At 45.0% G+C, this 515636-nt stretch overlaps 3 protein-coding genes across 6 annotated transcripts; 1 reads left to right on the forward strand and 2 right to left on the reverse strand.

Moving 5' to 3' along the window:
• The first annotated feature begins 19247 nt into the window (after positions 1-19247).
• ZBTB5 (zinc finger and BTB domain containing 5) lies at positions 19248-79623 on the forward strand. Of its 4 annotated transcripts, XM_085641095.1 has the most exons (4): positions 19248-19619; positions 51446-51586; positions 53969-54122; positions 76288-79623. In XM_085641095.1, exon 4 carries the CDS (start codon positions 76292-76294, stop codon positions 78311-78313), a length of 2022 nt encoding a protein of 673 aa, XP_085497221.1. In that variant the 5' UTR covers positions 19248-19619; positions 51446-51586; positions 53969-54122; positions 76288-76291; the 3' UTR covers positions 78314-79623. The 4 variants fall into 4 exon arrangements, with proteins under 4 accessions (XP_085497221.1, XP_085497219.1, XP_085497218.1 ...); XM_085641093.1 differs by lacking the exon at positions 53969-54122 and having other exon boundaries at positions 19250-19699; XM_085641092.1 differs by lacking the exon at positions 53969-54122 and having other exon boundaries at positions 19250-19619.
• A 47843-nt stretch (positions 79624-127466) lies between these two features.
• LOC146861928 (glyoxylate reductase/hydroxypyruvate reductase-like) lies at positions 127467-219872 on the reverse strand. Its single transcript, XM_085641096.1, has 9 exons — positions 219717-219872; positions 192971-193101; positions 175945-176017; positions 174313-174429; positions 169563-169651; positions 160793-160897; positions 154602-154737; positions 145125-145255; positions 127467-129288 (listed from the first exon to the last, which is right to left on the reverse strand). The coding sequence occupies exons 1-9, from the start codon at positions 219803-219805 to the stop codon at positions 129167-129169; spliced, it is 993 nt and encodes a 330-aa protein (XP_085497222.1). The 5' UTR covers positions 219806-219872; the 3' UTR covers positions 127467-129166.
• Positions 219873-226090: 6218 nt separating this feature from the next.
• On the reverse strand, positions 226091-425406 carry LOC146861929 (glyoxylate reductase/hydroxypyruvate reductase-like). The gene is made up of 9 exons (XM_085641097.1): positions 425150-425406; positions 386554-386684; positions 350278-350350; positions 330875-330991; positions 281013-281101; positions 274089-274193; positions 260447-260582; positions 252436-252566; positions 226091-226836 (listed from the first exon to the last, which is right to left on the reverse strand). Exons 1-9 carry the CDS (start codon positions 425329-425331, stop codon positions 226715-226717), a joined length of 1086 nt encoding a protein of 361 aa, XP_085497223.1. The 5' UTR covers positions 425332-425406; the 3' UTR covers positions 226091-226714.
• Positions 425407-515636: the final 90230 nt, after the last annotated feature.

The raw sequence follows: 515636 nt of genomic DNA on the forward strand, positions 1-515636 counted from the left end.
CAATAACATTTTCGTTATTGCCAAAGATATGCAGCCAGGCATGGGAAAATAATGAAGGGGAATAGGGTACACGGTCATTAACCTCATGTCAAAGACAATTTTGGCCCATTTTGTTGGGGAATGCGCAAAGCAATTGGTTATCCTGTTCCTTCTTTCAGTAGACCCACGTCTAAAGATAACATTGCGCTGGGGGACAGTGAGGTTCCCTCACACTCGGCAGAGGACATGGTTCTACCCAGGCCTCCTTCCAAGGAGGGGTTTGATAATGCTAATAAAAAGGTTATTTTAATCACATCTAAATGCAAAGCGAGAACCAAGAATATTAAGTTACATTATTGTGCCCTCCAAAGGCTAAGTATCTGACACTTACACACAGGTCTAGCATACTCAGTTTCCGTGAGTCTGGCTGTGGAGCCCCAACTAGAACTTCAATGGTGGACCGACCATTTAGATGCTTGGAACAGCAGTAGAATCTTTGCATCAACCCCAGAGCTTGTGTTAGAATCAGATGCAAAACTGACGGGTGGGGGCGTACGTTGTGGACAAATCTCAACTGGACATAAATGGTCACCAAAGAAGTCCAGATTGCACATCAATTGTTTACAGATGCTTGCAGGTTCCTTTGCCAACACTAACCTTGCACAAAACTGGGTTTCTGGACAACATATCTGCGATCAGGTACAAAAATCATTTAGAGGAGGTACAAAGTTCAAACCATTGTCGGAACTAGGAAAATAGTCTCTGGGAATTTTGCTTTCTAAACAAAATCTCTTTACACATGGAATACTTACCAGAAGACTAAAATTCTGTGGGAGACTGGCATTCGCGTTACCTTCGAGATGCAAGCAACTGGAAACTTCATCCTTCAGTCTCCAAGTCCTTACTTTGCAAGTGGGGTCCGTTCCACATCGACATTTTCGCCTCCAGACTCAATCATCAACTTCCTCTATTCTTCAGTTGGCACCCAGATCCCTTAGCATTAGCCTCAGATGCCTTTTTATGAGACTAGTCCCAGTTAGTGAATTCCTCCTTTAATCATGATAACCAGAGTATTGGCTCAGGTCGGGTGCCAGTAATGCAACGCTTGTCCTAGTAGCTCCGTTTTGCCAGTCTCAGATTTGGTTTCCTTCTCTTCTAGTACCGACCATAGATTTCCCCGTCCTACTTCCGTCCTTTCCCTCCCTCCTTCTAGACTCTTTAGGCAATTCACACAATCTAGTTCTAGACAATTCCCTAGTTCTGTCAGAATGGAAGATATCAGGTCATCCACACCTCCACCTTTCATTTAGCTTTGCAATATATTGACAAATTCTGGGCTCCAGGAACAACCAAGGCTTATAAATCAGTCTGGGCTCTTTGGTCAAGCTGGTGTTTGGGAAAATACATCAATCCCTTATCAGCAGATATAGTTTACATTGTTCATTTTCTCAAAGCTGAGGCCAGCAATGGGAAAACATACTGTACGATTAATCTTTACAGATCTGACATTTCAATTAACCATTCTTATGTTAATGGGAAACCAGTAGGAGAACATCTACTTGTGTGTTGTCTCTTAAAGGGAGTAAAGTTTTCTAATCCTCCTATTGAAAATACAGTACATTATGGGATGTCAATGTTGTTTTAAAACTGTTTTTGTCATGGCCTAATAATGATTCACCATCTATCAAAATGTTATCTGCAAAACTTACCATGCTATTGTGCCTTAATTCCATTGAACGTATGTCAGATGTTAGAGCTTCGGATATTACCTCCAGGAAGTTTACTCCTACAGGTGTGTTGTCTTTATTATACACAAACGTACATAGACTAATTATGTTAATTAATTATGTCTTTTATCCATATTTTCCTGATCATCCCAAACTTTGTACTGCACAATGTCTCAAAGTATATGAACATCACACGGTTGATCTCAGAACCTCTTCTTATACTCATCTTCTCATTCCCTTCAATAAATCTCATAAAACGGTTTCTTCCCCTACTCTTGTTCGCTGGGCTAAGTGGATTATGTCCCTTGTAGGTATTGATACCTCTCTTTTTGGTGCCAACTCAGCCAGAGGAGCCATGACATCCAAAGCTTTTTGGGCTGTCTCCCATCTGGAGGATATTCTGAGATCAGTTGATTGGTCTATTGACTCTGTTTTTCATACCTTTTATTGTAAACCTGTTCTTACTGCTTCTCCAGTAGGGATTAGCATGCTTTAAACAAGCATAATAGAAGTCTCTGATCTTGCCATAAATGTAGATTTTACTAGTAATTTATGAAGGAAAGTCTTAATTTTATTAAAGACACAGAGGTGACTATTATCCCACCTCAACAAGCTATTAACTTTTTTTCTATTTCCCACCCTAACAGCAACTAAAACATAGTTTCCTTCTACACAAGACTCCATCCTCCAGTCATGGATCTTCAGGACCTTCTGTTTCAGCTAATCTTTCGTCAGCATGTCTGGATTGTTCTTCTCTTCACTGGCCGTTGAGACTTACCTTCATGAACTTTTGCCAAGATCTGTTTACTTTTTCCTCTTGTCATTTCTACTGTGTTATCTATTCTGCCTTTGTTCAATATTTATCTTTAACCTCTCACACAAGAAAAGAGAACAGTTTGCAGTCAAGTTAGGTATTAAATATGTGCCTACGTTGCTATAGGTCAATGTTTAGGATACATTTTTTCTTCCTATTGGCTACTCTGCTGCTTAGCCTCTTTGGATTTGTAGTTTATTGTTTTATCTTGACTGTTGCTATTGGATTAAAGCAAGCTAAGAAAAGCATAATATGCGCCTCTATGTCTTTGATACAATTAATACTTTCTTTCATAAATTACTAGGAAAATCTACATTTCCTCCAAAAGCTACACTGAGTGTTTTTACATTTACAAGGGAACCCTTTTGAATAAAATGTGGAGCTTCTTTATAAAGAGTACCAATAGGTAATTTTAAAATTAGATCCCTCTGCAAAATACCAAGTACTTCCATAGTATCCACGGTTGAGCCCTCCCAGTTACATTAAGTAGCGTATGTGGACTGTGGACTCAATAATGAAGCATGCCACTAGAGATTTTCTAGTGGGTGAGTGTCCTTTAGAAGAACCTAGGAAGGGTTCCACAGTAGATTTAGGGAGCTAGTAAAACTTTTGGGATTTATAATATTGCATGCACACATTTCTTTTCCATCCACAAATTAGAGCTTAATGCTTAAGCGCCATATGCCTCATACCATTTCGCTTCAGATTCACACACACACACACACACATGCATCAATATAAAGAGTAAGAGCACAACTCTGGCAATGCTCACAAGAGAGGCATGCCCATCGCTCCTCCCAGTGCTTTAAATTGGCCGGTACTCACCGGTACGGAGTACCGCCACTTTTTATTTTTCTCCCTTTGAGTACCGGACCTTTCCTTCGCCAAGGACAGTACCGGTACTCAGGGGAAACTCAGGCAGTGAAGGCTCGATGGCACTGGAGACTGTGCTGCGCAGAAAGTGCTCTGCTCGGCTGCTGCCGAAAAAGAGAAGGCAGAATGGAGAGAGGGGCAGGGTATGCCTCTGAATTGAGCCGCTGCTGAGCAATCCAACAGCGGCTCATTTGCATCACTTAAGGGCTGTTTAGGGTTGTGAATGCCGTGCGGCTCTCTGTGAATAAAAGTTAAGGGTCCAATCAGACCCTGCCCTGTCAATTACACTGTAGGTGTGGGACTGTGAGCCTATCCCCTACCCCACAAATCTAATTACAGCATGAGACCCACGATAAATGCAGCTCTCAGTACGAGTCTGCGGGAGGGGCGGGCGGGGGGTATTACACGCTACCCAGCATCAGATTGGGAAGGCGGACATTGGGCGATGGGATGGTGCCTAAGGGTCTCTCTGCTTTTCTTCCCTGCTCCCTGTCCAGGCTAGCGCCCTGAAGCTATAGTTTGCTGGGAAAGGGGGAGAGTTAGTGAATTGGCCTTGCTGTGTGCCTGTTGTTAGCACCTTCGTTCCAGTGTCTTTCAGGCCTTGGTGGGGGGTTTATGTTTGCATAGGCTGTGAGGCATCTTTCCTAGATAGGAAAATTGAGAGGATGTAATATTAGGGCCGGTCAGAGCTGCCTAACAAGGAACTATGAAAATAGGTTTGAGTCCCATCTTCAGCTCAACATCCTGTGATTCTGAGCAAATGACTTAATTGTCCTAGGCCTAAAACAAAAAATAATGTGACTTTCTGTAATGTAACTGGTGCTCATGTCATCTCTGCCCTTGTGTGTCTGCTATCGCTTCCAGTTTTGCCGCTGAGTCTGGTGTCTTACCTGTCCCTGAGGTGCTGTCTTCACTCTCTGCCATTCAGGAGGGGCTGCTTTCTACCGCTGTTGTGCTGTGTTCAGCGGCGCCAAGGAGGGCTTGAGGCACGACGCAGGACTCCGTGTCCCAGGAGCCCGTGCTCGGCTGCACCTGTGCTCTTTCCCCGCCCACCTGACCTGGACTGCACTTAAGACCTCGCGGAACCCGCTGGCGCGGGTCCCGCATCGCTTGCAGTTTTGCCGCTGAGTCTGGTGTCTTACCTGTCCCTGAGGTGCTGTCTTCACTCTCTGCCATTCAGGAGGGGCTGCTTTCTACCGCTGTTGTGCTGTGTTCAGCGGCGCCAAGGAGGGCTTGAGGCACGACGCAGGACTCCGTGTCCCAGGAGCCCGTGCTCGGCTGCACCTGTGCTCTTTCCCCGCCCACCTGACCTGGACTGCACTTAAGACCTCGCGGAACCCGCTGGCGCGGGTCCCGCATCGCTTGCAGTTTTGCCGCTGAGTCTGGTGTCTTACCTGTCCCTGAGGTGCTGTCTTCACTCTCTGCCATTCAGGAGGGGCTGCTTTCTACCGCTGTTGTGCTGTGTTCAGCGGCGCCAAGGAGGGCTTGAGGCACGACGCAGGACTCCGTGTCCCAGGAGCCCGTGCTCGGTTGCACCTGTGCTCTTTCCCCGCCCACCTGACCTGGACTGCACTTAAGACCTCGCGGAACCCGCTGGCGCGGGTCCCGCATCGCTTGCAGTTTTGCCGCTGAGTCTGGTGTCTTACCTGTCCCTGAGGTGCTGTCTTCACTCTCTGCCATTCAGGAGGGGCTGCTTTCTACCGCTGTTGTGCTGTGTTCAGCGGCGCCAAGGAGGGCTTGAGGCACGACGCAGGACTCCGTGTCCCAGGAGCCCGTGCTCGGCTGCACCTGTGCTCTTTCCCCGCCCACCTGACCTGGACTGCACTTAAGACCTCGCGGAACCCGCTGGCGCGGGTCCCGCATCGCTTGCAGTTTTGCCGCTGAGTCTGGTGTCTTACCTGTCTCTGAGGTGCTGTCTTCACTCTCTGCCATTCAGGAGGGGCTGCTTTCTACCGCTGTTGTGCTGTGTTCAGCGGCGCCAAGGAGGGCTTGAGGCACGACGCAGGACTCCGTGTCCCAGGAGCCCGTGCTCGGCTGCACCTGTGCTCTTTCCCCGCCCACCTGACCTGGACTGCACTTAAGACCTCGCGGAACCCGCTGGCGCGGGTCCCGCATCGCTTGCAGTTTTGCCGCTGAGTCTGGTGTCTTACCTGTCCCTGAGGTGCTGTCTTCACTCTCTGCCATTCAGGAGGGGCTGCTTTCTACCGCTGTTGTGCTGTGTTCAGCGGCGCCAAGGAGGGCTTGAGGCACGACGCAGGACTCCGTGTCCCAGGAGCCCGTGCTCGGCTGCACCTGTGCTCTTTCTCCGCCCACCTGACCTAGCCCTCCCACGTCCCACGTCCTACAAAGGAGGAGGCGCCACCCGCAACGAGGGACGCGAGCGGGACGCGCCGGACGAAGCCCGGACAAAGGGCGGGCCGTCTGTGGCCGTCCGGGGCCGACCAGGCCGGGCTGGGCTCTCCCCTTGATATTACGTTCCAAAAGTAAGTTGTTGCTGTTACAGTTCCCAGTCTATTGTCATTCGTGCAATCTTTGACTGTCGTTGCATAGAGGTCTGTGTATTTGTTCTGGACTTTGCCCACAACTCGCTACAGGAGTAGCCTACCAACAAATCTGTTTACCTGCCCAAGGAGGAAGGAGTTCAACCAGCGCGGCCGCAGAGGAGATGCGAGGCGCGGCCCCGGGACTGCGAGCCACAGCGAAAGTACCATCAGCTGTTTTCTCTTCCCGCGCGGGCCGCGCCCCCTCCCAGTGCCCTGCCCCCTTTCACCACTTACAGTCTTAAGCAAGGCTGCCAACGCGCATCGCGGGTCGACGCCCGGGCCAAGGGCGGGCCTGTTCAAGCCTGGGCAAGTCTGGTCTGGGCTAATCCATTGTCATCCCCACTAAATCCATTTTTATCCATCCTGCAGCGTGGCCCCGGTAAGATCATAATAACCATAATTATAGCTGCCACTATGACAACTAGGGCAATGAGGAATAAAACAGCACAAGGAGCGGGTCCCATAATCGGGCCGATCGATCAATTCATCAGTAAAGCTAATGACGCGATCAATCAGGGGATAGTCCTCTTAGAGAGACGCGTCTCCCAGGACCTCGCAGCAGCACGTAGATCCTCAATGGGCCTTTTGGCCCTAGCTAAAACACCCACCCAGCAGGAAATAAATGTCCCATTACTGCGCGAAACCCGTGCTGAACTTCATACCATACCAACAAGCGTTGATCTATCTGTCACCCACTTATCACTTGAAGAAGATACCTTGGATGATCTCGAAAAAACACCAACTTTGATGATTAGCCCCACCCAAATCACCCAAAGTCAACTACCAACTGCGATCGGGCCACAATTCTTAACCCAGCCCTCACTTCTAATAGTAGCTCCTCCAACAACAACTGATAAGGAGATAAGGGAGGGTCCTCTTCCTAATGAAGATAGTACAAGACTAGTAGTCAAGAACAAGATTAAGCAAAAAAATACACCAAGGCGCCTGAGGTCCAAAAAGACGACCCGCAATAATAACCGGAATAACACAAGCTATTCACCATCGGGAAACGCGGACGACCCCTCTGTTGCAACCGTACCGTCTGACGATCACAGGGGGTATGGCGCTACCAACTCGAACTATCTTGAGCTTAACTCACAAGTACTAGATGTAATTAAGGACCTTATAAAAACTCAACTAACACCAATAGAGCGAACCTTAAATAATATCGAAAAACAGATGGCAAGATTAATCAGCAACACTAGTCACCTTATGCCACCCATTTCCACCTTAGCTCCTCTGGCTCCCACGACTTCCACCCATTCTAAGACAGTCACAGTCAAGAAACCCATATCGACGTTAATAACCCTCCCGAAACAAAATTCTCACAGTAACAGTATAATTGCCGAAAGTAAACCTCCCACGCCCAATATAACATCACTTATCACTAATTTAAACACTCAAACAGCCAACTTACAAACGGTAAGCACCTCTATACCATCCCAGAAAGGTTCACAGAAACCAGCGCAGAAACCTACACAACTAAATCAGCTTAATGCAAAATCCCAGCAACCAAAGATATCATACGAACAACCTTATAAATCTAGACAGATACCGGCACGCATTACCCTTCCACCTGAATGCGGAGCCTACGTCCTTGTATTGGTAAACGTTCCAACACTTAAGCAAGAACAGAGTGAAACAACAACATCCCTGAAAAATAAGATACTTCATTGGTTAAGCCTGAACTGTAACTTCCCAATAGAATGCGCAGGGGAAATTTCCCACACGCAAAGAGTAGGTTGGATAGGCCCCTTACGGAAAAAATTCGAGGGGGATTGTGTAGTCATTACTTTCAGAAACCCCCAGTGGGCCGAAAAGACACTAGCCAAAGCACCACCACCCTCTACTTGGGAATTCAACACAACCCTTCTCCCATTAGGTTATTTCTACAGGCATTTACTAAATACAACCACCAACATCCCGTCTGCCCCTACTAATCCTTTTTTAGAAAGACCTTATCCTATTACCTCTTACCCTTCCATCCCTCACCAGAACTCTAAGTTTCTATACCCAACAGGCTCGGTCCAGTGGCATCAGAGCCAAACGTCCATACCCCCATCTATCCATCCTTATCTCTCTGATACTCCTCATCAAGAGAATGGAGATAATCGATGGAGACAACCAGTTCCCCCGCTAGCTACTTCCTTTAACATCCCAATATATAACAGATTTAATGCCTTTTCTGGTTTAGATTTTAACGATTGACTTTTCAACCCTTACAATATTGGGGAATTCTCACAATCATCCAAAATGAACCAAACTTCATTATCTAACTCATATCCCACCTTTGCAATAACTCCTACGCATTTGCCTCTTCCTCTCATTAAACCTGAGTGCTCAAAAATCAATTATGAAGTTATTACAATTGCAACACCGACCCAAACTAATCAGGAAATCATCGAACGGAGGGCTAAAGCAGGCAATCCAGTTGACTCTATCTTAGATACTTTGCAGTTTCATTTTACCTACTGGAATATCGCAGGTCTCTCCGCAAAGAAAATCGACCCCGCCTTCCTAAGCCAGATCAATTTGAGCGGTTGTATCTGTCTTCAGGAGACGTGGGCCATAAGGCCTATACATATACTAGGCTTTAAAACTTTTTGGTCACCTGCGACGAAATCAACTTCTGGCAGAAATAGCGGAGGCTTAGTTATTTATATCAAAAACACCCTTTCCGTGGATGAGATAATTCCCATAAGTTTAGATACAAATTTTCAGATCATAGCAGTTAAGGTCACCAAACAAAGACTTTACCTTATTATAAACTTTTATAATAACCTCTCCAACTCTGCTATGAACACGCTACTCCCAGAGATCTCCGCAATAATACAAAAGCAACGAACTATTCACATCAAAAAGGCATGCATAACAATTTGGGGCGGAGATTTCAACTTACATCTATGCAGTAATAGTGACAATAATAAATGTGGTATTAGTGATGAGTCTGATACAAACCTCACGCATTTTACACACTCTAATGGGGGGGAAAAAATGAATGAACTCATGGCTGAACTAGAACTAAACTTTGCTAACGAAACAAAGAATCCACCTGTTCAATTTCAGCCCACATTCAACGGAAGAGGTTTAACAAGTATAATTGATTTTATACTGATCTCATCACCCATAGGATCCATCGTAGAAGATTTTAAGGTTTTTAACAACCCCTTAAGTGACCATTTCCCCATTATCATGGTCCTCGCTGAAAGAACAAAGAATAAGCCATATGACATTCTGACCGCTCTAAATCAAAGCGATCTAGAGCTAGGCTCTTTGAATGGCTTTACATTGAAGTGGGGTAATATTGATAAAGAAGCCACAACAAAAAAAATTGTCACAAATAACCAAACGGATATTATTAACTGCTTGGATTCCATCACCCACCCTAGTGAAACTATAGTAAGCTTTCTATCAATTACAACAACCATACAAAAAGAATTGACTAAAAAGCATAAACAAAGGCCCCAACTGAAGAAAGGGTGGTTTGATACAGCATGTACTAAAGCATCTACACGCCTAAAGGAAGCTCTGAACAGTAAACATAAGGACAGAGTCGAAATCATCAGACTTAGAAAAGAGTATACAGCCGCCCTAAAAAACAGGAAAAAGGAAGTAAAAGCTGAACTATGGTCAAAACTGATCCAAAGCTCGGAACTTAACGATAGTGCTTTGTTCTGGCAGATAGTTCGTTCCCCACTCCTAACAGAGAAATCCAACCTTCCATCAATTGACGTATCTATAAGCCAACACGAATGGGTGAACCATTTTACTAAAGTCTTTGCCATAGACCCGACCGAAGACACAGATCAGCCTGAACCTCTACCACAAATTGTCTATCCGTTAAATCTTCACTTCTCCCATGAAGAGGTCCAAAAAGCTTTAAAATCTTCAAAAACAGCCAAAGCACCAGGCCCGGACGGCGTTCCGGTTGACGTTTTTAAACACCTTCCAGATCTTTGGACCCCGCTACTAACTAACGTCTTGAACGCCACCACTGAAGTAGGTATCCTGGAATCCTGGAAAACATCAATCTTGGTACCTATCTTCAAGAAAGGAGATCGAAATAGTCCAACTTGCTATAGGCCGATCTCCCTCCTGGACTCCCTAGGCAAAATGGCAGGACGAATATTACTTGACCGCCTCCAGGAGTGGGCCTTAGAACACAAAATTATTTCCGATCTACAATATGGCTTCCGGGAGGGACTAGGAACAACTGACCAGGCTCTAAACCTGTCCCTACTGGCGAGTAAATACCTGGACGCCAAAGGGTCCTCATTCCACATGGCCTATGTCGATCTTTCCGCAGCATTTGACTGCGTGTCACACTCAATGCTGTGGAATACAATCTTGAAAATGGGCGTTCCTACGCCAATTGTGGATTTCTTACGCGAACTATATACAGGCACCACTGGCAGGGTAAGATTTGGGACAAAGGGCGAGCTCACTAACTTCTTCAGAGTGGAAAAGGGGGTCAGGCAGGGGTGCGTATTGGCCCCCTTCTTATTCACCCTATACACGAATGGCCTAGAGGTTGCCATGCTACAAGGCAGTAAGGACCTCCCGGCAACAGTTCGTCGGCAGATACCAGCACTTCTATATGCCGACGATGCTGTTATCCTAGCAAGAACATCAAACGAATTACAAATGGCCCTGAACAGATATTGTGATTTTATGGCAAGTTTAAACCTGAAACTAAACGCAAAAAAAACGTACACAATGCACTCAGGGGAGCAAAGAAACGTAAAACACAGGAAGTTAATGGCGCAGGGCGAACACCTGGATAGGACTAAAACCTATCCCTATTTAGGGATTGTCATTGACGAAAAATTCAAATGGACTCCAGCCATTAATACAAGAAAATTGATTTTCCTCCGAGAGACATCATCACTAAAAACCTTCTCGCAGAGATTGGGGCAGAGACAAATTAAAGAACTAGTGCAAATATATAACGCAAAATGCGTAAGCACTGCAACATATGGGGCGGGGATCTGGGGTTTTAAAAACGTGGACTCAATACAAATAATAGAGAACTCTTTCCTTAGATATTTGCTGGCGGTGCCCAAAACCTGCTCCACCTATGCCTGCCACTCTGAGCTGGGCATTGACTATATCACTGACATCATAAAACTACAACCAATAATGCTGTGGCGCAGAATATGGATTACCGAGCAATGCCACTTGACCAGGACGATTATACAAGATATTTTAACGCTAGACCACGCTAAGAAAATCAAATGGCTGTCGTACGTCAAAGCGTTATTGACAGATCTTGGATATAGGAAATACTTTGACCATCCATCGCTGATAGAGGAAATCCCTAAAAAGACCTTAAAAAGGGAGTGTTTAACTCATTTACGTCAGCTACGTTTATTATCCGAGGTCCACAAGCCATCAGTCCAACATTCCCTGCTAGTCCAGACTGCGTTTTCTGCTGAACCTTACCTAAATTTTAAAATAACACAGTTTGAAAGAATGCTGCTTACCCGCTTTAGACTTGATTTGTTCCATCTACTAGTTCTATTTCCTGAGCAAAATGTCAGGACTTCTACCACCTCTATGTGCCCTTGTGATTTGGTATCGCCACAATCAACGATACACACAATGTTATTTTGCAAATTCTATAGCGAGCCCCGGAAGCGCTGGATACTCCCTATTTTGAAGTTCTGGGGTTTCCGTCAATGTCGCCCAGCGTATTTGGCACTACAATTTCTGGAAAATGAAAACTATGCGAAAGCGATTGTATCTTACCTTAAATTTTGTATACGCCACCGCACAAATTTATAACCTTGAACAACATCGCTTATACATATTAACGAAGGGACTGAGATAACAGAAAAACTGTACGTCTTTGCACATGTTGGAAAAATTCGCCCTAATGAAATTGTGATGCACTTTTTACTTCCATGTATTGCTGGCGGTGCCCAAAAATGTACATTTTAATAATCTTTTTAACCTTTTTTTTTTTTTTTTTTTATTTTTTTTTTTTTATACAATTGTAACTGTGTTTTTATTCTATTTGAACTTTTATGGTGTTTTTTCAAAACTACCGAATAAAGTTGATATTGATTGATTGATTGTGTCTGCTATGTTTATGTGTTTGCCTGCATTTGTATTCCTGTTTTTGTAAGAAAAAAGTGAGAGAAAGAGAGAGAATCAAGACACTCTCAGGAGGTATTTTAAAGAAAATGGGTGGCACTTTGTGTGTACATGTCTGCTCGGCGACAAAGATTCATAAATAATGAAAAAAAGGGTTGGTGGGTGGGTAAGTGAGTGGAAAGATGAGTGAGCAAGGGTGGATGTCTGGCTGGATGGACGAATAGATGGATGGATGAGTGAAAGCATGCATGGGTGAATGAGGGTGGAGGATTGGCTAAAAGGGCAGATGATGGGTGGATAAGTAAAAGATTGGATGGATGAATGAATGAAAGGGTGGATGATGGATGAATGAAAGGAGGGATGAGTGAAAGGGTGGATGGAGTGAAAGGGTGGATGGAGTGAAAGGGTGGATGGAGTGAAAAGGTGGATGGAATAAAAGAGTGAAAGGGTTGATGGATGAGCGAATGGATTGATGGATGAGGGAAAAGGTGGATAAAGAGATGGATGAGTGAAAGGATGAATGGATAGGTTTAGAGATGGATGGATAGGTTTGGAGATGGATGGATAGGTTTGGATATGAAGGGTGGATAGACGGAATGGTGAAAAACTGAATGATTGATGAAAGACTGAATAGAGGATATAATGTAAAGGTTAAATGGTGGACATCAGCAGGTAAATGGTAGGATGAAAGGATGAATGGATAGATCGATGGAAGAGACAAGAGATTTCTTCTGGGGAGGGTCATGATTCTATGTCAGGACCGGAGGCTCCGATTATGCTTCTCATTTTCTTTACTGAAAATCTCAGCAGCCAATCAGAAAGTAGAAAAAACACAACAAGTACTACAATACCCATAAACCTAGAGGGTATCACGTCATAACCATAGAGTAGTCCCCTATAAATGCATCACAAGAGAATACCACTTCCTCTTTCTTTGCTGCTCCGCAGCCAGTTAAGTACTTTCACCCTTTTACTCATTCATTTAATGTTGTTTCTCTTACTTATTGTTTATTGTGGGTACGGCGCGCGCTGCTCGCCTTGCTGTTTATTCCTGTTTCGCACTTCGGCGGTCTCCGCCTCTTTCCCCGCGTTCCTTCCCACATTTGCAGGTGTCGGCGCTTTGCTTCATTGCCGCTTGCAGTCGCGGTCGTCTTGGGAGCGCGTCTCTCGCCTCCCGCCTACGGGCGCTTTTCGCCCGTTTTGTTTACAAGTGGAGTGGGAGCAGGGGGAGTGAGGACGCGCGCGCATTGCAAGCGCAGTCCTTCTTCTGGCTTGTTTTGGTCGTCCGCGCATGCGCGGCGGCCATATTTGCATATTTCCAATTACCGGCGTTTTTCTCCTCATAACTCCGGTGTTTTGAGTGCAGGGGCAGCGCGAAAAGTGCTCTACACCCACAAACTTGCCAGTTCTGTCTCCCCAGTGACGTCCAAGTCCACCAGAGGGCTTGGGCTGTATAATTGGCATAGGCTTTGCCTAGAGTGGCATTATTTGGCGAGCCCTCCCTCCACATTTTAACAAATTTGCATATTTCACATCGGAATTTGCTCATTCCTTTGTGGTTTGGCTTGCCTAGGGTTTGGCCACTCCCCTTATTCATCACTGTCCTTATTAATTTTTCCCGCTTGATACCTTGGACAGTGCATATTACTCCTTTACTCCTCCTGTGGGTAGATTTGGTCACTTTTTAGTGCTTACAATGTCCGAATATTACTATGATGAGGCGGACTATTTTGAGGAGGAACCCTCTGGGTCTTTGGAGTATGAGCTCGTCGAAGCTCTTGATGTGGGAGTTCAGCACTCCGTTAATAAAGCAATGGTCAGGGCTATTACGCCCTTGAAGCGCCATTTATGCAATTATGCCTTACAACAGGGGTGGCTTCCAGCCTCCTCGCCCCGCACTTCTTCTGCGGTAAAACGCAAGAACCCACATTCTTCAGATTTTGCGAAACTCGCTAAAACCATGGCTTCTGACCATTCTTATGGATCTACGTCCAGAGTTACTCCTTCTAGCTCCCCCCCGGAGATGATGGTAATACCTCCTCTGGTACTTCGTCGGAGTCCGAGTCTTCTCCTCCTCCAGCAAAGAAATCATGCAAGGAGCGATTTGTGGACGCCCCCTCGCACCCCTCTTTCCTGACCTTTGAGCCTTCTACCATTATTCATCCGAACTCTTCCTCATGGCTCCCCTCAGATGAAGTCGCGACCTACGTCCATTCCCACTTACGTCAGCCTTTTGACAAGGATGTTAGAGCACGTTTGCGCTCTGAATGTCCACGCCCAGACCTGGCAGACAAGATAGCGGATACTCCTGATGTGGATCCTTCCATGCTTACATATCTTAAAAAATATACTAAGGATCCGAAGAGAGGTTTGGATCGGGCATGGAGATCCTGCCAAGATAAGTTGCTGGATTTATCCGGCCCCCTCACAAAGATTTTGGACTTGGGTTATATTGCCAAAGCCTCAGGGCAGATTATCAACCCTGATGATTTAATTGGTTGGGCCCAACGGGCAATATGTTTCCTAGGCAATGCAAATTGTGCCATGTCCAGTGAGCGCCGTCGCTCTATCCTTTTAAAGCTTGATCCCAAACTGGCCGAATTGTCTTCCTCGGAGTCCGGCCCTTTGGCCCAGGGTCTCCTTTTTGGTCAACCCTTTTTGAAAGAATTGACTAAGTTTGTCGCGACCTTCAGTGGTCTGGATAAGGCGCATGGCTCTTTAAAGCGGTCTTTCCGCCCGGTTTTTGGATGGGCCGGATGATACAGGGGGCGGTCGTTCGGCCGAGGTTTCCAAAGAGGCGCCCAACGAGGCTACGATCCTCACCGTGGAAAATATCAGGAGTCCGCTTCGTCCGCCAATTTCTACCCCACACGAGGATCCCGAAACTCCAGCAGGAAAGGACGTTTTGGAGGCAACCAAGGAGGTCACCGCGATGCCGCTCCTTCAGGTGAGCTTGATCCCCTTTTCAGAGGTTCTCTTGGGGGGCCGTCTCCAGTTTTTTCTCCACAAATGGCAAGAGATCTCGCAGGATGCGTGGATCCTGGATACGGTGCAAGGATACAAAATAGAATTTCTTCATTCCCCCTCTCAGAGTCTTGCCCCCCGTCCGATGGTTTTTTCCCATTTAGATCAGGTCTTCATTTCCAGCGAGATAGCTTCGCTTCTCCACAAAGGGGCCATAGAGCAGACGGTTCGTCATCCTCGGGGTTTTGTCAGCAACGTCTTCCTAGTTCAGAAGAAGGGGGTGGATCCAGGCTTGTTTTAAATCTCAAGGACTTCAATGGATGGGTCGTATATCGTCATTTCAAGATGGAGGGGATCCATCTTCTTCGCGATCTTCTTCAGGAAGGGGACTGGATGGTCCGTCTAGACCTGAAGGATGCTTATCTGTCAGTTCCCATCTTCAGACCTCATCGTCGTTTTCTCCAATTCCAATGGCAGGGTCAATGGTACGAGTACAAAGTCCTTCCTTTCGGCCTCTCGTCGGCCCCTTGGTGCTTCACGAAGCTTCTGAGGCCTGTGGTCGAGTTTCTTCGGGCCAGGGGCGTTCGCCTCATTATTTATCTGGACGACATCCTCCTCATGGGTCAATGTCCTCGTCTTCTTTTACATCTTGCCTGGACCACGGATCTCTTGCAGAATCTCGGATTCTTGATCAACCCTCAAAAGTCAATGTTGACTCCATCCCAGTCGGTGGAGTTTCTGGGATTTCTTGTCAACTCCCTATCTTGTCAACTCCTCTTACCCCAACAGAAGATCAGATCGATCAAGAGAGAGTTGAGGTTGATTTTGAACAAGCAGACTGTGTCCTTGAGGTCAGTAGCCCGGATCGTAGGGTTGTTAGCTTCTTCTATACAAGCGATTTTTCTGGGTCCTCTTCATTACCGAGCGCTTCAACGCCTCAAAATCCGCCATCTCCAGAAAGGCCTCAAGTATTCCGATCAGATTCCTCTTTCAGAGGAGGCGAGGTGGGAGATGTTATGGTGGCTGGAACATATGGAATCTTGGAACGGTCGGGCCCTTTTCGGCACCTCTCCGGAAGTAGTGATCGAATCCGACGCCAGTCGGTGGGGTTGGGGAGCCCGATGCGGTCAAGTGTCGACGGGCGGCCGTTGGTCTCCGGAGGAATTGAATCTTCACATCAATTGTCTGGAGCTATTAGCGGGCTCCTTTGCGATTCGTTGTCTCTCTCCTCGCCAGACAAATTGTTGCATCCTTCTCCGCATGGACAATGTGTCGGCGGTTCGGTATGTCAACAAGCTGGGGGGGACTCGGTCCCGTCTTCTGGCAGAAATTGCCAAGGACTTTTGGCACTTTTGCCTTCAGAACAGTCTTTTTGTAGTGGCGGAGTATCTTCCAGGGTGCAGCAACCAAGTTGCGGATTGGAATTCCAGACATCTCCGAGATTTCAGCGATTGGCGGCTTCACCCTCGAATGTTTCAATTGTTGGACAGGTTATGGGGCCCTTGCCAGATCGATCTGTTTGCCTCACGACTCAACAAACAACTTCCGAACTTTTTCAGCTGGCGTCCGGACCCGGAGGCTCTGGCCACGGATGCTTTTCTGCAAGTGTGGCCTCCAGTGATATGTTATGCGTTCCCTCCGTTTCTAATGATCCCCAGGGTATTGGCCAGAACCAATTGTTATCGCTCAGACTTGATTCTGATCACTCCTCTTTGGAGGGCACAAGCATGGTTCCCGGTACTTCTCGAAATGCTATGTGCAGTTCCGGTTCTTCTTCCCCTTCGTTGGAATCTGTTGCTAGACCCTCTCCAATCTCCGCACCCGTTGATAACATCAGGTCAACTACGGCTGGTCGCTTGGCGAATTTCGGGGATCGCTGGAAAGTCCCTGGCCTTTCGGGAGACGCTACCAGATTTATCAATGAGGCTTGGTCGCCCAACACACACAAACGTTATGCTTCAGCATGGAAACGATGGTGTGATTGGTGCTCTTCACGGGATTTGGATCCCTCTGCAGCAGATGTCTCCTTGGTAGTGAACTTCTTAGCGTCCTTAGCCGCTTCAGGTCTTGCTTATCGTACTGTTAATAATTTTCGATCGGCCATCTCGGCAGGTCACGTGGCCCTTGAGGGTAAACCCATTGGGGATCATCCTTTGGTGTGTAAATTACTTAGGGGTATCCGGTTGGTAAATCCTCCGTGTCCTCGATATTCCGAGCTCTGGGATGTCTCCATTGTACTTCGTTTCTTGGATTCCTGGCCTGTCAATCAGAGTTTATCTCGCAAACAGCTTTCTGCCAAACTAGCGATGCTACTTTGTTTGGTATCTTGTAAACGCGTTTCTGATATTCGTGCTCTCGATCTAGCGGGTCGTAGTTTTTCCCCTGAGGGGGTTACTTTTCGGGTCACCAGACGCACAAAAACTAACACCAATTCTGTAACATATCCTGCGTTTCCTGACAATCCCAAACTATGTGTGGTACAATGTATCCGAGATTATGAGGTAAGCAGTGCAGGTTTTCGTCAAGATTTGACTGGTCAATTGTTGATTGCTCTCCAGAAACCTTTTCGTCCAGTGACCCCAGCTACACTGGCACGTTGGGTGCGTTGGCTCATGAGCGAAGCTGGTATTGATGTTTCCAAATTTGGTGCTCATTCTGTGCGTGGTGCTATGGCATCCAAGGCTTTTTCTAAGGGTGTCACTTTAGTGGACATTATGAAGACTGCTGATTGGTCCTCTGAATCTACTTTTAAAACTTTCTATTATAAACCTATTGTAAATGTTGCATCTGTTGTGGTGGCACAGCTTTGAACAGGCATAATCGGAGCCTCCGGTCCTGACATAGAATTAAAAATTTGCGAACATTCGTGACAAGAATTTTCAATTCTATTAAGGACACGGAGGCGAGGATTATCCCACCCATACTCAGTATTGTACTGTTTGCTTTGCACTGTTTTTATTATGCAATGTATATTTATGCTCATGTTTCCCCCCCCCCCTTTTTTTGCTATGTTCCTTCTTGGGACTATGGTATTACGGCTTTATATTTCTATTTCCAGGTTCTGATCTCAAGTGAGCTCTGCTGCCCTTTTTCATCTTCAAGAATGTTCTTCGTCGTCTTCCAGGACGTGCTGTTCCTTTGAAGTTGTCTTCACATTCGTTCCTGCCTTTGGCCCTTGGATTTCTTGGTTGAATGGACTTTTCCAGTTTCCTCGCATTCCAGATTGTGACTATATTTTGCCTTAACTTTTCACACAAAGAAAGAGGAAGTGGTATTCTCTTGTGATGCATTTATAGGGGACTACTCTATGGTTATGACGTGATACGCTCTAGGTTTATGGGTATTGTAGTACTTGTGTTTTTTCTACTTTCTGATTGGCTGCTGAGATTTTCAGTAAAGAAAATGAGAAGCATAATCCTTGCCTCCGTGTCCTTAATAGAATTGAAAATTCTTGTCACGAATGTTCGCAAATTTTTAATTATTTGCTTCATTTGCTTGGTGCAATAAGATCTTTTGTTCGAAGTGGGGGTATTTTCAGTTTCTTCCTACTCGCATGCTCAAAAATATACAGTATTGTGCCAAACAGCAATTAACAGTATGACATTAAAAAGGTGCAACTATTGCAAAAAAAGGAAATGTTAACATATTATCGCCTTTCTCTTTCATTTTGTGTAATAAGTTAACTTGCTTTGTTTATATAAACACATTTCTCATGTGATTTGGTATGTGCTGCAACTAATATAGAAGTCGTTAAGGATCATCATGTCTGGCCTTTAGCCCCTCCACCTGCCCCGCCCCCTCACTACACCTCTAGCTCATTTTATGAGTACCTGCACTTATTTTTTCCCATTTAAAGCACTGGCTCCTCCAGTGTATGCTACTCTATCTAAATGCAATTTACATTACACCACGTGCCTGTGTGACACTTTCAAAAAGTCTTATTATTTAGCGAACATCACTTTGCATGAAAACATGTGCGTTATCTTTCAACGTAGTAAATATGGGCTTAAAAGTCCCAGCTCGCAAAAAGCGGACGACTAAAAAGCCATGACTGACTGAACGAACGATTTGTGACCGGGGGCCACTTTGCTGCTCCTGTGTGAGGTGTTAGCGTTCAGCACTAGCCTTATCCACTTCAGCAATCAGTTGTCAAAGATTTTGGCCGTCACTACGGATATCGCTGGTTCTTGTACTTCCTCCACTCCTGCGCCCCCCTCCTCTACGCTCCCTTGACGGCGAGAGGGGGCGGTGGAAGGAACACTCGTACAAAGATCCTTTCAGGACGCTGCTGGCTAGACAGGGACGGACCTGAGTGAAAACGAGGCGTGAACCGCATCTGCCCCCTCAGTGCCGGTATTCCTCGTTCTTTTCTGCATTGTTGGTGATGGCTGAAGATCACGTCGCCGCGCTACAGAGGCTCCTGGCGCGAGGCGGTCCTCTAGTCCGTTCGGCTCCCGCCTTTCGCCTTGGTCTCAGCAGTAGCCCCCCTCCCACTCCTATTGTCCGTTTATTGTAAACTGGAGACTCGTCTGGCACCGACGTCACTTCCGGCCGTCTTGGCGGAGCTGTAGGGCGGCCGCTGTCTGGTGCTGCAAAGGAGAGTAAGACCCGCACCCGGAGCAGGTGAGAAACGAGGGTGTGCTAGGACCGGGGTGGAAAGTGACACCGTTTTTCGGAAACTAAGCACAGGACCCCTTGCCCTGGTAGGTAAGGGGTTATAACCGCAGTTCAAGCTCCCCTTTAAGAGCCGTAACGGTAGCACATACTCACTCCACTGTAAAAGCCCCCTTTCCTGCACTGCGAATCTTGATCATCCACATGCAGAGAGTTGAGCTGCCAGAATTGCCTGCCCAGCAGTGACAACTTCCCTTGGTGCATCACTTGTTTACCCATGCAGCTGTCAACCTACTTACTGTACGCCCCAGTGCCACATTTTATACAGACCACCACACATCTTCAGCCATAAATGTGTAATATAAGATTAACGTCAATAGCTCCACGTTTCCATCCTGTTCTCCACTGAACCACTGCCTTGCTTACTTCCCTTAAACTGATACTCATGCAAACCCGAAACAGGATGGCACCCTGTATTCTGTGACTTACCTTTCACTTGTCTCTTCTGGCCTTACAACGCACCAGTGTTTCATGTGCAACCTTGGCGGAATTTACCAGCCCTAACCTTACTTGTGAGTGTGACAGCTGCGTGTCTTGTTGTCTCGTGTAATCTTGTGAGCCCCTGACAAGACTCGTATGTCGTCACTGTGCTAGTCTGATGCTTATTTGTATTATATAAGTGAGCATTTCGACCAGAAAGGCCGCACATATCTATTTGCCTCATGTTTGGTCTCTGGAAATTGGACGACGTTACAACAGATTTAGGTTAAGGCACTCTGCGTCAACAGCCGGTAGGTCCTTGACTGGTCCAACGTTTCTCTCTAACATCCTCACGCTATAGTTCCAGCATCCCCCGTAGGAAGCTGCCTTTTGGGACCTGCTCTTAGTCCAGCGATTTAAGAAAGCTTTTGTGCAGGGAGAGCTTTTAGTGTTGTGGGTTTACCACTGTAGGATACGCTCCTTGACCAACTTGGACCATTGACTGATAATGTCCTGTGGTTTTTTTCTTTACACACCTCTTGAAACCCATATCTTCTGAAAACCATATCCCCTGATTTTGCTTCTCCCCATGTAGTCGCAGCTGATTGACGTCCTTACTCAAAGATGCCGCTAATTAATGATGCTTATCTTGTTGTATGATTGTTCAAATCCATGTTTTTATCTCCACTAAATACGTATATATCTGTCATTACCATTGTATATATTCAGTGTATTGTAATTCACTATAATGCCTGACCAATTTTGCACTGCAAAGAATATGTTTAGGTCTTGCCTAGGCAGTGAATGCGCTGCCTTTTTCGAGACACAGTGTATATACAATATGGGCTTGAAGCACCACCCATTATTTTAATTGGTTCCTTGTACTGTCCTTTGTAAATGTCTGCTTTTGTTTGGTGAATATGCTTAGTCGTCCCTCCTTTTGGTCTTTTGGAACCCCTGTTACATGTATCACTTCACTTGTACCATTATAGCAACTGCTTTTTACTTTTCTAAGAGCAGTTCACAAAAGGGAGCGCTCTGTTTTCACTCTGTTTAACTTTTGGGTAAACAGTGCCGTAATTCTTATTTCGTTGCTTTTTCTGTTCATGCGAAGACCGAGATCAAATGTCAGACTTGGTTTCCCCGAGGGCGTTTATTTCGTTTTCTTTACCTACATTTGCTCTGTCCTCTTCCTATAGCCCACGCACCCTAGCAATCAGGGCACAAGTCCTAAAAAAAGAAGTGGGGGGACGCTGTCACCGGAAGTGACGTCACAACAGGAATCTCATGAGCATATCTTTGGTAATTTACGGGAAACTTCCCTCCCACCCGGGCTCTCTCTGCTCACACAATGCTGTCCAGCTTTTGGGCAGGGGGGACGGCGTCCACCCGGAAAAACCTGGTAAAATAAGTGGGGGGACGCCGTCCACCCGCGTGGTACCCCGACTCGAGCCCTGCTAGCAATCTTCTGCCTGCTTGTTTCCTCAGTCCTTGCATTTTGTGGGAAGGTGGGTACAGGCTCCCGGATTTGCATACACATCAAGCAGCAATGAATAATTCACAATGGTTATTTCAAACGACACTTTGACATTCAAATCTAGGGTCTGGTTCGCTGATTGCATACACATTACATTTCGTCACAAGAGAAGCATAAAGCATAACAATTGGACCTGCAGGTATCTTAGTTTGATTACAATTTCCTATTAAAATTGCAAAATAAAGCCACAGTGCCCCCTTCTACGGAAGCCAAACTCTTTGACCACCTTATGACAGCCTGGTGTGACTATGCAATGAGCTGGCCAGACGGTACAGCATTTGGATCTCTTGCATCTTACATAAACATGAGCGACGTGCAAATAAGAAGCACCCATATAAGTATAGCATTTTCAGCTGAAATCTGCACTATCCCATCAACCAGGGCGAGGACCGTCTGAGTTTCCCGTCAGAAAGTCATTTGAAGAAAATATGTTTTGCTCACTTCATAATTTATTTTAGTTTCCGTGCTATCTTTGGAAACTATTAATTCATCTTAAACCTTTTACAATGGCGTCACTTTGAAGAATATATTTCTTAATAAAAAGCAGGCTATAATTTCTTTAACAATTCCATTGGTGCAACATCGATTTATTTGTATTTATTTATGTTTTGTATGGCGCGAACATGACCCTAGTGGGTATCTAAGCGCTTTACATGACGAAAAGTACAATATCAATTGGACTGGTAAACAAAAGACACATGCATGAATGACAAACATATATGAAAGTAAATAGAGTTATAAGCTTGATCTCAATTATAGTCAGTAACAAGGTGGTCAATCATCATTGAGAATACAAAAACGAAGATTGGCAGTGAACCCTGCAATAGACCAGCACCTGATCCGCTATCCCTAACTAATATAACTATGGTGGACGTCACCCACCAAATTTGTGTGCACACTTTAAAAACACCCACTGCCGCGGTGAAATCCAGACGAGGATTATTACAACACAAGCAAAGGTGCACCACTTGATATTGCAAAAACTTAATAAAACATCAAATACGTTTCCACAGCAATATTTTCTTTGATTATCTTCTTTTATTTCAAGTTGCATAAAAAAAAAAATTCATCCAGGAAACAGAGACAGCCGACGCTTTTCGTCCAATCAAATGGACTTCTTCTTCAAATCACGTTGGGTATTTGGGATGTATATAGGGTTCCTGTCTTTATGGTTGTAATATATCTTATCTTTGTTGTCCATCTTAAACAGTATAGTATTTGTATTAATTTGTGTATATTTATGTGCGTGTATATATTTTTTTGTTAAATTCTCAGCCCCGAAGAAGTCCATTTGATTGGACGAAACACGTCGGCTGTCTGTATCCTGGATGAAATCTTTTTTATGCAACTTGAAATAAAAGAAGATAATCAAAGAAAATATTGCTGTGGAAACCTATTTGATGTTTTATTAAGTTTTTGCAATATCTAGTGGTGCACCTTTGCTTGTGTTCTAAAATCATCATTGAGAAGTTAGCATGGTTACATTTCCATAAGTTAAACGGAAAGGGTATACAGTTCCTCTGTTCGTAAAGGAGAGAGTGAAGGGTACTCTCCTTGGAATTAGACTAAGTGGGGGGTAGTGTTCAATAAGCCTAAAGGGTATAGGACTGTGTGGGGTGGGGGAACCCACATTGGTGGAACTAAAACCCTCACACACCCAGCAAGCTAGGTGTCATGCTTCATCATCTGGGTTTTGCTCCTCGTCGGGTCGGCGCTGCAATTCCCGACGGGCACCCAGGGATGGGGCTCTTTGGCGGAGATCTTTTGTTCCTTGCCGAGGGTGAGTGCAAGTGAGGGCCAGGGAGGTGTAGACGTTAGTGAGTGTGGTTAAAAAGGGTCGGTTAGTCTGGATAATAGATTTTATTTGGTCAGTAAACCACCCTGTTAAAATGAAAAGAGAGGCGGTAGTCTTGACTAGATGGGTCAGGGACTACTCTACTCTGCTCTGGTGGTCGACATGTTTCATGCCTACAAGGTCAGGAGGATCCAGCGGCAATTCATCAGGACCAGTGACTACAACTATCTACAAAAATGTGAGGGTGTGATACTAATTATTTACAGTGATGTAAAAACTACCCTAAGTAAGTGTCGGAATAACTAGACTCTTACATCCTGGACCGGCCTAACGTATTAGAAAGTGCCACTCCAGTCGGTACTTGGCGAGCCTCTTGGGGATGCGAACTTGCCTAAGTTTAGTCGCCCAAGGGTGGTGTAAAGACCTACCCCGCTCCGCCGAAACCGGGATAGCACAGATATATTGTCTTAGGATAAAATCTTAGTCAGCAGAAAAGATTTTGCTTCTTTTTTGAAGGAGGCGGTAGAGGAGGTTAGGCGAATGTCCGGTGGTAGAGAGTCCATATCTTAGGTGCAACAACTGAGAATGCTCTGGCGCCCTTTTTCTTTTTGTGGGTTCATTGGGGTGTCAGTAGCATGGTGTGCGCACTTCGTGAGAGTCTGCAGCCCCTTGAGTTTTTTAGCTTTTGAGCCAGATATGTGGGGGTATTGAAATGTAGCGCTTTATGTGTCATGCATGCAATTTTTAATTGGATTCTTGCTTCATACGGTGGCCAGTTCAGGGGTTTTAGGGCCCAGGAGATGTGTGTATCTCTTTTTGTTGCGGCGACAAGTCTGGCTGCCGCGTTGAGGGAGGCTCTAAGAGGGGCCAACTTGTATTAAGGTAAGCCACATGGTGTGGCATTACCATACTCCAGTCTGGGCAATATGAGAGCTTGAAGCGCTTCATGTGGAAGGTAGAGTTTAAGTTTCCGCAGAATGCTCAGTTGGTAATTCACTCCTTTGTGATCCTGCATATTCAGGTGTTTGTCTAATGTAATACCCAAGGATCTAGCAGAGGCTATAATGTGAGGAGAGCAGTTGAGGGCTGTAAGATGTTTAAACCAAAAATCAATCTTGAGGATGTTATCCGGCCGTGAGATGAAAAGGAATTCGGTTTTGGCAGCGTTATGTTTGAGATGGTTATCCGTGAGCCAGAGAGCTGTGCAAGAGTAGGGATGTTGGAGATAGGTCGGAAGTTATTAGGATCAGAGCAGTCTACGTTGTTTTTTTTTTTTAACATGGGGGTTACTTGTCCTGCTTTTAGGCAATGCGGGATAGTGCCTTGACGTAGTGAGGTATTTACAATCTTAGTCCACAGGGGGAGAATACATGCTTTGATCTCTTTGAATATGGACGGAGGTAGAGGGTCAGTGAAGTGATTAGATGGTTTATTGATGTGGAGAAGTGTGGCTCAATGATTAGAGTGGCAGACCCTGATGCAGAGGTCTAGCCCGGGACCAGGGTTCAATTCCCCGCCTCAGCGGGTCTTGGGCTCAAAAATTCCACGGACCTGATAATTCTCGCCTCGTGCCATTCCAATCATGGAGTCCCACTCTGCAACTCTGGGCAATAGCTTGCTTAATCTCCACAACGGCCCCCACAACGCTAAGGATGCCTGGCCTCCACCTTGGGGGGGGCCCAGGAGTGGACGCCTCACAGGGAAAGCCAGGATGGGTTCCACAGCGGTATTCGTACAAGCGCCTTGAGATCCTTGCGGGTGAGTAGTGCGCTATACAAGTATCAATTTACAATTGATGAAAGAATGTTGTAAATGTCTCTTTCGTTAATTGAAAAGGTGTGCCAAGAGGCATTGTTTTTAGAAGGGTGCCTGGATGGGTCACTCCCTTCAGTATACTGGGAGGCGTTTGAGAAACTGAATGAGGCAGCCTGTAGTAGTTCATTCGCTAGTTGTAGTTCGTTCTCTATCTTTGTGGTTTTTTTCCATGAAGAAGGCAGCCAGTTCTACGCAGTTTGGGAGGATGCCGGATCAGGAATCTAATGAGTTTGATACGTTGCGTGATTGCCGCTTGAATATTTTGAATAGTTTTTTGGACCTATTTCTGGTTTGGTCAATCTGTGCTCTAAAGAAATTAGCTTTCACTTGTCTTATTCTTCTGGTGTATGTGTTCCTTGTTGATCTTAAGCGTTTTTAGAAGTTCCAAGGACGGGGAAGATCTCCAGGCTCTTTCTGCTATTCTTAGATTGCGTCTTTCGGTGTTCAAGTTATCGTTAAAACCGGGGCTTTGAGTCTTTATTCGATATATTTTATTGTTGAAGGGGAGCGACAGAGATAACTTCCAATATAGAAGTATTGTAAAAGTCTGTGAGGTTGTTGACATCATCCATGTTGGTCTGTGGAATCAAGGTATTATTGTAAAGGGTAGTTAGTTCATTGTGGTTTATATTATGAAGATTCCTTTTCCAATGTTTTATTTTCTTTGGTTGCCCATTCGTCGGGATTACCCTTAAATTGATGAGGAATGTGATGCAACAATGGTCTGTCCAGTCACAGGGGCTAATGAACTCCAAGGAGATGTTGTCTGTCTTTGAGATTATAAGGTCCAGAATCTCACCCCTCGTTGTGATTTGGCCTGTCACAAATTTGGGACAACGCATGGTTTAATAGGAAGGCCTTTAGGCTATTCACCGATTGGTCATTCAGGTCGTTACAGTGTAGGTTAAAGTCACCCAGGAAGATCTGTGTCCCCTGAAGATTTTCATTCATTGGGATGATTTCCATGATTTGTTTGATGAACAGTGAGTTATCGTCCGTAGGGTGATAGAAGGCGTGTATATTACAAATGGATTTATTGTTGCAAGAGTCACTGATGGTAAGATATACGGATGTAGTTAGAGGGATTGTTTCCGATTGGAATACTGAGAGGGTGTTGCGGTAAATACATGCTATTTCCCCACCCGTTTTCTTGGGTCTATCTAGTCAGATGATCTTGCAACTAGGGGGGACTAGTAGGTCTATAATGGGAGGAGATGAGCTGTTTAACCACGTTTCTGTGAGGATAAATATATCAAACTTATGTGAGAGGATGATGTTGTATCAGGATTTGTGCATCTGTATTCCAATGTGCCCTGCTTATTAAAAAAAGCACATTTGATATATGTTCTGGGAAGGGAGGCACATTTGATATATGTTCTGGGCAGATCCGCGTATTGTTGGCTCTTATGTATTTATGTAGTTATACATTTCCTTAATTATGTGTTTATTTCTTCAGCCATGTACCCCTGTGACGCAGATATATTATTTCTCGTGTTGCCAAAGAAAGCTTGGAATTGAGTGAAAGCTTTTTAAGCATTTTAATACTTAACCTGTCAATATCATATTTTTGAGATTATTGTGTTCTGTATCCATTCCATTACTGAACTCCTGGCAATTGCTTTGAGTCGGGCATGTACATCTTTACAAGGCACTAATTTAGATTGAGTAGCTTCTGAAAACTCAGTGCTAAATATCAAATTAAAAGTATCTATCAAATTGAAAGTATCTTAACTTAAATCGCAGTTGGCCTATTTACGTTGTTTACTTGCCCCTGTTATTGTACGTCATGTGCTGCTAAAAAGACGTAGTTAAACTGTGGGGCTAATGTGAGGTAGTTCAGTTGGTTAGTGCACTTGATGCAAAAGTCCTTATGCTACCTGTAAGCCACAGGGAGGAATTCCTTCGATAGAACAACAGAAGCTCTCGACTGGGAATATACTGAAACTGCAATCTGCATTAAGCAACCATCTTACTCCTTAACCCTGAAGTAAAATGCCAAGCAAAATATATTTACACAGTCGCAACATGTATAGGCTTTCAAGTCGTCTGTGTAGCGCCTGACCTTTTTGAAGCGCGTGTAGTGTTTTCACTGTACAGTCAATCAGTGGCCATTAATCACTTGCTCTTTAGCTTCCAGAACCTGCCTCCAGCAGACGTCCCTACATTCTTGTGAGGTCAAATGGAGTTGGCACCAGCACACCGCATAATTAAACTCCACTACATAATTCTCCTCAACACAAAATACCATTCCACATATTTACACTCCATGACATTCAGTCCCACTCCACTTAATTCCAATGTGCTCAATACCACATAATTACTTTCCACATAATTCATCTGAACACCATGCCACATAATCCCACTACACCAATCCACTCCACACCAAGCCACAATTAACAATTCCAAACCACATAATTCCACTCCACACCTTAAAATATAGGCAAAAACATTTACATTTACAACACCAATAGCTCTAGCTGTCGTTTACTTTCTTTTGTAAAGCACATACTTTTGCCTTAAGGCGTCCTGTTTCAATTACAAATCATGAATTAAATCCTGTTTGGGGGTCACTTTGTAGGCCTTATCTGTTCATTTTTGTTAACTTAATATCTTTTGGTATTTGGAACAACTTTAAAAGGTTTAAATAAACACAACACACACATTCGACATTTAAAACATTTATAGCTACTATTGGTATATGGGAGGGGCTTGGTGCATTCAAAAACTTTTTTATTATAACTTTTCAACTTGCTGCATAGCAGCCATGCTGCTGTACAACATAGCTTAATGACATTGGCAAAGCCAATAGCACTGGATAAGAACTTACAAGGTCCCAAAGGCAAAACCTATTGGCTATGCCAATGCTTGTTTTATTATGGTACCAATTAGCGTTTGTTGACTTGATTGGTGGTCTCTCACTTTTCCTCTTTACAGCACTCTTAACTTCAATTAGGTGGCGTTTGCACTTTACTAGGCGAAATCTAAATGTCAGCCTACCTAATAATCTAAAGCTAGAAGTAGGTGATAGTCTAAAGAACATGAAATGGTGGAGGCTGTAGGGCACACATATGGTGTGTTTAACAAACTATAGCACTTTATTCTCAAGATTCTGAAATAGTAGTGTGGGAAACCATTGCAGAGGTTGTTACAGTAATAATAAGTATGATCAGGGTCTTAGAAAAGTGAAAGGTGAGGATGGAAGATTTGTAATAAAAAATACAGACAACTCACACTATTTTAATCATAATGTATGGAAATCATAAGAATGTAAAGAAGAGTTGATATTGAGAGTGGGAGAAAAAGGAGTCAATTTTAAAATTTAGATTTCAAATGCACAGAGAGGGCGAATATTAGTGTACATTACTTTAACACCAAATATAAACAAGTTCAAACCATATCTAGGAAATTATGCAGAGCTCAAGAAGGTCTTGTAACTTTTCCTAAATTGAAATAATCAGAGATTTCTCTGAGTTTGCTAGGAAGAGTATTCCATGTCTTAGTGGCAGCATAGTAGAAGGAGTGGCCAACAAAGAGCTTTTTACAGATTTTAGGAACCATCAAGTAGTTGGAAGATGTAGATCATAAAGTCCGATTAGACTTGTACAAGGTGAATGTCTTCTGGATAAAAGATTTGCTCTGGCCAAAAAGGACTTTGTAACAAACGCAGAGTTTTGAACTGCATTATTTTCTCCACAGGAAGCCAATGGATTTGCCTCTAATGATGGAGAATATATGTAGCCTCAACTTATTTGATCCTTAAAAAGACCGGCAAACTGTATGTTATTATCTCTCCTATTTTTGCTCATTCTAGCCATCTGTTCACAGTGAATCGTGAAGAGCTTGAGTCAGTGTTAGCATTGTTCAGTATTTATATTTACATATTTTTTTTATGTCTGTCATGATACATTCTGATGGCGATAAGTCAAGCTGTATGTCAGAATCAGTTATTTCTCTTTTTCTGATTCCTATCTAAGTTAATTTCTTTTTTTATTACTTCATGGATTAATTTCCTGATTAGCATTAGGTTTGCTTAGCAGTACTTAGTATATCCTGCAACGTTTAAATTCACTCCCCTTGTGTTGTTATTTCAATAGGTTTGGTTTATAAAAATAGATGTTTTTGTTGTTTGTAGTTATTGATGCTATATTTGTAACTGTTTCATAGAGTCTGCCCCTTATTGTTTTATAAGGTGAGGTGGTTAACGTTTAGTCATTCTCCTTAAATATTCAGTCTGGACAGTGTTGGGCACCATGCATCCGTACTTGCAGTTGAAGCTTCATTTATATATGGTGTCAGTGTATCTGTGTCGCGGGTCATGGAATGGACATTTTCGAAAACGTTGGGGCTTTCAAATTACAACTCTTGAACTGACTTCGACGCTAGCATTTTAAGACCAGGGGCGTGACTATTCCCGCCTTTTGTCCTCCGGGCAAGTTGCTATTTTTTAGCTCCACCTGCAGTAGAAAACCATGTTTTTTCATACTTCTTCCAACAGGATGTGGAATGTAGTTGAGGTTTGAAAGCAAACCTCGCCGACTGACACGGTTGCACTATGACCATGCTTGCCACAGCAAGTCGATACACTTTCTATTTAACCCTCAGTTATGCAGTTTTACTGAAGGGCAGCAGAAACAAACACCCAGTTGATGCAGCGATGTCTTAGCCAAGGGGAATCAGGTAGGCATGTTTCCTTCAGTTTTAGTAAAACAATCTTCAGTTGCGTTACAAGTGTTATTTATTATTATTATTATTATTATTATTACCATCGTTATATATATATATATATATATATATATATATATATATATATATATATATATATATATATATATATATATATATATTATCTACTGGCGGTCACCAGTAGATAGTTATAGTTAGGACCGTGTTTCCATAGGAAATCCGCAACATTCTATTGGGAATAACTTTGGCGCCGATTGATGAATCCTTGCGAAATTTTCAAAATAGGTGGGGCGCTCCGCTCCGCTCCTACCCTGAAAGTCTCGGGGGGGATTCGTCAAGCGGGGGCTGAGAAAAAAGGGGGGTCCCAAAACGCGTTTTCCCCATGCATTTTTCCATAGGGACCTTTAGTCCAAGGTACAGCCCGAACGGCTGAACAGAATTACTTGAAATTTGGCAAAGAGGTAGTCCTCAGGCAGGGATGTGCCTTTTGGTTATCTGGATTCAATCTGTTCAGTAGTTCCTGAGAAAATTGCAGTTAAAAGTACATAAATATCTATAGGCGCGCAACGTGCGTGTACGGTAAGCATACCGTACGCGCACGCTGCCGTGCGCGAGCGCAATTCTGATTGGTTGTTAGATGTCAGTAAACATTCGAATCGGTCGAAATCAGGAAGTGTCGGCCGCCATTTTGTCTGTGAAAAACAAAGGTGGAGAACGTGAAAAGGGGGTAGGGTGGACAGTTCCTGACACCCTAGCCTTTGTCAGGGGGTCACTGAAGGACCTCCCAGGGTGAAAAAAACATTTAATTTTTTTTCGAAAATTCGCGAGGTGCGCACCGAACGCTCACAGTGCGCGCACGGTGCGCGAACCGCACCGTGCGCGCACGGTGAAAAACCTGAAAAAAATATATATTAATAAATACATAACTTAGCATTTAAAAAAACGTACAAATTCACTTAAAAAACCATAGGTTTCACACACGTTATAGTTAGGAATTAGCATTTAAAAAACATTGAAAATTCACTTAAAAAACCATAGGTTTCACACATGTTATAGTTAGCTGGACATTTCCCTCGTAAAAAAACAATGAAATTCCCCCGTTATAGTTAGTGCAGGCAACTATAACTCACGCGACCGCAATCCTCTGCTGATGACTTCAGATATTACATCACTGATTACATATGTGTCTTTCTGAAAAATAAATATTTGTAATATATTGATAGCTAAAGATTAATGGAAGAAGACATGGGTAAATAGGTGTCTAAATACAGTGATGTAATATCTGACGTCATCAGCAGAGGATTGCGGTCGCGTGAGTTATAGTTGCCTGCACTAACTATAATGGGGGAATTTCATTGGTTTTTTACGAGGGAAATGTCCAGCTAACTATAACATGTGTGAAACCTATGGTTTTTTAAGTGAATTTGCAAGGTTTTTTAAATGCTAATTCCTAACTATAACGTGTGTGAAACCTATGGTTTTTTAAGTGAATTTGCAAGGTTTTTTAAATGCTAATTTATGAATGTATTATATTTTTAAAATATTTATTTGACAATAAGCTACCTATGTATATAGTTATAGATTGACTTTATCCTGTAATATGGAATGGCTCAGCTCTTTTTTTAAATTTTTTTTATTTGGATAAAGTTGAACAACATAGTTAATATCTTCTATAAACGTATAAACACTTTAAATATATATTTTTTAAGGGTTTTTGAGCGTGCGCGCACGGTGCACGCATGCGTACGTGCTCCGCTTGTGCATGCGTACGTGCTCAACATGCGCATGTGTACGTCGTGCGTGCTCCGTACGCGCATGCTCCATACGCGCATGTGCTCCATACGCGCATGTGCTCCGTAGGCGCATGCGCGCGTGCTCCGTTCGCGCGTGCTCCGTAGGCGCATGCGCGCGTTCTCCGTGCGCGCACCGCAAGTCATGTGATTTAGAAACAACACTTTTCATTGGTTTATAGTAGTTTCAGGTCATGTGATTAAGAAACAACACTTTTCATTGGTTTATAGTAGTTTCAGTTCCAAAAACTTCCAACACCACACCCACTCCCCTCATTATTTCTTCTGATTCCCTGGGAGAAGGAGCTGAGCAGCTTTTCCAGTACTCCAGTACTTGAGAATGGCAGAGCAGCAGTCATCTTCTGGGAGTGAGCAGGAGACCCTTGTGAGACAGAGGAAACAGAAAGACTCTTTTATTTGGCAATTTTTTAGATTTCCAGAGGGGCAGAAGAAGGTGAATGCTCCAAAAGTCACCTGCACTATTTGTGGTGTTGTCTTATCACGAGTAGATCCTAAAAAGAAATACTCTTTTTTAGTATTTTCACTATGATCAGGCACGTTAAAGGAGTACATCCTGTGGCTTTTGCTCGAGCTGCTAGAGACAACCCTCCAGCAGCACAGCCGAGCACATCCGCAGCAGCTCAGCCGAGCACTTTATCTGCGGCGGCAGCTTCACCTGCTTCTGTTCCTCTGGATATACACCCTCTTTTCAAGAGGGTGCATATACGGTGCAATGCGTGCAATGCTCTTCTCTCTTATGGGGACACCAGCATTCCCCTAATAGAGAGCAAGATACAGCAGCACACATGCGGCACCCTATAATTATTTTCATTTTTTTGTTCCTCTGTTACTCAATTAACACAACGGCTCTTTTTAGAGCCACCTAACATCTAAACACTTAAATTTGATTTTTAATTCTATGTTTTTTATGATTTTTTTTCTGCCGTGCGCGCACCTCGCGATTTAAAAAAAAAAAAAATGTTTTTTTCACCCCTCAGAGACCCCCTGACAAAAGCTTGGGGGTCAGGAACTCTGTGCCCTGCCCCCTTTTCACGTTCTCCACCTTTCTTTTTCACTGTCACACACAAAATGGCGGACAACACTTCCTGATTTCGACCGATTCGAATGTTGACTGACATGTAACCACCAATCACAATTACGCTCGCGCACGTTAAGGTGCGCGCACGGTGCGCGCATATAGATATTTATGTACTTTTAACTGCAATTTTCACAGGAACTACTGAACAGATTGACACCATATATGCAAAAGGCATATGCCTGACCTGAGGACTACCTCTTTGCCAAATTTCAAGTAATTCTGTTCAGCCGTTCGGGCTGTACCTTCGACTAAATGTCCTATGGGAAAATGCATGGGGAAAACGTGTTTTGGGACCCCCCTTTTTTCTCAGCCCCTGCTTAACGAATCACCCCGAGACTTTCAGGGTAGGAGCTGAGCGGAGCGCCCCATTAGTTTTGAAAAGTTCGCGAGGATTCGTCAACCGGTGCCAAAGTTATTCAAAATAGAATTTTGAGATTTCCTATGGAAACTCGGTCCTATCTATAACTATCTACTGGCGACCGCCAGTAGATAATATATAAATATATATATACACACACACACATAAACATTCTCTTCTACTTCTGCTGTTATTTTTGCTCATTTTCTGTGCCTCTCAGAATGACAGTTTTATCTTAATTTGATGTGCAGAAAGAGTATTCAGTGTTGCCTTTTATGGTAGCGATCTCTACCAATGCAACATGTAATGCATACATATCTAAGAGGGGCAAATGGAATAGGCATTTCTTCCATGAAACATTTTTCCAACAGTGGTTGTGTTAATCGGCCTAATGCAGGGCTTCCAATTTTCTAAATCTAGACCCAGTTATTTGCAACATAACATAAGTTGCATAAATGTGGGGAAGACAGATCCACAGTGAGTCCTAAAGACTTTTGCCGGATTGTGAAGGTCTTCAATACAGGGCTAAAGTCAAGGGATTCTTTGATACTAATATCATCATAAGGCTCTAACGCTAACCATTTTCAGCTGAGTTCTGAGGCCCTACCTCCTTGTTAAATCTAGCTACGGATAGGTTGGTTGTGCGATGTTGCAATATGATCCTTAGTCCCCAAACTGTTACTAAAAGATTAATTGTTTGGTTCATTCTTTTTTTGAGCAGGATGTTGCCCCTTCATGGACTGTATTTTTCACCTCCATAACTAGTCCCAAGGCGTAGGTCTTACAACCTTACCTCTAGTTGAGATGAAGGGAGCGTACGATTGCTCATGGTTTGCAAAACTTTCAGAATGGAAGCTTATGTTACCATTTTATTCCTTGATGTATTTGATAGTTTCCCAGACACCTGCTGTTGGTCATTTCAGGATATGTTCTTGGAGCTGCTTTGGAATTTACCGGTTTGCTTTGGTCTTAATACCTCACAGTCATAGGGACTCTTTTCTGAGCCTAAGGCCTTTATAAATTGTATGACATGCGATGTCAAGGATGATAACTTTAAGGATGTAATAAAGTTCACCTCATCCCCAGGCTTTGCTTGTTCCATTGTCTCCCAGCTTTGTGCCTGAAATATGACACATTTGGTAGTTAACTAGTTTACTGTCTTTACTGTGATGTCAGCTCAGCATGCAGATTATTGGGAAAGAGCTTCTAGGAAATCCTCCATCTGAATATAGACTATTTAGCGTTTTCTTGTGGATGGCAAAGTTGAATGGCGTTTTGACTCCTGAAGGTCATGGGAGATGCCAGACAGTGCAGAGGAGCAAGTCAACCAGCACAGTCTCGTCGGGACTATCTATCCTGTCTTGCCACTGAATAACCATGATAATTGAGAGGACTCTAACGATCTAGATGCATTTTCAATGTGATTTTGCCCTTAGTGCATAAATGTAAGCTCTTGCACCCTAGTTTTGGTTAAATATCTTATTTTCTTCAAATTAAAATAAACCACCATGTATATGTGCTGAATATTAACAATATTGAAGGAGGAGACAGTTGTTGTGACCCATTGTGAGTCGAGTACTAATATAAAAATCCCCATAAGTATAATTTAAAAAAGGAACAGAGATCAAATAAAGTAGACCTTAAAGTAAACAAAGAAATGGGATGTCAGACAAAACCTAGTGCATTTAGATGCAGTACAAATCTAAAGAAAGACAATGTGCGTTAAAGATAATCTGAGCATATAGAGAAGCAAACAGACCGTAGGCTTTGAAAGTTAAAGATAAGTAAGCCTCGATCACTGTGAGAAATTGGAGTGACCAAAACCGTGATATAAAAGCGTGAGGTCCACGATGGTTATTGACTAGAACCAGATGCAGTGGAAGAGTAAAACTGTATCTAAAAGACAAAAGAAGAGACGGCGTGCATTATTAAAACCTCAGTTCTGCCTCCTGGTTGTAAGTTTTTGCAGCCAAGAAGCTGTAAAGTATGTCAGCTCACCCTATAGCATTACTAAACACAGCTTTTTGTAATGATCAAACTGCTAGCAAACAGACTAGACCGTATATTTGTTTTGTATACAGTCCAAATTGGTTCATTTGGGTCGAAATGAGATTGGACAATATGTGATGACTGATAAGTTAGTACCTGTTAGGTCACTAGGGGAGGAGTGTGTTTGTGATGGCGCTCTATGCAGAGGAATCTTTCGATCACATTGAGTGGCCATGTCTGTGATAGCATTTGAGAAGGTGCGCTTCTCGTAGAGATGTGGCAAATATATTCAGAAAGGGATCCTGCATTCCTCATCTGATCATGGGTACGAGTAAACTGGGTTTTCTACAGTGCTTAATTTGTCAAATTTGAAGTGCAGGTGCTCAAATCTTTGTCGGAGGCCACACCTACTTTTTCTTTGGCTCCACCCACTGGCTCCACCCACTTCCGCTATTAGCTCCACCCACATCCTCAACGGGCACTGCGAAAAGTCAGATGAATTTCAGCAAGGGAGCCTGCCTTCCTCATAGTAAGGTTTAGATAGGAGGTTCCCCTGCCCTGTGAACATTTTCAAAAAGATTAAATCAAAAGTGCATTTAAAGCACAATTTTGAAATATATTAGATAAAATCACTAATGCATTGAAAAGGGACAATTCCAGTGCTCTATGTGCTAATTTGGGGAAAGGACAATACTGGGGTAGGGTATGCCCTTTTTAATAGAGTCTTATCAGATCAAAGATACAATGTTTACATAGCTTATGTGACAAAATAAAGCAAAATGTTGTGAAAACAAACACTAGTCAAATCAGAACAGATAAGATGAATAAAATCATGAAATACACTTGAATGAGTCACTGTCACTTCCAGTGGCCGAAGGGGTTTGGGATTCATAAAAAGCAGAATTAAAGAGATTACTTGTATCAGGCAAGTGACACTTCTCGGGCTCCCACTGTGCGAGCCTTCAGGGAGAATCCCTCTTCATTACTACCTCCACCTGACCCTGGACTCTGCAACGCACTCCCTTACAGGCTTGTTTATCCCGGTAAAAACATTAGTAAAATCACCTTCAAACTTAAAACATTGAATATAGTGGTAAATATAATTAGCACGCACTTCAAAGTATGTTCCACAGTAGCCCTTATGACCCCGACTGGTAATTAAATAAACAAAAACAGAAAGGCCATGACAGGGCCGGCTTCAGCGCTGATGCGAAAGTCTTTTTTGGCGCCGCACCAATAACCTCTCTCTCCGTTAATAACCTTTACTACCACCTTCCAACAGTGCCCCTCATCCCTCCATGGCCCCCCCATATTGACATCCCCCTCATCTCTCTGTAGCCCATCCCCCTCATCACCTCCTCCCCAGACTCCCTCACTGCCACCCTCCACTAGTGCCCCTCATCTCTCTGTAGCCCCTCCCCCTCATGACATCCTCCTCGGATTCCCTCACTGCCACCCTCCACTAGTGCCCCATATCTCTCTGTAGCCCCTCCCCCTCATGACCTCCTCCTCGGATTTCCTCACTGCCACCCTCCACCAGTGTCCCTCATCTCTCTGTAGCCCATCCCCCTCATGACCTCTTCCTCAGACTCCCTCACTGCCACCCTCCACTAGTGCCCCTCATCTCTCTGTAGCCCCTCCCCCTCATGACCTCCTCCTCGGATTCCCTCACTGCCACCCTCCACCAGTGTCCCTCATCTCTCTGTAGCCCATCCCCCTCATGACCTCTTCCTCAGACTCCCTCACTGCCACCCTCCAGCAGTGCCCCTCATCTCTCCCTAGCTCCCTCCTACACCCCATGACCTCTTCCTCGGATTCCCAAACTGCCACCCTCCAACAGTGTCCCTCATCGCTCCATAGCCCCTCCCCCTATTGACCTCTTCCTCAGATTCCCTCACTGCCACCCTCCAACAGTGCCCCTCATCTTTATGTAGCCCCTCTCTCATATGCATTTCATTTGTTGTATAGCGCTACTCATATCAGTGTAGTGTGTGTCAGTACTTTACACCACTCACACATTATACAGGAGACAATGAATCATACAAGTATGTAAATCAGTCTACAGGGAATGTCACATAAGCCAATGAGGATTACAAGGTGTATGAATCACGTGTCATCCATACCTGTGGGACGGAAATTTTACGAGGGTTTGGGCTGGAGAAACATAACCTTAGGATTTAAAGAGTATTCAAAGGGGGTCCGCTTTACTGATAAAAATGTATATCTGCCCAAACATGCTCATTTTGGAAACATTAGAATAATGAAAGACTGGGGAAGTTCTAACTATATCACAAAAAAAGAAAGCGAAGTTCTAACTATACCATTCATGTTTAAACTTTGTATGCAGCTCTTTGGTGACAGTTCATTGGTCACTGTCCTATGTTAGGATTGTACCTTCTGAACTGCATGTAACACAAGGATCTCTGTCACAAAGGCAGTAACCCACTGAGCTTCCACATAAAATACAGTTTATCTGCATTTAAAAACTACTAACAGACAAATGATTGCTCTCCAGCAGGATCATTTATCACCAGCGTTATCTGGGCATTTTGTATTGTCTTATTGTTGTCCTGCATCGGCCATGATAATGCTAAAAACTGTCTAAATGAAGCACACGCGAAGTATGTGTCCTGCTGGGCCTGCGCAGCTTTTAAAAAGAAAAACAACTAGTAACACATTCTCTTACCTACTCCATTAGTCAAACTTTGTGTCACAGCCTGATGTGATACGCCGCTGCATGGGTTAGGAAGGTGAATAGGAATAAACAAACTTCTTTTCTCCTGCGCTACATAGAAAAAGAAATATCCACGCAGCAGAACATTGTCGCCTTTGCCATGTGGAGATGAAGGGGTGAAACAATAAACAAAGCCTCGTTAACATATAAGTGGTCTTTTAAAGACCTGTGAAGTACTCGGGTGCGGCTGCGATAATCTAAAACTGAATGTGTGTGCGCTCCTTAGAAGCTATCTCGGCCTGGGCAGACACACACGACCTGTGCTTTGCGCGCCTGTCTTCAATCCCTCACTGCGAGGGCCAAGGCTCCTGTTTGGGACCGGGCCTGTTGGTCACCCTATTCGCAAACCGGCTGGGACTCGGAGTAGACAGGATGATGGGAATGGGACAGCCGGGCGCCGGAGACAGTGGCGGGGAATCAGTAACTTGAGTGAGTGGGACGTGGGTGGCCGTGGCACTCGTGAGGACTAGTCTAGACTAGGACTCTCTCTCTATGCAAATTTGCACTGCCGGCTGCTGCGCAGCTTTATTAACTGTCTCTTTTGCAGGGCTTAGGCCTGCTAGGACTAGGAGGCCCTGTCTTCTCACTCTCACCTGGTGCAGCCGCTGTTGCCAGACCCTGGCTAACTGGCTCACAACGTCGTCCGGCCGGGTATTAATTGTGAGTGTGAAGTTTTTGTGAACGGCGAAGAAGTTGAACCAACACGAAGACTAGGTGCGGCAGCGCTATTCTGGGGCGTGGCACTGAATGCGTGGCGTGCGCAATCAAAGCACAATTTGAGAACATCTGCGCAGTGCGCACGCTGCCGCGTACAGCCCCCGCCCCACGCCCCCAACCCCCGTGGCCCGAGAAGCGAGAACCAAAGAGCCCTGCCCAACAGTGTCCCGCGGCTCCGCATCAACAATCGAGCCGCAAAATGAAGTGATTAAGTCAGTGAAGTGTGTCATACAGTCTGCACACAGTGTCTCCGGAGTCCGTAGTCCGACGGGAAGTTAAACACTTGAGCTTTACCACTGCCAAGTGTCCCATAGCGTTAGCGAAGCAAGTAAGTTACTTGTATAAATAATTACGTGCACCTGAGTGTGTAGACCCGGCCCTGAAAATTAGGTGCCGGTGCTAAGCACTGGAAAGCACCGGCACAAATTAAGCACTGAAAGTTTTCTATCTTCCCATTTGCACAATTAAAAGAGGCACCTGGCAGCAATGTCTATTATACTGCATGCTGTCAGTTTTTACAAAGTAACTGCTTGCAAAGTCAATGTCAATATAAGGTCATATCGGACATAAAAGTAAAGTTGTTGATAACTGTTCATTTCTCTGTTAAAATGACCTACAGCTATATATATCATCACCTGAGCTTTTGGTACCGTAATTGAACGTTCACTATTACATCTGGTCTAGGTATGGAAGATCAATGCTGATGAATAATAACTCGAGATCCTACAAAATTGACAAATGGGACCCCATTGCCACAAATTTTGAACAAGTACAAATTTAATTATATGGGCATACTTGTTACACAGAAATCTCAGAAAAAATATTCTAACAATAACGCTGCACTGCTATGCAACCCTGTGCAGTTAAGACTCCTGATTCACGACTTGAGGTTCCCAACAGTAAGTTCACTAATGGCGGGTGTACATATGTGTGCTCTTTTGTACCTCTGTTGAGGTAGTGTGGCTGGACGTCTGTAGGGTGTGCGGAAATGGGGAGAGAGCATATCCTAGATATACTTTTATCCAAGTTGCCCCATTCCTCAGGTCTTGTCTTGCATCTCTCTTTGCAGCTATTGCTCTAAGTGCTTAAAAATCTTTCTATTGTTAAGATGAGGATTTTGTTCAATGCTGTAAAATGGCATGGTTCTTTACCTAGATTTATAAAAGTTTTGTTTCCCTATTATGTGAATCCTAGAGCTGCTCTTCTAGTTAATGGTGTTTGTATTAAATGAGTTCTGCCCATTTAGTCCATCAGTATTTTTAGCAATGGTACTTCCACGCTATTTGGACTTTTACTCTTATGTTAACTGATTTTATAAAGCTCAAACAATTGCCCGAAGGCATCAAGGCGCTGCTGAGTTACGGAGCGTGCAAAGCTAGGTTAATAGGCAAAGAGCCAGGTCTTCAATAGCATGCGAAAAGAGGGTAAGTTTGTCTGGGATTTAATGTGCAGAGGGCGGGAGTTCCAAATATTTGAAGCCCCCGTCACAAAACGTCTACCACCTCAAGAGGCATGAGTGAGTCTCACTACTTGAGTCTTACTCGCAATAAATTCACGGTGATTTGACTGAACAAGCTAACTGCCAATGTCTTCCTTTTAAGATAAGTCCACTGCTGAGCAGCTAGGGTAAGAGGCACTGTACGGGTTGCATATGAACATGCGCATTTGCGCACATTTTTGGGCTACGCCTGTGCGACTACTGTTGTGCACAGCACAGTGTCTGCACACAGTTAGCCTCTTTCAGAAAGGAATCTGCAAGGATTGTTACTGACCTGGGTATGAGTGCACATTCATAGTTTAGGTCTGTAGGGCTTACTGGATAATCTGCGGTGCTTCACTGTATTTTACATGATAGACAAAATCTGCCCTAAATTCAAGTTCCCTTCCACTTAGGCCTACAGTGTGTTGCAGCGCACCAAACTGGGGTAAAACATACACAGCAAGTTTGAATTTGCAGTATCCAATAACCCACATCCACATCTTAAGGGACTTCAAGATTTCTTATATTTCTCTGGCCCACTCATTAACAGATTATAGGCCCCCAGACCTTTATCCCCCCTGCTGTGCCAAATTAATTACTCTGCTCTCCAGCAGAGGGATGAAACCCCCCCCCCCCCCTCTAAAGGGCAATAAAAAGCAATTGACCAAGTTTCTGGAGAGGGAAGGGGTGGGGAGCAAATCTGCATCTGATAATTAGCTTGTCACAGGGCACCTGGGCTGGTGTAGCTGAGGCCCACTATTTGCCAGGGGGCACGCCCCCTAAAGCTTTCCACCCCCTCTCAAAAGCTATTGCACAAGGGAGAGACAGTTGAGGAGACCCTGGACCTGGGAGCGACAACAGCTAAATGATGCCCATCTGGAAGGAGAAGCCACCTGATTCCCTTTAAAGGATGGACTTTGGGACATTGAATCCAGTTAATCTTCAGAAATAAAATGGGTCTCTCCATACCTCCTCAGAAACAGTTGGAGGATTGAACCTTCAGGGGACTCTTGACGGCTCTGCTAGGACTTTTGTGGACTGGACCTGGGCTCCACTGTCCCCTCTGGTGCCCTTCAGGAAATAACTGGGTCCTGGGGAGTTTGGCAAGGAGGGTGTTCTGCTTTGCTGGCTGGTTGAGGAGGGACTGCACAAGATGCCCCTGCCAGCAGGAGAATGGCACCAGGAGCCCAGCACAGGACAGGTCTAGAGCAGGGAGTGGTGAAAATCCAGTTGCCCTCGCAGAGCGGTTTTAAAGGCAATGAGCCCTTAAGAATGCTCCTGGTGGCTAGGGATGACCACAACAACTCGCTACAAACCAAAGAGGGAAGAAACGGTCCCAAAAAGACTGCAGCTATGCTAATTCAAACATTCCAGCAGCTGCGCGGCAGAGGATCTTTGCGCGGGCGCCAGCGGGGTCATGGGGGCCTTGGAGCTCGCCGCAGCAAGCCCTAAAGAGACTGGCGCACCCAGAAGAAAAAGAGACCAAAAGGAAAAAAGCTTGAGGCTGCGAATGAAGAAGAAGAGAGCAGGAGGTCCCCCTCATTAGCTATTCACTCCTTCCAGCATTGAGCGCCCCGTAATGTCCTGCGTGGGCTTATATTTGCATATATTCTTTCTTGTGGTGTCCCAAGGATGGGCAGGTGTGCCCATTAGTGGCTATTGAAGGAGTGTTTTTGGGGGAGGGATGGGGGTCGCATAAAGTGCTGCAGTTCCTTCCCCTCAAAGTGGTTAGATAAATATTTTTACAAAGTAATCTTACCTTTCCCAGGGGATTGAATCCTTGATCCCAGGAGCAGTTTACCTCGAATTAAAAGCTCTCCTGGAGCTGGGGGTCTTTTTCTCCTGGGGTCTAGAGTGCAGGGATTCCTTGTGGCTTTGTCCTATGTTTGCATTTTGTGGCCCAAGATTGTTAAGAAAGACTCAGAAATCAATGTGCTTTATCGACAGCCTTGGTATTGAACAATGGACATTTATTATTTTATTGAATGCTGTGGATTATGAATACTGTGCTTATTGATTTTAATGGAGTAGAAGTTTCAAACATAACTTGGCTGGTTCTATTAATATGGTAACACTCTGAGGAAGTTAGTATGCCTGCCTTGTATGTGCAGAATCCCCTATAATGTTTTACACTAAAAAGGAAAACATGGCTGTTTTACTAATCTGGTGACCCCCTGACAAACCTGTACACCTGCCTCATTTAACAAAACACTCCCTTATAGTGTGATGTTGCACCTGGTATGCGTGGGATGTATAGTGTTTTCTGGGGTCCAGGCCACACTAGGGGTATAATGAGATATGAGGGTGTTACCAAAGTTCTTTTCATCTATCTGAATGTGTAGCTTTGTAATTTAATGCATAGCATTTAGCAGTCTGTGTAGTAAAATTACTTTTCCTTTTTAAAAAAAAAAGCACTGACTGTATGATAATTTATTGAGTGTTGTGGCCAGCAAATTGTAAATACTATCCCCCACCACTTCGATAAGGGGGGCCTTGGACTGATCTGCTTTGCTACCTTGAAAGAGTCAAGTGCTACAATGGCGTACTTGGTTCCAGTAATAAGACAGTTGTGGACATATTACTTGTGAAGGGTTCTCATCCTTGGTAACTAATAACCAAAGTGTAAGAAAGTGAGTTTCTGTTGCAGTAAGCCCCCCCTTTTTTTGCCTAATAGCTGATGCACTTTTCCTTGTGGTGCCCTGGGCTCCTGCCAATCAGGTGCCCTGGGCCTGTGTTCCTTCCCTAAAAACTGCCTAACGGCCAAAACCCAAATTGGCAAACCCTGGCCAAATGTCAGCCCCTGGTAAATGGTACCCTAGGTACCCAGGGCCTTGTGACCAGGGAAGGCCTCTAAGGGCTGCAGCACTCATTGTGCCATCCTTAGACACCCTGTACCCTAACACACACACACACTGCTCTTGCAGGCTGAGTGTCTGGATACAAGACAAAACAGAGAGTCAACATGGCACACATCCCTGTGTGCCATGCCCACAACCTACACTGCCCTGGCATATATCAGCCACCCCTCTATGCCAGTGGTGTGGGCACAGAAGCAGGAGCCCTGTGCCCCTACAGTACCCAGGTCCATTCCTGGGTCCTGTAAGTGCAGTGCTGCCATCTAAGAGTATATGGTGCTGGGAGCTTGTCAAAAACGAACTCCACAGCACCATAATGGCAGCACTGAAGATTGAGAAGTTTGGTATCAAACTGCTCAGCACATTAAATACACACTGATGCCAGTGTGGGATTTAATGTACCTGGCACCACAGAGGGCATCTTAGAGAGGCCCCCTGAAACCTAAACCTACAATCCACGTCTGTTCTGAGGCTGCCTCGGCTGCCACACAACAGACATGTTGCTGGACCCCTGGGTAGGAGAGCCCCTGCTCTCCTGGGTCTGCAACAATGCACATCCTGGGCGAGGTGCTAAATCTCCTCCCCCAGGATGGGCAGGGGGAAGCTTCAAAGGCATGCCGCCTCTGTGAGCTTCCCCAGGCTACTGCAAACCCCCACTCTGGTGGGAAGCTTGGCCGGAAACCCCAAATAAGGACAGGGGATGTGCCAGCCTGCCAACCCCACCCCTCAGGTGGGGAGGCGAGGTGAAGCACATCTCCGGGCTCTCGCCATCTTGAAGATGGGAAGCCCTGCCCAATCAGGACTAGGCTCCTGCCCCCCTCCCACAGGAGAGAGGCAGGATAGGGGGTGTACCCACCCCAGGACAGGGACCCATTGGCCCCTGCCCTTCACCTACCTGTAACACCCCTAAATCTAGTATTTAGGGGCACCCTGAACCTTCCTTCCCCAGATTCCAGATTCCAACATACAAAGAAGAGCAAGAAGAAAGAAGACCTGCCCTGCAGCTGCTAAGAAGAGGAACATACCAACTGCTTTGGCCCCAGCCCTACCGGCCTGTCGACCCTCGAACCTGCTCCTGCTCCAACCCGGCATCTCTTGTGGCCAGCAACCTCACAAACCCCGGAGGACCTGGCTACCTTTTGGCTCTAAGCCCCTGGGACTCCCATGAGTAGAAGCTCTACTCAAAACCTACTTCTAATCCCTGGCAGCAGCCCGGAACCGCGAACCCAGCACACTCTGCACCAGCCAAGCCTGGCCAGTGCCAGAGTGAACAAAGACCACGAGGACGACCCCACGGCGACTGTGACCCCGAGTCCGGCACCCAAGGACCTCCCTCGACACTCCTGAAGAAGCCTGCAGCCTCAGAACAAGGTGCCCACGCTACCGCGATCAACAGAGGGTAAGATTTCCCGACACCAAAAGGCACCCCTGCACGCGGCGCCCCGCGGCCCCCTGTGCCCAATCCCGGGGTACCTACCTATCCTCCAACTACCCAACTTACCTCTCGAAGTGGTGGTGGCACCTGAAGAATCCTCTTTCCCGAGCTTGCAGTCTTTTTCTAAACCGGAGATTTCCCATTGAAACCAATTGAGCGCCCGAAAGCTCAAAAGCACCCTGCACCCAGCCACCCGAGTGGCCCTGGCAGTGCAACCTCTACACCTACCTACTTCCCCACTTGCCCTGAGTAAGTGACCAGGAGCCCAGCTCCCACAGCCGTGTGGCTTGCTAGTCAGCAGCCACCAACCAAGGCCCCCCTAGCCCTCATAGGATAATATTGGGCCTAACTCTCTCTGCACCCGGCCGCCCTAGAGTCGCTGAGGGTGAACCAACTGTACCTACCTGACCCTGGGGGACCCCTGAGTCTATGCCCAGAACCTCAACTCTGCCAGTCGAGTACTTACCTTTAAACCGATAACTCGATTTTCTTCATAGGGTAACAGTGACTGGCTTTTTCCTGAAATTTCTTGTAAGTGTGGACTTTTCAAATCTTAAAATATTCACCAAAAATCAGCCGAGTAACAAACGAAAATACTCACCTGCTCTTAGGTGAGCTCCCAGTGCTGGATCTTGGTGCCCAGCACTGACTCTGAAAAATACTTACAACTGTACTTACCAGTAACCCAATTTTCTCCCATAGGAAATCATTGACTGTTTTTTCTGTGAAATTTCTTCTAAGTCTCAATTTCTGCAATCTTTAAATATTCTTTAAAAATCCTATAATATCTGAAAACGTAATAACTTACCTGTTTTGGATAAAGGTCCCAGTACTGAGTCTTGGCACACAGTACTGGATTACAAAAGTAACGAGAACATACTGTACCTGCAATTTGAAATTTCTTCCATAGGGAATCATTGACTGTTTTCTTTGAAATATTTTCTAAGTGTCAACTTTTAAAATAGCTAATTATTGTTTAAAAATCATCACCGGAATTAAGTCGACTTTCATCACTTAATTCTAAGTACTGACCCAGGACTGAATCTAGGATCCAGTCCTGGAATTCCAAAAGTAAACCTAAAAGTAATCTGTGGCAAATAACATGAAACTTCCATTGAACTCAATGCATTATTGTGTTTAAAATAGTGTTGGCTATTGCAACCACTTGTAACTGTTTACAAAAGTCAATTGCATATTGCAAAAGTATTTATATAAAGCATCTCATTCTGAGAAAGTATATTTTAATTCCAAATGTTGGTTCTAAAATAAAACAAGCATATATTTTTTATATATAAACCATTGGCCTAGAGTTCAGTTATTGAGTGTGTGAGACCATTTGCTGACTGAGTGTGTACAACAAATGCTTTACACTGTCCTCTGATACTGCCTTACTGCTCGACCAAGCTACCACTTTAGAGAGTAAGGTTATATCTAACTTTAGCCTCTGCCAAGCCTCTGGGGACTGTGGACTCTGTACACCCTGTACCTATTTGGGAACAGTATATTCATAGCCACTTTCTCACACAAAGTTCTTAATTCCCTTATCTTTTCCTTAGAAGAGAACTAGATAATGGTGATATGTTTCACTGTTTGTGTTTATTTTGGTTTTATAATCCTTTTTATTTAACCCCTTCCCTGCTCATGACGGAACCGTTCCGTCATGAGCCACGGTTGCCGTGTGCTCATGACGGAACGGTTCCGTCATGACAATCCTGTCGGCGGCCGCTCCGCCTGCGCGGCGCTGTTTCCCCGCCTGTGCGGGGCGACAACGCAAATGGGCGGAGTCATGACGGAACCGTTCCGTCATGAGCACAGCTCAACTGTGGCTCATGACGGAGCGGCTCCGTCATGAGCACAGGCCCACCGCGCTGCCCCCCTGCCCCCCCCAGCGCTGCAGCGGAATGTCCCCAGCAGCAAAGGGGTTAATTATATGCAACTTTTAATATTAAATATTTTTATTTTTCGGAATGGGGATGTTACATATTCAACTAATGTTGATGATATTGATGTTCTTTTACATGCTAATGACCCAGATGCAACATTGCCCTCCTTTTTAGGTCTCGCCTTGCTATCGCGTAAGCGATCGCAAAGCGAGACTATTGTAAGAGGCATTTAAAAGTGCTCCGAAAAGTGGATTGCATGGCGAGCACGCGCACAATCACGCGCATCGTGCGGCCATGAAATCCGTTTGGCAGCGCACTTCAAAGGGTCCGCTCCCCCGCCAAGCGCGCGCGCCACGCTCCGCCGGGCTTGTTTTCATTTGCTTCGGTTCATGTTTTATGATTGTTGTTGCCACAGCTGCCCATTTCGTTTCCCCTTCCGCTGTATTCAGAGACTTTCGAGATACACAGGTACGTGTAATCCGCCACACATGCTACAACCACTACTCAAAAGCCCCTTGGTTTGAGAGTGTGGGGGTGTTTGGACAGTCACATCGATTCACTCAGTAGATCAAGTCAGCAGCCCGGGTCGGTTCCACTGAGTTTTAAAATACAGACTTGCTCGCCTATTTACAATCGATTGCAGACGTAGCATGTTCAGGAGCTGAGCATCCCTTCTTGTTGCATTGTCTGACAAAAAATACCCATAACACTACTTATGCAATCAATCAAATGTACATTGCACGTGTAGATCAGGATGAGGCATGGTACTGAATGACTGTCTCTCATTCTCAATGCCCATGTAGGCCGATTAGCTTAGTCGATACATGCCACACAAATCATCCATCCTCTTGTTGAAAGTAGTTACTTGTTTTATTTAAGAGTTTGAGCCCTGTTTATACATGGCAGATAGCAGCAAATGCACAACCATTCAGCGATGTCACTCAGTGGTACCGTATGCCGTGAGACTTTACAACTTACAAACCTCTAAATTAATGTTTATCTCTACAACATTTATGGCACTCCTCAGTACTGCGCTTAGAATATGTATTTCATTCATAGCACACTCTCAGCAGCAGGCGCTCTGCACACTGAGCTACCTCGCTCACTGGTGGTGCAATACTTATATATGTTTCTCTTTTTCTAAAGCATATTTTTCCGTTAAGATTGTGGGCGTTATACTCTTGTTTTAATAAACAGTTTGGGCCCTCTTTACACTAGGCTTTGGCCTGCTTACAGCGGCACGCGCACAACCTTTCAGCTATCTCACTAAGTGATTGAGAATGTTGTGAAACTTCTTAACTTACAAGCCTTTACATTAATATTTATCTGTACAGCATTTATGGTGCGGCTTGGTATATTTCTTTCATTTATGGCACTCCCAGCAGCAGGCACTCTACACACTGAGCTACCTCGCTCACTGCTGGTGCAATGTATATCTAGGTGTGTCTTTTTTGAAGCACACCTAGATCGTGAGTGTTATGCTATCATTTTATTAAAGAGTGTGGGCTCTGTTTACACGTGGCTATCACCTGATCACAGCAGTAGATGCACAAACAACCAGAGAGCTTTGGAGCGCGTCACATGGTCACCAGTAACTTTATTTAATTGCACATTTCTTTGTAACAAAGACACGTGGGCATTCAATGGTTTCTGGGTCGTTTGAATTTTGATTTATTAACTTAAAAATTAGCTGTAATTAAGGGGTGTACACTGCACCAAGCTTAATGACATACACCCTTTGAGGGACATTTTGTGTAGCTGTGCAAGCACGACTTTATGTTTAAAATTGGAGCACGGTGGATCTGCTTTGTACAAATTAGTTTGCTAAGAAATTTTTGCAACACAATTCCACTCCACACATTTCCATTCCACACCAACTCAATAACACATTTACACAACACACCACATACATCCAATCCACACCATAGAATACCACAGCATGCCACAAAATTCAACAGCACACCAAATAATTAAACTCCACAACATACCACTCCAAAACTCAAAATACCATTCCACATAATGACAATCCATGACACAATCCCACTCCACATAATTCCAGTACACTCATAACAACGCAATTACTATCCACATAATTTCTCTGCGCACCGTGCCACATAATTCCACTACAAACCTCCACTCCACACAATTCCACAACTAATAATTCCAATTCACATAATTCTACTCCACATCATGCACATCCACTACCCACCATAACACATGGGTAAAAGACATTGTCATTTACAAAGCCAATAGTTCTAACACTCACAAATGCGAGACCTTTTGGCAATGCCAATGCGTCCTCCCTTTTTTTTTAGAGGCGTCAATAAGCACTGACACTCTCTCCGAGGCAGCGCAGCCACTGTCTCCTCTCTTCTCTTGGGCAGCTGCACCCCCGCCCTGACTCGTCTTCTACTGCTGAGGATGGACCACGTGTCTGCAGCATTCTTATCAGCCTCTCCTAGCCCATGCTCCCACCCCCTGCCCCCCCTAACCACAACACCCCACACTCTCAGACCCGCCTTCCTTCCTGCCTGGGGTCTGGCAACAGCCCTGAAGTGGTAGGTGGAGGGCTGCGGCGGTTGCACTCCGCACCCGGGGAATGAGGTTCGAGGCACGGACACATCACTTGAGATCTCAGCAGCAGGTGCGATAACACACTGAGCTACCAGCTCGTGGAGTTTACAAGGAGAACCGGATTCACACTACGGATCTGCTGGTCATTACTTATCTCCTGCACCGGCAGCTGACCTTCAGTGGGGAACTGGCACAATCTGATAAGCGTGTAATTAATGGTTTTCTCCAGTCTGGCTTGGGGTGGAATACACATTAGCGCTGGTGGCCCTCGCGGGCAGCGGCTGCTATTATATTGGCATGCACAACTGAAAGGGCATTCGTGGTAAACAAGAAGCGAGGGTGACTTTTCTTGGCAATGAGCAGTCAAATGAAAGGCAGTAGGTAAGAAGGCGCACTGATTTAAACACTCACTGCTGACATCTTTGGCGATTTGCGTGCTATGGGCTTGCATCCGAGCAATGCGAATTGCAATCATTTAGAAGTAGGTTAACCGAAATCCCATCATATTGAGTAATAGTAACACGTTGTTAAAGTACTTAACAACAGAAGTGCACAATGAAGCTCTACATAAAAACAAGCCATTGGTATCAATAGGCCAACTACAGTTAGTTCTCTCCAGTTCATGTATTGTTAGAGCTGCCTGAAAAAATTAAAATTCAGTTGACATATGCCTTTAATGCTAACAGATATAAATAATAATGGTTTTTTTGTCGGTGTAAATTTTAATTCAGTTAGGTAAATCCAGTGAAGATTCATCATAAAATCTTTATTCGGCATGTAAAAACAACCATTAAAGAACAAGATAACCCAGCAAAAGTTACAGTGAAAATATAAAACACATGCGTAACATTTAAATAAATAAAATTTAATTATCAAACATCAATGGGACAAGATAAAAAAACTCCCGTTAGCAGCAGTGTATATCGTTCGGTCTACAAAGACTAGACCTCAATGTGGCTTGTAAAAATAAGAGGTGATAGCATATAGTACATGGTAATTAGGGAGCAACTTCAAATACATAAGAGCAGGAAGTACTTGGATAAAGGTCAAGGTGCTTAGCAGAAAAACAATAAACTGCCTTCTTGGCACACTCAAATATTTGCACAACATAACATGTAAAGTGTCCTGCGGGTACCTATTGTCCCAACAGCAAGGCATCATGGAGCAAGAGTGAGCCCACCCACTCGGTGATGCCAAGAGATGGTTCAGCAAGTTTTTGAACCTAGCCAAGACAAATCTGTCCCTCATATCATGTACCGGAGCAAGGTACAGCTCCATGTCATGTAAGGCCCAGTACTGTTTTCAAGAGCTTATGTCCCCTCGCCTGTTCTCTGTTCAACGATACACGCGCAAAAAAATAAATAAAGCATTGGCATAGCAAATAGGTCTCGCCTTTGGGACCTTATAAGTGTTTAGCCATGCAACAGATGATGTTTTTGCACCAAGGATATTGTGCTGCATAACTAAATACTTATAAAGACCCAAAAGCGAGACCTATTGGCTATGCCAATGCTTGTTCCTAGATGGTCACTTACATTAAAAGATGTCGGGTTGTAAGTTAATATTACTGAGTTAGAAGTTCTCCTCTTGTATAAGTATTGTTTTAAAGACTACAGTTGATCTGTTGTCAAACGTTAAAAATCTTGGGCATTTGTATTTCATGTTCAATTTAAGATATAATTACATTTAATTTAGTATACATTGCAAAAAATGGCTTCATGATTTCAAAAAAGGATCCCTTTACATCCAGTATGATTGGTTGTCTGCAGTATTTTTAAAATAACTCTGATAATCCTGTATTCATTATCTCTGTTAGCAGTTATTCTTGCCAACACATATTTGAAACACTTCTATCAAGGAAAATATTGGTACATTTTTGGATTTTGTTAGTACAAATCCAACATGACTATAGAAAGTTACACTGATATTTACAAACAGCAATTTCAAACAGTTAGTGGTTAACATGCATAAATTGCAGATTGGCATATAAAAGAAATGTAATACTTGTCGTGACCCGACCCACACACCCTACAAACTTCACCCCCGCTCAGAGAGAATTAGATATGAAAAATAAACCAAGGAAGAAAACACTACGACTGTGCGGATGTTTGTGTACCGTGCATTAAGCTGTTGCACTGCTGTGGAAAATTCTTTCATTATCTTATTTTATTTCTTCTTATCTCTTGTATACTCTGGAACAGTTTGGTCATTTGTTATATTTTGCCTTTGAGGAACGTAGGTTTTTGATGTTTGATTGTCATGTATCTGATTGTGTTTTTCTTATATATACCAATTATACATATATAAATTACACCCTGTCTGCATGAATGGACTCTACTAAAACATTTTCCATTTGTAGGTCCTTAATTCCAAGTAAGCTGATGCATCTGTAGTTCTATTTTTGTCAGGGCCAGTACAGTACTGAGAATGAGGCACAAGCTTTTCTTTTAAATTTCGTGATGCACTAATCACATATTCATTCAGCTTGCTTTCTGTCATCCATGTCAGTCAGTCATTTGAATCAGTCAGTCAACTTTCAAACTTTCAGAGTAACCAGTTTTTGTACCTGTCTGATTGTACTTAATCTGCATTGTGTTTCATGCCTCATTAGATTGCCATGGCGTTTTGTCAATTCAGTCTCCACAGCAAAGATGCATCCATCCAAAAGAGCCATACCAGAGGATGTGAAACGTTGGCATAGTCTTCAGTGAATTGTGGAAAAACTACACAAACTCAGAAAGCACAAATCTTGGTAAGATCAGTCGTAGTTATTATTACAGTGTCTGAATCTTTGTTCTTCTTGTCTACACCTTTCACAATAGCATCTAAAACTGCTTAATTTGTTCTCTGGCTTGACAGCCCTTTTGCAATTGTGCTATTACTATATATAGGACAATTTACTAGCATTTGTTAAATTACTGAATTCCTTAAAAGTGCAATTATTCGATTTTGGTTTGTTTAAATCTCATCTTTTTTTGCACAATCCAACATAGGTGAGTAACCGTTGTATGGAGTTGTATCACGTAGAGTGTAATATTAGATGTTAGTAATAAATCTATGTTGGGTAAGATACACATGCACAGAGCAGTAAGTTGCTACTGACACATTACTCTGCCTCTGTTTTGATTTCCCTCAATGTGCACTTATCACGAACACCTGGAAACAATAGAAAGCATTTAATGGTGATTACCTAGGCCAGTGGTTCTTACCATTTTGACTTCTGTAGACCCCCGCTTAATCATTCCTGGAATCCAGGGACCTACACTAAATTATTACTGGAATCCAGAGACACATACCGAGTTATTACTGGATTCCAGGGATCCGCCTTAAGCGAGTTTAATGATTTGAACATCCAAACAATACACAAAAATACAGTAACAAACATTCATCTAACATATACACGAATTATGAAATATTATATTTAATTCACATACATAACAAAAACCCCACATTTTAATGGGAAGGTTAACAGCTTTTCTAAATTCAATTGAAGTCATATATCTTCCATACCATATTTTGTTTGATGCACTGGGCTGATCCCATGACTCAATCTGAGGATAGCAACTTTTGACCTCCAATTTCAAATTCCTTCACATTTACAGAACATTTTAAAAATCTCTGTTTGCATTTTGCTTTTTTGTGTGTATGCACCTTATTAATCTGTTAATATTATTTAGTGTTCTAAGTAGTCGTGGACCCCCCCAAGTAGGTAGCAGCAGCTTCATCTCTACGGTCATATCATTTATTCCCATTGAGCATTCTGTTGTTTTTCTCCTTGAGGTGTCTTGTCTCCTTGGAGTTTCATGGATACATGTACCCTGCTGCTGATCTGGCCCTCCTGCGACCATAACAGCTCCCTCTATTGACGTGAAGGAGTGGGAATGTTTTTTTTCTCGAAGTTTCCTGCTGTGAATTAGAGGATTTACTCTTTTGAGGAGTCCTCATAAGAGCAGCTATTGACTACTATCTTTTCCTCTATCAGTTACATTTACAAAGAAGCAAAATAGAAATATCTCTTCAGTTTAGGACCTAGTTTAGATTGGGAAGACAAGCCTGCTATGAAAAGCCTAGAGGTGGACGGCCTCCTTGGTGGCAAAAACGTAAAATGCAAGTGTCACACAAGCATTGGCAAAGCCAAAATGTCCCACCGATGAGAGCTATGGGCTTTAGCATTGTTTTGCAGCCATGCTATCTCGCAGTGCGGAAGCTTTCAGTGTGACTAAAAATGATTTTAAAAAGTGCTATGATGCACCCAGGGCAAATGCACTTTAAAAAAAAAGTTAATTAAGGCTGGATGCATCATAACAACTCAACTATACCATGTGGCTACAAATCATTCCTAAAGTTGACAATGTCCATGCTGTACAGCATGAACAAAAGGCAATGGCAGAAACAATAGTCTCAAAGACAAGACCTATTGGCTTTGACAATGCTTGTTAGATGGCAGCACAACACCTGTGTGGTTCTGATTAAATACGTTACTCTCCCCAGATGTGGAAAAGAAATAAAATTATGACATTTGACCGAAAATCCTTTACCATAAAGAAAGCAATCACCCCCATGTCTTAGTAGAAATACATTTGGAAGCAGATAACATCTGTTGTCACAATAAAAATGTGTTTCAAAGGAGAAAAAGGCTTATTTGAAGTGTGTGGGGGAGAGTAAACATAGCCACAAATGGCAAGAGGTTCAACAACGACGACCAAGAAGGAAAAAATAAAAGTAGTACCTTAGTCACTGCACGATCAGTGGAACAACAGCAGTCAAACTTAAGCAATCATTACATTGTCCATCCTCCAGCCGAAATAAGAGGTAGTGAAGCCAGCAGGCGCAAGCCAATGAGAAGACAGCAAATAAGAGTGACAATGAAGCCAACTAATGTTAAGTAATGGGCAGGCTGGTAGAACCTTGTGGAATACAATATCCCTTGTAAATGTAGTGCATACAGCACATGCACTGGTGCCGGCGAGATCTGAAAAGTAGAAGTTTCCTCGTCCACATTGATAACCTTGACTTTTGGATCTTTTGCTATCAATGTTTTTTAATTGATCCTTATTGTTTTATATGGGAACTCAATTAACCCTTTTATTGCTTTATCAATAAAGCACATTTTTTTCTGCAATCCTTTTTCCAGCAAGTTCAGCAACTATGGAGATACCACTTTGCTAGTATTCCCCTATGCGTGGGGCATCTCAAACTAGCTGAATTAAATCGGCTACATCAACCCTCCATCTAAGGCATTCATATTCCGTTGGAGGACACATTTTACTGATGTGTTTGTGAGTGAAGTAAGTCTTATGTGGGAAATTATATTGTATTCATTTAAATCACTAATTGTTTGAGATTCTCCTTGTATACCCTAAAGTAAAAGTTGAGTCTGTATTTCTCAATATCATGCCCAAGTTGTAATTACATTTAATCCTTACTTCAGTGAGGTGCGCACCCCTATGCTAATTATTGATCATTGTATTAGAGCTACTGTCCTTGTTCCACCTACATGTGTCCACATTAAATATAGTGTTGTGTGTTGGTGGTTCACTCAAACCACTGCACCGTATGTCAAACAAATTGACTATTGGGATACCATATATAGTTCTTAAAATCTCAAATGCACTTAACTTACCATTTTTAGGTCGACCCTGGGCAGCGCATGTGCTGCTCTGCGAGGCATGCTGTATTCAGATATGGACATGAAGCTCCGCCCGCTCTCTGTCCATATTTTTCATTGGTTTGTATCATTGTCCTTTGGAAACTGGCTTTTTTATTGGTCAGTAGACTTAGTAGTTTCTCCTTAGTACTGCCTTGTCTCATTTTGTAACCTCCTATTAGGACACCCCCGCTACATATGTTGTTACTCAGCAGGCTTTAATTACAGCCTCAGATCACTATTTGCTTAAATGTTTTTCTCCTGCCTGCTGTTGCAGGCAGGACATGCTCTCCCCATTGCTTGAATTTTCTTTTTCTTCATAGCACGGCACGGTCATACAATGGCGGGGCCGTGCCTTTGGTTTGCAGTACCGAATGCGGCCGCATATTTTTTTTTTAGTATTTATTAACTTTTTTTTTTGAACTGGCCCATGCCGCGCTTTCACTTTAATGGCGGCCTTGCACTTTTCCTTGGACAAGCCGCATGTAAGGAAAGGGGGGCAGTCGCCATTATAGTGAAATCGCGGCATGGGGCGCTTTTACAAGAAAAAAAGCATCTGTCAAGTTGTCAAACAAATGCTTCTTTTTGTAAAAGCACCTCATACTGCACTTTCACTTTAATTATGCTGTGCCCTTTTCTTAAGACACAGGCCGACATTAAAGTGAAAGCGCTGCATTGGTGCTTCTACAAACCAGCATTTGCACTGCAATAGGTGTCGCATTTATGACAGAATTATAAATGCGAGACCTATTGCATTCCAAATGCTTGATAATTCAGCCTCCTACACAGTTTATGTTGCTTTTCATTCTTGCGATCTCTCAATTTCTGGGTCAGTCATTAAACGGGGCATATTAGTGATAAGTTACATTTTGTTTTATTTCAATTGATACTACTTTCTGTTTTTTTAATAATATTTTCAAAAATAAACACAGCATCTCAAACCAACACATCGTGCCTTGTTGGGCTATAAGTATTTGCATTTCCCATTCCAACATTCTATTATTAGGACATTTTGAATACCCACCAATTCTCCCCCCCCCCCCTCACTCCCTCACCTTTCATTGATAGGTCCACCTCACTGCATCATTACACCACCCACCTACAGTACATTCATAGACATCCCCCCCCACAGCCCCACTCTAATTTTTCTGGTGTTCTTGTCCAGCATCCTCAGGTTTTGCAGATCGACTTATTCATGATCCTGCAATAGCCTAGCCCTTTCTCTCACTTCGCCTGGCTTGGCACCTGAGATGCTTTCTGTTGCTGTGCCGTGTCTATTTTCAAGATGACTATGCCCAATTCCACAAATTTACATATGTATGTACTAACATCGAGGTCCTCCAGATCGGTGAACAAAGCCACGCGAGGCGTCTGAATTGTTTTGCTCTCCACAATTTCCAAATTGATTGCTATTTTGTCTTAGAATATCCAGAAGATTGTACACTCCCATACTTTGTGTAAAAGTCTCACTTCTCGGTCTCCCATCTCAAATAGATGGGAACAGAATCCCTTTGAAAATGTCATAGTCTTGTGAGGTAGATTTAGTGCAAGTTTTGAAATTGTATGAACCTGTATTGCAGAGAAATAGCCACTTCTTTCGGTGCCATGCGTGTGATTTGCCAATATATGTATTGAAAGTTTTTTGCCTCTGAGGCTGCTCTGAACGCAGAAAACGTATCTGAGATATGTTTTAACAGTGATTTATGCACTGTGCCTATTTTGCTGGGTACTAGTGTTGTGAGTTTCGCTGTAGGCGGTCAACATCTGTCACTGATATAGCGGCAATGCATGGCGGCGGCAGTGCGTGAGATAGTTGCAGATACCTCAAGAGTTACAAAGGGAGAAGCTCACGCACAAAGGAATAGCCTTTGTCAACTACCCAGTCCATTTGATTTTATGAAGAGCGTCTCTCTGGGGTGATAATACCTCCTTTGTCGCAGGGAAAAGACCTTGTGACAGTCTAGACCAGGCATTTCCAACAAGTAGCTCGTGAGCTGCTGGTAGCTCTCCAGCTACTAGTAAGTAGCTCTCCTGCGCGCAGCCAAGCCTACTAAATTAGAAGCTTGTGCTTAGTTGAATTAATATATGTGTACCAAAATTGAAAAGTATGGATTCGGGATGAAATTGTGTGTATTTTCAGAACTTAAAATTGATGTTTAGAGAAAAATGTTTGGATTCCTGAAATAAATTTAATAAGCTGATATTTGAGTGACAAATCCTGAGGCATTGGGGACACTTATTACTAATGTTAAAACCTAGAGGCAGGCATTGCAGCTATGGCTGTCAGGTTTTACCCATGTAGAAGCAGTGCAAGATGATCAAGCCTTTTTAGGTCTCGCCTAGGCAGCGTGCATACGCTGCACCAGGAGATGACCTTTATAAATTGGTCAGCTCTTTTCAAGCACTCGTGCTTGTGCTGGCATCCACCTTGCGGGAGCGAGCAGCGGCGCGCGCTAATTGAAAACAGACGGTCCGCGCTTACTCCCGCAAGGTGGATGCCAGCACAAGCACGAGTGCTTGAAAAGCTGTAGATTGACTGCACTTGTTCCATTAGCTCACGGTCCTCGTGCTTCTTTATTTATTTAACTTTAGAGGCCACACTAGGTTTATTTAATTAATTAATCTCTCCTTCTAACACGATATGCATGACTTCTGGGCAGAAGTCTGATACCCTGCATTACTGCTGAGGAGTATCCAGTGCTGTTGCAGAGGATCTCAACTCACACACTGCATTGCTGCTGTGGGGCTGCACCTGATGAGAACTGCATTTCTGCTGGGGAGGCGGAGTCAGCCAGCATGCATGACAGCTGAGGAGAAGTACCTAATACTACTGGGGGGGGGAGCACCCGACCCATTCTTCAGTACTGTTGGAAAGGATCACCGAAACTCTGAAGGACTGCTGGGGGCATCAGGGTCACCTCAACGAGAGCCGTTCTGCACCAGCCTCGAGTGTGGTAGCATGCCACCTTTACACACTCCCACTATGTAAATCATTTCACAGCCCTTGCACTCTGAACAGTTTCACCCTCCATATAATCCAGTCCCCGGTACCGTGTACCTGTATCTTTCATACATCTCGCTGTGGTGAATCCCACTCTCTCCTGCATACCGACCCTTCCCCTCTGTATCCTGTCATTCTCTGCTCACCCCCTGACTGCACATCTCACGCCTGCAGGACTGTACTCTCTGGAGCAGCTCTCTGACACCCACCCCCTCTCCGCACCACCCACTCTGCTTGTTCACACTCAAGCATCTCCCTCTTCACGCATGTATTGCCTTGCCCACTTGCGTAATCTGAATACACCACTATATATATATATACACAAATATGAGATCTTGAATATAGATATATAAACAGTTAATGTACAAAGCACCTCACCAGATGCGTCTGCACCGTAGTCTTCAACATCCCTGGCCAAGCACCGAAAACACCAAGTCGGGAACCCTGTAGAGACTGGGGCACAGGAAGTAATCTCTCCGGGCACCAAAGTCGTCCCGCGAGTGCGTCCACTCCAAGACTGAGTTCCTGAGCTCCACCTCACAGATTCCGCTTTTTATAGTTAAATCAACACGTTCGAGAACCCTCTAGCAGGCGTTCTCGCCCATCTATCCATCATAGGTGCTGGCCGCATCTCTGCGTCAGACCCACCCATAGAGACCTGGCCAGATTCTGCTTGGGTGCGCCGAGGCAAAAGACATTCCTTTCCCTATCTCCGGCCTTGGAGAGCCTTGCACAGAGCATCCTCCCTATGTCCTAGAGATAAGCATAGAATGCACAAAAACAGGCTCAAGGCACAAAATAACCTCACGAGGTATGTCTTGCACCAGCTCGTGCTGGTTTACGTGAAAAACATGTTTGTTACTGCTGAAGTGTAACTACAGGTCAGAGCAGCACAAAATGGAAATACAATACGACAAAATGGAAGACCAGAGCATCACATGGAATCGAGGTCAATATGCAGTTTAGCACGTGTAACATGTAAAATGGCAAATGCAATACAACGCACATCTCACCTCCTGTAAATTCTCACCCTCTGCGCCTTCTCGCTGACTGCATCTGAGCGCCACATCACCTCTCCCTCCTCAGTCTCTCTCCATCACGTTCACCTCTGCGTCTCCCCCAGTCTCCAGCACACTGAGGAAACCCTCCAAATCTACTCCCCAAACTATTTCTGGTCCCTTAGTTCGACCTCCTTTACCCACCCCTTCATATCCCCACCCCTCCTCCGCCTCACCACGAACCCCTGCACTGGCTCACAGTCCACCCTCACAGCCTCTGTCTCTACAGCACAGCTTGCCTCAGCCTAACCTGAGCCTCGCAGTGTGGTCTCTCTCCCTCTCTCACCTCACACGCAGTCATTCCTCCATCCCCTCGCACCCTCACAGTCCCTTCCCTCTGTCACTGCGCATCCTCACAGTCCCTCCCCTCCATCACCGTGCACCCTCACTGTCCCTCCCCTCCATCATCTTGCACCCTCACCCCTCCATCACTTCCACCCCTCTGTCACCGCTCACCCTCACAGTCCCACCCCTCGCTCTGCGGTGTCTCTTCCCATCCTCCTCTCACACTCTCTTCCTCTCAGCCCCCCTCACAGTGTCACCCCTGCATCACCACGCACCGTCTGCCCACCGACACACCCTCCCTGCATTCCACCAGCCTCACATCCTCACCGTGTGCAGCCTCTCTTCCCCTTCGACCTCACATCTCCCACTCCTCCGTCACTCACCCTCTGCCTCACCCCACCAGCTGTCTCACCTCAACCTGTCATACCTCCCAGCCTCGCATCGCACCCCTCTCACTTCACCGTCACAGTCTTATCCCTCACCTGTCACGCGCCTGCACGCTGTCACCCACCACTCTCCCCTCATAGTCTCGCTTCCTTCCCATCGTATCTCACCCCTGCATCACCTCGCCCCCTGCCTCACCCTACCCTCAGTTCACCACCCTCACAGTGTCACTCTGCATCATCCCTGCCCATCCTATCTCCCCCTTTCTTCATCCCTCCCTGTGTCTCACCCCACCCTCACACCCTGAATCACCCCCTCCCTCTCGCAGACTTTCAGCGCCTGACTCCATTCATGCTGAAAGCTGGCAGTGTTTGCTGCATCTCGTGATAAACCCCTTCGAGCCCTCGTCCTGCCTGTCGGTGCTGCCGGGAGCCATGCCTGCCCACCTCCGGAGCGGATTCCTCACTCTGCCTTAAACATCTGCCCCTGTACTCAGCACCACTGCCCTGCACCTACCCACGGGGGGCAGGGGCACCCTGACGCCAGAGGAGCCCGCTTTTGGGACCTTCTAAGTATTTAGTTATGCAACACAAGATCCTTGGTGCACCAACATTAACTGTTGCATGGTTAAACACTTATAAGGTCCCAAAGGCGGGACCTATTGGCTGTGCCAATGCTTGTTTATATTACTGATGGCAACCCTTCCTGACCTTCTGAAGTGACACTGTGGTTAATCTTGCATGGAGTGTCCATATATGTAATCTTGCCTGACATGATCACTATTACCACACCAAAAATATTAGTAGATCGGTATGATTTTCATTGAACATTAGTAGCTCTTATTACAGAAAAGTTTAGAGACACCTGGTCTAGAGCCCCTACATATAGTGAAGTGATGAAATTCACCAAGTGCTACAGCTCACTGCGGCTCCCTAGGTCACAACATGGACTATACAACCAGTTATTTATTATGATAAGGTTGGATCCCTGTAATATGCATGTTCAGGCCATTGTCAAACCTTGATTTGCAGCATTTGGCAATGGACACTTTCGGCATCTTCTTACTCCAAATAAATGCTGTAAGTTTCGAGTTTATCCATTGTAGTTCGGTTGGTGTAGTTTATAAGTGAAGTTTTACATGATGTACTGTCGCTGCGAGAGCTCTGCCATTTTCAAAAGCTTCACCCTGCCTATCAAGTATAGGTTCAAGGGAGACCAAAGCTGGTGATCTCTTTTCAGATTTTCAGTCATTGGAGCAATATTTCCCACCCATGCGTATGCTTTTGACTTTGCCACCAGTATCACAAGGTAGCGTAATCCCTCCCCAGTCACTGGTATTCACAACATTGCTACACCTTCCACCACCTTTGTCTGCCCCAGTATATTGAAAAACACTTTTAGTTCAGTTCACATGTAGCCCTGCCTGACTCTCAAAGTCGTCCTAATAGCTATTCTAATTTGGGGTGTGACCAGTTTAACTGGTTGCTGAGATATACCTTGAGGTTGTCTGCATATAAAAAAATATATGTTCCTCCAGCCCAAAGCAGCATCTAAAGCCAGAGATGTTACTGGCACCTTTGATACTCTCTGCAAGTGGTTCCACAGGCATTGTGAATAGTAAATGTGAAAGGGGATATGCCAGGTGGGTGCCACAAGCTATTCAAGAACACTAAGAGAACTCCATTAATTCGTACCTTATTTCTTGGTTTGCGATTTAACATATTAATCTATAAAACAATGATGAACTGAGATTAATTTTATTAAGGACTGCAAAGAGATAGTACCAGTGAAGATTGTAGAAGGCCTTCTCAAAATCCATAAAGAGTGCTGTGGTGGGGTGGGAATGAGGATGGGGAGGGGGGTCAGAGGGGTTGGGGGGCATTAGTTAAAGAGCATTAAATGCTCTCAGAATATTATGGAGGGTAAGCTATTTGGCATTGATCGGCTTTGGTCATTCTGAACAAGAGAGCAAATCAATTAGCCTGTTGGCCAGTAATTTCGCTAATATGTTTGCTTTGACCAGTGAGATTGGCCTATATGATGTGCATTGGTTTGGAGGTTTGATTTGCTTAGGGATAGAGCAAATAGCTGATACTTCTCTTTCCAGCTTATAAATATTCCCAATAGTGGTTAGCATCCCTTGTGAGAAAGTGCCATCTTTCTTGCATGGTATACCCCCACGTTTTGCTGAATTGCTGAATGTACTTTGACTGAGTGTGCCCTGGACTCCTGCCAATCAGGTGCCCAGGGCCTATGTTCCTTCCCTAAAACACAAAACACAAATTGGCAAACCCTGGCCATATGTCAGCCCCTGGTAAATGGTCCCCTAGGTACCTAGGGCTTTGTGACCAGGGAAGGCCTCTAAGGGCTGCAGCACTCATTGTGCCACCCTTAGAGGCCCTGTACCCTTACACACACACACACTGCCCTTGCAGGCTGAGTGTCTGGGTACAAGACAAAATAAAGAGTCGACATGGCACACATCCCTGTGTGCCATGCCCACCACCTACACTGCCATGGCATACATCAGCCACCCCTCTAGCTGGGTGCTCTATGCCAATGGTGTGGGCACAGGAGCAAGAGCCCTGTGCCCCTACAGTACCCAGGTCCATTCCTGGGCACTGTAAGTGCAGTGTTGCCATTTTGTTAGGCAGACTAGGTCAAATGTCACCTCTGCGAAGTCTAGTCCTCTCAGGCTAACATTGGAAATTCCTTAAAACCCTTTTAAGCTGTAATTCCTGATTAGAAAGAAAGGTGTAGCTGCATCAGTGTTATATCTTTGGAATGGTAATGACACATCTTCTTTACTGGTAAAGTTGGATTTAACATTACTGTTTTAGAAATGCCACTTTTAGAAATTGGATATTTCTCTGCATTCACTGATCTGTGTGCCTTGCAGCCTTTCTCCAATCCACGTCTGGGGTGGATCACAGCTTCACTTTGTTCATTCCCTCTAGTCAGGCACAGACACAGGAAGGGAGGGTTTGACAGAGAACTCATCTGCATTTTCCTGGGCAGGAAGAGAGGGGCGAGCTGACACTTCCACCTGAGTAGGCAGTGTCCTGTTAACCACGTAATGGGCTGATTACCCTATACTGAAAGTCTGGAGCCAGGGTTGGGAAGAAAGGGGGACCTCTGCACTTCAAGGTCCTGCTTTGAAGTCGCCCCCACTATAAAGCCACAGCTTGGTATAAGTACTGGGTCTTTGACCCTGCCAAGACAGTACACTACTGGACCCGTGAAGAACTTTGCCGGGAGTAAAGACTGCTGTGATACAAGGATTGCCACTCTGCTAACTGTTGCTCTGGAATCACTGCTTTTCTGCTTTGCTGTGCTGCCTGCTCCTACTGATCCCTGCCCTGCTGAGGACAAAGACTGGACCCATCTCACTTAAACCCAGAGTAACTCCAAGGGCCTGCTGGCTTGCCCCTTGTTCTGAAGTCTCAAGGCGATCAAAGACTTCCTACAACTCCGCAACAGCACTTGGATTCTGCCATCTGTGAGTCCTGCCCTGCCAAGTGGTGCCAATCCAGTCCTGTGCCCTTGAAAGTGAGTTTCTGCTGTGCAACACCATCAAATTCGACACAGTGACAACTTTGTGCCAAATTAGAACCGATACAGGGGCCAATGGACAACATCGCTTTGACGGACTGTGCAGCTCAATGACTACTGACCGTGCTGCTCAACAATGATGCAGTACCTGCATCGTAAAGCGGATCGTCGACTTAGCCTTAATCGACTGCGCGGATCGGAACTGACACAACGAGCCTTCGATGTCGATGCTTCCTCCATCCAAGGTCCTTTTCAGTGGGAGCTGCGTTAGTCCTGTAGCTGGCCTGCCCACCATCACGGTCAGCCTGAACTTTGGATTTACCCCGGTCCGGAGTGACCTCAAGTAACCCAGAAGCGCTGTTTGCTTCTAAGCACTACATTTTCATTAAATCTTTAAAAATTCCTCCGGTTCTACCTCTTGGATTCTTGTTATTTTGGTCTTGTTTTACGAATAAAAATCTATTTTTCTAGCCCTGTTTGGAGTATTTTTGTGGGGTTTTCATTGTTACTTTGTGTGTGTTTTGCACAAATACTTTACACGTTACCACTTTAGATAAGCCTGACTCCTCTGTGCCAAGGTATCGGAGTGGGAGCACAGGTTATCTTTTAGTGTGTATCTGGCTAACCCTAACTGGAGTGTTGGTTCCTGCTTGGACATGTTGCACACCCCAGCAAACCAGAAACCCCAATTTCTAACAGTTTCAGAGAACTCTATATCCATACACCACTACAACAGATGGAGTAGGTTGCTGGAACCTTTGCTGGTAGACCATGCCTTTATGGCAGTAGGCTGTAAAAGCGGGGATTATGTTCCTGCAGCAGTTGATCTGGTAGGTACTCCGATATGAGGGCAGATGCCTTGAGTCTCTTCTCCCCGGAAGATCATTAATTTGAATACCCTAAGTTTATGGGTGTGGTCTTTTCCCTGCTGAGGTATCGCTGCGTCAATCTATTTGGCAGAGATCCTAAAAATAAAAATGTCCTCTATTCTGCACCCTCAACCTGCCTCCAAAGTGGTTCTCACGGGAACGCAATATGCTTTCGTCTTATCTCAGGGGCCAATTTTGTGTTCCCCTTAATCCCATTGAACTCAAGGGTTATGCAGAAGGTGTGAAAGTATGGTGGGCAGCTGATTCACTTTATTCTGGACTGTCAAGGAGAATTTGGTACGTCTGTTTGTTTGAATTCAGTATTGCGCCTGCCCCACCACTTCTGGTAAGAATGGTTAAATATTCCACCCCAATTTTCATGCAGTACATCTGCACATGTGGGATTGAGCTCTGCCTATGAAAAGCGTTCAGCCTCCTGCCATTGGTAACTGATGTCATCCTGGCTGCTTGGAAACCAGCCACCATTTATGCTGTGCATTGATACAAGTTGGTCTCTTGGTGTCGGGGTTTAAGTTGAACCTTTTTGAGGCTCGTTTTTCAATTTTGTTGCACGTTGTGCTTTCCTTGACTAAGTGTAGCGAGAGCAAGAAGTCACAGGCTTCTTGGAGGAGGTAGTGTAGGGGTACTCAAGCTTAGAGCTCAAAATTCAGTCAACCAATCCAATAAAGTGAATGCCCTGCCCAGCACTTATCTTTGCAAAAAAGAAAGTATTTCAATCATACATGTGCACTCCGTACTACATGCTACAGAAATCAAAACATGATAGTCTCTTTTTATTATGTATTTTTTATTAGAAAAGGTGATTACACAGAAACAGTATCCTTCCATAGCATATTTGAAGGGAAGCATAACAAATAGTTCAACTAAACAATTCTCCCCAGAAAGAATAATCCATAGGATCTTCTACCCCATCCTATACTGGCCCTCCTCTTCACGTTCCCAACCATACTATGTCTTGCACAGAAAAAAGATGCCATTATCTTACCTCCTCTGTCACCCTCCCCCTGACCTTCCCACCCCTAAAATGACTGCAGACATATATCACATTCCACACCCATGTTTACTCTCCGTTCTCCTGTACTTTACTTGCCCAGCTCTTCAATTTCTATGGTATATAGCGTACCTATTCATTCTGGCATGAAACCAAACTTAATACAATAATAACACAAAACAATCTCGGGTCTATAATAGCACACAGGTATGCATCAACACATGTGCAGCTCGTGTACTGTGACGGGGTACCGACTGAGAGATCGGGGCCTCCTTCCCTGAGCTGTTGCCAGGTAGAGGTGTGGCCACTTATCCTAAATATATGGATATTTCCAGTAATACCAACTATCAACGTATAGGATTACTGGTTTTGTATTGTTTTTGTTCTTTCTTTCTTAGTAATGATTTGCACTAGCAGCAGCGATTTTTATTTATTTATTTATTTTCCCCCCATTCATCTTGGTTCTGAAGAAAGCCTAGATACAACTCATTGATCATAAGGGCTGAAACATGTCGACCTTACATTTCATTGAGTAGTTTTAAATCAATACTACTCTTTGCACTGCTTTTTAATCCTACCAGTGCGAGCAAGTCAATAAAGTAGTTTTTTGCATCCTCTAGGTAGTTTTAACTTCAACACTCTATATTCACTTATCACGCCTGATTGCGCTGCACTCTCACCATACCAAATATTCACATATGGGATTTTAGCATCCTAGTTAGTCTCTTACCATCTTGAAAACATCCCAGAGCTCCTTCCTCACAGTGAGGGAGTTGTAGCCCTCAGTGGGACTAGGTTTCCCACTGGGAGGAGAAACCCATATGATGAAGCATGCCACCTATGGTGGGTGAGGGTTTGCGTCTTAAAAGGGATTGTCCCCCTGCTTACAAGGGAGATTTGGTGAAACTCTAGTCCTTCTCTCATGCACATGTGTTGGTGCATACCTGTGTGCTATTATAGGCCCGAGGTTGCTTTGTGTTATTATTGTATTAGATTAGGGGATATTCTCCTTGCTGGTCTTTAAACTAGTTCCCTTGGACCCTCTTCATTTGTGTGTTAGCATGAAACCAAACTTCCCATTGATTGACTTTCTTAATTTTTGCCTTCAATTGCTCAAAGCTTGACCCTGCAAGAGACTTCCAGTGGGTAGTAATCAGTGACTGTGCGATCAGCATTGCGATAAAAATAAACTTCCCAGTTTTCAAGGTTTTATGGAAGTGCCAATCCACCTAGCCTAAAAGAACCGCTCTCTGTGAGGGCTGAACTGTTTTTGAATGGTCCAGTTTACCGCATTGAATACCCCTTCCCCATAAAAATCTGAAGGAAATACAGGTCCGGTACAAGTACAGCCAATCTCTCTCAGAGCTACACTTTGAGCACCTCTCAGATACTGCAGGAAACATTTTATTCGGAGCCTGTGGTGTTAAGTAGAGCATCCACCTATTAAATAAAGCCATGTGCTTGAAATTTGCACCCCTAAACAGGTGAAACTAAAGCTAAAATACCTCTCCCACTGTTGGTCACTAATGTAAATACCCATAAGATGCATCCATTTATCTCTTGCTGCTTGGATTAACTGCATAGGGGCTGGGCTTGGTGCCTGATACCAAAATCTAAGAGAGAGATTAACTCTTATCTACTCTAAAAAAAAAAAAAAAGTCCTTCACTCTCCCCTAAGAAGCTTCGAAAAGTCAGCAAGGGCGACCAAATCAACTAGTTAAAAAAGAAGATAAGAATTCCTTAGGATCTCCAACCATAAAGGAATCTGAACCCATGTCAAAACAAAATAAAAAGAGAAACAATACTAAGGGGAAAAATAATAAGAAAAGAGTAAAACGCAAAATCTCAAGACGATCAATTAGGAATGTAAAATTTCCACAAATATCTAAACAGACAGTCCAGGAAATGAACAAATTATCAAAGCTCCAGAAACACCTCAAAATATAGATCAGTATCCTCTACCACTTGAAAATAAAAGGGGAATAGAAACAATTAAACCCATTGGCGCCACATTTCTCTATAAAACACCTAAAAGACAACCAGCAAATGATTGTCTCAGTAAAAGACATTCATCCCCTCGCCAGGAATACGCACGGAAAGGGGGAACAAATCATCTCCTGTACCCTGGAATTGACTGAGTTATTCCCTAGTGGTAAAGCCCCTTTAAACCGCGAGAGAATAGTAGATCTATCAACTTCATTCAATCACAACTGCAGAAATAAAACTAGTAGCCTTTCCGAACAAACTCCAACTAACGGTGGCAACTGTAGAATTTTGGTCTAACGTAATTCCATCTATTATTCTAAAAGAGAGAGATACTCTTCATAAAAATGGATTCGACGTGGCTGAAGGTAATGCAAATGTTATACAGCACATGAAACCAAAGGAAAGGAATGAAGAGTAAGTTCCCCTATCAATACAATCACCCTCAGTGGACCCCCGAAACTCAAACGAACGCGTCTGAAGGAACTCTAACCATATCGATCAAAGATGGAGCGCATCAAATCTGGAATCATATTCCTAAAAAAATAGTCACAATCAAACGAAAATCCCTGTTCCTCGATTCCCGGCAATTTGAATAGCAATAAACAGGGTAACAAACAAAAACTCCCTTTTTAAAAGAAGTTTGACAATTGTTTCTTGGAATATCGCTGGGAAAAACCAAGAAAATCTAGCCCTCATCCTGGAAAACTCCCCAAAGATAGTTCTTTTACAAGAAACATGGTCTTTAGACACTTTACCCAAATTGATTATTTTAGGTTTGACATCGCAGCCGAGGCCGCAAAAAAAGGTCAAGCAAAAGGAGGCCTTGCAAGTCTCCTAAGGGAATAAATTCATTGGGATCTAGAAATAATTGATTTGTCTCTCTTAAATGTTCAATGCATAAAAATCAAGCACTAAAAAGAAAGTTTGGACAACATTCAAGATTTACTAATCTTTAACATTTCGCCCAGACCCTCTTTTGATTCTCTACTAGAATTTTTTTTTGAGAAGATAGAATCAACTATAGAATCTAAAAAGTACCTCCAGAAACAAAAGCAGGGGATTTTAATAGGAAAATCTCAAATGTTCTACTGTATAACGGGGGGATCTAAGCAAAAGAGGTAGCTCTATCTGTTCCAATCCCATTGTTTCCAACAAAGATAAAAGCCGATAAACAAGGGAAAATACTGCTTTTTCACGTGTCCGCAATGAATAGAGTCATCCGAAATGGAAGAGTAGATGATATACCCGCCGCCTATACTAGAATAGGTACCTACAGTTCATCCATTTTAGACTACGTAATCTGTAGCATGGACCTTTTCGATAAAGTGCAGTCACTGAATATACAGAGTACACACAAAACTGATCATGAATTTTTATCTCTGGAAATAGAGGCTTTATTGCAATCTACACCTCCATTGACTTTATGCTCTTTGAATGGCCTCGCCGATATAAATAAAAAAAGGGTAGATAAATTGGAACTCCAAAGCAATTTAAAAAATGAATATCGCAATCATCTCTGCACTTTTAGATCTCACTAATAAAGAAGTAAATCCTATAACCAGTAATGAAGATACCGTTTCCTCCGTCGTGGCTTCACTCCAGGAATTTTCAAATAGGCAAAACAAGGGTAAGAGTCATCCCAAAGGAAAGAGTACAGACTATCAATCATCAAAACTAAATAGTCTGATCAGATTGCAATTTCAAAACTTCTCTGGGACAAGACAGAAAGAAATTAAAAAGTTGACAAAAATTTGACGATGGAAAATGGAGAAAAAATGCCAGGAGCAAAAAAAGACAAAAGTTGGGTTGATATCTATATGGCAGTAAAATGTAAAAATAGTAAGGCATTCTGTTACAGATATAATGTCTCTTCTGCACAAAGTTTAATTATGTTATGCAAATCACCACCTGATGCACTTGTCTGTTATCATTTGTACAAGATTTTAAAGAGCTTTTTAAAGTTGTTTTAAGGTGTATTTTATAACAAATGTTTAAAAATTGTGTTTCGTATATGTTGCCCTCTGTAGAGGTCTAAATTAAATCTAATACATAACCTTGAACCATGACTTTCAGAGAAATGTATGCCTAAACATCTCTTAGGACCTTGTTTGTAATTTATTCTCAAAAGAGGGATGAGACTTTCTGAGAAGACATTAAAAAGTAGGCATTCTGTATTGGCCTTGTTCATCTTATAAACTCCCAGCACTGTCAAGCTCTTAATTATTAATAGCGCCCTATTTATACTATCCAATGTAGGTGTTAAATACAGTGCTGCATCATCCGCATATAACTTAATTACTGAAGTCCCTGGAATATATGTTGGGGCCTGGCTACTTTGGCACAGGGCTAGGGCCAGTGGCTCAATAATCAGGGCAAATATCAGCAGGTAGAGAGGGCTCCCCTGTCTGGTCACCTGCTCCAGAATCATTTACCCTGCCTGCGTGTTGTTGAATATCAGCTGAGTTGTCGCTCCCTGGTATAAGGCCTGGATTGATCTCATGAGTTGGAGCAGTAACCGAAATTCACCCAAAATGTTAAATAAATACTTCCAACTCATGAGATCAAATGTGTTCTCTGCATCCAGTAAGATAATTGCCGCCAGGATGGAGTCTGTTGAAATCAAGTTGATGAAATAGGCCATAAATGGAGTATTTGTAAACAGACTGTGTTCTAATAAATCCTGTTTGATCCAGAGAGTTCAGAGCAGGGGCCACAATACCAATCTGATTAGATAAAATATTTGCATATAGCTTATAATCAGTGTTTAATAAAATATTGGTTGATAAGACCTTGGATCAGTTACATGTCTCCCTTTTTTAGGAATGTTTATCAAGAAAGTCCCCCCCCCCTCCCTCCCCCCCCCAAAAAAAACATAATCCAGCACCCATCCACCTCCCTAGAGACACTTAAACAGAGCGGTCAGAGGTCCTAAAAGACTTGCTGAAAAGACCTTATAAAACTCCAGGCCCAAGCTGTCTTCCCCTGGAGCCTTTCCATTGGCAAAAGGTCCTATCGCCTCCTCAACGTCTCTCTGTAATTGGGTTAATTAATTTTGAAGAGGCCTCCGATTGTCAGATGGGGCAGATCTAAACCTGCCCAATAATCCTGTTTCCTTCTCTTTGTCCCCCTCTGCCGCTCCAGTCCTTTAGAAAGGATTTGAGGTTGGTCTTCTTTTAAATGTAGTGTCTTAAGTGTCATCCCTCTGTCTACAGCAATGTGAGCAATGCACGTCTACTGTTTCAAAGCGCAGACCTCGCCCTCTATTTTGTGCAAGGTCTAGGAAAACTAAAATGGATCCCATTAGCCTAAATTATTCTGGCTCTATCATAAACACCATGCATGTACCATTCAGGCCACACACACACCAGCATGCTAAACACACATTCAGGGTTCTAGCACAAGGGACAGGGCGAGAAGTGGAACTTTACTTGAGTGGGCCAGTAGGCCTGTACTCCAGTGAGCAAGATAAAAGTTTGGTCACAGTATTAGCCTTAAAATGCTCTAGGTCACAGGACAAGTCCAGGTCCTCTCTTAATCAAGGACAGACCTAGCCATCTGTGTACACTCCAGATTAGCGGGATGCCGGGGCCAAAAAATAAAAAATCTGGATATCCAATACATGCAGTCGGGCACTCGGGGCAGGGTAACACATCCGTTTACCATGCAAGGGGCATTCCTGTCCCAACAGATGTTCCTCATAGTATTGTCGTTTGAGCCAGTGCATTGTTGTTCTGTTGGTGTTTTGACCCTCAAAGCTGTTTGTCTGGTGGCGAGAGTTGTAGGTCATGACAATCTGTTCTCCATTTGTTGTATTCTACCCAAGCATACTTGTTTTGCATAATTGCCTCTTTTTTTATTCTAATGATTATGTGTGCCTTCAGCATGGGCCAGCTTTCTTTTCCCCTTCTCATCTTCCCAGGATGTGGAGCAGTTAGACAGGCTGTAATCTAAGCATGCTGTCACCTATTACTTCGATCGGACAAGATCAGATCTGGTGGATGTTCCCCAAGAAGGGCAAACCAGTAACCTTATCTACTTTTTCACATTGTATCACTCTGCATCAAGACTTGTTACAGCTTGGCCATTTCTGCACACTCAAATAGGGTCATGATGACTTTTAGTGCCCTGAATGGGGCGCGGCAGTGGCTCTCATTGTTGCTAGGTGGCCACATGGTCTTCATTGTATACGTTTGCCAAGTATTACTGTTTGGTGACTCGGGCTTCGGTATACCTTGCTAGAATTCTGCTGTGTCGCTTCCTTGGTGGATTGGCTTTATTCTGTCCCACCTGCCGGTGGCCACTGCTCTGGAACTCATCAATAGGGTGATAAATATCTGGGATAAAGTATTCATTTGAAGAAAAAGTTACTTACCTTCTGTTAGAAATGGTGTTTCTGGTGCTAAGGTATACACCCAGGCCAGGCAGAACCCATAACTCTAGTCAGGGTAAGCTAGATACACAACAGAGCAGGCTGGCTTATCAAAAGAGGCAATGTGTAAAGTATTTGAGCAGCACACAAACACACAGTTACACAATGAATACACCGCAAAAAGATTCCACACAGGTTTATACAATTAGGTTGTTATATCATCATCATTATCATTACTTTTATCAGCAACTTGCCATAAAATCACAGAATGATAAATATATACAAGTGCAATAAAACCATTTCAAATCAAAGAAGGACTTAAATCAGTTATGAGTTAAAAAAACAAAGTATTCACCCTATAGCAGCATAGTTCATAAAGTGCATTTGTAATCATCAATAAAAACCCAGGCACCTACGATCCAATATAAAAACGCATTTGGCCAAGAGTTCATACATGTTAAAAGGGACGAATCAACACCACATGTTTAAAACGGGAGACCGCAAAGACAAAGGGTTGTGATGCATCTGTTCTTAACATGCTAATCGCAGACTTGTAGTACCTAATTCCCAAATTGTGACATAAATGCAAGATTCACTGCCTTCTAGATGCATAGTACGTAGGGTAAAAAATAAGGACATGCTTAGTAGATTCTAATGCCTCTGCCCTGAACCTAGTTGCTGACATTTTACTGTGGCTGTACGCAATGGCAAGGTCCCAATTCGAAATTTCACATAAAGAGACTTAGCCAAGGGTGGCTCCATTTCATCCAGGTAGCCTTCCAATAAAAAAGCCTCCTTAAACTCCAGGAAGGCTGTGGTGAGAGAGTCCACCCTCCGGTTCCTACATATCCCTTCATCTATGAATCGTCAATAAATTCCCTTATGCATGGATTTAGGTAGCACACAAACATTCTGTGAGACAGACCATAAATTCTCGCAACCGATTTCAGTGAGGCGATGTTTAATGAACTGAAGCCATGGGATCCTTACAGCACCAAGTAGGTACAAAAGTTCTTCTAGACCCAACTGATAAGACAATAATTCCGGAGATGCTTATATCCGCCTCCAATACAACAGGGGTCTTAGGCCAACTTTGCAGACAAGGGATCTAGCACCCATCTCTAGCCGCAATGGATCAAGCGAGCTGCTAACCAGGAGATTAATTAGGGAGCGAAAGAACCTGTTCTCCACTAATTCAAAATCGTCAACATTTGCATGACCTCAAAGTCCCCTCCTCCCATTTCCATATAGTGATGCTTCAAGGGCTTGCAAGTTGTAAATTTGCAGCACTGGGGAAATAGGATGTAGAGAAGAATATTGTATGACCCTCACTATACCCCCAGTATATCACTTCAGCTTTAGTCTATTCTTTTGGATCTGCGACATCCAACCAAATTGTTCCATAAGCATAAACCCCAGGTATTCAAACGTGTGGACTATCCCCAAGGGGGCACCGTCTAGCACAGAATAGGAACGTGCTGACAGGCAAGGATAGAACTCCATATACTTTGTTTTGTAAAGGTTGATTTCCAGGCCTCTCCACTCACAGAACACACCATGCTGATTTAATAGATTTTGGATACCCATAGGAGATTTAGAAACCAACAGGGTATTGTTGGCAAACAGGAGTGCCGGGACCTTCCTGTGAGCCAGGCTAGGGGTGTCGTGGTTACATAGCTCCAGCATATGCAGCTCTAGCATATGCAGGGACAGATGGTGCTCAATAAAGCACCATGCGTCGCTTCCAGGGCTCACTTGGGACTAGAGAATTTAGGCACTCTGGTCTCAAAGTGGGACCTCGCACCAAACAGTACCTGGGCTCCGGCTGTGGTAGCAGAAGCATTGGAACAGACTTAGCGGCCCAAGCGAAACACAAGGGGCCCAGATACTGCAATCTCACTCTCGGCAGTGCCCTCCCTTCTAGGGTATGATGAGCGCCGATGTTGGCGTACAGCGTGGCCTCTACTGATGGGGTTGAGCTGGTCAATGCGGTGTAACGGGGTAATCTCTGGTCACCAGGCCAATGCTGGGGTCCACACTGGAAGGCCTCCATTGGCACGCTAGCTAGAGCACAGAGACTGGTATCTTGATTGGCATGGATCGGTGTAACTTGAAATTGCAGGTCAAAAGCAAATGCTGGACCTTTGTAGAGCGAAGCGCTCTACAAAGCGAAGTGTTTGATGGCCCTGAAACTTCAAGAACAGGGGGCAAGCCAGCAAGCTCTTGTAGAACGCTTTAGGTCAGCACAGCGCAAAGGTAGCAGGCAGCAGACCAGCACAATAAGGCCGGTAGCACAGTGGCATCCCTCCTGCAGCTCAACAAGCGGCTGGCCAACACAGCAGAGCAGTAAGCAGAGCGGCAGTCCCTCCTGGTAGCAAGCAGTCCTTCTGGCAATGTGCAGCTGTAGAGCCAGCGGTATCTGGTTACAAGTCCAAAAAGTGGCCTATCTGCAGGGGTCACAGCCCCAGTACTTCTGCCCAAAAGTGCCTTTGTAGAAGGGGGGGACTTCAAACGATTCCTCGGAAGTGCACAAGAATCCCTTACAACCCAGTCCTGTCTGCTAGGCTATCTGTGGGGGGCTGAGCAGCACCATGTGTGTGGGCAGGACACTACCTATTGAAGTGAAGTGCCCGCCCATCCCATTCCTCCATGCCCAGGAAGACACATCAGAATGTAGATGCAGAGTGTTCTTTGTTGTGGCTGTCTAGAGGGAATGCACAAATGTAGCTGTCGACCCAGCCTAGCCCAGATGTGTATTGGAGAGAGGCTGTCGGACACATAGAACAGTAAGTGCAGAGAAATGGCCACTTTCTAAAAGAGGCATTTCTAAAACAGTAAGGTCAGATGTGACCTCACCAGTAAGGAGGCTTGTTCATTCAATCCAAAGATGTAAAACATGAAAAAGCAACTCCTCTCTGATCAGGAATTACCACTTAAAGAAAAAGGTATAAGGGAATTCCCAATGTTAACATTTGAGAGGGGTAGGCCTCACAGTAGTAAAAAAACGAAACAGGCTGTTTATCACTACCAGGACATGTAAAACATGTCCTACATTTTACTTACATAGCACCCTGCCCTCAGGGCTTCCTAGGGTCTACCTGAGGGGTGACTTAGTTGTAATAAAAGAGGAGTTCACGCCTTGGCAAGTAGTTTTATATGCCACGTCGAAGTGACAGTAAACTGCACACACAGGCCCTGCAGTGGCAGGTCTGAGACCGGTATGAAAGGCTTCTTCTGTGGGGGACACAATCAGTGCTGCAACCAGCTAGTAGCATTTAACTTCCAGGCCCTGGGTATCGATATACCACTTTACAAGGGTCTTGCAAGTAAATTAAATATGTCAATCCGGGTATATACCAATTACACACTTGTTTAGGGAAGAAGCAAATGCACTTTAGCCTGATTAGCAGTGGTAAAGTGCTCAGAGTCCTAAGACCAACAAAAAGATACAGCAAAACGTGGAGGTAAAAAAAGCAAAATGTTTAGGGGAAGACCACCCCACAGATGGCAGGTCTAACACCTTTGATAATATTTTTGGTGGATACTACAACTTCTCAGAAATTCCTCACCACCCTCACTCCATCTCTTCTGAGGAAGAGCCTTTCATAGTAAGGACCCAGAGTATTCTATTTGTGTCCAACCTACCTTGTTTGAGGCCGGAAAAATGCAGGAAATGATGTCAGCGCACCAGGTGGTGTTGTATGATGTCAGGTGTAGTCACTTCCTGCGCAAGCCTAGCTGGCGAGCCATTACTTGAGAAAGAGTTTCTGGATTCACTATAGCACCTGGGGATATTCATAAGGGGATTAATCTATGGAAATATATAGTATGCACCAGAATTTCTTTTACTGAAGGTAAGTAACTTTTTCACTCCTTGCTTTGAATCTCTTATCTCTGCATTGTAGCCATTGATTTCCTTAAGATAGTTTTTTCTCTATTCAATTTCCCTGTGTTCTAGTATTCTCCCTGCAAATTGATGTCTGTAATAGTAATGGCAAGGAGGCAGGTGCCATTTATCAAGACTTCATACAGTTTTTTCTTCTCTTGCTCTAGTTTGACTCGCTAACACGCATTGCAGAAATACAGTAATGCAATCAGTGGTACTTAAGGAAAAAACAGGTGTCTGCACTCTTTGTTTGGAATCACCGAATACCATGTTCAGATTTTCCTAAATCTCTGCCGGTGATGTCGCTAGCATGGAGCTCTTTGGGAGTTCTAATCTTATGTGTAACCTCTCATGCAAATCTCAGTTTGTTGAATTTGCTACTTTCTTATAAATGTGGCAGTATTGTCTTGTTCCATTTTTTTGATGCTGATTGACACAGCATAAATTAGGGAAAATGTGCATAGGATGTGTATCCCCTTTTAGCATTTTTGGCCCATTTTTCAGAGAGCGGAATCCTAGTTTATCCTGACCGCATTCCCTTAATCCCTTAGGACACTGTAAATTATTGATGTTTTTGATTTAGTTAAGAAACTGGTAATACAAATCCTCATGAATTAAGTAGCTTGGTGTCGTATTTCCTCTTTAATTCCTAAACTGTTGTATTAACAGTAGAAAATGATTTGTGACTAGGTACTGAATTTCCCACTTCAATCCGCTCTTGTGTTTTGTTTCACATTTCCCTAAAATTGTGCAGGACCGACTTTTTGCTTGACAATTACTTTGACTACAGATTAACTATTGTATATCTAGGACAGTAACGATTTTGCCATTTAATCCATCAAGCTGTTTTCCTGCACTCATTTTTTTTTGGTTTAAATCTGTTTTTATTAATTTTAAGATTGACAGCTTTCATGAAAGACAACTTACATTATAGAGACTTATCACACATTGGATCTACTGTCAAAAGCAAATAGACCTCACGATTGAGTAGAGACAGATCAAATATTTATGTCGATGACAGTATTGACTCCGTTATAAGCCGAGCCTCACCAGGCAGTTCAGATCATCCTGTTTTCCTGCTCTCATTGTACTACACTGCCAAGTTTTCTAGAATATATACGTGCAAAATTATTTAAAATACCTTATTTTGGCTGCAAAGTACATTCAGAGTGGAACATTTCTGAATAATATGCGGGGAGTACTGAGGATATGACTGGAATCTCTCGCTTTATTTGAAATGAGTTATCTAATCCTTTTATCAAAATCAGAATTTTTTAAAAAAATTTAAATGTCAGTACTAAAGTGGGTTTGATTTGGCTAGTCTATAAATGCTGGATGAAAGTTGTATAAAAAAGAAATTGCTTCATTGAGGTCTTAAGGTTTTTTTCATCTTTCTTCTAATAGAATTATGGATTTCCCGGGACATTTTGAGCAGATTTTCCAGCAGCTTAACTATCAGAGACTTCATGGGCAGCTATGTGACTGTGTGATCGTTGTGGGCAACAGACATTTCAAAGCTCATCGGTCGGTGCTGGCAGCATGCAGCACACATTTCCGGGCCTTGTTTTCTGTAGCAGAAGGTGACCAGTCAATGAACATGATCCAACTGGACAGTGAGGTGGTGACTGCGGAAGCTTTTGCTGCCTTGATTGACATGATGTACACCTCAACACTCATGCTTGGGGAGAGCAATGTGATGGATGTCTTGCTGTCTGCCTCTCACTTGCATTTGAATTCTGTTGTAAAGGCCTGTAAGCACTATCTTACTACAAGAACATTGCCAATGTCTCCTCCTAGTGACAGAGTTCAAGAACAAAATGCCCGCATGCAGAGATCGTTCATGCTACAGCAGCTCGGCCTAAGTATAGTAAGCTCTGCTCTAAATTCCAGCCAGAGCACAGAGGAACAATCCAATCCAATGAGTTCATCCATGCGGAGCAGTGGCGTGGAGCAGCGAGCTACTTTTCCCATACGTCGTCTACACAAACGTAAACAATCCTCTGAAGAGAGGGCCAGACAGCGCATGAGGGCCTCCATTGAGGACTCCATCATTTCAGATGTAACACAAGAAAATAGTCAGTCTTTAGTTCATTCCCGCAATGATTTTTTTTCACAAGATGCTCTAAAAATTGTGGAGGATTCAAAGTCTGATGCCATAGCAGACACTCACGAGGATAACACTATCATGTTTGACCAATCTTTCAACTCACAAGAGGATTCCCAAGTGCCCAGCCAGTCAGATAATGTCGGAGGTAACTTGTCTCAGTTGACAATGGCATCCCAAACAGCTCAAGCAGAAACCAGCTATGACCAGGACTCAGCCTGTGAAAAAAATGTCTTCCAGAATGAAAATGCAGTGATCGATCTTAATGAGAAAGAACATATGAGAGTCATTGTCAAATCGGAGCCCTTGAGCTCTCCGGAGCCTCAGGATGAAGTTAGTGATGTAACATCCCAAGCAGAAGGAAGTGAACCTGTTGAAGTTGAAGGAGGGGTAGCAAGCACAGAAAAGATTGAACTGAGCCCTGAAAGCAGTGACCGCAGCTTTTCTGACCCACAGTCTAGTACGGACCGGGTAGGGGACATTCATATGTTGGAGGTATCCAACAATCTAGAACATAAGTCACCATTCAGCATCTCCAACTTTTTGAGCAAAAGCAGAAGTGTCAACTATAGCACTAATCAAAACAATGATGACAACATTCCGAACACAACTAGTGATTGCAGATTGGATGCAGATGTGCCATACTTGATGAGCCCAGAATCTGGGCCCAATAGTGGACATTCTGCGTCTGCAATGTCTCACATGGACAGCCCCTTCAACGACTCCTCTGACTCTCATTTTGTTCGACCAATGCAGGATATAATGGGCCTTCCATGTGCACAATCTTTGGGTTACCGAGCAGCAGAACAGTTTGGAATGGACTATCCAAGATCTGGCTTGGGACTTCACTCTTTGTCTAGGTCAATGATGATGGGCTCTGGTAGAGTGGGAGGCAACAGTTTTCCTGGATATCGCCGTATTGCCCCCAAAATGCCCGTTGTGACATCTGTTAGAGGTGCTCCAATACAGGACAGTGCATCTAACATGAATGGGACATCTTCCTTTGAAAATGCACACTCGTCACAGCAAGGCCCCCCACAGTTGACTAGGGCATCTGCTGATGTTCTTTCAAAATGCAAAAAGGCCTTATCTGAGCACAATGTCTTAGTTGTGGAAGGTGCTCGTAAATATGCATGTAAAATATGTTGCAAGACTTTCTTGACCTTAACAGACTGCAAGAAGCACATCCGTGTGCACACCGGGGAGAAACCCTATGCCTGCCTGAAATGTGGTAAACGGTTCAGCCAGTCCAGCCATTTGTACAAACATTCCAAAACAACATGTCTCAGGTGGCAGAGCAATAACCTTCCCAGCACTTTGCTTTAATTTTGTCTGCCTTCCTGTGAACAAAAAGTTGATGCCAAGACCATTTAATTGAACTTTGACACAAAAAAGATTTTGGAATGTGGTCTACGTTTAAAATGTAATCAATGGAATTGACCTGTGAATAGTAAAAGAGAATATGTTTCTTTGATCAAGCTGATAGTTCTTTTAGGGTTCAAACACCAGCTTAACACTCCTACCAGTGGACTCCCTTTTTGTTTTCCCTTCCAGGGTACCTGTTTCCAAAGCAGGGTTTATTATTTGCAGAGAGTAGATACATTGATCGCAATGAACTTCACTTGTCAATCATGGATTGCTAGAATAATGTTCAACACTGCCTGTAAAAGACCTTGGTTCTATTTACCCATATTAAGTTTGCTGCAGAATTTCCATCTTTTTGGAGGGGGGAGGGGCGGGGGAGAGCAGAGAGTTGGACTCCCCCTACAGCTGTAGTAAAACACTCGCATTTCAAATTTGATGAGAAAAAGCGATCATTCTTGAAGTTTCGGGTGAAACTGTGTGTCATTTTGTAAGTGGTGTGACAAAAGTGGAAGGCCCTGCACTTTTTTGATAACCAAGTTTATTGATTTCAAAATTGTATATAAAGAAATCAGAAACAATAACAATGACATTGCCAAAACCCTTGCTCCCAGTTAGACATCCTGCAGAGGAATGCAGGATTATCTATGTAAATGCCCGCAGTCCATAGTGGTCCAGCCATTTCCCCCATATTTGTTCATGTTTACGAAGGCAGCCGCATGCCATGTAGATGGGTTCCTCTTGTGCGGCATACCAGTCCATTCCTTTTCTCCACTCAGCCATCGTGGGTGTGAGAACCCCCCACTGTTGAAGGGAAGCTTTTCTCTGGTGTATCTCTAGCAAAATAATTTGGTTAGTATGGCACTAGCAAATGGCACATCTGATGTGTACGCAGGGCGCAAATCCCTCTTTGTTGTTAGTATACATAACTTGAAAAAGACAAACTGTCTACCTTAAACTGCTTAAAAGTACAATAAATATGACAATTGTTTTAGGGGTTCAAATTATTTTTTGACTGATCTGCAGAAATAGACTGTAATAATGGTGCTTACAACACGTTTAGGATGGGTTGGAATTGCACTGTTAGGTGTACATAATTTGCATTGTTGGAAACGTCAGGATTTTATGTGTGGTGGTGACGTTGTTTTTTTCTGTATAGGTTGTTTTGTGTGACCAGTCAAGTTATGTTTTTGTATTTGTTTTCTTAGCAGTATTTTAACCACGTTGTGTTTGAGAATATATATATAAAAATACCTTTATAAAAGTATGACAAATGCATTAGTCTTTTTTGACTGTGTGTCCTTTAGAACATGGTCATTATCTGTTCAGGTTTTCATATTTGATATTTGTCTGTGCACCCCATTCACGGTTTTGCATCTGTTGTCTGTTCTTTATTGCTCTTTGTTTTCAAGTGCATGATTTGTGACTCGGTGCACCGGTGCAGAATGTTTGATGCCCTGAATGACATTCAGTTTTAAGAGCTTTATATCTTTTTAGTAATCATAAGTCATTGCTGATTGAAGGATAAACCACATCAAACTCTTATTGATCATACGTTAAGGGCTCTCATCCAAAAAGCAGGTCGCTGAGGCTAGTTCGATAGTGATGGGCAAATCTGTGGGCATGCACCAAGGGGAAGGACCTTTCTGATGGAGACTTCTAACTAGATTTCTCACCTTGTGAATGACCACAGGCGCCAGACTGGATCTGGAAACTTTTGTATCAATTACCTCTTGCTTCTGTGGGTGGCGTCATGTGATTCCATGTTGGTTCTGTCCGGTCCCAGACATGACTTCAGGGGGTCCTTTCTTTCCACACCTGCCGACACGGAGGTTATTGAATCCTGTCACTCTCAACAGGGATTTTTTCCTTCTCTAAGTGTGCAGACATTGTTGCTCCTTAAAACTACATGGTTTAAACCATGTCTTGACTGTCACCAACAGATATTGGTGACATACACTTGCTATGTATGTTTTGTATGTCTTGGCTCTAAACATAACTCTGCGTTGTGTCCGTGCTGTGAAAAGATTAACAAAAAGGTAGTCCGCGAGTGAGGGGCCAAACTTGCCATCAGCGAACTCATGAGGTTGATAAAGCGCTAAAGGTAGAATTCGGAGGTGCGGAAGCCTCGTTTGAGAGCACCAATGTTCCCAAGGCATTTCTTTTGACCGGTCATCATCAAGGTCATGGGCCTCGGATAAATTAAGGAAGTCCCACAAGAAGAATAAAAAAACAAAGTATGGGTCTCCTTCGTCCCGCCACTCCCAAGACCTTGAGTTGTGCGATGGTCCGTGCACATCTAGGCAACAAATTTGTCCCTAGTACCCCCAGTCGGAACTGATTCCAATGCTGCTACTGCTGCGGTCCCACCCCGAACGTACTGCGATGCAACAACATCTGAAGGTATCCATGGACCACATTTGTGGTGGCACAGATTTTGGCTCTGTGGAATCTGGGACTAATACCATCCACACAGTCCCACAGTGCTGTGTCTGATGCTGCATTGCTGCCACAATGTATCAATGCTGATCCTGATGTCGCAGATGCTGGAAGGGGCGCTGATTGTATTGTAGGGTATTAGAGACCTATGCTCCACCGCCGAGACCTAGACCATATGCCCGTTCTGAACTGAACTATGCTCACATTATGAATTGGGTACTATTGAAGATAACATATGATGAGAATAATATTTTTGATGATCTCCAGGATGCCATTGGTCTGGACACCTGCCCAGACATTGGTCTCTCCTCACCGAATTCCACTATGGCTACTGAAGAGTCCACCTCTTTTGCCACATGAATCTGGAGGGCAGCTGAAGACCTTGTTCTGCCGACACAAGAAGTCAAGACTACTCTCCTGACAGAGGTACTTAACCCTGCACCATCCACTCTGGAGCCTCTACTCTCCTTTAACGAGGCTGTAACTAACCTTCTGATGTGCACGTTGTCAAAACCAGAATCTTACCCTCCATTCAATAGAAGAGTAGAGTAGCGAGGCGGCACATGCCTGCTCCTGGAGAACTGGACTTCCTATGACAACATCCCACTGTGGAGAGTCTCTTCATCCAGGGGATTACAAGCTGTTTAACCCAAAAGCATTCTCTACCACCCAAACTGACAGAGAATCAAAAATGATGGATCTATACGCAAAACAGATCTCCTCCTCGCCCAGTCTCGCCATCAAGTCAGTGAATACTACATGCCTCCTAGGCATTATTCACATGCATTATAGGACAAAGGGGCAGATACCTTGCCAATGGTCCCAGACGACATCCATCAAATCTTGCATAGGCTGACATTGGATGGACAAGATGTGGCGAAATATTCTGGTCTGAACACTACAAACTCTCTGGGTGGGGCACTTGGAACCAGTGTCGTGTTTCAGCCTAACGTCTGGATTCGCTCCACAGCTCTGGGTCAAACTGCCTGTTATGGGTATGCCCTTTGACAGATCTAGGCTATTCAAAGCAAAATCACTGCCTGCTCTCTTTGCTTTGCTCTACCAGTTCAGCAGTTACCCCATTAACCTTTTGAGGCTTTGGTGGGGGCAACCAGCAGAGGCAGACAATACGCCTCCGCAGCAACAGGCCTAGCAAGGCTTGCGAGGCAGGGGATCAGGCTGACAGCATCACGGCCCCCATGGTCAACTGGGTCAACTGGTTACCACAATCAAAGCTCCTCCCCTAAATTGAAATTATATCACCGAATATTCAGTATTGGTCTTGTACACAAATTCCTTCAATTTGGAAACTTAGTGCCTTTGCTTATTACATCTTCACTACTATGAAGGTGGGATGTTGCCAGATTATGCCAATGCCAGGCAGTCAACTCAATTTATTGACGATATATTTCATAATTACAATGGATCATTCTTCAATCAATCAATGAATCATAGCATTTGTAAAGCGCACTACATACCCGTGAGGGTCTCAAGACGCTGGCGGGTGGGGGGGTGCTGCTACTGCTTGAAGAGCCAGGTCTTGAGGAGTCTTCTGAAGGACAGCAGGTCTTGGGTCTGCCGTAGGTGGATGGGGAGGGTGTTCCAGGTCTTGGCGGCGAGGTGGGAGAACGATCTGCTGCCGGAGTTCGCTCTTCGGATGCAGGGGACAGTGACGAGGGTGAGGTCGGCGGAGCGGAGCTGGCGGGTGGGGGTGTAGAAGCTGAGTCGGCTGTTGAGGTACGCTGGTCCGGTGTTGTGGAGTGCCTTGTGTGCGTGGGTGAGGAGCTTGAAGGTTATCTTTTTTCCTCTTGACGGTGAGCCAGTTCAGGTCTCTCAGGTGGGGTGTGATGTGGCTGCGGCGAGGGATGTGGAGGATCAGGCGTTCAGAAGCATTCTGGATGCGTTGGAGCCGTCTCAGGAGTTTGGCCGAGGCTCCTGCGTAAAGGGCGTTTCCGTAGTCCAACCTGCTGCTGACGAGGGCCTGGGTGACCGTTCTTCTTGTCTCGGTGGGGATCCACTTGTAGATCTTGCGGAGCATGCGGAGGGTGTTGAAGCAGGAGGACGAGATGGCGTTGACCTGCATGGTCATGGAGAGGGTGGAGTCGAGGATGACCCCCAGGTTGCGTGCGTGGTTGGTGGGTGTTGGAGCTGTTCCCAGTGCGGTCGGCCACCAGGAGTCATCCAGGCCGAAGGGTTAGATCCGAGGATGAGGACCTCCGTCTTTTCTGAGTTCAACTTCAGTACATCTCCTATCCTAAAAGCAGAGTAGAACATAATGGAACCCAGATTTGGATTTCTTAGTTGCCCCTTACTGTTATACGGTCCCTACAGATTTAGGAGGGCTGTGCATTAGTTCAACACAACTTCATAATAAAGAGGCCGAGTCTTCTTATATGAAATGAAATGAAATGAAAAATTATATTTATATAGCGCATAGACTACCCGGAGGCCTCGCAGCGCTTTAATTGATCACTGTGGCGGGCCGCAGGGTGAGACTAGCACGTTTTTGCAAACAGGTGGGTTTTCAAAGCTTTCCTAAAAGCCAGCCGGTTATTATTTTCTCTGAGGGCTAAGGGGAGGGAGTTCCAAAGTCTCGCAGCAGTATGGGAGAAGGAACGGCCGCCCCAACGTGCTTTGTTGATTTTAGAAGTGGTAACTATATCATGAATAAATGTTGAATATTCTTAGCCTTTAGCACATGCATACATAAAATGCATATAGTTCATTTGTATCTGTTTGAGATTTCACAGTTTTCCTTTTATTCTTTCAATCTTTAGTTCAGTTGTTTGGTCTTTAACCACAAAGCCAACACGTGTTTCTTTTTTTTTTTTTTTTTTTTTTTTTTTTAGCATGTGTTACAATTTACTATGTGCAGCATATTTCACTGTGAATTATGGTAAAGCTTCAGATACAATAACAGCCAAAATGGAAAGGCACTGTCCAGTGCAGTGCATTACTCACTTTACCATGATGCTGCCAGGATATATTCTCCATAGTTTTTTATTTTATTTTTTTATTTTTTTTTTTTTATTGTATACCTGGTGCAATCAGTAAACATTACAATTTATATTTCAATTTATACATAGTTCCAGCTAAAATCCAGCTTTCATTACACAGATTCAGAAAGAAAAAAAAACAAAACAAAAAGAAAACAAAAAAAAACAACAAAAAAAAAAAACGCTAATTCATTGAGAGGACATATTCAACATAATGTAAAATATATCACCATAAACAATTTATAGTCGAGAATCTCTCCAACTCTTGAGGGGGGCCCAAATGCTAATCCCCAGCATTTTCAGCTTCATGCCCTTCCTAGTATATAAAGAGGATTCAATGTTATGTATCCCCAGGAGCCTAGCCAGCCAGAGCTGGAAAGTAGGTGCAACAGAATCTTTCCAACCTGCCGCTAATAGTATCCGTAAAACAGCCACAGATATAAAAACAAAAGCTTCATTCTCCTTACTGAGACCCAGTTTACTATCAACTCCTAATATCATGAGAGTGGGGGATAGATTAATCTTAACATTTAGGAGCCCTTCCCAAAACTTCTCTATCTCTCGCCGGACTCCAATTAATTTAGCACATTGATGAAACATGTGTATAAGGTTAGCGGGCCCTTCCATACATCTTGGGTATGTATCATCGTCTCTTTTACCCCAATCATATAATTTAGCTGGTGTGAAATACAGATTAAACAGTGTTTTGTAATGTTGGGCTTTAAGGTTCGTGGAGCGAAACAGTTTTCCAGCTAGTTGTAGAGCTTTGTCTAAGTCTACTTCAGGGTTTTGTAATTTTAGCGTCCAAGAGGACTCAAATTTATCCAGATCATCTAATACTGAAGATACTAAGGTTCTATATATCATTTTGATTTTAGTTCCACCTCCTAATAAATACTCCATAATATTAATTTTCCCCCCTGGAGATAACCGTGGTCTAATACCTTTCATGGTTTGATATATCTGTACATATTTATACACTTGATTATCCGATATTTCATATTTACGTTGGATATCATCAAAACTCAATAGGTTATCCCCTTCAAATAAATCACCAATTCTTCTGACTCCTTGCTGTAGCCATATTTTTCCCATCCTATCATAACTAAGATGTGGAAAAATACCAGAGTTCCAGAGAGGAGTATAATAATTGATCCTCGGAATTGTCAGTATTCTCTGGACTGATTTCCAGACTACCCACACACTATCTAAAACCTTATATCGTTTTTTATTATAATAGCGTCTGTCGATCTTACGAAGAAGCGACCCCAGGGCTTCTCTCCCCAATAATAATTCAAAAATAGACGGCGGATTCAAATTGCCAAGAGTGGTATCCGTCAAATTTGTAGCAGAATCAAATAGTATTGCCATCTGACTGATTAAGCAAGCCCATTGATAGAATCTAATGTTAGGGATTGACAATCCTCCCCTTTCATATGGAAGGGATATATATTTAATAGATCGCCTAATTTTGCCATATTGCCACATAAAATTGCTAAATAGTGCTTCAAGAGATTTTAACATATCCTCTCCAATCAAATACGGGATAGAGCGGAAGAGATACAATACTTTAGGTAGCATTGTCATTTTAAGGACATTAGCCCTCCCTATTAGAGTCAGATGCATGGCATCTATTCTTTTTAAATCTGACGCAATTGATATAATTAAGGGGGTAAAATTGTCTTTAATAATTCTATCAATTGCGGAACTTATCCTGACCCCCAAATAAACCGCTGAATCAGAATATCTTTGATCAGACCTATCTATATTATTAGTACATATGATCTGGGTTTTATTTTCATTAAGTAGGTACCCTGAACGCTGTCCGAATTCCAGCGCTATACCTGTTATAGCGATCAGAGATGCCACTGGATCTGGGGTAATTATGGCCAAATCATCAGCAAAAGCCAATAGTTTGGTTTCATACCTATTATAAACTATCGGCTTAATATCTTCACAGTGTAGTATTCTACGTACAAGTGGATCAATATACAGGGCAAAGAGGATTGGTGAACATGGGCATCCCTGCCGTGTTCCACGAGAGATATCAATTTTTTCCGAGCTTTCTCCCATTATCTTGATTCTAGCCTTGGGGTCTGAGTACATGGCTTTAATAGCTTGCACCATTTTAGGGCCAAAGCCCCTTCGATCCAATATCCCCCACAGATACTTCCATGTAACGCGATCAAAAGCCTTTTCTGCATCTAGGAGGATCATGGCCATCCGTCCCCCCGTGACAGCATGTATATCAAACAACGTGATAGCCCGCCTAATATGGTCTGTTGTTCCTCGACCTGGGATAAATCCATGCTGCCACGGGGAAACCAGACCACCAATGACCCTCCCGAGCCTTTTAGCCAAGACCTTGGCGTAGATCTTAGTGTCCGCATTTATGAGGGATATTGGTCGATAAGACCCAGGATTTTCTTTAGGCTTACCTTTCTTATGGAATACCACAATATTGGTTTCTTTCCAGGACTCTGGGATTACCCCAGAGATAATTATGCCAGTAAATAAATCCAGCAATAGAGGAGCTATCACATCCTGTAAACATTTATATAGCTCAAGTGGGATACTATCCGGCCCTGTGGCTTTCCCTGTTGATAGTTCCTGCATTGCTTCGATCACTTCCCCTATTGCCAGATCCCCCTCCAGCATTACTATATCCTCGTTAGCTAACTGTGGGCCTATATCCTCGAATTCTGGGCTAGAGGTATCTGTTCTACTCACCTCACTATATAAATTTTGATAATAATTTTTAAATACCTTAAGAATGTCCTCTGGCTCGGAGTAATCCTGGTCCCCTTCTCGAATATTGGTTATCACATTCCTACTTTGCGCCTGCCTGATCCTAAGTGCTAGAAGTTTACCTGCCTGCTCTCCTGTCTCATACATCTTACCCCTGTAGATCTGATACTCCTCCGCAGTTCTCAAAGCTATCCATTTATGTAATTCAGCTTTAATGATGAAAATTTTCTGTTGGCTTTCATCTGCCTCCCTCCTATGAATTATATCTATCAAATGTGCTTCTTCTGCTTCTGTCAGACGAGCCACTAATCTCTCATTTTCGCCCCTTGCCACCTTCCTTACACGGGCTGAATAACTAATGATTTCACCTCTTAGGGTAGATTTAAAAGAGTCCCAAACCATATTCCTAGATGTACTATATCGGTTCATCTCAAAAAAAATTTGAGACCAGATTCTAATATGTTCAACAAAATTAGGGTCTGCTAGAAGTCTCCTCTCGAAAGTCCAACTCGAGTGGCCCTTGTTGAAATTTTCTATAACGTACTCCATAATTAACGGATTATGATCAGAGATCACTTTTGGTAATTTTTGTATGCCCACTCTATTCAGTTCGGTTGAAGAGATAAGAAAATAATCTAATTTAGTATATCTCTTAAATGGAAATGAAAAATATGTAAATCCTGGGTTGCTCGGTACTTTGACCCCCCAGACATCTGATAGTCCATGTGATATGATTAAGGAGCTCAGTGCTTGAAATACTTTGGGTTTACGACCCGTGTAACAGACATTATTTCCAACATTATTACCTACACCAGTAAAGTCTGCTGAGATATTAAAATCCCCACAGACCACTACAGGACCAGGCCAATTCGCCAATTCTAGCTCCAACTGATCAAATAGTTCGGGTTCATCCTGGTTAGAGCCATAGATTGTACATATTGTAAATACCATCTCGAGTTCCACCAGTGCCCACCTACCTAAAGCATCTGACTTAAGACGTCTAGCCCCTCCCATCAATGATTTAGCCAATATTGCCACACCTCTCGTAGTTGATGTCTGTGCGGAGCAGACCAACAGATCAAAGCCTCTTATATTCAGCATATGCTTCCTAGCCCAAGGTATATGGGTCTCCTGAAGACAAATTAAGTCTATCTGATTTGATCTAACAAATTGTCCAAGCCTTTGTCTCTTATTCCAGTCATTCAAGCCCCCAATATTAACTGAGCAGATCTTAAGCTTCCCCATTGATATTTGCTAAAGAAAACACTTTTCTTTGTCTGAATCCAATTATATATTTACCACTAAGAAACTTAAACCATAAGAATAAAAAACATAGCACCAGGTATTTTCCTTTAACAATTTTCCCCCACCCCTGTCCCCGTTTTCCCCCCCCTGGACTCCCCCAAGGGGCCTCCGTCCCCCCCCCCCCCCCCTACCCTGACATCGTCCCACCACCCACTTGAGGCGCTCAGACCTTAGTCTGTGCATATGATGCGCGCAGCGCCAGTGGCCCGGGTCCTATAAAGCCGAGCATCAAAAGTTAACATTTCGACTTACATCCTGAATCCAAAATCAACAATTATAGAGTTGCAGGACCATTCCCCCCTACAACAAGACAGTTTTCTTTACACCCCCCCCGCCACCAGCTAATCCACCACATTAACCATTATTAAGAATATCGAACCCCTTTTATTTGTCCAAAGAGTCCAAATATTCTTTAGCTTTTATTTCGGAGGTGAAATACCGGGTAACCCCCTGATTAATAACCTTGAGTTGAGCTGGGTTAACAAGATAGGCCTGGAGATTGCTTTCCTGAAAAGGTTTTATGAGTTGTCTCAGTCTCCAACGTCTTTCTACTGTTGAGTGACAAAAGTCTGGCCGCACGAAAAATGAGACCCCCCCCGCTTGATCTTTTTGCATCTGGCCTGGCTTTATCTGAAATTGATTGACGGAGGAGGAAATTGCCAAAGAATACCAGTATAGCACGTGGTCTGTCCCCCTCTTTTGTTGGCGCACGCAGTTTAAACGGGGTACGGTGCGCTCTTTGGATCTCCGCTACCCAATTCCACTCGGATAATTCGGGAAATGCAGCCTTAAAAAGATCGATTATATATGCCCTGGCATCGGACCCCTCCAAACCTTCCTGTACCCCCAGCACCCTCAGGTTATTCCTTCTTTGTCTGTTTTCAAAATCCTCCAGCTTCCACTGGATATCTTGTTTCTTTGGGAATTAACCATCGACTTCCTTAGCTGTTTGCTTACCAGAGTCATCCTAAACAAAAACATTTGGGTCGAAAGGTACCCACTTCCAAACATAAATGAAATGCTCAGTACCATGGGACAGGCAAATTACTTTAGTGTCATAGATCTATCTATGGCCTACCACCAAGTAGATCTGCACCCAGACTCTAGGTCCCTCACTGCCTTTATAACCCCTCAAGGTGCGTACATGTTCAAAAGGATGCCGTTAGGCGTGGCATCCGCCACAGCGGTCTTCCAGAAGATCATGCACCAAATCCTGAAGGATGTGGACCATAGCATGTGCTTTCTGGATAACATCATGGTCTATGGATGTACCACTGAGGCCCACGACCGTACCCTCAAGGTTGTTTTCAAGAAGTTGATGGACGTGGGTTTTACTGTGCAAAAATCCAAGTGTGAAATACCTGTGACTTTGGTCGATTACCTTGGACACTCCAATTCGGAGGAAGGGTTCAGACCTAAGCATAACCTTCTTATTGCCGTGAGGGATGCTCCATACCCAAAGAATAAGGAAGAACTTAAATCCTTCCTGGGGCTACTAGAATACATGGCCAAGTAGAGTGAGAACTTTGCTGCAAAGTGTGAATAATTGCGGGAACTGTTAGAAAGAAAAAAAAAACAACCAAGGAATTTGAGTGGCAGAATCAACTAAAGTGCATGGTGGACACACTCATAGTAGAGATCATAAATTCCCCAGCGCTAGGTACTTTTGATCCCAAAAAAAAGACCTTTCTCAATACAGACTCATCCAACAAGGGACTGGGAGCCACCCTTTCTCAAAGGGACTGCAAGGAAGAAAAGATCATTGCCTTTGCCTCCCGGTGCCTTTCAAGGGCTGAGAGTAACTACTCAGTCACCGAGAAGGCGGACCTAGCATGTTTCTGGGCAGTGAAACATTTCACGTTTTTTCTTTGGGGTTTGAATTTTACGATTCACACAGACCACAAGCCCCTCACCTTCATATTCACTGTCAAGTGTATGGAAAACCGTACTCCCCGCATAAGCAAATGGATTGTGGGCCTTGAAAACTTCTGTTTCAACGTGGAATATGTCCCTGGTGGTGACAACCAAATTGCTGATTTCCTGTCCAGAACACCCTTAAAAACAGAACCGCCAGAGGAAATGCTAGATAGTCCTATCATGGCTATAACAGACCTTGCCCTCACGGAAGAAGATTGGAAGAAGGGCATGGAAGAAGACAAGGGTTTATGCAGACTTGAAGAGATAATGGCGGAGGGGTGGCCCAACAAGCGTAGTAATGTAGAAGAAGAGCTCAAAGACTTTTGGAAGGTCAGGTACGAACTGAGCACCATAGGAGATAAAGTGTACTGGCAGAATAGAATTGTACCTCCTGAAAGTCTGAGGAAAAGAATAGCGGTATTGGCACATGAGGGTCACCCGGGGTGTAGCATAACGAAAAATAGAATTAGAGAGAACTTCTGGTTTCCAAGGATGGACGCCATGGTAGAACAGCTGATGAAGGACTGTCTCAGTTGTGCCAGAAGTAATAAATCGAAGTCCACACGCATATCCCCATTGTCCCCTGTTGAAGTTCCCCTCAAACCGTGGAGTAAGCTAGCCATGGACATAATTGGAACGTGAAGTAAGCTAGCCATGGACATAATTGGACCCATGGACAACCTTGGAATCCAAAAACAATTCATGCTAGTCTTAGTAGACTACACATCCCACTGGATTACACAAAAAAGTGTGCATTGCATCAATTCTACTGCTGTTCTGGACTTCCTCAAGGACGTTTTCTCTAAAGAATTAATACTGTCTACCCTGGTCACCGACAATGGGGTACAGTTCACATCGCAACTGATCAAGGATTTTTTTTTTTTTTTAAAACATATTTTATTTGTCGATTGCATATATATCACAGCACCCTGCATATCAGAGTCGTCGATGTAGTCATATAGCATCATGTTGCAAAAGCAATCTACTTTTATGTATGCCATCCAACAATGTAGTAAAAAGACACAATAAAATACTACTACCCCCCCCCCCCCCCCACCCTTTCCCCTGCGTCGCACCATGTCCATATGGTCCCAACCTCCGTTTTAATACCCTGTAACCCAGTCGTAGCACAATAATACATTCCCCCCCTGTCCGGCGCCCCCCCCAACCTGACTGGTCTCATGAATTATCTCCAGGGACGATCCTCCACCTCCAGCCACATCCCCCGGTAATGCGCTCATTGTTTCCATATTTTATAATGCTTGCGTGGGCATATCCCTGGCCACAAATATGGGCTGTTCCAGACCCATACAGAAATCTAGGCCGTTTTTCCATGCAGTCACCGAAGGGGCCCAAGGCGCCTTCCATGTCCTGGCGATATCCCGCTTTGGAAGGCCCAGTTGCAAAAGATGTTGCTTATAAACATTACCCCCAATGCCCTCCATGACATGCAGCATTGCCAGCCGTGGCGTTCTCGGGAGTTCCCAACCCAGAACCTCCGACAGACAGGCAAACACCCCCCTCCAAAACCGGTCCAGGGAGAGGCAATGCCAAGTAGTGTGTATAAATGGGCCTTCTTCCCGGCCACATCTAAGGCAATCCGGAGCAGCAATCATGCCCGCTCGATACAGCCTGGCCCGAGTGAAGTAGACCCTATGCAGATATTTGAGTTGTATAAGGCGCAGGCGCATTGCTATAGCCGCTTCTCTAGGGGCCGCCAGGGCTTCCCGCCAGTCCTCCTCATCTAATGCACCAACGTCTGTCTCCCAATCTCCCCGCAGCTTCTGAAGCTTCGTAGAACAATGGATAACGAGGGCCTGATAAATACTGGAGATCTTCTTGGTCTCTAAATCCCCCGTGAAGAGTCTCACTTCCAAAGGACTAAACTCGGGGAGGGCTGTCAGGCCCTCCAGACTAGGGGACAGTGCATGGCGAAACTGGAGATATCTATAGAACTGTGATTGGGGCATAGAAAATTCCCTTTGTAGGTCCTGGAATGACTTAAGCGTCGTGCCATTCATAACGTCCCCCAAAGTCGAAATGCCAATATCATCCCAACCGCGGAAGCCCCTCAGAGCCACCAGTTCTGGGAAGCGCCCATTGTTCCAGAGAGGGGTCTCCCCAGTCAAGACATTCGACCAACCCATACGACCCAACGCTTGCCGCCATATCAAGAAAATCACCCGCGTGGCCGACGGCATGGCGCCGCGCAAAGGCGCCGAGTATAGAATCGTGTGCAGTGCGTTAGACCCCATAAGCAGCCGCTCCAATGTGTACGCCGGATCCCTCCTATCGCCATACCACCACTCGTTGAGGACACGGAGATACAAGGCCTGATAGTAAGACTGGACATCTGAGGACGCAATTCCTCCGCAATAAGAGGATAGAAAACATGTTCTAAGGGCCACACGTACGTTGCCTCCTTCCCACAGAAACTGCCCCAATACAGAATTCACCAACCGGAACCATCGAGGCGGGATCGGATATGGGTGATTTTGCAACTGATAGAGTAGCCTAGGCAGCGCTACCATCTTAAATATTGCCGACCTGCCATACAGCGTCAGTGGCATATGTGACCAGGTCTTGAGATCCGTGCGGACCCTCTCCCACACCGGTGCCATATTGCGCTCCCACGAAATAGCCTGTACCTCCGAAAGGAACACCCCCAAGTATTTCAACCCACCAGCAGCCAACTGAATAGCGCTCGCCCACGCGCCGGGCCTTGAGCGGTCCTCTAGAACCCACAGTGTAGATTTGCTAGGATTCATAAAGAGTCCCGACGTCTCCCCAAAGATCTGCAGGAGCCGCGGCCCCGACGTGTCCAGCTCCATAAGGAAAAATAGGACGTCGTCCGCATACAATGCGATTCTGTCAGATACCTCCGGGGACCACTCAAAGCCTCGGACCTGTGCATCCATATGTACCCACGCCGCCAACTGCTCCATAGCTAGTGTGAACAAGTATGGGGATAGGGGACATCCCTGCCGTGTACCCCGCTGAATCGGAAAGATAGTAGAGGCCGCCCCAGCCACCCGCACCGGCGCCGTAAAATCCGTATATAGGAGCGTAAGATAGGAAAGGAAGCGCGGGCCCAGGTTAAGTCTACGTAGTAATGCAAACAGGTATACCCAGCTCAGAGAGTCAAATGCCCTGTCCAGGTCTGCTAACAGGAGCGCCGCCTGTTCCCCTGTTTGTTGAACAGCCGCCACTGCTACGTGTGCCCGCCGTATGTTGTGTCTGGTGGCCCTCCCGGGCATAAACCCAGCCTGATCAGGGTGTATAAGAGCCGATATGTGTGGCAGAAGGCGATTAGCCAGTGCCTTTGCCAGGATCTTAGCCTCTACGTTGAGGAGGGAGATAGGGCGATACGAGGCCCGTTGATCCGGGGCCGGCCTGGTTTAAGAAACACCACCACCTCTGCGTGCCTCAAATCTGGGGGGAGCATACCCTTCTCCCTGGCCTCCTCCACCACCGCCCGATAATATGGGGCCAATTGCGTATTATAGCGATTGAAGAATTCACTCGGGAACCCATTGGGCTCTGGCGCCTTCCCAGAGTTGAGCTCTCCCAAGGCCGTGCCGAGCTCCTCCTCCGTTAATGGAAGTTTCTTTCGGTCTCGCACTTCATCAGACACCGCTTTAGGCGGTAGATCCGCTAAGAATTTATCTACGGTGGCCGCTGATAGGCATTCCCGGGGGGTATAGAGGTCTGCCTAATAGGCAGCAAAACTGTGGGCTATGAGTAGTGGATCAGTGATTGGTACCCCTCTGTCATCTAATAGGCCCGGGAGGGTCTGGGCATGGAAGGTGCCCTGGCAAAGCCTATGGATCATCTTTCCGGACTTGTCCCCCCACTGATATATTCTGCTACGCATTGCCAGCCATGTCTGACGGGTTTCGTCCATTAGAATGGCTGCACAGGACTGTTGGGCCTGGAGTAATTGCCTCACCAACTGCCCTCCCCCTTCCTCCCGGGCCCGGCGTTCGAGTGCTTCAACGGAGGCCTCCGCTTGCGTCAACTCCTCCCTGTGCTTACTATGAGCCGCTGAGCACCAAGATATATCCACCCCTTGTAAAGTGGGCTTCAGGGCCTCCCACAAAGACCCAACACTGGACACCGATCCCTCGTTTGAGGTGAAGTAGTGAGCAATGGCCTCCCTCATGTGCGTATTGTAGTCTGCATTCTGCAAGTGCCATGGCGAGAGGCGCCACCGAAAGGGCTGTCGTCCCTGGCCCATAGACAACTCGAGGGACACCGGGAAGTGATCGGAGAGGCCACGGGGCAGGATCTCCGCCAACACCACTCTACTAGCCCTTGCCCGAGGAATAAATATATAGTCAAGCCTGGAGAAGGTGTTGTGGACCGCTGAAAGATATGTGTACACCCGTTCATCTCCGTGAGCCCGCCGCCAGACATCGATCCAATCCAGGCTAGCCACCAGGGAACTTAGTTTCATTTGGCCACCCCTCCTCAGACCATCCTCCCTCCAACTCCTATCCCTAGCCAAATCCATAACATCGTTCCAGTCCCCACCTACTACCGAGAGCACGTCCGGCATATCCGCCCAAATGGCCAGTAGCCTCTCAACAAGAGACCACTGCGGGTGGGGGTGGGGGGGGGGGGCATACACACAACCCAAAACCAGTGGGACCTCCCCAACCGTGCCCCGAATAAACAGATACTGGCCCTGAGGGTCAATCCACTGCTGTGCATGTATATATGGGACCCTACGATGAAACAAAATCGCCACCCCTCTGGAGCCCCTCGCAAAGCCTTCATGGTAGATTTGATTATACCCATAGCGCTGTAAACATGGGGTCTTCGTACCCATGAGGTTCGTTTCCTGCAGCATAAGTATATCCGCCCGAGCCCTCTTGGCCTGATGCAATATTGCTCCCCGCTTAATTTTGTCCAGGGCCCCTCTCACGTTCCAGCTTATAACACGTAGAGTGCCTGGGATTCCCTGGTCCTTTATCGATGTGCTAGCCATAGGGAATGGAACCCACCCACCTCACAAACAGGGGGCTGCGGCTGTACGCATGAATAGTGTCGTGAACCCACAATGGAAGTGCGACGCGGAACCTAAAACAACTCCCACCCAACAAACCCCCCACCCCATACCTCAAGAACGCTGAAGCATCTGTTGCGGTGGGGCATGTACCCAGATCCCAACGGGGGAAGTGGCACAGCCCCATCCAATGATGGATCCTCAACTTACAGCCCATGTTCCTCGGGCAGAATCTCGACCAGTACAAGCCCGGCAGAGAACCAGCCCACACTTTAACTCCCCCGACAATGATATTGCAAAAAATAAGGTAAGTATATTTTGAGCAAAGGAGACCACCCCTGCACTGAACCAGCCCCAAGCGTCAATGTACCAAAAGATCAGTGTCCATGCTCCGGAAATCCCACCTCCCCCCCCCCCCCCCCAAGTGGAGGCCCCACCAGACACAGAGCACCTCCTGGATCTCGACCGTCTGCTACCCCTCTGTTGCTGTCCTTTCGGACCCTTCCGGGCCACCTCTCCGGAGGAGGAGTCCGACTCCCTACCGGGCAGTGTGGGTACCCTCACCCGCACCGTTTCGTCAGTCCACCGAAATACCTCCTCCGGGGTGTCGAAGAAGTGTGTGCGGGAGTGGTACACCACCCGCAGACTAGCCGGGAATAAGAGGGCATACGGGAGCTTAAGGTCTCTGTCGGGCCTTCGCCGCCATGAAGGATTGGCGCTGTTGCTGTACTAGTCTGGTATAATCGGGAAATATTAAGATGCGCACATTCTCATATAGCAGCGGTTCCTTAGTCCGGGCCTGTTTCAAGATAGCATCGCGGTCCAGATAGTTAAGGAATTTCGCTATTACCGGCCGCGGGCGAGCCCCCGGCGGCGGCTTCTGCAGCAGCGCCCGGTGGGCCCGCTCCACCACAAAGCAACGTAGCGTCCGGCGGGAGCCAGCTTTCCAACCACTGCGTAAGGAAACGTTCCATATTGCCTGCCTCACAGTCCTCTGGAAAACCCACGAATCTCCGGTTGTTCCGCGGGGCCCGCCCTTCTGCATCCTCCACCCGAAGCGCCAATCCCCGCTGGGTCTTTTTCCATGTTCGCCATTTTTTGCTTCAGTGTGGCAACGTCGTCTTCCACTCCAGAAATCCGGGTCTTAGCTTCTGTGATGCGAGACTGAGCGTTGCGCAGATCTTGGCGCAGCACCGTGACATCCGCCCCAACCGACCCTATCTTAGCATCAAGCATATCCCTGGATTGGGTGATGGCCGCCATGAGGGCCGCATTGTCAGGGATAGACTCCGGCGGCCCCCCGGTGGCACCAGCTGCCGCCCCCGGACCAGTGAATTTATCAATGGGGCCACTGCCTTTGTCCCTCATCATGGCCTCCTCCGGGGGCCCCCAGCAGGACCAAATAGGGCTGGGCCCGTTGCAGGGGTGGCGGCACAGGGCTCAATGTATCCCCTCTAGGGGTCCGACCCCCCCCAGAGCCTCGCACAAGCCAGAGTCCACAGATACGATCCGAGCCTGCCGACAGCTGTGTGGCCTTGCTGAGCGCAGCAACCGCCTATCATCCGGGAGCCTCAGCCCGGACAGCTCCCAAAGCGAAGGACCACGGGGCCAAAAGATGAGGTTCGCAGCTGTACCCCGCGCCGCCGGCCGTGCCGCCGATCTCCATCCGGGTACGCCGCCAATCTCTGGATGCAGCCTCGCGTGAGTCGGGGGCCACCGCGGCGATCCCGCTCTACTCCTCTGGCAAGGGGCTGCCCCCCCCGACTGCCACAGTCATCGCACCCCCTCTCCCCTCACCTCCGCGGCCCGGCCGCCGTGTCGTCTATTGCAGCCCCGACCAGGCCACCACTCAAATCCAGTATGGGGCCGCCGCCCCCGGTCCGCAGTATGGCCCAGTTCACACGGGTATAGCCTCCTACTCGCAGGTAGGGGTCGGGACTCCGCCAGTTACAGGCCTACGACTCCAGGGGGACCGATGTCATTCCCACAGGGGGCCTCTTCACTGCGTATCACGCCAATGGAGAGAGAGCAGGGGGGGGAGAGGACCCCCGCAGCCTCTCAGCGGCCGTGTCCTCCAATGCCCCCCCACCGCCAGCTTACGATATGCCTTCGCCGGGTTGGGGGCCAGACCCCTCCGCAGAGCCCTCCGCCCCCACCTCCTCCAGACGCTGGCAACACACCATACAGTTCCCGGCCGTAGAATCGACTCTCCAGCGTCACTCCCGGGTCCCGCAGGCTCTTAATCTTCGGTGCTGCCCTCACCACCTGCAGGCCGGCACCGTACGAGCGTCACCTCTCGGGGCCGGGCACCATGCGACTCGCCGCTTCCAGCGGTCGCCGGGACCCTGCACGCAACTCCCTGGCTTTTCCGGCGCCTCTAGGCCCCGTCCCGCGTGCGGCGCGACTCTGCCGCCGATCTCGCGCGGGCGCGCCCCAGAGCACCGTCGAGTGTCCGCCTGGGGGGGACAGCACCTCGGTAGCCCCTTCAGGATAGATAAGTTGTCGGGGGAGCCAGGATAATGGAGGATATTAGAGGGGCTGGACGGAGCTCGCCTAACTCACGTCTGCCATCGTAGCGCGCTAGGCCACGCCCCCTGATCAAGGACTTTTTAACCAATTTGAACATCCAACATGAAAAACTGCTCTCTATTGCCCCAAGGCCAATGGCCTAGTCAAGAGGACCTCAACGTGACATAAAGGTACAAACTCAACAAATATATCAATGTCTAAGTCAGTCTGTTAACACCGTCTTTTCAAAAACAAAATCACAGTAATTTTAATCTAACTAACCATCCTATGCAATTATCAAAACTGATGTAGCGGAACCGGGTGCCGAAGAATAACATCACTTACCATCCACACCAAACACTATAATAACTACGATAACATAACTATAATGTTGGGCTCATAAGACATCATTTCTCTGAGAACTGTAACAAAGGTCCTCCGACGGATCTTTGGTAGAGTTAAAAGGGACTGTGAATTTGAAACCACGGAAATGCTAGTTCCCCATGAGGACCTAGAAAGAAGGAAATGTGCTAAACAACATAACCATATCATTAGGCAATATTTATCTAACTTATGCATAATGACACACGCCTTTCCTTTCACTATCTCTGTTATTTTGATTAATGAATGGTCAATCACAAAAGTCCAAATAGAACAACATCATTCAGTTCACAAATGTTACAGAATATCACAATACTGCATAACAGATTCAAATCGTAATAACAGATTCATCAAGAACAGAGGAGTGAGAATAAGAGAAATACAAAGCAGCATTGAAAAAACTTTACCTAAGAACGAAAATTCTAATGCTTAGTAAACATTAGTAGGAAACTATTTCCACGGCCGTTCGGAATAGCAGTGGCAGCACCATCAGCCAACGATGTGCAAAGTCTCCAGAAAGTTCAATGGTTCAGCAGGGCTGCCAGCCAGAGTATCAGGAATCAGCATGGCATGCAGCACACCACGAACGCAGGACAAGTCCCCAGAAGTCTTGAGAACAGGCCGAGGAGCACCTTCCCACAAAGGTCTTTATATATTGCTACTTCCTTTCCTTGGTTAATTTGTTGCACTGTCTTCTCTCTACAAACATATTCATTGGCAGTGGTGGTCTTCTAACAATGACCTATCCATAATTTCTGAACACTCTTTGTCTAATACATTATACAACTTCCTAAGAAGGAAGTGGAAATAACCTAGTTACAAATGTATTATATTAATGAAACAGTAACTTTTGAACATCCTTCTACTCTCACTCTGACAGGAAAAAACGTAACATTTTCAGACAGAATTAGTCTAATATCTACTCTCTAGGAAACAACTCGTAACATATGAAGGTCTACAGCTAAGTACAGCATTGTGTTACAATCCACGGGACAGGAGTACGTGAACACATCCCCTAATATTCTGAGGCCTACATTTATTATACGAAAGAGAGAATTAACTCTAAAGAAAAAACCTACACTATACTATTTATTTCACACCAACAGGTGGATTTCATTGAGCAAATTTTATTACAAAAACCGTGCTCTATCAGACCCCTACCAATAATTGTGCTTACCGCAATTGACCTTAGAAACCAACATCATTAGAAGACCGGCTCTGTATAACTGCTGGACATTTCCTTCATTTTTTTTCAAACTTTGGTACATTGCTTATTGATAAAAATATAAAATCTGAATTCTGTTTCAAATGGCACTACATGTTGTATCCTTTCTCCCCAAATCAGCTACTCTGGAGTTAATTTTGAAATTCACACATTTTATCACAAGGTTAGATTGAGTTATGGCAGGAGACTTTGTTGCCTCTGTCTGTAAACAGAAGGGTTTAAATGTTGTGGAAGCTCTTGTACAGTCCTAAGGCCTTTACTTGCTCTTCTACCTGCCCCTGATCTCTAAACACCACCACCACCGAACACTTCGACGTCAATGAAACGAGACAACTGTGAAGTCTTTTTAATATTCAAGAATTGTTGCTTGGCGAATTCCTGACTTGAAAGCAGCAATGGCAGGCAAGCAAGAAATTATCCACAGATGCATTCTAATGAAACCATGTTCGAGGGCCCAAGCGACCAGCAGTCGCTTTGCCCCGCAGTGTAGGGAGCCTAAATTCCTCAAGAGCAGGAACCCAGCAGTTCCACTGTAACCAAGAGATATACCATATCAAATGCTAATGGGAACAAGGGGCGGTTTATGAACACAAACCACTACACAAAGTGCATCACGGACCCAAAGTTTACTGGAGACTGGTATTTCTTCAGCACACAAAGGACCATATTTATGAGGCCAGATGCATCGCACTTGCACCACGCAACTCAAAAAATGAGAATTATGAAGCCATGCAAGGCCACTTTGCACGGCCCTGAGTGGCTTCATAAACTCGGGAGTAACACTGCAGTGCAAATTGCTGTTTTGCGCTTACTCTGCCCTGGGAAGGCGTTGCGTGGGTGTTCCCATGCAACTAAACAAAGTGATATGAGGCAACTTTTTTGCCCCAAACCCAGTTGCACAGCTCAATGTGAGTTTTCACGTCTTCTTCATATCCTGTTCTCCAATGTACTCCGTATTTTTCACCACTTCTCAATGCTTCAATCACATTAATTCCACATGTAGAGTGACATGCTCTTTTTCAAAGTTTCTCATGTTAAAGATGTGCCCATCCGGCCCTCGGTCAAAAACACGAACAGACACATGATTCGTCCCAAACAGTGTTTATTGAAACCCAATGCATTTCAGGCTATTGGAAGCCCTTCTTCGGGGGTAACAGCTATAACTTCTTAAAATCTCCGTGCTTGCATCTCATTTGCAAAAACGTCACCCCCGAAGAAGGGCTTCCAATAGCCCGAAATGCATTGGGTTTCAATAAACACTGTTTGGGACGAATCATGCGTCTGTTCGTGTTTTTGACCGAGGTCCGGATGCTTGATTCCAGTCCAGGGAGGACCTGGCTTGGCAGTTCGGGCTGGACTGTTCCCATGAGGCACAGGGTCAAGACTGATTTGCATATGGCTGGGTTCCAACTGGAATGGCATGGTGAGCAACAAAACAATGGATTTAGGTCCAGATCTCTGTACTGGGGTGAATGTATGACATTGTTCTGCATTCTGTCCATCAACTGTTGTTTTTGAATTTGTCACCCCGAGTGGGATGGGTATGCCCAGACGTGGGTCCCGTGCTGTCCATGCCACTGGAATCAAGCTATCCTGGCTGAAGAGGGGTGAAACCCCGAAACCGGTCCTAAGATGCTTGATTCCAGTCCAGGGAGGACCTGGCTTGACGGTTCAGGCTGGACTGTTCCCATGAGGCACAGAGTCAAGATTGATTTGCATATGGCTGGGTTAAAACTGGAATGGCATGGTGAGCAAAAAATCGATGGATTTAGGCCCAGATCTCTGTACTGGGGTGAATGTATGACATTATTCTTCATTTTGTCAATCAACTGTTATTGCAGCTATCATTCTCTCCCCTATTGTTTTTATCAACCATTACAGATTCAAAGCATCAGTGAGGTGGAGATGCGTCCCCATGCCCTAATGAAATTGCTGAAAATTGTGTGGGCAAGGAAACATGTTGGCAGTTCAAGTTCAAATGGTCTAAACATGCCGTTTCTTTTAACTGAATGTGGACACTTTTAAAATAAAGAATGTGTGGAATAGTTGTTCACAACTAATTTTTAATTAGGAGATTTATTCACCATTCCTTACACTATGGGGCTTAGACGTTCGATAGATGACACCATTATCTACACAATATTTTTTCACCACTTCACACAAGCCACAACACTTCTTTTCTTTCTGTCAAGAAAGTTACTGATGATGACAGATCGAGCAAACTGGTGAGTGCCAACCAGTAGCTCCATGGATGGTGCTTACGTGAGGCACTTTCTGACTTTTCTCAAACTTTTTCTTTGTTGGGTATGAGGTTACCTATGGATGGTTGATAAGTGTTTAAACAAAAATTCTTTTAAACGAGGAACACATGACCAGACAATTTAGCACAGCCATACCTAGGAGTATATAATACCCGCTTACAAACATTAAAAGTGTTTTGTCTAACCAGGTTATCTTCTATGTATTCCATGAGTGGAGGGCGACCTGGTAATATTCCTTCTTTTGCTCCTATTTTTTGTTGCCAGTGTTTCTTGAGTCAATATGGACAGCATTAAGACTTGGGAACGATCTTCACCTATAAGGATTATTGAGGGCGATAGTTGTGGGCTCTCATGGATCCTCATAAAATTCCTGTTGTACATAATTTTAAAATAATGCTGTTTTATTTAATGTTCCAACTCAATTTTAGTCAGTTTAGGCTTAATAGCATGAGTGAAAACAGCCCTCTGACTTGTACTCACTGTAACTGCTATAGAAGACATACGATGTAGCGGTTCTAATTTAGTTATATTTTCTCAGTAGGTTTTGCATTCTCTTAGATTAATGTTGGGGAAGAGATCACTTATAAAAAGTGAATTATTAGTTGGGGTGGATGGTAAGCCACCACAAGTCATAAAGCCACTAGCTTGTTAGACCCAGTCAAAGGTTTAAATAATTTAAATTTGAGCTCAACCTGTGGTAGCTTTGACACAGAGCATACATGTTTAACGTAAGAAAATGTGTAAGGCTTTTAGAAGTATCAAAACAATTGAAAAGACATAGCACAACAGCAATCCCCCTCCAATTTTTTTTTTTAACCCCTTCGCTGCTGCGGACATTCCGCTGCAGCGCTGGGGGGGGGGCAGGGGGGCAGCGCGGTGGGCCTGTGCTCATGACGGAGCCGCTCCGTCATGAGCCACAGTTGAGCTGTGCTCATGACGGAACGGTTCCGTCATGACTCCGCCCATTTGCGTTGTCGCCCCGCACAGGCGGGGAAACAGCGCCGCGCAGGCGGAGCGGCCGCCAACAGGATTGTCATGACGGAACCGTTCCGTCATGAGCACACGGCAACCGTGGCTCATGACGGAACGGTTCCGTCATGAGCGGGGAAGGGGTTAAGAAACATTTAATAAACAAAAATACATCAAAACGACAAACATCCAGTAAGGGGAACGGGAGATATGAATGTTTAAATGTTTGAGTGGGAAAAGCAGAAAAAGCAAAAAATAAATGCCAATTGTAGTCAAATGTTCCAGTAGATCGGATCAGATGCACCAAGTGGGTTGGTCCCAGTGAAAGACTGGAAGTCAACAAGTTTGAAAAAGTTCTATGTCCCACTTCAGAAAGGGACACTGTAGAAAAAGGATGAAGTCTGAGTCCTACTAAAATACAATGGGATATTGTCAACTGTTCAGAAGAAAAAACTTCCCTCTGCACGTTGCCGCTGAAACTATAGCTGCTGACAAGGACCTGAAGCAAAGACCCTGTTCAGAAAGGGACTTTGTATTTTTTATGGGAGGAGCGGGGACTTTTGAGCGGGATGAAACTGAATTTAATTTTAACGCTGTCGAAGTGCAGTTCAGATAATTTTTTTGTTGGGTCTGGTTGAAGCTCTGGAGGAAAGCTTTTTCAAAGTTTCCAAACTAGCTTATAATGTTCAAACACCCACAGGAGTACACTTCTAAGGCCTCCATGACCTCAGGGAGGCGCTTAAGACTCTCAGGGTGTCAGGCAGAGGCCAACAGAGGGTACTACTCAGTACTGGTCTGCAGCTCTGCACTTTAGGAAAAATGGCTCTTGCAGCTTTTTGTGTTTCTCTATCCACACGTGGGGTCAGCCAACAGCCGGTGGAGTCCACTTATTTGCCTTGGTTACAACTGGGAGCATGTACAGCCCTTCAGATCTCCTCACAGGTCTGAAAACGAAGGTGCCATTCTTTTTCTGTTCTTCCACAAGTCCAGAGAGAGTTGTAAGGAGGGTGTCTTGGGGTGCCACCTTTATGCCTGGTACCTGCTAGTGGGTGCGGGTGACTCCTGGCTCTTCCTACCAACTTTTGCAGCAGTTCCTGTTTTCCCTACTACACACATTCCCACAGTACACCTTATTCTCAAAATCAAAGATGGGGTTACTATTCTCCCTTTGTGCAGAGCCTGTGTGATCAGGCTAGTGATCAGTCCCCTCCTCAGTGGTCACACTAAAGCGGTTCTGGGATAGTTTTTTTCCCACTGGGTTTGGTCTCAGCCTATGGGGACAATAGCTGGGCCTTTCCAGTGTCACATAACATTTACTTGTGAAAAGATATGCTCCTTAAGTTTCTGGGCACACCCAATTGGTCTTGCCAGAGAGAGTAAACACCTCCACACTTCCAGACCATTGTCCCTGTTCTGGGAGCAGTTGTCACACCTTATTCAGGTCAAGTACAGCTGGGCAGTGGCTGTATAGCTAATGCAAATTAGTCTTCAACAGCTTTAGGCAGGGTAAAAGTAATGAAAAATCTGACTCCACCAATAGATGTTATTATTGTGTAATAGTCTTTGAATGCAGTCTGTAGCTGGCACAGGTCAATGATTTAAAGTAAAAAGTATATAATCTATAATTGCTCTTTTCCTATGGGACAGTCTGACCAGTGACAACGTAATTGTGGCCTAATCACTGGAGTACATCACATATTTTCCACTCTTAAACATTATGCACTCTATCTTGTGGACAGAAAAGTGTGCTTAGAGTGACTTGGTTAATACTTAAAATCATGTTTTCTTACAGATGAAACACAAGGCATACCGAGCAAGTATATCAGAATTTGCTGGCCTTGACAACACCCTGTGCCCTTCTGGGCTAAGATACATAATAAAAAACACACATACAACCACTCATTAGCAGACACCAATGCCAGTTACTCTTCTTTGTTCCCTGCGTCTATCTAGGGGTCCCTCCCGGGACCACCCACATGGAATTTGCTCCTTAGCCTGCTGCCAAAGACCCCATACTTTATCAAACTTCTTGTGGCAGCCATGTGTCTGATACACCAGTCCACATTGAATTCTCAGACCTGCTGCATTGGCGTCTCCCCGTGCCCCCCAGTCTGATCACATCTCGTTTCGTAAGCATCTTTGCAGTGTTACAGAAAAGATGGGAGTAGCGGTCTATGGTCTGCTCACCTCAGATACCCAAGGCGATCAGTTGCTAGGTCAGCTCCAGTGTGCAATCTAGGACTGCTGAGTGTCTCCTTCCTATTTTGCCAAGTAAGTATGGATCTGGGGGTAAACCCCAGATGGTATGTATTAGGGTACCTTTCTGCCTGCATCCTCTTAAACACTGGTCTGGTTCATCCCTCTCCATATGGAACAGTCTTGATATTGTACAATAGGCCATGTGAAGGAGTTTCAGCTGGATGAGTTGAAATCTGGTTCGTATAGCTGCCTCTTGATGGTACCGACAGGCCACTCTCCATTCAATGTCTTCCAGTCTGCCCAGGTCCCCCTTTCATTATTCCTGGAGTTGCGCCAGCAAGCTTAGGCTGTTATGAAAGAGGGTCACATAAAGTCGGAACACTGGCTGATTAGTGGAGCTTCCAGGTTAAAGTATTCTTGGAATAATTCATCAGAGGCCTCCCACAACACCTTCATGTGTGGTTGTGGAGGGTACCTCAACCTTTGATAGCATAAGTGCTGACCCTCGGACAGTTCGTATTGTGCCTGCAGTTCAGGGAAAGATATCATCTCTGGTGCCCTCCAGATATCACCCACCATGGATATACCCAGTAGGTCCAATTTACTGTGACACTCAATGGCCAGTAGTCTCTTCAACGTATCTGAGGCCCATAGTGTGGTCTCTCTCTCAATTTACCTTTCCATCCCAGGGTTTTGGTGGCTTTGTGTCAGGTCTCGGCCATCACTGCTGGGGTGTCGGCAACAGAACAAGCCCCCTTGCCCCATACAGTCATCAGGTGTAACCCTCCAGGTCCATTGCCCACCTGTCAGCTACCACAGAGTGTTCTTGCTGAGAGCAGAAGGCCCAGTCGTTGATTGTCTAAAGCAGGGCCATCCAATAATGCAAGCGTTTGTGGTGCAAAACCTGATACAACCCCTAGATAAATATGGCTTTATTTTATAAGACGGCAGGATTTTCCCTATGTTTTTTGCCCGAAACCGGTCTTGGTCTATCGTAACAAATATCCTGAGATACTTGTACCCTTTTGAATCCACACCACTGGGTGGTGACATGCCGGATCCCGCACAGTGGGTGTGCAAGACTTGTGCCAGTTAATTCTAAGCCACCTCCAGCGCCCTGGGCACTAATTGGTCTGCAACTGCTAGGTACAACAAAATGTTGTCTGCATATAGGGATACAACGTATTCTCAGTTTGAGTACCACCGTATGACCCTCATCAGGGCATCCATTCGCAGCCTACAGGCCTGGGGCTCGATCGCTGATGTGAACAAATGAGGGGATAATGGCCACCCCTGACAGGTGTCCCTTTCTCGGGGGGAACTCTTTAAAGAACGCCTTATTCACTTTGACCCTCGCCACCAGGTTTGTATAGAGCATTGGTACTCACAAACATTTTCCCGGGCAACAAAGTTTAGTCTTTGGTGTGACCGAGGGCTGCACTGATGCCAGCAGGGGAGGGGGCGTAAAGTGGGTGTAGGGGAAGCGAAGCATGTATATCTACTGGCTGAACTGAATTTCACAATGTGAATCCAGAAAACCTGGGATGAATCCCGGCTTCTCCACATGACTAAATTGTGTGACCCTGGGTATTTGTTGTATTCCAATTTCCTTCCTTTTTCTTCATTATCACATATAAAAGGACCTTGAAATACATGACTTCAGTATGCGTGCATTACAAAACAGTGCTTGGATGTAATCACTTATGGCATTATCTGAAAGAAACACGTTAGTTAGATTCCTCACCTTAGAATATCCCCAGGCGTCCGGCTGGATCTGGAAAGATTTTTCATCAGCAATACCCCTTGCGCGTCGCGTCCGTCGTCGGCGTCATGCGCCGGAATGACGTCGTCGGAGTACTTAGACGCCGCCCTCGCGCGCTGACGTCAGTTCTTCTTTTTTCCGCACCAGACAGCGCCGATCCGGGAAGAGCTTACCCCTTAGTCACTTTTTGACTAAACTTTTTTGACTCTTTTTGGTCTTCTGTCGACTCGACTCTGGTGTCTGTCTCCATACCCGCCGGTCCCTGGGACTGACGCGACTCCGGCAGAGATCAGTGCCTTGCTCTCGGCCATGAGGGGCTGGCTCTGCCGTCGACACCCGCCGGCGCGCCTTCGGGCCCCGCAGGCTCGACTGGGCGACCTCGCGAGCCGCCGGCTCCGGCCCCGGCGCTATCGACGACTTCGGTCCCGACGCCGCAGGTCCCCGAGGGATCCAGGCCTGGATCTCTGCCGGCGCCTGTCGACCTCACGACGCCGTTCCCTGGTTTAGCCCCGGTCCGGGCCCGGCGCCGGTGCGGCGCCGCTCGACTCCGCATCCGACGCCGATGGTTGAGCATTTCATCTACCGTCCGGCTCCGGTTATTCCTCCTGTTTATCAGGAATCGGATGACTGGGGCGACTGGGAGGGGTCTGAGGACCCTATGGCCAGACAGGCCGAACTTTCACAGGACTGGGGGATGCCAGTGGTCTGGACACCTCCTTGGACGCTGTATTCATCTCTCCTCCGACTGTGGCCTCGGAGGAAGGTGCAGCTTTTTCAGTGGTGCTGCGCAAAGCGGCCAATGCCCTTGGGCTGGAGTTGCCTGCTGTGGCCGTGAGGACTAACGTCCTCACAGAAGTGCTTCACCCGTCCGCAAGCTCCACAGAGCCTCTGCTGCAGTTCAATGAGGCACTAATAGACGTTTTGCAGGGCACCTGGTCCAAGCCCTTCACAGTACCTCCTGTGGATCGGAACGTGGCCCGGCGCCACTGCCCTGCTCCGGGCGACCCCAGTTTTCTGTCCCAACACCCCACCCCAAGAGTCTGGTTATCCAGGCCTCGACTTCCCAATCCTCCTTCCCGTCCGCTCCTCCGGATCGGGAATCCAAGAGGCTGGAACAGTTCGGAAAGAAGCTGTTCTCTTCCCTGAGTTTGGGTCTGCAGTCCTTGAAAACCGCTTGCCTGGACCGTTATTCCCAGTCTCTGTGGGAGATGGTGGAGGACGTGCGGCCCCTGTGTCCGGAGGAGGCCTGGTCACGGCTCACCCAGGCGCTTGCTGACAGGCGAGATGCCGCACGGCATGCCATACGGTGTGGACTAGACACCACGGACTCGCTGGGTCGGGCAATTTCGACCACGGTGGCGCTTCGTCGCCTGGCTACGGTCCACGTCTTTCTCGGGGGATGTCCAGCGTACCCTCATGGATATGCCCTTTGATGGCACTCGCCTTTTTGGTGAGAAGGCGGATAGTGCGCTGGCTTGTTTTCAAGGACTCCCGGGCTACGGCCAAGTCCTTGTGTCTCTCGGCCCGTGGCCGCAAATTTCCACCTTTCGTCCAAGGAAGGGGCGCCTCCTCACGTCCGCCTGCACGTGGTCGCGGACGTGGATTCCGCCGAGGCGGTACTGGAGGACAAAGTGCCGGTCAGTCCACATCCACCCCGGCAGCATCCGCCTCAAAGTCCTCCTAGTCCGAGCTTTCAGGCCCATACCACGCCAGTGGGCGGCAGAGTTCGCCATCACCTGCTCCACTGGCGTTCCATCACGTCGGACAGGTGGGTGCTGCAAATCGTCCGAAGGGGTTACTCCCTCCCCTTCAAAAAGACTCCTCCAGCCATGCCACCGCAGAACCACCGTATGTCGGGGGATCACTTGAATCTTCTATGGGAGGAAGTTACGGCCCTCTCGTCGAGCGTGTTCCTGGTCCAGAAGTAGGTCGTGGTTGCTATTCTCACTACTTTCTGGTTCCCAAAAAGGGCAAAGGGGGCCTACGCCCTATCTTGGACCTCAGTAGCGTCAACGCCTTCCTCCGGAAGGAGAGGTTCAAGATGCTCACCTTAGCTCAGGTTCTGGCTGCCCTAGACCCTGGAGACTGGATGGTAGCGTTGGACTTGCAGGACGCTTATTTTCAAATCCCCGTCCTGCCGGCCCACCGGCGTTACCTGCGGTTCACGGTGGGTCAGGAGCACTTTCAGTACACCGTGCTCCCCTTCGGCCTCACCAGTGCCCCTCTGGTGTTCACGAAAGTGATGGCGGTGGTCGCAGCTCATCTGCGCAGATCGAGTGCCAGTCTTCCCCTATCTCGACGACTGGTTGTTGAAGGCAGGCTCGCCCCAGGCAGTCGTCTCCCACCTCCAGACTACGGCCGACCTCCTGCATTTGTGCCATCAATGTGCCGAAGTCACACCTGAGACCCTCCCAGAAGCTCCTCTTCATCCGAACGGTTCTAGATTCGGCGCAGTTCCGGGCCTATCCTCCGGAGCAGTGGGTCCGGGATATTCAGGCTCTGATTCCCATCTTTCAGCCTCTATCCTGAGTTTCGGTCAGGTTGGTGCTGCGGCTTCTGGGGCTGATGGCCTCCTGCATCCTGTTGGTGCGTTACGCCAGGTGGCGAATGCGGGCTCTGCAGTGGGACCTGAAGTTTCAGTGGGCCCAGCATCGTGGCAACCTGTCCGACCATGTCTTGATCTCGGATGGCACTGCGAAGCAGTTGCAGTGGTGGCTCACGAACAGCGATTGGGTCAGCGGTAGATCCCTCTCCCTACCCCAACCGGAGCACGTAGTAGTGACGGATGCGTCCCTCCTGGGATGGAGGGGCCACATGGGGGAGGCGGAGATCAGAGGACTCTGGTCTCCGGCGGAGACTCAGCTCCATATCAACCTTTTGGAGCTGAGAGCGATCCGGCTTGCACTGAAGGCATTCCTTCCCTCTGTCCGGGGAAGTGTGGTGCAGGTGTTCACGGACAACACTACCACCATGTGGTATTGCAACAAACAGGGCGGGGTGGGGTCGTGGACCCTTTGTCAGGAGGCTCTGCGCCTCTGGACATGGCTGGAACACCATGGCATCACCCTGGTGGTTCAACATCTGGCGGGCTCTCTGAACGCCAGAGCAGACGAACTCAGCCGCCGGTGCGTGATGGACCACGAATGGCGTCTAAACTCGGACGTGGCGCAAGGCCTCTTTCGGCAGTGGGGAGAGCCTTGGTTAGATCTATTCGCCACCGAACAGAACGCGCAATGTCCGCAGTTCTGCGCGTTGGAGTTTCCAATGCGGCACTCGCTCGGGGACGCCTTTCGTCACGAGTGGAGTTGCAGTCTGTTGTACGACTTTCCGCCTATACCACTTCTGCCCAGAGTGCTGAAGAAGTTCAGGCGCGACCGGGCCCAAGTCATCTTGGTGGCTCCGGATTGGGCACGAAGGTACTGGTATCCCGAGCTACTCAGTATGTCAATCGATCCTCCGACACGACTGCCTCTTCGGGAGGACCTTCTGTCGCAGCAGCAGGGGGAGGTCCGCCACCCGAACCTGTCCAGTCTCCACCTCCATGCGTGGAGATTGAGCGGCAACAGTTGATGCCATTAGTCTTGCCTCCTGAAGTCTGTAACGTTATTCTGGCAGCCAGGCGTCCCTCCACTAAAACGGTATACGCCTGCAGGTGGAACTAATTTGTGGCATGGGCTATGAGTTGGCCACGCAGGACTGTCTTTAAGGCCTCCCACATGTGGATCTCGAAGTCTATCCTTCCTGCATTTTCCTTAAAGCACCGCTTCGAGGTCTCTGCCACCAGCTTCCTGGTGTCCCAAACAGTCAGGTCCCAGGGGTCTGGCCTCCATTCCCCCTGTATAGCCTGGATATCTGTCTGGGGATACATAGTCAGTGGTGAGTGATCTGAGATGCCCTAGGCTGGGATGGTGGAATGTGCAAACCTACCCAGCCGGTGTCTGGGGATCAGGAAGTGATCCACCATGGAGTGTGAGTGTAGTTGATTGGAGTTGTAGGTGTATTGTTGGTTACCTGGGTATTCCTCCTGCCACAGGTCCACCAGTCCCATAGTGTCCAGAAAGGATGCCAAGGGTGCATCCCATCTGAGCCTTTCGCCCATCCTGTCCATGTCGCTTTGGTGAGTTAAGCTAAGGTCCTCTCTCAATCAGGAGTATGGCTTTGGGCTCCTCCGCTAGCCATGCCCCCATTCTGTCCAACCCCACAGACTGTAGACTAGGGGAGGGAAATACCAGGTGGAAAGTGTCAGATTTATTCCGTTCCATTGACCGCTCAGTGCTGCCTGACAGCCCTGGCTGGCCCCCCCATGTGCAGGTGACCTGTAGTGGAAGTGACTCATGAGCCAATATGCCCACCCCTCTGGATCAGCATGAAAAGCCGGTGTGTGCTAGCAGGCGGTATCTGGCATGTAGTAGTACCCTGTATGTGTTCCTAGCAGAAACAGGAGAATTATATCTGCGTTCTGCCTTGCAAGGTATTTCCACATTGCCGCCCTTTTCAGCTTGCTGACCAGCCCTTTAATAGTCCAGGACAGACCCCTAAGGATGAGGCCCAAAGGTGATGGGCAAGTTCTAGCCATTGTCCTTGGTGTTTAGCCTGTTCTGGTGGTATTCCCTCTCTGTGTTGTCTTGGCATGCCTCTAACTATGCCATGAACCCACCCCTCCCCAAACTCCTTGTGCTACAGATTCTGAACTACACCCCCCCCCCCCCCGCCCAAGGTGTCTGTTGCCTCATCCCGAACAACAACTAATTTGCACTACTCTTCTGGGATAGATAAAAGGAGGCTAGCCTAGCCCGGTGTAGGTCTCTTCAATGTGTTCCCTAGCATTGAGCCATCAGTTGAGCCCATGGGGTGGCTCATCTGTTACCTGCCCGCCACGGCACTCCACTCCATACCTCATATTATTGTATCGGCCATCATCGAGGGGACTACTGGCTTGTTGGCGTTTGCTGACCTCGCTCCGGATTCTCAGGAGCCACTGGCCTTTTTTTTTTTTTTATTTTATTAATTAGTCTTTATTTGATCATGAACAATCACAAAAGACACATATAAGCAAACAATATAAAAAAAACAAGGAATACTTTTTAAGAGACATTAAAAATATCACATGATAAAATTCATAATAGAATTCCATTAAAACATGTCGAACTAAAAAAAAGACAAATAATATAGCCTTACAGCCCGCCGTAGCGGGCTATACCGGCTGTTAAAGGCCCGCTGCAGCGTTAAAGGCCCGAGCCGAAGGCGAGGGACTTTGACAACAGCAGCGGGACTTTAAAAGCCGGTATAGCCCTGCTACGAAGGGCTATAAGGCTATTAGAACATTCTGCCACTAGAGGGCAGAATGTTCTAACAAGACGAAGCCTTCAGGGAGTGCGAGGCGATTCAAATCCCCTCCGGCTCCCTGAAGTCTTTGTTCACAGCCAGAGCTGTGAACAAAGACACATTAGAATGTTGGCGCTCCGGGCTTATACCAGCCATTATAAGCCCGGAGCACTCCATTGTTTTCAATGGAGCTGCCAACATTCCAATGTTCTAATAATATATAAATCCTTTTCCACTTAAAACCCAATAAAAATTCCTAAAAAAGGAGAAGGATATCCATAAATACACAAGTTTTGGTTAGACACTTCATCTTATAAGCAAATTACATTAGAAGAAACTAAAAACACCATGACACTCAATAAAATCAGTTACGTAGTACCATGCAGCCTACTCCGTCTAAGGGCCCACGTCCAGCTCCAAAATTTAGCCATGGCAATGACCATGACTTCACTAGTATCAGTTTTTAAGATACGCAGAGCCGTTTGGCAAGATCTTGTTCCTATTTTAACACAAACCGCTTTAAGCCATTTATGACGAAGGCCCTTGTATGCAGGGCACACAAAAAGAACATGCGGTAAGGTCTCTTCCTCACATGGGCAAAAATGACATTTTGTATCTTCATAATTCCCCCATTGTTTTGTAAAAGATTTTAAGGGGAGAGTGCCCACTCTGAATTGGTGATAGAGTTTTCTACCACCAGGGCTCATAATGGTATCCCAATAGGCCTCCAGCCTGTATTCAATTTTATGATCCAAGAAAAGACCTGTTAAGGAAGCGCCATTCACCTGAGAAAGGGACTTCTGACACATCATGTACCTATGACAGACACTGGAGCACACCATGCAAGCGTTACTGTAATCCTTATAAAATATGTTTCCAACAATCATATCGTTAAAGAAGACGGTTCCACAACAATCAATGTTCACGTAGCTGTAGGTTATTCGAAAATCATTTTTATTTCTTTATGGAATGCAGCAGCCGACGCGCGTTTCGCCCCACCTAGGGCTTCCTCAAGGCGCACTTGTTTCGTGAATCACTCACTTTCTAGTAGTCACTCCAAATTATTGTATCCTCTCCAATGGATATTTCAAGAGTCCAATACACTTCAGAATGTACTCCAATTTTCATTATAATGTTCTTATGAGGTTTGCATTGCTCTCTCATTAGTATCCACAACCAACGTTTTAACATCCTCATGGAGCCATGATACGTTCCATCAAATAACTCATTCATGTTTCGCGGCGTTTTTCTGTCCCTAGTACCAGTTATGCCTCATAAGAACATTATACTGAAAATTGGAGTACATTTTGCATAGTGTCTATAAGGCTTATAGGCCGATAGTTAGTTGGACTGGCACGATCCCCTTTTTTATATATGGGGATAATTTCAGCCCCATGCCAGGATTCCGGGATAGGGGCTCCTCTAGCCAAACCATTGGCAAAGATAAGAATATATTTCAGCCAATTCTTCCGGTCAGATTTAAATATATCCGCCGGGATACAATCCGTGCCCGGGGCTCTACCTGCAGCTACCCCAGCAAGAGCGCGTTCTATTTCCACCAAGGTAAATGTTAGGACTGACTCCGGCACTACATATTGATACTGCCCAGGATTATTTGCGTGCGATGGAAATTGGGTCTGATAATGTGCAATCCAGACTTCTTGGGCGACATGGTTAACTGGTGCCGGACCGGCATTATCGCCACCCCACTTAATTAGTTGCCAGAATCGACACGTTTTTCCCATTACTTGCATCAAACAGGTCCCTCCATCTATTTTCATCGTAGGCCTTCTTTGCCCGTTGTTGGGTTGCCTTATATTCAGATCTCAATTTCCTTACCTCCTGCATTAAACCTGCCCTTATTGATTTAGATAAAACCCTGTAGGCATTCCTACATGCCCCGTCATACCATTTTGCTGATTTGTACACAGAATGCCTATTCATTTTTATTTTGGGTTTTATAAAAAAAGATCTCAGCTTGCTAAACGGCCTCATGAACTGCTGTAAGGGCTGGAAGAGTGTCCTCATTAAGGTCAAGTTGCGAGAGGGCAGTGAGGGAGTCTACAAGTGTTGACTTGATTTGAATCAGTGCCCTCGTCCTCAGAGACCTGTGCCCATTTTAACCTGCGGCAGTCGTGAGACAATCACGTCTGCAGTTACAATATCCATACTACCACTCGTGGTCAAACAACTTTTCACATCTAATGTCAATATAAGGGGATCATGGTCACTCAATGGCTTTCTCCTCCAAGTCCTTGGCCAGGGCTTCCCATTTGTTGCCCAAGTCCCATGAATGGCGGAGCTAGATGTCTGCCACCTCTTTGGCCCTCTATCTCCATCTGAGATCCAGTTGGGGTAGCCCCTAGTCCCCCGCATCGCCTCCTCCTCTGATCTCTGGCGCCATCACTCGTTTTCTGGGTGGCTCATGGGAGTGAGTAACCCTTTGTTTCCAGACAGGCCCATGTATCTGAAGCCTATGCATACTGTGGATTCAGAGGCAGCAGATGCCTTTTCAGTGGCTGGAACATTTCCAGCTGCCTTTGGACAGAAGGGATGTAGTCAGGGCCCCCCCCCCCACCCCCAAAGGGGCTGCGCCACTTGCAAAATGTGGTCTTCGTCAGAGACAATGAGCACCCAGACACAAACGGTCTGGGAGGTGCCCCCCCACATTGGGGGTTTGCCTGGCACTCTGTGCGCCTTCTCAACCATAAACATGTTTGATGCCTTGCCTCCCACCACCTCTGTGAGGAGCCAGTCCTCTAAGTAGAACTCCGTACTTGGACCTTCTGTTGTCTCAGGGATTCCCACTAGATGGATCTTATTTCACCTGGAATGGCCTTCAGCGTCCTCCACATTTTCCTTCAGGTAGTCAACAGTTTGCTGCAGGGCATGAATCATTGTAGCGCCCACCGCACCCCTCAGCTCCAGGGAAGTCAGCGTGTGCTCCGTTACACCCACTTGCTCTGCCAGTTTCGGCCAGTCGGTCTGTAGGAGCCCTAGATGCAGGGCTACTGTCAATTTTACTGTCTAGAGCGGTTTTGGTGTCTTTAACAGCCGCCACAATCACAGCTGTGTGGGTTTCTAGAGAATGGTCTGTTTCCAGGGGGCTATGTCCACAGGCTTCAAGCAGCCCCTCAGGAGTGGGGTTGGGACAGGGGGGAAATCCACCAGCAGTTGCTCCCCAACCATCAGTACCCTGAATCATTGTGGCAGGGCCGCAATATGCAGAGGGTCTCAGGCCTCCCTGCTTAGACCAGACCCCTCCCCTTGAGGTGCAGGAGGGGCTCAACTGAACAGGCACCCCACCACTCTGCAGGCACAACCACCCTCCACCTACCTCTGGCCTCCCTGATCCAGGGGAAGAATCTCAGCTTGGCTGCCATTCCTCTCGACCTGCACCCTCCTGGGGGTCAGATCTGCCCACTGCCATCTCTTTCTGCTGGTCTGAATTTGTCGCTATGGCCCCAGGTCCCACCAGGCATCTCAGTCTTCTGCCCGTCCTTGCTGCTGGAGCACTCCTGTCTGCAGGCATGTGGGGCACTCATTCCTCACTTGTGCAGGCCTCTCCCAGGTCCGTGAGAGGGCCTGGGATGATGCCAATAGGTCTCTGGCATTACACCTGCCTGTTCCACTTAACAAGCTGGACTGGGTTTCATGGCTCCCAACAGGCTTTTCCCTGTGCCTTTCTGGAGGGGCTGCCATATGCCCCCAAGGCCTGCTGCTGTGGGACCACCATCTTTCCGGGCCGTGCCTGGTCATTTTGATCTTCTAGGCCCTCTACGACCTGCAGCCCTTGTGTGCCTCCAGGGCTCCCTGAGCTGCGCCCGCACTCCGGTGGGCATCTGGGGAAGGGCACCAGAATACTGTCTGCACAAGGCCAGATGCCGGAGCTCATTGCTCACGTGCCATCTTCCTCAGTAGCTTGGCCTCGCCTCAAAACAGTGATCTTGACAGCACAGTTCAAGCTGCTGCTCCTTTCAGGCTACACAGAAAAGGGTCAAAGCCAGGTTTTTACTTGTGGCAATAATGGATAGCACAATAAGTGCTACAGTCCACAGGTGACATTTAGTGTTCCTTGCCATGGGTATAGTTTCTGCACCAAAAACGATGGCCGTACAGGGGAGTTAAACAAGCTGATGGGGGTCTAGCATATGCTTACATGTTTAAGAGGGGAATGCACATACGTCGGGCACAACACAGCAGCGCCCCAGTGAACAGAATCTAAAAAACAATTCAGCAAATAATTCAATTTTCACACATCACTATTCCAAAATAAGTAGGCTGCGTTGATTGAGGCTGGAACAGGATTGCAATGGGGAAAGTATGATGCTCTCAGTATTATATTTTGGAGACATTGTTTTCTGTCTTAAATTTCACATTTGTGGAGATCTACTGATGGTCCTAATTTGGATAGCAGTGCTGTGAAAAATGGGTTTATCATTCACAGCTGGATAGTTGCTTGTTCAAAGTTAGTTCATTATGAAGCCACTTTCTATTTCGTGCTTTAGGGGAGGATGATGGGGCTAGTTACATTTTGTAGGATTGTGCTAAAAAATGTTTTTTTTCAAGTGACATAATCCACTCTCCTTCTAGTCACCTGCCTGTCCCTATATGTTTGGGGTGCCTACTTCCCATTGCTGTTACATGTTCTGTGCTTCTCTCTCTCTCTAAGGCTATTCCTATCTTCTGGGGTGCTCTCTTTTTACAATCTTTTTCTCTGATGAATAAGCTGCAGCAGTTTTTCCAGTTACCTTCTGCACTGTTGCTCTCCTCCCAGACCACCTATCCTCCATCACTTTCGAGTTCCACTCTTCGTTGTTCACCTTTCTTTCCTGGCACCCCTTAGCACAGAACTAATGTTTATCAATCGGATGCTCCATTAAAATAATTTATAATCAGTTTCCAATATGATACAATAAATCACATAATACAAAAAAAATATATAGTAAATACAAAATTATAATCAAACGCACTGTGCCAATCCAAGGCCAGCTAAACAAGGTTGCCCTCAGCATGCAATAGGTCCGCTCTCCCATATTCCATAATGTTCAAGACTTCTTATCTATTAACAACTTCAACGTAACTGGTCTGAAGGACCACTTTTGGATCCCTCTAACGTGAGGCAGGTGAGGAAAAATGCATTATATCTTCTATTCAAGAACCTAAACCTGCAGTTGCACTGACCAGGTCCTCACATTTTCCAATTTTATTTTTGGACTCCTAAAGCAACATTTTCAATCTGAACTTACTACTGAGGATCTAGTATCACACAGGGGGATTTGGCTAATATGTTGCTCCTCTTCAAAGGGAAATTTGTGCACACTGCGGAAATATAGAAAGAAGAGTCTTGATGTATCCCAATCTGTGAGTAATTCCTCAACTCTCTGAATGAAATCGGATTTGCAACAGTAGTATGTACCAAGGTCAGCACCAGAGGCGGCTTCTCCTCTAAGGTGGAGGAGCGTCGCCCCACTGCCTCGAAGCAGCAAAAGAAAGGAAGAAATCAAATGATAATAACGTAATGTTATCATTTTATTTTGACCTCCAGGCTGCATCAGCTTTGCGTGACAGGGCGGGGCTGCAGAGCAGGGGAGGAGTGATAGCACCCTCCTAAGTGTACAATGACTGTTTGGCCAGCCTTCTTGGGCAGGCCAGTCATGCGCACTTTCCCTGTTCCCCATGCAGGCTGCAATACAGCCTGCATGGAGAACATGCCTAGGCCCCCAGTCCCTAGAAGAGCGCCAAACCATGGCACTCAGACCAATCACAACGCTGTAATGCAGCGTTTTGATTAGTCAGGAGAGCCTGGCTGCCTGCTTCCTGTTTCATTCCCGAGGGGAGACGATGGAGAGACTCAGCGGTAAGGTCAGTTTTTTTCTGGTTTTTTTTAAGTGGGGATACACTTATGTTCTCAACTTTGTAAACAACTTGCTAGAAATGTGTAACTGGGTGAGGAGTCTATAGGAGATGGTTTTTTTTTCCTGTATGGCCATAATATTCAGTGTCTCCTATGAGGCTGGTACTTCTTGCTCCACAATTATTGCTCAGGTCAAAATCTGAAATATCTCAGCCTGCCATTCCAACACCACTCCCCTTGCTCACCGCCGACTTCGGCCCACTAGGTCAGTGCTGCAAACTACTTTTTGGTTTCTCCTCTCTTTTGGAATCATCATACAAGGATTGCCCTACCATGCTGTTTACCCCGCTGGCAGGGCCACAACCGTTGCTACCATTGCCCCTAACGTCTGCCAAGTCTCTCCTTTGTTCTTTTACACGTCTATATAAAGGGCCTGTTGCATAGTGAATCAGCATCAGCTGAATCTACTCAACAATAAACCTATCATTATCGACAGCGCAAAATCCCTTGGGGTCATACTTGACAAAAGGCTCAATCTAATCTCCCACATCATTTCAATTTAGGGGAGAGGATGTAGCCTTGCGGCTAGAGTGGTTGACGTCGAAGCTGGGGAACCGGGTTTGAGTCTCCGCTACGAGGCTCAACATCCTGTAATTCTGTGCAAATCACTTAATCTCCCCGTGCCTAAGAAAAAATGAATGTGTCATTGTGTAACGAAACTGGTGCTATGTAAAGTGCTCTGATACCCAATTTATCGGGTTTAGTTTGCGCTATATAAAACTCCCCCCCCCCCCCCCCCCCAACAAAATTCATTGCAAAGAATGCACAATGCCGATACCAACTGCGCCTTCTCTGGGGATTTGACATTTCTTTCCGGAGCAAGACCTAATAACCTTGGTCCAATCTCTGGTGCTCTCTAGATTGGACTATTGCAATTCTGGCCTCCCCAATTCCCACCTGTCCCCTCCTAAATCTGTTCTCCATTCAGCAGCTCGCTTTATATTTGGGGCCAAAAGAAGTGACCACATCACACCCATTTTGTCTTCTCTTCCAAGACTGCCTGTATCACCCACAAAGCCTTGCACACTTCCTCCTCTCGATGCCTGGCGAATAAACTGAAAATGTCTGGAGGCTCTAGACCGTCTCGTAATGCAGAAAATGTACTGCTTGAGCCCCCCACCTTCAAAAAGAAAAGTTTGATGGCTCAATCCTTCTCAGGCAATGTGGTGAGAATCTGGAACTCGCTTCCTCCACTACTCCGTACCACCACCTCTACCCGGACCTTCAAAACTGACCTCAAATCTCTTCTCTCCCAAAGACACTTCCAGAACTAATACACCCCTTTTCATGTCCCACAATGAAGTTCTTTCATTATTGTAAATTTGTAATCTATGCCTGAACAATCTTCATCGTATTGTGTTTTTTGTGTGACTGCCATCTATTGTTTTATTTTACCTTTTCTTGTTTCTCGTTTGTACGTGTAAATATGTAATATTCTCCTCATGTAACGTACTTGGTTCTATTGTGAAGCGCTCTGACACCTTTGGGTAAAGTCCGCACTAAATAAAAATGCATTAAATAAATAGTCGTCTTCTTCCCCGTAGTGGTGGCCTTGTTTCTTTTGTTACTTTGATCTTACATGTTGTATGTGGTGGGTGCATTTACCTACCCTGGTCATTAACACGCCTTCCTTCACCACGCACGTATTTACATGCAGATTTTACAACGCATACCATGCATTTACGTTCACTCACATTAGAAACACCATCACCATGCATTCCAATACCACGCATACTTTTATCAAGCTTCCTGTTTCGGAAAAATCCTGTCACAGTCTAACACTGCCACCCACTGTTCAAAAAGTATACATTAATTGTCAATACATTTTCATTTGCATTTGTCTTTTACTGATTTGGTACTATTTGAACATTTCATAATTTTTTGGGAGGGGGGGGGGGGTGCCCCAAGCCCCAATTTTTAATTACCCTCTAATTTGTGGTTTTGTCTTGCATTGCAAAGACGTGTGTGCCAATAGACTTTACGATGTAAAAAATGCATGGAAAATGTAATAAGCAGAGTAAAGGTTGTTTCCAAGTCTAGAGGCAATGCAGCAGGGTTCAATTAATATGAATGTGGACATATATGCTTCTTCTGCATGTCAGGGTGATCTTGTGTTACTTGGTGAGACATGTCCTTTTACGCAACTAGTGAGATGCCAACAACTTCAGCTAATTGCTGGTCTCACAACTGCTACCCCCCCCCCCCACCCCCAACTATCAAGCTAATCAAGAGGCAAGCTCTAAAAAAATGACATTAAGCTTTGAAAGAGTGTGGTTTTCAGAAAATTGGACACTTGTTTGTGCATTCCGGTGCCAAAACCTCATGTCAGGCCTGCAACCAATGAACAGCGCCCTCAATGCCCTCTGCATTACACTGCTTCAAAAAAACTGTCTGGATTTGTTAAACCGAAAAGGAGAAAAAAATATGTTGTCAACTTTATTTATATAACTTTTGAACTAGTAACAAATAATGTTATTGCTAAAACTGTATAGGGACAGTACCAAGTTCAATTATTCGTCAATAGTAGTTAATACTTTCATCTTTATTACGCACCATCGGTTGCTGCCATCAATCAACCGTTAATACTGCTTCTTGCTAGTATCTCCTCTTCTCAGTATCAATACACCCAAACAAATGCCCAACAAGTACAAAATATAACTAACACTCATCACATTATGTTATAGTTTGTGGCCTTTTTGTATGCACACACTAGGGGAAAAAATTGGCACGTTCGCAGTGCTACAAATTTATCGTCAAGGATCTAAAAAAAAAAAAAAGGACCTGCCAAAATGTGAATGATGATGGGGGTTCATTCAGTTTGCTTAGGGACAGTATTGTTTTAACCTGTATGCAACTCCATTTTCTGGCTGCAGTCTTTCATTCATAAAAATAGCTTTCACTTTCCAGCCTTTTTGATTGTGACAAAAGGCACTGCCAGTGTTCCCAGTTTGTTGGTGTCCGCAACAAAATATTGACTGTGCGTCAGTCAAACATCCTAACAGCAAGAATTCTCTCTACCTTGGTGACTGACGTAAGGGGGGCTTGCGGGGGGCAGACGACCACAGGGAGGTCCCGCCCCCCGGGCAGTTTGGGAGGGGGGAGGGGCGTGGCTGGCCTTGCGCCGGCCATTTTGAACTTGGGCTACATTTTTTGTAGCCCAAAAGTAGCCCAATTATAAAGGTCTTGGGCGCCTGCTCCAGCCACCATTTTAGGTTTGGTGACCAGGTGGCTGGTAGCCTGGCTATTGGTGTTTTTTGTCCTGCGAAGTTTGGCACGTTTTTCATTGAAGAGTTTGCGGTACGGCGTCGCAAGACTTCCGTGTCATGGAGGCCCTCCGGCTTTTAAGGGAGGCAGGCAGGTTGGAACATGTCGTCAGTGAGGTCGCGGGGCCGTCGCGGCCTGCGCGGCAGGCCTCAGCTGGTGTGGCGGGGGCAGTTGCCGCATGTACATCGCCGAAGAAACTGAGGATGGCATCGGTGAGTGAGCGGGGCCGCCTGCGTTTTAAAAAGGCGGCCCCCGCTCAAATAGCGCATTTTCCGTTAGTGGTGTCGGGGGAGGCGGGTGTCGCGCTTGAGGCGGACACGGAAATTTTGTGCGCTGCAAAGAAGGTGGGGGGTGCGGCGGTTAGCGTGGAGCGCTCTTCTTCCTCCCCCGCTGCGTGTGTGAAGCGAGGGGGGGGGCCGGGGAGTCAAGCAGCTCTCGGCTTCATTGCCTGGAGCGCCGCGGTTTTCGTCAGGTATTTCCCGAAGCGAGGGAAGGCGGGGTATTGATTCTGAGGGGGCCGGGGGCCGGTTACAAGAGGGTGTGGAGGCCGTTGTGAATGTGGAGCGCGATGTCTGGGTGGGCGGAGCTAGCGAGGAGAGTGTAGGAGGCTTATGTGGTTTGGTGAGGGTTTCCAAGGATGCTTCATCTGTAGACATGGGAGGTGCAAGGCTGGCATTTGGTGGTGAATTTGGTTTGGAGCTGGCAAGGGGAACTGTGGAGGGTGGGTCCGGTAGCCTGTTACTGTTTTCCTCCCCTTCATCATGTAAGGGAGAGAGAGGGTCTGTTGGGGGGAGTTCGTGCGGGGAGGGTGAATGGGCTCAGGTAGGGGGCTGGCATTCCCATCAGGATTTTGTTTTAATGGGAGATCGTAGAAATGTGAGGGTGTCAGTTTCTCTGCCTAGGATGGGTCTGCTGCCCTCGGTCATAGGGAGGGAACGTCAGGGTTTGCCAGGGACGGGGGGGGGGGGGGGGGGGTGGATGCAGGTGATGAAAGTTTGGCATTTGAGGGTATGGAGCTGGCGGGGGGGGTCGGGAGTGGGTGGGGCTGGACATTTTTCCTTCTTGGGCTGAAGGGGTTCGGGGCCTTGGCGAAGGGGATTCTTTGGGGGGGGTCACGGGTGAAGGGGTTTGTACGGGGCACGGGTATTGAGTTGGGGGCCAAGTTTGGTTATCGTGGAAGGGAGTGGGCAGGGTCGGTTGGTTCGCGGGGTCGCGAGGTAGTTAAGGGAGTTGGTCCTGCTTCTGCGGTGGTTCAGGCGATGTTAGAGTGGAGTGGGGATGAGGAAGAGGTAGTGTCTCCTTTTCCGGGCGGTACGGGCTTTTCCGGTTTTGCTAGTAGTAGTGGGCAGAGGGAGATGTTTCAGAGCGGTGTAGGGCCAGGTGGGGTAGGTAGTTTTCAGGGACCCAGCACACCAGTCCAAACTTTTTCTTCACAGGTTAGGAGGTCTAGCAGTGCAGCGGACTCGGTAAGGCAAGGTGCGGCCCAGTTACACCGAGGAAAAGGGAGGGTGAGGCCTGGCGCAGCACATTCTGTACCATCGAGGGATCCCGTCGCGGCCAGCACACGAAAGTCCGGCGCGACTTCACTGGCCCCAACGTTCGGCAGGTCACGGTGGTCAGCATTTACGCAGGAATTGGATGGTCAGACCAGTCAACGGTTGGGGGAGGACCGGCGAGTACAGTCGGCTCCCCCGCAGAGTAGATATTCAGGGGCCACAGGGGCCAGTGTGAGTCTAAAAAAGGCAGGGTCCGGTAAGGCCCGTGTGGTGGAATTTGCCAAAGAGATGGTACAGGCTGAGGAGCCAATTCTGCTGGACTATGAGGAGGATAGTCCTGAGGAAGGGGAATTGTTGGATTATGGGGGGGGGGGGTCTTCTCATGTGTCTCGTAGTCTTTTGCAGATCCCAAGTGCGGTCCCACGTAAGCAGTCAGTGACGGTACGAGCAAAAGGAGAGTGCGGCCCATCGGTGAGGGCGCTTCCTACAAGGGTTTCTCATGAGAGGTCGGCGTGGCGGTCGGAGTCCGTCCGAGCACCCTCTTTAGAGCCAGGTGAGAGCGTGACAACACAGGCCAAACCTAAAATGGTGTCTGTGGGGATGGGAGGGGGGGGGAGAGTGGGGAGGTGTCGGATGGGAGATTGTTCAAAGGAAAGTCCGTGAAAGATACAGGAGTGGGCACAGGGGAGTGGGACCAACACTGACGTAGGGGGTAGTAAGGAGCCCTTGGTAAGTAAGGAATTAAAAATTAAGAAACTCCCTTACATGGGTGTGACGAAGCCGCTAGGTGCGCATTTGATGCTGGCAACTAAGGAGCGCATATGGAAAGGGGAATATGTGGAGATTTTGAAACTTCTTCATAGAGAAGTGAGGTCCAAGGAGGGTTCTAAGGAGGAAGAGTATGAGTTAGCCAAGCGCCCTAAGGTGCCGTTGACAATTGAGAATTGGACTGCGGCATTTTTAATTTACGCCATGGTTTACTGCGAGAAGTTTCCTGAGCGCTGCGTGGCTATTTTTAAGTATATGGATGTCATTCGGAAGGCACAAATTACAGGTAGTGGTTTCGCATGGGCACAGTATGACGAAGAGTTCAGGGCTCGAATGGCTTGGGACTCGGAGGCAAAATGGGGAGAGTTGGATAATGATTTGTGGCAACATACAATGGGGGCGGCGCCAGGGGGTAAGACCATCTTCACAGCTAGTGGTTTGCCTCTAGTTTATCGGCCCTTTCAGGGAAAGCCCACCCGGGGTGGGGTGGGAGGCTCAGCCGTGACACAAACTGGATTTGGGGCATGTTGGGATTTCAACAAGGGTTTATGCACACAGGAATTTTGCAAATACCGACATGAGTGTGGGAAAAGACATCCTCTCGTTAACTGTTGGGGCATCAGACAGTCAGGCGGACAGCAAGGGCAGCATGCAGGCGCTGGGATGTCTGGCAATGCGCAGCAACCTCAGGGTGGACGGGGGGGAAGGGGAGCACAGGGTTCTGGGCCAAAGGGCTCCTACGCCAATTAAATTGGCGCAGCTTGAGAACGCATTGAGGGGTTATGAGAAGGTGGAGGCAAGACAGACACTTTTGGATGGTTTTCGGTGGGGTTTTCATTTGGGGTACCACGGGCCTCGGCTCAGGAGGTGGGCGGATAATTTGAAATCCGCATCAAAGCATAAATTGGTGGTGCGCGAAAAATTGAGCAAGGAAGTGCGTGAGGGGAGGATGGCAGGCCCTTTTGATGAGTGGCCAGTTCACAATTTGATCATTTCCCCTATTGGGGTGGTGCCTAAGAAAGAGAAATGGCAGTTTCGGCTGATTCAACATTTGTCATGGCCAGAGGGGTCATCAGTCAATGACTTTATTGATGAAGACGCTGCATCGGTGTCATATTCCTCAGTTGACGTAGCCATGTCACTTGTAGTGACCGCGGGCGCAACTGCAGACATGGCAAAGTGTGATATCAAGTCAGCTTTTAGGCTGCTCCCGGTTCATCCGGATGATTGGCCTCTGCTGGGGATACATTTTGAAGGCAAATGGTATGTGGACAAGGCTTTACCAATGGGCTGCTCTGTGTCATGTGCTCTGTTCGAACTTTTCAGCACTTTCCTCCAGTGGTATTTCACGCAACGCACAGGTCACAATTTGGTCACACACTACTTGGATGATTTCTTTTTTGTGGGTTCCCCGGGCTCCACGGAGTGCCAGCGTGCTCTGGACACTTTCCACGAGCTTATGGAGGAGCTGGGGGTGCCGCTAGCACCGGAAAAGACAATGGGGCCTGATACTGTTCTATCCTTTTTGGGTATTGAGCTTGATTCAGTGGCAATGCAGGCCCGTCTGCCTGACGATAAAAAATTCAAAATGTTGGCTTTGTTAGACAGGATATTGTCTAAACGGAAAGGGACAGTTAAAGACATTCAAGTGTTAGGTCATCTGAATTTTGCCTGCAGGGTCGTCAGGGCAGGTAGGACTTTCTGCAGGCTTCTGGGCCGGGCTTTGGCGGGTCAGCATTTACCTCACCATCACGTGCGCTTGTCAGCAGGGGTGAAGGAAGGTCTGCGTATGTGGTCTTTTTTCTAGCACTCCTTTAATGGAGTACCACTGGTTAGGGACGAGGACTTACAGTGGGATGTGCAAATGTTTTCGGATGCGGCAGGCAGTGATGGTTTTGGTTTTTACTGGCAAGGACGGTGGTGTGCAGAGAAGTGGCCGCAGAGTTGGAAGAATGGAGGGCAGAGCATTACTTTTTTGGAGCTTTTCCCGCTCCTGGTGGCTTTGACCATTTGGGGCAAGGAGCTGGAGCATAAGAAGGTGCTTTTCCGTGTAGACAATATGGCAGTGGTGCAAATAGTCAACAGGCAGTCAGCAAGGGATGAGCAGATTTTGAAATTGTTGAGTGTTTGTGCTGGGCTGTTTGCGCTACGACATTTCATTCAGGGCTTTGCACGTTCCGGGTGTGGACAATGACATTGCGGATGCTTTGTCTCGTTCACAGTGGGGGAGATTCCATGGGCTGGCCAAGGAGGCGGACAAGACACCGACCCCGATGCCGGAGCACCTCTGGTATGTCGGCAACGTAGGGTATTTCAACTGGTGGTAGGTTCTCTGTCCGTTTCCACGCGTGCAGCTTATGCTTTGGCGTGGAGGGAGTTTTTGGCATCGGGAGCTTGTAGGAGGGAGGAGTCTTGGCGCAGTTCAGAGGATGTTGTGCAGTTTATCTTGGACCTCATTGAGAAAGGTTTGTCTAGAGTTACTATTGCTGGGAAGTTGGCGGGTTTTTCCTTCATGGGTAAGCTTTTTTGGGGTTACTCCCCTTCTGCTGGGGAAATAGGAAGGAGGATGCTTGAGGGCTGGGCTAGGGAGCGGGGAGGGGCTCTTATGTCTCGCTCACCTATTTCTTGGCAGACGTTGGCACGTTTGTTGGAAGTTTTGCCTGTAGTTTGCAGGGACGATTTTGAGGCATCGTTGTTTGCTACCCTTATGGTGTTCATGTTTTTTGGGGCTTTTCGGGTTTCTGAGCTCCTTGGAACCAAAGTAAAGCGGAGCATTTGCTGGCAGGAGGTGTTCTTTACGGACACAGGTGTGAACATTTGGCTGTCCAGTTCAAAAACGGATCAGAGGGGTGTTGGTAAGGGGGTGTGGTTAGAGGCAGGAACCCCCAGTTGTACTTGTCCGCTGCGTTTGGCAAAGCAATGGAAAATCCTATCGGGGGAGATGGGAGCGATTTGGTTTTTAAACATATGAATGGCTCCCGTGTCACAGATTATCAGCTGCGTATGGTTTTGCACAAAGGGTTGCAGCAGATTGGTTTGGACGGGGCTCAGTTTGGGACTCATTCTTTTAGGATCGGGGCGGCAACTGAAGCGCATAACCGGGGTTGGTCTCAGGGTGACATCATGCGGCTAGGGCGCTGGTCATCGGACTGTTTTCAATAAATATGTGAAAGGTAATGCAGTGGAGGCGCATGCGTCAACCCCCTGTTTGTAAGTCTCATTCTTTTTTCTCTTTTCAGGTTCTGTGGCCTGGGCCCCACGCGAAGGGATCGACGGTGTGGATTGTAGGGCATTCATTCATCAAGTGGGCACATGTACAAGCGTGCAAAAGTTATTTCGGGGGAATGTTGGGGTTCAATGAACGTCTTTTTCGGATTATCTGGAAAGGATAAAGGGGAATGCTTTGGAGGGTGCTTATTCCGTGTTTGAATAATGCCATGGCGAGGGGCCAATGCCCTGATATTCTGTTGATACATTTGGGCGAGAATGATCTTTGTGGCGTCAAAGGGGTGGTCTTATTGCGGGCAATGAAGAGGGATTTGGCCTTGTTGAAGGAGCGTTGGTCGGGTGGCCATGTGCTTTGGACGGAATTGGTCCCGCGGAGGGTGTGGAGAGGGGCTTTGAACCCCAGAGCTATTGACAGGGCACGGAAGAAGGTGAATGCGGAGATTTCTAGATTTTGCCGCAGTTTGGGTTTTGGGAGAGTAACGCACAAAGAAATCTGCTTTGAGGCGGTGGAGTTTTTTCGGGGTGATGGTGTGCATTTGTCAAGGATGGGCATGGATCTATATTTGCTCGAAATTAGTGAAGTTCTGTCCCGATGTGTGAACGTGCAGAATCATGATCAAGGGGTCTAAAGGTTTTTCTCTGTTGGGGGGCAGAAAGAGGGGTGGTTAGTGGTTACACCACCCCTTTCTTTCTGGGTGGCGAGGGTTATGTGAACTTTGACAGTTTTGCCGGAGGTTGGTGGATTTATTTGTTGGATTGGGTTATCGACAGGGAAAAGATAGGTTGGTTAAGTTTAGTTCGGTTCCACAGTTTGGGTGATCGATAGCTGTAAAGGGGCAGGCAGGGGAGTTTGGCTAACGGAAGGTTGGTATTTAGAGATCTTTGATGGGGTTATACAGGAATGTAAAGTTTGATATTGTTGTAATGTTGTAATGTACGGGCGGGGGCGGGTTCGAAGAAATTTAGGGGAGGGGGCGGGGTGTGGGGTTAGGTTCATGTTTTATTTAGTGAGGTTTAGTTTTGGAAGGCTGTTTGCCAAGGTTTTAAAATTGTAATGTGCACCTGTTCCAATAAAGCGGCCTTTTTCACACAAAGTCTTTGTCAGTGGCCTGCTTCCCCCCCCAACCCCTCCCTCCCAAGGGGGGCTGGGGGGGTGGGGCAGACGACCACAGGGAGGTCCCCCCCCGGGCAGTTTGGGAGGGGGTGTGGGGGGGGCGTGGCTGGCCTTGCGCCGCCCATTTTGAACTTGGGCTACATTTTTTATAGCCCAAAAGTAGCCCAATTATAAAGGTCTTGGGCGCCTGCTCCCAGCCACCATTTTAGGTTTGGTGACCTGGTAGCTGGGAGCCTGGCTATTGGTGTTTTTTGTCCCCCCCCCCCCCTTTTCCCACCCACAAAAAACACTTTTTTCCATTTGGTTCCCCCCCTTTTTTTTGTTGGTTTTTTTTTCCATTTTTTCGTTTTTGCTTTCCCATCTTTCGGAATTTTTCGGGTGGTTTTTCTGGGACAGGTGTGCAGGGGTTTTTACTATGTATTTGTCGCTTGGAGCAGGTGCAGTGCGGGGGTTATGTGAATTTTGACAGTTTTGCCGGAGGTTGGTTGATTTATTTGTTGAGTTGGGTTATCGACAGGGAAAGGATAGGTTGGTTAAGTTTAGTTCGGTTCCACAGTTTGGGTGATCGATAGCTGTAAAGGGGCAGGCAGGGGAGTTTGGTTAACGGAAAGCTTGTATTTAGAGATTTTTTATGTGGTTATACAGGAATGTAATGTTTGATATTGTTGTAATGTACATGCGGGGGCAGGTTCGAAGAAATTAGGGGAGGGGGCGGGGTGTGGGGTTAGGTATATGTTTTATTTAGTGAGGTTTAGTTTTGGAAGGCTTTTTGCCAAGGTTTTAAAGTTATAATGTGCACCTGTTCCAATAAAGTGGCCTTTTTCACACAAAGTCTTTGTCAGTGGCCTGCTCCCCCCCCCCACCCCTCCCTCCCAAAACTAATCGAGAGAGCACAGCTGCATTCATGAGGCAGGACTTCTATGTACAGTTTATTTTTAGCGTTTTTTTAACCCAAGGAAGCACTCAAAACCACCAGATATGTTTATCAGACACAAATGCTTCCTTCACCTCCATTAACTATGCTGGTGTAATTGTATTGAAAGGATTCTGTAGGAGTGGAAGTAAGGAGCCGGCAGTCAGGCTTAGGCAGACAGGGACATGTGACATTTTACTGTTCCGCTTTTTATTGGGTATTTCACCTTAAACCCACTTTCCTGAAGAGTTCTCAGTGGAATTTCTATGCTCTGGGAGGAACTGCATTTCATGGCTGCGATGCAACACCATCATTAACGCGAGAAATAGCTTTGTTTCAAACAATGAAAAGAGTACAATTGTTTTTTTTGGGTGGGTGGGGGATAATACTCTTGGACAAAGGTAAATAAAATGACAGCTCCAAAGGAAACTTTTGAAAAGTGAGGCAGTGGCATAATGGCCTCTAAGAGGAAACAAGGGCAGTGGTAATGATGTTTTTTTTTTCTGTGTGCGCACGGACTCTCTTGCTTGGCGGGATGCATACTATAGCCATCAGTCAGGACGGGCCAGGGAAAGATGACAGAGTGATGACCCCCCACCCCCCCCCCCCCCATCACACACACACACACGGCTCGGATTCAAAAACATGGAAATATATGTTGGAATATTCTGTGCCCGGTCTATACCAGCGTGATAAGAAATACCGTAGGTGAAGGATGAACTCTCCTGTAGGGCACACTGCGTACACACCCGCAGATCTTCATTTTCAGACAGCCTTCAATTATTTTCCCATCCCATTAGTTTTGAAAAGCACACAACATCGTTCGTTGGTAGTCTAGCAGAACATTATCAACAATAAGGCCCCCAATCCCTCTCCATTAAAGGACGCAATCTACATTTGCTTCAGATGTTACACGCTTGAATGTACAACGTGCCCATACTGTCTGGTGAGCTGGGGTGTTCCAGTGCAGGGTTTCAGTAAATCCATCTATCCACATGTGAACATTAGTAGGTAAGCTGGAGAAGGTTTGGTTGACGTTAACAAGGCGCAGCCAAATCTAGTCTTGGCTTCGGATCACAGCTTGAGCTCACTCGGCATCTCCGCCCCTGTCAGACCGGCCAATAGGTTGTTTGCCGCCAGCACCGCCATCTTGTTTCGCGTGGCATACGTGGCACTTCCTATATGAGGCAGTATCACTAAATGGAAAAAGAATTGGATATTGAGAATAAGGTAATTACCTACAAAACAACAACGGCAGCCAAAAGATGGCAACATGAGGCAACAACATCACACAAAATGCCACAACGTTCTGAAAGAACTACTGCATTTCCTTCAGAAAAACCGATGCAATTCCCCAGGATTCTTAGAATAATCGCTTCTACAAATCACTGTGGCATCTGGTTAGTTTTCTCACCCTAGGCACAGTAGATGGCTGAATGTGCATCAGTGCAGAACAAGGTCACTGAAGGTTCAATCCATTTAAGGATTGGCTAATTTTATTTTTTTTAATTATAATGTACCTGTCAAACTGCAGAGCAAGGAGACAATACCAAACAGCTACAAATAAAGTAATGCTCAAACTTACGCTAACACACTTATTATGACAAATTAGGGAATAAATAAGGAAAACATTTATTATTCTGTAAGTATGTGTTGGTAGTGTGCAGAGCTGTAGATTTACATGCTCTGCATACTCCTGCCATCTAGTGTGGGCTCAGAAGTTTGCAAGTTGGTTTTCTTCAAAGATAGTCTTTTGAGCCGCGAGGTGCCCTGTGAATCCTTAGTTGGCAAAGCGCATGGGCACCGACTCCATGTTAGATTGTTGCACAGCGGGTGTCAGTAGTATTGAGTGGTAACAAAGTAACAAACCCAGACAGCCCCAACAGACAGCAACACAACAGACCCTCCGCACACCATCGACCACAACCCCCTGCTAGCCTGGGCCAGCGTGAGCATCGATGACACCATCAAGACCATGAGCACAATCCACTCCGGCTCCCCGTCAGATCCCTTTCCGCACCACGTCTTCAACAAAGCAAGCAGCTCCATCGCACCCCACCTGCGCAACGTCATCAATCTCTCAAACGAGAACGCAACCTTCCCAGAGAGCTGGAAACAAGCCGAGATCAACGCCCTACTGAAAAAACCCAAGGCAGACCCAAGAGACCTCAAGAACTGCCGGCCCATCTCTCTGCTCCCCTTCGCGGCCAAGGTCATCGAGAAAATAGTCAACAGACAGCTAACCCGATACCTCGAAGAAAACAGAATCCTGGACCCTTCCCAGTCAGGGTTCCGCAGCAACCACAGCACCGAGACTGCCCTCATCGCCGCCACCGACGACATCAGGACCCTGCTTGACAACGGCGAGATTGCAGCACTAATCCTCCTAGACCTCTCTGCCGCTTTCGACACCGTCTGCCACCGCACACTACGCGCACGCTTCCACGCACCAGGGATCCGAGACAAGGCTCTGGAATGGACCACCTCCTTCCTCTCCGGCAGAACCCAGAGCGTCCGCCTCCCCCATTCCGGTCCAAAGCCTCCAAAATCATCTGCGGCGTACCCCAAGGATCCTCCCTTAGCCCGACACTGTTCAACATTTACATGGCCCCGCTAGCACACGTCGCCCGACAGCACGACCTCAACATAATCTCCTATGCCGACGACACTCAACTGATCCTCTTCCTCACCAAGGACCCCATCACCGCCAAAGCCAACCTCCACGAAGGAATGAAGGCCATCGTTGACTTGATGAAGACCAGTCGTCTGAAGCTGAACTCTGACAAGACGGAGGTCCTCATCATCGGCACCAACCCTTCAGCCTGGGACGACTCCTGGTGGCCAACGGCACTGGGAGCAGCCCCGACACCCACCGTCCACGCACGCAACCTGGGAATCATCCTCGACTCAACGTTCTCAATGACCAAGCAGGTCAACGCCGTCTCCTCCTCCTGCTTCAACACCCTCTGCATGCTCCGCAAGATCTACAGATGGATCCCGAAAGACACAAGAAAGACAGTCACCCAGGCCCTCGTCAGCAGCAGACTCGACTACGGAAACGCTCTCTACGCGGGAGCCCCGACCAAGCTCATCAAACGACTACAACGCATCCAAAACACCTCGGCACGACTGATCCTCGACGTACCACGCCACGGCCACATCACCCCCCACCTGAGGGACCTGCACCTGGCTCCCCGTCAGCAAGAGGATATCCTTCAAGCTCCTCATCCACGCACACAAGGCACTCCATAAGACCGGCCCAGCCTACCTCAACAGACGGCTCTCCTTCTACATCCCCAACCGCCAGCTATGCTCCGCCGACTTCTCACTAGCCACCGTCCCGCACACCCGAAGAACAACCACCGGCGGGAGAGCCTTCTCCCACCTCGCCGCCAAGACATGGAACACCCTCCCACTGAGCCTACGACAGACCCAAGACCTGCTGACCTTCAGGAGGATGCTCAAGACCTGGCTGTTCGATCAGTAGAGCCCCCCCCCACCCCTCCCCCCAGCGCCTTGAGACCCTCCCGGGTATGTAGTGCGCTTTACAAATGACTGATCGATTGATTGATTGATGGTGAAACGTGCATTGGCAAATAAATCTAGAAGGTAAGAACAAGTAAAACGAAATCTGAAATCAGAGCTGTACGCTTTCGGGAGGAGGGTGGGCGCATGCGAATCTACAGGGGAACTCCCTGATGAGTATAGAAACAATGGGGTGGCAACCTGGGAGGTGGTGTTGGTGGAGGAGGAAAATGGCGAGGAGAGCGGTTGCACCTGTGTAAAAAGCTAGCTCTTTGTATAGTGGACCAAAACGAGGTACACTGTGTAAAGAGTCCAGGCAACCTTTACTGGTTTATAGAGACGAAAATGATAACACTAAATGCTTTCTTTTGTGGTAGTGTGGACAAGCAGTTTAGGCTTCTCAGAGGGTAGTGCTAAGCATTTGCTGTACTCACAAATGGAAATAAATGAGACACAGACTCAAGAATAAATCTAAGACCAATTTAGAAAAATAAATCATATTTATTGTAAATTTTGATACCATAAACTTTGTTATCAAAAAAAGTACTTAAAAAAAAAAAATCTTGATTTTTACAGATAAGTAATAGGTTCACTTAAATGAGTCTTTACGCAGCAATACTTCGCTGTGAAAGAAAAAGCATATGTTGCATACAGATATTTATGGTCAGTTTCTGAGGGTCTCCTAGGTTGTAGGGGGCTAAGGTCCAAAGTACCACAAGCAGTTACTCATTACCTGCCCTGGGGCGTACAAATGAAAAATGCTGCTCCGGTTTGTAACTTTGCGCACTACGCAGGTGGAAACACCTAGAAACAGGCTGCAGAGGGGGACTTGGGGACAAGTCTGGGAGCTCACAACTGGCGGCTCGAGTCACAAGGGTCCTGGGATCAAGGGGGCACAACCAGTTCATTAGTAGGGCTGGGGCGCTTGGGTGTAGAGTGGAACAGTTGACAGGGCTCTGTGAGTCCTAGGGCCTCGCGGTTGTCAATCTCGCCGATTGAGGGAGTAAAAATCAGGCCTGCTGGTGCACTCTGTAAGTGGATCACTGCAGTGCTGATGTCACTCGATGGATGCTCAGTCTTGGTGCGGTTAGAGTCCTGCAGGGACTTAAACAGGCCTTGGTTGCAGCAAGAGGTCTGGTACTCCAGGTATTGCTCCTGTGGAGCTCCGGTTGGTCCTGTTGTCCTCTCACTCGGTGGGGACAGATCTCACCTTCCGGAGCACAGGTATCTCTTCCTGGGGGGCTGTAGCATAGGGCTGGCCAGAGAGCGGCAACTCTGTGAACCAGACTTAGCTTCTACGGTGCCTGCGGACTGCAGGGCAGTAGCTCCGTTACCCCACGTGAGATTGCTGCCAATTTGCGAAGGTCTGGCAGACTACCCGGGGTTCTTCACAGTTGCTCATGTGAAGGAAGTGTCACTCAGTCACGATTCTTGAGACTGGTGCAAGCAGGCAGGGTTTCGTGCCATAAGTCCACAACAGTCTTCATTTCTCATCATCTTGTGGCTCTTCTTTGTCCTCTTCTTCTGGATCCATCGAATCTGAGTTCCAGGCATCAGGGGTGCCTCCTAAATACTCAATTTAGTTGTGTTAAGGGGGAGTGACTGTAGTAGCCAATGGGTTACTTACCTTTAGGGTGACTACACCCTCTATATAACCACTTCCTGTGGGAAGTGGTCATAACCCTGACCCAGTGAGCCTAATTTCGACCAAACCAAGATGGCGGAATTCTAAGCTTTGTGTTCTCATCAAGTAGTCCACATTCGGGGTGGACCTAGCCTGATGCAGGAACTCGCCTTCTGACTAGCTAATTTTCCCACCTGTCCTGGTGCCAAATGGGCCCAGGGCAGGGGGTGTCATTTCCCTTGTCTGGGGAAGCTTTGGGTCGCATATCAAAGGCGACCGGGGCCTTTGAAGCCTTGATATGCTTATCACTTAGCCACCCTGCTTAGAGAAGGAGATAACACCTTCGGCCGGAGGGGCATTGTTTCTACCCTCTGAGAGCACAGGCTATCACCTGTAAGGGGTCGGAAACCTGTCTGTGGTGGCAGGCTGGTCTACACCAGTCAGCCAGTACACTAGTAGTTGGTAGGTTTTGAGGGGGCACCTCTAATGTGTTCTCTGGGAGCTATTAATAAATCCATCACTGGAATCCGTCCGTTTTTTTAAATACAAGATGGTTGATAACAAACATCTCTAGCTTCAGTGAAGCCATCAAGTAGCTGGGGAACTTGTAAATACCAGTGTCCAACACATGTTCTCAAAATGGCTTCCCTGTTTACCTGTAATATCTATGAATCGCCTTGGACATTACAGGGGCATTTTATGCTCCTGTAGATATGTCCTCACATGTAGTATAGTGCACCTTGTCTTAGGGCTGTAAAGCCTGCTGTAGGGGTGACTTAACTATACTGCATGCACTGTCTGTAGGCATGGCACAGGACGTGTACTATGTTTGTCTTCACTTTTCTCTGCACCATGGCACACGGCCCGAAATAGCAGTTTGCATGATGGTGCTGAGGGGTCCCTTATGGTTGCGCAATACATGCTGCAGGCCTTAGGGACCTTCTTCAGAATCCTTGCCCCAGGTACCAGGGGTATCATTTACTAGGGACTTACAGGGGGTGCTACAAGTATTGCCAAGGGAGAGAGGGGAGGGAGGTACAGTTTTAAAGAAAGATCTGGCACTGGGAACCTGGATAGCAGGAACCCAGTGCACTTCTATCAAACTTGCATCAGATACCAGGTGAAAAGTGGGGGTGACCATGTTAAAAAGGTGTACTTTCCTACACCCTGTCCTTGTTTTGCTTGAGCTTAGGAGCCGCACGGGGCTTCATAGAGAGTTGCTCCTCAAAAGTCTGCTTCCTCTTCCTAGGCAAAGCTAGGAGAGTGTTGTCGGAAGGGAGCTTTGCTGAGATCTTCTTGGAGGATGAACAGTCGCTTTTGCAGTGCATCCAGCTCCTTCTGGAGTCTCTAGAAGATTGCCCGCTCGTTTTAGCCTGCCATTGATAAAACTTCTTGGTGCCGAGGATGGTTTCAACGCCAATTGTGGTTTTGGATCCCATGGCGGCCTGGGACTCAGTGCAGGCACCCAATGCGTCTTTGGCTTCGAAGATCCTCAAGGCTTGTGGAGGCTTTTGTGGCTCGACAGCCTAGATGTGTCAATGCAGAGAGTGGTGTTGACTCCAAAGCCTTTGTTGGATGTCATCTGGGGCCCAAAGGTGGTGGAAGCCCCAGAGGCTGTGTAGCAGTAGAAGATCTCAATTCCTGACCTCCTTGGGGGTGATGCTCTGCCTCTGTATGAGACCAGCTTGGAGGCTTGGTGTGTGTTTCAGTGCTGGGCATACTCACAACCCTGGCAGAGGACTTTGCTTGATAACCAGAGGCTGTTAGTACTGGACAGACATCCTAGGTCTACTCCCTACTGATCCAAGTTGGAGGAAAACACCATCTCCAGACTGGGTGACAGCTGATGGGGTGGAAAGTTCAAATATCCAGGGTCCTCACCTTCTTCGACCTGGGCTACTTAACCAAACATGTTGGGGTGTCATTGGAGACCTGCCACTGCATCTTGTAGTGGGTCTAGCTTCTTTTGGTTACCGGAGGTCTGCCTTCAAGCACAAAATTAGGCAGGACTGACACGTGGTGTTGTTGTGGTTGAAGGAGAGGCAGAGATTGCACACCTCGTGATGATCGGACCATGGATATTTTCCGTGGCACTGTGGACAGTTTTGGAACAGCATCCATTTCATCAGCCTAAGTGCATTCTCAGAAGAGAAGTCGCTGAGGAGTTCGGGCATGAGGCCTCGGTACAGAGCCAGAAGCCCTGCGGTTTGGAGTTGATGGATGAGTCAATCTCCAAAAGTTGTTGTCGAGCTGAGTGCGGTTGACTAAGGTTTCCCGATGAACAGGCTCAGATTGCACTGTGTAGCCCTGAGCAGAAGTGTCAGGAACTGAACACAACTCAGGGCCCTGGGAGTAAATGTCTAAACCCAATGGCATGTAAAACAAGCATTGGCATAGCCAATAGGTCTCGCCTTTGGGACCTTAAAAGTATTTAGTTATGCAGAACAATATCCTTGGCCCCAAATGCGAGACCTATTGGCTATGCCAATGCTTGTTACCCCTTCTTAGAGCCCCTGCATCTCCACTCTGCCTATTGCTGAAAGAATTAGCCCCCCCCCCTCGAAATTTGTCTCAAGTTGCGCCTCTGGCCCAAGACATGACATTGCAGCCACCAACCACAATGGGCATTTAACAGAGGTGGGGAGGCCAAGAATTCACGTGACGATCCGAGCCAGGGTTCTGGCTTGGCTCTAAGGGCCCAAGAACGAGGCGAGTCTATAAAAATAATATGTGTCTGCATGCGAAACAGTTGGAACTTTACTGGGGTCAGGGCTCGGGACAGGCACCTCAGTGGTCTAATGAAATGCTAGTCTGTATTGTGCAAACTGTTGACATTATTATATTTATGAGCCACTTTTATAGTCTACAGTTTGAATTCTGGAAGAGTTACAAAGCCTTCAACCTTCATGGGTCGATACATCATGACGTAACCTTAAAGTTGGCAGTTTTTCCAGCGATGAGACACGGTGTAAATTGTGGACTTAAGAGTTTTATAAACAATAAGCTTACATTACTAAGAGACTAGTCAGTTTGACTCCTACTACAATGTAGTGTCTCTCATCGACCACAACGCTCAGCCCTCAAATGCCTGAACTGTAATCAGTATCCGTTGTTGTGCATCTCTACCGCCGAGTTCAATTTTAGTAAAAATGGGGTTCATTGAAAAAATACTATGCGAAGTACGCACCTACTGGGGCTGGAGCCGTCTCAATGAATCACGGGGCACCTTGAGTCGCATTATCTCTGTACTATGCTGGATTATGGCACCCTTATTTTCCAATGTGCAAACACCAGCCTACACAGGTGCTTGTGGGGAGCGTGTGTTTCGTTGCAGAAAAAAAAGGCATTACTTAAAGTACTTTGACAGTGCAAATTTTAGCATGTACACATACACACACACAGCTGACACACAGAAGACACACCACGCGTGCACACAAACACACTACAGACAGCCAGTGCACACAGACACACACCGCAGATAGGCACTGCATACACACACTGCATACACTGACACCGCAGATAGGCACCCCACACACACCGCAAACAGGCACCGCATAGAGACACACACACACACCGCAGACAGACACCACACACACACATACAAATGATGGGTGTTTTACCGTCGTTCTGCCGAGGGCGCTTGGGGTATGGCGGCATGCGGAGAGTGGGGAAGTATGGAAGCAGAGATCCTGTGACTGTTCACACACAGAAGACACACCACGCGTGCACACACAAACACACCGCAGACAGGCACTGCATACACACACTGCATACACAGACACCGCAGATAGGCACAGCACACACACTGCAAACAGGCACCGCATAGAGACACACATACAAATGATGGGTGTTTTACCATCGTCCTGCCAAGGGTGCATGGGGTATGGCGGCATGCGGAGAGCGGGGAAGTATGGAAGCAGAGATTCTGTGACTGTGAGCGCCAAATAGGTCAAGTAGTGGGGAAACATGAGGCGGAACTTGCACGCCGGCAGCAAACAAAATGCACTATTGCGCTTCGTATTGTTTATGAAAGCGGGCACCCGTGTTGTTTATACCGGCGCCAGTGTTGTTAAACGGGCACCAGTGTTTTTTTGAAAGCAGGGAGGAGGGAGGGGGAGGGAGTGCTGCATTCTGTGGCCGCTATCAAATAAAAAAAACAAGCCCACGAGTGATGTGCGCGCGCGGGAGGGAAACAAAAGAGGGTGCGGGCGCCTGTTTTCAATTATCGCGCCTGTGTCTGGCCACGATAATTCAAAACAAATGCATCCCGTGTGGGTAACTGCAAGCATTAGGCCGTGGGTATCAACATTGGGACAAAAAGACGCCTTTGGCCAATTGCGTGCTGTCTTTTTACAAAGACGCATGCAAAGGCCAATGGACTGTCAGGACTTCGAGCACGAGCTTGCTCTCTCGTGCGCGAAGTCCTGGTCAGCTCCAAGAGGCCCTTAGAGCAGGCTTGACCTAAAAAAAACAATTTAAAATGGAGTTGGTGCTGATGCGTATTGCCAACTAAAGGAGGAGTCACAGTGCATCTTTTACTCAAAAGACTTTCCACGAAGAAAAACAGCTTGCAAACGTCTGAGCCCAACACTAGATGGCAGTAGTATGCAGAGGATGTTTATCTAAAGCAGCACGTGCTATAAACACATTGGGCCCAATTCACAAAGATAAAGTCAGACGAAAGTCTAACTTTACGAATTTCCGTATTCACAAAGGGCATTTGCTACTCGTAAATGCACTTTGTGAATACCGAAAGTCATAAAGTTAGACTTTCGTCTAACTTCACCTTTGTGAATCAGGTCCATTGTTTATGTGCATATGTTTCATAATTTACAGTCCCCTTACAATTTTTATTAGAAGTGCACAGTGCACCCACTTAACACTGCTGGGGACTGTAGTTATTTAGGATAAAGCACTAAAACAGTGCATTACCCTTATGAAAAAGGCACTGAAATCCATGTATGTAATCAAAACTAGGTATGAACACCATTAGCACTTTATTTGAACTGCTTAGGGGTGGCATTAACAGTGAAGAAAAGGACTTATCGAGCCATTCTGATTGAGGCTACAGAACCTCAATTGGTCTCTAGGGCATCCTCAGAAGTTGTAGCCCTTTTCCCCTTGTACTCCACAGGTTTGATGAACCAGATTACCTCATATTACAAATAATGCATTTTCTCAGCACTTACCCTTTTCCCAATATCCCTGGTGCAATCTTCTAGTCTTGAAGCCTCCTGATAGCCTTTTTCCTGTTATTCCCTCTTTGGCTTATAAGAGCTTGAGTTGTGTGGGCTCCTTAAACATTCTGCTCCTAATCTTAAATAGTTGAATTCCCTAAAAGCATGGCTTTGGTGCCAATTGGGCCCGGAAGTGTGTATATCGACTCTATCTAGCTTTCTTAGGAAAGTTATTTTAAATGCACAAAAGACGAGTCGTGGTGTGAACTGCGTCAGTTGACACTGGTATTATTCGGGGACTTAATTATAAGTAACAGTGCCCTAGTCAGATTCCTTAGCAAAAATGACTTACCCTCAGTTCGTTTCCCACTTCCAGTTAACGGTCAGTGTCTTTTTACAAAGGTGACTTTTAAAATCTCTGTACAATGTCAGCTCCTGGGTAGCCACAGCGTCAGAATACGTAAGCGAAGCTGCGTAAACGGGGGCCACTCGTCTTTTACGTCCTTGAGTCTCCAGTTTTGTAAAAGTGGCCTTGCTCAATATCATTTTGTCTTCCCTAAAGGTTACAAATGAGGTCACGGATACATGCAGCCGCCCGGTTATAAAAGTGTTGTATCCGTTTTCCATCCTGAAGTCAAGCAGTCACCGTTCTGGAATATGTGGGACATACGGTCCCAAATACAATGTAGTCTCATCATGTGCTTTAAAAGACGCTCACCTATCTTGACCACACTCATAGGTGTTTTAGTTACCTTTGGTACTGGGGTAAACAGGCGTCAAGTTTAGTCAACCTCTAGTGCTACTCCCATTAACAATTCCATATATGTGCTTTGCTCATCCATCCAACCATTTCACTATTAACTGTGACTGCGCGGCCCCAGTAGTAGAACTCCATGTATGGTAATTTCATGCTCTTCTCTATTAGCACAATTTCCCAGGAATCCCTTTGCCTGGCTGATCGTCAGGGCAACACTATAGAATATATTTGGGTATCTAGGCCATCATTAATAACATGGCTGTGCTGCGTTCATAAGGCTTTATGAATACTTCAGAAATTTCTTGTAAATTACTTTCAGCTTGTGTGCTATGTACCTGCTATATTTCTGAAGGACATATGTGCAGCTACGTTCTAGAACAGCAGTTTCCCCATTTTGCCCCCCTTCCAGTGAAACATATTTCTAAATATTCTGTGGTAAAATATTTACGTTTCACTGATGAGGGAAGAACTATGTTTCTCCTGAATCAGTCTTTCAGTGGAGGAGCACCACTCAGCAAGCCCTGCTCTAGAAATCTCACTAGACCCCTTTTTTCAGGACAATACAGGAAAATGTTAGGTATCCCGTAAGAATCCGTTTGTGGCATGTAGTGCTGTAGATTCACATGCTGTGCATACTCCAGCCATATGGTGTTGGACTTGGACGTGTACCAGTTATTTTTCTTCGAAGACGTCTTTTTGAGTCACGAGGTACAGTGACTTCACTTATTGCTGGTATGTGAATCTACAGCACTCATACCATGAACAGATGCTTATTCGGCAAGTAACGTTTTCTGTTTGTGGCTTGTGTAGCCGTAGATACACATGCTGTGCATAGATTGTAAAGCAGTCCTTCCAGAAGCAGTAGCTAGCCTGAGGCTGTTGTAGAAGACTGGAAAAGTATGCTAAAGACAGCCTGAGCAACGTTCGCTTGCTGGCGAGCTAAAACATCCACAGAGTAATGTTTCGTAAATGTCTGGGGGGTAAACCATGTAGCTGCCTTGCAGATGTCAGCTATAAGGATATTACCCAGGAAAGCCATAGAAGCTCCTTTTTTGCAAGTTGAGTGGGGTCTGCGTGGGACAGGCAAATGTCTTTTGGCTTTAGCATAACAGGTTGGTATGCATTTGACCGTCCAGCATGCTATACCTACCTTAGAGAGAGCACGCCATTTTTGTGGTTGGGAGATAGACGAAAAGTTGTTGTGTCTTACAGAAGGGCTTTGTCCTGTCAATGCAATACATAAAGCACTCTTGACACCCAATGTGTGAAGAACTTGTTCTGCCACGGATTGTGGAGATGAGAAAAACATTCAGAGTTTTATGGTTTGTTAGAGGTGAAAGGTAGAAACCACCTTAGGCAGGAATTTGGGGTTGGTCTTGATGACACTATTTTGGTGTACTTGGAAAAAAGGTTCTTCCAGGGTGGGAGCCTGTGTCTCACTAACACACCTAAGAGTAGGGATGGCTACAAGGAAAGCCACCTTCCAGGAAGGAAACTGTAGGGACAAGAGTGAGGAGGTTCAAAAGGAGGGCCCATTAGTCTAGTGAGAACAATGTTGAGGTTCCATACAGAAGCGGGTGACACCCTTGGTAGAATAATCCTTTTTGAGTTCTTCCAGAAAGGCTTTGATAGCAGGCAGCCTAAAAGCTAAGTATTCTCTCTGTTTTCGAGATAAGCACCAACAGCAGTTAAGTGAATTCTGATAGAAGTCTAAACAAGGCCTGACTTCTGCAAATGAAGCAGGTAACAAAATGTCCTGGACTGTTGCTTTGAGATGATCAATGTGGGTAGGAAGACAGTACTGTACAAACAGTTTCGACTTGGCCCTGGTTGTATGCCTGCGTGATTCTTTAAGACTGTTCATGCATTCTGCAGGGAGACCGAGATACCCAAATTCTAGGACTAGAGGAGCCAAATTGCAAGATTGAGCTGTTTGGGATTAGGATGCATAAATTTGCCTTAGTTTTGGGAGAGAAGATCCGGCTTGTTGGGCAGCTTTTTGTGAGGCACTAGGGAAATGTCTGGAAGGGTTGTGAACCAGGGCGTTCTGGCCCATGCTGAGGCTACCAAGAGGAGAGTGAGTGATGTTTGCCAAAGCTTACAAACCAAGAATGGAAGAAGTGGCAGAAGCGGAAATGCATAGGCACATATACCGGACCAGTTCATCCACAAGGCATTGACCATGGATTGTGGGTGTGGGAGTCTGGAGGCAAAGTTTAGGCATTTTGTGTTTCTGGCTATGGCAAATAGGTCTAGGCAGGGGAACCCCCAACGATGGAAGTAAGGGACTCGGGGGCAGGGGTTGGGGGTGGGGGTATCCATGACCTAGGCATCCCAGGGATCCCCCCCACACCCTCCTCCCTTGATCAAATAGAACCCGGAGGTGAATGTGGCAAAGGGTCCACAGGTAGCAGTCCAGTGGCTAGAGTAGTAGTGGTAGTCGCAAGAGTAGTAGTGGTAGTAGTAGTAGTGTAGTAAGAGTAAGAGTAGTAGTAGTAGTAGTAAGAATAGTGAGTAGTAGCATTAAGAGTAAGAGTAGTAGTAGTAGTAAGGTAGTAGTATTAGTAAGAGGAAGAGGGAGCAGGAGGAAGGAGGAGGAGGAAGGAGGGCTCGTCATGGCCTCTATGCTTCTTGGGTGTCAGCTCCGATGGCGGATTTAAGGCCTATTCGAAGGTCAATTTCCTCTTGTAGGGGGAACACAGCCTCCTTAGGTTTATCTGGAGGCTTGGCTAGGATCCAACTGGTGCAAAGCTGGATGTGAATGCGCCGCTGCCTAGCGTTGAAATCATCTAGAAGGCGCTGGCTCACCCGCTAGTCGAGATCGTCTGAAGCCACGGAGAAGGCAGCATTGGACCCTGGTCTTTTCAGAGGTGAAGGTTTTCAATGGCTTGCTGGCGCTGAGCTGGTTTTTGGTTCCGAGCTCTTCGAATCCAATGGAGTTCTCAAGGACATATTTGATACCGGAGCAGAGGCACTGGTCAAGGAATCGAGGAGGACTTGGGCGCTGAAATTTGGGTGGGCATTGTGGTCAAACTCCTCCAATCAGTTCTGACCATGGGCTTGTGGCAGGGATGGACCAAAGGCCTCATGAGTGGCCTGCGAGCTTGAAGCTCTAGCTTCCACGGAATGAGAGTGGTCTTGGGAAGTGGTCTGTGGAGTTTAGTACTCACTGCGACCATTTTAGATTGTGGGTGCTGTGTCGGCGAGGGCTCCTCCATCTCGACTTTGGAGCCGTAACTCTCTGCAGACAACAGCTCCTCTATCTCGGCGCTGGAGGCCTCCCGCAGTTGGCCACACACAGTGTGTCCGAAGAGTTTGGGAGTATTGCCCTGTTGACGGTGCTCCTTTAAAGCTAAGGCAAAACGACAGGCTTGGCTTGCTGTATTGTTCCGAAAGGCAAGACACGCTGCACAAGAGCCCTGCTGGAGTTTTGGGTGATAAACAGAGGTTACAGATTTGGAGAAGGTCTGCTCTCTGATATTTTGAGCGGCACTTCGGACAGAAGCGAAATGGAGCCCTTTCCATCACTGTGACATTCTCGTATGTCAAGGTGATGGAGGCCCGAAGGGGCCAGCCCTGAATGGGGCGAAGTTGTCCAACTGTGGAGCCAAGTCATAGGGGGTACACAACAGGGAAATCAACGAGTAAGCACAATTGTAGTTTGTTTCGACGAGGACCAGATATGGCGAGAACAATATGCGGCGCCATCTTGTCTTCTAATTCACTCTGTTTTCTTCTTCATCTGTTCTTTATGCGAGGAGATGTCAACTTTGGCTCAAATGCATCTAAACCTTCCTTTGATGGCTTAATTGTGCTATCCACAAGGCTACCCAGTGATGCAATCAATAGAGATTTGATGGGGTTCATTAGGGCTAGTCTTTCGACAAAACTTCAGTTATTTACCATTCACTATCTTAATTTCTTGGTTTTCTTTCTAAGGGTCTTATCTATATGAACGGCATCTTCTACAGTTAACAGATCACAATTTTCCAAGCCCATACTCTTGTGTGAGAGAATTCTGTCTTGCAGAGATTTTACAGAGCTCTTCCATAACACAAAATTTATTTGACACTAACACCGGGCAATCACACTGAAATCCAAACAATCTTAGATTGATAAAAGATCCTTCTTCTTACTGGCCTATGATAAATTAAAATAGATCACCGCAGAGAACCCTACTACATTTTCTTACATTTAATCCAGAATTAGTGTGACACAAAGGTCTCAATAAAGTCTAAGCCCTCCAAAAAGCGATCAACGAATGCTCGTGACATCTTAGTCCATTCAATCCGTCTCAATCTGACTTTTTCCAACTGGAGACACATCACCGGCCTTCCCATCGCATCTATAACCCTGGAATAATGTTGTCTTACAATTAAAGACTCTTCAACATGCCTGGCTTTCTTAACCATATTCAGTAGAGAGTTGTACCAAGGACAAAGAAACAGACTTTCTGGCTGCTATGCGTACCAGATTGCCTGGCTAATGGAGGAAGCCGGAGTCTCAGATTACGCCTTCACCTGCTTTACATTTCCCCCCCACACTACAGTAGATTTTAGCACCTCTGACTACAACTACCCTTCTCTGACTTTTAAGTCCCAAGCATCTGGTGCCTTTAAGCTTCTGCCTCCCACCTCTGAAGATCATTTCATCGTATAATCTTTACTACCAATTCCACACAGACCTATTCTTCATCAGCTAGCAAAATCAATATGGGAACACAAAAAAAAGAAATTCTGGGCATCATCGAAACAGAAATGGCGAATAGTTTGCAGAAGCACAATGGTTACGTCTGTGGCTCAATGTTAAAAGAGCAACCAATCTTATTTCAACCCATCAAAAACTCAGCTTAGGCCTGTCATTCCTCTCCAGCACCAGAATCACAGCTCTGGAGTCACCGTTGGCTTATAAATCCTCAGTGCACAGAATGGTTTATAGTCAGCGTAGCCCACTATTAACATTGCCCACTCCATCGTATCTGTGCAGAGCATTCCTGATTGTAGAGGGATCCACCATTAACTCTGCATTGAACTTGCATCACAGTGGCGTGCCACAACAGCACATCTTATGGATTTCAGGGGCTTTAGACCACTGTAGTCAAACTGTTGAACCAACAAGAAGCCTGGAATTCAGTTCCACTGACCTGGAAAGGTCTAAAACTGATGCATGCCAATGCCAGAATCACCTTTAAGGACACTTGCCTTACTACAAAGGGCCCACCAACGTTATTGTACTAATACAGCACTTCATCTTTGGATGCACCATGGGCATTTTGACCAACACCTATTTCAGATACCAAGAACAACCTTCATCTTGAAGGGAAGGCACATATTTCTCAGTTCAGATACTCCAGATATGGAATAAAGGTCCCACAGACCATCCACAGAACACCAGCTACTTCACTTTCAGATAAAAAGTGCATCAACGCCTAAAAACAGGACGTGCAGTGAGTTATTTTGGTAGCAGAGCAATGTACATGTTGTAGTACATGCAAGACATCCTATAGAAAATAATTCATCAAAAACATCTAATTGCAAAGACTTCTGGAGATTCAGGGTACTGCACTTATATCTCGAAAACAAATGGTCTGACTGATTCTTATAGCAGATTAAGGTTGTCACAAGAAGCACCCACAAAGAACTGTCGAGCCTTCCCGCAGCTCCATGTATTCTGTGTGTTTATTTGGTTTCCACTTCCTTCTGAAGAGCCATCTACACTCTTGCTCTTCAGAACCATCTGTCAGGCCTCAAAGCCTATAGAGGTAGGAGCCCTCAGAGTGGGTCAAAAGGGGAGAAAACATTCCGATGCACTTCATGCAGTAAAAGAGGAAATAGTGGATGCAGTAAAACTTTACACAACGAATTGTAATTCTCTTCTACACCTAAATAAAACTTTTTTTTTAATACTAGACAACACACTTGAGTTAAAGTTTAAAATGCCTTTAATTACCACAATTCTTCAAGGAGAGGAGTGGATGATCAACTGGAAGTGGTTCTGGAACAGTGACATCCAGTCCAGCAGCTGCTATCTGGCCACTAGACAAAGCCTTGTACAAGTCATCCTGGTTTACTACGGATCCTCTGAAATAGAAAAAATAAAAATACTGTCCAAGTTAAACATTTACTTGGTGCTCAATCGTTAAATAGGAGCGTACAATGTTTTACACCATGAAAGCCGCGAGTAATGCTGGGTATCCTGACAAGTTTCAATTTGGTGTTAGGAACTTGAGGACAAGAAAGCCATTATTATGGCAAGATTTCCAGGACACAAATCAGTTTATTGCCCAACTTCTAAGGCCAAAAGAGTTGTACTTGCCACTACATGCGCACTATTGATCTCTCGTTCTCAAAGGCACTTGAATCTAAATAGGTTTTCTAGTGTTCACTTAACAGATGTTGTGTTCACTGATATGGGTTTTAAATCGCGCTACCATACCTAAATGGGGACATTTTCCCTGGTGGTGCGTTTACACAAGTATGGTGACCAGGCCCTACCTTACGACAACACAGAGCACCTGCGACTCAGTCAGGTGAGTAATGCAAGAAGTGAGGGGTGCTTGGGTCTGGTGTACGGGACTTTGATTGGGGTGAACATCAGCAGGGGTGTTGTGGTGTAGGACTGAAGTGCAAGACAGGTTACAGGAGCCTGATTGAGGAAGCAGCTGTTGATCAGGGAAGACCAGAGTTGCTGGACCTCAGCCCTGGCCTGACAGCGGGTGTTGGGAGAGTGGAGGGGGTAACTAGACACTAAAAAGGGCAACTTCACCAGAGCACAGAGGTGTCCACGTCTCAAGTGTGAAGGATACATGAAGGTGATGTAGCACCTCATTAATGGGAAGGAGGTCTGCTCGGGTCTTATTGCCATTTGCGAGTTAGTCACTCTGTGGCCATCAAGATGTATTAGGGAATGTGTGTTAATACAAATCAAAGTACAGTACTCAGCGTGCGCCTTTAATCGCCACGGTTTGCTGTTGTATAACAGAACAAAGAAGGAAGCACAAATGCGTATTTGGATTGTGGCATTTGATTTGAGGCAGTTGATGGTGTGCACTCTGGCATCAAATATATGCGGGTTGCGACACCATATCTTATATAGTTCCTCCGAATGTTTTTTGAAAGGTCCTTTTTTACAAAGCGTGCTCAGTGGTATCGTGCCCAGCCCAACGTGCACGTGTTTAACTGAACTCCAACAATTGGGACAACTTTCTGCCCCTGTCCACTGGCACAGCAAATTGCATTTGCGATACATTTTAATTTTTTCTTCATCGCCTATTCACTTTCTTTTCCATTACACATTGCACGTTGGGCTGGGCACGATACCACTGAGCACGCTTTGTAAAAAAGGACCTTTCAAAAAACATTCGGAGGAACTATATAAGATATGGTGTCGCAACCCGCATATATTTGATGTTCAAGAGAGACGGCCCTATCGGGTTAGCACCCACACAGAAAAGTGCATATTCAAGAAATGGATTGGCAACTACGTGATTCATCTTCATGCAAGGCAGAACATCCCAATTTACTTAGCATGTTTATTTTTGGTGTCAGAAGAAAAGGAAAATGTTTTTGTTGTTTTAAAATGAACTTCTTATAGAATGCATGTTGCATACAATTGGAAATGGTTTTTAACGATGACCACAGCAGCACTGAAATGTCATAAAGATGTTAAACGCACTCAGTATTTGACAAAGTTTTTAAGTAAATGCATTATGGGAGTTGCAGTGTTTCATGTAAGCTCAGGAGTTAAAAAGCGGCGCAGGTAATAATTACGTGGAGATTAAGGGACAGGCTGCTAGATGGGAGGGGCGGAAGGTGTTTAAAAACAGCTGGGTGAAAGGGAAAAGGAGAATTTTTCTGGTGAAGGAGAGCGGAGGATGTTTGTTTGCTAGCAGGTACGTGATGAAGTCAGCAAAAGCAGTGGGGTGGAGTAACGTAGAATTGGGGCAAAAAGAACTTGGTAGCATGTAGAAAGGAATAGTAGAGCCAAAAGGAAATAGAATAATTGGGAAAATTGAATGTTTGAGGGAAGGGTGATGTTGAAGGGGTGTGATAAACGCACAAAGAGAAGTGTGGAGAGGGATGTTTTGACGAGGGGAGTTGAAAGGGAAGGCATCGTTTGGAGAAAGTCGATGGGGAAGGATGAGATTGTAGGTTTTAGCAGTGGGGGAGAAAATATAGTAATTATTCATCGTGAGGCACTAAGTTTTACATGCTAATGGGAAAGTGTAGAGACCGAGCTTGAATAAAAGCACCGAGGGGGTGATGACGTTAAGTAATGTCAACAAAACAGTTAAATGCAAAGAATAGCTGAGTTCGATAAGAGAAGTGAAATTGTAAAAATGTGACGTTTATGTATATATTGGTGGTATGGAATTTTAATCATCGACCAATTGTTATTTACAGTTTCCCCTGACGAAGGGCCTTTTTAGGCCCGAAATGCATTGGGTTGGAATAAACTGCTATTGATGAATTTGGCTTACGTCGTGTTCTTGATGAGAGGTTCGGATGGCCCAGCAGGAGCATTAGAAACCTGGGAAATTGCCTTAATACCTTGCATGTTGATTGGACAGTTTCTTAGAGTGGTGAAATAATGGAGTGAATAATAATGGAAAAGAAAGTGAATAAGCGATGAAGAAAAAATTAAAATGTATCGCAAATGCAATTTGCTGTGCCAGTGGACAGGGGCAGAAAGTTGTCCCAATTGTTGGGGTGCACTCTGGCATCCCTCAGCCCAAAGCAAGTATAATGAACTCACACTTGTTAGCCTTCCGCTACAGGTCAGTTTCAGATAGCCACACAGTTAGCCACCCAATGGGGGAAGGGCGTAAAGATGGAGAGAAATGGATGAGGAAGCTGCCCAAGATGGGCTACTCAGTCTGATTTAACAAGTCTGAATTAACATAACTGAGTGTTTTGTTCCTCCTAGGCTCCCAGTCACAGTATGCCATCTCTACAACCGGTTTAGCTAAGATTCTTTATATGGAACCAAGTGCACAAAATAGGTTTATCCGATGTCTTCACTTCAACTAACAACAAGCACAGACAAAGTCAATAGGTCTGGGTTTAATGTCATTGTGCATTCCATGTTAGCCCAATAAGGCAAGACGCTCGAGAAGGAGCCAGCGAAGGACATAAAGGTTTTAGTTGTAAAGTAGCCTATCATGCAGTTTAATGCAAGCACTGGACCTGAGAAGTATAAATACACCCATACAGCCAATAGCATAGAGATGAATGCTCCCGATGGGTGGAACTAAGATATGATTGACAAAGTCCCCAGCTAATATAATAAAAAGAGGCTGGTGGAAGAAAGCCAATGACTGAAAGAGACAGCCTAAAGTCCACTTTATGTAGATTGTTAGCAATTGGTCGGTTTCACAGGTGAGCTGTCAAAATCCAGACTTAAAAGGCAGTTAAAGAATGGAGTTATTTTCCAAGGTAATATATTGTAAACTCTTCATATATTTTCTAAAGACGCAATATTATCTGAAATACTGAACTGATTCACACAAGGGACGAACATACGAACACATTTCCATTGCACTCACAAGGAGAAACATGCTTCAGTTGACCATCTTCCAGATGTGCTTTCTGTAGAACGCTAGTAGGACAGGTTATTTGTGCAAATGGTTTTGCATTAACCCATTCTGTATAGGTTCTGTTGTGGAAGAACAGCAATTCTGTTCAGCTGGGTAAAAATGTCAATTGTACTGAAATTTAGCATTAAATCTGACTGCAAGACATTTCTATCAACATGCACTATCTCGTACATTTATTGGTGGCAAAATAAAAAAAGAAAATCAAATTGATGTTTGAACATATGTTCTTTCTACTGACATTTCCAGCACCTAAATTGAATACAGGCAGGACCAAACATTTAATACTGTCAGTCCCAAATTATTTGGAATGGAGGAAAAACCATGCAACACACACACCACTATTACACGCTCAGCCATTATTCAAGTGTGAGGGTGCCAGAATTAGCCTAGCAGCGGATTTTGAAAACGTCTTAAAACAAGTTAAGCTGTAGTTTCAGTTATTACCATTTTAATGGTGATTTTTTTTTTATTGTGGTATTAACCAGTGGCAGAGAAATTGCATGCGGGTGTGATGGTTTTACCTTTAGCAGTAACCAGTTGAAGCAGATTTTAAAATGTTCACCGGCATTTGCACCTTCTGCAAATTACAATACAGTAATAACCCTTGCACTATTTCTAAGATACTGCCCATTCCATAAGTAGACCTCATTAGTGCAAACATCGAAAATATGGTCTCCGAACAGTAAGCCTTATAATAGCTGTGCAGGTAAAAAAAAAATGTTTAAAGCAACGCAATTTGCAATAAGAAAAGAAGGGTGATGGGGACAAAGAACAAGTTACTTTATTTGGTAACACCTTTTAAGGTAAAGGCTCTCTTACCACAGGTTCCTCACCATGTGAATTTCCCCAGGTGCCAGACTGGATCCATAAACATTTGTAGCAATCACCTCGCGTGTCGTCAGGTGATGTCATGCAGCGCCTCATTGGATCCATATATATCGGGCCCCCGATAGATGTGCCACCACTGCAGGCTGATGTCAGTTTCTTCCTGATCTCTGTATGTGCCATTGCACGTAGAGCCATCAAAATCAGATAGTGCGGTGTGCCGATAATTAGATTGGCATCTTATTAATGAACCAAATTAGTCCATTTCACAGAAAGAGGATGAAATATGTAATTAGATACAGACTCTCCCAGAAAAGGCGTTACCAAAGGTAAAGTAATTTGTTCTCCTGATAGAGATATCTAACTGCTAGTTCCTCACCTTATGAATAGATACCAAAGCAGTACACCTCAGGTGATGGGTCTGTGGAATGGCTCAGACCAGGAAACCCCACAGGACAAAATGCCCATCCCTCCCGGACCTGGCTATTGAGGCAGTAATGCTTTGTGAGCGTTGGCAGGGATGCCCACATAACAGCCTGACAAATGTCCTTGACTGGCACACTGCATGCCAGTGCAGTGGTAGAAGCCGTCACTCTGGAGGAGTGAGCTCGCAAACCTTCTGGGGGGTGCTTTTTGGCTAGTCCATAGCAGATCTTAATATATATATCATGGTCCATCTGGAGATTTTACTCTATCCCACTCCTTTTTTCTTCTTAGCCCCAGAGAAAGTTGGTAATTCGATCAGTACTCTTTGGTATGATCAACATATAAGCTAAGAGCTCTATTCGGATCAAAGCAATGAAGCTGTTCTTCCTTGGAGGGGTGAGATGGTGGGTAGAAAGCCAGCAAGGTGACGAATTGCCCTATGTGGAAGAGCGTGACTGCCTTGGAGAGGAATACTGCTTTTGTGTGGAGGACTAATTTGTTCAGAATGAAAGAGGTAAATGGTGGTGCAACAAACAAAAGCTTGGAGCTCGCTCACTCATTTGTCCAGCCAAAGTTATGGTGATGAGAAACACCGTCTTGATGTTAAGTAGCTAAAGCGAACAATAGTGCATGGGTTCATAGGGTGTCCAAATCAAGAAGGTAAGAACTAGGTTTAGGTCCCACTGAGGCATTACAAAGGGTACTGGCAGGTACATGTGGACAACACCCTTCACAAAAAAAAAAATCACATTAGGTGACTTGAAGGATGCCTGATCAGGTAAACGTAATAAGGCTGAAAGGGAACATTTAGCTGTTGCCATAGTAAGGCCTTATTGGGATAAAGACAAACAAAACAGGAGAACATCTGACAGTTGTGCATGCATGGGTTGAACATCTTAGGAGACACACCAGGCATCCAACTTCTACCAGGGTCCTACATAAACAGATCTGTTTAATGGACACCTGGCTGCCAAGATGACACCAACCACTTCGGGAGAGAGATTAAAATCCATTAATTTCTGCCATTCAAGCTGCATACATGGGTTGTGCAGAAGTGAGTGTAAGACTGCTGCTGTGACAGGAGGTCCCCCCAAAGGGCAGCCGGATTGGAGGACATGTGCTCCTTACAAGACGTTCCGGGTACCACATTCTCCTTATCCAGTCCGGGACCACTAGGATGACTTGGTCCTGGTCTTTCTTGATCTTTTTCAGTACACCTTGTAGGGGTAGGGGTAGAAAGACATACAGAAGTCCTGACCCCCAGTCCAGATGGAAGGCATCTTTGAGGCAGAGCTGCCTTGGGAACTTCAACGTACAAATGTTTTGACACTGCGCGTTTTCTACAGTGGCAAATAGATCCAGCCAGAATTCTCCCCATTGCTGGAAGATGCCCTGTGCCCCCTCCGAGTGAAACTGCCATTCGTGATGCGCTAGGCAATGTCGGCTACGTTTGTCTGCCCTGGTATTTAAATATCCTGCCATGTGCTGGACAATGAGGGAGATGCCATGAGAGTTCAGCCACTTCCAGCGGTGCAGCGCGTCTTGGTACAGGACACATAACCCCACTCCACACTATCTGTTGTAATGCTACATGGAGGTCATGTTGTCCATGAGAACTGTTTCCTATTGATGGTCACAAGGAACACCTACAGTGCCAAACGAAACGCTCGTAACTCCAGCAAGTTGATGAGGAGGCACGCTTCCGCTGGGCAAAAGAGCCCCCTGACCTTCTCTCCCAAGATGACCTCCATACTGAGCAACGATGCATCCGTGACAAATGTTAGTTCTGGGTTGGGTAAGGGAAGAGGTCTGCTGCTAGTCCAATTGAGGTTGAACAGCCACCAATGCAAGACTTTCTTACTCTCCTTCGACACATACATGGACTCTGGCAAGTCCACCTAGTGCTTAGCCTACTGAGACTTCAGATCTCACTGCAGAGTCTGCATGTGCCTCTTGAAGGGGTCCAGAAGCAGGAGGCCAAGAGGCTAAGAAGCCTAAGAGCCGGTCTTAGGGAGACCCAGGTTAAGGGTTGAAGCATCCTGGACACCTTGAGGCAGAGGAATGGCTCAGAAGAACATAATGTCCAGGACGGCACCACTGTGAGAAAGCCTTTGTGAAGGAGTCAAGTGTGACTTTGGCACATTGATAGAAAACCCAATGATATCAGCAGTGCAGCCGTCAACCCGAGGTGGTTTACAACTGTTTAAGGCAAGAGCACCTTCAATAGTCAGTCACCAAGGTTTTGGAAGACTGGTATTCCCAACCTCCGCAGGTGGGCTGTAACCACCACCAACACCTTTATGAACACCGAGGGGTGCTGGTGAGGCCAACGGAGAGCGCGGGGATTTGAAAATGCTACCTGAAACCACAGGTAACATGGGGACTGTAGGATAGGAATTAACAAATGTGTGTCCTACAAGACCAATGCTACCATCCAGTAACCTGGGTCCAGGGCAGGCAGAACTGGAGCCAAAGTGAGCATCTTGGACTTATCATTCCGAAGAAAGAAGTTCCAAGTGGAAGATCAAGGATAGGGTGGAGGCCTCTATTTTTTTTTTCACCACCAGGAAATAATGGGATTAACAGCAAGTCTCTAACTCCGGTGCCAGCACCCTTTCTATAGCTCCTTTGGCCAAGAGAATCTGAATGCCTTCTTGAAGTATGGACAAGTGGCCCTCTGGGAGGTTCTGAGGTATGGGTTGCATGTTTGGAGGATAGGGCAGGAAGGGTAAGGAGTATCCGTGTTGCACAATTTGAAGTACCCATAGATGTGAGGTGAGACTCCCTTATCTGGGGAGGAAAATGAAGACGCAACGTACTACTGGTAATCGTATGCCGCAGTGGTCTTGCAGCAGCTGTATATGGGGGGGCCTGGACTGCTGTCGGCCTGCTTCCTGGCCTCTACTCCAAAATAATTGGAAGGCCTGTTGGTGCTGAGCACGTATTGATGCTGCAACTGGAGGTTGTTGAGGGAATGTCAGAGCAGGCTGAAATAGGCCCAGAGTGCAGGTGGTAATCTTGCTTTCTTTAAATTTCCCTAAGGTTGAGTTAGCTTTTGCTACAAAAAATTTCAAGCCACAAAAGGAAATGTCCAAGAGGGACTGCTGCACTTCCGATGAAAGCCTGCAGAGCGAATTTAGACGTGGCGTGTCTAAGCACCACGCTAGACTCGAATGTTCTACCCAAACAGTCTATCGTGTCCAGAACTCAGCTAATGGTATACTTTGCTATTTCTTGACCATCTAAGATTAGGCGTTGTAGGGTCAGTTTATTCTCTTCTGGGAAAGCTGGCAATACGTCAGCCACCCTACTCCATAATGTGTGTGGGTACCTTCCCAACAGGCATGTGATATGGTTCTGGCTCAATCTCCTAAAACAACTGATCTCATCAGTTATGATTAGCAACAGAATGTACACCATAACTCATAGCTTTCATGTTGATAACACCACTTTGCCAGTGGCACAGGAACAAAAGACAGACTATCTAAAAAAAATCATGGTGGGTGGCATGAGTTATGCCGTTCGTTGTGTGCACTGCTTACCATAAATAGAATATTTCAATAGTTTTGCACTTTTAAGCCAGAACCATAACTTAATTTTAATTTTTTTTAGTGTGTCTGTGTCTCTCTCTCTCGCTCTCCATTTTCTGGAAAGCAAATTATAGTTTATTTTGCTTGTAACATCAAGAGAAAAGACAACTTTAGAGGTCAGAGTGGAATGATTGTGTTGTGCCCCAGCAGGAATTAAAACATGGTCAGCTGCCTATCTGCCACACCAACTATAGAGGTAAGAAACATAATAAGGTTTTGAAGACCCAGGGAAGAGATTAAAAGAAATTCAACTGTAATCAATGACTGGGAAATTAGGGGAGCAAAGCAACATCTCTGGTCCTCACACTACATGCTCAACTTTCCCAAATAGGCCATTCCCACACAAACCTCTGAATACTCACTCTTTAGACACATCACATGATTGGAGCAAATCTATGGTCCACAAGCCCCATAATATGCCCATCCCCCAAGCAATATGCTCCACCCACATTAACGTATTTCTCTCTCATAGAACCATGCGCTCCATACCGATATAACACCTCTGCTACACTAGCAAACTTAAATATACAAACAATGATGAATGGAATGCTTGAATTAATCCTGGGTTCCTTGTGTTCCATTTCAGGGAGGACTGGGCTTGGCAGTTCAGGCTGGACTGTACCTTTCAGAGCAGGGTAAAGACTGATTTGCATATAGTTGAGTCCAAACTGAGGTGGCATGGTAAGCAAAATAACTATGGACTGAGATGCGACCCGAGAAATTACCAGGGTCTACAATTCAAGCATGCCATCCATCACTTTTTGTATACGCTAGCATACTTAGGCACCTAAACAACCCGCTGGGACATGATCTTGCCCTCCAGCACCAAAGGCAACTTCCCACACATCACACCCTCAACCCCATACCTCCCCAGCCACCCTTGCAAACTGCGTCCTACAATTGTGTGCAAAAAAGGCAACAGAAATAGAATCCTACACGAGTAGTTCTTGTGTGTTATTCAAATCTTTGTATCATAACATTTTATATTACCTGCTTGTATTAACAAATACTGCTGTTTTCTTCATTCTTTCGAAAAAATCCTTGTTACACATTCCTTGGGTTTCGGGTGTTAAAGAGCAAGAAACAACAACAAAGTCCGATTCCTCAGCAAGCTTTTCTAGAGACACTGAAATGAAACAGGCATCAAAGCACATTGGACTTTTTGGAAATCATGAACGATTATTTCTTCAGTATTCCAAATAATTAGACATATTTTAGTAAAATGGTAATCTATTACTGTAAGGAAATGCCTATTTTTGCACAATCATTGCCAAGGTTCTGGAGTGATGCTGCTGGTTTTTCGACTCAGAGTGCCCTGAAGCCTGCCAACCAGATGTCAGTGCCAACATTCTAACCTATTACAAAATGTCAGTTGAATTGGCTACCCTCATTTGGCATAAGCTGACTGACTTACAAGTCCCTACTATATAGTACCAAGTGTACTTAGGACATGTACAATACAGTGTCCAACCAGGGGTGCAGTACTGATTGTGCCACCCTGTGTGTGACTAAGAACAAAATGGCTGCCAGCCTGCCACTGCAGCCTGGAAGAACAAGTTCAACTTTGCCATTTAAACCATTTGTAAAGCCCGCACTTCCCTTAACAATATATGGAAGTCTTCCCTAAGGAAGGCCTATCGAGCCCTAAGGCAGGGAGCTGAATATTATTAATTAGGGCATGTATTTTAATATAGCCTAACAGCAAAACTTCCAAATTTGTCGTTTTTGGTGTGGAAAAGTTGGTAGCCCCATTGGCCAATACAGAGTAACTGGGTGACCTCTCAAGACGACTAACTTCTGATTCGGTCTACTAAAGTAAAGTACTTCAATGTATCAAATTAATTGTGTCATTATACCAGACTTGATGTCCAAGTCTAATTTAATGCCACTTTTAAGGAAAGGCAACTTACAGAAACTTGCCACACTGTTGCACAGCTTATCTGGTGGCCTTTCACAGTTAATGGCCATCAGACATCCTTCTGTCCTCCTGGGGAGTAGTGGGAACGATTCCCAGGCTCAGGAACAACAGAGGACTGCCCCAGAGGGAAATGTTACCTCTCCCTTGTAGGAAGTCAAACAGGGTCTAGGCCCAAAATGGGAGCTTCTATGGGGGAAAACAACTTTGGTAGGCAAATGGCGATCACACTCATGTAGAACTGCCTCTTTGTTCAGGAATACAGGCTGGCGGCTGGAACAGAGAGGGGAGACTAGTTGCCTAACCGTTTTGTCCGTGGGCATGTAGCCTACAGGTAGCCACACCTCTAGGGTGGGCTACCAAGCTCCTAACATCCAAGGAAAGGCTCAGACATCTTGAGAGCGGGCAGAATAGTGCACTCTGGGATTGCTACATGCCACACCTAGCCGAAAGTTATCTTGGGGGCGGGAGGGATCCTGGTAACCTACTGGCCGCATCATCTCCCCCAGGGAACTTTCATGGCATAAAGATTACATCTCGGCTGGAGAAAGGACCAAAGAAGGACTGACCTGGTGACTCCTAGACCTGGCAAGAGAGGCTGCACCAACCGATGGACTGCAGCTACTGCTCCTTGGGCTAGAAAAACGAGGACTGTGCCTGTGGTGCCTGGCTCGAGAAAAGGTTGCTCCTGAGCCCCAGACCGAAGTAGTAACTCCAAGGGTCAGTTTGTTGACCCCCCCTGTTTCGGTACCAGGGCACTAAAAGCTGAAATAGCCTGTTCTGGACACTTAGTAGCCACTGGCAAGGAATCGCTGCTGATAGCCGATGTGCTGCCAGGAAGACCTCCAACCCGGACTTAAAAGTTGCACCCATGTCTGCTGGACTCAGAAGAGATGCCAGAGTGGATTGGTCACTAAAGACGGATACTGTCTCCTCATCAAAGAAGTTTACTGGACCTGCTGTGTATGGTAATCGGTAGCCTAGCCATAGCTGGACTTCTTGTGGGTCAAATAGAACGAGGGACTCCAACCCCTCTGGCCAAAGTCGGCCCACCTTACCTTTGGACCAAGGAATAACCCCAGGAAGGTCCCAGTCGACCGCACAGCACCCAGAGTTTCCTCAGCTTCCTGCATCCCCAGCATCAGGACCACTCCCTTGAAGTCTATCACAGTTTTGATGTGAAGTGAGGAACTAAACCTGAGACTGCTTTAGTGGCCAGGTAACTGTTCAGCTACTTCTTATTGCGCCCCCCACACCCCTTTGACCTTCTCCCCATCAGAAATGGTCGCCCAACTCGGGCTGGAGTAGCCAAACACAACTCTTTCAAACTTTTCAAAAGTACCTGAACTTTACTGAAGAACATCTCCCTTCTCCTGGATCACAGAGACTGTGGCCATATTTTGGACTGATACAGACCACAACGACTGTATGAATATAACAAGAATACTAACAAGACACCTTGCCTTGAGAAAGCCCTTGGCCTGCCCGCAGTACGGGCGAAACACGTGCCGGCTGTTCTCTGGATACCTGCATCTCTGGCATGAAATAAATACAGCATATGGTGCTTTAAAAAGTACATCAAATTTTAGGTTTCCTACCCCAGTTACCACTGCATGTATATATCAGGCACAAACCTGTCTCAAGCCCAAAACATTCACTATTACCAATGCTTGTTTGCACTTTGGACAAAAAAGCTAAGATTTACGTTGTACTTGAAAATCTATATTTCCAGAATCCTTCAGTAAATTTTGCTTATCTTGATGTCTAAAAATGTATTAAAATATAATCTATTTTTTTAATTTGGGGATTACAGAAGTAGAATAGGGTTTGGGATGAGTCAGAGAGTGGAGGCAGAGGATATATTGAGAGAGGTACAGGGTGAGAAATAGGGTAGTGCATTGGAGAGAGTAGTAGAATGAGGTTTGCATAGCTGCCAAGGTTTCAGATTGCTTATGTGTGACATTTTCACAATTTCAGTGTAATTATGAGTGACATTCACTGACTATGAATTACACTTTCTCGTGAGCAAAAAGTCAAGCAATGAAGACAAGGGAACATATTAATATCAGATATTACACCCATTTGAACAACAAGGAACTCTAAGAAGATCTTTAAACTGCTGCAAAGCAACAGAAATGGAAGTGCACTAACCAACATGACACACAGAGAATCTGTCCAAGTCCTCCACGTGGGTCCCGACTGTAACCAAACTGAACCAGGTGTGAGAGGCCCCAGCATGCAGATCTCATCTGCTTTATCATGCCAATACATTATGATAATTACTAGTCACGCCAGCCTGACTCGGCCTCGCGGAGTCAGAGCGCGACTGGAGCACCGGGAAATCCTCAGGAGACCGAGAGGCTGCACAGCCACTAAAAGTATTGACAGAAAGCCTCCTTCCGACATAGGGTACAGTGATGCCAAAAATGCAAGGAGCCTCGCGAGCACACCCACGCATGTCTGTTTTTACAATGAAATGTTGTACCACGGTCAAATAACATGCTTTGTGTGGTAGCGAATGGGCAGCAACTATGCAAGTTCTCCTTAAATGCACAAGACAGGCCTGATAGGCATTGAACTCAACTACAATGAGCAAACAGACTGCAGCGACTGCAGAGCTCAGCTGTAACTTACAAAGCACGGCAGCACAGAATAATCACGACGCGCTCGAAAAAGTACATTTTATTAGGAAGGAGATACCAGTGAGACTCCACTTATTTTGGTGTCTCTATTACTGCGAGTGTCAATTCGAAACGGGCCAGTGGACACGCGGCTGCGACGACTTCTCCCACGAGTAGCGACCTCAGCAAAGGGCATTCATGATGAAGATGCACTAGACTGCAGTTGCTGAGGCACCACCATTCCGACGGCAGCTGCAGTCCCGGTGGGGTCGGGTCCACTACCAACAATAAATACTGTGCATTACATTATGATTCACGACACAACATCGCGGTGCGAGCAGCGGCGGGCTGCGCTGCCACTGCCAACCTTTATTGGTCATGATTAAACTGTATGCCGTCCCTCGCGCCGCTACAACCGGGCAAGTCTAAAAGTCTGTGTGACACGCTCTTCACTGTGTCTCCTGGCCATCTCGGCACTAACCATTGACCAGTGACTTTCGTGACATCAGTGAATCAGTATCTGAAAGCTACGCCGGACAGTGTTGGGTGAATCATGTATGTTACATTTGTGTAGCTAGAGCTGAGCCAGCCCCGAAGCCTGCCGGGGAGCAGTGCAGACCGCACGCTGCCAGCTTTGCTAAGTTGAGCTAATTATGAGCGCTCCAGCTTGACAGCCGTGGAGGCGCTATCATGTGTGACTTTGCATTTCAGTGTGGTGATGCAGACCACCACACTGAAATGCGTTAGTCTAACTCCTTATGCATGGTACTTGGCAGGGCTGGGATGAGAAAGAGAGTGGAGGAAGAAGATGTACTGAGAGAGGTATAGGGTGAGTTATAGGGTAGTGAATTGGAGATACTTAATTAGGAGTAAAGTAATAAATATAAAGATACATAACTACACATGAATAAGGAAGGTAATATATCTAGATTTAAGATGTATTTAATAAACTCAGACTTTCAAGTGTTGCTGTACTTTAAGCTGTTGCCTTATGCTTTATTTCCTTGTATGGCATCCTTGTATAGTATATCAAGACTATCTGACCTTCTTTATCTGTTCATTTAGTTCGTTATTTTCACTATTTCAATTGCTAGTTTGTTTGTTTTCAGCTTTTCACGCAGACTTCTGCCGGCGCAGGCCGAGGCCAAGTTTCTTTCACCCCTTCTGCCTGCACTTACCTGCTGCTACTTAATGGCGGCTGCAGCAGGGTCTCATCCCAAGCACTGAAATTGAATTTTCTCCTCCTGCTCTTTAATCTTGAGTGGAATGCATCATTTTGTAACACCAGCCCAATATTTTAGTTCCTTGTGTCCTCAGCTCTCTGGCGGAGGGGCGGCTGGCATTCCCAGTCCCCATTTTAGGTTAGTTTTCTGTTATGTTAACTTATGCTTTTATTTCCTTGTATAGCATTTCAAAGCCGCCTGCCCTCTAATCTGTTTATGTTTCTTATTATTTTAGCCATTTCAGTTGCCAGTTTGTTAACATGTCTTTTCCGCTTCCTAAAGAGCAGAGGCAGGGTTCTTCGATCGCTTCCTGCCTGCACTTACTTGTGCAACTAAGTGGATGCCAAAGTGCAGACACACCCCTGGCCCACCAGAGGAAGATCCAAGGCAAGCTCTCTGGGGCACTCTGTGCATCTCTAGGCCCTGCCAGTCTGCATTTCTGACCCCAGAGGGGGTAAGTATGAAACTTCGGAGACCCCGCAAACAGTAAAGATGTCCGTTTCTGCTCACTGAAATGCTTCTCCTCCAGTAGGGTGCTAGGGTCAGCCTTGCTGGAAATCTTTAACAAGCATTTGCAATGCAATAGGCCTCGCATTTGCTAGAGCTTAAGCTATTGGCATTGTAAATGGCAAAGCCTTTTATTTATCGGTTTTAATAATTAACACATAAATAAAAGGCATTCTCATTTACAATGCCTATAGCTCAAACTCTTGTAAATGCGAGCTCTATTGCATTTCATAGAAGCAGCCGTCATTGTCCCGGGCTGCTTGGAAAGTGAAAGTGCACATGACATGCTGAATATTGCAGGAACACATGTCGTGCCTGCAGTAGGAGAAACTCATTAAAGAAAATAGTGCTGATAGGCTAAATAAGATGCGCCGTGTGACAACTGAAGTGAAAGGGCTAGTCCTCATGGGAGGTTACAGATGAAGACCATTCGGTACTAAGGAGGGGCTAACAAGCCTATTAACGAATCAGAAGCCAGCATTTACGAAGGACAATTGCACAAGCCAACGACAAATATGGGTGGAGAGTGGGTGGGTTTCAAGTCCATACTCTAATACAGCATGCCTCGACCTCAAAATTGCATTTTTCTCTCAGCTTCTCATATTAATCAGCCCTCTTCAAAGCGAAGAGCGTATTTATTTCCCGTTCAGTGGTTAAAACTCTTTCTTAATTCATGTTCTAATCACTAATGAACCTCTAAAACTGAGCCAAATTTGGCATTGCAGGGTTTTACAGTATTCCAGAAAATGAGTACAAAAAGTGTAGCTTCATTTTTGGAACCCAATTTGTAAAAATGTGCACCATTTGGTATGCTGTCCACCGACTCTTACCCTTCCATTTTCTTGTTTATAAATCTTACAAAAATCTCAACAAATGTGGGATGCTGCCTCCCAATTGGGAAAATAAAATTGTTACCAAATTCAGCTTGAAGCTCCTCTGCGCTCTCAGGTCTGGGTTGACGTCCAGTATACAAAAACTTCTTTACACCAAAGGGTTTTAGACGACGGCCAATAGCCTGCCCTAAAAAGAGAAATACATTAGAAATGGAAATCCCACAGTTCTCTGCTAGGTAATATGACCAGTGTGTGGCTGCTGTGAAAGAGGGTATGCAATGGTTTGGCTAATGTAAGCTTGAGCTCTCTGGTGGTAAACATACCATGTTAATATAATACTTTGAGTTGGTGCAGGGGAAAACGAGATCAGATCAACATAAGTAATAGATTGGCATTACATACACGTGTGCAAGCTTTTGGGATCTCACTGGATCTTAATCCAGACAGAATTAACTAAATAAGCCAATAAAAACACCTGTTTAAAATAGACCTTTTTCGACGTCAAAGTAACCACCAAATTTAGGAAAAGATTTTTTTAGAATGTTGTAAATCTGCACTTGCAGGTATGGGACATGGGAAGGTGTAGATTTAAAACTTAAGGACTTTGCAAGTGTTTGCTGAAGTTTGACTGGAAACCTGCGAAAGTGACATCGACCCACGCATACTCCTGTAAAATGTTGATTTCACCTTCGTATGATTAGATATAACCATGTTTGTTTGCTAATGCGAAAAAAAGACTGCACTCACTAAATCACCCCCTCGACACCTCCACAAATTTTATGGGATGTTCTTCTCACTCCACTGACCCATAGAAGGCATTTCCTCCTCCCTTTCATCGAAGAAAACCTCTGACCCATTTCAGTATGAGAAGGGGTAATGTATATAAATATTAACAAATGTGTATGTTTGCGAGCATGCCTTAATGTATATGGAAAGTTCTATAAAGCCCACTCTCTACATACCCTCATGTCTGCTAGTAGATTTCCACACACACATATATATGTTCTCCGTTCATAACATACCGATTATTATGAGGACCGGCCATTGACTGTAATGAAATGTATAATTACTATTCTAACTCCACGCGAGCTCTGATAGTAGGGAAGGTCATAAAGCGGACTTAGGCAAATTTAACTACGCTTTTAGTTTTTTGATACACTCGCTCGAAAGTACCTAAACACACTACTGCAACCAGTCCTCACAACGCACCGGTCCTCACAAACACAGTGTTAATCAGGTTCTGACAAGGTTAACCCACGATGTGATGACCGAGTCGGTCCCCATAGTGGGGGTTATACATGCCCACACACACGTTTAGGATTGCATGCACTCCTAAAAAAGGGCCTTTTAAGAAAGCATGGCTGAAAAAAACTTTAATTCATTAAAAAAAAAGGAAATGTTTGGTATAAATGAAGGCAAAGAGTCCAGATAGGCAGCGTCATTTTAAGACATGAATTTGCCAATTAATGCTAACCATATTTGTATAAAAAAAGAAGAAACCCATTAGTCCTAGGAAATTTGGACAATCATAAGTTAAACAGCAATGGTGTCCTCAGAATCATTCATAATTTCATCAACTTATTTATATTGAAGCATATGGGCAATAATCTTATACATTTGTATGCCTTTCATGATTAGTAACATTCAATAAACCATAGCTCACAAAACCAATAATGAATATTGTAGAATGAAGAATGTACGTATTGTTTTCAAAGTGCAACATATTAACTGTGACGGCGCAGTGCACGTAAACAGAGAATAAGTGAAAAGTGCTCAAAGATCGCACCAAAGTGGAATAGAGGCTCCTAATTGTACTCTTAACATTCCAAAATATAATTATAGTCAGATTTCGACCCCTAACAGCTCTCATTTGACCAGGGTCTTCATCAGGACGGGTAATTAGGTAGCACTTGTTGCCAGGGAATATAAGGAAGCTAAGGCTATATGATTACTTTAATTATTATTATTATTTTTTTTTTAAATCACCTGCAATTTTTAGGGGAAAGTTGTGAAAAAATGACGACTAATAACACATTTGAACAAACAATTTGCTTGGCGTTCACAAATAATATGTACATTGATTCTATCGGCCAGTGACTCAGAAGGAATCATTGTTGTTGTTTATATTAATGGGAACCAGCAGCTCCATTGCCTTGTAGTGCAGTACAATAATACTTGATAAAAAAGTTCATTTTTTATACCCAAGACTAGGACACCACTGAACAACGTTTAAATTTCCTTTTAAACCAAAAAACAATCTGTATTTCTTGATTTAAAAAAAAAAAAAAAAAAAAAGTACACTTTTGTGCTGGGGCTGGAATGCGACGGATGCAATCAGACAAGGTATTTTACAAACATGTCTATTCATTTTATGTGCAAGGCCAGGGGAAAAAATGGAAAGGTGGGAAAAATAGGTAGAATGTCTGCTTTGAAACTTCAAAAGAATTTTAGATCTGTCTATACTATTTCCTCATAATAATAAGAGCAAATAGAGGTAGAACTGTCATAAAAAAATCATTTACATTTTTTTTTTTCAAGAAGAAGAATTTGACATTTTAAAGTACCGGTCTTGGTCTCAAAACATGAACAAAGGGGAGGCATTTTTTAGCTGGAATGGTGGCCGCATTATCTGAGTCTTAGCACACCTCAACCATTAAAGTGGTGAATGAAAAGGGCACCACAACGTGCATATTGTCTTCATCCACAGCTTCCATACTTTGAATAAATGTCCTGGGTCTTATGGCCATCAGGAACAGAGGATTGTACTGGAACAAAAACTGAAGCTCATTCATACGATGAGCCAAAGTCCTCTTTTACAACATGTCTATCAGCTATCAGTGTGTCATCACGAGCTCAAGGTCAGCTGTAGGTCTTCATCGCCTAGATAATACAAGCTTTTTCATATTGAAAGTGTAAGAAACTGGGTTATTGATTGAGGGGGCTGGAAGCCCCACTCGGGCACAACCATAATCCTTGTCACGTTGAACCACAGAAGTCACTAAATTGACCTGGGCTAATCCCCTGGTAGCTTGGCACAAAATCAGTCAGGCTCAACTCAGAGGCAATGCGCAAAGTATTTATTCAGTACAAAAACAGTCATAAAATTGAAAACACAATACAAGAAAAATCCCAAACCAATTTAGAAAAAGAGAGTAGGTTTTAATAAATAAAATTAAACCCGTACAACAACAAAAAAATCATTAGGACTAAAGATACACGGTTTCAATATTTTAAGTAAAAATAGTGCCTAACAGCAGAAAGCAACACTGCTTGTCATCTGGCCGCACTAGAACTGGGGAAAGTCACAAGTTCAGGCAGACCACAATAGAGCACTTGGGTTGGATGCAAGGACCCGGTTCGTCCTGCTGAAAAGTTACCTTTTCAAGTCTGGGGCAAAGAGTACTATTTGCTTTGGAGGAGGCTCAGCAGCACAGCCTGTTGTTGCTGTAGCACAAAGAACTGGTCAGGCATCGCAGACAGTCGTTGCTATAGCTTGGCGTTGGCAATAATCACAGGCTGTCATTTCTGCAGCTCGAAGTGCAGGTCTCCCGCTGCTGGTTGCCGTGGACAGTTGCAGTCGGAGCGAAGAGCAGGTTTAACCAGAGCATTACGTTGACCGTTGTCACGGGTGGAAGGGCATAGGCGCAAACTGGTCCATCCGTGGTCGCAAAGTTCACAATTCAGGATTTTCAACTTTTCTTGCAGGAGGAGCTTCCACGGATGCTAGCGGAGGGTCCAGGATCTGCTGGGCAACTCTAGGGGATTAGGACTCAGTCCAGCGGAGGCAAGCATCAGGGTTCAGACAGGTCCAGGCGATTCCATTTGCAGCAGGTTAGTTGGGAAGTTGCAGGGAGGTCCCTGAAGCTTGTTGTGCCCCTGTAGCTCACACAGGAGGCCAGTCAACTGACCTTTGGAGTCACTCTTGGTAGCCTGGGATCAAGACAAGCAGGTCTAATCTTCCTTCCTCAGACAGAAAGGCAGCCCTTCAAGCATCAGGGCAGTCCTCTGGCAGCAGGCGGTCTTTCTTCTGAATCTTCCACAGGTCCAAGAGTGTACTAATGAGTGGCTCTTCGGGTCCAATATTTATACTTGGTGGAAGCCTTTGCTCAGGGGCGGGGTGGGGTGGGTTCCTTGTCCTATCCCCACAACTGGGTCTAGCAAGGTTTTCCCTTGATCAAGGCTCCAAACTGTGTGTGGTGACAAAAGGCAGGGCAGGCCTGGTGTCGGGTTCCAATTTGTAGGCTATAGGCAAGGACCATTATGCTGCAAGTGAAACTGGCTTCAGCTCCTCCCCAATCAACCTGTCAGGATGGCCATCCTGCCCACACCTAAGCCCTCTTTGTGTCACTATCTCGAACTAATATACAAACCGTAACAGCAGAGCCATCCACAGTCATGTGACCCAAGACACTGGCAGAAAGGCACAGTTGGTTAGGACAAGAAAATGCCAACTTTCTAAAAGTATCAAAAAACAAAGTTATGGATGGAATGCTGAAATTCATCCCAGCCACTGGTGATTGCTCAGAGCCGCATCCCAATCCAATTTTTTTTTCCGCCCAACCTTGCCACCTCAGTTTGGACCCAGCTATTTGCTTGGTCCAAAAAAAAGTTGCATGGTGTGCAAATAACGATGGACTACGATTCCGCCTGAGTAACTACTAGTGACTGAGATGAATTCAATCATTCCATCTATCCCTTTTTGTATACTTTAAAGTTGGCCTAGGTGGGACGGGTATCTCCAGATGTGGGTCCAGTGCACACTGTGTCACTGGCACCAAGCTATACCATGCTGATGAGCCCATAACTAGAGTGAAACCCGGTTCTAGGTTGCTTGTTTTCTGGTTCAGGGAGGACCTGGCTTGGCAGTTCAGGCTGGACTGTTCGCACTGGAACAGGGTCAAGGTTGCTTTACATTTAGCTGGGTCCAAACTGAGGTGGCACATTATGCAAAATACCGATGGACTAGAATGCAGCCCAAGTAATTATCAGCGGCTGAGATTAATTCAGACATTCCCTGCATACCTAAACTTTCTAAAAGTGCCATTTTCAGAATTGTGACTTACCACCCAACTTTACCATCAAAGAGGATTTTAAATTACTATTAATTTGAGTGTAAACAACATCTCCATCTGCTCCCTGTCTGAAGCTAGCACTTCAACTTTTGGAGTTTTTCACTGGCAGGACATGTAAAAAGAAAGCACATGTGTCCTACTTTTTAAATACAATGCAGCCTCTCCTAGGAGCCTTTAAGGTCTACCTTAGGGGTGACATGCAAGTATTAAGAAGAAAAGTTTAAGCCTGGCAACATTTTTATTTTGCTAGGTTGAAATGGCATTTTAAAACTGCACTACAGGCTCTAGTGGCAGACTGGAGGCATTTTAAAAGGATACTTTAGTGGGTTAAACAAGGAGTGCTGCTGCCCGCTAGTAGCATTTAAGTTACAGGCCCCGAGTACAGGTAGTACCATTTATTAGGGACATACAAGTATATTAAATGTACCAATCAGGTGTAGGTCAATTGTACCATAAATCAGTAGAGAGCACAAGCATGTTATCAATGGTTAGCAGGGAAAAAGTGCACTGAGTTCAAATGCTAATAGAAATGGGTTCAGCAACAGAAGGCAAAAATCGGGGGGAGGGGCGTGTTGGCGGCAACCATGCAAAAAGGCTAAGTTCCAACACAAAGGTTAGTGCTGAGAACTAAAATATTCTTCATACAAAAAGGTAATGTTTAATTTGCTATAACAAATACGTTTCTCTAGGTTTCATTCAACAAGAGCATAAGAGACTCTTCTACTGCTGGATGTCATATTGACAGTTCAAAGAAAACTACAACATTTCATTGATTTCTCATGACCCCTGGAAGGTATGCTGATGCTAATCAGACATCTAAAGAAGCTTTTGCTAGCTGGTGAAAATATTTTTTTCTTTAGTAGGGTCACTGGTGGCAGGAGCAGGCCCAGGCCAGCAACGACGTTTGGTCATAAAGCTTTGGCTTGGGTGTTTTCCTCGGAGACTACCAAATTGGAGTCATTTAGTTAGGACTATGGGAGACTTGACAAGATCTCCAGCATAAAGTCTACAGGGCTTTCCATACATGTCCAAACAGTTTGATGTAATTAAATTGCACCGGCTGTAAGCATTCCAAAGAAAAGTTAGGAAGCTCAAAATTTATGGGAATAACCACAATTAAGAATCCTGTTAAAGGCCAGAGTAAGGTGGCCAGCATTCACATTTGACTCAAATGGCTTAACATTAATTCTACAATTGAGCTATTCCCAAATGGTTCAACAGAAATAACTCTTAAAATAGTGAAGTACAGCAGTGTAGAGAAATGTAGAGAAGGTTTCCAAGGCCAAAATTGCTATAGGCAAGACAGCACATAAATGACAGAACAATAAAAAGACCATCAAAGTATCATAAAAGGAAACTTTACAGTAGAGCCTAAAAAGAAGCATGCTTCTGTACTGAAATCTCTTATTTCCATACAGTTTACATCCCCGTGTTATCTTACACACTCATGTATTCGTAAACTTCAGGACCTAACCTGAGCAAAAATGAAGGTTGGAGAGGAAAGTTAATCCTTGCCTCTAGAAAAAGAGCTCCTTTTCCCAAGGGCCATGGATTATCCAGTAGTTGAAGAGAAAATAAAGATAACCATCATCTAGGGACAGGAGCAAAGGTCACAAATCAGATACTCTTTTGGACACCTTAAGCTACCAGATCCATTCCAGTAGTCACTGTAAATGTTGCAAGAAGAAATTTCCAATGAGGAAATACTGAAGCAGACAAAAAAAAAAGAAAGGAAGTGCAATCAGTAGAGCACAGCCATCAGGCTAATCATAACACAATATGTAAACTGAAAGGTACCACAAAGATAGGTACAGAAAAAAACAAGGCCAACAAGAAATAGGATACAGCACAATAATTAAAAAAAGGTAGCTATACAAGAGTAATGCACATAGATAAGATAGACCTACAGGCATCATTATAAGTCGGATGCAGAGGTACTGCCCGAGGATGCCACCCCACTCGATTCAGAGTTTCACGTGGTGCCGGACCTCACCTGGTAAAGCCAAACATATTTCCACACTTGTTTATACTCACTAGTATTGTTAACTCCAGCTCTGGCATCTTACCATCTAATTACCGGGCATCTAAACAAAAGCACCAGAGTGGGAAGCCCTCACAAATGGACCATTTGTTGGACAGGCGCTGTTAGACCCCTTTGTGGCGTAGTATGACAATAATTTTATTCACTAATGCATCCTTCATCTTGTAAAACAAGCTTGTGAATGAAAAGGAGGCTGCCATCTTGGACAGAAAAGTTGTAAACAAGGAAGCCTCACCTCCTTCCACAGCAGTAGCATTTTCCAATGATGCCAGAGCTCATTAGGGAAACACCAAGCAGTCAAGAATGAAAAGAAAAATGGCCTCCCAATGCGGACGCCTGCATGATGCACCCAACCTGCATGAATAAAGACACAGACACACAAAGACACACACAGACACAGACACACACACGCACACACGCACACACCCACACCCACACACACACACACACGCGCACACACACACAATCATTCTAACCAATACATACTCATTTTACTGACGTCCATTAATTTTAGATTGAGGCCAGGGGAAAATAAATGGGAAAAGTTGGAAAAATCCATTACATGGCCCTTTTGAGACAAAAACGTAGAAAAGCAAATACAAGAATTGACATCAAATAATTGTTACTTATCTACACTATTCCTTAATATTTATCATCAAACTTTCCATCAAACAGACATTTTGAAGGACTATTCATAATACAGATAATGCCAAATAAGTATTTGGTGCAAAAACCCTAGACTCCATAATCGACTGAGGAAAATGGAAATCTAGCTGCACAAACCAGCTAGCGCTGAATTTAAACTGATCATAAACTACCATTCTCCCGAATGATTCCCGCATTGGGAAAATAAACTGCCAATATATTCTTACATAATATTGAAAATTGATATCCACAGTGGTTACAGTATAAAGATAATAGGCAAGAGTCAATCACTAAACTCCTTCAGACGAGAAATCTACTAGGGTTACTGTAACGAACCCCGGAGGTCTTCAAGGGTGTTGACTAGGTGATCACCTGTTTCAATAAGATGTCCAGAATTCTAAGCTGTGCCACACACCTGGAAGCTCGGGCTGGAGCATGGTGCTTAAGCGGGTTTCATGACTCAAATAAACCCTTTGCCTTACTCTCGTTTGGAGAGGAGATTGGCCATGGTTTGTTGTGGAGAGGCACCATGAACAGGTTCTCAAAACCGGCCTCACAAAGGCAAATGACAAAGACTAAACCATTAAGCACATAAATCCACACCCTGGGCAAGCAGTACCATGAATTTAGTGTACGCATTTATAGAAAAGCTTGTTTACAATTACATATTAACTTAAAAGTCACTTAAACTCATTAAGTTCAAGAGTGTCATTGTCACCAGTGTACAATAGGCGATCTCTGAAAAATAGCTGCAATAGAGTTTAGGGTTGTTTTTACATGCCAAAAAACAGATTCTGCTGCCAATCAAGCAGTGTACGGAAAACAACAACAACAGTAACTGCAATGTACTTCAAGTCCACAAAAGCATGGAATGCATAGCTGGAGATCTTCTCTTCACAGCAGGTTCAAAAAATGTTGGCAGCGCAATCCTCTGCAACTCATATGGGGCAAGTATGTTCAAAGGAACCATCACTCCCCATGCTATATCTTAATTTCACTCCACTACAAGATTCCCCCACATGTCAACGCACTGCTTTTAATAAAGATAACATTTATTAAAAAGTAAAAGCAACTAGGTAAAAATGACCAATTACCTATTCTTCCCAGTCCAATAACACCCACAGTGCTTTCAGATAGACCATATCCGCACATCCAGAGGGGTGTCCAGCTCTTCCATCCACCACTATTAAATGTAGAAACAAAAGAGAAAGTACACAATATCATTGACTATCCGCATCCAGAAGTCAGAACGATGGAATGTGTGCCTTTTACAACATGTGGGCAAGTTAATTACCAAGCTTGAGAAAGCTAGATATTAAGGTAGGCATCATGCAACGACTGAATTGCTTCTCTAGGCAAAGTGATGTCTTATTACTGAATAAAAAAACACAAAGTTTTGTTTTTCTACCGTCATGCATTTCCACATACATTTACGCCCATTAAAACTGTTCAACTCATCACCAAAAAACGTTCATAGAAGAGCTACAAAAGCAAATAATTATGAGAGCACCTTCCAATATCTGATTTCCGCATCACTGCTGTACTAAAAAACTATTTGGTTTGATGTAATAGACTAAATGTTTGCTCCATGCAGAATAAGGAGCTATCCCACATATAAAGTAAACATGACCCTGACTTGCCTCTTAGTTTACTAATGGTATTGTCATCAGAGCAGGAATGTTTCTCAGTTCACCTTTAAGAACTCACTTTTAATAAATATATTACTAAAGAAGGAGATGGTAGTGCACTGCCATTTACAGATAGCACAGTTTCCATTGAAACTGCCAAAAGCGTCCCCACTAACATGCAGTTTTACTTATAAAACTATATAGTGTAAAAAAAAAAAAAAAAAAAAAAATCGGTTCAGCAAATATATTTATCATTTTGCACATCACCAAGTAAAGTGTCTCGATTTGTTTTCATCCTATTAAAATAATGTTTTCATTACACAATTACAAACCAAGGGCTGTAATTACTGAAATGCATTTTGAAATTTTGTACAGTTCACTTTTTAGCTATTCAAATATGTTAGAATATAACATGACAACCTTTCATCTCACAGTTTTTGTACAGCACGTTTGTCAGACAGTTTACTTTACAAAATCCTAGAACTTTGCAATCAGAAAGAGAAAAGTAATTGTAGCTGTAAACTGACCTTTGACCTCCGTCTCCGAACCCAGAATAGATGTGAGAAGATAAAAACAAGATTTAAAGGCATCTTTAATGCGCCTTCACTTTGTGAGTGAGAAGAACACCTATGTGTCAGCTCACCAGAAGGGACGAGGAGACCCTAAATGTAGCTCGCCCTGATAAAATCTGACTCGCTATAGCGAGTAGATTTATGGAGGCCATCAAAAACACCCACTGCCTTTACAATACAACTTCCGTTTTCACACAGTGACTAGCGGCGAAGGGGCAACAACGGGTGTGTTAAAATCATGACATCTCACCCCCCTCTCAAAATAAATGGTTTTTGCCACTAGTTCCCATTGGCAGCACAGAACGCCCCAATTAATTTTAACGAAACAAGGCATATTCACTCTAAGTGGACAAAGCATTGCTTTGTTTACACAGCATTTGCAAACAGCTTGCTATTACAACATTTCTGGAAAGGCTATGATCGTAGCTCAAAACCCTTCAATCCCGACAAATAAGTAACAAACACCATCAATGGGGCTTCAATTCAATATCTTGGAGAAATAGCTACAAAAGCATGACTTAGCCAACCAAGATGATACTGGAGCCACAAATACGTAACACGATCTGTTCCGCCCTACGACTCGTGAGGAGTTACTGACAGGAGCTTAATACTTTTGTACAAAAACACATTTCAAGGCTCTCCTTATTGAACCGTACTGAGATTCTTCAAGGTTTGAGCATGCAGCCCAGAAAACAATGGGAACAAATAGTTCCTAACAAATTCTCAACTGATTTTGATACCAATATGATGTTGCAATGGAACAACAGATGTGCTCAAAAGTCAAATAAGACATCAACCAATGATACTAACACGTAGATGGAACAGAAGAACTTAGACTGGAGAATTCGTTCCACACTGAATAAAAGGGACTTATTGAGAATTTGGTAGACAGGGTACTCCTTCATAAACATGGTGGATATCCCGCCCGCCGTTTTAGAGGAGCCATAGACTATAAAGAACTGTTACGTGACAGACTGTACCGTATGTCAAACTCTAAATAAGACCTAAACCCTTTGCATGCCTCTTCGTCTGATGAAACAGAAGCAGAAAGAAAAAGAAGGCAAATCCATGTCTGACATTTAACTCATAAACACCATTTCATTCCCCTTTAACTCATCTGGAAGCAGGCTAGTTAGTTTAATAATGGACAAAAAACTGCTGTCAGAACAAGAACAGCCAGAACTAAAGATCCCATGGAGGAATGCATGCTTGCCTCCCAAAGGCAAAAAAAGAAAAAGTTATTGCGCGGTTTCCTTAAATCAAGCACAATTGAGCAGCTGCCTTTTTAGTTTGTAGTTATGGAGATGCATTCATTACATACTGTGCTGCGATAGCCGTCCAAATCTGATGGTACCGCTTGTAAAGTGCAGCATCTACATCTTTAAAATACAGGTATCCATGTATCCTACATAGAGCCCACAAACCAAAGGACACTGAAAGCCACCTTATTTGTTTTACTCCAGGATTCTACTGTGGCTTCCTCTACTTTTATGTTCCCAAAGATTTAGAGGTGAACCAACAACCATGGCTAGACAACCGAAGGAACTGGGATTTTCATAGGGTAATCAAGATTGCCTAGATAGTGTTTTCTTATAGCACCATTTATTCATAGAAAAGTTCTATTAAGAGCCACGAGTCTCCTTTCTGCACTAGATGAATGACAAATAACATGTTCCCTTTTTGTTCGGAACTTTCAACAGTGCTTCTGCGACTGTGGACATTCTGGGTGGACACCAAACGCAGACAAACTGTGGAGTAAAGAGATCACTTATAGGACAGGTCAACATTGTACAGTTTCGATCTTTGCCATCCATTTCATTTCAAGAGCTGTAAATCAATCAGGCTAAATAGAATAACGGAATGCCTTGGAAACCGTACAGGGAAATGGTCTTGTAACCTCCAGATGTCAAAAACGATGAGGGAAACGGGTGTTTCCACTTCAAGTCTACTTCATTGTCTCTATGCAACATATCAGGTACAGGATCAATGAAATCCCATTCTGGTCCAAGTGCCACATGCAACTGGTACAGCCTCAAAGTAGTTCTGTCCTTCAACTCCTAGAGTGTCTCCTAGAGGATGTCACTGGAGCCCAAAACCAGATGCCCAGCTTTGGTTGAAAATAGACATTCTGGTTTTTGCAGTTTTAAAAAACTATAGGAAGGGGGCAGACTAGAACCAGAGGAATGGAAGACATCTTGGTTCTTTATAGGATCCAGATCGATCCTGAGAACATGGCGAGCTAACCATTCACCATTCCTCATTTACCACGTCACTTGCAGCTCACAGCAATCCTCGTCTACAACACTAATATTTCAGGACGTAGAAGTTAGTTCTGAGCTCCTCATCTTAAAGATTGAACCCAAGGCTTCTATCCCTTGTCCTTTCAGAACATACAATAATTCAAGGACAAAAGAGATCATTTGCACCTGCCCACAGATTAGTTGTGCCTCAATATGCTATGTGGGTCATACGCAGTTTTTTAAGTCTGTGCTCCCCCAGGTCTTGTTTTTCAAGCTCCAATTTTGCAGGAATGTGTGCCATTTCCCCTGTAGGCTTTGGTTCACAAGAGGGTCCCTGAAATCAATTGGGTAGGGTGTAGATCCTTAGTACAATAGGACAGCCCCGGATGGTTAACCTGGTTAGGAATAAAGAGAAGCTTTTTGGGTGGCTGAGCTGTGGATGCAGAGTTTAGTGTAGCGAAACCCATAATTTACGAAAAGCGTCTCCACTTCATTAGGGAACAAAGGATCCCTCACCAAGTAAAAGTAACTGACGTACTGCACTTAAGTACCAAATTACTTCATTGCAGGGGTAAGTACAGCAGACAAGATCAAGATTCCATTGCACCAACATATAAGGGAAAAGTTCCACTTGCTTTTGCAAGTAAAACCCAAATCATACCAATGAACATTCATATGGGAGCCATTCACGCACTTTATATCCCAAGATCAAGCCACCACGCTCACCACTAACTGCAGAAGCATTCACTACATGGGTTGGTATCAGTCTTCCATTGGATCACAACGTGCTCAGACTGGCATCTCGCCAGTCTTTGTGGCCCACCACACAACCCAGACTAAGATAAGGGACTGTGAGCAGGTCGTTAGCCCTTTGTTGTGCACGGAGCGGAGATGCCACTTACTGATCCTCTGCTTATCTCTACACCATGCCACCTAGCAAGGCATAGACTGCAGCATTCATCCAAAGGTGCAGGGACTAAGAAGACTCCCGCCCATAGAGGTGGGCAGTGAAATACAGCTCTGTAGGTGGTCCACATGCAGCTCATACTTCCTGGAGCTTCAAAAAAAATCCTCAGGGCCAGTTCATACAGCTTGACACCAACATAATTTAAGTTTTTCCCTCCCTGAGACCATAGGGCAGATTGGATGGGAAAGCCCTATGGCGCAACTGCATTGTACGGTGATGTGCCCTCAAACACATATGGTTAATTCTAAATGAGCTCCTCGTCCACTCACGGCTCATCTTTGAGTAAAGAGGCAAAGCAAACATTCCAAAAGGAGGGCAAAAAAGAGTGAGCGTTTTTAGATCAATAACATCAAAATGGTCTAACTGTGCATTTGAACCACCATTAGTTTGTTATATATTTTAAAGCAGACAAAGATGTCAGTTACTCAGGTACTCACTTCTTGACTTCCTCAACTGCTTCTGGTAGCCGACGACATGTAGCAAGGAGCAAGGCCACGGTGAGTTCAGCTGTTGCATCGGTCAACACATCTGGTGTGTAGCCCACTCGTATACCGCTGCAGGGTACAGACCATTGTTTATCAGAAACGCAAAAGAGCTCTAAACCCTTCCATAAACCACTTAACAGACCTATGTTGAATATGTCAACCAAAGGAATGGAGGGTAGGGGGTGCTACATCTCTATGTTTAAATAGTTAATCTGCGTGTCAGAGCTTAATTTAATTATGGCAGTGGTAAAGCCTTTTTGAGTTCCTGGTGCAGCCAATGTTTACTGTGCGCCTCTCTATGTAGATACTGTCATTTACTACAGTTGTTTAGGGCTATAATACTATTGCAATCCAGTGTAATAACCAAGCTACTCCCTGTAGGCCATTGACACTCCAGGGGAAGTGAAGCCTGAGGCTTTCTGTAGGTGCGGATATGGATCAGAATCGGAGATAGAGCAGGGCGTGGTATAGAAGATTACTCGCAATGGCATACTGAGCTGTATCTTCATATACAACATGACTTAATTACACAACAGTTTAAAAAACAGTTAAACTATCTAGAAAGGAGACTCCAAACATTTAGTTTTCTAGTTTCTATGTGATAAATGTTATAGTTTATAGAACTATAGCCCAATAACTAATGTATTGGCGTGGGGCTGCTCTTGCACCCACAGGACGCACCCTAGCACTCTTCTACTTAAATGATTACAAAAAACATGTTTGTTTGTCTACTTGCCTGTATGTCCATTGCCACTGATATAGAGTACATTTCATTCTTATTTAAGTTTTAAAAATATAAAGATTCCATTGGTGCGCCAGTCAACGGGGCAATTAAAAAAACAATCAAATTAAGTCGGCTTGCTAGTTTGTGCTGGCCATCTTTTTCACTGGATTCTAGAACAAAACTGGGCAACTCTGTGAGATTAAACCTCGGCTGCTCAGTTTCCAGTCACAAAAAATAATAAACCCCCCTGGACCCAAAATCCCACCACTCAAATAAAGGCCTCACCCAGTGAAGCTGATAATAGACTCTGGGTCCAAGGCAATGGTGACCAGGCCCTGGTTATTAAGGCTATGGGTCAACCACGCCTGCTAACAGTGGTATCTCTGAAGCTGTACAAGCTCGAGAGGATGTGGTTGGCTCCAGCAACAAGACAAGATCATATGCTGATACACTGAATACACAGAACCTCCTGGACATTCTGGGCCCAGAGCAGAAGGATACAGGCACCCTAAACGTTGCAGTGCAAGTACATATGAGCTAGTTCCAGCCAATAAGATGCAACCCTCTGCACCAGCCACTGAGCAATTGCTCAGTCCTTTCAGCTTGCCTGTCGGCTAAAATAATCTCACACTGGAAAGACTAGAAAATCAGGACTTGGTCCTTTCAAAAGTGATTTCTATACATTTAATGTATACCACGCAGGAACTCACGCGACGACACTGCACTCCATCTCACTTTCTGTATTTATGACAACTATAAAAAAAACGATGAACACAGCACATGCTGGGGACATACATGAATTTAAGACTGCAATTAACAATTTCAGAGTAAGGTAAAGAAAAAAAAAGGTAAAAACAAACCGCTTTTTTATTTCGTCCAGTGCCAGATGATCAAATCCTACAGAAAGTGTGCTGATAACTTTAAGATCTGCACCTGCAAAATGAACAACATACACATTTCTAGCAAATATAAGGGTAATGGACCAACAATGACTACATCACCATCTACGAATAAAATATAAGTCAGTCACTGAAAACTTGGACAGCAAAAGTGTAGTTGTAGAGAAACAAATGCTAGGATTACTTACTGGTAATCTTCATTACACTGAATCCTTCTCTTGGACATCACAGTCCTGGCAAAAAGAGTGTTCTCCCCCCAGTGGAGACCTACAAATCTATTGTGCCATCCAATGATTCATATTTTCCACCCCATATTGTACTATGTTCCAATAGCAGCAATTACGCAATGTTTTCCTGGCACACTTCATGCTGACACAGCTCTTATTTGTTACGAAACAGCTAATGCACCATTCAGCAAATTGTCCAAAATCCAAGAGGTTTAACATCTAAGAACAACTGTTTTCCAACACAGGCCTGACACCGTCGACTTTAAGATTTGCGTTTAGGCGGACTCTGGCCTAGGGACATCCCGTCTGTTTCCAGTGTGATTGCCTGGAACACTTACCTCACCCATCGCTTGCATGATCTCATTCTATTATAGACCTTTGAAACAGGCCACACCTGGGTCCCTGTCAACCTACACTGCGACCACCAGACCTGAGTGGAATGTAACCCCGTGTAGCAACTTACATCCTTTACAGACACTCGCCTAATGAGCCCTGATGAAGGTCTCCTGGTGAGAACAAAACACGTTGGCTGACTTTAAAACTCCAATCTCGTAAGAGTTAACTGATTGAAAATAAAGACTTTCTTTGAAACTCAATACTGACCTTCTGGACTTTGTGACTTGGCACACACCCAACCCCTGCTTTGCTTAAGCTCTGCTCCACAAAGGCATCACTTGACGGCTGATGCCAGGGCTTGCTGCGCAAGGACTTCTGATATATTTGAAACTAGCGTGAGGTGCAGAAACATCAGTCCGCCGTTAAAGATTCTCTGTTTGTTATCTAAGAACATCTAAACCTGAAAATTCACAATCCTGAACCAATGAAAGCTGCAACACTAAAGACACCAAACTTTGGCAACAAGCTGATAAACCCACCAAAACAAAATTTACCAGTGCCTCCCTTCAGTTGAGGCACAGGGTGTCATGATTCCCCCGAGGCAAGCGCTAGCAGCGACCCATAGACTTCCGCACTCCGAGACGCCCGGAACTACAGTCCCCAGAGGGCATAGCGCGTCTCGCGAGAAGACGCGCTTGATGCTTAAGACAGGAAGTCTCCAACCTCCAGTTGTCGGATATTCCCGTGGTGTGATCACGTCCCCGTCCGATTCTTGTTCTACAGTCCGTGGCCTGTGCTGTACGGTAAGGGTGCTTGCACCAAATATTCGTTTGAACCTTCCGTAGTCGAGCGGCTGCTCCTACGAAGGACTACGTTCGAAATCCAGAGGATTTGTCCGGCCTGCGTTTTCGGCAGGCGGAGCGAGAGAGAGAGCCTCTCCCCGGATCTTTGTTCGGCCAGCATTGTCGGCCGGCGGGGTGGTGGCTTCACGACTGAGCTTACAGGGTCCATTGGCAATCATAGAGCTCCGAGGAAGCTCGCAAGTGTGGGGCCCTATCATCGATACTTGTCCTGCTCATCTCCATACAGATTACAGTGTGAAGTGAACACGAAGGGAGAGTGTGGTGACTGCGTGCAGAGGATTACAGTGATGGGTGCAGTACTGTGGTGTATTGTCTAACTGTTTGTTCCTGTGACTCTATCTTAACAGGGGTTATCGCGAGTGGTAGAGGGCTGCACCCTGTGAAGTGCGGTGGAGTCAATAGGAGGGTAGGTGCCAGATCACGCTACAGAGCCTAACAGGTCAGAGTAGGCGGTTAGCATAGGGGCTGATCCTTGTTCGTTTTGTCATTGTTACAGCCCAACATCCCGCCTCAAGCATTGTCAGCCCAACTCTCAACCTGCCTTCAATCTTACGTTACCTACGTCATGTTATGAATGGATGTTATTTTCCTTTACAGGTATAAGGGCCATGGGCAATACCAAATGCGGTACACAGTCTTAAGTGTTGTATATGTTGAGGTGATTCTTACTGGTGTGTGCTCTGTTCTTTTCTCATTTCAGATCTCCCTCCCCGGTGTTCCCTTCCTTTCCTTCCCTCGCTTGATCCTTCCGCTGACCTGCGCTGTAATAGCATTCAGGCTTGGTTAGATCAAGAGGTGGACCCCTCATTCTTCAACCCGCTCCTGAGGACCGGTCGGCATACCAGAATTTCCGACCCAAGAATTGCGGTCCTCCCGGGCGGTTTCGGGAGTGAGGATGGCCACTCTTGAAGAAGTATTGGCGGTGTTGGCTACCATGCAGGGAGAGCTAGCAGCCTCAAGGCAGGAGACCGCCGACTTACGCGCACGGATGGATAGCGTCCCGAGAAACCCATTTTCCATCGGCCCGATGGCTGGGCCGTCCACGCCGGTAGTGGTAGAAATGCCGGTCTCTATTCCGCTCGCCTCCCCAGAAAGGTATCAGGAGGTATTCCTCACACAAATACAACTGCACTTCGCCTGTAAACCCAAATCCTTCCCCACGAATCAAGCTAAGGTGGCGTTCTTGATCTCTTATTTGGTGGGGGATGCGGCGCAATGGGCCGTGCCACTAGTGGGTCGTGACGATCCTCTCTTACATGATTGGGACGCCTTCATGGGTGAGTTCCTCAGAGTGTTCGATAGGAGAGCCGACTCCTATACCGCGGTCCGAGAATTACTCGAGCTCCGCCAAGGTGATAAGGAACTGGTGGTTTATTTGAATTCCTTTCGCAGGCTGGTAGCAGAAACCAAGTGGCCTGAGAGTAAACAGGCGGCCCTGTTTCATCAGGGTTTGCGGGAAGACCTTAAAGATGTAGTGGCCCAGATAGATCCCCTACCTGCCTCCTGTGAGGACCTGATAAATTTAGTGCTTAGGCTGGACCATCGGCTGAGCGAAAGGAAAGGGGGACGGAAGGATAGGTACCCACACCCGCCGGAGAAACACCGGAACACACCTATCGGTCCCTCGCCTTCCGGTGAGCCTATGGATCTTGGGGCTGTCAGACCGGCGCTGACCTTTACGGAAAAGGAGATTCGCCATAAGCAGGGGCTTTGTCTCTATTGCAGCAAACGTGGGCACTTTGTAAGGGAGTGCCCAGTAAAGCCAAAAACAAGCCGGTTCCGCAACCCGCGCTTGGCCTCCGCCAGCGCTGAAGCGCTGCCGGAAAACTAGCAGGCTCGGAGAAAGGCGAAGGGTTTTCTCGGAGTCCTGCAGTGATCCCTTCAGTGACCGGAGAAGAGCTGACAGCCGGGGGGCATTTGTGGATACAGGTGGGTTTGGGAGTAGCTCCCGGGAGAACCCGCATGTCGGCCATGGTGGACTCTGGTGCAACGGGCATGTTTATGGATATGGGTGCAGCACGAAGGACAGGTATTCGCTTAGTGCCGAAGGACAAGCCTGAGGTGGTATATGCAGTAGATGGCCGGCGATTGATTACAGGGCCCGTGGGGTATGACACGGAAAGTCTGGAGGTGTTCTACGGGAACGCTCATAAGGAACAGGTGATCTTTAGCATCATCAATGCCCCCCAGTACGAGATCATCTTTGGGTTGCCCTGGTTGCAGCGACATAACCCCAAGATTGATTGGGTGGATAAAACAGTGCATATGACCTCCGAGTATTGTGCGAAGTATTGCCTTGACACTCCGGTGGAACCCGCCTTGGCGTTAGCCCATAGGACCGTGATTGCCACCGCCGCAGAAAAGAACGTGCTGTTACCCGAAGCGTATCAGGAATATCGAGGAGTTTTCAGCGAAGTCCAGGCCGAGGTATTGCCCCCACATAGGCTGTACGACTGCCAAATAGACCTGATTCCTGGGGGGGTGGTTCCTACGGGGCGCATATATGCACTCACTGAGCCCGAAACAAAACATCTGCGGGAATACCTGGACAAGCTCCTGGGATTGGGATTCATACGCCCGTCCAAATCCCCTGCCGCCTCACCACTCTTCTTCATCCCAAAGGCCAACGGAGAGTTGCGGGCATGTGTGGACTACAGGGCATTAAATGCGATCACCGTAAAGAACAGGTATCCGCTGCCGCTCATCAGTGTGTTGCTCGAACAAGTAAAAAAGGCCACTATCTTTACGAAACTCGATCTTAAGGGGGCATATCACTTGGTTCGCATGAGACACGGTGACGAGTGGAAGACCGCCTTTAAGACCCGCTACGGGCTGTTTGAATATTTGGTAATGCCGTTTGGGCTGTGCAACGCCACAGCGGCATTCCAATATTTTCTTAATGACGTCATGCGGCACATTCTGGACCTCTACGTTGTGGTGTACATCGATGACATCCTGGTGTACTCCAACGATGAGGTCTCCCACGTACACCACGTAAAGACCGTGCTCGGCATTCTGCAGGAGCATAACCTCTTCTGCAAGCTGTCGAAATGCGATTTCCATGTCCAGACAGTAGAGTTCCTAGGGGTTATTCTGAGTCCCGCTGGCCAGGAGATGGCGGAGCGCAAGGTCACAGCGGTGAGAGAATGGCCAACTCCCCGTACCGTGCGAGACATTCAATGCTTCATCGGGTTCGCCAACTTTTACCGGAGATTTATCCATCAATTCTCCGGGTTGGTGGCCCCCCTCACTCGGTTGTTGCGGAAATCGCAAGGGTTCGTGTGGGACGAGGCCGCTCATGGGGCATTTGAGGCATTGAAGGCCGCCTTCGTGACGGCACCCGTCCTGGCTCACCCGGACCCGGACAAACCATATGTGGTGGAGGCCGACGCCTCGGACGAGGCGGTGGGCGCTATCTTGTCACAGCGACATGACACCACCGGGCAACTGCACCCGGTGGCCTACATGTCCAAGAAGTTGAACGGGGCGGAGAGGAACTATCCTATTGCCGAAAAGGAGCTCCTGGCCATCAAGGTGGCGTTTGCCGAGTGGAGGCATTTCCTGATGGGAGCTCGGCATGTGGTAACGGTCTATACCGACCACAGGAACTTGCAGTTTATGGCCGCCGCTAGACATCTGACGCCCCGACAGCTGCGCTGGACGTTGTTCTTTGCTGGCTTCCATTTTGTCATCACCTACCGGCCCGGAGCGGAGAACCGTAAGGCGGACGCCCTTACGCGGCAATCTTCACCTGTGAGGTCTGTGGGAGTCTCTGAGGGGAGCATTATAGCCCGTGGGCAGGTGATTGGGGTCATGCAGCCGGACACCTTTCTTCTTGGAGTTCAACGAGGGGTAGCGACGGCCAAATGGAGGACCTGGCTTCGTTTCCATCCGGAATGGCATCTCCAGGGGGGGTTCCCCATCCATAACAACCGTCTGTTGCTTCCCTCGGAACGGTTGAGAAGACAGGTGTTCCAGTGGTGTCACACGTCCCCCAGTGCGGGGCACCTGGGGGTGGCCAAGACCAGAGATCACATCCTGCGACAGTTCTGGTGGCCCTCGCTAGGAGGGGATGTGCTTGCGTGGGTCTCCTCCTGTGCCGTATGCGCCGCCATGAAATCCGACCATCGGTGCCCACAGGGGCTGCTGCGACCGCTGCCCACGCCTAACAAACCCTGGGACCGCATTTCTGTGGATTTCATTGTTGGTTTACCCGCAGACAAGGGGTACACTGCCATCTTGGTGGTGATTGACTTTTTGACCAAGATGGGGCACTTCATAGCCTGTAAACAGGTACCCCCGGCGGGCCTGTTGGCGGAATTGCTGCTGGAAAACGTGGTGCGACTGCACGGCCTACCGAGTGTGATTGTGTCGGATAGGGGGTCGCAATTTACTGTGAGATTTTGGAAGACGTGGTGCTCCGCCCTGCATATCAACACTGCCCTGTCCACTAGCTTCCATCCGCAGACTGACGGGCAGACGGAGCGTCTGAACCAATCGATAGCCTACAATAATGCCACACATAGCTCCACAGGGGCCTCCCCCTTCTATTGTACCTACGGCCACCATCCACGTTTTCTCCCTTTTTTTGCATCTCCAGGGTGGCAGCACGCCATGCCAGACGTGTCGGCGCGGGTGGCGCACATAAAAGACACCTTGACTCAGGTACAGGGGCATCTCCGAGCCATGAAAGAACGTTACAAGGCGGCATCTGACAAACATCGTCGGCAGGGGCCCTTATATCGTAACGGGGACCGAGTATGGTTATCCACAAGGAACATCCACTTCCAACAGCGCAGCGTGTTTAACCCTAAGTTTATCGGCCCGTATCGGATCCTGAAACGGATCAATCCTGTGACTGTCAAACTGCAGCTGCCGGCCCACATGCGCATACATCCGGTATTTCACGTGTCCTTCCTAAAGCCAGCTACAGCAGTCCTTCGGAGGCCACCTCAGCCGGTTCTGGTGGACAGTGAACTGGAGTACGAAGTTCGGCAGGTGTTGGACTCGAAAGTGCGCCGAGGGAAGGTGTGGTACCTGGTGGCCTGGAAGGGTTACGGGCCGGAGGAGAATTCGTGGGAACCGGCCCGGGGCATACATGCTCCGCGGTTGCTGTCCGCCTTCCATCACGCACACCCGTCCAAGCCGGGCTCGTAGGGGCGCCCCGTGGGTAGGAGGGATGTACTGTCATGATTCCCCCGAGGCAAGCGCTAACAGCGACCCACAGACTTCCGCACTCCGAGACGCCCGGAACTACAGTCCCCAGAGGGCATAGCGCGTCTCGCGAGAAGACGCGCTTGATGCTTAAGACAGGAAGTCTCCAACCTCCAGTTGTCGGAAATTCCCGTGGTGTGATCACGTCCCCGTCCGATTCTTGTTCTACAGTCCGTGGCCTGTGCTGTACGGTAAGGGTGCTTGCACCAAATATTCGTTTGAACCTTCCGTAGTCGAGCGGCTGCTCCTACGAAGGACTACGTTCGAAATCCAGAGGATTTGTCCGGCCTGCGTTTTCGGCAGGCGGAGCGAGAGAGAGAGCCTCTCCCTGGATCTTTGTTCGGCCAGCATTGTCGGCCGGCGGGGTGGTGGCTTCACGACTGAGCTTACAGGGTCCATTGGCAATCATAGAGCTCCGAGGAAGCTCGCAAGTGTGGGGCCCTATCATCGATACTTGTCCTGCTCATCTCCATACAGATTACAGTGTGAAGTGAACACGAAGGGAGAGTGTGGTGACTGCGTGCAGAGGATTACAGTGATGGGTGCAGTACTGTGGTGTATTGTCTAACTGTTTGTTCCTGTGACTCTATCTTAACAGGGGTTATCGCGAGTGGTAGAGGGCTGCACTCTACCCCTGTGAAGTGCGGTGGAGTCAATAGGAGGGTAGGTGCCAGATCACGCTACAGAGCCTAACAGGTCAGAGTAGGCGGTTAGCATAGGGGCTGATCCTTGTTCGTTTTGTCATTGTTACAGCCCAACATCCCGCCTCAAGCATTGTCAGCCCACCTCTCAACCTGCCTTCAATCTTACGTTACCTACGTCATGTTATGAATGGATGTTATTTTCCTTTACAGGTATAAGGGCCATGGGCAATACCAAATGCGGTACACAGTCTTAAGTGTTGTATATGTTGAGGTGATTCTTACTGGTGTGTGCTCTGTTCTTTTCTCATTTCAGATCTCCCTCCCCGGTGTTCCCTTCCTTTCCTTCCCTCGCTTGATCCTTCCGCTGACCTGCGCTGTAATAGCATTCAGGCTTGGTTAGATCAAGAGGTGGACCCCTCATTCTTCAACCCGCTCCTGAGGACCGGTCGGCATAACACAGGGTGGTGGAGGGCGGGGACTCCTGTAGCCACTAAAGCCTTCCCTATAGATCACACTATTAAAGCCCAATGCTGTATTAAGCCTTTTGCAGCTACCAACCATTATCTGGTCTCCCCATGCAGCTAAAGTTTTTGAGATGGTGACAAATACCAAGCTTTCAGCTCAACTTGGAACAAAACAGCTCATCGAGTTGGAACAAAGGCACAATGGGTTCTCAAATCACCACCAACCTCTCCGATGGATCTAACATGGATAATTACAAATTACTCCTCAACCGCCTGGAAATGTGGCATGGGGATGCAGCCATCAGTTGGATGACCTCTACAAAAATGAATTTCCAGGTATCGTTAGTCTCTGAGTGGTCCACTTCCACAGACATCACATCACCGAATGGTCAGAGCCATCTCCAGCCACGTTCACTGTGAACATACAAGCCACAAACATTTGACATGATACTACATGTTGAATGTCGACATGGGCTACCATGTGTATGTTGAAGATGTGCAAGTACACATCAACAATGCAGATTCTCTCTGCCACTTCTATAACTCCCCATAAAGCATCCAGAGCTGCACACATCAGAATTGGCCAAGTCCCAGCAGCTTTGCGATACTGCTTTTATGGCGCAGGATACCCTACCATGCTTGTATTTGAATAGCATCCCTCAATGAACCTGCTGCCATTGCCCTCTCAAAATATTTGCAATCTGAATTTTCTAATTGATGCATTTTGTCAATAATTCCACAGATGAACTGAATCACAGAGAACATGTTTTACCGTGAACACATCCATGTCCCTATGAATTATGCCCCAAAGCAGTGGTTCAAGGACCTCCGGTGGTCCACAAGGCCTAGTCAGGGGGTTCACGACTGTGTTGCAAAATTAAATAATATTAAAATTAATAAATTAGGGGAAAAATGGAATGGAGACTGAAGAGTATTAGAACAAAAGCAATGACATGGCACCTAGTGATGGTCACATGGATGGGAGAACTGGACAAGTATCTATTAGTCAAGAGCTATGGATATCATTCTAGATAAACCCTTTCGCTGTACTTTAAGCTATTCCGTTTTGAAGCAGAGAGCAAGACAGAAAAATGTCCAGCTTGGCAGCAAAGACACCAAGAAGGGAAGACAAGGAGCAACTACTTCAGAACCTCTGCCAACTGCGTAAGAATGGAAACCGCACAATTCTGTACCGCAACTTGACAGCCATAATCTCATTCACCCTTTTTATTAGGTCTCGCGCATAGCGGTGCAGTGCGGAGCACTGCTTGCGCAGCGAGAGACTTTTTGTAGGGGGTTTGGAAATGGACCTAGGAATCGCACATGCTTGTGCGTGTGCTTTTCCTTTTGGCCCACGCTATTGGACTTTGCGTGCGTCTTTTTATGAAAGACAGCATGCAATTGGCCAAAGGCGGGCGCATTGCTCCGCCCATGGCCTATTGGTGTCTATTACGCGCATTGCTGACATGTCTGTTCAATTAACATGCCCAGACACGGGCGCGATAATTGAAAACACATGTCTCGCTGTGGCGCGCGCGCACCACTCGCAGGCTTGTTTGTTTTTCAATAGCGATCCCTTTCGCGATCGCTTTCACTGTCGCTTGTTTTTGTAGGCATTCTGGGATATGTAATTCTGATTTGGATAGTATACACAGGACTACATCTTTCAGAATGCAAAGCTAGAATCTGGGCATTTCAAGCTTTGCGATATATTTTTCAGACCGTGTCTTTTTCTGCTCTCCGGTCGATGTCGCAATGCAAATAACACGCAAGGAAACGCTGTGCGGAACGTCTTTCTGCCCCCGGATGTCCTTACCCCGTAACATCCTTTAGCTTCTAGTTAAATCTCCATCAGAGTACTGTGTCCACCGGCTGTGCGGTTGCCTGCACTTCATCCCAAATCTCTGCCCTATGCTGCAGAGGATGGTATTCTCTGGCAACTTCCCGATGCTTGCCTTCTTAAATTGGGCAAGCTGGTATTTGGACCAGTTTGTGCTTCCAGGTGCATGGAGTACGACCCCCCATACGTGTCTTAGAAGTCAAGTGTTGAAAGTGGTTTTTTTCCTTCTTTTCTTTTAGGTCGCGTCTAACTCAGTTTAACTTCGTGTATGCAAAAGGAACAATGCCGGGGTTTTAAGGAGAAACCCTACATGGGCTCTGGTTGAAGAGGGAATGAAGCAGGACATTTGCCTTAAAACCCGGTCCTCATAGGGCAGAGGCCTTTAAACATTATTAACACCAAGACTCCCACTTTATGCCAAAAATTGGGGAGTGGCCTGGCTGATCACAATGGGTAGGGATTCTGAGATTTCATGGGCTCTTTCCTGTAGGTCATAATCCACTACAAATGTAAGACTTAGAACGGAACAAATGCATCTAACAAAAACACTGTTCTTCATTATTGGGTGCTATCCTCTTACACTCTTAAGCCACAATGCAACTGCCTCTTCTGTTTTTCCACCCCTTCCACACAATGCCAGGTCATCACTTCAATCATGAAACATGTCCCTTTCTGAGAATAAATGGCCTTCTGCATTTTGCTGCACCCTTACCTCCCACTTCTTGCAGCAAAGGTGCATTCAGCCGTAATGCTAGCAGGGACAATGAGCCCGGCCAATGAGCCCCTGTGCCCCGCTTTTGGGTCGAGCCTGGGAAGCGCATTCAAGGCTCTGCGAGCCATGCTTTATTTTATTTTACGGAGTTTAATTTAGCACAAACTTGACCTGTATCGGGTATCAGAGCGCTTCACATAGCACCAGCTGCGTAACAAGAGGACACATTCATTTTTGTTAGGCATGGGGAGATTAAGTGATTTGCCCAGAATCACAGGATGTTCAGCGTCATTGCCGAGACTCGAACCCAGTTCCCCAGATTCGAGGTCGACTGCCCTAGCCGTTAGGCCAACTCTTCATGCAGTATTGGAGTATGTTCTTGGAGCCCTTAAGTGTCATTGGCTTGTGTTGTTTTCCCTTCATAAATCCTGGCTTCGATTCGTTATTAGGCCTGTTAGTCCCTCCTACGTACTGCATTGTCTTCATTTGTTACCCCCCATGAGGGTGGCACTTTTAGTTCGGTTGTTACAAGGTACGTTGTCTTTAGTCTGTAAACACCATTTTCTGCAATGAGTTTTCTTACTGCAGAGGGTCTCTCTTGCGCAGTTGTGACCACTGGCTTGTTAAACTCGTAGCAAACAGGGTGCTCCTCAGGGGCCATGGGAGACAGAAGGGGGCTACTCGGCTACGCCTTCAAGCATTTGGAATGCAATACGTCTCGTATTTGTGAGAGTTTAAGCAATTGGCATTTTTAATGACAATGTCTTTTATTTGTTTTAAAAACCAAAACATAAACAAAAGGCGTTGTCATTTACAATGCCAGTAGCTCAAACTCGTGTAAATGCGAGACCTATTGCATTGCAAATGCTTGTTGATAAAGGAAGGATCAAGGTACCATTCACAAACGTTCGAGAATCCCCCTAATTGATATCAGAAAGCCAGGAAAAACACTTTCTCATAGGATAAAACATATACATATGGATCCATGTAAAGTAAAACTTCTATTTGTGCAATAAGTTCCAGCCATAAGAACCACACATGTGTTGAAGAGATCTTACATAGTCAGTCGCTCATGTGCTCACCGATACTAGATTGTAGCTGGTCTGGTGGGCTTCGTCCTAGAGACCTCTAATGTCCTAGAGACCTCTAATGCTGGCTCTTCAAGAGGCATGGTAATTTACAAAGAACCAAATTCTTTATCTAACCATTCACTACCTAACCGAATTGGGCAAATATTCCAATGGCATCATAGAAAGAAATTCCGACCTGCTTTCAATGGCCGAGTTCGAGACAAAAAAACTTTAATTTCTTTCTACTTAGCTGGGAAAGGTCCAGAGGAGCTAGTTGCCTTCTCCATCCATGGGATGGGGAGCAGAACAGACCAGAGGAACAGGTGATCTAGCCTGTGCATTATCCACTGAACCCCTAGAGACATTTTGTGTTTACCCATATGGAGGGTCACTGACTGCGGTGCTGCTTTTGTTCTTTATTTCTGGACCCAAACTAGCTAGTTTTTAGCATTTTATACTCTGGTTGGCAACGCAAACCTTCCATCTGCACCAGCATAATTTCCCGTGCTTTCACCTGCTTTTGTACAGCCCTCATACCATACAACCCTGCGTAGCCAGGAAAGGTACAGCACCTACTTCAAGAAGGGCCAAAACTGTATGCCAGTAGCTCCAGGCTTTTGGATTTCAATGCACTCTAGGGGAGGAATGGCATTTTTAAGACTGTGCTGTTATTTTTTATTCCCCCACTTTGACCTTTCTTTCCTTAAGTACTGAGACCGCCCTCACCCTGAGCTCAGGTAACCTATTCCAGATTAGGCCTGTGCACTATGTATGACCTCCCTTTAAAGCATGCCTTTCTACCCAGCACATAAATCTCTACTTCCATTGATTCTGATGGAGCCATAATGGTGAAAATATGTACAAGGACCATGGGCTCCATGGAAAACTGGCTTTATTTCTGGGACTGTGGACATGCAAAATAAAATAAAAATGGAAAAAAGAGCAGAATTTGGTCCCTGTACATCCCCTGAGTGACCAGCACAAAAACCTTCATCAGCAGGGTATCCAGAGACCTTTTCTGTAGAGGTTTTCTCAATCACATTCTTAGGAAGAGGTCTGAAACAAACTCAGTCCAACCCTCACAGCAAGCTTTACATACAAACTACACGCCATCCTGCTCCCCATACTGTACAGGAAGAAATGAGGGACTGTCGGGAGAACTGAAGATGGGACATAGATGGCGAAGCCAGTGACAGAAGTGTTATTCTTCTAGCCATGCGCCTTCCTCCTCCTGGAAGGTTTATAAGATTTTTGGAATGCTAAACGGTGGCAGCAGGGGCAGAGGAAGACCAGGACAGTAAAAACTGTGATGTGAAAAGAAAACGCACTTCCTGTCTTTGGCTGCATTCAGCATTTTGTTAAAAAATTAACATCAAAAGGTTTTTGGCAGTTGAATCGACATTGCTTTCTGGGCCACTGTTAAGTTTTCCAACTTCTCATCAAGATTGCCTCCTTGCTGCCAAGGTCACAGCTTTCAGATCAAATGCAATACATGTCATGCACAGTCCTTGAATCACCATTATGTGAACACAAAAGCATGAACTTGGGATGGGAACTTCCCCTGCATTGTCAACAGGTGTGTGCCTCTTCCCTGAGTGTCCAACTGCATTCTAACTTGTATTCTGATTTATTTTGGCTCTGCCTTTGTACTAATTTACCATTTGTAGTTAAGCCCAGGTCCGTCTATGATAATGCGAGGTCATGGACCTGTCCTGTGACCTAGAGCAGGAGCACACCAAGCGTGCCTTCAGAGAGACAGTGGCCTTCTCTCCCTGTCCTGGGTGTATCAAGTAAGGCTGTGGTGGCAGCATAATGTGTTGAGTAATTGATAGTTTGACCAGATCCTTTTCTTTTTAGGTCAAGCCCAGAAGCAGTGCGCAGCGCTGCTCTAGGAATCGGCCTCTTGGAATCACGTCAGGTTTTGTAGAAGCTTGTGCGTGTGGTGCTCACACGCTATTGGCCTTTGCGTCTGGCTTCAGCACACAATTGGCCAAAGGCATGTGGATGTCCCAGCTTCTTAGGAAATGTTTACTCCCAGGGAGCCAGCAGCGGCACGCAGGGGCCATCTGTTTTTAATTAGCGTGGCCACACTTGTCTTCCACGCAGTATCTCTCCCCACTCATTAGAAGGCGCGTCCCCTCCACCCTGGGCAAAGGACACACCCCCACCTCCACAAGAGTGCGCTGCGAGGCTGCGCTTGATTCCTTATAGCGCGCGCGCACCACTCGCGGGCTTAACTACACGCCTGCCTTCATTTTCACCATTGCAGGATTTATTATATTAATTTGGAGGTGCACCACTTGCGGGCTTAACTACACGCCCGCTGTCATTTTCACCATTGCGGGTTTTAATATTTTAATTTGGAGGCATATATTTCAGCAGGAGCATATCTTCGGAGCCTGTCTACAGTTTATACCCGCTGCTGTGTCTATTTCCTGGCCGTCTGTTCCTTGCTGTGGGTCAGCATGTGCACACTATTACACGCGATCTAGCCTGCTTTTTTCCTGGCTTCAACGATGCGGTTTAGTCCTGTGTGCATGCTCGTGTGCAAGTTACAAGCTGAGGGAGTGTGTTTTGTTTTTCTGTTCCTTGCTGTGGCGTTTTCCTCATCGGCACTTCCGAAATCGTATGCCATGTTCCTAATTGGTTCCTGTTTATTTTGGGAACGCGATTGGGGGGACTGAGCTGACGTCACCACAGTACGCTCAAGTGGTACCTCTGAGCAGTGCCGCTGCTCCAGCGCTGTTTATGCTAAGCAACTGTGCCATACGTGGTCTCACTAAGAACTGGCTTGTTAGGTCGAGCCTAGAGTCAGCCTAGCTCTAACTAAACACGTATAAGGTCCCAAAGGCGAGATCTATTGGCTATGCCAATGCTTGTTTTGTGTTGGGGACAGTCTAAACTACTGATCCCTCTCCTGAGACTGTCAAGGAGGAGAAGCCCAGAGAGTTTCTGGTGAGAGGAACACCCAGAGAAAACAGACTATATGAGAGATCGACGCTGGAAGTGATCACTGCTGTCAGAGGGTCACCTGGTCTCGCTCTGTGGTTCCTGCTGAAAACTGAATCCCGAAAACCCCAAAAATTGAACAATCATCATGTCTGCCTGAAAGCTGATGTGGGTCGCCATCTGGTGCTGCTGCCGCCAACAGAGGAAGAAGCATGTTGCTGTGGAAGCAGAGCTGGTCAGCCTGGGAAGGCTGCATCTGCCAGAGACAATCCTCACTGGCCAATCAGCACAGGGGGGACTGCAACTGTCTTGCTGTAGGACCCGTCTGCATTCGGCCAGTGGAGGCAACAACTGCAGAGGAAGCTGTGACCGCTACAGCATGACCTGCCGTGCTGCATCAGTCTCTCAAATCCGGTTCTGAAGGGAGGACGCCGCGCATGCCAAAAACCTATGCAACACCTAACCCCTTTCCTCGACCTCTGCAGAACCAACATACAGGTAACGCGGGCCTTCACGTGCTGTCAGAACAAAGAAACTGTTGCAGGCACCAAAGGCTCAAGTGAGAACTTGAAACTTTTCTGCCCCCATCAATGATGGGATTTGAGTGTGCAAACTGGTTGTGCATCTGACCCTGTGGTGTCACCACAAAAGTAATCTGCACCTGTGCCCAATTTATGTCTGTGCCACATAATACTGGCGACTATAATTGATGGGGTCAGGAGAGAGTAGTGTGTAGGTGGGTGGGGTGTAGTACCCACAGGAGATCACACCCAGGAGTACCACTCTGTATTTTCCATTTAATTTGCACTGTGTAGTATTTAATTCTGGTGTGCGATTGAAAGTGCTTTCAGAGAGAGACTAGCACTGGGTTGGCCATTAAGTTATTGTGTTGTTGGTTGCTGAGATTTGAGCTCTTGATCTCCCATGCTACCGCCCGAGAAGCCTGTGACTGCTCACCATCACCAGAGTCAAGTGAGGAAAGCATTGTACTTGGCCCAGTTTGTACAGTCATAGTAGGACTGGCCCCAGGACATCTGTGGGAAGTGATTTCAATCACCACAACTGGGTCCCAGTAGCCCGTGTGTCCTGCCCCTCAAGTGGCATCTAACACATGGTTCACCAATCCTCTTTAGTCACCAGGAGAGACTGGCAATCCTGCTGAAGCATTTAAAGAGCGTAAGCGGTATATAGGCCAACTCCAAAACCAGGAGTAGATTACAACATATGAACTCTTCAAAGTTGCATACACGCTCTTGAATGATATCCAAAGAGGCCAAATCTTCCCAAGCCACAAGGTCAGAATGGAGAAACAGTCAATTGCAATATTTATTTTTTGTTTTTATGTAGTGCGTAATACAGCTCAAGAGAAGCTTTACAGCACTTTGGAGAGCAGGGACTAGGAGGTTTACACAGAGGGAAGAGTGATGGTCATTCACCAGTTAAGCTTCTCCAACAATCATCAATCCATTGGACTCCTCTGCGATCCCTTCATGAAGGGAACACTCTACCCTGAGTGGTGGATACCGGCAAACACTGTACCCTCTGAGGTGGAACACCAACAATCTGGATGTGTAAAGTGGAGAGATTTCCTCAATTTGTTTGCATTCGTTGGGACATTTAGATGATACTGGAGACGTACAGACCGAGGATTGTTTATTTCCCTAACACCTTGTGCTCTCACAAAAAGTTTAAAAGAACGAGAGAAATAAAAAATAAAAAAATAAAAATAGGGAGAGAATGCAATAAACAAAAGAGGAAAAGTGGGAAGTGCAAGAAAGGGAGACAAAAGGAAAGACAAAGCTAAAGTCAGCCATAAGAAGGCAAAAAAAAAAAAAAAAAAAAAAAAACAAGAGAGAGAGAGCGCGCAATGAAAAAAAGAATAAGGCAAAATCTAAACTAGATTTAGGGTTTGCAAAAATGAAATTATCCTGAATTAAAGAGGTTATAAAGAAGTACAGAGAAATCCATTCCATATGAATCCGCTCATTGTATCAATCTATCCTCAGTGAACTGAAGTGACTGAGTGATGAATGAAAGGAAAGTTGGAGCGATTTAAAGAAGGGAAGGAGTGATGTGCTGAGCAGCAGCTTTGGAAAGAAAACAGTTTTATGGTAGAAAAGATGCAGCTCGTCCTCATCTCATTAGAGTTGCTGGTAATTTACACATCAGTAAAAGTGGTCACGAATGTTTCAAATAATGATGCAAGCAGTCTTTCAACATGTCAGATCACTTATATTTGCTATAGTCGAGCTTTCATTACTGTGCTATAATTATGCAATATGCACAGGTGCGCAACACGACAAAACATCCTTAGATTACAGTCCATCCACAGGCACTTGCTTGTGTTCTGGTTCAGAGAGGACCTGGCTTGGCAGTAGAGCCTGGACTGTTCCCAGTGGGGTGGAACCCAGGCTGGTTTGCATATGTTTGGGTCTAATATGAGGTAGTACGATGGGCAAAAGAACGATGGATTGGAATGCTACCCCGAGCGATTGCCAGTGGTTAAACTATTTGCAAGCACTCCTTCCATGACTTGTGTGTGTTTTATGCAAACAGTGGACAAAGACAGGCGTTTGCATTTGCTACTCCTGATACCTGAAATTCCTCTGTGGGAGAAATGAGGCTGTAGCAAGTCATGCTCATTGGTTCAAAAGGATGCTTTACCCACCTGCAGCATCCAGAAGTTCTTTATCAACCTTATCAGATAAAAGGCAGAGGAGTCCATGGGCGCCAACAATCCCCTTCAGCAGCTCCGCCCTGGGTATGGGCTCATCCGAGTCCCACTGTTGTATGCTGCAGCTGGAAAGAAAATGCATAATAAACTCCTAAATCACAAGGATTGCCAGAAACCCCAAGATATCACACATATGCATAGGTCATTAACTAATAAATGCGCTGTAGGTACCTGTAATACCATTAAGCAAAAATAGGGCACAGCTATGTCCTCATGAGGCAAAGCTTACAGTGAAGTGATTTTGTGACTGATTTAGAGTTTGACGGACAGGGCACTCCACCACGAAAGTGGAGAAGTATTTTCTCCGCCTAACCTGTGGTCCGCCCATTCTTTTTAGAATCAGGGGAGCCACCATGCTTCTGTCATCTGAACATCCACCTTGAATTGAAGTCAACTGACAATAGGCCATCGTCAAAGGGAATTCGGCCCCATCTAGGGCAGACATCCTGAAGTACTTTTTTCCTGTACGGGACCACCAGTGAAAGCCTGGCAGTATCAAACAGGAAAGCAAAAGAATTAGGCACATACCATTGAAGATTTGGCTAAAAAAGCCTCCGACCCATTTGAGGCAGTGTCATGAAGACCATGCATGAAACCGGTCCCAGGATGCTTGTTTCCGGTCCAGGGAGGACCTTGCCTGGTATTTTGGGCTGGACTGTTCCCATGGGGAACAGGGTCAAGACTGATTTGCATATGCCTTGGTTTAAACTGGAATTGCATGGGGAGCAAAACAACGATAGATTTAGTCCCAGATCTATGTACTGGGGTGAATGTATGACATTGTTCTGCGTTCTGTTCATCAATTGTTTTTGGATGAAGACCATGCATAGCACTTTAAATATCACTAGTATCTGACTGGAAGCCAGTGTAGGATCCGAAGAACCATGGCCACAGAAAGATATTTAGGAGTGCCTAGGACAAGATGTGCCTTCATTTTTTGAATGACCTGGAGCTTGTTAAGAGAGGAATTATTGATATTTAGATAGAGAGCATTACAGTTATCTAGATGGGAGGAGACCAAAGCCACAGCCACTGATTTGCGGAGTTCTGGCGGAATAAACATGAAGACCTTTTTCAGAGATCTGATGATGTAAAAGCAAGTGCTTGTAGTACTATTAAACTGCAGATTGAAGTTCAGAGAGTTGTCAAAAAGGACGCCTACATTTTTGGCTGATGACACCGGGGTCGTTAAAGAGCCACACGAATCTGGTCACCAGAGTTCTGACCAGATGGACTGCTGTGCTCCAAAAACCAACACCTTGATTTTATCAGCAATTTCTGAAAAATGTCTTTTACCCAGTTACTAATTCCCAACATTCAGTTTTTGAACTGATCTGCTACTAAAGGCACACTATAGGTTACAGACACAATGATTTGGGTGTCGCCAGCATAGGACAAAACCTGAAAACCAAAGGAACGGACCTTAGTTGCCAGCGGTGAAACACAAATATTAAAAAGGGTAGGTAGTGAGGAGTCCTGCGGGACCCCAAATGGAAGACTTAACGCCTTAGCCCTAAACTGTCCGCAGCTAAGAACTTGAACCCTATTCACAAGGAAGAGGCGCAAAAGGCTGTGCGCCTTGCCACCACACCTAAGTGCCATAGGCGATCGTCCATCTGATTAGGAGAGACCGTATAGAAATCTGCAGACAATGCCAGCACGACCAAATTTGCAGCTCCCCACTGATCAGCCTTACTTTGGATACAGTCTGCTGTCATCACTAACGCGGTCTCTGTGCTATGGACACAGAGTACACATTCTGTTGCTAGAAAGGACACATGTACAAAAACAAGGAAGACTCAAAAATCAGATGTTGCTTAGTCGACATGTATGTAAATGTAAATACAGAAGACCATAGTTCTAACCCAGTATTTCACGTTTTAATAAACTCTGCGATTCTGGACGGGAATTGAAAGTTGCAGATCCCGTATGTGCCCAAAAGCGTTTGAGATTATAAATAGCCTGACCCTAGTGTTTGAAGAGCCACTCTGCTACAAGTGACTGGGCAGGCTTTCTCGAAATGTTATGTTGGAGATTTCATTACAGCTTTTGAGCACTTAAAGATCACCAGGAAGGTCCGAGCTGGGAAGAAGAAAGCAACCCGCCTCTTAAAAAAAAAAAAACTTTCTTTGGGATTGTTATGTAGCGCTAATAACACTAAGAAACGTCTCATGGTGACAGCATATCATAATTCATGTGGGTTTAGCATTCAGGGATGGGTCTCAAAGGACAGAACCCTTAGCCCAAGTAATCACAGAGCTCTGCCCAATACCATTCATGAGAACACCTGGGATTCTGGGTGCAGACTGACACTGGAGGGTGCTTCGCCTCCATTTACGTCTCCCTGGAAGCTGCGCCCAGTGTGGTGAGGTGGAGAGATGTGTGTAGACATGTACAGCTGCAAGGGCAGAAGTCACAGAACGCGCCTATGTAGATTACCTCCTTCAACTGAAAACAAAAACCTTACATTTGTGTAAACACGTTGGGAGCTACCCCTGAACTGGACACCAACCTAGTCAAAGTCTCTGTTGTATCAGGTGTCTCCTTGAGACAATTGTGTGACCTTTTCCACAACAGGAGTCCACCCACTAGTCACAGCCACCTTCGGGTGCTGGTCATCTCCTCCTTCAGTTGGGGACCACCTTTCACACTGGTCAGGTGCACTAGGGATCGAGTGTTCAGATCGATCCAGTCCATTGACATAAGAGTAGTCTTTATCAGTGACCTCCTCTGGTCCTTCAGCAACCCGTTTGAACATTTACACATTTTGTTCGACATATTCTCCTGCTCTTTCAGCCATCAACATGGTCCTTCTTGAGAGGGTCATCATCGACGGGTCTTTTACAAATGGCAGCCTTAATTTTCCCTACAGATGATTGTTCTGTGCCAGTACCTAATCCCCGGATCCAATCCTCGACAAACAACACCCCGATCCTCACTTGCCCACTCATTAGGCCAGCTACTCCGTGTTCACTCTGCTCAGACACTGATTCAGTGGGTAGTCACTGACTGGATATGGGTATGACATCCCTTGAGTGTCTCCGAAGATCTAGGGTACAGGTGGGCACTTTGTTGTGGAATGGGCATTAGTGCAGAAAACACACCAGAAACTACACATTGCACAGTCCAATTTTGTCCTATGGGCTGTATTTAGATACAAAGTTTTCTTTAATGTTCCCAAAATCCCTCTACCTTCGCATTTGCTTCTGGCCTACGGGACTTTTTTTCCAGTGTTTGTTACAAAGTGTTACCAAGTACTCTGCAAATTCTCCTAGTTAGAACGGTCCACCACTGTTGGACTTGACTTAAACTGCGACCATCTGTGTAGTCCAAACCTGTTCCATCTTTGCAGTTACCCGTTAATACCTGGGAATCTGGGACACCTAGTCATCATGACCAAAATCTGTTGATGTGTGGCACAGAAATCCATATTAATTTTCAACAGGCTGTCGGGAATTCTTCCTCCGTGATTACTGGGTCCGGGCCATTGTGCCTCCTGCCTCACAGTACCACTCTATCAGCTAACATTTTGCCTCAACCTGTACATCTAGGTATCACACCTGGCCTTCGTTTTGACCACCTCTTGATAGCCTCAGTGTGCTAGTAGGATAATACATGGAATCATTTCAACAATGATACATGGAATCATTTCAGCAAACACAAAATTTAACTTGTGTTGATGATTGCCTTGGGCACCGCAGTACTTATTTTGTGTGACGACGGCTTTTTAACAATACCCTCACTGACCAAGTTCTGCATTCATTTACAAAGCAGCATGAGGCAGCCTATCAGAACTTCTTTTATCTTCATGAATTCCCAGAGAGCCCGCCAATGCAGAGACCCTTCTCTAATGAGTTCAGTGGCAGACCTATTTCCAAAGACCATAAGGGAAATTAACGAAGTACTGTTGTGCTCCCTTACAGTTGGTGTGGTGTGCATGCTTCTATTAAAGAGGCAGACTAAAGAATCAGAGGAGGCAGTTGAGAGGCAGCCAGGGGCTGAAGGTCAGTAGTGGTGCTGCAACTCGTGGCAGGACATAAAAGAAGTCCTGAGCCATGGCCCACAACTCCTCTTCACTCAGACTCCTAATAACGATTTTAGGGGTCAGCATGAGGGAGGGAGAGGTTCCGAGGTGTTTTGGGAGGTTGTTCCAGGTTTTGGCTACTAGGTACGAGGAGGAGCGTCCCAGGGAGTGGTTGTTGCAGAAGATTAGGACTTCGGTTTTGTCTGTGTTGAGATGGAGGCCGTTGTTTTTCATCCAAGCAGTGAGGCTGCTCATGCAATAGGCGAAGTTTGCTTTAGCAGTGCTGGCTGAGTTGGTAAGGAAGAGGATTAGCTGTGTGTTCTCGGCATAGGATGGTATGTTGATGCCATGGGCTCGGGCTATATCCGCGAGGGGCGTAGTGTAGACTTTGAAGAGTGTTGGGCTGAGCAATGATCCTTGAGGGACGCTTCAGATTTGTTTCTGAGGTGTAGGGGAGAAGGGAAAGTCTAACTCGTTGAGTTCCATCCATGAGGAAGGATATCCACTTGAGGGCCTGACCGCAACCCAAGTGAAGAAGCCTTTTGATGAGTGACTTTTGGGAGACCGTATCGAAAGCTGAGGAGAGGTCGATAATAAGCAGTGTGGCCCTCTCTCCCCTGTAAAGAATGCTTCTGATGTCATCGGTGGCCGCAATGAGGGCTGTCTCTGTGCTGTGGTTGGTGCGAAAGCCTGATTGAGAGCAGTCTAGGAGTTGATGGAGTTCTAGGTGATCTGCGAGTTGGCTATTGATGGCTTTCTCAATAAATGTATTTGGAAAAGCAGGAGCAAGATGGGTCTGTAGCTGCTGAGGGTGCTGAGGTCCGCTGTTGGTTTCTTCGATAGGGCGTTGAGTTGTGCATTTTTCCAGCTTGGCGGAGGTGGTTACAGAGGTGAGCGCGGGGGAGATGATGGTTCTTCCAAGGAAGTATATGAAGTGGGGGCATGGGTTTGAAGGGGCTCCTGAGTGAATCGTATTCATCAGGGTGTTGGTTTCTTTGCTCGAGAGGGGCTTCCAGTAGTATAGCTGTTATTTGGTGATGACTGAGTTGGTATCGGTATGCTGTGGGTCGAATGGCGTTGTAGATCTTGGTAATCTTCGGTTTGAAGAAGTTTGAGAGGTCATTGCAGAGTGCTTGACATGGGATTAAGACGTTGATGGCAGCTGCGGGATTGGAGTACTCTTAACGATGGGGAAGAGTCTAAGAATGAAGGCCTTTTTTTTGCGTCTCATAGTTGTTGGTGGGCGAGGTTGAGGGCCGCTTTGTATGTGGATCTTGTGGTTGCGTTTTTTGTCAAGTCTCCATTTTCTCTCAAGTGGTTTACAGTGCCACTTGGACTCCCTGAGGTTGTTCGTGTACCAGCTGGGTCATTTTTGTTCTGTAGATCTTGTTTCTGGTGGGAGCGGTGCGATTGGCATAGTTGGAAAACCATTTATTGAAAAGCTAGATGTCGACAGAGGTTCTTGGTGTGGTTGAGTGGGCGTTCCTGGAGGATCTTGGTCCAGTTTGCCCCAGTGTCTTGATGGTGCTTTGGGGTTCTCTGGTGGGGTGGCTTGGTGGGCAGGTATCTTGAATTGTAGGATGTGGTCAGAATCTGAGGTTGCTGAGGCTGTCGAGGAGGGCCATGGAGTTAGGGTCTGTGGCTTCTTCCATGTGGAAATTGAGGCTCCTGAGGTGGATGCAATGTGGTTGCAGAATTCCACGAGGGGGGCCGCGGGACGGTATGCCAGGGTTTCCTTAAGGGTGGCGTTGTAGTCTGTTCATATTTTGAAGTGGAGGTGTTCCATGAGATTGCTGTCCGAGTCCCTGGTGGTTGAGCAGTCAATTATGTGTTGTAGATGATCGCAAGTCCTCCGCATGGTTTGTGGGTTCTGTTCTTGTATCGGATATTGTAGGCGGGTGGAATGGCTGTGGCGATGTCCGGGTTGGAGGCTGGATTGAGCCACGAAGTGAAGGTAGGGTGTGATGCTGTTGAGGAGAGCCCAGATTTCGGTGCAGTGTTTCCCAATGGATGTTGAGGAGCATAGTGGACAGTTGGGATAGCCTTGTGGTGGTGGCGGCATGTGCCGGTTGTTTGGAGGTGTCTGCGACGGAGGTGTCGCAGGTGAAATCGCAAAGGGTGCAGGAGAAAGGTCCTAATGTGGTGCTGGAAAATGAGAAGCAGCAGCGTGTTTGCTGGTGAGTGTTGAAGTTGCAGAGATGTAGTGGTGCCATTCGTTGACTGACGGCAGGTGCGATTGTGGTGTTGCATTGGATGGTTATGGGGTCAGTGTTCCTGGCACTGGGCATGGTCCAGACACGGATGGGCACAGACAGGGTTCCAATTTGGCGCACCAGCAGCGTGCTCGCTGTGCATGTGCACTGCAAACTGTATTAACTAGGGCCTGGGGGGGGGGCGGGGGGGCTTCTGTTGGCAAAATGGTAAGTGGAAAAAACCCAGGAGGGGCAACCCGGGAAGCAGCGGTGTCACTTGGTCAAAAGGCAGCAACTGGTTCAGGCTGGAACAAGTAAGAACTCGTGCCTACTGATGCAGTTGCGCTGCGGCCAGTATTAAGTAGGTCCTAGGGTGGGCGGGGCTTCTTTTGCCGGGAAAAACTGTGGACACCAGGGCAGTGGTGGCGTCACTTGGTCCAAAGGGGGCAACTGGATCAGGCTGGAACTGGAGGCTACTAACAAGAGGCAAGCTAGGTGTCCAGATGCTTACTTATGTGGTTTCACTGCTGACTGCATTAAGTAGAACCTGGGGTGGGTGGGGCTTCTGTTGGAGTGAAAGAACAGTGAGCGGGAAAAGTATTAAGTAGGTCCTAGGGTGGGCGGGGCTTCTTTTGCCGGGAAAAACTGTGGACACCAGGGCAGTGGTGGCGTCACTTGGTCCAAAGGGGGCAACTGGACCAGGCTGGAACTGGAGGCTACTAACAAGAGGCAAGCTAGGTGTCCAGATGCCTACTTATGTGGTTTCACTGCTGACTGCATTAAGTAGAACCTGGGGTGGGTGGGGCTTCTGTTGGAGTGAAAGAACAGTGAGTGGGAAAATTCATTAAACATAATGACACCAAAAATGACAAAAACCCAGTAAAGGGAACAGGAGAAATGTTTTTAGATATATTTGAATGAAAAAACATTAAGAAAAAGTAAAGCACCAATGGTAGTCTAAGTTTGTGGTTGACTGAGACCTAGGAACTGTTTCAGGTCAACTGCTATGGTACGCAGGTCACATACACCACTCCGGTTGTTTGGAGATTTTACCTTGGGACATAGTCTCTGAAATGGAAGTAGACATCCTCCAGCGGGGCAAGGTTTCAGGCTGTATCCAAAAAGAGTTCAATGAGGCTGGACAAACATTGGAAGAGGTGCCACTGAAGCAGTTGAATTGGACAGGAAGAGAATTGACCAGGAAAAAAATCTAGTTTTGCACCCAGAGAGTTCCACTCGTCGGTTGGATGCTTTTCATGCCTTCGCATACTTAAGGTTTGTGCATTTGGACTTAGTCTCTTTTTCAAAGCTCAGACTCCTCCAGCGGGACAACGTTCCAGGCTGTACCCAACAAGTGTCCCACAGGCCAGATATCTTCTTGCCAAGGGCCCACTGAAATGGATTTGCTGTTGCGGATAAGCTCTGAGTGGAAGTTGCCAGTTTGTTCAGCTAAGTGCAGTTGTACCTTGGCAGATCGAATTGGGAGTTTGGTACGGTCCTCTTGAGGTCTGGAAGTCCCAACTGTTTTTAAGGTCCAACTTTTCAGGTGTGTTAGAAGTCCAGTTAGATTCAGCCAAGGGTTCCAGGACCTCTGGAACAGTACTTAAGGATGAAGTTTCAGTACACCATAGACCACTAGCAGGGACCTATCCAAGTCTGGTTGCTACTAGTCAGCTGACCACTTCAGGAATAAGGTCAACTCACCCTGGAATCCACTTCTTTTACCTGGATAGAAGTGTGAGCAGGTCCATCCTTTCAGGTCTCCTCATAAGTCTCAAACACAAGGTGGAGTCTTCCTTATGTTCTTCCACAGGTCCAGAAAATGTTCTCAGGATGGTACAACTCGGGAGCCACATGCATTGTTGGCACCAGCTAGTGGGTGGAGGTGACTCCTCCCTAACCAGTGGGGTAAAGATTCCCATAGGTAACCCTACCGACTTTTGCAACAGTTCCTTTTTGCCCATCTGCACAGATCCCACATAGCACCTTATTCCCAATAACCAAGATGGGAAAACCCTTCTCCTATAGCTCACAGCCTGTGCACAACCCAGAGTGAGGGCCAAGGTAATGGGCAGTTCCTGGGCGACCCCCTTGTGGTCACTCACAACCAGTTCTGGGGGGTAGACTTCTTCACACTGCGTTTGATGCCAACCGGACTGCTGGGGAGACAAAGGCTGGTTCTCTCCAGGTGTCACCTTACATTTACTTGCAACAGGGTGGGCATATATGAAGTCAATTAAGTTCTCGGGTCCATCACAACTAGTCTTACCGCCAGGGGAAGAGAAATCCTTCCTATACCAGGCTTTTGCCCCTGTTCTGGGAGCATTTTCACACCTTATTAAAGTCAAGCACTTACTGGACATCTGTAGGAGAGCTAATATAAATTAGCCTCCAGGAGCTTCAGGCAGGAAAAAGGTAATTTGCCAAAATATATTTTTCCAAAATATTTACAAAAAATCTGACCACCATTACATTGGACTTTTGTTTTTAATAAATTTTATTAAAAAGAGTTGCTGAATGATTTTTCTTGATGGTCCAAAACTTGAGATACAGGATTAATATTTTAATCTGTACTCCAGCTTTCCCATACGCCAGCCACAGCTTTTCAAAGAGTGAAAATAGCTTTTGGAGGTTTGTCACTGCAGGACATGGTGATATTACATTTCTACATGTCCCTTCTTAAGTCTCGCCTAGGCAGCGCTTGCGCTGTCTCGTTGCGACATGCAGTATACACTACAGTGTGGAAGCTACGTGGAAGCTCCGCCCATCTTTTTTCATTGGGTTGTGACCTAAATGCTGCCTTCTGATTAGTTGTAGGTTTGTTAGTCCCTCCTTCTGAGGACCATGTCGCCATTTGTATCCTTCCACGGCTACTGGCCCCTTTACTGCACAGACTACTTTTTTTCCTGGCACCCTCCCTCCCCCCCATCCCTCCCGCAGACTGATGCCTGCTCGTCCCCCCTCCCCCCTTCGTGCCCATTCGCTAATTTTCTGCGTGCCTAAAGCCCTTGCAGGTAATAAACAGTAACAAAAGACATGCACTGCTAACTCGGGAGCTCGATCTGTTTATACCTCGTTAACATTAAGAAACAAGTGATTTTCTAATATGTCCAGGCACATTATGGGTTGGCACTTAGCAGTACAAAATCATCTCTAATTGTATTTAACGAAAATGTGATCTATAGGCCTTTATGTAAAATTTAGGAAGCAGCTTAAATTATAATTTAAATATATCATACAAGTTGTATTTATTTCATTAATTAATCTTGGATTCGTACAAATTACTATATGTTCATGCAGCTTCTTGTAGTATAGTTTTCAGGCGGTGTGCCCATTCTCCTTGACTCAAAGCACCATTTCAAGATGTCTGCCATATTAACGCTAGTCCTTTCTCTCTTCCGGTTGGACTCGGGATTGCTGGAAGGCGGGCGAACTAGAGCAGCTTTAGGATGAGAACCAAGCATTTATACGTTACGTTGTATTGGGATAACCAAGCTGGGAAAACATCTGCTTCAAATTTGAGGCGAACTCGAAGCATGAATTGTTGGTGCGTCCCCCGGGTGAACCCATGGGTTCGGCACTCAGCCCCTCCCGGAGGAGCCCCCACCTGCAGCCGCCCGCCAGGTCTGACTGCTCATGTCCTGAGTCAAAACTTTGATGAAGGCCGATCCGGATGCGACTCTGGCTAGCCAGGAGGCCGTGCTGCTGACCGCCAGGGCCACGGTGAGGGCGAGATGGGGTTCAGCCCATTGAGAGGAATAGATGGGAGTGGAGTAAGGGGAGTCAGGAAAGAGTGGTGATAGTTTAATATCTGAGAGGTGTGAGAAAGCGTCATCTTTCTTGTATGGTATGCTCTAACTTTTTGCTGAATTGCTGAATGTACTTTGACTGAGTGTGCCCTGGACTCCTGCCAATCAGGTGCCCAGGGCCTATGATCCTTCCTTCCCTAAAAACCTCAAACCCAAATTGGCAAACCCTGGCCACATGTCAGCCCCTAGTAAATGGTACCCTAGGTACCCAGGGCCTTGTGAACAGGGAAGGCCTCTAAGGGCTGCAGCACTCATTGTGCCACCCTTAGAGGCCCTATACCCTAACACACACACACGCACTGCCCTTGCAGGCTGAGTGTCTGGGTACAAAACACAACAAAGAGTCGACATGGCCCACATTCCTGTGTGCCATGCCCACCACCTACATTGCCCTGGCATACATCAGCCACCCCTCTAGCTGGGTGCCCTATGACAGTGGTGTGGGCACAGGAGCATGAGCCTTGTGCCCCTACAATACCCAGGTCCATTCCTGGGCACTGTAAGTGCAGTCCTGCCATTTAAGAGTACATGGTGCTGAGAGCTCATCAAATACGAACTCCCCAGCACCATTATGGCAACACTGAAGACTGAGAAGTTTGGTATCAAACTACTCAGCACATTAAACCCGTACTGATGCCAGTGTGGGATTTAATGTACCAAGCACCCCAGAGGGCATCTTAGAGATGCCCCCTGAAACCTAACCCACAATCCACGTCTCGTCTGGGAGGCTGCCTAGACTGCCACACAGCAGACATGTTGCTGGACCCCTGGGTAGGAGAGCCCCCGCTCTCCTGGGCCTGCAACAATGCACATCCTGGGCGAGGTGCTAGATCTCCTCCCCCAGGATGGACAGGGGGAAGCTTCAAAGGCATGCTGCCTCTGTAAGCTTCCCCAGGCCACTTGCTGTCCCCACTCTGGCGGGAAGCCTGGCCGGAAACCCCAAATAAGGACAGGGGATGTGCCAGCCTGCCAACCCCACCCCTCCGGTGGGAGAGGCGAGGTGAAGCACATCTCCGGGCGCTCGCCATCTTGAAGATGGGAGGCCCTGCCCAATCAGGACTAGGCTACTGCCCCCTCCCACAAGAGAGTGGCAGGATAGGGGGTGTACCCACTCCAGGGCAGGGACCCATTGGTCCCTGCCCTTTACCTTCCTGTAACGCCCCTAAATCTAGTATTTACGGGCTCCCTGAACCTTCCTTCCTTAGATTTCCGATTCTGAAAAACAAAGAAGAGCAAGAAGAAAGAAGACCTGCCGTACAGCTGCTAAGAAGAGGAAGACACCAACTGCTTTGGCCCCAGCCCTACCGGCCTGTCGACCCTCGAACCTGCTCCTGCTACAACCCGGCACCTCTTGAGGCTAGCAACCTCACAAACCCCAGAGGACCTGCCTACCTTTTGGCTCTAAGCACCTGGGACTCCCATGAGCAGAGGTGCTGCTCAAAACCAGCTTCTAACCCCTGGCATCAGCCCGGAACCACAAACCCTGCACACTCTGCACCCGCCAAGCCTGGCCTGTGTTGGAGTGAACAAAGACCCCGAGGACGTCCCCCCGGCGACTGAGACCCCGAATCCAGTACCCAAGGACACACCTCGACGCTCCCGACGACGCCAGCAGCCTCAGAACCAGGTACCCCCCCAACCACGATCAACAGAGGGTAAGATTTACCGACACCAAAAGGCACCCCTGCACCCGGCGCCCCACAGCCCCCTGTGCCCAAATCCTGGGTACCTACAGATCCTCCAACTACCCAACTTACCTCTCGAAGTGGTGGTGGCACCTGAAGAATCTTCGTCCCCGAGCTTGCAGCCTTTGTGCAACCAGGAGCTTTCCCACTGAAACCCATTGAGCTCCCGAAGGCTCAAAAGCAACCTGCACCCACCCGCCCGAGTGGCCCTGGCAGTGTAACCTCTACACCTATCTGCTTCCCCATTTGCCCTGAGCAAGTGACCAGGAGCCCAGCTCCCACAGCCGCGTGGCCTGCTAGTCAGCAGCCACCAACCAAGGCCCCCCTGCCTCCCAAAGGATAACATTGGGCCTAACTCACTCTGCACCCGGCTGCCCCTGTGCCGCTGAGGGTGTAACAACTGTACCTACCTGACCCTGGGAGATCCCCGAGTCTGTGCCCAGAACCTTAACTCTGCCAGTCGAGTACTTACCCAAAAGCCGATAACCCAATTTTCCTCCATAGGGTAACATTGACTAGTTTCTTCTGAAATTTCTTCTAAGTGTGGAGTTTCTAAAACTTAAAATATTCACCAAAAATCAGCCGAGTAACGAAAATGAAAATACTCACCTGCTATTAGGAGAGATCCCAGTGCTGGATCTTGGTGCCCAGTACTGACCCTGAAAAATATTCACAACCGTACTTACCAGTAACCCAATTTTCTTCCATAGGAAACCATTGACTGTTTTGCTATGAAATTTCTTCTAAGTGTCGATTTTTGCAAACTTCAAATATTCTTTAAAAATCGTACCAACTGTGAAAACGTAATTACTTACCTGTTTTAGATAGAGGTCCCAGTACTGAGTCTAGGAACCCAGTACTGGATTACAAAAGTAACGAGAACCTACTTTACCTGCAACTTGAATTTTCTCCCATAGGGAATCATTGACTGTTTTCTATGAAATTTCTTCTAAGTGTCAACTTTTAAAATAGCAAAATATTGCCTACAAATCACAACAGTATCTAAGTCGACTTTTATCACTTGTTTCGAAGAACTGTCCCAGGACTGAATCTAGGATCCAGTCCTGGAGTTACAAAAGTAATCCTGAAAGTAATCTATTGCAAATAACTTAAAACTTCCATTGAGCTCAATGCATTCTTGTGTTTGAAATTGTGTTGCCTATTACAACAACCTGTAACCAGTATTAACAAAAGTCAATTGCATATTGCAAAAGTATTTACCTAAAGCATCTCATTCTGAGAAAGCATATTTTAATACCTATTGTTGGTTCTAAAATAAAACAACCATATATTTTTTATATAAACCATTGGCCTAGAGTTCAGTTATTGAGTGTGTGAGACCATTTGCTGACTGAGTGTGTACAACACATATTTTACACTGTCCTCTGATACTGCCTTACTGCTCGACCAAGCTACCACTTTAGAGAGTAAGGTTATATCTAACTTTAGCCTCTGCCAAACCTCTGGGGACTGTGGACTCTGTACACACTGTACCTATTTGGGAACAGTATATCCAGAGCCACTTTCTCACAAGAGGTAAATGGTGTTGCTGTTCTGCATAGAACACTAGTATGTCACTGTAGAAAGATTGTGATGATGCATGTGTTTAAATCAGAAATGTAAGTGTCAGGCGTTTTCTGTTGAGGACTCGTCCATCCTTGGTGTTGCACGTTTATGTAACTGAAGGGCGCACATTGTTAGTTTCCGGCAGAGAAGACTGGTCTCTTACTCAATGGGGTTTTTGGCATTGCAAATGTACATATCCATTGTGCACATCTTCCTACCCTTCTGCAGACACAACTGGTCTGGTCCTGCACACGGTTCGTGATGCTGTACATATAAGAAATTTCATTGTGGTCACTTTTTGGAGGAGCCACTAATCTCCAATTATTAAAGGGTCCCCGATCTGCTATAATACAGGGATTGCTGTGTTGTACGAAATGTTTGTGACGTGGTTTTTTCTGCAGAGAGCTCTAGTCTGTTCAAGGATCGGAAATGGTAGTGTGGTCAGTCTTCTGCAGAGTTCTACTGGGTTCATATACAGGGATTGTAGCTGGATCTGAAATTTAATGTGGTCATCTCTCTGCTGTCCCAGTCTATTATCGCAATGTTGGACACGACTCTGCTGCTCATGTTTGCTCTGCTATTATGCAGGCATTGTGACGTTCCCTATTTTGACATCTGGAATGCAAGCGAAGACATCTTTTTGCTGATAGTGCAGATTGCGCTGCTGCACATATTTACATCTAGGATGTTAGTGTCATGTTCCTGCACAAAGTTCAGTTCAATTGTGGTTTTCTACCTCACATCTGATTACTGGTCTGGGTACCTCCTCCTTAGAGATCGGCTCAGTTACTATGGGCGGATTGTGGCATTGTACTTGCTTTCATCTGATATACTGGTCTGGTCATCTTTCTCCAACCAGCCTTTCGTTGCTGGACAAGGATTGTGGTGTCGCACGTGTTTACATCTTAAAGAGCAGGGTGTCTGCACTCTGTACTCGGTTACTATGCACAAGCTGTGGTGTTGCATTTGCTTGCATCCAAAATAATGTTGAGGTCATCTTTCTGCTGCCAGCTGTTCTAGGCTACTATACAGGGAGTGTGGTGTTGCATGTGTTTAAATCACTATACCTTCTTTCTGCAGAGTTGTACTTGGTTACTCTGCATGGGCTGTGGTGTTGCACATGCTTACATCTGAAACCCTGGTGTGGTCATCTTTCTGCTGCCAGCTTCTCCAGGTTGCTATACGGGGAGTGTGGTGTTGCATGTGTTTTCATTTGAAATATCAGGGCGTCATCTTTCTGCGGTGAGCTGTGTACTATACACGGGCTGTGGTGTTACACATATTTACATCTGAAACACTGGCGGGGCCATCTTTCTGCAGCCAACTATTATGTTACTATACAGGGATTGTGTTGTTGCACGTGTTTACATCTGAATTATAAGGGTGTCATCTATCTGTACTCTTTTACTATGCACAGGTTATGGTGTTGAACATGCTTGCATCTAAAAAAAACGTTTCAATACTGTTTACATCTGAAATATCAGGGTGTCATCTTTCTGCAGAGAGCTGTACTTGGCTGCTAGGCACGGGCTGTGGTGTTACATATATTTACATCTGAAATGTTAGTGCCATCCACCTGCGTAGTTCATGTGTTAGTGTGCACGGATTGTGGTTTTGCAAATCTTTACATTTGAAATACCGATGCTGTCATAACTGTTGACAGCTCTACCCTGTAACTATGCATATGTTGTGGTGTTGCACAGGTTTATATCTAAAATCCGGCTGTGGCCTTCTTTCTGTAGCCAGCTCTTCCTGCTTACTATACAGTGAGGGTAGTGCTGCACATCTTTACATCTGAAATGTCATGGTGTCCTCTTTTGGCAAAGATCTCTACTAGGTTACTTTAGAGGGAGTGAAGTTTGACACTTGTTTACATCGCAAATGCCTGTGTGGCCATCTTTTTATGAAAAGCTCTGCTTTGTTACTATGTTTATCCATCGCTGCCCGCAAGGGATTTGCTCAGAGGTCCGGAATGTTGGCTTGTGCAGTGCTCGTGAGATGTATTGGTTGACTAAAAAGACATCTTCGTTTTTTAATGGATTATTTTAGCACAGTGAAGTAGGTGTGTGTTATGTGTACATTTTGGTCGAAAAGCAGAAATGTCAGGAAGCAGTTAAAAACTTTTGTTTCAGGAGAGTACCTGCACTTATTAAGAAAAATATAATACTTTTAATTGGAGAGTACCGGTACTTCTCAGAAATAAGCAACTTCTATTTTTCCATTTCAAGCACTGTTTTACGCACTCCATGAGAGAGCGCATGTTTTGGTTGCTCTCTCCCACGTGCAATCCCCCTCCCCCCCTCCTGAAATATAGAAACGGACTGCGTTGACTGCTCTGCTTCTTGTCTTTGGTAAACACATTAATGCTTTTAAAAGATAACCACTGCTCAGATAAACACACGATAACATAAAATAATTATTGTTTGGCTGCTGAACCCTCGCAAAACACTGCATGGTGTGCATCGGCTTTCTAAGATGGACATGTGAAGTGTCTATTCTTAATGGAAGTCTTTCTAGACTGTTCTCTTGCATTTGTCCTATTTTCTAAAATTGTCTTCCTTGCTCTCTCTGTTCATTGCAAAAAATACAATCTTGGGTCACATTTTCAAAACACTTATTGGAAAAAAGAATGACAAGCATTGGCAATGCCAATCGGTCTCGCCATTAGGATCTTGTATGTATTTAGCTATGCAACCGATTAGCATGGGTGCGGAATCACTTTCGCACTAGAAGTCAAGGTAAGTGCGTATGAATAAGGAAGGCACTTTTTGAGGCAGCAGAAGCCCTCTGCAGACCTCAGCTAAAGTGCTGAGTGTCTCCCTCCCCTTCCGCTTATTTGCTGCACAGCTAAATACATATAAGATCCCAATGGTGAGACCGATTGGCATTGCCAATGCTTGTTTGAATACCAGGCACATTCCCTGGTGAGCTACAATGCCAACAAAGGGGTGACTTATTAATATTTAAAAAGAAGGGGGTTCCACTGTCAAAGGGGCTATTTGACACCTTGGGCTGCTGACTCAAACTGCAGCAGTCAGGCTACATTGGTAAGCCTGAAGCTACGTTTTCCTTGTCACACTAGCTGATGGCACAATAAGTGCTGCAGCCCACAGCTGACATTTAACTTTCCAAGCCATGGGTGTAGTTACTATATTTCTCATAGGAGAGTTAAATATGCCAATCATGGATTAGCCAATGTCTACATGTTTTAGGGTCCACAGCACATACAATGGGCATTGGACAGCAGTGCCTCATTGTGCAAAGTCTAAACTACAGCAATAAAATGCAACAAAAAAATGGGGGTGACCACGCAAAAAGGAGCTTTTTCCTCACAGTTTTTTTATGTGGCAAGGTAATTATCCAATGTCGCAGAGCAGTTGGCTGTACAGTTTCATCAAAGTGTAACTTAATGGGATTTTTCTTTCAGTCACTCTAGTTAATAAAACAGTCATAGTCCTGCAAAACGTCTCCCCTCTCCCGTGCACACATTTATTGTGAGCTGCATACAAACGTAGAACTTCTACCATTTGACAGTTGCTAAAAATCAGTTACACACTATACAATAAAGAAATAGGCAATACCATTCATTTGTCTTTGCCGCACAGTGGCATCCAACACTCCTGGTAGTGGTTCTAGTCCCCTATAGGCATAGATTGTTGTTTTTTCCCTCTTACAGCTAAGGTTTTAGTTTTGTTATGGGTAGCCCATAACATTTACCAACAGATCCCATCAGCCTACCCTCCCACCCCCAATGTCTATCCAGCACCATAGCAGTGTGTTTTGGAATTTGGTGGTAATTCATGAATGAGACAAGGCATTTTCCTTCATCATCATCCCCACAACCATAATCACTCTATTTGTCTGAACTCTGGGGTGTTCTTCCCCCTCTTCCCAGTGTGCGACACTGTTCTAGTTTTTCTGTCCGCACCCGGTCATTTTCACCTTCCCTCTGAGAGCGACACACTCTTGCGAAATGTCCCTACCTTCGGAAGGCTGTACATTCTTTGCGTTTGGTTGGACATGCGCTTTTAGTGTGCATTTCAAACCCCCAGTTTCCACAAAATGACTTGGGCCGTGGGTGTCCTTTCCACACTTAAGCCGGGCCTTCTACCTGACCAATAGCTCATGTGATCAACCTATGGTCAGGGTTGCATTCAGGGTCATCTTTGGTTCGCTAAGAATCAAGCACTTTAATACTGTGAATTTGCAGCCTTGAATCACATGGACACTCTCATCCTTCATTAGGGCGTCGTCTGCGCAGATACTGTCAAGTTCACCAAGGCTTGTCTACAACATGTCCAATGATTCCTCTTCCTGCTGTTTGCCTGCTTCAGAACTTATATTACTCAAATTTGGGATTTATTGAGGGAATTAAATCTGCAGTGATTGCCAATATCACATTGTCATACTCATCTTCTCTACAATCTGTCAGATCTTATAAAAGTTTGCTGCTTTCTTCCACCACACTGGGCAGCAGAAGTGCCCATTTTTACCTGACTGTAGTCTCATGGGACACAAGTAGACAATTGCTGAACTCTTGCTTCACACTTTCTGCCATAGAGTTGCAGTCATAGAAAATGCATTCTAATTCAATCTGAAACACCAAGGACAAAGACAACTTGCTTTGATGTAGAACAACAAACAAGTCTCTTTCGGTGCACACGCACTCCACATGCAGAATTAATACAGAGAGAGAAAAAGGTACATTCCCTATCCACAGCAGATCAAAAACAGTGTGCCAATCTAACAAAAAGCAAAGCCATATGATAGTAGAACTGAGGAAGGGAAGAAGAAACTTAATGTGGCAGCCCCAGCCTTCTGTACCAAGTTTAGGTTAACCGCTGGAATACTGTGAAATTGAAACCTTGGGAGGCCCAAAAAAACATAAGATCCTCTTGTGGCTGGAGCACAAAGTCTAGTGACATCATTTTAAGAGTCTACAGGAGTCTAGGTTTCTTGAGGGTCCAAGAATGACACATTGGCAGATGTTTATGAAAAAATCTCCCTGAATTTCAATGGCAAAGCAGGGGTCTGGAAAGTAAGTCCAGTCCTCCGACTGTAACTTATCATTGGACCCCTCCCTGCACCATCTCTAGAGTTACAGAAGACTTACGAGAGAGATGAAAAGTCCTATTTGTTTCTTTCCTTAACTTCCCTCTATATCTGAAGCCACTCAATCTACAAGGTCGTGTTCCAAATGTTATACTGAGACTCATTTTTGTTAGATGCCCGTCTCCCCTTATTGATATTAAAGAATAGAGGCCACAATGAACAGGAGTGTTTACCCCTCCTGTTTCTTTTAACAATGTTTTTGCCCCATGCCAAATCCTATTATCCTATTCCCAGTCTCATACACTTTGCAGAACCCTTTGGAATGAATTCGCAATTTTTTTACAGGAGTTTGCCAGGAGACCCAGATTCCATCTAAGGGGCCAGGCAAGGAAAAAAACGCCAGATGTGCAAAAAGTTTTTTGCATTCTTGCAAGGAACTGGATCAGTGGTTTGCGATCACCAGAGGAAAACAGCGCTACCATGGACTCCTGCACGCCTTCCCCCGATTCCCTTAACATAGTGCCATATTTGTTTTGTCCAGTGTACAGAATTGAGGCTTCAGTACTGGCACATCCAGAACACAGGAGAGTTTTGAATGAAGCACTATTTCTATGAATTCTTGCAAATTGCCTTTTTGCATGGTGTGCTGGATTAAAACATGTGGAACAGCCCCGAAAAATTGCTGAGTCACAGAAACTGGGCAAGCAGAGCGTCTGCGATTCCCACACAGCATCTGACCCACAGAGTGTAGACGCTGCACTCATATCTTCCTTGGTGCACGGAAGGAATACAGCACATGTAGCAGTACTGCACTCAGGAAGTGGGGCCCAGCAAGATTGTTTGCTACATGTTGGTATGGGACACCCTTCATAATATAACGTCTCACATACAATGTCAGTGCATTCTGTGACTTGTAGTCCTCTTTTCTTTCAATTGAAACAATTCATCAAAAACCTGATAATGATTTGTACAAGGAAAACACAATAACACAATTAAAAGTGATTTCGCTGCGACACGTGGTCATCTTGTGATTCATTGGCATGACCGGAGGCTCAGATTATGCTTCTCAATTCTTTACTACTCAAAATAGCCGCCAATGGAAAAAAATAGTAAAACATATGTAAAACACTACATGTCCCATGAGGTTTTGAACCACGCCTCCTTCATTAACCAATCCACAAGGTCCATAGTATACAAAATAGCGAGGCACCATCTTGACTGCCTCTTTCTTTGCTGCTACGCAGTCAAGATAAGTGCCTCGTTATTTTGTTCATTATAAAGATGGTAATGGCTGAATGCTAAACTGTTTTTTTGATTAATATGTCTTTATCACACTAGCGGTGTAGCGCTCTTGCCGTGTTGTGCACGCAATACGCTTGACTTTTCTGACTCCTTGAGCGTGTGTTGCGCTGTTCTTTTTTAGGTATTCTGTGGTATTTTACATATTTATTGGGTTTCAAATTTCCCTTTAGACTCGCTTCTGCGAGAGGATTGTGCCTTAGTCCTGCGCGCCCCTCGCGCCACCGGCTGGGTCTGCTCCCCCTCCCTCTGGGAGCGAGGTCGCATACAGGGGCCTGATCGGGCTGGTCTCTCGGGAGCCTGCACGCGTGTGCAGACTCCCACACGGACGCTGGTTGATGCCTCTCCCCGGGCTAGAAGAATAGGGGGTAAAGCAGCTCGACAGTGTTGTGCCAGTACCGGGCCTCAGATAAAACCAATTTAAACACTTTGGAGCATTTTTCAACACCTTTTCCTGCAGTTTCTTCCTAATTTCTGACTGCACGGAAATAATAATTTTTGGAAAAAAAAACCTGATTAAATTAGGCAAGAGGGGCTAACTGCTCTCCATTAGTCCTAAACAACAGGGGTTTGTGGTACCTTCTGTGGTCTCACTGTCCCAGCATTGGCTCTCATTTGACGCCCTGTCTCACTGCGGGTCTGGGCTGTAAAATTAGCTTCCCACTGGGGATTTTGAGTGGAATATAACATGTATTCATCAAGATGTCGGACTGTGAAGTCTATGAGGAGGAACTAGCTGCATATGGCCCTGCAGAGGATAAGGATTACTATTATTATGAAATGTGTTTATTGGCATTTTTTAGGTTAAACAAGGTACACGGTACAATTTAGGATCCGTATGACTAACAATTGAAATAGGCCCAATAGTACATCTCTGGTCATGAGTACATTAATGAACGGGATCGGGTTCTACGCCCACCTTCTAATAAAGAATAACATCACGGGCTTCGCAGCCGATATCATTATCACAACAACCCCTTCGCTTTCTCATTGTTGGGGGACTTCACCTGTGTGAGCCACTCGGATTTCGCCCGCACATCCCCGCTATGCTCCTATAAACAGTTCACTAAACAGAAGGAAAGGGGCAGAACAACAAGTGCCCCGACAAAACAACAGCAGCAGATTCCGGCCTTCACTTTGACATTCCCGCATTCTGTCCCCTGTTCCGACCTCCCCCCACCCTCCCCGTGTCCCATGGTATAGGCCGTTCTATCGACATCATCACCATTCCCCAGTACCTCACTGAGGCAACTAAAGCCTTAGCAACACTCTTCATGTCCAGCCCCTAGAAGAGGATAAGGATTACTATTATGACGAGAATATAGAGGCCCTCATTGACAAAATTTGGATAAAAAATTAGTTAAGGCCCTTTCCTCTGCCCTCCTGCCCAGCTCCCTCCGCCTAGACCAGTTAGTAGGTGCCACACCTAACTCTCCATCTGGCAATCCTACCCTACCCCAACTGTCCCGCCTTCTGAGCCCCAGGGTCCCTCTTGGCCCCATGTTACAATTTATTCCAAGTTACACAAAGCCAAAGTCCACAACTTCAATGTGGACCCCCTGACCCCTTCTCCTGTGCCTAACCCTTCTGATCCCACCCCACTGACCGACACCGATACTGATTCTTCCCAAGAATCACGCCCTTGCAATCGCGCCAAGAAGTGCAAGCACTCTCTTTCACCCCGTCAATCCTTCCCCCTTCACGTTTGACCCTTCTAGCATTGTCCATCCTCACTCTTCAGATTGGGCACCTGCCCCGGCAGTGGCAGAATATATGCAGACGAATCTGCGCAAGAGCTTTGATAAAGAAGTTCGAGCCTGCTTGAGATCAGAGTGCCCTCGACCAGACCTTCCGAATAAAACTGCCTTGACCCTTGAAATAGACACGTCCATGCAGACTTTTCTAAAGAAATACAAAAAAGACCCCAAGAAGGGCATAGATAGGGCTCTAAGGGCTTGTCAAGACAAGCTATTGGATGTATCTGGCCCATTGGCAAAGATTTTGGAACGAGCGCTTCAGGCGCAAGAGACGGGTGCAGCTATTCACCCGGAAGTCCTAGCTGGATGAACTCAGAGGGCGATCTGCCTCCTCGGAAATGCAAACTGTGCCATTTCTTCGGAGAGACCCAAGTCGGTCCTCCTACGAATTGACCCACAACTTGTGGAATTGACCTCCGCCGAACCATTCACATCCCTGGATAAGTCACAATCTTCACTCAAGAGAGTATTCCATCCCCTCTCTGGCAGGGCCGCTCATGGCAGAGGACGCTCGACCGGCTGATACAGTTAACAAAGTCCTCAATGTGGATTCGCCCCTAGACGTAGGGGTTATACCCAGGAGCTGGACCAGGCCGGATTCTACCACACTAGATCCCGGGGTTTCCGTGTTCGGTATAACAGAGGGATCAAAAGAGGCTTCGGGAACAATCTTGCACTTTGTGTACAATTGGGCAAAGATCACCTCAGATGCGTGGATCATGTACACTGTTCAGGGGTATCAAATAGAGTTAATTTGTGTTCCCATTCAACGAGCTCCTCCTGTTCCTCTCCATTTTTTCCTACAAGAACAGTCTTTTATAGACTCAGAACTTCGAGAACTTTTGACAAAGCAGGCTACTGCTGCGGGACCCTTCATTCCTGAAGGCTTTTGCAGCAACGTCTTCTTAGTACAAAGGAAAGGAGGAGGACAGAGATTAGTGTTAAATCTCAGAGAGTTCAACCCCTTCGTTGTCTACAGACATTTCAAGATGGAGGGAATCCATATTCTAAGATACCTGTTACTAGAAAAGGACTGGATGGTTCGTTTGGACCCAAAAGATGCTTACCTAACAGTGCCAATTTGCCCCTCTCTCTAGAAATATCTCCAATTTCAATGGAAGGGTCAGTGGTTTGGATACCAATTTCTCCCCTTCGGCCTCTCATCAGCCCCTTGGGTTTTCACCAAACTGTTGAAGCCAGTAGTCACTCGTCTACGAGAAATGGGAGTCTGCATGATCGTTTATCTCAACGACATGCTTCTGTTAGCCCAAGATCAGACACAGTTGTGCACTCACTTCCAATGGACGATCTCTCTATTGCAAGAGTTGGGCTTTGTGATAAACCTCAGAAAATACGTGACAACGCTGTCCCAACAGGTGGATTTGTTAGGTTTTCAAATCGACTCAGTGAATGTCCAGTTGTCCTCCCTGCGACCAAGATCAGATCCATCAATAGGGAGATACGAACGACTGTGTCGAGACAGATGGTTTCTTTGAGGTCCCTGACGAGTATTGTGGGTCTTCTGGCTACCTCGATTCAGGCAAGTTTCCCCGTACCTCTCCATTACAGAGTGTTACAACGTCTCAAGATCCATTAACTGCAATGGTGGTTAACTCATATGGAGTCCTGGAATGGCAAGGCCATTTTCGGAGCTTCTCCCGATGTAATTATTGAATCGGACGCCAGTCGATAGGGCTGGAGAGCAAGATGTGGAGACTTTGACACAGGTGGCCGGTGGTCAGCAGAAGAATTAAAGTTACACATCAACTGTCTAGAGTTGCTAGCCGGCTCGTTTGCCATCAGGTCGATCTCCCCACTGAAGAGCAATTGTTACATCCTCCTCGGGATGGAGAATGTATCAGCGGTGAGATATATAAATTGCCTAGGAGGGACGAGATCTTGTCTGTTGGCCAACATTGCCAGAGAATTTTGGCACTTCTGTCTGGCACAGAAGATCAGGGTAGTTGCGGAATACATTCCCGGCAAGAACAATCAGGTAGCAGATTGGAACTCCAGATTTCTGAGCAGGGGCCGGACTGGGAACCAAAACCGGCCCTGGCAAAGTGCTCGCCCCCCCCCCCCCCACCCCCTTCCGGGGGTTGGGGGTGCCGCCGAGCTCTTTGCCAGGGCCGGTTTTCGGACGATTTTGTTACAGGAACGATTTTGCAGCTATGCTGCAAAAATGGCCCTGTAACAAAAACGGCCCCCAGGGGCCCAAAAACAGCCCCCACCCATGCGGCCTACAGGGGGATTGCCCGGTGCCTGCTACGGCCAGTCCGGCTCTGTTTCTGAGGGACTTCAGCGACTGGAAGCTCCATCCTTCCGTGTTTCTAGAGATCATGAGTATGCGAGGCCCATGTCTGATAGATCTTTTTGCCTCTCACCTCAACACCCAACTTCCCCGCTTCTACAGCTGGAGACTGGATCCGATGGGGTTGGGAACGGATGCGTTTCTTCATCACTGGGGATCTCAGACGAATTATGCCTCCCCCCCCCCAATCGCATTAATACCAAGAGTAGCGGCTCAGACCCATCGGCAGGCAACCTAAATGGTATTATTCACACCATTATGGAAGACTCAACTGTGGTTTCCGACTAGGTTCGAGTGGTCAGTGGATCTGCCATTTCAACTGCCCGTTTTTCCGATGCTACTTCAAGTCCCAGTGGGCTTCCCGCATCCTCTGGTCCTTCAGAATCAGCTAACTCATGGTTTGGAAGCTCTCAGGAGACATGAACAAACTGAGGGCTTGTCATCAGCGGCTGACGAGTTTATACAGCAGGCTTGGGCTCCATCCACCCGTAAGAGATATTATGCAGCTTGGAAGCGCTGGATGGGTTGGTGCCTTCAGTGACAGGTGGATCCTGTGGTATCGGATTTGAAGGAGATCTTGAATTTTTTGTTCGAATGTGCAGAGTCAGGTCTTTGTTATAGATCAGTGAATAACTTCAGATTGGCTTTAGCGGCTGGACATGTTCACATTGATGGGAAACCAGTGGGGATCCATCCGACGATGTGTAAGTTAATGAAAGGTATCAGGGTCGCTCGTCCACCAAGACCCAGATACACTATGTTATGGGATGTTTCTAATGTTCTTTCATTGTTAGAATCATGGCCGGACAATAAAGATTTATCGCTGAAACAATTATCAGCAAAACTCACTATGTTGTTATGTCTTATTTCCTGTCGTAGAGTTTCTGATGTACATGCTTTAGATCTGGCAGGAAGGATTTTCTCTCCCCAGAGTGTATCATTCATTATCTCTAGAAGAACAAAAACAATGTCTTGTTCGGTTGAGTATCCTGCTTTCCCTCATAATGGCAAGTTATATGTTTTAAAACGTTTAACCCCTTCTGTGCCACGCCCTTTCCCCCTCCTGTGCCGGGCGTTTTATTAGTGGGTGGGGTTCATGACGAGATAGTCTCGTCATGGGCACAGCGCGACCGTGCTCCATGACGAGACTATCTCGTCATGGGCACTGAAGAGGTTAAAAGTCTATGAGGAAAGTACTTTATCTCACAGATCAGATCCTTTAGGACCATTACTTTTGTCAATCCAGAAACCCTTTCGCCCAGTATCGGCGGCCACTTTGGCACGCTGGGTCAGATGGGTGATAGGCAGAGATGTTTCTGTGTATAGAGCGCATTCAGCAAGGGGTGCTATGGCATCTAAAGCCTTTATTATGGGTTCCAGATTGGAAGATATTTTGAAGGCAACAGATTAGTCATCTGGCTCAATGTTTACATTTTTTTATTATAAACCCATTGCACAGGTTTCTTCTGTTGTTGTTGGTCAGCTTTGAACCAGCATAATCGGAGCCTCCAGTCCTACCATAGAATACAAAAGTTTTCATCATTCGCTACAAGAATTGTAGATTTTATTAAGGACACGGAGGCGAGGATTATCCCACCCGTTGGGACAGATAAGAATGATTTACAACTGTCATGTTGTCATTTGATGCATAAGACATGTTTTTCGTTCCCACCTTTATGTACCAGACTTTTGGTTCTGTGGTTTTCAAACTTATTTCGGATATCAGGAACGGATTCCAAACAGAGCTAAACCTGGGATGTCTCGTGGCAAGGAAGTCTTCGCTGTTGGTGAATAAGTTGTCTCATCTGGGACCGGTTATTGGAGTTGCTCTCCATTTAGAGCCAGAACTGTATCCTGTTTTGTTTACTTGACGAATAAGACTGCTTGTTGCAAAGAAAGAGGCAGTCAAGATGGTACCTCGCTATTTTGTATAATATGGACCTTGTGGATTGGTTAATGAAGGAGGCGTGGTTCAAAGCCTCATGGGACATGTAGTGCTTTACATAGGTTTTACTATTTTTTCATTGGCTGCTATTTTGAGTAGTAAAGAATTGAGAAGCATAATCCTAGCCTCCGTGTCCTTAATAGAATCTAAAATTCTTGTCGCGAATGTTGTAAAGGTTTGTACTCTTGTTGCCCCAGTGATGAGTCGTAAAAATTGTGAAACTCTCGTTCAATCACAGGATAATGGCTTTGTTTGAGCTCCTCGGTCTCCCAGTTCTAGTGTGAGTAGCTATCCAGTTCAGGTGGTTTTTATTTGCATTCTGGCATTTGTAGTCCAGTTTTTCTAATTATAAAATCAGAATTACAAGTCCAAAATGCAAAAGTAAATGGACTGAATGAGCTACTCATGAATGGACCCGAGGAAACTGAGAGCTCTGCAGTATGTCTTTCCAGTTCCAAAGACGTGATCCAAATGTTGCTAAATTAATTGGCTGTTTATTGTTCCCTTTAATTTGCTTCATTTTACAAATTGTCAAATGGCTGCTGCAAGTGAGATGGAGTTTTTTGCGCTGTGTTCAATTACATACGATCCTGCGTAATAAAGACTGCATTAATATAAAGGGGACGGAACTACAAGTAACAGAACGCAAAGGGAAAAAAGGCCAGAACTGGATATGCTACTGTTAGATAACCTACCATGGGAAGCTTGTGGTTCCCCTTCCGTAGACTACAAGTGATATTGCTTTTCGATTTTTTAGTGTTTACCAATAAAACACAGAGAAACGCATGGCGGGTCAGTGGCGAATCATACATTCAAAGAAGAAGTTATTAAAGTATGGATTAAGAAAATCTGACTGCACAGAGTTGACAACACAGACATTTTCAAAATAAAATACCAACTCTATCGTGCGTTCTGTGCAATATATTTTTGGCAGTAGGAAATAAATGCAATAAATAAACAAGACATCGCAGGTGCACAATTTAAATATCAGGGGTTCCCGCCCCCATGACACATGCACGTGCAGTCCCCGGCTTGCTTACACGCTAGACTGAGCCAGGAGCTGCTGCCCCTCGTGGGGGATCCGTCTGCTCACAAACACCTTCATGAGTCGTTGCGCTGCTGTTCTCATTCCTTGGAGTGACAGGGCCAGCCCACTTATCTACTAGCCTAGCAAGCCGGATCCGGAAGGTCGGTCCGTGTCCTTACCTCGAACTGGCTCTTACTTCCCCGTCCCCTTTAACCCCATCAATGCTGCACAAATATTTGCTGCACGTTCTTGCAAGAATGATCCCACAGCCGTTTGTTTAGTGTTTCTTTTTTAGTCCAACAGTGCTCTCAAGCGGAATGTTTTTGAAGTGCATGGCGTGTTTCGTCGTTGCTTGAAAAGCTCAAGGCTCCACAATAAAAGCTAGATAGATCAAGGGAATCTTTTGACTTTTGAGACCCGCTATTAAGCATTACTGGATGCCGGCGCCCTTGCCTAAGCTAGTTCTACGATTTGAACCTAAAAACAATACACAAAATACAGAAAAAAATACATCGAACAAGTACTCAAGTTATTAAATATTTTATTTGGTTCACAAATGGAAAAATATTTGAAACGGAAGGTAAGGAACCTTTCAAATTTTTATTTTAGTAGTAACAGTAGTTTAGGATGATATCCATTGAACATAAATAACTCTTATTACTGAAAAGGTTGGAAATCCCTGTACTAGATCATATGGTGGTCGGCCTGCAGAGACCACTCGTTGCCTTAAATGTCAACAACTGTATCTATGAACTTGTGATTAATGTGAGAAAGTTGTTAATTCTGGTATTTAGTAGCAAAGTATATAATGTCACAAAGCTGTGTGAAGGGAAGTGCCTGTGGAAAGAGACCACAAATATATTTTAATCTGGGATTATGATTAGAGGAGCGTGGGTCAGCAAACACACATCAGGGCCAGATTTACAAAGAGCTTACGTCGCTGTTGCATCACACAAGGTAACACAAGCCCTTAAATCAGATTTACTATGCCATGCATAGCCACCTTGCATAGGTTTACGAGGCATAGTGAATCTGAAGTAACACAACGCAGCGCAAATCGGCGTCTTGCATTACTCGGCGCTGGGAAGGTGTTCCATGTGTGGAGCATGGGTGTTCCCACACATCCACCCACGGTTTTTGGTACATTCCCAGATTTACTAACGCTGGTAAACCTGGGAGTGCGTCAATATGCTCCCCCTTCTCAGGTGAGGCATAACAAGGAGAAATATATTTATTTTTCTTAGTTTGTTCCTCTTTCTATGTGTGGTGCATTCTGCAGCGCATGTAGAAAGAGGAAAATGCCTCAGAGGATTGTTTTTGTGCACCAAGGTGCCCTTTCCTGCAGAAAAACAATCCTGCCTATACCACAGGCACAGTTGCACCTCAGCGCAAGGATGCCTGCATTAGCGCATGACAGCCTCAAGTGCACCAGCGCAGAGAGAGAGCAGGAATGCGCCCTATGTAAGTTAATATGGTGCATTTCTGCCCTCTTAATTTGTCTTGCTGTGGAACGTTGCTCGAAATATTAGTAAATCTAGCCGCTAATATCTCTGAAAACAAAAGCTGCTTAGGTCATCTTTGCTATTTCACCACTCTACAATAATTTGCACACACCGGCAATCACACCTATCCTAACTGTTATTGCTGCCAAATTAATTCCAGCTCCTAATTATGGTCTTGCTGATTTGCCTGGGAGATTGACTCCATGGCTGGACTGCATACATTGTGTGGTCTATAAAATACATTTTTGGTTTAGCCAAGCCCAGTAGTCACTGCCAGATTATATCTAAGATTAATCTTCAGCAGCAGTCAACTGAAAAGATGTTACCTTTTTTGATTTGCTGTTTGTGATAGGCTAGGGAAAATACTTTGAGAGCAATAACTTGGCAATAAATGTCTAAAAACAACAGTCCACTGTCACAGTGATCAGCCTAGATGAAAAGGGAATAGCTTAAATCTTTATGGAAACCCTGATGACCGTGGATAATTTTAAATTGCTCCCAAAAAAGGTCTGACCACTGCCATTCAATAGTGACAGAGAACCCTTAGAAAGAAAAAGTGGCCATGTTACACTCATTCAAGTTATTGTGAGAACAGATTATTACATTATTAATAAACCCCACTAACTAAGGTGACAAGGGGCCAGATAATCCGCATCTGCTTTTTACCACTCCCACTAATGGAATTTAGATCCACATGGCCATTAGTTAAAGGCTGTGATAAAATCACTTTACGACCACTGTCCCACAATATATCCGCCTGTCCCTCATTATTAGAGGAATGCCGCAGGTGGTAAAGACACCTTTTATTATAAAGGGTTCTTGTCAAACTATAGAACCTGTGCGATTTGACCTAAGAAGCAATGAGTTGAAAATGGAGGGAAAGTGTTGTGTTCCATACCATAAGAGTTTCCCTTGAACCCTATGGGCTCATTTAGTTTTTTATGTCTATTATGTGTCACTGAGGTTATACTTGCCACTATTATTATTTCAGAAATATATTGATAGCATTCCATTTTTATTTATATATTATTATTAACCTGTTTGATACGTTAATTTCTAAATTATGTTATTGTATCACATGAGGCATTTAACAGAGTATTAGATTCTGTGCTGGGAAAGTCTCCCTGCATATTCGATTTGCTGTGTTTTTATCAAACTGTGATGCTAGCTGTATTATTGCATGATTTTAATTAATAAACAATAAACTTACTGCTAACTAACTACGGTTTGCAAATTTTGCTCTGTCAATGGACCCAACACCGGACAACATGACTGCCCTCAAGCTCGCCACCCGAAAACACCACCAACTCATCCACGCCACCAAGAAAACCGCATTCAAGGAACGACTGGACAACAACGCACACAACAGCAAGGAACTCTTCAACATCGTTAAAGAGCTCTCCAACCCCAACGCCGGAAACAACGACATCACCCCTTCGCAAGACCTCTGCAACTCCCTCGCCTCCTACTTCCACAACAAGATTGCGGACATACACAACAGCTTCAGCACTCAACCGACGCACGCCACGACTGAACCACTGCCCCCCACCACCACCCTCCGCGCCTGGACCCTGATCAGCACCGAAGACACCGTCCGCACGATGAACTCCATCCACTCCGGATCTCCTACCGACCCCTGCCCTCACCACGTCTTCAACAAGGCCGACGCTGTCATCGCACCCCACCTGCGGGACGTCATCAACACCTCCTTCGACACCGCTACCTTCCCGGAGAGCTGGAAGCACGCCGAACTCAGCGCTCTACTAAAGAAGCCATCAGCCGACCCCACCGACCTCAAGAACTACCGCCCCATCTCGCTGCTCCCGTTTCCTGCAAAAGTCATCGAGAAGACCGTCAACAAGCAGCTGGCCGCCTTCCTCGAGACGAACGGTTCCCTCGACCTGTCGCAGTCTGGCTTCCGGGCCAACTACAGCACCGAGACCGCCCTGATCGCAGCCACCGATGACATCCGAACACTGCTTGACAACGGAGAAACAGCAGCCCTCATCCTCCTAGACCTCTCCGCGGCCTTCGACACTGTCTGCCACCGTACACTAGTGCAGCGACTCAGCAACGTCGGAATCCAGGAGAAGGCACTGGAGTGGATCATCTCCTTCCTCGCCGGAAGAACACAGAGAGTCCGCCTTCCCCCGTTCAGATCTGAAGCCACCGAAGTCATCTGCGGCATTCCTCAAGGCTCCTCGCTCAGTCCAACCCTCTTCAACGTCTACATGAGCCCCCTCGCAGACATCGCATGCCAGCACAACCTCAACATCATCTCCTACGCCGACGACACCCAGCTGATTCTCTCTCTCACCAACGACCCCGCCACCGCCAGAGCCAACCTTCACGAAGGGATGAAAGAGGTAGCCGAATGGATGAAGAACAGCCGCCTGAAACTGAACTCGGACAAGACGGAAGTCCTCATCCTGGGATCCTCACCCTCCGCCTGGGATGACTCCTGGTGGCCCCCCGCCCTAGGCAGCGCACCCAAACCAACAGACCACGCACGCAACCTGGGCTTCATCCTGGACTCCTCCCTCTCCATGACCAGACAAGTCAACGCCGTCTCCTCGTCGTGCTTCAACATCCTGCGCATGCTACGTAAGATCTTCCGGTGGATCCCCACCGAGACCAGGAAGACGGTCACCCAGGCCCTCGTCACCAGCCGTCTGGACTACGGCAACTCCCTCTACGCCGGAACCACCGCCAAACTCCAGAAGAGACTCCAGCGAATCCAGAACGCCTCAGCACGACTCATCCTCGACATCCCCCGTCGCAGCCACATCTCCGGACACCTGAGAGACCTGCACTGGCTCCCGGTCAACAAGAGAATCACCTTCCGACTCCTCACCCACGCACTCAAAGCCCTACACAACCAAGGCCCAGGATACCTCAACAGCCGCCTCAACTTCTACGCTCCCAAACGCCAGCTTCGATCGACCGGCCACGCCCTCGCCGCTGTCCCCCGCATCCGAAGAGCCACCACAGGGGGATGGTCCTTCTCCTACCTCGCCGCCAAGACATGGAACTCCCTCCCGACTCACCTCCGCCTGACCCAGGACCACCTCGCCTTCAGGAAGCAACTCAAGACCTGGTTGTTCGAGCAGTAGCGGACCCCCCTCCCCCAGCGCCTTGAGACCCTCTGGGTGAGTAGTGCGCTATATAAATGCTTTGATTGGTTGATTGATTGAATGGCGTGTAAATGCTTTTTCAGCGTAGGAATGATGAGAGAACTTTCCCAAAAATTAATCTTGGTTTAGAGGAAGGTATTTTTTTTAACATGGGGACCATATTCTTGCTGCGGAGAAACTAAAAAAAGAGTGAACATTTTTACTTTTTGATCACATTTACACAAGCACAAACACCTATGCATGCCATACTCCTGTGACTCTGCAACTGTCGCAGATTCAGATGAGGTCCCCAGGATTTCATTCAGAAAAAGCTAGAATTCAGGAGAAAAGCAGGCAAAACCTTAGAGACTCAGGGGAGTAGTTATGAGAGACCCCTATCACATTTCCACCACGTAAAGTGGTACATGCATGATGCAGGGATCTCATAAAGATTTATGAAGGCACGCAAAGCCACCCTGCGTGGCTTTGAGCGGCATCGTAAATCTTGCGCAAATCACTGCGTTGCCTTAGTCTGCACCCAAGAGGCATTCCATGGGCATTGCAGTGGGTTTTCCCACGCAATACCCGTGGAATTTGAGGCTGGCCAAGATTTACAAAAACATGTAAACCTGGGGAAGCGCCAAATCCATACGCCTCTTGAGATGAAGCGTAACGAGGAGAAATAACGTCATTTCTCCTTGTATATTCCTCTTTCCATGTCTATAGAAAAAGGAAAATACCGCTTAGAATTGTTTTTGTGCAGGAAGGCGCCCCTTCCTGCACAAAAACAATCCTGCATGCAACATAGGCACTCTTGCACCAAGGTGGAAGTGTGCCTATGTTGGCGCTAGGCTGCAAAATAGCATCAGAGCAGGCAGAAAAGAGAGGCATATGTTGTATTACTTAAATACGTTGCATTCCTGCCCTTCCACTTTGGCATAGGGCAGCGTAGCAAGCTGCCTTGCTGCGCTGCCCTACGCCAAAATGCCATGAATGAGGCCCATGGGTTTTAAGTAGTTGCCCCTCCAAAAACGTAAGACCTAGTTTGCCAGATGGGTGCAAAAAAACTTGCATATGCTGTGCTTCCCTTACTTTAAAGAGTGACAAATTGGTGGTGCATCTTAGGAACTGGGATGATCAAATACCGTTTTAGAGAGAATAAAGATATGAGAAGCCATACTCCATTGATGTTGGGCCTTTCTGAGAAATCTCTGATGACAGGGACAGATACAGATGGTGTCATTGGTGTGGGAGCCACATTATGAGAACTGGACCAAAAGCACCAGCTTGGTGGAGTCAGAGGAAGCAGTGGGAGGGGCCAGAAGGATAAGCATCAGACATCACGCATTAAGCTGAAAACTCACACAAGACAAGATTCACCAAAAGAGGGAACATCAGAGAAGAAATTTAGTGGGACTGATTCAACCGACGGGAGTAGACGTAGGGTTGGAGGAACCAAGGCACAGGACCTGGATGAGAGAATCAGAAGAGGGTCTTAGTTAGGCCAAACAGTGCCCTACAAGTTTAGAAATTAGAATTCATTGAGATTTTTCCAAATGGAATGACATTTTTTTCTAACAGAGCAAAATGTGTCTGTCTAGATTCCCTTGTGTAGGTAGTCAGGGAATATCTACTCTCTTCCACTGTTGATATTAGGACACATGGGAGCATTACTACACCAATGACTACAGCACTACATGCAACCTCTGCAACGACAGTCGTTTAAGATGTGTCATCACAGCGCCTGAAGAAAGAAATACCAATCAGCCATCTTTTGCACAAACATTTCTTTATGGAAGAGGATAAACTGGATAGTTACAATTTTGAAAAAAAGTGGCAGAGGCACCAGGATGTGCCCATTTCCATGATGTTGTCAAAGCCCCATCATGTGTCTTCTAAATGTCTGTCTTCATGCACGTCCGCCCTCATATTTCTTTCCAATATGGCTGCTATAGTTGCGTTTACTTGCTTTCCCAATCTCAAGATGTCATGATACCTGTAAAAATCAGTGCTTAATCTTAATACACGTCGCTTATTTGGAGCTCTGGTCGTTTTTGTTGACATTTTCTGATGATTGGACATATCCTGGTATAGGTGCTTTTTCGGTGACCTCTAGTGGCAGTCCAGTCTATTGCTTGCTCTTACACATTTCAACACAGGACATTAAAAAGTAAGGCAGCAAAATATCAGTAAGTTGAGTAGATCATTGGCAGACAGTTTTTCCTAGTATTAATTTCACTGTCGGCTGAACAGTGTCTTCCTCTTACCCAGGTGGAAAGGGAGTTGTTTAAAACATTTGGTGAGTTACCTGTGATTTAGTAAGAATTAGAGCAATTTAGAGGGGGAGCCTGGCTCTCCTCACAGAACACAACGAGTGTGGGTATTCACTGAAAGCTTCAGAGTGGCACCTCTTTGGGCATTGGTTCTCCCTGGAGTCCTGCCAGCATGTTGTTCGCAGCCAGCGCCGCCATGGCGTTCCTAGTTTCTACAGTGGCACTGGCAATGTGGGGAAGGATGACTGAAAAACAAACAAACAATAAAACATAAGACTGCTTGAGTCTTGGCCAGTGTTCAGTCCAGTTTATACACTGATTGCCACCTTAAACGTTTATGAGATGTGTTCCATTCCAATAGGAATTTAAGAAATATGAACCCCAGTTTCATGGATGAATATTCTAAATAAATGAAGAGAGACTGACCTTTTGTAGCTGAACAACTTACTCTACTGTAAGCGATCGCCTTTATTCTGTGTTATTGCATGGTCTGTACAAATAAACAGGAGCGGAGGCTTTCACTCTTAGTCTCCCAGGGCAAAGTCCACCTGAACACTTTACACTTGTAAAACCCAGGAATTTCCAGCATCTTTACACAGGGTTACACATGTATATAATTTATTTATTACTAGCCGCGGCTGGCACAGGTAAGCGCGGTGGGGCGGGGCATGGCAGGGAGGAAGTCGACAGACGACGGAATAGATATTATTTATTCATTTAATTATACCTATTCCATAGTCTTTTGACTTCCCCCAAACCCCACCGCACCCCACCCCGCCCCGCCCCACTGCGCTTACCGGCCACAGCTGTTTATTACTAACTACAATGCAATAATGTATTGAGTGCCTCCATATTCCCTTGTAGTACTTATAAATTCTATGCAAGTGTAGAAAAATTCATAACATAAACATTCAACATCAATGACCTATTAGGTAATAATACCATAAATAATTGTATAATGCTTATGACTGTAAATCATTAATGCATGAACATTCAATTATTAGCTTCAAGAAGCATGTAATAAACCTAAATATATAAACACTTTAATTCTCCATAAGCCTAATGTAAATAAATGATTCACATTAGATATTTTGTTGCTTTTAAAATATTCTGCTCATATAATTAATACACATTAATAACCTATAGCAGGTCTAAATAAAGCAATAGTTCAGCCCACATAAAATGCGATTCAGATAACAAGCAGTCTTAAAATTATTTATGTAATACAATTTTATTTCAATGCAGGTTTTCCAGGCGTGTATGTCAAATTGTCTTTGTTGCATTCATTCAAATGTAAACTTGAGTTAGTTAATAAAAGTCATTCAGCAACTGACATTATCTTTTCGTTTCATGAAATGGACTGAAGTTGTCAAGCCTCCCATCCTGCATTTGTTTTAAGAATATTATTTGCCTTATGCTCTTGTAGGAGATGTCCATGGGAACTACTGAATTTACTTAGGAAAATGCACTACTTCATTGTGTTGCAGACTTCAATAATTATCAGCAGAGCAGCAAAAACTGTACAACCTTTTAGGAAGTTGAACTCTGTAGGCGAGGTTCACTTTGAAGCTTGCCTTATTGGCATTTGCAAGCTGTAACTTTCTGACCTCGGCTCAGCTGTGCTTCTACAATGAAGCACCTTTCATATTCAATGTTGCTATTTCACAGAGCACAAAAATGTCTATGAAAAACTGCAAACCTCTCAACTTAATTGAGGTAAACACAGTTTCTGTGGCTCAGAGTGTTATTTGGTTCCGCCTTCTAACGACTCCTGTTCCACTCCAGGCGTGGTTCCTTCATTGGAGCGGAGGAGTGTCGCCCAACTTAAATGCCTCCAGAAACGCCCCAGAGACGAAAAATAAAATGCTAATGAAGTTAATTCATTATCATTTTATTTTTCGACCAAAGTCTGACATGCGCACTGTAGAACTCTCAATTCAGCTGTCTTAGACAGCAGGGTTGAGAGGGTGCACAGGCCTCTACTGTCCTCAGGAGCGCCGAGAGATGCCGCTCCCTCCAATCCTGGTGTGTCTCTCTTGCTGAGAGCAGCGCCAGGATTCGTTAAATAGGTTAGCTGGGGCCCTGGGCCCTAGACGTGACCTCGAAGAAGAAGAGGATCGGAGCGAGGAGGACTTATCTACACAAGCAGGTGTTTTATTTTAATTTATTTCTCATATTTATTTTGTTGTGTGCATTTATTTTATACCCCCGTCTATTTGCCTGCCCCTCCAATCGGCATACTTGCCAGCTGCCACTGTTCCACACCAGGAACTCCCATATGGTTTACTACCCAAACTTCTATGTGCACCAGCACAGGTCAAGTCTAAATTGAAAATGACTCAGTATTGTATAACCATGTCAGTTCATAACTTTATTCGATTTATGTATAACATCATACAAGTATACAGGTAGGAACAAGTCAACATGTGTATTCACATACAAATACAGTTCTTCATAAACATCTAAAATCCAAAACCCATTTAAAACAAACCCGGATAAAAACAATCAATGACAAAATAACGAGCTTTAATTGAAAATAGAAACGTTGGCAAATACAGAACCTAAAATTAGATAGGACGTTTAAAGTGACTGCTTACAAGAACCACTTGCTGAGATAATCATTGTATAACAGCATTTTTATTGATGGCAAGGGGACAAAAAGCTAACAGGGCCTAGTATCTTGAGCTAAAAACCCCATTCAAGTACCATGCCACAATAAAACAGTTTTTGGCTGTGGATAAAAGGTGTAAAAATAAAAAAAAGCTGGTCTGGGCTCTGAATAGAAACAGTGACCCTAAAAACTTATTGCTAAGGGTACTGTATTTGGGACAGATAAGTACTAAATGCATTGTGTCACATTGCGCGTCTTGATCACAGGTACACTATGGTCGATCGATTGTTTTATTCCACAGGTACACTATGGTCGATCGATTGTTTTATTCCACAGGTACACTATGGTCGATCGATTGTTTTATTCCAGTCAGTGAATGATGTTGATGATTAGACATCTCTAAAAGGAGATATGGTTCCATCCCCATTACTGACTTTACCAAAATATACTGACAAAACATTTGTTTTGGAAGATCAGAGGCCTCCCCCTTGGCTGCCACCCTAAGACGAAAGTCCAGAATCTATTACAAACCCTAGGTAGTAAAATAATCCAACTTGGTTAAAACTTGGCCCTGCGCTGAAGTTTTTGTGCTTTTAGAGCCCATAACATGAGATTTCTTAAAATTGGTCAAAAGGTCCAAGGTGTCCATAAAATCAATAAAAAGGTCGAGCCGCTTGAGGCATCTGGTGGTGCACGCGATGAAAACCGCATCGTCTGCATATAGAAGGGCAGGGATCAATCTCCCGTCATCTCTTGGGACATTCTCATCCGGGGTGGAAAGCACCTCCTCCAAACGATTAATGTGCATAATAAACAGGAAGGGCGCCAAAATACATCCCTGACGGACACCCCTCCTTAAGTTAAAGTGCTTGGTGCATTCCCCATTATTCCCAAATTTAACCGAGCCAGTTAGACCGCACACAGTGCAAATCCCGCAGAAGGGCAATCAGCACGGGTTCCACACCCTATGCACCCCAGCTCTGCCCAGAGCTTATTTCTGTTAACCTTATCAAAGGCACAGCAGAGGTCCATGAAGGCAAGATGTATTGACCCCTTTTTAGCCCAGGTGTATTTGTTAATAAAAAGATACAGTTTAAGATTCTGCAACATCGTTCCCCTGGCAGTCACTGATCCTGGGTCTTCAGATGGCAGTGTAAGTCATACATGTCTAAAACTTATAACTCAGCACTGGTGCGCATATCCTTGTGCTCTGCAGAATTTAAGAATTCAGAAACTATATATTAAAATATCAATGATGCCTTTATTAATCATACATACAGCTGTAAATATTTTATTTACTCCTACCAGGTAATCATAGATTCATATGTACTGTATTTATTTCATACGTCCTCCTTTCTCCACACTGTTGTTCCTCCATCACCCCAGCTAGCCTCCTTCTGGTCATGAATGCTTATTTCTTCTCATTTACTCTCTTCACTTCCTCCTCGTTTTACCTTTCTCAAATCCATACCCTCTGCCTCTCTACTATCTGCTACTTTCTTTCTGCTTCCTCATTTTCTGTACCATTCCTCACTGCCACTGAGGCAGTACAAGATCAATCTAGCCCTTCAGATGATTTAAACAACCGAACACCATCCCTACTGGCAGGCATTATGCCTTTCTTGCCATCAGAGTACCAATCGGGATGACACAATTTCCCAACTTCTGCCTGACACTGGCAAGCTTTGTTAGGCTCTGGAAGGATCCTGGATTGAAACTCCAGCCCTAGACAAGCAACGTTTTGTATTGTTCCTTGGTACTGTTCACTCTGCCAGCCTTCTGTCTTGTTAATTGTTGCTGCATTGTAGTAAAGGAGCTTCTGAGAGGCTGCACATCTAACAAGCATTTACAATGCAATGGTCTCGGCATTGGTAAAGTTAGAGCTATTGGCATTGCTCATGACATTTTTTTTGTTTATGTTTTTGTTTTTAAAACATTTAACCCCTTTCCCGCTCATGACGGAACCACTCCGTCATGAGCCACGGTCCAATGGTATCCTTCCCTAGTGGATCCCTGCATGGGGATCGCCCAATATGTATTTGTATGAAAGCGGGTCCAGTGCTGGGACAGAAGCAGTGGAAGGAAGCAACAAAGAAGCACAAGAGTAGGGTAGTAGATTCATGATGATGAGGTGCTGGGAATAAAAAGGTCAAGATGTTTGAACGAGAATGGTGTGGTGAAGACAGTTTGGATGAGATGCAGGTGGATAGTGCACAAGGGGAGCCTAGACAGAGGATACCACCAAGGCACTTGGAGGATTATGTATGCAAAAAAAGGTTAAGCCATTGACTGCTATTCAGTATAATGATATGTATGATGCTGTATGTGTATTTTGTTTTTATAAAGGGAAGAAGATGTGTTGCACATGTGTCAGGTCTTCCTAGTGTCTAAATCTTTAATAATAGTACATGTATCTTTAAACCTGGAGTGTTGGTTCATAAGTGTTCCGGTGTTCTTATGCACTATGTCTTAGTTGGGTTCTCTCTGGAGTCAGTTGTCTGCTGGCTGGACAGGGAGCACCATCTGTAGTCACTGATGTCTTAAATAAATATACAGAGGGGGGAGGCTGTGAGCTATTGCAGAGAGCATTTTGAGGATGCATCAAAGTCCTAAAAGGGAGTATTGCGAGAGTGGAGTGATTCCTCCATGGAGGAAAGTGAGGGTTGCAGGGGGCGGGGGTTCTTCACAGAGGAAAGAGGGGTGCACCTCAAGACAGCAACAAAAACACAGCAAGAACACAACTCTGATCATCACGCACACCACCACTACCCACAGACACTTCCCTCCATCTAAGGCACTACTACTAAGAAGGCTACCATCTCTCTGCAAATGCTCTTTGGAAGCTCGAAGCGGTATGAAGCACTAAATAAAAGCAACTACAATACAACAACAACTAAGGGGTGTCATTAACTGCAGTTACTGTATTATTTCTCTGTTTTTGGCTCACACTCCACACGGCTTCCAGCTTTAAACTTGCTTATTCTGAGGCAGTGCTCCTCGAAATAGGTCAGCAGTAAAAGCTAGAAGTCACGTAGAGAGAGAGAAGGGGGAAAAGTCCAGAAAGGTGTTTCTGGGTTTTATGTTGCTGTGATGCTGCACCTTAGGTGATTCATATCTGACTATCACCACCCGATTCATGCCACCCAAAGAGGCGAGATGAAAGAGCATTTAAAGAACTTTGGAGGGTTTGCGAAATGTTGGTGAAGCCTCATGTTTCGAGCTAAATGCTCTCAGCTAAAAATTAGACGATGGTGGCTAGAGATATAGTATGGTGTTTTAGCACAAAGTGACTTGAGGACTTAAGTCCTTGTTGGTACAATTAGCAGATTATGAGTTTGAGTGTTGGCAGAATCAATTCAGGTTCTCACCCTTCTGATTCAATAAAGTCAATGGCAGTACTAAACAAATACTAGCAGTTACCTCTAACATACCTATACCAAGGTGGAATACACTGATGGAACAGTCTGCATTATTTTAAGGCTGAAAAGGAACGATTGCAAGTAAAAAAGTGCTGCAAAAATGACACAAAAAGTGTAGTTGTGTACTGTAAGAAGTGCATCTGGGTGCGGCAAAATTTGCTAACTTATTCCGCAAATTCTTTTGCAGGGGTGGATGAAAGCGTTCTAACAGTGGTTCTTGGTGCTCTGGAAATATTTCCACTATCAAAATGGAAACCTGCCCGTTAACCATTCCCAACCACATCCCCAAAAATTAACTTTTTAATCCACAGAGAGAGACTGCAGTCCAAAACAATTCTTTCCTTTACCACCAATTTCTGATTATATCTTGAGCAGCATGTTACAGAGCTTGACAACACTAAAAACCGCCAGAACTGAAGCATTCACCAGTATCGGGGCGCCATTACCTGGTCCAGTAAACATGCAATGAGAGAGTGAGTCATTTCGAAAAACTCACATCGGGAAAGCAAGCAATGATGCCTTAAAGCCATGGGACAAAACGTCTGGCACACAACTCCTGATAGGAGCAGGAATTTTGAGGGAAGTGCTTAAACAGAACATGTACTTGGACCAACCTCCTTAAAGTGCTTCCCACCAATACCTGCAAATTTTACTCAAAAGAGAGGGCAGCTGCACTTCACTGCAAGCAGCAGTAGAAAACTAGAAAGAGATAACAAGAATATGTATTTAAGTAAAGGACTATTGAACTAACGTGATGTTTGGGAAAATGGAGTATTGGAAAATCGTGGAGTGCTTCATCCCATTAAACAAGAACTGAAGGCGTAATAAGTCAAGTGGGTGCAGAATATAGACACACAGCCAGCAGAGCTGAATCCCAAGCAGACCATTCTCCAGATTACCCACCAATGACCCTAAAAAACAGCTCACCTTCTCCATTAAAAACACACCAAAATAACAGTGGGCGTTAGTATCTGCCCACTGAAATAACAGGCAATGACCCTTAAGAACGGTGCACCCCCGATTATAAAAGCAGAACGTCACGATGCTCATCATGAGGGCTAAAATAGGAACAAAGCACAGCATCTTTCCAAAAGACTGACTATATTACAGCATTGCACAGGGGAGGCCAGAGTAATTAAACGAAACTCAAGCATTGTAAATAATTGTGCCTGTAAATAAATACCAAAGGAATCCATCATGGCTTTAGTGGACATACATTACAGGGATGGGCTGGGTGTAGACTGTTTAGAAAGTATGTTAAACACAGCACAATGGAACGTCCTTCTGCAGGTATGCCATTGCCTTTTAATCAGCATTTAAAAAAAAAAAATCTGTTCAGAGCCCTAAAACTTTCAGAAATCCATCTTAAATCCAGGGTTGATCAATGAAGAAATGAGCCCCATCTTGGACCTGAAGGGAACCCGTCTTCACAGATAAAGTTATAACATGTATTATTACATTGGAACAAATTATGAACCCCTTACTGTGCGCCAGTGTTTTGGAGACAGCGTCCAGCTCACTCTACTAAACCAAAGCCTCTTACTGAAGGCATTCTTCTACCAACTACTTATGCAACAATTCTCAGACTTGTAGTGGTGAGGAAGTGCTCTTCTAAGGTACTAGTACATCCAAGGAGAAGCATGGCGCCCCTTTGGGGTGGAATGCAACTGTTATAACAACGTAAACTCATATGTACTAATATTTACCACAGAGACAGAATAGGTAAAACCCTTTGATACACCCGGCCCTGTGTTTAAGAAGATGTTATAAGCAGTCTCCTCCACTAGATGTTCTTTCTTTTTACTGACTCTCTAGACATAGAATCAAGCAATGTGTTTGATGCATTATTCTTAATTGCATGCAGTTTTAGTCTTTGAGGGGAGATGCAAAAATATGTGGGGATAGTTCTTTATTTCGCTTTCAGCTAATAACTACAATTTATTGGTTTCACTAATTTTCTCCATCTTAAGTTAGCAGTGAACTAGAAATCGAGTGTATTGCTTTGCCTATTTGCATTGCAGATTTCTCCGTTTGTCATCAGTTGACGTCTGCTTGGTCTTTTACTCTTCAGAGAGCACTGGGGAGTAAAGAGGGGGCAGTCCCCCATAATGCGTATCAACTCCATTCTCCTTAATTTTCACCTCTTAACTTCTGCCTCGAACCTCCACTGTCAGCTGCGCCTTACCTTCAACTGCATAACAAAGATCCATTGTCTTAAAGGATGCTACAAGTTCTTGAGTGAGCAGTGAAAGACTGCAGGCGAAGCTGTGCTTCACAGACCCAAAAACTATTCTATCATAGACATTTCAGCATTCTTTTTAAAAATCGTAAATGTTGCTATTTCTTTATGCTGAGGCATTTCAGAGAGTCCTGAATTCAAGACTGGGTGGAGGAACTATGCTAAATAGCTAAATTGTCTGTCTCAGCTCGTGATGCTCTTAAATATTGTTGTGAATCGTTAGGAGCGCTGCCCTCCAGGAGGCAAAAGTTAAGTGTGTCTCTCAGATAGACACTTGTTCTTGAAAGGTATTGCAGGCGCCCTATCCACTCTGCCCCAGAAGTAAAACAGTATTAGCAGAAGTCTTCTAAAGATCTTGTTAGAAGCACTCTTCACACCCAACCCTAGAGTTCTTATCAGCTACACTCTCAAGTCCCAGTTCTTGTCAGCTATTTTCTTCTCCCGATCCATCACCCTCGGTTCTTGTCAGCTGCTTTCTTCTCCGCCAGTGTCAGTTCTTGTCGGTAGCTGTCTTGAACCACCACCCTACAGTTCTAAGAAACTGCACTCTTAGGACCCAGTTATTGCCAACTACTCTCTTACCAATAGCCATAGTTCTTATCAGATGCACGTTTCTGCTCCAGCCCCAACATTCTGCCTGATGTGTACTTCCCTTTCTTTGCTGCTCTCTTCTGTCCCTGCACCAGTTCTTGTTTGCTGCACTCCACTCCCACTCCCATCAGCCCCCAGGTTTTTTTTCAGATGCACTGTTATGTACAAGCCTCAAGTATTTTTCGTGGTACTATTCTCCACCAGACACTAGTTTTGGTCAGATGCAACTCTGCTACAAAAAAGTAGACCCCAGTTCTTTGCTGATGCAATCTTCTCCTAAAAACCACAGTTCCTGTCCTTCAGCAGCCCCCACTTCGTTTTGGACTCTAAACATCCCACTTTTTATTAGACATACTCGACTACTGAGGACCTCAGCTCTTGTTTGAGGTGCTCTTCTTCACTACAAACAAGTCATAGCACAGAGCTATAATCACTTATGTAGTTGGCTGGATCATGCGTGTCCGGCTGCCATCTGCCCAGTATGCAATTGCAACAAATGACTAAGAATTCTTGCCATGAATGCCTATACATCTGCTTCCGCTGACCTAACAAACCTTCCTATTTTCAATGGTTCAGTGGATCCCAGATGTAGTGAGCTACACGCTGCCTACTTTTGGTTTCAAGTATTTTCCTTCAATTGTACAACAGTAAATGTGACGTAGCTCTGGTTTTCTATACCATTTCACCTTCCTTCCACCACGAGTCAGTGTGTTTACAGAGGCTATGTCAGTCGTGTTGTTGCGCTGTGCATTCTCTATAGGGAGGCACCAACTGGCTTCAAAATGTCTGGCACATCACTGAACAGACTGTCCTTTCTTCTACTTGCCGTGTTGGTCCTTGTGGTCCACTTAACAGTGCAATAGTCCCGTACAAACGCCCCCCCCCCCAAAAAAAACAACAAAAAAACATTGTCATGATATTGGCTGTCCTTCCCCGGATCCCTAATCCGTTTATTTATGTTTTGGAGCTGAATACAGTCAGCCTCAACCAATATTAACATTGTGTTCTTGGCTGGCAGCTTCCACTATTTCTACATCCGGGGTCAGGTTCTGTATCTATAGTGAGATCACGTTGCCCGATGTCAGGTTTGAATGGTTCATCGTGTCATCGATTACAAATACGACTAAAAAGCACTGATGAGCCACTCTTCCCTGAGGTTACCAGATGGCTGTCGCCAAGGACACACGTTTTCCAATAGCGTTTTCCTTCGGCATATACATTTGTTTCCATGAGAGCTGCTCCAACTAAACCATGACTACACTCCCCAGAATGCACTCGCTGGTTTGATAGACGCCAAGTAGAAGCACAGTCACATCTGTAAACACTACTCTATTCCAACATAAAATACGTTTGGGTTGTTCAACTGTCCACCTGCTCAAAGCACCGCATACCCCTCCAGTTGCTCCCTTCCAGCCTCCACCCACCGCTCTCACCTGCCTCTTCCAAAACCCCATTATCTCCCTTCCCCATCAACTCCGGCACTCACCGCTAAGATGTTCACCAGGCTGGTCTTGCCGCTGTACTGCAGCCCGACCAGAGTCAGCTCCATCTCCTCCCGCCAGAAGAGCGAGCGCAGCCAGCCCAAGAGCCGGGAGAGCAGCCCCATCCTAAAGCAGTGAGGCACCGGTGAGGGGAGGAGGAGAACCGGGCGCTACAGACAGGCCCGGGCACTAAACGGCAGACAGCCAGAGATGAACTCCCTGCCACCGGCTCTGGCTGCAAGCGTCTGTGCGAGCTGCCCCAGCGGCGACACCGCGGTACAAATCCGATGACGGACTATCCTATTTCGACAGAGGCGCCGCCATATTGAAACAAGGCTGTCGGATACAAAGAAAGGGCAGAAACGGACAGCTGCAGTCACCTCAACTATTTCTGGTTTAGCCACCCACCCATAGTCAGACGCCAGCTGGTAACATAATGCTATTGAAAAGTTTCCGCATATTTAAGAAAACAAACGTGGATAGGAAGGTTGAGCATTGGCTTAACCTAAACTACTCGCATATTACCCCTAGTCATTATGGCTTTTTAACATGACAAATAGTCTGTTGATTATAATCTCTAATTTACGGGCCCTGAGTTTTACGAGAATAACACAAGAGGTTCCGGAGTTTGTCCTACCTCTCTGCCTATAATTGTTGATTATAATCTCTAATTTACGGGCCCTGAGTTTTACGAGAATAACACAAGAGGTTCCGGAGTTTGTCCTACCTCTCTGCCTATAATTAGGGAGCCCAGCCCTTGAGAACAGATAGTTAGAAGGAGCGTCCCTTTTGAAGAAAACAAGTAAAGAGGGCACCGGAAGACACCACCGCCTTTCTCCGAGGCAGAGCAGAAATGCCTCGGAGAAAGGCAGCGTCGTTTTCGGATTCGGGGGCGTGTTTTGCTGTTGTCTCCTCCTTGAGACTTCTTGCAAAAAACACGCCCCCCGATCCGAAAAGGACGGGGCCTGTTTGGAATGACTGACCTCTTCTCCAATGGCTGGCCAGCATTCAAGAGGCCAGCCAATGGAGAATAGGGGAGAAGAGGGGCGGGTTCAAGCCCCTCTTCTCCAAGTCATTAAATCTCGGAGCGAGACTGCGCAAGCGCAGCCTTCGCAGCCGAGACCTAAAAAGCAGAGGTCTACGATACCCCTGTCTCGTTTTATGGTCCAGCATGATGCTATCCTTTCCTTTTTTTTCAATTTCTTTATTGGCATTTTTGTAACAACAAACATACAACTATAACATAGAGGCCAGTTGCTTCTCATTTTCCCATGGACCAGCTTTGTACAAATTAGCATCATAGATGCTATCCTTGCCTTGAAAGCACCACCATGGCTAGGGGAGAGCTGTGAAGTTCAGATATTTATTTTGCCAGTCTCTATTGATTTCTTTCAGCAATGCAGACCTTCCCACAAAACAGAGACTGCCCTTCCTACATTAACAGATACTATCAGGCTATCCCTTGACGCCGGAAATCCCACCATGCTGGTTCTGCTTGACCTGCCAGCGGCATTTGATACCATATCTCATTCCATTCTGAAACAACATCTCCATCAGATAGGCATCCAGGGCGATGCCCCTGACTGTTTTAAAGACTTTCTTAAAGACATGGTCCAGACTGTCCCTATTAGCACCTATCACACTAAAACCGTAATTTTGGACACAGGGGTCGCTCAGGGCTCCGCATTGAGCCCCATACTTTTTAACATCTCTGTGGCCCCCCAGCCCAATTGGTCAAGTCCTGTGGGTTTTGAATACTTTCCTAAGCAGACGACACCCAATTGGTTATCTCGTTTGGGCACGACATTGAGAACGTCAAACAGTGATTTGTCACATGCATGAAGAAAATTGCCATCTGGATGTCCCACATATATATTCGTGTATATGTGTGTATTCTTTTTTAATTAATATTTAATGAGATTCTTTTTTGGGGAGGACCCCTTAAAAGCTCCATGTTTTAAATTTTCTTTTAACCCTCCATTACCACTACCCACAGCTAAACCCTAAAATTACCTTACATCCCTTTACCACGGACCACCCCATAACCCTAAAATGACCTTTGCCTCCCTTTATCACTGCCTACCCCTAAACCCTAAAATCACCCCTTACCTTCTTTTCCTACTGCCCACCACTAAACCCACAAATTGCCCATACCTCATTTTACCACTACTTACTCTAAACCCTAAAATGACTCATATCTTCCTTTACCACTACCACTACCCAGCCCAAAACTCTAAAATGACCCTTATGTCCCTTTACCACTGCCAGCCCCGAAACTCTAAAATTACCCTTACCTCCCTTTACCACTGCGAACCCCCAAACACTAAAACTACCCTTACTTCTCTTTACTACTGACCACACCTAAACCCTAAAATTACCCTTAGCTCCCTTTAACACTACCCACACCTAAACCCTAAAATTGCCCTTACCTCCCTTTACCGGTACCCAAATCCTAAAATTACCCTTACCTCCATTTACCACAACCTGCACTTAAACCCTTTGTTTTTAAATAACATAATGGTTATGTTATTTAAAAAAATACCTTTGTGGTAAAGGCATGCATAGTGAAAGTATAAATACTTACTTGTGTTGTACTTATCTTAGTGGTAAAGGCTTTATGTGATAAAGACTTTGTTATAGAGGCCGTTTCCCCCTGTATGTATAGGGTCCTGCAAATGCACTCTAGGATGGCTTCAATTACAAAGACATGAAGGCATCTGTGTAGCTGTGTGCATCCCACCTCTCCCCAATATTCAATGTACTGGGTAGAGCAATAGACAGACTACACCCTCCCAAAACACAGAACAAGAACTATGAAATATCATGATTACAAAATATAGATTGTCTAACAAACTGGTCCGTGTGTTCATTCACTTTTGCTGATTGTATTGTGAATCACATCGCTCTAGACTGGGAGCAGGGTTGATGAACTAAGTAAATCTCGGTGACTGTTGAGCAGGCAGTTCCCATCAGTTTTACTTTTCTGAGTTGCAGGGGCAGCTAGCAACTGTGAATATTGGTGGGGTGCAGCGCGCTGTAAAACTCACCTTTATGTTGCCTTTCTTCTCACCCCTCTCCCGACGACAAGCAGAAAGGTAGGTGGTTTACTTTCTGCATACAAAGTCTAAGTACAGTGCTCATATCAGCAAATGATCGAACCCCACACCAATAGCATATGTCATTGGGTGTGAAAGACGTGGCATTGGTCTCTGGTGTGACTGGTGCCACTTCTTCTATAACTTATAGGATGTGCATTGATGGTAGTGACTGATCACAAACAGACGTATGAGCAGAGTCTGAGAGAGCTATTGAATGGGCAACTCAGAAGCCTCCTAGAGAAGTTGGAACAAATGCACCTTCACCCCTTGTCAAAACCAAATATGAGGAAGCTATAAAACACTTAAAGACTAAGGTTCCCCAAAGAGAAATAAATTGGCCCAAGATTCTCCGACCCTCTCAAGACCCTAAAGATTATGTGCATGCATACTTTGAGAGGTTAATGCATGTATTTAGGGAGCATAGTGGAAAGAATAACCCACTTGGAGATAACATGGGAGGTTTCCTTGCCTCTTTTGTGCAAGGACAAAGACCCCGAAGTAGTAATCAAACTGTCTGAGGTGACCTTTACTGCAGAGCAAGCCCTTTGACAAGATCCTGCAGTATGCAAAATATTGCATTGACATCTTAGAAGCAAAGTAAAAAGCACTGAAGGAGATGTGCATATTTACTGAGACCCAGTTAGCACATAATGTAGGAATGAAGGGATTTAATGTAGCCCTTCAAGAGCACAACATTAGCCCCAGCAATGGGATGAGTATGCTAGGAGTTTCCATCATGCATAGAGGAAATGCCCTGGGAATAGGGAGAGGTTGAGGTAACATGCCAGGAACTAGCATAAGGGACCTAAAGAAGATTACCCCTTGCAACATTTGCAAGAAGATCGGATATGGGCAGTTAGAGTGTCGCTACTATCCTGATTGGGCTATGACCGATGCCCAAGCTGTGAATTTCCTGGTGCAGGGTGAGCTTCCTCCGAAAACTAGACCCCCATGTCAACCCCAAAAATCCCCAAATCAGGCATGTCGCAAAATTCCCTTGGACCTTTGCAAATGCAGGGAGGAATTCCACGTTTCCACCGAGCCATTTTCATAATCCATTGTTGACTCAGAATTCCCCGGTCCCTATGATATTTGAGAGTTCCACAGTCATTGATCAGGGCCAATGACGGTGCCTGAGGGGGGAGGAGGAGTGTGGACTTGGCGCAGTCCTAGAAGTGGACAAGAGTAGACCAAATGTGGATGGAGAGGTTAACGGATATCCTGTATTTTTCCTGATAGACACAGGAGTCACTCGCTTGACTGTTAGAACCCTTGAGGTCCCAAACCGACCCCTCTCAAGAAAAGAAGTCCAAGTTTTAAGCATTACAAATCAGTAGTGTACCAACCAGATTTACTGCCCCTGTCCTGGTAAAAATTTCAGACATCAAGGAACAACACCGGTTCGTGGTGTGTGATTTGAGTCCCAAAACCTTGTTAGGAAGCGATCTCCTTTGTAACTTTGTTAACTCAATTGTGTCATCTATTGTACGCAGGATGATATTGCAGGAATCACCGGCCATCGAGAACATGATAGAACAGGGCACTCTAAAGGAAATCATTGAGAGTCCATGTAACTCTCTGATCATGTCCTTCGAAAACACCCCCAAAAAATGGAGGATAGTACATGATCTCTGGAAAATTAACCACATTTTCATTCCATGCTGTCCTGTGGTACCGAACCCTGTCATGATTACGTTCCAAATTCCCCCAGAAGATGAATGGCTCATGGTCATTGACCTCTATCAAGCGTTCTTCTTTGTTCCCCTTCATGAAGACAGCCAGTTTCTCTTTGCGTATTGGTTCTAAGAGAAGACACTCTTGTGGTGTTGCGCTCAGGGTACACTGAAAGTCCATCCTATTTCAGTCAGATATTTAAAAAGAATATTGAGTCTCTTCAGTTACCCTGTAGCTCGTCCCTGATCCGTTACATCGATGACCTCTTGATTGCTTCAATTAAAAAAGGAAGCTTTTAGACAAAACACAGTTGCTTAGCTCAATCATTTGGCTAGGAATGGGCATAACGTTTTCCCCTGAAAAATTACAGCATTGTAAAAAAGAAGTCACATACCTGAGACACCAGATAGAAAAGGGAGTCAGGCGAGTGTCTCATGAATATATCGAAACAGTGCTTAAAATGAAGTTCCCAACCACACAGACAAAAATACAAATGTTTTTGGGCATATATGGCTATTGCTGGCAATGGATCCTGACATTTTCCATTGTGGCAAAGTCTTTACTGAGGCTGATGCACACTGACTTCAATGGCCTGGTACCAAAGGATGACAAAAGCATGGAAGCCTTCCAGGAGCTCAAATATTTACTTTGCATTGCACCCGCTCTTGGAATACCAGACAATATCAAAGAATGTGTGCTCTGATGCCATAAGACAAATGGGTGTGCTTTATCCGTGTTGACACAGACCCTGGGGAAGACCAAGCTTCCCATTGGGTATTGCTCAGTGACTCTTGATCCTGTAACTGCAGCATTGCCTGGTTGTCTCAAAGCAGCAGCGGTGGTGAGCCTTAGCATTGAGCAAACAGAAGGGATTTTGATGGGCTACCCAATGACTGTAATGGTCCCTCATTCAATTGAAATCATTGCGACTCGCACACACACGCAGCATTTAGCAAACAGTTGCTATGAGAGAATCATTCTGGCTGCTGAAAATGTCTCTATTAGGAGATATAATGCCATAAGCCCTGCTTCTCTATTGCCGACTCCAGAGGGAGATGATGAGGGCTACTTTGACCATGACTTTTGCAGTAGGTTAGTGATGATAGGGTAGAAATCAGAGGATCAGTGCTTCATCCTGAAATCACAATCTGTGTCCTTGATCTGATTTAGGCTACCATGGTGCAGCAACACTGCAAAATCTTGCTTGCAGTCTCGGCAGTTACGATTCCTGTTTCTGTGGTTGAATGGATGTTGGATGTTTATCTGCTGGGTGGAGATATCTCTCATACTCCACAAAAACACTACGATCATACTTGTTATAAGTAAACCTGTGCATGAAAACAAAGTTTCACATGTTCCACAGCATGAGTGTCTATAGTTATACTGTTCATTTCCAGATGATAGCTGAATATGTGAAAGTTATGCATGTAGACTGCTATGTCTGCTCCTACTTCCAGCCTCTGCGGCTGAGGGGGCAGCGTATTTTCATTTGCCTATGTCCTACTCATTCTCCTGTTCTGTCTTTCTAAACCTATACTATCAGCAGAATTCTATTAAGCACTTTTATTCTGTTAATGATAATCCTTTAGAAAAAACAAAAAATAGAGGGAGTAAGAGGATAAAGACTGGGGTCGTCCTCCAAACTTAATTCTCAACACAGAAAAAATAGGCACCCAGCAGTTAAGGAAAGTTACATTTTTGCCTGGGAGTACTCTCACCCACAAGGGTTGCACCTTCCTATTAGCATGCATTGTTAATATTTGTCCAGTGTTTTACACCAGGCGTGGAACCAGGTAGTTTACGATTGTAGTAAATAGTGAATTCCCTAGGTCCTGAAGAATAGCCAAAGGGGTATGGCTAGAAACATGTCAACCATTAGGAATTAGGAACATTACCTCCTTTTTCCTAAAATCTTCCCTGCTTTTTAACCATACCAACTAGGGGTGAGAAAAAAAAATGAGGCCCACTAACCAGGTATTTTTAAAATAAGTTTTTACCCCCTCCGCCACTCCTCCTTCCTAGATCATCTCATCTCATCTGTCATCAACATAGTCATTAAAAGTGCTCCCACGTAACTTGTAGGTCGCAGCACGCCCCATCCCACAGTGGAACGGGAGGGACCCAATGATGAAGCATGCCACCAAGTGGTAACCCTGGTGGGTGAGGGTTTTACAGTAAACTTTGAGTTTTCTCCCCGGTGAAAGTTAAACTTTCCTTAACTGCTGGGTGCCTGTTTTTTCTGTGTTGTGAAGCCTTTAGAAGATGCACCAATTGTGACTGTTGCACATATATATTTGTAGGCTACTAAACATGTTTATTGTGCTTGCAAGGCCTTTAAATTAAATCAAGGGATCAGAGTGAGTATATGATGAAATTCTTTACTCCTGTAACTTAAATGAGCACTCCTAATCAAAGCATACATGATGTAACCAGTAGAATCAGTAAAAATTAACGAGTCTTCATAGATGAGTTGAACAAGAGGACAAGAATAGATGAAGAAAAGGAGGAAAAAAGTTAGTTAAGAACACATTATTGGATATGGTAAGGCTATGTTAAAGCACCACCCCTTGGGTTGAGCATTGACATTGCCAAGAAAGGCTTCTTATGTATAATCAGGAAGCAAGAGGAAACAAAACTGTTAAAATAACGGGGTTGAGCGAGTGTGAGCATAGTTACTTGTCCAAAAGCAAGACCTTTGTCGAATTAGAGGTGAATATATAAAGCATCTATTATGTATGTGGTAGACCAGCTTATTTCCAGTTACCACATAACTGGATAGGTAGTTGTTAAGCAGCTTTAGTTTTCCTCAGAATCTATCACACTAATAAGCAAGATTTACCCCTTGGCCTCTATATTAAATGAAGTAAGCGAGACTTTAAGCAGATCTTTAGTGATATTTTTAGAGCATTTATACTTTCTATAGGAGTTGCACTAAACAATGTTACGATTAGAAAGCTCTCAACCCTGGTGGATCAGCTTGCTACTAATACAGCAGGATATTTAACAGTCATTAAAAAAGAATTGCTTGCTATGAGAGCTATGATTATGCAAAACTGTCTCGCTGTGCTTATATCCCAAGGGTAGATAACCGGCTTGATAGTTACATTGCTAAAATTACAAACATTATGTGTGGACTAACTGAATTGGGAGAGTCAGGTTCATGAACAGTGGGTATAAGAAGCTGTCAGAAATGAGAGGAAGAAAAAGAAAGAGAGTTGATGTTAAGGTTGAAGAGATGCAAAGCGATCTGTAGGACACCTTGAAGGACTTTGGAGAATCCACAGCAACGAACCCAAAGTTGATGAATGCTGTACTGTATTAAAGATATAGATGTGATGATTTAGAAATCACCAGAGAGAGGTTGTGAATGTTATTTCTTCTTTTATGGTTCTAAAATTGCTTGAAATGAAACTTTTCATAACATAACCAAAGATGTACTGTCTTCCATCTTGAAATGACGCAGTACCACACAAAACAATGCTTATTGTTGTTGTTATTTCTCGGCTCTAACTAAAGAATTCTGAGCTTTGCACTAAACTATGGTGAGAGGTTCCACAGACTTCTCACTACGCTGTACCTAACCAAGAACATCTCAACTGTCTCAGACTATCGCTTGTACAATGTATCAACATTGCTGGAATAAAACTGTGAGAATGACAGAATTCAATGTAATAGCATTGTGAGTGAATACTCAAATGTGTTCTGTAGTAAATTATTTCTCCTTTTTTGTTTCTCATTGATGCATATCCTGAGAACCATATACTTGTGTGGTAATGTATGATATCCTTCGTTCAAAGTCCTATAAAAGGATGTGCTTTCTCTCTGTAAAGGGAGCTTCCATTTTCCATTCTTACATGGCAAATCTATGCCGGATTTTTTATTGAACTTTACTGAGTTCATACTTCTGATTTGTATGCTTTGCTGATAACTATTGATGGTATATTGCATGCACTTTGCCTAATAACTAAATATATAAACCTTTAAAATACCGACCTATGTCTGGTTTTCTTATTGAGAATGTTACAGTTCTGATTGTTAATTTTGAGCCAACGTGAACTAGAGACGGGTCCAATCGGGGAACATCAAAGTATGTATAGGGACTACACTGCTCCTGGTCGGAACCGTTGGTGTGCTCTTGGTAAGATTATGAAAAACAGGTTTGTCCGCCGACAACCCTCCCTGTGTTCCACTTTCTGCTACCCTGTGTGGTGTGATGTTTGTCATTAATTGCTGTGTAATACCTTTTGGAGCATTGGAATGTTGAGAGCTCCATTGAAGACAAGTGAGCACAAGCGGCCTACAAACGCTGGTATAGGCTACTCTCTACATTTCAATGTTCTAATGTCCTCTAGCTTTTTCTTTACCCTGCCTCTCCATAATATATGGAAAGCGAAAGGCAGTGGCCGTGGAGCAGGACGCATCCTTCCTTCCTCGTGTAGCTCAGTGTCACTGGGGCTTCAGGAGATGGGTGGGGTGAATCCTGCTCAGCTGCTAGGTCTTTCTGGCTTTGCTCAACTATGAAAAGCAGTTTAGTCGAGCTATGGAGAACCAGGGGTTGATTTCTAAATGCCTGCTTTCAATGCCCTCTTACTGTGAATGATCAACAGTTAAGAGCCGTGCCATGCACGTAGCTTTTAACACTTAAACATTCACAGCAAGAGCTGTGAAACAAAGGCTTCAGAACTGCGGGGGACTTCAACCCCTTCGGTCACCGATGCCTTTGTTTTCTTAATTAGGATGTTCAGCCCTCATGGGGTGAATTGTTGTAATAGCTAACAGGGCTATACCAGTCATTAAAGACCCAGTCCTTTGTTAAAGGACTCACTTTTAGCTTGTGCCTTTAATGATGCATTAGACCTTTAATGCCCGGTATAGCTCACTACAGTGGGCTATAAAGCTATAGTACTATGTACTTTTTGCTATGGTCTTGGATGCCTGGGCATCCCGGGGAGCATCGCCAGTATGTAGGTCATCTGCTCTCACCAGAGTTGCACCAGTTCGGGATTCGGGTAAGCTTGTTAGCTTGCGGGTCTGAGGTGTGGTCTGAAGTTAGATTGCTTCTATAGAACTGTGTACTGCTCTATACCTGTTTATCACACTTATCCAGATCACTACTGCATGTAACCCAGAGCAAAACAGTCAGGTCTACCCAAGTCCAGTCCAGTTTTGCAACCAGTGAATTCCAATAACAAGAGCTCCATTGCTTCCCTCTCCTTTACCTTTTTTCCCTTTTCTTCTTTTGTGAGGCCTTTAACTGTAAAGTACCTCTAGACATTATTGGGGACAACTGGGACTCTCAGTGAATCCTCGTCTTCTACCGAAGCTTGATGGGCCAAGTGAAAACCCCATGCTCATGTTGTGTGAGCAGTATGTTTGTCCCCTTCGGTGGTACCTGGGGTAGGATGAAGAAGCTTGGTATCTGGATGCTTGATATATAAAGTGGCCTATGCTAGTTCCAGCTCATCTGCCTCCAGTTTCTCACAAGGACTTAGAAGTCTACCTTTGCAAAGAAGCCATGGCTCTTCCATGTCTGTATCCATTTTCATTGTTGCAAGAGCATCACTAATCTGTTTCTCAAAGATGGGTGCACAGTTGTTGAACATATTTAGGACCTGTGATTGGACCTCAGGTCAAATGTTTGTACCTCTGAGATGACTCTGTCTCTATGGTGCTGCTCTATTGGATAACTGTTTAAATCCTGAGCCTGAGATGCCCATATACATGTTTGAGTTGTGATTTGCCATAGGCTATCAACATGTTGAGTAATGTCCAGTTTGAGACCTCTGTTTCACCAACTCTTTGTATCCTATATCCTATATGGTCCAGCATAAATCTCCTACTGTGTTTTAAATCCTTCTGGTCTTTGCAGGGGAGTGTCTTGACATATCCATTAACGTGATTAGGAATCTATGTTTTAGATTCTCATACTGTGTGATACGAGGGACATGCAGACCAGATTCACAATTGCCCTCCTTTACAGGTGCTTCATCTCAGTAGCCCTCTGATGTGGAGACTTTCTGGTGGTGTAGTTGATACAGATATTGCAGTGCCACTCCACATAGTTGGCTTGACGGATTAAAGGTCCTGTCAAATTCAAGATGTCTATTGTCATCATGGAGAGACATCAGAAAAATCTCCTGGACCTTCTCAGGCAGGACCAGCTGCTAGAAAGTGTTGAGTGGTCGTCTGTTCTGGCTCTCCCGCAGTAAGATACCTCCTCAGGTGATAAACCCATGCCAGGCTCAGGATGCACAGAACTATTGGATGACATTCATCTTTGTATCTTCTACACAGTGAGATTGATTGAGATGCTGGGATGTTCAGCTGGGCTCCACAAATATCTTCATGGGGCAGCGAATTCAAATCCAAGTAACACACATTGCAGTAAATCACTGACATAGAATCTGGAATGTCCCCCTTGATCTCTGCTGCTGTCAGTTGGTTGGCCACTGAATGGGCAAGCTGCATGACCATTCCTCTATAGAGGGCCCTTTAGTGCTGCAGTTGACATTTTCATTCAGTCTGGTTCAGGCACTTTAGAAGCAGTCATCTGTGCAGGGCATCTGCATTGATGTTAGAATTCCCTGGCTGGTATTGGAGCTGAATAGTTTCTGAATTAGAGAGTTATGAATGCAAGTCACAATGAATGATAACAAAAGTTCTAGGATTTTGCAATAATACTGTTTATGAGGACAAGTGTTCTGTTTTCCTTTCCCTCTTTTAGCTGGGGATCATTGCCCTATCTTTGTATGGCCAATGTTGGCAAACCCTAATACAAAGTATCTTTAGTAGGTGGAGCAACCTGTAAAGCTCTGCATGTCTTTCTGGGTGCTAGGATCAAGATAGATCCTGAAGGCCTTCAGTTGACTCGGATACCCCTCTATACTGTTAATCTTTGAGAGGTAGAATTGCTATTTCTATTTCTAGAGAGACAACCCCAGTTCTCACATTGAGTTTCACAGCTCTTATTCCACGAACCTTCAATGTCTTTTTAAAGACAATGACATCATCTAAGGACACTAGGACACAGAGGTCATGTCCCCTATTGTGCGCTTCATGTTTCATCACAAGGAGACGGAGAGCTCTCTGGAGGGTGCTGAGTTCATCTTTCTGAATTCATAGAGGCTCAGCAGGTTGGAAAACATTGTCCACTCTTGGTCGGTTTTGTCAATTGGAGTCTTGGGTATCTACTTTAGAGGTCCAGCAGTAGGTACCAGTGAAACCCAGAGGCTGCAAAAACATCATGACTCCAGGCATTGTGTGTTGGTGTGGTCTAATGAAGTTGCTGATCCCTTCATTGTACTTCTCTTTGGATAATAAGATTGGTGAGATGTAAGGGCTTTGGGACCCATGAATGATGCTATCTGGCTTGAGGTCCTACAAGTGACTCCAGACATCTTCAATGCATGTGAGTGCAGGCCTCCTTCATCTGTCTCTGAATGGGGCGTCATCTTTCAGGTAGATCATGTGCTTGACTCCTTAGACATCTCATAAATACCATTCATAGATCAAGAGGACACTGGTACTGTAGGCCAATTTATACCACAGACTTGGTTTTGCAGACACAGAACCTGGGAAGACATCAAAGTATAAAGGATTTGAACGTCCACTCCTCCTGTGTGTAAACAGTTGTTTCTCTTATATTTCTAACTGGTAGATCTTTGCCAGTGTGGTTGTTCATAGCTGAGTGACAGTGTCCTGTATGAAATTGACACCAAAATTCACCCTATCCTACCAGCCCAAGTACAAAGTCCCGCTTTCACACCACACGGTTCTGGTGGGATGCAAGGCCTTTCTACCGCCTCACTGTAGGTTGCTGTTGGAGGTGATGTGGATTGCTGTTCAACCAGGTGCTCCACAAGCATTGGGCCAGTGCTGTAGTTGTAGCGAGAGGCTTACAGCAAGAGCCAAATAGGCACCCTCTGAAAGATATTTGGGAGCACCCTCTGGTGCGGACAATGTCACATTCCTTGTCATTATGTATAGCACACATTTCATTGCTGACACCTTGGATGATGCTGGAAGAGCTGAAACTCAATTCAATCACAAAGAGAGAAATGTCGTATAATTCCTTTTAAGATAATCTCTATTAAAAATTTTAATACAGGACAATTCCATGAGGAAGATTACAATGCACTTTTTCTAATGGGATTCTCATTCACTGTAACCATAAAAAGATGTCCGCGTCTTTCTTCTGTGCTCCTTGTACTCACAACATCCTAATTCCATTAGAGGGTGCTTGAGGGGGCCTTTGGAGGCTCCTTAGAATAAATACCCCAGAGCAGCTCCTGTGATCTGTAACTCCAGTCTTTCAGAGCTGCATGTGCCATTCCTCATCAGTCTTCCTTACAACCGGACCTCTAGAGAGATGTCTTGCGAAAAGAGGTTGACGTTCTTTCATCATTTTATATTAGCCAAAATGTTTCATCTTGACATTTGGAGATGGTCAGAGGCATGGTTCAGATTTGCCTACTGCTAATGGGGACCAGGGACATCTAGTCTGCAGCAGGATACTTTGCCAGGGTATCTCATCCTCAAGTTTACATCTGGGCAGTTTTTCTGCAGGTGACCTCAAGGATGGAGACAGCTCTCTTGAACGTTTGACACCCCTGCAGCAATGGCTATAGCTTGTCTTCAGAGGTGAGTGACTTTACCCAAAGGTCTTGGCTCTGCAGTTTTCTTGACTTGGCCCCTCTGAAGGTAACCTCGTTGGCGTAGGTAAGTATACTTTAAAGCTGCAGATACAGTTAGGCTAAGTTAGTTGGTATAGTTTAAGAAGTGCATTGAACATGGGTGAGTTTCTTCCAAAAAAGCATTTGGCCATCTTCCTCTTTCCTTCAAAAAGACAGACTAATGCAAGTGGGGTAATTTCTTCGTTTGCCCTAAAATCTCATTGCACAGTTTTGGATTAGGCGAATCCCTGACATTGGAAGCATTTTTTCCCATCCTGTAGAAGGCAAAGTCCTCTAAGACTTTGAGAGCAGGTTCAAGCTGCTGCCTGCAGGTAGACTTGTAGATGATGAAGACTTGAGAGGCGCTCTCTAGGATTGACATCAGACATTGTTCTTCCAGTTCCTATAGGGATGTCAATCCTGGGGCCTTCCATGCCTTCCAGTAGATCTAGGTATGTAGCATGTTGTATTAAGAAGCCTGGGCTCCCCAGCTTGGCATTGGTGACTGTCTGCAGAGGGTCAGTCTGCATCCTGAATTGTCACAACATGAATAAAAGTAATGACAGGTGAGTTTATGCAAGGAGCCTTACCCTAGCATTGGATGGGAGAGGAGAGTGCATCTTACTACTTAGGGTAAATGTCTCACAGAGTCATGCTCTAGCTGTGGCCAAATTAATCTGCAGATTCCTGCCACATTACACACATGTAGAATAAACCAACAGAGTAAGTTTCTGGGTAGGCCTGGGCGGAGTTCGCAGCGTTTTACTCTGTGGAACTCCACTAAGTGACAGAAAAACTCTGCCCCGCCGACTATGTCAGGTTGTGTTCCTCGCACTGATTTACTGCTATTCCTACTTCTCGTTTCCAATGGATTAAAACGTCTACAGCGCTGAAATGCCTCTTTTGCGAGGCGCTATACCAAACCCAAATATAAACATGGATCCATCTTCAATACGGTGGTCAGATTCCTCCTAAGTGCCTCTCGGCGCTGCCTTGCCTACAGGAGGAAAGCGACCCTGTCCTGGCAGAGAGCCTGAAGCCTCTGATATGATAACAGTGTAGCCCACCAAGAGGCTTGCACTGCAAAAATGGCACCGGAATGGTCCCTAATGTAAGAAAAATGGGGTTACACATGCAAGTTAATACAACTGTAAGTTAAATCAAGAACCACCAAGAAACAAAAAACATCCTTGTTTCCTTCGAATGTTTATCCAAAAGGTAGAAACGGTTCCTCAAACTACTGCTCTGAGGGTTCTTGAAAGAGTATCTTCAACAGCTTTAAGATAATATTCCAGATCAGGATGGGTCTTGATTAGCAAGTATACCTTAAATGAACATTTCACACATTCCTAATGTTCCTTGCCAGGGGCGGCTCCTCAGTGAGGGCGGAGGAGTGTTGTCCCGCCACCTAAATTGCCCCCAAAAACCCCAGAGATGAAAAATAAAATGGTAATAAAGGTAATTTATTGCCATTTTATTTTTCATCTCCCCTTCCCAAACTGAGGGTCAGGGGGAAGTTTGCTGAGTCAGCAGCAGGGAGGAGGGTGGGCTGCCTGGGCACTTGTAAAGTGTGCATGTCCCTTTGGCCTGTCCCTCTTGCGACGCCAGCCAGACATGCGCACTTGGAAAGATAAGACAGCTGGGTTACAGCAAGTACTGGGTTCCAGTGTCCTCGGGAGCATCAAGAGAAGCTGCTTCCACCAATCCTGGTGGTTCTCTCATGCTGGTAAAAGCATGAGAGCAGTACCAGGATTGGTTACGACATTTGGCTGGGGTCTGCGTTGGACTGCAGCAGCAGGAGGAGAACGTGCAGCGAGGAGGAGGCCGTGTTCAAGGTAAGTGTTTTTTATTTTTATTTTTACCCTCCATCCATTTGCCCTCCTCACCACTCACCATAGATGCCAGCCACGTCTGCTTGTGGCAGATATCAAAAATAAAACCATGAATACAGCTCCGTACGGCTTCTTGGCTCAGTTCCTGCTATTTCGCTATCAATACTAGTGAGTTCTGCAGTGTGTTACTCTAAAGATTTTGTTCATGTTTTGAGTTTTTTACGTACCACAGTTTTTCAGTTTAAAGAGAGGATGATCCAATGGGAGAGGCTCCGGGACCGTGACGTCCAGACCGGCAGCGGCGATCTGACCACTCGCGAGGGCCTGGTAGAGATCTTCCTGGTTCACCACAGCTCCTCTGCTCAAGAAGGAAACAAAAGGTTGTTATGTATCAGAGCCTGACGCATGTATTCGTTTACATCACACCCCCTGTCTACAAAAATATAGTAAAGAGGTTACAACAGTACAGGGAAACAACATACAAATGAAAATGTGTGTTACTTTTCAAGGTAATGCAGTTTTAGCCATGTGGAAACCTTCACAGTTCACAGAAACAAACCTTATCTGAGAAGACTTGCCATTAACTCAACACAGCCCCATTATATTGTGGTCACACACCCCCTATTGAACTTCAGCGCTTAACAGAACACACCCGTCATATGCTAGTCACCTCCCCCTTCACCTTCTACCATTGGCGGTTCCTCCATACGAGTGGATGAGTCAACCTCCCCCCCACACTGCTGCACATAAAGCTGGAAAAATAAAATGGTAATAAAATCATTTTATTACCATTTTATTTTTCCAGCTTTCTGCCAAATGGAGAGTGGAGCCAGTGCATCATCGCTGCTGATTGGCAGCAATGAGGAGTGGCCCCTTCAGTTTGAAGTGTGCATGTGTGTTTGGCCGGCTAGCTTGCTACGGGCAGCCTGACATGCACGATTCAAACTCTCCAACCCAGCTGTCTTAGACAGCTGGGTTGATGAGCAGGCACAGGCCTCCAGGGCCGTTTGGAGCGCTGAGCCAGCCTGCTCCAGCCAATCTAGATGCTTCACTCATTCTACTTCACAGCATGAGAGCAGTGTTTGGATTGGATAAGGTAGGTTGCTTTGGGATGTCACCTCGTGCTTGGAGGAGTTGGAGCCACGGACTGGAGAACATGAGGACGTGCTGCAAGCTAAGTAAAGCTTATATTTTTTATTTATTAAATGTGGAGACTTCCTGACTCGCAATATATTTTGATTGTTTGTGTTTGTATGGCTGTGTTTCTTATTGTGACTACATGTGTGTGTTCGTCACCTTGACTGCGTGCCCCTCAACCGCCATTGCCGTCTTCCCTTAACATGCTGCATCACATGCAAGTCACATTTTCTCCTTCAACTTTTCCCCTGAACACATGGTATCATATGCAAGTCACATCCCCTTCACCATCTCTCAACGCACGCAGTCATATGCTAGTCCCATCCCCCTCTTCTCCTTTTCCACTTAACTCAACACACCACATCATATACCAGTCCCATAACCCCTTTTCCTTCATCCCTCTGATTTCTAACTCACAACTAGGGGCGACTCCTCTGCTAAGGCGTAGGTACGTTGCCCCACTGCCTTTCAGCACGGTAAAAAAGGAAAAATAAAATGATAACGCAGTGTTATTATCATTTCATTTTTCCGTACTGAGGCAGTTTTGTGGGGCCGGGGCTAGGCTTAGTAGCAGAGGGGAGGAGTGGAGGCACCCTCCTAAGTGTGCATGAATGTTTGGCCAGCCCTCTGGGGCTGGCCAAACATTGATGCACACTTTGCATGTTCTCTACCCCGGCTGCATTACAGCCTGGGTGGAGAACATGCCCAGGCTCCTATTGCCCAGCTGAGTACCGAACCATGGCGCTCAGACCAATCACAATGCTGCATTGCAGCTTTGTGACTGGCTTAGGGAGCCTGGGTGGTTCTTGCTTCCTGTTCCAACAGAAGCCAGGAAGAGGACGGAAGAGAGGCGGTGGCCAGCCAGACGGCAGGTAAGTAGTCTTTTTTTTAATGTAATCCCCTCCACCCCCTTCTTGTCCTTCCCTATTCCCCCCCCCCGTGCCCCGCTACTGGTTCACAGGATCAGCCGCGACTTCTCACAACCACGTCACTCCTCACTTTTGCAGTTTTCCCTTGTTCCAGTCGAAATATCATCGAGCACCACATAATTCTTGTTACTTTTGCATATCAATCTAAGTTCACACTCATATGATGATCAAACGATGCAATGAAACTAATCTCACTCCTATGCACTTCTATTGGTCTTTCACCTCCTACCTAAGATAGGGAAAAATGATGACTGCCTTTGATAGAATGTAATAAAGTTCTGTTAGATCAAAAACTTATTTTACATCACTTGCACATAGCAGTCTGATGGTGCTGGTGACCTGCAGCTCATCCTTAACTACTCGAATGGGAATCTCCTCCTTATGCTCTGTGAGTTAGGTTGAACAAGAAACTAACACAACCAGCGAGGTCACGGACACTGCGCACTGTTCCTTAAGGGTTACAGCCCTTTTTGAAATGTACATAAACATACAATTCTTTCATAAGGAATTGAAACACGAAATTGTAGTTCAAACATAGCATTTTAGTACTGTTAACATATTTAGGCATATGTAACAATCCAATGTAGATACACTTCTATTTTATACAAACATCAATGAAGTGGTCACAACATAACGTAACAACATAATAATGGCGTCAAAAACTGTTTAGCGTTCACAGTTGAAATTTTTTGAAATCATGCCCGATGCATTTCGGGACTGGCGTGTCCCTTCTTCAGGGCTACCTATGAAATAGAAATGTCACATTAACAGAAACGTATATGTGAATATCTAGCAGACACCGAAAAGGGCACCATAGTGAGTGGAAAATCGAAAAAACATGTGATCGTGGTTAACAGTAAGAGTAACAAGACTGTCCAGTATTCAATGTAACTACATCTATTGTGATGAATAAACCATTATGCAAATGAAGAAAAAAGTGAAGCGCTGCTGGGACCAAAAATAAAAGTTGTGCATGGGTTACTGGTGCTTACAGGGGTGATAAGGCAGTTATCAGAACAGTTAGTGATGAGTATATAGCAAACAGAGGGTGAACTAAAAATCATGTGGGATTGAGCGGGGTCAAGAAAGCAAACGTGACGTAGTGCTGGTGTGTGTCAAAAGAGGTGGACACAAAATGGGAGCTCACCGATCGTGAGGATAAAAATTGGCAACCTTCTACGAGATGTTGAATGAAAGTTGGATGGGAGCTGTGGGAATAATGATACACGATCTTAATGCGATCCAATAGTCTTCAAAACAGAAACACACACATTCGCATCAATGCGATATATGCTCACCAGTGTGATGGAGATAACCGGGCTGATGAAAAGGCTACTAACGAGCATAAAGTGTTTCTGTGAAATAAAAAAAGGCGCCGGTGATTACAGGGCCATAGTAAACACGACGAGCGGAAAATTCGGTTGTAAAATTAATGACGGAGGCATAAGTTAAGCCGCCTACCTGAGGAGATACGAAGATAGAGACCAAACGCTACATCAGTTTACACCAAACCCACAGATCATAACAGCATTTTGGCTTTCTCCAGTTTCCATCCTAGAAGTCTCATTAACAACCTTCCTCTTTCTCAATTCATCCGCATACGGCGGATCTGTTCGGACCCAGCTGTGAGCTCCCACAAAATATCTGAATCTAAACAAAGATTTCAAGCACGGGGCTATCCCGAGGAAATTCTACAGGAATGCCTCATGAATGCACAGGCTAAGCCTCGGTCGATATTATTACAGCAAAAACAACAATCCACGCCCAATTCCAGAATGGTTTTTGTCTCTTCATACTCCACGATCTCTCTCAAGCCATTAAAAAAATTATTATTAATCGGTGGGAATTGCTTCAAAATGAGGATGAATTTAATGGTATCTTTCATGAAAAACCTCTTTTTGCATATACAAGAGGGAGAAACTTACGATCACTACTATCAACCCCGCAAGTCTCCCCTGCACTGGAGGAACAAATAGGCACCAAAAAATGCAATAACTGTATTCACTGTAACAATATTATTGTAGGAGATAGTCTCACCCATCCAGTCAAAGGCAAAAAAATAAGATTACTCCACACCAGTGATTGCAATTCTTCGAATGTTATCTATTGTATTAAATGTCCTTGCGGTAAAGCTTATGTTGGTAAAACAGAACGCAAGCTTAAGATCCGTATTTCCGAACACAAAAGTAAAATTCGCACCAAATCTACCACCTCTAGTCTTGCCAACCATTGGGAAAACGCCCAACACACTATAGCGCAATTACGTTTCCAAATAGTTGAATGCCTCACAGTTAGACCAGGTACAGACACCACAAAACGGTTGCTTCAAAGAGAGATTTATTGGATTAAAACTTTGCAAACCATGTTTCCTTTGGGGCTTAATGACCGTTATGATATGAGTTGTTTCCTGTGATGTACTGCATTGTTCATATAGGATTCATTTGTCAGTTATCTTTGCAACACACACCTTTTTGGGTGGCGGGCTCCTTTTCTTTATCGCCATTTTTTATCACCACACATCATGATAACACTCAGCTACCCTCTTTTTCATTAGTTTTTTGTGACCCTCCTGTTGGTCAACCTATCATCCCATTCTTTCCCCCATTACTTTTTTGCCCCGTGTCACTTGGTTTTCGTGTTTATTTTGGGCCCATTCCCATATCCTCCATCATATTTACACATTTCTTTACTTCCGTTTTTAGCTTGCCCTTATCTCTTTCATTATCCAGAGCTTTTTCATTTTTTCGGTAGTTTGCTCCGTTGTTCCTGTCATTTTTATTAGTGACAGCTCACCTACACAACCTGTGGGTTACCATCAGTCACACCAGTCTAAGATGTCCGACACCCGACGTCACGCAATAGTCCTTCCTCTATGTTTATTACCGTTGTGCTTTAATTGAACCGCCTGGCACAGGGATAGGGGTATCCCTGTTTGCAGTAATGACGTAGCGTTTGGTCTCTATCTTCGTATCTCTTCAGGTAGGCGGCTTAACTTATGCTATTCCAACAATGAATTTTAAAGAGGAGGGCCAAAGGGAATTTTATTTACCGACCCAGTGGTTACCAATCCCTTAAACTTACATGCAAAAACAACCAAAAGTAACCAGGGTCAAAATGCAGGAGCCAAATTATATAACTAACAACGCTTTAATTAAGAAGGAAAAAGCACAATTGTGAGCAATGACATTGATATTGAATCCCATCAGCCACTATAAATAGCGCATATCATCATCTAGGATTCAGCCATACACACGACTCTTGTGCTAGAGACACATATGGTGTATGGAACCAAAGGAAAGCAATGAAATTCACAACCCCTGGTGTAGTATGATGTCGCTAACGTGTAATTGAGAGTGGTAGATGGTATTAAAGCAGTGCAAGAAAAACAAAATAGGTGAGTGCAGATGTTAAAAACAGCTACTGGGTCAGTACAACTAATTTATTCATAACTGACCGAGTGGTGTAGTTAAAAACAGTACAAAAAGCAGTTTGAAATAATAACTGCTGTTGTCCTAAAGTTGGTCTACATGTTTCAGCCTTATGATTGAGTGCCAATCAGGCTTTCGTCAGGACCAGATCTAAACAAGCTACTGCTAATTGGTGTAGTAATCCAAACAAGGAAAAGAAAAATACGACCTACTTGAATGGAGGTACTGGAACACTCCCGACTGGAACACCTCTTTTGACACACACCAGCACCACGTCACGTTTGCTTTCTTGAACCCGTTCAATCCCACATGATTTTTAGTTCACCCTCTGTTTGCTATATACTCATCACTAACTGTTCTGATAACTGCCTTAGCACCAGTAACCCATTATTTTTGGTCCCAGCAGCGCTTCACTTTTTTCTTCATTTGCATAATGGTTTATTCATCACAATAGAAGTAGTTACATTGAATACTGGACAGTCTTGTTTCTCTTACTGTTAACCACGATCACGTGTTTTTTCAATTTCCCACTCACTATGGTGCCCTTATCGGTGTCTGCTAGATATTCACATATACGTTTCTGTTAATGTGACATTTCTATTTCATAGGTTGCCCCTGAAGAAGGGACGCGCCAGTCCCGAAATGCATCGGGCAAGATTTCAAAAAATTTCAACTGTGAACGCTAAACTGTTTTTGACGCCATTATTATGTCGTTACGTTATGTTATGACCACATCATTGTTGTTTGTATAAAACAGAAGTGTATCTACATTGGATTGTTACATATGCCTAAATATGTTAACAGTACTAAAATTTTATGTTTGAACTACAATTTCGTGTTTTAATTCCTTATGAAAGAATTGGATGTTTATGTACATTTCAAAAAGGGCTGTTACCCTTAAGGAACAGTGCACAGTGTCCATGACCTCGCTGGTTGTGTTATTTTCTGTTCTACTTTAAACACTTGGTTTGACAGCAAGCGTTACACTGCAGCACCCTTGTTTTTAATGAGAATAGCTAGTTGACAGGTTTATAAAGGTGTGCGCCTCCTCACACATTTATTTATTTAATTATTTAGGTTGAACAAGGACATCCACATGGTGGTGCTTGATTTCATCACCATGCTGATATCCATCAACGCCTTTCTATCTCCCACATTGGCCCGGCTGGCATAATTGAGTGCAATTGATGTCGCCGGTCACACAGTGGCCCGATCACACCATCAAAGTCACCAAGAACCTCAACAGCTGGATCACAGCATGCGCCAAAACCCTGGCTCCCCATCAAATGCAACCCAATGGCAAGAGAGTGACTACAGCCCAGCTTGTACACAGAGACACTCAGCCTGATGAAATGTCACAAGAGTACAAATGGAGAACAGGTCAAAACACCACAGGTAAAGACATCTTCAAATCAGCCCTTAGATGCTACCACCAGGAGACATGGAACACCAAGCTCACAACTCTGGCAGGTCGCCTCAACACCGTCACTAACAGCAGCAAGGAATTCTTCACCATCATCAAAGATTTCATCAGGCACCTGCCGATGATTGGCATCCAAGGACCCTCTCTTCCCTTGAGCTGCTCCTTCTTAACCGATAGAACACAAGCTGTTAGCGTGGCACCTTACTCATTGGAAGCTCTCACACTCATCTTCGAAGTGTCGCAAGATTCATCCCTCTGCCCCATCCTCTTCAGCACCTTCTGACCAACATCATCCGTGCATAGAGCACCCACATCCTCTAATACACTAAGACACACAAATCACACTCTCCCTTGTGGGCAAAACCCCCAACACATGAAACAAGTTCACCATCTGTATGACCAAAGTCACCAACTTCCTCAAGCTCAACATTGACATGACAGGTAATTATCATCTGCAAGAATACCTCACCATGTGACACCAACTGGTGGCCAGATGAAATTGGATGAGTGCCCACACCCAGCATCCATGCCGAGTAACCTCAGAAAAATAATTTACAGCAAACTGGAAATGACTGCTGTCACTGCATCCTGCTTCCATACCCTGAAGATGCTGAGGAAGATCTTCAAATGGCTCCCAAGCAACTCTAGATATACTGTCAATCACGCCCTAATCACCAGTAAGAAGGACTACCAGAACACCTATTATGCCGGGATCACCAAGCAACTCACTAGAAGACAACAAACCATTCAGAGCTCGGCAGCCAGACTCATCCTCAACCTCCCAAACAGAACTCATGTCACACCACACCTCGGGGACCTCCACTGGCTCCTGATACACAAACACGCTCATTTCAAACTCCTTACTCAACCATTCAAGTCACTACATAATTTAAGCCCCGCCTACCTGACAGTCACATCTCCTTCCACCAACCACTCAGACAACTCCATTTTGCAGGGCTTCTACTTGCACACATCCCCGCATGCACAGAACCAGATCAGGAGGGCGTTCTCATGTATCGCTCCTAAAGAATGGGACGGCTTCCCACTCCACAGAAGAGCCTCATCTTCTCTTCTCGAATTCAGCAAGAAGCTGAAGACTGGGCTTTTCAATTATGCAACTTACAATAGGCAGGGCTAGGCACACACACCTGCTCAGTACCAGGACACCCCCGCAGGGGATAGTGCGATTTACAAATGCACATAACACACAGGTGACTGTGGAGCGGTGGCAGGATTCATGCCCAGACCTCTCTTCTTTTGTCTGGACCGCCCAAGTGTCACTTTTTATCAATATTTTATTCCTCCAGCTTTGCTTGCATACCTGCTGGTGTTTATGAATATTGCTGTACTTTTCATTGCCGTGAAGAGCTTCTTGTTGCAGATGCCTTGTGTCTCAGGTGTCAGTGCGCAGCACACTGTGATGAAGTCTGACTGCTTGGCGAGCTCATCCATTGATACTGAAAGACAAGCAAGGGGACGTGATGTATTCATTACAGCAATAACAAATAATCAGCTATAGTGGGCAGCACATATACAATTTACATGAGCTGGTACATTGCCTTAGCTTAATTTGTGCCGGGGGTTGCAGGTGGTGAGCACCAGCAATAATTTGTGGGTGCTGGGACTTATTTTTAGCATCATAGTTGATCCCAGCAATAGAGTTAAAGCAAGGACATGGGAAAGAGGTGGAAGAGTAGAAATATAGGAAAACAATGACAAACGGAGAAAGTAGGTATGATACCGAACCTGCAAGAGTGAGATAAAGAGACAGGATGGTTAGTAATCAAGACAAGGTAGCCTTAGCATTCAGCGATCCTGGCATTCAGCAGCACCGGTGGCAAGTTCCCAAGAAAAATTCTAGGTCCCTCCATGTATTTCTTTTTATTTATTTATTTTTATAAATTAGGCACTGCATGTTGACTTCTTTTTTGAAACAAATATCATATTAAAACATGGCTTACGTGTGTCAATTTCATTCTTCTCAGCATTAGCGTTCTGAATTATGATTCTTTATTTGTTGTCGGACTTGGAAAAGCAGAAGTTGACTGGTTGTAGCACATTTGTTAGTAGCAGCATATTATCTGAGCGGTGAATGTATTCTGAATAGACCATTCACACCAGAGGCACCCTGGGATAAGTTCATAAATGTCAAAATTCATTGACACAAACCTATTGACTTTGTCAATGTTGTTCTTTCACGTGATTCTCAATTTAGTTTATAGAACAGGCTCCAATGTGAATCTTTTTCAAGATCCGTTCACTTATACTGGATTAGACCTATAGTTGAAGAATTACATGTAATTTGATAGAGATATGGATAAAAAAGTGCGAATTTAACACAATCCATTACGATTTCTTGGTAAACTTGCATTTCGAAAAGCACAAAGATTTTTGCTAAATTATATCAAAATAATTAATTTCAGGTGAAATAAACGCATGGTACCAAAACTGATCTCCAGAAAGCAATAGGTTTTGTGTTTCAACAATAATTTACCCGCCTCTTTGAGCTCTTGAGACTGTGGGAAGAGGCATCCTCCTTAAAGAGATTGTGCAACAAAAGCAGCTCAATGCTTCTCAATGCTAGATCCCATAGAAAGCCTTCACTGAGGAGGTCCATCGCGGCTGACCCCAGTCTAGTGTTGAAGCCTTCACTGAGGAGGCCCATGGACGCTGACTCCAGTCTAGTGTTGAAGCCTTCACTGAGGAGGTCCATCGTGGCTGACTCCAGTCTAGTGTTGAAGCCTTCACTAAGGAGGTCCATCACGGCAGACTCCAGTCTAGTGTAGAAGCCTTCACTGAGGAGGTCCATCGCGGCTGACTCCAGTCTAGTGTTGAAGCCTTCACTAAGGAGGCCACTCAAGGCTTACTCCAGTCTAGTGTTGAAGCCTTCACTGAGGAGGTCCATCGAAGCTGACTCCAGTCTAGTGTTGAAGCCTTCATTGAGGAGGCCACTCAAGGCTGACTCCAGTCTAGTGTTGAAGCCTTCACTGAGGAGGCCCATGGAGGCTGACTCCAGTCTTGTGTTGAAGCCTTCACTGAGGGGACTACTCGAGGCTGACTCCAGTCTAGTGTTGAAGCCTTCACTGAGGAGTCCCATGGAGGCTGACTCCAGTCTAGTGTTGAAGCCTTCACTGAAGAGGCCCATGGAGGCTGACTCGAGTCTAGTGTTGAAGCCTTCACTGAGGAGGCCCATGGAGGCTGACTCCAGTCTAGTGGGGAAACCTGCACTAAGGAGGCCCATGGAGGCTGACTCCAGTTTAGTGTTGAAGCCTTCACTGAGGAGGCTACTCAAGGCTGACTCCAGGCTAGTGTTGAAGCTTTCACTGAGGAGGTCCATGGAGGCTGACTCCAGTCTAGTGTTAAAGCCTTCACTGAGGAGGCCCATGGAGGCTGACTCCAGTCTAGTGTTGAAGCTGTCACTTAGGAAGCCCATGGAGGCTGACTCCAGTCTAGTGTTGAAGCCTTCACTGAGGAGGCCCATCGAGGCTGGCTCCAGTCTAGTGTTGAAGCCTTCACTGAGGAGGCCCATGGAGGCTGACTCCAGTCTAGTGTTGAAGCCTTCACTGAGGAGGTCCATCGCGGCTGACTCCAGTCTAGTGTTGAAGCCTTCACTGAGGAGGCCCATGGAGGCTGACTCCAGTCTAGTGTTGAAGCCTTCACCCGAGAAGGCCCATGGAGGCTGACTCCAGTCTAGTGTTGAAGCCTTCACTAAGGAGGCCCATGGAGGATGACTCCAGTTTAGTGTTGAGTCCTTCACTGAGGAGACTACTCGAGGCTGACTCCAGTCTAGTGTTTTAGCCTTCACTGAGGAGGTTCATCAAGGCTAACTCCAGTCTAGTGTTGAAGCCTTCACTGAGGAGGCCCATGGAGGCTGACTCCAGTCTAGTGTTGAAGCTTTCACTGAAGAGGCCCATGGAGGCCGACTCCAGTCTAGTGTTGAAGCCTTCACTGAGGAGGTCCATTGCAGCTGACTCCAGCCTAGTGTTGAAGCCTTCACCGAGGAGATCCATCGCGGCTGACTCCAGTCTAGTGTTGAAGCCTTCACTGAGGAGGCCCATGGAGGCTGACTCCAGTCTAGTGCTGAAGCCTTCACTGAGGAGGCCTTTGGAGGCTGACTTCAGTCTAGTTTTGAAGCCTTCACTGAGGAGGCTCCTCGAGGCTGACTTCAGTCTAGTGTTGAAGCCTTTACTGAGGAGGCTACTCGAGGCTGACTCCAGTCTAGTGTTGAAGCCTTCACTGAGGAGGTCCATGGAGGATGACTCCAGTCTAGTGTTGAAGCCTTCACTGAGGAGGCCCATGGAGGCTGACTCCAGTCTAGTGTTGTAGCCTTCACTGAGGAGGCCCATGGAGGCTGACTCCAGTCTACTGCTGCTTAAGATCCCATTTAGAAGGCAATGTGTCCTGGCAGTGCAGCTGGACTGGTCCTATCGGAGCAGGGCCAAGACCGACTGGCATATGGTTGCTCTCCGTCTGTCGTGGTGCAGCGAGAAAATGATGGACTGCAATTTGGCCGGAACGAATGCCAGGGGCTGAAAGTTTTGAAAACGTTTAACCCCTCATGGTTTGTTGTTTTAATTTGACACTCTAAGAGTGATGGGTTTGACCAGTCGCAGGTCTTGTACTTACTATGTTAAAGGATTGCCACATCTGAACTGAAAGCATTGCCAAGAACTTACGGGAAATGTGTGCTTTCAGGAATTGAAGGAGCGCTTCTCAAGCTACTGAGCTACTCGCTTCAGTGTTCCTGAACATCGAGCTCAGTGAATGGCTGAACGACCATGCAAGCTAGAGCATTCTAGTATCACCAGGAGGGGTATCACAAGAGCTGCCTGTGGCTGGACTCTGGACTCCGACTGGCATCATCTTTGAGTCAGGTTAGGTATGTGCAGGTGCTGGGCCCCAAGCTGCTGGGTCTGCTGCAGCTCTGCACCATGCTGGCCAAGAGCAACCCATTATAGAAAAGGGTAAACCCAAAATCACTGGGACCTGGGTGTAGAACAGTATAGACCACCACGTTCTATACTGGCCAAGAGCAACCGACTGCACTCTGATTTGCTGCCACAGGAAATGGACTATCAGCAGCAACTGGAAGTGCTCAACTTGTGCAGCAACCACCACTTGCATCCCAGGGGTCCTTGGTTCAGCGGAGGAATCTGTCCTCCTTGAGCATTGGGGGCAAAAGGTTGAAGAACATCCCAGCTGAGATAGAGGCTCTGAGCAGGTACAAGGGGCACAGGTGGTAGTAAGGTTGCCTGAGAGCCTCTTGGCGAGGAAAGCATCTCAGTAGTAATCTGGAGCGACCTAGAAGGAGAGTGCTTTGTGTAACATGTTCGTCGTAGAGGTAGTGGTGCTTGTGATGTGTTCTTTGGTTTTAGAAATTCCCATGTGCCCTTCGTGAGCCATTTGTATAATGTTGTTCCTCAGACTCTCCGGAGGAAATAACCTCGTCCCTCTAGTTAGAATGTCGTCATTGATGGCTAACTCATCACACAAACTGAGGAAAGCACTAGCGCTGATCAGTGCTAGTGTCACAAAGGGCACTGATTTTTGGTGTGCTGGATTCACCAGCAAATTTTGATCAATAAAGTTTTCCAAACTTGAAATTGCTCTTCATTGCAGTATTTTATTCATACTTATGAAAATATATTCATGGAAGTATTCAATAGTTTATACTTGGTATTCAATTCCTTTTACAACAATCCATATGTTCCCAACAATCCTTATATTCCTATTCCAATGCATTTCGGCCTACTGGCCTTCATCTGGGAAATCTATGAAACAAAGAGTGGTATCTATCACTAATAATTCTTCAAAAACAAACAATGTTTAACTCACTAAATCTTTATCACATATTATCTGGCACCATCACGTGATGTACATACTATGCTACGTTCGACAATTGAAGTAGCCATTTACATTTACGCGTACGGATTATTTTCCGATGTTAAAACCAAATGTATGCGTGTTTTTTCTGCTGTTAACTGGAGCCTAGTAACATTATGAATTAATCTCGCAGTCAGATTGGCTAGCGCAGCGCGTTAACTAACAAACATTCGTTGACGCTTTAAACCAATGTTAGCAGTTTTAATGTTAAAAAGGTTCAAGTTGCCTCGAGTGGGCTGCAAGCATTAAATGTAACGTGGTAACGTTACTATTTCAACTTACAGACAGGTTAAGTGGCGTGGCACATTAGCCGACAAATGTTTGTAAGCGCTTAAAGCAAATGTTCGCGGTTCCGATATTAAATGAGTGCAAGCTGCTTCGGGTGGGCTACAAGCATTTAAACGTAATTCCTTCTTACCGAATATGCAGGAGACTGAATTCTATCAGCGCTGCAAGCAGAACGTTCTCAGCGCGATGCAAGTTGGCGTGCGACGCGTGTGGGCTGTACTACGTTGTTTTGAAGTCGCGCATGTATCAGTTAAAGGGCCAGTGTCTATATATGTGTTTCATACTAAGCAATACTAACACTTAATGGCAATGATGATAGTTACAATATATTATACCACGGAAACAGTGTATCATAATGTACAATTAACATAATCATGACAGAATATTAATAGATTTATAAATAACAGATTTATAAATAACAACTAAATTCAGTTCTTTCATTTATCCCCTGAGGACGCAGGGTTTGCAAGTGGAATATCCAGTGATTTTCACGTGTCAATAAAGTCTTTCTATTATCTCTCTCTTCATTTTTTTCCACAATTTCCAATATACATGCTCTGATCTGGTTAATCTGATGATTTTGTTCAATGAAATGGTTGGCAACCGCTGATTTAAACACTTTTGTTCTTATATTACTTTTGTGTTCAGTTAATCTTGTTTTTAGTTTACGTTCAGTTTGTCCCACATAGGCTTTTCCGCATGGGCATTTTAGCATATAAATAATGTTTTTTGTGTCGCAGGTACCATTAACCTGTAGCTTGATTTTGTTGCCCCGCATGGGGTGAGTGATGGTGTTACCCTCCATGATATTGTTGCAATTACTACAGTTTCTGCATGGGATAGTGCCTTTAAAGGTTATTAAAGGTTTTGTGAGAGTAGGTTTCTTTATGATTTCACCGAGATTTTTAGCTCTGGTAAATGCAAATGTGGGTTCATCCTGGAAGATGTTATTGAAGTCCAGTTCTGTTTTGAGCATACACCAATGTCTTTTGATGATTTTCTTGAATTGTGGAGTGATAGTAGAATATTTACTCACGCATGTAATTTTAGTTGTTTTTACACTTTTTTGAGAAGAGAGTAACATCTGTCTGTTCTTGGCTGTGGCTCTTTTGTGGGCATCCTGTAACACCTCATTTGGGTATCCTCTTTTCTTAAATTTGTCAATCATGATTAGTGCTTGTGTCTTGGATTCCTTCGGGTCTGAGACAATCCTTTGTACGCGGAGTAATTGTGAATATGGTAAGTGTTGTTTGAGAGGGGTAGGGTGGAAACTTTGGTAGGCAAGCAAATTGTTTCGATCAGTTGTCTTGGTGTATAGAGTAGTTTCAAACTTATCACCTATTTTAAGGATGGTTACATCCAGGTAATGAATTTGTTTCTCATGTACTACATAAGTAAATTGAATCCTTGGATCAATCAGGTTTAGTAGTTGGATGTTGTTGATCAATTGGTCTTCTGTATCTTTCCACAAGATAAAGATATCGTCTATATATCGCAGATATAGACGTAACCCTTGTTGCCATTGGGGATTTTGTAGAATGTATTTATTCTCATACTGGTGCATGAAAATGTTCGCGTATGCTGGGGCTGCTGGATTTCCCATGGCGGTGCCAGACTTTTGTAGGAACCATTTATCCTCCCATTTAAAGAAGCTGTGCATCAATGTGAAATTGAGTAATTCCAGTAGAAATATTTTCATATTTTCATCATATTCCATCTGAAGTAAGGCAGTTTCCACGGCCTCTATCCCTAATGAGTGGGGTATAGAGGTGTAGAGTGCTTGTACATCAATGGTACACATGAGTATCTTTTCGTTGGAGTCCAATTTCACGTTATCCAACTTATTTAAAAAATCTGTAGTGTCTTTAATGAAAGAGTTCATGTTGATGACGTAAGGTTGGAGGTATTTGTCAATTAGTTTGCCAATAGGTTCCTGTATGCTGCCACAGGTTGATACTATGGGACGACAAGGTGGTTGTAGGAGGTTCTTGTGGATTTTTGGTGTAAGGTAAAACCTTGGTGTTTTGGGATGATCCATAGTCAGATATTTTTTCATCTTGTCATCCACGCATCCTTTATTGATGCCTTCTATGATGATGGTTTGTAGTACCACTTGTATTTCCTTGGTGGGGTTTTTATCGAGTTCCATGTAGGTATTCTCATCATTAAGATGAGCTTGAGCTTGTGAAATGTAGTAATCTTTATTCATGATGACCAGAGCGCCACCCTTGTCCGCTCTCTGACAAATGATGTTGGGATTGGATGCTATGTTTTTAAGAATAGCTAGTTCTTTCTGGGTAAGGTTTTTACTTTTAGTTTTTTTGCGATAGTTGATCTTACCTAAGTCTTGTTTAACCAGTTGTTCGAACAAATCCAAAGTTTTATGGCTGATGGGAGCCATGTAGGTGCTGGTGGTAGTGAGACCTTTAAGGGAATCCTCCTTACTTTGTTGTTGGTCCTGTTGTTCTCCTACTATGTTAGAGAAAAAATGACGCAATCTGAGTTTTCTCATCAGTTTAAAAAAGCTTATATTGACTTCTAGGTGGTTAGTATGAGCAGTGGGGACGAATGACGTACCTTTTTGCAGAATTTTCATTTGTAATCTGTTTAGGTGGATATCAGAAATATTGATGACTAGGTTGTCTTTGTCTTCTTCTTGTCTTTCTTGGACATCATATGTCTGGTCTGTGGGGGGTCTTTCTCCTTCACTTGTTCTAAATTTTCGTCTTGACCTCCTCGGTCGTCCCCTTCGCTGGGGCCTTCTCCTAAAAAAGGCTGAGCTGAAGTGATTGCAGTAGCTGCAGGTGCTGCTCTAGTAGGTCTTTTTCCAGACGCATCTGATGTGCCATCTGTATCAGAGGAAGAAGTATCAGTTTGTTGTGTATATGGGCGGTTTTGTCTTTTTCTGGCATATACCTCTGCCCAATTATATACTTCATTTAACTTATAGTCGATGGTATCGCGACGGTATTTGCGCAGTTTTCTTTCATTGACCTCCTCCGTGTGTTTTGCCAGTTGTGTTTTGGTGTCCTCTAGTATTTTGTTGAGTTCCTCAGTTGTCATCATTTTACCTAATTCTTCTTTTACTGTGGTTAAATCATTCTCAAGCTCCTCCAGTATTTGAGACAATTCTTCAACTATCAACAGGATAAGGTCCAGGGAGCATTCATTCAGGATTGCATACCATTTATCTGTAAATTTTTTCGAATTTTTGCATAGTGATGGTTTTAGCAGTATTCTCAGTCCCCTTGGGATTCTAGACGCTTTATGATATCTGATCATGGTACTTGCGTGAAGTCGTTGGTTAATGATTTTACGTGACAGGTACAACAGTTGTTTCATTTGTTGATCTTTGGATGTAGTTGTTGTATATGTGAAGGTTTCTTCTTGAATGAGTGAATATATTTTTGCGGACTCCTCGTTGGAGTATGCGAAGGTATCTGCTTTTGTCTCCGTAAGTTTCGTAATTTCATCATATTGCATTTTGTTAATCTGCGTGCTACAACTATGAGGCAGGACTTTAATACAATGATTTAGATAATAGTCGTGCACGACTATTATCTAAATCATTGTATTAAAGTCCTAACTCATCACACACTAACGACCAAGGTTTCTCAAGCTTGTCTCCTTTATCCTGTAACAACAATTCCATCACTCTCAACAATTCAGGATCTTTCTTCAATTCCTCCTTCCATTCGTCCTCTTTAACTGCACCTAAAGTGATTTCACACACCCTCACATCAAACTCATCCACCATTTCGTCATCACTCTTCAAATCCCCAGAGTCCACACAGAAACTTCTGCTGGGGTTTCTTCTTACATGGTCGTCACCAGTGAAATGAAGTCAAGGACGATGGAAAGGTAAGTCCACAGCAGAGGCTTTATTATTGAACCCCATCCATGCGAGAGTCCGGCCAACTGTCGAGGCCAGAACCCTGCAAGCACAAGGCTCCACGCTATAACATGGAACCAGGCCGCATCACAGTGCTCACAGAGTACGTGTCTAGAGGTTTAAGGTTGTCTCATTTTCAGAGGATCAGAAGTTAAACAAGATAGTTTAGGGCACTGGAAAAAAGTAAAGTTACTAAGGGTTAGATCTGCCTAGAGTCTGCACATTCGACAGAGCGTAGTGTCCATGTACACTTTCGGTGAGCGTTCTTTATTTCTCGCATGATACAAAGCTAACTATGGATAATCCTGCACCCCAAAAGAGTAAACGGTAGTGCTCTTTGTCACATGCATCTGGGTCCAAAGAGTTGGTACAAAGAGCTGCACACAGCATCTACTTGGCCACTATTAGCAGGTAGCAGATATTAAACCTCTATGTTTCAGAGAAACCAGACACCGAGCAGGCAGCCTGAGGTCTCCTTTGCATCGTGTGAGAGAAGTGAGTGTCCAGGGCAGACTTACAAAGTGAGGGAGAAGCTCATTATTCTGACCTTCATGAGGTCCACACAAGGTGGGAGAGGATGTGACATAACGGCCAGAGCTGCTGACTTTGGAGATGGGGAACAAAGCTAAACATCCTGTGATCCTGGGCAAATCACATAGGGCCTGATTTAGAAATCGGCTGTCGGGTTACTCCGTCACACCTGGATATCCTGTCTGCTGAAATAATATCCTATAGAATTTAGATTCCGGCAATGAGATATTGGTCACAGTTGTGATGGAGTAACCTGTCTGCCGTTATCTAAATCAGGCCCTTAATCTCCCCGTGCCCACAAAAATAGATGTTTCCATGTGTAATGTAACTGGTGCTCAAGTAAAGTGCTCAATACCTTTGGGTGGAGTTCACGCTATCAAAATTGAAAAACAAAAAAAGGTAAGGCGAACACCACTCTGGTGTGGTTACTTTTCAGCTTAAACTCTGGCGTATTTACCTTTCAGCTAAAGCTCACATCTGGCTGTGTGCCACTCACAGTTAAATACTTCATGTGATGAAGCCGCTGTGTTTTAGAGTAGCACAAATCTGTGATCTGTAGACTCTCTGAATCCTACAAAACACTGTAAATAAGTGCATGTTTTTACAGTTTTGGCCTATACATTGTGCACAACAATGCTGCTAATGGAGCAAACATTTATTTGATACCGTATACAGTTTATATTCTACGAAGCCTAAGGAAGAAAACTTTCACATTATATTACCGACACCTTTCATTTGACATTTTGAGTTTATTTTTCCATTTGCAATTAAATATTCATTTTTGCATTGGCTATATTTCAATAGTGGTTGGCAAACCTATGGAAAAGCAATGTATATGTTGTTTGTTTGCTGTATTCTAGGGGCAGCTTTATTTTCACATATTACTTAAGTTAAGTTGGAAATTAAATGAGACAGGCCTTCACATGGCTCCTTGAAATTAGCCTTTCAGATATTGTCACAGAAAGGCATAATGAGACTTCAAGGAGACTGAACACCTCACGAAACATTGTAGTTGTTGGTAGCAGAATGTAGATGCCTTTTCTTCGTTGTTCTCCAAGCAGCCTTTGTGTAGCGATGCCCCTCACAGCAGGGCAGTCTCCTGCTTAGAGCACACACAATGATGTGTGGTGTCTCTGCATTTGCCTGTGATCAAGAAAGACAAAAGGTTGGACCTCACCTGAAGGGCTCCCTTCACCTTGCACAGACATACTCTGCAGTCCCAACTCGTCTCCTATCATTCTCCCAGGAGAAGTGCTTAAGGAATTGTAATCACCTGCCCTAGCTAACAAAGCCTTAGTTTAATTTCTAAAGGGAGCCCAGTCATGATCCTTTTCACCTTGGTGTCTGGATCCCTACTCGACAGCCACAGAAATTAAGGCAATGCACTTCCACTGTCTGGGAAGCTGTTCTCACCTTCCATCTTGTGTCATGCTACAATCATGGACTTCCAAAGTGATCCCACTTTCTTTTTTATAATTAATACTGTGAGCCAGGCTTGACATCAACCTCAGCATTTGCAGAATCTCCTTCTCAATGTTAGCATTATTTACCCAGATATCTTCTTGCACTGCTATGATCATGGGGTTACTGCTTCCTTCGAGCACAGCCTAAAGTTCTTGATATTTCTCAGTGTATGCATCCAGCCATTACTTTAGGCTTCCAAACCCTGAGCTCATCACCTGACCTTGCTGGAGCAGTGGTCCAGTGATAGTCTAACAACAGATAGGCTGTTTGCCTGATGCTAGTCCCTATCGAAAGTACCTAATATACTACTATCTTCCCATACACATCATGCTGTTTCTTTCTACAGTCTTGCATCTTCAAACTGCTTGCTATCTCAAAAAAGCAAAACCTTTAGCTCTAATTCAGGCATGAAAAACTGACCTTTACTTTAAAATTCTGTTTTTTTTCTTTAACTGGCCCTCGCCTTCCTTCCCATCCGCTGCATGCATCCTCTCTCTGAGCACAACCATCTCAAAGTCACAAGTCTGTTTGCCTTAATCTTTATGAGTGTATGTCCCCAAACTGCCCACAACTCATACTGAAGGTCACAATCTCTTCTTCTTAGAAAGTCATATCCATGCAAGGAAGCAATGCCTAACATACTCAAGCTCATCTACTATCCCCTCCAACCATCTACATGAACTCACCCCCTCCACCACCCCCAATAATCTCAGCTAACTTTTATTAATGTAATCTGTGGCAGCGAAACTGAAGTAAATACATGGAATAATTTGTTTCAGCGCACAAGACTAATTCCAATAACTTACTATAACCAGTAACATTTGACTAACCACTAACCTTGGTTACGGAGCAGCATGCTGCCCGGCGTAAAGATCAACACCTCATCAGTGGTAGTAACTGCTATAAGAATGCAATTACAATCTATCCATAGGCTGTTATTTGTGAGTTCCAATCTAACATGAAGTGTTTTTTCCTGTGGTGTCAGTTCATGTTTGAATCATATGTAAGGAAGGCAATCACAAGAGGAAAATGTGTTGCAACACGTGTTGCCTAATGCTTTGTTGCCTTCTTCGCTCCTTTGCTAATAATTTTGTCACAGATTTGAGCTTCTAACAGTTTGATTCTTCATCTGGATTCTACACCCGGAACTCTTGCTGGCTTCTTTTTCCCTTCCTGATGTCAGGAGGAGTTTGGTGCCTTGCTGATATTTTCAGCAATGATCTTCATCGTTAATCAAGAGCTACAGGATTGCCAAGGTGAGTTTTTCACCTTTGTGGGTTTTTTCTCCTATTGTCAACACTCATCAGGAAAACGTGACACCTTGCATGAGTTCTGTTCTGTGCAGGGTGGCACCATGGCTTCTAGGAGGGGTGACCTTTCCTCGAATATCCAAGAAGGAGACTCAAAAGGACATCTTAGCTTCCAGTCCTTGACAAGGCTCCAGGTTGCACCTCACTGATGAGACTCACCAACAATGAAACCAGTGTGGTGTTGCTTGTGTTCAAGTCTAGAGGTAACATGGCATGAAACTTCATGCTGAATTGTTCATGATAGTGTACGAGCAGGACTGATTTGCATTGGGTTGCTCCACACCTGAAATGGTGCAGTGGGAAAACGAACAATTAACTGAAATGTGACCTGAGTGATTGCCAGTGGCTGAGACTTTTGCAAGCATTCCCTCATCTCCTTTTAATACTTTACAGCATTGGAAGTCATAGAGTGGAAATGTATTTCTGCCATTTTAACCAGATACCAATCACACACGTGTTGCTATACATAAAAACAAATATATATTAAAAAGAAGCAAATTAATTACGACTAACCTGATGCTACGTTGGCTCTGTCTTCCTCCTTTCCCGATGCTTGACTGGGGCACACTGCGCAGGCTTCCAGATGCCAATCCCAGCCCTTCTCTCATGCTGGGAGTAATATTTCCAGCATGAGAGTAGCGCTGGGATTGGTCTGAGCGGCCTGGTCTGCCGCTCAGACAGTGCCTAGGAGGCTGTGGCTTTTCTCCACTCGGCTGTACAATACAGCCGGCTGGAGAAATGCTAAGTGCGCATGATGGTTTGGCCGGCCTACAACAGCCAGCCAAACCATTATGGGCAATTAGTCGTGCCCACAACTTCTCCTCCTGAAGCTCAGGAGGATAGCCCGGCCCCGCGACTCGGCTACCCAGCAGAGGCAACAGCGGAAAAGAAAATGATAATAAAATTATTTTATAATCATTTAATTTGTCACTGTTGCCTCTGCTGGGTAGCAGCAGTGGAGCGACGCTCTTCCGCCATAGTGAGGAGCCGCCCCTGGGAATGATCAGTTTGGCTACAGCAAGAACTTTTGCCAGTGCACTGTTGATCTCTGTTGTGCCAATACGTGGAAGGGGTTCATCTGCACAACATTGTCTCTCCTGCTTGGGCCTTGTGTTAAGTGCTAAAATGATCCATACAACTGGGATAAGATAATCTGTCAGTTATGAAGGGCTTTTATCCAAAGCGCTTTACATGCAACAATTGTACGTGCAAACATTATTACTCAATCAAAATTGGTACTCGCCTACCAACCTTGGTCGAATTAACTGGGATTGAAATAGGCAGATCACACGCAGATCTCAGCAGTAAGGTCTCAGTTTGTTACCAGTTTACAGGAAGGTGTGACAGCGGACTGCTAAACCAATCCAGAATAAAGTACAAAGGGTGTCCTAGAGAGGTGAATTAATCATAACAGTAGGATTGAAGGATGGAAGGAATATCATAGTGTGATGTAACATAAAGTGTACCTTGGACAGAGTGTGAGTTGAGTGACATACCGAACTATGACATCACCATGCCATTAAAGAAGCTTAGACATATTGACTGAAATGTGCTGTTTTTTCAGCTATTTTCACACAGAAAGTGACTGTTCTCACCAAACTCGGCTGAGATCCTAGCAGCTACTTCAGGTCTGGGGCCAATATCAGTATACAGAAACTTCTTCACTCCAAATGGCTTTAGGCGCTTGGCAATAGCTTCACCTGTAAAGCAAGAGTAGCCATGAGTTGTGTCCTGATCTGGATATTAGCAGGTCTCCACCATCTTTAACATGATTTACCACAATGCCTGTAGGTCTTCGGTGCTGTGTTGACAATCCCATACAATATGACAACTGCAATATCAACTGTATCATAATACAAGGTGTGTACCTTTTCAATGTGTTCCACAATTAGTTTTTCACACATTGAAAGTAGAATTGAGTGGACAAACCATGTAGGAATAATGTGCCTGATTCACACAGCCGATTATGGATGTCAGGTTTTGTTTACAGCTGCACACGGCTCCATTTATGCTTCAGAGCTATTCATAAAAGAATACCTACCAGGTGTGAATGGCATTACTACTTTTACTATGTCATTCTCTGCCACCAGTGCATAGAATTATCGTGGCAAAGTCCACCATGCACAAAGGGGTGGAGAGTGGGAGGAACAAGGCATGCTTTGCTTCGAAAGTTTCTGAATTCCCATATACGTTTGAGTTTCTGGGCATTCACAAATGCCTGTCCTACCTTTTTCCACCCCGGGTATGGTTAAAGCTTTACTCCAGCAAAATGCTTATCCAGGATGTGAATGGAAATAGATCAACAGGGGGTAACTGTACCCTGTGTACTTTTAGGTAAAGGGAAATCTTAAATTGAAAAATGTCATATGACTTTCCCAACTTAACACTCGGAGACTCGTGCAGCTTTCTCTATGTAGGAAGGGAATGTGTTTGTGAATCCCCCCCACCCCCCCAACAAGCGTAAAAGTAGAGTTCAAGCAGAGCTCTAAATCTCCCGTCGTTCTTTATTTATGCGCCTGATACATTAATTAAAGGAATGCATTATGAATGGGTAAGCAAAACATATTTCGGCATAGAGGATGAAAGATGGATGCTAGAACTTGCACACCTGTTAGGTACAAGAGCCACTAAGATGCACAACACGAGCAATGAAAGACATATTAGCAGATTAGTGAAACCCAGAGCACAATCTTGCTTAAATCGATTCCTAATTTCTATACAAGCCACAGAACTCGAGCAATGGTGATTTTTTTTGATTTATTCCTCCCTAGGAGGAACAAAAAATTACCAAACTACAGCAGGCACAACAAGAGATCTTAGCAATGAACCTTTACCTACTGATTCATGATTTGGAAACTTTGATAGGCCTCAGCAGATTAAAACAGAGCCAGGGGCCAGCAACATGGAAGGGCTTGGCTACTCATCTGGGCTTGCCTATGCAGATGTTTATCATCTCTCTACCATATTAAAAATCAGTGGATTCCGTTTGCAATTGTGTACCCTGGGATTGAGCCCCTCTGTATTAAGAACCGTGCCAAACTATGTCATAAAAGAGTAGCAGGGTGGTTTGCCCTCAAGGACATAGCTGATTTGAGTTTTCTGCTACAATTTGGGTTACCTGATTGTTGTATTTCAGAGAGACTGGGGGGATTCTCATACATGCATAATCAGGGTCAGACTGGGTCTGAAAATAGGCCCAGGCAACAAAATAAAAGTGGCCTCCATTAATGAATTAGAGAGCAAAAAAAGTAGCCCAAGTTTGCAAATTTCTGCAGTTTTGAACTTGTAAAGGCAAGCTGCATGGGTTTTTGTAAGGTATGGAAGTCTGTGGGATTTGTGCTTGCTGTAGACATCGTATTTTTCAATACCAGGGAAATCAACAGTGAAAAGGCCCACACACTGACCTGTCAGAAAAACCCATCAGGCACTGCCTGGTGGCCAGTCCGACCCTGCCATTGTACCACTGCAGATAAAGCAGGTTATTCTTGCTCTTAGTTGGAAACATCCAGTCAACATTATGCAGCTCGAAGCAGGGCGGGACTGGCTGTAGCATGCACCAGGCGTTTCCCCAGTGGGCCAGCAGGGTGGGGGGCAGTTTTCGACCCCTGGGATGCTGTTTTAGTTATCAGGAGCCAATTTTGCAGCATAGCTGCAATATTGACCCACTGTAACAAAAGTGCAGCGGTGAGACAGGAGTGGTGCTTCCGATTAGCACCCCCCTGCTTTCTCACGGGGGCCAGCCAAGCTGTTTGCCAGTGCCGGTTTCGATTCCCAGTCCTGCTGTGGCTCAAAGTCTTTCATCGGTTGCTGCCTGAATGGTATAATCTAATTAAGGTGAGTCCAGGGGGCATATTATCAATGGCCAGCGATAATTATCGCTGGCCGATCTTAGCGATAATTTTGTTATCGCAGGCTATCTCTGGAATTTATCGCCCTGGTAGCGCGTTATTAACAACGCGTTTCTCCAGGGCGATAAAAATTCCAGAGATAGCGAGGTTAGCGCCGTTTTGCAGGGAACATCGCTGGTTTTTCAGCGATGCTCCCTGCAAAACGGCGATAACCTTGCTGATACGACCCACAGGGTCGCATCAGCATAATCCACCCCAATGTTAGGGATAGGTAAGTCTGTATTTTAGCAGACGTTAGTTTTTGGAGAAAACAACAGTTTTCTCCAAAAACTAGCGTGTGCTAAAATGCTGGGGCAGCCTTGTAAATATTGCGATGTGAACATCAGCGATATTTACAAGGTTGTCCTGCCCAGTGACGCCCACTTTGCATCTCATTAGAGATGCAAAGGGAGGCGTTGGGTAAAAGGGTGCTAACATGCGCTAATGCATGTTAGCACCCTCTTGTTAATAGGGCGATAGTTTTATCTTCGCTTTTTTGTCTTTAAAAGCCAAAAAAGCAGAGATAAAGCCCTTGTAAATATGCCCCTAGGTTCGGTAGGGTCGAGTCAATGTCAGGATAACCACTTGATATGTAAATTAGCTCTATTTAGACTCATTATATACGTTGGACATCTCAGACTTAAACCTATATGCAGCTGACACAGCTTTGATGGTTGACTTTATATTGCAGTAGTCCAAACAGCGTGTTCATTTTTTATCTTTAAGATAACATATCGAGATTTCCCTTCTTTTATTGGAAAAATATGTCATATTAAATATGTTTTACAACTGAAACATATTTATTCCATGTGTTCCATTTAGCACTGTATATATCAACCTACATAATGAAGGCAGTATTAGTCTCCACAGCATAAATTAACTTATGTGCCAAAATATTCAAATATACTTTCAGATCCCAAGAAGAAATGCTCGAGTGACAATGACCCAAGCGCTTAAAAACCCTTATAAAAAATCATATTAAGAAAAAGAAATGTACTGCACATGTTTTCAGTTTTCTGTGGTATATGCAACTGGGATGGGATCACATAAACAATTTTTTGGTGGCACGATTTGAATTTATCAGGATGTTCCGAATATGTAGAGAGTCCAAGGTATTTGAATTTTTCGATGGCAGAAGTTGGAGATGGGATTTGAACTTCTTGTGCAAAATGTTAAGTATAGAATAAATCTGGCAATATTAAAACTAGTTTTTATGCTGAGAAATTAAAATATCTTAATAGAACGTTTATTACATGATCAAGCCAACAGTGGCGTCACTAGGGGGGTGCGGACCGCACCGGGTGACACCATCACATAGGGTGACACCGTGACACCAAAATGCAAATTAATGGGACCCCCGCCCTGCCCGCGGACCAGCCTGCACGTGGGAGCCCTGCGCCCGGAGCCCAGTCAGGGACAGAATGGCATCCATAGGGGACTTCGACCCGGTGACCACCAGCGTGCCGGCCACCAAGATCGAGATCACCGTGTCCTGCAGGTAAGACCCCTGTGCAGCTGACCCTCACACGCACCCCCTGACTCCCCCGTGCAGCGGACCCCTCGCATGCACGCACCCCCATCAGAAGCCAAGAGCAGGAGGGTGCAAACTCTCAAGCCCCCCTTCCCACTCCAGAGGTGGCAGGAGTGGGCATGGTCAGAGCAGAGGAGAGGGGGCTCACTGTAGAGGGTCTCGTGGGGGCTCACTGTAGGGGGTCCCGCAGGGTCAAAATGTACCCCAGAGCAGGTACAACGACTGGGGAGTGCAGAGGTAGGGGGCACAGGAGAAATTTGTAGGTACATGCCACCGAGGAGTGCGAAGGTAGGGACATAGGGGAAGTGCGGGGTATGGGACACAAGGAAAATGTGGAGGTATGGAGTGCGGTGGCAGGGTACAGGGGGGTGCGGAGGTCAGGCACAAGGGAGTGCAAAGGTAGGGGCACAGGGGAGACGAAGGTACAGGGGACTGCGGCGGTAGGGGCAGAGCGAAGTGCGGAGGTACGGAGCAGAGGGGAGTACGTATTTACAGGCACAGAAGGGTGCGGAGGTATGAGAAGCAGAGGGCGCAAAGGTACGGGTGAGTGCAGAGGTATGTGGCACAGGGAAAATGTGGAGGTACGGGGCACGGAGGAGTGCGTAGGCAGTGGCGTCACTAAGGGGGTGCGGGGGGTGCGGACCGCACGTCACCGTGAGTTACCGCACTGGGTGACACCAACCCTAGTGATTCCGCTGCAAGCCAATATTGTTGAGGAATTCAAGTACCACCAAAAACGTTTTACATGATTCAGCAGATATTTCACAGCACCTTTTACAGCTTCGAATTTGTAAGGATTTGAACCAACTCCTGCAACTGACAAGTGGTAGACAAAAATGTTTATGACAATCATCATGTTTATGAAATTACGTAAACATCTATGAAGACATTCTAGTGCATGCTACCTCCATCAACGTGGAAAATGACAGACTCCATGCTGCCTTATAGATACTGAGAAGACTAGAAAGGACGCTGTGTTGACAAAAATGTGAATTCCTTCGATTTGACATTTGATTTTTGACTACCACGTGACAGTTGCAGGAGTAGCCCCAGATTGTACAAATTCATGAAAAGGGACTGCAGGCCCACAGACACCAGAGGTGTGGTGCAGTGGCCAGGGCAGCTGACTTTGGAGCACAGGGTTCACGGTTCGATCCCCAGCTCTGGTGACAGTTCAGCTCAGCACCATGTGACTCTAGGCAATAGCGCACTTAATTTCCACTACAGCCCCCATAAGGGTGAGTAGCTGCGCTATATTAAAACGGACTTACGTTTTTACCTAGAATCAGGATTTTTTTAGGCTTGGCTAATAACTGCGGTTATATATTGTTTTAGGCAAGCTCATTGCTACTCAGGGCGGCTCCTCTGCAATGGCAGTGGCGCGTCCCTCCATTGGCTCAGAGCCAGCAGCAAACAAATAAAACGATAATTCAATATCGTTTTATTTTTAAGCTCAGCCAGCATGTGCAGGGAGGGTCAGGGCTGAGGCATGGGAGGGTGGAGGATGAGTGCTACGTGACTCCCTAAATGCTCATATGTGTTTGGCCGCTCGTCTCAGGCTGACCAAAAGACACATGTGCACTTAGGTTTCTCTAAAGCGGCTGTATTGAACAGCCGGGTTAGAGAAACCCCACAGACTTTCTGAGCTGAGCGAAGCATCTTTCCAGCCACTCAGGTCAAATGCAGCATGGGGAATGGACAGGGAGTCCGTGACGTAGTCACAGTGTCTAATGAAATAAGGAAGTCCCAGCACCGAGGCGTGACTTGGGAGGTGGCCGGCAGCAGGTACGTTTAAGGTTCTTAAAAACATAAAATTATTATTATAAACAATCCCTAGTACCCCCGTTTTCCCCCTGCCCACCTGTCGCTCCACTTTTTGTACGCGGTGGCCGCCACTGTTGCTACTAAGTTATTTACCAGTATATTATGAGTGTTCATTGTACCAAGACATCTTAAAGTTTAGAAATAACTTTGTGAATGCAGCTTATACCAAAGTTTAGTTCCTTACACCTTCCTAGGCCCATGTGTTTTGAGAATGTTATGTATTGTGAATCTGGTGACGGTATTAGCTGCTGGGAGCCAGAGTTCAAGTCAATCTTTGAAAACCATTTTGAGCCATTAACCTTGGCCAATAAGTCATTAATAGTTCATATAATCTGTATTTTATTTAGATCGCCTTATTTCTAATCACATGTCAGTACAGACACACACAGCATCAAATTGCTTCAATGTTGATGATTCCAGTATCTGGGGGAGCCACGGGTGAAGTCACAAACTTTTCCATGATCACAAAGCAGGAGTTTGTTGCTGAGAAACAAATTAAATTGGCCCCGCAGCGCTGGAAACGTGGCAGTAATTACTGTTACTTTCCCTTCAGGACCCCCAGGAATTCCCTGGTAGCCCCAAACTGTAACAATATTTACATTGGATCACCCACCTTAAAAATGACAAACCTTCTAATGTACATTCAAGAGCTGCGTACTGGACGACCCATCAGTCAAAGGTTTCCGATGGCGAAGTCAGCAGAGTATCTGATGGCAGAAACCAGGGGCCTTGCCACCGCTGAATGGGGCAGGTGAAGAACAGGATAGTGGAATTGGCATTAGCCTCTTTTTAGGTCTCGCCTGAACCAGCGCATGCGCTGGTCTGGCGAGACTTATTGAGAGGGCTCCAAAAAGTGCTACCAGGCCAGCCTAGAGCTACAGTGCATGTGTGCGGGCGCGCGCGCCGCGCTTTAACGCAATTACTTTCACTTTCGCGGCCGCTTTGATGTTTGTTTGCGATCGTGATCACTTGCCATAGCCAATAGGTCTCGCTTTTGGGACCTTATAAGTATTTAGTTATGCAACTGTTGCATGGCTAAACACATAAGGTCCCAAAGGCGAGACCTATTGGCTATGCCAATGCTTGTTGACAGATGTCTTGCATCCACCACACTTTAAAGAATCCCCTAGGAGTTTGAAAAACCAACACGTTTTGAGGGATCTCCCCTCCTCTTCGCATTAGACAAAATGTGCAAAACTGCATCCCCCAGTTATTTTTAAAAAAAGGTCCTTGCTCCTCCTTCTGATCCTATAACTAATCTCTTTGTAACAACTTACCAATCCTCCCAAGACCGAGAATTCCCACTGTGCTTTGTGACAGGCCATTTCCACACATCCAAAGGGGTTTCCAGGTCCCCCATCCCCCGCTAGGAGAAAAACACAATTACAAAAATGATTTACCACACTACAACAATGTACAGGTATTTCGCTTGCACTACAACTACTACACCCTTAAATGCAGTCTTCGCATGGTCAATGAAAATATGACAATATAAGAAAAACATACATCTGTTAGGGCTGATTACAAACAAATAGTGTAAAACTTTGCTTAAAGATGCCCTTTCTCATTTGAACGTACGTTTACACTTTTATTGGCATTGCACAAACACAAGTCTAAATCTGGAAAGCTGTTCCAGTGGTATGTTTCCAGGCGTGGTCCTGGGAAACTTGCCATTTGAACAATATGGAATTGTACCAAGGGGACATTTGAGCACTGCCCCACGGCTTTGTGTAATAGCAATTTTTGTTTCAAAGATGAAAATATTTTTCCTCCTGAAGAAGCCGCCGCTCCCACACCACCATGAAGTATGTGGAAGCCCTGTTCCCCTTCCCACTAGAAAAAGGGGTTCACTCGGCCCTTGGCCAGAGAAAATCATTCCTATCTCAAGGAGGGAAAGGGTCCAAGGGAACTCATTCCTATCTGAAACTCATTCCTATCTGAAGGAGGGAAAGGGTCCAAGGGAACTCATTCCTATCTGAAGGAGGGAAAGGGTCCAAGGGACTCATTCCTATCTCAAGGAGGGAAAGCGTCCAAGGGAACTCATTCCTATCTGAAACTCATTCCTATCTGAAGGAGGGAAAGGGTCCAAGGGAACTCATTCCTATCTCAAGGAGGTAAAGGGTCCAAGGGAACTCATTCCTATCTGAAACTCATTCCTATCTGAAGGAGGGAAAGGGTCCAAGGGAACTCATTCCTATCTCAAGGAGGGAAAGGGTCCAAGGGACTCATTCCTATCTCAAGGAGGGAAAGCGTCCAAGGGAACTCATTCCTATCTCAAGGAGGGAGAGGGTCCAAGAGAACTCATTTCTATCTGAAGGAGGGAAAGGGTCCAATGGAACTCATTCTATCTCAAGGAGGGAAAGGGTCCAAGGGAACTCATTCCTATCTCAAGGTGTGAAAGGGTCAGAGGGAAGTTTCTGAATGCCCACATAATTATGTGCTCTTGTGCACTCACAAACATTCAAGGTGTACTACTTGCAATGTCCAATACCCAACAGTTGCCCTGGATTTACTCCTGTGGAATTCTACGCTATCATGTAGTAATATTCAGAGGAAGTAAAAGCAGCCGCGGCCCCTTCAGGTATGAGCGGTGGGGCCCAGTGAGGAGGGTTTTCTAGAGACTACCACGAGGGAAAATTAAATAAATAATTAATGTTCCCTCTTGGTCGTCTCTCGAAATCGCCCCTCACCTGGCCCCACCGCTCTTACCTGCAGCGGTCACCGCTGAGTAAAAGGATTTAGGGATGTAAGGTGACTTTCTACTCCTCAATATTCCAGTCTTTTGTACACTATATGGAGGAAGAACAGCAAGACGTAGGAAAGGACATTAAACAAGAAGGTTGCAGTTACAAGGACTGGTTCATATATTTTGCAGAAAAGGGTAGAGTTCAAGCTTTTGCGCTGCTATCCAAAGTTAATAATGATAATCCAAGTCCGAAATAAAGAACCATATCTGAGGCCATTGGCTTGGAACCCTTGGAAAAAAGCCAGCTGAACAGCAAAAAATGTTTCTACTACAAAACACCCTGGACAGTGTAGATAAAAAATATAATTACAAAGTAAATATGGAATATACTTTATATGATTGCAAAATATCTTACTGAATTCAAGAAGTTCTATAGGGATTCAGTATGTGGAGCACAATACTGTGAACCGTAATCCAGTCCAGATTGTCTTCATTTAAATTAGAGGTGGGTGTAACTTGCTGTAATGTAATTATGTGAAGTGACTGCAAAATTACGCAAGATTATGTAAAATTACGCGAGGGGCGGAACCCAGAATTTACCGATATTTCCGTATTGCAAAATGCACCCTTGCGTCTAAAATGGACGAAGAGGATGCATTTTGCACTAAGAAAGTAGAGCTAAATTCAATAGAACACGAACAGCAGCAGCAAGCAGCCACTCACACTCACTAAGGCCGTGGTCCCTTTGCTCATGTGGTAAGGTTTTTGTACCAAGTTACTCATAATTACTCCGGGGTTAGTGTGTCATTTTCTGTAAATTCGGCTAAAAAGAGCAATGCAAAATTACTGAAATTACTCTGGTAACGCCCAAGCCTAATTTAAATGCACCCTTTATAAACATTGCTAGGCACGAACATTGAAAGTGACCTACTTGGTGTATCATTTAATGTTAATGTGTCCTGGCTACTGGGATGCTGTTCCTTGGCAACCAGTGTGCTTACACTTCTGGAATCCGGTGTGTGGATTTTAAGAAGCCGAGAAGGCACAATTGTTTAGGATTAGGGTCTTACCAGGGGAGGTTCATGATACTGAATAAAAAAGACATTTATCTATAATTGCTGTGTCCTGTCTCCCCAAAACTACTCAATACTTTGTTCATCATTGCATCTAGCAGGCAGTGGTAAGCTCTGCCAGGAAAGTGTCCACTCTCCCATCTGCAGGTCAAGTAGATAACTTTAAGCCCTGTGCACAATCCCGACTGCTGTGGACCCTCAAGTATTCAGAGACATTTTCATTAATTACTTTCTTCCTAGGACGATTTCACATATTGCCTATGGGGCAGCATATGGGATCTTCCACATTCCATAGATCAAACCTGTGTGTGATTTGCAGATGAGAGGGTTGCTATGATCAACCTCGCTCTCTTTGTTTGTGGGTTCTTTCTTTTGAAACCAGGGTCTGTGGGCATGAAGCCTTCCCTATCATTCTCCTTTTGTTTCTAGTGATATAAACACAAGGAAGACAATAAAGATGACCCTCTTGCTATGAGAACTTTGCTTTACATTGAAGCAAAGCAGGACAAATACTAAGACCCTCCTTGCTATCAAATCTTAATTTCATATGTCAGGTCTGGTGGCTCACTATTCCAGGTCTGGTGGCTCAGTGGACTAAAGCACACACTGTAGGGGACTGTGTTCAATTTCATAATCGCAGGTCCAAATCTTGGTATGTCCACTCATCCTTCTGAGGTCGATAAAATGAGCACCATTGAGTTGGGCAACAATAAACATCTGTTATTCAGCGCCTTGATACTCCTGGGAGATATGTTCGCTTTACAAATACACATTAAGAAATAAAAGCAAGACCATAACGAGAACATATTAGTTTAGCTGTATATTTGTGAGGTGTTAGTTTAAAGAAATCATTTTTTTTATTTGTATGCTGTTTTTTTTCCTCACCATAATGATTCTTTAAAAAGAACACAACACATATTGTAGAGCACTTACATGCTATTTTTTAGATAATACTTTAAGTAAGCATTTGCTTATAATGGAAACCATATTGTTTTGAGAGGAGTAAGACTTTTTTAATGTTGGCTTCTGCATTCACCAAGTAGTCACGGCTACATGCGTAAAAAATGGATTGCATGCAGTGCAATGGAAGTACTCCCCTTGGCGTGGAAAAATACACCCAACGTTCAGTAGCTTATTGTGGCTGATCCAAAGCCATTCTCTTTTCATTGGAAATATTAGGTCTTGCAGACAGCTGAAGCTCCCAAGCCATACAAACAAAACAGGCTCCTGTAGTGGCAAGAGACACAATCAAGGTATCGCAAGACACCCTAAAATGAACGCGAATGTTGGGGGACTCATAGGTGGGGAATGTTCACAATGAGACATACAATAAATCAGCACTAGTGTTCTCTGATGTTAAATGTGTACCTGGGACTCCAAGCATAGATCATTGAACACTACATTCCCATATGTTTGTTGATGACCCTGTACTACATCTATGGCTAGTGAGGGGATTGGTGAATCAACGTAACATAATGTTGTGACTGGAGCCAGGTTTTAGGATGGATGAGAGTACCATATGACTATATATATGTTTAGTTAAAGACCCTCCTGGCGGGAGGTAGGCCAATTGTTCTGCGTTAATTCAATTGAACTCATTGTCTTGGTAATGTCCTATCTGCTGTCTCAAACAGTGAAGAAACTGGGAATTATTTTTGATTCTGTTCTATCCTTCCCCTGTATGTTAACCCGGTGGTGAAGGGAATCAATAACAAGCTAAACTTGCTAAAGATCAACCTGGTATTCCAGTGAAACTACCACTTTCATTTAGCTGGGGGTCTGATTCTGCCACAATTGAACTACAGAAAAATATCAATGCAGGGCTTTTTCCAAGGTGATGTCCAAACTTCAAATGAAATGGCAAAAGGGAACACGGCTGAGCCGTCTTAATTTCAGAAAACAGGAACAAGCACCTTCCCTACAGTCCTTCTATTGGGTTCTGATAGAGAAATATATTGCCCACCATACACCATGGACAATGCTCTATGTTACATCTTCGACATGGTGCCTCTGACACAGACTGTGGCTGAAGAAATTGCAGTTTGAGGAGATAAACTCTGCAGACATGTTGTGCTGCTTCACATAGGGCACACAACCCTTCTCTTCCCTGATCATTTAATTGTTTGTACTATCTGTAATCCTTTGATACGCGTAGAAATAGCATACCAAGAAGTCCTCAATGTCATGCAATTTTTCACTGACTCTTGTAAAACTTACTTTAGCATTGACCACCAGGTGCCGAATGTCATTTTTGCACTGGTCCATTAGGGCAAACATTGTCCTTGCATCAGCAACATTACCTGACACCTGTAATGTAAGGGAATCTATCCATGGACGCAGATGGACTTGTGTGGGAAAAAATTGCTCTCATTTCCTGGATTACACTTTCTGTTCCAGGCTTTGGGCAAAGCAGAGTGCCTCACACAAGACACTCGATTTAATATAGCATGTGTATTTGTGAAGCACACGTTCACTCAGGTTTTGTGTTTCTTTGTGCTGAAATCACAGATGGCTATTTTACCCAACTCGATGGGCTTCTTTTCATTGACGTCAAAAGACTAAAAGGTTCAGTGGTCCTGGCGGGATTTTAATCGGTCACCATGAGGCTAAACACCAGTCCTTGGATTGGTGCCACCAACCCAGATTTTTTAATGTAACAGCAAAAAGGAGGTCTAATTGAAATATGAGGTTTGGTACTAGAGTGCGGATTATGCAATTTATGGTTTCATTGATTTTTAATTACGCCTCTAAATATACCTATCATCAACATAGGTGTTCCTTATTGACTATATACATATCATCATATAGTTGATGAGGAACATACTTATTGATGTCAACTATAACCCCCCAACCACAATCTCCTTACCAACCCCCCACCTCCCACCCCCAGATGACATGCATGAAAGGAAAAGAGACAAAAGTGATCTGTAAGAGAGCGGAGAAGACTTCATATGTATGTGGGTCATGTAATTTAAATGCTTTGAATCAAATTAGAGTATTCAGAGTACCTCTGTTGGCAGGGCCACTACTTGAGCAGATTACAGCACTAATTAAGCAACTGGGTTCAAAGAGGCTCCAATGACTATAAGGCAGAAATAAGTAACTTCGTAAGAAAAGTGAAACTAGAACTGGTTGCCTGTCCCACACTGGATGGTGATATTAGGTGGGCAGTGGGAGCATCAGGGACTTTCCCAAAACACCTAGGAAGTATCTGGAATATGGGAGGGTTCTATACCCTGATGAGGGAACAAATGTGTGCGTATAAGGTTCATTATGACTTCACTCTGCATGTGCACTACCAAGGTTTGGAGTTTGGCTATCTGGGCACTTTTGGCACCACAAATAAAGGTCTAGGATTGGAGAGGCACCACTTGGGGGGATAAGACTTACTCAGGCTCGGTCCAGGCACAGGTTCAAGATGGTTGGAGCCTTTTCTGTCCCTGAGGCTCTGATCAGGAGGCCAGCCAACTAGCCCTTAGAGTCACTCTAGTAGACCTGGTTTCAAGTGATGAAACAGTACTCAAGCAGCAGGGTATCCCTCCGATGGTTCAAGACAATCTACAGGCAGCAAAGTAGTCCTTCCAGGTGCAGCATAGCAGTCTTGTGAAGTACACAGCAGGCCAGAGCAGCAGGCAATTCTCTAAGAGTCCTTCTTTAGGTCCATAAAGTGAACTGAAGAGTGGGTCTGAGGGTCTTTTTTTCATACATGGTGCCTCCTTTGAAGTAGGAGGAGGTTCTAGCGAATTCCTTTTGAAGTGCTTGGAGTTTTCTGACTCCCCTACCCTGACTGCAAGCTGGCTGCATGGATAATGCAGTGGTGAGAAGTCCTTGTAAAGGCAGAGCACAGCCTATTCAGTTGCAAGTGGAGCTGTGCCCAGCTTTCACCTCATCCTGCCAGTTGATGACCACCCCAGGCACACCTAATCCCTCTATTGTGTTACTGTCTGGGAGCAATAAACAAAGCCCAACTGCTGACTATACATACACAGTCATGTGACCTAGACAGGCTGCAGGCACCAAATAGCTAGGGCTGGAAAATGTCAACTTTCTAAAAGGGGCTTTTTTAAACTGTAATTTAAAATCTGACTTTACCATTTTAATTATAATTTCTCAGACATCAAACATGAATTATTAACCGGTTCCCAATCAAAAGTTAGCACTTATTAAATGTCATAAGGCAACCCTATGTTATCCTATGGGAAAGGTAGGCCACACAGTAGTGAAAAAAAAATTAAGGAGTTTTTCACAACCAGGATATATAAAACATAAAAGTACATGCCCAAACTTTTCATCAAACTTTATTCGGTCATTACGACCATCAAAGTGCATAGGCGTACATTACAGTATATTAGGTAAGACGAATATTTTCATGTTAGGTATTGTGGGCCAAGATGGATGACACTATTTATACAAAAGCAAAACATAGTAAAACCAAATCATTAAAAACTGAGAAGCAGGTTCAAAATGACAACTTGAACAAGGTAAAAAAGCTAAAAACACATAAAAGAATTCCTGAACCAACAGTTCATATAAATCACTGAAGGGGACACAGTTTTTGTACAGGATAGAAAAAAAAGACAAAAGATGGAGCCGTAGATATTCATAAAGTGCTAGTGCATAACGTGCAAGAATACAATATTGCACAAGTTCTCAGTAATTTAGGCATGAGTCATGTATTAATATGTACAAAAGACATCGGATGTGGACTAAATACTAAATGAGGATAGATGTTTGATCTGAGGGTGTACTTAGTTCATTTTTTTGCATCTGCCTCCTGATAAACCACATTCTCCCCAGGAATTTAGCCACTGCACATACTATTAGTGGCCTTGTATCTGCCCAAACTTTTCATTACAATGCACCCTACCTTAGCGGTGACGTTTATGCAATAAAAGGGGAGCTTAAGGCTTTGCAAGGGGGTTATATTACACAGTTGAATTTCCAGTTTAATTTGCATTCAGGCCCACTAGTAGCATTTAATTGCCAGGCCCTGGGAATATGGAATACCACTCTTATAAGGGACTTATAAGTAAATTAAATATGTCAATAAGGCGTAAGTCAATGTTACCATGTTTTAGGGGCTGAGCATAAGCACTTTAACACTGGTTAGCAGCAGTAAACTGCACAGAGTCCTAAGCCAACATAAACACATTTCTACAAAAAGTGGAAGGTAAAGGCAAAGGGCCCGATTCACAGAACTAACTTAAGACAAAATCCTAAACTTACCACCATTTTGGTATTCACAGAAGGCACTTACTCATTTTGGTATTCACAGAAGGCACTTACTCATTTCGGTATTCACAGAAGTTAGGAATCCTAACTTTAGGACTCCTAAATGCCTTCTGTGAATACCGAAAGTCTTAAAATTTGGATTTTTCTCAGTTTAGTAGTAGTATAGTTAGGACTCCTAACTTTAGGACTCCTAAATGCCTTCTGTGAATACCGAAAGTCTTAAAATTAGGACTTTTCTCAATTTAGTAGTCCTAAGTTTAGGACTCCTAACTTTAGGACTCCTAAATGCCTTCTGTGAATACCGAAAGCCTTAAAATTAGGATTTTTCTCAGTTTAGTAGTAGTATAGTTAGGACTCCTAACTTTAGGACTCCTAAATGCCTTCTGTGAATACCGAAAGTCTTAAAATTAGGATTTTTCTCAATTTAGTAGTCCTAAATTTAGATTTAGGACTACTAAATTGAGAAAAATCCTAATTTTAAGACTGTCGGTATTCACAGAAGGCATTTAGGAGTCCTAAAGTTAGGAGTCCTAACTATACTACTACTAAACTGAGAAAAATCCAAATTTTAAGACTTTCGGTATTCAAAGAAGGCATTTAGGAGTCCTAAAGTTAGGACTCCTAACTTCTGTGAATACCGAAATGAGTAAGTGCCTTCTGTGAACACCAAAATGAGTAAGTGCCTTCTGTGAATACCAAAATGGTAGTAAGTTTAGGATTTTGTCTTAACTTAGTTCTGTGAATCGGGCCCAAAAAGTTTATGGAACACCCCTCTAAGGCTGACAGGTCTAACAGTCACTATCCAAATAAATACATTCTTGGTTTGGTAGTTAGGTCTGGGTGCTCGAAGTTGGGTCTACTATGTATGTGTAGGTTTTCATTGTGCCCCAAGAATAAAACACAAAACAGCAAGGTCGGACTGGGAAAGAAAATAGGCCGGGGCATTAAAATGAAAGTGGTCCCATTATTGAATTAGGTAAAAAGTGGCCTATGTTTGCACATTTGTGCAGTTTTGAACTTGTAATGACAAGCTGTACACATGTTTTGCAAGGTCTAGGGCTGCATGGATTTGAGCTTGCTGCAGGCAATTTTTTTTTATATCCGGCAAATCAACTGTTAAAAACTGGCCCAGGAGAACATAAAACAGGCCAACCAACAGCAGAAAAACTGGCCCATACACTGACCTGTCAGACCAGCCCATTGGGAACTGCCAGATTGCCCCATAGCCCAGCCCAACCCCTCAAAACCATAACCTTTGCTGTAAAACATAAAACAGGAGCAAGAGAGATCGAAAGAGATATACACAGAGTGACTGAATTTCAAAATGTGAACCCAGATAACCTGGAATCAATACTTACGTCCCTGCTTGTCCAAATTGTGTGTTCCTAGGCAAACCTTTTCTCTCAGAGAGTCTCCTTTTACTTTAATATCACATGTAAAAGCACTTTTACTTACTTGAGTTCAGGATGTTCAAGCATCTATATTAAGAATCTATGCCACGTTTAGGGTTCATGTTACTATTGACTTGCCTTTCAGATCACCAAAGGCATTGTCGTTAGGGGGAAAGCCATTAATGTTTTCAATTTATTTTTTAGAAACTATCATTTATAATTAGGGCTCCCGGTTCTATAGTATTTATTTTTTGGTGAGTTTTCGGTCTGTATTTATCCATATTTATTTTTTGCTAATTTATCTGTATTTATTCATATTTACTTTGGGTTTTGTGAAAAAAGAAGCTGGAGCTAGTATATCTCCACATTTATTTAACCGATGAATGTGCACTCATGCTTGAAGGCCTGAGAGGTTTCAATGATATGATAATTAAAGAACAACAAAGGCTCCCCCTCTTACTTTTTCATTGGTAATATATCCAACAGATTATAAACAAACCTCATTTTGACCACAGAAATTATGAGAATTTTAGTTTATTTAATATAAAAAATATAAGAATAAGGTATAAGTACGTACAATGTGTTTAGTACTTAAGGGAACTCCAGATAGTGAGTAGGCCACAGCTTGAAGAAAAACTTTAGTAGATTATACAGTAACTCGTTTCTCACAGTACAAAATAGAACCAAAGAGGTACTGAACACACTAAGGTAAGACAAATAAACAGGAGAAAAACAATTCAAAAAATGTCACAGGGTAGTACACAAAAATACAAAAAAATTAGAGCAAACAAACAGAATAACAAATAGCATAGAAGAGTGCTTCAGTTCAGTGGAATGACACAATAAGCGCCGACGCGCGTTTCGGAAAAGGACCGAGGTCCAACAAGTCCTTCATCAGGGCACAGGAAATCACAGTCTTATATTGGGTCATGGATCCAATCCACAGATTTCTTTAAGGAGCATATCAATGCAAACTGTGAGATATCAGGACTTCTTGATCACACAATAAAATCTGTGGGCAATAATGAGGAAAAAATATATATATGTAAATATAATTATTAAGAACTAGAGACTGATATGTCTATTGGAGCTACGCACCACCAAAGGTCAACCAAGTTTGTGTAGAAATGTCAAGAAAAAGTGATTTAAAATTAATAGAAAAGGTGTGAAAGAAAAATTTATATAATAAACAGAATTATCTATAACCGAATACATAAAATTAGGAATAAAGGCACTTGGCTATATTCAGATCAGTCATACAGAGTGTAGGACACATTCATACTGAAGGCAAACTAACTGCTCTAAGTGGCTATGTTCAACCCGTATAAAGGACGTAATAACAGCGGTTTAAGGAGTACCTCACAAGACCGATATTTGGCTATTTATGCTTAAACAAAAGGTGAGCCAAAGCGTTCACGCGCAGCGTGCTAAAAAGGGAGGGGTGGCATCCACTTCCTGCGTTTAAATCAATAGAGCGCGTAATAGGCAAAAGGACATAGAGACATAGTACCTACTGTGAGGGGGTCCAACCGAAGATAGCCAGTCAAGTCAAAATAGTACAAGTAGGGTGCGTCAGAATTCAATAAAAAAATGGGACGTAACTATAAAGAAATGGGAGAATACGTAACTATAATATTCACATGTTATACGAGTAGAAGGTATGTGATAATAAGTGAATACTCTTACTAAAGGTCCGATAATCAAAAGTATATAGTAAGAGTAACGGGCACGTAGGTAAATGGGTATTACGCAGTCAAGGGTAGGGGCGTATCCTAAAGTGAAAATAAACACAAAGGGTGTAATTCCATTAAAGCCTTCCACATAGTAAATGCGTAAATAAAAGAAAAAAATGGTATGGGTAGGGTAGGGTCTACTTAAAGACTACTTAAAGATATAACAAGAGGCTTACTTGGTAATACTTTAGAAAGGTCAAGGACCGCTAAGGGTCGGCAGTTCCAAATTTGTTGAGCATGTTCATTTACAAAAAAACGCCAAATGGCCAAGGCTGAAATATAATGAAAGAATTAAAATTACCCTAGGGATCAAGTAGATGCGTAAACGAACACTACTAGTACAATAGAGGGGTGACGCGCCGTGTACACTCACCTGATAAAGAACGTACAGAGACCCGCAAACGTCTCCCTAGTTTCAACAGCGGTCCGGTAAAGGCTTCACAAGTCTGGATGTATAAATACCGGAAGTAATAGAGGCCCTCGATGACGTGTAGGTGTGAACTGGTGAGAGCGTGAACTACTAACGAGCGCAATGATACAGACACCATCTTGGGAGAAAAAAAACAATCTAAAGTCCCTTGGCTGCCATACAGAAAAAAGGACTACAATACTTAATCGCACCGCAAACCTTAGTATGTGTGGAGATAACACGGAAGTGTTCTCAAATACACACAATCAGAGAATGAAGAGGCCTAAAGGGCAGGCTGCCCGCAAGTATAGGCACAGACTCATATTTACGTGAGCATGTCGTGAAAGTGCTGACGTCATAAGAGATACAGAAAATGAAATGGAAATGAGCTAACTCAAGTAACATAGGGTAAACTAGGTCGTCGAGCGAACAAGATCATACAAGCTATTATCGCAAGTAAAAAACAATTTTAAGGGGAAAGTAAGAAGAATTAAAAAGCCTCTGGGGATGAGAAAGCGCAAGGAGGGTAGAGGAATTGCAATCATACTTTTGGTAAGGGCTATTAAACGCAGTCCAGAGTATAAAGTTCCAAAGCACATATCTTATGCCCAAAAGTTCAAAGATGTATTGTGAACAAATTACAGTAGCGCATTTTGCCAAGGACAATGCTCATTAAGGCCATCCAGAGAGGTCCGGAGAGTATAAATCCAAAACACTTCTCTTTTGCCTCTAATTCCATTGATGTTGTTGTCTAACGGATTATGGACTTTTTCTAAAATCGTCCATTTAAGTTCAGTTTCAGAGTGTTGATGGTCAAGCCAATGTTGAACGAGGGGGGCCCCCCTGCATTTATAGTTACAACTCACAGGCTTGTGAAGGACTCCTACAAACGGGCCAAATACTTCAATAGGGATGCCCTTTTTCAGAAAAAACCTATCAAGGATAGTTTGAAACTCATTTGTGTCACTAGACACTCCACGCTCAATAACAAACTTCGTCAAATTATATGCTCACAATGGCATATTCTCAATTCGGGACCTCATTCCAACCCATTGCCTCGACCTCTGTTTGCTTTCCGAAGAAACAGAAATTTACGAAACATTCTGGTTAAATCTAGACCAGATGAAGTCAAATCCTTCAATCAGAGATCCATCATGGGCACTACCCCAGTGAAAGGTAACCACCAATGTGGTAATTGTCATGCTTGTAGCTCTGCCTTGGTGTCCTCGGAACTTCACTGGGGGAAACAAACTTTCCAACTGAAAGAAATGACTAATTGTAGGTCTGCCAATGTCATCTACCTTATTATGTGCCCATGCCATAAGGGTTATGTGGGCGAGACAAGCAGAGAGTTCAGAATCCGCTTCAGTGAGCATAAATCAGCCATCAGAAACAAACGCAGGGGGGCCCCCCTCGTTCAACATTGGCTTGACCATCAACACTCTGAAACTGAACTTAAATGGACGATCTTAGAAAAAGTCCATAATCCGTTACACAACAACATCAATGGACTTAGAGGCAAAAGAGAAGTGTTTTGGATTTATACTCTCCGGACCTCTCTGGATGGCCTTAATGAGCATTGTCCTTGGCAAAATGCGCTACTGTAATTTGTTCACAATACATTTTTTTTTAAACATGTTTTTATTGCAGAGTTATAAACAAGGCATCCATGAAGTCAACCTGTACACGCATGTCATCTCAAAGCACATCCGTCGTTATAAAAATGCACACAGCCATTCAGCCCACATCCCGGGGGCCGGGCGGCGAACCAGTACAGTGACTCAGAGTATCATGGCGAACACCTCATAGAGATGTCAGGTCAACAGCATAATATAGTATCTGCTTTTATACCCATCAAACTCCCTCCCCAAAAATGCCGCCAAGTATAGTCAGCCACTCAGAGTGGTTGGCACCAGTATTGTTCGTGTCCACAACATCAGGTCCACACTAGTGCCCTCCCATGGTAGCAGTTCCTAAGGCCTATCGGTAATCACATTATATGTACCCAAGGAGCGCTGCTCTGGAACCCCGTTCCCCTGTAGTCATCAGTCATAGATCCTTTCTGCAGGCGCTCTTCTGATCACTACAGCAATACCCCATTAACTCCCCTCCCCCCTTCCCACCCCCCAACTGCTGCTGATGTGGGTTATACTTGTGGGTTCTGACGCTAAAGTTTGCCATTAATCGGGTTTTGCATTTGTTCTCCCAAGCCTCATGGAACCCCGCCCTCCGAATGTTCGTGTTCTTCGCACTCCAGCAGGTAGTCTTGCAGAGCCTGTACTATCATCTCCCAAGCCCTCGCCCACTCCAAGCCCTTCTCGTTACCCGCCTTGTCAGCCTGTCGCCTTCTGAGCACACTTTCACATCTAGACCATTTCAACAGCTCATTCATCCATCTCCTAACTGATGGGCCCTCCCTGGATTTCCAGTGCCATGTAATCTCTCTCTGGGCCAACATGAGACCTAGGTCAATGAATTTGCTCGTTACTTTCGTCCTTGCCGTACGAGGGAACCAGAGCAGTAGACATGTCGCCATGTCGAACTCTACCTCCCGGTCAGTGACTGCATTCAGAAGCTCTCCTACCTCAGCCCAATACGTCCCTAGCTTCGGGCACCCCCACAGTAGATGGTCTAGCTCGGCCCCAAGCACTAAGCATCTCAGGCAAGTCTCATCCTGCACCTTAAAGTATCGTCCAATCTTTCCCGGGGTCATATAGGCCCTATGTAGGATGAAGAAATGTACCTGCTGAAAACGGGCATTCCTGCTACCCTTCCACGTCCTTCGCAGAATATGGCTCCAGACCATGTCCGGAATGGGTTTGCCTATGCTTTCCTCCCATTTCTCCTTCAATGCTGTGAGCGGCTCCATTCCCTCATGTAGCATTCTAGAGTGGAGGCAGGTCACCGCCTTAATCGTTCCCGCTGCCACGTACTGGCAGGCCATGGCTGTGGTAGGTTCCACCAGCCCTTCCCTCCAGTGCTTTTGTATCGCTGCAATCACCGCCGCATGCAGGAGGTAACTCCCATCCGGGAGGCCAAACTGATCCTGCAACACCCCGAAGGGGGCAAGCACTCCGTCGACATAAAGGTCCCCTACCATCTGCAGCCCCAACTCTTCCCACTCCGCCAACGGGGACCAGTCGCCTCCATGCGGCAACGCCGTCAGCATCCCCAGAGGGATCTCCGGTGCATACGGTCGTGCTGCTTTCGCTCTCTTCATGCTCCTGTGCCAGCATAGCCGAAGAGTTCTCTCCTCTATGGATAAGCCTCTCAGATCCAATTTCGTTTGCATGACTATGTGAGATAAAATGTGTCTCTGGATACCGGTCCCCCTCTCTTGTTCCGGGCCTCTAAACACTTTAGCAACGTTCTGCGTTAAAACTTGTAGCTGTGCCGCCAGGTAATATAATTCAAAATCAGGGACCGCCAACCCTCCCTCGATTTTGAGCCGCATCAGAGTAGTCAAGGCCACCCTACGCAGTCCGCTCCCCCAAAGGAAGCCAATAATCAACGTCCTCATGTCTTTGAAGATCCGCTGTGGGATCCAGATTGGCAGGGTACGGAAGTAATAGAGCAGCCGAGGCAGAGCCACCATCTTTAACAATGCAACTCGGCCCTGCACCGACAACGGGAGGCCCAGAAGGTCATGCACCCTTTCAGGGCCCTTATACAACGCCCTATATTACCTTCTAACAGGTTCGCGATGTCGTGGTAGATTCGGACCCCCAGATAGGTGAAGCATGTATCCTCCCAGACCACATCCACTGTGGGAGGGGGATACGGCGTATCCGCCCGCAGCGGGAAAACACAAGTTTTATTCCAGTTTACCTTGAGGCCCGATAGCCTGCAAAAGCCCGACAGCATCCCCACAGCCCCTACCAGAGCTTCTGCGGTATTTTCTAGGTACAGCAGGAGATCATCAGCGTACAATGATATATGATGAGTCTCCTCACCACAGCCAATCCCATTGTACATCGTCCCTGTCCTCGCCTGTGCCGCCAAAGGTTCCATCGCCAAGGCAAACAACAGGGGAGATAGCGAGCAACCTTGCCTCGTCCCCCTGCACACCGGATAATCTGAGGATATAACAGATCCCAATCGTACCCTGGCAGTGGCAGAGGAGTAGAGGACCCTCGTCCAACGCCCAAAGCCATCTCCCAGACCGAACTTCTCTAGCACCTCATGGAGGTACCCCCATTCCAGGCTGTCGAAAGCCTTTTCGATATCCACCGATAATACTGCTGGTTTCTGATCAAGGTTCCAAGCGCTGTCTATTATGCGAACCAGGCGGCGAATGTTTATAGATGTGCTCCTGGTGGGAATAAACCCGGCTTGGTCCTCATGAACCAGCATGGGCATGTGTGGCAGTAATCTAGTGGCTAGGATACGACTCAGTATTTTATAATCTACCGTCAACATAGACAATGGTCTATACGACGTCACATCGGAGGCCTCCCTGCCAGGTTTCAGCAGCGGCACCACTAATGCTTTCCTCATCGACTGGGGTAGACGCCCAAGTGTCATGGCTTCAGCGTAGACCACCAGGAGCCTGGGCGCCAAAACATCAATATACTGCACATAAAATTCAATCGGTAGACCATCTACCCCTGGAGTTTTGTTTCTAGCCATCTGCTTGATGGCCATCCGAATCTCTGATAGCGATATGGGTCCGCCCAGTTCCTTCGCGGTCTCGACATCCAACACTGGGAGATGAATAGTCTCCAGATAGTCGGCTATTGTAGAGACATCCACCCCCAATTGGCTCTCATACAGGCCTGTATAATACGACTGGAATCGCTTCAAAACCGCAGTCTGCGAGTAGACTACCTCCCCTGACTCTGTTCTAATGCTCATGACCGGGCAACCTCTAGGTTCTGGGTTAGCTAGCTTAGCCAGTAGTGTTCCTACCTTGTCTCTTTCCGCATGCACTCTGGTGACATACAACTTATAATCAAAACACCGCAGTCGCTCTGTTTCAGTCGCAACTAACTCCTTCGCCTCAAGCAGCTTGTCCTGTAAGTCTGGTCGCTCGGGCCTGCGCCGCTCTAAATCCCGCAGCACACATTCCGCCTTCCCCAGATCAGCCAGGACCGTCGTCTGTTCATTCGAAAATCTGCCCATACAGATGCCCCTGGCCACCACCTTCATTGCTTCCCATTCTATTGATCTCGTGGTAGTGGAGCCCTCATTCTCCCTAAAGTAGCGCTCAATGCCCTGAAGGACCTTATCACTAAACACCAGGTCTTCTAAGGTATCAGGCCGCAGCCTCCATGTTGGGACCGCTGACCTCGGCTGCTGCCATTGCACCGTCAGCAGCAATGGGTTATGGTCTGAGATAGTTCTAGTTAGATACTCCGTGTGGGCCATCATGGGAGCCAGGGGTCCGCTACACAGAATGGAGTCTATCCTAACATGCAGCGCATGTAAAGCTGAAAAGAAGGAATAGTCCCTGACTCCAGGATGTTGCTCCCTCCATACATCTATAAGGCCCCACCTCTCTTGCCAGTCTGCCCTGTGTGCTGCTAACCGACGCACTGGGGAGTCGGCCAATGGTGGATGCGACCTATCCAGTGCAACATCAGTGATTGAGTTGAAGTCCCCTCCTATTAAGATAGGGCCCGCCAGGAAGTGTGCCAGTGAGCCTGTCAGGCTAGCAAAGAAGCGGGCCTGGTCCGTATTAGGAGCATATATACTGCACAAGACCACGTCCTGACCATATAGCCTCCGCTCCACCGCCACAAATCGACCTTCAGGGTCCACTAGCTGGTTCGTGGCCTGGAATGGGACCCCCGCTCTCACCCACACCAACACCCCCCTGGCAAACGCTGAGTACGTGGTGCCAAACACCTGGCCATGCCACCTCTTCTGCAGTGCAGTGTATTCCTGCTTGGTCAAATGAGTTTCTTGTAGTAGTGCAATTTGGATGCCTCGCCTCACCAGATGGGCGTTTACCTTATATCTTCTTGTCATAGTTCGAAGTCCACGGACATTCCATGTGAGGCATTTCAAATTAGGTAATGTCCCCATTGCAGCCATTACCCAACAATTTCACCAATGTCAATTGGCCACCCACAGCATCGCAGTGTAACCCCCCAACCAAGACACCCCAACAAACTCCCCCCACCCCTCTCCCCAGAACAGGACCCAATAATGCAATATCAGCCCCCATCCAAATCTGCAACACTCCACACAGTCCCCTGCTCTGTAGTCGTCACTACAGACGGCCCTAAGGGCAACGAGAGGGTGATTCAGAGCCGACCCGGAGCAGGCCTGGCCCCCGCCCCGAGCCCATGATCCCATGTGGTGTCTCCACACAGTACCTGCTAGTCCACAGAGCACCATGATATTCAGCTAGACCAGGAGTTGTGAATATGGCCTCACTCCCAGTGTCATTCGTTAAACAGGCCATCGGCCGTCTGTGGGGTGACCGCCGGCCCCCCAGAACTATCAACATCTGAAATGTCTCCGCCAGACTTTCCCCCATCCTCTCCAGAGTCCGAGCCCACCGATATCCTCTCCTGTTGTGAGCCCGTGATGATCGCCGTTGCAGCCAGCGCTCCCTTTCTGTCTTCCGCCATCTGGGTGTCCCGCACCGCTCTCTTGAGTTTATTACATTTGCGGATGCGTTGAGATTTTCGCACCCGGACCGGCTTCTGTCTCTCCTTCTCACATTTCCCTTTGCGGTCCGTGCCAGCACGATACAACTCAAGCCACGACCACACCTCACCAGGGGTCTGAAAGAATTGGGTCGTTCCATCCAAGATCACTCGTAACTTTGCCGGAAAAAGCAAGGAATATTGTATGCCTCGTCCCTCAGTTCTTTTCTCACAGCCAGAAAAGAAGCCCTGTTTTTCTGGACCTCCTGTGTATAATCGGGGAACACCGTGACTGAGCTATTCTCCACCTGAAAGGGGCCCACCGAGCGCGCCCTCTGTATCAATAGATCTCTGTCCCTGTAATGCAATAATCTGACCACCATTGGTCTGGGAGGGCGGCCCTGCATGGGCGGGCGGGCCGGGACCCTGTGCGCTCGTTCCAGGGAGAAAAAGGGGGAGAGACCCTCCGGGGCCACGATCGTTTTAAACCAGTTCTCCAAATAGGCCACCGCATCATCCCCTTCAATGTTTTCCGGCAGGCCCACTACCCTCAAGTTGTTCCTCCTATTTCGACTTTCGGCGTCCTCTGCCCGTTTCTCCAGTGTCGCCAGGCGGCCAAGGATATCAGCGAGTTTGTGTTCTGCAGTCACCACTGCCGGTTTGAGCTCTTGAAGCAGTAACTCATTGTCCTTCACTCTATCTGTAAGTTTAGCATGATCCGCCCACAAGAGGCCCAGACCAGTGGCGACCTGCGCTATGTCTTGATGCAAGGCCTCCTTGGTCGCGGTTATCGCCTCTAGTATTCCATCCAGCCGTTTATTCAAGCGACGTTCCTGCGCCAAGCCTTCCGAGTCATTATGGGCCCCGCCATCCGCGGCCGGCACCGTCGCCTGGTTGTGCCCATGATTCAGTTGCGGTTCAGGGCCCCTAGCGGCCATCTTGCCCTGCTTGAGCGCCAGATCAGGGTCACCTCTGGGGGACGTGCCGGTTCCAATGTCCATCCACCACGTGAGAAAGGGTCCCTGAGCCCGCCCTCTGCACAATGGTCTCAGTGTCTTCTTCTAGACACGGCCTTCACGCTCGGGGATCAATTTATTTGCAGTCCGTATGCTCCACTCTCGTAGCAAGATGGCCGTCTACTGGTCATTACATCCCGTTCCGGGTGTGGGCAGCTGTCACATCCACCCATATTCCAGTGAGCGCCCCGCGGGTCAAGGGCCTCTCGCTACACAGTTCAGTGTTGCCTGCAGTGTGGGCTCACCTCGTCTCCAAGACAACGTCGAGGAAGACCCAGCCCGACAAACTCGGAGAAGCCAGTAATGTACCTCGGGGGGGTGCTGCTCCGCGGCAGTCCGGCGCGCCTGCCCTCAGCGCTTCGTGATCCTAGTGCGTCCGATACCCCGACGGGCCAACAACGTCAGCGCACAACCGCTGAGTGTCGATCTCTCGAACCCCCTGCCAGCCCTTGGATCGTGCCTGGGTCCACTCCCCCTGTGGCTCAGAAACCACTCTTGACAGTCATGTCCCTACACAGGGAGCCGTGCCTCATTGGGGTCTTCGCTGGGGGCAATCAATCAGCCTTGAGGTCGGACATAGAGTCCACCAATCTTCTTTCCCGCTCCGTCCCCGCTATACGCCTCTGCGTGCGGTTTCTATGGCTTGATGCCGTCAGGCTCCTGCCAGCCGCGGACGTCCCGGACCGCAATCTAGAAGCGGGGCCCGTCTCGCAAAGCCGCCATGTTCGGCGATGGAGGAGGGGCGTCTCAATCGCTCATGTCCGCTGCGGCGGAAAGCGCTCCTCACCTCAGCCGTGACCGTGGAGTCATGTACGGCGGGGAACTTGCTCCGCTCAGTACCGCAGGGGGTGATCCGCTCTACGCCCCAGCCGCGATCCGCCGTTCTTCGCTATTCAGGCTCCGTTGTTCGGGGCCGTCGCCATCTTGCTTTCAGAGCGCAGCACCTCCCCGCTCTGAGACCGGGCTCCAGCACCTCACATGGCTTCTTGGTGGCCCGCAGTCATACTCCTCTGCAGCCCCGGTGCTCTGTGCGGCAGGCCCGCGCCGCCAGCAGTGTGTTTCCGAGGATTTACAGGATAATTAACGGGATCTGGCACGGAGCTGCAGGCTCACGCCGCCATCCCGATCGGCGTCCAAACCACACCCTCATTTGTTCACAATACATCTTTGAACTTTTGGGCATAAGATATGTGCTTTGGAACTTTATCCTCTGGACTACGTTTAATAGCCCTTACCAAAAGTATGATTGCAATTCCTCTACCCTCCTTGCGCTTTCTCATCCCCAGAGGCTTTTTAATTCTTCTTACTTTCCCCTTAAAATTTTTTTTACTTGCGATAATAGCTTTTATGATCTTGTTCGCTCGACGACCTAGTTTACCCTATGTTACTTGAGTTAGCTCATTTCCATTTCATTTTCTGTATCTCTTATGACGTCAGCACTTTCACGGACATGCTCACGTAAATATGAGTCTGTGCCTATACTTGCGGGCAGTCTGCCCTTTAGGCCTCTTCATTCTCTGATTGTGTGTATTTGAGAACACTTCCATGCTATCTCCACACATACTGAGGTTTGCGGTGCGATTAAGTATTGTAGTCCTTTTTTCTGTATGGCAGCCAAGGGACTTTAGATTGTTTTTTTTCTCCCAAGATGGTGTCTGTATCATTGCGCTCGTTAGTAGTTCACGCTCTCACCAGTTCACACCTACACGTCATCGAGGGCCTCTATTACTTCCGGTATTTATACATCCGGACTTGTGAAGCCTTTACCGGACCGCTGTTGAAACTAGGGAGACGTTTGCGGGTCTCTGTACGTTCTTTATCAGGTGAGTGTACACGGCGCGTCACCCCTCTATTGTACTAGTAGTGTTCGTTTACGCATCTACTTGATCCCTAGGGTAATTTTAATTCTTTCATTATATTTCAGCCTTGGCCATTTGGCGTTTTTTTGTAAATGAACATGCTCAACAAATTTGGAACTGCCGACCCTTAGCGGTCCTTGACCTTTCTAAAGTATTACCAAGTAAGCCTCTTGTTCTGTCTTTAAGTAGTCTTTAAGTAGACCCTACCCTACCCATACCATTTTTCCTTTTATTTACGCATTTACTATGTGGAAGGCTTTAATGGAATTACACCCTTTGTGTTTATTTTCACTTTAGGATACGCCTCTACCCTTGACTGCGTAATACCCATTTACCTACGTGCCCGTTACTCTTACTATATACTTTTGATTACCGGACCTTTAGTAAAAGTATTCACTTATTATCACATACCTTCTACTCGTATAACATGTGAATATTATAGTTACGTATTCTCCCATTTCTTTATAGTTACGTCCCATTTTTTTATTGAATTCTGACGCACCCTACTTGTACTATTTTGACTTGACTGGCTATCTTCGGTTGGACCCCCTCACAGTAGGTACTATGTCTCTATGTCCTTTTGCCTATTACGCGCTCTATTGATTTAAACGCAGGAAGTGGATGCCACCCCTCCCTTTTTAGCACGCTGCGCTTGAACGCTTTGGCTCACCTTTTGTTTAAGCATAAATAGCCAAATATCGGTCTTGTGAGGTACTCCTTAATCCGCTGTTATTACGTCCTTTATACGGGTTGAACATAGCCACTTAGAGCAGTTAGTTTGCCTTCAGTATGAATGTGTCCTACACTCTGTATGACTGATCTGAATATAGTCAAGTGCCTTTATTCCTAATTTTATGTATTCGGTTATAGATAATTCTGTTTATTATATAAATTTTTCTTTCACACTTTTTCTATTAATTTTAAATCACTTTTTCTTGACATTTCTACACGAACTTGGTTGACCTTTGGTGGTGGGTAGCTCCAATAGACATATCAGTCTCTAGTTCTTAATAATTATATTTACATATATATATTTTTTCCTCATTATTGCCCACAGATTTTATTGTGTGATCAAGAAGTCCTGATATCTCACAGTTTGCATTGATATGCTCCTTAAAGAAATCTGTGGATTGGATCCATGACCCAATATAAGACTGTGATTTCCTGTGCCCTGACGAAGGACTTGTTGGACCTCGGTCCTTTTCCGAAACGCGCGTCGGCGCTTATTGTGTCATTCCACTGACCTGAAGCACTCTTCTATGCTATTTGTTATTCTGTTTGTTTGCTCTAATGTTTTTGTATTTTTGTGTACTACCCTGTGACATTTTTTGAATTGTTTTTCTCCTGTTTATTTGTCTTGCCTTAGTGTGTTCAGTACCTCTTTGGTTCTATTTTGTACTGTGAGAAACGAGTTACTGTATAATCTACTAAAGTTTTTCTTCAAGCTGTGGCCTATTCACTATCTGGAGTTCCCTTAAGTACAAAACACATTGTACGTACTTATACCTTATTCTTAAATTTTTGATATTAAATAAACTAAAATTCTCATAATTTCTGTGGTCAAAATGAGGTTTGTTTATAATCTGTTGGATATATTACCAATGAAAAAGTAATAGGGGGAGCCTTTGTTGTTCTTTAATTAGTATTTCCCCTGCTTCCCTCCCCCTCATATTTTGATTTCAGGGGCCCTCTTTAGTGTATTTTTGTTCAATGATATGATAACCCACAGATGATAAATCAAGCACTTATATGAAAACATACACATTTTATTATCTACCTTGTGCATATCTATTGCTGTTTAAGCCGCTTTACTAAAACTTCTTTCTTTTTTTAACCCCCTTGCTTTTCAATCCGATAGGCATTCCCTTGGCAGCTATGACTAACACCATTTAGAATCACTCAAAAAACAATCCAATTTTTGTTTTTATCCACATTTAAAAATAAATACACACAGGAAAATAAATGGGGTTCTGTCTGTATTTATCTGTAAAAACAGTAAAAATGGAGTACAGGGAGCCTCACTTATAATAAATGACTGTCTATGCAGTGATATAATCTGATGTATGAAGATGAAACACTTCCACATGTTAATGAAATATATTTTTTGAATTTTGAAGAGATTGTATCCTATTTTTACATTATGTTTTTTGAGTGATATATAGGCCAACCTTTTTTGTAACTTGGCTGGTGCACAGACTCTTAGAGTCAAACCAGACCCTTGGCTCTTCTTTGGCTCGGCCTATTAATGGGCTGGCGTGATCACTGCTATGTATAATTCATTTTTAGTACAAGGGAATGTCAGTCACTTGATGGAAGGATTTGTAAAAGGCGAGGGCTAGAAACATGGAGCCCTGCCTACATGCACTGATTTCACAACTCTACCATCAAGGCTTCTCTTAGCAGAGGTGAAGAGAAGCACATACAGTGAAAATACATTTCAAATAATTGATCCCAGGACAGGAACTCGAGGCTGCTGTGTCATACTTGACCATAGTCCCTAGGGAGAACCACTAGGCCCAAGAGGAATAAAATGGAGCGTAGCTTCAAGGGTGAGTTAGGGCACTCCTTAAATGCATTCTTGCCTTGGTAGTTAGGTCTGGGGGCCTAAAGCAGGTTTCACTATATCACTGTCAGTGTTTTTTGTTGTTTTCATTTCACTAAGAGCTTTTAACTTGGCCATTTTTGGAGAGGAAAATTGATTATATATGGTTACTGGATTACTAAAAAAGTAGTAATTCTGCATCCTTATGCGTACTCCTTGAATCAGTGAAAATGTATAACTTTTTAAAATTCACAAACATTGGCAGTAGTAGGCTTAGAAACCTGCACCAGTCTCAAGTTTCCATACATATTACTGCCAGTCAAACACACAAGCGGTGATGGGATGATTGCTTGCAAATAGTCAAAATAGTTGCAATCACTCATTTAGCATTCCAAACCATCCTTGTTTGCACAGTGTGCCACTTTGGACAGAGTTCCACCAAATACATATTCTTTTTAAAACACACTTTATTAGTTTTCTTGGTTTCTCAAGTCATACATAGTGTTAGATACCTTGGTAGACATGATTGTAATAGTATACCATGCATAATGTCATGTATAAACATCCGCATTAAAGCATTCGCAAGCAATTCATACCATTTTGTACAGTATACGTTACAGTAGCCTTACTTGGATGATAACAAGGTAGTAACAAGATATTCTTGCAAGTGCATTTAAAATAACTTCAAAGCTTTTAAACTCCCAATCCTCCCTCCCCCTTCACTGGCTCCTCTCCAGCTAGTATCATTGTTGCCTAGTTTTGCCCTGATTCCCTCTTCCCCTTATGTTAGCATGATTGACATGTGTATTGCATGTAGTAGCATTGCGCAAGGAGCCATTCTACGGTCGAAGTCATGCCATTCGGGACTATTTTGCAAATGTTTCTCTATGTGTCATTTACTACAGGGACAGGCACAGGTTCTAAGGCTTTAAACACCTCGAAGATCAGATCCCAGTCCATTGATATCAGGGTTTTGAGCAGACCTCGGGCCTCTTCCCGCCTAATAGCAGTGCTCTCAGCACTGCCCCATCGTACCACTTCCCCATGCCACGCACACATTGTTGGAGCCCTTGCTGATTTCCACCTCATAGTTATTGCACATTTTGCAATGAGAAGTGCTAGGTCAGTGAAGCGTAAGTGTACCTTTTGCGATTTTGGGCGCCGGTGCATCCCAAGTATGCCGCTTCCAACTGTCTCCTCCGTAGGAATGCCTGTCACTGTGCTGATGTTCCAGACGACATCTGTCCAGAACTCCCGCTAGCGCAGGGCAAGACCACGGCATGTGCAGGATGCCCGCATCCTCCGCCCTGCATCTAGAGAAGTGGTGCTGTGTGTTCGGGAACATACGCTGTAAGCGGTGTGGAGTGAGATAAGCCCTGTGGAGGATCATATGCTGGATACATATAAACTGGGCATTAAGTGACATCTTTTTAGGATATTGTAACAGGGCGGTCCATTCCCTGTCAGTCAGTTCCTTTTCAAGGTTCAAGGACCATCTATTACGTAAATCAGTAAGTGAAATCCCAGCATGCGCCCTGATACCTTTGTATAGCCATTTTGTAAAGTGCCACCCCTCACCCATTAGGTAAACTGCTTGTACCAGTTTGTGTGTCGGAGGTTCTTCTCTAGCAGGGGCCCAGTGCCTCTTACTGTACGCAAGTATTGCTGCATGTATCATATAGAGATTGCCCGAGATCCCATTTTCCCTGACAAAGTTCTTGTGATCCATGAGAGCCCGGTATGGAAGAGTGCCCCTACAGTAGAGACTCCTCCCTCAGTCCAGTTGCGAGTGTTTCATTTTGTAATTAGGCCTGTGGGTGTAGGGATACCTAGTAATGGTGTGTTGTATGAGTATGGGGTACGCTGGCGTGTGTACTGTAGTGCTTTTCTCCAGTACGCAAGTGCTGTGCGCAATAGCGTCAGGGCATCCTGGGGGATCTCAGAACAAGGCAGCAGGAGTGTATGTAAGACCCACGATTAATGTCCTGGGTTATATATCTCAGTTCATGCAGGTTACGTCCCACCAACCAGAACGAGAGCCACTGTAGTTGGCTTGCATGGCAATATGCGCGAAGGTCAGGTGCACCCAATCCCCCTTTGTCTGTCTCCAGTTGCAGTTTGGCTAGACCCACCCGCCACCGACCGGTCCCCCAGATCAAGTCAGATAATAGCGTTTCAAGTGCCTTAATTATGGGAGCAGGGATTATCACCGGGAGGTTCATAAAAAAATATAGTACTCTTGGGAGAACCGCCATTTTGTACATCTCCACCCGACCCATCACAGATAGCGGTAGCGAGGTCCAAAAGGCCGTTTGGAATCGGATCGCCCTAATTGCTCTACTCAGGTTGCCCTCTATTTGATCTTGCAGATCTCTATAGATATTGATGCCTAAATATTGGAATATGTGCTGTGCAATGGTTAAAGAGAGCTGTCCAAACTGTGGCATGTGTGGGCGCACGCCAGGGTGAAAGAAGAAAGCCTGAGATTTAGCCTCGTTGATAGCCAGGCCTGAGACCAATTCAAACTGTCTAAAGATGTCCGGAATCGGCCTTAGGTCATTGGACAAATCCTTGACATATATAATTATATTGTCAGCATATGCTGATAGCACATGCGTGGTGTTGCCCAGCCTAAGACCTATTTGTTCTGCCCCTGCCTTCAGATTTATGGCCAGGGGCTCTAGCACGAGCACAAATAGCAAAGGTGATAGTGGGCATCCTTGGCGGGTACCTCTGCCTATAGGGTATGTGCGTGAGATTTGATTCCCTGTACGGGCCCGCGCCGTGGGTGCCGTATACAGCAGTTGTACCCATTTCAGGTACTCCAGTGGTATACCAAATTTCCCCAATGATTTGACCATGTAATACCACTGAAGGGTATCAAAGGCCTGGGTTAGGTCTAGTATAATGCAGCCTGCATTCTGAGTGTCTGCTGAGATGGACCCCATGACGTGATACAACCTTCTGATGTTTAGTGACGTGCTGCGCGCTGGCACGAACCCGCATTGGTCCGCATGGATTCGTTTGTGCAGGTATGGGAGTAAGCGGCCTGCCAGTATTTTACTTAATATTTTGTATTCTGTGGCAAGTAGAGAGAAGGGGCGGTACCATGTAATATCAGTGGCAGAGCGACCTGACTTAGGATTGTGGTAAAGGGAGGGTCCCTTCATCCAGCGCAGATTGATACAGCTATTCAAACTGGGGAATCAGAGCGTCAGAGAAGGTGTCAAAGAATTCTATAGATAGGCCATCTAGGCCTTGGGCCTTGTTACGTGGTAGCGCCCAAATAGCCTCTCTAATTTCAGCTCTTGTAATAGGGCCTGACAAATCTTCCCAAGCAGTATTGTCTAGTTGGGGAAAGGGTAGGTTGTCCAGAAAGGCGTCTATAGGTTCGTCTACCTGTCGTGATGGGGCTTGATATAGTGTTTTATAGTATTTATAAAATGCTTCATTTATTTCCTGCTGGGTGTGTACTGTGTTCCCTCCTGGTGTGGCTATTTCATATATTGCAGCAGTAGGGGGTGTATCACGTATAATACGCGCCAATAGAGCACCAGACTTGTCAGCCTCGGTATGTTTTATCTGAGTGTATGTTTTATAATCCAACAGTCTGAGGATTACTTATAATTCAGCATGTTCAATATGCGCCTCCTGTAACGCCTCTGCCCTGGTGGGGTCCTTCTGCCGCTTCCTGTTCTAGCGTGTTCATGGTGTTCTCAGCCGCTTTAAGGTTGTTGTGTATCTCCTGTCGCACCCCTGCAGTGGTGCTGATGGCTATAACCCGTATGACAGTTTTAAAAGCATCCCACTCTACATGTCGCGTGGAGGCAGAATTTGCGTTTTCTGCAAAGTAGTTTGTGATGCCTACCGCTAATGTGCTACGGAAGACAGCATCTGAGGCCACAGTCTCCAAGTGGGGACCGGGGTGGGGATCCTGCCCCACCCGAGCGAGAGCTCTAGTGGGTTGTGATCAGAGAACGTCTTCCCCAGGTAAGTTGTGTGTGTTACTTGCGTAGTGAGGGGAATGGAGCAGAGTATCCTGTCTATTCTCGTGTGGAGTTGGTGTGTCAGGGGAAGAACAAGTATTCCCTGTTGTGGGGGGTTTTAAGACGCCAGACATCTCCTATTACCTATCCCTCCAACCACCTGCACAATGCCTCTGCTTGCTTGATGGATCCCGGTCCTGAAATAGGTGGATGCAAGCGGTCCATAGCAGTATCCATGACAGCATTGTAATCACCGCCTAGTATCCACGGATAAGCCGCCCAGTCCACCAGCAACACATTAAGACCTGCAAGAAATGTATCTTGTTCAAAGTTGGGGGCATAGAGGATACCCAGAATCACATGCATACCGTCCAGCGTTCCTCGCACCAGTGTGTACCAACCCTGGGTATCAGCACGTATCTCTAATACCACAAACGGGACTCCATTCCTGACCCATATGGTCGTCCCCTTGCAAATGCGGAATATGATGTAGAAAAAAATAGGCCTTTCCATTTCTTGCGCAATTTAATGACCTCCAAATCATTAAGCTGCAGGAACACTATCTGAGCTCTGCGCCTATTTAGCTGCGCCTGTATTTTATGACGTTTGTGTATGGAACCAAGTCCCGGTATGTTCCAGGTAATGATATTATATTATAGGTACCCAACATATGGTCTCGTGTTTATAAGCACTTCGCACGGTAGACCAAGGTCTCGGGGCCAATGAAAGTGGTAGTGATAGTGATACTCTTGGTGTGTGAAGTGAGGCCAGTTTCCTTAAACACCCTTGAGTGAACCTGAAATACTAGATCCAGCGCTAAAACTGCGCTGGTACAAACTAGGATCACAACAGTGTGAAAATTGAACAAATTGCAAGTTGCTTTTGCATGTTGAGGGGTGCTTCCTATGCCCTACATGGTGATATGAGTGGTTACAGAGCCCATTGTGCTCGGTCCAAATACAATTAACAGTGTGAGATTATCAGAGCTGGGAAAAGATGTGTGCGCTGCTATTGGCTGTCATCCTACCAGTTACCTTCGTGTATTGTCCGGACTGCTCCCATCAGGCCCTCCCGCTCATAAAAAACATATATTACCCTAAAAAACCATCTGCTGTCCGACGAGTCACAGTACGAAACAGGGCTATGCTATTGTCAGAATGAACAGTGTTCTCCGAGGATTCCGATGTTGATTAGGGGTGAGAGTCTCTGAGTGTACTTTCCGCTGCAATCGCTTCCTCACGACCCTTCAAGGCTTGTTTCGGAGTGGGGTTCCTAGCCTGGGAGTTGCGGGTAAGCTTATTGCGTCATGGTCGCCCAGTTGTCGCAGACTTGGGGCTTTGAGGCATGCTTTGTGAGGAAGTTTCAGATGCCATCGGTGGGAACATTACCGCCAGTCATTGATCAGCCTCCGCCAGAGTATGCCTTTTGATCGTGCATGATCTTCAATCGGGCTGGAAATAACAAGGCATATTTAAGAACTAGAGTTTTGAGCTTCTTTTTGGTGGCCTGGTATGAGGACCTTTTGCGTTGCACAAGCATTGTGTAATCAGGGTATAATGATATTCTCTGATTCTCATACTGGATTGGGGACCTCTCTCTGGCCTTCTGGAGCAGCATGTCTCGATCCCTGAAATTTAGTATTTGGGCGATCATGGGTCGGGGGCGGGCCCCTGCCGTTGGCCAGCCCGAGGGGATTCTGTGTGCCCTTTCCACACAGAAAAAGTCTGAGAGACCCTCTGGGGCTACATGTTCTTTGAACCATTGCTCCATGAACTTGGCGGCACTGGGGCCCTCGCATACGAATGACGCAAACATTGTTCCGACGATTTCTGCCCTGGTTCGCCTTTAGGAGTGTGAAGCCCGTCGCGAGGGAGCCAATCTGCTGCTCGATGGATTTGTGCGAATCTCTCACCTCTTAAAGGATGAGATCTAGCTTTTACGGGGGTGATTTCATGTTTGTTGGCGGAATACAGGAATACAGTTCGATAGAGATTGCTGGGTATCAGTGTCTTTTTGCTGATCCAAGCTTGTGGCAGTTGCCTTGGAAGTTTACCTGTGGGGCGCCCCATTCCGCGGCGGTGTTCAGTGCACAGCTGGGATGCAATTTAGTATTCCCGTGGGATATGTATAGCAGCCCAGGCCTGGTGTTGTTGCTGTCACGAGACAGGATCTTTCACATAGGCCGGGATGGGTAGTATATGGGTCTGTGTGCCTTGTCTGCTGTCGGCCCAGTTCAGATTCATAAACCGGTGCTGCTCTCGGTTCACATCTGTGAGCCCCTAAGGTGATGTGGGGACAAATCCCCTGGTTTTTACCCTAACATTTGATGGCATGGATGCAGGCCAATGTGGTAGCACCAATAGGTGACCAGAGTCACAAAGCCCTCCTGGCGCAGTGTCCAGTCCACCTCAACTCTCCCAGGTCCCCTCAGGCACCCCGAGAGTGAGCCTTGCCGTGCCAGCAATAAGCCAGTCCCCAGCAGAGATCGAGTCCTGGCTGTTGTCCAGATCAGGCCACAACTCAGGGTCTCCTCGTTGCTTTACCACCTCTTATGTGTGCCTCAGAGATCAGGGATGGCGTTGTGGTCCGGGCAAGTAGTTTAGTAGGCAGTCTGTTCCCTCGCTGACCTTAGTTTATAGAAGCATTATCAGTGAGTATTCTCTGCACCTTCCAATGTGGGAGGCTGCTCAGGTCGCATCCAAGGCCCCACGCCGCTATCCGGGTCCCAATGTGCACCGGGGGGGGGGGGTCTGGTGCAAGGCTTTGGAGGCCTATGTCCCAAGGGCGACTCTCCACACGGCATGGGTCTTCTGCTCTCACTCTCGCCACAGCCGGGATGACCCCGCTGAGCCCCTTGGGTCCCTTAATATCCTAGCCGCTCTCCAAGTGCTGGTGTCTTCCAAAAGAGGAGGGGGGAGAGCAACAGGCCGCAGACCGCAGATGTAGCAATCCAGTATCTGCGGGTCGGGGCCACTCACCGCTCACCCTGCCTCAAGGTGTGTCCTGCCGAGCCCAGGCCCTGCAGTTGCTGCACGTACTCCAACAGGCCTAGGCAGGACCCGGCCCCCACTCCTTCCTCCAGCCGGGTCCCAGCCAAGCCTCCTGCACGTCTCAATCCCCCACCTCTGCACTCACCACTGGTATCCGCAGAAGCTCTCAGAGTGCAACAGGCGAGGGGAGGGGGGGCTCCGGTACTTTACCACCACAGGCCGGGGAGCAGCGGGCCGGCCCTATCACCTTCGTTGTGAGCCACGGCCTAGGCTCCACGCCGCAGCAGTCCCCTCTCGGTCACAGAGGAAGAGGGGCCTCGGAATCTCTGCTGCTGTGATCACGAGGGGGGAGAACCAGCAGCAGGAGGGGGAGAGAGCTCTCTGCAGTCCCCGTGTCACGGCCTGCCGGTGCAGCACTCCACAGGCAGGGACACTTGAGTCGTCAGACCCAGTAAGCCCCAGCCACTGCTGCACCTTCAGGCCGGGCTCCGAACCGGTCACCAGCGCTTCGCCGTCCCTCGTCCCCGCACTCACCGCCAACAGCCCATGTGTTCCGCAGAGTGCTTGCTGAGCAAGTAGGGGACAGTGTCAGTATTTCAGTCCCTCAGGCCAGTGAGGGAGTCACATGTGGGGCGGCGGCCATTATGCAGAGTCGCCGGCCCCAGACGGCATGTCGTTGCGGCTCCAGTCCATGCACAGCGAGCCCCGATCGCAGGGAGGAGAGACCCAGGAGCAGGAAAGAGGAATGCTCCCACTCAACGTCTTGTCCTTGATATCGCATCAATCAGGCAGCCCAACAGCAGGTCTCCCGCCATGAAGGCAGGCCTCACAGGTAGGCCTTGACCAGCGTCTCCGTTCGCAGCTCACAAAATCATCGAAATGCCCATCCTTTAGCATCAATGGCAGCCAGCCCGCCCCTCCGCCATTGCGCTGCCTTCTGGTTTCTGTCTGGGTGTTGGAATGGTCACAAATTTAGTTGGTCCGGACGTGGAGCTCGCTCAGATTGTGTCCGCCGTGCTTGGCGGTTAGCCACGCACCCCAGGTCCACCTAATACATATCAGTACTGATCCTGTTCCTCATGGAAACAGTCCAACCCAAACCTTAGTAATCTTGACGTGTAGCTTCCACTTTCCAGTAGAAACTGCATGTTTGTTGGGCAGCATAAACTTTAGGATGGTGCAAGACTGATTACAAGCACCCTCGCAGGAGATGTTGTCCTATATGCCAGATAGCTCACAGTGTCACCATAGGTCCCCCTAAACCTAGACAGGAAGCAAATGGTTGGGGCATCCACAGAACATGACAACACTGATTCCCCAGGAATCGTGGTAACAGATCTAGAACCTTTTCGCTCAGTCACTCGTGCTCTCTCTGAGAACCATACAAAGAATACACAGAGGGTCATTTTTTAAATATTTATTGAACCATTGTGATTCTTGTATAGAATATATGTGCTGCGATGATCAACAGACAGAAGCAGATAAGAGAAATTAGCAGTATATGGACAGTTGAACCAAATGAACAGCTCCACCTTCTTGCCAAAACAGTGTATAGATGCGACCATATAAAACAGTATATTACCTACTGGCGGTCGCCAGTAGGTAGTTATAGTTAGGACCTATTATCCATAGGAAATCCGCAACATTCTATTTGGAATAACGTTTGCGCCGGTTGGCGAAACTCGTGGCCCGCTCCGGTCTACTCCTATCCTGAAAGTCTCGGGGTGATTCGTGAAGCGGGGCCGAGAAAAAAGGGGGGTCCCAAAACATGTTTTCCCCATGCAATTTTCCATTGGGACCTTTAGTCGCAGCTACAGCCCGAACTGCTGAACGGAATTACACCAAATTTGGCAGAAAGGTAGACCTTGGTTCAGAACCGTGCCTTTTGCTTAAATGGTGTAAATCCGTTCAGTAGTTCCTGACAAAATCAAAAGTAAAATCACATATATTTCTGGGTGGAGCCTAACCACACATCTTATCGTGAGATCTGATTGGCTGTCAGCACTTCATCCAAGAAGTGTTGGCAGCCATCTTGGGACCAATATACATGATAGCAACTCATTAAAAAGCATTGCAGTTAATAGAAGGTTTTGAGACTTTAGTTACATTATAAATCATTTGTTGATGGTACCATACTCATTTTAGGAATTGTGGTGTGTTCTAAGGTGATTTTACCATGTGAAAAAGACTTCTGCTGGGATATCATGAATCATGTTTGAGAGAAAACTATTTTCTCATGCTTTTCCCACAGAGGTTTGGAAGGTGAGCTATAAGCTAAACTGAGAACATATTTTCTGTAAATTCACATTATCTTTCTCAGTCATGTGAGAATGAAGTCTGACATTCTCAGTAAAACATGTACATCCAACAAGGGCAGAGACTGTCAGTTGATTCCTTTGTGTTCTACTGCAGCTTCCCAGAGTGTTCTAAAGAACAACTAGAGCACTAACAGTCCTACTTATGACAAACGTATGGCACACCTGAAGCCATCTTGATTGGAATAAAGTGGTAACTCTTAAAATATTTAATTTAAAAAGGAACAAAATGAGGGGGTTTATTTTGCCACAGAAAGTATGATTAGTGCTGCAGAAAGAACAATTAGGGCACATTTTGAGTGACTTCTCAAATCCTCTTCTATTTCATTAAAAAATTCTGACATGCCGTCTGAAACATGCACTTTCAATACCAGCAGCAGACTTCCCTGGTGAGCAGTAGCTTTACTACAGTGATCTAATGAGCAACTAGAGTGCTACCATTCAGAATTTTTGGCAAATGTGTGACACATCTGAATGCCTTCTTGATGGAACCAAAGTAAACAAGCATTGAAAATGCAATAGGTCTCGCCCTCGTTTAAGTTAAAGCAATTCTGTTTGTAATTAGGTGGCTTTTTAGCTTTGCTTGTATTAGTGTTTTTCAAACTTTCATGTACATAACATGCATACGTATGCATATATGTATATGTATGCATGCATTTATATTTGTATTTATATAGATATGCAGATTATTTATATGTTTATATATGTATGTATATACATATATATATACGCATACATATATATAAATGCATATGCATATATATGCATATATATGTGCATATGTGTGCGTGTAGAGAGAGGTAGAGAGGTAGATCTGTAGAGGTAGAGGTAGAGAGGTAGAGGTACAGAGGTAGAGGTAGAGAGTAGTAGAGAGAGAGGTAGAGAGGTAGAGAGTAGAGAGTGAGTAATAGAGAGTAGAGAGTGAGTAGTAGAGAGTAGTAGAGAGAGTAGCAGAGAGTGAGTAGTAGAGAGTAGTAGAGTGAGTAGTAGAGAGTGAGTAGTAGAGAGTAGTAGAGAGTGAGTAGTAGAGAGTGAGTAGAAGAGAGTAGTAGAGAGTAGTAGAGAGTGAGTAGTAGAGTGAGTAGTAGAGAGTAGTAGAGAGTGAGTAATAGAGAGTAGTAGAGACTGAGTAGTAGAGATTGAGTAGTAGAGAGTAAGTAGTAGAGAGTAAGTAGCAGAGAGAGAATAGTAGAGAGTAGTAGAGAGTGAGTAGTAGAGAGTAGAAGAGAGAGAGTAGTAGAGAGAGAGTAGTAGAGAGAGAGAAGTAGAGAGTAGTAGAGAGTGAGTAGTAGAACGTGAGTATTAGAGTGAGTAGTAGAGAGTGAGTAGTAGAGAGTAGTAGAGAGTAGTAGAGAGTGAGTAGCAGAGAGTAGTAGAGAGTGAGTAGTAGAGAGTAGTAGAGAGTGAGTAGTAGAGCGAGAGTAGTAGAGAAAGAGTAGTAGAGAGTAGTAGAGTAGTAGAGAGTGAGTAGTAGAGAGTGAGTAGTAGAGAGTAGTGGAGTAGTTAACAGTGAGTAGTAGAGAGTAGTAGAGAGTGAGTAGTAGAGTGAGTAGTAGAGAGTAGTAGAGCCTAAGTAGTAGTGTGGGTAGTAGAGAGTAGTAGAAAGCAAGTAGTAGAGAGCAAGGAGTAGAGAGTGTGTAGTAGAGAGTGAGTAGTAGAGAGTAGTAGAGAGTAGTAGAGAGTGAGTAGTAGAGTGAATAGTAGAGAGTAGTTGAGAGCGAGTAGTAGAGAGTGAGTAGTGGAGAGTGAGCAGTAGAGAGTAGTAGAGAGCGAGTAGTAGTGAGTGAGTAGTAGAGAGTGTGTAGTAGAGAGTGAGTAGTAGAGAGTAGTAGAGTGAGTAGTAGAGAGAGAGTAGTAGAGAGTTAGTAGTAGAGTAGTAGAGAGTGAGTGGTAGAGAGCAGTAGAGAGTAGTAGAGTGAGTAGTAGAGAGTAGTAGAGAGCGAGTAGTAGAGCGCAAGTAGTAGAGAGTGTGTAGTAGAGAGTGAGTAGTAGAGAGTAGTAGAGAGTGAGTAGTAGAGAGTGAGTAATAGAGAGTAGAGAGTGAGTAGTAGAGAGTAGTAGAGAGAGTAGCAGAGAGTGAGTAGTAGAGAGTAGTAGAGTGAGTAGTAGAGAGTGAGTAGTAGAGAGTGAGTAGTAGAGAGTAGTAGAGAGTGAGTAGTACAGAGTAGTAGAGAGTAGTAGAGAGTAGTAGAGAGTGAGTAGTAGAGAGTAGTACAGACTGAGTAGTAGAGAGTGAGTAGTAGAGAGTAAGTAGTAGAGAGTAAGTAGCAGAGAGAGAATAGTAGAGAGTAGTAGAGAGAGAGTAGTAGAGAGAGAGTAGTAGAGAGAGAGTAGTAGAGAGAGAGTAGTAGAGAGTAGTAGAGTGAGTAGTAGAGGGTAGTAGAGAGAGAGTAGTAGAGAGTGAGTAGTAGAGAGTGAGTAGTAGAGTGAGTAGTAGAGAGTAGTAGAGAGTGAGTAGTAGTGTAGGTAGTACAGAGTAGTAGAGAGCGAATAGTAGAGAGCAAGTAGTAGAGAGTGTGTAGTAGAGAGTAGTAGAGTAGTAGAGAGTGAGTAGTAGAGTGAAAAGTAGAGAGTAGTTGAGAGCGAGTAGTAGAGAGTGAGTAGTGGAGAGTGAGCAGTAGAGAGTAGTAGAGAGCGAGTAGTAGCGAGTGAGTAGTAGAGAGTGAGTAGTAGAGAGAGAGTAGTAGAGAGTGTGTAGTAGAGAGTTGTACAGTGAGTAGTAGAGAGAGAGTAGTAGAGAGCGAGTAGTAGAGTAGTAGAGAGTGAGTGGTAGAGAGTAGTAGAGAGTAGTAGAGTGAGTAGTAGAGAGTAGTAGAGAGCGAGTAGTAGAGAGCAAGTAGTAGAGAGTGTGTAGTAGAGAGTGAGTAGTAGAGAGTAGTAGAGAGTGAGTAGTAGAAAGAGTAGTAGAGAGTAGTAGAGTAGTAGAGAGTGAGTAGTAGAGAGAGTAGTAGAGTAGTAGAGAGTGAGTAGTAGAGAGTGAGTAGTAGAGAGCGAGTAGTAGAGAGTGGTTCTCTCCCCCTAAAGCAGTTCTGCTGACCTGGTTCTCTGCCTCTAGAGCAGCTCTGCTGACCTGGTTCTAAGGCTCTAAAGCAGCTCTGCTGACCTGGTTCTATGGCTCTAAAGCAGCTCTGCAGACCTGGTTCTCTGGCTCTAGAACAGCTCTGCTGACCTGGTTCTTGCCCTCTAAAGCAGCTCTGCTGACCTGGTTTCTCTGGCTCTACAGCAGCTCTGCTGACCTAGTTCTCTGCCCCTAGAGCAGCTCTGCTGACCTGAGGCTCTGGCTCTACAGCAGCTCTGCTGACCTGCTTCTTAGGCTCTAGAGTAGCTCTGCTGACCTGGGCCTCTGACTCTAGAGCAGCTCTGCTGACCTGAGGCTCTGGCTCTACAGCAGCTCTGCTGACCTGCTTCTTAGGCTCTAGAGTAGCTCTGCTGACATGGTTCTCTGGCTCTACAACGGCTCTGCTGACCTGGTTTCTCTGGCTCTACAGCAGCCCGGCTGACCTGATTCTCTGCACTCACGATGCAGGCATCGCGAAAATATATTTAAAAATAATATAAGTTTATTATAAGTACAAATATATTATTTTTATGAATATCTTAGATAATCTCTTGCCCTAATATGTATATTAAAGACACATACATATCATTTTGGAACATAATTTTTTTTGCGGGAGTCACGCACCCAGCGCACCCCAGCAAGTATATAACGTCACGGGGGATCCGCCACCGTGCAAGCATCTCGTACCGTAATGCGCATGTGTCGCGAATGCGCGAGAGCAGGAGTCGTTGTCTGGTCCCATACCAATCACGCACATCACGTAATATTAAATGTATATGATCTAACTGAAAAACACGCAGCTGTCGCACACCGTACGCGGATCCTTCATGACTTTTCTAAAATGTTGGCTAGAATCCGCGCACCCACCGTGATGTGTACGCTTTGAGTGCGCGACTGCGAAAAAACAATTGGATTTTTTTTTTTAAAGAAAATAATATAAATATATTCAAATAAAAAAGTAATCAATATTTCAGTTTGAACTTTAAAAATTTGCAATTTTCAGAAAAATATATAATGTTATTTAATGAAAAAAATATTTATAAATAAACAGTTAAAAAACTGTAGAAAATCAGCACAAATAAAAAGGTATAACTTCTATCACACTTAAAAATTAGCATTTAAAAAACCTTTGAAATGCACTGAAAAAACCATAGGTTTCAGAGACGTTACAGATAGAAATTAGCATTTAAAAAAGACCATGTCATGAATGATGTAATATGTGACATCATCAGCAGTGCATTGCGGGCGCGCGCGTTATAGTTAGCAGAACTAACTATAACGGAGGAATTTCTATGGTTTTGTACGAGTGAAATGGCCAGCTAACTATAACACCCCTGAAACCTATGTTTTTTTCTGTGAATTTCTAAAGTTTTTTAAATGCTAATTTCTAACTATAACGTCTCTGAAACCTATGATTTTTTTCAATGAATTTCAAAGCTTTTTTAAATGCTAATTTCTAACTATAACGTCTCTGAAACCTATGTTTTTTTCACTGAATATATATATATACACATACACACACACATATATATATTATATTTAATAATATTATATAATATGTATTTACATTGCGTACTCCTAGTGTGCGTTCCCTAGCTTAAGTGTCTAGGGTGTGTGTGTTCTGCCAAGAATCCTTCATCACATGATCCAACCCCGTTACCTGAAGGGTAAGTATGTAGGTCCCCGTCTTGGTCACAAGTTGGACATCCCTATTTCTAGAGGGATCAGCAAGCAGCTGAGCTGAGGTTTCAGAGTGTAGTGAACTCAAAATGACAGCAATTGCTCCTTTGCCTAAAACTCGAAAATATTTATTTATAAGAAAAGACATCCTTGATCGAGCTGAGATTTTAGTCAGGGCGCCATTGTTTATGTTCTATAGATAGCTGCATCGCTGCATGGACGAACAACTAACATTTGCACAATATGTGTTCAGATGTTCAGGATGTTCAAGGTGTTGTGATAGTGTTTTTGCGAAGTGGAATTCATAAGCTATTGTAGTTTCCTGGAAACTAATTTGCACTGTCATGCATGCAAATATGCGTCAAGAGTCATTGTGTGAAAGAGAAGGCAATTTAGGAAAAACATGGGCCTGTAAAGATGACAGTGTTTCCCACTGGGTCTAACTGGGACACAAGGCAATCTCACCCCTGAGCCCTGCATCCCACTGCTTTTTAGTTGGGAACTTTGAGATTCACATCCCGGAATCTCAATGATTAAGCTATGCCCCTGACAGTGGCTGCTCCTCCGCAATGGTGGAGGAATGTCACCTACTGCATGGTTTAGAGCCAGCAAATGAAAAATAAAACAATGTTCTAGCATCGTTTTATTTTACATTTGCCAGCTCTGAGCCAGCGCTGTAGGGAAGGGTGGGCCGAGGCATGGGAGGGGGAAGAAGGAGTGCTACGTGCACTCAACTCCCTAAGTGCTCATGTGTGTTTGGCCGGTTGTCTCAGGCCAACCAAAACATGCAGGCACACTTGGTTTTTCTCCAGCCCAGCTGCATTGAGCAGCCGGGCTGGAGAAACCTCACAGACTCCCTGGCCTGAGCAGAGCGTCTTTCTTGCCTGCTCAGGCCAGTCCCCACGCTGCTCTGCAGTACGGGGATTGAATGGGAGTGTGTTTCAGGGGCTGCTATGACCAGACAGGAAGAGTGTGGTAAATAAAAATAAATATTACCTGACTGAATTTCGTACGGAGTCTTAAAATAAAGTAAAATAGCTCAAAATAACAAGAGGCAGAATCCGTGGTATAAGAGGTTTTCTAATGGGCTTTATTCCATTCAAAATGGCCGACTCGAGTGGCGGCCTTCAGGTTCCGTCACCACGAAGGTTCAGGAAGTGAAGTACAATATTTTGTTGATAGACATACATTTTTATAATAAGTGCATTACAATGAAACGAATGTAGAAGGCGTAACATTTGATAAGAAAAATGACGTGACAGTGACATAATCAAAACTAGGCGTAATAAGGAATAAAAGAAACATGATTGGCTTGCATTATCAGACATAGGTGGATCTATAAGATAATACTTGGCATAGATGCGCGCGCAGCAGCATGACGTGTAATTGACGTGTAACTAGGGGGTGAAGGGGACTTGACATTTAGCTCTACATGTGGAGACGAGAAGTCTGGGGTCAAGTCAACCTAATCCCAAATCATATCTAATATCCTATGTTTAAAGAACTATGTTATCCACAAGGAAGAGACTCTCGGACAGAATCTATTCTATACTGACTGTGTGCGTGTACAAGCGTCTAAGTGTCTATATGAGATGCGAGGGGCAGAAAACTTTCCATAGCAACAGGGCTATGAATCACTTGCATGAAGGCAGAGAAGCCTGGCCTTTTGCTTGGTAACTGGAGGAATGTTTACTTAAACTACTAGGCAGGAATGCATCGGCTGAAGAGCAAAATAGATAATTCGAAGGTGAAATACAACTTCTTGGCAGACAGGCGAAAACTGGCCGAGGCAGGCACCGTTAGCTGCACAGGGAGTAGGACAAAGTTCATGGATACAGATGCGAGCTCAAACTGAAGCTGTCAGAGACAGAGAGCAGGGAAAGGCTTTGAGGACAGAATCGGGCCTACTCGCCTGAACTGCAAAAATGGAGTAACTTAGCCATATAAAGTCGGTGGCCTTTCATACTTAGGAATCGGATATCCAGCCCATTGATGGCGGATCTGACAGAGAACATGTTGACGGTAGACACACATATGTTTGCGTCTTAGAAACTGGGACTGGAGGGAACATACATGTACTTGTAACATGCGTATAGAACCGTTGGGGTCCAAGATAGGGGACATAACTGACCAGGAAAATCCACATTTCCACATTCCCTCCTTGTCCCCTTCTTGCCCTTCACGAGACATCAATCTTCATCATTCCATCGATTTGCTCATGGAGCATCATTTCTTCTTCTTTCTTCTTCCGGGATCTTGAGCCAAAACCTTGATGTGGAATACACGATGTGGCACACAGACCACAAATCGCTGGTCCACATTGCAGGCATAGACAACAACTGAAAAGCATAAGAAGGCCAATACCTAGGAGGGATAGAACTCTCCATCCCCAGGCTGATATCACACTCCAAAACCACCCGGACCACGTCCAAGTGCCTGGATTCTCGTGTATCTGGCTTACAATCTTATGAAGGCGTGTTATAGCTTTATATACAGATGGCGAATTTTCTGGTATGAAAATGCAGCAGCTGGATCCGATGACCCGGCAAGCTCCGCCCCTATCGGCCAGGATGACGTCAAGGACAAGACGATTCTGGAGAACAACAATTCTCATCACTGATTGTTCCTCTGTCAGATTGCCTAGGGCGGCTATAGTCTCGTTTACTACAGCTTCAAGAGTCTTGGTGAGTCTGCGTATCAGCTTACTATTTGATATTGTACCTATATAGGGAAAGATACCTTTATTGAAATCTACATACTTGTCCCATGCCGTCTCAGTATAATCGACAACTGGGAGATCTCTTCGCTCTCTAGTGTGTACTAAATGAACATTTCGATAATAATCAGGGGGAGCTAGGAAAACAGGTGGCAGAAGGAATGCTATATAACAGGTACCATCCCAATCTAGAGGCAGACGCATATATGCCGTCTGACCACATATAAAGTAAGAATGGCGAGAAGTTATAAATGAAGATTTGCCTTGATCACTATATTCTACTGTAGTAACACATTGGCTATGGCCCATATGTATGGAACCAACTTTTCTTACACATAATTCACCCTTTACTGGAAATACTGACATAGTGGGCAGAATTAGTTCAACTTCGGATTTGACATTCAAAATCATAAGATTAGGCGTAAAATTACCTAATTTATACACTTCATTTTCTAAATCAGTTCCTGTTCTACTGGGGTAACCCTCCTTATTAGGGTGACAGACTTTGAATAAAACTAGATTCAGATTTCCCCATATCCAATGTTGTTGATAAACTGCTGTGTCTGGGTCTATGGAATTTAATAAACTAAACCATGCTCCACAGGAGCCATTGTGTGTGAACGGATGTGGAAAGAATGGCAGAACTCCTTTGTTATTCTGATAGGGAGGAAGTCTGCCACACACCCAACAATTGGTCGCATTACTAGTCTGATGGGAATGATGTAACATACTAATGAATGTGTTATTGCGCAGCGCAAGTCTATAGGACAACTCATGTGGCGGTAGGTCACTAAAAGAATGTTCATCAGTTATATTGAGAACACGTTTAGAAACAGGATAATACATATGCAACAATATACTTGCAATAACTATTAAAAAACTCAAGGAAAACAAAATTAATAAAGTCACAATACAGTGGTTACGCAGTAATTTACAATAAGTATGTCGTTTCATTATGATTCTGGACTCTACATCATTCAGACCTAAGGGATACATGTCGGGACAGATTCAACCGCTTCACCTTGGAGAGGACTTAAACAATCAAATCGTCCGACAGTTTAGATCTGGACCTGAGTTTCTGTTTATAGCACTGAGAGTCATTCAGTTCAACAAAAGGAAGTTTTGAATCAGTCTGTGAGGGAGTGCAGGGCACAGTGTCTATATCTGAAGGTAGTCCATGAAATTTTTTTTTATATGGGTGGAATGCACCCATCCTTTCCGTCCTTCGATCTTCACAGCTGTTCTGGTCGTCAGCAGGACCTGCTTAGGCAACTTCCACCTAGGATCCAATTGGCTTTTCCTATCAAAATTCCGAACCAGGACAAAGTCCCCGGGGACCACGTCATGGGGTTTCACCTCAGTGTTGTCAGGAAAAGCTGCAGCTACCTGTGAACGAGAAGATTGTAGTGCAGACATCAAGGAAGCCAGGTAATCTGTCAGCATATTACAGTCAACATCAGTTATTTTACGTGGTATAGGCGTCCCCCACATATTCGGCGGTCTACCAAAGATCACCTCATACGGGGATAGCCCTGTTCTAGAGTGTGCTACCATTCTCATGTAAAAGAGTGCAACTGGTAATGCTACTATCCAGTCGACACCTTTCTCTCTACATATTTTGGACAGTCTGATTTTCAGTGTCTGGTTATGTCTTTCTACGAGACCTGCTGCTTCGGGGTGTCGGACACAGTGGAATTTCCACTGATATCCCAACAAGAGTGAGACATGTTTCATTAATTCGGATGAGAAAGGCTGGCCGTTATCTGAATATACAACACGTGGTAAACCGTACCGTGGGAAGAATTCTCGAACTAGCTGCTTGGCAGTAGTCGGGGCAGTGTAATCTGATACGGGATACGCCTCTGTCCAACGGGAGAGAGCGCAGACAACTACGAGGACATATTTGAATCCTCGACAACGTTCCATCTGAATATAATCCATCTGGAGGACTTCAAAAGGATGGTCAGGAGGCTGAAATCCACCCTGTTCTACGGGAACACTCTTTCCTGGATTAAACTGACAACATATCATACAGGTACGAACTTTTTGTTTAGCTGCTGCTCGTAAATGTTTGTTGAACCAAATGTGCTGAATGCTGTCTAGCATAGCCTTCTCTCCTAAATGTGCTGGACTGTGAACTGTAGCTATAATGGCTTGAACCATGGAATCAGGGAGAAACCACACGGATTTCTCTTTCGTCATCCATCCTTGATCTGTCTGGATCCCTCCTAGTTCAGTCCACTTCTTTATTTCTTCTGCTGTGGCATGTGTCTGTATGTCAATTACGTCAAGTGTGGGATCCTTAATTGTCATACACTGTGTTGGTGTCTGAACTATTGGCTTTGTCATGTCTAATGTGCGATTCTGAGCAGTCTGTTTAGCTGTTCTGTCAGCTAAGTCATTGCCTTGAGAAATGGTATCAGTAACCTTCGTGTGTGCTTTACATTTCATAATTGATATAGCAGTGGGTAGATGTATTGCGTCTAACAGAGCATGAATGAGGGACCCGTGTTGAATATGTGTTCCATGAGAAGTTAAATAACCCCTCTCCCGCCAAAGCACTCCGAAGTCATGTACGACTCCAAATGCATAACGTGAATCAGTATATATGTTGACTTTCTTGTCCGTGGCTTGAATACAGGCTTGTGTTAGAGCAACAAGTTCTGCTGCTTGGGCTGACAAAGTATCTATACAATTTGTCTCAATAACTTCAGTGTCTGTTGTGACTGCATACGCGGCCACTAAATCTCCTGTACTTGTTCTCATGCACGATCCGTCTACATACAACGTCAGGTCTGGATCTAACAATGGAACGTCTGTCAAATCTTGTCTAGGTTTCGTCTTTATTTCAATGATTTCAACACAATCATGAGCTAGTGGGTCTGTTCCAATTACAGGTAATAGTGTAGCAGGATTCAATGTATTACACCGTCGGATCTCTATGTGTGGTTGAAACAATGTCAGTTCATAACCAGTAAGTCTTGCTATGGTCAAGTGTTGTGTTTGTGTTCGGTTCACAAGAATCTCTACTGCATGTGGTACTTGTACTGTCAATGGGTGTCCTAATACTATGGCATCGCTTTGTCTGATTGCTAAAGCTGTCGCTGCCACTGATTTCAGGCATGCAGGCAAAGCCTGAGCTACGGGATCTAATGTACTGGAAAAATAAGCACATGGCTTGCGTGATCCTGCTTGATCCTGAGTGAGTACTGACAAGGCAGTACCTTCGCGTTCTGTAACAAAGAGTGTAAAATGTTTGCAATAACATGGTGTTGCTAAAACAGGTGCTTGACATAAAGCTTCCTTTAGGCTTTCAAAAGCTTGTGTATGTTCCTGAGTCCAAGGGAGAACAGTCGATGTGGCTGCCTCCTGTGTGGTTAACTGAATGAGTGGTTTTGCTAGAAATGCGTACTGAGGGATCCACTGTCTACAATATGAAGTGAGGCCTATGAAAGCCCGCACCTCCTTTTGTGTCTGGGGTATTGACATGTTAGCAATTAACTGGATGCGATCTGGTGTAAGCTGCCTTCCCTCCTTGGACAGCGAGTGACCAAGATAAATAACTCGCTGAACACAGAATTGCAGCTTAGAAGGGGACACCTTGTGCCCCTTGTCGGCTAGGAAATGTAAAACTGTCAGAGAAGCTTTTTCACATTCTGACTCGCTTCTCGCGGTGATCAGCAGATCATCGACATATTGAAGCAGTGCTGTATTGACTGGCATGTGGATACTGTCAAGTTCTCGTTTCAGTGCTTGGCTGTAGATGCTGGGGCTTTCTGTAAATCCTTGGGGAGCGCGTGAGAATTTAAAACTGCGCCCATTTAAACTGAATCCGAACAAGTATTGGCTTTCCGGATCTATTGGGACGCTGAAAAAGGCATTCTTGAGATCAATTACAGTAAAGAATGTTGCTTCGGAATCAATTGCTGTCAATAATGATGATATATCAGGGACCACAGGGAATTGTGGTACAATACACTTGTTTAGTTCACGCAAATCAATAACCAATCGGTACACTGGTGGAGCAGTAGGATCAGTTCGTTTAAGAATCGGAATTATCGGTGAATTACATACATTGGAGTCTGTTTCTACAACTACTCCCTGGGCAATCAGCTCATCAATGATTTTCAGCAAAGCCACTACAGCATCATGCGGTAACTTGTATTGTCGCATTCGTGGCAGTACCACTCCTGCTTTCAGTGTGACTCGATAGGGTGTAATGTTCATGCAGCCAACATCCGTAGGGCCTTGTGCCCATAGATGTACTGGTAAAGTCTGTAGTCGGGGATCCATGTCTCTAGACACATAGTGACCTTTAAAGTCACGCAAAAACAACCTTACTCCTTCCGGAGAACAACATATTATGGCTCCTAGTGCTTTCAGAGTTTTAATTCCTAACAAATTTTCTGGGCATGATTTAGTAAGCAATAAATCTGTAGTTCGTGTCAAAGGTCCTATCGTAAGTGGTAGAGGCTGTGATACTTCATTAACAATAGGTTTTCCTGAAAAACCAAGGGAAACATTTTGAGAGCCTGAGAGGGGTGCCCCTGGAACTTCGCTACGTTTTATAGTTGTTCGACTTGCCCCTGTATCGAGTAAGAATTTTCTATCTTGACCTAATAATTCACTATGTACATAAGGTCCTTCTTGATCTACAGGAATCTCGATAAGCGGTAAGTCAACTTCCCTCTCTAGGCTGGTTCATGCGTAACGCTGATACTCAGGGTATTCATACTGTGCAGTCTGATACATTTGTTGTGTTGTGGTTTGTGTGGCAGTAGCAGGCAACGGTGGTGCAGCTGGCACAAACTGTATGGGTTGCTGTGAGGCTGGCATGGACTGTCCATGCTGCATAGCTCCTTGTTCATTCTGATCTTGTCTAACTAATCGTGGTCTCTCCTTTGTAATGCCTGTAGCTATATTACGTTTCAGGACTGGACAATCGTGTACATGATGGCCCAGTTGTTTACAGTAATTGCAGGTTCCTTTTACAGGAACTGCAGAATCACCAGAATGTGTCACACCCTTTTTGTGACCATCTGCTGGTACTGTCTGAGAAACTAGCATTTTCATTTTTGTATCCTTCATGCGTCTATGCTCGTGTTCTTGTTCATCCCTAATTCTATTGTGATGATACTGTAACATTTGTAGCATTTGCGACGGAGTGTTACTTTGCCAGGTACTCTCGAATTTCAATATTCTATTCTTTACTGGAGGTAATGCATTTTCCACTAATTTTGTCACAAATAAATGTGGATATGAGTCACTACTTGCTTTTATACCACTATTTATACCAAAACATTTTTCAAATCGAGCATAATAATCGCTTGTGTCTTCATCTTGCTTTTGTTTGCAGGCTGTGATTGCACCCCAATCTTCCTTTTTTGTAGTTAATAAACGTGGCAGTACCTGTACTAGTAAACCTGGTAACAGTTTAACTTTATCCCCGAGCCCCGAACCTGCAGTTCGGCCCCTTTCTTCCTCTGCTAATGCTGTCCAGTCTATCTTTTGGTCTCCCACTTCCCACTCTTTTTCTTTCAGTTTTTCATAAATGCCAGCAGGCAAAAGCACCTTTAATATCGTCATAATATCAGGAAAGGTGTACTCTCCCATCAGTAACATGTCTTTAATTTCTCGGTGGAAACCCGCTGGGTCTTTATCATGGCTAGGTACTACTTTCTTCATTTCTAATAATTCCATTTTTGATATAGGTGTGTAAACAAATACACGGTGAAACTCATTGTCTTCGCCTTTTATTGGGTGCACTTCTCGTAAAGGATTTTGTCTATCCATATAGTACGGCGTTCTTTCTCTATGGGGCAGCGAGAGAGAATCCGGACTTACAAAAAGGACATACTGTTTACGTGACACTAATATCTCTTTAATTAACTTGTTACTAGAACCTCTCCATCTGTTCGTGAGTAGTTCCATTAATATATCAGGTAAAGGACCAGGATCAGCATGTTGGCTCTTATATAATATGAGGAGTTGCTGAATCATATAGATTCCAGCTAAACGTTGTTCATCTGTACTGAGATTGAGAAACGTTTGTGCTACGGTCTCATCACCATATTTTTCAGGACTAACGATCCAGTGAACGGCTGATCTGGCTAATTCTTGCTCATCCATGGAATCGAGGAGGTGGTAACCCCTTCGTTCTCGTAGTATTTTATCTGCGGCTTGAAACGAATGTTCAGGAGACTTCAGATTTATTACAGGCGTTGGATACGTTCTGCTATTATTTGGACATACAGAATGTATGGGATCAGAAAAACATCTAGTATTTTCACAGGATCTTCCTCTGCCTACATAGGCTATGGTTTCTGACTGTCTTGCGGAATTCTCTGATTCGGACACTTCATCTTGCTCAAACTCGTCTGTTCCCAATCTCTCTTCATGAATACGTTCTATTTCTTTACGGATTTTTCGGCACATGGCGATTATACAATTTTGCTTATCGTGTCTCCCTTCTGATATATTCTGACTCCATCTTGTAAGAGTAAGCATTACGTTCATGTCTACCCCCGGACGATCTTGATTTCTGATCACACAGTTTATGAGGAAACGTAACAGTTCCCCCTGTATCTCTACTTTCTGGAATTCCATAGCTCTGTTAATACATCCTGGATCTCGTCCTGTTTGAACAAAATGATATATGTTATCCAGATGCGTAATCATCCCTGGTAACCTTGCTAAATACTCTGCGGCTCGCCTAATTCGCAATGATGCCAGAACCATTTCATCCTCTTTACCAACCACCGGGTCATATCTACAATTTACAAGGAGTTCCTTAAGCGCACGTTCACTTACGAACTTAGGTGTACGTGAATGTGCTGACTCTTGAAAGACAAGTTTATTTATTCTAGGTGGTGTAAAAGTACTGCTAGCACCTCCCGTGGCCCCATCTGGGGCGTCGGGTGTGAATGGGTTCGTTGAACGTGATACAGCAACTATGGGTGTTGTTACCCCTGTAGAGTCGACTGCGGAGACAGATGCGGAAACAGATGTGCTTGCCAAAGCTTGCGTCGGGACTTGCTGTTGCACGGGGACAGATACTTGAACCTGACGTTGAACCCTTCCGCCAGACGGTCTATGTGGTGTGGCGTTAGCATACTCGGGGGCTGCATCGTCTAGATATGAGGAAAGGAAAACATCTTCTGCGGTTCTGGGATGCCCCTTTGGATGTACCTTAATTGGAAATAACGGGGGTGGCAAGTCTTTTGGCACCTCCGTAACAGCCTTAGGTAGTCCTTCGGCTAGAAGGGGATACATACCATTCATAAGAGCATTTCTTTGTCTATTTACTTGTTCTGATTTCACTCGGATACCTTCCTCAATTAATAGATTTTCTTGAACTTTATTTGAACTTTCTTTACTCCTCTCTTCTTGTCTACGTGCTTTTTCTGTTCGTCTATGAGATTCTTTACGCCATAACTCAACAGCGTCTTTCTGTGACTGTCTGACCTTTCTTTTCCATAACTCTTCCTCCACTTTCATGATGCACTCTGCATCCCAGGTTCCCGTTGCGGGCCACCTTTGACTTTCCGGTAATCCCTTGGTATAATTTACCCATAGATCAAGAAACAATATGGCATCTAAGCCATGTTTATGGTACATGAAATGTCCTGGAGTGTCTCTAGGAGGAATAGGAACTGCTTCTTCAAGCACCCCTTTTCTGGTGGTAATCTGTCTTAACTTCGAGAAGAGCGGCATATTAACAACTGATCTGATACTTACTCTTGAACTTACTTAATACGAGAAACACAATAATGAACAGTGAACAATGAACAGTCATTCATACCACAATATGCAAGACATTTTCTGAATACTTTAAACATTAAACATTAAACATTATAACAATGATCGACAATGATGACAGTCTGCTTAACTAATCACCACGCTGAATTCTTGACAATAACTGAATACTTCGGAATACTTGATATACTGCTAAACAGTACATATACACTGCTAAACAGTGCAGACCGGATTTGTATACCCAAATCCGTCTTGACCGGCACAACCTATGTGCACGTCAACACGCCTCCCCGGCGATGGTACTCACCGAGTAGCTCCTTGAAACGGAAGGCCTCAGAGAATGGACAGGACTCGACGACTGTGGACATCGGACCCTCTGCACATCGGGATTTCGGAAAACCTGGTGGGCCTCTGTATACCTCGGATCTTGCTCTCTCAGCTAGGCTCTGGTCGGGATACTTCGCACTTCTCACCGCCTCGTCTGGGTTGATCGCAGCCTCAGTCGCCCCCGCTTGACCGGAGGGAGCTTACAGGAAATCCTGCTGGTACGCGTTTATGGTCCGTCCAGCTGTGGCAGGAGACCGGGCCTGCAACGCACCGCCGGCGCGTGAGATGAGAAAGTGTCCCTGTTCGGGCGCCATTATGTGGTAAATAAAAATAAATATTACCTGACTGAATTTCGTACGGAGTCTTAAAATAAAGTAAAATAGCTCAAAATAACAAGAGGCAGAATCCGTGGTATAAGAGGTTTTCTAATGGGCTTTATTCCATTCAAAATGGCCGACTCGAGTGGCGGCCTTCAGGTTCCGTCACCACGAAGGTTCAGGAAGTGAAGTACAATATTTTGTTGATAGACATACATTTTTATAATAAGTGCATTACAATGAAACGAATGTAGAAGGCGTAACATTTGATAAGAAAAATGACGTGACAGTGACATAATCAAAACTAGGCGTAATAAGGAATAAAAGAAACATGATTGGCTTGCATTATCAGACATAGGTGGATCTATAAGATAATACTTGGCATAGATGCGCGCGCAGCAGCATGACGTGTAATTGACGTGTAACTAGGGGGTGAAGGGGACTTGACATTTAGCTCTACATGTGGAGACGAGAAGTCTGGGGTCAAGTCAACCTAATCCCAAATCATATCTAATATCCTATGTTTAAAGAACTATGTTATCCACAAGGAAGAGTCTCTCGGACAGAATCTATTCTATACTGACTGTGTGCGTGTACAAGCGTCTAAGTGTCTATATGAGATGCGAGGGGCAGAAAACTTTCCATAGCAACAGGGCTATGAATCACTTGCATGAAGGCAGAGAAGCCTGGCCTTTTGCTTGGTAACTGGAGGAATGTTTACTTAAACTACTAGGCAGGAATGCATCGGCTGAAGAGCAAAATAGATAATTCGAAGGTGAAATACAACTTCTTGGCAGACAGGCGAAAACTGGCCGAGGCAGGCACCGTTAGCTGCACAGGGAGTAGGACAAAGTTCATGGATACAGATGCGAGCTCAAACTGAAGCTGTCAGAGACAGAGAGCAGGGAAAGGCTTTGAGGACAGAATCGGGCCTACTCGCCTGAACTGCAAAAATGGAGTAACTTAGCCATATAAAGTCGGTGGCCTTTCATACTTAGGAATCGGATATCCAGCCCATTGATGGCGGATCTGACAGAGAACATGTTGACGGTAGACACACATATGTTTGCGTCTTAGAAACTGGGACTGGAGGGAACATACATGTACTTGTAACATGCGTATAGAACCGTTGGGGTCCAAGATAGGGGACATAACTGACCAGGAAAATCCACATTTCCACAAGAGGAGAAGCGCTGCGACGCTAAAGATACGTGTTCCTACCCCCCTCCCCCCTGCGTGACCCTTCCCACCCCCAACACCCTTTATTTATGGCGCCACCACTGGTCCCTGATGATATCAAACATGATGTAAAAAAAAAAAACGTACAGCAACAATGAGGCTTGATGATTACACTCCACTTTTTCAGAAACATTACAGCAAACAGTTAATCAAAAATAAACAAATGGTAAATATTCTTCTTGAACATTAAATTAATAGATAAAAGAATGCATTAAATACTTCTTGGCTTCATCAGCTGCCTCGATGAGTCGACGGGATGTTGCCAGAAGAAGTGCAACAGTGAGCTCAGCTACTGCCTCAGTCAACACATCTGGCGTGTATCCCACCCGGATTCCTCTGCGTGGAGGGGAAAAGGAAGCAAATTTAAATGCAAATGCATGCACATTTCTACAATGAAACTCTTCAAGCTGAGAGAATCCTCAAATTTCATGGTTTTGCACAACATTTGCAAGGGAAGGGTGAGACAAAATCGTGAGCGTTTTGCAAACCATTAAAGAAACAGAGATATGTCGCGAGATGCTCCTTGCAATATGGCATACTATTATGAAATCTATTTTGTCTTATTTCAACTCACCTATTCAAAGACCAAAATTCAGAAAGGCCTTAAAGATTCATCTCGTCAAGGACATTTTCAACAAATGGTACAATGGTACCTTCTCCTGAGGGAAACAGGCTAAACCATGTAGTCTGAACTACGCGTGCCTGAACAAAACATGCGTAACCACAGGCGTCTTAATCTCGTATATGCCTTTACCACACACACGTGCGGTTCAGACGTCCGTGGTAGTTAGCGCTCTAGTCTGAAGTCTGTGGGTCGGAAGTGAGCTGGATGTAGTTTTGGAAGTGAGCTGGTGAGTACCTTTGTTTTTAGGGTGGGGGCCTAGGGGGCTGTGGGAGTTTTGTGAGCTGGGGGGTGGGTTAGGATAGTTTTCTGGGCTTTGTTTTTAGGGTGGAGGACTGGGGGTGTCGAGGTAGTTTTGGGGGGTGAGTCGGGGTAGTTTTCAGGACTGGGTGGTGAGCCGGGGGTAGTTTAGGGGTCAGGGCAGGGGGCCGGGATGTTTTTAAATATGAGGTCAAGGTTTTAGGGTTTAGGGCAGGGGGTTAGTTTTCTGGGCTGGGGGGTGGGTCGGGAGTAGTTTTCTGGGCTTTGTTTTTCGGGTGGAAGGCTGGGGGTGTAGGGGTAGTTTTGTGGGCTGGGGGTTGGGTTGGGGGTAGTCTGGGGCTCAGGGCGGGGAGCTGGGATGTTTTTAAAATATGCGGTCAAGGATTTAGGGCTCAGGGCATGGGGGTTTAGGGCTCAGGATGGGGTTTTAGGGCTCAGTACACAGGGGGGCTGAGGTGTTTTTGGTTCTGGAGTGGGATTTGTTTTTAGGGCTGGGGTCCGTTTTAAGGAGTTAGGGCAGGGTGTTGGGCTATTTTTAGGGCTGGTGTCGGGGTAGAACTCGGGGCAGGTGACTGGGTTTCAGAACTCAGGGTGGGAATTTGGGCATAATCTTAACCACGCATATGATCTAAATTCGTTGTAAAGGCATGCGTGGTAAAGGCATGCGTGGTTAAGATGCGGTCGTTATTAAAACAGAGTTACTAAAATGCTAGAGTTAGCGGAAGTGATGACGCACATCCTTTAACCTTCAATGACATCACAGGCTTGTCTTTTTCCCTCTTATTGCCCTACTGCCTGCAGAGTGCGAGGCAAGCGTGAGGAATACAAGCTATAGAAAGTGAAGACGGGACGTACTTTCATTTCAGCTGTTGCCTTCATGAACCCTGTCAAGAAGGATATCAGAACTCCCGATTTCAGCAAGAGACTCAAAATGTTTTAAGCTAAAAATAATGCTATGTCAGTTGTATCCCACTTAAATCAGTTTATTTCCACCATTTTTCCTTTGACTCTCCCACGTTGTCATGTGTATTGGCTAGGCCAGCAGCAGAGGTACCAAAGAGCAAGCCTTGCTTACACAGTGAACCCAATTTCAAAAATGAATGTGAAACTGAGGAAATTAAAATGGGCAATAGACCTTTGAATGAAAATGTGACATATCAATAGGTGATGTGGAGATGGGTGAGTTCAAATGTGAGAGGGCTGCAAAATATTCAGAAAGGGAGTGCAGTCATAAACGGGCCTATGCGCTGCAGCTTTCTAAGGTTACCAGCTTAAGTTTCAGAAGCCTGTACATGAAATGTTGTCTTATGTCCCCGGTACTGGTGTATACCCACTGACTATAAGAACTCTGATGTAGACGGATCTCATCGACCACATCTGCATGTATCCTCTCAATCCACTGCCATAATTGTAATCCTTTGCACTAATGTTAAGCTGCTGCTGACAGGGAGGCAGAAATTGACATTAGATTTTGCATTGGTAGATGCCCATTCTTGTGGTTTTATGATGGTACAACTCATGCCTGTACCATGTGGTCTCTACCACGACCACGTCTTTACCACACATGCCTTTAACACGCAATTTCGCGTTAAAGACATGATAGTTAAAGGGACATGTGTGCTACAAATCATACCCATGTCCTGTAAACTGTCCCTTTTCCCCCTGCCATGAGCCCTAAAAATTAAACCCACGCTCCAAAAGTTACCCCGACCACAGCCACCCACGCCCTGAGCCCTAAAAACTGTCCCCTACATTCCTAAATTACCCAGACCCAGCCGTACTGCCTTGAGGTTTAAAACAGCCCCCCGCCCTGTAAATTCCCTTTGCCCTGCCCTGCCCTGTGCCCAAACAAATTAACCTCACACCCCAAAGATTACCCCAACTCCAGCCCCCTACCCTGAGCCTAAAAACTGTCTCCTACATCCCTAAAAACTACCCCGACCCCAGCGCCCACCCTCAGCCCTGAAAACTGTCCCCTAATCCCTAAATTACCCAGACCCAGCCCTACCGCCCTAAGGTCTAAAACTGCCCCCTGACCTGTAAACTGTCCCTCTTCCCTCTGCCCTGCCCTGAGCACTAAATATTAACCCCACGCCCCAAAAATTACCCGATCCCAGCCTCCTATCCAGAGCCCTAAAAATTGTCTTCTACATCCCTAAAAATGACCCCGACCCCAGCCACCGCCCTGAGCCCTAAAAACTGTCCCCATAACCCCTAAAGTACCCGACCCAGACCCCCGAGGTCTAAAACTGCCTACTGCCCCTTTTTCCTCTGCCCTGCACCCAAAAAATTAATACAACAACCCAGCCCCCCTGCCCTCAGCCCTAAAATTGCTTCCAGCCCTACAAACAACCTCAATCCCCTCCAAGTCCTAAAACCTACCACACCCCAAAAAACGTCCCCCAGCCCCATAACCTTCGCTACGTCTGCTCCGGATTCCCAATCGTCCTTCCTCTTCCTATCTTCCTCTCCCCCCCATCCTCTCTGCATCTAGACCGCGCACTGCCTTAACCACACATTTGCGTTGTTAAGGCATATGGTTGGTTAAGGCAAGTGTGGTTTGGCTTGCAGGAAAACAGCACGCATCACAGAGCCTGCATTGTTAAGGCAGTTTCCCAATTCTTTTTGGTATGATGTTCTTGACCTGAGACTTAATCTACCTCAAATGGAGGTAGATTAGGTCTCAGGTCAAGAACATCATTCCATTCCACTCTTTCATGTGCATGGAGACGGGGTCTCCAGCAAGATTAGGGTGGCCCGTGTGCAAAGGTTGATGGATCTCACATTGTTCTTGGGGGAGAATAAAGTACCTTCCCTTTAATATTGTAATAATTTGTATCCTTATTGGTTTGGTTAATTTCTTTCTGCAATTTATGGTGCAAGTATGTGGTCCTTGGCGACTGATGGAAGATCTTCGGGGGGGGTCTTGTCCCTTGCCTGATGTCTGCTTGACTTTAAAACGACAGTATTTTCATAGGAGGCTCCCTGTGTGTGCATTCCTGATAGACCCATGAATGTATTGGACAGATGGCTTCAATTTGAGCTCCCCCTCTGTTATGTGATCATAGGCAAGCTGGCTGTTCGTCTCTTTGCTCTTATATGCAGAAAGAGAAATAGTTAACTAAATTGTGTCACTCTTGACATAAAACACCATGGAAGCCACATTAAGCACCAATCACTGCTGATTTACTTGCCACGTTTGAAGGTGAGTATCACAACCCCATTAACCAGCCTCATGCCCTCATAACCTATCAAACATAGACAGTGCAACATGAATACAGCCCTTCCTATTCGTCTAAGAAGAGAGGTGTCTGTTTTGATTGGGAAACATCTACTCTGCATGAATTTGAAATATATGGCTAATAAGCATGGTAGGTGGGTGAGGAGAGGGGTTCCATTTCAGACACTGACTTTTCCCTTAAGGGAGGAGATGCTCCTTGCTTTTCTACTCACTACTTCAAACAAGTGGTCAAAATATTTAATTTCTAACTGTTGTGATGGAGAGTTCAAAGTTATATTAAAGCAGAAAAGAAACAGAGACTCTGCTTGGGAAATGGTGCTCTACAAGGGTGTCCCGTGTTTCCAAATTCAATAGACAAGATGCCGTGTACACGACCAAAAGACACAGTGCACGCTTTATTAATGTCAGTGAAAGAGCTACTCCAGGTTTGCATATGAACACTCAGAAAGTGGACTAAGACAATGTCTTATCCTTTCAAAATCCCTAATGGATTATATTACTGTTGGACTTGGCCCTTCTGGCAGGTTCCCCCCGAAACTTTTTGCTTGTAATTGGTAACTTGGTGTAGTGATTTTGGGTTTCTGCGCACTTTACCGCTGTGTCCCAGGGTAAAGTGCGTGCGTGTTGTGAGGTTGGCCTGCCCTCCCATAGGAATGCATGGGGGAATGTAGATGTCCCGGTAGTTCCTGATGCGTGGGGTGGGCAGGCCCGTGTTTGGTATGTGCGGACTCGTGGGAGTGAATGCTGCGCGTTGATGTGTGCGGCGTGCGTGTACCTGGTGTGGAAGTGCCACTTCTAGAAGTGGGCACTTCAGTGTGCAGTCTGAAATGTGTGGCGTGTCTGGTGATTGGCTGGTGAGGTCAGGTGACGGACTAGGGAATTCCCCAGAGTCAGGAGGAGTCACCCAGTGGTGAATGGGGAGTTAGCATGTAGATGGCTGGGGAGGAGTGTACCTGGGTCCTGAATAGGACAGGGCTCCCCCACACAATGCTGGCACCGGCCCCTGTGGTGCGTCTAATGACCCTAGCCCTGCCAGTGAATAGAGTGAGGGGCTGAGCACATCAAGGGTGCTCCCCAACCAGCTGCGACTGGTTTTCCCCCTCACCCTGAACCCAGAACAAAGGGATTTGGTGTATAAAAAGGGGCTGTGTCCCCTTACAAAATGTTCTTGTTCCAAACTCGAATCTACCAGGGGCATGCTGCTGCTGGGGCCCAGGGGAAGGCTTGCCTCCCTGGGCCCTGCCCAGCCCCTGGATGCCAGATGGACTTACTGGACCTTTTTGACCTGCAGCGCCTGGGAGCGCTTTATGGGCTTTAGAGCGCTGTTTTGCCGGACTTGCTCTCTTTTGTAGCGCCTGGGAGCGCTTGTGGGGCTTTCCAGCGCTGGGAGCGCTGTGCGTGACCTTGTAGCGCTGTGTGCGCTTTGATTTCGTTGGCGGGTGCCCACCCCGCTTATTCGTTGTGTTTGCGAGGGAGCCTACCCCTCTACGAGCAGAGAAATCACCGCCGCGGCCGGGCTTCAGCCGGAAGTCAGGCGGGCTGTGGGCGGGCCTCCGGGACAACCGGAACTTAGAATAGGAGGGCGGGAGCCTACCCCGCCTCCTACCGAAGCGTCGCGGCTGGTGGGAGCCCCGGAGCAGGCAGGAGCCTACCCTGCGCCCCGGGGCACTCTGCCCAAGAACGAAGAGCCCGGTCGGAGAAGTGTTGATCCAGGCGGGAGCCCACCCCGCACTGGACTGAGGAGAGGAGCGCGGCGTCCGGAGTTGGTGCGGAGGGGGCGCGAGGCACATTGTCGGTGCCTGCCCCTCCGCGTGGAGAAGAGCCCTCCCGTCCGCCGGCACCAGAGAGAGAGAGGACGACGCGGGAGTCCCCGAGCAGCCCGGTGAGTGCTTAAGAGGGCTGGGGACTCCACGCATGTGCTGGGGGTGCGGGGGCAGTGATCGAGCCCCGTGAGGCTCCAAAAGTTACCGCCAGCATTTCTCGAGCCCCGTGAGGCTCTAGGGGGGCCTTGTGAGTGAAGAGTCCCCCGTGTGGGACTCCAACGTTCCGGGGCATGCTTCTATAGAGCGCTCAGAGCGCTCCAACGTGGGGAGTGTATTTTCTCGAGCCCAGCGAGGCTCCAACGTTGTGGGGCATCGGGGGTACAGAGCCACGAAGGCTCTCGAAGGCATTATTGATAGCCAGAGCCCAGAGAGGGCTCCAGAGGCACGCCAAGTGCCTGAGATTCATTCTACAGCTGCCCAGCACTTAGTGGGCAGCTGCAACGTTTAGGTTGGGAAGAAATTGCTCTTTGGCTTGCGCAGCTGGCGCAGCTTGCCTGAGACAGCGTCCTAAGCTTGGACAAAGGCCAGTTGGCCTAGGGACTGCCACAGGTGGTGGCTTATGTGTGTCCCTTTTGCTCTACACCTCTGAATGTTTTCATGCATCATGTGTTTCCTTTTGCTCTACACCTCTGAATGTTTTCATGCATCATGTGTTTCCTTTTGCTCTACACCTCTGAATGTTTTCATGCATCATGTGTTTCCTTTTGCTCTACACCTCTGAATGTTTTATTCCTATGTTCTAAGTGCTAATTTCTACAAAGTGCTAATTCCGGACAGGGGTCCATGTGGCCCTGTCCCCTGTATATATAATCCCTTGTAAATTCTGCCCGTGCCTGTTGGCACATTGTAAAGTGTGTGTTTTTATCTAATGTGTTGGGTATAATACAAAGGCTATTTTTATAGAATACCTTGTGTGGAGTTTCCTTTGTGGTGGGCCTTGGGTGTTGTTGCTGGGTGCGCGCGCAAACGCTTTACACATCGCCTCAGGGATAAGCCTGTCTGCTCGTGCCAAGCTACCAAGGGGGTGAGCAGGGGTTATCTTTGGCGTGTAACTCCCCAGCCCTGACTAGAGTGGTGGTTTCTGCCTGGCTTTGGCGCAAGCCTCAGCCAACCAGAAATCCCATTTCTAACATTGGTGGCAGCGGTGGGATTTGGACTTGCGTTTGCGCTGTACCGCAGCAGCAACTGGCCGCACTACAAAACTCTGCATTTAGATAAATCACATGGTATAGGGATTATTGTTCTAAGGTTGCTTTTAAATGTAATTTCTTTGGAAATGTGTTCTTGTGCACTGTGAGTTAGGTGTCCCTAGCTCGGGAGGGTAGATCATCCCCCTTAGTGCATTGTGTTTTCTGGATTCACCAGAGGGTGGGATCCAGTGGTGGCAGCAGATGTGTCCAGTGCATGTATTCCCATTCCCAGTTCCAGGGGTAGTGGTACCTGTGTCACGTGGTGGTCAGGTTGAGAAATCAGGGGCGGTAGAAACTGTCTTACCAGTCTTGGGAGGGGTTTGGGGATGAATGTGTAATGCGCTGGATGAATGTGAATGTCCCATTCCCAGTTCCCAGAGTAATAGTACCTGTGTCACGTGGTGGTCAGGTTGAGAAAATCAGGGGCGGTAGAAACTGTCTTACTAGTCTGGGGGGTGTGTGTGGGGATGAATGGTGTGAGTTCTCTGAAATAAGGAGCTTGCTGAATTCTTTGGTGTGAGTTCTCTGAAATAAGGAGCTTGCTGGTTGATTGGGTGTGAGTTCTCTGGGATAGGGAGCTTGCATTGGGGAGTGATTCCAAAAGTAGTGGCTGAGGTGTCTTCCAGCCCAGCGTGGTGGAAGAGGTTCAGAGTAGCCCAGCTAGGTCTCGGTGTAGGGGCTCACGGCCTGTCTCTGCGGAGAAGGAGTGGGTGGGACTGCGTGTCTCCAGGTGCCCGAAACCCAGTGTCAGGGCCTGGATGGTTTCTTTAGGGAACATCAGGTCGGGGGCCTAGGCTGTACCAATAGGTCATTTGAGGAGGATCTCCCAGTGTCTAGAGGACGTGGAGCGTCTGTAATCAGAGCTCCAGTAGTCCTGGTGTCTGGCGGTACCGCTCCAGTTGGGAGGGTGCAGAAGTCCAGAGGGAGGGGTGAGAGGGGGAGGGATTCCCCAGTGGGAACCAGTAGGTCAGGGACCAGCCGGGAGGGCTGTGTCGCCACTGAGTGACCGTGGTGTCGCCACTTCTGTCCTGGGGGGTCTGCACGCACTGTCAGATGGACAGGAGGTAGTGAGATCAGCGCCAGGCAGACTGTCACACGACCCATTAGTTATGTGTCACCCTCGTTAAGTCCTGGTTCGCCAGGCATCTGACCAAAGGGTACGTCCCTCGGTTGGGGAGCCAGTAGTCGGTGTTTCCGGATCTGGACGTAAGGGCAGCTGTAGTCCTGAGGGCAGGTGGGGCTCATCTTAAGTGAAGAGACCCTGCTCTACAGTGGAAGGGGGTGCAGAGGGAGGGAGTCCTCGCCTCTGACCCCTTGGATCCCAGGTGGTAGACCAGTTGGTGGAGAGAGGTCCTGAACTGGTGGGAGAGTTGTGTTCTGGTGGGTGCTTCCCTGGGAGGGTGCGGAACCCCAGAAGTAGAGGTAGGGTGGGGCATTCTTGCCCGTGACCTCTGGTCAGCCTGAGGGTGCGGACCCTAGGTTGAAGGATCAGTGGTAGTTGGGAACTACACTGAGAGGGAGAGTGGAGAAGGGCTTGTATGCCAGGGGTTACTACCCCCCACTCTGGGTTTGGCAAGGACCAGTGGTATCTGGGTGGCCTAGGGCCTGGTCCTGGCCGTGGACAACTAGGTAGTACCAGTGGGGTAGCCTAGTTGGGCCTGAGTTCTTTTCGGTTGTTTTTTTTTTCAGATGGAACCATGTTGATGGAGAAGGGCGTAGAACCGGAGAGTGTCCCTGCAGTGCGGGCCTGCGTCCGTGTTCTATCGCCCCAAGCAGGGAAGACCATCACGGTGGTGATTGGTCTGCCCTGCGTTTTGGCTGGAAGGGGGTTGTGTTGGACTTGGCCCTTCTGGCAGGTTCCCCCCGAAACTTTTTGCTTGTAATTGGTAACTTGGTGTAGTGATTTTGGGTTTCTGCGCACTTTACCGCTGTGTCCCAGGGTAAAGTGCGTGCGTGTTGTGAGGTTGGCCTGCCCTCCCATAGGAATGCATGGGGGAATGTAGATGTCCCGGTAGTTCCTGATGCGTGGGGTGGGCAGGCCCGTGTTTGGTATGTGCGGACTCGTGGGAGTGAATGCTGCGCGTTGATGTGTGCGGCGTGCGTGTACCTGGTGTGGAAGTGCCACTTCTAGAAGTGGGCACTTCAGTGTGCAGTCTGAAATGTGTGGCGTGTCTGGTGATTGGCTGGTGAGGTCAGGTGACGGACTAGGGAATTCCCCAGAGTCAGGAGGAGTCACCCAGTGGTGAATGGGGAGTTAGCATGTAGATGGCTGGGGAGGAGTGTACCTGGGTCCTGAATAGGACAGGGCTCCCCCACACAATGCTGGCACCGGCCCCTGTGGTGCGTCTAATGACCCTAGCCCTGCCAGTGAATAGAGTGAGGGGCTGAGCACATCAAGGGTGCTCCCCAACCAGCTGCGACTGGTTTTCCCCCTCACCCTGAACCCAGAACAAAGGGATTTGGTGTATAAAAAGGGGCTGTGTCCCCTTACAAAATGTTCTTGTTCCAAACTCGAATCTACCAGGGGCATGCTGCTGCTGGGGCCCAGGGGAAGGCTTGCCTCCCTGGGCCCTGCCCAGCCCCTGGATGCCAGATGGACTTACTGGACCTTTTTGACCTGCAGCGCCTGGGAGCGCTTTATGGGCTTTAGAGCGCTGTTTTGCCGGACTTGCTCTCTTTTGTAGCGCCTGGGAGCGCTTGTGGGGCTTTCCAGCGCTGGGAGCGCTGTGCGTGACCTTGTAGCGCTGTGTGCGCTTTGATTTCGTTGGCGGGTGCCCACCCCGCTTATTCGTTGTGTTTGCGAGGGAGCCTACCCCTCTACGAGCAGAGAAATCACCGCCGCGGCCGGGCTTCAGCCGGAAGTCAGGCGGGCTGTGGGCGGGCCTCCGGGACAACCGGAACTTAGAATAGGAGGGCGGGAGCCTACCCCGCCTCCTACCGAAGCGTCGCGGCTGGTGGGAGCCCCGGAGCAGGCAGGAGCCTACCCTGCGCCCCGGGGCACTCTGCCCAAGAACGAAGAGCCCGGTCGGAGAAGTGTTGATCCAGGCGGGAGCCCACCCCGCACTGGACTGAGGAGAGGAGCGCGGCGTCCGGAGTTGGTGCGGAGGGGGCGCGAGGCACATTGTCGGTGCCTGCCCCTCCGCGTGGAGAAGAGCCCTCCCGTCCGCCGGCACCAGAGAGAGAGAGGACGACGCGGGAGTCCCCGAGCAGCCCGGTGAGTGCTTAAGAGGGCTGGGGACTCCACGCATGTGCTGGGGGTGCGGGGGCAGTGATCGAGCCCCGTGAGGCTCCAAAAGTTACCGCCAGCATTTCTCGAGCCCCGTGAGGCTCTAGGGGGGCCTTGTGAGTGAAGAGTCCCCCGTGTGGGACTCCAACGTTCCGGGGCATGCTTCTATAGAGCGCTCAGAGCGCTCCAACGTGGGGAGTGTATTTTCTCGAGCCCAGCGAGGCTCCAACGTTGTGGGGCATCGGGGGTACAGAGCCACGAAGGCTCTCGAAGGCATTATTGATAGCCAGAGCCCAGAGAGGGCTCCAGAGGCACGCCAAGTGCCTGAGATTCATTCTACAGCTGCCCAGCACTTAGTGGGCAGCTGCAACGTTTAGGTTGGGAAGAAATTGCTCTTTGGCTTGCGCAGCTGGCGCAGCTTGCCTGAGACAGCGTCCTAAGCTTGGACAAAGGCCAGTTGGCCTAGGGACTGCCACAGGTGGTGGCTTATGTGTGTCCCTTTTGCTCTACACCTCTGAATGTTTTCATGCATCATGTGTTTCCTTTTGCTCTACACCTCTGAATGTTTTCATGCATCATGTGTTTCCTTTTGCTCTACACCTCTGAATGTTTTCATGCATCATGTGTTTCCTTTTGCTCTACACCTCTGAATGTTTTATTCCTATGTTCTAAGTGCTAATTTCTACAAAGTGCTAATTCCGGACAGGGGTCCATGTGGCCCTGTCCCCTGTATATATAATCCCTTGTAAATTCTGCCCGTGCCTGTTGGCACATTGTAAAGTGTGTGTTTTTATCTAATGTGTTGGGTATAATACAAAGGCTATTTTTATAGAATACCTTGTGTGGAGTTTCCTTTGTGGTGGGCCTTGGGTGTTGTTGCTGGGTGCGCGCGCAAACGCTTTACACATCGCCTCAGGGATAAGCCTGTCTGCTCGTGCCAAGCTACCAAGGGGGTGAGCAGGGGTTATCTTTGGCGTGTAACTCCCCAGCCCTGACTAGAGTGGTGGTTTCTGCCTGGCTTTGGCGCAAGCCTCAGCCAACCAGAAATCCCATTTCTAACAATTACACTGTTGAATCTATCATGCCCACTCACAGGTTGTGCCTCGATATTCAGGTGCTACAATCCAAAAATGGATTGAGGATTCCTAACTAAGTGTCGAAATCCAGTTGCCTAGATGCCAAAAAGCAATAGCAAGACAGAGGAACTTTACATTCTCATCTGCAAAACTCAATAATTTCAAAGAAAAGGAAAAGGCCCTCCTTTAATCTTTAACAGATGTCAAAAAGGCCCACAGAAATAGAGGTATGAAAAAGATCCTAAATGACCTGAACAAACTGTTAAAACACCTACAAAAAAACCTTTGAGACCCGAAAAGTGTTTGCTAGATGCATCCAAACATCAGGAAAGCCTTTAGCCTTTCTGACTCCTACCATTTTCCATCAATCCAATTTTATTGGTGCCATCCTTCAGATAGATAACTCTATAAAGGTGATTCTCCTTGCCAGATATTCTAGATTTTGGCAACTATACAGTGATCTTTACACAGAACTCCTTCCTATTTACTCAGATGTACTGATTATGCTAAGTATATTTTGACTAGGATCTGCATCTTTCACAGATTTTGGCTGAAGACATGGAAAAACTCTTATCCTCTAAGCAACAGAAGGCAGAATTGATGGCCATTAAAATTATCCATAAGTGAAATGCAGTTGGTGCTAATTGTCTTCTTTTTGATGTCTACCAGATGTCTATGACTAAGACCCTAGCCCAAGAGCTAACTCAAGTCTTCTAAAAAATGCAGCTCTGGGATGCTTCCTACATCAACATTAGCAGCCACCTTTGTACGCTTCCCAATGAAAAGGCATTACAAGATCCATTGTGAGTTTTGGAAACCTATTTTCATAAAGACGCAGATGCTAACATCTACACTTAATGTACTGCATAGTGCCTCGAACTGCCTATCCTAAGCGGGATGACCCAACAGGTTTCATAAAGGAAAGGGATTTTGTGGACAATGGCGGGGATCTTATGAACATTGCTGTCTTTCCTTTATAATTATGACATTGTTCTTTCAATAGCTTCCAAGAAGACCTTTGAAAGAGTCCACTGACATTATCTCTTCCCTATCCTAATTGCGTCAGGCTTTAGATGCAAATACCTATAGACCATAAATGCCACCTATGCTGACCCTTCTACCTGTGTCTTCACTACTGGAACTCCAGCTCCTCACATTCCAATTAGATACAGCACCAGACAAACTAATATGGGGTAATGGCAGATGTAGACTCGGTTTGAAAAAATTGCACTTCCCAACAAATGCTGGGGGATTGGTGGCCCCAGACTTCAGGGCTTATTGTATGGTGAGCCAACTGCAGTGCCTCTCCAACTGGCCGGCCGGCAGCAATCTCCACGAAATTGATGATACGCCCAACATGATAGCTAGTGGGAAACTACACAATCTGTTGTACCATGTGTGGCTGACCGCGAGTGCTGTGTCGCCATTATTATGGGTTGCCATACAGTATTGGAAGCAGGCATTGAAATACACAGCTAACAGGCTACCGCACGCACCCAACATTCCATTGTTGGGTTTTCCCATGCCCACGGGCGTAGCAACTCATCACCACTTGTCGAAATGGGTGGAGGAGGGTGTAGCTACAGTGGGTGCGCTATTTAGTGATGGCACCCTGCTGTCACATGCTGGTTTCATGCATGCTCAGGGTCTGACAAACGCACTGTTTCTACTGAATGCTGGTCTTACTCACTTCATTAGAAGTGAGTGGGCCCCAGATGGAATGGAACCCATGACGAATGAGTTGGTACACATGCTACACCTAATAGGAACGGGGAGGCATTTGATGAAATGGTTATATACTGGTATATGTGCATCAATGCCCTCCCCCCTAGACCCCCTGCGCGCAAAGTGGAATATGGAGTTAGTGAAGACCTGCAGGATAGCAAATGGGTGTCCCTCATAGAATACCAAAAGGCGGTCTCGTGCAATGTACATTTTAAATTTATCCAGCACATGATCTCCCAACCAGCAAACCTTACCCCACGCCAATTGCACAAGATGTTTCCCACGGTTACAGCGAGCTGTCCTAGATGCACGGAGACAGATGCTAACTTTATTCACATGCTCTAGGCTTGCCCCGCACTGGCAGCCTACCGGGCACAAATAGCAAGCACAATAAAGGGGGTAGGGGGTGGAAAACATGGTACACAGTTAAAAGCTGATTGTTGGGAATATATCCACACCCAAAAGGATCTAAGGTACAGGCATGCTTTTCAGATCTTGGATATGAAATTGGGGAAAGATTCAATATGGTGTATCAGAGGCTGGAATCTGAACTAACTTTTTACAACATACATTGTGCCTCTGACACCATTGATCACACCCTAAATTTTATCAGCTAGTCTGTTTAATGACTGCGATCTGAAAAAAGATTTTTTCTTTAACTTATCAATTTTTTGGCTAGATCAACACTACTCATTGTTCATACACTTATTTTATACATAATACAGTGACATATATTTACATTTGTACAGTGACTTCATAACATGTCATAATTAACACTGCAAGAAATTTTGAAAATAATCAAAGCCTATTTTGACGTGACAGTAATCAATTGTCCGATACTGTTTGACTTAAAGAACTTAAGCCGGTTGGCTCCTATAGTTCTAGCTATTGTTGCGGTCCTGGGCAGAGTCGGATACTTGTGGCTATAAAGAGTTCAACCAAGCATGCAGTTTATGATCCTTCTGTGTGTTTGCTTGTGTGGAAGGGCTGGTTCTCAATCTGTCTCCCACAGAGATGTTCACGATCTCTGCTCGTTCGCCGACGCGTTTCGACCTGTGCAGCTAGGGACCTGTGTGATGTTTATGAGGGGCTGATGTAAAGTTGTGATCGGACTTCTGTTCGCTCGCTTCGAGACAAGATGGCTTGTCTTCTTTTTGTCGTGTTTTGTATGGTACCAGCTCTCAGGAAATGGCTAGCCTCGTATAAGTCTTGCTCGTTTCTTTCTCTTTGTTTGTAAATCTTCTAATCTGCTTTTCGGGTGCTTCGTGGTCTCCTCTCTCCTTTCCGGCTGCTGGCACTCTTCTGGCGTTCTCGAAGTGCTTCGAGACAAGCCATCTTGTCTCGAAGCGAGCGAACAGAAGTCCGATCACAACTTTACATCAGCCCTGAAGACGACCTCATAAACATCACACAGGTCCCTAGCTGCACAGGTCGAAACGCGTCGGCGAACGAGTAGAGATCGTGAACATCTCTGTGGGAGACAGATTGAGAACCAGCCCTTCCACACAAGCAAACACACAGAAGGATCATAAACTGCATGCTTGGTTGAACTCTTTATAGCCACAAGTATCCGACTCTGCCCAGGACCGCAACAATAGCTAGAACTATAGGAGCCAACCGGCTTAAGTTCTTTAAGTCAAACAGTATTGGACAATTGATTACTGTCACGTCAAAATAGGCTTTGATTATTTTCAAAATTTCTTGCAGTGTTAATTATGACATGTTATTAAGTCACTGTACAAATGTAAATATATGTCACTGTATTATGTATAAAATAAGTGTATGAACAATGAGTAGTGTTGATCTAGCCAAAAAATTGATAAGTTAAAGAAAAAATCATTTTTCAGATCGCAGTCATTAAACAGACTAGCTGATAAAATTTACGGTGTGATCAATGGTGTCAGAGGCACAATGTATGTTGTAAAATGCTTTTCAGATCTGGCATTAATAATTGCGAAAAGATTGATAACTAGGTGTTGGAAAGCGAAGAAACCACCAACAATTGCTGTATGGAGGGAGAAAGTGGTGAGATGGGAATCAGCTGAAAGCTGTGAAAACCGTAAAGAAGAAGCAAGAGGGCTTCGCAAGATCCCAATAGCTATGTCCTGGGATATGATGTTGGAAGCATTCAAGGTATGGGAAGAGGAGGAGCAATCCGGGGCGGCGTCTAGGGTGACTGCCATGGGGTCGGAATTATGACCCAACTACTTAACCAAAAATATGTAGATGTGGATAAAATACAACCCAGTACTAAACAGACGCTGTGGGCAGTATTGAAATATACTAGATGTCAAAACTGGTGATTATCAAAACAACTGTGTTAGCGCAATAGGTACAATACATAGTTCTTTTGCAGGGAGTAGTTCATGTACAAGGGATCCTGAATTATGTTGTAACTGCTGTAACAACAAACGGTGTTGGACAATAATTGAGCGCTTCTGCACACTGTAATAGACAACTTGGGAATATTACCATACCTGTACTCTCGATATTATAATTACATGTAAAATGAAGACATTGGTAAAAAAGTATAATTGTATGCAGAAAAGCTTTCTTATCATAAAATGACTTAATAAAATGTGTGTTTTATTTTTTTTAAAAGATACAGCATCAGACAAAGCTGGCCCCATTTCTATTTACTCCTTGCTCTCTATGCTCTTACTGTTGAACAGTTAACAGAAACAAACTAGTGTTGGGTTGTTATGTAAGGGATACAAATCAATTGCATTACTCTTAAAGTCTCTCTTTGTGCCTATCACATTTATTTGTGTATTTCGACCCTTAGCTACTGACAATGTAGTTTGGTCCCCTTTTGGGACATTAAGTCAATTTAAGTGGATTTGAGATTATGCTCCTAAAGGAAAATGGAAGAGTAGCCTCAGACAGGAACTGTCCATTCACAGTTAACAACTGTCATATTAGATGTATTAGATTAATGTTACCATCAATCTTAAAATGTTGTATACATTTAACTAAGACTGCAATTGGGACATTACAGGTGTCTTGCAACAATGGAATATGCTACCTTTGAGCATAACAGGCAAAATCACTGAAATGAACAAAAAAAATAACACTCCAATAAATATTTCAGGTTGTCCACATGCCCTACTCCCTTGGGTTTTCACGGTTTGAAATAGACTTTTAGTAAGTTTGTTTAGATTTTTAATACAGGGGGCTGTCAAACTCATGACAGGTTTAGCATTACCAGTTCTTTGGAACTATCCAGTGTCCCTTCCCAAAAAATGTATATGTGAATACAATTGAGGATAGACATGCGTGGAAGGAGATTGAGGAGGAGACACGAAATCAGAGATGTTCAACACAGGATCAGGATGGGCAAGTCCTTGCCACAATTGCAGGATATCCACATAACATAAATTTAAATAGAATACATTTCATGGAACTCATTTATATAGTAAGTGCTTATCCTGAAAATCTTTCAATGGATTTGATTTGCAACACTGAGTTCTTTCCTCCAATTTCCAGATTGTCGTCAAGGGGTGAGATTATTCATTCAGTATCCCTCAATGTATCACAACTTTAACTATTTGTAGAGCCTCATTGTTCCAATGGGACTAGAAGGGGGTGGCTTCATTTTAATTCCCTGCTCTCATCTGCATGTTGGGTCAGAGCAGTGAAATTCGTAGGCACCCTTTACCATGAGAAGAATTATGATCCATACATCAAGATTAAATATTTTTATTAACTGACCTTTCCTAAAAAACAGGAATTCAGCCAAACACTTGTGGCCAGTTAAGCCGGTGATATGCTGTAACTATAGACATATTTGCTTTACACACCTTCTGGGATTTGTTCAATGAGGTCACCTATGCAACCAGAAATAGGATTTTCAATTTAGAATATACAGAAAGTATAAAAGACAAAAATTAAGTTGCAAAGAATGTTTTTTTTGTTGAGCAGTGACTACTGGCGAGGCTGACATCTTTCAGATCACATTATCACTTACTGCTGGCTTGCATATTTGCATAATCCTTCTAGTAAAAGGTCATGAATGTGCCAAATGTGCTATTCACAAAACCAATTGCCCCCTTTGAATACTATTTGGTGATGTTGTGCCTATCCTGCAGGCAATACTTCCAGAAACACAATGCAACATCTGACTAACACAGTACTCTTTGATAATAAAACAATGGTAAGGTTGTGTAGCTATCCTTGGGGCACTAATAATGTCAATCAGTAGAAAATACTATCAGAAATCTGTGTATGGGTAATGGTAGGCTTCCACAAAAACAGTCAAACTGAGGATGTAGAAAAACTCTGGAATTTCTCAGATAACCGTGCCTCACTCTAATCGGATGACTTAATTTAGTACCCCCTACATGATTTTATTATTAGCGTTAGCATGATACCATTCTTTCTTTGGAATCCATGGCTTTTCCCGCTATTAACTTAGGGCCTCATTTTGAGTTTCGTGGATGCAGGACCTCTGGCAAATGCCAAAATGTTGCAGGTGCCCCATCCATGTTATTGGGAATGCATAGAGGCCTTACACACTGTAATTAGAATGGACATACCAACTATTTTTGGCAGATGTCCTGTATTTGCCAAACTCCAAATAAAGTCCTTAGTCGCATCTGCAGACACATGACATCTACTCTTGATAGGCTGAAGCACACTCAGGTGCGTTAGGTTCATTGTTGTGTCTATGCTCTACACTCTATGATCCTTTTCATTGTGATTTGATAGATCATTTGATTTCTCTCACAATTTAGTTTATGGCTGTTGTTTTCTTGATAAATCTTGTTGGGAGTCAGGAAGAGAGGAGGACACGTTTCGTCCTGGTGAACTCGTTCAAGCTTTTTCAATGGTCTTGGTGGTGTTATTCTAAATATTAATAAATATAGACATTAGTAGAGTCCGTACACAAGTAAATTTGCAAACTTCCCAAACTATGTTGAAACAGGATATTCATCAAGGCATTTTATCTTGTTCAATGCGATTTGTGTAACAATTTGTATGAACTTTATATGAACTGTGTTATGTTTACATGTTTTGCTCAATAAAAACCTTTATCCTCTTCCCCCCAAAAATTAAGACTTGCAGTAATATATGGATATGCATATTAGTTTTGGTTGGTCAGAAACTGCTGCAAACAGCAGTTCGTCAACTCAATTCTTTCACTTACAAGTGCGCTTTTGATTTTGTGGATCTATATTATTTACAGAGACAATACACAGCATTTGTAAATGTAGTGTGAAGAAGGGCAAGCACACTATGGTACCTGCTTTCGCCCTGTTCAGGTGTATCATTATGAACATTTAAGAGAAGGCTTATAAGGCAGAATTCAATTTTAGTCGCCTGAGTTTTTGGATAAACCAGCAATACAAAAAACTATGTTTTTTTGTGGTAGAAAACTATGTACCTATTTATTAGAATAATCAGTGGCGTAGGAAGGGGGGTGTGGTGGGTGCGGGTCGCCCCGGGTGTCATCACTGAGGGGGGCCTGACAAAATGGCAAAAATATATATTTTTTAAACACATATTATTGCCATTTTGTCAAGCCGGGGGTGACAAGAAATCACTGAGGGGGGGGGTGACAAAATGGCAAAAATATGTGTTTTAAACACATATTCTTGCCAATCACTGAGGGGGGCCTGACAAAATGGCAAAAATATGTGTTTTAAACACATATTCTTGCCATTTTGTCAAGACAGGGGTGACAAGAAAGTTTGTGCACCGAGTACCACCTGACCTTGCTACGCCACTGATTGTTATGCTCATCCTTACAGATACAAGTGAACATAGGGCCTGATTTAATTTTTGACAGAAGGCCCACCATTCTGCCATGCGGACGGAGTGAATTACTCATGGCAGAGGGTCCACTCATCACATTTATAAATGACCATCAAGCAGGCAGACATTTATAATGCATTGGCAGGAACCAGTCGTCATGTCAATTCCTGTCAATGCATATAGCTGTTTGGTGCATGGTTGCTCCAGCATGATGCAACCCTGCAAGAAACATTTTTCTTTAAAAAAAAAAATACCAAAACTCAATTTTCTTTTTGAAAATAAAAAAAAGTAATGCGTCCCTCACCATAATGTTTCTCTCGCCATGGGAGTTATCTCACATGGTGGGGGGGGAGCATTATTTGCTTTTTACTATCCCTCACCACCAGCGTTTCCCTGGTGGTAAGAAACAGTAAAAAAATAGCTACATGTGTGCCCTTCCTGATTGGGTGGGAGGACATATAGCCATTTCTCCGACGGCCCGACGTTTGGCTATGGCGGTAACAGAGTAGTCACCGACATAGACAAATTTAAGATCCGCCCACAATTACATTTTGGAGGGCAGACATGTTGGTAGTGTGTATACTCCGCTGCCATTGCGACAGAGTATATATCAACAACATATCAATCAGGCCCATTGTCACTTAAAGGAACGACTTGTGTAATGGTCTACAGCCAAGCCCAAATGTTTGGAACCTACCACTTACCGTTTCTTCAAATCTTCAAGCGACAGGTGATCATATCCCACAGACATGGTGCTGACCACTTTGAGACTGGGTCCTATAATTGACAAAGAAAAGATGTGATTACCCACACAGCTTACATGACACTGACCCTAAAGTTAATTGCTACTGCAGTAGGAGTCTAGGAATACAGTGTTGACAGTGATACCACTTTGTGCACATATATTCTTCTAGACATCCTATTCTAAAGTATACAGTGCCACTGCAGGTATTACTATGTAAACGTAAACCCAGGACATGCAAATATATCTGTTATTACTCTAACACTGGTGCTTTTAAGTAAGTCTAAGCACACAAGGGCTGCAAGTTCCCGCTCTTTCCACCATTTCATCATCTTGATCCCCAATCAAAAATGATAAGACTTTACTAAAGAGGTAAAAGATCTACCATAGCTAGGCACATGCTTTATTTAAGCTTGTGAATAAAATAGCACCCTTTAGCCTCAAACTCATCTTCTTTGATGGCTACCTCTTCAAGGGTTGGGCCAATGTGTATTGTAATGTCACATCGTTCTGCTATTAGAAGATACTTTAGACTGTTCACTTTGAACTCATCCCTACACCAACAGGTTCATATGGGTTCTTGAGAATACCACCTCTTCTGAGTCAAAGACCTTTGCCAATAGACAAGTAACATCCAGAAATCTACACTGACTGATATGATTGTAATACTTTATTTATATCTTATCTAAACTTGTCTTGTTTTAGCTTGTCTTGACCTGACCTGTATTGTCCTCCACTCTGCTGTCCTATTTTGCCATTTCTTATCTTATCTTATCCTATCTTATTTAATCGTGTTTTATCTTATCTTATCCCATATTCAAATCCAGCATTTCAAGATGAAACACTTTTGGCTAAAGTACCAACCTCCACAAGTGCCATCTTCTCTTGTAAGCATCCATTGCAATCAACAGATCTTGCTATAGATTAAACGGAATCTTTCGCGTTGACAAATACCTATTCTTTATAGCGTTGGCGATCATTAGCTTACCTGAACCTGTAGGCTTAGTAAGAGAACATTCATGGGCTCTGCATATTTTTTGATAATTGTTTCACAAAAAAATACACAACATTATTAATTGTGAATAGTTCAGCTGTTAATTTTTCGAGCAACTCAGCTGGCTTTTTAGCATCAACTATGTATTTCATAATATTAAAAAATATGTAATAAATAGGTAAAAACTGTCAGTAAATTATGCCTTTTTCAAGGTGATACAAGGGTAAATCGAGACCCTTTTCTTTCTTTATTTTGGACAATTAAGACCATAAAAGCACATGTATAAAAAAGATAAAATTAATTACAAATATACAAAAATCGAGAGTCTATCGTAGTCCAAAGCTAATATGCTGAAGCTATGTAGGACAAGGAGAAAATGGCCTCCCCATGGACGCCTGTGGGGTCGGCGTCCCAGCCAATCACAACGCTGCCATTGAGGAGGGGAGGGAGACTGCCTGGTTCTGAGGAGAGAGGAGATGCTACACGGGACTGGAGGAGATGGTAAGTTTAATTAATTTAAAAAATAAAAAATCAACCCCCCCTGCCCGCGGGGCCCCCTCCCCGCGCAAACCCGCGAGTCATGCCGGCCGCGGCTGCCATTATTGCCTTTTTAAATCCTGACAACACAGTCTTGGACATCTTGTCACCACGTTTGTCACCACTGCAGCCAAAATGTTCAGTCGGGAGGGGGTTTAAAATGTTGTTTGCTGTATACCACCCTGACTTAACTGTTATAAGTGACCAGCTGCATCTAACAACAACAACACCAGATGAGCTCTTAGATCACTACAATCTCAACGGTGCCAGCCAGCCATGAGGACTGTTTTCCTGCAATCAAAGGCAACCGTGTTCCTTGTAATTAGGAACATATTACAGCAGCTCTGGCAGAGGCAATCAGAGGGGATACATTCAAGGCACCGGATCTGTACCCAACCCTCGTGTTGTTTTAAAAAAATTATATTTGTTAGATGTTTTTACCTAGCTAGTTTACCTGTCAATCTTGACCTACTACATTATTTTGTGCACAAATAGTATCCTACTGCAGTTGCACTTTACTGAACCTTTGTGTCGCTTTAATTCAGAAATAACTTGCTGTCTCGTCTGTGTAGATCAAGTGGTAACCATGGTCCGATTTATATTTTACTTAATCTTTTGCTTCTTTAACCGTGGATTAATTATTGGAAACCTCCACACTGCTGATTACAGGTAATTCTACCTAGTTTTGCTTCATTACCAACAACTGTAAAATCTGCTTTTCTATTGCACTTGCACATTATTGAAATTTGTGCTGTAGTAACTTAGGAATAACTTGCTGCTCTCATCTAATAACTAATTAACGTGGTAACAATAATGGCCAAGGGCAATTTTATCTTGTCTTTTTGATAGTCGATTACCTGTAAAAAACTAGTTGTTTTATGATAACTGCACTTTATTGAAACCTTGTGTTGCTGTAACTTAGGAACAACCAGTTGGTTTCACGTATAATTGGACAATGTGCTAAACTACGGACCACATCAGGCGTACTGTGGATGATGGTCAGGGGGTGGTGCTGATACTCTTGGATCTATCAGCAGCATTTGATACCATCTCGCCTATGCTGCTGTTAAACAGACTCCAGAGTCTTGGTATCTCACATAAAACACTAGCCCTCCTAGCCTCATTTCCGAGTGAAAGATCTCAAAGGGTGAAATTACAGCACTACCACTCAGAATCCTCTGTTACCATGTGGAGTCCCGCAGGGCTCATCGCTGAACCCCACTCTTTTCAATCTTTATGTGGCTCCCATGGCAGCCGTAATTCACTCCTTTGGACTGGAGGTTGTGTCATATGCTGATGACACACAGATCTCGGTGTCATTCCCCAAGGGCTCCAGTTCAGCATCGCAGAAAATTCTCGGTTGCATGACCAAAGTGGCAGAGTGGATGTCAGGTAACTTCCTGAAGCTGAATGGGGACAAGACTGAAGTTATGATCTTCGGTCCAGGGTCATCAAGCTGGAAGAGCAAGTGCTGGCCCCAGTCCTTAGGGCCATGTCCTATGCTGTGCAAGAAGGCCAAAAATCTTGGAGTTATACTGGACACGCAACTGGACCTTAATGTTCAAACGAATCACATCATTTATACCTGCACCTGGATTATAAGGATGCTAAAAAAATATTCCCTATAATCCAATGGCCTGCACATATACAGATAGCCCTTGCCTTAGTGATGTCCAGACTGGACAACTGTAACTCGCTTTACCTGGACTCGAATAAGACCGTGCAATATAAACTCCAGGTGATGCAGAATGCATTGGCAAGACTTGTCCTGGACATTCCTAAAAGGGAAGGAACTAGCAACCCTACATTGGCTCCCCATCACTAAACGCATCAGTTTTAAATCACTCTGTATGGTACACAAGGCACTTTATCTCCCCTACCCTACAAGATTAAAAACAATTTTCTGCTGGCACTCCCCTGGTAGACCTCTGCATTCATCTCGCCAGTTGCAGCTTGCGGTACTGAGAACCAAAAGAAAGAAGAGGGGCGATAGAGCATTCTCTGTGGCTGCAAGCAAACTCTGGAATTCTCTTCCTTTTACCTTAAGAGCCATCCCTTCTCTTCTACCGTTTAGAAAGGCTCTTAAGACATGGTTATTCCCCAGCTGATCCCTTTGCTGGGGCAGCTGTATTGGTACAGAGGTTGCCCTCTTCTGGACGGCTAGTCTTTAGTGCCTTGATACCCTCGGGTGTTTGTTGCACTCTATAGATATGCAAAAACAACAGTTGATGGACAGAATGCCGAACAATGTCATACATTCACCCCAGTACAGAGATCTGGGCCTAAATCCATCGTTTTTTTGCTCACAATGCCATTCCAGTTTGAACCCAGCCATATGCAAATCAGTCTTGACCCTGTGCCTCATGGGAACAGTCCAGCCCGAACTGCCAAGCCAGGTCCTCCCTGGACTGGAACCAAGCATCCTAGGACCGGTTTCGGGGTTTCACCCCTCTTCCTGCGCTTTCAAGGGTAATTCTAGCTTGTCTCTTTCTTTAGGAATAACTTGCTACTTCCATCTATCAATTAACTAATGTGGTAACAATTCTGATCAAGTGCAATCTTAGCTCGTTTTCTTCATAGCTGATTTCTGTACAAGTTGTTTTACAGCATCTACACCCTATTGAAACTTTGTGCTGTTGCTCTTATCTATAATTGAACAATGTGCTAAACCAGGCCTGCTGCTTCACTGTACTTGCACTTTCTCTATTGTTGAACTGTCTTCAAAAGTCATAAACACGTAAATGTGTATGTGTATATGTAGTTGACCAAAGCGATAACCACAGTATGTGTTTTTATCATCTAAAATGTGCCATCGTTTTAAATGCTTGAATTTTACTCTGTGTAGACTGTGTTACTTTCAAGAATTCGGCCATGCCTATTTGCACTTGTTGTTTTATATTGTGAAGGTTTTAAAAAGCCATAAACAATACAGTATTATTATTATTATTATTATTATTATTATTAATATTAATAATAATAATAATAATATTAATAATAATAACAAGTATTATTATACTAATAAAAATAATAATATTATTAATAATAATAACTTAGGCAATACAGTAAAAATTGAAAAATTGGCCATGCTGCAGTAGTAGAGATGAGGGTGAGTAGAAAAGGGGGATACTCTTCAGCAGTGGTTTCACGATTGGGCTGTCACAGCTCCAGGTGTTTTTTGAGAAGAAGGGTTGGCAGCTACTGATCTTTGACCTGGTAACTTTCCTGGCCACTAATAACAAAAGCTTGGCCTGCTGGTTTCAAGCCTGGTAATGCTGCTGTTGTAGGTGTTGTGAGGTCCACTGGAAATCTTAATCTTGGTTGCCCACCATGGTAAAGTTGACTGTCTTTTCAATGATGCAGAATGTCTTGAGTGTGATACAACTGGGAACAGGAAACTAGTGGGGTTCTCTGAAGAAAGTGGTGATTATGTAGTACTTCTGGAGACAGTTCTCCATGTTGGTTACAGCATCTAGGACATGATTTAGTGGGTGCACATGTGTTTCAGGAATGCTGGGCATTGCTGGACTGCCCTCCTCTGGATTCTACATGACAAAAGCTTTTATTGAAGTTATAACATCTGGTTCTGGAAGAAAGGTTTCACTTTGTGCAATATAGATAGTTGGTGCTAGGTGGTGAAAAAGGTAAGTCTAGGAGCTGAGATTTCTGTCTGTGGAGAAGCTTAGGGATTTATGTTGTTGGTGAGTTCAGTGAGTGGAGTCTCTAGTGTCATCAGGTTTTCTTGCTGCAACAGCCTTCTTTTGCATATCAAAGCTATATTTTCTATCAGTGAGCTCTTGGCGTGTTGGGCTTAATTTTCATTGGATGGTGTCTGAGCATGATATTGTCATTTGCTGTCCTCAATGTCTTAATGTTGGATTTGTGTTAAGAGGTAACTGGTAGAGATGTCAGCGTTTGTGGAGTGCTCTAGATTGGAAATTCCTAAATGAGAATCAGTGGTTACCAGGAAGTACACAGTCAGCTGAGGTGAGCATTTAGAATGAAATTTGAAAGCCCTGTATATGGCACTGTGATTAATGGAGGTAGTTTGATTTGGTAGAGGCTGCCAGCATGTGGCAATTTGTTTGGTGTTAGTGGCAAATAACCCTTAATATCTGCAGTTTGTGTCTACCCAATGGAAACAATGTTATAAAAATATGTATGAGTCACCATGTGAGGTGTCAAGAACAGATTATTGAGAAAATGTGAGGTGGGTTATATAGGTATCTTGGAGAAGGTGTTGCAGGGAGATATTTTGATGAGTTTCTCAACAGACAGCATCCCATGAGTCTTCCAGGGATCTCTTATGGACTAAGCCAGAGCTCGATGAGATGCTCCGGAACGTGATCAACTTGGATTACTTGGGAGGGGGAAATAGATTTCTAGAAAGGTATTGTGAAATATCTCCAAGGTGTCTGCTCCATTGCTGCAATGGGTGGCAAAGCAGAAGGTTTGCTAGGAGTATGTCTGATGATGTTCCATAAATTAGGGAAAGTGCTGGGGCTTAGGCATGTATATTTGACAAGAGCATGAGTGTGCAAGAGAATAAAATATTACTGTATGTTATGTCAGCAACTTAACTCGAAGTTTGGGAATACAGAGTTGTAAAGGAATTGAGGAGTCTTATCCCATATTGGGAAAACAATTTAAACCAGTCCTTGGTAAAGCCAACCTTGTTGTTAGCTTTCATGTAAAAACATGAGGTTGTCTTATACAGTTTATGACAATCTATGGATAATTACAGGGTGATTACTTAGCAAGTCTTCTGATTAAGAGCCATGTGCAATGCTATTACAAGAAATGATACAAATAAAAAAGTTATATATATAGACTAATGTCCATGGATCGTGGGTTGTAGAATATTGAGGTAAGTAATAATATTTATGTATATGTGTGTTTGTGTATATGTATTTATATATATATTTGTTTTTTAACTGAAAAACCAAAGGTTACAGAGATGTCATGGTTCGGAAATAGACTTTAAAAATCTTAAAAATTGACTACAAATCCAAAGGTTACAGGGATGTTATAGTTAGCTTTTACACACACAAAACCATAGAAATTCTGCAGTTATAGTTAGAGTTATCACAAGTAACTTTAACTTGTGCCCTAAGGTAACTATAACTATAATATCACCATGCAATAAAGAGTGCTACAATAGAGTGCGTTAACTTAGAAAGAGTTGCCACCACTACCATTATCCTTCCATCAATTTCCAACTTCTTATAGACATTTTTAAGAAACAACAGACGCTGTTACAAACATGCTACTGCCTAACATCTGAAGATACATTAAGGCACCCCTGCATTTCTTGAAGGCAAAAGATTTCAGAATGTGCTTCAGACAGTATTGAAAAGAAAATTGATAAAATGTACAAAAAAAACTTACAATGCAACAGGGATTGCTCAGCCGACCCGTCACAAGGACATGCTGGTATGCCTCTGTCCCAGGCCTTTGCCGTGTCAGAAAAACACAGAAGATACCACAAAGTGCCTGCCCTGAATCTAAAAAAGAAGAGACATCTCCCACCTTGAGAGTTTCAGTTCTAAATAAAATGCCAGCTCTTCTGTTGCTAATGAAATAAAATAGTTACGAACAGAATGCTATCTAAAGTCCTTCTCCAATCTTTGGGAGGGACTGAACTCTTCATGGTGCCACTTTGCAAGCCTCTTGTCAGATTTACTTATAGTGTCCTTGGCAGTAAACAGTTTCGAAAGACCAATATCAGTGAAAGACTTACTAACATATTTCATCCAGGGAATTGTGAGACCTTTGTCTAAGCTAAGGCAGTCTACAGTAACTTTTCTTTTAAAACTAGCTTCAGTATTAGACCACACGCTCACCCAAAGCAGAAGCGAGGCCATCTTAACCCTGTCTGAAGCGTATGCCACTTAAGTTCCGAATGTAAGATGAAAGTGAGCTAGTAGGTGAAAGGTTCAAAAGTCACCTGCAAATCCTGTTTTCCTTCACCTCAATGGGGAAAACTTTGTGGTACCACCCATACCCCCACTCCATTAGAAGCTGTGGGAACACACTGCAGGTTGTAAATTGTAATATAAGGGGAAACAAGGCCCCTGCGTGCTCTCCGAACGAGATTAAACAGAGACCCGGCTGCCCTACCTAGTTTCCTGCGTGCTGTGTTAACCTGAGGTTGCCAAGAATTGGAGGAATCAAAAGTAACGCAAAAGCTAGACCAAAGGGATCCCTTGAACCAACATTGATGCATTGTCTGGCTGTGTATCTGTCTGTATGGCTGCATCTGATACTCCAAACTGCAACCCCCTCTTAAGTTTTTTACCCTTGGCAGGCGCTTTATGCCTTCCAGTATTGAAGGTAACAGCCTTTCACACCTGCACAAGATCGAGTTTGAAGCACATAGCAGGGGGGCTGGGCAGAAGATCCAGGGATGCTTCCTCCACTGGCGTTGGGTTGTTAAAGGAATTCAGAGACAGCCACCTCTCAGTGAGGGCTATTTCTCTACTTATGTCCCCCACTGCCCTCTCCAGCATCTGATCTACTGAGGTTCACTTAAATGGGGGAGAAGAGGCAGGAAAGGCACCAGATGCTTTTCTTTTCACCATGGCAGATGGGAATTCAAGCTGCCTGCAAAACAAGCCTATTTACCACAGAGAAGTCCCAGCAGCAAAAGTCAAAGGTCCCAACATTCACTTGGCTCAGACCTGGCTCTGAAGCTGTGGAAACTTGAGAACTAGGTCCCACCACAGCATCAATCCGAGGAAGAGGTGCGGACGGGGGATGACATCAAAAGCATACCTGGATATAAAGAGGATCTTTCCAAAGACACCAAGCAACGTCCAACCCCAGAGCCAAGGAGAGTGGCCTTGCCCTGCTTTGTCCTGGTGCTGACGGGTGCAGGACTGGACCACTCTTAACCCCTTAGCTGCTAGGCCTTTCTCCCCTGTGCTAAGCTTTTTTTTGGCTATTTGGGGTAGTTCGCGCTTAGGCCCCTGTACCTTTTGGACCACATAAGGTATCCACGTCAAATTTGCGTCCTTTTCTTCCAACATCATGGGGATTCTAAAGGCACCCAGGGTTTGTGGATTATCCTGGAGGGCACCCAGAAATTAGCCAAAATACAGCTAAAATTTGTTTTTTTGGGGGAAAATGGGAAAAAAGTGCTGCAAATGAAAGCGTCTGGTTTTCCCCTGCAAATGGTATCAACAAAGGGTTGGTGGGGCTGAAATCACCATTTTCCCAGCTTTTAGGGACAAGCAGACTTTTGTCAGAAAACCAATATTTTTTGCACAGTTTTGGCATTTTACTGGAACATAGCCTATTTTTGCAATTTTTTGTGCTTTCAACCTTCTTCCAGTTAATAGTAGAAATGGGTATGAACGCAATAATGGATCCTGGAAAGCTATACATTTTAGGAAAGTAGACAAAATTCTGAATTCAGCAAGGGGTCATTTGTGTAGATCCTTCAAGGTTACTTTATAGAAACTAACAGTTGAATATTAGATACATTGAAAATTAGCTGAAAAAAACAGCCATTTGTGGCAACGTTTTCACCTGTAACTTCTTCTAATTATGACAGTTGCTTGAAAGCAATATACCATTACATCCGCTGGACCTACATAGAACTGGTAGGTTCACCAAGATCCCGAAGAACCCAGAGCCAATAACTGATCAGCGTCTTGCAATGTTTTTTTATTATGTACCAGGTATATAGCAACTAATTTGGGAAAATATATACATGGAAAAATCGATATGAAAGACACCTATGTATTTCTGAAATCGGAACAAAATATAGAGTTTAGAATCAGTGGATATTTTCACATTTCCGAAATTGTGAGCACCCATACTAGCATGAGAATTATAGGACATTTTTCAAAGTAACTTCTTTTTTACACATTGTCTTTCATTTGGAAGGCAGAAATGCATCGGAAGTCAATAGGTGGGTCAAGTACCCGCGACAGGCCAGATTTATCTGAAAAAAACATCTTTTTCTCAAATTTCTGTGTGGGAAAGTTCTGGAATCTAAGTGGATTCACAAATTTCCTACCACCCAGCGTTACCCCAGGTCTCCCAATAAAAATTATACCTCACTCGCGTGGGTGGGTCAAGTACCCGCGACAGGCAAGGGCCCAAAACCTATTGAGGAGACATCAAAATTACCTATCACAAAACAACCTGGTTTTGCAAGGGGGGTTAACTGGGTTTTTGGCCCCGGGCTCGGCGCCCATCTTGAGAAACCTACCAAACCCACATATTTCTGAAAACTAGACACCCGGGGGAGTCTAGGGAGGTATGGCTTGTGTGGATCCCCCAACGTTTTCCTACCCAGAATGCCCCGCAAACCTGAAAATTTAGCTACAAAAATCATTTTTTCTTTCATTTCTGTGTGGGAAAGTTCTGGAATCTACGATGGGTCCAGGGATTTCCTACCACCCAGCGTTCCCCCAAGTCTCCCGATAAAAATTATACCTCACTTGTGTGGGTGGGTCAAGTACACACGACAGGCAAGGGCTCAAAATGTATTGATTAGACATCAAAATTACCTATCACAAAACAACCTGGTTTTGCAAGCGGGGTCACCTGGGTTTTTGGAACTGGGCTCGGTGGCCATCATTGGAAACTACCAAACCCACACATTTCTGAAAACTAGAAACCCGGCGGAGTCCAGCGAGGTATGGCTTGCATGGATCCCCCAATGGTTTCCTACCCAGGATCCCCCGCAAACCTCAAATTAATCTGAAAAAAACCACTTTTCCCCCAAGTTGCTGTGTGGGAAAGTTATGGAATCTACGTGGATCCACAAATTTCCTACCACCCATCATTCTCCCAGGTCTCCAGATAAAAATGGTACCTCACTCGCATGGGTGGGTCAAGTACCCGCGACAGGCAAGGGCCCAAAACGTATTGAGACGACATCAAAATGACCTATCACAAAACAAACTGGTTTTGCAAGGGGAGTCCCCTGGGTTTTTTACCCCGGGCTCGGCGGCCATCTCGGAAAACCTACCAAACCCACACATTTCTGAAAACTAGACACCCGGGGGAGTCAAGGAAGGTATGGCTTGCTTGGGTCCCCCAACATTTCTCTGCCCAGAATCCACCGCAAACCTCAAATTTAGCTGAAAAAATCACTTTTTTCCTCAAATTTCTCTGTGGGAAAACCACCTGGTTTTGCAAGGGGGGTTTAACTGGGTTCTTGGCCCCGGGCTCGGTGGCCATCTTGAGAAACCTACCAAACCCACACATTTCAGAAAACTAGACACTAGGGGGACTCTAGGGCGGTATGGCTTGTGTGGATCCTCCAACGTTTTCCTATCCAGAATGCCCCGCAAACCTGAAAATGTAGCTGAAAAAATCACTTTTTTCTCACATTTCTGTGTGGAAGAGTTCTGGAATCTATGTGGATCCTGGAATTTCCTAACACCCAGCGATCCCCCAGGTCTCCCGATAAAAATTATACCTCACTTGTGTGGGTGGGTCAAGTACTTTGGGGAATGCGGGGTGGGTTGAACTTGGTTAGAGGCACACAAGTCACCCCATCCTGGATTTCCCATGGTGTCTAGTTTTCAAAAATGTACAGGTTTGCTAGGTTTCCCTATGTGCCGGCTGCGCTAGGGCCCAAAATCCACAGGTAGGCACATTGCTAAAAAAAAGTTTGTGCCTAGTGGGCCATCTGCCGCTCTGGGGGGGAATCGGGAGGGGGCGTTTGCCCCTTATGCCCCGAGGGGGGCATAAAGACTGGCTATGTTTTGGGGGGGTGGGGTAGTTGGTATGCCCATTCTGGGTAGCCCCCACCCCCACGTAAAAAAGCCTGCGTAATCGTCCCCAGCTACTGCCCCATGTGCCCCCATAGGGGAGCAGAAAGACTGTAAAAAATGTTGGGGGGGTGGGGGCATTGGCATGCCCATTTTGGGCAGCCCCCAACCTAATTCAAATTGCCAAAAATAATTATCTGGCGTCTCGTGGGCTTTTTGCCCCACCGGGCGGCAGATTGGGGGCTGCTGCCACATCTGCCCCCCAGGGGGGCAGAAAGGCTGTAATTATGGCAAGTGGAATGGGGGCATTGTCATGCCCATTTTAGGCAACCCCCACCCTAAGTAAAATTGCCCCAAAAAAATCCCAGGCGTCTAGAGGGCTTACTGCCCCCTGGGAGGGCAGATTGGGGGCTACTGCCCCATCTGCCCCCCGGGGGGCAGAAAGCCCACTAAACGCCAGAGATTTATTTTTGGCAATTGTAATTAGGGTGGGGGCTGCCCAAAACGGGCACGCCAATGCCACCATCCCACTTGCCAAAATTACAGCCTTTCTGCTGGGGGGCAGATGGAGGCAGCAGCCTGCTCCAATCTGCCCCCCTTGGTGGGAAGAAGCCCACTAGACACCAAGGATTTATTTTTGGTAATTCTAATTAGGGTGGGGGTTGTAAAGCATGTAGAAAGCGGAACTGAAATGAGTCTCTTGGCTCATTTCAGTTTCGGTTTCACTGAAATGACGTCAGCGCGACGTGCGCGCTGATTGTCATTTCAGAGAAACCAGAGGGGGGGGGGCTCGGGAGCTGGAGAAACACTTCCCCAGCTCCCGAGGCTGTTGGGGGGTAAAGGGAATCCAGAGGGATTTCCTGTGTCATGGCATCAGACGCGCAGGAGCCGTCCAACACACATGAGCACTTATGCGTCGGACGTCTCCCGCGCGTCCGACGCATGCAAGGGTTTAATGGGTAATGAAGATGCACTTTATATCGCCGATCAGGAGCGCAGGTGTGGGCAATCAAGGACCCTCCTCCTTAGTCCCAATGTTTCTGGGACTCATAGTCCCGAATTCTGCAGCTGTTTGCATCTCACACCGATCAGTGACGAAGATGTGTATTGTAATGGCCTGTTTGTGTACAGGCAGTTACCTTCCTGAGTATATTGTTTGCCCCCCTGTATAATTAGTATCTGCCTTTTATCGCATGGTATTTCCTTGTTATGCCTTTTCCCTCCTTCTCTCCCCTTCCCCACTTGGTATGATCTGTGTCAGAATGTTGAAACACAGAACGGCTGTTGGGCAGGTACTGCGACTTGAGGTTGTGTAATTGGTGCATATTAAACAACGTCAACCTTTACTATTTGTGCTCCGTTCTTTACATCATTGTGCTTATATACATATTGTATATTTACTTTAAAAAAACAAATGCTAAAGCTAAAGTTAGGTCTGATATTAATTTAGCACTTGAATTCACCAGTTTCAGTAAAGTGAAGTAACTTGCGCCCCTGCCATGCAGTGTTGTCCTCAATTATGCCATTTCAGTTGTCATCAGTGATGTCATCGATGATGTCATAGATCATGTCATGAGTGTTGTAATATGTGAGGTCATAAGCAGTGCATAATGAGGGCGTGAGTTATAGCTACTTCAACTATCTATAACTGGTGAATTTCAGATTTTGTTTTTAGTTTAACATTACATTTTGACTGGCAATTTCACCAAATTATAATGTCACTTTAACCTTTGCCCCTTTCAGTGAATTTTAGAGGGTTTTTTCAATGTAAAGCAAGATATTATTATCGGATCTAACTGTAACATCACTTTAGCCTTTAGTTTTATCAGTGCATTTCTGAGTTTTCTTTTAATGTAAATGGACATCATGAAGATATTACATTTTAATTAAGGCAGACCTATTGACTTTGTCAAAGAGTCAGAACACCCACATTTAAAAAGCTACCCCCTTGGCTTCAGCAAGAGGTCAGCACATCAACCTATATAAAGCTAAACTATTAGCTTTGTTAAAAAGTCATCACAACAATTTATGAATAGCCATATCTCAAAGTCATCCATATAAATGCATACACTAGCAATACATCATTTATTTTCTCAAAAATATTTAAAATAAAGTATTTTTATTCCAAACAACTTTAAAGGTGTGTATGAGTCTTTTTTAACAGTCTGCAGGCCACAATATGCATCCATAGATTCAACCACAAGATATCCCACACACCAACTGAAGAACAGACAGCTCCAGCACAGAATGCTTTACAAAAGATGGTAAGCTCTCCAAGGGTAATGCATTCAATGACCCAGGAAACTTACAGTTTTTTAAAAAGTTCTTGGGTGGGTGCTTCTGAGCTCCCTTCTGCCCACTAGAACATTAATAAAATGGTTAGTGGTGCCCCTACACCTTCTTGGAGTACCACCCGGAATGAAAATAAAGCCATTGCAGGGTTTTATTGGGTTCTCACAGGCAGGAGGAGTGAATATGAAATGAGCAGCTACTCTACTAATTTAATAATCCTACATTGCCAGGATAAAAACATTCTGGGTGCCTCAGTCCAAAACCGAGGGTGAATGTTTGACAATGTTCAGCAATCTGTCCATCATCTTTTTTTTGTTGCTACAGTTGCCCTAGGTGGGAAGGGTATGCGCAGTTGCGAGGCACGTGCTCACTATGCCACTGGATTCAAGCTAGCCTGGTTCATGAGGGGTGATACCCCAAAATCAATCCCAGGGTGCTCGTTTCTGGTCCAGGGAGGACCTGGCTTGGCAGTTCGGGCTGGACTTTTCTCATGGGTAGAAGGGTCAAAACCAAAATGAATATGGTTGGGTCCAAACTGTGGTGGCATGGTGAGCAAAACAACGATGGATTTAACCCAGACTGTGGTTGAATGTTCATCATTCCATCCATCATCTTTTTGTGTTGCTATCAGTCCAAAACCAGTTCCCCCACAACATTTCCAACCATTAGGGCCCCTGGCCCCACGGTCTCACCAAGTCCCCGCAAGCAGCCCCTATTCTATGGGGCTGCATGGGACCTGTCGCCAGTTTTTTAAAACCTTTTAGGTTGTGTGCCCTCGTCCCAACTGAGAAACCCAACATTGAGGGCCGTGGTGGCAGGCACATGGCCCCCATGTCACCACCGGTTCCTCTGCCAGCATGCACCCATTCTACAGCATCTTTGTTGATGTTGACGGCAGCCAATTAGATCTAATCTTTTGTTCTGTCGGGTCCACACATCCACCACAACCTGAAACATACATACATTTCTCAAAACCTACTGAACAGATTTACACACAATCACAAAAGGTATGTGTTCTGGGTAATGATCCAACTTTCTGCCAAATGTAATGTAAATCTGATCAGCAGGTTTTTTTCATTTCCATAGGAAACATATTTTCCTGATTGCTAATAACTTTGATGCCGTTTGACATATTTACCTCACCTCCTTTCTGGAATGTTTGAGGGTGATCCGTCATGCATGGGCCAAGAAAAAGGGGAGTCCCAAAACATGTTTTCGCCATGCAATTTTCGGTGGAAAAATTTAATAGCAATACAGAGAAAAACGGCTGAACGGAATTACACCAAGTTTGAAAGAATGTTAGATCTTTACACAGAAAGCATGCTTTTTATGATTTGGTATAAATCTGCACAGTAGTTAAATTAAAGGTCAAAATGTATATATATATATATGATGATAAGGTCAGATTGACTGCCATCAACATCGACAACCATGTTTTGCCAGTTTTTTAATTTTACCACGGATCTGCTGTAATTTTTTTTTAAATAGGGCAGGCTACCGCCCTTTTTAAATAAACGTTCTCAGTGGTGGGCCAAGGCCCAGGGGTCAATGTATTGTATTTTATGGGAGAGAGCAGTGTGCAGTCTGTCTCCATAAGCCATTACAAGGCCCCAGGGGCCATATCCCCAGGAACTGATTATATTTTATGGGAAGGGTACATGTGTCCCCACCTCCCGAGGCTTTTTAAGGCCCTGTGAATCCCATCACCCAGGAATTTCTAAGAAGAAGGGAGTATGCAGCCCCCTCGCCGAGGCATAGACGGCCATGGGGATCCCATCGCCTGGGACTCACTGAGGAACAGTGTCCCGGGCACCCCATGTCCTGGGATACTATCTTGTTCCCTTTATGGGAGAGTGTGGGTAGGGAATACAAATCTAATTCCCTGCCTGCATTCTCCCAGGCAAGGAACATTTCTTTGCTCTTGGTAAGAGCCAGCTCCAGACGACTTCCAGGATGGGTGGTGGCTGGGGAGCCAGCAAAGGCTGCTAGACTTTGGGGCTTTCCCCATTTACCCCAACATTTAAAGAAGTCGTGGGTGCCTCGAATGGCACCGGGACTCCCACACAGGAATAAGGATGGCTAGCTTCCGACGGCACCTAGGATGGGTGCTGGATGGGGAGCTGGCAGGGCCCCTGGGGCCCCAACTACACATAACCTGTGGGCATCCCGGAAGGGACTGGGACATACAAAAAACGTTTATCAAATTAAAAAATTGAAAAAAATGAGTAGCAGGAACTGCTCATTTAGTATTCACTGCTCCTGGTCAGCAACACCCCATTATGCCATTCAAGGGCTCATTTACATATTGTTACTGTTTTGTGATGCAACAATCTGGCTAGGGGCACCACTAACATGTTACAAATATGTTGTGGGGGGCTGCAAGGAGCACAGCAGTCTCCCAGGAAGTTTATTTTTAAAAACCTATAAGTCTCCTGGGTAATTAAATCAATTAACCCAGGATACGTTACCAATATTTCAATGCACTCCAAGTTGGAGCTGTATGCTCATCAGCTGGAGTGTGGGATGGTGCACAGACAGAATATCGAGTTACAAATATTGACCTACCATAATATGGAGTTGCAGATATCGTGATTCAAGAATATCGACTGCAAGAATATTGTGGTCCAGAATATCGACAGTAAGGTAAGAAATATAGTTTTTTTTAATATCGAAGTCAGTAATATCGTTAGTAAAAATATTGTTGTTTATAATATCAATTTTTATATTAGTGTGATGTATTTTAGTATGTATTATGAAGGTATGTGGTCTAATTTTTTTGCATAAGTATTGCTTTTTTTTAATGTATCTGTGAAAATTTTCTATGTTAATTACGTTTTGCGTTTTAGTTCCGTAGCGGCGTGTGTGTTTATAGGGGAATAGGGTGGGAAGTAATTTAATTATAATAAATTGAATATTAATTTTATTTTAAATACATTTTGCATTTTAGTTCCGTAGCGGGTTGTGGGATTATAGGGTAATAGGGTGGGAAGCAATTTAATTATAATAAGGTAATTAATAATTATTTATTAGTACTTCGAAATAATTTTGTATTAGTTAATTATTAACTGGTTATTAATTTTAATTAATTAATTAATTGATAAGTATGTTAATTGTGTTATATATTTTTTGGAGCAGGTTGTGGATTTATATGGGGGCAGGGTGGGAAGTAATTTAATTATGATTAATTACTTAATATTTTTTATTAATTAATATTTATTTATTTAATAGGGTATAATGTTAATTGTGGTTAATAATTTATTATTAATAAGTTAATTGTTATTAATTTGTATTAATTTATTGTTAATTATGTTAATTGTGTCATTTTTTTAGGAGCAGGTTGTGGGTTGATAGGGCAGTAGGGTGGGAAGTAATTTAATTTTAATAAATGTTTTAATATTTATTATAAAATATTTATTTAATGTTTCATAGTGTTAATTGTGTGAGTTAATTTATTAATAATTGTTTATAATTTGCTTGTTAATTGTTATTAATTGAGTAATTAATTGTTAATTAATGATGTTAATTGTGGCATGTTTTATAACATTGGTGGTGTCATTTATAGGGGAATATGGTGGAAGGTAAATTATTTTTAATTAATTCATTGTTTGTTAATTAATGATAATTAATTTGCTGAAGTGGGAATAGTAAATTATTCCCCTCCGCTATCCAACACTTTCCCTACTGTTGCCCTTGCTGGAGTGGGAACAGTAAATTATTTCCCTCCGCTATCCAACATTTTCCCTACTGTTGCACTTGTTGGAGTGGGAATAGTAATGTTTGCCCTTACGCTATCCAAAACTTCCCTACTGTTGCACTCCCTGGAGTGGGAATAGTAAATTACTCCCCTTCGCCATCAAAAACTTTCCCTACTGTTGCACTTGCTGGAGTAGGAATAGTAAATTATACCCCTCCGCTATCCAACATTTTACCTACTGTTACATTTGCTGGAGTGGGAATAGTAATTGTTACCCCTACGCTATTCAACACTTTCCCTACTGTTGCACTCGCTGGAGTGGGAATAGTAATTTTATCCCCTTCGCTATCCAACACTTTTCCTACTGTTGCACTCTCTGGAGTGAGAATAGTAATTTGTACCCCTAAGCTATCCAACACTTTCCCTACTGTTGCTATCCCTGGAGTGGGAATAGTAATTTTTACCTCTCCACTATCCAACACTTTCCCTACTGTTGCACTCCCTGGAGTGGGAATAGTAAATTATTCCCCTCCTCTATCCAACACTTTTCCTACTGTTGTACCTGCTGGAGTGGGAATAGTAAATTATTTCCCTCCGCTATCCAACACTTTCCCTACTATTGCAGTTAATGTAGTTGAAAATGTAATTGAAAAAAAATAAAATATTTTAATTTATTATATATATATATATATATACATATATATATTATTTTTATTTTTGTTTTACAGGTGTTTGTGTATATATATATATATATGTGTATTTTTTATTTTTAATATGTTTCTAACATTTTCCAATTTATTAAAATAATTATTTATTAATATTATTAAGTAAATATATATTATGGTGCCGATTCCGATCCTGTACAAATGGTCGTACGGAGCGTTTTCTCCGTACGACTCGTACCCGGGAAGTCTACCTTACAATCCAGCAAGTACGATTCGTACAGAAATGCTATTTCCGTACAAATCGCACAAAAGACCGTAAGGCGAAAAAACACGTACAAGTGTGATCCGGGACAGCGCGAACGCGACGTCCGTACGGATTTAGGCAGTGTTGTACGGACCGGCAAGTACGATTCGTACCCACCGCAGTCCGTACGGCTATATTTTTACGGGAGCCAAAAAGTGCCGGAAAAGCTAAGTACGCCGCGATGCACGAGGAAAAGGGGGCCCGGTACCCCCCACCCGTATGTACGCGCCGCACCCCCCGTGTGTACGCGCCGTACCCCCAGCCCCATATGTACGTGCCGTACCCCCAGCCCCTCCGTATGTACACGCCGTACCCCCAGCCCTGTATGTACGCGCTGTACCCCCAGCCCCGTATGTATGCGCCGTACCCCCAGCCCCCCCGTATGTACTCGCCGTACCCCCAACCCAGTATGTACGCGCCGTACCCCCAGCGCCGTATGTACGCGCCATACCCCCAGCCCCCCCGTATGTACACGCCGTACCCCCAGTCCCCTATGTATGCGCCGTACTCCCAGCTCCGTATGTACATGCCGTACCCCCAGCCCCGTATGTACGCGCCGTACCCCCAGCCCCCCCGTATGTATGCGCCGTACCCCCAGCCCCGTATGTACGTGCCGTACCCCCAGCCCTGTATGTACGTGCCGTACCCCCAGCCCCGTATGTACGCGCCGTACCCCCAGCCCTGTATGTACGTGCCGTACCCCCAGCCCCCCGTATGTACACGCCATACACCCAGCCCCGTATGTACGTGCTGTACCCCCAGCCCCATATGTACGCGCCCTACCCCCAGCCCCGTATGTACGTGCCGTACCCCCAGCCCCCCCCTGTATGTACGCACCGTACCCCCAGCCCCGTATGTACGCGCCATACCCCCAGCCCCGTATGTACCAGCGCTACGCTACATACACCTATTTTAACATTATATTTATTACTTATAATTTCACACTTTTTAATTTAATTTTAACTGTTTTTTTAATTATATTTAATTTATTTTACATTATTTTTTAAACATTTAAAAAAAAAAATGTATCTGATATTTTTAACAATGATATTTTTTTTCCCGACATTTTTGTACTTACCATTATGTAGATAGGAGTTCACTATTTTGTACAACAATATTTTTGTCACAATATTTTTGTAGGTCGACATTTCTGTTGTCGATATTCTGTCAGTGATCCGTGTGGGACTTCTTGGGGTGGATTCTATTCACTAACTGTCAAAGTGTGTGTGTGTGTGTGTTCCCTTTCCTTACTTTTCCTTTCGTTTCCTGAAAACTTTTGTGGCGACACATATATGGATGCTCAAAACTATATGCATATCTCCGTGCAAGCAACCAGAGGAACCTTTTGTGAGATATATTATATATATATATATATATCAGAGACACTGGGGATTTCATTGGTAAGATCAAAGATGCTGGCTGGAGCGACGATATGCTATTTATCACCTTAGATATCGAATCGCTTTACACAAGCATTGACCATGCATCTGGGCTAAAGGCCCTGGAATTTTTCCTGGGCAAAAGGCCGATTAATTGTTACAACCACAACAAATTATTGATGGAACTTACCAGTTGGTGTCTTAATAACAACTTCTTTCTGTTTGGAAATGACATTTACATTCAGAAGCGTGGTGTGGCGATGGGGGCATGCTTCTCTCCCAGCTATGCATGTTTACATGTAGGCTGGTGGGAGGAGCATGTCCTCAGACTAACACACCATGATATTTACAAAGAACATGTGGCACTTTGGGTGCGATTTATTGATGATGTTTTTATCTTATGGTGTGGTGATGTTGCCAGTGCGACAAATTTTGTCACTGAACTTAATACCAATCAGCAAAATCTTAGATTCACCTCTTCTATCAGCAAGTGTGAAGCTGTTTTTTTGGATGTTAAAGTATTTGTACATCAGAATCATTTGGCCACTAAACTTTATCGAAAAAGCACTGCTGGAAATAACACTCTCCATGCCAGCAGTGCGCATCCTAAACATGTTATCGATAATATTCCGTTTGGAGAATTGTTGAGGCTCAAACGGATTTGTAGTGAAGCGGATGATCTTAAAATATGTACAACTGAAGCTCTGGAAAGATTCAGGCAAAGAGGCTATAGGGAGTCCATTTTGAGGGATGCAGTTCTCAAAATGGAAGCTAGAACCCGTGAGTCATTATTTTTAACAACATCTAACTCTTCTGTTGACAGTGACTCTACTAACAGTAGCCAGACCCCCAGGCTCATCATAGCCTATAGCAAACAGGCGAGACAAATCAGGTCCATTGTTCAAGAACGATGGCCGATATTAAAAACTGATTTGGTCTTAAAACCCAGGTTATCTGATGGGCCTACAATTACATACAGGAGGGGACCCTCTTTAAGGACCCAAGTTTGCCATGAGTTTCCCGAGCTCAGAAAACAAGAAGAGTGGTTAAAATCCCGGCCGGGATTTAAGCGCTGCTCTACATGTAGAGCGTGCAAATTTGGTAAAAACGCCAACCAATATTGCACACCTTTCAGCCCAGATCCATTTAATATACGTGGATCTTTTACATGCAAAACTGAATTTGCTGTCTATGTACTAACGTGTACCTGTGATCTTAGATATGTCGGGAGTACCCGGCAACCAGTACACGTTAGGATTCTTCAGCATTTACGTGCCATTGTAAACAATGATGCAGCGTATCCGGTGGCGAGGCATTTTAAGGCTTGTCATAATAACAATCTACAATGCCTTAATTACTTTGTTATTGCCTCAGTTCCAAAAATCAAGAGAGGGGGTGACCGTGATAAAATGCTGAGAAGATTAGAATCTGAATACATTTTAAAACTAGACAGCAGATTCCCTAATGGGCTTAATGCAACTGAGGATCTACATGTATTTCTTTAACTTTGCATTCTGTACTGTATTAGGTTAAATCTCTATGGAGTGTATTGCCCTGCCTGCTTCCGCGCATATAGATTATGAATTTCCAGTTTTTTTGATCCCATTTTCTTTTTACACTTACAATTCTATTTTTCCTAATGTGTTTAACTACATGATTTAGGAATAGATAAATGTATATTTTTTCACTTCATTAATCAGACATAGACTCCTAGACATGTCTGTTTGGACCATACTATTAATAATAGTGAATTCACTTGCAATGCTTTACAACATCTTATCATATCTCAACTCTCGGGTGCTTAACAATACAATATGATTATCATTTTGATTATGCTAATTGCATTATATGCGCTTAGATATTTTTTGTATTTTTATCTCCATGGTTTGGTACTTGTATCCACAAAACAAATTTAATCATTGACAATTTTTGCATTATTTGCACAATTTTTTGTGTTTACATTATTGCGTAATTTGCACATTATTTGTATATATATTGAATTTTAATCGAGAATATTTGCACTTTATTGCGTAATTTGCACAGTCAATCAAGTTTGGATATTACTGAATCAATGAATATGGAGTTTTATGTATTTCATACTAAATAATGATCCTGAGTTTGTTTGGATTTTAACCTGTTACTCAATTGCACAGCATATTCAATGTGGTCCAAAATGTATTGTTTGGAAAACAGACTTTCGAGGTTGGAGTAGTGTGTCTTCACTTTCTAAATGTCACATGGTGCAAAAAAATGATAAAAAAAATGGTGAAAAAAATGCAGCCAATTGAAAGTCTTGTTGTATAAAATGGGCTCATTTTATTGAACTGATTGTCTGTGAGCAAGGGCGGATGCCCGAAACGCGTCAGATATTTGTGAAGACTCGGCTTTAAAATAAATGAACAACTATTGTGCCTGACTTTGGATCTGCGTGGTTTCTGTTTTCCGTGGGCACGGATTGTTTGGAGACTGCAAACATGGGATATATATATATATATATATATTCACTGAAAAAACCATAGGTTTCACACATGTTATAGTTAGCTGTACATTTCACTCGTAAAAAACCAATGAAATTCCCGCGTTATAGTTAGTGCAGGCAACTATAACTCACGCGACCGCAATCCTCTGCTGATGCTAATACTGTTTTTCGACACTTATTTGCCCATGTCTTCTTCCATTAAATTTTAGCTATACATATATTACAAATATTTTTTTTTCATAAAGACACATATGTCATCAGCAGAAGATTGCGGTCGCGTGAGTTATAGTTGCCTGCATTAACTATAACGCGGGAATTTCATTGGTTTTTTACGAGTGAAATGTACAGCTAACTATAACATGTGTGAAACCTATGGTTTTTTCAGTGAATTTGCAAGGTTTTTTAAATGCTAATTCCTAACTATAACGTGTGTGAAACCTATGGTTTTTTCAGTGAATTTGTACGGTTTTTTAAATGCTAAGTTACTTTACGCCATTCGTGGCGTGCGCGCCCAGTTAACGCAGTTCGTTCCGTGCGCGCACGGTGCGCTTCGCGCACCGCGCGCCCACTTTACGCAGTTAGTGCCGTGCACGCACGGTGGTCACGCGGTGCGCTGCGCGCACCGCGTGCCCACGTTAAGCGGGATGGGCCATGTACGCACGATGCGCTTCGCGCACCGTGCGCACATGGGGGACATATTATGCGCATCTTTGTGAAATGTATTCTTTGTTAAATTCATAGCTGTAATATGCCATGCACAATTGGTGCCCTTCGGGCACCATTTGCACACGGGGTGGGGAGAATGTGGATAATTTTTTTTTTTTTTAATTTTTACCGTACGCGTACGGTAAGCGTAATCGGCGATTTTCCGAAAAAAAAAAAATTTTTTTTTTTGGGCTTGGGGGTTGTTTGGGGACCCCTGTATCAATGCTGGGTGGTTTGGGGTTCGTTTTTGCTGCCCAACTCAGGGAGCGAGAGAGACCACGTTTCCATAGGAAATCCGCAACATTCTATTTTGAATAACTTTGGCACCGGTTGACGAATCCTCGCGAATTTTTCAAAATAGGTGGGGCGCTACGCTCCGCTCTTACCCTGAAAGTCTCGGGGGGATTCGTCAAGCGGGGGCTGAGATAAAAGGGGGGTCCCAAAACGCGTTTTTCCCATGCATTTTTCCATAGGACCTTTAGACAGGGCTACAGCCCGAACGGCTGAACAGAATTACTAGAAATTTGGCAGAGAGGTAGTCCTCAGGTCAAGGAAGTGCCTTTTGTAGGTTTGGTGTAAATCTGTTCAGTAGATTCTGAGAAAATAGCCTTTAAATCAATATATATATCTGAGCCAGCTTACGGTGCGCTTACGGTACGCTTACCATACGCGTACGGTGGCGTGCGCGAGCGCGATTCTGATTGGCTCTTAGATCTTAGTAAACATTCGAATCGGCCGAAACCAGGAAGCGGTGGCCGCCATTTTCTCTCTCGCACTGAGAGTGATGTTTAAAATATAAAGCACAAAAACATGTAAAGGGGCTGTTTAGACAGCTCCCACACACATAGCCATGTTGAGGGAGTCCCCAAAGATCCCCCAAGGCCAAAAACGGAATTTTTATTTTTTCGCTAATTTCGCCGATTACGCTTACCGTACGCGTACGGTAAAAAATTATAAAAAAAAAAAAATTATCCACACTCTCCCCACCCCGTGTGCAATCGGTGCCCGAAGTGCACCAATTGTGCATGGCTTATCAAAGATGAGATAAACTAAAATATTAAAAAAAAAAAAAAAAAAAAAAAAATTATCCACACTCTCTCTACCCCCGAAGGGCACCATTTGTGCATGGCTTATAACACATACGAAAAATTAAAATATTACCTTTCAAAACGAAGTGCATCATATGTCCTCCATGTGCGCACTGCGTTAAGTGGGCGCGCACGCCACGAATGGCGTAAAGTAACTTAGCATTTAAAAAAACGTACAAATTCACTGAAAAAACCATAGGTTTCACACACGTTATAGTTAGGAATTAGCATTTAAAAAACCTTGCAAATTCACTGAAAAAACCATAGGTTTCACACATGTTATAGTTAGTGGAAATTTTACTGATAAAAAACCAATGAAATTCCCCCGTTATAGTTAGTGCAGGCAACTATAACTCACGCGACCGCAATCTTCTGCTGATGGCATATGTGTCTTTATGAAAAAAAAATATTTGTAATATATGTATAGCTAAAAATGTATGGAAGAAGACATGGGCAAATAAGTGTCTAAATACAGTATTAGCATCAGCAGAGGATTGCGGTCGCGTGAGTTATAGTTGCCTGCACTAACTATAACGGGGGAATTTCATTGGTTTTTTATCAGTAAAATTTCCACTAACTATAACATGTGTGAAACCTATGGTTTTTTCAGTGAATTTTATATATATATATATACACATTCTTTCTTTCCATGCCATCTTATAGTCAATGCTTTATGCATACATTTTCCCTGATTTCGCAGAGATTGCTGTCTGCTACTGCTAACAGTGATTTCCTATTATTCTGATATTTTTGCGGGGAGAATTTCTCCTACAGTTAATCATAGCTACTGCTCTGATTACTTCTCTTTGATTTAATTAACAGTTGCTATTGCAACTTGTTAGGGAACTCGGCTTAGACTAAGATAAGGACTATTTCCTTTATGGAACCCGCTGTCTATATTATGCTCAATCTAATGCCTTTTCTAGATATTTCTGTATATTCACTAATCTGAATAAAAACAACAAACATAATATTAATCTCTTAATGAGAAATAATGCTTTAAAACTATTCCAAACCTCTCATCAGTGATTGAACATTAAGGGGCCCATTAGGATGGCGGGCGGACTTTAGTCCGCCCACCATCCTCGCGCTGCTGGGGCCGGCTGCCAGACGTGCGGTGGTCCAGCACCGCTGATTAGAATGCGACCACCACCCTGGCAGTCGCATTCCGCATATTTGACATTGCGGCGGGTGCTGCTGTAAGCAGCACCCGCCGCAATGCCAAATTAACATGTTGTGCATTCCCATGCACAATGTGGCAGGTACCGCGCGGTGCCTGCCACCTTGTACATGGAACTGCAGGGGGGTACCAAGGGTACCCCCAAAGTGCACCCCCACCCCCCATGGGGGCCGCAACGGGCCCCCAAAGCACATCCCTGCCAGCCTTTCCATGGCGGCATCGCCACCATGGAAAGGCCTTCCACACCGTGCATCATAATATGGATGGCGGTGCCTTCTAGGCACCGCCACCATATTGTACCCCAGCTCCGCCCAGCCGGCAATCGGAACGATTGCTGACCGGCAGAAAAGTGTCAGACACACTTTGCGTCTGCTCCGATACCCCCCGCCATAATAATATGGCGGGGGGTAAATCAGGTTGGGATGGCGGGCGGATCGCCACCGCTGGGCCGGCAGTGACAATCTGCCCGCCATCCTAATGACCCCCTTAATTACTGAAAATTGATTATTGTATTTGAAAGGCAATATGTTAAATTTCCATTCTGCCATGACGGCCAAGATCCATTGGCCTGAAGATGGAGGAACACCAAAAATAGGAGGCTTTTGCTGTAAGTTCTTTGGGTCAGCAGCACTGGTCCTCAAATTGCCCTCCCAAATTTTGGGCGCTAACAGAACCTTTTTTTTTTAACATACTTTATTGATGACTTTAACAATTCTGAAATGTAATAGTCATTCTACAGAGACAGTCTTTTGCTTTTATATTAATAACATTATACATGCTACTTATAATGACTACATGTGTCATTTCTTGAACGAGAAAGTCGAAGACAGTGATCTCCAATAGCGTCGTGAACATCAAAACAATAGGATCTAACAATATAGATTGACAATAGAAGACAATTAGATTCCAATCAACAATGGAACCCCATTAAACCATACCCTCCCTCCCTCCCTAGCCCACCCGCTCCCCACTCCTGGTCAGTCGTGTTTTGGTTTCTTCAACTATCTCTCTGTGGCGTTATGAAATAGAACCCAAAGGGTAGCAATGCCCACGGGTTAGCAACCTGTGTGTCTGGGTCCCGAAACCTATAATGAAAGGGTCATATAGGAACCCTGTGTGCTAATGGGCTGGTATAGTCTGCGAAGGTAATAGATCGAGAGATGGGTTGTTTCCTGAGCCCCCTATCCTCTTCCCTGCGAAAAGCTGCACCCTCCGCCCTCCCCCACTGAATCATGTCACTCTGCCACGTGGATACCGCCGGGCTCCTAGGAGACTTCCATCGCATGGTAAGAGCCCTCACTGCCAAGATAAGGGCCAGATCTACAAACCGGAACTGGACTGTCTGCACTTTTGTGCGTCTTCGGAGGCCTGCGAGACAATATAATGAGTCGTCCGGGACAGGGAGTCTAGTGACGCGCTAACAGAACCTTGATGCATGCTTGCGGGCAGGGACATAGATTTTTTCAAACACTTGAGCACAGGGTTCCAAGTACCACCCACCAGAAGCCATCCACCAAATGGATAGCATTGTGTCCTGTGTCGGCTGCTGGCATTGCCTCGCTCCCCAATAAAGATTGTTCTTTTTCATTGAGACTATTCACTGCCACCTCAGACTTAGCTCATTCAACTGTGAGGGACTGTCACCGGATATACCCTTAACAACATGGGCACTGAAGAGTATTATTTTCAAAACATTCTTCAGAATTTAAGGCACCTTTTCCACTGGGGAAATCGTATCTATATACACTTGTGAGACAATATGCAATTTCACTTCGTAAAAAATAAAAAGAGGCATACCAACATTTAGAGAATGTTTTGATATTTTCACATTTTTCCATAGTGTTGCATTCATATCCATTGACTTATATGTTATTAGTTGGTCCCATTGATTTTAACCACTTCACTGCCCTAATGAGTCATAACATACAGCCTTATGTGCACTTATTTCATATACATTACAGAGTTGGAGACAGTGACTCTGTCACAATTGTTGCAAAACTAAATGATAATGATAAACACTATGAAATTTTCATGGAAAACAAAATGGTGCTACTAGAGCAAAATCTGCAGTTTGGATTTTCAACCCTCTTAGAAGAGGTGAAGTGGTTCCAATCAATTTTTTGGTTTCATGAAAATCGTTTCAGTGATTTTTGTACAAAAGAAAAAAAATATATAAGTTTAATATAAAAATGTATAGCTATCTTGAATGGTGGGCTGCCATCCTTGGATTTGCAAAATCTATCATTAAAATCTGAAAACTGAACAAATCTAATTGGACTAGGGAACATTTTCTCTCTAGGCAAAATGTGAGAGATGCATATCCTGAAGGATACATGGATCCTTCCCACTCTGGCTGGCTGGCCTCAATGAAAATATTTGAGATGGTTGCACTGATGGATGCAGGAATCAAGAAGATCGCGCATTGCAAAAATCAATGTGGGGGTAAATGGGACCAGAGGGACCACTCCATGATAGAGGAATTATGTGGGATGGATCACAGATGAGCATATACTGCTCACAAAGGTAAAAAAGGCACCCTGTTTTTGCTATAGGATTCACTGCTCCAGCCACAGATTCCCAAACTTTAATTTTCTATGTGTTTTGTCAGTGGATTTACGCTGGATTTATGAATCTTAAGGAGTGAGACATATCTGAGAATCCTAAGAGCCCTTTTGGATTTGCGGATCTAGATCTGCAGACCTTAATTAGGAAGAAAAAGAAAAATCCACACTACAACTGTGCATGACCGAAGGCTGTTTTCCCTGAGATGTTGTCACATAGGAGCTGGGTGCAGGGCTAATGCCCTGCCTCTACGATCATACTTGTAATTGTAGTATTTCTAAAGTGCATAAAACCAGAAGGCATCTAAGTGCTGAGCTGAATGAGACTGTGTGACCGGAGTGGCGGCCGACATGTTACAATACTGGGGTGCGGATGGAGGGGGCGGGTGGAGGGGTTGTGGGAGAGGGGGATAGGGGGCCAGCAGGAAGCATGAAGGGGAAGGGTGCAGCAGAAGGAAACTGGGATAATGAAAAAATGAAAACACTTACCTGGTGCTGCCATCCACCTCGTGCTCCTCTGCAGCAGTTCCTGGAGTCCCTATGAAAGCATCAGACTCGCATCCAATTCCCCTGCTGCTCTCATATGAGAGCAGCGCGGGGATTGGCCTAAGTGGGCTGAGAAGACGCTCCACTCAGGTCAGGGAGTCTTTGGGGTTTCTCCAGGCTGGCTGCTCAATGCAGCCGGGCTGGAGAAACCTAAGTGAGCATGTGTGTTTGGTCGGCCTGAGCACTCCTCCCCCTCCTCCCATGTCGTGGCCCGCCCCACCGTGCACAAGCTGGCTCAGAGCCGGCAAATGAAAAATACTAAGATATCGTCTTATTTGTCCCTTGCTGGCTCTGAGCCAGAGGTGCGACACTCCTGCGCCATTGTGGAGGAGCCGTTTCTGTGTGATGGGTGAAGACCCAGAGCAGAGAGAGACAAAACATTCCGCCGACTCAGATGGAGGGCTAGTTTGAGAATAACCGAGTTTTGACCTGCCTATGCACTATCAGGTACGTATTTAAACTTCTGATGTATTCCTGGAGGGCATTCCACAGCCTGGCGGCCGCCACTGTGTGTCCCGGTTCTCCCCACCTAGCTTTTCTTCACCTAGGAACAACCACCTTTCATCAATCCACAGATCTCAGTGACCTCATACGAGCATACCAATTAAAGGCTGTACTGAGGTAGAATGGGCCCTGCAAGTGGAGAGCCTTGTAGACCAAGCAGAGGGCTTTAAAAACACCCTCTTCTGAACTGGCAGCTTGTGTAGGGACTTTAATCCCTCCCTAACCAAACAATGTTTAGATACTGCCAGGACCAAGCGAGCAGACGCATTTTGGATGGTTTGAAGCTTGTTTAGGGAGAACTGGTTAAAATTTAAATACAGGGGATGGCAGTAGTCTAAGCGAGAGGTGATAGGCGCAATGACCACTGACAGCCTAATATCTTTCGCGAGAAACTGCCAAATTGTCTCAAGATCTTGATAATCTTTAAACAGGAGCTCACAGTTTTATTCACCTGGGTGTCAAAAGTCAAGGTGCTATCAAAAGTTACACCCAGGTTTATGGCCGCAGCCTCCAGGGCAGGATCAGTACCACACATATCTGGTCACCAGTGGCTATTCCAAATTGAACTTTTCCCTTCGAAGACCAAGATCTCGGTTTTCTCACCATCTGTTTTGAGACAGTTCTCCCTCATCCACCTGCTGATCTCCATCATGCAAGCCCTGACCCTGTTAGCTATCTCTTTCCAGTCATCGGAGATGTGAATGATGATCTGAGTTTCATCCAAATAGGATGATACCAGAAAGCCAAAGAGTGCACCAGCTTCGCGAAGGGGGTGACATATAGATTAAATAGGGTCATGCTTAAGAAGGACTCTTGTGGGATCCCACAGGGGAGCTGGAAAAGAGTAGCTCTGAAGTCCCCACAGTTAACTGTGAGCGTCCTATCCAACTGTAAGGACTCCAGCAAATTGAGTGCCATGTTCTTCAGCCCAGCCTGAGGCAGACTTTGCACCAACAGACATGGAAATCTGGTGTCAAAGGTTGTGGACAGGTCCGGCAGCACCAACATAGCCGCACCACCCTGGTCAACATGTCTGCAAATGGAGTCAGCAGTCGCTATAAGCTCCAATTCAGTGCTGTGATTCCTCCTTCTCCCATATTGAGGAGGTCCAGGCATCCTTGATCCAGGAGAAACTAGGCTAGTTCCTGGTTTATATGCTTCTCCAATGTTTTAGCGGAGCAGGCAGCAATGAAATAGGGCTCAAGTTTTTTAAATCACTAGTCTCCCTCAATTTATTTCTTCTTAGAGATAACAACTGCCTTCTTCTTGCCCTGCGGGTAAACTCTTGACTCCAGAACCTGAGAATAGACCTTCTCCAGGGCCTCTCCAATCAGTTCAGGGACCAGCTGCAGGACCCTGGGTGGACAGGGATCGTCCAGTGAGCCTGAAGTAGTACCCCACAACAGAGCCTTGATTTTAGATGCAGGCAGCGGGGACAACCTGGTTAAACACCTAGGGTTAAGCAGTTTAGGGATCCCACCTTCCTCATAGAGAACCAGAACTTTCTCCTCACCCTCTTGTAATTACCTGGACTATCCATAGTCAAATTACCAGTACTATCAATGGGAACAGGGAAATCAGCAAAGATCTTCAAGATCTTACCTTTGAAGAACTCCGCAACCTTATTACTGAAAGCCTGCAAGTTCTCCACTGCCTGATGTGTGGGAGGTGCCAAGAGGCCACGTACAGTGCTAAAACATTCCTTTGGGATGTTAATAGCCAACCTAATCCTCTAGGAGAAATACACAGCTTTCACCTTCTTGATAGCCTCTTTGTATTTGAGAATGAGCTCCCTATGTTTAGTTTTCTACTCCAATTTAGGAGCCAATCTCCAACTGTGTTCCTGCCTCCTACACAACCTTTGAAGCTCCTTGAGTTTAAAATACACTGCCAATGAGCCTGGACCCTTAAGATCATTCTCTTTGAATTTTAACAGAGATTGCTTGCCATGATTTTTCTCCAATTTCCGACACTCTTAGCGGTGCCCAACCTACTTTCCACCACGTCTCCTGTGTGCTAGAAATTTTACCAGACTGTGATCCGACCAACTTAACTGCACTCAATTGCCAACAGTCAGGGTCTCTTGAATGGAAAAGATCCCATCCAATGAATGTCCGGTATCGTGAGTTGGGGTACCGACCTGCTGGCTAAGGCCGAAACTGTGCATGAGGTCGAGTAGAGGTCTAGTATCACGGTCACTCTCTTCTTCTAAATGGAAATTGAAATCCCCCAGTAAAGTAAGACTACCACAGGAGTTAAAGGCCTCAAGTACTTGATGCCAGTGCATAATGAACTGCTTTTTGGGAGCTGGCGGATGATAGGTCAGGAGGCCCGCCAAAATAACAGAATGTTTATTTTTAATTTGGAAGTGCCCCCGCATCACAACCATCGTTACTGGTGTTGATGTGCTCTAGCATGCAGCTCACCTGTTCCCTAAAAATAATGGCCAAACCTCCACGCCCTTCCAACACTCCTATCCAGTTTCACCACTGCAAAACCTGGCGGTGTTGCAACCGCAAAATATGGGCCAGAGTCTGTCCTTGTTACCCTCACAATATGCTCTTCTCCACCATTCATGGGGGTGCCTCCACTTTGGCCACATCTGTGGCCAACTTTACACCTCCCAGCAGTCCAGTTGCACAGAGAGCAACACCACTGTCCCGTCATCCCAGGGTCTAACACTTCCCCTCCTCCACACCGCAACTTCTGTTCCAGATTCACAAGGGTCAACCTTGTATACCTAAGCCAGTGTTTAGCTGTAGTCGAACCGGCAGCATCCCTGGTCCCTGCTCCCATCCAGACGCAGACGGGCTTGCATTAGGCACGCCAGCGGCGCCCTCGTGCGTGTACGCTCATCAGTACGCTTAAATCCCTGAGGACGGCACATACTGCAAGAGGGAGTGACTAGGGAGCTACTAGGGAGCAAAAGAAGAGTAAAAACGGGCTCTAACAGGCCCTAATTCATTGCTACACCCAAAAATGCAATTTAAAAGACAATAGCACACGTAATTAAAAGCAGATGCAGAAAATTGGATTAAAACAAAATACGGTGCTAGCCTGCACCGTCAGACACCGCAGACTCACCAGCCTGACTGCGCATAGCCTAAAGTTGTGCACAGTTAACTGTGTCCAACCTGAGGCTGAGCACAGGGTATGGTTACAGGCCAGGCTGTGTGGCCAGTTCCCACAGCAAAGAGTTCATGGTAGTGCATAGTGGGTTATAACAATACAATTCTGGTTGCAGGACCTTGCTGAAGGCCAGGCTGTGCAGTCAATCCCTGCAGCATAGTGGGCAATGTTCAGACAAGAGCTGGAACAGAGTTTGCTGATCTACATTAGTGGGGCTGGGCAATGGGCCTGGCTGCAGCTAAACTCTGCTGTGCACAGCCTTTGTCTATGTGCAGTGACCTGTATCGATATGTGGACTATGCATAGGTCCAGGCCAAATGCCAGCCCTCACTGAGCATGGCTAACCGAGGTGTGCTATGGGCTATCACTTCATGGATGCCATCACCTCTGCTGTACAACGCCAAAGGGTGCAAAGCGTGAGCTATGTCCACACTGAAAGCAGGCCCTGCGGCACGCACCTTGCGCATATGGATGAAGGACAGTTGCAGTGGACAGTGCTCACATGGGGTATGGGCACAGGTTCTTGCCAAAGGTTAGATCCTGTGGAGTCCCTGCTATGCACATTTGAAGGGTGTGCATGTTGGGCTGTGTCCACATAGCTACAAGGTGCAAGACCTGGTTGAATCCATTTCCTGCAGCTAACTCTCCAGCTCAAAAGAGCTGAAAGCTAAGACCGCATTGGGCTGTGTGCCGGACGTGAATGAGATTCAGGAACTGCTGTTTTGCGTAGAATGTGCTGGGAAAATAAATGGTTCTGTTCTCCACAACAAATATATTTGCCAAACAGCAACAGGTTTCTGGGTTTAGTTTAGATCTACCATAAATTACCTTCCATAAATTAAAGGGTGAAAAAAAGCTGGTAAGTACCATTAAATAATGATTTTGGGGCGAAAAGAAACAAAATATGCTGCTTTTCCTCGCTATTAGGAGAAACATTGTGATATATGCAATTTATCACACCCAATAAATGCTATCCGTGGGGGGGAATTAGATTTTATCAGGTGCAATAAATAGCAGATCACCCTCGGAGGCACTCGTACTCAAAGCCTTTGTGTCCATCTGCAGGTACCCACTGAACTAGAAGCTTCTGGCCAGAACCATGTGGAGGAACGTCGCCCCACTGCCTAGCTCAGAGCCAGCAAATGTAAAATAAAACAATGTTCTTGCATCGTTTAATTTTGCATTTGCCGGCTGTTAGCCAGCGCTGTTGGGAGGGGCGGGCCGAGGCATGGGAGGGGAGAGGAGTAGTGCTACGTGCACTCCACTCCCTAAGTGCTCATGTGTGTTTAGCCGGTCGTCTCTGACCGACCAAAACACACATGCGCAGTTAGGTTTTATCCAGCCCAGCTGCACTGAGCAGCCGGGCTGGAGAAACCCCAGAGACTCTCTGGTCTGAGCAGTGCGTCTTTCCTGCCCACTCAGACCAATCCCCGCACTGCTTAGCAGTGCGGGGACTGGACAAGGAGTCTGTCCCAGGTACTGCTGGAACCAGGCAGGAAGAGGAGAGGCAAACGTGATGAAACGTGACGCTGGAGGCGGCCGGCGGCAAAAGGTACGTTTTTAGGTCTCGCCTGACCCAGCGCATGCGCTGGTTGCGAGACTTATTGAGAGGGCTCCAAAAAGTGCTACCAGGCCAGCCTAGAGCTACAGTGCATGTGCGCGGACGCGCGCGCTGCGCTTTACCGCAATTACTTTCACTTTCACCGCCGCTTTGATGTTTGATCGTGATCGCGATCACTTTAACTTTCGCGGCCGCACGGCCGCTCTGCATAGCCAATAGGTCTTGCTTTTGGGACCTTATCAGTATTTAGTTATGCAACTGTTGCATGGTTAAACACTTATATGGTCCCAAAGGCGAGACCTATTGGCTATGCCAATGCTTGTTTGCTGTTATATTGTGTTTCTAAACCTCCTCCACCCGCACCACGCCTCCAGCACCACCCCACCCACCCAACCACCCTTTTGTTTATGGCGGCCGCTGCTGATGTCTGGAAATAGAATACTGAGCTGGAGTTCACAGCAAGCGTAAGTGGTAGCGTTACATGGCAACATTAATTCAAACAAAACAGTGTACAGAATACATGCAAGAGTATTTATAAGAATATGGATCTTTTAAGCAAAGAGATTTAAAACAAATGGCTATGGACATAAGGTTACTTGTCAGAGTAAACTGTGTATGCAGTGCGTAAGTTGTAAACAAATATGTGCAGTGGGGCCAAAGTATTTCTTAGGCGATCTTCGCCAGCACAATGCTGGAGCTGCTGAATACCAGGACTGCTCAGTCTTGATTCCACCTCATGCCTTTTTCTTCCACGACCCAAAATTCCTGTCTCTTTATCTCACTTGCAGGATCTTTTACATGCCTGTTTGTTTCCCTTTGTCACTGTTTTCCTATATTGCTCTTTTTTCCTCTGTGTTTCTCCTAGAAGCAATGGGCTTATCATACATTGTTTATGGAGTGGAGATCAACCCTTCTGAAATGAACTATTTAGAAATCCACTTATGCACTCATTGCTAGTCTTCCTGCTAATTTAATTTAAATGATTAGGGCATTAATATTTCCACCATTCTAAACAGACTGCTGCATCTAGTATCAGCAATTCAGACGGTAAATGGGGAATATCAAGCAGAAAAACACAGCACTAGTAATGGGGCCTTACATCTGTGTGCAGCACGTATCGCTGTATGTTTTTAGGTCGAGCCTGGGCAGCGCATGCACTGCTCTGCGAGGCATGTTGTATTTGAGTATGGACTTGAAGCCCCGCCAACTCTACGTCCATATTTGGCATTGGCTTGTGTCATTGTCCTTCGTAAATGCTGGCTTCTGTTTCGCTAATGGGCTTGTTAGTCCCTCCTTAGTGCTGCCTTGTCTTCATTTGTAACCTCCGATGAGGACTGGCCCTTTTACTTCTGTTGTTACATGGTAGTCTTTTTTAGTCTGTAAACACTATTTTCTTTAATGAGTTTCTCCTACTGCAGGCACGCTTTCACTTTTCAAGCAGCCCAGGACAATTGCGGCCGCTTCTTTTAAATGAAATAGGTCTCGCATTTAAAAGAGTTTGAGCTATTAGCATTGTAAATGACAATGCCTTTTATTTATGTGTTAATTATCCAAAACAGATCAATAAAAGGCATTGTCGTTTACAATGCCAATATATTAAACTCTCGTGAAAAAAGACAGACCTATTGCATTGCAAATGCTTTTTTTCCCGAGGCTTTGGGGTACAGGTAGCATAGTTAAGATTTGGGAAAGTCTAAGGAAAGAGTCTTAATCTCTTATGATGCGTTACACTTTCCTCATGCTGCCCACTACCGCTGGTTATCCTGGGGACTAATGCATTTGGGCAAAGTTTTAAATCTTCTCACATTTGTAAAAGACAGCACTTTTGTAACGTGAGGATGACACATGGATAAATAAAGCCATCAGTTAACCCCTCAATCGAGCTAGCTTTGTTAAATAAAACATCTTTTCAAAGTGGTATTAGAACGTAGACCATGCGAGAAATTCCACTGGCTAACTATGCCCTGGCAGTTTTAACTTGGAACCTTTACAGGGCTTCTGCCCATCCTTTTTATTACGATTGTTTGTTTTCTAAGGAGCACCGCTTATTAGGTCAAAGCTTAGAGTTAGCGCGCAAGCGCTGCTCTAGGGAAGATCAGTGTAGTTCAGTAGGTGAGGGAAGTCCGCCCATATTTTTCATTGGCTTGTGTCTTTGTCCTTCCTAAATGCTGCCTTCCGATTGGTTTATAGGCTTGCTAGTGCTTCCTTATGATGGCCATGTCATCATTTGTATCCTTCCATGGCTACTGGCCCCTTTTCTTTGAGTGTTGCACGGTATGTGTTATTTAGATTGTGAGCACTATTTTCTTTAATGAGGTTCTCTTACTGCCCCTCCCAATGCCCGTGCCTTCTCCACTCCCCCGCACTCCCGTTGTCCGTGCCTTCTCGCACCACCGCCCCACCCACATTCCCGCTGTCTGTGCCTTCTCGCCCCCCTGCCCCGCCCGCCCGCCCGTACACTCCAGTTTGCAATGGAATAAGTCTTGAGTAAATGCAAGTCCTATTGCATTGCAAATGCTTGTTTTTGGAGTTAGGTATCATTATTGATTTCTAAAGAGCATGTTTGCCCCAGAGTTGTGTCCGGCGACTAGGGCAGCATTCTATTAGAAGTCCTCAAAGCAATGCATGTGAGCTGAGACATCAGGTCACCCGATGGACATTGACACAAATATCACCTGACATAAATATCGAGGCCTAAATATTGTTATGAAAAATATTGCTTCAGGGAGTGAATATTTTTTTTATTACCTCAAAAGGGGCAAAACAATGCTTATGACGCAATATTTTTGTCAGACGACGTTTAGGCAACAATATTCTGTTACCAATCCCACATGACCGAACAAACGGGAAAAATGCATCTCGAAAATATTTGTCTGGTTGTAGGTACAGTACCTGCTGCTCTCAAAACCTCCTCATCAATCTTCTCTGTCAGAAGACAATATAGACCCTTTGCCCCAGCAACTTTTTTGAGCAGCTCTTCACGTGGCACAGGATCATCAGAGTCCCACTGGTCGATTTCACATCTGCAAGGCAACCGGATACCCACATTTTGTTACGACACCACTTCTTATTATTACTACCAACACTATGGTTTAAACATTAAAAAAACAATAAATACAATAATAACCCTGCTTAATATGCGATATATAAATATCACCCAGGCGTGCAATGCCCATTGGGCTAAAAGGGCTTCAGCCCCCCCCCCCGTCGTGTGTATCTGCGTGGGCTTTTTGGTTCATCTGCTGTGTTGAAAGTTTTGGGGTGATTCATTAAGCGGGGGCCATGAAAAAAGGGGGGTCCCATAATTGCATTTTCCTCATGTCAAATCTATGGGGATTTTTCATTTTTTGAACACGACTACAGCCCAAACTGCTGAACAGAATTACACAAAATTTGGCAGAAAGCTACATGTTGGTCCAGAAAGTGTGCTTTTTGTGATTTGGTGTAAATCCATTCAGTAGTTTTTCAGATATCTAAATTAAAAAAATATAGATATCTGAGGATGCGATTCCTTCAAGTGGACTCGCGGATCCTACTAAAATTTGTTCGGCTGCCAACACGTCAATCAGGAAGTGTTGGCAGCCATATTGGGACTTGGCTTAAAGCAGAGTCCCAGAAAAAGGTCAAAAATAAAGAAATGGGGGCAGGATAGCAATACCCTAACCCCCCCAGATACGATGGTGTGGGGGGTCCCACAGAGACCCCACTGGGGGAAAAATAAATATTTTGTTTTATTTTGTCATCGGACTTGCGGGTGGATCTGCGAATCCACAGCAAAATAAAAATAAAAAGATGCGCGGGCTCCCCTTTTCCAAAGCCCCTTGGTGGGCTAAATCCCTGAGGCCCCCCTCCTAGGCTTTTCCTCTACCCTGGGTACTGTCACCTCCTGGGGGCACTCCAGACTAAAAATGCGGGGGGCTCAGATCCCTTTTGCCCCGGGGACCGCCACCTACCCGTGGCACATATATTATTTATCAAAAGAACAATGCGGGGGAGGCACTGTGGCCTCCCCCGCACCCCCGGGGACTACCACCTCCCAAGGGCTCCCATAACATATCTGCAGAGGGCCCGCCATGCCACCTCCCCAGGGTTACAATGAAATCAAGAAGGGGGGTCCCCCCAAGGCCCGGGGACTGCCAACTCCCCGAAGGCTACAATGAAATAATGAAGGGGGTCCATCTCGGCCCCCCGGCCCCGGGGACCACCACCTCCCTGGGGCTTACTCAAAACTGGAGGGGGGCGGGCGGCCCCCCTTCGTAAAGCCCTACATGGCCCTGGGTACCGCCACCCGGGACATTGCAGTTTGCTATGGCTCGGAGGGAGCACCGCTCCCCCAAGCCAGATCAAGCTCAGCTCTGCTTTCAACAAGTGAGAGCAAAAATGCTCTCGCTTGTTAAAAACAGCAATGCCTGTTTCCCTGCTCACTTTGCCTTGGGACCCCGGGTGGAGCTCCCTGGGTCTCAAAGCAATGCCGGCTCCTGCAGCAAGCGGGAAACCGTCACAGACCACGGGGGCCTTCAGGATCCCCCGTGGTCCCCAACAAAGAGGCCAGGCCCCGGGGGATGGAGTCCCTGGGGCTAATATTGGCCCCCTCCCGATTTTTTAAATATATAAATAAAGCCCTGGTCATGCGGGAAGGGGCTGCCGGGGCCTATATTGGCCAGGGAGGGGCGCCGCTCGGGCTCCCTCCCCTTTTTAAAATAAATAAAGGCCTGGCCCCGGGGATGTGGTTCCCGGGGCCGTTGTCGGCCTGGGAGAGGGACCGCATGGCCCCCCTCCCTTTTTTTCCTAAAGATACAAAAAAGGCAGGTCCCGAGGGATGTGGTCAGCCCATCTCCCTTTAAAAATATTTAAAAAATTTAAAAAAGAGCCCCGGGGGATGGGGTCCTTGGGGCTGAAATCATCCTGGGAGTAGGGCCACGCAGCCCCCCTCTAAAAAAATAAAAAGGGGGCAGGTTCCGGGGGATGGTGTCCCCGGAGCCCAAAATGGTCCAGGAAAGGGGGCCACGCGGCCCCCCTTCCTACTGAATAGAAAAAAAGAGCAGACAACTTGCCGAAGCCCTGTCCCCTTTCTCCACCACTCTTCAAATACCTCCTGGCACTCTGCTAGTTGGGGGATGAAGTCCCCTTGTTTGCTGAGGGTCCTTAGGGGCCAACAAAACCTCCTGTTACCTCCAGTAAGTCCCACACAGCGGGATTGCTGAGAGGTAGTCAGAGGCCACGCTCCCTTTGTCCACCACTCTGCAAATGTGGCTCGTGGTGCAATACTGGTTGGGGGATGAAGTCTACTTTACTCCTGAGAGACTTTGGGGGCCAAGAATCCTCCCTGGTACCTCCTGTAAGCCCTACACAGTGGGATTACTGAGAGCTGGTTGGAGACCCAGTCCCCTTTCTCTACCACTCTACAAACACGATTGCTACTTAAAAAAAATAGAAATTCGCTGAAAAAAACAAAGGTTAATGGGACGTTATAGTTAGGGAATGGAATTTAAAAAAACCTTAGAAATTCACTGAAAAAAACAAAGGTTGCAGGGACGGTAATAGTTATGCTCAGGTTTCACTCAAATGAAACCAGTGAAATTCAGCAATTATAGTTAGCTGAGCTAACTATAACTTGTGCTCCCGCAATGCACTGCTTATTACCTCACATATATCACTCATGACATGTCCAGTGACATCACTGATAGCATCTCAAATGACATCACTGATTATCACTCATGACATCATCCACAGAATCTCTGAAACATCCACTCACACCCCCATATAACCTTTCATACACCCACTCCGACTTCCAAACTACCATTCTCAAACCCATTCACATACCTGTACCAGTACTTACACAGCTAGTCAATGATTCATAGATTAACACACACATTTACTCACTCGCCCATACAGCCACTCACACACCCAGTAACTCACTAATACAGCCACTGACATATCCACTAATACAGCCACTCACACAATGAGTCAGTCACCCATAGGGTTAGTCACACACCTACTCAACTGGTCAATCACACAGCCACATACTCACCCATACAGTTATACACATACTCACTCACTTACTCATACAGATACTAACACATACTCACTCACTCAGTCACAATACAGCCACTCACATAACCCTTCACTCACCTATACTGCCTTTCACATACCCAGTTACTCACCCATATATCACTGACACATGCACTGACTCACCAACACATCCATACACATACTCACTCACCCATACAGCCCTTGAGACAAACACTCTCTACCCCATAGAGCCACTGACTCACCCATTCACTTATCCATATAGACAGTCACACACACCCTCATCCACCCACACAGACACTCATACACCCATACAGGTACTCCGACAACCAATCACTCACCCGTACAGAAACACATGTACCCAATCACACAAACATACAGCCACTTAGACACCAACTGTCAGGCTGATACAGACATTCAAACAACCTAGTCACTCACCCATACATTCACTAAGACACCTAATCACTCAGTTATACAATCAGTCACACACCCACAGAATTTTCCATACAGGCACTCATACACTCACCAATATACCTTGGCATATATATTTAACACTCATAGGGCCAGACGTATCAATAAACCGTTTTACAATTCAAAAAAATTACAAAACGGCATGTATGAAAGTGTTTTGAACACTTTCTGCGATTCCTAATGGGTTGCAAATGACCCACCTCAAGGATATTAATGAGGTAGGTTGCAATTCGCCACCCAATAGGAATCGCAAATATCACAGGGATGGTGGCCTGCTGAGATCAGCAGACCACCATGTCTGTGATTGCTTTTAAATAAAGTAAACTTTTTTTTTCTATAGCAGCCCGTTTTCCCTAACCCTTTCGCTGCTAGGCCTTTCCCCCCTGTGCTAAGCCTTTTTTGGCTATTTGGGGTAGTTCACGCTTAGGCCCCTGTAACTTTTTGTCCACATAAAGTATCCACGCCAAATTTGCGTCCTTTTCTTCCAACATCATGGAGATTTTGAAGGTACCTGGGGTTTGCGGATTCCCTGGAGGAGACCCAGAAATTAGCCAAAATACAGCTAAATTTAGTGTTTGGGGGAAAAATAGGGAAAAAGTGCTGCAGAAGAAGGCGTCTGTTTTTTCCCCTGCAAATGGTATCAACAAAGGGTTTGTGGTGCGGAAATCATCATTTTCCACGCTTTCAGGGACAAGCAGACTTTTGTAAGCAAACCAAAATGTTTTACTCAGTTTTGGCATTTTACTGGGACATAGCCTATTTTTGCTACTTTTTGTGTTTTCACCCTCCTTCCAATTAGTGGTAGAAATGAGTCTGAAAGGAATAATGGATCCTGGAAAGCTATACATTTCTGAAACAGAGACAAAATTCTAAATTCAGCAAGGGGTCATTTGTGTAGATCCTTCAAGGTTTTTCTTACTGAAATTAACAGTTGAAAATAGGAAACATTGAAAATTATTTGAAAAAAACAGCCATTTGTGCCAACGTTTTCACCTGTAACTTTGTCTAAGTATGACAGTTTTTTTAAAACAATATACCCTTACATCCGCTGAAGCGTTCTGGTTGTAGAGATATATACAACTTGTAGGTTCACCAAGAACCCGAGGAACCAAGAGCCAATAATTGACCAGCGTCTTGCAATGGTTTTTTATTGTGTACCGGATATATAGCAATTCACCTATGTATTTCCAAAATGGGAACAAAATATAGAGTTTAGAAACAGTAGCTATTTGCACATGCCCAAAATTATGGGTACCCATACTAGCATGTTTATAGGACATTTTTCTTTTTTACACATTGTCTTACATTTGGAAGGCAAACATGCATAGAAAGTCAATAGATAATAACAGTTGCTCTACAATTCTGTGCTCCTCTAAGTCTCTAGATAAAAATGGAACTTCACTTGTGTGGGTAGTCCTAGTGCACGCAACAGGAAATGGCCCAAAATGCATGGTGGACTCACCGCATTTTTACAGTGAAAACTGAACCTTTTTTTTTTGCAAAGTGCCTGGTTGCGGATTTTGAACACTAGCTCTGTCGGCACCAAAGAAAACCTAGCAAACCTATACATTTTTGAAAACTAGACACCCAGGTAAATCCAGGAGGGAGTGACTTGTGTGGCTCTCACCAGGTTCTGTTACCCAGAATCCCTTGCAAACCTCAAACTTTGTCAAAAAAAACACGTTCCTCACATTTCTGTAATGGAAAGTTCTGGAATCAGCGTGGATCCACAAAATTCCACCCACCCCACATTTCCCAAAGTCTTCCGATACAAATGGTACCTCACTTGTGTGGGTAGGCCTAGTGCCCATGACAGGAAACGGCCCAAAATGCAACGTGGACACACCACATTTTTACAGTGAAAACGGACCCTTTTTTTTTGCAAAGTGCCTGGTTGCAGATTTTGAACACTAGCTCTGCCAGCGCCTGGAAAAACCTAGCAAACCTATAAAAAATGTTAAACTATACACCCAGGGAAATCCAGGAGGAGGTGACTTGTGTGACTATCACCAGGCTGTTACCCAGAATCCTTTGCAAATCTCAAACTTTGTAAAAAAAGAAACCCTCACATTTATGGTATGGAACGTTCTGGAATCTGTGTGGATCCACAAAATTCCACCCACTCCTCCTTCCCCAAAGTCTCCCGATAAAAATGATACCTCACTTGTGTGGGTAAGCCTAGTGCCCACGACAGGAAATGGCCCAAAATGCATCGTGGATACACCACATTTTTACAGTGAAAACGGACACTTTTTTTGCAAAGTGCCTAGCTGTCAACGTTGAACCCTAGCTCTGCCGGCACCCAGGGAAACCTAGCAAACCCATACATTTTTGAAAATGAGACACCCAGGGAAATCCAGGAGGGGGTGATTTGTGTGGCTCTCTCCAGGTTCGTTACCCAGAATCCATTGCAAACCTCAAACTTTGTAAAAAAAACACATGTTCCTCACATTTCTGTAATGGAAAGTTCTGGAATCTGCGTGGATCCACAAAATTTCACCCACCCCGCATTTCCTACAGTCTTCTGATAAAAATGGTACCTCACTTGTGTGGGTAGGCCTAGTGCCTATGACAGGAAACGTCCCAGAACGCAACGTGGACACACCACATTTTTACAGTGAAAACTGCCCCTTTTTTTTGCAAAGTTCCTAGCTGTGAATGTTGAACCCTAGCTCTGCAGGCACCAAGGGAAACCTAGCAAACCTATACATTTTTGAAAACTAGACACCCAGGGGAATCCAGGATGGGTGACATGTGTGGCTATCACCAGGCTGTGTTACCCAGAATCCCTTGCAAATCTCAAACTATGTAAAAAAAAAAAAAAAAATCTCACATTTCTATGATGGAAAGTTCTGGATCCACAAAACTCTACCCACCCCGAACTCACCAAAGTCTTCCGATAAAAACGGTACCTCACTTGTGTGGGTAGGCCTTGTGCCCGTGACAGGAAACGGGCAAAAATGCAACATGGACACACCACATTTTTACAGTGAAAACTGACCCTTTTTTGCACAGTACCTAGGAAAACCTAGCAAGCCTATACATATTTTTAAAACTAGAGACCCAGGGGAATCTAGGATGGGGTGAGTTGTGTGACTCTCACCAGGTTCTGTTACCCAGAATCCCTTGCAAACCTCAAACTTTTACCCTGCCCTTTTAGACCCCAAAGCAGGTCTAAAAGGGCAGTTTGTTTATACGTTTCTAGGCTGACCCTACTTTGGGCATCCACACAAGTGAGGTGTCATTTTGCTCGGGAGATCAAGGGGAATGTTGGGTAGGAGGAAATTTACCCACACAGAAATGTGAGGAAAATGTGACTTTGTGAGTAAATTTGAGGTTTGCGGGGGATTCTGGGTAAGAAAATGTTGGGGGATCAATGCAAGCCACACCGCCAGCCAAGAGTGAGTACACGCACACAACTATCCACACACACCACCAGCCCAGCGCCTTCCACACACACTGCCAGCCAGGCGCCATCTATGCACACCGCCAGCCAAGCGCCATCCACATACACCGCCAGCCAAATGTTATCAGTGCACACAGTCAGACATGAATGTCCAGGCACACCGCCAATCAAGCGCCACCCACGCACTCCGCCAGCCAAGTGCCATCCTCGAATACTGCCAGCTAAGCAGGGCCGGACTGGCAACAGCAACCAGCCCTGGCAGATTACTGCTCGACCGGCTCGGGGGGGGCGTGCCAGTAAAAAGCTCCGCTCCCACCTTTGGTATTGGGGCCCGATATTGCAGCACTGCTACAAAACCGGCCCCCAGTGACAAAACCACCCCCCACAGCCAGAAAACTGGCCCTCACTCCTCCGCCCCAACAGGGAAATGCCCGGTGCCCGCTACAGCCCGTCCGGCTCTGCAGCCAAGCACCATGCATGCACGCAGCCAGCCAAGCACCAGTCCATGAACACCACCAGCCAAGTGCTACTCCATGCACACCACCAGTCAAGCGCCAATCTACATACACCGTCATCAAGGGCGAGTTCACCCATACCATTAGCCAAGTTCAGGTCCACACACTCCGCCAGCAAAGTGCCAGCCAAAGGTCAGTACATGCAGACCGTCAGCCAAACTCCAGTTTACACACACAACTCTCCCTGGTTTCTAGTGGTTTTCTGTTCCCACTTGGGTGTGGATAAGAATAAAAATTTCACGGAAACAGCCTACACGTGTGCCTAAAAAAAGGGAGCAACCCTTGCCTATGGGGCTTCTCACTGGCATGCCCATAAACATATCCCTGGTGCCTAGTGGGCTATTGCCCCGATCTGCCTTCCGGCAGGCAGAAAGCCTTTTTGGAGGTGGGGGCATTAGCATGCCCATTCTTGGCAGCCCCCACCCCTATGTATAAATAGAACAAAATCCCTGGTTTCTAGTGGGCTTCCCCCCCCCCCCCCCCAGAGGGGCAGATTAGGGACTATTGCCCCCATCTGCCTCCAGGGGCAAGCAGAAATGCTGTGGCATTATTTTTGGGTGGGGTGGAGGTATTGGCATGCCCATTTTGGGCAGCCCCCACCTCTACATATAAAAAAAACAAACTCTGGGTCCTAGTGGGCTTTCTGCCCCCACGGCGGGCAGATCAGGGGCTATTGCCACATCTGCCTCCTGGTGGGGGCAAAAAAGTCTGTGGAATTTTGGGGGGGCACTGGCATGCCCATTTTGGGCAGCCCCATCCCTAAATCTAATAAAAAATAATCCCTGGCATCTAGTGGGTTTTCTGCTCTCCCGGTGGTAGGTCAGATTGGGGGCTACTGCCCCCATCTGCCCCCCAAGGGGGACAGAACGACTGTAATTTAGCGGGGTGGGGGCATTGGTACACCCATTTTGGGCAGCTCCCACCCCTAATTGCAATGGGAAAAAAAAACTGGTATCTAGTGGGCTTTCTGCCTCCTGGGGGGGGGGGGGGGGCAGAAAGACTGGTTAGTGCTTTTTGCAATGGGGGGAGCAAAGGCCCATGCCCAAGGGGCCGCTCCCCTCTCCATGGTGCCTAGTGGGTGGGGATCCCTGCTTTGGGATCGCCCTCCTGGGGCGATCCCCAAGCAGAGGGCGATCCCCAAGCACGGATGTGCTCAGGGGGCTGAGATAGCTCCCAGGGCACATAGACAGTGAAACTGAAATGAGCTAAACGGCTCGTTTCAGTTTTGGTTTCACTGAAATGATGTAAGCGCTACGTGCACGCTGATCGTCATTTCAGGAAAACCATCTACACAGCCTCAGGACCTGGGGAAGCTCTTCCCCATCTCCCGAGGCTGTTGGGGGGGAATGAAATCACGATCAATTACCATGTCTGAGGACGGACGGGAGTAGTCCTGCGCACACGCCCACCGTGGCTCAGGACGGCTCTGTCCTGAGCATGGAAGGGGTTAAAGGAAAACGAGATGTTTTAAAAAATGAAAAGTTTTCTTTTCATTTTTTAAGAACAGGCAGTGACCGTGGGACCACTGCCTGCTCTTAGGAAATGCTTTTACAAACATTCACAAAGGGGAAGGGGTCCCTTGGGGACCCCTTCCCATTTCCGAATGAGTTACCACCTACTTGAAGTAGGTGGTAAAATGTGAATGTTTTGCGACCGCATTTCAGTCGCAAAACATTCATACATACTGATGGGATTCAGTATTAGGAAGGGACGCCCTAAGCACACCCCTTCCTAATAGGAAATTCGCAATTCCATTTTGCAATTCGGTAACAGGCTACCAAATCGCAAAATAGGGTTTGCTACACCTGGAAATAATTTTTTGCATTCGCTAATGGGCCGTTCGCAAAGACAGATGAAATTCTTTGTTTTATATGAAAAATTATGTCAATTAAATATTTTATTACTGGGAATAATGTTTACCTGAAGTACCTGAATTAACCCCACTTTTAAGTTTAGATGATTTCTAGGTTCATTTGCACTGTGGCACTTTACAGATGATTACAGCTTACAGTGATCTAGTTGTTTCATTTTAAGTCACTTAACCTACTTGACCCAAAACTTACTGTACATTGATGAAATGTATCACTATTTCACGGAGTAATCTTACAACTTGACATGACTGTTGTTGATCTTATACCAATCACCTAAGAACGGCTACCCGTTGATCCACTTACTAACCTCCAGTCTGTTAGCATACAATACTTAACACGAAGCCCGATAGTACATGTTTTAGCAAGTAATTAGGTTGTGTCGGACCACATTGTGTTTACAATTTTATGAAACCATAAGTAATTGTGCACTACATCACACCAAGATGTTATGTGTATTCATTTAGACATTCAGAGTATATAACAATATTGTGATAGTTTTTATTAACTTTTTATTAACTTTAACTTTAAACAATATATATATATTATAGGTAGTTATAGTTAGGACCACGTTTCCATAGGAAATCCGCAACATTCTATTTTGAATAACTTTGGCGCCGGTCGACGAATCCTCGCAAATTTTTCAAAATAGGTGGGGCGCTACGCTCCGCTCCTACCCTGAAAGTCTCGGGGGGTTTCTTCAAGCGGGGGCTGAGATAAAAGGGGGGTCCCAAAACGCGTTTTTCCCATGCATTTTTCCATAGGACCTTTAGACAGGGCTACAGCCTGAACGGCTGTACAGAATTACTAGAAATTTGGCAGAGAGGTAGTCCTCAGGTCAAGGAAGTGCCTTTTGTAGGTTTGGTGTAAATCTGTTCAGTAGATTCTGAGAAAATAGCCTTTAAATCAATATATATATCTGAGCCAGCTTACGGAGCGCTTACGGTACGCTTACCGTACGCGTACGGTGGCGTGCGCGAGCGCGATTCTGATTGGCTCTTAGATCTTAGTAAACATTCGAATCGGCCGAAACCAGGAAGCGGCGGCCGCCATTTTCTCTCTCGCACTGAGAGTGATTTTTAAAATATAAAGCCCAAAAACATGTAAAGGGGCTGTTTAGACAACTCCCACACACATAGCCATGTTGAGGGAGTCCCCAAAGATCCCCCAAGGCCAAAAACGGAATTTTTATTTTTTCGGTAATTTCGCCGATTACGCTTACCGTAAAATATATATAAAAAAAAGATTGAGTGCACCATGGCCGCCGACGCTGCAAGAAGCCGCGAGGAGGCGGCGGCTCAGATGTTTGATGATGATCCGGTCATAGAGACTGTTGATTTTGCGATGACAGACATTGGTAAACTTGGGGGAAATGAACTGAAGGAAACTTTTCGCCAGTTGGAGAAGGCGATGCGGGTAGAACAATCAAAATGGTGGGAGCACAAGTCACTTTCACGGTACTTGGAGGTGGGTCGTATCCCACGAGGTCTTCGCATAATGCTGGCCCCTAGTTATGAGAACCCCGACCCCAATATGCTATCTGAGTGGGCCGAGTGTAATCTGGACTCTTCGTGTAGACTGGTGAGAATACTAGTTAAATATGCGGAGAGTGATATGGTGGCAGCTCAAAATAGAATTGCGGAATTAAATGCTGTAATAGCCAAAATGGGAGACCCTGGTTCAGAGAAAAAATTCCGTGATGACATGCATCTCCGCCTGGCAAAGGAAGAGGAGATTATAAAAAAACGCAAAGCGTTTAAATTCCAAAGGGACAAGATGGATTATCAAAGAGGGCAGATTTTTACATTTGCAAAAAAGTTTGACTCTTTTAAAAAGATCAAAGCTGCGACATTGGGTCAAACAGCGTCACCCACTGAGAACCCCCATGCTCAGTTATCTTCTTCCGTATCAGACTTAAGCTCGGTACCGGGAAGCGAATCAGAGAATGAGCAAGCGACATCTAGCACACAGTTGGGGTTTACAAAATTTTCCCTGGGCCAGGAGTTAGATTGTCTGCGACAGGACCGCAGGCAAACCCTCAGACCCAGAGCAATGCATCGCAAGCCAGACAAAGAGCAAACCGTAAGCGGCGTGAGCGAAGAGAAAGCCGCAAGATCAAACAACGGCGGCAAATCGGCCCCCAAAAAGCAGCAGCGGAAATGGGTTCGGAAATGAGCCCTTCGGATGGTAATTCGTTCTCCATCATCAATCTCTCTGACATTCATCTCACCCACACAGAAAGTGAAATCCTCTCCTTAGGCTTATCTTTTTGCCCTCCAAATGACTTTAATTACACAAGGACACGCATCGATTTATACAAATTTATTCGTAAGCTCAAATTGAGTAAATTCCATCTTCAGAATTCAACCAATCGTGTTACAACAACTGTGAATATCGATGCTAGCCTTACTCCTTCTTGCCCCACGATAGGGGAATATGAATTATTGTGTAATTTACAGGACTTGCACAGGGAAGGCACGACTGAAGAATTTCTCCCCGAAAACAATCAACAGCCTAGATTGGATTTACCGGGCCGTTCTGGTTTTAAGCCCAAATCCAAATTCAATCCTATTATGGTACATGATAATATAGATATATTCAACGATGTGGTCATTACTCAGCTCAAGAAACTGCATGCTTCAACTTTAAGAACTCAAAAACATCGCCAAAGGCAAAATAACAGCTTTGGGAGCCTAATGAAGAAATTGCAGAGCAATGACAGTGTGGTAATCCGGCAATCCGATAAGGGGGGCAATATTGTTCTCTGGCCAAAATCAATGTACATGTCAGAGGCCCTCCTTCACCTTAATGATCGTGATTGCTATAGACGAGGTGACTGGCCAGCTGTCAATAGAGCTTTCAATGACCTTAATGCTAAGCTGTTATCATGGAAAAGCCTGGGCTTACTGAGTGGTGATGAATTCAAATTTTTAAAAACCAACTATCCAGTCATCCCTGTGTTTTACCTAATCCCGAAAGTTCACAAGGATCCTGTCAAACCCCCGGGGAGACCCATTATCTCTGCCAGGAACAGTATGATGGAGAACATCTCACGTTATATTGACTTCTTCCTTCAGGAACATGTTAAGCACTTACCCTCTTATCTTCAGGATACGGGGGATTTCCTAAGGAAGCTCAGCACGGTTTGTTGGCAAGATGACTATCTTTTAATAACATTGGATGTTTCTGCCCTGTATACGAGTATTAACCATTTAGATGGGATAAAAGCCATTGAACACTACCTGCGAACTCGTTCTGTGCATATGCTACAGCACAGTAAAATGCTGGTTGACATGATTCGGATTTGTTTGTATAATAACTACTTTCTCTTCCAGGCACAGGTGTATCAACAACTGAGAGGCGTGGCTATGGGGGCTTGCTTCTCCCCCAGTTACGCCTGTTTACACATGGGACTGTGGGAGGAGCAAGTACTCAGGGCCCGCTTCAGCCACATTATGGACAATCATGTTATATCATGGTATCGCTTTATTGACGATTTGTTCATAATCTGGAGAGGGTCAGTAGCCTCGGCTAATACATTCATTGAGGAAATTAATATCAACAATCTGAATCATGTATTTACCTCATCGATTAGCAGTACATCTGTCAACTTTTTGGATGTAGAAGTGTTTATTAAGAATAGCCGCATTGAGACCAAACTACATCGCAAGGCTACAGCAGGTAACACTGTTTTGCATGCCTCCAGTCACCACCCAGACCATCTGGTGCGCAGTATCCCGTATGGAGAAATGCTGCGCATCAGACGTATCTGTAGTAGGGATATTGACTTTGTAGAAGCCCAACTGGAGAGCAAGCAACGTTTTATTGACAGAGGTTACACCAACTTAGTGCTAGACAAAGCGATCAAGAAAGCTAATTCTATTACACGATCTACAATACTAGCCGGTAGCTCTGATTCGACGGCAGTATCCAAAGCCATCAATCCCATGTTTGAACCACCAAGATTAATCACCACCTATAATTGCCAACATAATAAGGTGCGCGCCATTTTGAATAAAAATTGGCCACTGGTTCAAAATGACTCTGTAATTGGGGAGTTCTTGCCCAAAACTCCAAACATTACTTTTCGCAGAGCAAGGTCAATGAGTGATATGCTGGTGCAGAGTAGTCCAGAGATCAGTACACACAATTCTTGGCTACAGAGTTCAAAGGGGTTCTTTAAATGCGCAAGTTGCAAAGCATGTAAACTGGGGCGCAACAGGACATCCTTTATGACTCCCTTCAGTGATGTGCCTGTCTTGATCACAAAGAAACTAACATGTAAAACAGAATTTGCTGTTTATGTGCTGGAGTGTGCGTGTGGCCTGCGATACGTTGGTAGCACCAAGTTACAGGTTCACAAACGCATACTCCAGCACATGCGAGCTGTCAGCAACAATGATGCAGCCTATCCTGTCGCTAGACATTTTAAAGAGATCCATAACAGCTGCTTGGATTTTTTAAGCTATTTTGTAGTAGATTCAGTCCCACAGCTTCGTCGAGGAGGTGATCGGGAATCCCTGCTCAGACAACTGGAGACTAGATATATTCTCATGTTGGATTGCAAAACACCCAACGGGCTTAATGCCAGTGAGGATCTCTTTACATGCTTATAATAAAGGTCAGCACTCCAGAGGCAAGGGGATATCTTTGTTTCAAGACCAATGGCCTATGTTGGATGTAGGTCCGAGGCCTTACTAGGTTTTTAACTTGGTGTTCTCTGCTTGACCCTTTTTTTGACAGGTGGCTATACTGGCTTTATCACTTACATCTGAGCTGCACATATAATGTCCTCCTCGCTTTTATATTTAATAATTCACTTATGCGTGATGTGTTTCTTGGGCAGATTAGACATGAGATATACAAAAGTATTATTTGGATTATCCATCATATTTTTAGATGTTTTTACGTAATTGATGAAACTTGAATAGTAACTGCTATATTGCACTTAATTTGGCACATGTGCACTTTAGCTTGGTTGGGATTTTGATGTTATAACCTCAGTCCTAGGAGTCTAGATTATTGTTGTCTCCTATCAAATTTGCACTTGCAGATATTTGCACTTTGCTATTTTTGCACATTCTGTTTTATTCGATTAGTGTAGTAATTTTGTATTTACAATGTTCTGCCACTCGAATGATGAATTCGCAGTTTTTTATAACCTGTGTTTTATGAATGTTGTAGTATTTTACAATAATAATGTTTACCGAGCTTGCTATTGTGCAGAAGCAGTTCCAATGCACAATGTGAAATTTGTCAATCATTGTAGCCTTTGTTTCATCAATGTTTGGAGTCTCACCTTGTATTTTACATCTATATTTCTTTTATGTCTATTGGCCCAGTCACCACGTGTTTTAGTCACTGGCACTTTAAATGATTTGGTTTGTATTGTAGGCGTCATGTGATCAAGGCCTCCGTGTTGAGGCCGAAACGCGTCATGGTGGTTCGTGTTGCACTTTCTAATTAAAACTCTTCATGCACTGAATGATTTGGGTCCTGTTTCGTCCTTCCGGAGGATGTGGTAGCAGAGGCGAAGTTCTATTCATATATATATATATATATATATATTACCTACTGGCGGTCGCCAGTAGGTAGTTATAGTTAGGACCACGTTTCCATAGGAAATCCGCAACATTCTATTTTGAATAACTTTGGCGCCGGTCGAGGAATCCTCGCAAATTTTTCAAAATAGGTGGGGCGCTACGCTCCGCTCCTACCCTGAAAGTCTCGGGGGGTTTCTTCAAGCGGGGGCTGAGATAAAAGGGGGGTCCCAAAACGCGTTTTTCCCATGCATTTTTCCATAGGACCTTTAGACAGGGCTACAGCCTGAACGGCTGTACAGAATTACTAGAAATTTGGCAGAGAGGTAGTCCTCAGGTCAAGGAAGTGCCTTTTGTAGGTTTGGTGTAAATCTGTTCAGTAGATTCTGAGAAAATAGCCTTTAAATCTATATATATATCTGAGCCAGCTTACGGAGCGCTTACGGTACGCTTACCGTACGCGTACGGTGGCGTGCGCGAGCGCGATTCTGATTGGCTCTTAGATCTTAGTAAACATTCGAATCGGCCGAAACCAGGAAGCGGCGGCCGCCATTTTCTCTCTCGCACTGAGAGTGATTTTTAAAATATAAAGCCCAAAAACATGTAAAGGGGCTGTTTAGACAACTCCCACACACATAGCCATGTTGAGGGAGTCCCCAAAGACCCCCAAGGCCAAAAACGTAATTTTTATTTTTTCGGTAATTTCGCCGATTACGCTTACCGTACGCGTACGGTAAAAAAATATATAAAAAAAAAAAGTATCCACACTCTCTCCACCCCGTGTGCAATTCGTGCCCGAAGGGCAACAATTGTGCATGGCTTATCACAGATAAGATAAACTCAAATATTTAACAAAAAAATAATTAAAAAAAAAATTATCCACACTCTCTCCACCCCGTGTGCAAATGGTGCCCGAAGGGCACCATTTGTGCATGGCTTATAAAATATACGAAAAATTAAAATATTACCTTTCAAAACGAAGTGCATCATATGTCCTCCATGTGCGCACGGTGCGCGAAGCGCATCGTGCGTACATGGCCCATCTAGCGTAACGTGGGCACGCGGTGCGGGTCAAGACTGATTTGCATATGGCCATGTCTAAACTGGGGTGGCGTAGTGGGCAAAAGAACGATGGATTTAACCCAGATCTCTTGACTGGGGGAGAATGTCTGCATTGTCAGCATTCCGTCCATCAATTGTTTGTTGTAACGCTTTTCGCCCTAAGTGGGATGGGTATTCCCAGACGTGGGACCCGTGCTCACTACGCCACTGGAGTCAAGTTATCCTGGCTGATGACGGCTGATAGCCAGAAACCGGTCCTAGGATGCTTGATTCCGGTCCAGGGAAGACATGGCTTGGCAGTTCGGGCTGGACTGTTCCCATGAGGCACAGGGTCAAGACTGATTTGCATATGGCCATGTCTAAACTGGGGTGGCGTAGTGGGCAAAAGAACGATGGATTTAACCCAGATCTCTTGACTGGGGGAGAATGTCTGCATTGTCAGCATTCCGTCCATCAATTGTTTGTTGTAACGCTTTTCGCCCTAAGTGGGATGGGTATTCCCAGACGTGGGACCCGTGCTCACTACGCCACTGGAGTCAAGCTATCCTGGCTGATGACGGCTGATAGCCAGAAACCGGTCCTAGGATGCTTGATTCCGGTCCAGGGAAGACATGGCTTGGCAGTTCGGGCTGGACTGTTCCCATGAGGCACAGGGTCAAGACTGATTTGCATATGGCCATGTCTAAACTGGGGTGGCGTAGTGGGCAAAAGAACGATGGATTTAACCCAGATCTCTTGACTGGGGGAGAATGTCTGCATTGTCAGCATTCCGTCCATCAATTGTTTGTTGTAACGCTTCTCGCCCTAAGTGGGATGGGTATTCCCAGACGTGGGACCCGTGCTCACTACGCCACTGGAGTCAAGCTATCCTGGCTGATGACGGCTGATAGCCAGAAACCGGTCCTAGGATGCTTGATTCCGGTCCAGGGAAGACATGGCTTGGCAGTTCGGGCTGGACTGTTCCCATGAGGCACAGGGTCAAGACTGATTTGCATATGGCCATGTCTAAACTGGGGTGGCGTAGTGGGCAAAAGAACGATGGATTTAACCCAGATCTCTTGACTGGGGGAGAATGTCTGCATTGTCAGCATTCCGTCCATCAATTGTTTGTTGTAACGCTTTTCGCCCTAAGTGGGATGGGTATTCCCAGACGTGGGACCCGTGCTCACTACGCCACTGGAGTCAAGCTATCCTGGCTGATGACGGCTGATAGCCAGAAACCGGTCCTAGGATGCTTGATTCCGGTCCAGGGAAGACATGGCTTGGCAGTTCGGGCTGGACTGTTCCCATGAGGCACAGGGTCAAGACTGATTTGCATATGGCCATGTCTAAACTGGGGTGGCGTAGTGGGCAAAAGAACGATGGATTTAACCCAGATCTCTTGACTGGGGGAGAATGTCTGCATTGTCAGCATTCCGTCCATCAATTGTTTGTTGTAACGCTTTTCGCCCTAAGTGGGATGGGTATTCCCAGACGTGGGACCCGTGCTCACTACGCCACTGGAGTCAAGCTATCCTGGCTGATGACGGCTGATAGCCAGAAACCGGTCCTAGGATGCTTGATTCCGGTCCAGGGAAGACATGGCTTGGCAGTTCGGGCTGGACTGTTCCCATGAGGCACAGGGTCAAGACTGATTTGCATATGGCCATGTCTAAACTGGGGTGGCGTAATGGGCAAAAGAACGATGGATTTAACCCAGATCTCTTGACTGGGGGAGAATGTCTGCATTGTCAGCATTCCGTCCATCAATTGTTTGTTGTAACGCTTTTCGCCCTAAGTGGGATGGGTATTCCCAGACGTGGGACCCGTGCTCACTACGCCACTGGAGTCAAGCTATCCTGGCTGATGACGGCTGATAGCCAGAAACCGGTCCTAGGATGCTTGATTCCGGTCCAGGGAAGACATGGCTTGGCAGTTCGGGCTGGACTGTTCCCATGTGGCACAGGGTCAAGACTGATTTGCATATGGCCATGTCTAAACTGGGGTGGCGTAGTGGGCAAAAGAACGATGGATTTAACCCAGATCTCTTGACTGGGGGAGAATGTCTGCATTGTCAGCATTCCGTCCATCAATTGTTTGTTGTAACGCTTTTCGCCCTAAGTGGGATGGGTATTCCCAGACGTGGGACCCGTGCTCACTACGCCACTGGAGTCAAGCTATCCTGGCTGATGACGGCTGATAGCCAGAAACCGGTCCTAGGATGCTTGATTCCGGTCCAGGGAAGACATGGCTTGGCAGTTCGGGCTGGACTGTTCCCATGAGGCACAGGGTCAAGACTGATTTGCATATGGCCATGTCTAAACTGGGGTGGCGTAGTGGGCAAAAGAACGATGGATTTAACCCAGATCTCTTGACTGGGGGAGAATGTCTGCATTGTCAGCATTCCGTCCATCAATTGTTTGTTGTAACGCTTTTCGCCCTAAGTGGGATGGGTATTCCCAGACGTGGGACCCGTGCTCACTACGCCACTGGAGTCAAGCTATCCTGGCTGATGACGGCTGATAGCCAGAAACCGGTCCTAGGATGCTTGATTCCGGTCCAGGGAAGACATGGCTTGGCAGTTCGGGCTGGACTGTTCCCATGAGGCACAGGGTCAAGACTGATTTGCATATGGCCATGTCTAAACTGGGGTGGCGTAATGGGCAAAAGAACGATGGATTTAACCCAGATCTCTTGACTGGGGGAGAATGTCTGCATTGTCAGCATTCCGTCCATCAATTGTTTGTTGTAACGCTTTTCGCCCTAAGTGGGATGGGTATTCCCAGACGTGGGACCCGTGCTCACTACGCCACTGGAGTCAAGCTATCCTGGCTGATGACGGCTGATAGCCAGAAACCGGTCCTAGGATGCTTGATTCCGGTCCAGGGAAGACATGGCTTGGCAGTTCGGGCTGGACTGTTCCCATGTGGCACAGGGTCAAGACTGATTTGCATATGGCCATGTCTAAACTGGGGTGGCGTAGTGGGCAAAAGAACGATGGATTTAACCCAGATCTCTTGACTGGGGGAGAATGTCTGCATTGTCAGCATTCCGTCCATCAATTGTTTGTTGTAACGCTTTTCGCCCTAAGTGGGATGGGTATTCCCAGACGTGGGACCCGTGCTCACTACGCCACTGGAGTCAAGCTATCCTGGCTGATGACGGCTGATAGCCAGAAACCGGTCCTAGGATGCTTGATTCCGGTCCAGGGAAGACATGGCTTGGCAGTTCGGGCTGGACTGTTCCCATGAGGCACAGGGTCAAGACTGATTTGCATATGGCCATGTCTAAACTGGGGTGGCGTAGTGGGCAAAAGAACGATGGATTTAACCCAGATCTCTTGACTGGGGGAGAATGTCTGCATTGTCAGCATTCCGTCCATCAATTGTTTGTTGTAACACCGTGCGTGCACGGCACTAACTGCGTAAAGTGGGCGCGCGGTGCGCGAAGCGCACCGCGTGCTCACTGTGCGCGCATGGTGCGCGAAGAGCACCGTGCACGCACGGAACGAACTGCGTTAAGTGGGCGCGCACGCCACGAATGGCGTAAAGTAACTTAGCATTTAAAAAACCGTACAAATTCACTGAAAAAACCATAGGTTTCACACATGTTATAGTTAGCTGGACATTTTACTGATAAAAAACCAATGAAATTCCCCCGTTATAGTTACTGTAGGCAACTATAACTCACGCGACCGTAATCCTCTGCTGATGACATATGTGTCTTTATGAAAAAAAAATATTTGTAATATATGTATAGCTAAAATTTAATGGAAGAAGACATGGGCAAATAAGTGTCTAAATACAGTATTAGCATCAGCAGTGGATTGCGGTCACGTGAGTTATAGTTGCCTACAGTAACTATAACGGGGGAATTTCATTGGTTTTTTATCAGTAAAATGTCCAGCTAACTATAACATGTGTGAAACCTATGGTTTTTTCAGTGAATATATATATATATATATATATATATATATATATATATATATTATCTACTGGCGGTCGCGCGCACGGCGAAAAACCTGCGCCATCACTCTCATAACTTCTAGTTCTTCACATCTCTTGGATTGAAGTAAATCCTTGAGACATCTCATTTCAAAACATCCCTGAGCTCCTCCCTCTTAGAGAGGGGGTTGTAGCCCTTGGTTGCACCATGTTGCAATCAGGAGGAGATCCCAGATGATGAAGCATGTCACCACGGTGAATGATGGGATTCTGTCCTTTTAAAAGGATTTCCATAGACAATATGGTCTGCTTCTTCTTTTTCCTTTTTTCTTGGTCTATTTTGTTGTGCCAGCTGTACCGAACATGATCTCTGTGCCCGAGTAGACCCTTGGACATCCTGGTTGCTGTTACATTATGTTTGGGGAATATGTCCATGCAGTGGTCTTAAAACGTTCCCTTAGACCCTCCACCCACTACGTTGTTGTTGTCAGATTTCACATGCACAAAACCATAAAAATTCAGCAGCTATAGTTCCCTGACCTAACTATAACTGATGCCCCCGCAATGCACTGCTTATGACCGCACACATTACATCTCTCATGACATGGTAAGTGACATCACTGATGACATCACTGAAAACGTCTCAAATGCATCACTGATGACATCATTGATGACATCATCCATTGAGTGTAAGTGTTTCTTAAATGTTTCTGAGACTTAAAGATAGATACTTAGCTACTGCATAAGTTAAATTAATATGCTCTATGTACTAGTAATGAGTGATACTATTTCTAACATATGTCATTTGAGTAGCTGTGTGACTCTCTGTGACTGCATCCAGGTCATGAGGCCAACCCCTGTGAAGGCAGCCAACCCCACACTGCACAAGGACTTCAGTAATGCACAGTGAGGGGTTGGCCATAAGGCCTTTTTCAAAGGGGAGGGGGGCATGTGATCCCCCTTCCCATTAGACTCTGGTGGGGACCACATCCTCCAGGTCTTTTTTTTCTAAAGAGGAGGGGGCTGCGTGACCCCCTTCCCAATCTTCATTAGGCCCTGGGCGACCCTATTTCCCAGGGCAGTTTATTTATTATTAAAGGTGAGAGGGTCTGTGTGGCCCCACTCCTCGAGGCTTGTTAGGCCCTGGCGACCCCATCCCCCGGGGCCACTCCTTTAAATAAAGGGGGGCATGTGTTGCCTTCCCAGTGGTGGCTCGCCGAGGGAGGGTGGTAGGGTGGGACGGGATGGGGGATAGTACACTCCGGCATACGGAGGTATGAATTTAAGTAAATAAATAAATAATATAATTTACATTGCATGCACTGCATCGCCAACTCGGCTATGCTGTGTGCGCAATGTAAATTGTTTTATTTATTTATTTATTTACTTAACTCTATACATCCATATGCCAGAGTTTACTACCCCCCACCCTGACCCTCCTCCACCCCGCCCCACTCCCCCCGCAGCACTCCCTCAGCTAGCCACCACTGGGCCTTCTTCCCCAGGCTGATATTGGTTTTGGGCACACCATTGCCAGGGTCCTGGAATGATTATAAGGGGGAGAGTGGCACACGGCCCCCTCCCCAGGCTGATTTCGGCCCCAGGGACCCCATCCCCAGGGCCTGGTTTTATTATTAGGGAGAGGGGGGCACGCGCCCCCCCAAGGCTGATTTCATCCCCTAGGGCCCATAATGCTTTTTAGAGGGAGGGGGCATGCGGCCCCCTCTCCTGCCCGATTTCGGCCCCAGGGCCCACATTATTATCAGGGGGAGATGGCATGAGGCCCCACTCCCAAGCCGATTTCTGCCCCAAGGACCCTATCCCCAGGGACTAGCGTGCTTGTTTGGTGGAACGGGCACACAGCCCCTCTCCCCAGGCTGATATCGTCTCTCATGTGCTACTTGCCCATACCATCCCTGCACTTCGTGTTGTTCTCTCCTTCATGTGCTTCTCACCCTTTCCACTGTGTTGCTCCCTCCCTCGTGTGCCTACGTGTATCCTGCATAATTACACCACTCGCAACATTGGTACCTTATGGGCCCTGCTTTTCCTCTCCTTGCGTTTTTTGCCCCTCTTGTTTATTGTGCCTTTTAATTGAACCCCTCCAAGATAAACATGTACCTCTATGCTTCTCTTGATTTCTGGTAAACAAAGGGTGGAGTTGAAGGGTGCCCTGGGCACTGGTACAAGCAACTAAAATGGGCACCATCCATCAAGTCGAATAGAATAGTACAGCCAATATTAGGGTGCAGTGGTGGACCCCTACCACCCCCGGGCCCCGGTGCCACTGCACCTGCTGCACTATAGATAACTACGCCCTACACCAGCGTTGCCTCCGTTAGAGTCTGCAAGGAAGGGGGCGAGAAGCTGGTCCCATTGTTTTAAACTGCGCGAGCATTAACTGGAGAATCGTCTGTGCTCACTGGAGTGAAAAGGTATGCCTTTGGGCTGGGAGACTATTAAGGAAAGATTATGATATTTTTGTGCGTTTCCTCGTGGTGAGGTAGAAGCAGCGGAGAGCGGGAGGGGTAATATCAGCTCTACTCTGGGGAAGAGTGATACCAGTTTGTTTAATCCTACTCAAGGCAAAACTGGGATTCTGTAATTGTTTGGCGGAATAAGAAATCTTTCATAAATTACGCATAGGGGAAAGAAACACAGAGCTCAAATTCTCCTCAGCCCGACACCACCGCTTTCCCCCACCAGCCCAGAAAACCTGCATTTATTATATTACATGTTTGTATCATTCCGGTGAAATTTTATGCTTTAGTCTAAACGGCCAAAGGTTAAGGTTAGAGCGAGTTAAATATTTATCCTCTCCCACCAGCCCGGTAATTGTTTCTATTTTCTCTGAGGCGCGTGCTGAGAACAGTGTTCCAATGTTTCCTCGCCCTCGCTGCATGATTGCTTTCACCGGAAATGAATAATGCAGCGAGTAATTCGGGTTTTTTGTAATGATTCAGGCGACAAAAAATGCGAGAATACCATGCTTTATTTATGCCACCATTTTGCCCTGGCGAGAAGATTTCGGGCAGGTGCTGGCACGGGAGCGCTGAAAGCATACATTTAAATTTTAGGGAAAAGCACGCTCTGAAGAAAAAGGAGAGCCATGAACAGGTGTGATATGCCGGCATGGGTGGCACAGGCATGTTTCACATTTGATCTAGACAAATTCGGAAAGTACTTTATGTTAATTAGGCCTGGGCTAAAAATCCGTTCCGCTCGCGGAAATTGCGATAATTTGACATTTTTGCGTTCCGCGGAGAGCGCGAAAATGTCAAAATTTCCGCAATCCGCATTTTACTGGAAATTTTTTGCTTGCTCGCGCTGTAAAATAATACATTCTCGTGTGCGCCCGATCGCCTTACCTGAATCCCCGCGTTCGCCAACAAGTTTTCCCGATCTGGTCGCGTTCTCCACGAGATGTTGGATTGTTGGTAGCCATTTGCGCTGTCTCGCGACAGTTCGGGCCCGCAGTAATGCCATTCGTCGCGCGATCACGTCTTTCTTCTCGCGATCATGCACCGCGAGACAAGTGAAAACAAGATGGCCGCGCCCGTGAGCAACCGCATGGGTAAGTTGGCGAGCCGCGACCACGCAGAAAATACCGCGAACGGGCGGGAAAAAACTTCCGCATCTTCGCGGTATTTCCGCTTGTTTGCGGAGATTTTTAACATTTTCGCGATAATTTGCGAAAGTGAATTTCGCAAATTCCGCCCACCCCTAATGTTAATCAGACGAGTTTAAATAGAGATCAAATGGGTTTTGTAATTAGCGAATTTATATAGTGTTACCACAAACTTGCTAGGCACGAGGCACAACAGTCTTTAATAAAACAAGCATTTGCAATGCAACCGGTCTCGCCTTTGGAACCTTATAAGTATTTAGCCATGCTGCACATTATCCTGGGTGCTGCAACATCTACTGTTCTTTAACATGGAAGCTTTGACACTAATAGGCACATTATCGCACTGCTTTTAGGCTGATACAACTCTTTCAGCCATCTAGCCCTACATTCTAACACCGACATCTGATTGCCGGCCTGCAGCGCTAGCTATGCCTGACACCTGTACCTTGCAAAAGGCACAACTGTTTGGCAGACGCCGTTCAAGGTGGCAGAGGACCTGTCACAGTTTAAGTTGTGTTGAATTCAGGGGCATAGGTATCATCAGTGCAGCATGTGCAATGGCACTGGGGCCCAGGGGTAAGATGCGCCCACAGCACACTAAATATGAAAAACATTCACTAGCCAACCAGGGTATCTGAGGCATGTCTTCCTGTTTGCACTGGTCCCCAAGAACCTTTACAACACCGCACATTTGCAGGGGTGCAGTAATACAGAACCAAGTCACAGGAGGAATATAGCGCAGACTGGGGCACGTCTCCGCTTCCAAGCACAACAAGGGATGAACAGGGGGCGATGGTTAACTAGTAGAGATTTAACAATTTTAGCCGATGGTTAACTAGTAGAGATTTAACAATTTTAGCCTAAAGAAGAAGTACTTACAGAAACTATGAGTGGTGCAAGAAGCAGTGTTTTCATTCTATGGCATATGCATGTATGCATCTGAGCAAGGTAATGCTCCTGTGAGCAGTGCTCTAGACGGAGTACGCCGCCGTTCTAGAGTTCATAGCACTACTAAAGCTGGGATGCACAATAGGGGCGTAACATAGGCCCCCGCAGGCCCCACGGTGCGGGGGCGCCCGAGCTGCAGAGGGCCCCCTAAGCACCATACTCAGGCCTGAGAGCTCCATATTAAATACAGAGTGGGGGCCCCTTCATGTACCTTGAAGGGGGACTCCCTCAACTTTTGTTACGCCAGTGATGCACAGCAGTGCTACAGGGGGATGCCCCAAAATAGTAGGGGGTTCACAACATGGCCAGGATGCTTATAAGTTCAACCTCAGTAGTGCATGGCTGTGCTGAAAAGAGTGTGTAGAGCAGGACTGGTGAGAATGACGCTGCTATATTGTAGTGCAAGCCAGTGGTACAGGGTAGTGCACTACAGTGCTGCATCAGTGGTGGACACAGCACTTCACTCGAGGTGTCCAGTGGTGCTAGAGAAGGATTGTGTGCAGTACTACGAAGGGGGTACACTCCAGTACTACTGTATACCTCAGTGCTACAGTGAGGAGATAGAGCAGCGCTACATTGGGAATGCAGGGTAGCTCGGCCATGCTTGGATACGTGGTAGTGGTATGTCAGCCCTGAAGTACTGCTAAGAAAGAAATTTCAAGCGTGAAAATCAGAGGGCTTACCTCAAATTTGGACAACGGCATTTCAGTAAATCTACCAAAAGTAGTAACAAGAGCCTGCATTGGGTAAGGTGGGCAGGACATAAGGAAGATGCATAGTGAGCGCTGCAACAATTGTGCTTGGAAAACCGCTGCCGATGTATTGGAATAGGTCGTAGAGAGTAATTGGCACGTGGAAGTAAGAAGTGGCGCCCATGAAGGGCCGCGCTGAGCCAGGAAAACCCGTACACTCTGCCACAACAACTAACCGAGTGTGCAAACACAAAGGGAACAAGCATTTGCAATTCAATGTCTGTACAGTGTAACACTCGAAGTAAAGGGGCCAGTAGCCACAGAAGGATACAAATAACGACTTGGCATAATACGGCAGGACTAACAAGCCTCATTACCATTCAGAAGACAGAATTTACGAAGGACAAACACAAAAGCCAATGAAAAATGGGCGAAGAGTGAGAAAGCTTGTCTCCCCATGCTGGACTACTGCATGCCTCTCAGTGCGAGCAGCACATGCGCGCTGCCGCTAAAGCTCAACCTAAATAACATTTGTAATGCCAATAACTCCAACTCTGACAAATGTGAGATCTATTGCATTTAAAATGCTTGTTACTTATTAGCAAGTATAATAATCTCCATTCTTGGAACTTTCACCTGAAGTGTGCATAAAGGGGAACATATAGCAATACACATATATACCTAAATAAAGGAGGGAAAGCAATCATCTAATTTGTGCATACAAAACAATTTATAGGACAGAAATAACAATAGATGTGTCAACTAGAATCTTTCATCGGAGAGTGAGAAAGCTTGTCTCCCCATGCTGGACTACTGCATGCCTCTCAGTGCGAGCAACACATGCGCGCTGCCGCTAAAGCTCAACCTAAATAACATTTGTAATGCCAATAACTCCAACTCTGACAAATGTGAGATCTATTGCATTTAAAATGCTTGTTACTTATTAGCAAGTATAATAATCTCCATTCTTGGAACTTTCACCTGAAGTGTGCATAAAGGTTAACATATAGCAATACACATATATACCTAAATAAAGGAGGGAAAGCAATCATCTAATTTGTGCATACAAAACAATTTATAGGACAGAAATAACAATAGATGTGTCAACTAGAATCTTTCATCAGTCTTCCAGTTCTTTCGAAAAGCGCAGCTGTATCCTTATTTATTGCATAGTCCAGAGCGGTCCAGCGGACGTTAATGTTCACATCCTCCGTACAGAAAGGCATTAAGGGCACTTTTTACCACCAATGTGTGAAGGTTGATGTACGCGATTGCCACACTAGCAGCTCGCCACTTCTACATAGCCTGTGTTGGCTCTGAACGCGCGTGAGAGACTGACTCACCTAGCACAGCATTTAGCGGCTGCACGCCCCGCCTCTCGTGAAGTGGGCGGCTTCACAGGGACAAAACAAGCGATGCTGAGTATTTACGGAGTATGTATATAGGAAATTATGTTGTCTATCCAGCCTCGTCTGTATGCGTGTGTAAGAGCCCTGTCCTCAGCCCTGACGGTCTCAAAGCCCTGTTGAATGGGATAAGTGCTGGTAAGTAGCTCTGTCGCCTAAGTAAAATAAACCTAGCTTCACTACACCGTGGTTTCTGTAGCGCAACCCGGGGTTTAATAGTCACCCGGACTCTACCGCTTCATGGTGCATCACCAACCTCCACAATTCTATGCATGTCCTCTGGTTCACTGGCATCCCGTGACCACCCGCGCGCAGTCTGGTCTCCCTGGATTTCTGCGGGCGCTCTTTGCAGCTGTGACCGCTTTCAGTGCAACAGGCTCCCTCCCACATGTGGAGAGAGGCTGCCCAATGAGATTACCTGCCGAGAGAGGTCACCAAATGACACCCCGGGCAGCGCCGAGGTCTTCGCACCTTCCACTGCTCGAGTGGGTGGACAGTAGCTGAAGCCTTAAGCACGAGTTTGGGTTTGTGCGGCGGGTCCTTTCTGGTGTCAGACCCAGTAGTACTTAACAAGCATTTGCAATGCAATAGGACTCGCATTTACGAGAGACCTGTTGCATTGCAAACGAGAGTGCGGGCAGGCGAAAAGGCATGAACGGGGGGCGGGCGAGCGAGAAGGCATCGGACTGCGAGAGAGGGGGTACGGGCAGAAAGTAGTCTGTGCAGTAAAGGGGCCAGTAGCCATGGTAGGACATAAATGATGACATGGACGCCATAAGGAGGGACTAACAAGCCTACAACCAATCGGAAGGACACATTTAAGTCACAAGCCAATGAAAAGGATGGGCGGAGAGTGGGCAGAGCTTCCACGAAGCTTCCACGCTATACTGAATACTGCATGCCTCGCAAAGCGAGCAGCGCATGCGCTGAAGCGCTAGGCTCGACCTAAAAAGGGACTTTCATCACATCCCAAGTTAACATGGTGGCGTTCTGCTGAGGCTCCAGAGTCAAATGGCATCAGCCTCGGCCAGATAACGGTTCCCTGCATTTCCACTCGTTGCTGTGCTGCCAATAGAGGGTCAACTTCTCATTATTATTTTGCAGGGCACTTCGTACTTGCAGAGACACTTAGTGTGGGCCAGTGCTTGAAATGGAGAAATAGAAGTGCAGGTACTCTGTACCAGAGTACCTGCTTGTTTCTGAGAAGTGCCTGTACTCTCCAATGAGAAGCATTACGTTTTTCTTGAGAAGTGCAGGTATTCTCCTTCCCAAAATACAAAAGTGCCTGTACTCAGTACCGGAAAGTACCGGCCCAATTAAAGCACTGGCGTGGGCAGAAAACCTTATGCACAGGACCACATCTGAAGACATTTGCTGGGGAGGAGGGGATGATTATGAGTCACAGAGCACATTTTGGGGGTTTAACTACACAACCTTTGTAAAAGGTGTCCCTTGATCAGATATTGAACTTATCAAGTCTGATTTCAATGCCAATACAGGTCTGGTGGCTCAGAGGACTAATGCCCCCACTGCAGGGGCCTGTGTATGACTTCACTGTCACAGGTTCAAATCCTGGCAGGTTCACTCAGCCTTTAATCCATCTGAGGTTCATAACATAAGTACCATCGAGTTGGATAACAATAAACATCTGTTATTCAGCCCTAAGATGCCTATGGGTGAACCTGCGCTTTACGTTATGCCACACTGTATTTGAGATCCAAGCCCTTTACTACTTCTTGGTGTAAGACTTGACTGCTCACTATTAGCACATTTGGAGAAACACGTTTACAAAATGATTAACTTCATCATCCAAATAGAACTGGAAGACCTGAAATCCTATTGGTAAACAAAAGTAGTTATGTCGGGTACGGCCCACTAGCTAGTTAGTTGTCAGGATCTGAGGAAATCTACTTCTGTTTTTTTTTAAATAAGTAAACATTAGAGGGGGGGAGTCATAAATAGGCACAATACTGTTAGCAAGTGCTATAAAAAAACAACTTGACAGGACTCTTACCACTGAGGGCAACTCAACTTCAATAGGTTGAACTTCTAATTCACTTCACTTAAATATACTGGAAATAAACATTAAATTAGACATCTGGGTCGGGCCCAGAAAGAAACACATTTCTGGAATAAAAAATAGTGAATGTAAGTAGACGCCTTGAGACCCTCACCATTTACCAACCCTGATTGATTGAAGTAGCCTAAAATGAAATCGGTATTTTTTAAATTAAGGTAGGTCTTTAAAAGTAATATAAAGTGCGTCTGTCAATTTTTCTAGTTGCAAAGATGCGTAGATTTTGTTGCTGTCCACAAACCTGTGATAACCAGAATCATCAACCGAGCTCTAGCTTACAATTATTTTTGAATGTGTTCGAACCATGCATTATGTCATAAGAAAAAGTAAAAGAAACAAAAATTAGTCTAAAATAAAGCTATGCAAATTTTAAATGTACCCAAGAGTCTGAGTTCGGCCAAACTCTGGAACTCTCTGCCACTACATCTTCGCATGGTCCCCAATCATCTGGCTTTCCGTAAACAACTGAAGAACTTTCTGTTTCCCTAGCTCATCTGCTTCCTCCGTGTCGGTTCTTAGCGCTGGGACGCCCCCGGGTAGCCATGCGATTTACAAATGTCTTTCCATTCCATTCATTTTGATTATTTCTGCACCTCTGATTTATCTATAATGCCAGACTAATCTGAGTGTGATTAAAAAAATATCTGCATTTTGTTCCAAAAATACAGAGAACTTCAGTAGATAATAACAAATGCACTAGGGTCCAGGCAAGCCATATCGCTCTAAATTCCAGTCTAGTTTCCAGTAATGCCCATAAATAGTTGGGTACAATGTGTGACTGCTGTCCCAGAGCCCAAATACGGCAGCCATTCCCCATGGAAAATTATAAGAAAATGGGTGTTTTTAGCCCTAGCTTTGATGTTTACTGAGCATTCTGAGTAAAAACAAAAGGTGTAGGAATCGATGCAAGACACACCACCCTGGACTAACCTTGACCTCTAATTGTCAGAAATGCCCTGGATTGGTAGGGATCCCTAGGTGCCAGCCAACCCCAGCCCCAAATATTTCTACCATTCCTCATGCGACATAATAGGTATTTGAGATTTCTCTTGGTGTAGTTTGTACAGATGGGTTTGCAGAGAGGTGGTAAACTTTTTCAATTGTGCCTCACTTGGGGGCGGGGGGGCAGATGGATTGTCCGATGGTGGAAGTGGGGGTGTAGTCTAATGCCAGGGCGGCCAGCACTACACCCCATTCCTTCTTTTGAAACCAACCCATGGCGTCTAGTAGGCTTTTTTACCCACTTGGGTGGAAAGATTGGAAGACCTTATAAATTGTTTGGTGGCCTCTGGTGCTGCATGGTGGGGACTGAAGGCCAATGCCAGTGCAGACCAGCCCTTTTTCTGGGCTCTAAACCCTGCTGTTTAGTGGGCTTTTTGCCCCACTGTAGCGAAAAAAATGATGTAAAATGTCTAAATTGCCTGAGGGGTCAGAAAGACTATTTAAAGTTTTGGGGTTGTGATAGCCCAAAGGCAGAATGAGCAGGCCCCAACCCCCATTTTTTTTGTAAAAAGTTTTACTCTGTTTGTCTAGTCTGCTTTCTGTTCCCCTGGGATGAGCAGATTGATGGTAACCCCCCCCCCCCCCCCCAAACTGTATGTCCCTCCAGAGGGGCAACAAGACTTGCATGGGATTATGTTTTTTTTGGGGGGGGAGGTATGGTCTCTGCCGTGCTGGCACTACCCTCATAAAAAAGAACCTGGTGGTTAAGTGGATGGATTCTGATTGGGATGTCCTACTGTGACATTCTCCAAGCATGTATCTCTACAAAGGAGAGCCACCACTGGAAAAGGTTGTATGACAGAATATGAAAAACAAAAATATTGACATTCCAGAACTTTGTGCCAAAAATATTGTCTGCAAAAATATTGAATTTACATAAATTGTAAACTACCAAAATACTGAGTAAAAAAATTATGAAACAGAATATTGACAAAAATAAGGCAAGTTTATAAACAAAATCATATTTATAGCACTATATATTATTTATTTTAAATATTAAAATGCTAAGTAATATTATAATTCAAAATAAATAGCTTCATTGAGAAATGTAAATTAAATATACATTTATATACTTTAAAAAATATAAAAATATTTATACAATTTAAAAAATCAAAGTAAAAATATTAACAATAACTAAAAAGTAAAAATTAACAAACGTAGAACCAAAACCTATATGTAATTTAATTTCAATAGTAAAATTAATATAAAATAGTTTTAATGAATACTATTGACTAAATATACAAATAATATATATTTTTACATACATATACATTAAAAATATAAAACAAGTCTTTAAACCATTTTAAAATTGCAGACCTACTTCTATGTTAGTGGGAGGTACAGTTTTTTTTCTTCAAAATCTCTTCACCGCAGGCTAAGCTTAAATCTCACTCTGGTTTTCAACTGGAAGGAAGTGCACGTGTGACCTCTCAGACTGTGATGAAGAGTTGGCACGCCAAAGGGGATCGAATAAAATGTGTGACCCACAGCGTTTACAGGAAGTAATCTGCTGGATGATAAATAGAAGAACCTCATGGACTGAAAGTCTTTACCAGATGGTTGCGTTCTTAGCTATTGACTGTTTGACTGATATTAGATGATGGCTCTGCCCACAATATTCCTCTGGTTGTCACCATTGCTGGGGGATTGTGTGCATGTGTTGAGGGATTGTGTGAACATCAATCCTGTATGCTAGAAGAGAAGATATTGAGGAATAACCAGTCACTAAAGCTGGTTTGGAGTGCTAAATGAGACAAACTGGGCAACAACAGTTTATAATGGAGTGAAGAGGACACAATGTGTTGTGAAGGTGAACTGGCAAAAGCTGATCTCCATGCTGGATCTTCTGTCACCATGGAAGATCTCAGTTGCTTAGATCTGATACGAACTAGAGCTTGCCACTGAGATTCAGTCTCAAAAGAGCTCAACTGATTGATGAAAGACTCGATGAATGAGATTGTTACACTGGCACAGAGAATCAACAGTAATGAAGAGGCGGTCAACCATCTACTACAAGACGTGCAACAGGAAAAAATGAATTATGTTCTCAGATCTATGCTTTAGATTAATGTGATGACGGGGACAATCACCTACACAAAGAACATTTACAAATAAAAGGCATGACTGAAGTTCTAGTTGGATCAGAATGCAGAAATCCTGCAGCTAAATTCTAATTCATTTATCACTAAATTTATAGGCCCCAGACATTGAAATAGATAGGGTCCAGAGTGGGCCCCTTAACGTGCATTGATGGCTCCAACCCGAGGCCCTTTCATGAAATTTTACAATTTTCAAATGAAAGGAAAGATCTACAAGTGTGATAATCCATGTAGGATCCACCCCTTTGGGTTTTCAGGATGTGCTGCCTTTCACACTACAAATCAGCATTGGCAAAGCCAAAAGGTCTCACCTTTAAAAGATCATTCTTGAACAATTGGTTTAGCCAATGCTTGTTTTGACTGACATCATCAGAAGAAAAACACAATATATGCACACATATGTGTGGCCATGATAGAATGTTTTTGTTTATAAGAAAAATCATACCGAGATGGTCAACAGTGCATCACAACTTATGTTCTTTCAAAAAAAGAAAAAATATTCCAAAATGGCCACCAATGGTGAGTTGCATCTGCATGTGTTGTGATGTTCTGACATGGAAACTCATCTTCTCACAGCAGAAGTCCAGAGGCTCAAATCAAAAAACTTCGCACAGTATTTACTTTCTTGTAACAGAGACAAGAAATATGGGTTTGTGATTCCCCTGGTATCTACTTTCCATTTGTGATTTAGAACTAGTTACATGACATGCAGGACAGATTTTTCATGATTAAAGGTTGTTCAAGTGATGTGGTCCGAACAGCCATCACCTTTTATGGTTCATGCATCATACAAACAGTCGGTCCTCATTGAACTATTGACTACAATTTCTGCTTCTTTATGCAGGGCAAAATAATTGTGTCAGGAGACATAAAATCTAATTGTGAACCCTATGTTAGACAGCTCCTGAGACATAACATCTAATTGTGAACCCTATGTTAGGCAGCTCCTGCTCAGATAAATATGGATCCAAAGTAATCACTATATGTACAACAAATATGAATAGCCAGGGAACAGGGCAATCCAGAAGAGGAATAAGGGTTCAGATTAACTGTACCTTCTGATATTTCTGTTTTTAGGATGCAAGACCTTCCCTTATAGTAGTGGCACTTCATCCTTTGGTGGGCTCCTATATAGGAGCTTTGATAAAGAGCTCATTTTCCATGAGAATTTAGTGCTAACACTGTAGCCACAGTTGTTGCAGTTCGGGATGAATATATGACGTTACAAAGCACACAATTACAACGCATGCCTTTACAACGCGTTTTTTACATCGCAACTACTATTACATTGCATGATTTTACAAAGCATGCCATTACAACGCAGTTTTAAAAACTACCATTACAACACATACCATTACAACGCATAATACCTTTAGGGGAACAGAGGGGTAAGTGTTGGATAGTGTAGGGGTAAAAATTACTATTCCCACTCCAGTGAGTGTAACAGTAGGGTAAGTGTTGGATAGTGTTGGCGTTAAAAATGACTGTTCCCATGTACCACAAAACCCATACCCACCCTAAAACTAAAAAAATCTCCTTTACTTACCTTATAATGCATTGTAAAGGCATGCGTTGTAATGGTATGCGTTGTAATGGCATGGGTTGTAGTGACATGAGTTGTAATGGCATGCGTTTGTAATGGCATGCAATGTAAAGGCAGTTGCATTGTAACTGCTGCGTTGTAAAGGTAGTGAGTTGTACTGACTGCGTTGTAATGGTTGTTTCCCGTTCGAGACTAAAGTGGGATCAAAAACTGTTGAGATAACCTAATGGTAGACAAAATAATTTTTTCATGTGCCCAGTAGTAAGATTAAACATGTTTACAGAAAATGGGAGGTTTGGTTAACCCGCTTGTCCTTGAGTCAACATGTTTCATCCAATAAACAAGTGCCTCAGCAGGGGTCTGTGGCTTTCTTCAGGACCAGGCTCCCTATCAAATTACCTATTCCTAAAATAATTGTACGTAAGCTCAATTTACTGCATGTTAGTTAGCACGCATGTAAAGTTATAAAAATAAAAATGAATATACTAAACCAGCTCTTGAGTCAGCAGTGAGGTTTGCATCGTACTCAAAATATGACAAGGAGCAATGAAATGTAGTGCTGAGGTGGCCCAAATTGGATATACTGCTACAAGTAACTGCCTGAGGAGATTTGGTCATAAGAATGTGCCGAGTTAGTTCTATTCTAAATCTAAAATCTGTTACGGCACTGTGGCGGTCACCACTGGGCAGTCATGGTTAAGCTCACATATACATAGAAAATGTGTTTTTTGGTTTACTAATAACTTTGACACTGTTTGACGAATCATCATGCAATTTTCCACATTAAAAGTTCTATTCTACTCAGCCCCTTCCTGGAAAGATTTCAGGTGATACGTCAAGAGGGGGCTGAGAAAAGGGGTACCAAAAGACACATTTTCCCCATGCAATTTCCAATAGGAAAATTAGACACAGCCACAGCCAAAATTCCTGAATGGAATTACACCAAATTTGGCAGAAAGCTAGATCTTTACCACAACGGTGTGTTTTTAGACATTTGGTGAAAATACATTCAGAAGTCTTTGGAAAAATAGAGTACAAAATGTATGTCTATATCATGCCGCAGAGGATCTGAGGATCAAAAGATATGATCTGATTGGCTGCCACCAAATTAACAAAGATGTGGCAGTACTCGTTTTAGGACTTGTAACCACAATTTTAAAAAAACATATAAGGAGGGCAGGGTAGGGATAACCTCCCCCCAAGTCTGATGGGGGTCCCTTTTTTGGAGCAGGACAGTGAATCTGTGGTACTGTTAATAAAAGATGCAGGCTCCTGCTCTTAAAATATAAGCGCCTTGGGGTGTGCCGGGGCAGGGGGTCTCAACACAGTGTTTTTAATTGGGGAGGAGGGCATGCAGCCCCTTCGCCAAACCTCTTGAGGCCCCGGATATCCCATTACCTGGGACCAATATCTTAATTTATGGGGAGGGAGACACAATGGGTGTTGACAGGGGAGCCGGCAGGGGCCGCAGGGGCATTGGGGCTCATCAGTAATGGTACAATTTCAATATCCAGCTCCCCCAAAGGGTGCCAGCAGGAGGTACGGAGTCCTTGGGCCTCCCCCCACAGGCCCTCAACTATAAAAGCAAGAGTGGGTGTCCCAGTGGGACTAGGACACTCAAAACATAAACAAAAAACAGGAAAAAAAGAAAGATAAATGAGCGGCTCACTGTTCCGGCAAAGATCGCCTCATAATGTCCTGTGAGGACTTTTTAGTCATAAAAAGGGGATAGGGACACCACCAAGCATTTTTAAAGTGGTCTGAAAGGCTGCAAAGAGCACATCAGCCCCCCCCCCCACCCTCCAGCAAAATAAAAAAACATGGCACGTCTCCTGAGTTATTTTATCCATGACAGCAAGACAGCTTACCATATATCTTTAAAGCCCTCTCAGGTGGAGCTGTATGCTTCAGCTGGAGTGCATGTTAAAAAAAGACTCAAAGACATGCTTCATGTTCTTAGTTAAAAAATTGTTTATTGAAAATGTGTTGTGCCGTCACTATTAGTAAACATTTTAATATTTGAATTTTTAAAATATACATTTGATTATAGTTATTGGTGACATTTTGATGAAGTCAATAGATATGCTTTATATATGTTGATGTGCTGACCCATTGATGAAGTCAATAGCCCCCCTGGTTTTTATATCTTGGTGTTCTAACTCTTTGACTAAGCCAGTTGGTCTGCCTCACTTAGAATGACACTGTTTAGATTGTTACATGACATAGATCTGGGCCCTCGCTGGGGGTTGGGCGCAGTGGCTGGCCACAAAGCGGCAGTGCTTGGCAGGGGAAAGGCACTCAGGGGTGGGGTTGGGACAGGGCCTAGCTGCAGGCCGTGAATGGCTGAGGGTTGGGCGCCTACAGCGGGTTGGGCGCAAGCCCTACACCCAACGCCATGCACAGCGAAGGGAAGCTTACTTTAAGGCTACAAATAATCCATAGAAAGTCACAGAAAAAAACAAAGGTTAAAGTGACATTAGACTTAGAAATTGTAATATTAACTCACAACTCATTAAAAAAAACTTCAGCAATTCAAGGAAAAAAAAGTTAAAGGCATGTTTTAGTTAGGTGAAAATATCAGTTATAACATGCCATTTTGAACAACCTAAACCACAGAAATTCTCCAATTATAGTTATCTCCAGTAACTATAACTCGTGCCCTACAGTAAATATAATTCACACCCTCGCCATGAGCTGCTAAGTATCTCCCATATTACATCCCTCATGACATGTCCTATAACATAATTGATAACATCACTGTAACATCTGAAATTACAACATGAATAACATCACTGTGCATGGTGGGGCGTGAGTTCCTTTAGGGCATGAGTTATAGTTACTGGTGATGTTGGAGGGTTCAACTGATAAGATCCCAGAAGCCACAGTTGCTGGCCATTTCCTGTCTCCTCTCGCTTCGACTCCAGAACACACACCAACATTCTATTACATTGATCACTTTCTGCATTCCATACACCAGCTCAGACATAGAGGGAATGGGGACCTATGATACTACACACCTCACTTTCTTACAAACAACAAACAAGCAGTCATTCCCTTGTATATAAAGTACAAGGACAACATTCACAGTCACTCAATCTTTAACATGTCCAGCTTACACAGCCACTCAAAAACAATCAGTTAAAGTCTCCAGTACCCACAGAGAGACAACAGATAGCAGTCACAAAAACTCTGCAACAGGTCAAAACGTGAGGCTCCTCAAACCTAACATCAAATAAACAAGTCAACTATATTATGACTACCATTGCACAAAGGTCCAAGATATGCAAGTCTTGTGATGTCCTCGGACATGAGGCCCAATCACCACATATCTGTCTAATTTAAGTAATTCCTCACAACATTTATGCACAAAAGATATGTAGTAACAGATGCCCAGTAATGTAACATCCAGGACTTGCAAATCACATGCTTCCTTCAACAAAGCAATTCCCAGTCATCGATACGTTTACACATTAAAGACATTAAATAAAACCCACACAGAACGTTTAACCATACAGCACCTCAACTCAAAAATCCCTTGACCAGACTCCAACACAAAACTTGTCATCATAACTTCAGTCATACCCACTATCCCCAGATAGCCACCTCGCTTTACTAAACTATCACACCTTCGCTATCTTCCACAAGCACCACACACATGCCCACTGGGACAAGTCACTGCATCACAAACTAACACAAAAGTGCAGGTAAGCTTTCCATCATGGCCCACACCCTTTCACACCAGCTGGACAAACCTACATGACCAATTGCTAAGCTGAAAGAAAACACTTAATCAGCACTGACTGAGCACTACACCCTCTGGAATCTCCACCAGAAAAAGCCAGGAAGTCTTCCGAACACAATGACGACAGCCTCCATTAGATGCATACTAAAACATTATTGACACAATGCAACTATCAAACACTAATGCAGTCCAGCAATCCAACCACTGGTAACAGACCACGTCACATAGTAAAGAAGTACTTACCGACAACACACTAGAGCTACATCAAACATTGCCATTAAAACATAACACTGACCAACTCCCCTGTACGCACACTGAATAAAACACTTCACAAGATAATCACAAATGTACTCGGCCTCCTGTACCTCACTTCTAAGTAATCTTCCCATTTATACTCCATGCGTAGGTGTGACATAAACATACCCTTCCAGCTGTAATATAAGCTTACTCAAGAATTGAAAACCGTCATTGTTTCCGAGAGTAAACATTTCTTACTTCAGAAGTTCATGAGTATCTCGCACCCAAGCCTGGAATAAGCTACCAGAACCTTATTCTCAAATGTGCCTCAGAGGCAAAATGGGTGAGTACGCCCGCTTTTTGCACCACCCGCTCACTTTGATAATTAAGAAGGTGTTCAGCTGCTTGGGCGGCCCTTTTAGTATTAGAGATCGCACCTGCCCCATCTTAAGGGAGCATTCCAACCTTTGATCCCATGCAAATGAGGAATCACTTTGCCTCTGCACAACCCTATTATAGACGCAAGAGCAAAGAAGCTGTGAAGGAGTGCGTGCTCCAAAATGGCACCCCTTGGAAAGAGGAAAAGGTGATCCTATTGACTCTCCAGACATCTCATTGCAGGCAGGGACAGTGGCTCACTGCAACATCCTGATGGGGATCTCTACACACCCTCCCCTATTCCTTGCACACTGGTGTTAACCTGCTCAGTAAAAGGCGGACAGGCTGCTTCAAAGAGCAAAAATGCCTTTCATGAATGCGCTGTCCGCCAGGCAGGCGCAGGTTTGCGGCTTTACTGGGGGAAGCGCATTCATTGTGATAGGATGCACTGACGCAGTCTGCGCCCAGTGCACCAAGTTAAAGGTAGACCACTGGCGTAACGAAACTTGAGGGGGCCTCCCTGCAAGGCGCATGGAGGGGCCCCCTCTGGGCTCAATCAGGAGCTCTGCAGCCAGAGTGCTGTGCTGAGGGGGCCCACTGGAGCTTGGGGGACCCGCACCGCGGGGGCTGCGGGGGCCTGTGTTACGCCCCTGGTGTAGACTAGGGAAGAGGGCCCTATCTGTGATATTGGCCCAGAAGTAAAAATAAAACTGCATATTAAGGTGAACTCCCAGCAAAGGCATGAGTAAAACACATATACCAATAGAAAATACTTTATGACTCAAGCTTGATATTAAGGTGTAAGTCACATCAAAGACAAGTGTGAGACACAGCTACTCAAGGAAATGACTTGTGAACCGAGCCCTCAGTTTTCAGCATTTCCTTCAAGAAGTATCTCACAGAACATATAAAACCACTCACATTCCGGACTGCCGAAGAATCTTCATGCCATCGGGTGGAATGCGCCTGGTCACATACACTCTCGGCAGGTGCTTCCCGGCAGCCTTCATGGCTTCCACTCGGCAACAGGTGTGGATCTCCGCGAGCACGAGCCGCCTCAGAGCCCTGAAATGAGAGATGTTCCACATGGCGCACCAGGGCATATTTCAGGCCCACCGGAGGACTTTGGATCGGGAGCCTGTGCCAGTTCAGTGAGCTCGCAGATCATGCAAACACTGGGAGGATCTCTGATAAGGGCCTTTCATCCAATGCCTACCCAGCATGGTATTTTTTACCTAGGTGACCTTTGGTGACGCAGCTTGCTCTTCAAAGTTTTAAAATGTGACTGACACAGCAAACTGGAGATACGTGCAGGGTGCTGTGATAGGCATTATGCATCATGCCAAAACCTGGAAAATGCAGCAGCATCTGGAAAATGCAACAGTTAATAGGAAGAGATATAGTGTTTGCGATTTATTTTATTTAATAAACTCTCTTTTTATTAATTATGGATTCGTGTATGCGTTTTTCACGCATGCCTTCGGAAGGCCATCATTTGAAGGAATGCTGTTTTAGCACGCATTTGTTCTGCACACAAGTTGTTTTAAGACTTGACTTAGGGGGGCACTGGATATTGTAATAGTTTCATTTACTATTCCAATTCCAGTTTGCGCAACAGTAGGGAAGGTGTTGGACTTTAATTCCAACACCACTCCACCATTGTGCCCCTCCTAAAGCAAGTGGTTGTAACGACTTGCGTGCAGAAGGAGTGCGTGCTTGCCGGCGTTGTGAAGGTACAGCGTGATTCCGGCTTCGTCCTAAATGACTCCCCCCCCCCCCCCCCTACCCCCCGATTGCCTCACAGAGCTACTACATTAACAAACTGTAATCCGCGGTTTATAGTGGTACTGAACGTTTCCATTTTCGTTCTTCACAAGCTACGAAAGTATTGAAGAGAGACACCACGCCTTGTGCATGATAATTTATTTATTGCTAAGTACCATCCTCTCGCCATGATGTGGAAACTTCAAAGCACTAAAGTCTGTTTGCAACAAAGTCAACTGTGGTGTAGGTAGTCCATTTGAGACTTGCACTAGCCTGACAAAATATCACTGCTCACAAAACATAACACAGAGTGGTTTTGGAGCTCTCTAAAACAACTTTTCTCATTATACACAAAAAGGTCGATTTCAACAAATAAGTTACTAGAAAAATAGGAGCAAACGCAATGGCGTCCATTTTAGAAATAAATCAAATTAGGTGAATTGCATTCCTCCTACTTTGTAGACCTATAGACCAGTGTTTTTTTTTAACCTTTTGACATTTTTAGCCCCCCCCCCCACCCCACTGATTCACTATTAGAAGCTAAGGGCCCCGCCTAAGCAATGTCTATGATTTAAAAAACAACAGCAATGCATTCAACTCCATGAACAATAACACAAATTAATGAGCAACTTATTAATTATTTTCTTTAACACAGAAACAAAAACATATATGAAAATTCAATTTTGGGAGGGGAAAGGTTAGAGTTTTGCAAAATTTGGATTTATTTAAAAAAGATAAAGCGATATGCAAGACTTTAGCATATCAGTTCGCCTTTTTTGCTCTTAATTCACCCTCTCTTTTTGGCAGCGCATATCAGTGCTTCAGCAAAAGGTCCCCCATCATCCAAATTACTGTTTGCTGTGCATACGCTGCTCCTGCAAATCAAGCTAAAAATACCAACTTAATTTTCAGCCTCCAAACTCAAATTCCTTCATATTTACATAGTGTTTTAAAATGTTCAGTTTTGCTTTTTTATGTGTATATAAATAATCTGCTAATATTATTTACTTTTTTAAATAGTTAAATACCCCCAGAGGGTCGTGGTCCAGAGGTTAAAAACCACTGCTAGAGATTGTGAGGGTACCTATAGTTAGGTATATTAAGGGGGATATTCTCAAGGACTTATCGCCGAGTTAGCGGCACTTTATCGCAGCCAAAGTGGTGATAAATTTATTGCACCATTTACAAGCTGGTGCTAACAGCCGATAACACCAGTTTTCCTGCAATAGCCGCCGCAAAAACTATCACCACGGATGATACCGGCACCTAACGCTAATGATATGCAGAGTAGGCGTTCCTGTGCAAAAAGCCGCAAAAACACTACTTCGCAATATTCACAATGACCAACCAGATCGGCGATAACATCCCTAAACATGAGATAAGGTGCGTTAGCAGCAGGGATTTAACACCTGCTCCGACCTGGTGTTAAGTCGGAAGAAAACCTGCACCAGAAACGGTAGCCCAGCCCACAGCCACACCTGAAGAACAACAGATGCCATAGAGCTACTGATCATGCAGCTCGGACACCCAAGAGGGCCACAACACCCACCACCACCACACCCAGCCCCCCCCCCGGGCCCTACCCATGCCCCCCCCCGGTCAAAGATATTGTACAGCAACTTTACAAATTCATGAACAAAACTGTTTGCCTGATGTCGCACAAACACAACAATCAACTGTCATGTGTGGCCAGAAAAAGGAGAATCAATCATTCATCTCTGAATTCCAAAAACAAATATTTATTTCAATATAAACTCAATACAACTATTTTGAAGAGTCATGGCGGGTCATGTCTGGACAATCTGTAAGTCACAGCCTGCAAGGCAAAATTCAAGATGAGGTGTGTCATGCGCCCATCAAAGGACAGAGAGAGAGAGAGAGAGAGAGAGAGAGAGAGAAAGAGAGAGAAAGAGAGAGAAAGGGGGAGAGAGGGAGAAGGAGAGAGAGAAACAGAGGAAGAGAGAGACAGTGAAAGAAAGAGAGGGAGAGAGAGAGAGTAACAGAGGGAGAGAGAGACTGAAAGAAAGAGAGGGAGAGAGAGACAGTGCCGCCCCTGCGCACTCAGGCCTCACTGCTCACCTGCTGCCACCGGTGTGTCTCCAACCACGTGCCGGCATACACTGCAGTCCACCCGGTCCCTTATCTGAAACAGAGTCTAGAGTTAATGATGGCAGAGTACATATCATTGCAAACGGCATCATCACTTGCCCGCCCCAGCGCACATAGGCTGCTGTACCCCAGCCCCTCCTGCCGCCCAGCAGTGATTGCCCACCCCTGCACACCCAGGCCTCACTGCTCACCTTCCGCCACCGGCGTGTCTCCAAGAGGGCCCACCACGTGCCAGTGCAAGCTCCAAGCCCGGAGCCCGCGACCTTGGCAGCCTCCACATCATGCAGCCTGCACCGCGGTCCACCAGGTCGCACACTTGATTCTGGGTCTTGATTTTGCAATGGCAGAGATCATATCAGTGCACACGTCATCATCGCAGGCTGCACACCCGCTCAGCTCTACAGGTGCCACTAACTCTGTGAACCGCGATGCAACGCCACATGGCGGTAGGCCTGCGCTGACCGCTTGCTCAGGCCTACACTGTAGTCCAGCAGGGCTCTCACTAACCCTTACCAGTCCAGACCGCCAGGACGGCGCATCATCGCAGGCTGCACACCTGCTCAGCACTTTAGGTGCCCCTACCTCAGTGCACGGAAAGTCACCGTCCCGTGGCGGTAGACCAGTGCCAGATGCAGTGTATCCGGTGCCACCAATTCTGTGCAACGCAAGTCATGGACCCTCTATGATTGAGTCTCGTGAAATGCCAGGCGGATGCAGCCATGTCACCTCAGGCAGTGGCGAAGAACTGGGACACGTTGCGTCGTCGTCCCCACTTTATACGTACGCCGAGTGGGATGGCTCGGCGTACGCCAGGCCAGCGTAGGGGTGTGAATAATTATCCCTAGCCTCTGGGCGTGGTCCATATCTGGGCTGCACAGGAAACAAACTGATGCATGTGTCTCCGTTGCAGTGTCTGCGCCACACGGCCCGCTATCGAAAATGTTGCAATGTTGCATGCACACAGAGGGCGGATGCGCACAAAGGGATTGTACAAGGCGCGCAAGGCCACTCGGGGTCTGGGCTCATACATGCCAACTGTTGAGTGTGTGTATCGCTATTGGTGCACCATAAGCCTAAGACCTCGCATCAATTGCAGCGCGAAAAACACATCACATTTACAGAATGCAAGCAGTAGTCAGACTAACATTAGGGATGAAAGCTCCTTTGTCCCAATACAGAATGCGGAAGGACATCTGCACCTCAGAGCTGGGTTTTGCATGCGGCAGGCACCCCCTGAAAGATACACCACAGCAGATGATGACGACTCTCACACGACGCAAAGCGGTAATGATATTTCAACGTATCCACACCCCACACAAAGAAGTCCTTGCTCGAGGTACTCTTGCATGGAATGCCCTTGACACTTACGTACACAACAACACATAGGTGCAAACGTTGCACACTCATACGACCCCTTGCTCCGAGCAGTGGCATTTCATCCACATAACTGCCGCAGGTCAAAAGAGTGCCGGTTCTTCGAGAGCCACCAACGCAATGGCAGGACATCCCGGGCACATGCACAACCCCCGTCACATGGGACTGTACCTTGACCGAATGCTGCATTTGTTGGGGGCACTGCCACTGGCAGTGTTGCGCATCAGTCACCGTCTAAGCTTTCGCCTTGCCAACGTCACCTGCGTTCAGCCTGTGTTGCATTGTCGATCAAGCATATTCGAGTGGTCCATGGATGTCTGCCTATCCAACAGGACGGTAGCTGAACTGGATCTTGACATGTGTGTGCGCCCCCTGTTGGCCCACGACCAGGAGTGTCACCGTGATACCCGTTCATCGGATGCCTTGATACTTGGCATACATGCTGGCAGCTGGACATGGAAGACTGCACAACTCCTTGTGTGCAGTGACCACATTGAAACGCTCCCCTATTGGGCTGTGATGCATCTTGGTAAAAGGGGGTGGGCGCAGCACTCCTGTCCGGACCATTGCACCGGTCCCAACACCTTGTTGCATCCTGGAGAACTGGTCCCATGACAACAGTGGACAAGGCTGCATTCGCCGGGACTCCGAATACATTAGTGGACAACAATGCAGGTTAACACATACCTGTGCAAGGTGAGTGGACAGCGGCGCTTGGCAACGTACCTCAATCTGACATACTGCTGGAAAGAGAGTACACATGTAGGTATGCGGAGAGATGTACTATTGAAGAATGTGATGGGTGACACTACTTTAGGCCTGCCAACGACTTTGACATTTCATACACAGCACTATTTCAAACATTGCATGGGTCAAAGTTGTGAAATTGCGCAGTTGCTGTTTCAGAGCAATGAGGCCACAGCTAGTGCACACCTTCCCAGTCATCTCATTGGCCATGTGGGTCACGGTCTAACATGCGCATTGATATCATTTCCCAGGGTGTACCTTTTTGTGCAATCAATGTCACTATATTCATCCATACTTACATACTTGGTCGATCATGGACATGACACATCTGTGTGAATTTGGAATGTTTAGTTCATATTAGGTGGAGTGTCAGAGCTAGAACAGTACATGGCCATGCAAACCCCACATTACTTTGTACCCCAGTGGAGGGCCAGCCAGAGTCCTTTAGGGCTTGACGGGTTCATCGGAAGATGAAGAGTACAGTCTGCAGTCTGATTGCTGTGTCATTGGTAAACAAACAAAATATGGCAGTCCATGTCGAGGTCCAAGCTGAGTGTAGCAGAGTGTTTCGGGGGACGGTGGGAGGTGTTGTTACAGGCATGATGCAGAGGGCAGAATCAAGCTGAAACAAGGCATATAGCGAGATGAATGCTAATGCCTCCTTCTTAATACACAGGTTGATTCACCCGCATCGTCGTCCTCTATGTCATCTGGCTGACATGTGGGTGCTGGTGTTTGGTCTGCAGCACTGTGTGGCACTGACACATCAGAGGCCGCAGGTGGTATGGCTGCAGCACTGTGTGCCACTGACACATCAGGGGCCGGAAATGTGTGTGTAGCAGTACCAGCAGCATTCATTTACGACTGCCTTAGTGGCAGCAATGCGATGATGAGGATCTGCAGGGCATGGAAGATCCCAAGAAGTCTTCGCTGGTGTGCGTCCGTGCAGCCATTCTTTCCGCATGCCTTCGCCCCATGTTCTCCATTGTCCTCAGCATCTGTGCCAACTCTCGGCTGACATCGCTGAGGCTGCTCTGACCAGACAGTTGTCCTCGTCTCATAGTCATGACTCCAGCGATGTCGGGCATGGATTGTTGGATATCATGGAGCGAATTGTGGGTGTCCGTTGGGGAGTGTAAGTGGTCCCTGATGTGACTTAGACACCCACTTATGTTATCTAGTTTGGCTGCCATGAGTTCGAACCCCACCCGCACCTGTTCAGCCACCTTCTTCTGGCAGTGTAACACCTGGCCTTGGAATGCCATGTGTTCTTCGGTGAGGTGTTGGGAGCCAGCCGTGGTGGTGGGTGCTTCCTGCTGTGTGGTCTGTGCAGGGGGTGGGGTCTCCTGGATGCAGCTGAGCTGGCCTGCTCCTGGAGGTGGATTGCCGTAGATGTCCATGAGCTGTTGTAGGGCGTCGCTGTCGAAGGTGTGGAGGTCCTCTTCATCATCAGTGATGAGTTGTCTGGTCTGCTCTGCAGGAGGTGCTGATTGTCCCTCTGCAAAGTGAAGTGGAGATGCATTTCAACATTGTACTGACATGTATGTTGACGCATTGTTTAAGTTTACATACAGACTGCATGACAATGTACATTGTGACTGTTTGGGAGGAGCTGACTATTTGATGCGGGATTGTGGACATTTGAACTACATGACATATGTGAGGTTGCACACGTACAGTTTCATCTCACAGTTTCCTGCTATGCCAGATGTGATTGGCCAGGAACCAGTTGTGTCCTCTGTTCTGTGGTGAAAGTGTTGCACTTTGTACCACATTGTCGTCGATGTTGATGTGCTGTGTTTGCTATGTGTGTGTGCTGCAGTGTGCCTAGGGGATCAGGGACATGGTCCAGAGTCATTGTGGGTGTGCTGTACTTAATTGTGCATGTGTGCCATTGTGCCCATCTCCCTCCGTCCCCCCAGTCCCTGGTCGGTACTCACCCTGGTGCTGTTGTGTCCGGTCATGTTGAGCAGTGTCCGGATCCCCCACTCCTGCCCCCGTCTCCCCACTGATGACTATGGAGACCAGTTCCTCTCATCCAGCTCATGGTGTTCCGCTGGACTGCCACCTCCAGTATGCATTGCTGCCTGATGGTTGGAAGGAGTTTCTTCTTGGTTTTGTGCTTTGCATCATTCCAGCGCCTCTTGAGCTCTCTAATTGTCCTCCTCCTCCCTCCGACTGCATTCACCTTGTCCAGGATGGCCTGCCATATTACAATTTTATTTGCCAATGGCACGTTGGAGGTGACAAACAGTTGTTGGTGGTGTTCTATCACCTCCGTGATGATGATCCTGTTTTCCTGCGGACTGAACCTCGTCTTCTTCTCCTTGGCCTTCCGTGACCCCGAGGTCCCAGGCTGGTCATCCTGGGGGCTTGTGGGGGTCTGGTTGTCCTCTGTGCTTGCTCCGGGTTCCTCCATGGTGCTACTCAGTTGAATTTGTTTTGTTTGTGTTTTTCAGTGCTTTTATGGTGTTTTTCTCCCCATGACGCGTGGGAATTGCAGGCATGTCTGTGGTTATCACTGATTTTGTGTATTGCGGTTGGCCACATCGCCACTTTTTTCGCGTTGGTGTTTCACATTTTTTCGGCGTCGCATTGATTTTAACGCGGTCATTTGGGACTATCGCATGGTGTCGCCGTGTTGAGAATACAACGTTAACACGGTGTTATTTTCCCGCGATAGACTGCTATGTGCAAAGTTGCGTTAAGCTAATTTTGCGATAATTAACACACATTCTTGAGAATATCCCCCTAAATCTTTATATGCTTACCTTCACAATATTTTGGTAGTCCATATTCTTAATGTGATATTTGGAAAGCACGATACTTAAAACTCGGTATTTTGGTGGTAGACCCCTAATGACGCCACTGGACTGTGAGTGGCCCCTCCACATCAAAGGCAGGCACTGAAGTTCCACAGTTGTATAATGAGAGTCTCGTCATTGGTCAAACAATGCTGTTGTGTCATTAAGAGAAAATATTACAAGGGGGTGACCAGAATCATAGACGAACAAGGTAGCACAGCTTCCCAGAGCTATTCAGGAGAGTTTTGTCCCAACATCAGTGTAGCCTTAACGCTTGGGCATGCTGGGCAGTTGCCCAGGGGTCCCACGAGCATAGCAGCCCCATGCAGAACACAAATTTTCAGTTAAACATTTTTATTCCTGTGAGTGGTTGTGTAAGCAGGGCCCAGTGCACTGTTTTGCCCGGAAGTCTATAATACTGTTATGACGGCCCGCCCAACATACCTGACATTTCCCATTTATTAGCACACAGGTGTTAACAGATTGCAAAAAATAGATTGCAAAGAAACACACTTGCATCCGAGAGCAAATGGCATTTGCTCTGTTATTTAGGTATGTTTTTGTACCCATTACCATGCATGGGTCTTAAAGACCCCGGAAGTAACAGGCTGTTAGTTTCCGCTGTAGTCTAGTACAGGGAATACAGCAACCCTCATTATAGGTCACAAGTGCTCAGAACACACATTGAATGTGTGGTAAGCAGAATACAATACATTTTCGCTATTTAAGTGATGTGGCCATACTACTCCAAATGCAGTTTCACCAACATAATGCACCGGAAACATTCATAACCCCCGTTTCTACCAATTATTACCAATTTAAAACGCTAATTTTCATTATTGCAATTGACAGGTGAGTCAAAAATTGCAAACATGTCTAAACAGAGCCTATAATAGAGAAAGGTAATGCCAACCTGTTGCGAATTTAAAAAAATTTAAAATTTGATTTTGGTTCCGAATGAATAATGTGTAAATATTAAGTGTAATGTTTATATGCTAGATTCTAATTACACGATTAAAAAACAGTATTACTCCTTAACATTAACATTAACATTTTAAATAACGCAACATTTAGTCCTTTGCTGGTTATTTGTCTCTTTTTTGTAGAAAACGTAGGCTAATACAATTATTGAAGAGAATTGATCCATAAAAGCAAAATATCTCATTCCCTTCTCACCATCACACTACAGCCAGGTTTGCATGAATAAACAAGTGGAAGCATAAACAAAATAGGCTGCTGTGTACATTGATCAAAATTACAGCGTTCCGAAGGCCTGGATTTCAGTTTTTGATTTAAAGTGCACATACAACAAGCACTGACAAAACCAATAGGCTTGTTTTTAATGTGCCACAGAAAAAGAAAGGCATGCACAAATTCTGTTTACAAATGCTGCATGTACAACTTTTGTTTTTATCACATTGAAGCCTGCCCTATTTGCTTTCCCATTACTTGGAATTAAAATAGCAAAAAAGGATTGTTTCTGTGTAGAATGCGTGCAGAAGGCAATGAAATGGATGTGACAAACAGTGTGGTGATTGAGTGACTTTTCGGATCTGTAATTGTCCTATGTGCAGTCTAAAGGCAATATTTCCTGGAAGGAAGTATGATACACCTAATAACCATGAGCATGAGATGAAAGACCTAAAATCCATTGTCGGAGCCTAAATCCAGCCTATGTATATGTTAAAGACTTGGTTATAATATGTCTTGCAGTTGCAAACAGCTGTCTGTCAAGCCAGACCTAAAAATGACACTTATCTTCTTGCAACAGGTAACAGTGTAGTCTTTGAATCCCATAGTGTAGCCACAGTTTGTTAAGGAAATAAGACCTGATTAGGATTTATGGATTATTAATGGACAGTAAGGTAGAAAACTCTTTTAATGAGTTTTTGTCCTTGTTTTACGCGTGCCACACTTTTCCCTTGCAGAATATCCTGCAAGCAGAACCTCGAGAGAATTGCCAGAGTAACATTTATGCTAATCCTGTAATTACTGAATATGAAAACTGGGTGAAAAATATAATTGGCTCCCAACTTTAAACTTTGGCCAAGCTCGGGAAGAGGCTCTCAGAGTCTTAGAAAGTAAGTTTGAATATCTTCACATTACATGTTTATTGTTTACAAAACAAACTAAAATCACCTGTCTGGTAAGAAGATGGGGACCCACACAGCCATTCCCAATCCAACAACCACTGCCATATTATATGCTTAAAAATACACTAACCCAACACACTCCAACAGAAAGCCCACGTCCCGACAGAGTGTAGGTTGCTATCTGTGAAGGTAAGTGCTTCACAGCCCAACGAAGGGGTAATAAGCACTATACAAATGCTACAATACAGTACATTACAATACCTTATGCGACTTAAAGACTCCTTCTGCAAAGTCTGAATTGATGCACCAGATGATACCAATGCCAGCAAGAAGATTTTGGTCCAAGTTAGGGGTATGTAAAGTTACTAGTCGACACGGCTCAATGTTCTTCGACTTCATATTCCACAAATGACAGGTTGTGGGTGACACCTCTACGCTGCCGAGGGCAAGCGGGATGGGACCAAGTACCTAGGAAACAGCAAGGCTTCCCCAGGTATTGCGACCAGTCTTGAAGTGGTAGAGGGTAGACTGATTTCTCCTGGCTGACAGGGCATGGCGTATTTTCACCTTCGAAAGCAGATAAAGGCAGGTTGTGGATCATATCTTAGCAATGGGACGGGCCAGCAGGATGGGAGTCAAGTGTCCATGAATCAGCAAGGCTGGCTCGAGCCTTAAAATGGTAGCGGGTAGTCAGATTTTTCCTGGTTGGTAGGGCTAAGTGTACTGTTACCTTGTAATGCCGATAAAGACAGATTGACGGTCATAACTTGGCAAGGAGAAAAGTCAGCTGGCTGGGATAAGGTGCCCAGAAATCACAAGCCACTGTAAGATCAGCCTTTAGGTTCCAGGAGGTAGTTTGATTTTTCCTGGCTGGCAGAGCCGAGCATACTTTCATATTCTAATTTCTGATAAAGTTTGATTGTGGGCCATACCTTGGCAATGGAAATGAAGTGCAGGATGGGGCTAAGTGCCCAGGAATCAGCAAGACTAGCCAGTGCTTAATTTGCAAAACAATAAGTGCCAGGGCCCTTGTCAGGAGGCTACCACAGCTCAGCTCGCACTACCCATTGCCCCTGCCAGTACTGCCAGCAACAGTACCAACTACTAACCATTACAATCCTATAAGTGTGACATTTAAGACTATTACAGGACCCCAAAGCTGTAGGAACAACTTGTGCATCAGTTATTAGTCATTTTTAAGATACTTTGAATTAATAAACAACTGTTTTTGTGCTGCTCTGTAAATCAGAGAAACAGTTCCACCCTGTGGCAGACTGTCAGAAATCCTAGTGTTGACAATCAAGTGCCGGTGCTGAGCACCGGAAACCACCTGTACAAATTAAGCACTGGGCCTAGCCAAAGGCATTGCAACCAGGCCGTAAAGTGGCAGTTTGATTTTTCCTGGACTGTGGAGTAGGTGTACTTTCACCTTCTAATGCATATAAACACAGATTGTGAATCATATCTTTGCAGTGGGAAGGGTCAGCTAGATGGAGCCATGTACTCAATAATCAAGAGGGCTAGCCCAAGACATTGCAACCAACCTTAAAGTGGTCGAGGGCAGTTTGATTTTTTTCTGGCTGCCACGGATTGGAGTACTTTCATCTCCCATTGCTAATAAAAAACAGATTGTGTGTAAAATCCTTACAATAGGAATGGTCAGCAAGATGGGGCCAAGTTGCGAGAAATATCCAAAGCTAGCCTTTGACAATAGGACCAGCTTTAAAGTGGCAGGGAGTAGTTTGATTTTTTTCTGGCTAGCAGGGCCATACATACCTTCATCTTCTATTGCCAATAAAGTCTGGTTGTAGCTCATATCTTGATAATAGGGAGGATCACCAGGATGTGACCAAGTGCACACGAGTCAGCATGGATAGCCCGAGCCACTGCAAGCATCCTTAAAAGTATTGGGGGGGGGGGGGGGGTACTTTGATTTTTCCTCGCTGGCAGCACTCATCGTACTTTAATCTTCCAATCATGATAACGGCAGATTGGGGTCATATCTCTGGACTAGGAAGAAACAGTGGAACAAATGCCCAGGAATCATCAAGTCTAGCCCAAGACACTGTTGCCTGTCTTGAAGTATTATGTGCCCACCAGGACCAAAGTCAGAATTTTTAGATGAACAAGGCAGTCAAAATCTCTGCTTTCCAAGGACAGACATATGATGCAACATCCAGGAAACTCACTCAACACACTGCTGACTGGAGGCGGTTGAATAAGGATGAATAAGGAGCTGTGTGGGACGGGAAATGCCACTGGTTGGCTACTATTGTTTCGGACCAAATGCCTCCTTTTAGAGTCGACAGCAGAGTTAATGGGGGTTGGGTGGAAATAGGAGATCATAAGGAAAATTAACTTGCAGGGGTATACATGAAAGGTGTGTTCCCAAGACTTGCAGGTCAGAGAATATGTGAGCTAAGACTGACCACAATGAGAACTACCTCACTGTGCCATCCTGGAACTTTAGCTGAAACAATGTAAGCAGGGTACGTCTACGTTTCACCTAGTTGTCTCTTTTATACCCTGAAATGTCATTGATTACTAATAATGAAAGTGGAAGTTGTCTTGGAGCAAATTCTAAAAGGTCAACATGATTCACTCTTATGAAAACAAGAAAGAGCAGGGATTTCTGGGATCCAAGAAAAGCTTAGCTTACATGGTGTGGTGAGGGTAGAAGGGTAACATGAGGCAGGCTGATTCACTCTTGTGCTGTCAGGGTATTAACATTCCAAGTGCCTTATCTCTCACCCTTGCATGTTCAGGGTGCCAGTCCGGCTAGGGTCTTAGCCACAACCTGAATAGGGCTCACCTGACTGTGGTCGCCCAACTTTTTTGAGCTTGAAACATGAACCATTCTCAAAATTTTGGCTTTCTTCGTCCAAACAGGAGTACGTAGAATCTGGGTCTTTTAAAGATTTTGTTATTTCTGCTGAGGCTGCCAGTCTTCTTTGCTCTTCTACTTCCTTTCTACTCCATTAAGTGCATTTGCTTATCAGCAGGTAGTATCCTTGTCTTTAAAAAAGATGCAAATCAACTCTTTGTGTCACAATTTCCCCTTCTTGTCCTTTTGACATCCTTTTACTCATTCTACAGCATTTCTGCCGGTCACATGTTTCCATATGGGTTACCGGGTCGTTGACCTCAATCAAAATGCCCACAATTTGTGACAATGTTAAACCTCAATTTCATGAGGCATTATGTCTCATAGTAAGGCCCCTCACATAAAAATATCAGAAAATACAATCAATTAACTAAAAGAGCCCACTCAATAACTAAGTTCAAGATGAGCAGAATAGTTAAGGGGTTTTATTACAAAATTTTAAAGTAAGGTTATACAAAGTCAATGAAACACACAAAAGGCGATGGGAAGAATGCTTGCAATTTGAATAACTACTAGTAATTGCTCAGGGTAGTATTCCAAGCCATTGTTCTTTTGTTCACCATGCCATATCAGTTTGGACCCAGCCATATGCAAATCAATCTTGACCCTGCTCTTCATGGGAACAGTCCAGCCCGAACTACCATGCTAGGTTCACCCTGAGCCGGAACATAAGCAACCTAGGACTGATTTTGGCCTAGTTATGAGGTCCTCAGCTAAGTACTGCTTGGTTCCGGTAACACAGTGAGCATGGGGCTCATGTCTGGGCATACCCATGCCACTTAGGGCGGTACATGAAACACACAAAAGGTGGTGTTAGGAATGTTTGCCATTTGTCTAACCATCTGCAATTTCTGGGTGTAGCATCCCAACCCTTCGTTCTTTGGCTCACCATGCCACCTCAATTTGGACCCAGCCATATGCAAATCGGTCTTGACTCTGCTCCTCATGGGAACAGCCCAGCCGAACTGCCATGCCAGGACCTCCATGAACCGGAACACAAGCAAACCAGGACTGGTTTTGCCCTAGTTATGGGCTCCGCAGCCAGGTACAGCTTGGTCCCAGTGACACAGTGAGAATATTTGCAGATGCCTGGGTGGGATGTTACCCAATTATTTTAGGGCTGGGCGTGAAATTCCACTCTGCTCGCGGAGTTTTTCCCACTCCGCACGGAGCGCGGAGATCCCAAAAATTTCGCAAACCGTAGTTTTTTCTCTCCCGCGGCTCGACAACATTAAGTTGGCAAGCACGAGTGTGGAAAATCTTACTCCTGACCACCTCCCAGCGAGATTTCTCTATGCAGGCGGTCGTGGCTCGTGGCTACTGCTCGTATCGAGAAACCTTCCACTCATGTTGCGTAAGCTGCCGCTCAAGTAGAACATCTACTCTAGCGACAGAAAGAAGCAGCGCCCTCTTGCGTTGCATGTGGAGCCGTTCACGCTGATTTTAAAGTGTGGGGCAAACACCTGGCGCTAAAAATCAGTGTGAGCAGCGCAACGTATCGCAATCTGCTGCTTGCGGAACTCCGCGAAGTGTAGCAGAGTTTTTGGGTCACCAGGGTAGATATCTTCCTATGGTACAGTATAGGTAAAAGTAAAAAAGTTTATTAAACTTTAAAGAAAATTAACAAACATAATTTTATGTTAAATATTAACTTGTATACTTATTTTAAATGTAGAACAAAATGAAAATGCTACAGCACTGTTAACTTAATTTTTAAAGAAATATTTAGTTAATTTAAATATATTAAATTAAACTAATTTTTTTAGAAAGGGTTTGTTAAACATAATCCCACCTAAACTAAAATGTTTGTATTTATTTATTATGTATAAAAATACTATATGTTTTCTATAGGATCAACTAAAACTAGTGTAATTTAAAAAAAAAAATGTTATATTCTTTTAAATGTAAAAATGTTTATCTAACTACTTAGAAAGTAAATAATATTTGCTTTTCATGTATATATATATATATTAAAAAAAATTAAATGTACATATATTTTTAAAAAGTAGAAAAAATTAACATTTTTTTAATTTGGGCTTTATTTTAAGTCCCTACTGTCATTATTTTACATGGGAGAGTACATGGTCCGTGACTGGCTACTCTCCCCTCCCAGCTTCCCACACCACCTTGAAGGATTAACATAGGCAAGTTATCTTTGGAAGGCGGGGGGTCAAGGACCCCCCGGCCGTATTTATTATACAAAACAATAAAAGGATGAATATCAATATTACATCAATTATGTTAAGAAACGCAAAATTCATGACATTAGATTTACAGTATTGAAGACAAATATCAAAGGCTAACCTTAACAAAAGTCTAATACAGCGTGTTTCCTATCCGAATCTAACATCCTGCCTGAATTTTGCATTCTAACATTTCTGGCCCGACGGCAAGGTCGCTAACCGGTGTCAAGTCCTACTAACCACGCCCTTACTCACAGGTGCGCATGCGCGACAGGGGACCGCCTACCCCGTCGGCATTGTGAACTCCATTTAACCAACAAGGAGGGCCCTTACACTCTGCGTCATTTGCTGACGTCATTATGTATGTGCGGGGTGGCTACCAGCCTAAGGAAAGCGTGACTCCCTCCCCCGCATCTTTAGCAGCTAGCGGATATTCCTGCCCCTGAAGTTCTAGGAGGGACCAGTGGCCCCTCCCCCTGGGCCGCCCCCTCCGTGGAGGGTGACGCCCCCCCTAGGACCTTAAATTGCTGCTCACCGATCATGACCTTACCGTCTGACCAACCCTAATAAATACGACGATGAACCTAGGGAAAAAGGGAAAAAGACTCGCTAAAGGACAACTACACTAAACTAAAACCAGACCATAGTAATACAAAGCATGCTGTACTAATGTGAAAAAGGCCTAAGTACACACAATAATACTCTTTTAAAGACAACATAATCACAGTTCTAACGGGAAAAAGGCCTAAGTACACACCACATACACATTTGATCACAACCAATTCTAGCTCAAAAAGGCCTAAGTCAAACTTACATAGTACCTCTGGCCAGCATCGTTAGTGGCTTGATATTTAGGGCTGGTGGGTGGGGAAAAATATTACATGCCCCAAACGAGGGGCACACAAGGTATGCGGGGAGCGAGCCAGGGGCATGAGGGCACCCAGCTCGCTCCCCGGGCCTTTTAAAGTGCAGCTGCACTGAGGGGGTCGCCGGCCCAAACCGGCCCGCCCCCCGCCCAACCCGCCCCCCTGCCCTGGAAGCTGTAACGCCGCTTCCGGGTCACGGGGGAGGCATCAACCTATCGGCGATGGGGGCGCGCCGCGCGCATCATCGACCCGCGACGCACCCCACCGCCGAGAGGCCGGGGGAGGGGGGGCGCCGCACCGCCATGTGGGTGGGGGGGCTAAGCGGCCCCCCCTTTACACATGGTCCGTGACTGGCTACCCTCCCCACATAGGCAAGTTATCTTTGGAAGGCGGGGGAAGGACCCCCCCGGCCGTATTTATTATACAAAACAATAAAAGGATGAATATCAATATTACATCAATTATGTTAAGAAACGCAAAATTCATGACATTAGATTTACAGTATTGAAGACAAATATCAAAGGCTAACCTTAACAAAAGTCTAATACAGCGTGTTTCCTATCCGACTCTAACATCCTGCCTGAATTTTGCATTCTAACATTTCTGGCCCGACGGCAAGGTCGCTGACCGGTGTCAAGTCCTACTAACCACGCCCTTACTCACAGGTGCGCATGCGCGACAGGGGACCGCCTACCCCGTTGGCATCGTGAACTCCATTTAACCAACAAGGAGGGCCCTTACACTCTGCGTCATTTGCTGACGTCATTATGTATGTGCGGGGTATGTGCGGGGTGGCTACCAGCCTAAGGAAAGCGTGACTCCCTCCCCCGCATCTTTAGCAGCTAGCGGATATTCCTGCCCCTGAAGTTCTAGGAGGGACCAGTGGCCCCTCCCCCTGGGCCGCCCCCTCCATGGATGGTGACGCCCCCCCCTAGGACCTTACATTGCTGCTCACCGATCATGACCTTACCGCCACAGGCCAGCATTGTTTCCCGACGATCTGGCCCCCCCCCCAACTCCCGCCTGAAGGTCATACCTACCTCACAAAGCCCTTCAACCAAGCTAGGATATTATTACACCATATAGTATTCCCTGCTTCAGTCAAATGTACCCCATCCTGTAAGTACAATTCATCCCCCCAAATAGTCCCATGTGGGATGGTCTGTAAATGCGTGGTTCGGAAAAGTTTCTCTAACTTGGTATTGATCCTCTTTACCGAGTGATTCAATGCCCTGACGGAACCACCCCCACGCCACTGCAGCTGCGGTATCAGCTGGGACCATACCACAGTGCAGTCAGGGCACACCCTCCTTACCCAGCCCTCTGCTGAGATGATTTCTTCCAGGAGGACCCTCCTACCCAATCTAGCAAGGTCATTTCCCCCCAGATGAAGAATCACCACCGCCGGTGGTGTTGCATGTTGGGCGACCAACTCTGCAAAAAAAAAAAACGAAACTGACTGAGGCAGAGACCCCCCCTCCCAAAAAGGGAAATGGACAAACCTTTGTGCTCTAGCTCCCGTCTACCCCTGCCTGTAAAAAAGACATGTTTAGCACGATTAACATACGAGTGACCAACAATCCAAACCCTGCCTGACCGCGTCCTGTGTTCCTGACTGTTCACGCCGCGATGAGTCGCCGATACATCTTGATGAGGACCCGAAGCGAGTTCTCCGCCTGCGTCACAGAGCGAAGAAACTGCAAAACCAGAAAAAGAAGCCAACGTCAGAAAACTCTAGGTACTTTACAACATGTGTACCCGCACATACCGTTTGTAGCAATTGGAATTGGGTGACCATCTCCCAATTCTTTTAACACTGTTCACATGCAGACCCCTTGCGATTGCCTCGGTGGCTGCACCTATCCTAAAGGAGTGCGTGCCAAATTCCTTCGGGCCAAGGCCCACCCTGGTAATAGTCAATTCCATGACCCTTCTGAACTGGTATTTGGTTAGAGGGGTGCCGTCAGCGTGTAAGAAGAGCGACCCACCCAACAATCCACTTCTCAGCCTGATGAAAGTCTCCACGTGGTGTACCGGGCAGCAAGGATTGGCCCTCGCCCTATGCAGTACCACAGTCTCCCCACGCGCCTCCTGATCAGTTTTTGATCTCAAAATTGTCACCCACAATGTGTTACGTTGTATTGTCGTGTTCAGGAATTGGATACCCCCCTGCCTATCTGCCTTGGATGCTGCTACCAACTTGCTCAGCCTCAAAGCTCCATAAAAGGCTAATGTGAAAGCTGCTTTGAACAATTGAATCTCTCAATCTGAACTACAGACGTCATGCAATGCAGGCAATAAAGCCGTCAGCCTCCCCAAGCCTACTGGTTTCCTAGTGTCAGCCGTGCTGCCCTGTAAGCGGCGCCATCCCCTCAGACCCTTCCGCACTACAAAGCTGTTAGTTGGGTCTTTCACTCCCTTTGCCTGAGCATAGAAAGAGACAGCTGCCCTATGCCTGTTAGCTGTTGCCACTGAGCGACCCTCCTGATGCAATTTCCCAAGATAATCAATAAAACTATTCTCTAAAGCCCATTTGGATTCCCAGTCACGCCCCAAGAAAGTGCAATATGAACCAAACGCCCCTTCATACGCTGTCCTTGTCTTGGGGGCTAAGCTAGCAGCCACGAGGTCCTGTAATTTGGGGCACCAATCTGCCAGAGGGCTGACGGGAAGTGTGTCGGTGTAGGGTCTGCCGATGGAAGATGTTCCCTGAATACCTGCATTTTTTGGCGAGAGAGTGCATCAGCTGCATTATTAAGGACACCTGGCACATGTTTTGCCCTGAATATAACATTCAATCTCAAGCATCTCAACACAATCTCCTTCAAGACGCGGAGTATGAACCTACAGCGTGCCGCTTGCTGATTGATGCACTCCACCACCGTCATGTTGTCTGACCAGAATATCACTGATTTATTACGCAGAAGTTCTGGCCAGACCATTAATGCAACCCATATGGGGAACAGCTCCAGAAAACCAATGTTGGTTGTCAACCCACTGTACACCCATTCGTCCGGCCACCTGTGTGTAACCCACTTGTTTCCAAGGATGGCACCAAACCCAACACTCCCAGCAGCGTCAGTCCATAAACCCAACTCTGCTGAAGTAGTGGGGGGGCCGGACCACATAACCCTGCCGTTGAAGTCTTCCAGGAATGCCATCCATATCTGCATGTCCTGGCGTACCTCAAGCAACAGTCTTGTGCGGTGGTGCTTTTCTCGCAGACCCTTCATAGCCTGCGCGATTGAGCGAGAAAAGGGGCGAGCCATTGGTATCACCCTCAACGCAAAATTCAACTGGCCCACTGTTTCCTGAAGCTGTTGTAACGATACCTTCTCTTTGGCCAAGCACGCACGTAACGCCGCCTTGAATTTAGACACCTTCTCCTTTGGAAGCCTGAAACAACGCTCCACAGAGTCTATCTCAATGCCCAGAAATTCTAGGCAAGTGGCTGGCCCCACCACCTTCCCCGGCGCCAGCGGGACCCCAAAAGCCCGCATGAGCACGCAAAATTCCTGCAATGCCCGTGCACACTTCTGAGACCCAGCCGCGCCCAGGAAGAGAAAGTCATCCAGATAATGCATGACTTGCTGATGCCCGGTTGCCTGTCTCATCACCCATTCCAAGAAGCAACTGGACGTCTCGAAATAGGCACACGAGATCGAACAACCCATGGGCATGCATTTGTCCATTTAATACTTCCCATCAAACTTGAACCCCAAAAGGTGGTGATCCCCCTGATGCACAGGGAGAAGACGAAATGCAGACTCTATGTCAGACTTGGCCATCAATGCCCCTGGACCCAGGCCCCTAAGCAACACCACCGCTTGGTCAAAAGAGGCATACTTTACACTGCAGACATTCTCATCTATGGCATCATTCAAGGATGCCCCCCTTGGAGCTGAGAGATTATGAATGAGTCTATATTCGCCTTTCTCTTTTTTAGGGACAACACCAAGCGGGGAACAAACAAAGTTGGGCACTGGGACCTCATCAAATGGCCCTGCTATCCTACCCAGGCGTAATTCTTTTCCAATTTTTGCAGCCACTACCCCTGGGTTATGCTTTACAGACAGTTGGTTCCTGCACTCAGTCTTACCTGTGTACCCTCCTGCTGGTATCCTGAAACCCAAAGAAAATCCCTCCTGAAGTAATTTAGCCGCTGCGTGATCTGGGTATCTGTTCAGCCAGGGAATCATTGCCATGACATCAATGGGAGTGTGTGCTACTAAACCCTCTTTTTGTCTATTCAGGTTTCCTTCTCCCCCTGGAGCCCTGGTTGCCACCCTTAAATCTGCAGGAGGTCTCGGGGTGTGAGGGATGCCCACACAAGGAACAGGCGTGTTTGAACTTACATGTGCCCGCTGCCCTAGTGCAGGACCGTTTGTTGAAATCCCAACATACTCCCTTTTTATCCCCCCAACCCTTACCCTTTCCTGGTACCTCACTTCCTTGCGCATGCCGAAAGGGCTGTTGGGGCTTGGCCGGGTATATTTTTTGTGCCCCAGTTGCCCCCATCGCTGCTGCCCCACCAGTTATCTGACTGTACCATGACAGGGAATCCACCATATCCCATGCTAACGAGGGATTAAATTCCTTAGCTTTCCTGATCGAAATGTCATATTCCTTCCACCCGTTCCCCACTTGTGTCTCGCTCCACATGGCAATCCTGCTCTGGTAACAGGCCATTTCTGCTTGTAAGTTGGGCGACCTTTCAGCTGTAATGGCACTGAACACGGAGAAGGCCCTCATCCATAACAAATGTCTCCTCAACTCTGAACTTCACCAACTCTATTCTCCATTCACTGGGCAACATCCATTCTTTTTGTGACTTGGCATATTCAAGTTCCCTACTATCAATCAGCAAGGAGAATATATTGATATATTTGCCCGCCCAGATCATCTCTTTCACAGCCTGAGACACATGCTGCCCCAGATTCTCCTTCCTTGAGGGCATAGCACCCTCCTTAAGCAATGGCAAAGCCACCTCCTTACCACTGTCAATGCCTTGTGACGTCGCACCATCCGTCTTTGCCGTCTGCTCGCTGGCGGAACCTGTTAGGGGAGTAATTGGTACCAATGGTGCCCCTGCCCCCGCCCTGGCCAACTTAATCATCTCAACCAGTTTCAATGCTTCCGCTGAATGATCTTGCGAGGATGGCAGTACCCCCCCTAACTGTAACCAGGGTAAAACGGCGGCTATCTGGGATGCCAATTCCACCGGGACAATGTTACTCGGGGGAGTTGGTTCGGGGGCAATGACCCCGGGTGGTGGGGCAACCGGCAATGCTGGCGTAAGAGGAGCTGGCCCAACCGGTGCCATTGGGGGCATCACTGGAGCATCCTTAGGCACCCCCCTGGCATTCCCTCCCCCTCAGCCGTATTCCTGGGCGTTGTGCCTGCAGTTTTCTTGGACTTGCCCTTCTTAGGAGGGGTGACAAAATCACCTCTAGGCTGTGGCGGGTTGATTACCCTTCTTGGCCTGCCTTTTGGACCAGGGGGCCCATCCAACCTCTGAGTAATTTCTGCCACACTCCTACCCAACTCATCCACCTTACCCAAGCGCCTATCAATCGCCGTCATCCTGCGAATCATAGTCTGCATCATTTGCTCCATGCGCGCACTCTTCTTAACTCGTGCCCCCGGCATATTCTAAAATACGCAATGCAATCTGAACCTAATCAACCCAGGCAATTGTACCTTCTTTCAGATGGAGGATGTGAAGATGGCCGTAAGCACCATGCAACTGTGACCGCAAAACACACCAAGCTAGTCTTAACGTGTGGGCGAGCGCCAACCCCTTGTAGGAAGGTCTCAAGCCCCGCGGCCCCCCAGAAGCAATGAAGTGCAGGCCCGCCTCACTCCCCTTACCACCAATGAGTCCTCCGCCCGTTGCTGTGCTCTGCGCCCGTGATCACCACTGGAAAAACCCCACAGTCCAGCTTCCTAGAAAAACAAAATATTAATATCTTGCAACAAGCTTTGTGTAATCCTCAACAACGTTCAGCAACCAGAAATCCTTATATATAACTAGGCCAGACTACGACCCTTGCCCTGGAAGAAACTGGCACCCAATGGGTGACCTATTTGAGCCAAGTCCACCTTATGTATATTTTAACCAAGATGCCTTTTATACAGCTATGCCATCCGGTCCCATAAATACATAAGAATAAGTGAAATTGTTCCTCAGGACACTTTTTGATCTAACAACAATTAAAACACTCTAAAGTAGCAAATCACAAGACTTGACTAATTGTTAGCAATGGAGGAAATGTGTGTTATTATTGCACATGCACCTGGTCGCCATGTGTAACATCTAAATGACGAATACGTTACACTGTAAGCCCCTTTAGTATATGATTCACACAACCTAACAATGCCTTGTACTGTCGCTTCCCCCGTGATATGCACAGGCTGAAATTGTTGACACGCTACGTTTTGCCACACCAAACCCGCTGCTAACGGCGGGTGCACCTTGGTTTAGTCAAGAAGAGCTGCCCCGAAGCCCCTGCTCCTCCCGTAAATACCTTTGAGGTGCGTGCGCGCACCTACAAACCACCAAACAATCCGGATGAGTGCACCGTGTAGCAGGGAAGACGCCCTCGTCTTTCGCCTGACGCCGACGCCCGCACTATAAGCCCCGACACAGCCGATAACACCTACTCTACTCGATCCGGATCAGCCGCCCCGTGTAGCAGGGAAGACGCCCTCCTCCTCGTAACGAGCTCCTCGTCGCCGTCCGCTCCAAAGTGCCCCGAGAACTTCAACCTGTAAAACAAAAGAAAAATATTACACGCCCCAAACGAGGGGCACACAAGGTATGCGGGGAGCGAGCCAGGGGCAAGAGGGCGCCCAGCTCACTCCCCGGGCCTTTTAAAGTGCAGCTGCACCGAGGGGGTTGCCGGCCCAAACCGGCCCGCCCCCCGCCCGACCCGCCCCCCTGCCCCGGAAGCTGTAACGCCGCTTCCGGGTCACGGGGGAGCCATCAACCTATCGGCGATGGGGGCGTGCCGCGCGCGTCATCGACCCGCGACGCACCCCCACCGCCGAGAGGCCGGGGGAGGGGGGGCGCCGCACCGCCATGTGGGCGGGGGGGCCGAGCGGCCCCCCCTTTACATTGTAGTAGCAGTGGTTGGCCATGTGTGGTGCTGGATGTACTCCTAGTCTGAGCTGGGGTACATTTACAACTGTTTTGGGTCCTTTTTGGCCCTCTCAGTTAGTCGTAAGTTTCACCTATTTTCCTGCCACTCCCCCGTGCCCCCCGACATTTTTGTACAAAACAAACAGCTACGTGTGCAGAGACTCCACAGTCAGGGCATATATCTTTGCACATAAAGAAAAGAGAGGTGGAAGCAGAGACCTCTGCACAAAAGCTTGTGAAATGCATTTTGTAGTACATGAGAAGTACTATTGTTGTAGTACTAAACGTATTCAATTCAATTAATAAATTCTTTATTTCTGCCATTATGGCCATAAAAGCACAAAGAAGAAGATGTAGCACAATTTGTACAGATGGTTATTGCAGAGATAAAGTGCGCGTGCATTACAATATTTAAAAAAAGAATTCTGAATATAAGTATAAAAGGTACTGATTTGGAATTGATATTTTTAAAACATTTAAAAAGGTAATTAAAAGGTATTGATACATTTTGTTTGCATAAAAAAACTAAAATTATCCAATAGACCCAGCTTTTAATATAGATGACCTTACACACCACATAGGGAATAAATAGCGAGTAACTGAGTACACTATGGGCAGACTAGTATAAAATTTCAAGATCCTATATGCCTCCGCGCAATACTTTGTGCCAAGATTTCCGCACACCTGATGTAACCATCGGTATCTAGCCTTCTTGTATGCCGGGCAGACAAATAGAACATGTTGGTCTGTCTCCGGATTATCCACACAGACTGGACAGCCCTGGGTCAAAGTATTTCCCCATTTACTTGTAAATGCGTGCAGTGGTAACACGCCATCCCTAAATTGTAGGTACTGTTTTTTTGCAAAGGGGGGCTGTACGACATCAAGAACAGGTTCTAGCTTGTATTGGTCTTTTGCCTCTAAAAAAGATTGGGTCAATGTGCCTGTGTCGGAATGGCCTTTGTCTGATTAAGTTTAAATTCTCTAAAGATCTTTGACAAGGCCTTCTTGGGAGTTGTCATGCAAGTTGCTTCAGCATTAACCCATAGGTCTCCCATCCTCATAACAGCCAATATGTTTTTACTATAGGACAGCCATGGGATTTTGTCAACTCTCTGTAGATTTACGACCTCTTTTAGCTCTTGTCTGAAGAACTCAAGTTCTGGAGTACTCCAGATACGTCTATAATAGAGAAGAGGCCTAAGAGCAATTTCCTCCGCAATTGGGGTAACCCCAAGGTCCATGTGGAGCGGCATCAATGGTGTACTTTTAGGGAGATCTAGAAGCTGCCTAATAAAAGAGTTCTCATTCTTCGATAAGTGATCACATGGTCGATGGCCCCAGATTTCAGCCCCATATAAGGCCGCTCCCCTACCCTGGGCCTTGTAAATTTCCATTGCTGGACCAACCATTTTGTGTGTACACTTCCCAGACATCTTTGCTATCCCCCCAGCTGTCTGTGCCAGCTTTAAGCTGGCCTTCTTGATTTGTGCTGTACACTCCATTTTGTCGGTGAGTGTTAGGCCTAAGTAGTCTAAAACAGGCACTTTCTCTAATGGTTTCCCATCTAAAAGAGGGTTTGGTCGCGTGATGTTACCTCCATTGAAAACCATATATTTTGTCTTTAATTAATTGATTTCCAAACCCCTGTTTTTACAAAATAGATGGAAGATATCAAAGGCCCTCTGTATTCCCATTGGGGACTTGGATAGTAAGAGGGTATCATCGGCGAACATCACTAAACTTATTACAAAATGCAGTTTGTGAATAGGCCCCAACTTCCGTAAAGAACATGTAATAACTACAAGTTAACCAGCAAAAACATTCATTTAGAACTATATCTCTTTACTTTAAACTGGACAATTGTGTGCATTTTATAAATACTCATGGAAAGTCTACTTTTAGTTTTTTTTTAATGGTAGCATGTTGCCATGAAAGTAGTAAAGTTGCAGGAATCTTCTCCTGAGCATTTTCCTTATCCTACCTGCTGATTCCTTTGTGAACCCTGACACTTGGGGTAACAAGGACATCAAAGGACACTGTTTATTGAAATCCACGCCTCTCTTTTACTCCATCCCACTCATGAAATGAAATGAAATGAAAAATTATATTTATATAGCGCATAGACTACACGGAGGCCTCGCAGCGCTTTAATTGATCACTGTGGCGGGCCGCAGGGTGAGACTAGCATGTTTTTGCAAACAGGTGGGTTTTCAAAGCTTTCCTAAAAGCCAGCCGGTTATTATTTTCTCTGAGGGCTAAGGGGAGGGAGTTCCAAAGTCTCGCAGCAGTATGGGAGAAGGAACGGCCGCCCCAACGTGCTTTGTTGATTTTAGAAGTGGTAACTAGGTGCAATGATCCCGAGCGAAGGGCTCTGGATGGAGCGTAGGGCACAACTAAGGGGGACAGGATGGCAGGGCCTGTTCGATGGAAAGATTTGTGCACAATGCACATAGCCTTAAACTGTGCTCTAGCAGCCATCGGGAGCCAGTGCAATTCTTTTAGAGCTTTCTTGGTTGACTGCCAGCGGGGGATGTTGAATAATAATCGGGCGGCGCAGTTTTGCGTGACTTGGAGCCTGTTGGTCACTGAAGCCGGGGCACCCAGATATAGCGCGTTTCCATAGTCCAGGCGGGAGAGTATCAGGGCCTGAACCATGATTCTCCTCGCCTGGAAAGGAAGCAGAGGGAGTACTTTGCGGAGCATTTTCATTAGGCCGACACACGTGGAGGCAGTTTTGGTAGCCTGGACCGAGAAGTCCAGCGCTTTATCGAGCCAGATTCCCAGACTCTTTATCTGCGGTTTGGGAGGGGGGGGAGCACCAAGGCAGGTGGGCCAAATTGATGTCAAAATGGTCGGAGGAGGGTTACCCAATAGCATAATCTCTGTCTTCTCCCCGTTAAGTTTGAGACAGGACGATTGCATCCACTTAGCAACGGCCTCTAGACAGAGGCCCAGGGTGTTGGACGGCTCCTCAGTGTGGTCCAGAGAGACCACCAACTGGGTGTCGTCCGCGTAGGTGACAATACGCACGCCAAAAAAATGTCTCTGGTTGCCTTAATAACTATAGTGCCATCTACACCAGACCGGCTCATATTTAACCCACGGTGCAAGGATCACATGACACTGGGGTCGAAATCCCTACAATGTGTGCTGGTCAAAGAAAAATAACAGTGCAGTGCACTATGTGTAGTTCACAAGTTCATGAATGTCCCCATCTCAGCCTATCCCTCCATGGTATTTTAAGTTTGCAAACTGACACCTGGCTTGAATAGCATTGTCTCCTCTCCATCTGAAAGACCAGATACAATAGCTTAGAGGGAGCAGTGCATGGCTCAACCCTCTGGAATTACCTGGCACAATACCTAAAATCCAAACAGGTTTCCTGATATTCTGCATAAAAAGGAGGTCTAACTCCTCCAAACCACAAGCAGGATGACGTGACCCAAAGTACACACATTTTTAACTTATCCTCATTCAACTAGACTTCAAAAACTTTCCAGTGGATGATGAGACATTTAAAATTGATACTATCACATGAATAAAATCCCTGGCAAGTGCATGGACCAAAAGAACTACTCTCTTCCTTTTCCTATAGTGCAAACCACAGGAAAAAACCCGTAGTCTCAGTTGAGACCCGGGTAAAATAGTATCATGGAATAACATCTCAGTGGATATCAATAGAAGGTCACAATTTAGAGCAAACTAATTATACCGAAAACAAAACAAAAACATGCAGTCCCAATTTTTTAATAAATGCAATTATATTAACAAGAGAGGCAGAAGATTATGCTTCCCGGGTTATAATGCAGCATCAGCCATGCTTTTGTAATGTGTACTAAGTGCAAGGTGAACACATTGTGCTTGTGAAGAAATATTTAAATGGCGTAGTTACTCCTGAATTTTTGCCTCTGACCTCCTGCTTTTTGACTGTGTGCTGCCTTTCATTTTTGCTGGTGTTCAGACTCTGGGCACTTTACCACTGCTGATCAGCACTAAAGTCTACGTGCTTCCTGTCTAAAACGTAATGTGATTGGTTTCTCCATGACTGGCATATTTAATTTACTAGTAAGTCCCTAGTACAGTGCACCAGGGGTGCCCAGGACCTGTAAATCAAATGCTACTAGTAGGCCTGCAGCACTGATTGTGCCAACCACATGAGTAGCCCTGCAAACATGTCTCAGACCTGCCCGTGCAGTGTCTGTGTGTACCGTTTTACACTGCCTTTTTGACCTGGCAAGTGCACCATTTGCCAAGCCAAAAAAAAAACTTTTATTACATGTAAGGCATCCCTAAGATAGTCCCAAGGCATGTACTGTTGTGTTTTACATTACCTGGTATTGAAATACTGCCAATTTTGTTTTTCACTACAGCAAAGCCTCTCTCTACCATAGGTTAGCATTAGAGCTGCCTTGTAACATCTTACAAGTATATCTTACAATTGGGAGCTGAAAGAAAATTGGACTTTGGTGTCTCTGGACAATTTTAAAGCACACTTTCAGTAAAGTTGTTTTTTAAACTGCAGGTCTAAAAATGCCACTTTTAGAAAGTTGGCATTTTCTTCTTTTAATCATTCTGTGCCTCTGCCTGGCTGTGGAATACACGTCGGGGTTAGGATGACAGCTGGGCCATTTGGGTAGTCGCTCTAGACAGTCAGACAAAGGGAGCTGAGGTGTGCCCTGCATATCCTGATGACTCATCACCAGGCTAATGGGTTTTCCTGCAGCACTGATTGTGCCAACCACATGAGTAGCCCTGCAAACATGTCTCAGACCTGCCCGTGCAGTGTCTGTGTGTACCGTTTTACACTGCCTTTTTGACCTGGCAAGTGCACCATTTGCCAAGCCAAAAAAAAAACTTTTATTACATGTAAGGCATCCCTAAGATAGTCCCAAGGCATGTACTGTTGTGTTTTACATTACCTGGTATTGAAATACTGCCAATTTTGTTTTTCACTACAGCAAAGCCTCTCTCTACCATAGGTTAGCATTAGAGCTGCCTTGTAACATCTTACAAGTATATCTTACAATTGGGAGCTGAAAGAAAATTGGACTTTGGTGTCTCTGGACAATTTTAAAGCACACTTTCAGTAAAGTTGTTTTTTAAACTGCAGGTCTAAAAATGCCACTTTTAGAAAGTTGGCATTTTCTTCTTTTAATCATTCTGTGCCTCTGCCTGGCTGTGGAATACACGTCGGGGTTAGGATGACAGCTGGGCCATTTGGGTAGTCGCTCTAGACAGTCAGACAAAGGGAGCTGAGGTGTGCCCTGCATATCCTGATGACTCATCACCAGGCTAATGGGTTTTCCTCAGTTAGAGTGGTGGGAGGAGTTGACACTGACACCTGAATAGGGCTGTGCCTGGCCTCACACAAAGATGTCTCCACCCCCCTGTAGTGTGTCTGGAGCGAGGGCAGGGAAAGGCAGGGTCTTGGGCACTACAACAAACTTTCTTTGAAGTTTGCCTACTTCAAAGGCTGAACTGGACCTGTGACACCATTTACTCAGAACACTTCTGGGTTGAAGACATTCTGCCAGGGAGAAGAGAGCTATCAGGTGGGACTGCCACTTTGCTGTTTGCTCTGCTATGTTGGCCTGCTGCTTTGCTGCTTCACTCATGGGAGTGAAAGGACTGGACTTTGCTTTCTACATTCTGCTCCCAAGGTTCTCCAAGGGCTTGAGTTGAGCTTGCCTCCAGTTAAGAAGTCTTAGGGCCATCAAAGACTTCACCTGTTTTTGCAGACATAACTTGGACTCTTCTGCTGAGGGACCTGTCTTGTCAAGCGGTGCCAAATCCAGTTTCTGGGCACTTGGAGTCAAGTGGTGTGCTGCAACCCAAGAAAAGCAACCCCAACAGCGTCATTAACACTGCTGCCTGCACAGGAGCCAAGGGAATTGCTCGTGAAGAGCATGTCGCACCGTCCCGACTTGCACCACAGCCCTGGTTGCTGATGACTGCATCTTATTAACTTTGACGTCATCACTGAGGCTGATACCTGCACTGGAGCCGAGGGCACTGCTTGTGAAGAGCACGACACAACGCACGACTTGCACTCCTGCCCCGGCTCAGCCGATGCCAGCACTTCTGCATCAATACTCCATAGCCGAAGCCACGCGGCCTGATCTTCCATGCCTCCTCAACTCCGCTCCACAGTAAGGAACTGAGGTACCGCACCCGCCACCGCAGCCTCCCCTCCCCTGCATTAGTAAGGAATCGATGCATTACCTCCCCTGCCTGGCAGTAAGGAACTGACGCCTCACCTCCCCTGCAACAGTAAGGAACCAACGCAGCACCGGCCTAGCCAGTACCTCTCCTGTCCTGTGTTTTGCATCATCTTTGTTTTTACCAACCCCTCCAAGGTACTGTACTGGGGTCTGCCTGACTCTGTAACCGGCCCTCGCTCTCTCGAGGTTGGACTGTCTTTGTGGAGTCGTCGACGTTGACCACGACCAAATAGCCCCGGTTGGAGCTATTTTAGTTTTCTAAAAGTTATACTTGATTCAATCATTGAGAAGTGATGTCTTGATTTGTGTATGTTGGATTTTGGTCGTTTTGTTTTTGTTTTAATCAGGTGTAAATTGGCTATGTTTCTAAACTGGTGTGGAGTCCTTTTGTAGTGTGTTCACAGTGTTTCTGTGTGTGTGTGTGTGTGTACACAAATACTTTACACATTGCCTCTGGGATAAACCTGACTGCTCTGTGCCAAGCTACCAAGGGGCTGAGCAGGGTTTATCTTAGATGAGTAATTTACTTACCTTGACTGGATAGGATGATGGGTTCTGCTTGGCTTAGGTCCCTACCCTATCCAACCAGAACTGCCATTTCTAACAGGCCCAAATGAAACACGTGATTGTAAACAAAAACAGCGTATTGGAGACAATTCTGGAGTTTTTTTTATCAGGAATTATTTGCATATTAAAGAAAATATGAGATCATGTCATAATTAGAAATCAAAAATTTGTTGGTACATGTTGACAGCTTTTCGACCTTCATGACTAGAGGTCATCATCAGGACAAGGGTGACTCAAGGGATGATTGCTGCCTAAAGCGAAAAGTTGTAAAGAAGGTTTTAACACTGGTACAGAATGAAACAGGAGCAATGCATAATGGCGTAAGGAATGTGTTGAGGGTTCCTGAAAGGAATCCAGGGCATCTAAAGGGAAAAATAAGAGAAAAAGGGGCTGGGTTAGCCACAATAGCATAAAATGATTACATTAATTATTTACGGTCCGCGAATACACTCATGTAAAGAGAATCCCACTGGTGCGTGTATGTGTGTAGGCCTGGGACAGCGCTGCAGGTCACCAGGATAGGAAGAAAGGTTCCACTAAGGTAGGTCTGCTTGTAAGGAGTCACACCGCTTCCATGTCAGTGAAGGATATGTGGGAGTAGGTAAACAACGTTTACCACAAAAAGCTTTCCCTGCAGGGAATTACAACGCGGTTGTTATAACGACCGCGTTGTAACCACGCATGCCATTACTCCGCAAGGCGGAGCAAAGACTTGCGGATGGGGCGATAGTTGTTGGATTTAAGATCCAACACCTTCCCTACTGTCCGCACAGACTGGAGTTGGAATAGTAAATTATACTATTCCAACATCCAGCGCCCCCCTCCGCAAGTTGTTGTTACGACTTGCGGGGTAATGGTATGCGTGGGTATAACGCGGTCATTGTAACAACCACGTTGTAATTCCCTGCGGGGAAAAATAATTTGTAAAAAAGAGGTATATTCGTGAGAGTATCACGCTGGTATGGGAGCCAAAATCATTGCTTCAGAGGGAGAAGAGCAGCGAGACAGCTAGTCTATACTCGGTTTATTAATTGGTTATTGTACTTATAAACTGCCAGGCAAGAAACTCACCGTCATGGTAAGTATGAACTCAGGAGACGAGGACCGCAGTGGCCACCTAGATGCTGGGAGTTGGAGCGAGGTATGTTTATTAGCCGCATAGAAGAAACTGGTGTGAATTTAGGAGTGAATCTAAAATCAGAAATCAATAATCAAGGTTAGTGCGCATGCGCTGGTTCCCAATTGACTGCGAGGTACAAGGGCTGACACTGACCTGTTTAGACATAAGCGGTGTACACCAAGAAGCGGCGATGCAATTGAATTAGTCTCATTCAAGCAGCCATCATGACACACACATCAATCTACATGTGGAAACAAGAATGTAAAACTGAAATCTGAAGGGGCAATGTACTGGATGCTTGTGACCTGGGCTGTCCTGGTGCTAACACTGACCTGGTGTCACTGAAGGCAGCATGTAGAGGGTCTCGAAGGGTCCCAAACAAATCAGGTACAGCACGGTTAGAGGAAGGAGAGACACAATTTAAAGGCGGAGTGAGGCTCAGAACATTAGACCACTGGCAGTAAGCAAGGCGTGTGTGGTACCCCTGGGACACTGAGGGGAGAACGAAATGGCAAAAGTCAGTTTTAAGGCATTGGTAGAGGGAAGAGAACTCGGACCAGTGAAGGGCCTATCCCTCGGGGGCTTACATTCTTTTAGTTATCTGACACAACAAGTGTGTATCTTTTTGTACATAACCGATAATAATCACGACACAATGTGAAATTAACACATCATGTGCAAATTAAAAACAGAATATACAGAAATAATAAAAAGTTTACAATTATTGACATGAAAAACCTCCAAGAGGAGGGAACATATGGTTACTACAGAGGCAAACATCTTTTCACAGGCAGATATAAATAAACTTAATATAATGATACTCATGTTGTTTTGTTACTTAATCTTGCCTTATTTTCTATTTCTCATGTTACTGTTCCCCTGACTACCTACATGTATTAAGGTACTACCTTTACTTGCTTCATCTTACATACTGTTTGTACAGCGCTCTGATACCCCTTTGGGGTCATGTTTGCGCTTTATAAAACCTTTCAAATAAATTAAATGAATAAATAACGGACTCTGTATGACCTGACAAGGAGTGGTTAGATCTGTGTGTGGGAACTACATGTGTTCAATCCGAGAACAAGGTTTCACGTGTAGACCATGCTATTCCATTCATCCAAAGTATTTAGACCATAATTAACAGTATTTCAAACGGGAAATCCAGCAGCATTCACATTGTCAATGAGGTTCAGGGCCCTGAAATGAGAAAACAGCGGGGCATTTTCCACTTGGCATTTGATTCTCCTTTTATGCTGGCTAATGCGTGCTTTGTCCATCTGGGTTTTTTGCCTGATGTCGATCAAGTTGCAAGGGCAACGGATAGAGTAGATTACATTGGTGGAGGAACAATTGCTCAGTTGTCTCAAAGGGTAGGTTTTGGTACCAGTTTCAAGTGTTTTAGTATTTACAGTTTGTGCACACAGCGTGCAATTTTGGCATTTAAAATGGCCAATCACAAGGGGAAGGGCCCATGCTGAGGTGATAGACTGGTTGATTTTAGTTTTTGGTGTCCATGTAATGGCATCGGATAAATAGTCACTTAGGTTATTACCTCTCTTATAAAAAAAACAGCAAAGGCTCAGAAAAACTGGGTTGAGTGCGTAAAATACTCCAATTTCTCTTGATTATTTCGCTGATCTTATTACTGGCCAGGCAGAAGGTGGACAGAAAGGGTATCCGTTTCTTTTCTGGTTCTAGTCTCGGACATGAGGAGTGTTTCTCAAGGCAGTGCCATGCGCTTTTAAGTGAGTGTGTTTCTAAGCATCTGGAGTAACCTTGAGAAACCAATTTTTCTTTAAGTACTGCTGCCTCTCTGAAGTATTCCTTTTTCCACTTGCAATTCGTGCAGATACACCGGAATTGTCTATAGAGAAATCTGTCTCTAATATGGCCCACCTGAAACCATCTTGATTGAATCAAACTGGTAAAATGTAAAACATTTAATTTAGAAAGGAACAAAATGAGTGGGTTCATTTTGTCATAGAAATTAAGGTTATTGCTGTAGAAAGAAGAATTCGGACACGTTTTAAGTGAGTTCTCAAATATCTTCCTCTTCTATTTCATTAAAACGTTCTGACATACAGACTGAAACATGCACTTTCAAAAGCAGTATCAGCAGTAGACTGCCAGTTAACTCCCAGTGATCAGAAGCTTTACTACAGTGTTCTAATGAGTAAGTAGAGTGCTATTATTCTGAATTTATACCAAAAGTGTGGCACATCTGAATGCCCTATTGAGGGAATCGAAGTGGAAAACTGAAGGCATTTTGTACTGAGAATACTCCATAACAAATAAGTCTCCCAAGATGGCCACCAGAGAAAAAAAGAGTCAAAATGTAGCACAGATTTCACTCAAATGTAGCACAAGTATACGCAATGACAGAAGTGTGCAAAACTCTTTTTGTTTTTTTGCACTTTTATATGGCGCAAACTTGACCCGAAGTAATTGGAGTGCTCTACTTAAGCATCAGCTACATTACACAAGGACACATTCATTTTGGGTTTATGCATAGGGAGATTAAGTGATTTGTTCAGAATCATTGGATGTTGGATTGATGCTGAAACTTGAACCTGGTTCCCCAGTTGCAAAGTCTGCAGCTCTGGCCATAACACCACATCCTCTGTGTAACATATAAATAAGTGATCAACTGGATAAAAAAACATAAATAGCAAAAAATGTAAAAGTGCTTTGCCGCTATTTGAGAGCTCAGAAAATATGTCCTCATCTTAGATTTTTAGAGCACTAACCATCATTTGTGTGGGAATAAGACCGTCTCATTTTTATAAATTCTAAGGAAATGCTTTAGGTATTACAGTTTTGATTACACCAAGATGACGTTAGGCGTGCTACACTTTTGTAATAAATTTAGAATGTTCACAATCTAGTTGCTCATTAAAATATTGTGGGGCGGCGGAGGTCAGGGGCGTGGACTCGGATAATTGGGGGCAGGGAGGAGGGTGCAGAGGCAACAACTTGACCATGCAGGGCAGGCGGACGGGGCAGTGGCAGCACATCGGACCATGGAGGGCAGAGGAAATGGGTGCAGGGGCAACAAACCAACCATGCAAGAAAGCAAAAGAGAGGCTGTGGCAATATAACAGACCAATAAGGGCAAAAGGAAGAGGCAGTGGCAGTACAACCATATATGTCAACTGACTCGATTCAGGCAGGAGACTTCTGATGTTTTTATGGGCTTTATTTTACTTATCTCTTGCCTAGAATCCGCTCTTTTTCAATGTAAGTCAATGGGGAAAATCAATCCCCTCGTTTTTTTCCAAATCTCCCTCTTACCAAGTTTAAAATGTTGGCCCGCATGGTACATAAGATCACAGAGGGCAAGAGGAATGGGGTAGGGACATGGACTCAGGTAACAGAGGGTAGGAGGGAGATGGGCAGGTGCACCATACTGACCTTACAGGGCAGGCGTCAGGGGTCGCAGCAGCACAATACACCATACAGGGCAAGCGGGCCAGCAGTGCAGCATAACGGACCATGGAGAGGGGACAGGCCCATGCACATGGACAATAGAGAGCAGAGAGGAAAGATTCAAGGGCAACAAGCTTACCATACCAGACAGACAGGAGTGACAGTTGCAGCATAACGAACCATGAAGGGCAGGAAGGAGGGGGCAGGGGCACGACAACCAGACAAGGCAGGAGGGAGTGGCTAGGAGCCTGCACATGAAAAACAGAGGGCAGAGAGCAGGGGGCAAGGGGGCAGGGAAGCAGCAAGCTGACCATGGAGGCTTATTCGGGAGGGGCACTGCAAGCACAACACCACATGGAGGGCAACAATGAGACTATAATGGAATACACACAGATAACAGAAGGAAGGTGAGAGGGGGTCAGAGTCAGCAAGCTGACCACTGAGGGAAGGTGGGAGGGTTAGTGGCAGCATAAATGACCATGGAGGACAGGAGGAAGGGGTAGAGACTGGACACAGACAAGAGAGGGCAGGGGAAGGGGCTTCACAACATATCACCCAGGGCAGGCATGAGGAGCAGTTGCAGCAGAACAGAGTATGAAGGGCAAGTATGGAGGGCAGAAGGAAGTGGTATCAAAATGGACTATTGAGGGCAGGAGGGAGGGGATGGGGCATGGAACTCAGACAGGCAGGGTGGAGGTGGCAGGGACAGGCGGCAGCCATCTGACCATGTTAGGCAGGTGGGACATGCAGTGGCAGCTCAACAGAACGCTCAGAATAGATAGGAGGGGCAGTGGCAAGCCCATGGAAAATAGTGGGCAAAAAAATGGAACAGGGGCATGGACTCAGACATCGGACAGCAGGGGGAAGGAGGGTAGGGGCAGTAAGCTAAGCACAGAGTCTAAGCAGTAGGGGCATAGAATTGGGCAACAGAGGGTAGGAAGAGTGGGCAGGGATATCAAGCTAGATGGAGGGCGCTGGCAGCACATCAGACCATGCAGGGCAAGAGGGAGGGGACTAGTGCATGGATTTGAACAACAGAGGGTAGGGAGGAGGTGGATGGGACAGCAAGCTAACTGTTCAGGGCAGGCAGGAAGGTCAGAGCAATGGCCAAACAGAGCTGTAATAAGGGAGCAGGGGCATGGACTTGGACAGTGGATGACATGGAGGGGGTGGAGGCAGCACAATGCCAGGCCTGGCATCCAACCCACCCAAACCATGCATTGCAATGGGCATCTTACGTAATGTTTAAAAAATCTAGAAATTCAGTTAAAAAGCGAAGTTTACAGGGACGCTATAGTTAGGTTCAGATTTTACATGCACTAAATCACAGAAATTTAACTGTTATAGTTAGAGTTATTTCAAGTAGCTATTATTCGTGCCCTAAGGTAACTATAACTCACGCCCTTGCCATACACAGTTTTCTCATCAATAATTTTACTGCAAATGTTACAGTGTATTATCAATGATGTCATAGAAGATGTAATGAGTGATGTAATATCTGGGGTAATTAGCAGTGCATGGCGAGGGCGCGAGTTATGGTTACTTGAAATAATACTAATAATAACAGCTGATTTTGTGCATATAATATCTGAACCTAACTATAATGTCCCCGTAACCTTTGGTTTTTTAGTGAAGATGTATACCACTTACATACCTCTTTATCTGAATCTGCCATATATTACTTGTCTGCTAATACAAACCTCAGAATACTTTGATATTTTGAATACAAATCAGTTCAACAAGCCAGCTATGTAGTATGCTAGTTTTTAGATCACAGATGTCTCTATGCTCACCCGTTTAGTAAGTGCTTAGACTATAAAATTCCCTAGTCTCAATTAAAGACGAAACTGGCATTTGGTTTATTAAAATTAGTTTGAAATGTTACTCTTTAGATACATTTTCTGGCTTGCTTGCTTGAATGCTCTGTAAAATAATGCCTTCCCTTTTGCCTCTTTCTGTTTTCATCTGCAACATTTTCTGTGCAGAGGTGCCACGCTGCAACTAATTAGTGCCAATGTGTGTGCCCAGTTGGATGTGTCATTATCCTTTGGAACAATGAGCTTTACCCTCCATGTTAAATCACGCAGACCGGGTTTGAACTTGGAGGAGTCTAGCGTCCCAGGATGCCATCCTCCATGCCTGTCTGTGGCCCTGTGCTTTTGAAACACATTCACACAGCTCATGAGAAACATCCTTAGCAGACAGAAGTCATGGAACTGTGCAGTTAATCTCCATTCCGTTTAGCAACTCTTATTGCATTTCAATTGACTGTCAATATATTAGGATTTTTACTGAGTTGATCGTGCAAGAGTTATCTTAAGACATCTTTCTTCGCTTTCAATATGGAATGCTACCTGTGCCAGAAATGCACCTCAAAGTATACAAAAAGTGATGGATTGACTGCTTCAATTAATTTCAGCCACTGGTAATTAATTACTTGGAGACCCATCACAGTCCATCCTTATTTCGCTGATCTTGTCAGCTCAGTTTGGACCCACCTATATGAAATCGGTCTTGACCCTGCTCCAATGGGGACAGTCCAGCCCAAACTGACAAACCAGGTCCTCTCAGAAATTCACCTTAGGCAACAAGGACAGCTGTAGGAAATGTTCCTTTTTCTTTCCCCTGAATTGAATATCTTGCATGATTTGTGGTTGAAAGGTGGCATTTATTGGCGCAAACCAAAATCTCACAGATGGCTGCAACTAATGGGAGGGGATGGGTTTACATCAATGGCCCCCCACCTTTTTACCAAATCTACCTGAGCTCCAGGCCTTACTAAAGATCAAAAATGAAATTGTGATTGGTGTAATGCTCAGATTAATCTCAGGGCCTTACAATTATTCTGCCATCATACTAGGCCTTTATTTTGGTGCACAGTGTGGCACTCCAGAAAGAGATCTGCCATATTAAATTAGTTCGGCGTGGATTGCTCCTAATGAAGAAGGACCAACCATGATTTGAATATGGATGTTTGTATTGGTACAGTGAATTTAAGAAATTAGGCGCTCATTACGATGGTGAACCGCCCGCCTATATGGCGGCAGTCCCGCACTACTAATAACAATGCGGCAGCCACCATGGCGGCCGCAAAATGCAGTTTTAACATTGAGGTGGGTGCTGCTGGCTGCAGCACTTTCCCCAATGTTAAAAGTGCAGGTTTTGTATTTCCCTGCACTACGTGGCGGGCACCGCACGGTGCCTGCCACCTGGTGCAGGGAAATGTAGGGGGGCATTATAGGTGCCCCCCAAGCACAAAACAAAAGTGTCCCTGAACAAGAGAGCCCGCAACGGGCCCCCAAAGTCAATCTCTGCCAAACTTTGGTCAACATGTTTCAGCCATGCTCCCTTTATTATAATGGCTTTCGTCAGGACCTAAAGTGAATGAGTGCTAATTTGGTCTAAAAGGGTAGTGTGTTAAGGACCAACTATGTGACGGAGTTCTGATGCGGCCGCAGTAGGTACAGAGAGTCGGGTCCTCGACTTTGAAGAAAGTGTGACAATAGGTTGGGCCCCCAAACCGGAACTCATGGGGCATTTTCCAGAAAATCTCAGAGAATGCGCCGTTAGAGGAAACTCTTCTCTACCACATATCGCACCTTAGCGTGCGTGCCACATAGTAGGTCTTTAACACATTACCCTTTTAGACCACATTAGCACTCATTCACTTTAGGTCCTGGCGAAAGTCATCCTAATAAAGGGAGCATGGCTGAAACATGTTGACCAATAAGGATATCGGAGTTACTACAGACCTCCAAGGATATCCGCCTCTCGTTTCTAACCACTGCCAAGGGCCCAGATATTAAAATAGTATTTTCTTCTTTTTGGAACCCTCAGGACAGTTGTTTAATTTACATTCATTCACCTCTCACTGCACACTCACTGCACAAAACCAGCTCCACTCTATCCAGGCATCGAAGCACACCTAAGGAACATTCGGGACCTTGGGTGGGAGCCAATGATGAAGCATGTCACCAACTAGGTTGATGAGTGAGGGTCTTCATAAAAAAAACAATGTGTTTTCTCATGAACAAACATACACTAGGAGCACCTATGTTGTAGCTAGTTCTTTTTGATTTAAACATTCATAGTTGTATGCAATGTCTTTTACCATAATGTGTCAACGTGTACCTCCTGTTCATTCATTACTACGACGTGTGAGTTGTACATGTTGTAGTAGCAATGCTATCTTTGTTTATTTAAAGAAAGGAGATGTGTTATACCTGCTGCTCAGCCTGTGTGACTGTGTTGATGGAGTGTTGGTGTGGAAGGTTGCAGTGGAATGTTGGTGAGTGAGAGAATCAGTTGGTAGATGGGCTGAGTAGCAGGAAGGCTGCTTCTGGTGGGGCTCTGCTCTTGTTAACATCTAACTCAAGAAACCTACTTAACTAATCTACCTGGAACTGGACCTCCGTTCTTCTACTACAATATTCCACTCATGAGTTGGGAAATGGCCATTTAAAGGCATGACATGATAAGTTTGGAAACTACCACCAACATGGACATCAGAGAGCAGTCACAAACTTTGAGCCAAACCTTTCCACCCTGGAAATAGTTAAAGCTTTTCCCCAGCTAAGGACTGAAGTAACTCTCTTTCCAGAATTGGGATGTGAATAGATACCCCTCAGATTTGGTGGATATATAGGCAAAGGGCTTAGTCACAGGGGCAAAATATTTCCCCCATTAAGGGAAACTTTTTAATTTGCACAGCGGCTCCATTCTCTCTATGTGGGCTACTCCACAAATGAGGAAAACAAACAGTGGGAATATGACCCTGTGGGGCATTTTACCTAACATTCCCAGAAGTACACCTGGAAACCTGCACTGGAAATGTTGCTGAATAAGAAATAAACGTAAAAATAGGTTTAGATGAAGTAAAAAATATCTACCCATATTTTTTGTTTTATTTTCATGAATTGTGATAAAGTGTTTTTAATGCAACTTCACAAGTTTGTCATAGAGACAGTTTTTAAAAAAATGGCTACAATAAAACTGGTGAAAGCCTCATAAACAATCGCCCCCTCCCCGTGTATCCCTGCCTCGGGTTGTGCTCCAACAACATGCACCAATTTGAGACACCTCCAATCCATAAATTCACAAAAAAAAAGACATGAGCACAAGATAACCACATTCTGCCAAAGAAAATGTTGAAGAAAGCACGCAAATTAGGCAGATGGCATGCATATTAGAACACTGAAATCAGCCTCACTAGGAGCATTTCCTTATGTATTCTTTGCTTGTTTAGAGATGCCTCCAAAATTAATTTATGGAAAGCGCCTAAATTGGGAATAAAACAGTTTTGCAAATCCTCTCTAATCTTCTCCTGTATTTCACAACCATACCCTAAAGGTAGCTCAAAGCCTCCAATGATTTAACTTCTCTTTCCTTCTTAAGAAGCACAAGGTTCTTTTTTCTTTGTTTTTTTTCGGGCTGCATACTACATTCTTTATCTAGGGGCTGATTTTCAAAGACCATTTATGTTTGATTTAAAAAGATCCAATGCCACAGATGGTGGAACAGTATGTTGAACATGTGTGGGGATCCACAGTACAGACAATGTTTATGTTACTATTGACTTATTTCACATTATTTGTAGTCTTGCAATACACTGGCCATGTATCGATCCATATACGAGTCACGTATCTGCAATAATGGTGCTCAATATAACAGTACATCATTTGACTCTTAAGAGCTGCTTTCAAATTATTGACTTGGTGTCAATGCATTTACAGCTGTTATCACCAAAATCCTCATCTTCCTTCTATAGATTTTACAACAAGCACATTTTCGCAGTTTTAATTGCAGCATTCCACTCCTTGTTAAAATTCCCTTATTTGGAAAGCTTGCCATCAAACACAGAAAATATTCTCGAACCAAACTATGTCTTTAAAATGATTGTATTTGCTAAAAACCTGAAACGCAAAGGGATTTAGCATTCACAAACCCTCCTAATCTGTAAATTAACTTTTCTTTTTAAACGCAGTCCCATTTCCTTTAAGGAAAACGGGCTACATTAAAAAAAAACACAGGTTTGCTTTATTAAATGGCAATCACAGACATGGTGGTATGCTGACCCCAGTAGGCCACCATCCATGCGATGGCCTCCAATCGTAGTGGGTTGCAGTTTGCAACCTACCTCATTCTTATTCATGAGATAAGTTGAATTGCGACGCACTACAAATCGATAAACAATTCGGTCTTTTGCAAACTAACTAATTCCACACTGGCCGCACTGGCCGCAAAAATACTGGCCGCAATTTGTGATCAGTATTTTGTGACTAGTGTTGACATCTAGACATAACTCTTTATATTTATGAAAACACAAAGAAATCAAATCGCTAGATATAAAAATATCTGGTTGCAAAATACTGGTTGCAAATTGCGACCAGTATTTTGCAACCAAAAAAACTTTTAAGAACAGATCTATGTACTAATACTTTGGTTCTGAAAAATACAAATTTGTGTGGGTCGCAATCAGACCTACCTTATGAATATTAATGCAATACGTCACAAATTGTGAGTCACTACAATTGGAGGCCACCCAGGGATGCTGGCCGGCTGGGGCTAGCAGACCACCATGTCTGTGATCGCCTTTCAATAAAGTAAACTGATTTTATTTAAATGCAACCTATTTTCCTTAAAGGAAATTGGACTGCATTATAAAAGAAGTGTTAACATTTTTTAGTTTGTTTAATATATGTCAGTGGTCCCGTATACCACTGCTAACTCTTCAACACACCTTTTTACATTCACAAAGTGGAAGGGAGCATATGCAATACCACATCCTGAGAGGTGTGGGTAAAATATCAAAGCTCTGCGACTCCTAAACATGGATTAGCACATAAGAAAAAGCATTTTAACAGTCACAAATACTGATTTGGAGTGTTTGTGACGGGTAAAATGCTCTGTACATCTGGCCCAGTGTTCATCAAGTGATGCTAAACTGGAGAAAACAATGGTCATTTGGGGAGTTGCACTAGCTTCTGCAGGAATAGCTCCAGTCTGAACAGCTAGGGGGCCTATTAACAAGCCAGGCGATAAAATTATTGCCGCTTTTACGGCGATAATGGGCTTGATAATATGCTCTATGGAATTCCAATTAAAGCCCATGTTAGATGTCCTTCACATCTAACATGGGTTTCAATTGGAATTCCATAGAGCATATTATCAAGCCCATTATCGCCGTTTTAGCGGCAGTTTTCTGCCGCTAAAGCGGCGATAATTTTATCGCCTGGCTTGTTAATATGCCCCTAGGTTACTCACCTGAAAAATACTTCTCTAACTGCTACGTAGATTTTGCCGAAACATTTCAGAACTAGGGGCCCGATGTGCTATAAGACTGGTCACAAACAAGTGGTCACCAATTTCACACCAGCTTGTTGAGACGAGCATCTGATTTTGTAATGTAATGTATGCTCTATCTAGGATGTGTTGCAAAATCTCTAGTTGCAAGGGTTCGCAGAACGATCTGCTGAATGAATTTTAAAAAGGCAGGTCACTTATTGTGATGCCCTGTGATTAGCACAAACACAGGGAGGGTGGCCTAAAAAGTCAGCAAACCACCATCCCAGTGCTTGTAGACCCTGATGGGAAAATACAAGCTCCTTTTTTTGGCCTCATTCACCTCAGGTTCCAATGTCTAATAGCTTGGCTCAGTAATTTGAAACTGACCTACAGCCGGGCATCAGAAATAGATATCCCCCTCCCCCTCACCCCCAAGCAGGTACATATCTCTCAGATTGTCAAATTACCTTAATACGTAGACCCAAAATACCTGAAATGGTCTTTCCCACTGCATCCCAAAATCTCAGGATTACCGGGCATTGCAAAAATGTGAACATCCGTCGCCTTTTCTACACTTTGCGCATTTAGTAGATCTTCCTTTCCCCATTTTCGACAGATTCTCAGGTATTATATATACCCTGTGGAGTGAAAAGAGATTGTTTTTCCTTTTTAAAAAAGTACATGTTCTTAATGTGCTTTAAAAAAAAATCTATTTGGAAACACATCAGCAGGAGCAGGCGGTGGTTCCATGGATCAGTCTCTGCTCCCCAAGACTGCCCAACATGCTTCATAACCCGGAACTTCTACTTTGTGAATTAGCTTCCACCTTCTTTGAAGTACAGGTAACTGATCAATGGTTTGCAACCTCTAATATGGTCCCAAACATTCATATATACAATTACGACTCGCATTTACAAGGGCACGTCCTTTTCATGCCCTCTCCGAATTGTGATTCGAAGTGGATCACAAAACCCATTTTGCATATTGGAAAGGCTTTCAGACTCGCAAAATTGTTTCATAAATTTCACATATCACTTTCACATTTGCCAACATTTATAAGACTGATCGAGAATGAGTGGGAGAGTAAGAAGGAAGTGGAAAAAAAAACCCTCCTGAACCCACTGAGAATGCATCAGGCTCGCTTACTGGAATTCTAGCCAAGGATTATGCCTCACCACTTTTAAAGGTCACCAGCCGCCACTGATTGAGATTTATTAGTGAATCATAAAGTTTGCGAACACAAAAGTTCTTAAAAAATCTGGCCATTAATTACCTCATGACAATCTGCAATGTGCCTTTTAAACATTTCTATTTAGGTATGATCTATGCACCCTGAACATTTATTTGTCTGTGCTCCTCTTGCCCTCAGTTTGCCTCTTTACCACCTTATGATTTCTTTTAGTTGTTATATAGCGCAGAGAAACTAGAATGTAATGCTCATTATATTGAGCCATATCCTATGAGATATTCAAGTTAAAATAGGACGTATCTTAACGCTTGACCGTCCAACCCACTAAAATCATCAGTGTGAAAATTTCTGCGTTCAGTGACTTTTACAGTGAGATATTTCACCTTTACCTTAGCATGGCCCAGTGCTTAATTTGTGAAAAAACATAAGTGCCAGGGTTTCGTCAGGAGGCCGCTGAAGTTTGCATCACACATTGCCCTGCTATGCTTACAATGATAGTAACAACACAACTTCTAACCATCACACTCCTACATGTGTGACATTTTGAACTATTTCAGGTCTCCAAAGCTATAAGAATGACTTGGGTGGCATGTAATAGTCATTTTTAATGTAGATTGAATTATTAATTAACTGTTGTTGTGGTGATCTCGAATTAGCCAGACAGCACCACCCTGTGGCAGACTGTCACAAGCCCAGGGGTTGACAATTAAGTGCTGCTGCAGAGCACCGGAAACCACTGTCTCAAATTAAGCACTGGCACGGCCCATCAAGAGCAATAATTGGCCAGCTTTTCACAATGTCAGACCACAGTGTTTTTTGGGTTCATCAGTATTCATGAGCCACACTACAAAACTCTTTGTGATTGCAAAGCCTGTGAATCACAAAAAGGATATTTAACATTATAAGAGTATTTTGTTATGTACAAAACCCCGTTTATAAAAACTTTCTGATTTTTAAAGCAATATTTAGGCCCCCTTACAAATAACAAATAGGGGGTGCAGTTGCTATGAAATTTATCAAAGCTTTGCAACTGCAATAGTAGTTATAAACCACTGATGAGGTAAGGGCACCGATTGGGAATCATGTGAGATGGCCTCGCAGGCAGTGATCCTCCTGCTCATATCATTGAGTTCTCAAACTTGTAACATTTCTTTCCACTTAAGGGACACAGGCTGCTTTAAAAAAGATGTTTTTCGTATGAGAAAGCAACTGCAAGGATGGTGGGCTGCTGTCCCTTCCAGGCCAATATCCCGAAATGCATAGCCAATCATAAAGGGTCGCAAATTGCAACCTGCATATCTAATATTCATTAGGCAGATCGTTTTGCGACCCATTGCAAATGTACATTTTGCAACGTGACCGATAAGTGCATAGGTCACATCTCAAATTGAACATCCATTCACAAACCAGTGGGTGTGCAGACTGCACATCCTGATTTGCGAATAAGCCTTTCTAAATGAGGCCACTTATTCTGGAAGATTTGCTCTACTGCTTCCACAAACTGTAGAACCATTGTCAATGCAGTCCAGAAATAACAATTGGTAAAATGTCACTCCTCCAAAGAATGAGCAAAAACAAAACACTCCCACCCTCAATTTAACAATATTCTTGCCACTAAACAGATATTTCCACTTTAGTTCTCTATTACGGCCTCATTACAGGAGGCCTGTAATTCGAGAAGGTATCAGTAATCCTGTTACCAGCCCTTCAGGAATTATTAGATCTGTGGAGTTACAGCTGAACCCCATGTGTTCCTTGGGGATTTTGGATGCTCAAAGCAGCCAAGATCTCAAGGAGAAGTTATGGGGTGTGAGGGAGATTGAGGAATACTGGGGAAATCGGACCCATAATTACTGAGTCTCCCTGTATCTCCTTATTTTCCAGGGGATTCCCAGGGCTCCATCTATCATCCCCATTAATTCTGCACTCTCAGGATTAATGGAACTCCTTGACCTGGTTACTTTGTGGGTGTAGAATTATCAGGGGCAGCTAGCAACTTTGAAAATCAGTGGGGTGCAGTGCGTCGTAAAACTCACCGATGTTGTTGCCTTCCTCCTCTCCCCTCGATTGACGACAGCAGGAAGGAAGGTGTTTTACTTCCTGCATACAAATCCAACCATTCTCGAGCTGTTGAAAGCAGCTCCAGGATTGGTTGGAGCAGGCTAACCCAGCGCTCATTTTGAGGCTGGGGGCCTGTGGCTGCAGTCCCTTGGCTGTTTTCCAGCACTGGGATTGCACGCTTTAAAGTACGCATGGCAGATTGGCCCACTGTAGGCAGCCGGACAGTCTGTCATGTGCACTGAGCAGTCATCCTGCAATATGCAAGAATCTGTCTGCCCCGCCCCCACCATCAAGCTTTCACTAATGCGGCCGGCGGCCAAACAGAATAATAAATGGTAATTAACATTTTATTATTCTGTGTGTACCAGCTGTGCTTGCAGCAGGGGGGAAGACGCTCCTCCGCCTTAACAGAAGAGCCACGACTGAGAATTATTACATCCTAGGATTTTCTAATGAGCACCTAAGGGCCTGATTCGCAAAGGTAACGCTAGACCAAACATGTAACTTAAATCCAAACGTCTAACTTTACTACTTTTCGGTATTCAAAAAGGTAAGTTACTACTAGTAACTTTCCAACTGCTGCGCGACCCCCTTCTCTGAGCCTATTATGGCCTTGGAGACCCATCCACCAGGGCCGTTAATTTATTTTTAGGGGGGGGTGACTGTGCAGTTCCCCCTTCCCGAGCACGAGCATATTATATATTTTAAAGAGGAGCGGAGCCACATGCCCCCGAGCCTCTTTAGGCCCTGGGAACCCCATCCACTAGGAGATTATACATTTTAAAGGGGAGGGGAGCTGCTTGGCCCCTCTCCCCGAGCTATATTAGGCCCCATCCCCCAGGACTGTTTTTTTTAAAGGGGAATGTGGCCTGATATTAACCAAATTTCAAGAACACACATTTGTGATGGTTTTGTAGAATGTTATGTTGTCTAGGAGCTCACACTCTTTTCTAATGCAATAAACGTATACATATATGAATTGGCTGATGTAGTTCAGACTTTTTAGGTTTAAGCTGTGTTTATTGAGTGAAAACACGAACACAAAATCATCTTACATGGCTCATCCCAACATCATTAGCCCTTATTGACAACCACTGAAAGTCAAGATTATTGTTTATTGAGCAAATGCTCCCCACCATATTCATAAACTCAAAAAACCCCATTAATTGTAATATTACTCCAAGTTAAAAAATGAAACAGTTGTTTATCTCCCTGTGAAGTCAAGAAAATGGAGCCGGGAAGGATTGGGGAATACAGAGGAAATTTAAGGGCAAAGACTCTTCATCGTATTCAGCCCATAGACTTCATATTCCAAACAAAGATAAAAGCTCGCTCTCGCCCCTACGTGATGCACAGAAGCCACACAGGAGGATCAGGTGGAAATCAGGACAGTCTCTCTAATCCCACCTCTTTCTTTTCCTGCATTGAAACTCTATCCGCAAACTCTCCGTGATTCCAGGGAAACAATGTGCTGTGACCATTTGATGAACATATGTCGTTCCAACCAGCGACACTCTCAGCCATGCTGGAAAACAAAGGGAAAAAACACCAATATTCAGCAACTTCTTCATCACCTTCTGGAGATCTCTCCTCTGCGCCTGACTGCCCATGCAAGTAAATGAAGATCCTGCCCACCCTCTACCCAGAGAATTTGTTGGATAGCAAAGTTTATGTTCAGTGAGGGCGGCAATGATGATAATTCCACAATTTTTTGTCTAAGCACCGGGAGTTTTTGATATCAGTATGTAGGCACTTATTACCTGGTCCACTAATCCACAGACGTCCGACACTAGAGCCACCGAAAAGAAAGTCATCACTGTTATTAATTTGAAAACTAATGTTGAATTCAGATAAGCTTTAGGATAGCATGACTAGGCTTGCATTGATGTATGTTCTAATTTGTAGAAAGAAATGTTAACTTTTATTTTAAATGAACGTGCCATTCCAAGTGCATGCCTACTGTGTGCTTTTCTATTTAAAATAAAATACGAAAAATAGCAGCCTAGTCCATAGTCTCAGTATTAATAAATTGAATTAATTTGTGCTCTGTTGAGGAAACCGTGTTCAGGATGTCTCAAGTCTTTTCCGTGGACCATTCATCAACTCTTATATATTTTTGCATTATACAACTGTTATGTCATTTCCTTCGTTTTCCTATGCGAACCTCATTCAATAACATGCAGTACACTAGGTGTTTCTAGATGAATCTTACTGAATGTATCCTATGTGTTAGGATCGTTATTGGTTTACTAGAATTATAAATTGCTACTTCAACTCTTTTGTGTCACATCTCACCACTGAATGTCTGTTTTTTTCTGTCTGAAACTTTAGAAAAAGACTATGCTTTTTTGAGATATGTGCCATTCCTTTCTGGGCTTTTTTAGAAGCTAGTCTGTTTATTGATTTATGTTTGGTTCTGGCTATTGGCTTTCTTCAGAGACTAACCTTATGTTAGTCCTCTCGTAAATTATGACTTTGACTATTTTATGTGAGCTAATTCATAATTGATAAACTAACTAGTTTTTTCTTTCTGAAATGACCTTAATTTTGAATAAACCTATAAGGTTTGACTTGGAACTCTGTCTCATATGAGTTTAATTGTTTGGCTCGGACTCAGTCTTCTGAAGACTAAGATAGTCCCAATCCTATGTCTCGACCCACTAATTATTTTACTGAGAGCTTCAACGCCACCTCTAATACTGTGTTGTGAGCTATTATAGCTAGACACCTCACCTGGCTAATATTGACTCTCATTTGGGCTGCAGTACCCCAGTGGCCGTACCCTGAAAGTCACAGTGATGGCTTCCCACCAATTTCATACGGTCCAGTCATCCCTATAGCACTTGCACTGTAGAATCCCTATTGCATGGACTTCAACAGAAGCTGCTGTTCCCAGTCACTCCACGTGGGAATATTTTTCAGGCTACATACCTTCACAGTTCTTGCAGCTCAACTCAGCACCCTAGCTCAATTTTCACAAAGGTACTCATACAGTGTATCTTGGCCATCTGTCTCCCAGAGATTATTGACCCCTTTGCCACCATGCGTGTCTACAAAACCCACTTCTGCGATGATCATGTCAGATGAAGTGACCACTGGCACAGCATCCGGGCTCCATCTTGAATTCTCCTTGGAAGAAGGGTCGGCCTCAGCCCTCTTTCTTTCCTCACCACACGTAACCCAAACTCATTCTGAAAGTCTTCAGCCACCAGGGCTCCATCTCTGGCTGCAGCAAAAGGAGACCTTAAGCCCCCACGGCCACAGAAGGAGAGTGGATCATGGATCACACTAAAAGGTGGGCATTGTGGCACCGTATGGCCCTAACTCCCAATCTGCCCATAAAGTACATTAGATGTGCATGTGAATGTTTGGTACAATTTGATGTTTGAGTTCAAGGGACAGAATGGTTTCATTACAACACCTAAGATACGCTGCATGTTTCCAGTTATGGTTACAACAGTAAGTACTCCCCCATCCTCATATTTACTGCTCATACACTTCAGACATACCTTGTACCCAGCAAGGTTGTCTAAGGTACCTGCTGGGTACACCTGTGCCCAATGGGCAGTGGGAAGGCAAGATAAATGGATTATGGTCATATTTCATGCTCAGTGCCACTGGTCACAGTAACTACAAACACAGTGCGCTGACCTCAGGCCATACCCTTTCCCTTATAATCCTTCAATAGTACCTGGGTGAAGAAGTAACTGGAGTTTATCTCCACAGAGCTGTCATGGTGTGAAAAACATTCAGAGGCACAGGTATGATGCAGGGAGAGATCAAACATAAAGAATCTGCAGAACGAACACAGTATTCATTAGAACTGATTTGAACAAAGGTGTCTTTCTATCTCTTCCTGGATTTTTTTCTCTATTTCTAACACAGAGACACATTATGTAAAGGGAGTACACCTGTCCTTATCTTTATCTAGGTGTGTTGGGTGCAAACAGGGGCAGTGCATCCTATTACAGATAATCTGCTGCCCCAGGGCAGTCACAGGTTTTTGGTTGCCCTGGGAACGGTGCATTAAGGCAAGGCTGAGCAAATGTTTGAGGAAGTTGCTCTGTCTTTCACAGTGTCGGTGGCAACCTGCAGAGGGAGCTACAGATCTCCTACCAGTTGGTACATCGAGTGGCTGCACCCGCCTCTGGATGGATGTTTTGGGGAGGTCCGTGGCTCCCCCTTTCAGAGGGCATCCTGGGAGCCCACAGACTGTGCACCACCTCTTTGTGGCACACATACTGCACGCCTTGTTATGGTTTCTATGCGTGTGTCCCCTTCATAATAGCACAGGCGAAGTGTATACCTCATTTGCACTAGGCCACGCCCCCAGGCAAATGAGTTGATGTCCCTTTAGGATTGTGCCAGCGCACATGTGCACCGGCACTATCTGTATTAAAGAAGGGGGGGGGGGGGCACATAGACGTCGGTGGCCCTTTCTGTAATACCAAAGACCCTTGGGGTGCTGACAGCTGGCATACATGCATGCTGGGGCCCTGGGGAATTTTAGGTAGTTCGGTGCCAGATTCCCTAAAATCCCACACTGATACTGCTACCACTCATTGCATCGTCATGCCCACACACGCTTCCTCACTGCTCCTCCGCGACCTCTGGAGCTAGGCCTGAGGACCACTCCAACTCTGAGTTTTTCTGAGCCTCGGGTGAGAAACCTGTGTTCCTCATTTTCACTGAGTGTGCATGAGAGAAAAGAAAGATGGGTGTATGCATGAAATAACTGATTTTGGTGGGAAATATTACATCTGTTCGAAGCCTAATACAAAATGGACGCATTTATTTCGAAGCTAAGAATATCTTGCTTCAGGTGTCTTAGAAATTCTGTTTTGTTCAGATTATTCCGAAACTCGGTTTAGCTCATTATTGTGGATTTGAGGATTACATCTAAAACCGCTAGATAGCTTTCCAGTAACAAAGCCCTTTCAAACGGGCCTTGCAAGGAAAGCCTCCAAGGTGGCAGGCAGCAGAAAATGAATGTTTTCCAAAGATTGCTTTCAAAGGCTTACTTGCATGTGTGAGAGAATGGCTCCTGCGCTTCAGCTGTGCGTCTGATTCAGACCACACTTGTTACAAACCACTGCAACTAAAGTCATTTGCTTCATCACCTTTTCATATAAAGTCTCTTTGCAGCAGATCAAATAGTTTATATCTCAGTCAGTCAAAGTACTTTATTTCGATAAATAAATATCATAAAAAGGCATAGAAACAGTACAATCAATATTACAGAAGCTCTACAATTCATATTATCTAAAATGTTTAAGAGAGGGGTCAGTAAGGTAAAAACATCATAAAAGCGTCATTTAGCATAAAACATTAATATTCTCCCAAATTCGCCGATGTTACATTTCATGTAAAGAGTTAAATAATGGACCAATACATTACATTTAAAAAATCTGATTAATGGCAAGCTTCGTTTTCTTAGCCCTAACAGCGCCCACTGTAGATACAAAAGGGCAGGTTTGACCTGTATAAACCCCGCCTCCTTTAAAATTGGGAACAAATATTTCTTTCTTAATGCCACGTAATGATCACAGAACATCAAAAAGTGCATTGTGTTCTGGATCGAGAAATCATCACAATTACACGGCGTTCCATTTTCTGGAGGACACCAAGTTTGGAAATGACCAAGAGTAAGATGAATCAGATTGAACCGAAAACGTGTAAGTAGAAACCGGTGAAAGGGTTGATTAACAGTAGACAGATATAATTCAGGACCCACATTAGTACTCAAAATAATACTGGCCCGCACCGAAGGTTTCTTGTATTCTACTTGTTCTCTTTCTAGACATAACAAATCTTTCATCATACTTTTAATCAGTCCAATATCTTTAACAGTTATTAATTACGGGGAATAGAAAAGATCCAGTCTCCCTACTCTATCAAGACAATTTTTGATATAGACTAGCCACGCTATTTTATTTACTTTGTCCAGCTGCAGGCAATCTTTTAAAATGGAATGGTTGAGCGGAATTTCTTGGTTCAACCAAGTCTTAAGCCAGGCTAGAACAGGGGCCAGTTTAATCAAGTCTGAGATGTAACCCACACCCAGTTCAGTATGAACGATATGTGTGGAAGTAGACTGGGGGAGAGAGAGAACCGATCTTAAAAATTTGTTTTCCGTAATCTGTATACTCTCCACAGAGCAATGGCCCCATATCGCACTTCCATACGTTGCCACTGTAAGGCATTTTGCTTCATAAATTTTTAACAGAGTAACAATTGGCCTAGCACCAAGTTTGTTCATAAAACCCCGAACAGCAGAAGATGACTTTACAAGGGCGACGTTTCTGTTTTTTATCTGCGGGCCCCAGGAACCTTTCTCATCAAAGGTAATCCCTAGATATGGAAATGTTGTTACTCTACACAATTCTTGCTTCCCACAGGTGAAAGTTTTGGGGGGTTTGTTATTGTTACCCTTACCCATGGTCATGATCTGGGACTTTTTAACATTAATCTTTAGATCCAGGGAGGTCATAAAGACCTCAAAGGCGTCCAGCAATCGTTGGAGGCCAACACCAGTACGAGAAAGCAGGACCGCGTCATCAGCGTATAGGAGAACCGGGATGCCGAGCTTTCCTATGCGTGGGATGTCCTGAGTAGCATCTTTTAGTGTAGATTCCAGGGCATTTATGTAAATAGTAAAAAGGAGGGGAGCCATGATGCACCCCTGCCTAACTCCCCTTTCTGAGTTAAAGTGGCTAGTGCATCGCCCGCAGAAGTAACTCTAACTGCGGCTGTTAGGTCAGTATGTAGATCAGCTAGGAGGTTAACTAGAGCCTTGTCCAATCCCAAGTCAAGTAAAATTTTCCAAAGTTTAGATCGATTGACAAGGTCAAAGGCTGATGAGAGGTCCATGAACCCCAGATACATGGACCCCTCCTTCGCCTTCGTGTATTTCTCTATTAATAAATACAAGTTCAAGCCTTGATCTATAGTGCTCCTTTTCGGTCTGAAACCGTACTGTACATCTGCTAGGACCCCTTTCTCTGTTAGCCAATCATTTAATTTAGTTAAAATAACACGACCCAGAATTTTCACAGATGAATCGATCAATGAAATCGGCCTGTAACAGGATGGGTCTTGCCTATTACCCTTTTTGAACACTGGTATAATTATAGATTTCTTCCAGGAAGGCGGGATTTTATCAGATGCGAGAGTGTTAAAAACCTTGCATAATACCTTAGACCAAAATTTAGGAAAACTTTTAAAAACGTCCCCAGGTACCCCATCTGGGCCCGGTGCTTTGTTTTTAATGGTCAGGTCTATAGCCCTTTCTACATCTGTAGCTTCAAAAATCACTACATCCTTGATAGAGCGGGTTTCCCCGCCTTCGTCTTCTAGAATTCTGTCAAGGGGGCCAACATTCGAGTATATCTGACTGAAGTGTTTAATCCAGCCCTCATCTGGGATATTTGCCTCCAAAGGAGTATTAGTTTCATCAGAAAGAAAGGGTTGATTTATTACTTTCCAGAATAAACCACTGTTTTTTAAGGTTTCTGGGTCTAAAAGTTGACTCAAAGTGTTATCTTTCAAAGTCCTTTTCCTTTCTAGAATAGTTTCTTTATACACTTTCCTGGCATTTGCGATGTCTGCTCGATCTTTAGGGATAGTTTTTAATGCTTTTAGTAGTACCCCATGCGCTTTAGAACATTTTTTGTCAAACCATCTGTTGCCCTCTGGCGCCTTCTGGCTAGATTTGACCTGGAGACTACGATTAATTTCTATGCAGATCTGATCAAATGCTAGTATGACCTCCTTAGGATCTGGACTTTCCGATAGACATATAGAAACTTCATCCTCCACTTTTGCTAAGACCTCTTTATGGAATGTTTCAGGGACTATTTTAGTCCACTTCAGTCTTCGATTCTGGTCTTTGACTTTAAGGTTCAAGCCACCACCCACTATTATTGATTTGAGAGAAATTAATTCAGTATTCTTAAAAACAAGTACAACAGGATTATGATCACTAAAAACTGACACCTCAGTACAATAATTTAGCACATAATTTAACAAAAAAGAAGACAAAAAAATATAATCTGTAATAGTACCCTTTTCTTTGCCTTTAAACGTAGGGGACCTATTTTTCCCATCTCCACAACCTGACTCGTATAAATTCCATTTTGCAAGAAAAAGCTCAAGACAATCACCCTGCCTCGTATGTTCTGGGTGAGTAGTTGAGGAAAAGGGGGGGCCTTCATCATCCCCCCTAATGCATGGTAGGGTACATGGGTGTATGTTAAAGTCCCCTAGTAACATTAACTCAAAGGTATTTACATTTCTACCATAGACTGACAAAAATGTGTCCAAGTCATCCAAATTTTGACTGGTGCATTCACTAGCATGCGAGTTATAAAAATTTATAAAAAGAATCTTGACCTTATCATAAGTAGAAAGCTCAACAATTAGACAATTTACTGAGCCCGAGGGGCACTGAGTTAAAGTACCTTTAATATCCAATTTGAAGAGACTTAATAGGCCCCCCTTAGGTCTTCCTGCCATACTATTGGTGGCTGGGATACAAAAATGACAATAGCCATCCAACGCAAAGCTGTTCATTTGGTCCCAAGTCTCTTGTAAGGCAATGACATCAAAGGATTTTAGTGTCCTTTCCCATTCGGCTATTCCAGTCTTACTCTTTAAGCCAGCAATGTTCCATGAGGCAATCTTAAGGGACTGTGCTGGAGACTGAGAAGAACTCTCCAAATCAATGGGCAGTCAATCATTCTCCTCCAGGGTAGATAAGGCAGCATACCGATTATGAAGAGGTAGGGCATTAATGGTCTCCCCATTAATCGTCTGAACGCGATTTAATTCCCCACTGACTTGAGACCGGGACATATTCACAGAGACATTCTGGGTACGAGCAACCATCCCTCTTCCGTTCTCATATAAAGGATGCCCTTGCACATTTAACGGACGACAATGGGTATTAACCACATGATTATAGAAAAAGCCAAGAGGTCTAACACAAACCGCATTTTCTGGGGCTGGCAAGTTGGCAGCTCTGAGGAGAACTGTTGCCACATGTTGCGGATGTCTAAAATTTATGATGATACAGTCACCTCCTAGATTTTTAGGGCCATTTCCAACCCAACTAACTCTGCGGGTAAATAAGATGTCGTTAGCAAGGGCGCATGGGAATCCACAATTCTTATTCAACCAAGCAAGTGTCTTGTTTTTAAGAGCATGGTATGTTTCTAACCCTGAACCACTCATACAAGGGTCAACCTCTGGGACATTTGTTAGGACCACAGTATATGGTGCACACTCTGGCGGGAGATTTATAAAGTTATGGCTCTTGGAATTACCTCTTCCAGCAGTGACTGCCCCTCTTGTAGTGTCCCGAGTGCTCCTTTGTGTTAATTGTGGTAGACTAGATGTATTATGTGCACCTGCTGACGATATAAACGCGGCTGGGGCATTCGGCACAGTTACAGTTAGTGGAGCCTGAGCAATAGCCCCCATGCTCTCCACCCTGTTACTGACTATGGGGGGTATAGCTGAGCCCGCTAGGCGATTATCCATGAGGCCTGTTGAATCACGATGAGGGCCCAAAGAGACAGTGGACCGGGTCAGACAGGATTCTACAAGACCTTCTAAGCTAGTAACCCTAAGAAGCACCGATTCAACCTTAGCCACCAGAGGACTAATCAATAGTTCCAGTTTTGACTCAAGCATTTTAACTAGAATATCAATTTGACTTGAGTGCAGGGTCGTACCCTCTATGCTATTAGTAGGCTCAGTAATATTACCCCTATTGGTAGTTGTTTGACCAGTTTTCTTAGGCTTCCAGCCCCCCACTTTCTTAACAGGCCCCTTCCTGCATGTACGCACCGCTCTCCTAGTAGGAGATTGAATTGGAGAGGACCTTGGTGTTGGTAACAGATCCTGTACTTGACTAGATTCGGAACAACAATCCTGCTCTGAGACAAGTACATCAGTGTTTAGATTATTCTCGTTATTAGATGTGGTCGGGGCACTATGTATCATTGATGAGGGGGATAGACACTGCCTTATTGGAGATGTATCTGGACTGACCCTACTTAATGATAATCTCCTGTCATTGTTAATTTTGCTAACTACTTTGAGAAGATAGTTATCCAATGTCCTTGAGTCCTTAGTAATGACCGTTTTGGAGGACCTCAATCTGGACATGGTAAAAACGGCAGAGACACCGACTACCTAAGAAATGGTTCCTCAGTAAGTTAGCCGGTACCCAGATGTTCAGAAGTCCCCCATATTTGAACACGTCCAACAATTATAGTTCACTCAGTAATACACGAAGGGTAACTGCATACGTTACTGAATACAGGCCATGGTCCAGGTTTCACTACCTTAGTTGTCCGCGACGATAGTCCTGTGGCCCTGCCCTGCCTCCTCCTGCCCCTGATGGCCACAGACGGCCCGCCCTCTGCCCGGGCTCAGCCCGGCGCCGCCCGCGCGCGTCCCGCGACGCGGAGAGAGCCTCTGTATTTGTAGCGCCTCCGGGCGCACTGCTGTCCGGAAGGAAGGCGGGTAGAGAGCAGAGTATGACGGGAGCTGTAGTTCCCCCCCACTGCGGCCAACGAGGAAGTGGCGGCGAGGGGAACAACAGCGTCAGCTTCCCGCAAGCGTCCTGGTGGTCCAGTGGTCTGCCCCCGAGAAATGCGCCTGGTGAATTCGCCTCCTGTCAAGGATAGTGGTCAACAGATCTTCAAGAGTTCTCAGATCAAATAACGTCCCAAGCAACAAGCGCCCTGTGTGCACTGTTTTGCGCAGAAAACCCGTGGGTCACTACGTGGGAGAGAACAAACGGGACGTTCTTCAGAACCAAGGAACAAGGGAGCTGGTATAACAGCGCGTGGTACCCTGGCGCCGGCACCGCTGCCCTTCTGTTGTTTTTGATCAGTGAGGGCTGCAGGAGGGCATGCGAGTCCCGTCACTGCTGCCTGACAGGCACGGTCTCTGGCTTCCAGGCTCTGGCAAGAGTCCATGTACAGTGCGCACGCCCCCTTTACCTCCCCTTCACCCCGACTCCGGTTACAGAGCACGCCCCCACCCTTTAACACGTTCGTACATCCTCCCCTGAAGAACCAAGACGGCGTTCATAGTCCCCAGATAGGCTCACGTTAAACCAAGAAATCTCAGCCGCCGCTCGTGTCCCCGTTTTCAAAAAGTTTGCTCTGTGGCTGGGAATGAGGTCAGCGCCAGCTCGGTTGGTGAGTTTATATCTATTAAGTGCAAAAACAGGAATGGTTATAGATGACAAAAATGTACAGCGTAAGAGATCCTTTAAAGAAGAAGACTACATGGCCATTCAGAAAGACAGGTCAGGGGAGGCTTGGCCCTCAGTTCCCCTGGCAGGGAACCACCCACCCAATTTAGAGTTCCCCACCTGCTGGGCAGGGGTCTCTAAAATCGTCAATGAACTGCTGGTGCGGTAGTTGTCTGGAAGGCAGAAAACTTTGTTTATAGGGCACCATGTTTGTTTCGTTCGTTTGCAAAAAAAAACATTTTTTCCAATAAAATCCTATAAAGCGGGAGTTTGTTATTGAAAAGGAAAGGGTGGCAGGAATTGATTTTCCGTCCCAGAACGCAATGCACAGCATGGCAGTACCTAACAGGGACATCTTTTGGTGGTTACCCTATCATAATCAGAGCACAGTGACTGTCACTTTGACCTGGGGGTCCCGTGGTGGGCTTATGCCCTCACTCCCTCACTATAGATCACATCCTTTAATTTGAATTTACATTGTTTTTGGCTTACCTTTATTTCAGATTCTGTTATATATCAGAAATTTAAGATATACGTGTGTATATCGAACTTTGGCAGTTACCACTGTGTAACTATAGTTAGGATCGGGTTTGCATTGGAAATGGATTTTTGGGTTTGCTGATAACTTTGGTGCCATTTGACAAATCTTCACAAAAAGCTTCATACATAAGTTTTAAGCCTATTCATCTTCTCTGTGAAAAGTTTCGGGATGGTCTGTAAAGAATGGGACAAGAAAAAGGGGGTTCTGAAAACACATTTTTCCCATGCAATTTCTCACAGGAAAATTGAACAGCTCTACAGCTAAAAGGATGGAACAGAATGACACAAAATTTGTAAGAAAGCTAGCTCTTTCCCCAGAAAGAGTGATCTTTGTGATTTGGTGCAAATCCGTCCAGTAGTTTTTGCTAAATTAAGGTTCAAAATGTATGTATCTACAGCGACGCGGTACTACTGCAGTATTACAGTGGTACTGCGAGTCTAAATATGTGATATGATTGGCTGCCTGCTATATGAAGAGAAAGTTGTGGCCATCATTTTATGACTTGGGGACTCGTCCCCATGTCATAGAAAAAAAAGAAAAATAAGGAATAAGGGGGTAGGTTAGGGGTACCTAGACCTGCTGGCCCTCGCCAGGGTTCCAGATGTACACCCCATGGGTTAAATCAAAATGTGTTTTTTTTTTGCGGTGCCGCAGTACCGTCGTACTGCCACAGGGCTCAGCACAGCTCCACTGTAATTTTACAGTAGTACTGTGGTATCTCAAAAAAAGAGGGGTTTTCAGGGCACTGCAAGACCATGAGGTTTGGCTAGCAATGGGATCTTTAGCCACCCACAGGAGGCTGGGTGCAGGCTGTGAAACACCATACTGCACATGGCCAAACTGCAGTCTTGTTCCCACATATGTGTTACAAACGGCCGACGGCACGGGGTTTGAGTGCAGTGCCTGGCCACAGGAGAGGCCTTGGAGTCAACCCAATTGTGTGCATGGCCAAACGTTTTGCTCAGAGTGAGATTTGCTGCCCAATGTGATTAGATGCAGCATCTGCGGCAAGCCCCACACTATGCACTGCCGAAGGCCATCCACGGCGCAGGGCAGGCCTAGTTATGTTGGGTAATAATATAATATTTAAGGTTAAAAAAAAACCTAGAAATTCAATGAAAAAAACACAAAGGTTAACGTGGTGTTATAATTAGGTATGGTGACAATATCTTATTTTACATTAAAAAACAGAGAAATTCACTTGAAAAAACAAAGGTTAAAGTGATATTATAGCTAGCCACAGCACTGGTAAGCGATAGTAGAAGTGCATCGAAAGAGCAGCTTGACTGATTACAAAGAAATCACAACAATTAACAGGCGGTGTAAAGGTGACATATAGGTCTCTCCCGGACAAAGAGTTAAGTTGTCAATGAGGGCTGCTTAGACATTTTATCATGGAATATTGCTGGATTGGCTAGTAAACCGCAAGGTGGGGATTGTTTAATGTTTATCAATAACTATGTGATACGCTGCTTCCAGGAAACTAGGGCCCTGTCTGAAAACAGTGGAAATGGCTTCATGGAAATTAGTGTACCTGCAAAACACTCCAAAAAGGGGTGTCCGGCAGGGGGGCTTCACTATGAGTGTCCTGTAAGATGGACTGCAAGTTGGACAAACTGGGTGAGAAAAATCTTCTCCCAATGTGCTGCATGTCAGGCTCACCAATGTCAGTCAGGAAGTTGAACATATCAGGGAGGAGTATGACAGCTGCACTAAAATTGGGAGGGGCAAAGGGTATAAACATCTAACATTGCTATGTGGTGATTTTAACACACAACCATCTGACACTATCATTAATATAGTGGTACTGGCAGAAGATCATTGGCTAGGAATCCCCAAGCCAGTCATGAGCCCACACAAAGAAAACAGGAAGGGTGTGAGTTTCCTATTATTTTTAATTAATCACCAACTACGGTTTACCAATTATCACACTCCTTTCAATTGCCCTGCGTAAACAACCTATGATAATGGTAGAAGGGCATCCCTAATAGACTATATCATAGTGAACCCTGAATGCTGGAGGGATGTTTTTGACATGGCAACAATTAAAAGAGTTAAAATCGACCAGGATCCTCTTGTAGTTAGCATCAGAATGCTCAGCAGTGGTCGGCTTTATGTTAGTATGTGTACCAGGGCAGAGTACTGTGGGCCTGAGATCTTTCTGATCAATAATAGGAGAAGCATAAGATGGAAAAGGAAGAAATAGCAAAGCGAAAGTCACTGTTAGAAGCAATTATGACAAATAATGGCACTATTATATTGAATACCCCAAGGGATAGCAACTATGATATCTTGACCGCATATGGCCTAATGATAAAAGAGCTGGAACTGGTGTGGTCAAAGCCGATTGCGTCTAACAGTGTTAAGCCAACCAGTTATAATTATTATAGTTTGTATGACACCGAATGTTACAACTTCAAACGTAAAGTCTCACAGGCATTAGCACAGCACCATCCCAATATACAAAGTAAACTGTTTTTCCAAACCTGCCGGCAAGAGTATAAAAACTTGCTAAAAACAAGAAACTGGGAGAACAGAACAAACTGTGGGCAGAGCTGAGAGACAGCATAAATACAAGAAACGGCAAAAGGTGCTGGTAAATTATTACTCGTGCTGAGAGAGGAGCAGTAAACGAGCAAGAGTGTCATATTGGACCAAAGGTATGGGTTAAATACTTTGGCAACCTGTGTAAGGACAATATTACTGGCGCATGCGACCTACAGCCGCACAGTGAGGAACAGTGTGGAAAGCATATTACACTGAATGTTCTAGTACCGAAAGTAGAAAGGATGCTGACCAGCATGAAAAAACACAAAGCACCAGGTCCGGACCTAGTGCCTATTGATCCCTTCCTGGAAGACCCACATTTGTGGGCCAGAGTACTCACAAGAAAATTCAACTCATCCCAAGCCAACAATAGTTCCCACCATACTTGGCGTTAGGCTAATTTAGTATCTCTAATCAAGAAGGGTGACCCTGGCTGTCCTTCTAACCACCCATCAATTTCTCTCCTGGGTGGGCTGGAACATGTTTTGGTAAAGTTGTGTCAAACAGACTACAAGGTTGGGTGGATGCAGAGAATATTTTCACTGAAGCACCAGTTGGGTTCAGGTCAAGGGTAGGAACCATAGATCAATATATTTGCTTGTATATTATTTGTTATAAATATGTACTAATAAGGAAGACATCACTGTATTTGAACTTTGTTGATCTGAAATCAGCATTTGACCTTATGGAGATCTTTGGCAGAGTTGGGCAAAAGTTCATATAGTTTACCTCTTGACCATGCCTCCCTTTCCTTTGACCTTTCACCCCTCCACCTAACTCCTCTTGTTTATACCACACATGTTGCACGTAGGCACAAAGTTACTAGCAACAGAATGTATTGTCATCCTTGTCGGACACGCCACGGAATGATAAACCCTTTCTACCTGCGACTGGACACTCATCACGGTAGCTGAGGTCAAATTGGGAATAGATGGCCTGGAAATGAGAAAGGCGCCAGGGCCTGATGGGATACCCCCCGATTTATTTAAAAACCAGGCAGATCTCTGGGCCCCCATACTGACTAGGGTGTTTAATACAGCGATTGAAGTAGGCATGCCCAGATCTTGGTCCACGGCCGTTATCGTGCCAATATTCAAAAAGGGTAATAGAAATGAACCACATTGTTATCGCCCAATATCCCTTATAGATGTCACGGTGAAAGTCTTGGGGAGAGTCATTTTAAACCGCTTAATGGTCTGGGCTGAGGAAAACAATATTATCACGGATGTCCAGTATGGGTTCCGAAATGCCTTAACCTTCATCACCTGGTGGCAAAGTATACCGTGGCCAGGGAAGGTACAGTTTACCTGGCATTTATGGATCTCTCAGCAGCATTCGACTGTGTTAACAGAAGAAAGCTGTGGGAAATCTTGGGAGCCATGGGCGTGGACCCAGGAATGATCCATGTTTTACGAATGCTCCATCAAAACACCATGGCACGGGTCAGATTTACTGACGAGGGGGACGTCACGGAGGACTTTCGGTGTTGTGGTGGGGTGAGACAAGGATGTATCCTCGCGCCTTTTCTGTTTACGCTTTACATCAACGGGCTCGATAAGGCGCTTGGAGCCTTGGAGGCAGACTGTCCCTGCATTGGGAGGAGACGCATACCCGTCCTCCTATATGCAGATGACGCGGTCCTCTTGGCGCGCACAGGAAGGAGTCTGCAGGCCCTCATTAGTGGATTTGTCAGCTTCATGGCAGACCTAGATTTAGTACCCAACCTTTCAAAGTCATACATTATGGAAGTGGGTAAAATGCCTTCTAAGAATTGTAGTTTCACTATAGGAGCACACAAACTTGAGAAGGTAACATTTTTTAATTATCTGGGGATCCTATACGATAAGGACCTCAACTTTAAATCCCTTGTAAGACACAAATGTAGCCAACACCCTAGTGCGGTGGGGTCAATCATGAATTACGCAAGCAGACTTGGCCGCTGGTCACCTAACAAAATAGCGCATCTATATAGCGCGGTTTGTTGCGCCAAGACTCTGTATGGGAGTGAGGTGTGGGGTTTTACAGACGGAGAAAAAATCCAACTGGAGGAAAATAAGTTTTTAAGGAGACTCCTGCAAGTGCCTCAATGTACCCCTTCCTTTATAGTCCATGAGGAGCTGGGTATCTCCTATCTTAGTGAGAGGGCTTGCCTTAAACCTATTATTTGTTGGATTAAAATCTGGACAAACCCAGAGGCAAGTCTAAGTAGACAAATTTTGGAGGACTGCATGAGGGGGGACAAGGGGTTTCAAATACCCTGGCTCAAACACGTAAGGTACGTATTAAATAGATTGGGCCACGCTAACCTTTTTAATGACCCCTCTACATTAGTCAATAGAGACAAGGGTGTCATAAAGGTAGATTTTCTACGGTATTCAGCCAGGGTTAGAGAGGACAGAGAAGGGCAGAAAAGCACAGTAAGACAATACCAGCTCACAAAATCCTGTTTGGGCATGGAATTTTACCTGTCCAACATACACAATAGACAGGACAGATTCCTGATGACCAGATTCAGGTTAAATCTTTTACACCATATCCTGTCAGTCCCAGCTGGTTTTGTAAGCGACACAAGTACAAAAGGGTGTTGCGGCTGCGATCTAAGATCTCTGCAAGATACCCTCCACTTCGTCCTAATCTGCCCCTTTTATGCATACCCAAGGTCCCGGTTTCTAAAAACTATTCTAAGACGTTCCAAAATCAGACAGGCTAAAGTGGCTCTTTTATTTCTTAAACTTTCCGCCGACCCCTTTGTTCTATTCAGCACCGTACACTTTCTGCGATTGGCTGTCAAACTAAGAAACACTAGAGGAGAGGACTAACTGCGTGGGTCGCATCCAAGTTTGCAGGACTTAAAAGTCTGCATCCAGTCTCAGTTTGTATTAACTAGCGCGAGAAAGCTGTATATAGTGGATTACAGTATGTGACTGTCTCGTTTTAACTTGTATGTATTTCGGGGTTTTTAGTATTATTGATCTTATGTGTATTGTGTATAATGATTCAAATTTTTAACGGAAGTAGGATTGTTTTATGATGTGTATCTTTTATGGATATTTTTAATACCCGAATAAAGATTATTTGAATTTGAATTTGATAAACCCTTTGAATTTGCAAAATAATCAGACAATCGCTAAAAATGTTGTGTACTGTCTCTTCACTTCATTTCAATTTAAAATCTGAATGTGATCTGACTATATATTCTGTTGAGGTGTACACATGTATAATGCTCCTGTATTTTTATTTCCTCTGTTCTGTCTTTTCACTTTGTTGAAACCAAAAATTGAATAAACAAATGTAAACAAAAAAATAGAGATTTTTGGCAGAGCAAGGGGTGGAGGGCTTCATTTTGCGAGCAGTAATAGCACTTCTTCACACCAATAATACAGGTTAGGTATCGACCAGCTGATGAATGTAGTGAAACATTCCATGCCATAAGGGGTGTATGGCAGGGATGTGTGCTAGCCCCCCTATGTTTTAGTTACTTCTTAAACAATGTTGTAGGCTACCTACGGGAAAAAGATGATGCCCCTATAATTGCTGGATCAAAAGTCCCGATTCAGCTCTTTTCAGTTCTGTTGGCACAAACAGAAAATGCAATGCACAGATTTTTAAAAAGATTTACAGATTACTGCTAGAGGAAGGCTCTGACCATCAACTGTGGTAAGACAAAGAGTATGTATTAAACCCGTCCCCTAGACTAAAGAGACGGCTAATGATAAACTATGAGTATATTGAATGTGTCAAATATTATGACTACTTTGGGATACAGTTTACAGAACAACTCAGTTGGAAGGACCAAATAACAAAGGCAGTTACACTTGTATCCCAGTCCTCATGTGAAATTAAAGTTTAGACAAAAATCAGGCATACAAAGCATCAGTACCATCCTTCAAATTTACAAACAAAGCAGTGGCGGCTGCATTGTACGGGGCCGAGCTTTGAGGGTACGGAAACTTACGGGCACTGCAAGCAGTCAAAAACAATTTCCTAAGGGCTTTGCTAAGGATGGGGTTTGGCACTCCTCTCTTAGCACACTTTGTGGAGCCCAGCCTTAGGCCAAGTGCTGAATTAGCAGGATTAAAACCGGTAGTGTAGTGGATTAGGTTAGTAAGGAACCAAAAAGTAAAAATCTACTTAAAATCATTGGATGATGTAGATAGTTCCAGTAGCTTGAGCCGAAGGAGTTGGTTGGCTAATGTAAAGAGTATATTAAGAGGTGTACAGCTGAGGTTCCTTTGGATCAACTCAAGTTGGGTAGGACTGTATACCGCAAAGCTGGTGATGGGGCGTTATTATATGCTAAGGCGGGAGATGAAGTGTTCCACAATAAGACCTAGCAGCATATTGGGAGACTATTTCAAAAGCAGACAAAATCCTGGTAGTAGGTTGTATCTGGACTTGACTGAACATACGTTAGAATCAAGTTCAGATTGGGACTCTTGCCTATCAGGGAATATCTAGTTAGGTTGCAAAGCTCGCTATGGGAAGTGAAGTCTGTGATTTCATGTTTGGCGTGGGAAGGATGATATATTGCCTTTTCTGCTTTTTTGCAAATAAAATTGCTTATGCATGCAAAAGATGTCTCTTGCCTCTATTTAGACTGTTTGGGGTCAGATCAATCAGGTCTGTGACACCGTTCTGTTTTAGAAAAGATGATGAATTTATCTTAAAATTCTAGTTCCTCGTATTTATGGGCAGTCTGGCCACATATGAAAGAATTTTTAGCAACGGCCACCAATTGATCTGGGGATGCTGAAAATACCCATCTGTACAGATGTTATGTGGTTAATTCGCACATCATTGTATCTGGAGCTTAATTGCAAAATGGATTGTGTGGGAGTCATCACATAATTGTTCACATTTTAACTAAGCTTTGCCATTTTTGCTACTGTAAGATAATTGTATTTGTTTTGATTCGTCTGTGAGTCATATGCATTGATAGCACAAATAAGTAGTGTACATAAGGACAGGGGAACAGCTATTTTATTATCTGAAAGGCTAAATTTTATTGGAATTAACTCAGACGTAATTTAAATGATGTTTTTCTTTTTTTTGTATTTGCACAAGCGCCTGCACTTTGTTAAGATGTTAGTAGTCAGATGCACGTTGACCAGATGTTGGTATAAATGTAATCTACCCACTTTTTAGGTTTTATTAGATGAAATGTGTACCTGGGATGTGGGCTGTTGTTTGATGTGTACTTAAATGTATTTATTTTTAGTGAATAATTGTATATATCAATTGTAAGGCTAATGGCCGAAACAATAATAAAGATTAAGATAGTTATATTTAGGTGAAAATGTTATATTTTATACTAAAAAATACACTAAAATTCACCAGATATACTGCTTATTACCTCACATATTACATCATTCATGACATGTTGTATGACATCATTGATAGCATCAAAGGCGCCACTGGGTAGTTATAGTTAGGTCAGCTGTTCAATAGGAAAAGCTTTTTTTTGTGTTGCAAATAACTTTAGTCCCGTTTGATGAATTTCCACTAAACTTTCCAAAAAGGTGCCTACTTTTTTACTAGTTTGCGCATGGAATGTTTCGGTGTGATCCATTATGTGGGGGCCGAGAAATAGGGGGGCCCAAAATGCTAAATCCCAAGCCTTTTCCATAAACTTCTTTAAGAAGGCCTACAGCAAAAACTACTGAACGAAATTACACCAAATTTGGCAAGAAGCTTGATATTGGTCCGCAGATTATGCGTTTTGTGATTTGGTGTACATCCGTTCAGTAGTTTTTGAGACATTAAGGTTGAAAAATAATTCTATATCTGGACCGTTGGGTCCGCAAGACTCTTGAGAGACTATCGCGGGAGCCGCAATTTAAAAATAAAGCGTTCCAATTGGCCCAAGGAGCTTTATTTCCCTTGGGCCATCTCATTTTTGCAGGAGTTAGATTCCAGCAGGAGTGAGCGCACTGATTGGCAGGCAGCAACATGAGAAAAATGTTGCTGGCAGCCATTAAAGGACTCAGGGACTATGAAGTAAAAAACTAATGAAAATATGTAAGGGGAATGGGTAGGGGTAACCTGACCCCTTAGCCCCCATGGGAACCACTTTGTGGCCAAAAAGAAAAAAACTGGCAGAATCGGATAAAACAAATGGCAGCTGGTCTACAGTCACTATGTCTATGCCTCAGGGAGCCCACCCTTGGGGCTGTAATCATGAAGGGGAGGCGGGCTGTGTGTCCCCCATCCCCGAGCCTCTAGAGGCCCTGAGGGCCCACCCCTGACTAAAATTAGATTATATGGAGGGACAATCAGCCCCTCCCCATTATGAATACAGCCCTGAGGGTGGGGTTCCCAGGGCGTAAGCTTATTGAATACCGCCCGGCTGCCATTTATTTTCTCATTTTTCTGATCCCACTTATTTTGTCTTCTTTTTAGCCACAGGTTTTTTTTTTCTTTTTACTTCGGGACAGGGACTTAGGGGCAGATTTACAATAAAATAACGCAGCGCGGTGCAACAAGTCATTTTGCTGCGCTACGCTGCATTAGTTTCAAAGCACAGGGATGCAACATATTTACAACAATCTGTCGCATCTCTGTGCTTCCCCCTGTGCTGGCGCACAAACTGCTGCCATGCGCCGATACAGGCACCCTTGCACCATGGTGTAAGGATGCCTGCGTCACGGGGATGATTGTTTATGTGTGGGAAGGGTTCCCTTCCTGCACATAAACAATCAGAAATTTCATTTTACAACTTCTATGTGTGCTGCATTAGCATACATAAAACTTGCAAAACGTCATTGTTTAAAGGATTGTTTAAGTGCAGGAAGGGACACCTTCATGGACATAAACAATCATTAGAGGTTATTTCCTTGTTCTATGTGTGCTGCAGAATGCAGCACGCATAGAAAGAGGAAAAAAAACGAGGAGAAAAAACAGAGAGGCGTAGCATTTACACTCGTTTCCAGATGTATGATTTCTTGTAAATCTGGAAATGTGTCTGGTTCCATGGGTGTTGCTTGGGAACACCCACAGCAACACCCCTGGAACGCCCCTTTCACACAAAGCGCTGCATGTAAAGGGGCTGTATATACAAGGACAGGAAATGCCACCCTGCATGGCTTTTCCTGTCCCTGAAAATATGGGGCAGAAAATTTGTGCTGCTGGTCCGTCACAAAAAGTGACGCACTGGCAGCGCTAGGGTCTTGTAAATCTGCCCCTTAGTCCCTGAGTCCTGTAATGGCTGCCAGCAAATTTTTTCTCATGTGGGTGGTAGCCAGTCAGAGTGTCCCCTCCCGCAGGTGTCTGACTCCCACGGGAGCAAGATGGCCCAAAGGAAATAAAGCTCCAACCCTCTGGGCTGAAAGATAACATAATAGGGCGGGGGAGCCGCGGAGCCCCCATTCCCAAGCCATTTAGGCCCCAAGGTCCCCCCCCACCAGGCCCAGGGATGATGACTTTAAGGGAGGGGGCACGCCTCCCCCTCCATGAGTCATTAAAGGCCCAGTGGAACCCATCCCCTGGGGCGGCTCAGTAGCTATGTCCCGGGGAGCCCACCACTGGGAAATAGCAGTTTCCCTGCCTGTACCGGCGTGGGCAGGGAAAGCTGTGTTTTCTCTCGCTTGGCTGGAGCATTTTTTATTTCTCGGCAAGCGGGAGCAAACATCAAGTCCACTCCCAGCGGACGGGAACTTAAAAAAATTCTCCTGCAGCTGGGAGCAGCCTTTTGTTCTGTTTCCCTGCCCGCACTGAAGTGGCAGTTCAAAAGATTGCTCCTGCCCAGAGGAAGTAGCATTAGGGCCTGTTGCCTCCGGGTGTAAGCGACGAGAGCTCATGCTGCCTTCAGGGAGCTGGCTGGGGCCACGGGGGGCTTGCGGCTCCCCCTGCGGCCCCCAAAGAGAGGATGGTGGGTGCCCTGGGTAGGCATCAGGGCACCCACCTCTAAGTGATAAGGCCCTTGGGGGATGGGGCCCCCGGTGCCGTTTACAGCATGGGGAGGGGGTCCGTGTAGCCCCCTCCCCTTTATTTAAATAAGTGGCTCAGGGGATGGGTACCTAAGGCCTAACAGGACTCGTGGAGGGGGGCTGCCTGCTCAGTGTGGGGTTGACTGCTTTTATGAGGGCTGGCCACAGGCCCTGGCAGCAGACCAGGCCTTATGGTCACCCCCCACTGAACCTGGCTGAAGGCCGTGCATGGAGTGGTGTTGGGTGCATGTGGGGGCATAGCTGCAGGACCATAGGTCAGGCCCTGCAACCAATCCCCTGCTGCGCCGTGAGCAGCAGGGGCGTTGCATTTACGTATGGTAATTAAATATTACTTTACGTTAAAAAATTGAAATTCAGTGAAAAAAACAAAGGTTAAGTGATTTTATAGTTAGGTGTGATACAAAAGATCTGTTTTTTTTTAAACTTAGAAATTCACTGACAACAATAACAGTTAAAGTAACATTATAGTTAGGTGATAACTCATGACGTTCTATGACATCATTTATGACATCACTGATGACATCTCAAATGACATCTCAAATGACATCACTGAAGACATCCCTAATGACATCATTCAAGCTTGGTGTGTACACATTACTCTTTAAACGGGTATAGCAGTAAAGTAAAAGCACAAAATAGCTCTGAAGAATATGAGACATCATTAATGCCATCACAGAAACAACTCCCTTAGGTGTAGGAAACATGGTTTATGTGCCACATTAACCCTATACCATACACTTCACTGGTAGCATAGTTTACATTAACAATCAACCCCAGATATATGGGAGACCCTCATTGCATACAGTGTTCGATCTGTATACAACTGCTCAGAGAAAGCCAAGTTCCTAAAAATACTGAACGTCTGTTCCAAAAGGTATGCCCTACTACGGACAGCTTTTATCTGTATTAAACCCTTGCAGTCACCGAACCTACACTGAGAAATGAAGTTGATAGGATAAGTAACACCTGAATGTGCTTAAGATTATAGTACCTGCAGCCTTCAAACTGTGGTGAAACCTTTACAGACAACCCATCTTCTGAAGCAAAACAAGCAAATGAGATAGCTTAATACTTGGTAGACACAGTGTTCTATGTTAGGTAGAAATTGTCATGCTGAGACGATTCTGTCTAATAACACAAGGCTGCTTACAATACTTGGTGTGTAGTACGTAGAATCTTGTGCAAGTCATAGTATGTTTTGTGAAGGGGCAAATTATATATTTAAGTTATAATTAGAACTTTAGAATTTATAATATTTTTGTAGTTTAAGTTGGTTTTGTACACAAATTATTAATACAGTTTTCCTAACTATAACTTATTCTAATAACTACTACAACCTTGTCCTGCTTGGAATCAGCTAGAACAGATGGACACAATCTGGACAAAAAAGACGGTCTCCAGCAGGAATGCTACTTTATTTCGGATACGAGGAAGAAAACGTCCCACATACTCAGGGAGCAGCACTGATGCTAATGCCAGCAGCCAACGGATCTCCGATTGGATGGGAAGCCCATGGTCCTAGAATCATCACAGCAATCTTTTTGCAGAAAGATAAAGATGATCAGAATGAATGTTATACAGTGCTATGCACCTACACATGAAAGTAAAGATGAGGAAAAAGAACAGTTTTACAACAGACTCCAGTCTTGAGAGAGAAATCACCATACTCATGTGGGACCTCAATGCCAAGACTGAAAGCGACCATACCGGTTATAAAGAAGTCACGGGCAACCATGGCCTTGGTGACATAAATGAGAATAGTTATATCCAGTACTGTATTCCAACACAAAAGAATACACAAGGTAACGTGGGTGTCACCGGACCATTCAACAGAGAATCAGATTGATCAACTTATCTTTAATCTTTTTTAATTGAATTTGATTTTTTTTTTATTAAAATGTGTTTCAAATTGCTGATTGGAGCGTTGTTGAGTGGAGTGTCGCAGAGTACAGTGTAGTAAAGTTTCGCTGAGTGGAGTATCGGAGAGTGGAGTGTTGTACAGTGAAGTAGAGTAGAAGGGCACAGAGAGTAGTGGCATTGAGTGTACTGCCAGAGAGTGTTGTGTTGTAGAGTGTCATGGTGTAGAGGTTTGTGGCGCGGAATGGAGAGGCGTAGAGTGGAGTGACATATAGTGGAGTGACATACAGTTGAGTCACGTAGAGTAGAGTGGCATAAAGTGAGGAGCGTGTCGTAGGGTAGAGTGGAATGGCAAAGAATGTAGTCGTGTGTCCTAGAGTAGAGTGGAGTGGCGAGTCATAGAGTGGCATGTTGTAGAGCAGGGGTCTTCAAAGTGTGGGGCGCGACCCCCAGGGGGGCCGTGAAGTGATGGAAAGCGGGTCGCGCATTCCCGGTCACACTTCTGCCCAGGCACAACAAGGGATTCAGCCCCCCTCCTCCCCCGTAGTGTGTCTCAGCTCGAGCTGCTGTGGACTCCGCTGGGCTGTCTGCAGTCTTATCTCCTGAGTTTTTCACAGGTCATTAAGGACCATTTGCAGATTTACATACCTTTTGAAAAGTGGTTACTGAGGCTTAGTTTTTTTTTCTAGCTCCAGTACCCCCTGGGCCCCAACTCTGCCTTTTCCTTACATTTTTATTTTACAGTTACTGCAGTAGTGCGAGAATGCATTTCATGAAAATAAATATAAAGTAGGGTTGCAGGAAGAAAAATACCAGCCATTTGATGTTTAAAGAGCCTGCAAAGGCCTCCTCCTGACACTAAATGGGATTGTAAATAAAATCATATGCATTCATTCGTAATGTGACTTTTCTGTCTTTGTTCCCTTTAATTATCAGTCATGGGTCATTGAGGCAGCCCTAGAACACAAAAGTGCTTTCTATTTATATTTGCTGTTCTAAGTACGCACAGATAAGTGCTGAAATATACAGCTTTAGGTGACTGCTTATTTTTGTACCGTTTGGGACATCAAAATAATGAGCAGGCAACCCTAACCATAGGACAGGAAGTGTGTTGCAGGATCAGCATATTGTTTATTTCCTCCACCCTCAATCCCTGATTAATGCCATAATAGCAATAGTTTAACTTATATCTTAAACCCTACGCTGCCGTCAATAATATGCTGAGTTACTTCAAGTGTTTGGGAATGCACCCTGCATTCAGAGAACTCACTTCTCATTCTCACACTTCACTTTCACGCTGCACTCACAGCGATCACAATGCACTCACACTGATCACCATACACTCACATCATTCACCCTCTCACCCTGCACTCACAGTGATCACTCTGCAATCACAATGCACTTGCGTTGTTCACCCTGTACCTCAGCCTGCAGTCACACTACTCATCTGCACTCATGTGACACCTCATTCACCTGCCCCCTCAATGCTCAATTTGCAACTCGCTCAAACAAGCCCATCATTACCCATGCATTAATTCGTCCCACTCTGCACTTACATCCTCACCCAAATTCATGGTCACCTCACTCACCCTCCAGACACTCCTCTTTTCCTACTCTCACACTGTTGCATCACTCACGGTGCACTCACATGGGCACTCTTCTCATCCACAGAGTGCAGAGGGTTAATGTGCCTGCTACAAAGAACATGTACTATGCAGATCTCAGAACTGTGAGTAAACTGAGTGGCAATATAAAAAAAAAAATGTTTGTCAGAAAGGTGCTACAGAGAGATGAGGTGCTTTGTTGGTGAATGGTAGTGAGGGAATTTATAGAGAAGGAGGAAACGGGGATAGGGCACCAAAAAAGACTGCTGCGCCATGTGTGGCCAGTGCTATGGCCAGCCCTGCCTGGGAGTGTAGGCCCCCTCGCGAAGTTTGGGTCTAGTCACTCCCATGCTTCTGCCTACTACTATTATTATTTACATTATAGAGTCTTGGTGGAGCGAAGCAAAGGATGGTGGACATTCCATAACTGTGTGGCCTGCACCAAAACAGCAAGACAGACAATTCGTGCCTTCCTGAATTAGGGAACAATAAGCAGAGTGGCACAGGCCAAGAGGAGCATACGGGTCCAACCCGTGTGCTCAGTGAGGAGAGATGAGAGGATGAGAAAGGACAGCAAGGGAGTGAGGGAATTTGATTGAAGAGGTCACGGATGAGGAGAAATGTGAAGTGCCGAAGGGAAGTGCGGACACGCAAGAAGTGAGTGTGAGGGAAAGTTGAGGGCACAGAGGAGGGCTACTGTCAAACTGTGAGAGAAGATAGCTGAGAGATGATCTGTGACCTAAAAAGTAATTTGAAGCAACATTGGTGAGGGGCAGCAGCGATAGGGGAAGAGAGGGAGTACTGCGGTGGGTGCTGAGCAGTGATTAATTTGTAATTAAACATGTGCCAGGAACCTCACCAGTAGGCCACTGCAACTTCAACCACCCACCCATTGCCTTGCAAGTGCGGCCAATGTCAATACCTATGCAACTACCAACCATAACTCTGTACAAGTGTGACTATTTCAAGCCCTCAAAGCTATAAGAATGGCTAGGATGTCAGGAGTTTATCGTTTTTAATGTATATTGAATTAATAAACAGCTGTTCTGCTCATCTCTAAATTACACAGACAGAGCCATCAAGTGGCATGTGGCAGACTGTCATATTGCCAGTGTGCACAATTAGGTGCCAGTGCGGAGCAACGGAAACCACCTGCTCAAATTAAGCACTGGTGCTGAGGTAACAGGGGAGAGGGACATTGGTTCAAGAAGGTGTGAAAAAACAAACGATAGATGTGAAAGATGAATGGGGAACTGGAGAGGTGTAAGATACAAATAGACAACAATTTGAACGGAGAGACTTGAGATGAATGAGAAGTGCAGATGGGCACGGGAGGTGACAGGGCCAGAGAGGCCATGAGATAAATGCAAGAAACTGTTAGAGATGAGGGCAGTGAAAAGGCAGAATGGCAAGAGGTGATTAAGGGTGAAGTGAGAAGTTGAATGGGGAGAGTTTAGAAGTTGTAAGAAGGGGTGAAAGAAAATGGCCAGCAAAGTGAGAGAGGGATCCAGGATTGGGAGAGGAGAGGAGAGAGGGATGGAAGGGAGGGGTGAGAGGAAAGTGGCATGGGTAAATTGCTCAACTCTGCACAAGACTGCCAGGGTTTTAAGGGACCCCTGCTGCTCCCGGACAGGGCCAGGTGAGCTTCTAATGTGGCACACGTATTCCTGCGGAGTGGAAGGCCCATCACAAAGGTTGACTAGACATCTTTCTGATGTTAATTGCTGTATTTTGGTTATAAACTGGTACTGAAGGGGTGACATCTTTCCTCAGTGTTACTAAGTGCAAAAAAAATCAAAATAATGAAGCAATTCTATCACAAAATAACGCTGCATCACATAACATTATTTACATTTTCTTCCCACATAATTTAGTCAAGCCTGTCGTGTAATTTGGTCCTCACCTGCCTCGTAATTCCAGAAGCCGTGCCTACAGGTTTAGAAATGTTTATCAGGAGGGGGTCCTTACGACTGAAAATGTTGACAGGGGGGTCTCGGCACCCAAAAGTTTGAAGACCTCTGTTGTAGAGTGTTTTAGAGTGGAGGGGCATAAAGGGGAGTGACGTAGAGTGGAGTGGCATGGTGTAGAGTGAAGTGGCATGTCATAGAATGGAGGGGCATGTTGTAGTTTCGAGTGGCGTGTCGCAGAGTGAAGTGGAGCACAGTATTGTAGAGTGAAGTGGCGTATTGTAGAGTGGAGTGGTGTGTCATAGAGTGGAGTGGTTTGTCATGGAGTGTCTTTTGCCACATATAGATTATGTTTTTAAATGTCAATAGGTACTTTGGATTAGAGTGGCGTGTCATAGAATGGCATGCTGTAGAGTGTCTTAGAGTGGAGGGGTGTAGAGTGGTTGGTGTAGAGTGAAGTTTCAAGTCATACAGTAGAGTGGAGTGGCGTGTTGTAGAGTGGAGTAGCATATCGTAGATTGGAGTGACATGTCATAGAGTGAAGTGTCATGGAATGTCGTAGAGTGTGGTGGCATGTCGTAGATTGGCATGTCCTGTCGTAGAGTGAAGTGGAGTGTCGTATATTGAAGTGACATGTCATAGAGTGGAGTGACTTGTCATAGAGTGGAGTACAGTGGCGTAGAGTAAACGGCAATGCAGGTGAGTAGAGCAGCATGGCGTGTCTTAGAGTTGAGTGGAGTGTCGTGCAGTGGAGTGGCATGTCCTACAGTAGAGTGTTATAGAGTGGAATAGTATGCGGTAGAGTGGAGCGGAGTGGTCAAGAGTGGAGTGGCGTAAAATGGAGTGCCATGTGGCAGAGTACAGTGGACATGTGTTTCATGCACTGGAATGTCGTAGAATGTCTTAGAATTGAAGGTATAGAGTGGGGTGGAGTGTTGTGCAGTGGAGTGGTGTGTTATACAGCATAGTGGCATAGAGTGAAGTGTCATAGAGTGAAGTGGCATGTTATAGAGTGGAGTAGTGTGTTGAGGAGTGGAGTGGCCTGTCGTAGAGTGGCATTTCTCATATATAAATTATTTTTTAGATTTCAGTAGGTACCGAGGAGAAGAGTGGTGTGTCATAGAGCAGCGTGTTGTAGAGTGTCTAAGAGTAGAGGGCCTTAGAGTGGAATGGCATGTCTTAGAGTGGAGTGGTGTGTCGCACAGTGTCTTTTGTCATATGTTAATTTTTTTTATTTCAAGAGGTACTTCCTTGTAAGTTTCAAGGCTGTACTGTGGTACTCCACAAAAATATTTAAAACAGTAAAAATACTTTTCCCTACCTGTACGGACTTTCATAAAGTGCCTAATTTCTTCCTATGGATTACCAAACCAGTAATAAGCTATATTTCATGTTCAAACCCAGAACAAAGACAAAGTGTGATCTAAACAATATGGCTGACTTTTTATTTTATAAGGGCTTTCATTAACCAATAACATTGTGTTTTGTCATCGCTATGTTCAGCGGTGTACTGTAAATTTACAGCGATATACCGCGGCCCAATATACCACTACGTTTTTGTACCGTATTACTTAAAAACTACTGAACTAATTTCCATCAAATAACAAAAAAGGACCATTTTCATACCATAATCTACATTCCTGCCAAATTTCATGAAATCTGTTCCGTTCTTTTGCCTACAAAATCTATAGAAAATGTATTGGTTTAAAAACTTGTTTTGGGACCCCCTTTTTTTTGCACCCTTTAACTAATCATCTGAAAACTTTGCATTTTAGCCAATGTAGAAAAAGGAATAAACCTGCAAAATGTTGTGGACATTTGTTACATGGTTGAAAAGTTATTACCAATCAAACATCCGAGGAATTCCTGTTGCTCAGAATCCTAGCTATACCTACAGAGAGGCTACCTCCACTTTGTAAGATCTATCTATCTACTTATCTATCTATCTATCTATCTATCTATCTATCTATCTATCTATCTATCTATCTATCTATCTATCTATCTGTCTGTCTGTCTGTCTGTCTGTCTGTCTGTCTGTCTGTCTGTCTGTCTGTCTGTCTGTCTGTCTGTCTATCTATCTATCTATCTATCTATCTATCTATCTATCTATCTATCGATCTATATCGATCTATCGATCTATCTATCTATCTATCTATCTATCTATCTATCGATCTATATCGATCTATCGATCTATCGATCTATCTATCTCTATATATAGCAACTTTGTTGTGTTGCTCATAACTTTGATGTGGCTTGATGAATCTTCACTAAACGTTACCAGAAAGAGCTACTTTGTGACTAGTGTGTGCATGGAAAGTTTCAGGGTGATCCATTAAGCAGGAGCTGAAAAAAAAGGCGGGTCCCTAAACTTGTTTCCCCATTTCTTTTCCATAGGAACGTTACACACAGCTGCAGCCCAAACCTCAGACTTACACCAAATTTGGCAGAAAGCTAGAACTTGGTCCATAAACAGTGCTTTTTGTGTTTTGGTACAAATCCGTTCAGTAGTTTTAGTATATATATATATTACACCGCAGCTCTTCCGAGGAGCAGACAGATCCCATCCTGAGATCTGATTGGATGTCACCACATCAACCAGGAAGTAGTGGCAGCCATCTTAGGACTTGGGACTCAGTCTCGAGTACTACAAAAAAAAGCAAAAAAGTATGTAGGGGGCAGGGTAGCCACACCCTGACCCCCTAGGCCTGCTGGTGGGGGTCCCACAGGGATCCAGCCTGGGGCCTAAAACCATTTTTAAAATATTGTGCTGCAATTTTGCAGAGGATCCGTGAATCTGTGGCAAAATTAGAAAAAATAAGCTTTTGCCCTCCCGGAGCCTACTAAGGCCCCAGGGACCCCTTTCCTTGGCCGATATGTCAATAAAAGTGGAGGGGGACAGGGCCCAGGGCCCAGCGTATTGTATTTTTTGAGGGGAGATTTGTGTGCCCGCCTGACTCCCTGAGCCAATACAGGGCCCGGGGGACCATATAGACTGGGGCTGATAATATTTTATGGGGAGGGGGCGTGCAGCCCTCCTTCACGAGCCTTAAATGGCCCCAGGAACCCCATCTCCCGGGAAAGCCACTTTAAATAAAAGGGAGAGTTGGCCATGTGCCCCCCTCCCTTATGAGCCATTAAAGGCACCAATGACCCAACCCCACTAGCCAAATTATGTACTGTACCTTGGGGAGCCCACACCTGGGCACAGTTGTTTTCCTGCCCGCACTAGCGGGGGCAGGGGAAACGAGTTTACTCCCATCTGGTGGTAACATTTTTAAATCTTCCACCAAACTGGAGCAAACACTGAGTCTGCTCCCAGCTGGCGGGAGATTTAAAAATTCTTCCACCGGCTTGGAGCAGGCTTGTGTTCTGTTTCTCTGCCTGCACTGATGCAGGCAGGGAAACAGAACACATATTGCTCCCACCCGGAGTGAGCAAGCATTATTAGCTTTTCCCTCCACGCAGGATCAATGCCGGCTCACGTACCGTGATGGGAGCTGCCTGGGGCCGTGAGGGCGCTGGTGCTACCCCTGTGGCACCCGACGGGGTCCTTGGTAGGTGTCCCGGATAGAAACCCAGGCACTCACTTATAATTTATGAAGGCCCCAGGGGACAGGGTCCCAGGGGTTAAAATAGGCTTGGGTAGGGGGTCTGTGCAGCTGCTCTCTCCTTTTAAAAAACAGACGGGTCTGGGGGATGGAGTCCCTGCATCCTGGTGAGGCTCGTGGAGGGGAGCTGCAAGGCCCCCTCCCCTGAGAATTCAGTCCCTGGGATGGGTCCCTAGGGCCTATTAAGGCTCATGAGAGGGGCCATGCAGTCCCCTACCATTTTTTGTTGAATTTGATGCCAAGGGATAGGGTCCCCTGGGCCTAATGAGGCTCTGGGAGGGGGCAGTGGGGACAACTTCCCTTTTTTTATTTAATTTAGCCCCGGGGAATGGGGTCCCCAGGACCTAATGAGGGAAGGGTCCAGCACGCCCTCTATACCCTGTTTAATATTATTTGTCCCCCGGGGATGGGGTCAAAAAAGGGCCGCCCGGTTCCTTATATTGTCCAGTAGAGGTAAATGGATTAATCAGGAAAAACTCACCTTTGCATTGTGTCATGCCGCGATTTGCATTGTTGGCTTTGTGCAGGTGTGACCACTTTCTCCACACAATACAAAGGTGTACTTCTCCCGAATAATTTGTTTACTGCAACTACCGAGCAGCCCAATATACATTGTAGACTCTGTCTTGAAGATTCTTGCATGTATTGCTTACAGGATGCCTTATTGAGGGCTCCAAGATTCCACGGTTTCTAGGGAACTTTACGAAGACAACTTTTGCTCTGATGAGACCCAAAGACTAACTACAGGTCGAACTGTTGACATCCCCGTCCTAGGTTGCTTTCAAAACATGTTATGTTTCGCCATTGGTACCATATATAAACAGACAGGATCTCCACTCATGTTTGCCTGAAACCTGGGGAGGCCGTTTAGGCATTTTTTCCCAATGGGGTGGAAGAGAGCACTCACCTGCTCTTTCCTACTGCTTGGGTGGGGAATCTGTGATGTCAGCATGCCTCGCGACGCGCTGATGTGACAGATGAGCCAGATGGGTGGTGGGGGCTGAGGCAGAAGTGACTCTGCGTCGCCCTGTCCATTAGTAAGAAAAAGAATCCTGCAGTGCAAGCACCGGAGGATCCCTTGTAACCCTCACCTGTAACGGTCAATGACAGGCTGACGCACAGGGGAGGGAGTGCAGCCTTTGGCCATTGGCCGACAGCCGCACTAATAGGGTTTAAACTTGATGCATAAATGTCCCATTGCCATGAAGGAACAACTTAATATATGGCAAGCGTAGGAGTCAAAGTAAAAAGTACTTTAACAAGGAATTATTATTTTAAGGTGAGAATGCTAAAGATTAGGAATCACTAGGATTTTAACCTTGAAATACACTCTTCAAACAAAAACCAACATATTAGATTACAATTCTATAAGTAAAACTCTTCAATACATGGAGAATTAAGACATACGTAAGAATGTGAATAGAGAAGTAAATGGATGTATGTGGTCTTATCCTCGCACACACTATCACAGATAAAAGTGCAAGGGAAAATATAAAAAGGTACAACGAGGGGGGTCAGAGGGCCAACCTTCCTCACCCATATAAAAAGAGCAGATAAATGACAGAGTAATTATTTGACCTGACATTATATTAACATTGAACCCTGATGGAATACTTCGGATCTCCACCAATCCCAATCTTGTTTGGAGTTCCATAGGGTCCTATTCTCATATTGTTTGACCTCTACATGGAGCCATTGGTAACACTCCTCAGCCAGCAACATATTACTACCCACTAATACTCTGAAGACACTCAACTATACCATAAAGTGTTATTGCTTAAAGACATCCCTAAACTCAAGTCCTGCTTGGATACCATTCAAACTGGGATATCTGCCTCGTATCAGAACTAGCTAACACAGCTTGAGTTTTTTCCATTTATGGTGGAACCATTGATTGAGCCCCTCATCTGAGAGCAGCCCAGCATTATGGACTTAGATGGTTTCTCTTAACACATTTCATCCTCCGACAAATCTTGGCGTTTTTGGTGTGTTCCTGCATTCAGACCTAATGGTCTGAGATTATTACAGAATTTAGCGCTATCCTCGAAGTAACGCTTCTAGCAGACCCTAAATATGTCTTGCCATTGCCATGCAGTGGGGGGCGGCGGAAACTCTATACATGAATAGAGGAGGGGAATGGACCACTACATGGCCGCTTAAAGGGTCACATACCACAGTCGCAGTGCCCGCAGAAATTCCGCAAGGTATGGAGCCGCTGGATAGATTATCATTAATTGGGCCTGCTAGAGGGACTTGAAGGCCCCTCCACAGCTATACAACCACATATGACTCGAGAAGGTGTGGGCCCCTAACTGCAATGTACAGACCACTTTGGAGACAAATAGGCTGTTGATTTGGTGTATGATGCAATGCCTCGTTCCAATTGTGCTGTTTTTCAGAAGCAGAATTATCGCTGTTTCCATTACTGTGTATGAAGTAAATGTCCTCCACGTCATATTCGTTGTTAATGTGTGTAACACCCATTGGGTGTTTTTGTACATGATAAAATAAAAAATAAAAATATATTTTTTTTAAAGTCTTGACGTTTTTGATTCGCTTTTCTCTTTCTAAGGACTGTATCAGAAAAAGGGAACAACATACTGCTGCTCAAAATTAGGCACTTCCTCTTATCTTCTCATTAAGGAATTTCCAATTGGCATTCCTGACTCTTATCTTGTCGTATATACACAGTGGTAAAATTCTATTCAGTGGTCTTCAGGGATCGGCACTGATGCCAACAAAAGCAGTTCTTTATTCTGTGGCTCGACTCATGACCAACCAAAGAACATTTGAGCATGTCTCATGTACTTTGAAAGAACAGCATTGGTGACTTCTCCGTCTCACAATCCACTCTGAAGCATTGCCTTACATAGAAAGCACTCTGCTTAAGAACACCTGACCATTTTACCTCTGCAATCAATGATCCTGGCGACAAGTGCAGTACTAGGAGCCAGGTTGGAAATCTGAAAGTCACAAACCGAACACATCCGCCAACTGACATTTTAGTGCAAATCCCAAAACCAATCTCTTCAGAATCTTCCTAACCTTCTAAATAGTATCTCTTTCCTACCCCCACTGTGATATTCTGTCTTCTTTAGCATAGTTCACTTATATTGCTTTGATGTCTTATGGTTTGTTCATGTTGTTACAATAACCATGTGTGAGACAAATGTATGTAAACTCCACTCTCAAACAATCAGCAGAACATATCCATGAGCTAAGTGACTTACAGAAGAGTAGTGGGACTGTGTTGCCAGTTCGGTCTCCATTGTGTTAAGTACATGAGACCAACCTCAGGACTAACTGCATTTGTGAAATCTGAGGTCCCCTAAGATGTCTCTAAATTCTCAGTTTTGTTTATATTTAGAGACACCTTAGGGGACCTTAGATTTCACAAATGCAATTACTCCTGATGATTGTCTCACGTATTTAACCCTATACAGCGTGAAACATAGACACAGTTCCACTATTCTACTGTAATTTCCTTACCATTATAACGAACTCTACAGCTTATGGATATGTTCTGCTGATTGGTTTTGGGGGACTGGAGCTGACATACATTTGTCTCACATGATTATTGTAACAACATATACAAGCCACTCACTGGGCATATGTGTGTGTGATTGCTGTTCTCTGCATACCTACAAATGTAGGTTATTCTCTAAATTGCATAAAGAGAATGCAATGGCTTTATCTTTGTATTTTTCGTTCAATCTTTTCATTCATTTCCATGATTGATTTTGTTTATCCAATTGAATTGATTTGTGTATTTGCTTTGGTATGCTTAAACACTTGATTGCATTTAATTCTTCTAATTCGATTCAATGCGTTTTATATAGTAGATGCCTAAATATCTGGACTAAGTATGCTCTGTTTTATGAATGACCCTCTTGTTGGACATTGACTTCAGTTGAATTCATGTGCCTGTATCGCAATATCAAAATAGCAGCGGCTACTGCATGTCATGTTCCAGGTTTATTGATCTGCCATAGGTGTATGGGGATCCCAATTCCTTTGACCAATGGTGTCAAAATAAGTCTGCAATGAGATACATGGACAAAGTTGTCTCAGGAATAGCGTAATGGATGCCAGAAAAGGGGCATACCTTAATCAATGTGGTTCACTTCTGACCATCACTGATCACTGATACTCTAGTGTTGAGATTTCACTGGGCTCCCCCGATGCACCTTTATACTTACTTGTGATGGACCACTGAGTCACTACTGAGACATCTAGAGAGCTCTCACAATGTCCCTCCATTTTCGCCTCTGTCATGAACAAAGACATTCACAGCTCTCCAAAGGGCTTATATTCGAGCCTGAAACATGCACTGCTAACACTCCACTGAGACAGTAAGAGCTCACTCAATACACCTCTATTTTGACCTGCTTGATGCACTGATATTGCATTATTGAACACAGTCCTGGTGGTTGACCTGCACCCTTCACTAATATCCCAGTACTGAGACATTTACAGGGCTCGTATGTCACACCTCTAAAGAAACCAATGCCATGCGCCTGAATGGGAGGCCCGCTGCCCGTTTCAAAAAGTGCATAATATGCAGAAAGGTTTCTTCTTTGAGATTTGTTCTATTTCCAGCACGTTAAGCTTTTCACGCACTTTTTATTTTTCCCAGTGTTCCTGGCCAATGTGTCTGTCTCTTTAGCAGTATCCTTCCATAACTCTATTTTTCGTTCCTGGCGTGATCATCTTTTGTTGTCTCCTCCTCTCCTTTTTGTTACTATTGTCTCATTATTATTTTTTTCTCAGTCACCCTTTTCAGAGCCGGCCTGGGAATCAAAAGTAGCCCTGACAAAAATGTTCAAACCAGCCCAACTCTATCTCTCCTTTTTTTCCATCCCTTAATTTTCTCTCTCCCTTCTTTGACCCTCTCTTTTATGTCTCTTCTCTATCTCTTTTCCTGCTCTGATCTCCCATCTCTTTCTCTACCTCTTTATCTCTGGGTCTCACTCTCCCTCTCTCTCTCTCTCTCTCCTGAAGCGCCCTCTGTGCCTATTGAAATTAATCTCCTGAGCTGGAGAGAGTGACAGAGGCACTGGGAATGCCTGATGGGATAAATGTCCAGTCCAGTACTGACTGTCTGCTTACCGCACTCTCTTCGTGATAGACTGCACTCTCACAAAATATGTGACCAGAGTTTACTTTTTAGTTTTGCATGTGAAAGAAGCAACCATGTGTTTTTAAAATGAACCCCATCATTTTGTAAAATGTTAAAACATAGCTCCATGACATGTGTGACACTTTCCTCCAAACGTTGTATCTTGGCATTTGGGTGTTGGGATGCATGAACTTGTAGTGCCAGTTAAACCGAGAATAACAAGCCCAAGTATGCAATCTACCGTTGGCTGAAATGGCAGGAATTGTTTATGGCGTGATGCATGAAAAAGATCCAGTTTTAAATAAAGCAAAATAATATTAATTTTGTGATTTTTCCTTTTTTCAAAAGTTCAAACCTCAAGTTAAAATGTATGCATTCCTCTGCTAGGTAGCCAAAGCTGTGAGGAAAATAACTCCTAGGCAATCAGGATAATTCAAGCAATATACATAAACAATATAATCAAAACAATGTAATATAGGGAGAAACAGAGAAAAAGAGAAAATGAACAAAATATATTCTTTCTTTAATAATTATTTGTTATAAACTTCATATTTGTAAAAAGAATTGCGTAATTTTACATAATATCCAATACATCCAAATTTATAATAACATATACATAAACAAAACATAAAAAGTTAAAAAGTGGCAATATCTTTAAACTTTCGACACGCGTTTCGGCGTATTCGACGCCTTCTCCAGGAGTAGCCACACAATGATATACAATTAATAAAAATACGTACTCAATATTTCAGTTACAATGTTGACAGTAAATCCATAGTCAATAAAAGACAATACTTCAGATAATTAACAAACAAATTTGTCATACGATAGTATTTTTCATTCTATCAGAATCTTAGTCTCTTATTTCAAAAATCTCCCTATATATGCAAAAACACATTCACATCTGTATACAATTTCGTCTGAGTGCTCTTACCAAACTTAAACATATCACATAAAGAACCTTGTATAGTTCAATAATAAAGAAAAGAAAAGGAAAAAACAGATATTTAAATGAATTAATGTCGATTTTCTAATGTATAGCTAAACGATTGCCCACATTAACTTACTTAAAAGATATGAAGTAAGTACAGTTATTAAGGATGAAGGACTGAACTTAATCTTATGATCGATCCAGCTATTGATTCTGCCACAGAAATTCATACTCTCAGTTATGCATTCAATATGGTATTATTAAGACAGTAAACCTGGTATGTATGGTTAACAATGATTCTGTAACGATCCATAAATCTATTGTCTGAACAAACTTACTTTCGAAGTTTGCGAGAAAGATGGTTCTCTAAATTGATGATCTGCACCTAATCTATAATTGCACGTAATAATAGATCTGTAACAAAAAACATGCTCCATGTTAAGCGTCTAATTTAATATGCTTTGTTTTATATTGTAACTATTTAAACCAGATAGTCACAATGCAATAATTGCCTATACATAATAAAATATGATGAACACCAATCGCAGTACACCCACTGGATTTGGTACCTGATAATCTTATGCACGTATATGTTATGGTACGATGACCACCGACATTGACAATAAAAGGTGATGCATCCTTTTGTTTTCGGATAAAAACTGTCCGTATTTAATGATCTACCAAGAGAAAAAGAATTAAATATCAAATATAGTAACCCATCCGAGACGCAAAAAAAAGGATATGTACCGTCACCGGGGCGCTCGGAATTACCTGATAGCTACCCGTGTCTCCAAGTGAGCGTTTATATTGCGGTGTGTTTAACCAGTAAATACGTACAGATGAGCGGTCTCTCTAAGGAAAAAAGATAAAAAATTCAACTAAATCACAAGTCCCAACTTGATCCACTTTCAAAGTGTTGCTGTGTCGTATCTAAAATTACCTGATTCCGCTGCTACCTGTTTCTTGTGGCCGGGCTGAAAATGGCAACCGGCGTCTTCCGTTATGAGATAGAGTATCAACCATCTTAGTGGTTATCATGGTGTTAAATACTCTGTGATCTGTCACATGAACAGTCATGTGACACACCATAACGAGCACAATACTGAGCTTTGGCAATATTTAATATATAACTTTCTATACTTAAATCTCTCAATAGGAGCTGATATTTCACAAATGGTATTTACCATCCTACTACATTTTATATATATTTCACACAAACCCGAATCCATGTGGAACCCCGGAATCGGTGAAACAAAAAGGGGACTAATTCTCTGACTGTGATCGTGATGCTTTTCAATCTTCAATAAACTTTATTCAAACAATCCAGCTAGTTCGATTTATATGATGTATAATACATTCTTGTCTAGATCTATTCCTATGATGTGATATATTATCTTAATCTTAACCTCCTACAGTGGAATTAATTGTAAATAGGAGGGAGTTATTATTAACAAACCGATGTCAAAAGTTAGTGCTCCTTACCTAATACAGATGGGATAAATTGATGATTAACATCGTGGTAATTTCAATAGCCTAAATATTCTAACTAAAATAATATAGTGGCATCCAATCTTATTTATCTTTCCGTTTTAAACAAAGAGATGCTCATTGCCCTGTACCGATGGCTGCAACTGTTCTATTGCTATACATAGTCACTAAGTCACAGGATATCAAATTATTGCATTCTCCCAGGGTATTTCACTATTTAATCCATTCTTAAACGTATTAAGAGAAAAAATCCAAAAAACATCGCGTTTTTGCGTATTTGGAGGCCACTTTTTTTTATCGGGGTTTGGATTTTCTCTAGGATCCTCCACCGGATATCTTCCGGTTTGTGGTTCTTTTCAATAAAATGTTTCACCAAAGGTGCCATAAGCTTCGCTGTCCTAATGGCTGACCGATGTTCTGTGATCCTCGTCTGGATGGCTCTAGAAGTTTCTCCTACATAGCCTAGTTGGCATGGGCAGAGAATGAAATATACCGTATTTTGAGTTTTACAGTTCCACATCTATGTTGCTTTAATAGTAAAGCCATTGTGTACAAGAATTTCTCCCTCTATTATTGTTTCACACGATTTGCACGAAGAACATTTAATTGTTCCTCTAATAGGCATATTGCCATCAATAGATTTCTGAGTGAAAGATCGACCTTTAGATATTTTTTCAAAACGTGAGTGGACAATCAAATCTTTAATGTTTTTATTTCGCCGGTGGGCAAACAAAGGTTTTATAAGTTTCTGTTCCTGCTCTGGATTGCTATCTAAAATATGCCAATTTGCATTTATGATTTGCTTTACTTTAGTATCCACAGTAGAATGTCTAGTAACGCAAACAAGCTGAGTATTTTCACTTCGTACATTCGTTTTTAAAAGATGATTATGGTAAAAAAAATCTAGCTCATTTATAGGAATCCCTCACCAGCCGGTGCGGATACCCTCTATCTAAAAACTTTTGTCTCATAATCACAGCTTGTTTATCAAAATCCTTTATATTTGTGCAGTTTCTTCGTACTCTCAAAAATTGAGAGAACGGAATGCTTTGTTTCTGGTTACGGGGATGAAAACTGCTAAAATGTAACAGAGTATTTCTTGCTGTTGGCTTAATAAAAAGATCTACTTATAAATAACCTTGTTGATGTCTTATCATAATGTCAAGGAATTCCACCTTCTCAGTGCTTCTGTGGGCTGTAAATCTCAGATTATGATCTGTAGCATTAAGCCACTCGAGAAATTTGAAGAGCGAGTCTTCCCATTGGTCCATATAAAAAAGATGTCGTCTATATATCTGGACCAATGGGAGACCGACTTGAAGAATGGTGCGATTTCATTATATATACATTTCCTCTCAAAGGCTGCCATATAGATATTTGCTATGGAAGGTGCGACTGACGCACCCATACTTACACCTTTGACTTGACGGAACATAGTTTGTCCAAATTCAAAAATGTTCTCGGTTAATACTATGTCAAGACATGCAAGAATAAATGGTTTGGGACAAGGTATATTAAATTCATCAATGAACCTTCCGTTGCTTCCATTGCCTCTTTTTGGGGAATGTTACTATAAAGTGACTCTATGTCTAGAGTCACCAAAATATCATTCTGAGGATTAAACTTCATATTCTCAACTTTATTGATCATTTCCCTTGTATCTATTGCGATCGGTGTTCATCATATTTTATTATATATAGGCAATTATTGCATTGTGACTATCTGGATTAAATAGCTACAATATAAAACAAAGCATATTAAATTAGACGCTTAAAATGGAGCATGTTTTTTGTTACAGATCTATTATTACGTGCAATTATAGATTACGTGCAGTTCTTCAATGTAGAGAACCATCTTTCTCGCAAACTTCGAAAGTAAGTTTGTTCAGACAATAGATTTATGTATCATTACAGAATCATTATTAACCATAAATACCAGGTTTAGTGTCTCAATAATACCATATTGAATGCATAACTGAGAGTATGAACGTCTGTTGCAGAATCGATCATAAGATTAAGTTCAGTTCTTCATCCTTAAGAACTGTCCCTACTACATATCTTTTAAGTAAGTTAATGTGGGCAATCGTTTAGCTATACATTAGAAAATCAACATTAATTCATTTAAATATCTGTTTTTTCCTTTTCTTTTCTTTATTATTGAACTATACAAGGTTCTTTATGTGATATGTTTAAGTTTGGTAAGAGCACTCAGACGAAATTGTATACAGATGTGAATGTGTTTTTGCATATTTAAGGAGATTTTTGAAATAAGAGACTAAGATTCTGATAGAATGAAAAATACTATCGTATGACATATTTGTTTGTTAATTATGTGAAGTATTGTCTTTTATTCACTATGGATTTACTGTCAACATTGTAACTGAAATATTGAGTACCTATTTTTATTAATTGTAGATCATTGTGTGGCTACTCCTGAAGAAGGCGTTGAATACGCCGAAACGCGCATAGAAAGTTTAAAGATATTGCCACTTTTTAGATTTTGTTTATGTATATATTATTATAAATTTGGATGTATTGAATATTGTGTAAAATTACGCAATTTGTTTACAAATATGAAGTTTTTAACAAATAATTATTAAAGAAAGAATATATTTTGTAGATTTTCTCTTTTTCTCTGTTTCTCCCTATATTACATTGTTTTGATTATATTGTTTATGTATATTGCTTGAATTATCCTGATTGCCTAGGATTTATTTTCCTCATACAGTTTTACCCTGTCCTAGGAATCGTGTTATTCACTGTTCAGGGGATCCTTGTTTTTTTCATTAGGTAGCCAAAGGTGAACACTACTCCATTGGAAGGGCATGCAAAAAAAAAACTATTGCTCAGAACAATGAGAGCCTATACAGGGTTTAGATCTTTATAACAGAGCGTCTCCTGCAACCACCCTCCAGTCTCCTGTGGTTATGCTGTGTAGCAGCAGCAGATGAACTTTCTGAAGAGACATCCTAATACAATATTGATGTGATGACACCGCTTTTGAAAGAGCAGGCCGGACATCTGTCAAAAAGTGTGGCTTTTTGGTGGATGTCCCACATCCACCCAAGTCTACATCAGGTTGAGGTTCACTGACATTTTCTCCAAGACCACTTCCATTTGGTTATATTTTGGTGGGGTTGCAGGACTTTGTGCTCTTAGGTGCCTAAAAAAGTCCTTGCTGTGGAATCCCCTAGGGATAGATTGAGCCCATCAAACTATATGGATTTGAGTTGTAAAGAAAGGAACAGCAACAGTGCTACTTGCAGGGCAGTCTATGCAGGGTCACCTACCAGCTGCTGCAGGTAAGAGAGGTGGGGCGGTGGGTCCGGCTGGTGGGAATTTCGAGAGATGACCATGAGGGAAAATTAATTATTTATTTAATTTTCCCTTGTGGTCGTCTCTCGAAATCCCCCCCAGCCGGCTCCACCGCTCTTACCTGCCACAGCCGCTGCTGTCTCCTACCCTGGTGTTGAAAGTGTGAGGAGCATGTGCCTCACTACCAAAGATAATGTTACTGCAGAAAACAGGGGCCAAGTTAGTCACCAGATGACAGGGAAGTCATCACCTGGCACAGTACTTACCTTCAGAACAAACCACCAGAACAAAGAAAGCCAAACAGACAACATATGTATGGAAGAAAAAATGTTTTAGGTGTATTTAATGAAAATACAACTTGAAGACGATGGTACTGATGAATCTGTTTCGTTCAACATGTTTTCACAAATCTTTCCACCTAGAATAGCTATCACTTAGCTGACAAAACCATCCTGGTGACTGCCCTTCTTGGTGAAAAATTTTTTTTCTTTCTGAATGTATTTTCTGCACTGTTTTCAAGAGAGGTGTAACCCTCCCCCACGCCATCTATAACCTCAAACCTACCCTGTCTTCACCTTTACCGTTTTTGTCTCCCTTTAAAGGGGGTGGTCCGCCAAATCCCACCACTCTTCTCCTTCCCCCCTCCTGCTGCCTCTTAATACTCTTGAGCACCTCTCCTCCTCCTACCCAACCCCTGAGATGGTACTGTGTATTTTTTTTTATTTTTTACACAGCCCTTCTAGTATCCCCCACCCCATTCAAGCCAACTCCCTATCCTTAATTCCTCCCTTTTTCTTCTTACCTTTTTCAGTTCTCCTCTTTTTTATGTACTGTGCCGTCATCCTCTTCTTTTACACTACCAGTTCATGGAAAACATACCAAAAAGACTGCCGATACCTGGTTTTTTTATATGAACTGTTTTTTTAAAAAATAGTTCTATTTGTGAAAGGAATTGTAAACTTGTTTTCCATGTCCCAGGATGCAATCATGACAAACGTGATTCAAAACCACAGCTGGTATGACTTTTCATTCTATTTTTGTGGAAAACAGACTTCGTCATAATGGCCTTTTCCCAAAATTAAGTTTTGTCAGCCTGATTTTTGGAATTTCACCATAATGATGGAATGCTGGAGTAAACAAATAGGATGTATTGTCTACACATGTGGTGGGACAAAAGTTATTACATAAGTGCCGTAAGCTATTGTAGCATCCTCCACAGCCTCGGAGCATGTAAATGATTACGCCACACACGGAGCTTGGTATTACACGTCATTATTTATCTGTGTGTGACCATGTAACCGTTAACTGAACATTCTACATCATGAATTCTATCAACCACACCCAAACACTTACTCCACTGTTCCACAGGGTTCCTCAGGGACTAAAAGGGTCCAGTCATCTGTAACTCATAAGACACTATATCTCCCTTTGTTAAATACAAAGTAGAAAATAATACATATATACATCGTAAATCTTCAATAAGTTGTTTTTGTGCTCAAATCAATAGCCCAGATCTTGTCATGTGAGACTGCGGAGATAGAAGAGAAGAGTCCATGACTGGCATTGATGACAGAGACATGGACTCCCAATATTCTCAGGTGGAGAAGCACAAAGAATATCAAATTATAATATGCAGATAAAATGAGCCCAATAAATAAAGATGTACAGAGGCTAAGCAATTAGCAAGGTAAGGCGAAAAGAAGATGGTCCTACTTATGTTCCATTTCATGGCTGGGAGACCCACAGCCAATCGAGCTGTCAGTGCAGTTTCAGGATTGATCACTTGACAGTAATACGAGGCGTTAGTATTCGCCTGCAAGGAGTCTCAAGTAAGTGTATGTTGCTCAGTCTTCAATATGTGAAAAGCTAGCAGCTCTCCTTCCATAGCCTCGCTTTTGGCTATGTTTTCTAAAAACAGCTTTCCAGATCTTTTCCACCATTGCGCAAGCAAATCTTGCAGGTTCTACCAGGCTGAAGGGTCGCCGCCCTCCCAGATAACCGGGACTCCATGTGAACAGACATATTTGGGGACCTTACTCTGTGAGAACATCACAATTAACTTCACATGGAGCCAATGTTATTGTAACTGCCCAGACATTTTCCATCTCCTACTTCTGCTAGGGAATGCTCTTAATCATTTTATTAAAAAGCCCAAAGCATCACCCCTTCCCTCTCAGCTCTGCTATTCACTTGTTAATCGTGTAAATAACTTCTTACACACTGCTAACCAGTTCTTAAACTCATGTTTAACACTAATGATTCCGGGAATCTGACTAACCTTTCTATCTCTAAGTCTTACTTCAAATGCTATAAAAGTCTAGCCTACTACAAGTAGAAAGCTTAGTAATCCACTTTGCTTCAAGCACTCCAAGTGTCAGGGTCTTAGCCTCACTCTCATATCAGCCTTAGTAACTTGAATACCATGGCAATGCATGTTCAGTTGTTGATCTAGAGACCATGCTCTTCACTGTAATGATCAGAATGTAGGTATTTACTCTGGTGGTTTGTGTATGTTCCTGAACAGATAATTTCAAAGAGCTTATTGTACTACTCACACAAATCAAATTGAACAGAAGTGATGGAGTAAAAGTATATCTGGTATTGCAGTTAATACATTAATTGATATTGTATGGTATCCCAATATTGTAAGTAAACATTTTACAATTATCTATGCTAAATTTGCATACAATGCAATTGCCATATTTGAAAAATCTCTGAGGAGGGATTGGTAACCAAGTATGTGTTACATCATGTGTTTTGAGATAACTGGAACACAACATGTTCCTAACTGTTCCTCCTCTTTTGTACAAAAGGTGTAAACATTGTCTGTTGGCTTTATCCGAAACTCACGGACTCACACAATATACACGTATTTATTTATTTATTGTAATGAGAGCCTGGCTACCAAACTAACTCCCGTTTGGGTCTCTATTTGTTCATTTGCACTTGGGATACAATGGGTTTTACTGCAGTTGGCTTTATGGTGATATCAATGTAACCCATAGTTGGCACCGAGGAGGTACTTGATCATCAACGAAAGCTTGGCTTTTAGTTTCACTATTCTCAGCCAAATATGTTCACACACCAAGCAAGTGGTAACTTTTAGCTATGAATCACAATTCATATGAACATTGTAATCCTGTTCATTCTCCTTTGTTACTATCACTATACTCATATGGTACTTACAGACTTAGATTGTCCTATTTACTGGGATGAAACACATACGAGCTGTCTATAGAAGATGTCAATCTCTACTACTTCATAGTGGTGATCAAGAAGCACAGATCTTTGTTCATGCAATTTGTCCGTATTTACATAAATGACTAATACAGTTAATGAACAAGTATATTATTTTTTCTGTTCATCCTTTTAAAGCAATTCTTAGGGCTTGAATGTGATGTGATTATGGTTATAGGAGTGCTATCCTTATCTCAAATT

Source organism: Triturus cristatus, chromosome 2_2 (assembly GCF_964204655.1).
Source record: "Triturus cristatus chromosome 2_2, aTriCri1.1, whole genome shotgun sequence".
Taxonomy (NCBI): Eukaryota; Metazoa; Chordata; class Amphibia; order Caudata; family Salamandridae; genus Triturus; species Triturus cristatus.

Coding starts and splice junctions, on each gene's coding strand:
- ZBTB5 (XM_085641095.1), top strand. CDS start 76,292: ATGGATTTCCCGGGACATTTTGAGCAGATTTTCCAGCAGCTTAACTAT.
- LOC146861928 (XM_085641096.1), bottom strand. CDS start 219,805: ATGAGAACAGCAGCGCAACGACTCATGAAGGTGTTTGTGAGCAGACGG. Junction 176,018..192,970: donor AGAACTTCTGGATGCTGCAG/GTGGGTAAAGCA, acceptor TTCATTTTGCAG/GTGCAGATCTTAAAGTTATC. Junction 174,430..175,944: donor CTGGACGAAATAAAAAAGCG/GTTTGTTTTTAC, acceptor TGTACCCTGCAG/CGGTATACGAGTGGGCTACA.
- LOC146861929 (XM_085641097.1), bottom strand. CDS start 425,331: ATGCCCTGGTGCGCCATGTGGAACATCTCTCATTTCAGGGCTCTGAGG. Junction 330,992..350,277: donor CTTGAAGATTTGAAGAAACG/GTAAGTGGTAGG, acceptor CCCTCCACGCAG/AGGAATCCGGGTGGGATACA. Junction 274,194..281,012: donor TCTCGGTCTTGGGAGGATTG/GTAAGTTGTTAC, acceptor CTTGCTTTACAG/GTGAAGCTATTGCCAAGCGC.